This window comes from Thunnus albacares, chromosome 17 (assembly GCF_914725855.1).
Source record: "Thunnus albacares chromosome 17, fThuAlb1.1, whole genome shotgun sequence".
Taxonomy (NCBI): Eukaryota; Metazoa; Chordata; class Actinopteri; order Scombriformes; family Scombridae; genus Thunnus; species Thunnus albacares.
In genome coordinates, this window is record NC_058122.1 from 1,982,378 (window position 1) to 2,541,821 (window position 559,444).

The 559,444-nt window shown below is 39.6% G+C and overlaps 21 protein-coding genes, 6 long non-coding RNA genes and 4 other non-coding genes across 57 annotated transcripts; 11 read left to right on the forward strand and 20 right to left on the reverse strand.

The window, feature by feature from the left end:
- Positions 1 to 801: 801 nt before the first annotated feature.
- On the forward strand, positions 802 to 23,600 carry ppl (periplakin). Its single transcript, XM_044331175.1, has 22 exons — positions 802 to 1,145; positions 6,342 to 6,441; positions 7,725 to 7,879; positions 8,599 to 8,719; positions 9,858 to 9,983; positions 10,404 to 10,445; positions 11,792 to 11,953; positions 12,096 to 12,203; positions 12,764 to 12,859; positions 12,976 to 13,098; positions 13,224 to 13,370; positions 15,642 to 15,793; positions 15,927 to 16,030; positions 16,922 to 17,079; positions 17,171 to 17,349; positions 17,514 to 17,652; positions 18,923 to 19,116; positions 19,250 to 19,400; positions 19,488 to 19,571; positions 19,676 to 19,792; positions 20,295 to 20,387; positions 20,479 to 23,600. Exons 1-22 carry the CDS (start codon positions 1,096 to 1,098, stop codon positions 23,149 to 23,151), a joined length of 5,274 nt encoding a protein of 1,757 aa, XP_044187110.1. The 5' UTR covers positions 802 to 1,095; the 3' UTR covers positions 23,152 to 23,600.
- Positions 23,601 to 25,824: 2,224 nt separating this feature from the next.
- On the forward strand, positions 25,825 to 42,603 carry glyr1 (glyoxylate reductase 1 homolog (Arabidopsis)). Of its 2 annotated transcripts, XM_044331216.1 has the most exons (16): positions 25,825 to 25,918; positions 27,548 to 27,584; positions 27,678 to 27,757; positions 27,857 to 27,995; positions 30,469 to 30,579; positions 31,166 to 31,249; positions 33,302 to 33,355; positions 34,542 to 34,592; positions 34,748 to 34,821; positions 35,075 to 35,174; positions 36,804 to 36,914; positions 37,017 to 37,118; positions 37,321 to 37,483; positions 37,932 to 38,111; positions 38,219 to 38,343; positions 39,524 to 42,603. In XM_044331216.1, the coding sequence occupies exons 1-16, from the start codon at positions 25,881 to 25,883 to the stop codon at positions 39,596 to 39,598; spliced, it is 1,524 nt and encodes a 507-aa protein (XP_044187151.1). In that variant the 5' UTR covers positions 25,825 to 25,880; the 3' UTR covers positions 39,599 to 42,603. The 2 variants fall into 2 exon arrangements, with proteins under 2 accessions (XP_044187151.1, XP_044187152.1); XM_044331217.1 differs by lacking the exon at positions 31,166 to 31,249.
- Positions 42,604 to 43,532: 929 nt separating this feature from the next.
- Positions 43,533 to 52,516, forward strand: rogdi (rogdi atypical leucine zipper). Its single transcript, XM_044331231.1, has 11 exons — positions 43,533 to 43,808; positions 46,250 to 46,321; positions 47,178 to 47,260; positions 47,437 to 47,491; positions 47,584 to 47,664; positions 48,168 to 48,263; positions 48,375 to 48,473; positions 48,645 to 48,758; positions 48,840 to 48,889; positions 50,643 to 50,769; positions 51,008 to 52,516. The coding sequence occupies exons 1-11, from the start codon at positions 43,734 to 43,736 to the stop codon at positions 51,047 to 51,049; spliced, it is 894 nt and encodes a 297-aa protein (XP_044187166.1). The 5' UTR covers positions 43,533 to 43,733; the 3' UTR covers positions 51,050 to 52,516.
- Positions 52,517 to 53,363: 847 nt separating this feature from the next.
- smim22 (small integral membrane protein 22) lies at positions 53,364 to 58,518 on the reverse strand. Its single transcript, XM_044331241.1, has 4 exons — positions 58,327 to 58,518; positions 56,472 to 56,609; positions 54,950 to 55,020; positions 53,364 to 53,772 (listed from the first exon to the last, which is right to left on the reverse strand). The coding sequence occupies exons 2-4, from the start codon at positions 56,599 to 56,601 to the stop codon at positions 53,716 to 53,718; spliced, it is 258 nt and encodes an 85-aa protein (XP_044187176.1). The 5' UTR covers positions 56,602 to 56,609; positions 58,327 to 58,518; the 3' UTR covers positions 53,364 to 53,715.
- Positions 58,519 to 61,498: 2,980 nt separating this feature from the next.
- Positions 61,499 to 77,570, forward strand: cog1 (component of oligomeric golgi complex 1). 4 transcript variants are annotated; one of them, XM_044331184.1, is made up of 16 exons: positions 61,499 to 61,868; positions 62,445 to 62,692; positions 62,864 to 63,045; positions 63,244 to 63,420; positions 64,253 to 64,412; positions 65,306 to 65,516; positions 65,695 to 66,058; positions 67,451 to 67,905; positions 69,183 to 69,329; positions 69,418 to 69,579; positions 70,025 to 70,149; positions 72,060 to 72,168; positions 72,414 to 72,523; positions 75,528 to 75,609; positions 75,768 to 75,791; positions 77,347 to 77,436. In XM_044331184.1, the coding sequence occupies exons 1-15, from the start codon at positions 61,563 to 61,565 to the stop codon at positions 75,774 to 75,776; spliced, it is 2,847 nt and encodes a 948-aa protein (XP_044187119.1). In that variant the 5' UTR covers positions 61,499 to 61,562; the 3' UTR covers positions 75,777 to 75,791; positions 77,347 to 77,436. The 4 variants fall into 4 exon arrangements, with proteins under 4 accessions (XP_044187119.1, XP_044187120.1, XP_044187117.1 ...); XM_044331185.1 differs by having other exon boundaries at positions 77,350 to 77,416; XM_044331182.1 differs by lacking the exon at positions 75,768 to 75,791 and having other exon boundaries at positions 77,347 to 77,570.
- Positions 77,571 to 79,164: 1,594 nt separating this feature from the next.
- Positions 79,165 to 99,112, reverse strand: rgs9a (regulator of G protein signaling 9a). Its single transcript, XM_044331218.1, has 17 exons — positions 98,811 to 99,112; positions 96,278 to 96,374; positions 92,321 to 92,371; positions 92,082 to 92,188; positions 91,367 to 91,418; positions 90,541 to 90,599; positions 89,244 to 89,320; positions 87,944 to 88,025; positions 87,757 to 87,819; positions 84,259 to 84,288; positions 83,977 to 84,038; positions 83,569 to 83,682; positions 83,052 to 83,167; positions 82,178 to 82,265; positions 81,207 to 81,345; positions 80,331 to 80,413; positions 79,165 to 80,081 (listed from the first exon to the last, which is right to left on the reverse strand). The coding sequence occupies exons 1-17, from the start codon at positions 98,877 to 98,879 to the stop codon at positions 79,925 to 79,927; spliced, it is 1,446 nt and encodes a 481-aa protein (XP_044187153.1). The 5' UTR covers positions 98,880 to 99,112; the 3' UTR covers positions 79,165 to 79,924.
- A 4,382-nt stretch (positions 99,113 to 103,494) lies between these two features.
- On the forward strand, positions 103,495 to 124,240 carry gna13b (guanine nucleotide binding protein (G protein), alpha 13b). The gene is made up of 5 exons (XM_044331228.1): positions 103,495 to 103,808; positions 113,128 to 113,357; positions 116,271 to 116,321; positions 118,564 to 118,764; positions 120,867 to 124,240. The coding sequence occupies exons 1-5, from the start codon at positions 103,526 to 103,528 to the stop codon at positions 121,236 to 121,238; spliced, it is 1,137 nt and encodes a 378-aa protein (XP_044187163.1). The 5' UTR covers positions 103,495 to 103,525; the 3' UTR covers positions 121,239 to 124,240.
- A 7,320-nt stretch (positions 124,241 to 131,560) lies between these two features.
- slc16a6b (solute carrier family 16 member 6b) lies at positions 131,561 to 143,416 on the reverse strand. Of its 4 annotated transcripts, none has more exons than XM_044331201.1 (6): positions 143,213 to 143,416; positions 137,247 to 137,494; positions 135,761 to 135,904; positions 134,685 to 134,813; positions 133,268 to 134,206; positions 131,561 to 133,162 (listed from the first exon to the last, which is right to left on the reverse strand). In XM_044331201.1, the coding sequence occupies exons 2-6, from the start codon at positions 137,476 to 137,478 to the stop codon at positions 132,891 to 132,893; spliced, it is 1,716 nt and encodes a 571-aa protein (XP_044187136.1). In that variant the 5' UTR covers positions 137,479 to 137,494; positions 143,213 to 143,416; the 3' UTR covers positions 131,561 to 132,890. The 4 variants fall into 4 exon arrangements, with proteins under 4 accessions (XP_044187136.1, XP_044187135.1, XP_044187138.1 ...); XM_044331200.1 differs by lacking the exon at positions 143,213 to 143,416 and adding an exon at positions 141,688 to 142,510; XM_044331203.1 differs by lacking the exons at positions 137,247 to 137,494; positions 143,213 to 143,416 and having other exon boundaries at positions 134,685 to 134,976; positions 135,761 to 135,862.
- On the forward strand, positions 133,723 to 148,940 carry LOC122966876. Its single transcript, XR_006398479.1, has 3 exons — positions 133,723 to 133,733; positions 136,622 to 136,623; positions 148,251 to 148,940. It is a non-coding gene; the product is annotated as an uncharacterized LOC122966876 (long non-coding RNA).
- wipi1 (WD repeat domain, phosphoinositide interacting 1) lies at positions 146,416 to 172,438 on the reverse strand. Of its 3 annotated transcripts, none has more exons than XM_044331220.1 (13): positions 171,446 to 172,438; positions 168,572 to 168,654; positions 165,641 to 165,807; positions 162,372 to 162,468; positions 160,438 to 160,535; positions 156,445 to 156,537; positions 155,752 to 155,822; positions 155,267 to 155,374; positions 154,362 to 154,526; positions 153,293 to 153,400; positions 151,553 to 151,692; positions 150,606 to 150,706; positions 146,416 to 147,227 (listed from the first exon to the last, which is right to left on the reverse strand). In XM_044331220.1, the coding sequence occupies exons 1-13, from the start codon at positions 171,532 to 171,534 to the stop codon at positions 147,177 to 147,179; spliced, it is 1,371 nt and encodes a 456-aa protein (XP_044187155.1). In that variant the 5' UTR covers positions 171,535 to 172,438; the 3' UTR covers positions 146,416 to 147,176. The 3 variants fall into 3 exon arrangements, with proteins under 3 accessions (XP_044187155.1, XP_044187154.1, XP_044187156.1); XM_044331219.1 differs by having other exon boundaries at positions 165,641 to 165,810; XM_044331221.1 differs by lacking the exons at positions 146,416 to 147,227; positions 150,606 to 150,706; positions 151,553 to 151,692 and adding an exon at positions 151,706 to 152,655 and having other exon boundaries at positions 165,641 to 165,810.
- Positions 172,439 to 174,383: 1,945 nt separating this feature from the next.
- Positions 174,384 to 185,785, forward strand: LOC122966875. Its single transcript, XR_006398478.1, has 4 exons — positions 174,384 to 174,966; positions 176,065 to 176,151; positions 177,036 to 177,111; positions 185,699 to 185,785. It is a non-coding gene; the product is annotated as an uncharacterized LOC122966875 (long non-coding RNA).
- On the reverse strand, positions 182,355 to 189,747 carry zgc:86896 (uncharacterized protein LOC415190 homolog). Its single transcript, XM_044331230.1, has 10 exons — positions 189,383 to 189,747; positions 188,672 to 188,802; positions 187,121 to 187,225; positions 186,031 to 186,253; positions 185,693 to 185,800; positions 184,812 to 185,018; positions 184,591 to 184,666; positions 183,415 to 183,605; positions 182,967 to 183,057; positions 182,355 to 182,535 (listed from the first exon to the last, which is right to left on the reverse strand). The coding sequence occupies exons 2-10, from the start codon at positions 188,733 to 188,735 to the stop codon at positions 182,530 to 182,532; spliced, it is 1,071 nt and encodes a 356-aa protein (XP_044187165.1). The 5' UTR covers positions 188,736 to 188,802; positions 189,383 to 189,747; the 3' UTR covers positions 182,355 to 182,529.
- Positions 189,748 to 189,833: 86 nt separating this feature from the next.
- Positions 189,834 to 204,310, forward strand: prkar1aa (protein kinase, cAMP-dependent, regulatory, type I, alpha (tissue specific extinguisher 1) a). 3 transcript variants are annotated; one of them, XM_044331226.1, is made up of 12 exons: positions 189,834 to 189,990; positions 190,365 to 190,454; positions 191,496 to 191,683; positions 194,629 to 194,799; positions 197,949 to 198,040; positions 198,126 to 198,187; positions 198,270 to 198,316; positions 198,540 to 198,698; positions 198,784 to 198,844; positions 198,964 to 199,085; positions 199,567 to 199,648; positions 200,710 to 204,310. In XM_044331226.1, the coding sequence occupies exons 3-12, from the start codon at positions 191,510 to 191,512 to the stop codon at positions 200,880 to 200,882; spliced, it is 1,143 nt and encodes a 380-aa protein (XP_044187161.1). In that variant the 5' UTR covers positions 189,834 to 189,990; positions 190,365 to 190,454; positions 191,496 to 191,509; the 3' UTR covers positions 200,883 to 204,310. The 3 variants fall into 3 exon arrangements, with proteins under 3 accessions (XP_044187161.1, XP_044187160.1, XP_044187159.1); XM_044331225.1 differs by lacking the exon at positions 189,834 to 189,990 and having other exon boundaries at positions 194,632 to 194,799; XM_044331224.1 differs by lacking the exons at positions 189,834 to 189,990; positions 190,365 to 190,454 and adding an exon at positions 190,476 to 190,633.
- A 2,707-nt stretch (positions 204,311 to 207,017) lies between these two features.
- On the forward strand, positions 207,018 to 223,036 carry rac3a (Rac family small GTPase 3a). The gene is made up of 6 exons (XM_044331238.1): positions 207,018 to 207,187; positions 210,799 to 210,870; positions 210,954 to 211,071; positions 219,552 to 219,614; positions 220,428 to 220,587; positions 221,961 to 223,036. Exons 1-6 carry the CDS (start codon positions 207,153 to 207,155, stop codon positions 222,089 to 222,091), a joined length of 579 nt encoding a protein of 192 aa, XP_044187173.1. The 5' UTR covers positions 207,018 to 207,152; the 3' UTR covers positions 222,092 to 223,036.
- A 499-nt stretch (positions 223,037 to 223,535) lies between these two features.
- Positions 223,536 to 226,810, reverse strand: LOC122966880. The gene is made up of 2 exons (XR_006398482.1): positions 226,162 to 226,810; positions 223,536 to 225,993 (listed from the first exon to the last, which is right to left on the reverse strand). It is a non-coding gene; the product is annotated as an uncharacterized LOC122966880 (long non-coding RNA).
- Positions 226,811 to 230,205: 3,395 nt separating this feature from the next.
- On the reverse strand, positions 230,206 to 235,950 carry LOC122966851 (trichohyalin-like). Of its 10 annotated transcripts, none has more exons than XM_044331212.1 (4): positions 235,532 to 235,950; positions 234,894 to 235,433; positions 234,738 to 234,747; positions 230,206 to 234,655 (listed from the first exon to the last, which is right to left on the reverse strand). In XM_044331212.1, the coding sequence occupies exon 4, from the start codon at positions 233,223 to 233,225 to the stop codon at positions 231,519 to 231,521; it is 1,707 nt and encodes a 568-aa protein (XP_044187147.1). In that variant the 5' UTR covers positions 233,226 to 234,655; positions 234,738 to 234,747; positions 234,894 to 235,433; positions 235,532 to 235,950; the 3' UTR covers positions 230,206 to 231,518. The 10 variants fall into 10 exon arrangements, with proteins under 10 accessions (XP_044187147.1, XP_044187143.1, XP_044187144.1 ...); XM_044331208.1 differs by having other exon boundaries at positions 234,738 to 234,808; XM_044331209.1 differs by having other exon boundaries at positions 230,206 to 235,433; positions 235,532 to 235,597; positions 235,753 to 235,950.
- Positions 235,948 to 244,332, reverse strand: LOC122966873. Of its 2 annotated transcripts, XR_006398476.1 has the most exons (5): positions 242,332 to 244,332; positions 242,012 to 242,109; positions 238,617 to 241,045; positions 236,201 to 236,359; positions 235,948 to 235,986 (listed from the first exon to the last, which is right to left on the reverse strand). It is a non-coding gene; the product is annotated as an uncharacterized LOC122966873 (long non-coding RNA). The 2 variants fall into 2 exon arrangements; XR_006398475.1 differs by lacking the exon at positions 235,948 to 235,986 and having other exon boundaries at positions 235,997 to 236,359.
- Positions 244,333 to 283,020: 38,688 nt separating this feature from the next.
- On the reverse strand, positions 283,021 to 283,102 carry trnas-cga. The gene has a single exon. It is a non-coding gene; the product is annotated as a tRNA-Ser (tRNA).
- A 1,084-nt stretch (positions 283,103 to 284,186) lies between these two features.
- Positions 284,187 to 284,268, reverse strand: trnas-cga. Its single transcript has one exon. It is a non-coding gene; the product is annotated as a tRNA-Ser (tRNA).
- Positions 284,269 to 287,881: 3,613 nt separating this feature from the next.
- trnas-uga lies at positions 287,882 to 287,963 on the reverse strand. The gene has a single exon. It is a non-coding gene; the product is annotated as a tRNA-Ser (tRNA).
- Positions 287,964 to 313,645: 25,682 nt separating this feature from the next.
- On the reverse strand, positions 313,646 to 330,319 carry LOC122966877. Its single transcript, XR_006398480.1, has 3 exons — positions 330,117 to 330,319; positions 328,864 to 328,866; positions 313,646 to 313,656 (listed from the first exon to the last, which is right to left on the reverse strand). It is a non-coding gene; the product is annotated as an uncharacterized LOC122966877 (long non-coding RNA).
- Positions 330,320 to 357,512: 27,193 nt separating this feature from the next.
- Positions 357,513 to 357,594, reverse strand: trnas-uga. Its single transcript has one exon. It is a non-coding gene; the product is annotated as a tRNA-Ser (tRNA).
- A 15,821-nt stretch (positions 357,595 to 373,415) lies between these two features.
- Positions 373,416 to 389,091, reverse strand: LOC122966879. The gene is made up of 4 exons (XR_006398481.1): positions 389,072 to 389,091; positions 379,083 to 379,087; positions 377,365 to 377,369; positions 373,416 to 373,489 (listed from the first exon to the last, which is right to left on the reverse strand). It is a non-coding gene; the product is annotated as an uncharacterized LOC122966879 (long non-coding RNA).
- A 2,635-nt stretch (positions 389,092 to 391,726) lies between these two features.
- Positions 391,727 to 395,430, reverse strand: LOC122966868 (ADP-ribosylation factor-like protein 4D). The gene is made up of 3 exons (XM_044331237.1): positions 395,263 to 395,430; positions 393,856 to 394,529; positions 391,727 to 392,749 (listed from the first exon to the last, which is right to left on the reverse strand). The coding sequence occupies exons 2-3, from the start codon at positions 394,297 to 394,299 to the stop codon at positions 392,585 to 392,587; spliced, it is 609 nt and encodes a 202-aa protein (XP_044187172.1). The 5' UTR covers positions 394,300 to 394,529; positions 395,263 to 395,430; the 3' UTR covers positions 391,727 to 392,584.
- A 16,534-nt stretch (positions 395,431 to 411,964) lies between these two features.
- LOC122966864 (transmembrane protein 106B-like) lies at positions 411,965 to 426,137 on the reverse strand. Of its 2 annotated transcripts, none has more exons than XM_044331234.1 (8): positions 425,994 to 426,137; positions 421,834 to 422,039; positions 421,133 to 421,196; positions 420,893 to 421,046; positions 420,650 to 420,790; positions 417,686 to 417,729; positions 416,082 to 416,135; positions 411,965 to 412,853 (listed from the first exon to the last, which is right to left on the reverse strand). In XM_044331234.1, exons 2-8 carry the CDS (start codon positions 422,009 to 422,011, stop codon positions 412,733 to 412,735), a joined length of 756 nt encoding a protein of 251 aa, XP_044187169.1. In that variant the 5' UTR covers positions 422,012 to 422,039; positions 425,994 to 426,137; the 3' UTR covers positions 411,965 to 412,732. The 2 variants fall into 2 exon arrangements, with proteins under 2 accessions (XP_044187169.1, XP_044187168.1); XM_044331233.1 differs by having other exon boundaries at positions 421,834 to 422,013; positions 425,994 to 426,136.
- Positions 426,138 to 430,766: 4,629 nt separating this feature from the next.
- On the reverse strand, positions 430,767 to 469,808 carry nbr1b (NBR1 autophagy cargo receptor b). Of its 5 annotated transcripts, XR_006398474.1 has the most exons (24): positions 469,546 to 469,808; positions 458,869 to 458,931; positions 458,209 to 458,227; positions 458,073 to 458,095; positions 456,469 to 456,657; positions 454,885 to 454,962; positions 454,505 to 454,761; positions 452,980 to 453,105; positions 451,550 to 451,756; positions 451,157 to 451,316; positions 450,182 to 450,265; positions 449,816 to 450,001; positions 449,569 to 449,685; positions 447,221 to 447,296; positions 446,876 to 446,986; positions 445,614 to 445,802; positions 444,568 to 444,822; positions 441,860 to 442,070; positions 441,384 to 441,635; positions 440,640 to 440,746; positions 440,449 to 440,527; positions 438,629 to 438,722; positions 431,193 to 437,383; positions 430,767 to 431,094 (listed from the first exon to the last, which is right to left on the reverse strand). XR_006398474.1 is itself a non-coding variant. In XM_044331177.1 (23 exons), the coding sequence occupies exons 1-23, from the start codon at positions 469,645 to 469,647 to the stop codon at positions 437,210 to 437,212; spliced, it is 3,159 nt and encodes a 1,052-aa protein (XP_044187112.1). In that variant the 5' UTR covers positions 469,648 to 469,808; the 3' UTR covers positions 430,767 to 437,209. The 5 variants fall into 5 exon arrangements, 4 of the variants coding, with proteins under 4 accessions (XP_044187112.1, XP_044187113.1, XP_044187115.1 ...); XM_044331177.1 differs by having other exon boundaries at positions 430,767 to 437,383; XM_044331178.1 differs by having other exon boundaries at positions 430,767 to 437,383; positions 445,626 to 445,802; positions 469,546 to 469,807.
- An 823-nt stretch (positions 469,809 to 470,631) lies between these two features.
- On the reverse strand, positions 470,632 to 477,501 carry LOC122966860 (glucose-6-phosphatase catalytic subunit 1-like). The gene is made up of 6 exons (XM_044331229.1): positions 477,152 to 477,501; positions 474,113 to 474,335; positions 473,894 to 474,003; positions 473,680 to 473,785; positions 473,478 to 473,593; positions 470,632 to 472,455 (listed from the first exon to the last, which is right to left on the reverse strand). The coding sequence occupies exons 2-6, from the start codon at positions 474,328 to 474,330 to the stop codon at positions 471,932 to 471,934; spliced, it is 1,074 nt and encodes a 357-aa protein (XP_044187164.1). The 5' UTR covers positions 474,331 to 474,335; positions 477,152 to 477,501; the 3' UTR covers positions 470,632 to 471,931.
- A 22,588-nt stretch (positions 477,502 to 500,089) lies between these two features.
- On the forward strand, positions 500,090 to 510,766 carry aoc2 (amine oxidase copper containing 2). The gene is made up of 5 exons (XM_044331189.1): positions 500,090 to 501,763; positions 505,843 to 505,961; positions 507,717 to 507,883; positions 508,793 to 508,925; positions 509,039 to 510,766. The coding sequence occupies exons 1-5, from the start codon at positions 500,206 to 500,208 to the stop codon at positions 509,327 to 509,329; spliced, it is 2,268 nt and encodes a 755-aa protein (XP_044187124.1). The 5' UTR covers positions 500,090 to 500,205; the 3' UTR covers positions 509,330 to 510,766.
- A 12,500-nt stretch (positions 510,767 to 523,266) lies between these two features.
- On the reverse strand, positions 523,267 to 532,392 carry LOC122966843 (membrane primary amine oxidase-like). The gene is made up of 5 exons (XM_044331188.1): positions 528,227 to 532,392; positions 527,871 to 527,989; positions 527,249 to 527,415; positions 526,939 to 527,071; positions 523,267 to 526,832 (listed from the first exon to the last, which is right to left on the reverse strand). Exons 1-5 carry the CDS (start codon positions 529,797 to 529,799, stop codon positions 526,551 to 526,553), a joined length of 2,274 nt encoding a protein of 757 aa, XP_044187123.1. The 5' UTR covers positions 529,800 to 532,392; the 3' UTR covers positions 523,267 to 526,550.
- A 1,035-nt stretch (positions 532,393 to 533,427) lies between these two features.
- LOC122966863 (proteasome activator complex subunit 3-like) lies at positions 533,428 to 545,457 on the reverse strand. The gene is made up of 10 exons (XM_044331232.1): positions 545,210 to 545,457; positions 543,319 to 543,351; positions 543,090 to 543,152; positions 542,466 to 542,570; positions 539,479 to 539,530; positions 538,906 to 539,021; positions 538,088 to 538,156; positions 536,239 to 536,361; positions 536,042 to 536,128; positions 533,428 to 534,638 (listed from the first exon to the last, which is right to left on the reverse strand). Exons 1-10 carry the CDS (start codon positions 545,249 to 545,251, stop codon positions 534,558 to 534,560), a joined length of 771 nt encoding a protein of 256 aa, XP_044187167.1. The 5' UTR covers positions 545,252 to 545,457; the 3' UTR covers positions 533,428 to 534,557.
- Positions 545,458 to 548,675: 3,218 nt separating this feature from the next.
- LOC122966867 (apoptosis regulator BAX-like) lies at positions 548,676 to 556,900 on the forward strand. Its single transcript, XM_044331236.1, has 6 exons — positions 548,676 to 548,973; positions 549,133 to 549,163; positions 551,786 to 551,950; positions 552,100 to 552,244; positions 553,196 to 553,300; positions 554,199 to 556,900. Exons 1-6 carry the CDS (start codon positions 548,946 to 548,948, stop codon positions 554,343 to 554,345), a joined length of 621 nt encoding a protein of 206 aa, XP_044187171.1. The 5' UTR covers positions 548,676 to 548,945; the 3' UTR covers positions 554,346 to 556,900.
- The last annotated feature ends 2,544 nt before the right edge of the window (positions 556,901 to 559,444 follow it).

The window sequence follows — 559,444 nt, forward strand, 5'->3', positions numbered from 1 at the left end:
GAGTCTTCAAGTCTTTATTTATGTGGAAGCTAGTTTGATCCCCTTACTTTGTGGCCTAGTTCACCTGGAAATCCTGTGGAGACTTGTAGTATCACTGTCACACACCTTACATTGACTGAGACACACACACACACACACACACACACACACACACATACACACACACACACACCCGCACATACACATACACACACACACACAGACAACATTCACATAGTAGGAGGATACTGTCAAGTTTGACTGGTTTAGCCAGTGCAGCGCCCTGGCTGCCACACCCCCACCCAGCTACAAAACAACTGGCCCATCCACATACACACACACACACACACACACACACACACACACACACACACACACACACACACACACACACACACACACACACACTAATGTGGGTGTGTCCTTGTTGTTATGTAGATATCATAGTTTATTAAATAATATATACCAATATATCATATTATTTCTATTGGCTGTGGTCCACTCTGATAATCCATCAGTGTCACTCTTACACTGCTGCACATTAACTGCACAGTCACTTTTACTCAGAGCTGAGAATATAAACCTTTTCTTAAGTATTTCTTCTCAACACACAAATATGTAGTTGTCACAGCCTGTTTCACATTGTTTTGCTTTTTCTATGTCATTATAATGTGCAATAGTAACAAGTTATTGTTCTTTTTTTTCTTTTTCAGGGCATTACAAGTGGTATACTAATTATATTTCTCAGCCACAGTGGTCATTTTCATACTGTCCTTTGCATGAAGTAATGTGTGTGTGTTTGGCTGTGAATACCTGGGAGGTCAGCTGGAGGGCGGGGCCTGGCTAAACGGGCTGACAGGCACACAGGTGGGTGTGAGAAAAGCGAACTAAACGGGAATATTTCAGGTGATGGTTTCAGTGCTGCTAGTACAGTGTGCGTGCGTGTGTGTGTGTGTGAGGGAAACTGACATTTAGAAGGGTGTGTAGACTTATCTAACACACCACACAGACACACCAGGAGCAGCAGACCGAGCACAGCCACACAGACAGCTGAGCTTCACCTGTTCTGCTGGGATTTTTTTTTCGTCGGAAGCTGCTGACAGGTGACCTGTCACCATGTTCAAGAAAAAGAGCAAGTCCACCTCCATAACGCAACCAAAACCAACGTAAGTAGGCAACTTTATTTTGCAACTCTTCTGGATGCACTTTTACTGTGTCTTGTATCCTGTTCTGTTGCAGTCCTAGCGCTAGTGCGTAACGTTAATGCCAAACTTCCTTTAAAAACTATCCTATTTAAAGTGACCTTGCCTCGCGGTGAAGTCACAGAAAAAACAGAAGGAGTTTCTATTCATTTCGTTGGTAACATTATCCGTAAAGCAGCAGTTGATCTCAATAAAAAAAGTCGTCTATCATTGTTCTTCTTCATCATTCTGATACAAAGATAGACGTGCTAGGTAAACAAACTGTTGTAAGTGTAAAAATGTACAATTAAATCAGATTTCAATGTAATAAATTGATGCTAAATGGATTACACACTTGCCGGATCAAAAAACAGATCATTTTAATTCAGAAAACACCTTAAGTCCTGTAGAATTCATCGTGATTTTGCGTACAGGTAAAGCTGTTTTAATTTAGTCAATTCTTTAATGGAGTACGGTTCATGTGCTGCACATGCAGCAGGAGAACGAGGCGCAGCCTAACTTGCGTCATACAAACTGTTAGGTTGCTATAGGTTTGCAAAGTGAAACTGTCTGATTTAAATTCGTTTGAATCCACTCAATAAACTGTTGGTAATATAATGTGAGTAAAAATGAGTTGGTATTAGAAAACTAAAATTGATTGCGTAATGTGTGCTTTAACTCAAGAAAGGGTGTGGTTGATAGGCTGTGTAGTAAAGTTGTAGTAACTGGTTTGATAAGTATTCAGCTGTCCTCCTTAAAGTCAATGTGGAAGGAATTGCTCTGAGCCTCTCCCACAATATTGCTGCACCAAGCCCAGTCCCATATCACTTTTCATTGCAGACTTTTCATTGGGTTTGTGTGGCTGAAGGTGAAATGAGTCACTCCTACCTACCTATCTGGCTTAAGTAGCTTTATTAAATCATTATCCCTAGAACCTGCTTATTTTCATTTCAACCAAATGTCCTGCTCTCACTCTCTCAGCTGTCAGGAAGGAGGAATGGCTTTTAAGACAGTAGAGAGCATAATGCTGCCTGTCACTCAACAGGTATTAGGGGGGTCAGGGGCCTCAACAATAACACCCTTTGGTGTAGAATACCAAAAGATCGACTAATCTGTTCCTCAGATAGTTATCCTCCAGTGTAAGGTGCATTCCTCCCACTGTCACGCCTGTCATCAAGAGGAAAAGGAATGTTCTATCCTCCTCCACTGTGTTTGCACAGTGCTATACATTAGCTTTAGATTAACTCAACTTCACTCAGATCAAGAAAACAATACCAAACTAATGATTTACTTGCATTTTAGCAGCTAGTATTGATTTCTACTCATCAGGTGACAATGAGGATAGTTAAGATAAGTCATTATTGTCACAAATGTATAATCACTACTAAACCACTCCAGTACCCTGATAACCACCAACAGACAGCGATGGAATCCTAATAATGCAGCTCCACCCACCCCATTCTCTTCTTGCTGCTCTTCTGATTCAGATTTTAGTTGCTGAGTGTAAAAAAAACAACTCAAAACTTCTGATCTCAAGTAGCTGGCGAGCTGTCAGTGTGAGCGAGGCTAACGACAGCTTCAAGTCCAAGCACGAGATCTAAAGATGGCTGGATCCCCGAAGCCTCAGAGCTGGGGATTAGTGCCGATGTTTGCATCTAAACAATAATAATGTGATATGCTAGTTTAGACGTGTTACAAGGGTTTAAACTTCAAGTCTCCTTATAGAAAGTTGGGTAAGTAAGAGCATAAAAGAGGAGGAAGTGTATGTTTTGGAAGTATTTTTCTCTCCTTATCTAGACTTGAAGCATATGGATGGAGAGCAGGCTGCTGACACAGAGCAGGGCTCCGGGTTTTGCTGTGATGCTCGCTGACTGCTCTGCCCTCCACACCCTCTATGACTTAGTGCTGGAGTGTTCTGGCTCTAATTTGACCCTCTCCCCTGTGGAAACATCTGAGTTGTGTTTCTCTAATGCTCCACTGCCAGTTCCTTCCCAGAGCCAACAGAACCGTGGTACAAACATGAAATTAGTGGCAGTGAGCCTCCCAAGAAACTATGGACAACATGTTTGGAGCACAGGATATATAGAACTAGAGAGGGTAGAGTTATTGTAGCATTGTTTTCAGTTGCTATAATTATTAATAATAAGTAATCATCTGGGAATCCAGAAAGCTTGATCATTTATCTGTTTCTGGTTATGTAATAGAGGGCTATTCTCTTTGAACACAGTCAGTGGGACTGCCACACACCCAAAACAACAAGGCAGGGTTAGTTTTCATCTGTTCTGAATTTTAGAACAAAAACATCTCAGCTTGAAAACCATGACTCTTCTACACATGTTCTGTACAAACCACTGCTGTTTATCATTTAAAAGCATGCAAGCAAGTAGCATTGGCAACTGTGTTGATGCCTTGCATTTAACAACCAGTTAAATGATCTCTTTGTCTTCATGCATTCACACTTTTAGTAGCAATCTGAATACATGTGAATTAGGAGACATGTGGTCTATAGAGGAGTGGTATGCTTGCTTACACAAGAACCTGTTGGTTTGAAGGTTTCAGTGAGAAAAGAGAACTGTACATGTTTACCATCGTGACAGAAACCTCCCTCAGGGTGTTTTTCATTTGGATGGGCCTCGACAGACAAACAGCTGCTGCTGCAGAACTGTTGAACAGTACAGCGTATGCCAGTTCAGACCTGCTCTTCATATTAAAACCTGCAGCCACTTTAAAAATGAAAGTCAGTCAGTGTCCAGTGTGCATCCAGCAGAGGTTATGTAATGTATGCACAAATGGTGAATGGTTGTGGATGCGCGCACGTGTGTGTGTGTGTGTGTGTGTGTGTGTGTGTGTGTGTGTGTGTGTGTGAGGTGATGGATGGTGGATTCGAACTGACAGACATGGACATGGTCTGTCACACACACACACACACACACACAAACATTCAAAATAATATAGAAAAAAGAAAAGAAGAAGTATTATTGTGTAGTAGCTCATCAGTAACATTAATATCGTAGCATTTACTAGTGTCATGATAAGATATTATTTTGGGGCAATCTGTAGTGTCAATTGAAGGTATGAAATTCCTTGAATAATTTACTTAAACAAACAAAAAACTGTCTATGTGTGTATACTGTCCTTTGCATTCTTGCACCACAACAGCCAGTCTGAATGAAGCTTATTGTAAGTTATTAATGATTTAATGGGGTTAATGGGGGCAGGAAAGAATATGAAACCATCCAGTTCTGTACTGCAATCGGATGTTATTATCTGATCAGATGTGTGGGTATCAGCACATATGTCAGATGATAAGTAACAATAATTTGCAGTTTAGAAATGCAGAAAACAGTGTCACTATCACATAGTTTGTCCCCATACGGAGCACTTAACAAAAACAAACAAACAAAAAAAATGTTATGTATTTATATTGATAAAATTGTTATTAAATTATTGTATAATAATAATTGTATTAAATTATCAATAAAAATCTGCTAAATTAAATAAATATGGATAACTAAGTTAAGGATAAGGTGGGAGTAATGTGGGTGGAAAAAACAAAATAAGAAACAGTCCTCTCTCTTAACAACTACTGCCAAATAGAGCCCACTGAGACTAGATTTTTGAGGCCGATACTCACATCTGATGACGATATATTCTCAGTGCTCTCCTGTGGACAAATTATGTAATAGAGACCCTATTTCTATATGATCTCAAACATATGTTGGATAGTCATGAAGGTGATCCAACAAATTATACCTCCCAGCACTCTATATTAACATTACACATTCCATACACTGTGAGTGATCCCAGCCGTTGAACATGCACTTTGACACACATTACAGTGATAGCTGTCACAGTGATTGGATAAGGTGTGTCTGCTGCCTGATACGAGGTATAAACCTGCTGGGCCAGTTTTATTTACATTATAAAGCTGCTGTCTAGTCAGTGTCCTCCTTACCTACCAATAAGTTGTTGATTCAACCTAAAAAAAAACACACAATTTACCATGACAATCAAATAAATTTGCTATTGTTTCATAGTTGTTTTTTGACAGTAGTGAGGCTGTGTGCATACTGAGTTAGGGATTACCTAATGTTATGTGATTACAATATGATCATTTTCATCCAACCAGTTAGGTGGAATTCTGGCACCGTTGTGTGTATGATTCTCAGGAAAAAGCTGTGAGTCACCTGCTTGGTATGAGGATCCCAGAGGAAGTGTTGAAAAGAAGCAGTCAGATTATGGTTCATCAGGTCATTAATGTTTGTACAACCAGCTCATAGCTAGTGTACAACAGAGTAGTTCAGACTCAGTTTGCTTTAGACCAAGTCTGAACGAGAAGTATGGTCCATTTTTCCTGAAAGACACATATTAACAGTAGAATATGTAGATAATATAGCTCAATACAGGCATTTTGCATCACTAGCCGCAAGTTTTAAGGGTTGCAATGTACTGTGCATTGTGTTGGTCAGTTATTTGGTCTGTCCATCAAACATCTCGACAACTGCTGTCCAGATTGAAATTAGCTGTAAATATTCAAAGTCATCAGAGGATGACTCCTAAAAACATTGATTTGAGGATAAAACACAATTACTGGGTCACTTCATATATACATATAGTATTATAGACATATAGTCCCTGGCAAAATAGTTAAGTACAGCAAATGTAATGGTCTGAGTAATTGTGTGTCTGGTAGGCTAAACAATGACTAACCTGTCTGTGGTTCATTTTGATCTATGAAAGTCTTCAAATGTCTTGTTCTGTCTGACCAACAGTCCAAAACCTAAAGATATACAATTTACATTGATGTAAAACAGAGAAAAATCCTCACATTGGAGAAGCTTGAACCAGACAATGTTTAGCACTTTTGCTTGAAAAATAACTTAATTGATTATCTAAATGATTGTAAATTAATCTTCTCATGATCGACTCAAGCTACAATTTTAATGAATTGAATAAATTCCAAAGTCACACAGAACCATGCCCACCTTTACTTACACCAGCATCACAGTGCTGAGTATGTTCTGGGTCCTGAGGAAACATCATTGAAGTCTCTGTGGTGTTAGTGGTATTTACACATTTGAAATGACAGTGGTGATGTCTCTCATTCATGAAGATGGGAAACAGTGACAACCTGTGGTTTCTAACAGACAGTATCTCAGTTCATCTCTGTCTGTCTTTCAGTGCGCCCTCTACAGAACTGAGCGCTCTGATCGAGAAGCTGCAGAAGAATGCTGATAAAGTGGAGAAAAACATCTACGACGTGGAGCAGAACCTCAACAAGGTACAATCTGCTAGAAAAAGGGTTCAAAAGGCCTCAGATCTATTAACACTGACAATCTACTAACAAATACACAGATTATTTGCATGGTACATTCAAATAAAAACTGACTAAATACTGCAGCTAAAGGTCATTGTCATTAACGATAATCTGCTGATTTTTTTCACTTATTTATCAATTAATAGTTTAATCTATGAATTGACATAAAATAGTGAAAAATGTTATATTTTCCCACAGCTCAAAGAGATGTATTCAAATGTCTTGTTTTGTCTGACCAACAGTCCAAAACCCAAACACATTCAGTTTACTGTCATATACAACAAAGAAAAGCAGCAAATCACATTTGAGAAGCTGAAACCAGTGAATTTTTTAAATCATTTTTGCTTGTAAATGACAAACAATTAATCGTTTACAAAAAATGCAGATTAATTTTCTGTCAGTCAACTAATCGACTAATTGTTGCAGCTCTAAAATACTTTAGCCTAGATTTTAGATGATAGAATGACCAAGAGAACCTACACTCTGCCTCATAGGAAGGTAGATCATTCAAACGGTGCTGTAGTGCTCATCAAAAAAGAGCTTCAACTATGATATAAACTATAAATTCATGTCTTAAATGTTTAGTAAGCAGAAGCCTAAATGTACTTTAGCAAATACCAAGGTGGGCCTTCCCATCCCAATCAGTAAAAGTTTGTCAAATATAATTCTTGGACTAACATATTATAAAAAGTTGTCCTGGATCCTGCGCTTGCCATAATGCAACTCAACAGCATCTTTCGTCAGTCTCCCTGCCTGGTAAACATACTACTCTTTGCCTGCAGTTTGTGACGTAGACATCCTACACTGTCATAACCATGTACAAGTTATAATGATGATTGAACATGGCTGCAGACACTACTCAGGGATGAAAATGCTGCCACAACCTCCTCTGAGTATTTTCTGGAGAAAAAACATTGAATGATTTCATTAACAAGTGTGAATGTGTCATTAAAATAGTCTCCTAAAACATAGATAAGGCAGTGCTCTTGGGGACTCTGTTGTGATTTAAAGCATTGGTAAAATATTGTTAAAAATAAAAACATAAAATAAACATGTAGGTGGTTCTCAGTTCCCTGTGCACATGTTGACAATGTTCAGCCCCTAATCATAAGACAACCTGCTATATTTCATATAGTAGCTACAATGTTTATTCTGCTGCAGTTTGTGTTTACTCAGACATTAGATAGTATAGCCAGCAATGTTTGTCTGACTGCACTTTTGTTACATTCACTGTGTTTTTGCTGCAGGATGTGAGTAAGATCAATGAGGGGAAGCAGCCACTGTATCAGGATGACACCAACAAGAGAATCCTAAACTCTCTGGAGCTGCTCACCGGCCTGGATGAGGATGCCGTCAACGCTAAGCGCCTCCAGCACCCGCAGGCTGAGATGATAGAGCAGGAGTGAGTAATGCTCAGCTCGTGGGCTTCTTCTAACACTCAAGGGCTACATTGTGCCATGAATGAAATACCTAAACTACAATATCCAGAAGAAGTCATACATGCTAGTGTCAGCAAGCTGCACATGGCAGAGACATGTTCTCCAGTTAATGCAAATTCATACAATAACTCCCTCCATGTTTACCTGTTTCCTTCATAGGTTCAGTATAATGTACATTTCCACATCACTAATTCCATCAGTGCAACAAGAGAGTCATGTTGTTGTTGTAGTTTCTCTTTTAATAGAAATACTGTTTTCCTTCACTAATTATTTTGAATAGCTTTTACTTTTCCATTTTTTTCAATGGCTGTTTAGCTTCTATCAATGAAACACTGCACAAATGTTTCACATTAAAAACCTACCAGTAACTTCCAACCATGCAAGTTGTCAAATCAAGTTTCATTGACCGTAGTTTAGTGGTTGAAAAAACTGCAATGTTGAAGTGATCGGAAATAGTTATTTGTGTTAGAGAAGAAATGTACATTACGCTGAATTTGCCATTTAAGTCATTAGTCATACAGGTAATTTCCAGTCAGGGAATAGCCATTGTTGCATATTTTGTGCTGTTGTTGGAGATTGCCATTATTTCATTGTGGTTAGAAGAACTCATAGAACTCATGCAAGGTCAGAAAAACATTGTGTGAAATACATTGTGTTATGTTGTGTGTGTGTGTGTGTTCAGCATGAAGCAGCTGCGTGAGAGAGTGATGAAGCTGAGAGAGGACCATGACCGTATCTACCACCTGACCCGTACTGAGGGGATGCCCAGCATCAACTGGGGAAACATGATGGATGAGAAACTGGTAGGAAGCATATCTGTCCACTCACCTGATATAAGTCAGTCATCTGTACTCTCATACAACCAAAGCTTTGTTTAAAGGACAGGTTCACAATTTTTCTAGTGTGTCTTAAAACAACAGTCAGGTGTCCATATGAACAGTGAAAGAGGTTTTCCTCACTGTAATCATTCCTACTGTTCATACTGGCTGTTAAAAGATCCCCTTCAAATGTGCTTCAATGTCAGTGATGGAGAAATCAAAATCCACAGTGTGTCACAGTCTGAGTTAGTCATATCAAGTGGATATCTGACACATTTACAGTCTTTTTAGCATCAAATTCCCTCTTTGTGTTTCCTCAGACAGTGTTTCCCTGTTGAGCTGTGGTGGAAGTATAGTAACAAAAAGACTGTAATGTTGAAAGATATCTACTTGATTTGACTCATTTGGACGCTGAAGCTTCATATCAGCTTCAGATGAACTTTTAAATACATTTTTGCACAGAAGGAAGACTGTGGATTTTGTCCTCCATCACTTCCATTGTAAGTGCATTATGAAGGGATCTTCTAATGATCAGTATGAACAGGAGGAATGATTACAGCAAGAAAAATCTGTTACGTTTATTTGACTGACTGTTGTTTTAAGACACACTTGAAAATTTGTGAACCCATCTTTTAAGAGTTAAAACCATCTACTAGTCACTAGACCAGACCATTGGTGATGATTTATGACGTAACTGTAAATAAAACCACATGTCAAATTGATGTCAGAAATGTATTAAAGTGAGGAAATTATTCCTACATTAGACAATAAAATTTCAGATATATGCAACTGTCTTTGAATTGTTTAAAAGTTTCAAATGGTGCAGAGCAATAGCAACAAATGAATGTAATACTTCACTGTCTGTCTGTCATTGTGTTGGTGTGTAGAAGGTAATTAAGATGGTATGGATGGTTTAGTTTTGTTTTTTTTAAGTTATAAGTTATTCTGTGTAAAGCTGCACTAATGTATTTTTTAAAATATTAACAATGGACTAAAAGACTAGGTGAAATGTGTCACTGCAGAGAATTATCACCAAAATTGCAGTTCCCTTCAGGTTTACAAGTGCAATCAGTCAACATGTGGTGGAGTGGACTCAAGTGTCTTGTTTTGTCTCCTTGCCCAGGACAACCTGAACAACAAGGGCTTTGGCCAGGACCTGCCGTCTGTGGAGAATGAGGTGGAGGAGCACAACATCTTCCACAGCGAGGTGGAGGCACTGGCTCCTCACATCTCCACCAGTGGCGACAAGGTACTATACAAACAGAAAGACAGGAGAAGAACTGAATGATGTAGCTGTATTCAGAATTTCTCTGTTTTGGTGATTAATAGTGACCAAGTGTGCCGGTTCATTTAAAATTATCGGCTGAATTTATTATCATATGTTTGATTAATTACACAAAAACAACACAATCCTGTAATGCTAAATAAATAGCATTAGCAACACATGAGTAATACAAACATAAAACAGAGACTGAAATGTTTTAAATCTGTTTGATTATATATTGTTTGTATTGAAAGTATATTAACAACCCTATTATCATAAAAATTGTGCACAATTTTACTCAACATAACCATCATTTTTAATAACAGTGTGCAATATGCAATAGTGCTCTGACCCTGACTCACATGACCCTCATCCTATTTGTCCATGCTGTCTGTGTTTCTTCAGGAATATGTCAGTGGCCTCCAGATGAAGTACAACAAACTGCTGGTAATAAAGCACACACACACACACACACTATCTCACTAAGCCTACAGGTGTGTACTCTGTGTGTTTATAGACTATATATCTATCCATATGCTTTTGTGTGTCATTCTAATCAGCATAACCTTTGACTGTAGGCTGATCATGTACCTGTTCCACCGCTCATCACCAGACTGCTTTTAACTCTTTGGCTAGTCTCTGCGTCTTCAGTATTGTACAAACAAACACTTTACTGCAAGTTGACCTTATAATGAATACACACCTAAAGTGTCTTCACCTGCCAGTGTCAAAGGTGTTTTCATCTGACATGAACCTGCATTACCTTAGAAGGATAAGGCTGGAAATTTAATACTTAATACTACAGAATACTTTTCTCACTGTCAAAAATATCATGTTCGAAGCCAAACCAAAAATGAATTGATCTACTAACAGCTATTGTAACATCTACTAACACCAAATGTATTTAAGTAATGTTTGCTAAAAACTGCAGTGACCAGCTTCTGTAGGAAATTATGTTTTACAGATTTATATCATCAGTAGGAACCAATTCGCTCGGGTCTAAGAGACATGTTGTTGATTTTGATCTTTTCTTGACAATAAGAAAAAATATAAAACAGCAACACTGCAGCTGGAAAAACTCATCCAGCTGTAGTGTTTCTAGATTGATTGTTGTTTAGCTAATTTGCTAGTTTTTAGAGCTGCTTGCAGCTAATGGCCTCACAAATGAATAAAACAACAAATGCAAAACAAAAAAATGCTTTTATTTGACTTTTTAGAATCTTTTGAGCACTTTGAATGTTAGTCACATGTTATATATTACATATACAATACATTATACCATACTATATTGAACATTACTTCACTTAAATCTAATATGTGGGAGAAGCAAAAAGGCCCTGTGCAGACAGCAATGCAAAGGGGAAAGTGAGATGCATGGGCTGCAGACAACATATAGACCACCACCAGTTTTCACTTGGGTTGTCTCATTTTTCTGCAAACAAAAATATAGAATATACTGTGCATATATATAAATACAGCATTACAATAATTTGAAATATGTTATAATCCTATACAAAGTCTACACATAGGGGCTTTAATGTCAGAATGTCTTTTAAATCACTTAAAGAACTGTAAAGTTCATCTTAAATTGGTATTTACTTTGAAATTAGCCATTTTACTTACATAATCTTTCAGCAGATTAGCACTTCTTATGCTTTTTAAAATATGTACATAAAATAAAACATAATAAATCACTCAGTTTGTTAGCTTAGTAAACTAGTTTCCAGGGAATCAAAGTCATCATGTTTGAAAATCTACTGGTCATGGCTCTAAGTTTTTCCTTCCCTGGCTAGGCCAGCTCCACCACTCGTCAGCACCACCTGCTGAGCCTGCGTGACTACATGCAGCGCTGCACCAATGAGCTGTACTGGATGGACCAGCAGGCTGATGAGCGGATCAACTATGACTGGAGTGACACCAACCTGGACTACCCTGCCCGTCAGAGGCAGTATGAGGTAGCTTAGGGAGGGACACACATCATGCATTTAAACAAGCTGCATGGATAGAATGTGTGTCACTGCATGCAAAGATGGACACTTATCAATAAATAACTATATGATCATCAGTTTACTCAGCACAGCTGTTTTGCCCCAACAGAACTTCATCAGTAAATGTCTGGAGTCCAAAGAGGCCACCATCACCAAGCTCAATGATGACGGAGAGAAGCTAATTGCCTCTGACCATCCAGGGAAGAATGTTATTGAGGTACAGGCTCATCCCTATTCTCTATTCAGATGACTGTTGAATGATTAACTTTACTATCATGTTTAACTTAATCCAGCCTTCTCAACTATCTTTAAACGCCGAGCCATAATAATCAGTATTTACAGTGTAAACTGTTGAATAAAAGTTTAATACACTTATGAAACATGTTTAAAGACTAGACAGCATGCAATGAACATTTTTTAGTGAATGAGTCCAACACACAGTTCACTCATGAAGGACTGAGTTGCTGCTCATCTTCCCTGCCGCATGTGTTCCTGTTCTCCCAGAACTATATAGGTGGGAAAGCACCTCCTGTGGGGTTCCCCAAGGATCCATCCTAGGCCCTTGTCTTTTTTCCCCTATACTTGCATCATCTTGGGCAATCATTTATGGAAAATTACATTGTTTTTCACTGCTATGCTGATGACAGCTTCATCTGCTGCTAAAATTCCGTTTTAACCTTCTGTCAGCTGTCAATTTGTGTTGTTTTTAAATGTGCTTTATAAATAAAGTGACTTAATGACTTAATCAGATCCCCACAAACAATTTGTTTTTGTCAGGCTCATATGGAGGCAGTGCACGCTGACTGGAAGGAGTACCTGAACCTGCTCATCTGTGAGGAAAACCACCTGAAACACATGGATGAATACAACAAGGTCAGACACAGAGGGCAGATTAACACTCACAGGAAGTTACACTGGATATTCAAACAAACACATACATTTAAACAGGTTAAGCTCTAAAATGCATGTGTGTATCTGTGTGTGTCTAGTACCACAAGGAGGCACGTGACACTCAGGAGCTGCTGAAGCGGCTGGATACAGAGGTCAACCAGAAATACAACCCAGAGTTCAAAGATGTGTACCAGATGGAGGGTCTGATCAGAGAGCTGGATGTGAGCATTTCTGATACAACACTGTTACATCTCCATGTGACAAAGCCATTCACTCCCTCTGCAACTCTGGAAAATATGCTTCCCCCTTTCTGTGTGTGTGTGTGTGTGTGTGTGTGTGTATATAGGACCAGTCCAAGGCCATGGACCACTTTGATGAGCGGGTCAAGGCTCTTCAGAAGCGCAGCCTGCAGGTTTTGCCTCTGAGGTATCGCCGGGAAACCCCTCAGAAGCTGCTGCCCATTGAGGCTCTGTGTGAGTTTGACACAGATGAGGTACGTACTGTGTTTTTATACTGATATTTTTGGATTGTAGCTGCCATTACTTGGTATTTGTTGTTAATGAAGAGCTTAAAATTAGCTTAAAATGCTCAATTCTGATTTTAATTACCCGTTTTCAAATAAATCTTCATAAATCTTCAATATATATATATAATATACTCTAGTAAAAATTTATTTTAACCTAAATCAAATGGGTTAAATAGGTAAGTAGTTAATGATACATTTCACAGACTTGACTAAAAGACTTCCAATCCAATGAATGCAGTTGTCAGACTTAAGATGTGAAAATAATAAAGAATAACAGGCCATGGTCACCTCATACAGTATTTAGATCTCAACACAACTCATACTGTTCTCTGTTTTTGAGAGATATAACAATGACTGGATTGGTGAAAATTGCATTATTTTACCCTTTACTTTGTGTGTATGTCAGAACATTTTTAACTTGTATTTTTGTGCAGTGAATTATTTTTTAATGATCTGACAAGAAGTAAAGGTCATGTATTTTACTGGATCAGATATTGCTTTGATTAGTAACTTGGTGTACTGTATCTTGACTCAAGTCTATCACACTAAGCCATCTAAATTTGAAGAGGTATCAGCTCTGTTCACATTTAGCCAGCGTTTTTCACTCCCCAAACTGAGCTTTCTGCAGATGGTCTGGTCTTCTTCAACCATCTTATCCTCCGCTTTTTTAGAATCCCCCTTTCTGTCTCCACTCCTCATTTTCATTTGTACTCTTTTCAGTCCGTCAGTGCCATTTCTTGTCTGGTTTTGTCTATTTTCTTGGTAGCTCAAATTATATCCCTTCTTCTGATTCTTCTTCTGTCTCCTAACTGTCTAATTTCATCTTTATAATCTAATAGCCTTTTTGTGCTGCAATGACCTCGTTTCCACTCAAGACAGTTCATCTTATCTTTATTTTATGTTATTGTTTCCTCTGTCACTGACTGTCAGAGTTCTAATCCCAGGACGTTCCCTGCTATCAGAGTGCATGACTAAGCACTCTCTCTTTGCTTTGCTTTTCCAAAATACTAGGACTGTAACTTAAGGGTTTTGTGGTGTAATGTATTCAAATCCCTTCAGAAGAAAGCCCAGACTGAGACTGGGTATCTTGTTTAAACCCCCAGGGATCAGAACACAGGGAATTTGAAGAAGTCTATACTTTGACTAAAGAGCCTACAGAGCTCTTCAGCTTCCGTGTAGCAAAAGAGTGAGCTCTTCATGTTTAAGTTGTCTCTTGATGGTGATTTATTACAGGTTTTCATTATTGTGTGTTATAATGTGCAGCACAAAGTTCATAAGCAGTACAGTTGCAGGCAAACCAGGCATCCATATTGTAAAGTTGAATGTTTTTTTCCCGTTTCTCTTTCTTTACTCTTTACATTGTGCCCTCAGTTTGTAGTGACTCATCATCAGAACACAAAAAGCAGAAAAGAAACTACTTATATAATGTCGAGTGTGTGGAATATCATCTTTTAATTCCGGCTGTAGATGACAGCACATGACTGTACAGAGCCTGGAGTGTGCCAATGGAATGATTATAAATTTAAATTTCCGAAAATATGAAAAATACATCATTGTTCATTCAGAACCAAACATAAAAACAAAAATCTTAAAAATAATAAACTGGTGAATTCCAACAAGTTTTTATAACTTGATAAATTCAATTTGCATTTCAATGATGGATTGTAAATGTAGACAAATAGATAAAAAGACAATTCAATCTAGCAATTAATAATTCTGTTTCCTTATTTTGCTGTAAAGGATGAATTGATGATGATGCATTTTATGGAGTGGAACAGAATTGCAGAATTTATTTTTTCAAAGTAAAGTTCAAGTCTTGTACAGAGCAGGAAGAGTTCTGACAACACACAATGGCTGGCTGGCATTAACAAATATTATGATAATGATATTTTGGACAATTTCATTCATTAATCCATTCAATTAATCAAGTTATAAGTTCTTTTAAAAATATATTAATTATAATTAAACGTAAAAGTCTATAGTTATTCTGATGGCACAGTCCAGACTCCATACTAGTGTTGTAGTGTAGTCTTTTTGGAACTATTTCCAATGTGCTATGGATATCTCTTTTATTTATCTAAATACAGTACAGTGGTGAGAGGGAGAAGCAGACTCTACAGAGAATCATGTTTGGATAGAAGCTTTGTGTTTCTTGTGTCTTGAATGTAGCTGTTTTATATTAAACTATATTGGTGATCCAGCAGCACATGACAGATTGTAATTGTTGGACGTGTGCAGGGGCCGATTTTGCGTGGAGAGAGGTACACTCTGCTCCGGAACAATGGGAACAAGTGGGACGTGAAGGATGCAGCTGGACATAAACTCACTGCCCCGGCCGTCTGTTTCATGATCCCCCCCACCGACCCCGAGGCAGTGGCCATCTCTGACAAGTGAGTGTGTACTTTGTCCCACACAAACATATGTGTACAGAAACATATGATTTCCTGAAATTATAAATTGGATGACAGAACAACCTTTTATTCCATTGTAGTTGTAACAGTTTGTCATGTTGTGTCCTCACAGCCTGGCCAGCCAGCAAAAAGCTGTTAAGCAGAAGATGGCAAGTAGCAAGTCAACTCTGGTAAAACGCTTTGATGAGCTGAAGAAGACCAGTGGTACTGGCACAGGTACAGATCCACGTCCAATTCTGCTTTTCTGCAGTTTTTAGGAAACTTTTCTTCATGCTGCTAGCAACTTGCTTAATTTTTGTGCTGATATGACTCAATTTATTTTTTATTTATTTTATTAAACCTAATTTGTATATTTTCATTCTTTATCTGATACTGTGCATAATTCTGCATATTCCTAAATTTGTTTGTACATACTCAAATTACCACATAGCTACAGCAAACCTGGGGCTGTATATAATAATCCAGATGCAGTAGGGCTCCATCAGGTTAATCTGGCCATGACACTATATTAATTTAAAAAAACAAAGAAATCAACAAGTGTGACTTCTGATTATACCACCAACAAGGCTGGATTACCAACCAAGCAAAGTGGGCAACAGCCCCAGTTAGCTAATGTTTTATAATTCAACATGGCTAGTAGTTTGGTCACACTGAGCATGAAAACATTTGCAAAACTAAATGTCTGTAGTTCTGTTAAGCTATATACCCAGGGACATAATAACTAAGTTCACTAAGTTAATGCAATAACTCAACTTCAACTCAATTTTATTGTCCCAGACGGGAGATTATATTGCAACAGAGTGAGACATAGAACACATACAGACTTAATAAAACATAACAAAATACATTGTTTGTTTTTTGTATTTGAGAAAGGTGTTAAAGTAGCATCTACCTTAACATTCAACGTGCTGTCATTTAGCTTAGCTTTGACAGATTTTTGATTGATTGATTTTCTTTGACAATTAAATTTTGTATTCATATTTAATATGTTGATGAATTCAGCTACTTGGCTGTGGCAAGATTTTTAACAGCCTACTAAAGCTATCACTCTGATCCTCAAGAGAAGAAAAGCTCATCATGTTGTGTGTTGATTATGTGTGACCTCAGACAAGCAGGAGCAGCAGTGCCGGCAGCTGATGGCTGGTCTGGATAAGGTCGTCAGTGACCTGGACAAACAGGAGAAGGCCATTTATGCTCGAGTGCGCCCGCCGCTGGAGCAGAACAGGCCACTGCAGGACAGCGCTGACCGGCTGCAGGACATGAGGGTAGGAACTTCATGTCACTCAATTTAGCTAAAAAGCTGAGAGAGAATATTTATGTATTTTACAACTCACCAACCCAGACATTTCCCCCCAGGACATTGCTGCTGCTGTTAGTAAAATCGAACCAGAGAAGACTTCTAAAGTGCAGGAAGCAAAGACCTTCTTGGTTTCAAACCCAACCTGTGCCAGTGCTCCGCAGCTTCACAGCAAGGTCGATGAAGTCAACAAGAAGTACACCAAGATCGAGCAGCTTCTTCAGGGCTCTCAGGAGAAGTACGGGACTTGATATATATCTCAGTATCTCGTCTACTATCTTGTTGTGGGAGCAGTATTTCCTCAAGTTGTTCTGTTTCTGCATTGTCTTTGAATCAGCCTTAATGGGTTAAATTCAAGAGTCAACTTTCTACTTACCTAACCATTAAACCTAACTGTTTTAGACTGAAGAATTCCAACCAGCTGGAGACCTCCCTTCAAAATGGAAAGACTTTACTGTCCACCTATGAGAACAAGCTGGCCAGGGAGGAGGTTGCTCCAGCTGACATCTCCTCACTGGAGAAGACACAGCGGGAGCTTGCAGTAAGATGGCTCTTCAATTCTTTGACATAAATAAAGACACTATAGTAAATGGAACATTAAAGATACGCTGTGGAGTTTGTGATCACAGTTGTGCAATGGAGCAGTGTTTTGATCAGCAGCCCCATATTGCTTGTATCTTGTGCACACACATGAGGACACTCATGCACTTGCACTAGCATGCAGGCAATCTAATACACACACCTGCAGATGGTTCCATACTATTACACTGAACAACATTTAGTGGTGGTAACATGCCAAGAAAATTTGCAAGGCAGGGACAAATATTCCAACAGTCGACTGTTTGATTGCTGTTAAGAAAACACACAATATATACACACAATACAATAGAACTTGACAGGATACCTTTTAACGTCTAAAAATGCAAGAGTAAAACACCAGAAATACAAAACATTGCATTTTTCAGCTGTTAAATTATTACTCCTTAATTAATAAGGTAATAATAGTAATATCCAGGTAAAGTAATATACAACTAAACTGGCAATTTGGTAAATACTGGAGGGTGTGTATTATTTTCAGAGAACCACATGGCTCCCAAATAGCAGTGTTATACACTTGTTATAATCACCAAAGCTGGGTAGCTGCTGGTTTCAGCTACCAGACTACAACTGCTTCTGCTTATTGAACATTTACTCCAAGGCTTACCAAGATAGTGCCAGCACAATATTTCTGCTTAAAGATTGGATTGTCCCAGAATATGAGTAAACAATATTTTAATATGGCGGGGCAAGCGGGTAAAAGCGGGAAACTGCTTGGCGCCCTAAACCTCCAGGGGCCCCAAAAGCCCTAGGTTCACTGGGTGTTAATTGGTTGCACATAATTAGATAAATTGCATAATTTTTACAGGAACTTGCGAAACAAGTTATAATATGAACAAAAGTGGTTCCTGCATCATCACTTGATCCTGTGGCCCTGTCTTGGAGACACTTGCATGGCAACTTGATAAGTTCTCAATCAAACTGTCACGCATTAATTGACACATAGAAAACCTGAATCTAGAGGCCAGGTGGGAAGTTGGGAGTCAATAGGGGTCCAAAAACAATTTTTGCCCTAGGACCCCAAAACAAGTTAATCCAGCTATGTCCCTTACATATACAAGTAAAAAAAGTGTATATTACCAAATATAGTGGAATTACTGCACAAATATAAAAAACTGGGCAAGTGAACTCTAAATGGAGGAAAGCCTCCATTCACATTTCTGTATTGTTCTGTACTTTATATGTTTAGCTCATCTCCCTTGTTACCCTGGCAGGATATTGCATCAGACCTGAGATCAAAGAGGTCAGAGATCGCTGAGACAGAGCAGAACCTGCGCTCGGCCAAAAGCAGCTGTGACAACATGGCTACCAAATTCCAAGAGCACTGCCCGGACATTGAGAGGCAAGAAGCTGATGTCCAGAAGCTGAACAAGCGCTTCAACAACCTCAACAGGCAGATTGACTCCAGGTAAGAGGGTCAGGACATGGAGCGGAAGTAACTAAGATCTGTGGAAGAAATATTGAATATCACAACACATAAACACACCACATAGCCCTACAGATAAGCTCCACATAATAATCTCTTTTGCTGTGTGTTGCAGGTCTCAAAGCTTGCAGAGAGCCAAGCTTTCGTACAACAATTACCGCAATGATTATGACAACCTGAACAGCTGGCTGTCTCGTGTCCCAAACTACGAACCCCGTGAAACTGATGACATGAGACAAGTGGAGACCAAGCTGAAGAATCAGAAGGTGAGAGTGATGAGCAACAGGAGTGTACTGTCAGTGATGCTGTAGAGAAAGGCATAAGTCTCATAAATACTTCTCTGTTGTCCACAGAACTTGCTCTCTGATATTGCAAGAAAGGAGTCTGACCTGAACAATGTCTCCAAAAATGCTCAGCTTTACCAACAAGCTGTCAAAGTAAGATATTTAGCGTTTTTTTACCACCCCAACACTGGCTTTTATTTACTGAAATACAAAAATGATGAATGTTTGGTTCTTGACTTACTGATTCTTGTTTATAGGACTACGAGACTGAAACTGAGAAGTTCAGATCTATCCTTGACCTTGAGGATGGACTTGTACCTCAGACATACAAGAGGAGCAGACTGGAATCACCTGCATTGACAGTCAAGGCAGAGGTGAGGCACAACAGCCAAGCTTTCATGACGCTCGGAATAGATATGATCCATATTTTCCTTAACTGCTATTTTTATATCATCAACAGCTGAAGGGAAAGGTAGTAACTTAGTGGTTCCCAACCTGGGGTCAGGACCCCCCCAAGGGCTCACAGGATAAACATGGTGTTATGAGATTAACAAGAATGGAAATTTAAAAAAAAAAGAAGCCCTTAACAAATTCTGTTTCTCTGACTTTTCCTCTAATCTTTTCTTCTTTATTATGAAATACCAGATAGTTTTCTCTCCTTCATTCTTCTAAGAACTACTCGAGAGTGAAACAACTTAAGAGGGGAACATTAATCTTTGGTTGAACTGCTTGCAACTCAGACATATGCAACCTGTGATGAAGCCAAGGGCTCGAAAGTAACCAAAAAGTCACAAGCCAAAACAGTTGTAAACCACTGATGTAACTTAAGGATTTACAATATGTGCTTCCCATGACATGTTATTTTGATGTTTACAGGAAGCGGCTATCGAGGCTAAGTTTACTGAGGTGAATGCTGTGAACAAACAAAAGCTGCAGAATCTTGAGTTCACCCAAAGCCTTCTCAACCAGGTGAAATATTGTCACATAATGATGATAACAATAACATTAACAGTAGAAATCACAATAATAATAATAATAATATATATTTTTTTCTCTACAGCAACCTGAGATCCCTATGATTCAGTCTACAAATGTCAAGTCTGTAAATGCTGCTGCCCCAGGAGAAGAGCCTTGGAGAATCAAGAAGCAGCTGGAAGATGAGATTCAGAGGAGGGAGCAGCTAGAGAAAGAGATTGAGACTATCCAGACTGACATCTATGCCCTTGAAGGACAGAAACCCCAAGATACAATTGTGAAGAAGGAGCTGATCAAAAAGGTTCCTGATCCCCAGCTGGATGAGGAAGTCCACAAGGTCCAGCAGAAACTCTCAGAGGAGCGCCGCACTACCCATGTCCTGGAGAATGACCTTGAGGTACTAAAGCTGAAGCTGCGTGGCCTTGAGACAGAGGTTAAAGAAGGGGCACAGAAATACACTGTAAAGGAGGTCTTGCGTATAGAAAGAGACCGTGGTCAGGAGGAGGAGGTGCGCAAGCTTCGGGAGGACCTGGATGAGCTGAGAAGGCAGAAGTTGATGAAAGACAACGAGCTGATTCAAATACAAAAGCAGGTGACTGTCCTGGCTGAGCAGAAGAACAAGGAGCAGGAGGTTATCACTGAAGAAGAGGTGATTAAAGTCCAGAATGACCCCCAACTTCAAACAGAGTACCGGGTGCTCCTTGACAGGAAGCAGAAGGAAACAGATGGCAGGAAGCAGCTGGAGGATGAACTGCAATTCCTTCAAGACAAGCTCCGAAGGCTGGAGAAGGAGAAAGCAATGGCAGAGGAAAAAATTTCCATCAAGGAGGTGCTGAAAGTAGAGAAAGATATTGCCTTTGAAAGGGAGGTAGAAAACCTCAGGAGGCAGTATGAAGATGAGAAGGCCAAACGAAGATCATCACAGCGAGAAAAGGCTGACCTTCAGAGGAAAATTACCAGCCTCGAGGAGGAGAAGTCCAAGGTTGTTATTCAGGAGAAGATGCGGGAGATTGTCCGCCCTGACCCCAAGGCTGAGAATGAGGTGGCCAATCTGCGGCTCGAACTTGTAGAGCATCAGAGGCGCTATAGAGATGCAGACCTCCAGCTTAAATCCCTGCAGGATGAGCTGACCATGCTGAGGAACAGAGGACCTCAAGTAGAGGTCAAAGAGATCATCAAAGAAGTCATCAAATACAAGACAGATCCACAGACTGAAAGAGAGCTGGAGAGACTTCGTGATGAAATTGTCGATAAAACCCACCAGACTGAGAAATCTGAGATGGAAATCCGCCAACTTCGTGATGAAATTCAAAGATGGAAAGACACCAAACCCCAAGTGCAGACCAAAGAGGTGGTCAATGAAGTGCTGCAGTACAGAGAAGATCCCAAGACTAAGGAGGAGATTGAGACTCTCAAAAGAAAACTGGCTGATGAACAGAAGAAACGCCTCGACCTTGAAAGAGATCGGTCAGCACTAGAAGACAAGATCAGACTGAGGAAGTTGGATCTGTCTCAGGTCCGTGAGAAGATTGTTCAGCAAGAAGTGGTCAAAATGGAAGAGGATGCCTTCCTCAGATCAGAATGTGACACTTTCTCACAAAACATCAGCAATGAGCAGAAACAAAAAGACAGCCTGAAAACAGAGCTCTACCAACTGCAGAGACAGAAGGCTGATCTGGATCTGCAGCTGGAGGAACTGGAACGTGAGCGCAGGGCAAGACGTGATGCTGAGTTGGAAATCCAAAGGCTTCGGGTCAGACTTAATGAGCTGGAGATCCGGGACAAGGAGAACCGTGAGAAGGTTACCGTCAAACAGAAGGTAGTCCTGCAGCAGGATCCCCAACAGGAGAAGGAACACTCCATCCTTAGACTGCAGCTGGATGAAGAGAGGCACAAACGCACCCTGTTGGAGAAAGAGCTGAATGCCCTTATCCAGCAGCAGAACACACTGGAGAAAATGGATGTGAAGGAAAGAGTTGTTCGCACAGAAAAAGTCCAAGTTGAGAGGGATCCAGAGGCTGAGATTGAGATTGAGAACCTAAGGAGGACTCTGGAAGACGAGAAAAAGAGAAGGCGAGAACTTGACCAGGAGTTGTCCACCCTCGCTTCCAGGCTTTCTGATATGGAGTTCTCTAACACCAAGTCTTCTAAGGAACTGGACTACATCCGCGATGAAAGTAGCCGTATTCAGCAAGAAAACCAAAGGCTGCAGAATGAGATCCGCAAGCTTCGGTCCGAGATTGACATCACCAGCAAAGAGACTCGGCTTATCACTGAGTCCTCACCAAGGGAGGATGGAAAGAACATGGAGTTGAGACTTGACTCACTACAGAGGGAACTAGCAGAGCTCAGAGGCATAACCACACAGAAAGATGAGGAGATTGAGAAGCTTCAAAAGAACCTGAATGCAGTGAGAATGAAGAGGGAACAGAGAGAGAGCCATCTCCGTAGGTCTATCGTGGTGATTGACCCAGATACAGGCAAAGAGATGCGACCAGAGGAGGCCTACAAGCTGGGGCTGATCGACTGGAAGATGTTCGTTAACCTGCAGAGCCAAGAGTGTGACTGGGAGGAGATCACAGTCAAGGGCCCCAAAGGAGAATCCTCAGTTCTTCACGACAGGAAATCAGGGAAAAAATTCTCCATTGATGATGCGTTGCGTCTCGGGCACATCACAAATCGCCAGCTTCAGCAATATATAAACAAGGAAATCTCCATCCAGGAGTTTGGTGTAATGGTGTCAGGCAAGAACAAGTAAATGCAAACATACTATTGAAGCGCATTTCTGGTTTGATTCTACAATATTTCATCTGTTTCATCTCTGTTGTCTAAAAGTCTCCTTGCTTTTTACTGTTCCATTCTGACTTTGATATTGTGGTGACCTGGTATTATTTTTGTACTTTAACTATGATTCTTAGATTCACTATGTATTTATTTGCTTCTGCATATTCCATTTTATGGTACTGGCATGAATATATGGATTGATATGACTATCGTTACAGCCACTTTCATTCAGCATTTAATGTTGTATAGAAAAAGGTGCTGTTGCTAAGCTGAGTTTTAATTTCTTACATTGGGTACAAGGGTAAAGAACATTGATTTGATATTGTCATTGAAATTCAAAGGGTACTAAATGTATTTGTGGGTTTTCCAAAGGTCATCTCAAATGTGCTCTGCAAGCTTAAATAAAAGCCAATCAAACTGAGATAATTGTACTTTTGTGTGTGATGTGTTATTTTTGTGAAACACAGACTTTCATGGAGGTTAATGAGGAAAATTAGCATGAATTCTGTAAATTCTGATCATGTGGACTGCCAATTAAAAGCATTGAATATCTAAATATAAGACATTGATAGACTGAGAGCATACAGTGTGCTGACTATATATATATATATATATATACATATATATATATACTGTACATATACTAAAGAGCTGCTGTAGTCTTAGGACATGCTACATCATCACTATTCTCAGAAAATGTCATCTGTAATGAAATGTAAAATGTGGAAATTAAAAAACACAATTTCACAATAGAATTTGCAGGTTCCTCTCTTACATACCAATATACTATCTATATTTGATCACAGTTTGACCTAATAGCGCTATGACACCCACTGCTCAAATGAGATCCCAAATGATATTGCTTAAGTGGGCTCATGCCAAATAGCCTAATCTGTCCACACACTGCACTGCTGCGTTCAAAGCTATACTGCTAACTTCTTACTCACATCACGTTCTCTCTCTCTCTCTCTCTCTCTCTCTCTCTCTCTCTCTCTCTCTCTCTCTCTTGTCTGTGTATGTGTGTGTCTCTCTCTTGCACACAACCTACACTAGCCTACTTAGTGAGTTAAACTCGTGCAACACCACAGTGTAGAAATGCTCCTTTACAAGTAAAAGTTTTGCATTCAAAATATATATTATCATAAATGTGTGCTATAAGTATTAAAAGTAAAAGTGTCATTAATAGTGTACAGTCCATGTATCTGCCAGAGATTGCAGATTAATATTTACATACAAAACATCTGATCAGTGTAAGAGCCAAAGGTATATAAAGGAGTTAAACATGGCTCCATTATGACCTACTACCACAGCATCCAAATGCTGCTTACACATTAATGTATTGGTAATGATAAAATTATATAATAATAAGATGACTAAAAAGTATAATATTTCCCTCTGGAATGAGCATCGGGAGTATCAGGAGAATAAAGTAGAATAAATGGAAATACTTAAAGATCCCCCCCAGACATGTATTAAGACATATACAAATACTCTGCTTGGAACAATAATGTATGTCTGATATGGTATTTTTTTAAAAAGTATAATTACCATGTTAAAATCCTTAATATGGCTTCTGCTCCTTCTCCCTCATGAAAAACTCCAGAATCTATAAACACACAAATATTGTTCATTTGAAAAGTTGAACTGCTGGACACAAGATGTCTTCTGCTTCACTGAAAAGTCCATTCTCACATTCATTCATCACACTTGTGGCATACTGAGCCAAATCAGATTTTCAATGAGCACAAAGAAACAATCCACTTTCAGTAGATGAATGTGAAAACAGCCCTCTAGAGACAAACTCTGCACATGCATCTGTATGCACAGAGAAGCTCAAACATCCAAGGGAAGTAGCAAGAAGAAAAATACATTTCTGAGTGGAGGGGGACTTTAAGTAATGAATAGACACATCAGAAATGTACAGTGCTTTAGTAAATGTATTTACTCTCCTCCACTGTCGTTATGTGACATAGCCTATGTACATGCACGTGTACATGAACATAATTATTTGAGGGGTTAGGGCACATTTCAGTAATTGCTGACATATCTGTCCAAATAATATGAAAAACTATGAATATTTCCTTCTCTGATTGCGTACGTTTAGGATTTTTTTTTCTTTCTGTAGATAACTTTTATAAACACTCTGTGATCTGCAGTTTGTGATATCACATAGACCCAAAGAGAGAGGGAGAAATTGGATACCCACAACAATGAGGCTCGTCGTCCTCCCACCAATAGGTGGCAGTAATTCCTAAAAAGGCCTGAGCATAAAGCTAATATTCAGTGCAACTCATGGAGATATTAAAAACGCTTCTTATCTTATTCTTATGTATTCTTATGGTGCCGATATTATGTGAATCATGATATAATGGGCTATTATGTAATATAATATAATATAATATCTGGCAGCTACGTATATCCAACATCACTGCATCTGTTTTGTTTTTGTTCAGTCATTTCAATTTATTAGTTGTTCAGTTTTCTATGTATTACACATATATATTAAATATAATTACTGTGTGTGTGTGTATATATATATACATATATATATATATATATATTGTGTATGTGTAGGCTTGTTAGAAACTAGTTTCAGCGTGTTTGAAAGTAACAATAGCGGATGTTGCACAGAGAGGAAGTGTGATTAGTGGGTGTGTGTTGTCTTCTCCTTCATTCAGTGCGACGTTTTATTAAAGTTGTAAGATGGCGACGGTGCATTTGAGGATTGGGGATCTAGTGTGGTGAGATAACCGTTTAACATTGTTAAACGCCTCTATTTCTGATCATTTGTCTTGCATTACACAAAGCAGTGTCGTATTAACCAGTTAGTCGAAGATTCATATTTCTTGTTGGTTTTAACCTGACGTAGGTTAGTTGATGGTCAACCCAAACAAACTGCCAGCCGAGCTGACTCAGCCAACAGCCCTCGTTAGCTGCTAGCTAACGTTAGCGGATAAGCTACCAAAAAGGTTCAGACCGAAACTAGGTTTTCGTTTTTTCCCGGACACAACTATGCATTTTACAGTTGTAAATCTTGCACCAAAGTGTTTATCTGTAAATCCTCACCAAACACTTAAAATGTCCAGTGTTGTAGAAATTTCGGTCCATGACGAGCGTCGCTAGCATCGTAAGCGGATATCTACTGTTTGTATCTGCTCTGTTTCCGTGATAACTGTAGCAGCTCTTTCTCTGCAGACTCGCGTTTATCTGTATTATCTGGATGTAGGTTGATTTAACCCGAACGATAAGGTGATTTATTTGTGTGGAGAGATACATCAAACTGGTCGTTAACATTATTGTAGCAGCAGTTTGTGTTTCACATGATGTGTTATCATCTATCGTTGCATTACAGCAGGACAGCGACGCTACATAAACAACATAGTAACTGAGAGTTACACTGTGCATGAGCATAACGACATTGTTGAACATTTGTTACTTCAGACCTAGCGATTCAATCAGCGGCTGTTTTCTCTTGCCACATTGTTTAGCTGCCTATTATTGTTTTGAATATCTTATTTTAAAAAGTAATCAGACAGATTATATCTGACACATGGCTGCTGCTCAATAGTGTTCTACTGTATATATGACTCTTGTAAGTGAGGCGTACAGAAGTTGCTGTCTGAATTGCTTTCACAAACACTGCAGTTATGTAATATGGCAAGAGGAAATGTTTCTAAAACGTATGAGAATATAACAGCAAACTAAGAGAGACAACAGGATATATCTTTGTCAACTATTACTGAAAAACAGCATGGGATCATTATTTATGAACAGCTGACAGCCTCAACAGATGAAACACCATGAGCCTCACTAGATTAGGCAACACTGCTTCAGTTTAAATATGGTGTAAGATATTTACTAGTTTGTCTGCTCCCTGTATTTCAGTAGATTAATACAGTTAACTTGTTTTACAGTGCTGCTGTTTTTTACTCCGTGTTTGTAGTCTTACACTGTAAGAACCAGCAGCAAGAAGAGCTGGGTGTCGTTTGAAATGTTTGACTCTAGTGCTGGTTACTACGCCTGAGTTTCAATACATACAATCATATAAGAAGAAGCAAAGAAGAGCACATTTTTGATTTCAATCAGAAATTATTGGATCAAAGTTAATAAGCATCAGAATTCGACCGGACACGTGGGTCTGGCTTGGTGTACTTGACAGTTTTTGATGCTCTGTGCTTTGGACACTTTTCAGTTGGTACCAAGAACTTATTGATGTTCAATACTCAGCTCTAGCAGCAATTAGTGTAATTGGTTAGCTGAAATTGAACTGATAGAAAGCACTGCTTGGTGAAATACAGTGAAGCGTCTTAATGCATCTCTGTACTTGGCAGAAAGACATACCAGGACTAAACGTATCGCTCTCATTTCAGGGGGAAGCTCGGGCGTTACCCACCATGGCCAGGAAAGGTAAAGAGTGATGGTTTAAAGGAAAAGAAATTCCAGCATTTGCATGACAAACCTTGTGCTAATGATCTACTCAAACATCTATTCACATTTCAGATAGTAAGCCCTCCCAAGGACCTGAAAAAGCCAAGGGGCAAAAAATGCCATTTTGTGAAATTCTTTGGAACTGAAGACCAGTAAGTCTACAGCAGACAGTAAGGTATCAATTCTGACTCAACTTGCAATTTTTTCTGCATCAGATGTGTAAAGAGCTGTGTTTTTGTGTGCTTGTCCAGTGCCTGGATCAAAGTAGAACAGCTGAAGCCCTACCACGCCCACAAAGAGGAGATGATCAAGATAAATAAAGGCAAACGCTTCCAGCAGGCGGTGGATGCAGTGGAGGACTTCCTAAAGAAAGCAAAGGGGAAAGAACAGGTGAGGGAGTCGTCCTGTAACACTTCACATGTTTGTTGCATCTCAAGAATCACATCCTCTTGGTTTTAGTATGAGTCATTTTTTTTATACACATGCAACAAATGGAAAAATTGAATGTGAACTTTTAGAAAAGGCACACTGACTTCTGGGAAATCATTAACTGAAGGTGACAGGTTTAGCTATAGTGGTTATAACAAAAAGGTAACGTGAAACATTTGACTCACAAAAGTCATTCTTGGATTACATGAACAGTTACACTCAGATGAGATTAAATTGTAAGTGTCATATGAATGGATCTTCTAATGATCAGTATCAACAGGAGGAATGACTACAGTTCATTTGGACTCCTGACTGTTGTTTTAAGACAGACTTGAAAAATGGTGAACCTGTCCTTTAACTGTGCCAGAAAAGAAGGGGTTTGATTGTTGTGTTGGGGATCTGGAATCTACAAATTCCTGTTTGAAAACGGACATAATGAACGTCCTACTGACCTAATTAAAGTAATGTTAATGTGTCTCATTCCATCACACAGACTGCCATTTGTAGTATTCCCCCTTTTTAATCCACTTGAGTGTACTAGAGCTTCCCCCCCCAAAAAAAGTTGATTATTCAAATCAGCGGTCCAGGAGCCAAAGATCCAAATGTAATTATGTTAGTGGAAGTATTAGAATGACATTGTAGCCAGAGCAGCAAAGCATAATAGTATGGCAGACTACAGCATGTTGTGTCTCAAAATGACTTAACAAACCTGACCATAATGGAAGTAGAAAAGGAGTGTATAGCAGTGTAATGTGTGCCTTGTTTATTCTTGTTTCTGTATGTCCAGTCAGATCATCACTGTGGCTGAAAGTGTTGTCAGGATATATATATGTGGAGGCTGTTGTAGAAGTGTAGTTTGGGGTGGCTGGTTGTTTTGTAGATGCTCTGGACTGTACCGTAAGGCCGTATTTAGACCAAATCAGGCAGTGCAGTGAAAACGCCACTTCTCACATTCATTTGAATGGGGGGGGGTGCGCTTCGGCTGCGGGCGTTTTGGCTGCTGCGGCGCCTCGCTGGACTGTGGCCGGAAAGTTGAGCCAGAGTCAACTTTTTTGGAGAAATGCAACCCGACATCACCGCGGCTGAAGGCCAATCACAGCCGGAGATCAGAGCGATCAGAGCTGTAAACTCTGCCAATGACGGAGTTAAAAGATGTTACCAGGAGGAGGGGAGGAGGATATTTCTCTTTGTTTGATAATGTTAAAAGTAAAGTTAGACTCTAGTCTGCCTCCTGACTCATTTTAAAAAAAGACAAGAGAAAAAGAGAGAGAGCAGCTGTGGTTGAGCGAGCTGGAGAGTGAATGAAGAGAGGGAGTGCTGGTAGTGAGAAAGCTGGTGAATCACATCCATAAAATGTTATTTTCTGATTGTTTTTCTGATTGTTGGAGCCAGAGGCGGTGGGCCGCACCACTTGATTTGGTGTGAATACGGCCTAACTGGGCAGTGGCCGTACAGTGCTGTAAAATATACTAATATATAATAAGTAATATAACAGAAATATGTAATGGAAAGAAAAAGCAGGATCACTGACGCACAACTGGTGTTAAGTTCCAGGTATTAATATGCATTCATACATATGTATGTTCACAATATTTCTCGTACTGGTTGTATAATATGCAGTTGGTCAAATAACTGCCTGTGTTTAGTGTACATGTTATCTTGTGTTGGGAAGGAAACAGGATGTGTTGTTGTTGTGCATGAAGCGGGTTGTTAGCATGGCCATCAGCAATTAAGCAGTTGTCAAGTAGCTTCAAAAGGTTGTCTTCTTGTAACAACTGGCACGGAAAAGTATTTGTAGCTTTGAGAGGAAACGCAAGCAATTAGTTCCACCACCTCAAACACACGATTGGTGTAAACATGTTTTTATACTTGAAGCAACCAAGGTGTGAATAAAACTATCACTTGTTTTGATATTCACAAGAGACATGAACCAGGAAAACAGAAAAGAAATAAAGAAAAGAATGAATAGGAGCTCCAATGCAATTTAAAAATATATTCCTTTATCTATCCATACCTAGTAAATGTGACAATCATGATATTGTCCAGCCTTGCTGTTGTGTCACCACAGCACACAACCGAAACCAACACAAACGCAGGACATGTCTGTTTCCACCACTGAAACCGATCTAATCAAATTAACGATTAATGAAGTGAGACTTCTCTTAATTAGCTCCGCTCCTTCAAGCCTCCTCCATGAAACACTCCCCGGTATCATGTTCAGTGTCAGCAAATGTTTATTCAGGTGGACACATGGGTCTCTGTGGAGGCCATCTGCCCACCAGAAAGACTTGACTTCAACATTGTGGAAATCACTTTTCCCCTTCTGCTTAGACAAGCTTATTTTATGACCCACGTTCAATTCAAACAGTTGTCAGACAGCTGAGACCTTTCTTGTAACGTTTACACAAAGTGATGATCTTTTTTTCTTTAACAGAACTCAGATGGCAAAGGAGACTCAAAAGGAAAGAAGACGCCTAACAAGCCACTGAAAATACTAGAGGAGGATGATGAGGATCTCAGTGCCCTGAAGGACCCCTCTGAGAAGGTCAGTAGGACACTGAGTTAAAAACATTATCCTGTCAAACATTGGTGAAGGAGAGGTTTACTCTCAAATATTTAAAGGAACCTGTCGAGTGGAAAAGAGCTTAAATACAGTTTCTGTCAGATTTCATCACTACCCTTTTTTTTTTTATAATACATTCTATTTTCCATTTAGCTTCTGCAGTAGTTCCAGTGTTCAGTTTACATAACTTCCAGAAGGAGCTGTCAACCTGACAGATGCCTACAGTGTAACAGGTTACAGTAAGGAGCAGCAGCGTCTGTGGAGCTAATGTTGTCATGACACCAGACTTCTGAAATCAGTGCCATGTACTTAGAGTCAGATCACCCAAATAAAAAAAAAAACCACACAGTATATTCTCACTTAGTTCTAGTGGTATTTATCCATGAGATCAGTTTGCTTTTATTTGTCCAGGTTACAGTAGAGGTAATCGGAATTCTTTGAAATCGGTCTTCAGTACTGTCTCCTCCGTGTATGAGAAACGTCCCCCCCCCACTACAGCAGACATGGACCTCTACAGATTCACCCTTTTGATTTAAAAGGTGAACATGTGTCTCTCTCCTCCTTAAAGGACTTAACTGACTCTGACCCCGAGCCGTCCACTATTGAGAGGCTGGGGGCTGGACCTGGCTCAGGATTCAAATGGGAAAGCAGTGTAGGTGAAACCCCCCCCTTCCCACCAAGCCTGCCTTGCCTTTCTGTTCTTCTACCTGACCTTAACCTTTGGCTTAAATCACCCGAAACTGCAGACCTTTCCCTTCTGACCTGTTTGGTGCTCACTCTTGACTACTGAAACTGTTGGTTTTTTGCGTGTGTGCTGTTGAGCTGGTCACCAACTCTGATGCTTTTGTTTCAGTTGACCCAGAAAAACGTTGTGATTCGCTGGTCAGCTGTGTGGTTTTCTGTGAGCGTCTTGTAGTAATGAGAGCCTACCTGCTCCTCAGGACCAGGGTTGATGACCACTCTACATAAAATGCTCTTAGAGGATAGGTTCACACTTTTTCAAATATGTTTTAAAACAATAGTCAGGTGCCCATGTGAACAAAACAAAGAAAATCTGTCTGTGATTCCCCGGAGAAACACAAAGACATTGTGTGCTGATCTATGGTGGAGGGATAGCAACACAAAGACCTTGGAAGATATCAGCATTGGTGTCGGTTGATTTGTCTAATTCAAACTGTGAAGTCTCATATTACTTTCAGCTGAACGTTGGAATGTGTTTTTACGCAGATTGAGAACTGTGGGTTTTGTCCATAATTTATATTGAAATAGCTTTAAGAAAGGATCTCTTTGTCACCAGTATGAACAGTATGATTACAGCAGGCAAAAACCATGGGCATGCATGTATTGTTCAAAGGCAGACTTGAAAAAATGTGAACCAATCCATTAGACCAGAATGACCACCGTGTATGTGTGTGTGAGTGTGTGTGTGTGTGTGTGTGAGAAGAAATACCCCTAAATAAAGGTTGAGCCATGAACTGTTTGTCTATGTCAGTGGAAACAACCATCACAAATGGTCACTTTGCTCTTGCACTTCACATGCGACAAGTAAAAACTGCATAAAAAATATTGTACTTGTGAAAGTGCCTAAATGTACATTACTATGTATATCTATTCATTTTTCATAGTGAAAACAATGTATATACTTAATTTGTTACTTTTTTTAAAACAAACAAACTGGAGTTTATGTGTCAAACGCAGTCAGCCAATAGAGTCTTTTTATAGTCTGGCAAGTTGTAAACAGAATCATTTCAGTCCATTTCCTGGTTTCAGTTGTCAATCGATACAAAACATCACCATTTCCTCCAATTAGAATAATGCAACAAAAATCTGCCTTTAACTATGTTATATTTATCTAAATCTGATTTAATGACACGTTTTTATTTAAAGGCTGAAATTGAAGTACAAACGTCAACAGTTTCCACTTACATAGGGAGAAGCAGATGGTGAACTTTCTGAGTTGAAATGATTTTAATCAAAGCACAACAGTACCTGAAACACTGGAGTCAGAGGCTGTCTGGTTTCACAGCACTCTGTTACTGAGAGACTGCTTTCATTTACCACACACACCCCCCCCCCCCCCCCAAAAAAAAACAACAACTGTAATGTTACATATGATTATTAGCTGGAGGATAGTTCCACAGTGATCATCTGCTTTCATTGAATAAATGAGAGAACTCATGGACCTTAGCTGTAATTGAGACGCCATACACCATAAAAAGCATGTAGCCTTTGTGTCAGTTGTAAAACTAGTTTTGAAGTGAACAGCAGACTGTGCTGAAGTAATGCAAATCTTGTTAGACTGCTATGATGTGAGTATTTAAAGAGTCAGCCAGTGTGGCTAGTATGTTGTTATTGCTTCAAAGCTGATTCATAAACAGTTGAACACACACACTGGCTGTGTAGTTTGTACTATATTGTATTTTGTGAGTTAATTCTACTATTGCTATGGAACAGTGAAGGGACATAAAGTTATATTTATACTTTCACCACTAACACACAAGGAGGGAATCATGTATTTAGGCCGTGGATTCTACTCCCAAATTTTTCCAGAAACTCAGAAAACAGAAAATCATGTCAGATTGTATATGGATCATGAGGGGAGGCCCTGATGTGTCGGCATTGTGCAGTGTAGATGTAGATTCTCTCTTACGTCAGTGCATATCCAAAGAGAACTCTTTCCCACTCAACTCTTCTTCTGTTGTAGCCTGTGAAGGACGACCCACATTTCCATCACTTCCTGCTCAGCCAGTCTGAGAAGGTAAGCATCGCAACATCTGTACCCTATCATTGTTTCTTCTGTTGTAATAGGAGGTTTGTAAATAGTGCTTCAGCTCTGCATGTCTGATCTCATTTGACAGCCTGACACTCTATAGTTTTGCATACTCCAACGTGTCAGTTTGGCTGTGATGTAATCATCTGTAATAATGATATAGATCTTTATCCGGACACACCCAAGCGGAGTTTCCCAGAGGCAGTAGTGTTTCTAATGTCATCCCCCCCCCCCCCCCCCATGTGGGCCTGTAACAGTTAAACTGAAACAGTCTGTGGTCAGACTGATAAATCCTCTGTCATGTCAGCCTGCGAGGGCTTTGAACAATGACGTTTGTACATGCAGCTCTAAATGTCCCTGGGCACAGGTCCATTTTTAAATCTGGTTTTTATGATTATTAAGATAAGATGAAACTCAGAAAAAAACGATTTCATCACACCATTCTAGTGAATGGCTTATTGTTGCATTGATACTGGTCCCATTAATACTGACCAGCTGTCAGTCAGACAGGACCGATCCACATAGTGTTTGATAGTAACTGTTTATGAAATTGTAACTTGTTTATAATAAAATGTGATTTTTATAGATCTAGAATGATAATGTGTATGTAGCATTTCATTACATTCAGCAGAAGCTTTTGTTCAAAGTGAATTACACTTTTCCCATACACATACATCTTGAGCAGTTTTGGGTGAGTGTCTTGTTCATGGACACAGGAGACACAACAGTTTAGTGAATGTAACTGACTTAAAGCTGGTTTCCACAGTTGAGCTCCAATTCAAACACATGCACATTCAGGAAAAACATCCATGCACTTAAAATCTACTAGTCACGGCCCTCCTGCTAGTGTTGTGGTGGTTTAGACACATACCACACCACTGACCAGCTTTATGTTTGTGTTTTCTGAATTTCTGCTGTGATCTGATTTTTTTTCCCAATAAGCCGGTCTCCTGTGTACATGTATTCAGTGAACAGGGAATGGAAAGATGTAAGGCGGTCAGAATAACAAGTCAGCCCAGCAGTGGATTAAACATCATATTTGTACTGACACACCTCCACAATGTGTGATCTTAAGTGGGGGATTCCATGTGTGTTTCTAGTGAACGATAGGAGGCTGCATTTTACTAGAGTATTCTGTCACCTCTTGATGGATTGTGCTTCTCTTTGCTCACAGCCGGCCTCATCTATGGAACCCATTAGCAAGCGTCTGAAGATCATCGAGGAGGTAAAGTAACATGTGAATTGTAGTAACATAAACAGGTGAAATGTTGCTTCCCAGTATTTCTGGATACTGTTATGTTTTGCTTTCTGTTGTGTTTTTAGTAACAGAAGTAAGGCTTGAGTCTGAAATTGACAGTGATGTTGCTTTTGATTGTGTAGGACACGGGGTCAACATCTATCCAAGCAGCAGACAGCACAGCCATCAATGGCAGCATCACACCCACAGATAAAAGGTATTAACACATCCTCACTGCAGAGCACCATTAACCAAATGACTTGCTAAGTTTAGCTGGAAAACACATCATGAGGTTAACACCTCGGATTATTGTTACTGATTTTATTACTTTATTTTGTTGTCATTCAGGAACTTTTGCTATGGTTTCTTGTCTTTAAGCTTAAAACACAAAAACATATGAATCCTACTTTTTTATTTCACTGTTTGTTTGTTGATGATTTTTGATCAGTTTGTTTTTCTTGGACTTCCAGGATAGGCTTCCTGGGTCTGGGGCTGATGGGTAGCGGTATAGTTTCCAACCTGTTGAAAATGGGTCATGTTGTCACAGTGTGGAACCGCACAGCAGAAAAGGTACCATAATGCAACACATTATCACTGTAGACACACACATGAGCCAGACTTAATGTTCTCCTGATGAATGTAGACAAATGCATCATCTGATAGGAAACCATTACATATGCTGCCGTCAGTGTAGATAAGTCCCATGAATGACATGAAAGATTTGACCAGTTGTGTGTCAGAATTAGAATAACAAGACTAGGTCACAACCTAGTATATGGCTGAACTGTGTATGAAATAAGGGTGTAATGGTACAAAAAATTCACAGTTCAGTATGTACCTGGGTTTTGGGGTCTCGGTTCGGTAAGAAAGGTAGAAAATAACATTTTGGTCTTTTATTTTGAAAAATGTAAATATCCAACAACGGCCAAAACTATTACTGAAACAGTGCAGTGGAAAACTTTTCTGTTTCCTGCAAGCAGTCAGGACACCTGCTGACAGCTGTTTGATGCAGTTTCATGGTTTAACTGTATACAAAGTAGTTGAAAGTAGCTCCACCTGCAGCAGCTACAACAGTAACATGCTGCTCTAACACGGATGCTTCACTATTAATAATCTAATGATGTCATATATAATAATATATCAGTCAGAGGGACTAAACCACTACTTTGACTGCAATAGTTAAATTACACTTTTCTCTCTCAGAACTGGTGTTTATAGTTGTTCTGAACAGCTTATCTCGGAGTGAAAAGCTGACCAGCACAGAGAAGACAGGGGGGCGACTATCACAGAGAGGGGAGGGGGACGACTATCACAGAGAGGGGAGGGGGACGGGGAGACACGGTATCATTTCACTACAGAGATAGTGCATATTTTAATAGTAGTGTTGCACTCAGTAAGTGTAATGGGTCTCTCGTTTGTCATTCTGATGACGGGGTAACCACGCTACCTTGGCTAAGCCAGCTAGCATACCCATGAGCATACTAGCGGTGCACTGCCAAAACGTTCTGGGTGGAACTTGCGCTCCAGAATTATTGTTCCACACTCAGAGTAAGTGGATTATTAAACTATTTTGACAGTAATTGTTTGGGTCACAGAGCTTCTAGGAGTGCATGCACAGAACCATAACGTCTGTACTGTGACGGTTCAGGAGAATACACGTACCATTACATCCCTAATATGAAACGCTAGAAGTCTTAATTTGAAATGAGGGCTTTTAATTTGAAACGGATATAGAAAGTGGCGGCATTCAGCCGACCAATGGTATAACTTCAGCTACTTCAGCGGGAGAGTTTCTGCCAAAAACAAGCAGCGCGACCCTAGGAGACATGAGAGCAGCTGCTCGCTAACAGCTAGCGTCATGTGTGTTGACAGCAGAGAGCAGGAGGGAGGACTGACATCTCACTAAGCTACTCTATGCTGCTGCTGCAGGCGGTCACAGAGCAGACACTTTCAATTTATAACTGTAACATCCGTCATCCGACTTAGTTTTGATATCAAGCTTAGTGTTTCACAGATGAGTTTTTTATTTGATGAACATGGGCGCTGATTCGCAAAAATGAACTAAATGAATAAAAACAGCAGTAGGCAAGTAATGTAACGGTGAACAGCAGTAACATCTTTACACATGTCACAACAACAGTATCCCCCCTCCCCCCCTACTGTTGCATTAGACTCTGAGCCCTGTCTGCTCTGTTCCAGTGTGACCTGTTCATCCAGGAGGGTGCCAGGTTAGGCCGGACTCCTGCAGAGGTGGCTTCAATGTGTGATATCACTTTCTCCTGTGTGTCTGACCCAAAGGCCGCCAGGGATGTGAGTACAATCATCTACAGTAAATGGCTTCCTGCGGAGGTGTGATTAGCGGCTCGTCGGTAAAATAACTTCTCCATGTCTTTGTGTTTGTTTTTTCTCCAGTTGGTGATGGGTCCCAGCGGAGTCCTGCAGGGAATCAGGCCGGGCAAATGCTATGTAGAGATGTCCACTGTAGACCCAGAGACCATCACAGAACTCTCACAGGTATGTACTGACACAAACACACACACATTTTAAGGAGCTATAACAATACTACACACACTATAAAGTCATGCAGAATCAAAAGGACCTATTGAAGCATTTTACCATGTATCCCAAAACCCTGAAAGAATCAAGACTTTTCTTGGATGCAGTTGTCATTGTTGCACTCATAGTAGTGATTCATTGTTCAATCTCTGAATATCAGGTGATAACGTCGCGGGGTGGCCGTTTCCTGGAGGCTCCAGTGGCAGGAAGCCAGCAGCTCTCCAACGACGGGATGCTGGTCATCCTAGCAGCTGGTGACCGAACAGTTTATGAGGACTGCAGCAGCTGCTTCCAGGCCATGGGCAAGACCTCCTTCTTCCTGGGTATGTAGGATGGTAATGGTACCAGTCAGCTCCTGGTTCAGTATGATACGTAGCTGTATCATACTGAATGCCTTTGACAAATGTAAACATCTTTTTCTCATCTAACTCTCAGCAAGAAAGTGAATAAGCACATATCCCACAATGTAAAACAATTCCTTTTAAGGTAATGTAGGTAGATTGTAACCCTTCAGAAGCTGTAAGTGCTGATCTAAATGTTGTCAGCCTCTGGTTTCTCTCTACTTCCTGTTTATTTCTCTGAGTGTTCGAGCTGACAGACTGCATCCAATAACTACATTTTGTATACATTCATTGGAAGAGCTTTTACTGCAACTTCCCTGCTCTGTGGCTGCCAGCTGCAGGCATGGGCTCCCTGAGGATGTAGAGATGTGAAGTGACTGCTGCATATTTCTATTATTATGTGATTATAAAGATGTTTGTGTGTTTTCAGGTGAAGCAGGGAATGCAGCAAGGATGATGCTGATCCTCAACATGGTGCAGGGCAGCTTCATGGCCACCATTGCAGAGGGACTAACCCTGGCCCAGGCCACCGGCCAATCACAGCAGACGTTCCTGGACATCCTGTGCCAGGGCCAGATGGCTAGCACATTTGTGGACCAGAAATGCCAAAGTAAGTCAACACAATGGAAGTTTAACACATCTGTTTACTTATTCAGTTACCTGAAACTTCTTTACTTAAGTTGTGCTTACAGTAACTTTTCTTGCTGCCTTGTCCAGATATTTTACAGGGCAACTTTAAGCCAGACTACTATTTGAAACACATTCAGAAGGACTTGAGGCTAGCTATCTCCATGGGCGACATGGCCAATCATCCAACCCCAATGGCTGCAGCTGCCAATGAGGTACAACACTGTGCTTTTCTTTATCATTTCAGGTGTACACTTGCCTATTGTATGTTTATTTTTTCTTCTTTGTAACTTTACTGAAAAGGATCAACAAGAACAGAGTTGAATCCTTTTTCTTTTTCTATTGTGTGAAACACTGCCTGCCTGCTCTCAGTACTCTTGGCTCTTTCGTCTACATAGTCATAATGAACAGGGCACATTCCACATGCTGCCAGTGAAACACACTGGATACATTAGGAAACATGACGGCTTCAGAGATAAAGTGAGTAGAGCGTGGGGCTGACAGAATGTAGAAAGTGAAGCTGACTGTCTTTTTGTGAAGTGCCTCATTCATCAGGAGAACATAAAGTCTGGGTCATGTGTGTTTATGATCACAGAGCACTATAAATGGCAATCAGCTGAATGTCCTCTTTCTTGTCTTCTAAATCTGTCATCTTTGTAGTTCTCACCATGTGTTTTATGTAATACATTAGGTTATTTAGCCCCAGTCTGTCTGTATGGGTGTTCATGGTTCCTGCAAAGACTCTCCTCTAGCGCCACCACCAGCCCAGTGTTGTTCCTTGTTCAGTTTCCATACAGTTTGGTGTGGACACTGTAAATATTCTATTCTCATAGCAGATATTTGAACTTGTTATAGTAGGAAAGCACAGGTGTTACTAATCACATTGATGGCTCAGTTCCATTCTAGCAGGACCCTGAAACTAAAGCAGCTAAATGGAATTCAACCATCCTTCATATATTTTTTTTTTTTGATTGGTGCTCATCTTCCATGAAGAACACCTGTTCTCAAATAACAGATGATGAAGCCTTTAGATTTGAATGATCCTTCATCAGTTCCTTTAGCGTCACCCTCAGGAGAAAAACATCCTCCCTCCACTACTGGTAGTTACGACAATACCAAAACTATCGTTGTCATGTCATGTGTTGTTAAGCCCCGGTCAATAGGAAACTCATTTGTCCCTCCAACACTTTAATATGGTGCAGTGTAATTAAAGATGCATGATTATGGATGCCAGAAATATTCTCTGCAAGCCATTGTGTGTTTGGGCATTATGCAGAATATACCTTACTCTATTAGAGCTCAACCAGCATCACTCTCCTGTCTGACCAATAAAATAATAAATGCTAGAATAACAATAGTACAGTTGAAAGCCTTGTTCTTTCTGTCTCTGTGCAGGTTTACAAGAGGGCTAAGGCACTGGACCAGTCGGACAACGATATTTCTGCAGTCTACAGGGCCTACATTCACTAGAGCGAGGTGTGACCTATCCTCTGGACCACACAGTCTTTAATCCCTTATCGTTTCTCCCTCGTCATCTAACGAGTTGTTTTTATTTTTTATTTTATTTTTAATTCTAATCGTTTTATTTCATTTTTGCCCCGGCGCCAGCCACGTCACCTGCCCACAACCGATTGGGATTGTAATTCCTTTTGTTAGAGGCAACCTTGAGCATTGCACTGACTTTACTGTGGGGGAATACAAGCTATACGAGTGCTCTAAACGAGGTTGTACCGCTGCACCCGGGCAGTTTGCTGTGGTGGGGGCAGCTCATCTGGTTACTGATATCTAACAAACGGTAGAAGTCACGCAGGGTGTTGGGCAGGGACGTGGGGTCCAGTGCCACTGTGAAGAGCAGGGTGTCCAGCTCACGCCAGATAAATTGCTGTCAGGTTTTGTGGATACATAAACCCTAAGGATTTTTTTTTTTTTTTTTTTGTTCATGTACAAATGATGACTTTATTTAATTCAGTGTGATCTTTGATTTCTTTTAAATGTCCAGATTTCCATGAGAGAAAACACCAAGAACATGCCACTGCATTGCCTTAATATTGTAACCCCTCGAGTCTCTCAATAATAGATGTATTTATTTATGTTTCTTTCTAGGTCTTCTTGGTGCAGTTTGGTCATGGCTTGTTTCTGTATTTGACAAAAGATGATTTATGCTTTTAAGTTGGTGTTAATGATCTTTCTTGAACAGGTTAAGGACAGAACAACAGATGTGTTGAGGCCTTAAAATGCAGTAATTAATATTTTTCATCAAGAGTTGAGATTTACATGTATGCTTCATTCTTGAGTTTGGAAAGTTCTCATTTCCACTGTGTTTTCTTTTTTTTTTTTTTTTTTTCTTTTTTTTTTAATATATTCTGGAACTAGATGAATCCCATTTTTGAGTTGTATTTTAACTGAAGTTGATAATTAAGCCCCGATGTCAATCATGGTTGTTTTTTTTTCTGGTAGTTGCAGATAAAAAAGTTGAGACTGGGTTTGAACGGCACATTTAAAACCATCATGGGACATAAATTTACAGTTTAAAAAGCAAAGCGATGAAACGGTTGTACGTGGGTTAGGAAGGTTTCATGACTCTGAAGGCTGTAGAATAAATCCTCAGCTCCACAATCAGCAGCTGATTGGAGCATCATTGACAAACTGTTACATCAGTCTCACCCTGACATACACACACACACACACACACACACACACACACACACACACACACACCTCACTCCAGCTAAATAGTTTGTTACATTTCCATATTTAACAAATCAGATAACAGATCCTTATTATCTCTGTCTTACATTGACCTCAAAGATTCCAGCTGTGTTAAAGTGAGGGACAGCAGGAGGTCACATGACAGTGGGGGGGGCGATCTTGACTATGTAGTAGAGATCTTCACAGATCCACTCAGTTCCTAGTGAACCAATTCAGCTCTAAAACCAGACCGATACATCAGCCAGCCAGTATAAGCTTCAGATTCATCATATGTCTGCTGATAATGAACAAGATGTCAGTACAGAAATGCCAAAGATATGTTTTAAGGTCATTTCTAATCAGTGTTTGTTCACCAGAGAGTGATGACAAGTTTAGTTCTCAAAAATCTCAAATGTCAACATTGGTATCTTCTTCAAAAATCCACTATCAGTTGAGCTCCACTCGGGTCCAAATTCTACTCAGTCTAATGAGGTGTGGTAGGACCCTGTTCTGTTTCAGGTCTGTGTGTGTGGACATGTCTAATACCTGAGTGGCTCCTGCTCTTTTCCACCATGGCAGCACATGATTTTTTTGGATATTGGATTTGGTGTATGCTCAGGTCTATTTGGATGCACATCATGTTTAGGTAGGTTTTATACTGGATCTGTTGTGGGTCACGTCCAAAATGTTGAACCTGTGAAGATCTCTACTGCATAGCTGGAAACATAACCTGTATAAATATTGACCGACATATGCAAAAGAAACCCAGCATGACGGTGCATACTCAAACAATGATATAATGTCCCTGAGGAGGTGAAACAGCTGATCCACTCAGACTGTCAAAGACCAAAACAGAAGCACAAATCAAGACCATACATGTCAAGTGTCTTGTGTTTTGAATTTTTATGATGTGTTCATTTTCTATCGATTTTGGTTTAACTTCACATCAGCCTCTGGTGATAATTGCAAGAAGGAAGTGGATGTCATGTGTGAGCTGTAATCTGTCCCACATGCTGTCAGGAAGAGCAGAAATGCTTCAATTCATATGTGGATTATAACAACAAATCACTGTTTCTTTTTCTTTTCCCTTTTTGAACATATCAGTAGTCGACCCCACTGTCACTATGTTGGATTTCAAATATTTCAAATGATGTGCTGCTGAGCCCAGCTGATATGAAGAAACAGAACACAGGGTGCACCAGAGAAGACCCCAAACTCTCTAATCACTTCCATGCAGGGAAAACACAGACCTCATGATGTTTAGTTCTTTAAGGCCCACAAGTTTCTATCATTGAAAGAGTTTTTCATCAAACTAAATGATTTAGTTGCATGTTAACAACCCAACATCCCACTTTGAAAAGTTTTTCTGGTTTTCATTTCTATCCAGATGAACGACATTTAAGGCTTTTAATTTCGTTTCCCCCCTCACACAGCATAGTGTAAAGAAATGTTTTTAGAAGACATGTAAATAGCACATTAGTAAGGTTTCTTTTATATCTACAATAACCAGGATTAATGAAAACAACTGCTTTTGATTTTGACTCTACAGATCGACTGTCTAACATCTTTGTGTCTTAATACTGTAGATTGTTCAGTTCAAGTGTAAATGGTTTATTAATATGTGGCTTATATAATCTGGCTTATTATCGCATTCAAATGATAATGACTTGGATCCCAGTTAAGGTAGGAGGTTGTAACTTTGGTTTTGGGGGATATTTATGATTTTGTGTACATGTGGAAATATCAAGACTTTTGTGCTGTTTAATAAATCCTCTCCTGATTACTGACATGTTTGACGTTTAATGACTGATCTGTTGACCGGCTGATGAAGTTATCTTGTTCTACTGATGTTATTTTGACTGTTAGTTCCTTTTTAGATCTCTAATGTTTGCCAGTCAATGGTGAGCAGATGAGAGAATACTGCCCTTTGTTTTTCTTCTGAAATTCTAGCTTCATGTTAAAGGTGAGGCTGGCGTTCTTCTATATTTCTCGTATTGTCAATAAATCCCATGAAAAAAAAAACAAAACCCTGTCTTTAATTTGTCTCTCAACACTTTCTGACTTCCCCACCCTGTCTGGCTCTCAGCTCCAAGCCCACTGCTTCCTACTGGAAACACCTCACTAATATAAAGGCTCAGTCATTTAAACAGTTTTTGGACAACAATGGAGATACTTCTTGTTTGTAGGAATATGTTTACAGAATATCACCTCAAATGTTTAAGCTCATTTACTGTAAATATGACAAGTCTTGTGAATCCATCATGATGTGCTTTCCATGAATATTGACAAAAACACTGCAGAAACTGCGTTAACTACACGTCACACAGCTGAGACGTGATTCACTATGAACAAACTAACTCCTCGCAGGCTGCGCAGAACCACATGTCTGCGTGACGCTGTGCGCAGGGCCAGTGGGCGGGGTCACTAATAGTGAACGTGTGACCAGTTTAATGCTGCATTCAGGTGATTCTCGTAAAGATTAGAACCCATACTCTCACTACGGTTGGAATTAAAGACAAAATTTAAACAATCAGCATACATATATTGTTTTGTTGTTGTTTATTTTGAGACAACAGACCGGACACGCCTGCGTCATGACTCAGATGCAGATTGAAGAGGAGAAAGTGCATGTGAAGTATAAACAATTCAAATGAAATATTAAACCATATAAACCTGAAAATACACCACTTGCGGCTTCTATGCTTCGGTCCCGTTCAGTTTGCATGTCAGCAGCTCGTCTCATCATCCTCTTTTATATTGGGTTGGTTCGTTCACACGAGCGCTTGCGTTATTTCCTACAGTTCTTGAAGGCATCAGATCCTCCGCTAAGCTAGTAGGTAGTTGGACACCTCCATCACAGGGAGACTGACGCTGCTTTAAAGGTTCATCGAGGCTTTGCTTCAGTTTTCTGCACAAAATGCTGAACCCGCAGAGATCTCTGTCTGAACTGCCCAAGATGTCCGCTGCCAGCCAAGTGGAGAGAGCCGTGCTGGTGAGCTGCTGCTGCTGCTCTGCTGTGTGTCTGCAGCTCATTTACTGACTGTTTATATAACGTGTTGACATTTTGAAATGGGATATATTTACAGAGTGTAGCTGGACGTCACTCATGTGGCTTTGTGACGCTTGTGTTGCTGCAACAGGGCTCTCCGCCGCCACAGGCGGTGTGTTATCATGTTATCAATGGGCCTGAGAGTGTGTGTATGTGTGTGTGTAGGTGTGTAGGTAGGTGTGTGTGTGTGTGTGTGTGTGTGTGTGTGTGTGTTTGTTAGTTACCTCAATGGGACCTTTTCCGGTATAAACACCGACCTTGTCAGGACCAGTAGTCCTCATGGACTACAAAGTCCGGTCCTAATGAGGCAAAACGTCATTTCTGATGTCCTGGCTAAGGTTTGGGTTAGACTGTCCACAATGAATGGAAGTCAATGCAATGTCCTAACAAGAAGAGCTGCACATTCCTCCTGTTCATACTGGCTGTTAAAAGATCCTTCAAATATGCTTCAATGTAAGTGATGGAGGCCAAAATCCACAGTGTGTCCACACAGTCATTTAAAAGTCTCTGTGAAGCTTATATGAGGCTTCAGCAGTCTTTGTCATATCAAGTGGATATCTGACACATTTACAGAGGACTGTGGATTTTGTCCCCCATCACTTCCATTGTAAGTGCATCATGAAGAGATCTTCTAATGGTCAGTATGAACAGGAGGAATGATTACAGCAAGACAAACATGTTTCAATGTTCATTTGGGCTCCTGATTGTTGTTTTAAGACACACTTGAAAAACTGTGAAACGTTCTCTAAACTGAGCATGTTGTGACCATGAAAGTTGTCATGAATGCTCAACATGTTACTGATGACTAACTCAGTTCTCAGTACGCCTTCACGTAAAAGTTAATTATTCTCTTCTCTATTCAACGAGCCAGTATTTGCTTGTTAGCACAACACGCACAACATGAAGCATATTTCAACTATACTAAAAGTAAACAGGACATTCCTTTACTGAATGGTATTTTTAGACTGTAAATGATCAAATGAAAAGCAGTGCTTATCTGGAATGACTGAAAACCCCATTAAGACATCAAAAACATCAGAATGTGCCATGGATAAATGCTTACCAGTGATCAAAAGATCATATGACTTATAATCAGTAGGCTGGAAAAATGCTGTACTTTCCAGTACTCCTTTTTATATATTTTTGAGCTCTAATCATCAAATATTAATAATTCTAATACAGTAGAACTGCAAAAAGAAAAAGAAGAAAAACTGAGTAGATGTGTTGTTGATACAGTGAAGTCCAGTAATTCATCAGCAAAGACAGGAGAGAAATACTTAATATGTACTTATACATACTGTACACACGCATACAAATCTGAGAATATGCATATCTAAACTTATTAATACACATATTCCTGTACACATTCAATTCATGCTTTGTCTACACTTAACATAGCACAGCCATTTAGTCCATCTTGTTTCAAATAGTCAATACCACCTCAGATATTAGTGATTTTCTCTGTACTTTTAATTTGCTCCACTAATTCTTTCCGTCTGTCTGTACATGGGCTTCCCTTATGTCTCTAATTTCTTGTAATTATCTTTAAAGAATTTATTCTAAATATTTCAAATAATTTTCCATTATTTCCGGAGGTGCTGCACCTAATAAAACTATTAAACAACATGAAATCTGGACCCACAGACATTTTCAGAATACATTCTATGCAATCTGAACATTTCACATCAATTCAAGCACAGCAGAGATCTCTAAAGTGTGTTTCACCTTTTCAAATGATCTCAGTTGAGACGCAAAGAGTTCAGTATTGAATACTATTTAAGACATTATGAAATAAATAATGATATGGACAAAAACACATAAAATATATAACCATGAAATAATGAAATAATCTAATTAATTTGGGAAACTCAGCAGAGTGGACCATTTTTTAATGTTAAAATGTTAAAATGTTCCAATGTTTGCTTTCATGTCAGTGTAACAGGTTCAGAGGCAGTTGTGTGATTGGTTGTTTGTTCATTCAGAGAGAAGCAACATAACTGCATCTGCCCTGTTTGTCTTGATTGACAGATGAAGACTATTAAAATCATAAAGCACATTAAAATCAACAAATGATACAATCTTAATATTTTAGATTATGTGCAAGCAGTTGTATTTAACTGCTGTTTCTAGTTAGACAGCTCTGGCTAATAAGCCGGTACAGACTGTTCAGTGCAAGACTTGCCTTGATCACCTTTGTGAACCACACGAACCAGAGAAATTCACACTGTGAAACACACAATGTGGAAAATACTGAGAGTCTGCTGGGTAGAGAGACAGAGGGAGAAGAAGTCATATATATGCAGTATAGTTATATATGATGTAGCTTTGTATTGTCATGACCCATTTACTGTTTGTTTATAGTAATCACGTTCTTTTTTTGCTAGGAGGAGGAGTTCAACTGGCTGCTTAAAGAAGAAGTACATTCTGTCCTGAAGCAACTCCAGGATGTCCTCAAGGTAAAAGCTGTTAGTCTGAGGGAGTGGTAGATCTCTGCGTATCCTGTGTTATATTAAGGCCAGGAGCAGTGTCAGCACACACAACTAGTTAGTTCACAAATACTTTATTGGACTGAGAACAGTCTTCATCAGGCAAATGGCCAACATGAAAAAGAGCAAGGTTTTATATATAGTTACATCATGCATCAAAATATATTTTCCTTCAAAAGTAAAGCTGTATTTAGTGTTGGGAGATATTTGAAATTCAAAAAACTAACTTAACTGCCTGAACTTGTTGTAAATCACTTATTTCAGTCTGATGAATGTCACCTGTTCATGAGGAGGTGCTCGTTAGTGAGATGTGATCATTAGCATAATCAACGCCCCTAAAATGTCCATATAAGGCTCCATGTTCCTCTCCGTTTGTGGGAGAGTTTCATTCACAAAAAGTTCCTGAAGAGTGAAAACACAGCACAGCCTCAAGTCCTACTTTCAGACACCAAAAAACAAACATTTAGGAGTGACAGTAGGAAACCCGAAACAATTAGTAAATATGAATCCAGCTAACATCATCAGAGCAGCTCTGCACTGTGACAGAAATAAAGAGGGAATGCTTTGACATGAAGTTAGATGCTAAAAAACATCTTTCTAAAGCAAAGCACTCCGTGATGTCATGTGACAGTCACAGAAATATGAGAGGAGAATAACAATATGATCATTTCAACAACTTATGATACCAGTGATAAGTAGATAAATGACAATGTTGCATTATCAGCTGGCCTTAGGTGTAATGGAATATCATTAGGATGAAGGTGTCTACAGCGTCAACTCAATGTGATTAATAGTAAGTCACTTTTTGCTCTGCTGTTGTCAACAGGAGGCATCTAGACGTTTCTCCATGCCAACGCCAGGCCTGGAGAGTCAGCTCAAACAGGAAAACTTCATCCTCGGCAGCTCAACGTAATAGTCCATCTCTCTGTGCATGATGTACAAATATTTTAGCAATCACTTCCTGTGGAGGAAGAGGCTGCCAGATGCTCTGTGGTAGATGATTTGGAATATGCTGACATACTGGATGGGTTGGTCACTTATTCCTCTGGTATGATGTTGAAATAAAAAAATATGTTGTTTTGCAGCATGGATCAAGTGAAGGGAGTGCTGACTCTGCAGGGAGAGGCTCTGACTCAGGCTGTAAGTTTGTCAGAGAGGGGAAATGAGTTTTCCATTTTCACATATGGAGAAGACAGCCACAGTCCTTGTTTATGTTTTGCTTTTCTTAACAGGACATAAACCTGAAGGTTGCGAAGAGCAGCCAAGTGCTGCACTTTCAGTTCAGGGAGGACAAGCAATGGAAACTGCAGCAGGTGTGTGTGTATGTGTGTGTGTATATGTGTGTGTGTGTGTGTGTGTGTGTGTGTGTGTGTGTGTGTACTTCTACCAGGAAAATGAAAAACAAAAGTGAGACAGTCTGTCAAGAAAGGTTTATTTATAGCCAAGAATCACAAAGTTGTCCACAGACTGCACTTACATGCAAAAGGCAAAATTCAGGAGTTGCTATGAGAGAATGAAGCAGACATACATGATGTGAGAACAGGTCAGGGAACGTTGCTACATACTCTGTTATGTTGGCTATAAATGTAAAATGTAGCTTTGTGTATGTAGATATTTCATGCATTCTGTTTTCTACAGTGACATTTGCCAAAACAAACTCCAACAGGTCAAGAAACATGAGCAGTCAGATGATCAGACAGGTTGTAATTTGTCATAACTCATGACAAACCTTTTGAAAATAAGATCCAAGCTGTAATAAAGCAGAAAAGTCCTTTTTAATACTAAACTCCCTCGTTCATCTCTGCTCCTCCATCAGATCCAGGATGCCAGGAACCATGTGAACCAGGCTCTCCAGCTGCTGAACAGCCATGATGAGAGCTACCACTTCAAGACAGGGGCTGAGGTGAACAAGGTGTGTCCCTCCTCACTCAACGGCAACAACACACTGTTTCTGTCGGTATGCGAGGTCGCAGTGGTGCACCGCGTCGGTGATATTAACCTTCTGTTTCTGTCGGTGCTGCAGCTGATGGACGCAGTGATGCTCCAGCTGACACGAGCGCGGAACCGCCTCACCACCCCGGCCTCCATGACGCTGCCTGAGCTGGCTACCAGTGGCCTGATGGTACAGGCTGATACACACATTAGAAACACACTAGAGCCCAACTGAGGCTGGAGATACTCATATTAGAGAATTAAACTACAGGAAGTCAAACTGTCACGTGATGTAGCATGAAGCCTCTTGATCTTATTCCATATTCACTTTCTAACTTTCTGTCTGTTTGTCCATCATCAGAAAATGTTCACTCCTCCCATGCCCGGGGATGTGATGGTGAATTTTTACATCAATTTAAGCAAACTGTGTCTGACGGTCTACCAGCTTCACGTGCTGCCTCCCAACACCACCAAGGTTAGAAGGTGTGACTGTGCAACACTGTACACAGCGTCATGTGACTGATGTTCTAATGTTCTCTCTCTCTCATCCTGATAGAATTTCAAACCAGCTGGAAGCTCAGTGCTGCACAACCCTGGAGCCATGTTGTAAGTTCACCTGTTTGTCCTCCAGTCTTCTTCTTCTCTCTATCTTTCTTTCTGTCTTTCTTTTTCTTTCTTTCTCTTTTTCTTTCTTTCTATATATTTCTTTTTCTTTCTTTCTTTCTTTCTTTCTTTCTTTCTTTCTTTCTTTCTTTCTTCCTTTCTCTTTTTCTATCTTTCTTTCTTTCTTTCTATTCTTTTCTTTCTTTCTCTCTATTCTTTTCTTTCTTTCTTTTGTTTCTTCTATTATTTTCTTTCCTTCTTTCTTTCTTCCTTTCTCTTTCTCTATCTTTCTGTCTTTCTTTCTTTCTTCCTTTCTCTTTTTCTATCTCTTTCTTTCTTTCTATTCTTTTCTTTCTTTCTCTCTATTCTTTTCTTTCTTTCTTTTGTTTCTTCTATTATTTTCTTTCCTTCTTTCTTTCTTCCTTTCTCTTTCTCTATCTTTCTGTCTTTCTTTCTTTCTTCCTTTCTCTTTTTCTATCTTTCTTTTCTTTCTTTCTTTCTTTCTTTCTTTCTTTCTTTCTTTCTTTCTATCTTTCTTTTCTTTCTTTCTTTCTTTCTATTCTTTTCTTTCTTTCTTTCTTTCTGTCTTTCTATCTTTCTTTCCTTTTCTTTCCTCCTTTCTCTTTCTCTATCTTTCTTTCTTTCTCTCTCTTTTTCTATCTTTTTTCTTTCTTTCTATTCTTTTCTTTCTTTCTTTTGTTCTTTCTATTATTTTCTTTCCTTCTTTCTTTCTTCCTTTCTCTTTTCATATCTTTTTTTCTTTTTCTTTTTCTCGCTCTTTTTCTATCTTTCTTTCTGTCTTTCTTTCTTTCTTTTTCTTTCTCTTTTTCTATCTTTCTTTCTTTCTTTCTTTGCATATGCATTACCAGATGAAAAGGAATAATACATCCAATAACTCTGTATAGAACAGTAAAAGTTATACTACATTATTAGAATAGATCAGATTCATCTTTATTGTCACTGCATGCAGTAGGTAGCAGTTTAGCATCCACCCAGATGTGCAAACAGTAGCAAGTGCTTAGATCCAGGTAGATCCAGGTAGATCCAGGTAGATCCAGGTAGATCCAGGTAGATCCAGGTAGATCCAGTGTGTGCAGTAGAATGAGTCAGATATACAGTATAAAACAGCTCTTACATCGCCTGGAGGTGTTTTCGGTCGTTGTCCTGGTGAAAAACAAATATTGGTCCCAGTAAGTGCAAACCACCATCTTGCATTCAGAATTCAGCTTCAAGTTACAATCCTTATGACTTCAGTCCTGGTGGATTTGGTGACACGTGTGGTCATTGATGGTAACTGCAAGTGTGGTTTAATGTTACAGCAGCTACTCTGTCAGAAACACAACAGAAGAGAGACTGCTGTATCTGTTTCATGTGCAGCCAAACGAACTCATGTTGTAGGTTGGCAGTAATGGCGGACTCCACTAGCAATGAAAACTACTGTAATAAAAGGTCATTACAAAATGTAAATAATTGAATAGCAATAATAAATATGATGAAAAACTGGATTTGATATAATGAAAATGTTAAGGATTACAACTAGAAGTAAAACTGTAGAAGTACCATGTACTTGCAGTAGTAGGCGGGGTAGATTCTTTACTAACATTGCAGATAAGGCTTAAATTGAGAAACTCTGAATCATAAAAAGGAATTCTGAGATTCTGGGACTGTTCAGGCACAGTCCCACATTCAGCAAGTGTATCTTAAAAATCTCCTTAATGTCTCTGTGCTGTTTGCTGTGAACACTTCCTCCACACAGTGAGCTCAACAACAACCGCTTCGAGGTGAGCCATGTTCACAAGGTGGAGTGTGTGGTACCTTGGCTTAATGATACGCTGGTGTTCTTCACCATCTCCCTGCAGCTCTGTCAGCAGCTCAAGGACAAGGTGGGTATCTCTACTGGAGGATGACATGTTAAAATACATTCTCATGTAAAGTGACATGACTTCTTAAAGCTGCAGTAATCAATATTTGTATCTAACAATAGAGAAGGGGGGGAAATCTTTTAACATAAACATCACTGTTCTTACCTTCTATGATTTTGATATAGATAGAGAGACTGCTTTAACTAACTACTCTAACTAACTAACTTGACTTAGCCCCTCTCTCCTCCTGTCCCTGCAGATATCTGTCTTCTCCAGTTTCTGGAACTACAGACCTTTCTAATCCACCTCCAGAGACCTTCAGACCCAAACAAACCACACAAGTGTAAGGGACATCGTGGGAATGCTTTTATTTTTTTATATATTTATCATCCAGTCATTCAGTCAAGTGTTGCATGATCAGCCGAAGGAGCCAATCAAACCCCGACAGGTATCCATTGTTTGCCATTCCCAGTTGTGTTAGCTTTGATTTGTGTGTATTGCATCTCACAGCACTGATTTGAACTCATCAATGAATGTATGTGACTTTTGTTGATTTATTAGAATTATTTTTTTTGTTACGTTCACGCAATTTATTGAGTATTTATCTGGTTTTTATACCAAAGTTCTCATCATCATCTGAACTGTCTTGTTGTGAAACACTAATTTGTGCACTCAGGGTTGGAAAACGATGCAGTCCCTAAAGGATCAAAGTGGGAGGTTTTTTTTTCTGTAATATTTCTTTGTTCCCTCACACAGTCCTTTTTAAAGTTTTTGCATTCCCTCACTAGTCCTCCATTATTCCTCACAGACTTTAAAGACCCACCAAACCTGTTTTCTCAGTCAGCTTCTTACTATAAGGAAGTTGGTGGGGCTCAGTTGGAATAACTTCCATGTAACAGGATCAGGATTTGGCAACATTTGAACCGAAAAGTGATGACAGCGGAGGGGTCGTTTGCTGATGCACAACTTCAACTTTGATTGTTGCACATTTACTCAAAAAAAAAACAAACAAGTTTTCAGGTGCTTTAATCTGTGCATTTATTTTATATATTCACTTATATGAGGTGAGTGCAGTGTCAGGTCATGGTCTGTACAGGTGGAGTCACAAATGTGCAGGTGGAGGTGGGATGCCAGTAGTTTCCCTCAGGGAAGGGCTTCCTGACACAAGTTAGCTCATCACAAGGGTTACAGTACTTTAAAAGGTGGAGAAGCACTACTCACTTTTAGAAACTCCTATTGATTATTAACCAGCAGCAGGTCAATATACTTTAGGCTGAGTTAAAAATGGAATGAAATAGTTTGATGAATAATTAGCGCTGAGTGTTGGACAGTATAATGTATGGAAACATGTGTGGGAGTGCAAAAAACTTTATAAGGGAATACAAACATAAATGCATGAAAATATCAATCCTGTGAGGGGATGCAGAAGTAGTGTGAAAATATTTCCCACTGTGGTCTTTATGGGTTAAAAACATGTCTGTGACAGTGTTTTTGTTTTTGGTGGAAAGGACTTGGAGACATACATTCCCTGTTTGTTACTACATGAAAACGATGTTAAATGATAAGCTACTAGTTGTGTCTGCTATGTTTTTATTTATTTACGTTTTTGAACGTATGTTGTTGATTCCCTGTGAACCAAACACTAATCTAATCATGAACAAATGACTTCATTCCAGTAAGTGTTAATCTATTTTGAAGAGCTGCCTATCATATAAAATGTGGAAATTATTTATCTGATATCTGTGCAATAAAAATATTCTAAACAACATCCTGTCTGTGCCTTCTGACATCTGCTATCATTGTGGTAGAGGTGATTATGATTACTATTAGTGGATGTGGAGTGCTACTATTATTGGTTACAACTGTTATTATTATTATTACTGATATCAGAATTGGTATTATCGTCAATACTTCTACTGTTATTAAAACAATTGAGTTATTTTTCATTTCTTTAAGAGTCAGTGACAATAATGCCTGTGATTGTAATAATAAGTTCTGCAACAAAGGATAATTTTCATTAAATTGATTAATTGTTTGGTCTATAAAATGTCAGAAAATAGTGAAAAATGTCCATCACAATTACCTAAAGCCTAAGATGATGTCATCAAGTTGCTCATTGAGATGCAGGAACCAGTGAACAGTTGATATTTTTTGCTTGAAAATGGCTTTAACGATTAATCAGTTATCAAAATAGTTGCTGATTAATTATCTTTCAATCCGCTGGAGTCTGAAATACCTGTCCATTGACCAAGCAGGGATGGTCTAATGAAAAACACTGCTGGTTTGCATTTTGGGAAATGTAGGATCTAGTGTGGAGCATGACCCATACTAAGCACTAAAAGTCAGAATATATCAGCCTTCCCCATTTGATTTTGACCAGTGTTTTCTTTCTGTTTAGTACAAGTCCTTTGACTTAATTAAAGTACAATAAAGGCTCCCAGGACAACAACACAGACATTCACAGGCAGTTAAAAGCTCCATCTCCTGCTTTATGATTATGCCCTCATATGTTTTTGTGTACTTTGTCCTCTACAAATTTCCTGTTTGCTAGGAAAAGCACTTTCAAAATGAACCTGACATGATGTGATAGCATAAACCACTACACAAACAAAGAGCAAAGTTTATATTTTTATTACTAAGTAAAACATTCAAAATGAAATGAATCCTTTAAACAAACATAGTAAGAGGAAGTGACATTCAAATCTAAAAACAGTCAGCTCAGGGTGATCATAGCTGGTTTCCTACTCCTCTGTGGTATCCAAGTAATAAATCCCACATAGCAGTGACAGTCAACAAGATCACATAGCAGTGTAGCAAAGAGCTTGTCAGCGAAAAAAATCATTCTATGTGCAAGTGGACTATTCATTGACAGACAGCTGACATTAAAATAAAAGTTTCTGCTTTGGCACAGGAGTCAGACCATGAGACTCTGCTTCTAGCTTCATTAACCGCAGTAACAATACTTCATCAGTGTAGTTCAGTCTCGAAAGCATGGTTCGCCGCTCCAACCTTCCGTTTTCGAGGCTGATGAGGAAACATAAAGAAATCATTTTATTTCAATAACCATAATACATAAATCCTAAATGACCTTAGCTGCTTTTTCTTTGTGGGTTTAAATCCAGTTGATGGCTTATACTCAAACATTTTCTGTGTGGACCTTTTATATACTTACTTAATAGACAATGGTAGCAAACTTTCTTTATTTTGTCACTGTTTTAATCATTTTTGCATGCATGTGACACTCACATTATATACAGTGCCAGTCAAAAGTTTGGACACACCTTCCCATTCACTTGAATGAGAAAGTGTGTCCAAACTTTTGACTGGTACTGTATATATATGATTGTGACTTGGGTTGTATTTTCTTTCTTAAATCACTCCCATATAGCTTACTCATCCACTATATAATAGACACTCAATAGTTGACTCTATGGTGAACAGTACATTTCCAAATACATTGTTGGAATTTTTTAGGGCACTATGTAGGGGATACATTTACACACGGAGTGTGAATGTAGTGCATTATATAGTAAATAAGGAGTGATTTCAGTCACGGCCTTTTTCTGTGTCCTTATGGGTTTGTTCTGAGAGCTCTGGTTTAAAACACTTGTCCTTGCCTTCCTTTACTCCAATATAAACATACTCCTTTACAAGTAAAAGTCCTGAATTGCAAATGTCACTTAAGTAAAAATATTATAAGCAAAATCTACTTAAAGTAGCCTATTAAAAATACTCTATGATATAATTATATGTTATATTATTGACCCAGAGCTAATTTGAAATACTTTATTTATAGTGAGTAGTTTAATCTTTAACAGTGCTTCATGTTTTATAAGCTGATTATGTTTTTATACAAAATCTGTAAAATAGTGCAGTAAATATATTTCCCTCTGAGTTGTAGTGGAGTAGAATTATAAAGTGACATGAAATGGAAATACTTAAGTAGCTCAAATAGTACTGTAGTTGAGTAAACGTGCTTTGTTACTTTCTACAACTGTGTCTTAATCAGTATAAATGTCAGTCAGGTGACTGATGGACTTAATCCTGAAGAAAGCAATGTGCCGAAACTGAAATTAAAGATAGTCAGCCAGCAGGTGTGCATTTTTCTCCAGTTCTATCTCTCTTTTGTGTGTGTCTGTGTGTGTGTGTGTGTGTGTGTGTGTGTGTGTGTGTGTGTGTGTGTGTTTGTGTGTGTTTTTACTTTGCCCTCATCACAGCAACAGCAGCAGCAGCAGCGGATGAGGACCAGGATGACCATCAGCAGAACCATACCTGCCACAACACACAGCACAGCAGTGAGTGTCCTACATCTGAAGCCAGACCATCACAACAAGCTCCAACTGTGCATTGAAACAATCCTGCAGAGCATAAAGTGTGTGCTGAAAATAGATGGATAGAATCAAGCAGATACAGAAAATATCTGCTTGTTGATGTATCTGTGCAGACCTGTCGACCTGAGACTTGAATCAGTCTTAGCCTGCCCCAGACAAAAGTTGTCAATCATAAGAGAAACGTGCTGAAATCTCTGGTCATCAGTCCTAGGTCTCCCTGTGAGATACTGTGAGAGCTTTAGAGACTAAAGTTAGCCTGAGTCAAAATTCTAACAGTGTCAGAAAATGTAGGAATGCAGGAGGTGTCTGGTGTTCCCTTAAAGGCAGGGGGACCTAAACTGCTACAACCAAGAACAGTGCTTCCTCTGCAGTGACCTCATGCTGCACTAGTGGGCTTAACCAAAGCTTAACCATAGTAAAGTAGGGCACCATGTTTCGACAAGGAAGAATAATGTGTGGAATAAAAGGGACAATATCTCTGGTTCTGCTGCATTCAATTTGCTAATTTTTTGAAAACTGTCCATTAGTTGTTTAACTGTTATATTCCATCGTTGGATATCTCTTGGAGCGGTGGGTATGGGCTGTTTATGTCTGGATGATGTTAATGTGTTGTTGGTGGGTTTACATGCCAGAATGTTTAATATGTGTATGGGATGGGTGATGTAAATGGGTTAGGATGAAACACATGAAAATAAAATGATTCTTTCATGTCATCGTGAGTCTGACAACATTGTAGGAGTGTAATGCTAAATCAGTGGAGAACTCTTAACCTTTATCCCCTAATCAGCTTGTTTGAGATGAGTCAGGCCTGCACAGAATTGATCACCAGTGATCAGTGCACACTGCATGCACACTGATTTCTATCTGACTTGATCCCAACTTGTTGTGGCGCCACACTGACATCAGGGCAGCTGCAGTTTTCAGAGCCAGGAGCTAACTGACTGCAAGACCTTGGTGCATGATGGGAAACCTCTGGGTTGTCCCCTGATCCAAGAGCTCATTGATGTTTGACCAGCAACATGTTTCATAGAAACTCCTCCATTTCAGTTGACAGAAACTTTTATGAGCTGAATAACATGACTCTAAATGTCAGATAATGAAGTTAGACATTAACTCAGCTCAATGTTAACATCTGCATCTTGAATTGTTAACAGGATGTTGCTCCAGTGGAAATCACTGACTATGTTGGATAAGTCTATATTTTTGGAATACTGTGAATTGCTGATCAGGGATGGAGGATGACAGATGATGGAGGGGTGGCTAAAAGGGTAGTGGTCAACGTTAAATTGCATTTTCTGTTGCTTAATGGTACTTTTTCACTTAATGTGTGTGTTAAATGAAAAAGAGCATCTGTCTATGCCTGCGTTATCCATCCCCTTCAGCTTCACTCACCGATGAAGATGAAGAAGATTGCAAAAGAGGCGATGTCCCAGTCAGACTGGAAGAAGTGCTTGGACTGCAGTCTGGAGACCACATCCTGAAACTGATCCTTAAACTCCTGCTGGATGTCCCTCTGATCCATCGCTCTGTCTGCTCTCAGGAACACACACACACACACACACACACACACACACACGGAGGAGGATGTGTTACAGTTCACAGTTCAGTGCCATCTGAGAATGCATAGTTTCATTTCATTCATACACCACTGCAGCACCTCACAGAGCAGGCACAGTGTTGGGTTGGACTGAAAGACTGCAGACTTTATGGCACATTATAGAAAAAGTCAATGTAAATGTTTGAATACAAAATAATATACAGAATATATTATACTATGGGCCGCATATTATAGTGGTATCTAGACCTTCAATGGCCCCAAATTGTATTAATATTTGAATACAGACAAAAGTTCTATAGTAGAAAAATGAATGAACACAATTTTAAACCATTTGAGGAGTACATAGAACATAAAATCTCAGACTTTAAACATTATGATTTGAACATTAATAAAGTAGTGTGAGAGTATAAGAATAAGTAACAATGCTAAAGATGTTCTGATGTTTGGTATAAATTTAAATTACAAACATATTGTCCACTGAGAATAACTGCAGTATAGACAGAATATACCTAAAAGGGTACATTCACAACTTTAGGTACATTACAATCAGCTGTAGAAACAGGTTCACTGGTATCCCAGAAGAGAAAATACTGTGTTTGTGATGTGATTTAGGTCAGAAAAAAGTTATGTACTTGTGAGCTTATTGCTCTTTGTATGGTGATAGAAGAGCTCCACCTTTTTAGTAAAACATCCTTCTTTTCTGATGACTTCTTCTGGATGGTTGATTATAAAAATCATCACAGAAGGGTCAAAATTCTTTGTTTGCAATATGATATTTTCTCCAAGTTCTTTTCATGTTTGACAAATCTTTCACACCTGAAACAGTATTTTTTTTTGTCTTATACAGTAAGTCCATGTGTGAGCTGGGCATGACACAATAAGTAACTAAACATAAGTAACTAAAAACGAAAGATTGTATGTAACCTCGATCAAACTAAATAACTCAAGATTGAAAAGTTGTCACATAAATGTCTCAAATAAAACAGTTTTAATTGTGTTTTTTAGGATTCAGGATGAAATGAGTTTTGTTTGTTGGTGTGTGAGATGTACAGGCATATGATGTGGATATAAATATGTGAAGATAAATTTGGGAAATCAAAACAAAATCTTAAATGAACTATTATGGTGTGGCTACAGCTTTCTATCCTGGTCCTTTGCCACATGTTCCTACAGATTTCATCTACATCAAGAAGCTGCTTGGTGAAAGTTATCTACTACAAACATGAACACTGATATCTGACATACATACATGTTTAACATTATGTGAAATAACTCTGGAACTGAAAGCTCAATTTTCTCAACAGATTGAGAAACTGTAATTAATTGATTTAGAAACTGTTGCTACCTGCGTTTCCCGAATATGTTTTGCATAGTGTGACATACAGTATGTTGACTGATATACTGAACAACACAATACACACAAAACACATTTTTATAGCGACACCTGATGTATTTTGCTACTTCCAAAACAAATCAGTACAACAGATGTGGTGTTGAGTGGTAACCAGGCGGAATCATTAGACATCATCAGTATATAATCACTATCAGCTTTCATTCACTCTCAACTTTTTAAACATGCCAATTCGACAAAACGAATAACATTTCAATGTACAATAAATCGAAACTTATTCGTTCGATTAACAATACAATGTGTTATTTTGTCATTATTCAGGACAGCTGGTTGCTTACCTGTTAATGAGTCGCTCGATTAAATCTTTTTCTTTCCGGGTACGAAGGTCTACCTCCCTCCTCTCATTTGTTTGTAGCTACATCCTTGATTCCTTCCCTCACCTCCTCTCCTCGCCTCCTCCTCTCCACCTGAGATGGGAGCGGAGGAGTCAAGGAAGAGAAATGAGCAGAGAGGAGGCAACAGGCGTTTAACAAAATAAGACATCCTTGCTTCAGAGCTGTCATGTCAATTAAATATGACGTGCGTCACAGCTGCATCACCTGTTCGTTGTTTTGTTACAGCCTATCACTGTATTTTATGATCTCTGTCAGATGAGCATAAAAGTGTGTCATGACAACTTATATATTTACTTTTAATTCAAATAACAAAGTGGCATAATGTGATAAGAATGTACGGATGTCATACACTGTTATATTTTAATTAACACACACACTTCCGCAAGACTTCCGCAAATGAAACACCTGTGTATCCTTGCGCGTAGCTCCTCCAACAAGCCTCCTCTCTCCTCGCTCCTCTGTCCTCCAGATGCATTTTGGGAATTGAGACATCCTTAAACGTGACACACGGAAATGGATTTGTGGGTTACAGGGAGGAGGACAGAGGAGAGAGGGGACAAGGAGGCGCAGAGTAGAGAAATGAGAAGAGGCTCCTGACTCACCTGCTGACGCTGACTCACTGATTGGACTCTGTGTGCCTCGTTTCCTCGTTAAAAACAAATAGTCCTCTGGTATTGTGATTTGATTTTCAGCTCAGTTATTATAAAATGAATGCAGACTGATGGAAAGGACGCAGTAGTCCGAATGTCTGTAATGTCATGTTTTCATGAAACTTTGTATGAAAGTTCATTTCGGCCACGAAAAGAGGGAAAAAAGATGAAAAATGTGTCATCATAAAAAGAGAAATAGCTACTGATGGTATACTATTTCATATTTTTGTACTTAAGATGAAATTGCAATATAGTATGTTGTCAAATGAATTAAGTCAGAATTAAATCAGTCAAAATGTAGACTTTTTATTTTGACATATTGTCTAATAATTTTGAGCACTTTGAATCATGTTATTTGACTGACCTTAATGACAAAAAACAAATCCTACATCTCTTCTTGTAGGCATAATATTCAGGCAGGTAAAAAGGAGAATTCCACTAGTCAGGTGAGAGGCTGTTTTTGGAGCATTAGTTTAACTTTGGCAATATTTCAATAAGCTCAGGTTTGGCTCAAAAACAACTCCTACATTTCTGGTTGTATGTTTTAACAGTGGTCCAAGGTGGGGTGATACTGTTATCATAACCTCAGTGCTTCAGAATATTTATTTTTCAACTGCAGGAAGTTAGAGGACATCCAGTCTTCCCAGATTTTCAGGGCTAAACGATACATACTGTTGGTGTAACAATAGTAGGACATGTTCATTCATTCATTTCATTTCATTTATTCATTTATTATCCTTTTACAACACAAGATTGTATAATAAAATGTAGTTTGTAGTCCCTTAATACTACTCACAAACACAGAAATTATATAAATGGATTAATAAATAACAAGTCATTAAAATAAAACTATTTTTTATATTGGAGTGCAGAGGATGAATTGAGGAGCCTCACAGCCTGAGGAAAGAAGCTGCTCTGTAGTCTGGCGCTACGACAGCGGATACTTCTGTATCTCTTGCCACATGGCAGCAGGGTGAACAGGCTGTGGTTGGGGTGGGCATTGTCTTTTAGTATCCTTTGGGCTCTATGCAGGCTCCTCACCTTACCAATGTCACTGATGCTCGGTAGATGGGTACCGATGATGTTCTGGGCGGTTTTAATCACAATTCCTGTCTTGGTGCACATCCCATGCCAGTTTCTTCTGTTTCCAGTCAGGATGCTTTCTATTGCTCCTCTGTAAAAGTTAAGAACTTGGGACAGGAATTTTGCCTTCTTAAGTTTCCTTAAGAAGTACAATCATTTCCGAGCATTACTAGGGTGGAGATGTGTGATGTCCATGACAGGTTCTCTGTGATGCTGATACCCAGGAACTGAAAACTGTTCACCTGCTCCACCTCAGCTCCACTGATGTAGACAGGGCTGTGTGTCTTTGCCTCCTTTTTTTCTAAAATCAATCAGCTCTTTGGTTTTGTTGACATTGAGCAGTAGGTTGTTCTCTGTGCACCGTTCTGCAAGATTGTTGATTTCCTCCCGATATGAACTCTCATCGTTGTTTGAAATTCATCCGATGATGGTGGTGTCATCCACAAACTTCACAACAGAGTTCTCTCTATGTCAGGGGTTGCAGTCATGGGTGTACAGTGTGTGAATAGGAGGGGACTGAGCACACAACCCTGGGGGGCTCAGGTGTTGAGCACTAGAGTGGAGGAGGTATGACCACCAATCTGAACCATCTGGGGTCTGTTTGTGAGGAAGTCCAAAATAAAATGTTGTTGAAATGATGAACAATATGGCCGAGGGGAAGCAGATACAAACTGAAATAAATAAATAAATGAAATAAATGAATAACCAAGTATGGAGCCTTGTGGGACACCACATGACTGTGATTCAGTTTGGATTAGATTGTGTATGTGTGGGGTTTTGTCACTTATTTGGGATTTATTTTTTTACGTATATCACCTCAAGAAAATGCAGCGAAACGCTTTATTGTGATATGAAAAATGAAAATGTCATCTGAAAATGACATGAAGAGACATGAAGAGAGGGGGAAGCATGTGAGGACTAGAAAAATCAGTGTTTAGCAGGTTTATGAAATGTTGAACTTGTAATATATAAACTGATAAGAAATTGATAAGTTCAATTTCACATTGAATATAATTGTACACATTCACGTTTAAATTGTATATTATTATTATTATTATTATTATTATTATTATTAATAATAATAATAATAATTATTATTAACAAGATTATTATTATTATTATTATTACTATTATTATTATTATTATTATTAATAATAATAATAATAATAATAATAATAATAATAATAATAGTAATAATAATAATAATAATAATCTTGTTAATCTTATTCTGATTATTTTCGTTTTGGAATGAATTGATTGGCTCAGCAGTGATGGTGGGCGGCACCAAACCTGCTCGGAAATGTTACCTCAACAGATAGCTTTGATAACCAATAAGCACATCGTATTCTGTCGTCGTCATATTTTTGCTTACGTGGATACCGGAAGTGTACTTCTCCCGGTCTTCCGGGTTGGAGTTCCTGCAGCTGAAGTTGTTTTGGAGGTGCGATGGCTGAGGATCCTGCGCTGTCTCTCCGGGTGTCGGAGATCAAGGACCCGGCGGTTCTCTTCGAGCGCTACAACACCGAAGAGATCCGCCAGATCGAACGCAAAGTCCGCGGGGAGATCGAACAGAAGAAGGAGGAGCTGAGGCAGATGGTAGGGGAGCGCTACCGGGACCTGATCGACGCCGCAGACACCATCGGAGAGATGAGGCAGTGCTCGGAGAGCGTCGTGCAGTCCATCCAGGACATGCACCAGTACTGCCACAGCCTGAAACAAGGCAAAGCCAGTGTGAGCAGCTGCGGACAGGAGGTGAACAGCTCACCTATATGTCTTAATGTCTGCTGTTGTACAGAGAGAAAGAACACTGAACTTCATTTAAAAATCAGGCAATTCATGATTGTATAAAGGATGTGCCAACTTACACGCCCATTACAATATTACTTGACACTTAATGCGACTCAGAGCGAATCACTGATAAATTCGGCATGGAAACATTGCTTCACAGAGCATGTGTGTAAAACAAATCCCAACTTTTAGAATTGGTCCAGCGTTCATTTCCCACACCTCTTGCATCCAAAACACACGGGGGAGGGCGGAAGCGAGCAGCCCGAGACACATCTGAAATGTGAAATTTTATTCAAATAAGTGGTGCTGGTGCATCACTTATGTGCCAAATTTACCTGCTAGCTGTGTATTTTTGCTGACATGCACGGGAACACAAAATTATATTTTTGAATGAAATTTGGGGGCATAAGTCCACAAAGAACAGAATGGAATGCAGCAAGTCCTGTGTTTTTATTCATTGTCCTTATATCATAGCACGTCTCTCCCAAATTAAAATGAATATGTTTAAAGATGTACTGTGCCTTTGTTATCCAATTGTAGAGCCAAAGGCAGTGGCAGGAGAAGTTCTACACTATGGCCTCCCAGATCAAGCTCCTCTTGGAGATCCCAGAGCGCATCTGGAGCGCCATGGAGGCGTCCCAGTACCTCCAGGCCACCCAGCTCTACCTGCTGTGCTGCCACCTGCACAGTCTGCTGCAGCTGGAAGCTGCTACAGGGGGCCACTACAGCCCTGTCCTAGCACGTTTCCCCATCCTTGTCCGGCAGGTAGCCACCACCGGACACTTCAGGTACTGGATGTTTTTTTCCCACTTGTGTCGTTTGGGAGACACACTGTCACCAAGTGAAATTCCTATTTTATAACTGAAAGAATTAGTCATGGATCTATATGCAGTAGACCAAACTAGATCCAGTTATTAAAAGTAAAATCATAGATCAGTAAGCAGCCCATTCTTTCCCAGGTCCACCATTCTGCTGGACAGCAGGTCTCTGCTGCGGGGCCGGGTGGTGTCAGACCAGGCCATCGCTGAGGCCCTGGTGTCCACCATGCTGCTGGAGGGCAGCTCACCACGCCAGGCCCTGGCTGACTTCTTGTTGGCCCGGAAGGCCTCCATCCATCAGCTGCTCAACCAGCCACAGCACGGTATCATACTATTTGTAACATCTGCCAACATGTATGCATTTTAATATCAGAGTGTGCATTCCCTAAAGCCATGAGGCAAGTCATGTAGCTTGGAGGCTTTGACTGTGAAGTAGAGCAGCAAGTGTTGCATGCATTATTACTATTATTTAGCAAAATGTCTGAGTAAAGATAAAACAGTACATGTATATTTTTGTCCAGGTGCTGGGATCAAGGCCCAGGTGTGCAGCCTGGTGGAGCTGCTGGTGACCACTCTGTTCCAGGCCTATGCTGTCTTCTACCTGCCCCCAGAGGGAGGCCCCAGGCCAGGGGAGGGAGCCCTGAGCTGTGGCATGCTCTTCTCTATCTTGGAGAACGTCACCTCCACCACACCTGCAGGTGAACAGCTGTGATGTCCTGAAAGTCAGGAAATGTTTGAGTTATTTCCTTAGAGATAAGAGATTTTTTTTAATTTTATGTAATGTTTATTTGTATAGGGACAAGTATATACCACATACCACAGCATTTATAGCCTAAGCTAGTTTGCAATGCCTTTCCCTGGATGGGCTTTTAAAATACCTAAAACTCAACAATAAAATACATATGAAACTGCACAAGACTCAACAATACATATACACACATTTTAGCACAACAAAGAAAACTCACTAATACATAAATTACAACACAAAACTCAACAACAAAGCACAAACAAAGCGGCACAAAACACAAACAACTCACAAGCAAACATACCATAAAAGTCTGATAATACCTGGTTATTTAGGCTTTTATAGATGAGTTTAAGGTTAGCAAATTTAATATCAAAACTTAACATATTTCATTTCTTCAGAACATGGCATTGGTGCAATCGTATTGGTTTCCTGTCCAGAATTTGAATTGCTTGTTTATAAATCATCATAATGGCTCGATTGTTTTAGATGTTGCTTGTGACCAGGAAGTAACAAAATCATTTAAATGTGAAAAGGAGTGCAACAAACTATTTGCAACAGAATGTGGTAAACAGTCTCCAATTAATCTAAATGTGTGTAAGTTTGCTTTTGCAACCTTGCTCACCATTTTAACATACTTCTCAAATTGTAGGTGGGAATCTAACATCAGGCTTAGATATTTTAAATATACTTTGCCTTAAAATGCATGAAGAGTAAAGTAGGAAAAACCGTACATCAGGCTTCTGACATGATCTATTCTCTATCAATCACATTTCTTTCCTCAGCTAAAGGCAGCAGGAGGGTGTTACAGGAAGAGACGAGTACAGGCAGCTGGTTTAAGTACCTGCCTCCCTCCATCACTGAGTTCCAGCCCGCCCTTCGCACCCTGGCTAAGCCAATCCAGAGAGAGCAGCTCCGGGACACCCTGCAGCAGTGGATCAATACGTAAGCTGCAGCCAGTCAGGACACTGCTCATCTTTTTAATATTTGCCCTGTTTCCAGTTTGTTTGTTTATTAAGAGCAAAAAGCAGAATCAGAGTCAGATTCCCATTCCTGCTGGTGCTGGTCGTGTGAATTGTTGTGAATGGAATTGTGAATGGAGTATCACTTTCAGTGTATAGCCTGATTGTAGGCATATAGTGGCCTTTATTTACATCAGCAGCAGGCCTTTACTCCTAATCTCCCCTGTTCCCCAGTTAGTACAATCTCAAAACCGCCTTCATATTTACCCAATGTACATTCTACATCACTCATTTTTATCAGAACATGTCTTACTGAGCATTATGCTGCTCTTCTTTTCCCTGTCAGAATTACTGTTTTAATTCCCTAATTAATTCAAATCACCTCTTCGATCACTGTTAAGCAGTCACTAATGGGACGCAACACTTCTTGCATAGATGTTTCACATTAAGTGTGGCTCATTGGGAATGATCCTTTTGCTTTTAGGCTTTTAATGTGTAAATCTGCAGGAAGTGGCAAGTAAATTCATGGTAGATTAAGATCAATTGAAAAAATGACAAACTAGTTAGTGAAATAGTGACTAAAACAATATTTCTTTAAAAAAGAAAAAAGTGAGGGAAGCAGAGTATGTATGATACGACTGTTGTTGAACTGACCCGTCTTTATGTGTTTGAATGAATGAATTGATTGTTATTTGGCTTTGATTTGAAAATTTACACTATATCAACTTTATTGATTGAAGCAGAATTCTAAAAATGTTTTGTATGTTTGGATTTTCAAAAAATGACTTAAACCCTTTAACAATCATCAAAACTATCACTGATGACATTACTGTTGATAGCTAATCAGTGCCTCCCTAATGTGTCCTCTGCTTCCAGCTGTAAGGAGGACATCTGTCGTGGGGTTGGCAGCCTTCTGGTCTATGTGAAGAGCCTGAAGGGATTGGCGGCCATTAGGGACGCTGTGTGGGACCTCCTGTCCACAGACTCCATCAGTCAGCACTGGAACACTGTGTGCCAGCGGCTGCTGGAGCGCCCCCTGGCTGTCTGGGATGACTTCCTGCAGCAGCTCTTCCTTCAGCGCCTGCAGGTTAGTGTGCTCCAATTTTCATGATCAGGTCATTCCATTGGCATATTTGTATGTGTTCATGCCTCCTTGAAATTCTGGGTCATGTTCACTCTCACCGTACTCACAGGCCTGCCTTCTTATGCAGTAAAAATTGCGCATATTGTAATATTTCAATGATTCCTTCCTTCCATTCCAAAAGGCCATCACCAAAGATGAAACTGAAGCCATCTCGACGAGCTCCGTCCAGCTCCTCACCTCGGCTGTGAGGGATCTGGAGGGCCAGACCATCCATACTTCTTCAAGTATCAACCCTGGCTCTGGCCGTGGCGCCCAGTACGAAGTAGATGTGGCCTCCTTCTTGTGGTCGGAGTCTCCGGGGGACCTGCTGAGCGATGCAGGGTGGGTCAGTGTTACCCAACGGGGGCAGCAGCAGCAGAGGAGTGGTCTGGCCATGAAGACCCAGGCCCTGACACCCTGCGTTCAGAACTTCTGCTCCTCCATGGACGCCAAGCTGAAGGCCAGGCTTGATGACCTGCAGCACTACCTTCCCTCTCAGGATACTGGTAGGGGCGATGTTTGCTAGTCTGCTTAAGCTAATGCAATGTTAAAACAGACTGCCTGATGGAAAGTGGTTGTCAGTCTCAACCAGTCTCCCTGAAGTAGTCAAGTCCCCAATGTCCCAACACCAGTTACCAGATTTGCAGAGGTTATCAGCTGCCACCATCATCAAAATACCAAATGAGGGAATATATTGAAGAAAGGTGTTCCTCCAAGTGGACAGCAAAATGCCCCCCAAAGCATAACAGAGCCACCGGATCTCCTCTCTGTAGGGGTCAAGCATTCAGACCTGGGCTGGTTTTTCCTTTAATTTGTCACCTGTCTGTATCTTCTGTGCAAAACTGACATTTTGGCCTAAAGGTAGAGAGAATGGTAGGAGAATGAAACAGGTTTATCTTCTGAGGATGACAAATGTGAATGTAGTTAAATTAAATGTCAATTCATCCTTTGGGAACCATGATTATCTCTTATAATATTCACAGAAATCCAGCTGTTGGTTTTCAACACATTTTGTCATGGACCAAAGTGTTGTTTTACAGGTAATTTTGACTTGAAAGTGGTTCTGGACAACGGTCAGGAGGTCACCAAAATAATTAAGAATCGTGAGGGGACCTGACCTAAAGTGATGGACATGTTGGCAGGTGCGGTGGCCTGCTGACTGACCCACATCTTCATACTTTAAGTCCCACCAAATGCTGAGTAAAAAACAATGCTAGCTAGCAGTGTTCAGGGAGGGCATTATTAGTCAGCTGGTTGGTCAGTCCACCACTTTGGTCTACAGTGTAATGTCTAAAAAACTATTGGATGGATTGCCATAAAATGTTGTACAGATGTCCATAGTCTCTGTAGTTTGAGTGAAAACTTTCAACAACTATTTCAACTATTTCAATAACTCTTATCATGAAATTTGACACAGATATTCAGGGTCTTTAGAGGATGAATCCTAACAACTCTGTTGATTTGACCAGACTATTTATCTAGTATCACTGGATGGGTTAGTATTCATGGCTTCCAAAATGATGTATCATAATGACTTCCCGAGATTTCCCTTCTACTGTTACCAGCGGGTTGACCTTTTTGGCTCAGAGTAAAATATTTTGACATCTACTAGATGGATTACCAAAATATTTGGTTCAGACATTCATGTTTTTCACTGGATGAATTTTGATCACTGTTTACTTTTCCTCTGGCGCCATCAGCTGGTCAAAATTTCAATTTGTCGAATACTTCTGTTTCTGACTCAAGTGCAAAACTAATGACACTCCCATCTGCCTCACCTGTTAGTTTGTGTTTAGTGACATTTTACAGCCAAATAGTTATAGCCATCTCCTCAGTAAATGCACATGAGTGTGTGTCATTTTACACTGAGTAGTGATTTGTTTGTCCTTCACTCTCAGGGTCTGACTCCATCTCTGTCACACTGTCATCCTCTGGACCTACCGAGGGTTCGTCAGCATCCTCGTTCAACCGCTTCACAGACTCACCGGCGGTGGAGGAGGCTTTACGTGAAGGCTGCCTGGCCTGTGTTCGCCACATCCTGTCCTCCATCCGCTCTGAACTGGCTGCAGCCTCGCCAGACCCCAGCCCTGCCTGCCTCAGTTCGGTCCTTTTCATGGCCAGACTGTGCCAGTCCATGGGTGAACTCTGTCCCAACCTGAAGCATTGCATCCTGGGGAAACAGATGGGGTGCGAGGCCACGGCCAAGGGGACCCCCAGACAGGGAAAGAAGCTGGGCAAAGCCAGGGCCGCTGCAGAGATCAGCCCGGTGCAGGCCAAGTGGGCAGGTCTGAAGGAGGAGCTTCTCAACTGCAGCATGGAGGCCTACCGCATCTGGAGCTCCGCCCTCTCCAAAGTCAGACACTGTCAGAAATGTAGACGTATATTTGTGATGGCTTATTTTATTTACTGCATTTAGTATGAAGTCTGTTATGTGTGGAGGAGTGTAGAATCCTGACTGGCAGAGTTAGCATGGGGTACCTCAAAAGCCCACTCACTAAACTTTGTGGAACACTTAACTACATCTCACAGTAAAGGATCATCCAACGCCAAAGACCATTGAGATGTGGTTGAGAGCTCCAAAAAGCTAGCAAGTGGACATTTGAGCTCAATTTATTTTGTAGAATTGTTTGAAGTTTGCAAGAGACAAGACCCGAATGAACCCCAGATAAGCCTCTTACTGTCCACATAGGTTCAAACATCATTTCATAATTTAATGGTGGTTATCCCCCTTTTCTCTTTGCCAGTCAACAACCAAAGGGTGTTCAGTTTAGTATGATAGAGGACTAAAGAAACCAGAAAATATTCACATTTAAGAAGCTGGAATCAGGGAATTTAGACTTTTTTTCTCTTTAAAAAATGACTCAAAACGATGAATTGATTATCAAAATAGTTGGTGATTAATTTAACAGTTGACAACTGATCAATTAATTGAATAGTTGTTGCAAACAAACAATTACTTGTTTACGTGTTGAGCAGATACAGAGCATCATTAGCATTATATGTAACAAGATCATCTTTGCTCAGCCCAACTACCTGTTTTTAGAGCTCTTAACATTACACAGCCTTTATTTAGTAATGGGACATGGCTCAGCTGTTGTCATGTGACTTTAATGCTTCTAGGGAATTGTGTAATGACTGTAATGTCTCACTTAAAGAAGAGCATTTGAGCATTTTTAGCTCATAGTTTTGGTCGTACAGACCAAAAGTTCAACTCCTTGTTTCCAGCAGCCAGCTGTTTTCAATGAAGAAGCTCTGATAATCCCACTGTTAGAGAAATTAGCAACTAGCTGGTTAACATAATGGAGCATTAAGCAGCTAAAGAATTATTTTCTCAGGAGTTGCTGGAGACCAAACCAGAGCTAAAGGGAGAGTCAATATTGGACTTACATTCATCAGGTGAACACAAACATAACTCCAAATGAATGTTGCTCTGTGTCTGCTGGATGTGTAAATGTGCTGCTGCTGCTCTTCGCAACACATTAACCATATCAACTTTATAAGGTGATAACATGTCAATGTTGTGTTTGTTCTGCTGCCCCCAAGTGGCAAAAAAAAATCAATGATTGTGGCTTTAAATCGTGATGAATTGTTCCAAGACCTGGCTAGTAACACTGTGTTGTGTTGTGCCAGGTGCTGCTGGTTAAGTTCGGCACAGCTCTTCATGCTGAGTCTGCTGGTGACATCCTAACAACAGCAACAAACTGGGAGGATCTGGAGATCCAAGAGGAGGCCGAGTCCGGGAGCAGCATCACATCTAAAATCCGTCTTCCTGTCCAGGTCAGCCGCTCAAAAATGCCAATCAGAAAGCTCAGAGATTTCTAAATACATTTAGAAATCTGATGTGAAACTTTTGTGCCTTCTGCAGCCGTCATGGTTTGTCCAGTCGCTGCTGTTCCAGCTGTGTGTGGAGGTGAACAGGGTAGGAGGCCATGCTCTGCCCCGGCCCACCCTGCAGGAGCTGCTGCAGACCTGTCTGGCTCAGGCCCTGCAACACTACCACAGCCTCACACAGCAGGCCCGCAGCAAGGTAACTGACACACACGCACCATGTTGAGGACAAGGGATGTTTTCATGATTTTGTTACCCTTGAAGTTGATTTTTAATCTCACTTAAACATCCATTAGTAGCTTTTCTGGAGCTTTTGGTTGGCAGATGTTCTCTTCATATATTTTTTTCAATTTTGGGGGGGGTTTGCAAGGAAACACAGTTCAGCTTTAGGGACATCTGCAGGTTAGGACGAAATGGAAGAATAGGGAGAGGGACTAAAGTGTTGAGAGAAGCTCAAAGGATGAGGAAAATGCACAGAAAAAGAAAGGAGCAGAAGAAGAGGAGGCAAGAGATCAGAAAATGGATGTCTGAAGGGAAGGCAGGAGGAAGAGTAAGGAGTGGGAGGAGGGAGTGAAAAGAGGATGAGAGAGGAAAGTGGAGGTTCCCTACTAGCTTCATGAATGTCTCTGTCTTCCATCCTGCAGGAGGGTGTATTCCCCATGACTCAGAACAGAGCTTTGCAGTTGTTGTTTGACCTTCGTTACCTCAACACTACACTGGGCAGCAAAACGGAGGAAGGCAAGAGCTCCCGATCCCAACAAGACCCCAGGTAATGCCCCCCATTGCAAATTTGTTGCATGCAGCCAATCTGGAGCGTCATTGCCAAGGCTAGATTACCAACCAGGCAAAGCAGGGAACTGCTCCAAGAATGTTGAATGTTTCACGTCAAAGCGCAACACACAACGTCCAAAATGACCTGTGGAAGCACATTCCAACCCAGTTCTAACAGACCCGCGGATAATTAGAACCGATCCTAAATGTGGTGAGAGAGAACACCAGCACTGGCAGCAGCAGGATGATTAATCAACAAACAGCAGCAGCAGTGGAAAAGAGCAGCAACATAATAATAATAATGCTCTAAGAATGAATGTGAAGTCATAGAGACTAATCCCAAAAATATTTACATTATATGCTTTATAGACTAATCTGTAGAATTCCTTTTTTCACCTCCTGCAGCAACAATAAAACATTCTATAGCCAACTGGGGGACAGACAGAAGGTATTCATTTTCTAACGACTTTAATATCTGTCAATTCAAATTTCTAAAATTGTTATTTAAAAGCATTTACTTTTTATAGGCTACTGATTTCCTCAAATATTTTCTCCTGCTGTGACTGTGATGTACGGTGTGATTAGAGCTGATAGTGAGCATGCTCACATCCATTTCGATCCTCTCAAGTATTTAACATATTAACAAAGACCTGAGACCTGTGGTAGTAAAACCAGACTCTATTGGATTGGAGTATTATTGGGATCCAGGTCTGATTCAGGTCCCAGATTGGGTCTCAGTTGTTATTTGTAATGATCTCTCCTTTCATCCTGCCACTTTGCTGTCACAGTGAGACTTTCTCTGTCTCAAGTCTTGCATTGCACATGCTCACATGTAAAGAGAGTTACAAACAAGGTTACATGTTTAAATGGCTAATAAGTGGCCTCTTTCCAGAAAGTAGACAGTACTTTACTTAGTCTCAGCTGGTTTGTGCTAATTTAATTAAAAATTGTTTGGGATTTTGCACCATTAAAGCACAATATTACTGTAACATACATAAGGGCCTTATGCTCAATTAGCTAATCTTGAGGTCCTGTCTTGAAGTATCATAATCTACTTTTTAGACCCTCGTTATTTTTGTTTTTGCTTATATGTTGTATTTCTAAATGAATGTGTTTTTGATCAAATGACCACACAATTCCAGTGTAGACAAAAGCAGCAGCTTATTATTTCCCCAGGGCCTCCTAGCGGGTTCATCTGACCTACAGGAGCATGGTTGTGGATGTTTAGTTGTAATGTTAGTGCAATCTTTTGTACTCGATGCTTCTCTTTACATTCTGCTTCGTTCAGACGTGTTTTTAAAGAATTTCTTCTCTCATCTGAACCATGAAAAGTAAGTGGAAGAAATACCTGCAGCTGAAAAGTTGATTCAGTCATGTAACAGTAATAAAGGCATTTCAGGGTTAGACATTGTGGTTGCTAAAGAGGTTTAGAGAAGGCGTCTTTCTTTCAGTATGAATCATGGTCTTCAGTACACAAATACACACATGCTGAAAATCTCAGGCTCTTGCAAATATTTTTCTCAAGCAGATTTTAGCTAGAATTCCCTGGAAATACTCACTTCCCAGAATTTAATAATAGAATGCGTGGTTTCCTGAAGTAGTTTAATAGAAGTTCATGATAGTTGGAGGACAAAAAGCATTGTATTAAATAGTTATGTTGTCAGTAAACCAAACCTGAATAAACTTTCAGCAAACAAGGACATTTTTTCAATGATGTGATGATGTAAATGGTTAGTTTAGAAGAGCATATGTGATTTGTAGTTGTATTTTAGTTGAGTTCCACCACTTTTCATTAGATATTTGTTTTCCAGCTTTGTTTCTATATTTTGGTTGTTGAATTTCTCTTTACTCCCGGCAGCATTAAAAGTCTTTCTGAAAGCTGTAAACATTGAACTGTGTGTCTTTCAGGATCCATGAGGTCTGTGATTGGCTGGAGAGCTACATCGACCCCTTTGACCTGGACGTGTTCACCCCGCCGCTGAACGCCAACCTCAACCGCCTGTCCCAGAGGACATCGGTACTTTCAGCCACTTACCATCTACACACACAACAAAGAGAAAGACAGTGGACTAGCTTAATGAATATGAAAACATTATTGCTAAATGTATAGAACCACTATTCACATCAGGCCTGAGATGAGAGGTTACAATGAGCGGATGATGTCGCTGTTGTCCCATATTGTTCTGATGTAACATCGGAGCACTTTATGGGGTCACTCTGTTGGGTAACATTGTTGACAGACGATGTAACGTTGTGTTTCAGGTGCTGCTGGGGCTGCTGACAGGCTCAGAGAAGCAGTTTGCCTCAAGGAGCAGCAGTGTGAACTCCCAGGAGCCTTACAACATCCTACCGCTGACCAGCAGTCAGATCAGGTCAGAGGTCAACACTGGTTGATAGTGATTCAAAAGTACTCTGTATAACTGTAATAACCTACAATAAAATCACAACGCAAACCACAAACATCAAACCACAACATCACTGAGCAGACGCCTTATCTTTCACAAGCTGCTTGCTCCAAATCCTGGAGTTCCTGGAGGTCAGAACTATTACTTTGATAAGCATATAAAATCGATATCATATATTAAAGTTTAATTGGAAGATTCTGTTGAAATTGACATGACATAGTCAGCTAGATAATTTCTCTACAGCAGTGATTCCCAACCAGAGGTACTTCTGCAGTTGCTAAAGGGTACATGGAAAGCTAATTAATTTATTTAAATAATAATAATAATAATGATAATAATAATAATGATAATTGGCTAAAAGTAACGGAAAAAACGTTGCAATAGCTAAAAGTAACAGATAAAGAGTGGAAATGGTTGCTAAAAGTAACAGATAAAGGGTTAAAATGGTTAGGTAAAAGTAACAGATAAATGGTTGTATGTTGGTTATGTGAAAATATATTGTAACAGTATCCACTTTTAGGTCATCAATAGTGCTACATAAGAAACATTCATAAGCACGTTTGAGTGGTGTTGATGAACGTACGGGTACTTAAGCTCATCTGATAGGGCTGTAGGGGTACATCACTGCTCTACAGTAGAGTCCCCACCCTGTAGGTGTTGTTGAACTACAAAAACACACAGTCCACTCACAGTTCTAGAGTGGTTTTGTCGTGGAAATTGCCTGCAAACCCTCAACATAAACATGAAATAACACCCAAAACACTGATGTAGTTGATTAATATATTGTGACAATATATAGAGACATTGCCCTCCAACACAGAAGTCAGGAGAATTTGTCTCAAAGGAGGGAAGGGTACAGTAGTTTTTTACAGTTTTCAGCAGAACAAAGAAGACTTAAAGTTCATTTTCAGCTCTATATTTTTATTCTGAGACTCCACTAGAGTAGCTTTGCATGAGTCACAGTTCAAAAAACTTCTTATTTATCTTATACTGGGCCTTTATGCAGCTCCTCAGTTCAGCCTCTCGCTCTAACAGGCAGTCTTAGCTCCTGTCTCTTTAAGGCCCCCCTCCTGATGAGCCCACTCTGTTCTGTTCTCTCCGGAATCCTTCTGAGGGGCAGCCATATCAGAGTCATGTTAATTTACTGCAATGAAAATCCAATATTTCCTGCTTTACTACTTTATATTAAAAACTTTTAAATTACTAAATATAGGGAGACTTTTTTGTGGAGAATTTACAGGAAATTAAACATGTTTTTCACTGAATTAGCAGAGCTTTGTAAGCAGCGCTAAAAACCGGTCAACAACATATGGAGATATTTGTCTAGCAGATCAGTTAATCGATCAGAAATAATGTAGGGAGGAATAGTACAAGCAGAAACAGCCACAGTGATGATGATGTTTGATGAAGATCTGCAGATGACCAGCACAGCTCCAACAGGTAAACTACTTCTTTTACTTTGCTGTGCTGTGTAATGGAGTCATGGTTTGGTGTAACTACCCCCAAAACAATGGAAAAATGCCATTATGTTAGCAGAGCAGAGCAGTGAACGCTGTGCATAAAGCAGATGACCATATAAAGAAATCCGCTACCAGCTGACCATTGGAAACCGAGCGTTCGGAGCAGTGCGAAGCTGGTGCTTTTTGCTCACAGGGATTACTTCTACATATGTTTACCTCATTATTTAACACTTTTACCACATGTAATATGAACATCCAACACTGTAACATTATATATATATGACTGACAGTAAGGAAAAGCATTATAGGTCCCCTTTAAGGATTGGCTCCCTGTTGCTTACATAAGACAGTCAATCTATAGAAAACACCTGCATACAAAAAGCTCTTAATTCTAACAAGGGTCAGAGTTCAACACTGGTATTTCCTTTTATGGAAATACAGGAAATTGGAAGCACTAGATCCGGTGCCCCTTGGAGACTCCCTCAGGCTATGAATCTCATGACCACACATGACCTTCATCTGAGGCATATTATATATGTTTTACATAGCAACAAAGGCATATGGTAATAAAGAAACAAATAAAAAGTGGATAATAAATGAATCAATGATAAATGAAACACTAAGTTTCATGTTAGTTTACAGAGTGATGTTTCCTTTCCTTCACAAATGATATTTGGCAGAGCACAGACACAACTTGCAGAAAACTCATTAATTTCACAACAGTCATTTCAGAATTAATGTCCATCAGCTACAACTGGTATACATTACTACTGATTACATGTGAAGTTTTAACTGGCAAAAGTAAAATTGTCAGCGCTGACTAAAAATGAGAAGAATGCTAATGCAACCTGAATGTTTTCTACATTGCTCTTTGCTAAAAGATGGAATAGAGATAAATAAGTAAACAACTGATATAAATAACTGCATTCCATTTAGATTAGCCAGTCCCAGGTTCCTGCTAGAGTGCATGTTGGTTCACTGGAATTGCTTACTGGAACACTTAATGTAACAGAGCCATTGTTGATTTTAGTTGTTCCACCTGTGCTTTTCCTGCTTTAACAAGTCAAAATGTCTGCTGTGAAAAAAATCCATAAGGTCAATTGGTGAAGCATCATACTGCTGCCAGATCTGTTGGTCTCACTGTTTGGGTCAACAGCAAGTTGGATTTGGTCTAATCATCACTTGAGACTATATCTGGCTAGTTCTGACTCTCCTCAGGTCCTTTTCAGATTAATTTAAGGCAGTTGGGTTGGTCTCTTGGACCTGTGAAGACCTCTAATAATATGGTGACAATTCTGATTCTTAAAGTTCCTCTTCAGACATGTTTTAAAAAAATACTCTGCTTTGAATAATAATTAGTGTCTGATACAGTTTTTCCACCAAAAAGAAGTTCAATTGCCTTGTTAAAATCCATCCATAAGTCCATATCAGTAGGATATCTATATGAATCAAATGTCATCATTTGGGAAACAGTATCAACCTAACCCCCACCATGATTCTGTCCCCCGCAGGTTCGGGCTGCTGCCTCTCAGTATGTCAAATGTGCGTAAATCCAAGTCAGCCAGCAGAGGCTCCGATGCTCCTCACCAGCCGGTGAGTAACAGAGCAGAGATTTAGCAGCGGAAGCTGCAGGACATTTCAGTGTTGTTTCATATGTTGACAACCACAGTATGTCTTCATTTCTCTGCTGTGTTCGATTGTTTTGTTCCACCCTGGGTAAATGTTGTCTGTTGCATCCTCTGCCTTCCCAGCGTTTTTGAGTGCGAGAAACCCAGGCAAGTTCATCAGTGTGGGTTTATATTTGTGCGTGTGTGTGTGAGTGAGTGTTTGGATGTATTGTCAGTGGTGCTGCAGTTTACCTTTGGTGCATTTGCAGTGTGATATTGCATTATTAATTAATGAAATGATTCTTGAGTTTGGATGGGTGGAAACTAAGGAATGTTGTTCTGCTGTGGTAACTAATCTCCCACACTCTGCTTGGGCTCGTAAAGTAGCTCAGGATCAGACTATTGATTGGAGAATTTAATAGGACAGTAGTGTGTGTGAGCCTGGGGCATTCTTACCTGTATGTGAGGACCAATCCCATCTTGAGATTCACTCATTACCACTAAATCTTGAGTTAAAGTCAGCAGGAAAAAACAAAAGAAAAATACGTTTATTTCTATGCAGCTCAAACTGGGATTTGTCTGAAATGAGCAAGTAGACTTCTTTACAACTTGAAGGAATTCACCAGATTTTAGTTAGAATATCACATTTTAAGCTTCCCCTTTAAAGAAACACTCTTGACATTTTGGAAAATAGTCTTGTTTGCTGTCTTACCAACAGTCAGAAGTCACTTTGGGCTGAGCTAGCCTAGCAAAGTCTGCCTGATGTCCCATCTCTGGGCTGGGTACACAGAGATAAAACTGATGTCTGTTTATTCTGACTCTGGGCAACATGGCAAGCTTCCAAATATTTCACTATCCAAAATTGTCAGAGTGTTCAGTCTGTATGGTGATGAGTCCGTAGACACCAGAATAATCCAGGTTTCCTGTGAATCATTGGCTCAGGTGATCCATATTAACGCTCACAGTATAAAACTGTATAAAGTCTGTTAGCTCCACTACTATGTCTCTGCTTGGAAACAATGAACGTCCTCATTTTCTTTACATTGACATAATGCTAAGGGTTAACTCCAACGAAACATTTTGCATGCTAATGCGATAGCCTTTTCTGTAGCTGTTATTGAACATCCTGCTCTAGAGACTAACAGCTTGAGTTAATGCTGTATGAAATACTGATGTGTTAGCATGGAGCATCAGAGCCAGGGATCTACCAAGCCCTGATCCAGGACTGTCACTCCTGATGGTCATCTCCTGGAACCCAGACTTCTTAAACACTCAACAGCTCATAAAACTTTCTCTTAAGGTAGAAAACAATGATATCAGGCAAATGTAAAGAAACAAAAATCACAAATTTGGTCAAATGGTCTCTTCCAATAACGTTAATTTAACTGAATAAACCAGACACTGTAAAAGAGGCCTGTTCTTGTTCAGAGCTAATTATGTTTTGGGTTTTTTTTTTTTTGTTACTTGGCATCTGCCTGATTTCGAAGATTAACTACCATCTGGTGAGGTTGTATTTTCAATATTCTTCTGTAATTAATTTTGTGAGTCCTTGAGTGATTGAAATGTCCAGATTCTAGGAGATGGCCATCCAGGACTGTGATACATGTTATGATGGTCCTGGATCTACCATGGTGTTGTATTTTCTCATCACTTAACAATTGAGATGACCAATGGAACAATCTACCAAAACCTCATCAGACATGATATTGTGTCCTTCCTCCAGCAGGCTCATCCATCCTCCACAGCAGACAGTGACAGCTTCCGGCCAGGCAGCCTGTTCAGACAGCTCGCAGATCAGGACGAAGATACAAGCGCTCCCTCTTTATTCAAACTCAGCTGGCTGTCTGGCATGGCCAAATAACCCTTTAATGCTCAAGACTTTTTATTTGCCTTTGCAGAAACTTTGTAAAAAAAAATATGTATAGTAAATATAATTTTGTCTTTGGAGAAATGCCTCTTGTGTGATTTAATTCACTTTACTTGAGAATTAAAGGACAGGTTCACAATTTTTCTGGCTATTAAAATATCCCCCTCAAATGCGCTTTCAATGTAAGTGATGGAGGCCAAAATCCACAGTGTGTCCACACAGTCATTTAGTGCAAAAATGCATTTAAAAGTTGATGTGAAGCTTATATGAGTCTTCAGCAGTCTGAGTTAGTCATATCAAGTGGATATCTGACACATTTACAGTCTTTTTAGCATCAAATTCCCTCTTTGTGTTTCCTCAGACAGTATTTCTCTGTTGAGCTGTGGTGGAAGTATAGTAACAAAAAGACTGTAATGTTGAAAGATATCTACTTGATTTGACTCATTTGGACGCTGAAGCTTCATATTAGCTTCAGATAAACTTTTAAATACATTTTTGCACAGAAGGAGGACTGTGGATTTTGTCCCCCATCACTTACAAGTTGCAAGTGCATTATGAAGGGATCTTCTAATGGTCAGTATGAACAGAAGGAATGATTACAGCAAGATAAACATGTTTCAATGTTCATATGGGTTCCTGACTTGTTTTAAGACACATTTGTAACAGTATGGACCCGTCCATTAATCCAACTGTTGAGAGAGATGGTGTGTTATAACATACCCAACTCTGATACAGATTAGGTTGTAATGTCATTATCATCTTCGAAACTTGTATGTAGTCATTGAGAGATCAGTGAAGCAGTAACGTCAGTGCCTCAAAGCCAGTTCACCACTTACAGTACTGCTTTGAATATTTTATGTATATTTTTTTCCACACAAAAGTTCAATTAACTAGTTAAAAGAATGTGAAAAGCACAATTACTGTATTCCTTCTCCCTCATTTAAAGCATCTATGAGTGCAAGTGTTCATTTCAAGTACATTCTCAGTGTTTGTACACTAGAGGCTTCAAGTTTTAACATCACACTTCTGGCACTGTACTTATAGGAGTAAACTGAGATTTAACGTGAGCATAGAGAAACTTTCCTCCTCCAGCAGATGAATGTGAAAACAAACTGTACATGCAGTGCATCATTCTGCAGTGAAGAACAAACAGTGTAGGATCAAGAAGCAGATGTAAAGTAACAAAAATCACAAATTTGGTCAAATGGTCTCTTCCATTAAAGTTGATTTTACTGAATAAACCAGACACCGTGAAAGAGACCTGTTCTTGCTAATAGCAAATTATATTTTGAGGTTTTTTTGTTACTTGGCACCTGCCTTATGCTGAAGATCAGCTACCATCTGGTGAGGTTGATGCACATGCAGTACATCATTCTGCACCGTGAAGATCAAACAGTAAACTCATTTTTGAGTGGAGGGGGACTTTAACACCTGTAGAATTTCTCCATCTTGTTGATGTCTTGTGTATTTAAGCCTAGTGTTTGATAGAGCGCTCTAAAACATCTGACACCTGATAAAGTTGATTCCATAGCATGGTGAAAAGCAGTGGTTGCTTGGAAAGCACAAAGACCCCTAAAAAATGGAAACTCCTTGTAGGAATGGCTTTAAAATCTCTGATATGGCCCTCCACATTTAACTTGATGTCACTAACAAACTCACACAAGCACAATAATCTGAACCTTGCTATTTCTTGATCTCATTTATTCAATTTGGGCAAATCATCAGATTTACATACTGTACAAATCTTCCATAGAGAATTTTATTTTCTTTAACATAAGCGCACTGACATACTAATGGGCATGTTGGCTTTGACTGGTAGAACAGGGCTTCAGAGTACAGAGAGTCAAAATACAGCTTAAATCCCATGGAACATGTGTACAGCGGTATACACAGCCACAGTTACTCTATTTTCATACATGCCACACATACTGCAGCGACAAAAGCTACAGTATCTCCACACACACTTGTGTGCGGTGCCATTTCAGTACTAACTTCAGTACTCACACTGTTAATTGTATGGAGTAATATGCAGGAAAAAATATTACTATTACAAGCTCAGCTAAAAATACAGTTTACATGTCATATATCCAAGTACTGAATATAAGGTCAATTGGATTTGTTGAATCACAGGTTGTCATTAATGTGACTTGTACAGCAACATTACATCCTTAAGCAGAGTCTGTGGAAATACTGTATCACTTTCTAAAGAAATAGGGAAGTTTTTCAGTACGTCACCTCAGATATTTTCAACCTAATACAACCTTGTTCAAATGTTTATACAAGAAAATTGGAATTCTTACATTTGCTTGAGTGTGATCATTTTTTTGAAATAGAACTATTATTGGCATGACACTGAAGAGCAAAGCAAATCTTTTGACATGTAGAGCCCTGCACACACACACACGCACACACAGACACACACTTGTGTGTATCTCTACTTCTTCCTGTCTATTTTGCTCATCATGGCCTTGACATCGACAGGAGCAGAGGCAGCAGCAGCCTTGGCCTTTTCCTCCTCCTCCTGCTGCCAAAGAATGATGGGATGGATGCCTGGGTTTCGGCTCCGAGCATTTTGCTCCAGCTGGGCATCACTAGGGTGTAAAAAGAAATATATGATTGACGGAAAAGCCTCTTTCCCCAGCGACAGACGGTATACAGTACACATTTCAGTTGGTTTTATGACACATGGCATGGAGTATCTGTACAAGTATCCAACTGTGACGCAGAAATGTCATGATGATGGGGAGAAACATCAAGCACATACATATGCATGCATATACATAGAGATAGACACCATCAAGATAGACACCAGCCTGTTGGTGCAGGATCAGATCACAAACCTGAAGTTATGAGCCGCGGGGTTCAGTGCTTTCTTCTGGATGTCCTTGTACACTGGAGACTTGAGGTAACGGAAGAAAGTGTCCTGCACAAATGAAAGCACACAGGACTGCTGGTGACCTCAGCTTCACTAAGTGCCTTTAAGAATTAGTCTCATGCCCCCCTCAGACACTTTTAAGATTGTGTTTTGCGCCTGTGTCAGTTACTGTATATCTTACAGATGAGCCACACCTCTACAGTGCTGCTGTTGGTTGAAAACTACAGTATTTTGTTGGTGCAGAGGTTTACATGTCTGTCTAAACCCTTCCCAGACCTTCCTGCAACAGATATATGCAGTAACTTCAATGGATACTATAAGAAATACTACATTTAAACTACAAGATATTTTAGAAAACAGTCATATTATTGTATATATATATACAGACGGGTGACAAATTAAAGGAGAAACTGGTACAGGCCTGAATGCTTGACCCCTACAGTGAGGGGATCTGGTGGCTCTGTTATGCTGTGGGGAGCATTTTGCTGGCAGTAAACAAGCTAATGAGAGCAGAGAACCCACAGAAACACAGCATGAAAAGGTGCTGTGATTAATCATCATAATAAATACTGGAATAATAACACTGCTTTGCTCGGGATTGACGTTATCATACAAGGATTTGAGCAAGAGGTTTCAGCAGATCCTAATTCATTACCGACATATTGATGCTGATCACCAACCCTAACAGATGAATTGTAGTCTTTGTATATTTGCATTGCTGAGTGTCTACCAACATTCAAGTGATGTAAATTTCATCATCTACTCATGTGCTTACCCCTCTGTATGTACCTACAAGTATATAAGCGCTGTATATCAGGGACTATACAACACACAGACACACCTTTTTCATCAGCAAGAAGACGTGTGTCTGTGCAGCTTCCAGCACGTAACGGTGAGGATGCTCCAGGCCTTTCACTGTCAGACCCATCGTCCTGCCATCAATGTTGATCCAGCGCGGTGCGCCAGGAGCCAGGAAGGTCCTGAACACAAAGAGCATGCCAAAGTCAAAGTCAAAGGACAGTTGAGATGTACTCTGCTTTGAAATATAACTATCCTGAAACAACATAGATCCTGTCTTCAGACTTTTTTTCTTTGTTTGATTTTTTTTTTGTGGGAATCAGACAAACATTCTGACATTTGCTTTCATAGAAAGGTTAAATTTCCCATGAAAACAGGTTGATCACCAGTGTTCCTTAAAGGATAGTTTAATAGTTTTTCAAGTCAGGTGTCCATATGAACAGTGAAAGAGGTTTTCCTCGCTGTAATCATTCCTCCTGTTCATACTGGCTGTTAAAAGATCCCCTTCAAATGTGCTTCAATGTAAGTGATGGAGACCAAAATCCACATTTAGTGCAAAATGAAGCTTCATATTAGGTTCAGAAAAACTTTTAAATACATTTATGCACAGAAGGAGGACTGTGGATTTTGTCCCCCATCACTTATTTGTATGTGCATTATGAAGGGATCTTCTAATGGTCAGTATGAACAGGAGGAATGATTACAGCAAGAAAAACATGTTTCAATGTTCATTTGGGCTCCTGACTGTTGTTTTAGACTTGAATAATTGTGACCCTGTCCTTTAAAGGTTGCCTGGTGCCTAGCATATTGTGATTGATAGCTTCCTACATGTCCATAAAACAGGTGGTATATAAAAGAAATCAAGACCATACCTCACAGAGGAGTATGAATGAGCACAATCAACAAAGTGTATGTATATTATTTAGACAGATATACAGTATATTACTGTATGCATATAGTTCAATTGGAGGTCTATTATACACACACAGAGTCCAACAGTCCAGTTTGTCTTACTTGAAGATGGTCTCAGCTTTTGTTGACATGGAAGATGCAGAGCCCAACTTGAGTTCCTCAGCTGCTTCCCAAAAAGCCAAGTTTTCCCCTGGAATACACACACACACACACACACACACACACATACACACACACACACACACACACACACACACACACACACACACACACACACAGGAGAGATAGAGAGACATACACACATATACACACATACATTAATTGTAGTCTTTTCATACCCTGGCTGTGTCACCAGAATTAGTTGTTATATCAGTTTGCAGAACAATGTGTCCTGCCAATGTTGTTGTAGTGAGAGCATGAAACCATCTCATCCATACAAGGAAGCATTTAGAACACCTCAGCTACTGCCTTGGACCCCCTGAAGAGCTGCTCATATCTAATTGGCAGAAGGCATGTCCAACACATTGCCCCAAGAAATGCTAAAAGGTAAACCACAAGGATGAGTGGAAATAGACTGTAAAATATATGATCAAAGATCTTTTATTACTGCCAGGAGCAACACGTTCTGCTTCAGTGACTCATGAGGCTCATGCAAAGATTCAAACAGGTAAAGAGCTTAAATATGTAAGTGCAACAGTTCATGTACTGATTAATGCCTCAGTACAAACATCAGAAACATTCAACAAAATATCCTGCAGCAACGCACAAAAGAAATAAATAAATGAGAAGAAGAAAAGACATAGAAAATAACTCAAATTTAAAAAATCTATCCAAAACAAGAGGTGAGGGTCCCAGAGAAAGATGCTTGTGCTGACACACACCACCCTTCAGCCACATCAGGAATGCTCAGTCAGGTTCAAAACAAGAGATACATGATCCAAACTAAAACTACGTTTAAGGAAATCTGGCAACGTACCGCTGAACTCCTTCTTGAGGAAAATCTTGAAGTCGTCCCGGCCTCGCAGGTCGCTCAGCAGCTCGAACAGGCTGAAGGACCAGCGCTCCACTCGCATTTTAGTAGGGACGTCAACTCTGACACAAGCACAGACTGTGTCACTCACTGCTGATACATGACTGTGGCTTTTAAATAGTATTTGCACTGACCTTCTACAGACAACTTGGAATACAGCTGTATGAAACATTTACTATGCAGACCCATCTGTATGGAGTTATGTTTGTGTCATTTGTGTCTCAAATTAAGACTACAATTCCCATAAACCCTCTCCATCCTCTTTCCCTTTCCCTGCAGGGGATAAACTTGTTGGAATGAATTTTCCCATCTCTCCACCTGAGGCTTGACAGTTTCTCAGTGCTGGTTTTGTTTGATTACAGTAATGACACCAATATCTCAGCGTTGATTTGAGGTTGATACCTTTAAGTGCCTTTATGATGAAGATGCTTATGACACACAGTGGTAATTTGCCAGCCCTCACCTTCTCATATTGAGATTCCAGTATTCGTCATTGTCTGTTTGCCAGGGGTTGCTGGGTAGACAGGGAGCCAGGAATGGGTCGTGGTTTTTGTAGGTTGTGGTATACTTGACCAGTCTGCAGAGATAGAACTATCATGAGCCCAAGAACTATTTGGACCACATGTTTCCACAGAAGAGTCTATGTCAGTGATCCAAACTGGTCCAGACAGTATTTTGTTTGACACTAATCAAACAATCCTGTTAATGAGATGATTTTCTTACAGTTAGGATATACAGTACATATAACATCTCATTGTTGTGAGGTAGTTTGCATGTAATCACAAGACGGTAAGAAAGGTAAGAAAAACTTCAAAATGAATTTTAAGCTCTGGTAAGATTCTCATATAGATAAGATACCAGAAGAACTTACGCTCCAAGGGACACGCTAGACTTGACCTTTGACCTCATGATGGCTTGTTGATAGAAAATGTTCTAGAATAAAAGAGGGACACAATTACAAAAGTTTCAGAAATTGTAGGATATTAAACTGACCGCATGAGAAAAAGTCCTTCAAACTATTTTGAAAGAAGACACTTTACAGCTTTAGAACATCAGCAGTGAGCTGGGAGGACATTTAGGGATTCAGTGGATGCTTTATTAAAATCAGATAGACCAGCATGTGTATTATTCAAATGTCACAACTATGACTTACCATGCGTCTGTACTGGTCGAAGGAGATTTTCTAAGAGGCAAGAAGAAAAATGTCTGTTTTCATGGGAACAATGTTAGGTGCACTCACTGTAAGCACATCTAGAACTACAAGAGAAACTACACTACACATCTAAAGAAAGCAACTACTGTTGAAAGACAAACAGAAGGTGGACAATAACAAACAACCAGTGGTGGAAAGTAACCAAGTACATTTACTCAAGTACTGTACTTAAGTACAACTCTGAGGTACTTGTACTTTATTTGAGTATTTCCATGTGATGCTACTTTATGCTTCCACTCCACTACATTTCAGAGGGAAATATTGTACTTTCTACTCCACTACATTTATCTGACAGCTTTAGTTACTTTTCAGATGAAGATTTGACACAATGGATAATATAACAAGCTTTTAAAATACAACACATTGTTAAAGATGAAACCGGTTGTTTACAACTTTTTTGGCTTTTGACAACATAGTGCTTTTTCCCTCTAAACTTCTCACATGTTGTCATTTCAATAAATGATCGAATGATCCAATATTTCACCAGAAATCAAAGATTAGAGAAAAAGTCCAGAAACTGAAAACAGATTTGTGTATTAGAACTTTGTTTTTTCTTCTTTCCTCTCCCATTAGTCATCTCACGACCCCTCAGATTTATCTGCTGACCCTCTGGAGGGGCCCGACCCCTAGGTTGGGAACCACTGGACTAAACTAGCTAACTGTATATAAAGTAGTGTAAACTAGCTCCACCTCCAGCAGCTACAACAGTAACATGCTGCTCTAACACTGATGCTTCACTATTAATAATCTAATGATGTCATATATAATAATATATCAGTCAGAGGGACCAAACCACTACTTTTACTGCAATACTTTAACTACATCAAGCTCATAATACTTATGTACTTTTACTGCAATACTTTAACTACATCAAGCTCATAATACTTATGTACTTTTACTGCAATACTTTAACTACATCAAGCTCATAATACTTATGTACTTTTACTGTAGTAGGATTTTTCATGCAGGACTTTTACTTGTAATGGAGTATTTTTACATTGTTGTGTTGGTACTTTTACTTAAAGGTACACTATGCAGGGTTTGACAGTTGGTGTAAACATGCAGCATTCAAAGTTGGCCCCTCCCCCCTGACTCAATGAGCAAGCGAGAGAGAGAGAGAGAGAGCGAACTAGACCTGTGTGCTGTTTGCTGAAGAGAGTATACAAACACGCTAATATAATGATCATGAGCACAGCCGTCGTTTCTTGCAGCAACATTGAAATGAAACATTGAAATGCTGTCGAAAAATCTTGACCACCTTCTGCAGAATCAAGTAAGGCAGTAAAGCTTCTTGATAACAGCTGTGTTGGAGCAGGAAAAGATCTAAACCGCTCTTTTGTTTATACATGTATTATTTGTTTTTTTTCATATTCAATTGGTAATCAAAAATGAAAAACAATTCGTTATTTCATCATTCATTAGTAACAGCAGAAGCATCAGTAACTCGGTCTCTCACACACTGAACGCCAATTAAACCTCTCACACACTAATTTACTCTTTCTCGCTCTTGTATCACCGTTTCCTCTCGCAATTTCATTCATATTTTGTCTGGTTTGGCACCTCATAAGGTAGCAGAGGAGAGAGACGGAGACAATGATGTAACCTAGTCGCTGACCTCACAACCTGCATGCTGTTATTCGCTACACGTTATTCGCTATGAGTTGTTTTTTTTAGGAAAATCCTGCATAGTATACCTTTACCTTCCACCACTGCAAACAACATAGAACTTACTAAACAGTCCCTCCAGGCTAGAGGATACTTGTTCTTACTGCTTGAAAATACTGCAGCTTATTTTAGGACTTTCTGGAGGGACTGAACAGAAGTTCAGAGGAGTGTAGTTTACACACAGAAGTGTAACAACACTACAGAATACTATATATTATCCCTTTACACTCCAATCTTCATCAGAGCAAGAAGATCTGTTTGAAAAGAAAAGAAATAGACAAGACAAAAATACAATTAATTAAATACGCCCTCCTTAGATGATGTTCTAATGTTTGTAGTTTCTGATTATCTTCATCCTGTACATTGTAAAGAAAAACCAAAACATTTTCGATATCGCCGCAAAATGATGCAAGAGTAGCAGAGCAGCAGTGGAGCACTTAGCTCATACAATTCAAGACACCGTGACTGTGTTAGAGCCCCACTAATACTCCCAAATTACAGTTTTGAAACTCAACATAATTCTCTTCATCTTTTTATGTTAAAAACAATATAATTGACTCATAAATATATCTTTGCATCCTGGATATTTCTCACAGAAATATAATCTGAATCTTTTGCTTCCATGATCTGTTCTTTTACACACTCACATACAAATGTCTCCAAAGCTAAAAGGAAAGGTTAAGATGTTGTCAAGAGTCTGCAAAGCTGCCATCAAAGCAAAAGGTGGCTACTTTGAGGAATCTCAAATATGAAACGCATCACTTTTTTGTTTACTACATTATTCAATATGTGTTATTTTATAGTTTTGATGTCTTCCATATTGTTCTACAATGTAGAAAATGGTAAAAATAAAGAAAAACCCTTGAATCTATATTGCTTAAGAAGGTTTTTTTTGACTTTTTTGAACTTGCTCTACATGTGAACTAACACACAATGGAAAAAAACATAAACATAAACATAAAAACATAAAAGAATAATTGAAATATGAAATTTAGGAGGTAAGATGTAGGACAGAAGGAATTGATGTTTGAGGTCACATGGTAAAGCCTTTTATAATAACAAAACTAAACAATACCCAGGACAGAGAACAGATAAAATGAGGATGCATTAAATAATGATGGCCTCATGGGAATCCCCACGATTCACTGGGAGAATAATATGTGTCATGTAGACATCCAGACAACATGAGAATGTGCTCCGGCGTATACTGTATCAATTAAAAGTAACTAGATTTGTAAAATTGTTCTCTTCAAGTTCATACGCAAGTAACACAAGATTCAACTTAAGCTTTCCTGGATATGATAAGTACCTTAAATCTTAATTACTGCTCCTGAGAAAGAGCAAGCAGCACGTTTACCAAACCTCTTCCAACAACAAGTTCCACTGTTTCACATTTAACTAGAGCTGCAATGTTTAGTAGATTAATTGATTAGTTGCTAACTATTACCTAAATGAATAACCAACTATTTTGATAATCAGTTAATAACTTTGAGTCTTTACTCTGATTCCAGCTTCTCAAATGTGAATATTTTTCTAGTTTCTGTGGGGAGGGGAGGGAGGGCAGGGAAGGCGAGGAGAGGAGAGAGGCAGAGGTGTTAGCCTCTAAGTGGATATGTTTATAGAGATCAGCCCTGCAGAACTACTCTCCCTGTTAAGCTCCTGTAAGTTTCTTAAAAGACCAGCTGACCTCAATCTCTCTGCCACGTGTGTGTGTGTTTGTGTGTGGGTGTGTGTGTGTGTGTGTGTGGGTGTGTGTGTGTACAGACCTGTTACCTCATCTGTGTTGGGATCAATAAGACGCTCTGGACCGCAGTCCATAGCGCTGTGAGTACGACGCTGGACACACAGGAGAGGTTTATGATGAATATATAGTAAGTATAATAAGTACATGACAGTGACATCTGTCTGCTGCTAAATGCTATGCAAATATCATGACACACAGAGTCACACACATACTGACCGGTGGCCTGTTCACTATCCAGTAAGCCCTCTCCTGGCAGTCAAACACCACACGATCTGGCTTCTTCCTCTCCTTACCAGCCCTGACACACACAAAGAAAACACACACACAAAAATAATAGGGAAGTTATAGTGGAACTCATTTTACAAAACCTAACCTTTCAAAATGCCTATATAAATTATTTAATGATTTAAATATTAATGTTGCCAGTTTTAGACTACCTTATTTTGGCAAAGCTCTGTACAGTACTTGTGCTTTTGTTAAATGAAAGTATTGTTTTGGTATTGGTACCAATTGTATAATCACTAGGATGGAAAATTTGAAAGAAAACACAGTCCTGCTCAGGTTTGATTTGGTCTGGGGTTTGGGTATAGTGGTCTGAAGCTGGAGGAATAGTTGTTTGTTAAGGGTTTTACCGAGTAGATACAAAGAAGAGACCGCAAAAACTGTTGGTCTGCTCTGCCTGCTTGTGTTTCAGATGTCAGGATTGATTGTTGATAGTGAAGACAACATGAAGGACGGGTTCAGTTTTCTTCTGTTCAGTAACACACATCCAGTAAAAGCATCATCGAGGCAAACATAGTAGTATTTGCACTCTAGTTTAGAACAAGTCTTTAACACAGAATCTTCAAACTGAACAAAACACTATAATCAATAACCATTGTCAATAACTGAATCAGTAACATTTTTAGCAGTAGCATTAATATAATAACTCTGTTGCAAATACTGTAGCTATTAATCATACAAACGGTGCTTGTACACATCTAGATGTGAACATACTACTGGTGAACTGGAGACAGTCAGAATCAGCATCAAACATTGAAGCGGTATGAAAGGTGACATGTTCACTTAGCTTAATGAGAAGAGAACCTAAACTGAACAAATCAATTGGAATCAGTGTCTTGTCATTTCCACCTCTAGTCTCCTATTCAGCAATGAGACAAAGCAAAATAAACGTTTCCTGGATGTAACTCCACTTTTGTGTGTAGCTTTCTGTCGCTCTATATCAGAAAGTGAATGAAAGACTGTCATCTGTCTAGTGTTGTTATGGTGAAGTCTAACACTGAACTGTAAATCAAAACCTAAACCTTCCCAGGTATCCACGGTGAGCCTGCTGTTAACCCCTCTGGCTCAAGTAAAAAATCCAGTTTAAGATGCATATCATGTCATTGCAACATCCCCTGCTCTATTCCAGTTTGTTGAACGTCACCCCTCCTCTCTCTTTTCCTATATCAGCTGTCTATCTTCACTGACTAGAAAAAAGTCAAGTTCAACACCATGCTGGAAGGGTTTCACCTACTTGTACTGCTCGGTGGCCTGCATCACGATAAAGTCCCACTTGTGGTTCAGCCATTCATGGAGGTGGTTGTAATGTGCCTGTTTAAAAGACAAATACAGTGACATCATGGAGCACTCCTCATCTATTCATGGAGCTCACAACAGACATTAAGAGGGAAATGGGATAGGAACAACTGGATTCCAAAGGAAACACAGAACCTTTAAGTTTCATGTTCAGTCATCATGACATGTAGTGGTAAAGGGCATTGTATGAAATATTTGTAGCTAAAGTGGCTCCACTTATTGCAACACACATTAAAGGGGCACTCCACCACTTTTACACATCGAGATTTCTGCAGAAGCTTTTGTCCAGTGTGAAAAAATGACTGTAATGATGTCATTGTGATGTCATCGTGGTTATCTCAGCTTGGAGATTACACATTTTACAGAAAGTCTGGGTTACAAACTGGAGATGTGAAGTTTGAATGACACAGGGTTTTAGCAGGCAGGCTCATCAGAGACTCTATTGAGTTGCATTATGGGAAGTGTAGGAGCAGTGTTTTTGGTGCTAGTACAAAATTTAAATAAATAAATAAAAATAAAAATTTGTGCAGTTCCACATTTTATGAAACTTTAACAAAAATAAATTAATGAATGATAATCATAACAAATATTAAAGTCATATATTTTGATAAATAAGGAAACTTAAAATATACATATTTTCATGTACAGTATTGATTGTCAATTTGTACTGATTTCATAGAGCTCAAAAAAGTTACTGTGTTCCAAGTAGGTTTTAAGTTTCAGTGGTTTTCTTACTGTGCTAAATTACCTCCACATATCCATATCTCACTTTTTATTCTCTTTATATAAATCTGCCTCCATATTATTCCACTATCTATATAAATTTGACATTTATTGCCACTCTTTCCATCAGACTTGGGATAAAACATAAATAACAGACTGCTCTGCACCAGTTTAAAAGCTTCTTTCCATGGTTTTATTATAGCAGCCAGTAATGTTCCCCACATTTCTTCCAACTTCACTACTGATGTTTTGGAACAATTAAAAGGTCAACAGCAGGCAGAGAGGAATATTGGGGATATAGGGAGCTTTATTGACTGCTATAACAAATTCAATTAGTTAATTTTTTCAGATGATCGTTTTTGGGGATCCTGCTGTCTTCTTTGATCCCACAAGCATATTTAGAAGCTGTTTTTGGCCAAATGCTCGCTGCTACATTGTGTATGCTGTGTCTGCATCCACACTCAACATGTTTCAGCAAAAACAAAACTTTTTTTCTATACTTCTATGTGTACCTGTTCATAGGGTTCCAGCATGCCTTTCTTGCGGATGTTCCTCTTTGCCAGATAAATGGCTACAACCAGAGAAAAACAAAATCATCAGTAATCACATAATCACACAATCATTTTTTTCACACACGCTACAAAAATATTTGAAAGCCTTGATGTGGAAACTACTAGCTTAGCTCTGTCAAAATCAAAAAATACACCTTCCTTCAAGTCAAACTCAAACTGTCTGATTTACATGTTTTATCTTGTTATCTAAAAGGCTAATCACAAGTTCATCCAAGAGTCAGGAATTATTTGTTTAAAGTTATAATCAAGTGAAAACCTACATGACTTCTGAGATGCTGCATGCAGTGACTGAAATAGTTCTACATTATGTATTTGCATGAAACAGCATGTAAATGAGTTTTAAATGATTTTTAAAACATTTGATGGCACTTGGCTGCTTCCAGCCATTGTGCTATGCTAGGCTGAACACATCCTGGATGTGTGTATTTCTGTACTAGATGCAAATATGATAGCAACATTCTGCTTTTGCTCAGTGACAGTTGAGCAGTAGCTGCTGATACTTCCTGTCCAGATTAATCAAGATGGCAACAATGGCAGTTGGGGGGAGTCAGTGACTCAAGCCCAGCCATCCCATTGATCACCACACACAACAATTCCTGCATGTTTGATTAGTTTATGGTGAGACAGAAGGTTTTTGCATGTCTGTGCATGTCAACATAGAGTATTTTTGTTGAACTAATTTCTTTGAAAAAGGGAAATTTGTCACTATTACTATATATTCTTCTCACAAAACTATATGATATATGACATACAGTACTGTACCCACCATAGTCAGCGTCCTCTGCAAACCATTTCTGTGTAGGCCAGAAGTATGGGGTCTAAAGAGGTTGAGATTGGGTAGACAGTATTAGTGATGTTCTTTCAATGTCTACACATGAACAACTGTGGCAGTAACACAGTCAAGAGGTATTGTTTTGATGAGTCTACAACAAGGATTTGTCCACTTTGCTCACACTCAATGAAAACAGATGAACACTTGATTGAATGTGCCATACACAACAATTAGCTCAGTGGAGCTAATCTGTTGTGATTAGTTTAATTTGTTGTGCAGGATCTTCTTATGGATCAGATATGATGCATATCAGATCAAACCTTTCCACTAGCAAATGTTTGTTTTCACACCTTTTCATACATCTGTATGAGGTTCAATAAATCACATATAAACATCAGTTGAGTTTTGCATGACAGGGGCTTATTATTCTTTTGTCATAAGGTGATTATTCAGAATTATATTATTTATAATATAATACAATGAATTACATATTTTGATGAAAAGTTGTATTTTGATGCATGTTTTATAAATGAGCTTCTAGACCAATGAGGCAAAATTCAAGCAAAATTTCCTGCAATCAGGGCGCTTTAACACAATCAGTCTATCTCTGTAGAGGGGGAATCCTCTCTAAATTCTGTTTCCCTGTGATGTTAAAGTGTGACATTGATTCCACCAAGGCGGCAAAGAAGAAACGAGGATTTTGTTTTACCTGGAAGCGATAGAGGCTGGCGTCATTGCACATGACCAGCTTCTTGTGGTTCTGCAGGGGGTAGATGTAGCCATAGGCCACTAACATGGTGCCAAAGGCCTGACCCTCTGTAACACAGAAGCAGAGCAGGAGGAAATGAATGGATGAGGCCGTAAAGAACATATGGATATGTCTTTTTTTCCTCAATAACTGACATGTATGGAATTGTCAGCAGTCTTTAGATTTTTATAGTTCACTACCTTCTGCAGTGATATTCATCTTGTTGACAATCCATGCGATGATGTCCTTACCTGTGTGGAAAGACAAGTTAATGAAATAGATACTAGGCTTAAAAAAAATGATGATGATGTTTTTTTACTGATATGAGTTTTAATGAATCCACTGAAACAAAAATTGTTTCCAATCTAGTTCCTTATTCAACCCCCCCCCCCCCCCCCACCCCCCAGACTTAAAGGATAGGTACACAGGGTCCATATGAACAGTGAAAGTGGTTTTCCTAACCTCCTGCACATACTGGCTATTAAAATATCCCCTTTAAATGTGCTTTCACTGTAAGTGATGGAGGCCAAAATCCACAGTGTGTCCACACAGTTATTTTGTGCAAAAATGCATTTAAAAGTTGACCTGAGTGTTGTTTCTGAGTGTGTTTCCCTGTTGAGCTGTGGTGGAAGTATAGTTACAAAAAGAGAGACTTTGGCACTAAAAAGACTGTAACGTTGAAAGATATCAACTTGATTTGACTCATTTGGACACTGAAGCTTCATATTAGCTTTGGATGAACTTTTAAATACATTTTTGCACAGAAGGAGGACTGTGGATTTTGTGCACTTACAATGTAAGTGCATTATGAAGGGATCTTCTAATGGTCAGTATGAACAGGAGGAATGATTACAGCAAGACAAACATGTTTCATTATTCATTTGGGCTCCTGACTGTTGTTTTTAAGACTTCAAAAATTGCGAACCTGTCCTTTAAAGGTGTATTTCTTTGATTTAGTATTGCACTACTGCTGCATGAAGTTAGAAGACGTACAAGAGACAGATTAAATAAGGATGATCAAAATCGATGCAGCGAGGCCCAGATATCCTGACTTTTAGTGATTTCTATGGGTCAAGCTCCAAAAATGTTGACTCCTACACTTTCTATAATGCAGCTCTGTAGCATCATCCACTGGATCCTCCCTGCCTGGTAAATGTCCTTTAACACCCACAGTAACACAGACTGGCGGTTATAAACTGGTAGTCTCCAAGCTGAGATAACCAAATGACATCATCAGAGTTATTTTCTCAGATCTGAAACACCTCCTCCAGAGCCACAGAAGATATTATGTAAGTGTTTTCAGACTTCATGTGTAAAATCGGTTTGAGTGTCTCTTTGGAGTTCCAGAATCCAGTATAAAGTGTGCTGCACCTGAATAAATCTCTCTCTCTTGTTTTAAATGATATTATGTTCTGATATTCTTAATCGGTGTTCTATTGTTGTTTCTTATCCTTTTCCACATGGAAATGTTAAAAAAAATAAATCATGTCTTTGTGTTAAATGAACTCACCTCACTTCAATTTTTGTCACTTTTATTTAGTTTGTTTGGTTGTATTATTACATTGGACACAAGCTTTGCATTTACTGTATAACTTTCAATTTGTCCCTTACATTATTTCCTGTTGAATATTATTATTTGTTTTATCTCATACTGTTTTTTTTTCATCTTTTGGTAAAACTTGCCAGTGTCAAAAACTTTTGTGTATTTTGTTATTAACAAAATTGCTTTAGCCCAGCCTTGGATTACCTCTGACATAGGTCCTCACTTGTTCTATCTCAGCTTTCATTTAAAAGTGAACTCTGTAACATCAAATCCCCAGGGATTATAGAGGGATCAATAACAGCAAAGCAGCAGCCAGCAGACGTGACAATATAAATGAATAACTAAAGGTAACAGTCATACTCTGTAATTCAGACAGCTTGACTTCTGTTGTACCTTATCATTTTGTAAATGGTTACTCACAGCAGCAGGTGCTTATAATCAGGCCACCTTAGTTGACATGGTGGGTTGGGCTCATGTGGCCATGCTGACCTTTCCCTCACTGGTCTTAGACCGGATTAAAAAGCCACTTTGGCTCCTAAAGCACCGGCCAGATCTCATCCAATTGGGGGCTGCCTTATTTAGCTGTGTTAGCAGCTTAGACAGCCAAGACAGCCTGTCACTGTCTACACTGTGCTTTTAATAATGCAATGACAAAATGTGGCACTGCTCGAGTGAATTTATTCCTGAGTTTTTGTGCTTGAACAGTAAATGCACCTTTGGTGCATTGGTCTAGGAACTGACAGTAACATTTAACCAGACCTAATATTAAGCATCAGTAAACAGGGCCATAAAAAGGGATATTTATTCTCCTTGTTCTATTTAAAAGTACTGCAGTGAGGCAGCATTTTCAATCAGCCTGGGCATGAAAACAAATAAGTGCCATAATCAATATATGTGGAAATAAAAGTATAGATAAAATACTTATCAAAATCTGAAATATAAGGAGAGAGAACATTATCTTAGATGTAAAGTTGATAAAAACACGATTGATGTATCCTTTGTTTGCAACTTTCCAAACTGAAAGCAGCATACATTTCAGGGGCAAGCTGAAAACACGACACATATTATCACCTTATAAAGTTGCATTTGGAGTTGTGTCTGTTTCCTCCTGGTAAATGTAATTCCAATATTCACTTTCCTTTTAGCTCTGGTTTGGTCTCAACCAACCAACCCCTGAGAAAAATATTCTTTTTAGCTGCTAAATGCTCCACTATGTTTACCAGCTAGCTGCTAACTGTGTCTTTCTGCTGTTTATTGTTGAGAAGATAGTGTACAGTGGGTTTATTAGAGTTTTTCTCTGAAAATAGCTGCTTGCTACTGCAAGAAACAATGCTGGTAAGAGTGAAGTTTCTGGGCCAGAAAACGAAAGCAATGAGCGAAAAAAGGCAAAACAAGGTTCTGTAGAGCTGAGGAGAACTGCATAGTTGATGATCATTCTCAAACATCACCTTTCACATTACACATAGCCTTTGTTAACATAGAAGTGTTGATCAGTGTAGCTTTACAGATTCTGTTAAAACACCCAATGCTCAAAATATTCTCTCCTTCTCAGTATTTTAGAATTATACACAGTTGGGCTTGGTGGAAATTTGGGGATTTGGAGCTTACCTTTTAAATTAGGAACAAATTAATAGACTTCAAAGGACCAGTGCGAAGGATTTAGTGGCATCTAGCCGTGAGGTTGCAGCTTGCAACCAAGTGAATACTCTTCCTCAAACCCTTCCCTTTCAAGCATGTAGGAGAACCCATGGTGAAACTCGCAAAAAAGGAAAAAGTCTTCTTTAGAGCCACTGTTTTGTTTGTCCATTCTGGGCTACTGTAGAAACATGGCAGTACAAAATGGCGGCCTTCATGGGGGAGAACCCGCTCCCTATGTAGATATAAAAGGCTCAGTCTAAGATCATGAAAACACAATTTTTATTTTCAGGTGATTACACCCTAATTAAAATATACTTATGAATATTATATTCCATTTCTGCCAAGTCTGTTCTGCTTGATGTCACTAAATTCTACACACTGCACCTTTAAGACCAGTTTAAAAACTGAAATCATAAATAAAGTTAGCAAAATGTGTTACTAGAGCTGATAGCATGCAGATTGCATCACCCTTTTCTGGATTCTTCTGAGAAACCTGTAATTACCTGGGACAAATATGTTATACATGTACTTTAAACAATTAATTAATTTTAGGCCTTGAAGGCATAGTTCTGAGAAATGTGCTTATTTGCTTTCTTGCCAAGAGTTAGATGAGAAGATTGGTGCACTCTTATGTTTGATATGAACTGAACTTTAGACATGCTGGTAGGTGGATTTTGTTACCATTAGACAGAGCCAGGTTAGCTGTTTCCCCCTGTTTCCAGTCTTTCTGCTAAGCTAAGCTAACTGGCTGCTAGCTGTAGCTTTATATCTAAAAAACAGATATGAGAGTCAATCTTCTTATCTAACTCTCCACCAGAAGGTGAATAAATGTATTTTCCAATACTTCAAACTTGCTTTTAGAACTTTCCCAGGCTTTGTGAGTGTGTGTGTGTGTGTGTGTGTGTGTGTGTGTGTGTGTGTGTGTGTGTGTGTGTTTGTGTGTGTGTGTGTGTGTGTGTGTGTGTGTGTGTCTCACCAGCAATGACATGTGGGATAGTAGTGACATTGAGTTTCTGCTCTGAGCCTTTAATCCCACTTTTTGGGTCTTGCATCTCCACCACAATGGCCTCCAGCTGGAATAAAGGGAGCAATCAAGATTCACATGAACAAAAGAATACTGAGGATATTCAGACACACTGTAATAACCACTGCAGGTATACATATTCTATTCAGGAGAAGAGAGGCACCAGCCACAGAATATACACTGATGATCAGCAATAAACAGGGAGGTTTGGGGGAATTCAATCAGAGAGTGTATATTTCAAAATATATTTTTAGACATTTTGAAGATTTTTATACTGAGGTAATATGTTATACCAAGGGAATATGTGCAGGTAGGATGAGCTAGTGGAGTCTCAGTTAATCTTGTTGCATCTATGAGAAAGATTGTAAAATATTTCAGTATGTAGCCTATGTTTAATGTGTGATTAAAATGTCATGATGTCCATTGAAAATCCAAAGTCTTATCCATCTGGCATGTCTAAGTAATTATCAAATTATGAATCTATTGGGAGCATCAAGCCCTGGCAACAATTAGCTATTAGCCTCGATTTTTCTTCAACATACTGTATCAATTAGGCAAAAATGGTTAAATGGAAAACAAAACTTCAACAGAGACTGCTGGTCTGAGACAGGAAGTGAACCCTGGTGTTGAAAGCAAACATTTATACTACCATCCACCACCTCCACACCTTGACTTTATACTGTAGTAACACCATGCTGCTTCCTGTATTGGCCCTAAACATTGCCAGTCAATATAAATAGCTAATGCAGAATAGTTTCATATGAATGAAGTGGTTACACCCATCAGGAGAGTGTTTTCTCTGAAACTAGATGGGGTGAAGACAGCTTTCATATCGTAATTCACACTGTAAAACATGATTTGTCTGTCTGTTAGAGTAAATGTAATTCTAGCATCTGATTAGGGTTATATGTACTCAAAGGTACTGGAATATTTCCATTTTATGCTACTTTATACATCTACTCTCCTACATTTCAAAAAGAAATATTGCACTTTTTACTCCTCTACATTTATCTGCCAGCTGTAGTTACTTTGCAGAGTAAAATTTTACACACAAAACTTCAAAATCATCAGTTTCATTGGTTTACAGCAATGCAGGGGTAACAATTGTATAAAAAGTGTATTTACTTTTGATAATGAAATATATTTAGCAAGACAGTGAACCTCAAGTTGGTCCCAACGCTCCAAAGCTTAGTGAGCACAGCTAGGCATGACAGGCCTGTCAAGCTTTGGATTTCTCCACATGTTGAAACAGTGTGTAAGGGGTTCTATTAATAGGATGTTATATCATTTTCATCACCTTTCCATCAGAAAGAGAAATGCAAAAGTGGAAGGAATGGATTAAACAGTGTGTTTAACTGATCGAACGTAAGCTGCAAATGTTAGCATGACTGGCTAACTATCTAGAATAACCTAGCCTTACTTCCACAGTAAAGTGGCTTGGCTAACTATATTATTATGTGGGGTTACAAGTTACATTAGGAAAATAACTGTTCAGGACTGGAGTATCCACTGTGTGGGAGTTTGTGTCACTGTGTGAGAGTTTAGAGTTACGTTAGCCACTTTATTCTGCTATTTATTTGGTTTGTAGAGGTTTACATTCCACCAGCCAAACTTGTGTTGGACAGAGATATGTTTGCCAGTTATTCCTCATCCTCAAATTCTTTGCTCTTTCTCTTGTATTAAAATACTAACACTGACACATAAATCTAACTACTGTTGTGTAACTGTATTTTTCTGTAGTACGCTTTCAAACCATCTAAGGGTTATGTTAGAATGAATAACAATTTAACATTATTATAATTATTATTTTATAATACTGTTGACTTTTGGCGTGGGACATGAAACTTTAGTCTCAGTCTTTGTTTCAGAACAAATTAGCTGTAATTGTTATTGATTCTGTCCTGTCCTTTTCCTCAAAGTGTAGGTAGGTTTAAAGTTAACATCTTCATCTGAGAAAGATACCAGGTTAGGTCACGTTATGCTGCTAAACTGTACAGTAAATTAAGACTGCAATGACACCTGACAGCAGAGCAGCAAAGCTAATTGGCTTTAAGGTGGAATTAGAGATGATCTTTAACAAGCCTTTGCTTTTCTGCTGCTAAACAAATACACATGTACTTTATGAGATCTTTCATGTAACTGGAAAAATTATTTTTAAAAAAATAGATTTCTAGTAATACTCAGTAGGGGAAACTTAAAATGGAAATCTTTATTTATTTATTTATTGTATTGCTCCCATGCTCCATACTTTTGAATGCAGAAAAAAACCAAAAGCCAGTCTAATGCAGAAATGATAAGTCACTTGAGAAATTAACATATATGTAATGTTTAAAATGTGTCCACATTTCTGATTGAATTCAGAATTGTTGCAAATAGTACATTACAAATAATTCCTGCAGTTTATAGGTTGTGATTAGGGTACAGAGTTAAAGCACTAAATAATGGCTATTCCTGGCAAATAATAATAATGATGATGATCACTCACCTTTTTCACGCAATGTATACGGGGCCGGAAGTGCTGTCCCCGGTTTGGACGAGCTGTTCTAATTGTCATATTTGCAGACAAATAAAAAGCAAATCAGATGTAAAAAATAAAAATAAAAATAAAAAATAGAAATCCTGGTGTGAAATATTTCAATAATAATTTGTACAGTTGCTGACAGAGGAGTGTATGCAAGCAGTAGATGTGAACACACTCCGCCTGTGAGGGGACTGTAAGACAGGATGGGAAGGATGGATTTATCCACCAATCTGCTGTGAGAAGCCTCTCCTCTCATCCCCCAGCAATTACAGGGAGAAGCCTGTCTGGGCGGTTTGAAAATCAACTTCTGTGAAGAGAGAGTCAAGATCAACCCAGTGTCAGACCTGGACTGTTTTGTAGCTGTGTATGGAGGCTTAAGTGTGCCACAGTCACTGAAGATGTAACAATAATAATAATCATTATAATAATTATAATAATAACTTTATTTGTATAGCACCTTTCATACAAGAAATGCAGCTCAAAGTGCTTTACAATAAAAGAAATAACTTTACAAGGAGTCTACAAGGCCATAAAACCACAACCTGTCATTTTTACCCTTCAGCTTATTTTTTGGCAGATTAAATAAACAAAATATAACATGTATAACTCCCAAACCCACAAATTAAAGCAAACATTGCAAAACCTTGAAAGGATATGACGTTCCACCAAACTGGAAGAATCTCGCTTAGTCTGGCAAGATAGTCTTAAAACATATAGGAAGGCCCTCTGTAATGCCAGAGCTGCCTATTAGTCATCATTAATAGAGGAGAATAATAACAGCCCTAGGTTCCTTTTCAGCACTTTGGGCAGGCTGACAAAGAGTTGTAGCTCTATTGAGCCATGTATTACTACAGCTCTCAGTAGTAATGACCTCACTTCTTTAATGAAACAATTCTAACTATTAGAGACCAAATTCATCACCTCCTGCACTTAATAGGCACTGATTTATTCCCAAACACAGGAACCTTAGAAACAGCTGTAAAAACCTGATATATATTTAGACTGTTTTTCTCCAATTGACCTTCCTGAACTAACTTCAATGATTTCTTCATCTAAACCATCAACCTGTCTCTTAGACCCCATCCCAACTAGGCTGCTTAAGGAAGTCTTACCCTTAGTTAGCACTTCTTTACTAGATATGATCAATCTGTCTTTAGTAACAGGCTATGTACCACAGTCCTTTAAAGTAGCTGTAATTAAACCTCTTCTTAAAAAGTCTACTCTTGATCCAGGCATTTTAGCCAACTATAGACCTATATCTAACCTTCCCTTTCTCTCTAAGATTCTTGAGAAAGCAGTTGCCAGTCAGTTATGTGACTTTCTACATAAAAATAGTTTATTTAAGGATCTTCAGTCAGGATTTAGAGCGCATCATAGCACAGAAACAGCACTGGTGAAAGTTACAAATGACCTCCTGATTGCATCAGACAAAGGACTTCTCTCTGTACTTGTCTTGTTAGATCTTAGTGAAGCATTTGACACCTTTGACCATCACATCCTATTACAGACACTGGAACATTTAATTGGCATTAAAGGAACTGCATTAAGCTGGTTTAAATCCTATTTATCAGATCGATTTCAGTTTGTGCATGTTAATGATGAATCCTCTATGCACGCAAAAGTTAGACATGGAATTCCACAAGGTTCTGTGCTTGGACCAATACTATTCACCTTATATATGCTTCCTTTGGGTAATATTATTCGAGAACACTTCATAAATTTTCATTGTTATGCAGATGATACCCAATTATATTTATCAATGAAGACGGATGAGTTCAATGAGTCGACTAAACTCCAAGCATGCCTTATGGACATAAAGACCTGGATGACCTGCAACTTTCTGCTACTAAACTCAGACAAAACTGAAGTTATTGTGTTTGGCCCTAAACACCTTAGAAACACATTATCTAATGATATAGCTACTCTGGATGGCATTACCCTGGCCTCCAGCTCCACCATAAGGAATCTGGGAATTATCTTTGATCAGGATATGTCCTTTAACTCCCACATAAAACAAATTTCAAGGACTGCCTTTTTTTCACTTACATAATATTGCAAAAATCAGGCACATCCTGTCCCCCAAAAAAGCAGAAAAACTAGTCCACGTATTTGTTACTTCTAGGCTGGATTACTGCAATTCCTTATTATCAGGTTGCCCTAACAAGTCTCTAAAGACTCTCCAGCTGGTCCAGAATGCTACTGCACATGTACTGACAAAAACTAGAAAAAGAGATAACATTTCTCCCATTTTAACTTCGCTGCATTGGCTTCCTGTAAAATCCAGAATAGAATTTAAAATCCGGCTCACCTACAAAGCCATTAATGGTCAGGCTACATTATATCTTAAAGAGCCCATAATACCGTAATACCCCACTAGAACACTACACTCCCAGAATGCAGGCTTACTTGTGGTTCCTAGAGTCTCCAAAAGTAGAATGGGAGGCAGAGCCTTCAGCTATCAGGCTCCTCTCCTGTGGAACCATCCTCCAGATTCGATCTGGGGGGTTCCAGATTCGGTCTGGGGGCCAGACATCCTCTCTATGTTTAAGAGTAGGTTTAAAACTTTCCTTCTTGATAAAGCTTATAGTTAGGGCTGGCCAGGCTTGCCTTGGACCAGCCCTTAGTTATGCTGCTATAGGCCTAGACTGCTGGGGGACTTCCCATGATGCACTGAGCTCCTCTCTTCTTCTCCTCCTCTCCATCTGTAGGCATTCATGTACCATTAATGTTACTAACTTGGCCTCTTCCCTGGAGTTTTTGTGCTTTCTCATCTCACAGGAAAATCTGGAGTCTGGATTGTGGATGTCGAGGGACATGGCTGTGGGGATGGGGAAGGGATGGTGGCGTGGTCCTATGGGTGTCCTGCCTTGACACCTTCTCCTGCTATTATTGCTATTATTATTACTACTTATATCTGTATTATTATTATCATTGTTATTGTGATTATCATTATTATGCTTCTCTGTGTCTCTCCCTCCCCTCTCCCCCTCCCTACTTCTTTCTGTCTCAACCCAACTGGTCAAGGCAGATGGCCGCCCACCTAGAGCTCTTTTCTGCTTCAGGTTTCTTCTCGTTAAAGGGGAGTTTTTCATTGCCACTGTTGCCAAGTGCTGCTCATGGGCGAATTGTTGGGTCTCTGTAAATTAAGAGTACGGTCTTGACCTGCTCTATGTAATAAGTACCCTGAGATAACTTTTGTTATGATTTGGTGCTATATAAATAAAATTGAATTGAATTGAACATTTTGATTGGTGAGCTTCAGAGTTTCTAGTTTCCAGTATTTTATGCTGTAAGTAAACCTATCCAGCTGTTGGCTGGCTCCCAGCTACCATACTGAAAGTGGAATTAATCTTCTCATCTAACTCTCAGCAAGAAAGCAAATAAGCGTATTTACCAAAATGTTTAACTATTCCTTAAATTTTGAAATATTTGAGGCAAAAATGTTATAAAAAATATGATTATAAGATAGGCTATAGTGGTAAAATCCAGTTTACTAAATAATAATTACGATCAAAAACTTCTGCCTTTCTAACTCATAATTAATTAGGCTACATAGTAATTCATAACAGTTTAATTATGGTTTATGGCATGATTTTGAGATATCTATTTATAATTCTAATTTGCTTGGTTAATCTGGCCATTAAGACACGATGAGATACAAAATAAAAAGTTATTTTTACCACTAGTACCTTCACATCACTTCACACAGTAGATTGTAGTCCAGACTGCATGTTTAAAATCTGTCAGACAAACTCATACAGTAAGTAGTGAGACAGATGATGCTGCTGGAATCTGTGCGACCCGCCCAAACATTGAAGCACGGGCGCGCTCACATTATTTATCGTGAACGTGCCTCGCCCGCCACTGTACCTCACGCTTGCGCTGCGTTCAGGTACAGTACAAACTGTCATCTAATTTTGGAGTTCATAAGCAAGGCCTTGTAATAATACATGTGACAATCAGAAAGAGGCTCTGCTTGTTAAATTGATACACTTTACTATTATCTGCGTTTTTAGTAGAAGTCAAGTGGAATCCTGAGATAAAAAGTATTTCTCTAGATTCTGAATGCCAATCAGAAGAGAGGGGTATTGAGTAGAGTACAAAGCCTGTTCTTGGTTGAGCTCTAGTCATTCCTTGTGTTTATTTCTGAACTGTTGTTTTGTTATTCTGTGTAAGAATAAGAACATCACCCAACTTTGCGAGAACTTGTCTTCCCGCAAGCCAATGACTCAGTCCAGTTTGGAGATGTGCATCCACCTGTACCTGCAAAGACACTCAATTCCTGAGTGATTGGGCTTCTGGATATCACTTTGTACACGAAATAAGAACATGAAAATATTAGAATGATTAAACCAATAAAAAATATATTGTTAGGTGAGTGAAGCCTATTACAGTTTTTCTAAGTTACTTAGATGAAGCTGTCTAAAATTTGTCTGAAATAGAACTTCAACTATACAACCACGATTCAACGAATGTTGACTTCGTGTAAGTAAGCACATTGAGAGCCAGTAAACCGGAGTCAAATTCCTTGTATGCGTAAACATACTCGGCCAATAAAGCTTATTCTGATTTTGATTGTGAAAGTGTCATTGGGGGATTCCTACGACACGTGAATGCGGCTCGGTAGCAGGCTGAGCACAGCCCTTCTCACTGTCTGTATCGATGAAGTTGTTTCAAAGATGGCGGATTTCCTGCCGTCCCGCTCCGTTTTATCTGTATGTTTCCCTAACTGTCTCCTCACTAGCGGCGAGGCAGAACAGATGCGGAAATCTAAAGAGATAGATAAGTGTATTAATCGGGATAAGACGTATGTAAAAAGGCTAGTAAAGATCCTGTTGCTTGGAGCAGGCGAGAGCGGCAAGTCCACTTTCCTCAAGCAGATGCGCATTATCCATGGGCAGGACTTCGATCAGAAGGCCAAAGAAGAATTCAGAGCTACGATTTATAGTAATGTTATAAAAGGTGAGACTACACTCAGTACACTGTGTCTTTCACATGTTGACGCTTGCCTGTTTGAAACCTTTTTGCTGGTCTCTTTCTGTCTGGTGCTAAAAGTATGGAGAGGGAAGTTGGTAGCCATGCTAGCTGCAGCTGAACCGACTGGAGGCACTTTCTGTGTTCAACAAAGCTGGTCTGCTTTGCTGGTGAGGCGACCAAGAAACGCCCATGTTGTTTGTGTTTGTCTTCACGGTGGGACTGAAGGGAACGGACGAGCGGTGTGCTCATTGTCTGTGTTTATTCAGAGCTTGGCAGATATTATTCATGTTATCCTTTCTTTATGTGAACGTACACAGCGGTTTGACATTGTCCCAGTGTTTCCTTATGGCCGCTGTTAGCACCGAAACCTGCTGCTCTGTTATGTATGGAGACAACGGGACACCAAAATCCTTTGAAAAATGTGGCTGTTTACTGTAAACTTGCCTCTCATCAAATGAGAACACGGGCAAGTCCTCTCCTACTGAACCACAGCATGACTGAACACTGCGGAGCTTTTCTGAAAGATGACACATCGATACATGAAATAGCACGCTGGTTTACCCATCTGGCACGAACATTACGAGCCGTGTACAATCTCACAACTCATCTTTTTTTTATATAAAATGTGTAACTGTGTTTTGAGATTGCTAGCTATAATAGTACTACATTTTGAATTCAGTTTGGTTTCTCCAAACAGAAAAAGTCTACATATCCGGGCAGTGTGTCTGAAAAGTGTGACATTGTGTGACTACAGGTGGACAGGTTTTCAGCTGTCAGACTTAAAACGACAGAATCACTTCACTCACAACTTCCCAGTCTACCTCCACATTTAGAGGGTCTGCTGTGTCATTTGCTGATGGACTTCATTAATCAGCCAGTTAAGTTGCTCACATGTGGCATTATGGGATAGTTGACTTTTAGAATTAAAGGTTGTGGAACCCACAAACACTTGAGCTGTTTCCTCAAAGTGAGTCAGAGTAACCAAAGAATATCCAAGTAAACTCACTTAGTGAATCAGATCGTTATAAGCAGGGTGTCTCGGATCAGTTTGTTCTGCTTGGAAAACTTGCTGATTTTGTATTTGATTCTGCAGCCTGTTTTTGCTCAGTTTTTTTTCCAGATATTGAGCTGTATCACAGAAACAGCCGTTCACTAAATCCATGTTGTGTGTTTTATTTTTCTTTTAGAAGTTGACTCGTGAGCATACGAGTGAATGTCCATCACTGTCTCCCGCTGCCTGTATGACAGCGCTGAGCCACTCTTGGCATTGTTTATCTTTTTTCTGTGTTCAGGAAGTGTTCACCTACCCCTCACCCTCCTAGTGCAGTAACTGATAAACATGTTTAAAATGTCTATAATGTAGACTGTTAGCGCACCTTCCTGTGGCTATCTGACACACAGTTCTCTTCACTGGAATGGTTTCACTGTGAAAATCAATTACAGGAAATATTGAGTTTGCAATAACAACATGCTAACGTTGCTCCCGTGCTCTCTTGTTTGTGTTTTAACTCAGTTAAAAAGAAGCACTCAGATGACCTTAGATTCAAAATAGTCTATTGCACATTATTTTTCACCGTTAGTTTTCAACTTAATGTTAAATTCACGTTAATAAGGATTCATATGAAAATAGATGCCAGTTGACATGACATTTATGTCTCTCCATCATGTTTACTTTTGAACTTCCAGCAGGTTAAAACTATTTTGTCTCCTCCTGACCATCTCTGTGATGTATGTCAATACACCCTAACCCTTCCATCAGCATGATTATAGAATACAGTATTTATGTAGCCTGATTTATTTCTAGATATGCACTTTGAGTCAGCTGGAAGTTTTGATGGAGGAACTTATTGAATCATCACAAAGTGTCTGTTGCTCATGTGGAAACAAGCATCATCAATCATATGAATATCTCCCATCACTGTGCATTGACTACATACTGAGCCACCACAACAAAAGGGGACATAAACACTAAAATAGTAGTCATTGATTACACAGGATGAGTGCACAGCTGTCGTAGTATTTGCTCCTTTCGGTTGTGATCACCAGGGCTTGCTGAAAACTTTGATGATTTGAATATCGGAGGAGAAGCCCCAGAATTGAGCCTCTTTTTGTCAGTCGCTGCTTTTATAAAAATGGGAGGGAAAAAAGAAAGATAAAATAGGAACCACAAGCACATAAATGGAGTGGACAAAATAAAATACAAAGGTCGGGTGGCTGCGGCTTTGTGTGGATGTTAATTTTATACCTGATCTTCCAAGATTTAGCAATAGAGCACACTGCTGGAACTTTTGGTATTGACTCACTACACAATTGAGCGTGTCTTTCTCAGCCTTCCCATATCTAAGTCTTTGCGCAGATTGACATCAGCTCTGTGTGACAAAACTCAGACCCCTCACTCATTTCAATAGGTGAGTTCAGCAGTAGTTTGATTTCTTAAACATCATGTACACGGCAGATTTCTGCATTCGGGGTAGAGGATTATAGAAATCTGATTTCCCCCCAGCTAGACTTCTTCTGAAGAAAGCCAGTTTCTCTGCCACATGTAACCAGGCTTCTGTTTGTCTTTCTACCAGTGCATAATATATTAAGACTTAACACGGAGAAGTTATCACTGTGACAGCAGAGCAGCTGGATGAAAGGAGAGATCATTACATGTCACAATGCATCCTTGTATTTAAAAATCATTCCCCCCAAAAGAGTCAGATGAAGTCCTACCACAGTTAAGATAAGTCACTCTTGCTTCTAACATAATATTAGGGGTACAGGGTGAAATCTGCTTACTGACCTGCTGACTGTGCATGTGGATTTACAGTAACCAGGTAACTAAGGTGCTTTCCTGACTTCCTGCATAACTTAATTTCTGAGTAACCTGATGTCTTGTGTGCATGTAAACTTACTGAATGAGGGCAACGTTTCGGTTCAGTGAAGGTGCCAACGCGGAGGCTTTTGCAGAAAAAGATGAACCTGGTTTCAACTTTTGCCACAACATGATGTCATCCAGCAACACGCTGCGTCATGCAATTAAACACATGCAGGTAAACATTCCCGGTAGATGAGTCAAAAGTGAACAACTTCTTTTTCTGTCAAGCTTGTGATCATGAAGATGGAGGATAAAACAGTTGCTGCAGAGTTTATAAAATCCTTCACAGTGTTTTTCAAACTCAGGCACATATGACTTAAACTTGCCTCTCTGCATCATAGTTCAGCCAGACCCCTTCTAGTGTTTTAATACAGGCTGCTTTCAGTCTAAATGGCCAGTAACTGTTTGATGGCAGCTCTGCTATTTAAATGATCTCTATGGACCTCCCTTCTGCAATCAGCAGGAACGGCCTGTTTCTCAGGCTACGCTCTAATCCTCCTGATTTATAGTGTCGATACCTTTGTGACAGCATTGTAAGTGCTTCCTAAAAAGTAGTTATTGACTCTTAATTGGGTTAGATTTAGCCAGGCTTGCAGTCAGAGCCAGTTTTTTGAAAACGCCGATGGAAAACACCAGCGCAGTGTTAGCGTGAGCTCAGAGGTGATCGGCTCTGAATGTTCCAGGTCTTTGTGCGGTGTGTGTGAAGTCACTAACAACGAACCAATGTCTTACCACAGACAGGAGGCTCTATTTGCACTTCCATGATGTCACTGTGATTGTGGGGGTGGGGGGAGAGAGAGGTCGGTGGGGTGGGGGGTGGGGTTCGTTACATGTAAACTCCCCTTTTGAATTGGTGCAAACAGGGAAGTGTGAACTATGAGGCTGGAAAGGCTTGCTCAGTTTCAGTCAGGGGGAAATGACTGATGACTGATGCTTGTGATGTGGATACAGCGAACAGGAAACTGTTAGTGTCATTAAAGGATAGAAGTTAAATCGGTTGGGGTCGGGGGAGTTTCGTTAACATGCAAGGGTAGTGTGTAGGAGGTTAGTGTGTATTTTGTGTCTCATTCGCAGAGTTAAAAAAGGGACATGCTGTCATAAGATGAAACATTGATTTGTTATGCTGTGGTGAGACCATCCAGTGTGATAAGAGCTTTAGAGAAACTTGTCACTGAGTAGGAAATGGGGTCAAATGAGATGAAATCTTGGCTACGACTGAAGCTTTGAAAGAGAACAAAGTGTCTGACTTAAGTTATCAATTAATCAATTGGTTTACTTTATTTGTCCCCATCGGTTGTGCACCAGTGTAGCACGAGATACAGAGGAAGAGACGTGAGACATCATTTGTGTTAAAACTCGCACTCCTCTCAGTCATAACTCTGAACATATCTGAACATAGACATGATACACATAGTTTTGTATTCAATGTGATTTACACTTTCCAAGGGTATCTATCATCATCTCTGATACATTCATCATTCATTCATCCACATACATTCATAAATCTGCTGAAATTGAAGTGATTTTAAAAAAAACAAAATGCTGTGATGATAGAACAATCCAAAAATATAGTGGGTTGCCTAATATATCATGTTTTACATTCAAATACTAAAAGCTACTTAGCTATGTTAAAATACAAAATATATAATCACAGAGAGAGTTGAGCAGTTGGACAAATGGCTTCTTATCTGCCAAGACACAAGGGAGCTGGACCCTTTCCCAGCATGCACTGGGTTAGAAGTCACCAGAGTTTCCATTTCACCTGACGTGCATCTGTTCTTTGCAGTTGATGTGTGTGTGTGTGTGTGTGTGTGTGTGTGTGTGTGTGTGTGTGTGTGTGTGTGTGTGTGTGTGTGTGTGTGTGTGTGTGTGTGTGTGTGTGAAATCAGTGTTTCAGGTCTTTTAATGAGGCAGAAGTTTGTAAAAGAAGGAGACAAAACTTGATGTATTGACATTTAAACACTGCAGTAGTAACTGTTTGAAGAGGATGTGAACAGAGCTGCATACATGATCAGACTTCCTATTGTGCCCGACTGTTGGAACCCAACACTTGTTTTAAGTGGTTGTGAGTGTGCAGTCAGGGAAAATGTCATGACTGACCAGCTGCATTGGTATTATTTACACAATTGAGGAAGTTAGACGGCCTTTGGCATTGTTAAAAGGACATGCAGATTCTAGTGTGGTGGGTGCTCCTCAGAGACCCTGGGGACTCACTGAGTGTTAGTATAACACTGTGTTATGTTATGCTGCAGTGCAGTGTGCTACCAGCCTGATCCTGCAAAATTGCCTGTACATACATACATTTACTGTGTAAGATAGCTAGGACCTGCTCTTCAATAACTTGACATTTTAACAGTCCTGCACACCCACACCGGCTTTGCTACTTAGACCTCTCATCAGGTTGAAGTTGGGTAAAGCTGTGCTGGAAATGATTTTGAAGTCACCAAACATGTACTGCACCAATAAGAATGATAAGTAGTTCCACCCAAACAAATGCAACCAAACTAACAACAGTGTGAGAAATGTCAGTCTACCACAGTCAGACATAATAAATGAAAACAGACTGTGTAGGTGAACCATGACTGTGTAAACTATAACTGAACTATAAAACTATCCAGATAAAGTCATAGTGTGTTAGTCTGCACTTATGATTATCAGCTTATCTGTAAAAGAAAAAATAGGAGAATAAGTAGAATAAAAAATAGGAGAATAAAAAATATAGTTGAATAAGTAGACTAAAAAATAGAACAAGTAGAATAAAAATAGAATAAGTAGAAAAAAATAGAAGAATAAGTAGAATTAAAAATAGTAGAATAAAAGATATAGTAGAATAAGTAGAATAAAAAAATAGAATAAGTAGACTAAAAAATAGTAGAATAAGTAGAATAAAAAATAAAAGAATAAGTAGAATAAAAAAAATAGTTGAATAAGTAGAATAAAAAATATAGAATAAGTAGAATAAAAAAAATAGTAGAATGGGGGGAAAAAAACCCTCCAGTGTAAGTTCAGAGAACACAAAAGGTGATGTCTTTAAATGACTTGTTTAGTCTGACCAACAATCTAAAAATCCAAAGGTATTTAATGAATAAAAACATGAAAGAGAAGAGCTGTAAATACTGCCAGTGTTTGTCCTTTCTGCCTGATAGATGACTTAAATGAGTTTCAGCACCACTCTTCTTCAGGCTAGATGAAACAGGATCATTGCAGGCAGACTTGGACGTGATATGTTGATATTCATATTTGTCCCATATATCAGCACAGCTGCACCGTGTTGTGCTGTGAATCTGTCTCTGTATTTGTTTTCTGTTCTGCACGCATGCTGATGCACGCAGACATGTACGCCAAACACATCATTTTGTGGTTCCAGAAGTACGACTTCAATGTAACGTGACTGATATTATTAGTTGAAGTCTAGTTGAAGTTTAACTGAAATGAAAAGGCGAGTGTCAGAGCCGTGCTAAAGCCTGTTTAGTTTTTTTTTCCACAGATGTCTTGTGGACTGTGTGTGTTTGTGTGTAGGTAGGTGCAAGCTGCCTTCCTCTTTGTGTGGCTTCAGATGATTGCAAGTCCAGACCCATTGCTTTGTGTGGAGCTGACAGAAATGTGTATCGCTGAGTGCGGTTTGAGATTTCTTCTTTGGACAGAATCCTCACTGAGTAGATTCATACTTGTGTTTGTCTCATCCAGAGAAAAAACACAAAGAAATGAACACTATGTTAGAGAAAGTGCAGATGCCACTACTAGTACACTTTGTAGGTTCCATTTCTGTCACATGTTGCAGACGGCGGTGGTGCTACGGAAACACCCTGGAAAAGAGTGAATGGGTCTCTCAGGTCCGTTCCCCTGTAGTGTTGCTGTGAGGAGCTGCTGTAGGGATCAGAGGGGGAGTCACATGCAACAAGCGTCCCCAGCCGGACTCATATGAAAACCGAGCAACAACTACCATGACTTGAGGCTGAAGCCAGTGCACAAGTACCTTAAAGTACCACAAACGGCTGCTAGATGCTCCAACTGACTCCCATTCAAAAACTCTCTAGAAATACTCCTGTTTTTTCAACGAGGCGTTATGGTCTCAATCTCTAAATTCAGGCCCTCTAATAAATGTGCTGGTGGTCATATAGTAGCTTTGATGTCTGGCTATGTGGGCGTTGACAGCCGCTGTACAACTGATGGACATGCAGGTCAAAATATGTCACAAAAGAGAAAGTGTACTTAGATCAGACATCATAATATATGGAACGCCTCAGTGTTAAATAAAGAAAATGTGATTCAGTCTTACATCTACATCCATAGTTCACTTACCAGTTTCATGTTGTAATTAGTCTGCTTTTGGGAAGCCTTGTTAACTAGACTAACTTAAACTAGAGTAAAGCTGAAATTATAGTTGCTGAGTCCGTGAGGGTCCACGTGATGTAAATGTGGTCATCCGAGGGTGTGCATGTAGGCTCTGTGCGGACATTTGCGTACCTGTAGACAGAGATCTACTGCACATGTGTGGAAGGCATCCTCTAGGTGGACACCAGAAGGGTCTTATAAACAGAACAACTACCCGTCCGTGGTGTCCACAGCCGTCCGTTCAGGAGTATAAATGAAGCTTAAGAAGTAAGTGGAGTAGCTCGGTCACATGCACCTTGACTTGCACGTAGCAGTGGTCCCTCGAATGTCTCCAGAGGCCATGCTGCTGACGGAATATACTCATTTTCCTTTTTCAGAGGAAGTTTCTTGTTTCTTAAGAATGTCTGTGTGATTTAATTGCAACACATTCTTCATGTATTTCCACCTGCATTAACCTGCCTTTTCCTGATCCAGATAAGATCACCAGATACAGATCACATGTACATTTGAATCATCAAGTGCTGGTCTTTTTGTTTTGTTCAACAGTGGCATTCCCTTCTTTCTTTCAGTTTAGACTTGAAGCTGATACTCTTGTGAGTGTATACAGTTCAACTTTTTGCATGTCAGTAGTAAAGTATTAGTTTGGTCTGCTGTCCTGTTATCTGTCCCCAGCTGACAGACTAAAAAGTTTGACCGTGTTGTTTCCAGTGCGGAGCAGAGATGAGAAAGTGCATGTGAAAGCTGCATCTCTTAGCACAGGAACTGAGGACATGTGCAAAGGCACAACGCATTCATCCTCGTGCTATGAGCTCATACACACACACACACATACGCGGACACACCGACACACCGACACACGCCCTGCAGACAGCTGGATTAACCTGAGTGTTGGGGACAGCCAAGGAACATAGCACATTGTCAGAGCAGACTTGTTTGAAGGGGGTGAAGCAGAGTTCACAGAGCAGTAATGTAAACTCAGCGCCTCAGCTGGCTGCTCATCTCTGCTCACTGGACCGCCACAAGCTTGTGCTCAACCAAAATCCTGAAATTTGCACAGCTTTCTCCAAGGATTATACTTTTAGAAATCACTGATGATAATATACAGGTGTTTTTATCCTATAATATCATATTCACCCCAGGAAATAAGCTAGGTGGTAAGCACTTCCAACTTCTCTTTTTCTCAGCACATCATCAGCACTTGATTGTGACTTTTAGGCTGTTTATCACTGAGAATTTACTTTTTTTCTGCTGCTCTGATTAATGACTGTGAAGCCATTGTACCATGTGATCAGTCAACCACATGCTGAGCTGAACCACACAGATCAGGACGACGCATCTGAAATAATAACCTTACTGACGTCATCTTGACTTGATCTCGGAAACTTTTATCATAGTAAAATCCCGGGGGTGTGATGTTTTTAAAGATATGGATGATTATTAGACAGGAAGGGTCTAATGAAAAACACTTATCAAGGTGCGTCGTGGTGGGGGACAAAATCCACAGTCCTCCTGTGCAAAAATGTATTTAAATGTTTATCTATGAAGCTTGTGCACTAAATGACTGTGTGGACACACTGTGGATTTTGGCCTCCATCACTTACATTGAAGCACATTTGAAGGATCTTTTAATATCCAGTATGAACAGGAGGAATGATTACAGTGAGGAAAACCTCTTTCACTGTTCATATGGACACCTGACTGATGTTTTAAGACAGACTTTGTGAACTTTTGTGAACCTATCGTTTAACAATAATGATGTGAAAACACTGGTGTGGATGCCGTCTAACGCATGCAGTCTAATTGCTGTGTTTATGAGAAATACAGAGGTCATGGGCCAGGAAGGATTGAGAAAGCCTGCAGTAATCCTTTAATAAGCTGCTAACCTTTGGTTGTGTTGGAAGCAGGTATAGTGTTTGGCCTCTGTGCATGGTTCGACATCCCTGGGGTTCAAACTGATCTCTGTTTGCATGTCCAGTGATTTTTCTCTCATGTAAATCCACCAAGAAAAATCTTGTGATAGGAAACGTAGTCGTGTAATGGAATCTGTGAGGAAACGGATCATCTCGACAAGAATAAACCTCTTGACGTGTCTGTTTTTTCCTGCTCCAGGTATTCGAGTGTTGGTGGACGCTCGAGAAAAACTACACATCCCATGGGGCAACCCGTCCAACCAGATGCACGGAGACACCATGATGGCGTTCGACACCCGAGCTATGATGGCCCACGGTCACGGCATGGTGGAGGCCAAGGTTTTTCAGCACTACCTGCCTTCCATCCGAGCCCTGTGGGCCGACCAGGGCCTCCAGAACGCCTACGACCGCCGCAGAGAGTTCCAGCTGGTGAGTGTGTCATGTGAGAGCGATATCCAGTGTCCACACTCCCACTCTGTAGATGTACAGCCCTACAACAAACGTCCTCGTTGTATTTCTGGTGACCTCTGAGGCAAGTTCTACTGCTTGAGGGCAGTAGAAGGGTCCGTAGCGCTGTGCAAAGCATCGGTGACGTCTAGTGAAGAGGATGAATTTCACATAGAATAGCTCTTGTGTATGGATTTAGCCAGAATGACTCATGTATGAAGTTATCAACCCCAGTGCTTCAGTTTTTGCCCTCTTGTTGCACAGTTTGACATCCCTCATATCGACTTTTACCTCTATTTGCATGGGACACATCAGCAAACTTGTGAGTAGGTAGAGGAGTCTCTGAGTGTACAGACAAGCATTGACAGTAACAGATAAAGACTCTTCCTCACAGTTGATGGAGCAGAGCTGCAGCTGCTGAGCGAACACAGACGGACACAGACGAGCTAATGAAGGGCTGCTTCTCTCACTCTCTCTCTCTGCTCTCTGTCTCTCTGCCTTCCAACGCCCTTCCTTCCTCCATCCCTCCCTCACTGCTCTCTACCACTTTAGATTAGGAGGCAGGACAGAACGTCTTAACCAGAGCTTCTTCCCCGAAGCTGTACAGTTGATAAATACACAAAAGTTGGTCTAATTGTATTGTACGGTATGTGGAGCTGCACCTTTTGTCCTTTTGTTTGTATGCGGTGTATCGTTACAACCATTCCATCTGTACTGAGATTCATCCCACCAGCCCTAGCAATGTGGTAATAAAAGGAACTTGAAACTTGAAAATGTGGTCTAAACAGCGTCTTGCTCACAAGGAAAATGAACTGGAACCGTCCTGCAGGGAGATGGCTCTGCCAAAAGTCTGTTCGGAGCAGCTGAAAATCCAGAGAGCAGTTAGCTCACTGTGCATTAGTCTGTTTAATGTTAGCGCAAACAACTTCCTCAACAGATGAATCCTTGGTTATTTTAGGGATGATCATTCAGTGATACTGTTTATTAACTTTCTCAAGCTGACACATCTATACAGAGACATCTGATGTCACCAAAGTCGCACATCATTTAGCATCTGCTTATAGTGTGCTCACATTCAGGTTGTGCTCTATCATACGGTTCAGGACACATATTGAATGTGATAAAAAAAAATGTGTCATATCATGATATGAATGATATCCTGATGTAAAATCCCAACAACTGTGCTGTGATTTTGGGGGGTCTGATAAGCCTTCAAACTCCTGGATGTGTGTCTCAATCTGGACGAGCTTGATCATACATCATGTCTCATCAGTAGCTGAAACAACGTGCCCCCACCAGCACAGCCCCCCTGCCTTGTTTTAACACAAGTCTGATTTCAGTCTGAAGGCTGGGCTTCCTACACAGTATGGAATTTGATTTTAGTCATTTCCAGGTCTGGATAAGTATGGAAAAAAGAAAAGAGTATGGAAAAGCATTTGTGCTATTGCCCCAATTCTGTTTTCTAAAATATAAAGCCACTACTGTCTGCATCAAGTTCAAGTTGAAGTTTGATATTTATCAGCTGGACGTTTATATTCATGTCAGCAGGTCTGCAGTCAGAGTGATAACGATTAGTTGATTCATCAACTGGTCAATCCACAGAAAATTAATCAGCAACTGTTGTGATGATGAATTAATTTTTATCAGGTTTTCTTTAAAAGAACACATATAAAAACAAAAGCACTACAAAACACAAATAAAGTAAAGAACAACAAGGGGAGGATCCATCTCTTAACTAAACAACTATATGTATGTGTGTGTATATGTTTCTTTAAAATATGTGTTTTATACACACACACACACACGTGTATATCCATATACGTACACATTCAAGCCATAATAATTGTGCAGTGTTCTAGTTGACACATGGGTAAGCTGTTTTAAACACATGTCATCAAAGGCATCAATCATAGTTGAAATGTAATTCTCTCTGTTGTGTATATATTAGACTAAACTAGGTTGATCTCCTCGTCTTTCTTAAGCCCATTTCTGCTCAAAGCCTGTCTGCACACCACTAACAAGCTATTCTACATCACCAACCTACCTTAATTGAACATTTTCATAGATTTTCATCTTTAAAAACCACCTCCAGAACAACCTGGATGCTTCTCCAAAAACGGAGCCACAAAGGAACAATTCCAGAGAATGTGGAAGTGATTTGCCACAGCAGATTAATCCTTTTGTTTCATTTCTGAAGAAAAAAAGGTCCACATTCTCTAATATGAATATTTTCTGCTTTATTCAGTCTTCTGTGATAGTGAAGTCAACACTTGAGGACTTTATCTTGGGCTTTGGGAAGCAATGATGAAGATTTTTCACCATTTTCTGACATTTTATAGACCAAACGACTAATCAGTGATGAAAATAATGATTAGGTAGATCCTTCTATACAATAATACCTGATCAGAGAATGATGTCATAGATGAGCCACCAGGTAGAATACAGCTGTGCAATCCACTGCACAAACACAGAAGGAGACGCTATCGAATGACTAACCAAACTAACGAAACAATAAAAAATCAAAACCACCACAGAAACATTTAAATGTCAGTTTCATTAGTTGATAACTAATAAATCAATGGCAGAAGTTGTGTGGTTTCATCCTCTCAGTGTGGATGTTTTCTGGTTTTTCCTCTGAGCCTACTGTAGACTGAAGGATCAAGTGATCAATCCAGAAAACGTTGAGTAAATGAATCTATAATGAAAAGAATGTTTCCAGGTCTTCAGCCTGTGTTGAGTGGAACATAACAACATGTATCTGTTGTGAGTCTGTTTTGCTCTTCAGTGTTGGATCACATGTCGATGTAACCCACTTCCATATTGATTCGAGCATGTGAAACATGACAATAATGTTCAACTCAAAATGTTCTCTCTCTCTCTCTTTCTCTCTCTCAGGGGGAGTCAGTCAAGTATTTCCTGGATAATTTGGAAAAGCTCGGACTGTCGGTAAGTCCCGCCCACACCGCTGAAGGCTCCACCAATCACAGACCCCGGCAGGCAGGATGGCTGATTGAAGCAGATGGGTGTGATAGCGCACAGTTTGTCGAAAAGAGAAGTGAAACTGTAGTCTTCCTGTCCTCAGCCCTGTCTCCACACTGCTTTGTTGTTCCAGCGTACGCTCACTATTCCTCTCATGTCAGCAGGCTGCCAGCACCGCCCTGACACCATCTGACACGCACGCTCAGACAAATACATAAGTAATGCACAAGATACTGACAGCTACGTTTTGGAAAAAACAACATGTCTTAAAGTCAAGAGCCTAAAGTCCTGGATGTATAAAGCCTGCTGAAATCATCCAACAGAAGAAGAAGAATGTGACAAACTGCTAAAAGTTTCACCGAGCCAGTTCAGAAACACATGAGGTTGCGGTCATGTGACAAATGACTGAAAGTCAACGACAGTTTATGACGTTAAGCAACAGTTTCCTTGTTAACTGTGTATCATCCCAACACTTGGGTCGTTATTGACCAGTCAGTGCCTCTTTGAAGTCCTACTGAGTCACATTTAGTCATCCCTTTTTTTTACTTTCAAGAATAATGTCATGTTAATGTCAAGTAAAACGGGTGTGAAAGCTCTCACTCAAAGTCTGTTCGGCAGTCTCCTTCCTGCTTTCCAGACTCATGCGGTTCTCTCTATGGTATGAAAGCAAAGCAGAGCAACCACAGGATTTTGTCATAGTAGATGTGTGATCAAAGCATGACCTCAGAAGCGTAACTACTGTAAAGTACATCTGCTGATGGTGAACCGACACGGAAGTGAATTTCATAAGCCATCTGTATATATTAATGCAAGACCATTTGTATCTGCATCAGCATGTGGGTGTGGGGGATTTTCACTGATACACCGGAAAGAGTAAATGAGTGTTTTGGCATTTAAGTGAAAGAAACGTAAGAGCCTCACAGTAACACTGTCCTGATTCTACCTGTTGATGACATCATGAGTCAGTCACAGGGAGGATGACAGGGTTAGCTGTCAGTCCATGTCATGGGTCTTTTCTAATAAGTCAGTTTCAACAAATCAGAACAGACGTAAAAGGCAACAGTGTCTCATTTCTTTCCTCAGCCCGGATAAATGAAAGGAACCAAACCCCAGGTGTGAAGTGAGCTCACATATACACTCTTATAAATATTATGTACTGCACTCAGTTGTAGTCGTACGGCTGGAGGTTTCTAGAGTAAACACACAAGCAGCTGAACTTCTCCTGGTGTTTTTAGCCAGACTTTCAAACCACGAACAGATTCAGTCTTAAACTTCCTTCCTCAATTGAAGTGAGCTTTTCCAACCCCTCTCACACCCAGAGAACACCGCTCATCGCTGTGATATTCTGCACTGTCTCTGTGTGGATTTCCTCCTTGTCATGTTACTGTAGCTGCTGCTCTTTTTCCTGCTCAGTGCAAGCACACACACACACACACACACACACACACACAGAAACGGGTGCACTGGGAGCACTGGGGGAGTGCGTTTTGAAAAGAAAGGATCTTTGGGAAAATATCCGTTATTTGGGAGTGTGTTTGTGTGTGGGCACTCACACGCCGGCATGCTCTTTGTCAGCAATGAGTCATCACCTATGGAATGTCATGAATTCCTGTCTTGTGTAGCCAGAGGGCACACACACAAACACACACACACACACGCAAACACACACACACATGCTCGTCAGTCAAAAGTCAATGTGGAATAACTTTACATCGTTTTTGGTCACCAAATAGTTGAAGTTTCATATGTTTCACTTGACTCGACCAAGCCCTGTCAACACTAAGGATAACTACCCAGCCGCGTGCGCACACACACACACACACACACACACACACACACACACACACACACACACACACACACACACACACACACACACACACACACACACACACACACACACACACTCTCCCCTGAAGCCCCACATTTGTTTATGCACTCTGGTATTTCAGGAATGTAGTGTGTTAAACAGGGATGTCCCCAAAGCAGCAGCATGAGATGTGTGATTTTATCTGGAAAAAAGCAGCTCTGCATTTCTTTCTCTTATTTTTACAACTCGTCAGCATTTCAGGCTTCAAAAATGTATCAACAGGACTTAAACAGTGTCTTATTGATTCTGCACATTTTTGCCAGAGATCTTAGATTACTATAAAAAACCGCACCAATCTGTAGAAAGCTGTATCTAATGAATGTGATTATCTGCTTCCAGGACTACCTCCCCAGCCAACAGGACATCCTCCTGGCCAGAAAGCCTACTAAGGGCATCCACGAGTACGACTTCGAGATCAAGAACGTGCCCTTCAAGATGGTGGACGTGGGCGGTCAGCGCTCCGAGAGGCGGCGCTGGTTCGAATGCTTCGACTCAGTCACTTCCATCCTCTTCCTCGTCTCCTCCTCTGAATACGACCAGGTGAGTCAGGTCTAATGATAACCTCGCCGTCCCTCAACAAACCAGCATGACTGTCTCCCAGCTAATTTAACAATATTATGGTTATAAATATTTCACATTTGTTCAAATAGTCCCAGAAACTAAGGAACAAAGGAGCCATTTTCCAGTGCAGGAACTTAACAAGTCATATGGGGTTTCCATTAGCTCAAATGTATGTCATCAAAGGCTACAGTGAGATGTGATATTTCTATGTGCTGTTTGTTTGTAGGCCAGTGAAGGAAATGGTTTTGAGACAGTCAACAATAGAAGAAGTGGTGCTTATCAGGGTTTTCCCTGGATTTTTTTTTGAGACAAAGGTGGCAAAGTTTGGAGAACGTGCGTGGTGCGGTGTACACGGTTCGTGAGTTTAGAGTGTTGTGTGATTAAGTGGAAAAAAATCATGATTTGACAGTCTAAAGTGTCCATAGAGATTTAGATTTTATCCCAAGATGGAACAAAAAGAGGAAAAATAAAGGTTGTGATAAATGCCAGTGTTTATTTAGTAGGTGTGGGACTTTCTGCTTCTCTCTTGATACAATACTTGGATGCTGATTCCATTCAGAATAGATTCTTGATTCAAAACTGATTCTTGACTGAATGAATAGAAAAGGGGAACTATTTCCAGTCTCTTGCTCCAGTTTACTGTAGGCCAAACCATTCACTGCTGTCCTTTATATTCCACTGAAATACAACATGAAACAGAACTGGCTGATAAGATAACTGGTCCGCAGCCGCTTTATTTTACAAAGTTAACTGCATTTATGAATGATTGAATTCATTTGAAAGCATTGTGCAGTCTTCTTCTGCCTGTATGACAATAACAGACTGAGGGGGAGGCAGTCTGCTCCACTGTGTTGTTATTACCGTCATGTCTCCAGCAGTAGAGAGCAGCCTCTCTGCTGCAAGACATCACTATCAAAGACACTGAGTGGGTGCAGGGGGTTTTGAGGTGAAACAGACTGAGCACCGAGTTCTATTCTTCACCTCAGAGTTGGTTGGAGTTAATTAATGCTGCCGGTCCGGCATTAGTCTCTGAGTGACGATGAGTGAAACTCATCTGCTTGAGCAGCCTCTCACAGTACCTGGAACTTATATTTAATGTCTTCTGAGTAATTCCCAGGAACCCAAAGCAGGTGGAGAACAGTGGAAAGAAAAGCAGAACCCATAACATTAACTACAAGTTACACCATGTCACAGCCCTTTGATACTGTTGGAACTGAGAGGATATCTGAAAGTCTCAACCTCTCAACAGTTTTGTGTGAGACACACACACTACGGCCCAGGTTCTAAATTTAGACTCTTTCCTCTGGTTGAAATTCAGGTGAAGTTCCTGTTCTTCAGCTTCATTTATACTTCTGCATTACGGGGGGTTACACCGTTCCCATGGCAGCTACGGCTGTAGGGACTACAGAGGCCGCAGAGATCACATGACAGACCGCCAGAACTGATTGGCTGCTTGTGTTTTTCTGATGCTGGTTGGAGACATTTGATAGTGAAGTGAAACAGTTCCTGTGGGGAATACAATCCATCAATCAGTTTTTATTTGTATAGCGCCAAAATCACAACAACAGTCGTCCCAGGGCAATTTTCACATAGAGCGGGTCTAGACAGTACTCTTTAATTTACAGAGAGCCAACAATTCCCCCATGAGCAGCACTTGGCGACAGCGGTCAGGGAAAACTCCCTTTTAACGGGTAGAAACCTCAAGTAGAACCCGGCTCTTGGTGGGCGGCCATCTGCCTTGACCAGTTGGGTTAGGAGAGAGAAAGAAAGAGGGGGGAGGGAGGGGCAGAATAACAACAATCATAACAATAACAATAACAGCAGCAATAGCCGGGGAAGGACACCAACAGGACTGATCTTTAATTAAAGTAAAGATAGAACCTGATCAATACATCTGTCTAGTGTTGTGGTGAAGAACAAACATAAACCTGCATCATAAAGGTTCTGGAAACATTAGTGTTTTAAAAGGGCTACGAGACAGTTTTGACACAGCTACATGCTAAGCTAGGTGAAACAATCCTACGCTGTCACCAGTCACCTTTGACCCCTGCAAACACATGTATGCATTCTGACATCTCCAGGTGCTGATGGAGGACCGGCAGACCAACCGGCTGAGCGAGTCACTCAACATCTTCGAGACCATCGTCAACAACCGGGTGTTCAGCAACGTCTCCATCATCCTGTTCCTGAACAAGACGGACCTGCTAGAGGAGAAGGTGAAGCAAGTATCCATCAAAGACTACTTCCCCGAGTTCTCGGGCGACCCCATGAGCCTGGCGGACGTCCAGCGCTTCCTGGTGGAATGCTTTCGCAAGAAGCGCCGCGAGCAGCAGCAGAAGCCGCTGTACCACCACTTCACCACGGCCATCAACACCGAGAACATCCGGCTGGTGTTCCGTGACGTCAAGGACACCATCCTGCATGACAACCTCAAGCAGCTTATGCTGCAGTGAGGGGACAGACCAGGAGGACGAGGAGGAGGAGGAGGAGGAGGAGGAGGATGAGGAGGAGCAGGAGGATGGGTGTGTGGAGGCAGACAGAAACTGGGTGTCAAGGTGCCTTTTTTCCTTACCCCACCCACCAAGCCTGTAAGGGGAGCAGGTGATGTCCCTCCACCCATCCACCCTCCCTCCCTGACTTTGACCCACTCCTCACTTTTGAAATTTGACTTTGTATTAAAGCCACCACTACTACCGCCATTCCCCCCCCCCCTCCCCCCCCCCACGCTTGCTCTCTGCCTTATCGAGCTTGTTCACTGTGACTTACAACAGCCACCTTCGGCTCAGAGCTCCAACCTCCCTGTGACCCTTCAAACCACTGTAAATGACCTCTAACCCCCCCACCCCACCCTGTCTACACTCTCCAGTGGACCTCCCTGAGATCTTATATGGTATTTCCTCCCTATGTGTCGCTCTAATTCACACACTGTCCCTTCTTTTCTATGCTGCTCTGACCACTGTTGCTAGGGAGGGAGAGAGAGGGGGGAGGGGCTTGTTTTTTAGTTTGGTGTTACTGAGTTACAATTCCCTGACTGTTGCCAGGTTTTGCCTTCCTCTTCAGAGCTGCTTTTGTTTTCGTCTTTTGGTTTTTACATCTGCTCTCCACCGGCGCTCGGTGATGACATCGCTGGGGTGGGGATTTCCTCTGAGAGAAGTTGAACAGGAAAAGAACAGGGCTAACACACACACACACACACACACACACACGCTCTCTCTCTCTCTCTCTCTCTCACACACACACACACACACACACACACACACACACACACACACACACACACGCTCTCTCTCTCTCATACACACACACACACACACACACACACACAGATAGGAATTCCTGTTCTGAAGTCCACTCAATTCTAATTTTCTAATCATTTTGTTTCTTTTTCTAATATATGAATTTATGTACTATGCATTTTTCTTTAACTTATATTTTATAGGGGTTTACACTTTGTGAATTTGTGACTGCTGATGGACTCTGTTACAGTTAATTAAAGGGTGGGGGGGGTGGGGGGGGTGGGATGGGGCTGGTGAGAGCACAGACACAAACACATAGACCACTTGTAAAAGTAAAACAGCACGCTGCAAGGGCTGAGAGCGACACGTCGTATTGAGCTGTTTCTCAGGGCACATTGTGAACCACTTCAGTCCTATGTGATTGGAAGACAAGCGGAACTCTCATTTCTCTGCCCTCCTTCCACGAATCACATGACATGATTTCACGGTGTCTTTTTTTCCTCTGTATGTGTCAGCAGAGACATCGCTGCTTCTGAAGCAGACCTCCAGTTAATCTTCAACCAGTAGACTGTGTTTGTACTGAACAAAAATGAGCTCATGACACAATTTCCAGCTGTTAGAAACATGTGATATGTATCTGGATATGTCATTTGGATTCTTTTTACTCCTGGTATTAATAAGCATCGTCATTATATGGATTCTGAATCTCAATATGTAAAGCAGATTTATAAGCAGGTATATCATGACAGTTAAAAGCTACTTTGTGTCTTTTTTTTTTTTGTTTTTGTTTTGGGGGTTTTTTTTTGGTCAGAGGGGGAAGCTACATTTATATAGACTTGCTAACTGTGCTAAACAGTATAAACAGAGCCAGGAGAGAAACCAGTGCTAGCTCAGTAATGTGACGCTGTGCTCGCACCCTCACACTGCTGCTGTATGGGCTCTACTTCTTTTCCTTCTGCAGAAGAAGAGCTCACCTGTAGCTTTTTTTTTTGACAGGAAGCTTGAGATCGCAGGAAAAGGTGGAGTCAGGTGACTTTTCAACTTGATCTATGACCAAAATGTAGAGATGTCATGTCCAGCTGGCTGACAGTGAGAGCCAGATGTGGTAGGGTATATACATCATCATCATCATTATCATGTGTTTGTCCTGATCCAGATACAAATCACATGTTAATCCCAGGTGGAAGTGGGGTCTATAATTTGATTCAAATTGAACATATTTTTTTTATCTTGCTTACAGTCTGTTGGACTCGTAAACAAATCATTTAAGTCCAGAATCGCCTAAAGTTCTCTCTCTCTCCAATGGCAAAGTATTAAGAAAGTGATGAAGAGTAGCCACTAACACGTGTACTTTGGTGGCTAACCGCAGCGTACTGAGAGTAAACTGATAATGTATATATGTACAGTGTTCACATTGATCACAGCTGTATTGCAGAGCTGCACAATGAGGTTAACAAGACATTAACCTCTTCAACTCAACCCTTCATAGATGCAATTATTATTTAAAGTAAAGCGGAGATGCAGAAGTTTTCAAAGATACCAGACGTGTCAGAAACAAGGTGCAGCCTGAAAAAACATCCGTGTCCTCTAATGTAAGCATCATGTACACGCTTGCAACTGCAAAATCAAGTCCATACAAGTCAAATAGCCTTCGTAAAAATATTTGACAATGACGACAGAAGACGTGGTCCAGGTTGAAAATTGCCAAATATCTACTCCCACACACACACACACACACACACACACACACAAGCCCGTAGCTTTCATCTCTCCACCAGAGAACAAGGAGGCAGGAAACGCTTTTTTTTTTTTTTCTCCTTCCTGTCATTGAGCGTCGGGTCTACTCTTTCTTTACTTTCATCATTTTTGAATTTTCTGAAAGGTACCTGTTAAAGCTGTCTGTCTCTCCCTTCCATGCATCCTAAGTTAAAAAGAAAAAGGGATAAAGCCAGCCTGTATGTTACTAATGAAGCGGCTGCTCTCACTGTGTACAGCTCCTGTACAGTTCACATCGTCCTCGTAACTCCTCTTCTCTAAAAGTCTAATGTATCGTTACGTATCTCTCACACCCACTTCACTCTTACTTCCCTAACAGCCGATGTATCTCTCCACACACATTTTGTATGTATGACCGTGAGTGTTATTTCTATTTCATTTCAATATTATTTGGATGGTATTAAATTCAAACTAAAGCAGGCATCTGATTGGCCTGTTTTTAAGGTGTTTTTTTTAGGAGACGGTCCCGTTACTCAGCTTCCTCCAGATGTGTTGAACATGTGTCTGGTTCATGCTAACACTTTGGGATAATTATCAGGATGATAGAAACGTAGAACACATGTTTTATTGAGCTTACATCTCAACTTTCAACCTGATTCCAGAAAAGCTTCTATTGTTCAAATCTCAACAGAAAGCTTTTAGGATTGTTAGCGTGAGTCTCCATAGATGTCTTCTATTCTATTTGTTGCTCTTGATGTTGTAGTTGTTGTAAATGTTAATGGCAGCTAATCACTGAAAAGACTGAATTACAACCCCGTTAGAGATTGAACATGCCCCCAGTTACTCTGCAACCAGTGACACTCCCACTCCCAGTTCAACAACATCCCTCGTCTACACCCGCTGTATTTCAACCGTGTTTCTCAGTCGTCTGTATCAGTTGTCTACAGCACACACTAGAAACCATCCAACGAGCCATACACATGTAACCATGGTGCTATGAATTATGGATGGCTGTCATATACAATATCTGACAACCACAATAAGTAACTGTACATTTACTGACTCTAGTGTTATGTTACTCTTCAAGTGTTTGAAAGGCTGAACCAGACTGGTTGCAAGTTTTGACTTCTTTACTATAAATGATGTATACTGTTCATGCAAGCTCCATGTTTTTAGATTTGTTAGTCAAGTCATTTTTTTATTTTTATTTGTAAAGCTCAATATCACAAATGTACCTCAGGGGGATTATGATCTGTACAGCAATACAACATCCTCTGTCCTCAGACTTGCAATTTAAATAAGGAAAAACTCCCTAAAAAAAACCCTCAACAGGGAAAAATGGCAGAGCAGCAGAGGAGGGAGCCCTCTCCCAGGACCGACAGACAGGAAATACTGTAGATGTGTGTACAGAACAGACCTAGAAAGCCAGATTAGAAAAACAGGATGGCAAAATTATAGATAAACTGGCAGATTGTGAAGAATTTGATCAGGGGAGGGGATGTGAGTGTGTTTTTCCCGGAAATGAAAATCATCGATCAGACTGTTAAAGCTCTAGTTGTCATTATCACACTGACATTGTGTTGTAATGCAGCTACACATTAATTAGAAAAGTCTGCAGTTACCTCACTTAAAGAAAAGTAACATTATTGTAAAGTAATCTGTCTCACTATGATGGATTATGAACTCAGGCATGAGTCTGCCAATAGATTTGAATAATGAGTGGAAGCCAAAAGCAGACAGCAGTTATACAGGATCTGTAGTAAATGGGTTAAAACAGTTAAACTACAGCTAATCATGTGAAATATATCAAGTATTGAAGAGTTAGTGAAGGCTGACAGGCTGGCATATATCTGTGACCTTCAGCTCAACACGTGTCACATGATTAATGGGCTCTTCTTTAGCTCATGTTCTTCTGGTTTATTTGTGTTTAAATCACATTCCACACAGTTTGTTCCTCTTTTCTCTTCACATTTGAAGGATGAATCTCTCTGAGACTAGACGTACTGCAGTGGTGAGAGGACAGAGAGGATGAATATACACAGTGATGCAGATTCTCATCGGCAGTTTAGATTTGAGTTAACGATGAGACAAATCAGATCCGCTGCGTTCCCTAACAGCTGTAGCGTTGTCGTACTTTACTTCCTGTCTCTGGACTCAGCATGTGTGTGCGTGTTAGCATGGAGCAGAGCGCGTGTGTGTTTTGTTCATTCATTCGTTCGTTCCCATCTCGAAAAGAGGAAGCTGACCAACGGCACCGTCTACCAGAAAGCTCGGTGAATTCCTCAAACTGCGGCGGCAGAGCCGTCAGCATGATTCTGCCTCCGTCAGTCTGTCTACATCTGGATGAAGCGGCCTCTGTGTGTGTGTGTGTGTGTGTGTGCGTGTGTGTGTCAGTCACACAAACACACTTGTGTCCTGTCTGCTGCTGCTGCTGCTTGAACAGCCTAAAGCCCAGCAGAGGCCTCTTTGTCACGATTCAGACCGTTGTGTCATGTAATCACTTCAGGCCCCAGAAGAAAGCCTGTTGTTGCACGCCCGCACGCACACACACACACACACACACACACACACAAATCATGAAGTCATACAGAACAGGCCTGTACTCTGAGACAGCCTTTTGTCAATGCTGAACAAACTTGTTTTTGAGAATTTTAGCACAGACGGTATATTGTCAGACAGGAGCATGAGCAGATGGGTGAGTGATGATGTCCCACACGCTGTCACACTGTCACAGCTCTTTGACTATGTGGAGACTATGTGATGTCAGATTTCTAAGCCCCACAGACTTTCAGAGTTGTAGTCTGCAGCAAAAAAAAAAACCACATCCTTCCAAATGTGCTGTCTCAACTGTCTTATGTGCGGTGAGGGAAAAAAAAAGAGTCTGAATTGCGAGATCAAAAAGATCCAAATCTTAAGATTTTGGTCAATACTTGAAAATAAATAGAAAAGTGAGATTAGAGCATTGAAGTTGATTGGTTATCTTCTTGAACAGTTATGTGTAACAACAATCTCATAAATAGGTTTACTTCAACCACATCTTCACTGTCTTCTTCAGTGAACGGAGCTGGATCAGGATGCCATCTGTGACCAAAGCTCCACACTGATGAAAAACGTCGGAATCCCACAAAAGCTTAAGTGTTCATTTGAGTGTAGATTTTTTTGTTTTGTTTTTTTGTTACATTTTTTTGAGATTAAATTCAGATCTCTTAAGGAAAAAGGTCAGAACTCTCAGCTCTCTCAACGCTCGTCAACGCAAAGACGGAGCAGTTGTCGCTTTACTGTAAACAACGCTGATCTCTGTAGTCTCCACACCTCGCCTTCTACAAACGGTCGGACGTGTTTATAGTGTCGCACCTGCTCGTTCACATGTAAAGAACGTGGAAAGAAAGCATGAGAGAGAAGCCAGAATGTCTGTCAGCTGCAGCTCAGAAAGCGGGGTTTTCAGACGCTGTTAGATGATCTGGTAAGAACTTTGTTTGAAGCATACTGAGGCCTTAAGTCTTCAGCTGACCCTCCCAAAAAAACAGTTTTTCAGTCTTAATCTGACAGCAGAGGCCCACAAGACAGAGGTGACAGAAAGAGTTAAGTGTTTCTCGGGTTGTTTGTCGGACTGTGACGAGGCTCCGAGCAGACAGCAGTGGCGCTTGCTGCTTTTGTATCCGTGTCACTGCAGTCGCACGTTTCACCGCCTGCCTTCCAGCACTCACCATAGATTCGTCACCAGATCCGAGAAGGAGAAGGGTGTGTTGCCGTCTCGCTCTGGGGATGTGGTGGTGATGAGGATTTTTCTGGTGTTTAAGCCAAGAGGCCTTGTTTGATTTCTGCTACCAAAGCTCCTCAGAGAGCTGTGTTTTAACCTGAGATGAACCACATTCTCACTTTTGCCTTCTTAACATCTCTGTGATACTGTTTTTGTACTCTGCATTGATGCAGACCCGCGTGTTCTGTGAATATGATATCAATGTCACGACTGTATGAATTCAACATTTAGATTCTGTTTGTCTGCTTGAAAACTTGAGAGGAAAGCAGTTTTTTGTTGTTTTTGTATTCCTTTGGTTTTAAAAGAATTGTGAGAGAAAACCAGTGTCACCTTACATAGTCCAAGCTATGCAACAACACTGCTCCACAGCCGTGACTTAGTATTATGTCATGTTAAAAAAATAATGATGATCTGACTGACTGATGATTCTCTTAATGCCAGTGTCTTATAGAAATTTGTCTGTAATCATGTCAGGAAAAAAACAAATCAGCAAATGATCTGCCAAATATACTGATGTTTTAGTGCCTCCTTTTCCAAGTTCTGCCTCTACTGTCCAATCATGTTATCTAAGGTTTTATAATGTTTTGAAAATGTTGACACAAAAGCAGTTTGATGTCCACATATCCAGTAATTCAGATCCATTTTTTTCTGCCCAGTTTTGGTATTTTTCACATAGACAAGCTTTCAGTGTACAGTCTAACTTATGCTGTCTTACCCTTCTACTCTCCTAAATAAAGCCAACTGTTTTCTAAAAAAGCCACGTGTGTCAGTGTCTTTATTGTTCTCACTGCTCACTGCTGCAAGTATTGTATGTGTATGAAAACTTGATATATCTTATTCCTCTGTGCCATAGAGCTTCTTTGTTGTCCAAAAACTAATAAAAACACATTATTGAGCCACACTGTTGCACTGGTTGATATCCTCCTTCATCACCATGAACACACACACTGTACACACCGTCCTGCTGCCACAAACACTCATTTGAGCACCAAAAGTGTTTTAATCCACTGCTGAAAATAGATGGAGTAACGTTAGCTAAAAACAGCAGTTTTACCCCAAAGTCCATTTAGGAGCTGCTCTGGAGCATTTCCATTTTTGTCTGAGCACTTTAAGGACGTCTTGTCCTTACTGAACTTTCAATTTCAGCTTTTAAGCCAAAACTGAAGGGAAGTCATTAAAGTGCTCTGAAAAAAAAAAATGGAGAATGCTTTGGACAGGAACATAATAACGTTAGGCAGCAGCCCCAGAATAATGTTACTCCTGCAGCAGGAATAGTGAACATTTTACATGATGCAACTGTCCTATCTGCTCGCTGTTTCTGCTGTTTTTGGCATCCAAACACTATTAGTCTACCATTGAAAGCTGTAATCATTCCTCCTGTTCATACTGGCTATTAAAAGATCTCCTTCAAATGTGCTTTCAGTGTAAGTGGTGGAGGCCAAAATCCACTCAGTCATTTAGTGCAAAAATGTATTTAAAAGTAGATGTGAAGCTTATATGAGGCTTCAGCCGTCTGAGTTTGTCATATCATTATGTTTTGAGAGTATGACCCATCACTTTGTATCACATTGTAAGTGCATCATGAAAGGATCTTCTAATGATTAATATGAACAGGAGGAATGATTACAGCAAGATGATTTGGGCTCCTGACTGTTGTTTTAAGACAGACTTGAAAAAATGTGAACCCGTCCTTTAACGTGCTCTGTGCAGAAACTGCTCACTCTGGAGTGTGCTGTATTGCTCTCAATGACAGGATGGTGTACTGATCCATATGATACTCAGCTGTCTGTATATGAGCACCAGTAATACTTCTCCTTAGACATCTTAACTGCAGACATGCAGTGATCTAGTGCTTCTCTTTGGGCAGCAGCATGTACAGCAACATGTCATTTCTGCCTTTCTTTCTTTGCAAAACTTCTCGAGCTCTATTATTCCATCCTCACAAGTCATCCAGGGTCAGCTGCAGAGAAGCATCCTCACAGCATGATGCTGCCTCCACCATGCATCATGCTGGGTATGGTGTGTTTATGATGACAGTGTAACATGGTGTTGAGCCCGATGGCCAAAAAGGTCTGTTTTGGTCTCATCAGACCACTGAAACTTCTTCCAGCTGACTTCAGAGTCTCAGAGTGCCTTCTGGCGACTGTAGCTGAGATGTTGTGAGTTTTTTAAAGAGAGGTTTTCTCCTTTCCACTCTCACATAGCGTTCCAGCTGGTGAAGCACCGGGGCAGCTGTTGTTGTCCCCACAGTCTCACCCATCTGAGGCTCTAAAGCTTGCTAGTGCTCTTGGTATCCTCCCTCTCCAGTCTCCTTCTTGCACACTTGCTCAGTTGTTAAGGACATCCTGCTTGAGGTAGATCTACAGCTGTGCCACTCTTTCCATTTCTTAATGCTCGATTTAACTGGACTTCAAGTGATGTTCAGTGACTTGGAAATGTTCTTGTATCTGTCCTCTGACTTGTGCTTTTCAATCAACTTGTGATGGAGTTGTTTGGAGTGTTGCTTTGTCTTCATGCTCCAAGACCGGACCTTCCAGATACAGTATTTATCTATACTACAGCTGTATTTATACGACAATTAACAGAACTGACAGGGATTTAAATAATTATGTGACTAGGGGTGTGCAGAGATCCCAGTATTTGTATTTGTATCTGAATTTGTTGAGGCAGCAAAATTATTTGTATCTGTATTTGTATTCGAATAAAAGCGGAAAGAGCCTTAAAAATCCTGTTTTTGTTTTTATTACACTTTTAATTTTAGAAAATCATTATGATTACTGAGATAAAACTTTACTCATCGCCTCATTGCAGCCAGACCTATCTATTTGTACACCCATAACACGGAGACAGCACACCGTGTAACGTGTAGGGAGGAACTTCAAAGGCAATTCTTGCTTTGCACTTTTCATTTATTGCCTAGTTTTTACAACCTAACTTTGTGGAAAGGAGAAGAGGAACAACAGGTTATGGAGAGTCTTTAAGAGCACTTTGCTTGTGTCAGTAGCTCAGCTTTATCTCTGGGGAACACCCCCAACAAACAATGTTTAAAATATTTGTATGAAACAAAATCAAATGTGATTGGCTTCCATTGTATTGAGACTGCAGAAAATATTTCAGTAGCAGAAATGCAGCAAAGATCTCAATACAGCTGAGTAACAGTGTGGACTATTCCGATCATCTGTACTTCAATGATATAACGGATTACACAACACAATAGATTTTCATACTAAATGAATGGACATAATGGATTCCTGGGATGGGAATATCATATCTAAAAGTGTAATAAGCATTCAAAAATGGTCATTAATAATGTCAAGTGTACATCATTTATGGTTAGATGACTTTAAACGTCGTAAGCCACAGTGAGGAAGAATCAGCAGGTTGGAAAATATCCCAAATAGAATGAAAGCAATTCTATGTGGGATCTTTGAACTGTTTTGCAATTTTACCAGTATCACCTGGCAACAACTGTCTACGGGGCAATTATTTCTATTCATTCAAAAATACTCATAAATATACATGTATTTGTAGATGGATGTGCAGTATGTGCTGCTGCTACTGTTATTTGTTTCAAGATGTTTCATAAATCTTTATACTAAAACTTATAGAAGGGGGTGTCATGCCTGTAAATGAATGACAGTAAAAGGACACAGCTCATCATCATCTGGATCATTTTTAGATTCAAATGATGATGATTTTCCACATATTAGCTGGATGTTAATACAAAGTAGTTGTTGGATGTTTAATAGCTCTTAAAATGAAAATAGATCCCTTCTGATAATTGTTTCAGATGATGAACATTATTCAGAATATTTTGCCTGCTAATATTCAGTACACATGCTACTTGTGGCTCATAGGGAAAAAGGTTGTCTGATGTACAACTGCTGTTCACTCATTAGAGGGCGCTGTTATACTACTGTAAATAACTGGATTGGATGGCCTTTTTTAAAAATATAAAACACACACACAGTCTAGACTGCACTCGTTGCACTGTGTTCATCCTCTCTCTGTCTCTTTATGGCTTTATTGGAAAAAGAAATGACACCAGTCCCAAAAACCAATCTGAATTTGAAGGAAATTTTATTTAAAAAATACATAATGAAAGCAGTACGGCACTTGACAGGCAGGGACCTGCCTGGCACTCAATTAAATAAAAAAATGAAAAAGGTACATTAAAAAAAATGGTCATTATAAACAGTTTAAATAGAGGTGATTCAGTGATTAAGGAAAGGTTTGTGAGCTAAACTTCAAGTCACGTGTGGAGGGTGTGAAGATGATCTGAGGCTGCAGGAGGAGGGACTTCATGTGGAGTTTTTCTCCTGTCACATCTTTCCTTCACACCTTTGCATATATATTTATATATATATATATATATATATACTGTATATATGACCACCTCTAGTTCTACACAACATGTGCGCCATTGTATTTAGTTTTCCATAGCATTGTAAACCTTTACGTTGATCCATTGTATCGTCATTGCTTTTCAGGTTGTACGTGGTTACTTGTAACAAGGTCATTCTACAGTACATCAACAAGATCATAACATGATAATAGATACACAGTGAAGGCTTCTACCCAAAGCTGGACCAGATGAAGAATCATGGAATACAAGTTCAGAGAGAGCTAGAGTTCCTTAATGCATGTAAAGGATCTGTGAACACTGCTGCAATATTGCTATAATTATCATAGTGGTAGAAATTAATTACATGAATGTGCGTTAAGACCAACAGACAGATAGACTGTATGTACAGATTGCATGACTAGATTTTAGTAGTATCATTCTCCATGCATCAAATGCAATTGTCTACGGGTCAGGATGCAAGGGGAATAGGTTTTAAAGCCATTAGGTGTTTGGCTCTGCAGACTCGCTGCTGGATGTCCAGTCTGCAGATGTGTGGGTGTGGATTGGATCAGGATGTACGCATTGACATGAGCAGGAATCCTGCAACAAGCACTACACAGTCATGATATGACAGACACATCTGATAGATATCATGACTGCTGTGTGCCCGTGACGCTTCAGTCTCCATGACAACAGCGCTTCTTTCCTGAGATAGTGGTACTGCCATTCTAACTGACCACACATAGTAATACACAGAGGGTTGTGAAAGCTCTTGATAAGCGAGGTTGTGGTGAAAGATGTGTCTAAAGTGTGACACTGTGTGCTCAGCATGGATGTGTCTTTGGTCTCAGAGGAGAGACTGCTTCCATCCTGGAAGGAGTGAGCTTCAAGCTTGTCAGAAAGTGAGGGAGTGACACCTGAGATTGGACCCAGCAGCAGCTGTGGATTAGTGTTGGTAATACAGCCTCTTGCAGTGCATCTGGACTTGTGTTTGCTTTGTTGATGTTCTTGGTTTTAGTTCTGAGGTGATGTCCAGCTGTGGTCGGGTTCATATTACAGAGGCATTGTCCCGATCCACAGCCTGTCTGACCGGACTGTCCTCTGGAGCCAAGTCCACCTCCAAGAAGTCCGGCTGCTCACCGTCCTGAGATATTTTCTGCTCTTCTGCGCTCTCGCCTTTCTCTTTCTCTCTGCTCTGCCTTTGGCACATGCCAGACTTGGCCGGGCCAACCAGAGCCAGGCAGATGGCGCTGAGCCCCATGCCCACCGCACAGGAGTAGAAGGCAGCACCATAGTTACCTGTGACATCCACCAACACACCTAGAAGGAAAGATGAGACAGCTTTTAGGATCTGCCAACAAGCTAGAGAGGTCGAGTGAAATGACAGAGAGAAGTAGTGAAACAGTAAAAAAATAGGTCTAGTACCTCCGAGTGGTGGTCCAGCCAGACCAGCGAAGCTCTGGATGAAGACATACACTCCCACAGATGATGCCATCTTCTGGATGCCCACCACGTCCTCCTCAGCCAGCATGGGGATGTGTGTAGAGCCCACTGTGCCCATGAAGTAGCCGTAGAGGGCGCAGCAGACCACCAGGCCCCAGAACTCCCATACGATAGTGAAGGCCACCAGCACCAGGCACAGGAGAACCACACAACAAAGCAGCACCAGGGTTTTCCTGCAGCGGACTCTGTTCAACACCACCCCAATGGATAGGCGGCCGAAGATCTCGGCCACTGCCATCACAGAGAGCATGTAGGAGGCCATGCTGGACTCCACACCCCGGCTCTTGCTCAGCTCAATGATGTAAAGCTGCGGGGCAAAGAAGCCCAGCGTGGCAAACAGGCCGAAGAGGGAGTACCAGATGAAGACACTGTCTTTCAGCACAGAGAAGTCCAAGAGTTTGGGGCTAGAGGGTTGGAGAGGACCCGCCTCTGCCTCTACCTCCGCCTCTGCCTCTGCCTCTTTCATGCTCCCCTCATCCTTCTCCTTGGGTGAGCTGGGAGGTGTGGACAGTGACGGCTCCTGGCCCTCTTTGTCCTGCACCTCCCACTCCACCGGAGCCTTGGTTTCAGCTCCTGCAGTCCTCAGGTCTACGTTTGAGGCGGAGAGGGAGGTGACCCCTGAGTCCTCTGAGCCCCCGGAGACTCCTGAACTGATGGAGGTTCTGGTTTGTTCGTTCTCCAGCTCGTAAACAGCCTGCAGAGACAGAGGCTCTTTGTCCACTTCATCTTCCTCCTTCACAGGCACCGGCTTGATGATGATTGGACGAAGGAAAAGGCCACAGCCAATGACAGAAGCCTGAAAGATGCCGAGGACAACTAGACAGTAGCGCCAGCCTATGTGTCCCTTCAGTGTAGTCAAGGCTTTGGAGAGATGAGAGGACAGTGTAGATTATTATTAATATAATTATGATTAGCTTTTTCAAGAGTTTACTCAGTTGTCATGGAGATGCAGTTGTCACACTTTACTGTAAGTCCAGCCTATTTAGCATTTATAAGCCGCATATAAACAGTTAATAAATGGGTTATAACACACTATAATATTTTTGACAAATGCATTGATAAACATGCTTATAACTACATTACTACTGTTAATAAATGCTAAATAGGTACATATATACTGTATATGCATATAGATACAGTATATATCTCCATCCACTGAGGAAGATGTGGTTGAAAGCTACAGAAAAAGCTGGTAAGAGGACATTGAGGTAAGATTTTTCTTTAATCAAACTACCTTTTCCAAGGTCTAGAAGAACTTTCACACTCATTATTAATATTTTCAAAAATAATCCCATCATAATAGGTAATGATGAAGGTTCCTCTGTGATTGAACACTCACCAGGAGCAAAGGCGAATATGGCGAAGGATTCTCCAGAGGAGGCGACAGAGGTGACGAGGGCCCGTCGCCTGGAGAAGTACTGGGCGAGGATGGTGACGGTGGGGAGGAAGGTGAGGCAGTAACCCAGGCCTGTAAACAAGAGGAGAAAAGAGAAAGGGGACGTGACAGCCAGTGGCCCGCATGGTAGGAACATGCTGCATGTCTAGGGGGTTGGGTCAAAGATCAAGGTGTCAGGTCACTCCTTTCTCAGAGGCGGCAGGTTACTTGAGAGGATTCAGCTGTGCTACAGCAGCTGCTAGAAGACAAAAGGCATGTAAAGACACAAAGAAAGAGACGGGGAGAGAAGAAAAGGGTTGTCGTGTTAGCATTGTTTCAGAAGCAGACCAGGCAGTCAGGGTGGGAGAGCTAGCAGTGCTTTCTGTCCAAGAAAAAAACAACTTAATGTGCTCTGATACAAAACTCATTTCCCCCAATTTGTTCATCACCTGGAATGTAATTTTGAATCTATTACTTTCCTCAGCCACTTCCTGTTCCTTCAATCCGGATCTGAAAGGGAATTTAGTGTTTTTTTTGGGGGGGGGGGGGGTATTTTGCTGCTCCAGTTTTTTCCTGTTCTGTCCTTCCTAGAGAGTTAAAATAGTGGAGCAGACCTCATTGCATGGTGTTTACAGGCTGTTCATTGGACAGTGCTGGAAGAAACACACAGATGTAGATTTCGTTGTTGACACTGCTAGAAGTCCCTTCAGCTCATACAACACAATACAGGCTGTTAAACAGATAGCTAGATGAGATAGACAGATGGACAGATGGACGGACAGACAGACAGACGGACGGACAGTCGGATGGATAGACAGATGGATGGACAGACAGACAGACAGATAAAAAGACAGCCAGACAGATAAAGAGATAGACAGATAGATAGATAGGCAGACAGATAAATAGATAGATAGATAGATAGATAGATAGATAGATAGATAGATAGATAAATAGATAGATAGATAGATAGATAGATAGATAGATAGATAGATAGATAGATAGATAGATAGATAGATAGATGTGTGTTTCATATGAAGTACCTGAGATAATGCCCATGGTGATGTACATCTCGTTGATGGAGTTGGTGAAGGCAGAGGTGATGGTTCCCAGGCTGATGAGGAAGCCCCCCACCATCACCACGGGACGATAGCCAAAGCTGTTGCTCAGCAAGGTGGACAGGGGAGCTGTGGAGTGAAAGACAACACGGTGATAATACTGATGAGGTGAGTTGTTACTGTGCAGACTGACTGCAGACTGCTTAATATCTGCCTGCAGTGATGACTGCACATGTGTACTCAAGCTACACAGTTTGTTCATCTGTTTACTCGTCTCTAGGAGTCTATCTTAAAACAGTCAGGTGCCTAAATGAACACTGAAACATGTTTTTCTTGCTGTAATCATTCCACCTGTTCATGCTGACCATTAGAAGATCCCTTCATAATGACCTTACAATGTGATACAAAGTGATGGGTCATACTCCCAAAACATAATGTGGCATAAATGTGTCAGATATCCACTTGATAACTCAGACTGCTGAAGCCTCATATAAGCTTCACATCAACTTTTAAATGCATTTTTGCACAAAATGACTGAGTGGACACACTGACTACATTTACGTGCACAAGATATTCTGGTTTCTGCCCTTATTCTGAAAAAGACAATATTCCTATGAAGCTGTTTACATGGCTGAAGCTGTTTACATGCAGCCATGCATACTCTGTTTATCAGGTAGCAGAGGAACGGCTTGAGCCACTTGTGTTTCTTTGTGTCAAAATAAGATTTCTTCAAAGTTTTCCACTGGTGGCGGACATGTTTGACCATGTGAACACAGTCTCCTTCTTTCATTCGTTCAACCACCTTCTTGAAAAGGTTGGCATTGCAATATTTGCACATATCCAAAGACGTGTTAATATCTAAGTCTTTAAAGCAGGTGTGTTTCTCCTTCTAACCAGAAATGTGGGCTTTTCTTTTGGACATGCATCTCTACTCCCTACTAACTGTTGGCTACTGTAGCTGGTTTGTTTACAACACACAGAGCTGATCGTAACCAGGCAAGATGCCATGTGTCGCAAACTGCAGTAAAAAGCCCAATGGAAACATATATTCTGAATGCTTTGTATACATGTCCAAAGAATGCTCCTAAAAAATAATATCAGCATATTCCACGTCTTAATCAGAAAATGCTACATTTGAAGTAAAGGCCTAATTTGGAATATCCAAAATATATATTCCAATTTGAATCATTTTTTAAGGAAAATATCAAAACAAGACATTTGAGGACGTCACCTTGGACTCACCCAGCAGATGAATCCATAATGAAAATAATCATTAGTTGCATCCCTAAATTAGACTTCAAGTTCTTACATACATTGGTATCATTTATCATTAGAGTTGCATTTACACTGTAAGTAGTCTGTGTCTGCTGGTATTAAATGTCCTACACAGACTTGTTCTTGGATACGAACAGGTAGATGTTCAAAGAGTAAAAGAAAGGAAAAGCACATCAGTAAAGCCTAAATGACTGACCAGTGAAGGTGAAGATGAAGACGCAGATGGAGATGACCCATGACACTCGGCTGTTGCTCTCCCCAAACTCTTCCATCAAATCCTGGAGAAACACACCCAGACTCTTGAGAGTCCCATAGGTGCAGATCTCCACCACGAAGAAGGCCACGGCCACAGCCCAGCCCCAGCCACCCTCAGGCACCTCTGGGTAGACATTTGGACCCAAGCAACCTGAGAATTCGGTCACCCTCATGGCTAGAGCAGGCCACCTGGAGGGGGGGAACAACATGTCAACATGGGAGTGATGGTGGAGCATTTTGACGTCATATTTAAAGCTGCAGTTCTTGAACTTTTTGCGGACGTACACAAACTGAACCAAACACTAAATGTGCTGTAAAACCAAAACAAAGGCTTAAAAGACCTGATAGCTGAGTTGGTGGTAATTCTCTTTGACTTTTTGTCACATTGAGCTCTTTGTACAAGCTTTGGAGGAGTTTTCGTCTTCTATTGTTCTATTTTTATAAAATGTAGTCTTCTTCAAAGAGAGACATATTGGATATATATACCCTGAACACCACATCTGCTAAAAGAGTTTGACATTTACCCTTTTTGTAATGTCCCAAGTCCTCTTTGTTTCCCACTTTTTCCATTTCATCGATGACTGATTATCACTTTTTTATTAGATTTATTAGATTTGTTTACATTGTTGAATAATAGTGGAGTCCTTTGTTTGTTAAAGCCTTTTCATTATTGTACCATGTGTCCAAATCTGATGAATATATTGATGTATCTAATCTACCCATTGATGATGATGATTGATGGTACACACACCTGTGTTGAACCAGTTGGACTTTGGACTTTCATGGTCACATTCTAGGTATATCTCATGAAGACATGATGACGAGATGTTCTAGCTGTACATGTTTCTGGGAGCATTAATTCAGTGCGAAGGAGTCTTTTTACTTCATGGAACTTGGACATGGAATTGTGATCAAGATGTTGAAACTTGGCCCTGAAATTTTGCCAAACTTGTTCCACAAATGTCTCATACTACCATGGAAACAACAGAGAGATTTACTTATTTATTGGAGCAGCAAGAAGAGCGTTCACCAGGAATGGCTGAACACACTGGTTCATGGTGCTGCTGCAATAAATCAAATGAGTGCCTTCAATGTTAATGCTTTTGTTCTCTGTCAAATTCCACTTCATTTTGGTTTTGACCACAACATTATTTCCTCCTCATATAATAATGTACTCTTGACTGTGACATACAGTATGGGTGACTGAGCAGTGAAAACAGGAAACATGTCTTATTTTATGACTGTGTGTTCATGTAAATGAAGGTGTGCTGACTGTGGTGTCAGCACACAGAGGTTAGAACTGTTGCAGTGGATTGTTCTCCATAATTTGAATGATTGCTGTTCCAACTGTCACCAGCCTACCAAAACCTTCCTGATTTTACTAGTTTATATCAGGTTATGACAATAATATCATGATTTCTCCAGATCCTCTGAAAGCCATGACTCATCCTGGTATTCCACTCAGATGTAATGATTATATGAGGCTGTGAGGTGGTAAATCAACAAAGGTCGTAGTAGTAGTACTAAGGTAACACCGCAGAATGTCAGGCAGGGCTAATATTTCATCACTGAGATGACCAGACATTTACTGTATCTCTTAGAAATGTGTTTTTTTTTCATTTTTTGCAGGAATTAAACATCATTTAAGACCATTAAGTGACATTAAAAGTCTAGTGAAACTCAGGATGATAGTATCAAAACCATCAAAATGTCACATTAGACTAGATGAACAGTTTAACGGACAACCAGCTCAGCTTTTATCAATTCTAGACAGCCTTTCCTTCAAAACAAGATAAGCTTCAGCTCAACGTCTGATCATTGAGGAAACTAGACTCAAAGTCACTAGACTATCCTTCCATACACACACACACACACACACACAGATCTGTGTGTATTCAAAAACATCGCCTCAAACTCTTCTCTAATTTAGGGTAACACTTCTTCACCCAAGGCTATCTGAAGCTCCTCTGTTATTTGGTATTTATGTCATGTCACACAAACAACAGGTAAACACCTTCTGCTACAAAATACAGTTCAATTCAGATTTCAGAAGATTCATATAACTACTAGACAGATAGATCTCTGTTCACGTCATGCTGTGTTAGGAGGAAGCAAAAAATGGGTTAACACGTCCCACACAAACATTCTGAATCATTTTCATTTAAGCCATGATGCTCAGCAGGCTGCAGGAGATGTTAGAGCAGAGGCAAATCATGCAAAATGTCTCAGAATGCAGCACTGCTAGTGGATACTAGACACTGGCTCACAAATCTCTGATGCCTTTAAAAACACTGACAATTTCTGTCTAGAAATTACATTCAAGCTTATTATTTTTCAGGACACATTACACAGCTAATTTAAAGGAAACGTTAGTATTTTTCAACCTATTTTCCCATCATTTTCTATCTGAGTGACTAATGGGGACAACCATGTTTGAAACTGGTCCGGTATTGAGCGAGAGCGCTGCTGCTGCGAAATGAGCTGCAGTATAATCCGACAGGGCAACAGTGCCCCGTCAAATACCAAAGCTTCTCATTCTAATTCTCTATCTCTTTCTAACGTGGTGATTTTAAAAATAATGTCTCAGTAAAGAGAAATTAAAGATTAATTTAATTTATCTTGTAAAATGGACAAATCCCCTTTCAAAAATCCCCAAATTTGGGTAATTAACGCAGTAGTTTTCAAAATCATAGTGTCACTATTTTTAAAGATGCACTCCACTGATTTTAATTCACACAAATATCAATTTACTCAACATGAAGGTCACTACTTATCCTGTGAAAATATATACAGTATGTACAGGATGTATGTCCTCTGTGGCTCTGGAGGAAAAATAACACTATAACATAATATTAACACAATTAATAAGTTGAATTATGTTGTGCAAATGTTTTTGGAGTTTGACCCTTATTACAGCCTAAAAGTCAGTATACCTCGTCCTCCGCTGCTTTAATTCAAACGATTTCTTGTGCCCCTATTTTATGAAAGTCCACTACTAAATCTCTGGAGTATCTCTTAATGAGGAACAAATGGCCACTCTGGACTTCTCTATTAGAGCTGAAACCATTAGTCGATTGATTGATCGTCATAAAATTAACTGGAAACTATTTTCATAATTGTTCCGTTGTTTTGGTGACTTTTCGAGCAAAAATGCTTTTTACAAGAGTAATTTCATTTCCTCATCCCTCCTCAGCTCCACCCACACTAACAAGCTATTTGTTCCAATAACATCCCAGACTATTACATTCTTCTGCAGCCAATGGCTCAGAGTTGGTTGTATGAATATAAATATAACTGACTGAGCAGCCAACACCTATACAGAAAACTATGAAGATATTGTGTTTATTCCTACAAGATATGCAGGCAACAATCACCCTGCCCTCCATCTCACAGGTGTTGTTTTGCCAGGAGAGACTGATGATGCAACACCTGCACACCAGAGCCATAGTTTGAGTGCAGTCATGGAGGTGAATAATTCATGTTTACTGACAGGTTGAGTTAAGCAGTGAAAGAAAGTTTACACAGGAGAGGCAAAAAGTCCACTTCTGTTTACACACGCACTGCACTGTGCAAGGAAAGAAACAGCTGCACCGCTGGAACAATTCCACTAATACCATCCTATACTACAAAACAGCTCTTAGAATAGACCAAGATGTACATATTTATATATTTAAATAGAATATGGACTGTAGATTTGACATGCTAATTAAAATGCCTTTATCATTTTTACCCACAACAGTCTTTATTTAATGAAGTCATTTGAGCTTTTATTTCTTGATCTTTTAACAGTTCAGCGACTTTTAGGCATTAGCTAACTGATACAGCTGAGGTTAACAAACCAAATAATTCACACCGTTACCTGCCAGAATAAATACAAGGATTGTCCAAACCTGAATAAACGCGCAGAAGCACTTCTATCTTTACGTGTGCTTACCATATCTGTGACTAACAGTGAACACTGGTTTTTAATAGCATTTATACGCTACTCTTGTTGTTTAAATGCACTTTTTGAGTATAATGTTTGCTTTTGCTTGCTGTGGTCTTTCATGTGTGTCATGTGTTGAGTTATCCGCAGTGCAGAGGAGGGTGATGTCAATGTGCCGCATCCCATACAGGACGGAAAGCACAACTCAACAGTTAGCGGTTATTTTACTGAGAAATAAACAGTAAAATTACAGCTTTAGTTTTTTAGACGATGTCTCTGCCTGTACTGCCTGACATAGCAACTCGTGCATAACTGTGTCTAAAACATCACATCAACATAAATGTAGTTCTCGCTCCCTATTGTCAGAGAACAGAAAACCACAGACCGCCTTCCTGTATCACAGAGCTGAAGCTAACAGCATCTCCGGCTGCTGTGGCCAAGTTGACTTCTTACTTACCAGCAGCGAGTTGACTGGAGGGGCAGGAAAGAGCAGCCTTCTGGTTTAACACAGCCGGCTTTTATCTCCGCGTCATTTCGTTGTGTTAAGCAGCTTTAACGTAAGCAGTAATTACACCTATTTACCAAGCACGAGAGCAAAAATCTGCTTGGAATAGCCTGCCTTTTTTAAATAATAATTCTAATATCTATCCAAGTCACTTGCTGCTCCAGCTAATTAATACATATATGCTAATAATAAAGCTGATATAGCTTTGGTCTTTTTTCGTTCTATAACAGTCGGTCGCATCTTTTGTCAGTTATTTCCTGTCTGTTTTGGCAGCTCTTTACCGGCTCGAGCCGGTATTCAAACGCGGGCGCGCAAGCTTCATGAACGCGCAGGACAGAACTGTCCTCGTGAGAGACGAGCCTCGTGCCACAGCTGCCTCTGTGCTATTGCGTGCGGCGTTTCTGTGCCGATGGAGAAAGCAGAAACACCAGGATTATAGCGGTTTTAACTGCATTTTGGTGAACAGGCTGTAGACTGCGGTTGTACCTTATAAGCTAAGTATTTAAAAAACACATTGCCGTGTATATGTGGCCCATTTTGGTTTATATTTTCCAAAAAAAAAAAAAAAAAATGTCAACCATAAATAAAATTGAGTAATCGTGACGTAAGGTGTAATAGCATAGCCTACATGTGGTCACAAGTGTGTGTGTGTGTCTGTGTGTGACTTTGAGAACACAAAGTAACCATGACGTTTAAATGTGTTAGGACTGAAAAGAGTCAAAAGGGCTTAAAAACAAACAAACACAAAAAACTTAAAGACACCTGTGATGAAAGAAGTTCCTTCTTTTCCTTGAGGTAAAACTGTTCCACCATAAATTAAAAGGAAACTTAGACACAATATAAACCAACTGCACACCATCACAGACACAATAAAGCAGAGATTGCCTTCCCCCCTAACAGCTGCTGAGTGCAGCGCGACTAACTGTTACAGCTTTTTGAGAAGGGTTTCATACTCTTTATATTTTCCACTGATGAAAACCATCCTAAATCATATTTTATTTTCATCAGGGGTGATCATTCCCATCAACACCAAAGAGAGCATTGAAGTTGACATGTCTCCACTTAAATCAGATGTTATCAACTCATGACTCCCATCTGCTTGTTTGACAAGTTTTTGGAGAACAATGAAGTAAATTAAGTTATTTCTAAGTTATATAAAATGTTGCATAAGATGTTGCAACTGCTCAGCCACACTACAGTACTGTACTAATACTGTCAGAACAGTGTAATAAAGGAAAATATCATGAGAGGATTTATATGACTCTCAATTTGAACTTTTTCTGTTCTTACATACATGAAATTTGTCCCAAAAGATACTTCACCAGTGCAAGAACTGCCTGAGCATGAGACAATATTTATGTCTATATATAATTTCATTTAAATATTATTTTAACTGCATTCACTTTCTTGAGGTGTTGACAGATGCTGTCATTAATTCTACCAGTACTTAGTTGAGTATAATTGATAAATGACTCACCTGTATCTCAGCTGGGACTGATCCTTTCACTTGTATTGTAGTGCTCAGAAGTGCTCTGACCTGGAATAGTTTTCAGGGAGATGCAGGGGTGTGTCTAATGGGTGGCCAGGCAAAGTCAAGTCCTGAAATCTGATTGGACACCCCATATGCCACTACAAAATCAAGCATTATAATTGGCTAATGACCAAGTTAGAGTTGGGGGATGTAGGGAGGTGGCTGACCTGCACCTCCATCAGTCTAGGTGACATGGATTCTAGAAAAATACTTGAAATTCCAAATGTGTATGAACTGTATTCAGTGATAAATCTGAGCATCTTGTTATCTAAAATTAACATATAATAATTTATCACAATTTCAGTTAAATTAATATATTGATAAAAAAGTCATTTGTCATGATGAGGTGTTAAAGACAGGGCTGGTGGGACGTGAGACAGGACTAAAGTGGTTTATGTGTGGTGGTCATTATAGAAACATATTAAGACTTTCTTTTGTCATATGCAGTCTTGATAAGAGCAGAATGTCAAGGTTTTTTTCCAAGTGAGCTTGAAGCTGAACTATGAAGAACTATTTAAAAAAAAAAAAAAGACAAAACATGCTCCTTTTCCTTAACTGAAGGCAAAACCATTGATCCCTTGATGAGACTGAATCATAAAGTTTGTACAAGTCTGTTCCTTATTGTATTCAGGCTCATTGGGAGGCTCAGTATCAGCCTGACTGCCACATCTTTGCCACTCTGATCAAGATGGTATGGACACATCACTGGCTGATAATATAATGATGCAACACAAGTCCAAAGTCCAACATGACCAGGGTGTGTAATGAAAGAACAGATGCAATTCCAGTGGAAATCAGTCAATGAGTCAGTGAGTACTGACTGACTGCCACAGGACAGGAACATTCAAGAGATCATTCCATCTCTGTCCCGTCAGTGTCTCCTGGACATAACTTTATTACTTACTAAGCTTAGATCCTCATGACTCATCCTGGGAAGATATTAAATTTGTGTGGGATTTGTTTCCTCCCACATAGTGTCTTTTTTGTCAGCTTTGTTTTTAAGATTTCAGTAAAATCCCAAAATAAACTGACTCTGTAACCAAATTCATAGTGAGTTCTGTGAGTGACGAGCAAAAAAAAAAAGAAAATTCTTGTGCGCAATAGAAACTATCTGGTTTCTTACACTTGCTCATCGCACCGGAGACCTGCGTTCCATTCTTCTATCCTTTACGTTTAACTGTCAGAGATTTTCTATTGTTCGTCTTCTGCTTGTTCTCTTTCCCCTGAGATCTTTTGCCTTTGTCTTCCTTCAGCAGTAAGTATGAGGTTACAGCTGGTTACAAAGCCATTTCTAACTCCTAAGTTGTGTAATATTAAGCAACAAGGCCATAAAGGAAAAGCATACTGAGAAGACTAGCTACAGAACAATAACCTGTAGTTGTAATATTTGCTGCACACTGTGGTCTTTTCAGGGTTAATTATGCTAGTGGACATCAGGATGTTTGATTATGTAACAGTTCACACGAGAAAGCAAAAAGCAGAAATGAGAACATGTAAATCATAAAAGTGCGGGTGGACTTTAGAGTGCTTGACGTATGAAAGGATAAGAGGCCTGACTCTTACAGCTATATACTGCAGATAAGTCAGCCCTTAAAGTAGGTCTACAATGGCACCTCATATGAGTATGTCCGCATTTGCAAAGTGATATGTGTTTTGTTTTTTTAAGATTATTGCTAGGCAACCTTATGGTGCCAATAATCATGTGTCCATATGAACGGTGAAAGAGGTTTTCCTCGCTGTAATCATTCCTCCTGTTCATACTGGCTATTAAAAGATCCCCTTCAAATGTGCTTCAATGCAAGTGATGGAGGCCAAAATCCACAGTGTGTCCACACAGTCATTTTGTGCACAAATACATTTAAAAGTTGATGTGAAGCTTATATGAGGCTTCAGCAGTCTGAGTTAGTCATATCAAGTGGATATCTGACACATTTACAGTCTTTTTAGCATCAAATTCCCTCTTTGTGTTTCCTCAGACAGTGTTTCCCTGTTGAGCTGTGGTGGAAGTATAGTAACAAAAAGAGGAACTTTGGCACTAAAACAACTATAATGTTGAAAGATATCTACTTGAAGCTTCATATTAGCTTCAGATAAACTTTTAAATACATTTTTGCACAGATGGAGGACTGTGGATTTTGTCCTCCATCACTTACACTGTGAGTGCATTATGAAGGGATCTTCTAATGATCAGTATGAACAGGAGGAATGATTACAGCAAGAAAAACATGTTTCAATGTTTCATTTGGGCTCCTGACTGTTGTTTTAAGACAGACTTGAAATATTGTGAACCCGCCCTTTAATGAGAGCCTCATACCAATTCGTAGAAGCTTATAAAGCTCCAGAACCTGCAGGAGGAACCAAAAACAACATGTTTTTATTGTCTTTGTTAAGTCTATACTTTTATCATGAGCAATGTTCTTCGCTAGGTGTCATTTGATGTAAAATCAGTGATTTTATTTATGTATATTGTTTGCCACATGCTTACAACAGCAGGTCTAATACAGAAATGATGACAGAATGACGTCCACAATAGATGATGTGCATATTCATGAAACTGAAATTTGAGGTTTAACATGAGGTTCAGAGTAACGTCTGCCTCAAAGCAACAGCTAAATCTATCAAAGTTCACTTTGTTAAACTGCTGTCCACCCAGGAACATGGATAATAAAGACAAGACTGTTAACGGCACAAGAGTGCTTTCTGTCCCACTAAGAGTAGACCTTCAAAAGTGAAACATCTGTATTTTACCTTCTGTCAGTCATGTAACTTTTACCTGAGTAGAATGCACAGACAGGTAGGCCCATTCTTGGAACAAAAGTAATAAAAGCAAAAAAATAAAAGCTCAGTGTTCTGTGCTGTTGTAATTAACCAGAGCCATGAATGGCCAGAACTGACTAGATCACTGCGTGCTGACAGCTAAACACACTTATGCAACATTTTTAACACCTATGAACAACTCTGAGTAGCCATACATGTTGTAACAGTTTTGACCTGTGTTTGACTTGACTGATCTTGCTTGTATAACCATAAATACCCAGAGGTATGTACGTTATCAATATCTTATCTATAAGCCCCTGTATCACATGCAAAATGAAATACATCAAATCAAATGAAACAATACAAAAGATTCTTTGCTTTGCATAGGCTCATTCTTACTCCACTCTACTTATTTATTTCTTTGTTTCTTTCAGTTGTTTGGTCTTGTGCAATTAGCAAAATACTTTGCTCTTTTACAAACGATGATAGGCACAAACATACAGTACATACACACCTCCTGAACTCTATCCAGAAGGCATAAACATTTAATACATGTCAATGCAGTAAAATACAATGCAGAATAAAATTGAAAACAATTATATTCTTTATCATGGACGTAACTAAGATATTATTAATAAGAAAAATAAAAATGTTGCTACAATAATGCAACTTAATAAAATATTTGTCAAGTAATAGAGCTATGAAAACTGTGGTTATATTTCTGCTCCAGCATGCACCTCATATATTCATAACACACTCCTTAAAGATAAACCCTCTGATTTTTTTGAAGTAGCCAACAGCAACAAAAATTTTCAAAATATCTTCCCAGTTATTGTTTTGAAACTCAATCATAAGCTGGGAGGAGGTTTGGGACTACTGTTGGTGCTCTGACAAAATCAGAAGTGTACCTTTAAAACAACCATTGTGTAACATGAGGACCAGACTGTGGTTCACTCTGAAACTACTACATGAAATCTACTTCTTGATCAGTGTCTTGTTTCCCATGTCAACGTTAACGTCAATCAATGTTATTTTCTCTCTAAATGAAAAAATAACTTGGCACCCTGAAAGACTTGTTCTTTTTTTTGTTTTGTTTTTTTTGCTGCTCATCTCTCTCGCTGGTGCCTGTCTGTCTGTTTGTCCTTCTACCCACTCACGAGCGCCTCCCCTGGCCATCTCCAGTCCCGTCGCGGCACCAGTTAATCTACCAAAACACATGAACACACCCGTTAGTTTTTTCTACAGAGCACGTCCCACTTTCTGGTGCATAGTTAAAGGCGAATTCCGGTACAACCCCTACAATGCATCAAAACCTTACAAGACATTTTTGTAAGGATTTTTTGCATTTTTGTACATTTACCTCATGCTATATATGAGTTATGCTATTATAGGAAATAATGAGTATTTATGTTTTGTTATTACTGCTGCTGTTGCTCTGGAAGTAGATCCTTATGCTGTTAGTTATGTATAATAGGTCAGTAGGACCCAGAGTAAAGGCAGTTAAAGGATTTACGTAAAATTTAAAGATCCCCTCCAGAAGGTTTTGAACACATTAAAATATTCTGCTTTGTGTGATAATTTGACTCTTATATGGTTTTCCTCTGCAAGAATTCAATACATTAGTTAATGTCCCCCTTCACTCAAGAATATGTTTTTCTTCTTGTTCCTTCATTTGGATGTTTGAGCTGTGCAGAATGATGTATGTGCAGAGTTTGACACTAGAAAGCTGTTTCACTTTCAGCTGCTGAAAGTGTCTCTGCGCTCATTGAAAATTAGATTTTTATGGGTGGGCCTATGACCATGATTTGTGACATCATAACTAGTTTGGAAGCCAATCCTAGTCCAATATTCAATCAATCAATCAATTTTTATTTATATAGCCCCAAATTACAACAAAAATCATCTCAGAGCACTTTTCACATAGAGCAGGTCTAGACCATACTCTTTAATTTACAGAGACCCAACATTCTTAAAATGAAATGTACTTCTCCCTCACTGAAAAATCCAGAATATATGCAATTATTATTCATTTCAAAAGTTAAACTACTGGACAGAAGATGTCTCCTACTTCACTGAAAAGTCAATTTTCAGTGTATGTGCACTGGTTTACTCATTCCTTCTGATGTGGACAGGTTTCAAGTTGCATACTGGACCACGATTGGCTAGACCAAACTAGTTGTGATGTCAGAAATCATGATTGTAGGTGCACGTGTTCCCCCTTCAGCAGTTCCCCCCTTCAGCAGATGAATGTGACAACAAACCCTGCACAGACATCATTATACACAGTGAAACTCAAACACCACAGTGACGTAACACGACACAAACACATTTTTGAGTGGAGGGGGACTTTAAGTACATTTGGAGCTTTATGAGGCATACACTACTTTCCCCAGTACACTTTTTTTTTTTTTTTGCCTGATTCTGCATCTAATGAAACTCTTCAATGGAGGTGTAAAGTTAGCAGCATAGCCACAATAGGAAAATACCGGAATTTTCCTTTAATGAAAGGCACATAATCTGGCATAGTCCACAGTACTCACTCTGTTCATGTAGTAACGTAGTTACACAGTGTGGAACCATAGAACCTGAGTGGGGTGTTTATGTCTACTGAAGAGGAAATCTACTACGACAAAAGGTCCTGCAGAGGGCATGGAAGTGTTATATCTCTGTAATTTCTACCTCTTCCTATTAGTGAAAGTTCACTTACATGAAGAAACAGACAATGCTGTAAAATGGAGTTGGATACAAGAGAAGAATTTTCCAATTACTACTGTCCTGTTGCTAGGGTTAGGGTTAGGGATTGCTAACATTTTTTGGGATAGAATATTTTGGCCACCATACAGTATTTATATCAATGACAGCAGCCTAAATATTCAAACCACTCCTCAGTGTAACCCAATACAATTCAGCTGCACCACAAACTACAACCTAAAATGATCATAAAGTTGAATCAACACCTCTAAAGCAGTTTCAACAAATACTGATCATTCTAACCTTCATGAAGGGAGGATTTATTGCAGAGCTGGTCAGGGGCGCTGGCTGGGCTGTTAATCATCAGGGGTTGAGCCCAGATTCTTCTCCATCAAAAAACTTTTTCAAACATACTTCTAGATAGACCGTTTCCATGCATTTTTTTTTCTTGCATGTAAGGGCTTCACATTGCTTAAAAATGTGAAAATTGGAGAAGGAAAGAAGGGTTTGCTTTTGATTTTCCATATAATCTGTTCTTCAACATTTCAGCCACTCAAATGTATCAAAACAAAATGAGCGCCATATCAGATACCTACTGCCATTATTACTAGGCCTACATGTTGGAAAACCCTCAAAACCCATAATACAATGGCAATTTCACGTATGACAGTTGAAAACGGCTAACTACTCAAAGTGACTAAACTTCTCATAATTTGGTTGCAAAGTCATTTCTGATGGACCTACTTGATATGAACCGCAATATATGATTACACAATATACTGTATATTACACCTGACAATGTCCGTCAGTGATGTGTGAGTGACACTGAATTATTTAGATTAAATGTTTATTTCCTAGTTTAATCTGACATCTCTCGTGAGTGAGACAACTTTTTAAACTGACTAACATTATCAGCTCAGCTAGTAGCCTAAAGTTTTGTTTTATGGAAGCTGTGGTAACTTAGCTGTCAATGTATGACACGATCAGAAAAAAGTTGCACTTATAAAACTTGTGACTGTTTGTAGGACTACCAGACCGATAAAATATAAAACTTTTTGGCTATCTAACACACGACTATGCTAGTTTGGTGTCGCTAGCCAATGGGGGCACAACTAAGCTATCATTGCTAATGGTTTAGCTGGCTATAGTGCAATAGTGCAAAAGTATATAACTTATGCTCTGCTCATATCATGTTCACATAACTTGGAACTGATACAGACATTAACACATCTTGTTTTCCTGGCTCAGCATGAGAGAATGTTTGTGCCACTGCTTCCACTTTAACCCCTTTAGCAGTAAAAAAAAATCTTTGTATATCCATTTTTTCCTCATACTGACTGACTGCGTGAGCTAGTGTTTGGCATAATAGCCCCATCAGCTGAAGAACTGACAGAGCCCTGTCAGCCAGTAAATCCTATATGATTGTACTTGCCTCCATTCACTGAAGATACAAAATTATAACTGCTGTATTCTTTAGTGACAAACCTCTCAAAAGGGAGAATTATTTAGGGCTAAACAAAAAAGTCTTTGGGGCTATAGTCCCGAATGCCCAGGCCAGGAGAGGCCCCTGGAGCTGGTGTGTTATAATGCATTAGTTTTAGCTGAGGGGACCTACTGAGTCAACAATTCATTGCTAAAGCGAATTATGTAAAGACAACTTTGTCCTCAGGTGAGGTAAGTAAAAAATTCCTGAACTGCTCTCATTTGTAGAGCGTCTCGCTGGTATTTGACAGCCAAACCCAAAAAATGTTGACACTGGGTGAGGTGTGGGGCCATCTTTTCTGAGCTGTGCCAGTTAGCTTGCAATCTTAGTCTTAGTCATGCACTGTCACAATTTACGCCTACTAGGAGAACTAGCTATAGGTGACAGTTAGCACTTCTGGATGCTCACAGGAGGAAACTCGTTCTCATCGTCCAGACAAACAGGTCCAGCGGCAAACTCGTGTTCTGGGATGACCTCGCCTTTCACTGCCCCGCCATCTTCAGAGTAGCCTGGTTAGAAATAGGGAAAGGAAACAGAGAAATCATTAGATCATCGTAACTTTACTTTACACAAGCATTTGAAGAAGCAACATGACAAGCCTGGAGGTGAATGTATAACTGTATGTTAAAAGGTTACAAAGTAGCCGCGATAGCTACAACACAGGCTACAATGTAACTAACATGCACCTCTTTAAAAATGTAACACATCCGGGCCACAGCGGTCACAGCAATACCATGTGGAGACCACAAGAAAGGTAAAAAAAATTGGTAATTTCTCCTACTCCTATGCTGGTGGAGATTTTTGATTGTGAAGCCATTAAACAAGTTACAATTGTTCGGTTTTAGTTTATTAACTTACAGTACCAGTCAAAAGTTTGGACACACCTACTCATCCATGGGTTTTTCTTCAATTTTACTATTTTCTACATTATAGAACAATAATGAATACATCAAAACTATGTAGTAAACAAAAAAGTGTTAAACAAATCGAAATATGTTTCATATTTATATTCCTCAAAGTAGCCACTGTTTGCCTTGATGATAGCTTTGCACACTTGTAGGTAATATCTTAACCAGCTTTATGAGGTCGTCACCTGGAATGGTTCATATGTAAATATGGTGTTCTCAGTTAACATTGCAGTCAGATCAAGCTAAATAGCAGTCATAAAAAGGTGGACATAAGAGCCGATACTAACTGGCCCATGGCTCTTTAACACCTCTGATCAGATAGGGAAACTATTTCAACAGTGCAGTTGCAAGGAAACCCACATCCTGAATAAGCTGGCCTGAAAGTGATGTCAAACCCTTCCTGTCACACATAACCTCATAGATGGAGAAATGTGTGTGGCTACAAACCAGTAAGCGTTGCAGTGACAGGACCGGTGGCTGGTAAGGCAGCGGTTGCAGCATAGGATGGATATGCCTGTGCTGGCCCTGTGACCTCTGACCCTTCTGACTCTGTACCTTCATCCTGGTCATCATCGACACCAAAGAGCCTAAGACAGGAGGAAGAGAACAAAGGAAGCAAGAACATGTGTCATTCAAAGATTGGTGAAACGCTGTAAACATTTGTAATGAAGCAAAGTCTCACAACATTCCTTAATCCTCTAACATCTCACAGTTTGATGGAGAGGCAGTGGCTACAGCTTTTGGATTTAGACTTCGAAACAGCAAATAATGTCTACCAGGTATTAACATGCAATCTGTATCTGGACCAGTTATCTAGATAATGACCAGGTTTTAATAAACGTTTGCTCATTTCTGCCCGTATTGTGGCAGATTTGTCATTAAACATGGCACATAACAGACTGCTGTATGACCTCTGCTTATTTTTATTTTGAAGAATTGCAATGCATTCTGCATACATTAACACGTTTCCCAGTGAAATGTGACAAAGTACATTTACTCAGGTACTGTAGTTTTGAGATACTTGTACTTTACTTGAGTATTTCCATTTTATGCCTCTTTATACTTCTACTACACTACAATTCAGAAGCAAATAATACAAAATTCAGCTGCTTGTGTGTTGACCAGGACCAGAAGGAGAGCACACATTACACAAATGTAATGAAATAAAGCGCAAACAATGGCTGTATGGCTCCTCTCAGCCTGAATGTATAAATTGATATCAAACCTTCTCTATGAGTTTTTGACTAATTAATAGTTAAATCCATATCCTTATATTCACACTGTATTTACTTAAAGGACATTACAAACGAGTACACGGCTTTTAAATATTATTCCTTTTTGTTTTTTCCAATTCAATTTTATTTATACAGCATCAAATCACAAATGAAGTTATCTCAAGGCACTTTTCACATAGAGCAGGTCTAGAGCATACTCTTTAATTTACAGAGACCAAACAATTCGCCCATGATCAGCACTTGGTGACAGCGACAATGAAAAACTCCCCTTTAACGGGAAGAAAAGGGCTCTAGGTGGGCGGCCATCTGCCTTGACTGGTTGGGTTGAGAGAGAAAGAAGTAGGGAGGGGGAGAGAGAGATACAGAGAAGCATTATAACAATAATAATAACAATAATAATAATAGATATGACTAGTAATAATAATAGTAGCCCGAGAAGGTGTCAAGGCAGGACACCCACAGGACCACACCACCATCCCTGCACCATCCCCGTGGCCATGGCCCACAATTGGGATTCTGGATTTTCCTGCGATTATATTAATTATTTTTTTGCAGGTGTGTAATTTACTTAAAATTTCCTTGAAGGAGCTTTGTAATTTTGTGGTGATTATAGAAAAAATGCACTGAATAGAAAACTCTCAAAATCATTCGGCAAATGATTGGAATCAGATTAATTAATCAGATGTGTATTAATGGAACACTATCTCTATTTTCCAATTAGTACCACATTGCATAGTTCTTTCCAGGAAATGAGGTTTATGGTTTATGTATGCAGTCTGATTGTGATGCATTAGTGTATTATCTTGAAAACTATCCAGATGTTTTTCTACCATGTCAATTTTTACTCTTAGATTCTCTATTTTGTATTTGCCGTTTCCTATGTAGATATACGGATGTCACAGCCTAATGCCTAACATCCATCCAACCCTTGTGAAATCAGCTGCAGCCTCACCTGTGTTTGTGCGCCAACATGCATTCGCCTCCGTCCTGTGGATCCACATTGTAGATGAACAGCTGGCCATCATCCGTGGCCACCAGCAGCCGCGGAAGCTTCTGGATCCTGAAACATCCAATTGAGTTTCCATTTCAGTTGTTTTGGAACAATCATAGCCATTCACTTTAGTCCGGTCCAACAGTGAGAAACAAGGAAGTGAATTATTTTTATTCCTAAAAATAGTTTGAAATCAAATCCCTTCCTGTGCCAGTCATTTAGAGATTAGAGATTAAAAACTCAAATTTTTCTCCCAAAGGTGGCGCTAAAAGCAATGGTGTCATTAAACTCAAAAGGGCTCATCCCCTGGGTAGCATAAATTTGGTAAGTAAATGTCATAGCTGCCCTTTGGATTATGAGATATCACGCCTTAAACTTGCAGTGTGGAACTTTTACATATGAATGAACATTATATTCAAGCCCTTGCAAAATGAGTTCACATAATGCTGATTAAGCCCATCACTAACAGAGAAATCTTTCTGTATTTCACAGTGTACAGAGTTTTTAATCTGGTGTCAGGTTTGATATTCCTGTGCTGGCCGGATGAATGCATGAATGCAGACTTCTGCCAGCTGGGGTGGCTAACTTCCGGTTAGCCTTCTGCTAACTTGAATGGGGATAAAATAATTTAATGGTGCGGCTGTTCTAGACTTTCCAAATGTTATCGGACCGAATGGATCAAATTGTGATAGTGAAACTAGTCATTTCGTGGGGGTTGTGTGACACTCAAAACAATTTATCCACCGTTTTACAGCTGCAACAGTAACGACGGAGTGCATTACGACAGAGCCTATGATGTCAACACTTGTTGACAGTATTTTTGTAATTACTCTCACTGAAAAGGGGAGACAATAGTCCTGTACTCCAGCTTTAATCCTCAAATAGTCATGTGAGGAGGTCAGGGCTGGCCAAAATCTCTCTCTCAAGGTCTAAAAACACAACATGTTCTGACAAGAATACACTTAAAAGTACACACAAAAAAAACAACAGCATGCAAATGTGCAGGCCCTGATTCCACAGAGAGGCTCACATAGCTAGGGTGCAGACGTTCCTCTGGCCAGATGTGAGGAGGTGAACGGTGGCGAAGGCCCGGTCCTGGCTCATCATTCCGGATACCTGAGCAGGGAGGTAGCTGCTGGCTGCTGAGAACATCTTCCCCACGTAGGCTGACCAGGTGGCAGCCTCGTCTTCTCCACTGCATACAGAGTACAAAGTCTTTGTTAGAAAAGCTTCCACTGTGTGTTAGGACAAATGGACAAATGAACTAATGACTGTTTTAATGAAAAGTCTTCTGCATCTGTAGAATCACACACTAGTTCCTGATCAGTAAAACTGTCTCCTCCAGCAGCCAATAATATCTCTTCTTCAGAGGTTGATTTAGCTGTTTGACCTGCTGCTCTACAGTTAGTAAGAAGCATCTTGCATCCAGTAACGTTCTGTCTCTGTCAGTAATGCTATCTGATTTTAGTGCTTCTTGGAAGAAACAGATTTAAAGACCGGTTCATTTTGGACAACTGGAAATGCCTTGCGAACCCCCAGAGACAGCTGGAGGAGCTAACTAGTGAGGAGTGTGTGTGTGTGTGTGTGTGTGCATGAGTGTATGTGTGTGTATGGCCCAAGTATTCCTCACGTCGTGGGGACGTAAATCTGTTTACATAGTCATGTTGTGGCTCGCTTCCCTTATGGGGACAAAAACAAGTTCCCTCAACGTAAATCATTAATTTTAGGGTGAAGACTTGGTTTAAAGTTAAGGTTAGTTTAGGGTTATCTTAAAGTTAGGGTAAGGGTTAGGGTTAGGCATGTGGTGGTTATGGTAAAGGTTAGGAGAAGTCTCCAGGAAATGAATGTAAGTCAGTGTAATGTCCTCTGAAGCGATGGAAATACATCTGTGTGTGTGTGTGTGTGTGTGTGTGTGTGTGTGTGTGTGTGGTGTACCTCGGTCCCAGTTGCTCCAGTTTAAAGATATGCACCGTCTCTGTGTTGCTGGAAGCACAGAGGAACTGGCCATCGGGACTGAAGGACAAAGAGCTTATATTGACGTACCTGCAGACAGAACAACAGATGTAAACATACACACATACACATAAACACTTGAGGAATGATGAATAATTTAAAGTGGATAATTAACTTTCAGCATCAGCTGCAGGCTATTAGCTGAAAGCTCATCAGTCTACTCAGCTATTTGAGTATAATAGCCAGTACAGATCACGTCACTTTTAATACTTATAGATCAGTCATCATCATGTAATGAAGCCTCGGGGTGTAAGTGCATGCATGCCAATGTGCCTGCAAGATATTTATGCTCCATGTTAAATCATGATTTAGGTGATTTGGTCTGGTTCATGTCTTTAGCTGTGTACACACATTGACTTTGCTGTTTTTATGAGTGCAGATCTTATATGATGTGTGTGAACTCTGACCTCTTCATTCCCCGGCGGAACTCAAACAGACGCAGGCCCTCAGGAATGGAAAACACTCGGATGACGGTGCCCTGTGAGACAGACAGACAGTGAGGTGCTTTCTTTACTTTGCTGTAAACAAGAGCTACACATTCTCCAGCAGATGCTCTCTGTAAGGCCGTATTCAGACCAAATCAGGCGGTGCGGCGAAACCACCAGTCCTCCCATTTATTAGAATGGGAGTAGTGTGTTTCCTCCCTAGCAACCACCAAATGATTCAATTTAAAAGAGGAACTACAATCTTCACTGCCCCTTCATTTATAATCTACAGCGGTACTGCTGCCACCATGACAAATGCCTGGTGAGTTTTTTGTTGTAATGCAAAATAAATTCTGGGTATAACAAGATCCATTTAATATAAGAAACTGTATTTTCCTTATTTTACATTATTATTGACATATATTTTTGTCAATATTACAAGAAACACTCTACAGTAAAGCTTACTAATTAACATGTGGTTTGTTTAATCTGCACAAAAACTGCAGAGTTTTGTGTCGGACTAATCGTTGGGTGGGAGCAGGAACATCCTGGAGTCTCCACTAATTGCCTGACAACTGCTTAGAGCCAAGAAATAGTCAGAGCTTGTTGTCTTTTTCTTGCACACATTCCAGACCCTAACCCTAACCCCTTACCCACTCAGGGACTCATTCTTACCCGCTCGGAGGCGCTGGCAAGTTTGGTGGCAGAGGCGTTGAATGTGAGAGCTGCCAGAGGACTGTCATGAGCCGGGATCATTGTCACTGTGCTCTGAAATGACAAAAGACAAAAATAGCAAAATTAAAAAGTTTAGTCCTTTGGATGTTTTAGGAAATTACTGAACCTTTTTGAAAATGAACCTATGTCTTCAGTAGGAACCAATGAGCTTAGGGCACATTCGCATGTATGTGTTCTTATCATAGCAGTGGCATAGCACAATATCAAAAACTGAGTCATGACAAAGTGAAGAAAAAGATGTTTTCATCCTGTTGGGCCAAACTTTCTGTGCTGCATGAAGCAACACAGAGCAGAGGGAGGTGTTCTTTGTCTGGCTGAGTTCACATGAACAGCCAGCGTGTGGGTGAGATCAACTGACATGTTTCCAGGTAAGAAGAAACCTGAGGTGATCTGAGCATGAGAAAAGTTAAAAACATTACGTGGTTTCACCTAGCAATGCAGGAACAATGAGAGCAACACACACTGGAACAAACTGAGAAACTTTAAACATGTGTTTACAAGGAGATAAGAACAACTGAAACAAAGTGCTCTCACTCCTGAGTGAGGCAGACTTTCCCAGTACTGCATTGTTATGAAAGATGGTTTCCTGGTATCACACAGTGGTGGAAAAAGTACTAAGATCATTTACTTAAGTAAAAGTACCAATACAGCACTGTAAAAATACTCCATTATAAGTAAAGTCTTACATGAAAAATCCTACTACAGTAAATGTACATAAGTATTATGAGCTTGGTGTAGTTAAAGTATTGCAGTAAAAGTACATAAGTATTATGAGCTTGATGTAGTTAAAGTATTGCAGTAAAAGTAGTGGTTTTTTCCCCTCTGACTGATATATTATTATATATGACATCATTAGATTATTAGTGAAGCATCAGTGTTAGAGCAGCATGTTACTGTTGTAGCTGCTGGAGGTGGAGCTACTTTCAACTACTTTATATATACAGTTAGCTAGTTTAGTCCAGTGGTTCCCAACCTAGGGGTCGGGCCCCTCCAAAGGGTCAGCAGATAAATCTGAGGGGTGGTGAGATGATTAATGGGAGAGGAAAGAAGAAAAAACAAAGTTCTGATACACAAACCTGTTCTCAGTTTTGGACTTTTCTTCTAATCTTTGATTTTTGCTGAAATATTGGATCATTTGAACATTTATTGAAATGAAAGCATGTGAGAAGTTTAGAGGGAAAAATCACTATTTGTTGGAGCTGTTAACAACTCATAGACATGTGAAATGTGACCCCGACTACACACTGCTTCTTGTAAGATGTCAAAAGCCAAAAAGGTTGGAAACCACTGGTTTCATCTTTAACAATGTGTTGTATTTTAAAAGCTTGTTATATTATCCATTGTGTCAAATCTTCATCTGTAGTTCCAAGTACAAGTTCCTCAAAATTGTACTTAAGTACAGTACTTGAGTAAATGTACTTAGTTACTTTACACCAGTGGTATCATGTGTCCTAGCCGACGGTATCACAACTCACAGTCCATTTTCTATCAGACTGAGTATAGTATATGGATCCAAAGAAGTCTCATCTTAGCCAAGTCACATCATAAACTCAGAGATGCCCTCCCTGATGTGTGGTCAACAGTGTCCTGAAATCCCAGGCGTTCCTCCCAGCTCACTGTTACATGTGTGGTATATTTAGCATATCCTTAGACGTCAGCATCAGTTCTTGGACATCATACAAAATGGCATCATTCCCAAGATCACAGGAAAAATATCTTGAAGTCTAAGGTGTCGCACAAACAGACACCAGAGAAGGCGCCATCAGAGTGAAGAGACTCAGACAAACAAGTATCAGAACACACTGTCAGAGAAGATGACCTGTGATAACAGTGTTTCAAAGAAAGCAGTCCCCCGAGACAACTCATGTTCTGTCAATAAGATCAGTTGCGGGTGTGTGGTGTTTAATTTGCAGTGTTGAAAATGTTAACCCATTGTGCTTAGTATTTAAAGGATGAGTCTAGTTTATTACAACTTGGATCTTATTTTTATGTTATGTGTTTTTTTGTCCAAATATTAAATAACGAGATCTCAATAACAACTTAATTTTTGTTTTAATAAAGTAAGGTGGTTACTGATTATCATACATATATTTTTGTCCAAATTAAAAACTATATGTAACTATATCGATGGCCGAAGAGCAAAACCTCCTATCTGAAAAATACACTTTTTTGAGAAAACTAAAAAAAACTTGTTTTCTTGCAATAACGCTATTTGTTATGGATACCCAATACATAATACACTGTTTTGGACTATATTACTACATTATGTGTTAACAATACCGTAATAACCATACAAAAATACTGTAAACAATACCACATAATACAGTAATATAGTCCAAAAACAGTGTATTATGTATTGGGTATCCTCAACAAATAGCATTCTGCAAGAAAACAACAAGTCTTTTTTAAACAAGTTTTTTCAAAAAGGTGCATTTTTCAGATAGGAGGTTGTGCTCTTCAGCCATTGATATGTAAAACTACATGTAAACTTAACTACATGGAACTATATCTAAAGTTTAACTATATATGGCAACTAGTGGTGGAATGCAATTAAGTACATTTACTTAAGTACTGTACTTAAGTACAGTTTTGAGGTACTTGTACTTTACTTGAGTATTTCCATTTTGTGCTACTTTGTACTTCCATTCCACTACATTTCAGAGGGAAATATTGTGTTTTTTACTCCACTACATTTATTTCATAGCTATACTGTTCACTGTTACTAGTAACATTTCAGATCAAGATTTATATCCGTTAAACATGTTATCAGTTTATTATATATGCATTAATTGATTGATTGCATAGATTAGACTATTCAACAGTATCAGGTGTTAAGATTTGCTCTACCTTGGCAATGTTAAAATGCTGCTTACAAGAACACATAAATTAATCAGTTTTAATATTAAAATAATATATACACACATGTATGATAAATATAACACTCTCACTTGGGCTATTTTGCATAATGAGTACTTTTAGTTTTAATACTTTACATAAATTCTGCGGACAATACTTATGTACTTTTATTTGAATAAGATTTTAAATGTATTGTGGTATTGCTAGTTTTACTTAGGTAAAGATCTGAGTATTTCTTCCATCTGTGATGGCAGTTATATGTAAAACTATATGTAACTATATGTTAAACTAAAATATGTCTTAAATTACATTTTATAAAAAGTATATGTAAAATGAAACTATATGTTAAATTACAGTATAAGTAAAACTAAAATATATGGAATTATATGTAAAACTATGTGTAAATTATATGTATAGTACCAGTCAAAAGTTTAGACACACTTTCTCATTCACGTGAATGGGAAGGTGTGTCCGATCGTTTGACTGGTACTATAAAATCAAATTATATGTAAACTAAATTTAAACCTGCATGTAAAACCAACTAAACTAAAAGTGTGAAATGGAACAACTTAAGGCTTCCAGTGTCCCTATTTTCAGCGTATATTTCATGCTCATGTTCATATTTTTACACAACATTCAAATTATGACCTTAATATATCTCATCCCCAGCCAGGCTGTTGTTGAGGGCTTACCATGTTTCAATCCTAAGGGAGTGCATGTTTTTAATCAGTGCATACATACAGGGGAATCAACCAAATAGTGACACTGCTGCTCACAGTTCATAAAAGCTTTTTAACATAATAATCCAGAACTGAATTAAGCTGCATATTCATGTCTGATGAGATTTTGACCTTTATTCATTATCTACCTCTTCTACTCACCACTTCAGTTTTACATTGTTCTGTCTGTCTGCTCTGCTGCAATACGTTAGACTAAAAAGACTGTTATAACCCAGCCTACAGACACTGAATGAAATACAATGAAAAGAATGTAACTGCAATAAAATTAGATGACTCCATTTAAAATCATGAATAATAGCATTATATTTGACATATTCTGTGATGACATGTTGCTCACCAAATTGTTGGCATCATACACTATGATCTCCCCGATGGTGGCACTGCCAGGGTATGCCAGGTAGGAGTTGGAATGATTGATAGAAAGAGCACAGAGACCTGCAAGAGAAGAGGTGGTTAAAGGACAAATTATAGTTGCAAATTAAAGCTGCAACAGCAGACAGTTGCCTATATTCACATCCAGCAGACAGAACAACATTAGCATTTATTTGTTTACCCAAATGAAGTTCAATAGTTACTCTCCTGTTTGGTCTCCACCAATTCCTGAGAAAAATATCTGGCTCTTTAACTGCTAAATGCTTCACTATGTTCACCAGCTAGTTACTAACTCTGAAGTTGCCTTGGACTGCTAATGTTAGCCAATGGTAAGGCTACATTCAGGAATCAGCTGGTTTAGTTCAGAGTTGGAGGCTGTGGGAACAATGCAGTCAGACACAAAACTACAGTTTTTGTGCAGATTAAACAAACAAAATATGACATGTTAATTACTGAGCTTTACAGGTGCTGGTAGGTGGTATTCTTTTCCTTTGGACAGAGCCAGTCTAACTGTTTCCCCTGTCTCCAGTCTTTATGCTAAGCTACGCTAACCAGCTGCTCGCTGCAGCCTTATACTGGACTGACATGAGAGTAGTATCAGTCTTCTAACTCTACCTCTGCCTAACTCTCAGTAAGAAAGTGAATAAGCACATTCCCCAACGTGATAGTGTCTTGTTTTAAAGGACAGGTTCACAGTTTGAACTGTCAAGTTTCCAAATGAACATTGAAACATGTTTTTCTTGCTGTAATAGTTCCTCCTGTTCATTCTGACCATTAGAATATCTCTTCATAATGCACTTACAGTGTAAGTGATGGGGTCCAAAATCCACAGCCCTTCTGTGCAAAAATGTATTTAAAAGTTTATCTGGAGCGTCAACGTCTAAATGAGTCGAATCAAGTAGACATCTTTCAACGTTACAGTCTTTTTAGTGCCAAAGTTCCTCTTTTTGTTACTATACTGCCACCACAGCTCAACAGGGAAACACTGTCTGAGGAAACACAAAGAGGGAATTTGATGCTAAAAAGACTGTAAATGTGTCAGATATCCACTTGATATGACTAACTCAGACTGCTGAAGCCTCATATAAGCTTCACATCAACTTTTAAATGCAATTTGCACTAAATGACTGTGTGGACACACTGTGGATTTTGGCCTCCATCACTTACATTGAAGCACATTTGAAGAGGATCTTTTAATAGCCAGTATGAACAGGAGGAATGATTACAGAGACGAAAACCTCTTTCATTGTTCATATGGACACCTGACTGTTGTTTTAAGACACTCTTAAATGTTGTGAACCTATCTTTTAAGCTACCTGTGGAAGTTCAGTAAATACCATGCTTGTTAAACCAGAACATTTCCTTTTCTTTTAAGATGTTGTGTCTAATGTAATTACTTTTTAAATGAGTAATGCGTAATATGTAAGTGATTATATTTTTCTGGTTATTTGCCCAACACTGGGCATCACTACAACGAAGTCTTGACAGGTAAAGAAACATGAGCATTCAGTTTATCCAGATTATCTAAACCACTTTATTTGGAGGTCAAACTGAATGAGGGCACACCAGAAATGTTGCTGATAATCCTTCACGGTGCATGTAAAATATGTGTGCAGGAAGTGGGTCTGTAAACTGTGACAGATGTTTAGAGGAAACAGTTTGGGTAATAATGTTGCTGTTCATGTGCATCTCCCTTCCAAATAAATTTGACTTTGGTTTGTTTACAACCTGTCTGATCATGTTTGTTGCCCCGTCAGACTACAACAATAAGACTAAAGTTGTAGTAAACTGTAATCGTCCTTTAAAAAGTTTCACTTGACAAACCCTGCTGTCAGTGTGTGTTTGTGTGTGTGAGGCACATACTTGCAGCAGTTCCTGTGTCTTGGTACTACATCTTACCTGAGGGGTTGGACGGAGTGTTGAGCAGAGTCTTGAGTAGCTTCATGTCTTTGATGTTGTGGATATAAATGGACTCTTCAAGGCACACCACAAGCCTCTGCAAGACACAGCAGCATTCAGGTCATTTCACTCCAATGTAACACAGTAAATGCAGACTCTATAGGCCCACATCAGTGAAACCCCACTCACTGTGTCACAACAAATGTTTTACAGTCAATCCCACAAAGGAGCTGCAGTTTCTCTCTTTAAAAATGACAAACAACACATACAGTGAAATGAAACACTATTGTTCACTTCAGAACATTCAGAGATCATATTTCTGTCAACAATCTAGCTGTTGTGTCATGACAGTGAGTTTGGAGATCTTCTGTTGTAACAAAGCACATGAACTCCTCACCTTGACCATCTAGTAACAATACTGAGAAAGCAGGGTGTCTTATAACCTAAAAAATCTGGATTTTCTCACCAAAATGATTAAATACTTCTATTACTAGGTAGTTACTGACATTCAAAACACACTGATTTTGCTATAGTACTCAATAGTTAGGTTTTGTGCACTTACTGCTACCAATAAAACGAAAAAATCTACAGCATTTAAAGCTATTAAATATTGTCACAAATTTGCATAAGAATAACAAAGAATAAAGAATAACATGATCAGACTAGCTCTTTCTTTAATACTTACATTACCAGTTAAAACTTTCTCATTGATGTGTTCAAACTTTTCACTGATACTGTATATGGATTTGGGTGTTTCATCAATGTGTTTATTTCTTTTCCATTTTGAAACTCACCTCCTGAAAGGAAGTTAGATCAACCAATCAGCTTGTTTGAAACACAGGACCGCACAACACCTGGTTGAGATTTAGGAGGTGTGGTCACTAGAGCTGCAATGATTAGTCGATTAATCGATTAGTCGCCAACTATTACATCAATCGCCAAATAATTTTATAATTGATCAATCATTTTGAGTCATTTTTTAAGAAAAAAAGTCAGAGACGCTTCTTAAATGTGAATATTTTCTGGTTTCTTTAGTACTCTATGACAGTAAACTGAATGTGGCTGTGGCTCAGGATGTAGAGTGGGTCGTCCACTAATTGGAAGATCAGTAGTTTGATTCCCAGCTCTTCCAGTCTGCATGTCAAAGTGTCCTTGGGAAAGTCACTGAACCCTAAATTGCTCCGGATGGCTGTGCCATCTGTGTGTGAATGATTATATCCTACTGATGTGCGGGTTTGCATCTTGCATGGCAGCACCTGCCATCTGCGTATGAATGTGTGTGTGAATGGGTGAATGTGATTTTTAGTCTAAAAGCGCTTTGAGTGGTCGGAAGACTAGAAAGGTGCTACATAAGTGCAGTCCATTTCCCATATCTTTGGGTTGGGGACTGTTGGTTGGGACAAAACAAGGCATCTGAAGACTTCATCTTGGGCTTTGGGAAACAGTGATTTACTTTTTTCACCATTTTCTGATCAAACAACTAATCGATTAATTGAGAAAATAATTGACAGATTAATCGATGAAAATAATGTTCAGTTGCAGCTCCAGGGGTTACCCATCACACCCTTGGTCAAATGGCAGACCAGTGCTACATCACTATAACTCCTGATGCTTGCTTAAATGAAGAAACATATGTTAACGAGTCAGCATGGCAACACACTCACAATGACAGTGTTAATATTTAGCAGGTAATGTTTACCATGTTCATAATCTTAGCTTAGCGTGTGAGCATTTGTTAATTAGCATCAACCACAAAGTACAGTTGAGGTTGATGGGAATGTCATTAGTTTAGCATAAATCAAAGATGGCTCTAGAAGACAAGTTAGAGATTATCAAAGTCATTAGGATTCATCATTAGAATGAATGTCAACTCCAAATTTATGGTAATCAATCTATATTTATTGAGATATTTCAGTCTGGACCAATGTTATGGACCAACTGCTTAACATTACCATCTCTAGAGCCATGTCCCTATCATGTCTAAAAAGCCTGACAGTGGATAAATGTGATCTTTGGTTCAGTGCAGTGTTTCCAATAATTAAGGTTCAATTAAAAAAAATCAACCCCACAAAATGAAGTTGATCGAGATCATGGCTGAGATGCAGGTTGAATTCCTCTTATACTGGTGCAGTATTGAATTGCAGCACATGAAGCTTATGAATATGCCAAGCTGAAACAGCAAGGCACAGTCAGAAGAGGTTGCATACTGTTTATAGTCCTGGGAAGCTTTTGTTTGGTGACTGAGTAAAGCAATGTGTGTTGAATACTGGAACAATATTTGGAACATGGTGTCCTTTGTTGTGCTGAACCCTGAATGGAAACATCTGCTTGTGATGTCATTGGGCACACTTATTTAAAATGTTCCCAGTCGGGTGGTGACGTATCAAAAAGAATCACGCAAAACATTTCCTTAGTTGGAAATGGCGGGATGAGGCTATGTAGTGGTTTGCATGCAAGCTTACTCAATTCTGTAAGTAAGAAGAGACAGCATGTCATTTATCTCAGCATGTCTCTAAAAGGTCAAGACATACAGACTGATGGACATCAGCTGTCCAAGAGACAAGGAATGCAACATACACAGATGATGCTCTGAAATATCTTTGTCAAATACCCCTAATAAACCACAAGGTATCTTGGCTTGAGTTTGGAGACCACTATTTTTTAAAGGTTAACAAGCTTATTGGTTGATTCAATTTCTTGTCGGGAGGCAGATTTTGAAAAAAACCATGCATTCACTTTTACACAAATATAAAATAAACAGCTCAGACTCAGACTCATTCTACAAGAAGGGTTATTTACAGTATTGGACAAGGCTTATCTATGAATGGGGAAATCCAAAGAGGTTTAATTCCACACTGAAAAAAAATTCAAAGATAGAATAAAGACGAAATAAAAAAATAGCTCTTAGCTACCTACATAAGTGTTAGAAATAGAATTTACTATTTAAATCACTTATTAAGAAATAATGAAATGTGGGCAGTGATTCAAAGGTCTGGAACCAGGCTAACTTATCATGTTTTAACAAGAAAAAATATTGATTTAACAAGTTCAATAAATAGTTTGACATTGTGGGAAATTAAGCTTATTTGCTTCCTGGTGGAGAGACGGATGAGAAGACGTCTGTATGGTAAATATGAAGCTGCCATGAACAGCTGGTTAGCTTAGCTTAGCATAAAGACTGACAGCAACATGGGCTGTTTATAAGTATGTGTCTATGTGATGAACTTGTATGGCTACACCGTAATGTTCCAGGGTCCAGGAACACTCACCTGTCTGTTGAGCTTGACAGACAGGATGTTGCTGGGGTAGCTGTAGTTGCAGATCTCGGTCCCCTTCTTAAAGTGGTAGATGTTCATGCGCTGCGGCATGGCAGTGCTCACCACAACGACCAGACTGCTGGAGAACAGACGCTCCACAATGTAGACATCTGGAGTCTCTGCTGTGGGAGAACAGACAGACAGGCAGCGATGAGGACAGAGATTAAACTACCACAAACCTTCCCTCAAGAGAAATAAAACAGTTTAACCTTTTGACCATGACTTTCTCCATCATTTCAGGTCAGAAACCACTAGAAACATAAGTTTCTAAATATGAAAATGCCTGCAGAGATTTGCTAAGTCAAGGGTTGAGTATACTTCAAACCAAGTTCATGCAGGATGTCTCTGAACACTTCTAACAGCAAAAGTATAAAGCATACTGTATATATATTTCCAATCCCAATCAATCTGTCCCAATCAAGTAAAACCAAATGGAATCACTGTCACTATTGTTTAGGCCATTATCTACGTGCTGTATGATCCTGTTTATAATTTTGGATTCAGGCCACCAATACTTCATTATAGTTTTAACTGAATCACGAAAAACTGTTTCTCCTGGAATTATATTCTTAGAAAGGTAGAGATGCTTCTGAAATAGCCTTTAGATGTTCTCAAGCAGTTCATGTTTCCCCTGACTTACCTGTCAGTTAGGTATATAACTGCTGTTCACTATTAAAACACTTAGAATAGAAAAAAATTCCTTTATTGTCAGTACAACAAAATTGAGTAATACGTGTGTGTGTAAATATATACACTATATAAATGGGTACAATGGGTACACTTGGTTTCTTATGTATCTACCTCTTACTGGATGATTTTGTGTTCAGGTTACATATTTTATATGGCCATAAACTGATCAACCTGGTTCTGCAGACTACAAACCTAACACACCCGTTCTGAGGAAAGTCTCTTGTTCTTTGCCATGGAAGACTGCTGCCAGAAGCACTGTGTAATTACAGCAAGCTTGGCCTTGTCTGAACATCCAGCCACTAAAACCCCAAAATACCCAGGGAGTGCTGTGATGTGGAGAGGCTGAATTCTTAGTGGTCCCCTTGCTGAAATGTAATCACTGCTTATATTTACTTGCACAGAGAATTCCCTTCCTCACCCAGTAATTCATGTAGTCTGGTTGTGGGTCAGCACAGATACAGCATAATTATGCTGGAGCTCATATTCTGATGAGGTCATACTCTGGTTCAGATGTCTGGTTTCCTCCCACATTAAACTGGTGACTGAAGCTGTGTGTTGCAAATGTCAAGCAGATTTGAAAAGGCTGGCAAAAAAGTGCAGCTGACAATATGTGTAGACAGTGTAACAAAATGATAAGATTATTAAAAGACCTTGAGAATCTTACATCTACATATCCAGTCTGGTATTTTTGTCTGTCACCCTTTTTATTTTTTATTTTCTTGGTCTTTTTAAATTCTAAATGTGTGTAAAAATAGATGGAAGGATGTTCCTGCAAAAAAGAAGCTTCCTCTCAGTGAAATTTCCCAGAATAAATAAAGGTAAAAAATATGCCAGTTTCATTTCTGGTTTACACAGATGCAAGGTTTCCACATTTACATTCAAGCTTACATAGAATATATAAAAAGGTCTAAATATAATTATGATGATGCTGTCCTTATTCTTGTTTTATTTCCAACAGTGTAGATATGGATATTATAGAATTATCCTATTTCTCCACTCCTTCCTCTTCTCTGCCAGAAAGCAAAGAATAAAAAAAACACCAAGTGGAATTTATTACAATAATAATAATAATAATTATAATTATTTGGGAAGCAGCAACAAAATTCAATAAATACCATAATGTGCCAAGACATACAAAAGAGTTTGTTTTGTAGTTTTGATAAAGTCATTTTCACAGCTGAAGTTCAGTTTATTTGGTCTGGATCAAAGAAAAACAGAAATCTATTGTTGCCTTTCCATTCTGGTCTATTTCATGTGTTCATGACACCATGAAGTGTGACATGAAGCCATACGGACTGCCAGAGAATATTCATTGGACAGTTTTGGTGATGTCATCCTGCATCATCAGCGCTGCAGGACGAAAAAGAGGCTTGACATTATGGTGAGTAGTTACTGTTTGGCTGCTTCATTTCAATCACTGTTTAATGAGGAGCAAACACCCCTCCATCTAAACTCCTTTACACATTCTGACACAAATACATGTTGTCTTGGTAACCAAATGATAATGCATAATTCTATGGCTTGCTCATATATAGGATGAGAGTATTATTTAGTATTATTATGGAGATAATTTAGTTAATTTGTATTACAAGTTAGCTACTGTTACACAGTAACAACGCAGTTAACAGTTTAAAGATTAATTTACAGCAAGAGAAAGACTTAAGACAAAAATAACTTTCATGATAGCAGATTAACCTTAATAAGAGCTCAACCAGAGTTTGAACAATAGACAGATTATGAGTAAATGTAACCAGTGTTTTGTGGTCTGTCGCAAAACTCTGTGTTCCTTTCTAGGGAAACGTGAGGAGACATGACATGGTCTGACATGTGAGGTCATCCTCAACAGACGGGTCAATCTGGGACAGATGAGCTAATACAACAGATCAGTTTGCACGAATGCTGAAGGTTTCCTTCCTGTTTGTCATGTAAACCATAACGAATGAATGAAAGTCAATTATCCACCAGAGACACATGATGATTCTGGCCTTCATGCTGTTGTCATTTAACGGCTGAGCTGACAAATGGGACCGATTTCAAGAAAACCTTGGTGAATTCTCAGTGGAAGAGTGCCAGCTCTGAATGGACTGTGTTATATGATTAGCCAGTTTGCCAGAGAAATCAAACTGGAATTAAACTCTAAACTAAATGTGGATGGATGTTTAGCCCAGTTCAGAGTTCATGTTCCATACTGACCACTCTCATGGATGCAGTCCAGTTTTTCCACCATGGTCAGAGAAAACAGCTTGTAGCCGGTCTTTGTTCCCAAGGCCAGTGACCTGCAACACATACACACACATCAGTACAACTAGATCTTCACATTAGCTCACTAGCTCACTGTCTTGCCTTGTCCTTCTTTCAGGGAGCCCCCTGGTGGTAAAAGGTGCTTATGGAATAGTTATGACTCACTACAAGCACAAGTAACACTGCTGGCTTAAATGTTTATGATAAAATGGATTTTTAATTAGTGTTTGATATGAAGTGAAATGAAATCATTATACAATCTTGCTTCTAGTCACTCGCTCAACATCTGTGTCGCCAGTTTCCCCTGTCTGCAAAACGTCTGTGCGCATGGGTCAGAGTTTCCGTACAGGTGCATACATTCTCCCACCAAGTTAGTTTTTATAAATCCCAACTTTTTCATGGGAAGTGATGTATGTATCTGTCCAGCGCTGTTGAGTGTACACAACGCTTATAAATGAGACCCCTGGTCTGTAATCAAACAGCCTTCATGACAAGAAAAATGGTGGTTTGACAAAAAATCTCAACTCAACTTACTAGGTTTTTCTTGAGCTTTTAATTCCATCTAAGCGGATGCAGTTGTTCAGTTGTCATGGAGATACAGTGGCTCAGTTGTTATCCCCTGACGCACTGTAAGTATGGAATTTCAGTAATAACAGGTGACTGAAGCTACGGATACGGTTGGTGAGTGGACCTTGAGTTCATTTTTTTGAAAACATAGATCCCTGAATAAGTGGACGCAAGTGTTTTAACAGGACTGAGAGTGGAAAGTCAGCACTGTTAGTAAAGCAACAGAAATGAACTTAAATCCAGAAAAGGATCTCAAATTGGAATTGTCAAGATGAGATGTGTTAATATCCAGCTATCACCTCGCAAGATGTTCCTCTGATGTCTTGTCAAACAAGCGGTATCCGCTGACTCAGCTAACACTGCAGTCAAAACAGACTGTCAAACTTGTTCAAGACATCCGTTCATTTTTACACCAGCCGTTTTCTTAATGGCCACCTGTACCTTCATTCCCCACCATCGCATCTGTACATTCCTGTCCTGTCTCATCCTGTTAGTTCTGCAGGTTTCTTCCTGCAGAACTAACAGGGAAAATACAGCATATTTTCACTGACCCTGCAGAACAAATGGATTGTGTGGCAAGTCGTGTAGCTTTTTCTATGATCTCCTATTTATTATATAAATTAAAGAGTTAATTGAAAATTTAAACCTTTTTTTCAGAAGGAGAGAGTAATTATATGCTGGAGCCAAAGCGTAGAAGTCATGAGTCTGCATTCTCCTGCTGTCTGAGAACTGTTACTATTTTACTGCCACATGTGCGGGTGGAGCTGCTGATGAATATGTTAGGTGTGGGCAAGTTAGCACATACAAACGGAAAGGCTTAATTTGCATCCACACAGCCGTTTCTTTCACAATGTCCCTTTCTTATCTATAGATTTCTCAGCACTTTAACAAAATGAGCAACGTGTCAGCACACAGGCAGGCCTGTGTGTGTGAAATCCTGTTTGATATGCAATGAGTGGAGCTGACTTAAACGACAGGTTCACAATTTTTCAAGTGTGTCTTAAAACAACAGTCAGGTGTCCATATGAACAGTGAAAGAGGTTTTCCTCACTGTAATCATTCCTCCTGTTCATACTGGCTATTAAAAGATCCCCTTCAAATGTGCTTCAATGTAAGTGATGGAGGCCAAAATCCACAGTGTGTCCACACAGTCATTTAGTGCAAAAATGCATTTAAAAGTTGATGTAGTTAGTCATATCAAGTGGATATCTGCCACATTTAGTCTTTTTAGCAGCAAATTCTCTTTGTGTTTCCTCAGACAGTGTTTCCTGTGGTGGAAGTATAGTAACAAAAAGACTGTAACGTTGAAAGATATCTACTTGAAGCTTCATATTAGCTTCAGATAAACTTTTAAATACATTTTTGCACAGAAGGAGGACTGTGGATTTTGTCCTCCATCACTTCCATTGTAAGTGCATTATGAAGAGATCTTCTAATGGTCAGTATGAACAGGAGGAATGATTACAGCAAGACAAACATGTTTGAATGTTCATTTGGGCTCCTGACTGTTGTTTTAACAGAATTTGTCTGATGATTTACTTTGGCTTAGTTGAAAGTAAAAAGAAACTGCAGTGGAGTTGCTATTACAGACATCAACAGAGGACACTGTGGTTACACTGTTAAAGGGCTAATCCAGTAATTTAGTATTGTATTTCTATAAAGTTGGGACACTTGTATGAGACAGATTCTGTCCAGCAGAGGCCTGAATATCCTGACGTTGAGACTCCAGTATGGGTCAAGCTCTAGAAACATTGAGACTCAATAGCATCTCTTTGTTAGACCCTTTCTACCTGCTAAGTACTCACATATTTCAAGTTACAAGGCTTTTGCAATGCAGGTATTCAATTAAAAGTATGTAGTCTCAATGCCCAAACCAAGATATACTGATGACATCACTATGACATCATCAGAGTTTTTTTCTCAGACTTGACAGCTCCTTCAGAGCCACAGAAGACATTATAGGGCATTGTGCTTTTTTTTTTTTTTTTTTTTTTTTTAAGTGTTTACAACTGTTTTCACAGGCTTAGTGATAAATGTGATGGTAAAATGTGTAGTGTAAATAATAAGGTGTTGCTGGGAATCTGTCTACTTGACTGGTTTACTCACTTTTTTCATAAATCACTCTATTTTCAAACATTATAATGCAAAGGTTTAGAAAAGAACTTATATGTATTTCTCTAACTCCAGGGAGAAACCCAGCAGGATAAGTCTTTACTTGACTCATTGACTCATCCGCTCGGTCTCTGTCTGCTTGCTTACGTGGAGTCTTGGTTGAAAGAGGCGCAGCCAAACCGGATCCCCTGTCCGTCCGGTCCGCCAGGCCCGCCAGCACCCTCTCCGGTCTCCATCCCGATTCCCAGCGACCTCCTTCCCTCCCTCCGCCCTGGATTGGAGGCCTGGGATCGGCTGCACCTCTTCGCTCGATGTCGGCGGAAGACGGCTCCAATTTGGAAGAAATGTGTCCGCAGCTGATGTGTGAATAAGTACTCGGGGGCAGAGCCGGAGGTTATCTCCGCTGTAGATGAATTTAAATCCCGTTTCAGTGTGGTTATTTCAGGAGGTCGGTTATTCAGACCCTGGAGCAAAAGACGGGGGAAAAAGAAGCAAAACAAGAACAGCTGACAGCGCTACGTCACACCTCCTCCTCTCAGGATTGGTTGGTAGTGGAAATATGTTGTTGCTGGCTTCTATTTTGATTGGTCAGGCGTATAATAGTGTGTTTTTATTGGCTGTAAGGGCGGAGTGGGGTTTTGTTTGTGTACGTCCATTCACGTGATGTAACCTCCCCACAACATTGTCTTCTGCGGCGAGAAAAAAAATCTACTTTATTAGATATCGTCAAAATACAGCAACCGTCGTAAAATTCGTACACATAGCCAATAGAGTGCTATAACTTCTACTTAAATAAATGTTCATTTACAGATTTGAATCGCTGGTTAGTCTTTTGCACCAACGCTCTTTACGAGCAGTTTTCTGCAGCATTTATATGCCGAATATATCAGATGATCATATTGATCCCAGAAAATATCTTTTTTCATGTTCTCCGTGTGATCGTATTGGCTTACGTACACAGCCAATTTAAATATATGGCTTTTTAAATGAAGTTTGGTACGTGTTTCTCTATTAGGGATTAAATGTACTTTAACATTTGCACAATAAAGCTACTACTGCGACCAGTTCACCCAATTCACTCCACATGTTTCAATATCCTGAGTTGAAGAAGTCAATCCACATATTGACAGAACACCTTTTCAATTGTCTGTCCTAACAAACATAACTTAACATTGACCTGAACTGTAGATTGAGCATACATCAACTTAACTACATTAATGAAACCTTGATTAAAACCATGTGCTTTTAACACCTCCCACAGATATTCTCAAGATATAAAATCGAAGGCTTTCTTTTGGTCCAGACCTATAATGAAAAATTGTTCCACAGAAGTATTACTGATTATATCTTTCAGTGAGACTAAATTATCCCCCATCAGCCTTCCCTCGATAGCACATGTTTGTTCTTTTTCAGTTTATTTTGCTAGGGCATCATGTATTCAATTTATAGCTATTTTTGCAGATATTTCATAATCTGCAGTCATGAGTGCAATGTCTCCAATTATCTATTTCATGTGTGTCTCCTTTCTTATAAATTAGTGATATGACTCCATGATAAAAAGGAGCTGTATAGTTTGCCTCTCTCTTGATTCCAGCATCTAACACTGAGGTCAGCAGGTCTGTGATCTTTATACATGTTTGGTAAAATTCACTAGGAAGTCTATTTAGAACAGGTGCTTTACCTTTGTTTCATTCTGAGTGTGCTTACATGTGCATTAGTATCCTGGTTTTGAGTTTTATATTGTTTTTGATTATATTCAGGATATGGAACATGAAAAACCTGGTTATTCATATCCCTGTATGCATGATCATTACAGTATCCAGGTTTCTGATGGTCTGCCTGCAGGTGTGTCTTGATTTCTCACCATCTCAGCCACTATGAGATGGTTCAGAAACTTGGATGAGGTGTTTACATGTGGCAGTATTCTCGTTTCGGAATACTCCAGGAAGTACATCAAGGTTTATCAAAACCAGGAAAAGGTCTTATCCAGGTATATAACCAGGATACATGCATTCATGTAACATCAATGCATGTCACTAACTTGGCTTCTTCCCCGGAGTCTTTTTTTTGTGTTTTCTCATCTCGCAGGAAACCCTGGGTTGCAGGCCGAGCCTTTGCGATCCTTCACAGTCCTGTTGACATCCTTCCCTGGCTATTGCTACTGCTGTTGCTGCTGTTATTGTTATTGTTATGATTGTTGTTATTCTGCCCCCCCCCCCCCTCTTTCTTTCTCTCTCTCTCAGCCCAACCAGTCAAAGCAGATGGCCGCCCACCAAGAGCCGGGTTCTGCTTGAGGTTTCTACCTGTTAAAGGGGAGTTTTTCCTTACTGCTGTCGCCAAGTGCTGCTCATGGGGGAATTGTTGGCTCTCTGTAAATTAAAGAGTACGGTCTAGACCTGCTCTATGTGAAAAGCACATAAATAAAAATTGATTGATTGATTGATTGATCAAAAATCCTGATCATAACCAGGATATTAGTGTTCATGTAAACACACTTATTGATAACTAATAACAAAGACAAAATAGTAATGATGATGGTTGAAATGACACAATTTCAGATGTCAAAATTTGACCACATGCTGTCACACAGGCCAAAACAAACATGCAATCAAAAGATGCAAGTCTCACTTCATGATGAGTCCTTATAATTTTGGCCTATTTGACAATGAGCAAACATTTCATGCACCAATGCAAGCCCAAGTTGCAGGACAGTACAACATTCAGACTTATTAACTTATGTATTCTCCACTCACTGATCATGCATATGCACTAGTATAACAATCATTTTCACAGTATGATTTGTTCATGATCCTAAATTATTAGACTGACAAACTGGGGCATCAGGTTGAGTAGTTTTACAATAGTACAGCCTAAAGTGCGAGCCTGACTCCCTCCCTTGTAAGTGCTACTTGACCTGGGCTGGTAGTCTCCAGATGGCATCTCTTCTGATTTTTATCTATGGTGTTACAACTGTATGTGTTGCCTGTACTGTTTGTGCTTTTTCCTCTCCCGTCTCTCGCTCCATCTAGGTCTTCTACACCTGATCAGTCCTCAGTGAGGTGCACCCGGCACCTGACTGGAAAATATTTAAATATGGTTAACAAACACAAAAGAGTCCTATTTAACAACCGCTACAGCTAACTTTTAGGCTAATTACATTTTAACGAGTTATTTGGATTTTCACATGCCTTTCAACTGGTGACAGAGACTATTTATTTGTTACTGGACCTTCAATAACAATATTAACCACGTTTATTGACTCTACTCTAATTCATCCGAAGCTTAAATGTACATCAAATGAACTAAAATTACCACAATGTTGCTGTGTAGCTAATGAAATGGGGTGTATGCACTGCGCCTTTACAAAACGTTATTGAATCTGTATAGAAGGAATTTCATTTAAAAGTATTTTATTTTCTATAATTAAATTTCAAAAAACAATACTGTAAATTGCCGATTAAACCAGTTTCATGTTAGTGCTGACGTAGGGCGCTGGTTGCTATGGAGCGTCTATATTCGAGACACTCGTTCCAAGGTCAACATTTCACTTTCAGACACTGAAGGAGAAACTTCACTCGACGATTTCTGAAAAACTGTACAAGTGACCAGCGAAATACGGATCCACACTGTCCTCAACTCACCTCTCTTACTGTTTCATCATGGAAAATGTGAGAATTTAGGGAGTTTAAAATCATTCCAAGACTTTTTTCATGCCGTTTTATTTGACTCCTCTGCTGTATTTAAGCCCTGAGGCGTCGAATAACGTCGACAGCAGCAACTGACTTCCAAACAGTGGCGAGTTTGTTCAGTAAAACATAAAAACGAATATTAAATTCCCGATGTGCAAATTGTTAAAGATACCAAAGTTTCTACTTTCAACCTGATATTTTATCAAGATATAGCCCCCATTCATTACTTCATTAAACAATTCATAAGTGATCAATATTTTTTGTATTAATGTCAACTTTACTGTGATTTGCAGCAAAAACAGAAAAGCTATTATGCATATGTGCATGCAGAGTAGAAAATAGCTTGTTTATTTAAAGGACGAATTCACAAATGTTCAAATTTATCTTAAAACAACAATCAGGAGCCCAAATGAACACTGAAACAAGTTTGTCTTGCTGTAATCATTCCTCCTGTTCATACTGACCATTAGAAGATTCCTTTCATAATTACAATACAATACAAGTGATGGGGGACAAAATCCATAGTCCTCTTTTTGTGCAAAAATGTATTTAAAAGTTTATCTGAAGCTAATATGAAGCTTCAGCGTCCAAATGAGTCAAATCAAGTAGATATCTTTCAACGTTACAGTCTTTTTGTTACTATACTTCCACCACAGCTCAACAGGGAAACACTGTCTGAGGAAACACAATTTGATATAGGGAAGGGAATTTAATGCTTAAAAGACTGTAAATGTGTCAGATATCCACTTGATATGACTAACTCAGACTGCTGAAGCCTCACATAAGCTTCACATTAACTTTTAAATGACTGTGTGAACACACTGTGGATTTTGTCCTCCATCACTTACATTGAAGCACATTTGAAGGGGATCTTTTAATAGCCAGTATGAACAGGAGGAATGATTACAGTGAGGAAAACCTCTTCTAGTAAAAAATTGTAAAACTTCTATCCTTTAAGGGAAGCTTCAGTTTTTTCAGCAGGTTCAAGAGATGAACTAATTTATTCAATGCTCAGCTCAGTTGAGTTGTGTTGAGTTACGTAGAGTCCCGTCCTAAACTGTATATTAATGGTTACAGATGTGTGATGTGCCAACTCACCTCCATGATCACATCTACTGGAGGAGAGAGCCCAGCAGGAGCCAGAGGAGCACCAACACCAACAAAGTAAAACACTTGGCTTTTACTGTCTGGGATGCAGACAGTGAAAATTTGTATCCTGTTAGATTTTTTAGGAGCTTGTGCTTATTTGAAATATTATTTTGAATGTTGTCTTTAGTTTTTTGTGCAATACTTTATAATTTTCAGTGACTATACGTGTGTTGTCCATAACATCAGTGAATATATGCAGGCTACATATTATAAAATGTTAATGTATGATTGAGGGAAAATCAACACTCACAGGGTGTCATGTTGATAACGCTTGGACAAGCATGAAACCCTGCACTACGTCAGAGCTTACCAACAAATGTAGACACTGAAACTGTCTTTTTAATGACATCTAGTGGTGGAAAAAGTACTCAGAAGGGATTGATCTCACCTTTTCTTACCTTTGTTATGATACGTTAAACTTATTATTTGAATTCTATCAAGTAAAGTTTTACTGTGGAAGAAGAAATGGTGGGAGACAGAATGTCTCTGTGTCCTATACTGGGACAATACACATCCTGAGTCTTCCACAAGACTGAAGTCTGTGTGGAAGTGTGAGACAGACAAGCATCTCACCTCGCAGCCCTGAACCTCGTTCAGTAGTGAGATAAATTGAAGGTAAGATTTTCATCATCAGTGATCAGGTCAAAACATTACAGGACCATTCCTGATGCGGCCCTGCAGTCCAAGCATTACCCGGGAGAAGATGTCTGTCAGCACAGGAGATTACACTTCCTCCTCTCCACTGTTGCCATGGCAGCTAGTCACATCACAGAGCCAAATTATTAAGATGTGTTCCTAGTAAAAGAAGTGGAATTCCTCGTATTGTCCTCTCTCTTCCCGGGAGCAGCAGTTGTTTGTACTACAAGCAGCTGACCCACTGATTGTTTGTCCTCCTGCAGGTCTTCATACGCCGCCTGGACGATGATCCGCCAACTATGCATTTGGTTCCGACTCGGTCCGTGCTTTAAGTCATCAGTAAGTTTGATGTGTCGCTGCTGCTTCAGAGACCAGTGGGAGTGGTTGTATGATATCCCCAAATGTCATGGAGTGGAAGTGTGTGCTGGACTGGTAAAAGTCAGTGGGGGCTTGTAGATTGTGCTCTAGCAGGTCCACCAGGAAATAGTTTAGTTGAGGTGGTAAGATCCTCACACATCTGGCCTCACGATCAGTTTAGTTCATTTAACGTTTATTTGTATAGGGACAAGTATATAGCGTGAACTAATGCCATATACCACAGCATTTATAGCCTAAGCTAATTTGCAATGCCTATCCCTAGATGGGCCTTTAAAATACATAAAACTCAACAGTAAAATATATATGGAACTGCACAAGACTCGACAATACAAATACATATGTTAAAGCACAAAACTCAACAAGAAAGTACATACAGAGCAGCACAAAACACAAACAACTCACAAACCATACCATAAAAGTTTCATAAAACAACAAGCACCAGATCACTCATGACTACATGACTGAACCCTCTTTAAAAACTGTTACAATTCAAGTTTACTATTGAGTACTAAATGCCTTTAACAACAGACACATTCATGGAATATGTGGCGTTTGCTGTGTGAAACAGCTGCTCTGCTATCTTTCCTCAATAGTTCATGTTTTAGCTCATGAAAGTGTTTTTTCATGTTTATGATGTTAGCAGAGGAAGTCTTTGATTCAGGTCTATAAAACACGGAGGGAAACCTTGAAGCTCTTGAATGTCCTCCAGGTGACACTAATCTGTTAATTAGGTTATTATGGGATTTGCTGTAGTGGCTACTACTGTTGCTAGGAAACAAATTACAAATCTGTTAAACCTGACTGAAGTGTCGCTCTGATGCCAGAGTTTTTATTTCTTCTATACTCAGTTATTTTGAGTCAGACCAGACTGAAGTCATGACGCTGATGCTTCATCAAATTTAATATGAAATATAAGCTGCTTGACAAAAGTTTATCCCTCTCATCCTTAAATCAAAGGACAGACAAAGGACAAGAAATTGTATCTCATCCTCAAGTGTCTCTGTGGTCGTTAATTCAAATTTTATTTTTGGGGATTTTCTATTTTCATCCTGTGGATCAAAAACATTTCTTAGCTGGATATAAAACATTGTTTGGTGATATTTAGTTTGAAAAGATCAAGATTCAAGATTCATTTGTTATCATTTTACAAAACAAGATTGTATAAAGAAATGTAGTGCCTGTCATCACTGCCAGCTAATGTCAGCACCCTAATGATAAAATGACACACTAAAGTATACTAAATGTTAGTATGCTACGGCACACTAAAGTGTACTTGCGTCTCTGCCATGATATATAGGCTTCTGATATTCCTTATTAATTATTAACAGTCTAGTAATCATACAGTTTGAGTCACCTCTGTCTATCTGTGTAACTAACAGGCTGGTGTGAACAGGAAGAGACGGAGGGAGCAGGAGAGCACCTCCAGAGCCCTGGAGGAGCCTCCGGAGAGAAGACTCCGTGAGAATGCTGCTGTCCTGTCGGAGAGGAGCTCCAGCCCCCAGCCCTCCACCTCTGCCCCACAGGCCAGCCTGGAGGGCGTCCAGCTGGAGGTGAGCAGTCCAAACATGCCCCCGGTGGTCCAAACCATTCTATCCTGATCCATGATCCATCCGGTTCAACAGCAATACTGCATCAGTCTAAAGGGTGTAGCTGAACTAGTCTTACCTGGTTCCTCCTCTCCTCCTCTCTGTGTCTTTTAAAGGTTCAGGGAAGGACGGCAGGAGGAAGGCAGCAGGAGATCCAGCCCAGAATCCTCCAGGAGCCTGTAGATGACATTCAGCATGATGATGTCACAGCCCCGCCCCTCTGGCCTGGCCCTTACGGACCCCGGCCCAGTGGGCTCCCACCCTCTGCTTTTAATGCAGTGGCAGAGATGGTCATGGCATGGATGACCCACTCTCCATACGACCCAGAGATGTAAAACACACACACACACGTACATTGCACACATAGTGCAAACCTTTTATTTCCTCTTTCCCCCTCTTTCCTAAAAAAAAAAAAAAAAAGTAACCTCAGATAAGTTTTAACATTTTTAGTATGTAGATAAGTTTTTAGCTTTTTCATATATGTTTAATATATAGAGAAGTTTTAATTCTTTCATATATGTTTAGTATGTAGAGAAGAAATTACTCTTTCAGATTTTTTAATGATTTGATTTGTTTTTAGTATACATATAGATTTTTTAACTGTTTCATGTATTTTGAGCATGTAGGTAAGTATTAAGTCTTTTAAGTCTTCGATAGCTTCTACACATTCTTTGAAAAACAAAAGAAGTAATGGTAAGTCAGACGTGCTCCAACTCTTTCCTTCCAACTTACTTCTTTCACTTTGATGCTTCTTTTTCTAAGTTTTGTCCATATTTTTTTCTGTCTTGTAGTGAAAAGAAGGATAGATCTTTAAGATGATCTATAGACAATGTTCCATTCAAGTCTTTTGTTGCTGTTGTGCACAGGTCAGTATTTAATGACTTTAGACGTAAAAAACATGATCTAATGTTGCTGAATACCATCAAAGTTATTTATGTTTAAAGTTATTGAATTATCAACAGTTGAAAAGGAGCCTGAAAACAGGTCAGAGTTGAACAGTTTGTTAATCTGGTGTCTTGTTATATCATGACATCAGTATATGAAGAAGAGGAAACATGTATTTGGATGGAACACCATCAGGGTTAGGGAGGGTTAGACCCTCCTAAAGATCTTTACTTCTGTTATTGTCCAAGGTAGTAATATTAGCAGTAATTAGTGTGACAGATATTTCAGCTGTAGCACTTAAAGTGTGCTATAACTATTATAGTTTTATTGTTTAAATTTCATTTGAAATGATCTCTGGACAGGAAAAAATATCTTAAGGTTAGGATGGGATCAATTAAGTTGATCTTATCTTATAATGACTTTGTACAGAAAGGAAAGGGTTTCAAGAGGGTCTGAATGTTTCATTCAAATCCTTTTACCTGTTGTACATATGTCAGTATTTAATGAGGAAGACAAACTTTCATCATTAATATTTCTCATTGGAATCAATTTAACTATGTCTACATATAAGTTTAGTATAGGTTTTGGATGGAACATTGCATTAGGGTTAGGGAGGGTTTGACCTATTGAGATAATTTAACCCAGAATTAAAGTTGAAAGAGGAAATGGAAATTTACACATCAAGTATCTTTACAGGTATTGGGGAGTACTACAGCATATGTTTAAAAAAGTTGTATAAAGCCTTTTGTGGCTCCAGAGGGAGCTGTGCAAAGTCTGACGAATCCCCTCAAGTCAATTTAAGTTGATACAGCTTAAAAATAGAAACTATTATTTCACTGATGATTTAAAAAATGATTTCAAAAAGTCATGAAAAGTATGAGAGTGGTAGCAGTTGTATGAGTAGTATTAGAGACATTTGTATTAGTAAGAGACTGTAAACAGTATTAGTAGCTGTGATGTTATGTTGTCTTGTTGGCATCTCAGAATCAGGAGTGATAACATTACTAACAACTAATAGATGGACTAGTGCAGTAGTAGCACTTAAAGTGTTTGTAATAACTAAGATTTGTCCATATTGTTTTCTCTCTTGTGGTGAACTCCTCATAATGACTTTGTAAAAGAAGGAAAGATCTTTAAGAGGGTCTGTAGACAATGTTCCATTCAAATCTTTTTTGCTGTTGTACACAGGCCGCTATTTTTTGGGAAAGAAGTGAAAAATGTCCATTCATACTAATTCTAAATAATAACTACTTTTTTGTTTATGTTTCATATATTGAATGATGAGCAATTTAAAATGTTGCCAGAAAGTAGGTCAGTGTTTGATAGCTTATTTAACAAGTGTCTTGTTAGGTCATGACATTGCAATATGAACAACAGGAAACATATATTTGGATGGAACATTGTCAGAGGGTTAGGGTTAGGGAGGGTTAGACCCTCTTAAAGATCTCTCCTTCTGTAACAAAGAGTTCAAATGGAATGATAAATTAATGAGCAGCAGTAGTTGTATTATTTGTTATTTGTAGCAGCTCTAATAATAAGGTAGTAGCATCAGCAACAGCAGTACTGAAACAGTTATTATCGACACGTCATCAGTATCGGCCGTAAAAAGCTCTAAAATGATACATCGGCATCGGCCATTTCTGCCGATTATGAGAGACCGATTTGTTACCTTCTCCTCCGCCGCCTGACTGTGCTTCCCTCCACGGACTGTTTCACCCTGACGGTCCCGGTGCTTCCTCTGCAGGCTCCACTTTACTCAAGCTGCCCGTCAGACCCGCTGCTTCTTCCCACTTTAACTTGAATAACAACCCCCCCCCCCCCCACAGAGTGTGCTATTCTTTAATACCATGTCTGGAAAGTTTCCTGTTAATTGAAGTGTAACTTCACCACCAGGTCTGAGCCTAACTGCAGCCACTGCATCATTTTGAAAAATACTAAAAAGTGGGCTAGCAGCTGGGTGTGTGAGACAGGAGGGCAGGATATGAAATAGATATAAAGGGAAGGGTCATTCTAAGCTAACAAAAACACAATTCACAGTTTTAGGTGATTATACACTAATTAAAACATGCTTATGAATAGTAAATTCCTTTTCTGCCAGTAGATCCCCTTAAATCTTACACACTGGTCCTTTAATTCATATTCATATTGGTGATTGGTGGTAATTGGATTATAAATTACTTTTCAGTGATTGCACAATATTCTTCATTTTTTTCTCATATCAGTGCTGCTCCACAAATAAAATATTTAGATGTTATGTCTATTTAGTCCTTTTAATTTTGGCCTGTTTGAAAATGAGCAAACATTTCATGCACCAATGCAAGCCCAAGTTGCAGGACAGTACAACATTCAGACTTATTAACTTATTAATTCTCCACCTGATCATACATTTGCACTAGCATAACAATAATTTTCACAGTGTGATTTGTTCATGATCCTAAATTCTTAGACTGACAAACTGGGGCATCAGGTTGAGTAGTTTTACAATAGTACAGCCTAAAGTGCAAGCCTGACTCCCTCCCTTGTAAGTGCTACTTGACCCGGGCTGGTAGTCTCTTGGTATCACTATACAAGATGAGTAAACTGATGTGTAACATTGGTGGAGTGACGCTTTAAGTGGAAGTAAAATAGAAGCAGTAGAGACAGTATAATGCAGGCAGAAAAAGAAAGTAACACAGAAATACACATATGCAGTAAATAAGTGAAAATGAAAAAAGAACTAGACATGACCACATATTGTCTGACCTGTAAATATCCTCATTATTTATTTAAAAGCATGTGCTGTCATTGTTTTCCAGTTATTCAAAAGCACATCAGTAGTTCCATATTATTGCACATGGGTTTACTGGCATTTATCTTCCATTGGTCGGTTCAACCAGATGTCTGGCCAGGACTGACAACCTTCTGTGTCTCAGTGCTGCAAAATGAGGATACAAACATGTTAGAATTGATCCTGTAGGGTTGCACTATGTTGCATCGCAGCTGATAATGGGTGCAGACATTCAATACTGAACATTTCATCAATGTGTCCTCTGTGTTATCAGCGCGAAAAAGACTCAATAACATTCTGACTATCATAAAACACGCTACACAACAGTCACTCATTTTGCTTATATACTATAAGCTGTAGTCAGTTCAATTTTGTGGCACAGTTTTTCCAGTGATTGTGTCACAGTGCATCCAAATCTCCAAATTCCATCTAAGATCATTGTTTGGGAATCCGAAAAATCAAGAGGTGCATGTGATTGAATTAATGTTTATTATATACAATTATGTAATAATCCTACACTCAACCATTTACTAAATCACAGCTTTTCTTTTGTACTGAGGTAAAATTTGACACATTACCTTAAAATCCCAGATCACCATGGCTCCGTCCAGACCCACACTGCTATACTTCTCCACTTTGGCTTTTTCCCCTGATACAACACACAGCTGCCTGCAGGACACAACACAATACACACTGTACACACAAAAGGCTCTTACAAAAGCTAAGGGTCCCTTACTCCTTTCAAGATGTGTGGAGATTTATGTCAAAAAGATGTTCCTACAAGAATTTGGGAACCAGTTAGGTATAAGCAGTATGGCATACAGAAACAAACTCATGATGATACACCAAAAGCTTTCACTTGTTTGTTCACCCATGATCTAATTTTCCACCATTTTTAAAAGTACAACAATATATACCTGAAATATCTGGCAACCACAAAAATCTCAAACACTCACAATGAAAACGTGACCTCCTCCTTGTTGGAGGTTATAATGTTACTTTAAGTGAAACAGCTGTTGGCCTTACGTGATGCTGTTCTGGTGAAGGGTGTCCAGCTCGTTGCTGTCTTCCTCAGTGGCTCTCTTGTCCAGGTTGCGGAAGTGTTGCATGGCTGACATGCTGCTCTTGGAGCTCTGCTTGGGGATGTCCAACTTCTTTACAAACTCCAGAGCACCTGGACCTTTATAGGTGTACTGGTAGGGACAACAGTCATGACCCTGATGGAAAAGAGATGAAGGATACACAGTAAACACAAAGAATTACTGTATTACAATATTCCAGTTGATTATGACTGTATTATAGTACATAAAGCTGCATTAAGTGATTTGACAGCCTGAGTTATACCTTCATTTAGAGGAATTCATTGCCATTAAATCCTGTCTTGTATATTTTTAAAGAGGAGGACAAAAGTAATCAGAATTGGGATAGAAGTGTCTGTATCACATACTTCACTCCAATAGTCAGTCACCAAAAATGTTTTTTGAAGTTCTCTCTCTTTTTCAATTTTTGTCAGAATGTGAAATATCAGAACATAAAGAGTCAAAGTAGTAATTAGATGAAGTAGATGTCAAGCACATAAGCATACAGTAGAATGTATCATTGATTAGCTTTTATATTTTTCCCCCTAGAAACTGGAATCTTTACAATCGTAATAAGAGGAAAAATTGGTTAAAGTTACAAGTTGGTATTAGTCTATTAGCTAATACCTATTTACACATCCATCAGACACAGATCAACATTAGCATTCTTTTGAAGTTGTGTTTGCGTCCATCTAATGAATCTCAGTCCAATAGTCTCTGTATCTGTCTGCTGTTTGGTGCAGGGCAGATAGTGTACAGCTTTTTCACTGAAAACGGCTTCCTGCTGCTGCTGGAAACAAGGTTAATAAGAGTGGAGTTTGTAGGCTGTGAAAACAAAACAATGAGCTATAAGAGGCTAAAAAGCTCCACAGAGCTGAGAACTGCAGTGTCAGGGATTATTCTCTGTGGGTTCATCACTACAAACCGCTTTGACATTACACAGAGTCATTTGATCCATCACTCAAATGATTGATTAGTGCAGCTTTAAGTCAGGGATTTGAGCTGGTATTTGATCACATCACCCTCTTACAAGAATCTGACTCATGTTTGAAATTGCTCGAGACACACATACCGTTCAAACACACACACACACACACAAATGGAGCAGGGAGGTGATAGTTACCGCAGCAACCATCTCAGTGGGGCTGACATACAGTACGCTCAGCAGTGGCAGACGGTCAGTGGACAGCTGGGTTACCCTGAACAGATAGAGGTCAGGAAGGTCAGGGAGGTAAAATAATGTCAACAGACATCCAAGACACAGGAACACTTGCAGAATTTATGGAACTTACTGAGAGAAAATAAAAACAACAGACAAAATCTCTTAAACTCTGCAGTACTCACTCCTTCCCCTGGGCGGCATCAACCACTGCGATGCTGCTGTTGTGGGCCACCCAGGCCAGCTGGTCTCCGCTGGGGGAGAAAGAGACACCGTGCACCCAACCTCCACAGTCCTTATGCTCTAGCAGCACCTCCCCAAAAGGCATCTTAGCCCCCCAGGCAGTAGGTCCAGGCTTGTCTTCAATGTCCTTTATATAGGCTGAGAAGACCCTGAGAAGCACAACATGGAGATCTGTTACAGTTTCCCGGATTTGGGACCCATGTTGGATTGCTTGATATCAGATGTGGTTGTTGCTGCTGTATGTAATAAAAAAGAAATAAATTGTACTGCAATAGTTTAACTTTTATTGGAATTAGATACAAAACCTATAACATCCAATACAAGAAAATAGTAATAGAGCAAATGGCAAAGATATAATTACATTTTTAAATATAAAGAAATATCTAGCTAGCTATCTAGCTAATAATATCATATTAATAATATTATTTAATATTAGTAATAATATTATTATCAATATTATGCAAACAACTGTTTTCTAACATGTTAGCAAGAACAACTTAATAAGGTGATAATATGTCAATGTTGTGTTCATAGCTGGATCTTTTAATGCAGCATTAAAAGAAAACATTTTTAAAACTTACTGAAGAATCATTAAAATAATTTCTACATTGATAATAATGCCAGTAATTACTAACATAAAAATGTGCCCTCTCTTCCTACTAGTCGTGTTGAAGGAATAGGGAAATACACTTGTTTGCTTTTTTGCTGAAAGTTCAATGAGAGGAATGATACCACTCACCAATGTGTGGTTCTCTGGCTCTATGTTTTGTAGAGCTATATGACTCTAATATGCTTCCCCTCCTAATTGTGGTTGTTGTCTCACCTGCAGTAGAGGTCTGCAGACCCAGCTGCCAGCAGGATGTTGTTGGGATGCCAGTTCAGACTCAGGACTGTGGAGCGAATGGCCTTCTTGATGTGCTTACTCAGCCACCTGATGGGAAGGGAGACTGGTAAAAACCTGAATTTTCTCTGAGTGAAGAAAAAATGCATCAGAAGGTTTAAGGTTTAAATTTAAGGTTAAAGTCAATGCTTATCCATCCTTAGGCTCTGACACTATCAGAGTAAAAAAATATTGGCTTCAGCATTGACCTTCAAAACTAACATCAATTTAAGTTCTATGTACAAAACAGAACAGTTCTGATCTGATCATGTATTGCTCACCAGTCGTTCTCCTTCTCAAAATAGCAGACAGAGATGAGGCGAGCTCCGCTGCCCAGGGCAAACTTGTTCTCCAGTGGTGACCACTTCACACAGGTGGCTGCACGGTTGATGCGCACCAGCACCAGGGTAGGCTTCCACATGCCATCCTTCAGAGTCCACACGTAGGCGTTGCGGTCAGAGGCACATGTCACAATGCGGTTGGATTCTGGGGCCCAGTCGATGCCTATGGACATTATTATGAGGCTCTATTCAAGTGTCAAAGGAACAATAGACAATGCAAAACTTCCTACTGATAAATTTCGCCTTTGCTTTCAGATCACACACTTTACTCAAAAAGTCAAAAACTTACCAGTTCCAAAATTAAATAAATAAAATATTAAGTAAAAATTATCTTCAATAATAAGATGTAGTTTGAGGTGGGACAGTCTCTTATAAAGATTACTGAAATTCTCGAAGATAGTTCTACCACGGTGTCTTTCCAGTATAAACGAGTATAAATACCAGAACACTTTCAAGTTGTCGCTTTAAACCTTTCCATCTTTTTCCACAAGACATGATGCAGCATTATCTGTCTTCGCAAGGTTTGTGTTAAGTAATAACTCCTTGTGACTTGAAGACTGCCTAGATGTTCTGACATTCAGTCATGTTAAGGAGTTCCACTGAGATTCGTCTGGTGGTCCCCATTGATTTAGCAGTGTCCATCCTTAAGTCAAGTCTTGTCTCATCATCCACTCCTTGTACCCATTGGCCTGAAGTTCCCTCTAATCCTGCTGGACCTCCCTGAGTCTATGTGCTCTATGTGGGAGGGTCCTCGCTACTGATCTTTGATGTTGGAAGTAGTAGTTGGAGTTAAAACTGAAATACTGGTCTGTGCCTTTAAATGAACACAAGGGTCTAGGAACACCAATGCCAATGTTTGTTACACATACAAGGTAAAAAAATGAACTCAGTATTTACATTTGACTTATTTGGTCCCATCCACTCAAAATAATTTCCACATTTTTAGTAGGAGGTTATCAATCAGGGCCAATCAAAGTGGGAGCCCCCCTTCCTTCCCTAAGACACTGTTGGCTGATACAAGCTGTAGTACCTGTGATTCGTCCACTGTGCTCAGTCAGGTCATGGATCTTGACCCAGTCTTTGCCTTTCTTCTCATATATGTTCACCACATTGTTGTTGGGACTCACTGCAATCTCTGTATGGAAATAAGTGTGCAAAATATTAGGCATTGTAATAACTTTATACTGTAATAGTAATATAATAGTACAGAAGTAGTAATATGACATGGTCAGAAAGGTTCTTCATCTGAAGAGTAGGGATGTGCTCAGCAAATGTCATAAATCCATCAGTGTGTTTCTTTTTGCAGTATCTTGTGTGACAAAAAAATCTACAAGGTCACAAAATCAACAGGATTCATCTTCTGTAAATTCACAAAAAAATATCATGGTAATCTTGACAGTAGTTAACTTTAACTTGTTTCCAAAGTTACAAGTGGGAAGGTCATGTAAAGAAGTCAAACATACCCTCTAGCAAGCCTGAATGTTTATTCAGTAACTTTCATAGTAATCTGCCCTTTAAAGTTAGAGTCTGTGTATTTTTTGTGCATTGGAAATATTGGCCTGAGGTGACAGAGGAAAGGTCAACAGGTCATGCTTAAGAGAGAAAAGATTGACTAATGCACATTGTTGTATGTGTATTAATGAATATACTGATGATTTTGGGAATTTTACACTCAGATAGGCATAATGCAGTTGAGTGTAGAGTTTGTCATTTTCACATAGTGCCCAAATGAAATAGTTCATCCTGTGGGGAACATGAATGTGTTCTACAAACATCATGGAAATCTGCACAGTAGAATTAGGTATTTCTTGTGTCCAAATGGAAATATTGTCCTGATGTTGGTACAAGAGGAAAGGTCAGCAGTCGCCCAAAATGGAATAAGAATGTAAACCATATCAACATGAAATGTTGGTATGTGATTATTAATTATTGATTGTAATAACTTTGATGACTTCACTTTTCATCTAGCACCATCATCAGGTTAAAATTTATCCAACATGCTAAATTAAAATGTTTGTCAACATTATGTCAACATTACACCTGCTAGAAATGCATTTTAACATGGTCATTGTGAACATTTTAGCATTCTGTTAGCATGGCTGCAGACTGAATATACATTATACCTTGTCATTGACCAAAGTCTAACAACTACTAATCGACTGACATTGTAATAAAAAATATTACACAATGCTTTCACATTCACAAAACAGTTTTAGAAAAATGTAACTAATATACAAACAGCAGCAGCAATCTGGGTCCCTCATGCTACAGTAAAGCTTGATAAGAAAATCAGTGACAATGCACTGCAGTAGTCATTGAGTCAGTGAAGCTCTTTCAGTCCATTTCCTGTATTGGTAATCAGATTCCCTGCAGTTCTCCAGGCACCATTAATGCAATTAAAGGAGGAGGAAAATGTATCTGCAGGTTGCATTGTAAATGTGCTCCCATCAATTATTGAGCCCTTAAATTATGGAAGAAAAATATACACATTTGTGCAGTTATATCTCACATAGGTGTACATATGTATGTGTTACTTTAAAAAGAAATGCAGCCAGGCTAGTATGTTTGCTGTTTCACCTACGTGTCCTGTCTTTGTTCCAGGCGTGGCAGGAGAGCGGCTCCAGGCCAAAACTGTAGAGTGACATGTCTGAACAGAGACAGGAGAGGCTGCTGGAATGTGGCTGCTGTCACGGATGGTCCGCAGATGTGCTGCTGCAGGTCCCAGGACGAGATCAGGGAGGAGGACAGAGACACTTTGTTGAAAAACATGATTTTTACAGGCAAAGCACACCTAGTTTGTTGTGAAGATTTGAAGATATATAGAATATTGACGATATTCTTTGCCCCGTTCTCATATAACTTAAATCAGTTTGGTGCTACTTACTCTGATGTGTACTATACTGAATTTTGGTCCTAAGAATGTGGGTAAATCCTCTTTATGGGCAGACTTATGGGTCTATGAACTTCCCGTATGGTACAACCTGATCTAATTGTTAGCTACATGAGCAGTGATTCTGAGATAACAGTGCACCTTTATCAGGTGTGGCACACACTGTCCAAACATGCCTTAACTATTACGTCTGTATTTTTCTCTGCCCTCTAACGATAACCTGATGACTGGAGGAAACAAACCCCGGATTATGAATAAAGAGTCAATGTGTTACAGCTTTACATTAATATCATACAGCTGAGATGAAGTTATTTCCTAACAGTTTGGAAGGGTTTTAGTAGATAGAAGACACTGACCAAGCTGATTAGATGTGATAAACACAATGCTGAGGTTGTAACTTACCTTTGCTGTGGTATGTTCAGTCGGGGTGAGTTAATAGTGGTGGTGCAGGGCTGTATTCGTGGACTCTGGGCAGTCGACACGAATGGAGCTGTGCAGTCTGACTGGTAGAAGGAAGTGACTGTGGTATTACTGAAGGGAGTGAAAGAAAGGTGGGTGTGTCTGATAATAGCTGTTGTCTTGCCTGGAGCAAGTTTCTTGTGATAAACAATGATTCTCAGTTGGCAATCACCATAAGGCTGGCAGCCACCAATATGTACACAGCAGTACATACAAAAAAAAACCCCTTTTAGATGTGCATATAAATCCCTTTATGTAAGTTACATCAACTGATTGCTAATTGTTATGATTTACCCACTGAATTTTGGTCATACAGTTTAAAAAGTCTGTTAGAACTGCAATGAACAATTATTTTGTTTAAATTATTGATTAATTAAATTAAATTTATTTATTTTCTCAATTAATTAAGATTTCTTTATTGTCATGTCAGCCCTCACATACATTGAAACAAAATTTGTCCTCTGCATTTGACCCATCTTATACATTAGGAGCAGTGGGCAGCTGCAGCACAACACCTGGAACAATCCAAGCTCTTTTGGCCAGTGCCAGTGGTCAGTAACATTAACCCTAACATAACATACACGGGGAGAACATGCAAACTCCACATAGAAAGAACCTGGGACAGCTGGGATTGGAACCCAGGACCTTCTTGCCATGAGGCAATAGTTCTAACCACTGAGCCACCATGCTGAATTATCTAAGAATCAAGACAAAAAAGCAGTAAATACACACATTTGATCAATTTTGGTGTTTTGCTTGAAAAATTATTGAAATGATTGATCAATTATAAAAATAATTGTTGATTGTTTTTTAACCAAATGGTGGCAGATTTAAAGAACACTGAGTGTGTATAGGATGACTGCAGTGTGATTGTTTACAATGTGTACTGCAATTTTATTTTATTTTTATTTTTATATTTTTTGAGGAGACACTTTTACTGTGAAAGAACCGAGCGGAAGTGGGTCTCTGCTGTCACGGAAGAAAACAAACAAGACAACACGCCATATCATATTTGGTAAGGGTTTTTGTGTAGTTTGCAATATGAATAGTTATTTGCGGGTGTAAGTAATGAACATCTGTCACTTGTTGTCTGTAGACTGGGTTTTTACCTTTGTTTTGATACGTTACTGTGGATGGCTAACAGTTAGCTCTCCAAGCTAATTTAGCGTTAGCGTTGAGAGGTCTTCAAGAAAGGTAATTAGGGGAAATCTTTTGACCTAATAACAGCAACTTTTCGTTAGTATCGCATTGACAGGTTTTTTATTCACAGCCAACAGCTGTTAGTGTGAGCTATGTAGCCTGTTATTTATCTACTGTACGTAGAATCATAATGTTAGCTAGAGGAAAGTAGCTTCAGTAAGTTAGAGAGCTAACGTCAACCTACGTAGAAAGCACTGGTAACGTTACTTTGGTACAATGGGGCTGCTTGAACTTCAGCTAGTGGAATAGCTGCTTATTTTATCACTTCATGACATGTCAGGGGAAAATACTGTCCTTATTCTGTCTTGACAGCTGAAGTTATTTGGCTGATGAATACTTTGCATGAAAAAAGTAACGAAAGTAACTTAGTCTCATAGTGTAGCTACAGTGTTAGCTACCACATTACAAAGAAACTCTAGTCCTGCATTCAAAATTGGTGTTACTTATGTAAAAGTTCAGAAGAGTCAGTAAAATGTACAAAACTAAACATACAGTGTGCAGAAAGCGTGTGCAAATACATTATTTGAGTGCATGTACTTTAGAAAATGGACTTTCCACCACAAGTGTAATGTAGACAATGCCAACATACATATAGTATTCTGTAAAGCTGTCAAATCAAACATTAGTTGAATGGGTTTGATGCCTTAACATAAAACCTCTGAAACTAAATTTGATGCGTTATTCTCTTCTAACTAAACAGGGATGAATCATGAGGAAGCTGTCACTTTACATGCAGTTTTTAATATTCATACCAAGTCCTTAGGTCAAATACAGCTACAGTTGCATGTCAATACAGAACAGCAGAAGACAGCTTCCTGATTCTTCATCAGCACGTTTTTCTCACATCCTCTCGCAGGTCATAAGACAAAGATGGCATCAAGCAGTACGAGCAGCGAGGAGGAGCGGAGTCTGCTCGAGTGTGAGCAGTATGTTCAGAAGCACAACATCCAGCAGCTGCTCAAGGACTGCATTGTCCAGCTGTGCACAGCCCGGCCTGAGCGGCCCATGGCCTTCCTCAAGGAACACTTTGACAGACTGGAGAAGGTGGGTGCTGACAGAAAAGCCTCTTTCTGATATGCTATGAACCAGGGCTCGACATTAACTTTTTGAGGCACTTGTTCTTCGGACAAGTAAATTTACGTTACACTTATGCAGGCTTAAAAGTCACTTGTCCAGGTAAAAATTACAACAATTTACTTTTTTCATTTTGTTTGCAGATGCAGAACAAATGAACAAACAGTCAGACAAACAAACAGTTGAAAGCATCAAAACAGTGTCGTCATATAATTTAGGAATTTTATTTAAGTGGCTATATGTAACGTTTTCATCTCAACAAATCATTTTCATATTCATTTAGATTGTATATAACAATAGGTAATGCAGAGTGATACCAATGAATGTTCAGATAAGCCTTTATATATGGCCTTTAAACAGGGAAGCCAACATAAATGTGCAAACTTCCTCTGGGTCAAACCGAGTGAAACCGTCAGGGCACCTGCAGCTGTCACTGAACGCATCCAACTGCTGCTGGGAAGCATCTGAAACACTATTCATCTACTTCCTCTGTGTCTTCAGCCTGACGCCTTGACGTCATCCCAGGGGTTAAATCCTGGGTGACGCCACCTTTTGGCTGCAGGCCCATCAACCTCTCCGCCACCAATCCAGCATCAAACTGTGGGTCCTCCACAGAGAGAAAAAGCAGCCTCTGAAGCTGGACTGAGCTGAGGCTGGTCCTCCAGTGGGACTTTATGCATTTCATTGTAGAGAACCCTCTCTCATATCCTGATAAATACCAAACCTGGTGTTTATCAGGATAATTTGGGTGTTGATAGTAGCATTTCACCTTTGCAAATTAGGTTCACTCTTTTGGCAGTTGTCAGTAGAGGGCAGTGTGAGACCTTACGTGCTGCCTGGACTGTGGGTTTCTATCTAGGTGAGCTGCTTAGATCTCTCATGCTGATGAGCAGCAGGTTTTCCTTGTCTTGCTTATCCTGTTTTAGGATATGTTAACTGTTGACACTGCCCCGCCCCTGGGATGTGTTATATGGGAAAACTATTGAGGATGAATTCCTACAGCAATCATTCAAAACGATTTGTGTCAAATTCTTTTAGTAATACACACACCTGACTTCAGCATATTTAAGTGTCCCTCGTTGGAACAGCTGTTCTCCCCTGGGCAACGATCTTGTAGTGATGAAAGTTGGATGTGACATTACGCCCTCCCTAGCCAGGAGGACACTGAAGTGCCTAGTCAGTGCCCTCAGATCCTCCTGACCACTCTCCCTGAATAGAGCACTGGCACTGGCATTTGACCTATCCCATATAGGCCAGCGAGAGGGATCAAAGGCCTTAAATTTACTGACTGTGCCGTCCCTTTGAAGGTCCCTCAGCTTTTCCTCTAAGTGAAAGATGATGGCATCTGCTTGGATAAAAACAAAATCATTGAGTTTACAGTATTGCCACTACATTAAATTACACTGCCGATCTACATAATCTAATTAACACAAAAGAAAACATTGTTCGGCTGTGGTTTTTGTGTTCAGGGCTGGGTTAAAAAAAAAAAAAGATCTTCCAATTCAAATTGATCTGCATTTAAATTTTCCGATGTGGATTCATAAAATCAGAGATCGATCTTTTAATATATGCCTTTTCCTGTGGATTTTAAATCCAAAATTAATGTGGACATCTGCCTTTAGGCTTGGCGGTGCCTTAAGTGGAGCAGGTCCCGCCATGTTCAATGAGGTATGACCACCAGATCTTGTTTAGTGATGTAGATACCTTATTTACACTGGCCTGGGGATTTGATTTAAAATCAGCAGTTGTTAATACACTGTACTAAAGAAAGCACTTATCAGGTCACTCAATACTCACTGACTGTAGAGTCTGTAGTGTTGCACTATAATGTGGTGACTGCTGTAATGTGTTCAGGTAGACAGTTTATTGTACAATTTACAGCATTACTCCTCTTAGAATCTCTTTCATATTTAAGCAAAATTGGTATTGTAACATTAATATCCCTAACAAAATCTATATCAAATTTAATCAGGACCTTGTGAATTGGAATTGGATGGGTTCAGATTTCCTGAATGGATACCCAGCCCTGTTTGTCTTCATTTCGGCTGCGGCTGTGTGTAACATACCGAGCACAAGCTGTGAATTATAGCAGTCTGGGAGTTTCACACCTGTCCTGTTGATGAGCCCATGAACTACAGGAAGTTGAGTGAAGGCTAGCTCCTCCTTTGCAATGTAGTAGGCTGTGTGCATAACATTCTTCATTTTATCAAACAAGGTCGGCTCCATTTTTTTTCACTCCTTAGACTACAGCTGCCTCTTGTGCATTTTGCCTTCTCAGCAGCAGCAGCACAGTGCTGGTGGCGTTTGCTGGTCCCATGTGACAGCAGTGTGTCATGTCTGACAGCACTTTTTCCTTTTAACCAAGAAAGATGAGCTGGAATATTATAGGAATAATTGAGGTGTTTTTAAGTTGTATTTGTTACATAAAACATTTTACAACATTTAAAATTTGTATTTCATGGAAAATTCGGTGGCACACCAGGGCCCTGATATATAAAGGATGCATACAAATAAAAACCATGCATACGCCTTTTCCTACACATAAACTGGTATTTATAAAGAAGGATGTGTGTAGCTCCTGCATTGTTCAGACTAGGCACACACACAGTTTTCAATAGATAGCTGCAGGTGAAATGATGAGGTGGACATGAAATAAAAGGTGAGAGATGTAACCTTGTAGTAAAACATTATTTAGGTTTGTTTGCCAGTTTCACTGATTGTGTTATTATTTTGCAGTCAAAAAATCTACTTGTCTGTGGCCTCATTTAGAGTTTCTGAGGTGTCACGCTTTCTATTCGTCTCACTTTGTTTTGTTGAAAACCCTTCACACCTTGACTGTACACGTTATGAATAAAATGCACTCGTCCGCTGTGAGGACAGTGACTCAGCTGTAGTTTCGTGTACCTGTCGCCCAGCAGGAGGAGGCCCAGCAGATGGTGTTGCAGCAGAAGTCCAGTGTGAGATCAGACTCCCGTGAAGAGGAAGTTTCTCCTCCCATGAACCCCGTAGTGAGGGGACGGAGCCGGAGAGGAGCCATCAGTGCCGAGGTGTACACTGAGGAAGACGCTGCCTCCTATGTCAGAAAGGTCAGGGGGCTTTTTAAAAAATTTTTTAACCGTTATTTATATATCTGTATAACATGCATCAAAGTGGAGTTACCCTGGAATTCTCTGATTCCAGCTCAAATGTGAATATTATCTGGTTTTTTTAGTCTCTATGACAGTAAACTGAATATCTTTGAGTTGTGGACAAAACAAGACATTTGAGGACGTTGTCTTGGGCTTTGGGCAACAGTGACTGACATATTTCACAGTTTTCTGACATTTTATAGACTAAACAACTGATCCATTAATCGAGAAAATAATTGACTGATTAATTGATAATGAAAATGATCATTAGTTGCAGTCCTAGAAATAATACAGGCCTATTCTCAATTACTCTGAAAAATAGCAGCTGCAGTATGGTAGTTTCTTTCAACTGTTCAAAATACACACAACATCATGCATTAATTGCATTTCCATTCATTAAATTAAATATCTTTGCTCGCTAAAGAGCAGTGTTTTGTCTTGAGATGTCTCTGGAACTTTTTGGCACCGTTGCCACAGCTGCAGATAAGACAGAGCAGGTATGGGACACCTAGCTTCCTCTCCCCATGAAAACTGTAAGTCAAGTCATTTTCACAGCACAGTCTAATTTGACTTCTTTTGATTGTCTCAGACAAGCAGCAACAAATCTTTCAATCACTGCCCTTATGCTCTTATTTCTGACTACTTTGCACCTGGAAAATCTGTGTGCCAGGAAGTGCATTGCATTACTAGCAACTGGCAACCGTAAGCTGCATTAAAAAAATATTTTCACTACCGATTCATGTGCTCATTATTGATTAATTGTGTAGTTTACATTTTTCCAGATGTGTTGTCTGACCACCAGTCCAAAACCCCAAAATATTCAAATATTCAGTTTACTACCAGATGAAGAAAAAATGAAATGACATGAAATGAAATCTTGATTTAAACTCAAACTTCACTTTGTTCATGTACTTTGCTGTCAGTAGAAATGTTTTTATTGATATATTTACATCTGCATGGGGCTGGTAGATTCACTATTTACAGATTCTGATTAAAAAGTTTGTAGAAGTGGTGTTGCTGCTGCTTTCACATATAATGTTGTCTAACTTTGTGCACTAATAGAAGACTGTAACATTCACTCAACACACCATCCAACACTCCATCCAACCACTCAGCTCGGCTGTTTCCTTCATCTAATTGTCTCTTTTCTGACCGGGCAGAATGATGCTCTACAAAACACAACTTTATTACAAAACTTTATTTAAACATTTGAATTTAACATGAATGTGGAACTTACATTCATTCCTGTTTTTCATAAACATGATAAAACATTGTTTTGGCTTGGTCGTCATATTCTGCTTTTCTTCATCATGCTTAGTTACAGAAATGCAAATATGCAATAGTGCATATTCAAAGTGGCAACAGCCTGTAGTTGAGCTTACCCTGCTATCTTGGTATTGATTGCTAAGCTCTTGGTTGGCTACTCAACCAGTCAATCATAAATCTCATTGTTTTATTGTTTTATACTTGTATTTATATGGAGGCGGGAGAAAGTGGCACTAGTGTTGAATTAGTGTCTGTTGCACGTATGTGAGGGCACATTAGGAAAGAGGGTACATAGATAAATAGATTCATCTTCAAACTTCATTTGAAGTACTGTCAAAACAAAAAAAGTATTTGAAAATAATTCATTTCATTTCACATAGTTCATTTGGGTACCTGACTGTTCTAAGACAGACTTGAAAATGTGTGAGCTCATCCCAGAGTTTTCCACAAGGATGTGGAGCAGCCAGCCAGTGGGAGAAAAGCAGCCAGTTTGGGGGTCTGGGGGCATGCCCCCAAAATTTGGTGGTCTCTGGAACATTCTAATGCCACTATTTCATCATATACACTGATCTTAATTATTGCATATTTGAATGAGTGTGTAAACAGTGAATTATTGTTAAGGAGAATGAGGCTTCTTGTGCATTTTAGCCCACACAGTCTGTAAACAGCTGTTCATATTTAAAACCACACCTATTCCTGACTGATCACAACTTTTGTAATTAAGAATCATTAGACCTTATTTATTAGTTATTTATTTATTGACACACCTTCACTGTTAAGTATATCAAGACATGCCACAATGATGGTTCATGTATTGTTTTCTAGAAACATAAATGCACTCTTATTCAACAACAGTGTCTAGCCTATGTATTACATTCAATCATTTATAAAATACCTCTATGCCAAAAATAACAAAACATGTGAATCACTTGACTCAAATCATGTGAATCTACTGAATCAACTCAACTTCTAGTCATCTTTGTCTTCATCGTCATCTTCACTATCATCCTGAGTGTGAGGCTGAGTCAGTCTACATTTCCCTCATACGACACAGGCCTGTCACTTTGCCAACACCGCCTCTTCTGGTGTGTTTGCAGTGCGTCTTAGAGATGGCTCGATGTGAATAAAGATCATTCATTCATTAAGCCTGTATATGGAAAATTCAGAGCTTTCACTGGACTTTTTAATACAATCATCAAGTTGCTGCAGCAGCTGTTTTCCAGTGTTTCCTGAAGTAGCTCGTCTAATGAGGACATCCCCCGTCTGTGCAATCAATGCAATTCTTAATGTGTTTTGTCAACAATAATTTTGCTATTATTTATCAAACTCTGAAGACGACTCTCTGCTCTTCACTCATCAGGACACGACCTCTCAGCTGAGCACACACACATTCATATAGAGCATGTGAGGGCGGGACTGATACAGACAGATAGCCATGTTTCTCTGTCATCATGCTCTCATTGTTTTGAAGTGGTCGTAATAGTACACATACAGCAAATCGCAACTTGTTAATCAAAACTATTTTATTAGAATCAGCAGCCGACACTTATGTAGAGTCCTTTAAGTAATCATAGGTCACATCAAAGTATAATGTAGTCTCTGCCTGACACACTGTGACTGACAGTGAGACAATAACAATGTGTTTATTGCTGAAGAACAATAGACAGCAGTGACAGTGTGGGCTCTTGACTGTTAGCCAAGATCCAATAGCTATTTAATGCAACCTTGTCATGTAATAGCAGGAGAGAGGCACACGCCAGCTATTTGACTTGTGTGAACATGTAATTTCAGTATAAATGAAATGTACCAGATGAATCTAAACTAAACCTTTCTCACCCAAGGTCATCCCAAAAGACTACAAGTCCATGGCAGCCCTGTCAAAAGCCATGGAGAGGAACGTGCTGTTTGCCCACTTAGACGACAACGAGAGGAGGTAATGACACTACATGTTCAGTAGCGCGCTAACAGTCCTTGTCAACAACATTCCCAGCTAATCAGCTTTCTTTCTGGCCTCGTAGTGACATTTTCGACGCGATGTTTTCTGTCAACTACATCGCTGGAGAAACAGTCATCCAACAAGGTGAGTTCACCAGGCTTTTTAACTGCACTTTATGTGAAGATTGTTTTTCTTTCTCTTCATTTATGAATTGTTCTTGTTTCAGGTGATGAGGGAGACAACTTCTATGTTATCGACCAAGGAGACATGGATGTAAGATCTCTTTCTAATGTTTTGGTGCAACTACTGTGTGAACTCTAAGGATAACTCTGGCATTGTCTTTTTATTAATAAACAGCAAACAGCATCAGTCCCAACAATGGATGTACCCTGCTAACAACTATTGTGTGTTTATGCACACCGTCTGTCTAATAAAGGCCCTTTCAGAGATCCTTACTTAAACGTGGCCCACAGTAGTGACCGTCTGCTCTCTGCAGGTGTATGTGAACAATGAGTGGGTGACCAGCATCGGTGAGGGAGGCAGTTTCGGGGAGCTGGCTCTGATCTACGGGACCCCTCGAGCAGCTTCAGTCCGGGCCAAGTCCAACGTGAAGCTGTGGGGCATCGACAGAGACAGCTACAGGAGGATTCTGATGGTAACGAAGCAGCCGTGCACTCCTCTCTAAAACTAAATCATGGATGGGTTGTTATATGAACTGTTACTATTATTTTGTTTTTCAGGGGAGCACATTGAGAAAGCGCAAGATGTACGAGGTGTTCCTCAGCAAGGTGTCCATTTTAGGTGAGAACTTAGTTCACCTGTTTATTGTATCGACCATCTTGTTTTTCAAAGAAATGTTGTAATGGGCCAGATGTGTCCAGATGAGTAGCAGTGTTGATCTGAGTGTTGTCTCTGAGCAGAGTCTCTGGATAAGTGGGAGCGTCTGACGGTGGCTGACGCCTTGGAGACGGTGCAGTTTGAGGACGGTCAGAAAATTGTGGTGCAGGGAGAGCCTGGTGACGAGTTTTTCATCATACTGGAGGTACACACCTACCTTATGCAAGCAAGCAGTCATGTTCATACTATTCATGTTAACAGTATGAGGATGTGTCCCAAACAGCTCAACTACAAACCACCAGCACTGTTGTGAGTCTGTGTTGTTTTCTGCTCTGCACAGTTTAAGCAGCTCTTCTGCACAAGAAGAGCAGAAAATATCCAAATCCACTGTTCAAATGAACTTGAAAACAGAGTGATGTAGTCAAATGTTCATTTGTAATGTCTGTAGCACCATCAACATTTTTGTGATTGTTTCACACTAAGCTTCACATTAAAAAGCATCTATTGTGAAACATGTAGAAAGTGTTGTGTAGCTTTACCAGTTATCTTCATCCTACCACAACAAAACCAGCGGTGCAGAAGAGAAAGCATGTGCTTTCCTGCTGTGAACAGCCACAGTGAATATATTCTGGGAGAAACTGGGATGTAAAGCCAGTCCACCCACATCTTGCATCTTTTTGTGTCAGGGGACAGCAGCGGTGCTGCAGAGGCGGTCAGTGGACGAGGAGTTTGTGGAGGTCGGCAGACTGGGACCATCAGATTACTTTGGTAAGTCAGTCAAACACAAGAGCCTGACAGACATGTGTTATCTACAGCATAGGCAATGATTGTGTTTTAAAATGGGGAAGCACATTTGGAAAGATACATAATTTGTGTAATTTAAAACAAATTTCCTGCATTTTTACACCTAACCACCACCTAACCCGCCAACCCTAACCCTAACCTTAACCCTAACCTGAACCCTAACCACCACCTAACCTCTTGGATAAGTCAGGAAACAGCCACCTGCACTCGTCTAGATTAGTTAGATTGATGATGTTATGAAAACCAAGAATGCATCAAGAACAGTATATCATTGGATGGATGAGGACAGGACATGATTATTAGAGAAAGGGCTTTTTCATATTTGAAATTATATTTATAAAAACATTATGTAGCCTAAAATGCTAGTAGCTTGCAGGCTACTGGACCATCTTCAAGGTTAAACAAGGACAAAAAATGTATATAAATGAAATAGCCTTTCAACACATTACAGTATTATTTGGATAATGAAACCTGGTTAAACCTGAGTGTTGTTATTCTCAATACTCACAGGTTCTAGTGGGAGCTGTTCTCAATAGCACCACTAGCTGATGCAGTTGTAATGTTATACAGGAAGGAATAATCATAACTTCAAAAGCGGATTATTTTAACCCGCATTATTTTGAATCAAGGACTATTTTAATGCACAACTCAGAAGGTGACCTACGCTCCTCAAGACTTAAAAGGGACATTTTAGTCGAGGACTAGACCTTACTGTGAAACTGCTCCTTGGAGTAAACTTGCGCCTCTCATTTAGCCTGTATAATCATAATAATGAAAGCACAGCACAGAGCCAATGAAAGCAGAGTGACTAATTGAATAATTGGGATGCATTTGCTCCACTGTCTCCATCGCTCAGGCGCCTATGATCTGCAGTACACACATTTCTCCAGTTTGACAGATGGAGAGTTGCTCCTAGAATGCAGTTAGATGCATGGTGTGGATTAAACCAGCCCCAAAAAAATCCCTAACAAAGCAGAACATCATCTTCAGTGTGACACACCAGTGTCCAACGTCTATGTTTTCAGGTGAGATCGCCCTGCTGATGAATCGGCCCCGTGCTGCCACCGTTGTTGCATGCGGACCCCTCAAGTGCGTGAAACTGGACCGGCCGCGGTTTGAGCGAGTCCTGGGTCCCTGCTCCGACATCCTGAAGAGAAACATCGAGCAATACAACAGCTTTGTTTCCCTCTCCGTCTGAGCTCTCCAGCACTCTGCTCCTCCTTTCTTCTACTGCAGGGTCCACCAACACAGATCTGCTCTATTTTCCTACTTGTAGCCTCTATTTCACACATGTGACTCCTCCCCTGATCACTTAAACACGGCTCTTATTGTTATTTTATACATATTTTATTTTACACCTATATACTCAGATGCCTATATACTGCATACACTCTGAAATGAAATATAGTTGTATGGCTGTTTAACTGTGCATTCACACTGAGCAGCTAGTTAGTGGAGATCAGATCTAAAAGTACAGCGAGCACATTTTAAAACATGTTGATTAAAGAGCTGCACAGAAGATAATATGTGAAAAAATAAACATAAAATTCTCAATGTGCAGTACACATAAGACATGGAATAATTTAGACTAAATAAGAACTACAGTGTGGTCACAATGAAACGTGTGTAGATGCAATAACTGACAGAATATCATGTGAGTGGAAATGGGGACCGTGTGAGCTAATTGTTTCCACAATCTGAACCCAAAATGTGATGGACTTAAATGAAGCATGTTGACAGTGTGAATGCACAGTTAGATGATTTTAGTTTAGCTCCGGAGATCCTCAGTGTTCACAAAGATGCTGTCACTGATAGGTTCATACCGACTGAGGATACTTTGTGCTTTTGAACCGGTACGCCAAAAAAGCTTAACTGTTTTTTGCTGCTCTTTTGTATTTGGTGGAGATGTTTTTATAGTCACACTAGCGGTGGGGCTCTATGGATGGCAGTGTCTGTCGTGTGCCGCTCATCCATCAGGTCAAAATTTGACTTTGTCCAATACTTTGGTTTACGACCAAAATACCTGCAAAACTAATGACATTCCCATCAGCCTCAGCTGTACTTTGTGTTTATAACTAATTAGTATATATTAGCATGCTAACATGCTAAACCAACATGATGAACATAGTAAAAATGACACCTGATAAACATCATGTTGTAAATGTATTATCATGATTAACTCAAGTACAGCTTCAGTGAGCCGCTAGCCTGGCTGTGGACTTTTTTTTTTTTTTTTTAAATATACTGTATATTTGCTGTCTTAAAGGGTTGCCTTGACACTGAGATCCATGCTTTTCCTGCATTTTGTCCCACAGTTTGACAAACATACCAGCCATACACCTTCAGCATGGAGGATGTTTTTACCCCTAAAGAGAAATGAGAAAAACAAAAGAAAATGCACAATTCATTTCCAATTAAACCTCACCACCATTTTGGTCGTTTTCCATTTTCAGTGTTACATCAGGTATTGTCATTTTCCATATTCCGTTGCTATTTTTAAACTGAGCTTTCAGTTTCAACATCTCCATTTAAGCGTTTCTTTAACATTTCAGGTTCTTACATTTCACTTAATACTTCTTGTTATTTTAACACCACATTTTATTTCATTTTTGTATAACATAGTAAATAAAAGAAAAACATTTTCCTTTAATTTTCCTTTTTCTCTTTAAATGAAATTTTCCTCCATATTTAGTTTGCAGTGTGTGTTAAAAGATACTGCAAGTCGCCCACGCTGTCCATCATGTCCAGCTGTCCCTTTAACCCTGCTGACATACTGTAGTTGCACCTTCACAGCTCTGCTACTAATCTATATATCAAGAGTAAATTACTATATTTTTTGCACCTTTTGTGATATACAAAACTATATAATCAAAGAGAAAATGTTTCTATACTGTTAGGTTCACTGTTTTGTGTACATCTGATCCTGTCATTTCAAGGGAGCACAGGTCAAGACTTTTAGAAAAACAAACAAAAGCAGCTACCTCTTGGAAGATCAGACTGCCAGGTTGAGTAACTGATCTCTGTCATCCATCACAAAGCTTCATATGAAGACTTTCTATCAGTTATTTTGCAGCAGTAAATACATGGATGTTTTCATCACTCCTAGAATAAAAATCATGTTTTTTTTAAAAAAAATTATCGGCAATGGAAGGAGACTGCAGACACACACTATTGATGTCACTGACAAACATTCTCAAGAAAATGCTGAGTCTCCTTCATCACTATCATCATTACATGAAGCACTGATTAAAACACTGCTTAATCCATTAAAATATCAGATTTTGTTAGCACTCGTCTACCAGCTAAATGCTGTTTGACACAGACTTTTAGTTTGTCATCTTCAAGCCCAAAACGAGGTAACCATAATTACATCAGGATGACATCATTAGGTTATTCTCTCAGGCTGTGTACTGTAGTACTCCTCATGACAAATTGTGATTAAAGCATCATATCTGTTATATCAGAGGTACTGCATGTAACGCTGATTGGACCAACACTGGCTCATTACATCAGCAGCAGGGCTAGACAGTGTTACAGTTTTTCTTTGTATACCAGTACCAGAGTTTTGATATCAAAATAACTTTTTCATATCATAACACGTCTTCCACTAAACTTTTTTTTCATTTATATGTAAGCCTTTTTCACAGCAGGTCTTTACCTTGTTGTAGTAGGAAAAAGCACAGGTGTTAAAGTCTCCCAGTAAGTCATGACAGTGGGCCAGCATTGCACAATACCAGCACTGAAACTGAAGCAGCTAAATGGAATGCTGCCGTCATTCATGTTATTATTTACACTTTACTGCTTTTCCTGCAGTGTCTTCCTTGAAAAAGGCGCATTACATACAAGCTAAAAATGCTGCTTTATCAGAAAGTATCTGATCAAAGAATAAGTAAAGAACAGGATGAGGATCCAATGCCAACTTTCATTACCTGACAGATTAAGATACATTTTGGTTGGTCCCAAAAAAGTATTGAGGTTTGAAACATAGTCTAATCTAACAGCCCTCTAGTTAAACCTGAGTGTCTGTTTAAATTGCTGATGCTTGTCACTCTATTTTACAGTTTTCTGTCACATCTTCTCTTATGTCTTCTCATGCTGTATTCTAGTACATTCAGTGGGTCATTAGTTCAGTTAGTGGAGACCTGTCTTAGCATTTCTTTTGGTTGGTTTATTTTTCTGATAAACAGTCAGTGTTAAATGTCTCTTATCTAATATATTATTATTCAAAGATGTCTTAACTGCCACCATCTGACACATACGTGATGTCATTGTGTACTTGTATTCTTATTTGATCAGCAGTCTTATGATGTTAAAATATTTCTGACTCACCAAATATCCAATAAGTCAACAAGCCGGACTGAGACTGTGCTCAGAAGTCTGCATTGTTGTTTATTTTCAGCGTTAGTTTTCTGGCTCACTGTGCTCCCACTCTTTCAGACCACCAGTGTTTGTCAAATTGAAAAAGCAGTTTGACTGCAGTGAGTCTTTGCAGAGAGGACTGTGTTGTTTTTAAATGCCTTTCTTCAGATTGATTGGAGTGATTGTACTTTTAATGTTGGTGTGTTTTGGATTTCTCTGCAGGATGTCCTTACAGCAGGTCAAGCAATAAAGAGATCAGTGTTTTCATTGTGTGTCTTTGCTTGCTATTACCTCACATGTATTCAGATGTAGTTTGAATATCTTTATTATTTTAGTTGACACTGTGATAGTATAGTGCTAATATAGTATAATACACTTATGTTAAATTACTGCAAACCAATTGACACACAGCACACCTTAAGCCAGATACTGGTTGGTTTCTATGCAAAATATTGCATCCACATCCACCTCTAGTGGGTGAAGTCTTGGATTGCGAAGCCTTGTGTTGAAGTTGCCCTCATAGCTTAAAGGACAGGTTCACAATTTTTCAAGTGTGTCTTAAAACAGCAGTCAGGTGTCCATATCACTGTAATCATTCCTCCTGTACATACTGGCTATTAAAAGATTCAAATGTGCTTCAATGTAAGTGATGGAGGCCAAAATCCACAGTGTGTTCACACAGTCATTTAGTGCAAAAATGCATTTACAAGTTGATGTGAAGCTTATATGAGGCTTCAGCAGTCTGAGTTAGTCATATCAAGTGGATATCTGACACATTTACAGTCTTTTTAGCATCAAATTCCCTCTTTGTGTTTCCTCAGACAGTGTTTCCCTGTTGAGCTGTGGTAGAAGTATAGTAACAAAAAGACTGTAATGTTGAAAGATATCTACTTGATTTGACTCATTTGGACACTGAAGCTTCATATCAGCTTCAGATAAACTTTTAAATACATTTTTGCACAGAAGGAGGACTGTGGATTTTGTCCTCCATCACTTCCATTGTAAGTGCATTATGAAGGGATCTTCTAGTGGTCAGTATGAACAGGAGGAATGATTACAGCAAGACAAACAACCTACCCAACTTAAGTTTGCCACTGACCTATAGATCCCCAATTTTCCGTCTTGGTGAAATAGGAAGTGCGCTGGACTTAGTTTAAATTGGTTGGTAAACTGCTTCATTCCATGCAGGGCTGTAATTACCACGAGGACACTGAGGTCATGTCTGGTGTTTTTCTTCAAGCTGGGGGTAGTATTTTATAAGCGATATGATCATTATTTACAGACTAAGTTTATTCAAAATTGATAACCTTTAGCCCAACAATAGTAAAGGATTCAATATTTTTCCACATGACTTGTATTCCTGGCAGTGTGGAGAAAGCTTTGAAGCAGCATTTAGACCTTAATCTTGGGAAAATAAATACAGAAAATACAGCTTGACTTCATAAATTAACCAAATAATTTAAAAAAGAGACTTTCAGTCTACACTTACTTATACAACTAAAAACTGAAAATACAACTGTGAAATATAAATAATAATAATAATGACATGTTTTTACCTCCTCTAACTAATCCTTAAACTAAACCTGAATAATTACAATTTAATGTTTAAAAGAAAATCTTCTTTTGTTCCTTCAGTTGCATGTTTGAGTTTCTCTGTGCAGAATGATGTGTGTGCAGTTTGTTTTCACGTTCATCTGCTGCTCTGTGCTCAATTCAAATCTTAGTTTAACACCTGTACTTACAAGGATGCTTTGTGACATCACAACTAGTTTAGAGCCAATCGTGGTCCAGTATGCAATTTACACAAGTGTGATGTGGAAACTTGAAGCCTCCAGTGCACAAACACAAACAACACTCATGATTGCAGTGGTAAATCAGTATGTCTCTCTTCTGATGTGGAGTGTCTCAGACAGCTCTCACATCCCAGGAGTCTCAGGATCAGCATGTTGGACAGTGATCCACCTAATCTGGAAAGAAAAGGGGAGGACACTGCACTGTAGCCTGCAGGCTGGTTTTAAACGGTATCACACCTGACAATTTGGTTATTCGGAGTGCATAGATTTCTGTAGGCTAGTGACAGTGGTGCAAGAAGTACAGAGATCCTTTCAGTAAAAGTACCAATACAACAATGTAAAAATACTCCATTACAAGTAAAAGTCCTGCTTGAAAAATCCTACTACAGTAAAAGTACATAAGTATTATGAGCTTGATGTAGTTAAAGTATTGCAGTAAAAGTAGTGGTTTTTCCCCTCTGACTGATATATTATTATATATGACATCATTAGATTATTAATAGTGAAGCATCAGTGTTAGAGCAGCATGTTACTGTTGTAGCTGCTGGAGGTGGAGCTACTTTCAAATACTTTATATACAGTTAGCTAGTTTAGTCCAGTGGTTCCCAACCTAGGGGTCGGGCCCCTCCAAAGGGTCAGCAGATAAATCTAAGGGGTCATGAGATGATTAATGGGAGAGGAAAGAAGAAAAAACAAAGTTCTGATACACAAATCTGTTTTCAGTTTTTTGAATTTTTCTCTAATCTTTGATTTTTGCTGAAATATTGGATCATTTGAACATTTATTGAAATGAAAGCATGTGAGAAGTTTAGAGGGAAAAATCACTATTTGGTGGAGCTGTTAACAACTCATAGACATGTGAAATGTGACCCCGACTACACACTGCTTTTTGTAAGACGTAAAAAGCCAAAAATCTTTAACAATGTGTTGTATTTTAAAAGCTTCATTATCCATTCACAAGTATAAAGTAACTTGAAGTGGTAATAGTCAAGAAAAATACAAGTAACGGTAACACTTTACAATAATTGTACTGAAGTTCAATACTTGAGTAAATGTACCTGGTTGCACTGGCTGGTGGTCAACACAGCCTGGCCCGATCATTTGCAGAAGCTCGCACAGCTGACTGGCCCTTTAAATGCGTTCGTTCATCTCCGGAACACTTCGCGTGTAGTCGGTTACGGTCTCCGTTTGCCGCTACAGCTACAGCCCAGCAGCAGCAGCAGCAGCAGCTCACCTACAACAGCTGAAGAAACTGAAGGCAGGTGGCTGCACGCTGTGCAAACTCCACGCTCGGATAGCATCTCTTCTCTCCGCAAATGCAGGCCATCAAATGCGTAGTCGTGGGCGATGGGTGAGAATTTATTCTGTGTTTATGCGAGTGGAAATGTTGTCTTATTCATGAGTGAATTCGCATCTGAGAGGGCAATTGTTGCAGGAGGGGCTGGGCTGGAGAGGGGGGGTTATGGGTCGGCATTCACTAAACACCGGGCTTCTTTGCAGCCCTGGTGGGTGTGAGATGAGATGAAATGAAATGAAATGAAATGATGAAACGAGATGAAGGGCAGTTATTCATCTCTGAAAGGTGAGCGGTGGGCGGCAGAGTGATAAGCTGCAAATTCGAGATGAGGTTTATCTTTTTACTACTGATTTGATTTTTGTTTTAACTCAGCAGCTTTAATGTTCACCTGTGTTGTGTGCGTGCGTGCGTGTGTGTGTGTATGTGTGTGTGCACGCGCGCAACGCACGATAGTGTACTGTGTGGCTGTTGCTGGGTTTGTCTTTTTTTAATGATGTAATGTTGTCACACCTACACACTGCGATGCCTTCAACACACACACACACACACACACACACACACACACACACACACACACACAGACACACTCCTAGCTACAAGGACTGCTGCAATACAATATCTAGCTCTCCCATACAAGTGTAAAAGTAAAAGTAACAATACCACACTAATAAAATATTAGTGTACAAGTGTTACAATTATTTGAACACCAAAATGTTCTTAAAGTACTAAAACTCATAGTGCAGAGTCATTGTGGCCTCTGTGAAGCTCATTTTAACTGCTTTGTAAACTGTTGTGTAGTTTCATATTTTATAAACTGATGAAGATTTTGCATACAGCTGTGAAAGTAAAATCTTCATCTGCAAAGTAACTACAGTTGTCACAAATGTAGTGGCTTAAAAAGTGAATTGTTCCATCAGTGTTTGTGCCTTTGTATGAACTATATTCAGTTTATTACTGTAATGTCAACAACAACTCATGCTCCAACCACTTGAAAGAGTCTCTACAAGACGGGACCTTGAACTGTATAATGTGTCATGAGTATGTGGACGGGGCAAAGGGGAAGAGGACCTAATCAAATCCAAAAGACAGGCTTACAGGTCGCTAACAAGGAGGCAATCTAAAGAAGCAAACAAGTCTAAGGGGCAAGCAGCTCACAAACAAGCAGAAGGTCTAAACCACAGGTCAAGGCAGGAAGAGGCGACAGCTACAGAACAGAATACAGAATATGGGATATGGGATGACTGGAACGCAAGTGTACACCGTAGCAACACTGATGAACTGGCAGGGAATGGATAACAGAGGAGGGGTGTATATAATACTGGGTCAGATGGGATAATGAGCAGCAGGTTAAGACAGTGGAAAGGGAGTGGAAAGGTGCACAGGTGAGTGTGGGAACCAGGCAGGAAAGTCCTGGGACATCTAGTGGACAGGTAGAGAATGACAAAGCCAAGAGAAGACAGAGGCAGGATGGGCAACGCCAACACAAACAGGAGCGAGACACAGTGTTACAGAAACAATTGTGAATATGATATTAGTAATCTGATGGATTACAGAACACTGTGGTTCACTTTTCTAACGTTTTCTAATGTTGAACAGTTGAATAGATCATATTCATAGCAAACGTTTGAACTTGTCAAACACAGGTATGGCTAATAACATCATTATATGCTGGCTGAAACTTAGAAAAGTTTGAGTTCCGCTGACTTACAATAATAACAGAAGTAATGAAGCTGCTTATAGCTGCCACCAAGAGCAAAAAAAACACACAGAAATCAGTTCTGAGTCACTTATTTTGCCCAATTTTGGTACCACTTTATAATAAGGTACCCCTGATGAAGAGTGTAGAAGTTGTAACTAATACTTTATAAACGGTTAAATTGTTTACTAATGATTTATAGATCACCTATAATCCATTAATAATAGCAACTCCTAGGTGAAAAAACACATCAACAGTATTCAAACATTTCATAAATAATGTATAACACACTATGATGAAAAAATAAGCAGGCATAAAGACATTGTGTTTATTCATGTACAGCATTTGTCCACAATTATAACATTTTATATGATCACAACTGTTTTACTATATTATCATTCATTATCTGTTTATACAGCAGCCTCCACTCACAATAATTAACACTTATATAACTTCCTAAAAAGCAAACAGTAAAAATGAGTATGAGTCACCCACAATGAAATCTTAATAAGTCAATAAGAACTAAAGGACTGTCTGAAGAGACAAAGCATGCTGCCAAACATGGCTACACAAATGTTATTAAATAATTTATGATGATTAATTAACATTCATAAAGAAATTAGTTACAACCTATAAACTCGCTATCAGAGGGCCTTGTTCTTATTATACACTGTACATGTATATGTATGTATATGTGCTCAGCTGTAGCAGAATCTTGTGCCGTCTTATCCCAAGCATGACGCAAGATTTAAAGAAATATAAAACACACATTGTTATTTCTTCAATAGGCTACAATTTGTTATGACTGTCCTGCCATACATCACTGATGGGGCTGGTAAAGACAGACAGGACAATAGAATTTTTGTTCTGAAAAATAACCAGTATCAAGCATTCATCCATTGTCTTTTTCAGCGTCTTTTAAAATGTCATCTTAATGATATTTTAAGCCTTATGTGAAGCATTTTGAGAGATAAACTTGCCTCTACATATCCAAATTTTAGCCTGTCATTATCAACACAGTGCACTCCTCCCTTTACTTCCCTCTTTTTCTTATCTTCTGTGCCCTTGTGTGTTAAGCTCGCCATACTGTGCTTAAAATATAATAAATAAGTCAACAAAATGGATCCATCCTCTGACCAGTGTGTCAATCATACAAAACGGATCCAGCCTATAAGCACCTCAGTGATCTTGTGCCCTGAAGCTTGAGATCACTCCTGTCTGGATTTGAACACAGTTAGTCTGGGTTATCACTTTCCATTACTCAAAGAAGCAAGTCTGTACCAATCAACCGGTATAGCACCCACCAACCCATGTCATCACATGCAAGGGTAATGATTATAATTCAAATTAGGTTCAAATAATAGGCCAGCATAAAGTAATAAAGACTGGTTGCTAATTAAGGCAATGTCAAAATCATTCAAATGTTAGAATTTTCTGCATTTTCTTCCTGTAAAAATGAACATTTTTACTCACTTTTAGCTATTAAAGGTGTAATATGCAAGATTTGTCCACCTGCACCAAACAGATAGGGGGCAGCATATCACATGACCATATATTGGGAATCTAAATGGTTACTTTCTTGCCTGAAAAAATATTAAAACTTAATAAAGTGACATATGAACAGTGCTACAGCTAAATTTACAACAGCTTTTAGCCTGGTTCTAAATCGCTGCCATATTGGCTCAGGGTAGCGCCACTTCTTCTTCCTCTCATGTTAGACTGAGGGCAGACTGGACGCCACAAAAGTCGATCTGAAGCTCATTTGAGGTTGCAGAAATTAGTTGCAGATGTTTTATATCCAGTCTTGTCACAAATTTGTCTTCATACCAGCTTTATATCCCAGTTTAAAGACTCTGCTTCCACCATATTAACAGTATATTCTTTGCTGTTGCCATCATGTTGTTGCCACAGTTGAATGGTAGTGATCATGTATGCATCTCTTTGTGTCATTGTTCTCTGTTGTCTCCAGTGCGGTGGGGAAGACATGTCTGCTCATCAGCTACACCACCAATGCCTTCCCTGGAGAGTACATCCCCACAGTGTGAGTACAGCCACACCTTCAGCAGCACTGATGCACACCGACCTGTTCACATGTAAACTGGATGTGCTGTGTGTTTGTCTCAGCTTTGACAACTACTCAGCAAACGTGATGGTGGATGGTAAACCAGTAAACCTGGGCCTTTGGGATACAGCTGGGCAGGAGGACTATGACAGGCTCCGCCCCCTGTCCTACCCTCAGACGGTAACACACACACACACACACACACACACACACACAACCAATAAATAATGTAAACTTTTTATACAACTCATCATTCACATTTACATCTTATAAAATTAGAGCATATAATATTTCTATTTTTGTACTTACACACAAATGTGTCTGGAGTTAAACTGAAGTTAATAAATATTTTTGGTTAAACTTATGATAATAATATATAATATAATATATATACACATTCTACATTAATATGTAACTAATGCATGATGTATGAGGATTTAACAACAATTATCAAGTCACTATGACTGAAAAAGGCAGTAAATTTGATCATTGAAAGCTGTCACAGTTGTGTACCAGTGTTCAAGTTGAACTGGTATTGAATTAAATGGTGATATCTTGTAATGATCGATCTCAGCATGCTTGAAGCAAGAACTAGGGAATGACAACAAGTAATACATTCTTTACAAAATGTTCTTGTTGTCAGTCCTAACATTTGTCTCATATATTGTTATTACTCTGATGTCAAGTCGATTTATGAAATGTTCAGCCTAAAGGTAAAGCACAGTTGACACTCAGCTGGAATGCAGAGTGGAGACAGTTCTACACTGTGGCACATATACGACATCTGTATCTGCCATGGAGCATGTTACAGCATTTGTATGCAGGTATATACTGTTTCTCTGTCATCACAATGGTTTTCTGCACTGTGAAGCGAACTCAATCATCGATATTAGACATAACTGTCAAGTGTTACTTAGGGACAGCAAGGACAATAGAGACAGTAATTGGATTATTGTATATGCACAGGTGGAGAAAACTAAAATCATATGGGCATGAAATGGTCTTTGGTTTGGTTATTATGTCACAACTTTGCGTTTTTGAGGAGGTTGGACAGCGACAGTGATTAGACAGATAGTGAGAGATGGTGATAGCAAGTGATAGCATGATTGAGTGTTGATTGTGATAGAGTGATTGGCCTTAAGCAAGTGAGGCGTGCTTGTGTGAATATGTTTGTGAGGCTGATATTGTGCATTTTCATCTTGTGATTTATAGGTTGTTATAACTATGTGTCTCTAGCAGTGTGCTTTGTGTCAATTTGTTATCTTACCTGTGTGTTGTTGTTGTATTTATTCATTTGTTCTTATGTGTATTTGTGGAGTTGTCAACTGGTGAGGGTAGGTAGGTAGACAGGTGCAGGAGTAGTAATAATAATAATAATAATCTTCATTTGTATAGCACCCTCATGCAAAGATGCAGCCCAAAGTGCTTAACAAAACAAGATCAAATGGCAATAAACAAAAGCAATAAGTAAAAAAGTTTGATCACAAAAATAAACAACAATAAGTGGGAAAAAAAGTTTGATCACAATTCAATAAAACATTGACAATGATACCAACAAAGTTACCACAAATTAGAAGCCAAATTAAAAAGATTGGTCTTTAATTTCTTTTTAAAAACACCAAGTTAGTTCTCTGTTCTAAGACCCAACTGTCTCACAGTTTAGGGCCATAAAAACAGAAAGCACCCTCACCAGATTTCTTTACTTTTATTTCTTGACACTTTAGGAACCTCTAAAAGAAAGGCAGTGGAGGTTGGAACATAAAATGAAGTAACTGATATACGCAGGTGCAGGTTATGTAAAGCTTTATAGACAAGTAAAAGGACTTTAAAATCAGTTCTAAAAGATTCAGATAGCCAGTGCAGTGATGCAGGCAGAAGGGTTATGTGATCTCTTTTTTTGTATCGGTCAAAATCTTGCTGAAGCATTCTGTATTAACTTTAATTTTCTTCAAGACTTTTTAGGGAGCCCAGTATCTAAACATCTTGGAATCAAAGCATGTATCAGCATTTCAGCATCATTCTGAGTTAAAAGTGGTCTACTTTTGGTGATGTTCCTCAGATGAAAATATGTTTTTGTGACCTTATTAAAATGGCAAATAAAATTTAGATCTGTCTAAAATCTAGTCTAAAATCACTCCCAAATCAGTAACCTATGCTAATTTGCCATCTAGAGTAGCTATATTATTAGATAATATGTTTCTAAGGTGTTTAGGGCCAAGCACCATTATGTCAGTTTTTTCTGAGTTTGGTAGCAGGAAATTGCAGGTCATCCAGGTCTTTATGTCAATAAGACATGCTTGGAGTTTAGTTAACTGATTGATTTCATCTGGCTTCATTGATAAGTATAATTGAGTATCATCTGCATAACAATAGAAATTTATGGAGTGTTTCCAAATAATATTACCCAAAGGAAGCATGTGTAAGGTGAATAGTATTGGTCCAAGCACAGAACCTTGTGGAACTCAGTGTCTAACTTCTGTGTGCATGGAGGATTCATCGTTAACGTGTACAAACTGAAATCGATCTGATAAATAGGATTTAAACCAGCTTAATGCAGTTCCTTTAATGCCAATTAAATGTTCCAGTGTCTGTAATAGGATGTGATGGTCAAAGGTGTCAAATGCTTCACTAAGATCTAACAAGACAAGTACAGAGAGAAGTCCTTTGTCTGATGCAATCAGGAGGTCATTTGTAACTTTCACCAGTGCTGTCTCTGTGCTATGATGCGCTCTAAATCCTGACTGAAGATCCTTAAATAAACTATTTTTATGTAGAAAGTCACATAACCGTTTAGCGACTGCTTTCTCAAGGATCTTAGAGAGAAATGGAAGGTTAGATATAGGTCTATAGTTGGCTAAAATGCCTGAATCAAGAGTAGACTTTTTAAGAAGAGGTTTAATTACAGCTACTTTAGAGGACTGTGGTACATAGCCTGTTACTAAAGACAGATTGATCATATCTAGTAAAGAAGTGCTAACTAAGGGTAAGACTTCCTTAAGCAGCCTAGTTGGGATGGGGTCTAAGAGACAGGTTGATGGTTTAGATGAAGAAATCATTGAAGTTAGTTCAGGAAGGTCAATTGGAGAAAAACAGTCTAAATATATATCAGGTTTTTACAGCTGTTTCTAAGGTTCCTGTGTTTGGGAATAAATCAGTGCCTATTAAGTGCAGGAGGTGATGAATTTTGTCTCTAATAGTTAGAATTGTTTCATTAAAGAAGTGAGGTCATTACTACTGAGAGCTGTAGTAATACATGGCTCAATAGAGCTACAACTCTTTGTCAGCCTGCCCAAAGTGCTGAAAAGGAACCTAGGGCTGTTATTAATGATGACTAATAGGCAGCTCTGGCATTACAGAGGGCCTTCCTATATGTTTTAAGACTATCTTGCCAGACTAAGCGAGATTCTTCCAGTTTGGTGGAACGCCATATCCTTTCAAGGTTTTGTGATGTTTGGTTTAACTTGCAGGTTTGGGAGTTATACCATGGAGCTAACTACTTATGTTTTATTATCTTCTTTTTGAAAGGGGTGATGGAGTCAAGTGTCATTTGCAGTGAGCCTGCAGCACTATCAACAAGATTATCAATTTGGGAGGGACTAAAATTAGCATAAGAGTCCCCTGTAGTATTGAGACATGGCATTGAATTACAGACATCTAGTGAAGACATTTTTGTCTAATGGCATGTAGTCCAGTAATTGAAATTCAAAAGTTATTATTATTATTAAGTAATGGTCTGATAAAATAGGATTTTGGGAAAATCTATGAAATGTTCAATTTCAATGCTATATGTCAGAAGAAGTTCGAGGGTGTGGTCAAGACAGTGAGTGGGTATATTTACAGTCAAAGAAGCCAGTTGAGTCTAATAATGAGATAAACGCAGTGCTTAGACTATCATCATTGACGTCCACATGAATATTAAAGTCACCTACTATAAATACTTCATCTGTGCTAAGGACTAAGTTTGATAAAAACTGAGAATTCAGATAAAAATTCAGAGTATGGGCCAGGAGGATGGTACACTATAACAAATAGAATTGGCTATAATGTTTTCTAGGTTGGGTGAGAGAGACGAAGATTCGACGAAGATAGACAGAAACAGCAGAGTGTGTCTACACTGGAGGTGTTCAGGTACAGTGTTGAGCGTAGGTCATCTGTGTGTTTTGGGAGCACTCAGAGCCTGATACACATGACTGTAGTGATGTGTGTCAAACGGAGGAAAATAGACTTAAAGTGTAAATGAACGCTTCAGGTAGCGGTTCCGCCCGTGAGACATGACTGAGACGCGAGCCTGCACAGAGCCGGTGAAGACAGCTGCATAGATTACAGATTATAGATTGTCTAGACACAGGATAAGGCTTTTGAATGAGTTATAATTAAGTTTAGGTCTAGGGTTGATTATTAGGATTGAGTTGAAAATGGCAGCAGCTCCACCTCCTCAGCCAGTGCAGGATTTTAAGAGTTTTTAGAAGATTTTATCATTGTACAGCATTTCTTAATGATAATGTCATAACATGATGAACGCGTGGATAATCGTCTCCACTTGGGATGTATCGAAAGTTATCACAGGTGAAAATTAGTAACAATCAAAGCTCAGTGGTTCGAATCCTGAACAGGTTTTTAAAAATAATGTATCCATGTGGCCAGACCAGGATTTTGGGAGCAAGAACTGCTAATATTTGCAAACTACGCCTATGAAACATCTGTCTCACACACACACAAGTCTCACCAGTTCATCAGAAACAAAAACACCAGGTAAGTTTAAACACTGGGCAAACTGGAAAACGAACCAAATGCAGACACCAAGGCAGAACAGTTCAATGAAAGAGTTTTAATAGTTCGATAACCAAAGGCAGGCTTGCGTTCGGCAACAGCAACGCGGTCCAAACATGCAAACAAGTTCAGAGGGCAAAACAGGCAGGTCAAAAACAGACAGAAGGTCCAACCACAGGTAGAATTATCAGGCAGGAAAATCAGGAACATGATAACAGGTACAGGTGGTTGAGAAGCAAGTGTACAACATGACAAGCTGGCAGAGGACTTTGGTGAGAGGGCAGATATAAATACACACAGTGGGTACATCTCAAGTCTCTTAATTGCATCCACGTTTCCCTCACTTGCGTCTTTTCCTTGCGTCTTATTCCCTCCTACTGAGGATCAATGGAGAGATGCAAGGAAAGAGGCAACAAGGAAATATGTTTTTAGAGAAATGAGACGTCCTTTCCTCTGAAGCGTCATGTGAAGCGACATCCGTTTCTGATGATGGCGGCAGCTGATCACAGCTGGATCAGTCAGCTTTAGCAGCTGGAGCAACTTTTGATGGAGTTTATGTCTGCACACATGTGCACTGTGGATAATACTAATAAAGGTGCACAGTTATCACTGCTATAGCAGCTGTTTTCTCTCTGCAGCCTGCATTCTGTATCTATACTGTGTCCTGCTCAGAGGCACAGGAAGCATTTCTACTGGCAGAATGTATTTGTATTATTTATTAATGATTTGCATCTGTATTTATTGATATTTTGATTGTGAATTCATTGTTTAATAATCTTTTCATTGTTAATTGTTAAATAACAATAATAAACTGTTTAATAATTTATTTATTATGCTAAGTGTTTCAGGGAAAATTGAAATTATGTAACTCATCAAACCCGACACTCAGATCATGAAAAGAAAAAATTTTCTAATAAATGAAGAAAGTTGTTTATGGTTCTTTTGATGGTTCATGGTTGATCAGATCTACAATTAACACAGACTTTTAACTAGATGGTGAATCAGAAAACAAATATAATATAAAATTTGACTTCCCTTAACCATGCGAAAGTGCTCTTTTAGATACTCAGGGGTTGTAGTAATACGGCTCTATCCCCTGAAACAACTCAACACAAGATTTGGCCATCAGTCTAAACATTTTGTTATTTTGCTTTTCTAACCAAAAACCTGCTTTTGTTGTTCACTTTCCCCAGAATCATTGATGTCATACTCTTTCCACACGAACTACTCTCTTACAAAAATCCTGGATAAGTAACTGCAATAATTGGACCACCCTATACTGTCAGGAGTGACTTCTAGTTTTTAGCTAGTGTGTCACAGCTAGCTGTGTCTCATGTTGTACAGAGTTCTGACTGGCAGCTCAGTCCCAGCAGGCTGCCACTGATTGTGTGTACATGCTCTGCATGTCAATAAGGCTGCTTTCACAGAGTGTTTCTGGTGAATGCTCCATTTCACAGTCAATGCTCCTCTCTAGCTGACATGGTGACACAGTTTGAACCTGTGGTGATCATTACTTGTGCTCTGGCCTGGCTTCAGGACACTCCTCCTGGGTCAGACGAGGCTCAGATACTGTGCAGGTTTTGTGAACACAGTGTAATGTTGCTATTTGTTTAAATGTACAGAAGCTGAGAGGAGCCGTGGTTGCCATTACTTTTTACACCCAGAGCTCATGAGTTCATTGTTTGGAATCACAATGTGTTTTTTAAGATAATGGAATACTTATCAAGAAAACCACGTTGTTGTTTTGTTTTTTTTATGAGAAAAGATAGATCAATCAAATTAGTGTGAAATCCGTTGGATTCAAGTTACTTCAAGTGTTGAGTTTACATTTTGTGATGCAGTGAACATTATGGCATTTTTGTTTATAGAATATGGGCAATCTGTATGTATCTGGGCACATTGACTGGACAGATGAACTTTCAATTGATCTTAAAAATCATCTACTCTTGGCAGCATATTGCTGTGTATTCACACAGGCACTCCGTTTGCACATCGAACACAGCCAGGACGAGACATTCATATGTATTTCTTTGGTACAAAGCGTCACACAAATGAGGTAGAATCTAAGCTACAGTAGATTAAGGAGAAGTCTTTGAGAAGAAATGCCACAATTCTCAGTTTCAAATTCCACCTGATATCTAGAGAGAGCAATGGAGGTGAGTAGTTAACCTCAGGGAGGTATAGATCTTGAAACAAGTTTTGGAGACAAACAGGGAGTCTGCTGACGAAGTCAAGTTAGGTAACTCGTTCCATCACCAAGGGAGCACAGAGGAACTGTGACTGATGGTGATGGGACACTAAATAACTTCTGGCTGATTCAAAACCAGGGGCCTCACTTATAAAACTGTTCGCAGGATTAATGTCAAAAAGTGGCATACAGATGAAACACAGGAAGTGCTTACGCACAAAAATATTGTGATTCATAACATAGTGTGCACGCACATCCTACACCGGTTTCCCTCTATAAATCATAATCAACTCGAAATTTGGCGCACATGAGAGAGCGTCTCGTCCCACCCTTGTAACGCCCATAGTTGTCTATAAATAGTCAGTAAAACACCCCAAATTAATATCCATCCATACTGACTACATGAAGACAACCATTGCAAATGCTGACAGAGAAGTTTCACATAATGTGACATTGAAGTTGTTGTTGGGGAGGTTGAGGCAAGAAAAAATATATTGTTTGGTGGACACGGTGTTGGCATTGCAGATGCCAAACAGGCTTTAGTTGAATCCTCTCTGTAATAAAAAAGAAGCGGTCCGACATAGAAGTAGAGTGTTTGTGTTACTATTAATAACTGCACACTATATACTGTGCAGCCTACTCTTAATCAATATCTTGCACATCCATCCCATTCCCTTCTATTATAATACATTTAAACCTGTTAGCTGCTCCTTTCACCCAGAATATATTTTACATTTTTCTTCTTTTGTAAACTTATTCTTTTTTATATTCTTTTAGGATTACTTAAGTTTTGTGTATTTTTTGTGTATATCTAAGACTTCTGCACACCAGTACAACACCAAGGCTAATTCCTAGTATGGGCTTCCCTGTATGTACTTGACAATAAACTCGATTCTGATTCTGAGCTGTACACTGAAAGATCTACTTAATACTGTTGTGTTCGCATTCTGCCATCGGAGTCGCATTTTCTCATTTCTCCAGTTTATGTGTGTACGCATGTTTCTGGAGAAGACTGCACATTCTCCTGTCAAGAAGAAATTCCAAAGTTTGCTTAGAAAGTATCTTTTGTGCATATGCAACGGTTATAAATGAAGCCCCATATCTCCACTGTGTTTTGGACCATTTGCAGTTTTATTGTGCATGCTGGCAAGGTGTCACAGTAATGGAGGTGAGAGATGACCAGTTCTTGTGCAAGAAGCTGAGTGACGTACTGTCAGTTAAGGCCTGATCTTGCTGATGTTTATGGTGTGATGCAACATGCTCAGTGAAAGGTAGTCTGTTGTCAATCATGAATCCTGGCAGCGAGGAGGAGGAGGAGGAGGAGCTGAGCTGGATACTAATGTTGTGTTGAACAGAAGGACTGTCTGGAATCACCAGCAGTTCATAGAGGTCTTAGAGTTGTTTCATCATTCATTTGTGATATCAGTGAGGCAGGCTGAGATTTGCACTTCCTGGCAGGAAAGACAGATAGAACTGATAATCAGATCTCAGGACATTGTGTATATGACAAGAGGAGAAGGAGACAAAGCACAGATTCTTGATTCTATTGTGCAGGATGTCTGTGTGTTTGCTTCACAGCTTCTTGAATCATGAAGTTTCATGATGAGATCAGGCAGGGTGACTGAAGTGTCATGATGCAACTTAACCTCCATTATGAGAGTGAAATGTTTACTGTGTAACTCTCTGTCCTCTCTCTGCCCAGGATGTGTTCCTGATCTGCTTCTCTCTGGTGAGCCCGGCCTCCTTTGAGAACGTCCGAGCCAAGGTGCTGATCCCGTCTCTTCTCAGCTCATTAGAAGCATTCTGAAGTGCTGTGTTGTACAATAAGTATACCTAACTGAAAAAAAGGTTAAAGATACACAAAACAACTCACCCACATCCCCCAAATGTATTGTATGTTGACTTTAGAACCCTGTAACAGAATCAGAGAGTGTATCCTCAACAGCATCAGATGTAATGACTGTAAAGGTCAATTCATGCTTTCCGGGTCTACCTGATGTAAATTTCGTCATCTGCCCATGTCAGCAAGAGTCTGCGTGCAGTCTAAAATTTTGGGCTGCATGCAGACATCTGCAGAGGGGACTGTACACATTGCAAGCACACCACCTGCGCATGTGCTAGAAAAGCAAACAGCAATGCCTGTCTCATCTACAATATGTATGTACTGTATTCCTTTTCTCATGTTGCTGTCGAAATCCAGCAAATCCAGTTGGACTAACACGTTATTGTGTTAAAAGGCTGATCAGAAATAATGCTGCACAAGCAGTCTGTAATACTCACAGAGTGTATTTTACAACTCTGAAAAGTTATCATGCTACAACCCTGTTTAGTAGTGCGCATAAGTGGAACACATCTGTGTCCATGGACCCCTGATTGTAGTATGTATGGAACTACATCCACAGTCTGTATGCAAGTCCACAGCTGTCCACAGACGCAGAATGTGGAAACCTTAAATTGGCCTTAATACTACAGTATGTTTCACTGTGGATGGGGATGTTTGCACCCTTAAACACAACTAAAGCATTTGGCTGCATCTTTGCTCATCATTGACCTTTGACCTCTGCGGCTTTCTTTGCAGTGGTATCCGGAGGTTCGTCACCACTGCCCTAATACACCCATCATCTTGGTGGGCACCAAGTTGGACCTGCGGGACGACAAGGACACGATTGAAAGGCTGAGAGACAAAAAGCTGTCTCCCATCACCTACCCACAGGGTCTGGCCATGGCCAGAGAGATAGGTAGGCACACGCTGTGTATGTGTGTGTGTGTGTGTGTGATTTTGATTTGTGCTAACTATCCAGTAGCAAGTGACTGCCACGTAAATTATTTTCAGTCGACACAGAGGCTTTGGTCATGGTTGCGAGGAGCAGTTTTTCACATCAGTCAAAGGGAGCCAGTACAAGCCACACTCTAGTCTGTGTGGGAGTTTCCATTGCTCTCCAACACCAGCGTGTCTCCATCCGCCTGTTTTTATTTATGTCTGAATAACTGAGTGGAAACACCAACATTTAAAAAAAAACAACAACCTTGAAATAACCCAAAAAAAGTTTTTGCACTTGGTTGTGAAAAAGTTGGTGTATCAAAATAAAAGCATACATGCACAAGGTAGAGTGAAAAACAAACTTAAACATCCAGCTCATAGAGAGTGTTTAATGAAGGGATCTTCTATTGGCCAGTATGAACAGAATGAATGATTATGATAAGAAAAACCTGTTTCAATGTTCATTTGGAAAGCTGACTGTTTTAAGACAGACTTGAAAAATTGTGAACCTGTCCTTTAAGTAATCATAGGTCACATCTAAGTATAATGTAATCATTAGAAGATCCCTTCTTACACTGTAAGTGCATTATGTAAGGTCCTTCTGTGCATAAATGTATTTAAAAGTTTATCTGAAACTAATATGAAGCTTCAGCGTCCAAATGAGTCAAATCAAGTAGATATCTTTCAACATTACAGTCTTTTTGTTACTATACTTCCACCACAGCTCAACAGGGAAACACTGTCTGAGGAAACACAAAGAGGGAATTTGATGCTAAAAAGACTGTAAATGTGTCAGATATCCACTTGATATGACTAACTCAGACTGCTGAAGCCTCATATAAGCTTCACATCTACTTTAAATGACTGTGTGGACACACTGTGGATTTTGGCCTCCATCACTTACATTGAAGCACATTTGAATCCTTTAATAGCCAGTATGAACAGGAGGAATGATTACAGTGAGGAAAACCTCTTTCACTGTTCATATGGACACATGACTGTTGTTTTAAGACACACTTGAAAAACTGTGAACCTGTCCTTTAATCTCACCTACTGTACCAAGCTTTCTCCAACTAGAGGAAGAGCCATTAGTGAGCACAACAGCACACTTATCTTAATCACTGAACAATCAGATGTGGGCTGCGATTCAGTGGACTGGAACTAGACTGTATTTGAATACTGGCTTTTATTTCTATTAAATGTATGGTATTTATATGCATTGTGAATTTGATGCAGAGTCAAACAAGCCAAGAAAGAAAAAAAATAAGGATTATAAACTGGATAAAGGAATATGAGTGCACACAGAGTTTTGAACTCATTCACACCCCTCTGGCTGTTCCTCGTCTGCAGGTGCAGTCAAGTACCTGGAGTGCTCCGCTCTGACTCAGCGAGGGCTGAAGACAGTCTTTGACGAGGCCATCCGAGCTGTCCTTTGCCCTCCGCCCATCAAAAAGAGAGGCAAGAAGTGCACAGTGTTCTGAGGAAGAGGAGCTAGAAGATGAGGCCACCAGGATGTGATTACTTATGAACGGGGTACTGCCAAGTGGGAACTGCTTTGAAACACAACAGCAATGTACCATCTGCACAGAAGGAGTTTATCTTAACTGGTCAGAAGCTGGCTGAGGATTTCAGCTGGTGTGTTAAAGATGGCATATTTAAGCCTAATGTTTGGGTACAAAGATGAATTTTGTGTGATGTACAGTATGCCTTAAAACAATTCTTATGAGTCTGACTCTTAGATATTAGGACTAGGATGAGAAAAGTTTACTCATTTCCAGGATATGCAAAAATATTTTGCACTCTCCTGTTCAACCTTGACAACCTGTAATTAAAAACACACGAGTTGAACAAAACAAGGAAACAGACCAAATGTATATTCTCCTTTTGCACACCATGTATTGTTGTTTTTTTAACGCAAGCTTCTTTTGATAGGTTTTGTGGAGATGACTTTATTTTGCAATATTTCTTCAAATACGAGCACAGTTTAAATAAGTGTAAACATGTGATTAGCTCCCTGTATGTTCAGCACTATAGAACAGGGTCACTGTCTCCAGATGATGATGATGATGATGATGATCCCGACTGTAAGACAATTTTATAAGGCCACCTAAACGTTTAGAATTTCTTATCAAACCTGGCTCTCAAATTTGTTTGCCCAAGTTTTGTACTTTAGAGAAATCAATTGATGTTCTTACTATGCTGCGTAAGAACTGGCTTTGAATTTCTCATTTATCATACATTTATAAACATTTGATATTTAATATAATACCAGTTGCTCAGCTTTGTGAATATATTGAAATTTAGTGTTAAGTTGTTAGTGCTGTATGCTGCTAACCTGACACACCAGATGCTTTGTTACACAGAACCATCTGAGAAGTTGTCCTTGGAAACTGTTTGGAAAAGGGCAAAAAATACTTGGCAGGTGATTGGATGAACCAACTGTCTATCACCGTCTTACCTTGCGAGGCAGCTGGATTCAGGAGATCATGTGAGAATCCTAACTTGAAGCCTGACAAGATGGATTCTCGCGTGATCTCATGATGCTGTAATCTCACAAATCCAGCTGCCTCGCAAGGTAAGTACGCTGCCCCTCTTGGAGAAAAAAACCTGGCCAATGACTGTGAGCTAATAGGAGTTAGAGACCTTTGCTTTAGAATAAAGCACACAACTCTTAATTATAAGAATCTTTCTAATCCCACCATACATACAAAGAACCTGTAATCATGCAGCCATCCTCGTGTGTACTGCAGCACTGGACCTATAGGTGGTGTTAAACATAATGTTACAAAGCCAGGTATACTAAAAAAAACACATGTATGAGAGTTTGATTTCTGTCTATTGAGTGCAATGACATGCTTTGATCTGATGTGCTTTCAACACAGTCTGACAGACACCACAAACAACTGAGCACAGCTCATCAAGATATGTTCTTTGCACCGGCTTTATTTCAATGTTAACAAATCTCATGAGAACACCAACAATGTCTCTCAGTATTTTCTGACTTCTCTAATGTGATTGTGGCTGTCAGCCCAAAGCCCACTGCTTTCTTCTGAAGACATGAATCTTTAAGAACACCTCACAAATATATAGTTTCATTTCTAAAAAAGGCTCAGCAACCTCGTCCCTGAAAAGAACTTATATTTCTTTTTTTCTTGGCCTCCCTGAATTACTCGTTTTAGAATATTGCCAACTGTCACCTTGTGCATGGCCATCATCATCATCAATGTATGCTGAGATGCTAACATTCTCCATACCACTGCTCAACTTAACACAAGCTTCAGTCTTAGCATGAGCTCCAGTCTTGATTAAGTGGTTAAAAAGTTACATTAAGAATGACATATATCTACAATAAACATTTCCCTGTTAGACAAGTAGTTAAAACATTTATATCTGTATGTTGACTCAAATTATGACCAAAGCCACACACACATTTCTGCAACATTGTCTAAAAATAAAGAGTGTACTACTTTAATCAAACACACACACAGCACTCCATCCTGGTCAGAATCTGTTCATTATTAAAAAGGTAGATTCCCGGGATGTCTTTGTGTCCTCTAGGATACCAGTTTGTACATAACACCCACAGAAAACATACTCATTCCTCAAATGTAGAATCTGCTCCCCGCTTTTTGAGTGATGAATGTTAATAATGTGCCATTAGTGAAGTGTTTTTTTAGTGGAACAATCATGCCAAATGTTCATGTTCAAACAGTCATGGGACCCAGACAAGACCCCCTTTAAAGATTCTCAACAGGGCATCCATATACAGTGGTAAAGTGAATGATTGTGTTAGTGACTTATCGTGTGTAATTTCATGTCACTCTGTTTGAGGGAATGACACAGGTGCAGTGAAAAGAGTGTGGGATTTTGTATGTTATTGTATATTATTACGTTTTCTATATTCTTTTTTTTGTTGTGTACTTAACTTAGAAATGAAAAGATTTTTAACCAATTACAACAAATATGCATTAAATACCTAAAGGGGATGATTTGTTTTGAGTACCTGTTATAATGTTGCCAAAAAGTCTCTCAGTGTACATAAAAATGCATTAAATATATTTGAATGGACTAAAAGACACTTCATGTTCCTGTTGTGTGAGTGTGCTTTTAATGTGGCAACCTAGTACATAACATTCATTTGATGTACAGTACAAGGTAAGGGCCACTGATGATGTCACACTAATTTAAGAAAAAAGTGAAGATGTTGTGAAAGTGCAGATGTTATTTCAAGGGGAAAAAAGTCATACTATTTTGAGAATAATTTGAGAAGAAATAAGGTCATAATATTATGAAAATACAATGATCATTTGCAAGACAACATAATTGTACAAGAATACGTCTGTAAAATTTTTGGAAGCTGAAAATAAAGAAGTCTGTGAAACAATTTAATGAGAGTCAAGAGATTAGAATTCTTATTCTGAAATGTGTAGGTTGTAAAACTGTTACCCTCACAATATTGTTACTTTTTGCTCAAAATTACAACTTGAATGTCAAAATTTTATGATTTTACCTCAAAATATTTTGATCAGCATGTCGTCATCACAGCTTTCAAACAACTTTGTTTCTCAATCTCTCTCTCTCTCACACACACACACACACACGCGCAAACACTTTCACTCATCCACCCACTCACACACACATGCACGTGCACATGCAGGTCGTCAAACTCAATAGATTATAATACATTACACCTCGTGTGCAGTACATTTCTGTTTATGACTTATAGGCTATTGAGCGTTGGAAGTTCTGTGTGTGTGTGTGTGTGTGTGTGTGTATGTGTGTATATCTTTGTAGAAGTGTACTTATGTGATTGTGTGTGACCATATGAGCCAAGAGCAAGTGGTTTTCATGGCATGTTCATTCGCTCTGATTCATGTGTCTTTGAGGTACAGAGATAAAACATGAGCTTGACTGCGATATATAATTTCTCCTCCAGTAATTTCTCCTTATATGTGCACTCACACATGCACGACACAGAGGCCCATTCACACCCATACATGCACTCTCTCAGGAAATAAAAACATCTAGCATTGTACAGCGCCGCAAAGATACCGCTGCAAGGAAAACCAAAACAAAGACGGTCTTAACTTGATTTAGCACATCTGAGTTTGTACAACTGCTGTCGCAGCCAAATCTATAACTATATGCAGCTTGAGTGGCTGGTCATTTTCCACTCAGCAAGATGAAGAGACATGTCTGTTCAAGAAGCTCTGGAGTATGTCCTACAGCCTGCCGACAGCAAGCATGAGTCGGGTAACTCCGAAACTGAGGAGGACACAAACTCGGAGGATGACGCTGAGTATGCTGTGGAGTCATCTGATGACTCTTATTCCTCTGACTGCACTGAGAGTGGGGAGGACACAGAGGAGACAGCTGATCCAGACTGGAAATCAAGAAATGTGAAAATTATCTGGGCTCTCACTCATGCCAGCTACCTGCGTGACCCCAGGACCCATAAGATACGCCATCGCCAGGATCAGCACCATAAAAATCATCCTTTGATCTTTCCATAACAGAAGACATAATCCAGCTTCTTATGGAGAATACCAACCTGCAGGGGAGACGTTCTGTGTCCGACTGGAGAGACGTGAATGCCACTGATCCTGGCCAGTGTGCACAGGTCACGGAATGAATCTACTCGCAGCCTGTGGGATGACCACACAGGAGGGGCCTTCTTCCGAGCCACAATGTCCCACCGCAAATTTAGTCTCATCAGCTCCAACCTGCGCTTCGACAACAGGCTGACTTGACCTGCACGTCACGCTGGCTGCTTTCCACCCCATCTCCGAGAAGTGGACGAGCAGCTGGTCCCATTCAAAGGTCGCTGTGGGTTCCGGCAGTACATGCCAGACAAACCAGCCAAGTATGGCATAAAAATCTAGGTCACCTGTGATGTCAAGACATATCATGCGTGGAGGATGCAGATATATACGGGGAAACCTGAGGGCTGTCCAGCAGAGGTGAACCAGGGACAGAGAGTGGTCCTGGAGATGACAGAGGGAAAAAAAACAGTGACCTGCAACAACTTCCACACCTCATCCAGTTGCCGCTCCTGCTGCAACTGAACTGAACTCTCTCTCTCTCTCTGTCACACACACACACACACACACACACACACACACACACACACACACACACCATTTCTGTTCTGAACATTCTTGAATTCTTGAGTTCTGAAAAATAAATCTAGTAATTCAGTGTTGTTGCTAATCATTGACATATCTGAGACTGTGATAACCCCCCCCCCCCCCCAGATTCCCCTGTCTTCATCTGCTGACATTTTTTGCTTTTGTCTTTTTAAATCAGTACCTCATTATCCCACTACATATGGGTCCTGACGGCACCATTTGTGTCAATCTGACAAGCACAAACGCCCCCTGCTGATTGGCCAAAGTAGTGTTGTGTGGCTCGCTCCGAGCCACTGTGTTTACAAGCCCGTTTACAGAGTCAAGGCTGTGTATGAACACTTTGTTTCCAGCACACACACAGAACAGACAGCTAGCAGGACCGTGAGGAGATATTCACTGAATTTGACAAAAAGTGTATTAGTTTAGAATCGCTGACTATACCTTTAAGTTGAAGTTTATTGTAATTTGGCAAATTTAGAATCATGAGAAAAATGTTTTCCTGTTTGAACATAACTGCACAGTGATAAAAACAACATGAAATTCTGTAGTGAAATGACTGTTGTTGGGCCTAACCCCTGGGACACACTGGATGTGTGAGCAGTGCGTGTGTGTGTCGCAGAACCTCTTGCTTTTCATTTCAGCGCCCATGTTAACAGGTTAGAGCAGCCAAAGCGCGCGAGTCTCACGCGGGCACACGGGAGGCTGCTGCGTCGCCTCATCTAGAGATTCGAGGTCTCGCCTATTTTCGCCACGTGACGTGCGCGGTTCTCAGCAGACAGGGAACACGATAGAAAGATAGGCTGCCAGTGGCAGAAGCACAGCAGCAGACATGCTTCCAGTGTGGACGCTACAAGTGTGAGCATGCATCCAGTGTGTCCCAGACGTAATGCTCTATGTGCATGAGACAAAGGCAGGCCTGCACACAGTCACAAAGCCTGATAACAAGGAAAGGTGCCAAGTTGAACAAAAGGAGTCCAAAATGGACTTCAACTCCCATCATGCTCTGCTCAGTTTGCACCTTGGTGTGAAATCCGGGGAAGCCCCTAATTCTCATCTCTCAATGGCAGACACGCTCCAACACCAGAGGAAGGCACGGCAACGCAGCCGTGACATCACCGCAGCTTTAAGTACCGGCTGCACACAGACATCTTGGCCTTTCCATTGTGCTGGAGGAAGCTTTGCTTTCTACAAATACAACCTCTTGACAAAAGTAAGATGTTGTCTGGGCAGAGACTCTATTAGATTTTGTGTGTTTAATAAGCTTAATGCTTGTGTTTCTGTTGTGTGATTTAACGGACCGCCAAGTCCTTTTGCCTGCTATACTCTGAGGAATATTTGAATTTCCTACCTGTTTAGTTTGTGTTCACCATGTTATACTGTCTGTGTTGTCCCACTCAGGACTGCTGTGTTTGTGCCACTGCGAGCGAAAAGTAAGTTGCTTTGTCAGTTAACAAACCAGAAAACGTGCGTGCAGACTACCGTCTGTATGTACACTCTCTGTGGATAAAGCAACCGCTGCTCTCCCCTCATGGTCGCAGGACTCCACCGAGAATTGTCTTTTCGTCCTTTTTCTTCCCTCTCTTGCTACTAACCCACACACACGCACATGTAAACACACACACCTTTCTTACACATCTGACGGTTGGATAGTATGGGACACAGTGCCACTCTGCTCCTCGTTATTGACCATCAGACACGTCTGTTTGATAAATTGATTTGGGTAAGTGCAGAGACACTGACCACTGGTCTGTGCCATCTTGCTATTGTTTAACCAAAACGCCGCGCCCCATCCGCCATTGGTTCTTGCGTGACGTGACTTCCTCCCAAAGTCACGTCAGCCATGTGACGTCATCTGACCAGATCATGTTGGCCATCTTATCACACACACTCCTGCTTGCATGTGTTTTCACTGTACATAACTGTTGTTATTGCTTAGGTAGAATAAGATTTTGTGGCTGATTGAGAGAGGCAGAGCTCGAACTCAAACCTTGTTCTTGTTTGTTGTGAATGTTGATATGCCTCAGATATTAGTATTTTAGGTGAACTCTTTTATGAGACAACCTCCCTGTCTGGTGTCTGTAATTATTAATTCACATTAATAATTTTATTAATTTTAATAATTAACTATAATCTCTGTTAATGAATTATTGCTAATAACCAGCTGTGCTCCTCCCAGCTCCAACACTATAAATGTTATATGAGTATGTGTTTGATGGGAAATTAAAGTGAACCTTGTAATCCTGGTAAGGACCTGGTATCAAAATCAGAAGTTTACCAACTTAATATTTTGTGTACACAATGCAGAACTATCCATCTTAATTTTCAGAGGCCAGAAATTTTTTGAAACGAGATGTGGTTTTATATCTTTGCCAGGATTGATGATTATTCATGAAAGGTAACCATGTGACACTTTTTTCCCCAGGTCAGAGCAATGTGGCTGAATCTAGTATTATACAACAGGTAGTTCTGACCAAGCAATCTGATTGGTCAACTAGACATTTAGAACATGCTCAAATCAGCATGACAGCACACCTAGCTGTGCTCAAATGAAAAAGCCTCATCACTAAAGATATTAGTCCACCACTGATTAGAACTATATACCGTGACATCGCGCTAACAACAACAACATCTGTGTAGACGACTGGTGGTTGATTTGAATTGCAGAGATATGTGAACTTGGCAAATTTGTTTTTTCTGTTGTCATTTTCAGCCATAACTGTAACGTTTGAAGATATATAGTTAAACACAGTGGTCTGACCTATCTGACATTTCTGCTGGCTTTATTGTATGTACTGTGTTGCTTTGCTAGTCTTTGGTTTGTTTTGTTTTGTAGGGGGGGGGATTAGGGGTGGTGGGGCAAACAAAGCGGACCTTTTACTGAGTGGATTGAACTCTGAGACTGTGGGACGAGTTACACACTCACACACTGAAAAACCCAAACCCTTCTCCCCTCTTTATCGTTACCTGGCACCCCAATACACAGCAAAACTTAGCTATTTTCCCTGCAGTTGAGAGCACATCTCAGCTCCCACTCTGGCATCCTCCATCAGCTGTGTTGGTGAGTCAGACTTTTGACTTTTCACAAGTCAAAAGTCTGACTTGTGAGCACAACTATCATGTTGTTATTTTCTTCTTTTGGTAAAATGCCCAGTGAGTTTATTTTATGTAATGCCTGAATGCCACCACAGGTGGAAAAGCCTGAGGGACCAGTATAGGAAGGAGAGAAATAAAGAGAGGGAAAGAAAGAGAAGTGGGGCAGAGCAAAGTGATGCCCAACCAGAGATGGAGATTTGCAAGTCATTGGTTTCTTAAACCTGTTTTTAGAGAACAGGCCAACATCATCAAATCTAGGCAGCCTTGAAGGGCAAGGAACAGCATATCAGTTACCCCCTCCCCCCAAGCTCCAGAACATGAAGAGGTAGAATTTGAGATGCCACATGCAAAGGTAATTTAGATCAGTGGTTCTCAACTTTTTTTGTGTAGAAAAACTAATACCCATGATGCTGCAGACCCCCATTTTATAAAACCTTGTCTCAGGGGCCCCCATATGAGAGGATTTTTGTTATTAGATATAATTAAATCCAGGATTACTCTGTTTCAATTAATGGCAAGTAACGTAGGTATACATATATATATCTCTTGAAGCATTTTATGTTCTTGCAAAGGTGAATGAATAATTGGATGTTATCACATAATTGAGTTGACATTTTATTTGTATGTTCAGCTGGAAGCCACACTGAGCTTGATTACACCCAGGTGACGTTGATACGAGATGAGACTGACCCTGTGCAGCTGGAGGCTTACATTTTTATTGTCTTAAATTTTCAGATGAACAGTGTTTTCAAACCTTACTTTGAAAGTGGGGTGTTGTTGTACATTCAATAGAGTGCTTTTGGGTGATGTATCAAATTCACACTCAACTTAACTACAAATACATTGGCTGTCCCAAAAATTACATACCAGACTATTGTTCTTTATTTGAAGGGTGAATTTATGAATATGAAAAACTGTTTTCAGTTAAAACAATTTGATGCAGTGCAATGTACAGAATAAAAAACTAGAACCAGATTGTTGCACATGCCCCTAAGTGACTGTCTATTCCGTAGCCTTGGTTGCTAAGGTTGTTGCTAAGGTTTTTCCATGTGTTGTTTGCGTTGACCACGCTCATATTTCGGATTAGATTCCGGCTCGAACATGTACGAATGAATTTGAGAAGTTGATATTTTGAGTAATGAACAAGAAAAAGTATTGAAATCCTACGACTATTAATTGTTGTACGGTTTGTTGACGTAGCCTCCACAGCCTGCGGATGTCTGCTGAGGGGCAGCTCCCAAGAGCTGGCCAATCAGAACAGACTGAGCTCCTCGGGATGGGGGGCTTGTAGTGGCGTGACAAGTAGTTTCTCTATTTTTGCTTTCTGTTACCATATTGTGAAAAAGGCCTGTTCTGTTCTTATTATTATTGTTTGATATAGGCCTAATTATTATTTAGAATTTAAGAATGTCCAATTCCTACCTGACCAGAATGTGTTTTGGAATGTGGGAGTATCAGGAGTAAACCCACACATGGGATGAAAAAGCTCATGAAACTCCTCACAGATAGTTGTGGCCTTAACCCGGACCTGGCTGTGAGGCATCAGCACCTCTGTGGAAATTGGGAAGTAGGGTGGTGTGAGGTAAGAGAGGTGAGGGAAAGAAATGAAGGAGAATAGGGTGGGTTGGTGACGAGAAAGGAAGGAGCTCCGTGTCCATTAAACATTGGACGTCTGCTTGCTTGCATGTCAAATGGGTGGGAGTTTTGGGATGGATGACACTCCAGAGGCCCACCGGATTTTAGGGAGGACAGGTCTAGAGGACAGGGCGGCCTCTCTGAGATCTGTTATTGTGGTCTCCTCATATTTAACATCCCTCTTGAAGAGTTCACGTCTCTCTTTAAGTATCTGGGCAGCGGAGTATCTGGGAAATGGCTCCGTGTCATCTGTAGAGAGGTAGTTACACCTCTCTCTACTAAAAGTGGGACCGAACTCTTCTCTCTTTGCATTTTGTGCAGTTAAATTGTGCTTAGCTGCACTAGAAATGGGAGGGAGATGGGATAACCTTTTAGTGCCTTTATCGACCTCACTATAACTCAGCTGCAACTTATTCTGCTCCTGACGCAATCTAATAAGCTTGGTTTTAGCAGTACCCAGTTTGGGTAATGCCTCACCGTTTCTTGAAATAATGCAGCCGGGCACCTCCCTGTCAACCAAAGCACGCCTTCCTGTTTCCGCAGGGGGAAGGATCGGCACCTGCTGAAGAGCGTGGAGTTCCCGCTGAATGTACTGCTGGTGTTTTATCTCCCTCTCAGCAATCTCTTCAGCGTTTCTTACTGCTGCATCATACTCCTCCTTTTTCTGTCGCTGAAACTGGGCACGTCGTTCAGCTGCTAAAGAAGCATTGAAGTTGTGTAAGTGACATTTTTCTTCTCTGATCTTCTGAGTCTTCAATTTTTCCTTTTTATCAAACAACCTGGCAGCCTCTTTCTGAGCCTCAAGCCAGTCCTGGTCGCTCTGTAGCTCTTCCCTCTCACGCTGTGCTCTCTCTTTTATCGTCTCCTCACGGTGAGCTGAAATGGACATAAGTACAGCAGCCCTCTTCTCCTCCTTATCTCTCTGCCGCTTTTCCATTTCAGCTTCTTGCTTAGCCACAGCTGAGTTCAATCTCTGCTCGTCCCTCAGACATGTGGTTATAGCCTGCTCCCTCTTCAAAGCTGCCAGATTTTCCCTAACGATCTCTTTAGGGTTCTGGAGCTTCCTGAACCTCTCTATCTGCTCCATCTTTCTTTGCTGCTGCTTTTTCTCATTTTCCAACCTATTCATTCTGGCTCTGTGCTCGGCTCTCTGGTCCTGCATTGTCTCTCTCTCTTTCAGCAGCTTTTTTTCATCCATTTGTCTTTTCAGATATTCAGCTACTGAAAGGTTTTTGAGTTTTCTTTGATGGATCCGCTCCTTCTCCTGCCACAGAGCTTCTTCCTCTCTAGCCCTCATTTCTTCCTCAAATTTTCTGTCTAAATGTTGAGCGATTTTTTCCTTTCGTCTCTTCAAATCTATGAGTGCCTCATTATCCCACTGCATGTGGGTCCTGCAGGCACTGTTTGCGTCCATCTGTTGCCTTACCTGCCTCTTTAGTGTTACCTCATCTGCAGCAAGCCTGTTGAGATACTCCTGTCTTGCCTGCTCAATTTTTTTTGCCTCCTGTAACTTAACAAGCAAGCTGTCAGGCTGTGTCTCAGCCTGTAGCCAGTCCTGGTTGCTCTGGACTTCTGCATTCTCGCATCGCACAGCTTCTCGTCTAGATGAGGTCGATCTAAATCTCTGCTCCTCCCTCAGAGATGAAGTTACAGCCTGCTGCATCATAGTGGCTGCCGTATTCTCCTCAACAAACTCTAATCTGGAGTTCTGGAGTTTCCTCGACATTTCTGACTGCATAGCTTTTCTTCGCAGCAACATTTTCTCACTATCCAATGAGTCAGTTTTGGTGTTCTGCTCGTCTATCTGGTCCGACAGTCTTTTGGCGGATATTTCCTTCTGTCTTTGCTGATGTTGAGCTACTGAAAGGTTATAACAGATCTCTTGCCGTTGAGAAGTCTCGTTTCTGTCTTGAAGATTAAAGCTTTGATCTTGCACTTCTTGGTGACATCATCACATTCTGGCCCTTTTGATCTTGCACTTCTTGGTGACATCATCAAATTCTGCCTCTTTGATCTTATACTTCCTAGTGTTGACATCATCACATTCTTTACACCCTACACTTATTTGTGACATCATCTCATACTGGCTGTTTTTTTTTCAAACCATTTTAATTATTAAAAAAACTTTATTAACAAAACTGATTAACAATATGACATCATAGCTTAAAAAAATATTTCAAGATTCAAGAGACTTTTTGGCCATTTGCACAGGCTCAGTGAATTCTTGTGCGATTCATTCAGTCAGATTAAAAAAAGAAAGACATTTATAATAAATTAAATTTAGATAAATAAATTTTAAAAAAACAAGACAGCAAGATCTGTGAGATATTACATTATTTACAAGTTATTAACAGCACTCCAGCAATTATTTACAGAACTTCCACCTGTTGCTCCACTGAAGTACTGGAACAGCAGGTGGAAGGAAAAGTTGTAAAGTTCTGCAGTGTAGCAGGTGGTGTCTCAGGTTGTAGCCTGTGTTCCTCCACCTGGGTGATGGGGCTCTCTGAGGATGATGGTCAGGGACTGCAGAGGGGGAGCCCCTTTCCTGAAGTGGAGGATGAGCTCCTTCAGGAGCAGGTCAAAAATCCGGTCAACACAACAGCAACTACAAACATGCAGCATACAGACAGGCAGCCTGGTCAACTGAGGGCTGGTCACCGAGTTGTCATCCCAAGCTGTTGCGTGTGGCATATACAGGACATATATCTAGGTTCTAATATTGATTATACAGAATTCATCCCTGGCCGGCTATGATACATTTTTAGCCATAGAATTTATTTGTATTTATGTCTTTACAGCTTTTAAAATTTGTGGACAAGAACTGCTATATTACAACAGCTAATAAAAGATGTCAATAGCTTTCTTCAACAGTATATCATCTAGTGTTTATTTACTTATGTTCCTTTACAAATGCAAAAAAATATTTACAAAAAGCTTGATAATAAAAATTGATGGAATGGTCTGTCAGCAGAAGTCCTTCCAAGTTGTTCTTTCTTCAGGACACAGGCTAGAAAAGACATGACAGTGATTAGCAGCAGTTGTGTGTCTAACTACATACATTTTTTCAATTTACCTCTCCTCTGGGGACATGGCTCTGGAGCAATTCTTCCATTGTTGGTGGCTCTATAGCTGGGAGAAGGCCATGTCTCCTTGGATCATCTGCCCCAAATGTTTCCCAACGATAGCTCTCTGTAGGTCAGGGATGTTAAGTGTTGGTTTTGTGACTCTTAATGGTGTACAGGCTATACATCTGTGACTTCTTGTTGTATACCTTCTGGTATCTGGGGAGACCACAGGTGTAAAGCCAGCATCACATCAGCAAAGCCCCACTTTGCAGAACAACTATATGACAATACCAGATACACAAAGCATTTACCCACAAAAAAACAACAACAATACAACTATGGAATAATATGGTATGACATACACTCTGTTGCCATCTTTGGTCAACACTGGTGGTCTGCTGTTGTGGTGGTTGTAATCTAATGCAGCAAGCAAAGTTCTTACTTTATACACTGGGGGAAGAGAAAGAGAAGCAAACATGCTTGCATACATCAGCACATAATTGTGGAAGGTCTCCAGGTCAGATGTTGTCCGAAGTAAAAACAAAAAAAAATCAGTAATATCTTTACACAATGCTTCAGTCTTTGAGGAGAAGTTTGCCTATTAAGATATATGTTTTTGTTTTTTTTTTTATAAAGACAGTAATGTAAGTTCATTACATTATTACATTGTTTTGTGAATTATGAAAACACCTGATAAACCTGAAGTTTAAATGCTCTGGCATGTCTTTCAGCCAGTGTGGGTTTAGGATGACTTCAGTGAGTGCCAGGTGGGCTGGAGGAACTTTCTGCATCCAGGCCAGGCCTTGTCATGGTCCTCCTTGTTCAGTGGGTCATGCAGGCAGCTCCCAAAAGTCCACTCGTGACATGTCTGTTACATGATGGAGTATACATCGCCATAGGCTCTGAAACCAGAAAAACATATTATACTATTACATTACCACTGCCATTAAGGAGCAGCCACTGTCTTCATGTAGCTTCACGTTTAACAGTGTATACAGACAGTGATACGGTGATTGATGTCTTTCATCCAGTCAAGCATTTCTGTTTGACTTTTCACCACTCCAGCCTAGAAAGGGAACAAGTCAGACCCTCTTACTTCATATATTTTAGCATGTGTTAATTCAGTTTGTCAGAGCACAGTTTAACCTGATGCATGTATTTTCTTGGCCAAGTCTTTTGCTCCATGCCACATGTCCAAGGTATGGATCAGTATAGACTCACCCTTCAGGGCCTTCATTTGAAGGTACACGTAAGTGCATCATGTCTTTCAGTTGGTTCATTGTTCTAATGAATCCCTCCTTCTCCATTGCAACCAAGTTCCTGTTAGTCTCCCTCTTGTCAGCTGTTATGATGATGATGTCTCATTCCAGCCCACAGCAGTGCAACAACAAAGGATGACAATATACTATATATCTAAAACTTGCCTTAAAAAAAATGATAAAAACATATAAATTCCTAGAGGAAAAAACAAAACAAAACAAAAAAAGAACGAGCAGTTAGCAGCACAGTGCTTTAAAGTGCGTGTCTCAGTTGGATGTAGACAGCTCTTGCATGTCAACGAGTGACCAGCACTGATGGAGGAGTTATATAATCCATTTTACTGTCCAGAGAACATTAGACAACATGATTGTTGGAACTGCTGGTTTGTGTGGGTTAACAGTTAGCCTACCTTGCATTCCTCTGTGTTTGCCCCGCTTCCACATCCTGCATGAAGGTGTTGTGAAAAAGAAGAGTCTTTCCCACATGGTAAGGAAGTCTGTACTTCTGTACATCCAGCCGAATCTTCAATCTTGGAGAGCATTTTGACTGGTCTGATGTCAACTTCAGCCTTCAATAGATAATAGAATGATCTTAGTAAACATCTAAGATTCGCATACTTAAATGCTTTTTAAATTTGTGTTTTGGTTGTGGGACAGCAGTAGTGCAGTTGTGGGCCGGTAGAATGGCCCATGTATATACATATATTATTTTGAATAGTTCAAAATTAACTGTCAGTTTCAAAGATTGAGGAAGAAGGGATGAGGAGACTGAGAGAGGGGAAAGTGAGCTAGAAGAAAGAGGGGACATGGCTAGTGAGGAGAGACAGGGAGAGCTGACACCACCCAGTCAGCCAGCAGCCAGTCAATCAGATCCAAGATAAGACAAGAAAAAGTCACTAAAAGAGCAAAAGCAGCACTATGAAAAATAAGAGAGGAAAATCCAGCTCTCAAGAAGACAATGAAAATTAGGGACAAAAAAATTAAAGAAAACTTTTTCAAAAGACCAAATTAAGGCATTAGGCAGACTAACCACAAATGCCATGACACTTCATTTAATATTATATAGAGTTCATACTTATTATACCTGTATCACCTTTAACACTATAACTGTGATCAGCAGCTATAGGCTCTATACTTATAGGTGCAGGGGTGCATCATGGTGCAGGGGCCCTCCACTTTTTGACCACAAGACGATGCGCAAAGATTGTGGGAATAGCATCTGCTCTCAGCCTAGTCTTGCCCTTTTTGGTCTTGACAAACTGGTCTGCCTCAAAATGTGCCTGCAGAGTGACGTGAATTTACTTCCCACACATAACAACTCAGTTTTGTCTACCCACTGACATATTCCATAGTGGTTAAATGCACAGTATTAGGGAACACTTTATACTTTTTCAACATGTATACACTCATAACATATCCAAAAGACAACCAAGAACATGACACAACTTTACACAAATTCATATCACATCAGTAACTGATGCCACTTGTCATACTGTACTTTGTTAAACATCAGCAGCAAAACCTGCTGATGATAACAACTAATGAAATTCCATAACTAAAGTTGGGGAACAGAGACCACACCTCATCTCCCAAGGCAATTTCCCATCCAAGCCTGTGTCTAACCCTTTCTCTTCTGTCTTTTTCTCTCTCTCACTCTCTCTTTCATCACAAGAACCACAGGGGATTCAATGGAGCCTGAAGACTCCAAATATTAAGCTTCCCGATGGTGGTGTGGTCTTTGTTTGTGAAAAAGTGCAAATACAGTGTTTGAATATGATTACCTCACATATTTTTTGTTGTTGTTGTTGTAATCTTCATTGAACGTAAGATGGCTCTTTCTGACTTGAGACAACCATTTTTTTCTCCTCCCTGTGTCAGTGGGGAAACCGTACATTCGTGCTCCTTTCTCTGAGTGATTGGTGCACAGCAAACCATGGTGGAGATTATATGCAAGGACAACACGGAGGAAAGGGCACAAACTATTTGACATGCTATTTAATGAATTCATTGTGGCAAATAAGCGCATAGTAAAAAGACAAAGGATACATTAAATACATGATTATGTGTCTAAACATAACACAACCTTCATGATGCACCCTTTTTAATAGCAGATTTCTCCACATACAAGCAAAAGAGAAACTTCTGCCTTTTGCATGCAAAAAGTGGATAAAGTTGTTTTGAATTTGAATATATTATGTATCAATGTATATATGAATAAGTGCAGGGGTGCATAAGAATTGTATACAGAAAGATTAATTTAATTCCACTTATTTGCAATGGATTTCCTAAGACAACACACGTAACATCATTGTGCCACTGCTGCTAGTCCATTGACCTATTGTGCTGTAAGTTGATGATTATTAATAGTCACCTGTTGGTCGTCTATCCTATGTGAAAGCCAAAGATTACATAAATCATTAAGATTACATAGGCTCTCAGTTACCATGGGATTACTCAAACCGATATGAATAAAAGAAGTGGTAGAAATGAATTTTGAAACATCCCTTTCCCTCCCTTTAAATATATCAATAACCATCAGGATGTGATTGGTCTTGACTACCATACAACTTCAAGAACATAATTTAAAAAATTCAAAGCAATAAACAAGAACAATATGCTCTTAACCAGGGTAAGGTTAGCCTAAAATATGTCAACAAGGCAGGTAACAGAAGTTCACACGAATCCTCAAATCTTAACGAATTTTACATTTTAAACAAACATACTGATGTAACTACATACACATGTTGGTGTGTTATATGAATATATAAATATATATATACACTATATTAATATTGAAAATCAATGCATGTATTGACTACTAATTACCAAAAAATGCAGTTCTGTCTCTGTCTATATGCTTTCAAATTTCCCGCCGAGAACTTCCGGGAACTATCTGAAGTATACATGAATCACGTGACGAGCATTTTGAACTTCCGTTGACACGACTCTCTCTTTATACGGCACTGGCTCTCCCTACATCTCTGAGGAAAGAGCCGGTACAAAAGGCAGGAAGTGGCAGACAGAAATGAACAGATGAAGGTTAGACAGGAAGAAGCCCCGGGGAAGCAGGAGAGGATCCATGAGAGGAGACTGCAAAACCTTCACTAGCTCAATATCAGCTAAGACAATAAAAAAGCTGCTGATGATGAAAGAGAGACTGCAAGACCAGAGATGGGAACAGAAAACCAATATTGAAAAATGAGAAAGTGAAAGAAAGCCGCAGGAGAGAAAATCAGAGCAGTCAGAGTGGTTCAGGAAGCTCCAGAAACAAAAAAAGACAGGGAGAAACTGTCAAGACTGACAAGAGGTAGCAGGCTTTCACTACATCTCTAAGGGAGGAGCAGAGATTGAAATTGGATGTGGCTAACAGGCTAACAAGCGCTTAGTCAACTGTCTACAGGCTAACAAGCACTGAGTCAACTGTCTACAGGCTAACAAGCTAACAGGCTAACAAGCACATAATCTACTGTCTACAGGCTAACAAGCTAACAGGCTAACAAGTACTTAGTCTACTGTCTACAGGCTAACAAGCACTGAGTCTACTGTCTACAGGCTAACAAGCTAACAGGCTAACAAGTACTTAGTCTACTGTCTACAGGCTAACAAGCACTGAGTCTACTGTCTACAGGCTAACAAGCTAACAGGCTAACAAGCTGTGAGTTTCTCTTCAGTATTTTTCAGTATTCAGCAGCAAATCACTATGTACAGGATGTGTTGAGGGCAGCAAGTCTGTACGAGACCCACTATCAGTAGCAGTTAAGTCTAGTTTACGGGTTTTTAGTACTGAATGATGTCAGTACAGCAGTCGAGTTGAGTCTAGTTTACGGATTTTTGGTACTGAATGGTCTCAGCACAGCAGTCAAGTGTAGTCTAGTTTACGGATTTGTGGTACTGAACGATTTCAGCACAGCAGTCGAGGCGCAACCCAGTCTCACAGCAGTTTGTTAAATAGTCACACAATTTAATCTACAGATTTGTGTACATGGACACGAATTTTCCATTTTATTCATGACACTCAGCAAGACTTTCAAACTAATATATTTCAGTTGGACGTATCTTTCATGCCTACACCACTTTTTTTTTTTGTCAGTTGATGCTCAGGAGTTGATACTCGGGAACACAGAAGCTGAATTGTTTTTTCTCATTTGTTGTACATTTGTTAAAAAACTATAACCGCTACTTTACTCAACATTTAATCACAAGATTTCATCCTTGTTTTTTATTTCTTTATTTTTAATTTTATCAGGACAGTCACTCTGTACAGTCGGAGAAAGCGAGGGCTTTTGTTAGTGTTGGACTTCAGGTTGAGGTAGTACGTACCAGTACAGACATGAACCTGCAAAAGAATCAGTCATTTGTATTGTATCCATCCTTTTCTCACTCATTATTTGAAAAGTCTCCCTTATGGTAACCTTATAACAACAATAAATATGCCCATTTAGAATATAGAAGGCCCATAGTTTACAGTAAAAGAAAAACCAGAATAGGTAGGTACAAAACTTTTTTTTTTTCAACACAGAAACAATCTGATAATGAAATGACCTAAACAAGGCCACTGTCAAGTGTTGGCATATCAAACATCAAACAAAGTGGCATATAAAAAATGACCATTGCAAAACATAGGTTTAAATAATAAATGGGCTAACACATGCCTTGAATTGATATATTTTTAAATTAAGGTGAATCTCTACAAACTATAAATTAAAGACAATATGGAATAAACATTAAACGATTCCTTAACATTAGCATAAAAGGAACATTTTAATGCCATGAAGAGCAGAACAATGTGAACGCAAAGTAGAATAAAATGTACAACAATATGTTGGATTAAATAGAACGGGATAAACCTAATAAATACCAAATAACTGCAGAGAGATCTAATGGGTTCTTAGTACTGTAAATAGGCCTAATCTTATGGCTAAACAATTCCACAATGTCAGCAAATCAAATTAAATTGGCTAAAATTGCATGTGTGCATGTGTTATTTTCAAATTGTGTTTGAGCATGCCGTAAAGTGCAGAGCAACATCCGTACAAGAAAAACAAACAAAAAATATAGAATTAAATTAGAATAGGACACCTTGCCCTGGACAGCCTTGTGTTGTACCTGCCCTCAACAGCATTCCAGACAGGCTCACGAAATGGGGTCATCAGACAAATAGGCTGAGCCAAGCGGGGATACCCTGGGATACAGCTGGTGCACATAGAGGGGCTGCACCTGAGGACCCTGGCATCGTGCACACATCTTGCACCAATCTGAAAAGGATATTTATGAAATTGATTAGATTGACTATTTATTATAATTTATTTGTCTGTTTAATTGACTATTTATTCTTATAATTTTTGTCTGTTTAACTATTTATTCCTACAATTTATTTGTTTATTAAATTGACTATTATACTTTGTCTATTAAATGATTCATGCTTGATCGGGTGATCAAGCATCAAATAGACAGAATTCCACTGAGTCGCAACATCTTGCATTAGTTTATGCTCAGCCAAATTCTGTTCTCTCTGATTTTCTGCAAGTGCTGTGGTGACCTTTGTGCTTTTTTGAAGTGAGAAACAATTTGCCTTGCAGCAGCAACAATGACACACACAAGACCTTGCTTTAATGCACTGTTAATGCACAGCTATAGAGTGTGCCCCGCACGACGGACTTCCTCCACATTACCCCATGATGGGTCCTGGGCCAGTTGATCGGTGCAAACAACCATATTTGTTGCATTTTCAAGAACAACAGAAATTATCACCCAGAATGTCCCAGTCAGAAATCATTTCTTTCAGTGTTTGTGAAATATGATCTGCTGTGTGACTTTCCTCCATTTTCAACACAAAACTTTCCAGTTGCCAGTCTGTCTTCATCTGCAGCCGTTTTGAAGGTTTAGATATTATGCTGGTGAAATCATAGCTGCTTACATTTTTGCTGAGGTTTTAAACAGACAGCTTCAATATGTCAATATGGCCAAATCCAGACACATTTTTGCAATAATTATATCAAATATTCACAATCAGTCTGTTCATAACTGATTGTGAAGAAGCCAAGTTAGTAACAAGCATTACTGGTAAATGAATGCATACAGATGGGGAGGAGGAGGAGCAGAGAGGAGCTCAAGAGAGGGTGGAGTGGCATCACTTCCATCTGCAGATGGGAGCACTCTCACCACCTAGTAAGTAAAGCATAGTTAAATTGTGTGTATGAGCATGTGTTTGTAAGACTTACTGGTAAAGAGTCTTCTTTACGGAAGCCGGCATGAGCGGCACTGAGCCGAAGCCTCCCGAACTGATCGCAGCATGATGGAGACACTTGTCCTCAAACAGCTACACACAAACATACACAGGGAGATTTGTTTTACTTATTCTCACGTTTTTACTTCTAACCTTTCTCCTAACCAATCCTGATTTTATTCTTAACTATAATCCTGAATGCAAAGGTCAGGCTAAAAGTAATCTCTTGTGGAAGGTGCAGGCAGAGTGCCTTCACTTAGCTTACACAGCAGTAGCAGTACAAACTAATATTTCTCTAACTTTATATCAGCCCACCTCTGCTTGTGTTTCCTGAGGAGGCCATCTCAAAGATTTTCTCCTCCTCCAGTGAGGCGTCTTTAAAGATATGGCTGATGTCATCATCCTTCTTGTCCTCTATCACTTTCTTGCTGGATTCCATAGCGCTGGTTGAACTAGGGCTGGGTCCAGTAGCGTTGGATGCAGTAGAGCTGGGTACATTAGGGCTGGATAATGATGCTGGTGCCATTGCTACACCTCATCTTTTTTTTTCTGATGTCCTGGTGTCAACGCTGGCCTTTCTCTTGCCCCACTGTTTTGTGAAATCCTCCAATGACGCTTCACTAGGCTTCATTTTTTTCATCATCACCAGCCCATCTCTTCCTCACACTGACATCCTCGTGCATCTTGTTGCAGGGTTCAGTGGAGTGGGTGAAGTTGCAATCCTTGATCTTTTTTATGGGTGTTCCTGCAACATCACTGTCCTTTCTTTTTCTCTTCCTCACATGAGGAAAAACCTGTGAACAACTTCCTGTACTGCACACACTTCATATGCATGATGACCCATTGGGGTTTTGCACTTTGAAGTCTAGATCAGACTTAGCATTGTTTTTTAACACTATCAACACAACTCAATAGGACTGAATGCTGTCACATAAATGGAAAAACTAAAGCAGCACAAAGCAAGAGGGATATTGAAATTATTTTTTGTGACAAATTTAATAAAATCTATATAATAAACCCACAAATTACTGTACATTCAAAGTTAGCCTATAAAAATGTGTTTTCAAAGATTTTCTTCCCTCCTTTGTGTATAGAAGGAAGGAAAACTTAAGCCATAACAGTCATCAGACCATCAGTCATTTTAAACATTGTTTGGTTGATGAGATGATAATGGTTGATGAGAAAATATGTTACAATAGGAGTTCTACTGGTAGTTTGATTAGACTAATGAGAAGCAGGAACTGTGAACCTCTGTAAAATAAGTTTTAAAACCATCTCTGTATATCATCATTTTCTGAACAGCAGTATGTTATAAACCCTCCACTGAAGCTGGACCTAAATGTTGGATCATTACATGACAAAATTGCCTTGTATATAGAATATTGTTCTGACCAAAAATTTTATTTGATATTATGTCATTACATTATAAAACTATGAACTTTGAATTTCTATCAAGTTACAGCACTGTTGAACATTACAAATAAGTTTTCAGCATTTGAAAAACACTCAACAACAGGATTCTTACCTACAACTGGAGGCACTAAAAGATCTGAAAGATTACAGTTACTGTTCTCTGACTATTTTCTTTGCATTCGAAATGAGCCCTACATGAATTGTGCACTACAAATATTTTGGTAACACTTTAGATTACAGCCCGCAACATACAGAATAATTACCCCACAGTTACCGTGTAATCTTTTGTACCAGTACAGTATATACCAGTACAATATATGTAAGTACAGGGGAACAAGATGTGAAGATCTGTAATTATTTTTTAAATATGGGGTACCTGTTCTATTACTGTTGCAGGGTATGTACGACCTACTGAGCAATAATCTGGATGTTTGGGAGGAATTTAAAGAGAAGTTATTATTATTAATTTATTTTTTTACGGTATGATCATAAAATTGAGCAAAAATCTGGATGTTTCAGGGAAGACGGAGTGATGACTTCTGCAGTGCTTAATAAATCTGATGTGATTTTATTTCAAAATGACCTTATTACCTACAAACAGGCAAACTACATTGTTTCTTTATAATTTCGGGGTACTTAAAATAACTTCTGGGTACATCTGTGCGTTTACTTTGGAACAAAGGTCAAGGGGAGAGTGTACTGTCATGGATACTGTCAGCCTCTGACGACTGTCTCAGTTGTACAAGTTATCTCTAAATTCATCCCAATCATCCCAATAAATCCATCCTCACTTCCAGATTATTACTCAGTAGGTCGTACATACCTTGTAATAATAGAAGCGGTACCTCATAGTTAAAAAATAACTACAGTAGAAGTTCTTTTTAAATTCCATACTCCATAACTTCACATCTTGTTCCCCTGTACTTACATATATGTGTTGGTACATACTGTACTGGTACACTGTTAGTACAAAAGATTACACTGTAACTCTGGAGTAACCAAGTTGTAGGCTGTGGTCTGTAATATAAAGGATTACAAATATTTTACATAAATTGCAATGTGTGCAGGAGCTCAGGAGGCCACTCACGGCGTGGCACTGAATCAGTGGAGCCCACTGCTGGAACACAGAAGTGTTCCTCTCTCATGGATGAGGAGAGAATCCGTTTCTGAATCAGTGTCCCCTGATTCAGTGCCATCTGAGGCAGAGACAGAGAGAGTCAGAGAGACACTCCAGAGAAAGGGACTGTGTCAGAGTCAGACAAGCCAGGACCACCAAAAAGGCAACGGTGTGACGCCATATTGGAACTGCTGGAGAGGGAAGAGGAGAGGGCCAGGGAGAAGAGTAGAAAAAATTGTTGAGAAAATGTAATGAAATGTAATGTTTGTTTTCAATAATAATAAAATAATTTTTCAAAATTGATGAGCACTGACTGATGAGAACTAATATCTACCAAACAAGGTCTAACATATCAACATATCACATCAACAATTCCTTAACTTTCCAATGGGCTTTCAATAATAACATAGGTTTTCAAAAATTGATGAGCACTGTGTGATGAGAACTAATATCTACAAGGCACATTCTAACATATATCTACATTTCTAACTTTACAATAGATTTAACAATGTTATGAAGAAGTTAAAGATCAAATGCTATATTGTTAATTACTATTAACAATAGTTATTAACCAAAAAAAACGTGTGAATGAGTTTTTGACTTGACTTTATCATGTCTCTTTAATAATAGTCATGGTCATGAAGAACTGGAGGAATGTTGTTGGTTGGTGCTGAGAGAGCAGCAGCAATGCGCGTACGCAACTGTTGCCCACACTGCAGGTCTGGCTGAAGCTGACCACCTCCATCATCGAGCCCCAGTGCTTCTTCCACAGGCTCAAGTGTGTCTCCAACTCTGAGGCAGAAGTTGTGCAAAATGGCACAACAAGCAATGACCTTCACTGCAAAAGCAGGGTGCACTTCCAGAGCCTTGAAAAATATTGATCACCACCTGGTCTCCATAATGCCAAATGTCCTTTCAATGACAGAACGGGCCTTTGCATGGTGCCTGTTGAATCTTGCTGCAACTGAACTTCTCAGTGGCTCCATGTAAGGTGTACCTGCAACACTGCTGCAGGTACTGTCACATTGCACTCCATTACACCCCTCACCAGAGGCTGGGAACACCACGTATAGCAGTGACCATCAATACACTCTGTCTTCACCTTAATTCCACATCCACTTTTTGAAACTGGGCGGCTCCACAAGACATTTTCCACAATTCTCCCAGTGATACACAGTGAACAGTTTCAGTAGCTCTTAAGTAGATACAATGCTCTTTCTGTCTTCTGAGAGATCGGGCTCCTCGTCCTCTACATCAGTCAAGCTAATTTCCATTTCTTCTTCACTCAGTTGAAAGTCATCATCAGGCTCATCTAAGCTCATGTCTTCTGCACTTTTTCTCATGGACTGACCCCTCACTGCTCAGGCACTTAAATGATACCTCACTCTGCTGTGGTAATGAAGTCCTTGGCATTGGGATGCTACCCAGCAGACTGAAGTCATCTACTGCTGTACAGTATGAATGGTCATTGATGACTACTGTCACATTACCTATGTCTTCAGTGACTGTGCCTTTGCTCACAAATGCCCTTTCACTGCCCTGACTTTCTTTCAGTTCCTGACATGCTTCCTTACTTCCTGTCAACTGGCCCTCCATCAACTCCCTACATGCTTCTCTGACCTTTGCAAAAAGATAGTGTCCTTATTCAAAGATAATTTTATAAGGATGATCATCACTCTCGACATTTCCTCTCACACAAAACATAACCAAGACACTGTGACGCAGAATTATTTTGCTAAAGGCACAATAAAAGCTGGGTAGCCCCACCACGGAAAACACTAAATAAGACTGGGGACAAAGGAAAATTAATCAATTGCTCATGGCACAGACTACCATTATACAACTGGTATATATGAGTTGTTATAATTGTGGGAATTCGCAGGTGTGAAAAGTTTGTTTACATGTACAATATCGGTTAATGATAGGATAAATTTATATTATGTCATAAACAAAAGCTTATGAATCAAATATCTGTGAATCAAATATGATGTACCAGAATAAGTGATTAATAGTAAATTTTCCCTCTCCATGGTTTAAAATATTTTAGCAAAGAATTATGTCTACAGTGTTCTAATTTTATCCAATATTTTATTTTTGATCTATGTTATATAACCATAACATTTCTCATTTTCCTATTTCCATCACAGCAAAGTAATAAATTCAGTTTAACCTCTCTGGCTCTGCCTGCCCACTAGGGGCCAGATGTTTAAACGATATGTACGCACAAAAATCATGCATACGCCATTTCCCACAATGTGTGTTTACACAGGTATTTGTAAAATGCCAGTCAGAGGCGCACTTATTAAGTTAACATTGATTAATTACTTTAGTGTTTAATTTTACTGAAATCCCTAGATGTTATGTTGCAGTCATTTTCAGTGCTATATATATGTATAGTATATGATTTATAACAATATTATTATTATTAATAATAATAATAATGAATCAGAAGAACGTTCAGGCCTTAACACGACAACATCATGTCACGCATGCTCCTTACCCATAATCACTGGGCTTTCACTGATAGCAACAGAGGAGCTCGACACCTGAGGACAACCACAACACAACACAGAAACCTTGTGAGGAGTCTTCATCATCAGTCTTCATTGTCTGTCCCTAACCAAAGCAAGTTAGGGTTAGGTTAGGGATAGGGGATAGTAACCAAAGTGTCCGCCTGGACAATTTGTTATAAGTCCTGAACCGTAAGTGGGAGAACCACAAAATTTGGTATCTTAAGAGTTTTTTGGGTTTGGGTATTTCAAATATTTGACAGACAGGCACATTGCCTGAGATTGTAGGTCTTGGGTAAAGTGAACTTAGCCAAGATTTATAGCGTTTGAAGCTGGGCCTAGGACATGGCTTGACACCTGAAGACAACCACAACACAACACAAAAACCTTGTGAGAAGTCTTCATCATCAGTCTTCATCATCCGTCACACAGGAAACATGTCGTCATCATGAGTGGGTGTGGTCAGAGACTCCATGCTGACCAGTTCACTGCTGAACAAGGCTTCTGTGGGTCAGACCCAGTCCAGAGGTCTGGCTGTTCCTGGTCCAGATTTCACTTTTGGAACCGACAGCAGCTCACTCGAAGACAGGGGCATGGCTGAGCTTCCGTCCAGCTGGAGGGTTCAGTCACGGTAGTGATACTTTGCTCCTCATTGGCCGCTTATCCCAGACTTTGTCTCTCTGAACCAGGGCACAATGAAGTCCGGCCTGGTGATATCCAAAGAGCTGAGTCAGTACAGAGCAGTGCCATGCAGAACCCCGTCCCCAAACAGCCAGGGGATGGGGCTCCACAGAGTCCAGTAGTGCTTAACATCACATTCAGAGTCACAATGAAGGTGTCCTCCCCAGCCCCGTCAGACCTCCTCTCTCATCAGTACGCTTGCCACTTGGCCGGACTAACAGCTGATCCAGCAACCAGCAACCATAAACAGCTGCAGAGGACTAAGCCAGATATTCCAGACCCCAGGACCGGCCCACTTAGGAAGAGCACAGCAGCTCTGCCACACATGCAGACACCATTCAAAGTGCCTTGCTACACACAGGTTGCTCCTGCTCTCGACACCTTCAGGGACAAGGAAGCTCATCTCTTGGCCTTCAGGGCTCATCAGTTGGACTCTTGTTTCCAGGAGAGGATCAGATCAGGGTCTTGACAAGTACAGTCTGGACTGACCTGAGGAGGAAACAACCCAAACTTTTCTCTGAACATGTGAACATCAAAGCCAATAAAACTGAAAACGCAAAAAAAGCTTTCACTCATTTTACCTGCTGTCGGGCTACAGTAAGTATCTCCATGTTACATACTCCCCCCCTGCTGGATGGGATAGGTATAACCTGTGATATTCTATCGACCATGTGTTGTGCTCTGCTCTCCCAGGTGGCCCTGATCTGGTAATTGACAGAGGACCTTTAAAGAGGGCAGGAATGTGGCTCGCACTCTCTCTTCTCCATTTTCCAGCCTTGGCAGCAGCTGTTTTGCTTGTGTTTGTTTTCTATGTTTTAGCTTTGCCTTTGTTAGTTTTTGGTTTGTTTGGTGAGTCCGGTAGTCCTCTTTTCGTGGCTTTATTTCTGTTAGGTTTAGTTTTTATGTGGATTTAGGTTAGAGAGGAGAGCCCAGATTCTACGGCCCTTTGTGGGTTGGTCTGGGTGTCTCCTCTTCTTTTTGTTCTTTTTGGCCGGCTCACCAACTTTTGGTAGTAGTAGTTGTTATTGTTGTTTGTGTTAATAAATTGGTTTAATTATTGTCGTATCCTGACTCGTTAATTATGTTGGATGAGCTACTTTTAGAGGGTTGTAACACTCCAACCCAAGGAGTGTTCATTTGTTCAAAACACAAAATAATATTGCTGTTATTTCTTCCATTGTAGTCTCTACAGTGTTTCATTCCTGGAGATTACGTTGAGTGTGTTAGTATGTTGCATCAACTTTTACATGGCTACCTGCAAACTATTAGCCAAATGCAGCTTGCTAACGCTGTCACATCGAGCTAGCATATTCAGCTTATCGTTAGTTAGCCAGCTAAATGACAAATAGCTGTCCCCAGCACAGTTGGATTGTGGCATTGTCAGCTACCAAAATCAGTTTAAATGCATGTATTTGCCCATGTGTTGTAAAAGATAGTCAAAGAGTTGTTGCAGTGGTTGAAGTTAATATAGATAAAACATACAATCTTTAATTCAAAGGATTTTTAAATGCTGTCCATGTCATGCCATCATCATCATGATTGGATTATATCAAAACTCCCAAAGTAATGCTACATATTAACACTTCTTGCGCTATGTTGCAAATGAGATGGGTTGGCAGACACCAGGATGGAACAGGAAACATCGTGGGGGAGGAAGTGGAGCAGGTATGTTATAGGGATGTGCAGGGAGCCCAGTATTTGTATTTGTATCTGTATTCATTGAGGCAGCAAAATTATTTGTATTTGTATTTAATTAAAAGTGGAAAGAGGCTTAAAAATCCTGTTTTTGTTTTTGTTTTTATTACGCTTTTAATTTTAGAAAATTAAATTGTTACAATAAGTGTTCATGAATAAACTACCTTACGAAGGAGATCCCCACACCAGATCTTGAACTGGAGTCTCCCAGATCATAGATGACTGCGCTGTCTACTGAGCTATACCTATATATAATCCCATAATACAGAGACAGCACAGTGTGTAACGTGTAGGGAAGAACTTCAAAGGTGATTATTGCTTTGCACTTTTCATTTATTGCCCATTTTTTACAACCTAACTTTGTGGAAAGGAGTAGGGGAACAACGGATTATGGAGAGTCCCTTGGGAGCACTTCATGTGTGTCAGTAGCTGAGCTTTATCTCTAGCGAACACCCTCAACTCCGAGAGTGATGTCCAGATAAGGAAATGTGCGTCATGTAGCAGGTGGATGTGACTCCCCTCATTGAGACCTGCTGATAGACGTAACAGCGGAGCAGAGGATAGAGACTGAGATAGTGATATAACCGACCTGCACGCTGGTATTTGACATGGATTTTTTTTTCTTCCCGAAAACAAATAATTTTTAAAATATTTGTATGAAACAAAATTCATAAAAAACCCACTGCTTTGCTGAATAATGTATTTATATTTAGGCACACCCCTATTATGTTATTAACGTCATTGTAACTGTATGGATACAAGGAGTCGTAATAGAAACCAAAACACTGAAAATACTTGTTTGTCATCTAAATGACAAAAATTAAGTTAAATTAAATTGAAAAATAGGCAGTTCATATTTTTAGCAACGCAAAAGGCATGCATATTGTAGGAAGGATTCCTAGGTTTAGTCAGTACACGTTTTCTCTTAAAATATCTAGTTTGAGATCTATGATGTGTATATAATATTGTTATGTAATGTAATTTTAATATTTTCTCTAGAGATGAACAGCTAGAACAGTCTAGGGCTGCTCTTGTCACAAAATACATGGCAGGTTGGTATCTTTTAGTACACACTGTGATAAGGCAGCCCTGAATAGTGTTTCAACAAAGAATTTAAAAAACTGTTTCCCTGTTCCCTCCTTAGGGACGTTACTGCTGTGTTACTTTACTGTGATTACCAGTTCAGCTAATGTTTAACTATTGGGTTTTATCATGTCTATTGGGCTTCCCACTCAGTATTGCCTTTTTGATGTGAATTCTAACTTTTTGGCTTGTGGATGTATTTTTGTTTTAATTAGGAAGGGTGAACATGCTTACTTAACTGGCCATGGGTTGGAAGAAAACCGTTAATATTCTCCTCTAGATCTTTTTTGCAGACTTCTTATCTGTACCGGTTAGCTTCCTGTGATTTAGTGCAGATCAAATTCTAATCCACTCAGCCCTGGATGAAACAGTGACTTTTCCCGAAGCCATTTCTATTTGTAGCTTGTGGTATTATTAATATTGTAGTACCATATTTGTCTAGTACTTAGGTAGTGTTATGTTAGTTGTATAAGTTCGATTTCTCACTCAAGTCTCTAACCTGTTTAAGATCTGCCTGTGCTTGTGTAATTTAATTGACTCTAAGCACACAGAGATCCTGAACTCTGCATTCTGCCTGACATACTGCCTGTTGTAGATCCATGCTCCATCTTCTGAGTTTGTTGCAGTGCTTTCTTTAACTCACTCTCTCATGCTGCTATGTAAACCATCTCCACACTAAGTCGGCTACATTCGTAAATCTTGTCTCCGTTTTGGCCCTCTGTCCAGACCAAAGTGGCATTTTTCTCCCCCAAAATCAGTGTTCCCAAAACGGCCTCCAGAGTGAGTAAATGTGAAAATGCCTTTTGTAGTGTGTGCAGGGAAAACAGAGCTGAGCCACCTTTTGATGGTGGACAGGGGGCAGATGCAACATCATATTTGTGTTCTATTTCATTTAGCACACCCAAAATTCTAATTTTGGCTTCTGCCTGACCCTTACTGTCCAGTTGAGAATAGGCACCAGACTGAGGGCAAAACATTACATCTCATCCCCCTAGTCTGGCACACTGGCTCCTGCAAAAACTTTAAGATCCTCTCTTTTATAGCCTCTGTAGGATAGCTTTTCCTCTGTGCTCTTGTGGCACATTCTTCAGTGTGTGGGGTAGGTCCTCTACAGGGAGCCGCAGGGTCCTGAATAGGGGTGCAAGACTGTGACGGCTGTGGTACTTCAACCCAGTATCACAGCAGTTCGTGAAACAGTCACGAAATTTAATCTATAGATTTTTGTACATGGACACGATTTTTCCTTTTTTTTTCGTGACACTCAGCACAACTTTCAAACTAATGTATTTCAAGTGGAAATATGTTTCGTGCCTGCACCACATTTTTTTTCTGTTGGGATTCGGGAGCACAGAAGCTGTATTGTCTTTTCTTGTTAATTATAATCCCTACATTACTGAACATTTAATCACAACATTTTATCCTTGTTTTTATTTATGTATTTTAATTTTATCAGTACAGTAGTGATGCACGGGTCGCAGTTGTATCCACAGGCACTGTGGTTAATCTGTGGATGGAGAGGGCCTGGTTATAAAATTTAACTGATTCATAGCAGATAGGTTGTGGGTGAAATAATACACCATTAATGAGGAAAATATAAATAATATTAATATTAATAGATCTTGAAGAGAACAACACTCGCATGAAGCTGTCCGCCATTGTTATTGTGTTTCTTCTTCTTCCTCTTCCAATGAAATGAAGCGCTACTGCTAGCATCTGTTCTCTCGCCAATATGACATTTCTGCAAAGCTGTTTTCCCCATAACACACTACAACACCAAAAAAGAAGAACTTCACTTAAAACCAGCCTACTTCAGTATAATATGTTACCATTTCATCACGCTTACATCATGCTTTCCACTGAGTAATGATGGTTATGTATGATTGGGTGTGAGTCTCGAAATCAGAAAAAATAATTTGTTCGTGTGGGCGGTGGGTTGATGATTTATGCCTACATGCAGATTCGGATGACATCAAAGCCAATCCACACATCATTATAGTTCAGTCAATGGTCACCAAATTTTATATTTACAGATTCAAATTCTTAAGCAAAAAGCCAAACTTTCAAGAGTGCTTATATCATACAATACATTTCTTCAATATCCAAATGTACAAACCAAAAAGCTGTTAAAACGTATAACCACTTTAAGCTATACAAGATATTTATTCAATTATTTATTTTCTTATCTTTGTTTTTATTATTAACCGTTAGTCCCCCAGGCGTTTTTGTGATTGTCTTCAAGTTGTATACACAAAGTGCTGTGAATGTGTTGTTATTGTTGTTGTGTATACTTGCAGTTGTATGTGTTGTTTTTGTATTCTTGTTTAATAAAGTCGATTAAAAAAAAAAAAAAAAAAAGTTCAGTCAATGGTCCAAGTCAGTTGGATGATGTGGCTAATAGAAGGGCATTGTGTTGTGGGCAGACTTGAAGCATTAGAATTGAATTATAAGCCTTCAAACCAGAGACTGTAAAAAATATGGACGTAGCCAACATGACGTCACACACTGGTTTCCGAAGAGTGGTTTTGAAGCTTAAAGTGGGCATCTCTAGCCGTTGCTATCTTGGCAGTGCCTGACTCTGCTTAAGTCCTGGCTAATCCAAAATGAGCAAAGAGGTGGAGCTGAGGCGGGTCAAATGAAGCCAAGTAGCAGAAACAAGCCACCTAGTGGTTAGAGACCTGTTACTCAAAGCAGCCATGTCCTTAATTATGCATAACTTTACAGCTTAATAAAATTTAAACAGGTGAGTTATAGAAAAATGTTCACCCCCTGTACAGTCGTCATGAAAATGAAAATTAGCTTTAGAGATCAAAACCATTTTTTGTACCAGGCTGTAAACATGTTTATTTCTGCTATAAAGTTGGGCATTTTAACATGGGGGTCTATGGGGATTGACTCGCTTTTGGAGCCAGCCTCAAGTCGCCATTTGAGGAACTGCACTTTTTGGCACTTCTGCATTGGCTTCATTTTTCAGCCCTGGAGGTTGCTGCTTGCTTCAAACATGTGCCAAGGTCAAAGTTCAAAAGGTCAGTATTTCAAAGCAGGAACCATGTAGAATCTTCATACTGACATCTGTTACTCTCCAGGCTGTGAACATTCCAACAATGTATTTGGTTTAGCTCTAAGACAAAGTTTTCATTTTTCTTATGGGCTAGGCTAGCGAACCCAAGTGCAGAACACTGAGGCAGGAGGCAGCAAGTAGTTTTGGAAGATAATGTATTGCAAGGTGGTAGCTGGGAGGCTGGGGTAAGGGCTTGGGCTGGTAGCCGGGAACCTGGGGCTTGGGCTGGGCATGAAGCTGGGCAGAGGGAACGCTGAGGGGAGCCAGGCAGAGGGATTCTCGGAGAGCAGGGAGCGTGCCGCGCAGACGAGGCAGGAAGGCTGGAGACAGGGGCCGGATTCAGACGAAGGCAGAACTGTGGGCACAGAGAAAAAGATTTTAGCAATGCTGATTAGCAACAGAACCATAGTAAGGCCTGGAGGGCTAGAAGCACGACTGACTGTGGTAACAGAGTCTACGATGGTGGTGATGAGGTGGAGGCTGAACCAGATATTTATGCAGGACTAATGATGGATGGCAGCTGGTTGCCTGACTCCCGCACACCTGTCTCCACTCCTGTAATTAAGCACAGACACAGGAAAGGGGAGAGAGAGAGAGACACACCCACACACACTGCAGGCTTGGTGGAGGAGGAGGCAGAAGTGGAGGGCATGACACTTTTCTCATTTAATGGATACAAGCTATCCCAGGCCTAGTTTCAGAGAGACCAATATATAAAATGAAACTTTTAGTTTGTTTGTTTTTTCTTTTTTAGTGACCAAAATGAGTCACCTTCAGAGATTACAGTACTGCTGACAATCTAGGGCATTACTTCAGGCTTGGAAGAAGGCCTGAAGTGCTACGGTTAGGGTTAGGGTTAGCAGTTAGGATTATAGGCAGAAAACTGATGTCAGTGGAGGCACTCACTTGAATAACTTTTGAGAGGAAGGTCATGGGACGATGGGAGTTGGTGCCTTCTGTACCAACTTTTGCACCCCTGGTGTCTTCCTTTGGGATAGCTGCCATAGACTCCTATTCAAAAAGCTTGTGAAAATTTTTACTAAGGATCCACAAATGGATTACGTGGCTTTTGCAGCTGCTGAACCTCTGCGAATGAGACAAAAAGATAACGTGTAATTCAGCACCCGCAAAGGATGAAATGCACTGCAAACTGTGCTGCCAAGCAAATAGCGTCATTGTGCGCCTGTGCCATTTGCATGTATGTAAATTAGGTAATATTCATACATTTGGTGCAAAATTGTCCCCTTTCTATGCAAATAAGCCTCGTTGCAAAAACCACTCAGTGATACACCTGCTGAGAAACCAATCCTGATTTTTGGCAGCTCCATAGTGAGTGACGTTAGTGACACCAGCGGCCATAGTCATAGTATTGCTGGGGCCAGAGCAGGTGACACAGTATCAAATTTATTTCAATTACGCCAATCAGAGCCCACTAAAATGAATGTTGAGTTGGTGTGTACATATGCAAAGACTATGTTGGACTCTGTAGTTTTCTCTGGGCCCCTGCCTAATCTGACCAGTGATGACATGTATAGGCGCATGTCATCATTCAACCACTGCCTGTTGAGGTGGTGTCCAGCAAACAACTTGGGCTTCTTAGACAATTTGCAGACTTTCTGGGGAAGACCTGGTCTGATTAGGAGAGACGGCATACATCCCTCTTTGGATGGAGCTGCTCTAAACCTAAACTTAGTTATACCTCATTCAATAGCCTTGTTCTTAGTCTCTAACACCCAACCTGAAAAACTTCACAGCCAATTCTATTTGTTATAGTGTCCCGTTCTCCTGGCCCGTACTCTGAATTTTTATCTGAAATCAAGTTTTTTTTTTCTATCAAACTTAGTCCTCAGTGCAGATGAAGTAATTATAGTAGGTGACTTTGATATTCATGTGTGGGATGCCAAACACTCTTGAGACAGCACGGATCATAACACCAGTCATGGTCAAATGGAGAGCGGGGGATGTTAATGAAGTGAGCTACTGTGGGTCTGGAGCAGCATGTCATAGTTGTCTGTGTCTGGTAATTATTCTGTTTCTTCTCCTCCTAATCACTAGTATTTGAATGATGTTAAGAATGAAAACAGAAAAAATAAAATTTGGTGGCATTTTCACAGAACTCTATAAGAAGTGTTTATCAAGATGGAAGTATTTTCTATTTAGTATAGTTTGCTCTTCCTTATGACAACAGGCACTTGACACATCCAGTCCAAAACTGTGGTGTGAATATAATATGTTTAGTGTAAGCAGAGCAGCGTAAATGCATCACAATACAAACTGACACAAAGTTTTGTATTTATTTATTGGAGAACTGTAGTCAGTATAATATAATGTATTTATATCATTGTGACACATGGCTTACAAATTCTTACAACTACATTTTTAAATCACTGTGGCAGAAAGAATTGACACTAAATACAAAACTGGAGTTATGTTTGTGACTGTAAAAAAACTTTTGGATATGTAGAAATTGTCATGTGCCTGGCTCATTTGGGCTCATTTGAGTAATGACTCCAATCAAACACTAGAGGTCTCTATGTGACCACAATGTTTTGAATTGTTTTAGATGCTGCATTATTAGAAGGCTGGTAGAGACACAGTCCAACAGACCCATGACAGTGAACTGGGAGGTTATTTCTGCAGAATATGATCAATAATACAACCTGTCAGTTTTCAAGAATGGTTTATATATGGTCTGTGCGTGTATCTGTACTGCGTTCCTCTTTCTATTGCCTGTATTAAATTGTTGTGAATTAGCTTTATATATAATTGTTTAAGTTACTTAAATAACTTTTTAAAAAATGATCTTTTTCAGGCTTTTTGCCTTTATTTGTCAGACCGTGTGGAGGCAGGAGACTGGAGAGACAGGGGGCAGTGAGACACTAGTAGGCTGGCCATCAGACTGTGGACTTTGTGGTTATGTGGTATACACCTTAACCATCAGGCCACCAGGATGCCCAAGTTACATAAAATCTAAACAGCTTCTGACTTTTCGGATTTCTTTCTTTGTTCTGGCTTCATCTTTATATATTTATTGTACAGTTGCTTCATTATCACAGAAAACTATTAAGTAACCAGTGATGTCCCCATAAAGTGCATGAAACTAGCATGGTGTAAAACTCTTGTGTCTGCAAACAGCTGCTTCTTTTAAAAGCCTCCAAAGCAGATGGAGGGAACTGAATCTGTGAAAAATTAAAGAGCAAAAAATTCTGCTTTATAATTGTAAAATAAGAAAATATACCATCTCATTTTTGCAAAGAGGAAGCCAAAATTGGAGGTCGTCGTCTAAGCTAATTTGATCATATAAATTGGGTACTGGTTTGGCTAAGTCTAAGAGCCTGGTAATACCTAGGACAGTTTTGAAATGATATTGCATTGAACATATGATTCATGGCTTCACCGATTTGAGCTGATTTCTCTAAAGGCAGGAATGTTTGCATTTGAGCAGATGCCTAATACCAGTGGACTTCTGAGGGTGTATAGTTTTTCCATAGAAAGCAGGACTCCCAAATTATTAAAGGTCTCTGTATGTGTATTGATGCAGTGTTCTGTTTTAGACTGATGATAATCAGGACTTTATTTCTGTTTTGCTGAATGAGCTGGGCATCTCCACAATAGCTGCAAGCAATAAAGAATCTGCAGGTAGGTATTGTACATCAAAGATTTTCATTGAAGTTAATGCACATAGGAGGCCTTGGTCACCTTGGAACCCCACCCTCAGAGCAGAGGAGAGGCTGACAAAATGTGCAAAGGAACGTTACTATCATGTTGTGTTGTTTGTGTTTTTATCAGCAATTAATTTAGTCCTCACGCCCATCTAAAAAAAAACCAAAACAACTTATAGGCTATCCTTATAGTATGCCTATAGATTTAACATTGTTATCAATTGTATTATACTACATTGAAACCCTGTAACTGTCTGTTTTGATCATCCTGTACCTATCCCACTGAAGCTTAACACTGCTACAGTGCAATGCTTTGGGTAAACACGAAATAATAATAAAAAAAATTAACTGTCTTAGGGCCCTATAGAGGCTTGTTCACAGTATTTCATTTCTTAAATGGTCAATGTTTATGTTTGTGTGTACAAGAAATTGTGCTGTAAAAGCCTGACCTGACTTCAAAATACAGAAGCTGGCTCTAATACCAGGTGTGTGTGTATTTTCATGATTGTGCGTGCTTATAGTAGTGAATAGGGCTTGTTATGTTAAGGTTAGGAGAAGTCTCTAGGAAATGAATGTAAGTCAATGTAATGTCCTCTGAAGTGATATATACACAACTGTGTGTGTGTGTGTGTGTGTGTGTGACATCACTGCATTCTTGTTAAAGAATATGGATAAAGCATACATTGACCTGTCAGTAACTCAAAGGTCAGTATTGATCTCTGCTGATGTCATTGATTTGGTATTCAAATAGATGATTGGTTGATGACTTATTGATTATGAAGAAAATGATGATTGGACGCCCAATATTGATGGCATTTGGAAAGGCTATTTATAAAGTGTATCACAGATTACTGGTCATCTTCTTAGTCACAGTACACAGCATTTGTCACTGAGGGTTAGGGTTAACAGATTTTACCAGACAGATTTTGTTATGTGGATTAATGGGTTTGATCTTGGCATAGCTGAAAGCTTTACTACAGCTTCCAGTTATGCTGTGATCAAACTGCACAATATTTTTGTCACTGTCAGATTCTGCAATTATAGAGTCATGCATTGGGTTAGAGACATGGCAGGAAGATCTGACTAATAAGAGCTTGCTGTTTGAACTGCTCTACACAACAAATGTGTTAATTCTGGGCCCAAATCGATTTTTCTATGAACCCTAAATCTCATAAGGAGGATTTTAAAAAAAACCTCTTTTATCTCCATGGGTTGAATACTGCAACTGAGGTGGGACAACTCATTTTATTACCTTGCAAAAGCAATGATGACTTTGTAGCCCTTAAACTGGATGAGCACATTAGGGCCCGACCGATACTGGAATACAGAATACAGAATATATACGTAAACATTTTTTGCAGTGATCCCTCAAATGTGGTTAAACACTTGTGACAAAGATATGTAATGGAGGCATATTTTACAGTTAAACAATAAATCTTATTGTATAAAATGACATCAATGCACTGAAACAGTAAACTTCACTTGGAATTTAATAATTATAAATAACTACAAATAAAAAAACAGGCCCAAAAAACCATGTACGTATATATATTAAACTTGAATTAAGAAAAAGGATCATATATTTATATAATGCTGCCTATATAACTTTAAAATTTATATCTGACAACATATACACCGATACCAATATATCTGTGATAGGCCAATATCAGCCGATAATATCGGCTGACCGATATATCGGTCGGGCTCTAGTATACATAGACAGACTGATCCTCTGACCCTTCACACAGTCACACGAACATGAAACACACACCTCTGTCAGTGGTTACTGAGATGACGATGGGAAGCAAGACAGTGAAAAAAAAACAAGACAAAACTGAAAAAACACACCTGCTCACAACATCTTCATCATCCCAGGACCCCACTGGGAGGCAGTATCTCTTGAGAGATGATGTTGTGTGACTGTGTGTGTGTGTGTGTGTGCCTGTGTGTTCACCATTCATTATGGATGAATACCCCAAGTGCTTTCCACTGGTGTCAGATGTGCTTTTCTTCTCACAGCCACTCAAATGTAAAGAGAAGCCACTCTCCTTTTTCCCAGCTCATATCTGATGCTAATGTGGTATAAAGGCTGCAGACAGAGTCACGGAAGAGACTTAACTCCAGTGATGAGTCAAACTCTCAGACTGTCTATGCAGGTTATAACTGACACAAACGTACTTAAGGAGATAACCAGATAACCATCATACTAAGCTTTCCTCAAGCGGGTGAGCCACCCAAACCAACCTACAAGATGTTTTCTTCATTTTATTGATGACATTTCTTTGCATTTGTAAACAAAGTCTAAATTCTGCAGACAATAATATGCAATTAAGCATATAGTGTTCCAAACTGAAATTCAATTTCCAGGACTGAATGCTATACAAAGGTGATGATTTATGACAAACAACTTTATTTAGAAAATATACATAGAAATTCAGTTCTCCATTACTATTCCTTTCATCCTCCCCACACACTTTATATAAAGATGGACTAAGAAAGGTGTGACCTGTTGTTTTTTTGTTTTATTGGAGCTGGTTTGAAACCCGGAGTTGCTGCTTATGGTCAGCGCCATCTTTTCTGTTTGGAGCCAAGACATTCCAAATAAAGAGTATGAGGTGTTGCCTCTCAAGTTAAAATTAGATTGTGCTAACAAGGCAGATATTATCATCGAGTAACATTCAACTCAGTGAAATATTGTGACATTAGTTCAACTCAGTGCAAATCCCAGAGCCTGGGAGAGCAGCAGGTGAGTCAACTGTCAATCAAAGCTGTCAATCAATGCCCACACAGCAGACATCAATGCTACTATAAGTAAGCGGTAGAAGTTGAGGCTTTTTGAATTGGAGTCAGTTGGAGCATCTAGCGGCTGCTGGTGGCGCTTTAAGGTGCTTCTACATTGGCTTCAGCCACAAGCAGTGGTAGTTGCCACTTGACCCTCCCCATTTAAAAATAAATATATCTCATGCAACTTCAAAGACTGAGGAGGATTTGTGAAACAAAAACAGATTCTATCCAGTCGACTTAAAGACAGGGCCAGCAAATCACATACTTACTGATGACTTGTGCACGAGCTTGACAGATCAACTATAGTGATTTATTACATTAGAACCAAAGACATGACAGAAATTTCTCACTTATTTTTTTGTAACGCTGTACACAGATCATTCATTCCAGTTGTGTTAATCTGAAAAGTGATCCCAATTTAAGAAGCCTGACTTCAGTTTTTTTGGGTTCACGATATCTTGGAACTCTTGTGACACATTATCTCACAGCTTTTGTCCCAATCAGGACACGCTACTGAATGAATGTATAAAAGGATTGTGTAAATTAATAACCAGTAGTTGTTGTTTTTTTCAAAACTGTCATTGCAGCCCTTTTTCTCTAATGTTTTTTGTTTTATTTAAATTGCATTTCTTTCCCACAATGAAATGTTGGTCAAGAACTTTTTGTGACCCTGCATGTTTGTGCCTGAATCCTCTCATTTGTCTGATATTGTGAGACCAATGATACTGCTACAACACAAGAGAACACCATGTCCTCAGTCCTATTCATCTTGCCTCTACCACTGCATCTGCTTTTATATATCAAAGTATTGTATACTGTAAATATAAAACTAAAGTAGGATTTCCTAGAGAGAATGACAGATATTACTGTGAGCACTGATAGGGGAGACCAGGGACAGTTGTAACACTTTTTGCGATTTTTCCCAATAAATCAAAAACCATTGGAACTGGAACAGTCAATTTGCTTATATTATATTATTATATTATAAGCTGCAATGTGTCAAGTACTGAAACAATGTATTCAAGTGGTTTTATGAAATATGTACAGGTTGCAAAATTGATTTAAAAACAGTCACTCCACTGTTACAATGGTCCCTGTACACTGGGAATGTTGTAACACATGCCAGGGACGATTGTAACATGTCAAAAATATACATAATTAATCAATCAAATACTCAAAATGAAAAAGATTATTTATCATTCATGTTATTGTGAGTTTCTGTGTGTCATTTCTTTTTTTAAAATAATGAATACCTTTTTTCACACTACATGACAAAAAAGAGGGGAAGCCATCAAATTACAATGCAAAAAAAATATTTAATGGGTAGAACACACAACCTCAAAAAAGTTTAAACATGAAATGGATTAGTTTGAGGACAATATTCAGTACAGGGTCACATGGCAAATGCCATATGATTTGGCCACTGTCTTAACTGATTTATCCTGTTTTATGCCATCTGAAGCCCTCTCCAACAAAGGAAGTTCCACTGACTATTAGCATGCAACTGATTATCATTAACATTTTACATTTAATTTGCTATCTATCTATCTATCTATCTATCTATCTATCTATCTATCTATCTATCTATCTATCTATCTATCTATCTATCTATCTGTCTATCTGTCTGTCTGTCTGTCTGTCTGTCTATCTAGTTTCTATCTAGGTTTTTACAATATAAATGAAACTTGGTTCAGGGATGGTTGTAACAATGTGTTACAACTGTCCCAGTATCACTAGCCATGTTTTCACCTCATGTGACCTAGCTTGACTGCTAGTTTGACACATGTAAGCCATTTCTATTTGTGACTTAAAAACAGTGATTCTAGTAAAAATTTTTGGATTCCTAGACATTTGATCTCAGGACAGTATCCAAAAAATACATCTGATAGAAAAGTTACATTTTTACCTAAAAAAAACTGCTGGTAACTTTCTCTGGGAGTTTCAAATGTGGCTCCTTTTTTGTAAGCAAGAAGACAATCTAACTGAGCGTGTGCAGAGTGAGTGTAATCACTGTAGCTTGTTTCTGATTGGAGGAATTCAAGGTGTAACAGTCATCCCATGTTACAACTGTCCCTGGTCTCCCCTACTCATTGGCATGTTTACATTTTAGGAGTTGTATGTAAATTAATTGGCCTTAATATATTGGCTGAGATGTAGATTCAGTGTGAGTGAATGGGGTTTTAGAACACTTCAACATTAGGCTTTAATTCTATGGCACTATCTAACTTATAAACTGTGCATGTCATTATAATTCTTGCAATACTGAGCATTTTGAAATTTGAATAGATTTTGACTGTACACAGGCACTAAGATATAAATGCAATGGGACTAATTTGTTCTACATTGACTTAAATGCATCATAAAACTCATAATAACTGATAAAACTGTACATGTCCTCATTAGGAGCTGATGTACAGTTGATCAGTGCCCAGTACTGAATATTTTGACATTTAATGGGGTTTGTACTGTATACAGGTGCTGTGCTGTGAATACAATGGGACTCAACAAGGCTCATAGACTTTAGGGTTACTCATAGTACTACACAGGTTCTGTGCAAATTGGTAGAATCTGAATGATCTACATACCATGATTTGTATGAATGTGGAGGATGGGAGTCTTGGATTACCTCCCTTCTGGAGAAGTTGTTTCTTCTTGTCCCTCTAGGAGGCGATATCAGTAACCCTCCCAGACTGAGAGCAGGTCCATGTTGTGTCCTCAGCACGCATCACTGAGTCCAGTGGGCCACAGGGTGTTCTTGTGTTCTTGTGTGTGTGTGTGTGTGTGTGTGTGTGTGTGTGGGAGGGGGAGATGTTATGTATGTTCTTACATAACTGACGAGCGGAGTCAGGGAAAGTCATTAGAGTCAATGGAAAATTTGAGACCGAAAGTTAGAACACAGACACACAGGCTCTGTTTAACACACAATACACAAACTGTCAGTCTAAGCTCATGCACCTCACTGGGTCTGTATTTACAATCTAGGCCCCATTGTTTCACATTAAACGCTTCACAAATTAATGGCAAAAAAAAAAAAAAAATGCTGGTGAAATTGCAGCATTAAAAATATTTAATATTTATTGTGATGCAAATTTAAAGCAATGTCTTATAATTTCAGTACAATTTCAACCCATGAAGGGGCAAGATAATGATAAACCTGGTTACACATGTCAAGTGGTAAGAAGACCTACTCTGATATCTACATCACAGCATTACGTCCACTGTTAGACAAATCTGACATTACATGTTTTAAGTCATAATATGGTATTTTGAGAATGTCATAAGAATAATGTCATAATTTTATGACAGTCATACATATGCACCACATTTAAAGGGTACTTAATATTTTTCCACATGAGTCTTATTCTCATAACTGATCACTTGCCACCTGAGATTTTGGGAAATATGGAGTCCAGCAAAACTAAACTTCAATCTTGAATAAATGATTTCAAATGCTTCCAAAAAGTAAACTCAGAAATTAGCCCCCTGGATTAGCTATTGTAGCTAACTGTATATGGATCTACCTCCAGGGCAACTTGGCAGCTAACCAGACAGCTGCCTATTCATCTGCACATGTTGGTTTGTTATGTGTGAGGATGTGAGCCACTGTTCAAATGCAGATATTTTGCTTTCAAGAGTTATCTTCTTAATCACATATGATGATGCATAAAAATCAATAAAATCTAATCTTTGCTCTGATTGCTGTGATTAACTGAATTTGATATTTCAAATTACACACAACACACCAGTCCCAGTGGAAGACTAATAATACTTTACAAACAACCAACAACTAACAGAGTTCAATAGTAAATAACACAATATTAAAATCGAGAAATGACTAATAATTACATTTACAATAATAACAGAATGTTAAATCATTAACTTTGTTACTATCAAACAAACAGACTTCAGTGGAATAATTCTCGTTAAATGATGACCACTAAAGCAATCTTTCTTTAGTTGATTTTCTTCATTTTTCTCACCTTGTGAAAACATTTAGTCCTCATAGGTATTGTGGTACTGGAACACACACACATAGCCCACTTAGCCCACTTTTATTTTCTCTATTGTGTCACAGACAATAAGAAATATGAATCTGTTCTCCAGACTCAGGGGAGCTTCTTACTGATTCTACCCTCATAATGCTGTGACACACAGACCTCACTCTGAACAGGTGTGAATGGGCAACTTTGTTTTCAGCAAAGCAGAAGACGCCAAATGGGTCAAAATCCTCTCAGTCTCGCAATTTACTGTTTTCTCTCTTAAGTGGACACAGTAGCTCCACTGATTTTTTCCCCTTTTCATCATTTTGGGGCAGTGGAGCAACATTTTGCCTTTATCTTTGTTTTGTTCTCCACCAACTTGCTTGATAGATGTCCCACAATACAAATGTGCATCAACTAGTCGCTAGTGAGCCAAAAGAGGCTACAGTTCATTGGAGCTGAGGGGAGCGGCTGAGTTTGGTGAAAATTAAACTTTGGTTCAACACGAGTGAGATGTTTTACATGACACATGTTCATTTGATCCATTGTTATTGTATGAAACTGATAACTGCAGCTTTAACTATAATTATGTCACAATGTCTGTCATTGTTATTGTCCATACTGAGCTAGGTTGTTCCGTTTCGCCTCTGGAACCAGACATTACAAAAGTTTATGATCTCAAAATGTAAAACTAGCAAAATCTGTCTGTTGACTTGTTACACAGATCAGCTCTCAGTCTGTGAAAACACTTGTATAATGTCTTCTGCACCTCTGGAGGAGCTGAGAAAAATGTCAGCTTGGGCTCTGAGACTAAAAGTTTTAACAGGAAGTCCATGTTACAAGCTGTGGGCATGACACTAAAAAGATGCAAGCATGTTCAAACAAAATGATGCCATTCGTTGCATTATGGGAAATGTAGTATCTAGTGTTTTTGAAGCGTGACGCATAGTAGGCACTAAAAATCTGTATATCTTGGCCACTGGTTGGTTCTGACCACAACTTTGTACAAGTACAACACTACATTAGCTTGCATTAGCAAAACAAACCCAAATCTATGCAGATGAGTGAATCCACTGACACTGCACTGTGGGTAATGTAGGCCAGGTTAGAATCAAAAAATCTCTGGTTCTACTGCACCAATCTTGATTCTTTTGAAGGCAGTTGAATACGAGCTATGAGAATGGACATAGAACAGAGAGCCATTTTTTTGGCATCAGACTAGAGCTAAAAAGATTCCATTAGAAGAGAGCTTTGTTGGATATCTAAGTTAATGAAGAAACATTAGGGACAAATCACAAGTGACATGAAATCTTCAGGAGCTGTAGTTTTTTTAAAATCCTAAATTAAACATTCAACAAAGATCCAATCATGTGGTAATTTGTTCCAAGGCAAGAAGAGAGCTTTGAAAACTAGATGAAACTACTGAGCCACTGATCAGCAACCCTATAAATCTTCAACAGTTATGTCTGTAAAAATTATTAGCACTTGACTATTAAAGTTGAAATCTGATTGGAATTAAGTTTATTAAAACCATTAAGAGCTAAAACAAAAATCTCATGATCTTCAACACAAGATGACACATTGGTTTTATCCAGTTATATAAGTCTGCCTGTCAGACCTCAGGCGAGGTCTGCTGTGCGTGTGTGTGAGCTTGTGTGTCAGCATTTCCCTCCCCAGGCGCTCATCTCCCCTATCACTTATAATCTCACAGTTTCAGTGGCTCATGGCTTGTCTTTTTCTCTGTCTGTCCCTCTTCCGCTCTCACTGTCCTTCATTCCTTTTTTTCTCCTCCATCACTTTGCATTTATCTCTGTCCAGCCACCCTTCCTCACTATCGTTGGATAGATGAATGGGTTAGATGGGGAGATGTATGGAGGCGTGTAAATTCAATCAATAAAGGAACTGAAAGAGGCAGCTGACCTGCTTCCTGACGACGCAAAAAGAAAATTAAAGGAGGGAACTGTTTCTTTTTCAGTGCCCCATTAATCTCCAGTGTCATTCATCTCTGCCATTCCCTCTCATATTTACCTCCACTTCTCTCCATCTCTTCATTCTCTGTCCTTTGGTGAGTCTGTTCATACAAGAAAAGACTAATGTCCTGGTTTACAGACATTCATTCAAATGGCCTCATTGGGATTTTTGACAATTGACAATATCATCTTTCTGTTATGTATGCTGTCTTTGTTTCCCTCTCTGATGTAGGAAGCAGATGAACTTCCATTTATCCCTTAAACCATTTGCTTCTGATCAACCACTTCATACATCTCTTTCCCCATTCATCCTTTTTTACCTGTACATGACATTACGGTGATGAGGTTAGTGGTTCCAGATGTTTCCTGTCTGATGTACCCCCACAGCCCTCCTCTGATGAACTCAAGTACCCCATAGACACCATCTGTCATGTTCCAAATGTGTTCATTTGAGCTTGTTTTCAACTGGATGTTGTTTAACGATTAATTATATAAAAGTACTGTTACAATATTTTTTCATTTTCATCAATATTTAAGTCAGGTGTCCATTTGTTCTACCACTTTGAGAAGCAGAATGTTTTAACCTTTTATCTATGACATCCACACAAAACTAGTGGTGTAGTGGTATCTTGAGATGAGTATACTGCAGCTTGTGCCTAACCACCCTCTACTCCCAGCCAACCTTTTTACTACATGACCTTTGTGTTGTAATATGATGTAATATTGAACATAATGGACAGAGCTTCTCCCCAGGCTGGGTGCTGTTTTACAAAGGTACGTATGTTGCCTGGGAGGAGGCAAAAGGTCAGGAAACAAAAGTCTGCCACAGATCACATGAAAGACTGTAACACGATTACTGCTACACTCATATGTATCTGTGGCTATTTTTAGGTAAGAATGTGGTAAATCACCTCTGCCTAGAGGTGGGTCTACACCGTAAACCTGCTTGTAATCATCACTTCACCTCCACACAAAACCTACTGCAAGGGAACACATCAGTAGTTAAGAAAACAAATTCCCACCTATTGAGGGCTCAGCTGGAGACTCTGACTCAAGCTATAACCAGATCTCCAAAAGCAGCTACATATTCACATGTGTTCTGTTGGTATTGTAGGTGAAAAGTATTTTGAGAAAATCAGTAAATTTCACAGCAAAACATCTCCTGGAATGCTGTAAAATCGTGAAAGCCAACAGCGTGTGAATGTGGATTTTCACCTTAAGAGTTCAGAGTGCTGACAGACAACAAGAGATTCACCTCACCTTAGATTATGATAGAACTAGAAACACACACAGCACAATCAGATGTGAAGAGTCTCTTCAGGGCTGCTGCCAGGGGCGTTGCTAGGCCTATTTTAGGGGGGCTTTATCTGATTTATAGCACTTAATTGATATTGGATCCGTGCCGAATACAAACTAGGAAGAGACAGATCCACTGTGTTGATTTTACACCTATTGCTACTCTAAAAATTCATGAAAAACAGACATTTTGGGGCCATTAAAAAAAAATCCTCCCCTCAGACCCTCCTGGTAAAGGCTTAGCCCCCTTATGCATAAATCTCTAGTGATGCCCCTGGCTGCTGCTCATGTAGAGCACCAACATGAAATCCCACACAGAAGCCCACTCACTGGCACATTTCCCTCTGCCTCAACCCACTTATCAGCCAGTCAAAGTGTGAGAAGAACCCATCGATCCCTGTGTGGGTGTTCACTTCACGTGCATAATTGTTCACGTACTGAAAGAGTTTGTGTATGTGTGTGGAGGGTGTGTGTGTGTGTGTATGTGGGTGGGTGGAGGTCACAGTGAAACAGTATACGAGGTTTCTAGAAATCTAAATTTGTCTTAAAAGTGAAACTGCATGGCGTGCTGCTCTGAAACAGTACCAAGTTCAAAGTTCTGGTAAACTCACTTCAAGGCAAAAGACAAACCATCTAAAGTAAAACCAGCTTATTTTCAGGGCTGGGTGGACATTAGCTGCAGGCAAAGAAACAAAGTGACAACAGTAAGCACTCTTGCTCCTCTGGCATGCTCTTCAGTACATGAAAAGCCACATTGTTGGGTGACTTTTTTGTGGATACTTTAAAGAGGGTGCTCAAGTGGTTCTTTTGCCTCTAGGAGAGAAAGTGCAGTCCACTCTGCCAGCTAAGCCTTCAGCATCAAATACAGCGAGAACGCTTTGAGGTTAAGGCACATGGGATTGAATTAGGGCTGCAGCTAAGGCCATGACTGACATTAGTGGTCAAAGACAAAAATACAGGCAGCTCATTCATTTCACTGCATTGACACAACTAACCCACTAGATCCTTCAAAAGTTTGTTTTGCATGTGTGTGGAGATAACTGACTCTCTGCACTGCACAAGGGTGGAAGATATGAGACAGACCTGATGGGCACTTCACATTACTTGAAACGTGACACATCAGTAATAACATGTTGAATAAAACACCAAAAAGAAAGTAGCAATCAGCCCTCATGTGCAGTTTATGGTGTCCTGTGTGCAGTTTGACCAATACAGCTGCTGGGCTTGTTGCAGGTTTAAATATCTTTGATCATCTTGTTTATACTAAACTGCTCTAATTATTTCCATGTAAGTTTCAAATTAAAATGTTATGTATGTTAGGTATGCGTGGGTGCACAATGTCACACACGTATCTTGGACAGCCCCAATATGACCCCACACACATGTGCATAAGTATTATTTTCACAATTGGTTTCATCGCTTTTAGGATTTATTTTGGCATTTTGCCTTCATGGGATAGCAAAGGAGTGAGGGTTTTCTGACATGTAATGTAACATGTAATGTAATGTTGTATCATGTAATGTACATATAATGTAACATGTCCCTCAGATGGAATCAAACCATTAATTTTGCACTTATATGGTATATGCCTTGACCTATCACATATCAGGATACCCAAAGCTCATTAATTAGTTGATTATTCTGTAAGGTTTAAAAGTGAAGTTAATTTATACATTCAAATTAATTCACAACATATATATTTACAATGTTTACACAGTTAATTATTTATATATCTGTGCTGTATTATTTACATATTTACAGGTTCAAATATTTACATCGGCATCCTGTGAAGGTTGAAACAGTATTGAATCTGCTTCTGTGGTTTTACCTCATTACAGTTGGATCTGCCTCAGTCTAGCCTATGATTGGTTGGTTTAGTCACATGTGCCTTAGAGACGAGGAAGTGTTGTTGTTATGACTCTGATGCCGGGAGCTAGAGTAAAAGTGCTGCTTAAAAAGTCACCTGTCTCCATCCTGCTATTTTCTCTTATGAAAAGTGTCAAATTACCACCTATCGAACCCTCACGTTACAATTCTTTCAATTAAGTGGTTAATTAAGTCTATAAAAGGGCATGAAATCGTGAAAAATGGCCATAATTTTCCAGAACTTAAGGTGACATCTTCAAGTTGATTGTTTTTGTCCAACTAACAATCCAAAAGCAAAAGTTATTTAATTTACAATCATATGAAACCGAGAAAAGGAGAACCTTAAACCAGCAATAATTTGTCACAAGAAGTTACTTCTGAGGCAAAAGTAGTGGTTGTTTTAAATTTAAACTCAGATTCCCTTACAGATAAAGTTCAGTTTGGGATTTGCGCCTGATAGAGATGATTATGAGGAATCATTGTTTGAGATGATGATCTGTTTTCAGAGAAGCCCAGAAAGTTCAATTCAATTCAATTCAATTTTTATTTATGTAGCGCCAAATCACAACAAAAGTCATCTCAGGGCACTTTTCACATAGAGCAGGTCAAGACCGTACTCTTTAATTTATAGAGACCCAACAATTCCCCCATGAGCAGCACTTGGTGACAGCGGTAAGGAAAAACTCCCCTTTAACGGGAAGAAACCTCAAGCAGAACCCGGCTCTTGGTGGGCGGCCATCTGCCTTGACCGGTTGGGTTGAGAGAGAGAAAGAAAGAGGGAAAGGGGGGGCAGAATAACAACAATCATAACAATAACAGCAGCAATAGCAGTAGCAATAGCCAGGGAAGGATGCCAACAGGACTGCGAAGGACCGCTAGGGCTCTGCCTGCAACCCAGGGTTTCCTGCGAGATGAGAAAGCACAAAAAACTCTGGGTAAGAAGCAAAGTTAGTGACATGCATTGATGTTACATGAATGCATACAGATGGAGAGGAGGTGGAGGAGAGAGGAGCTAAGTGCATCATGGGAAGTCCCCCAGCAGTCTAGGCCTATAGCAGCATAACTAAGGGCTGATCCAAGGTGAGGTAATGAAACTAATTTTGTGTCTCTTAGCTGCTCAGAAACTGTGACAAACATTTCACAAGAAAGCATTATTCACTCTACACGACACAGAGAAAAGATAACAGGAATAGAGAACAGATAACAAGAAAACCAAACAAGACACACCACAACACAGCCGTTAATACTGTGAGGTGCTTAGTTAATGTCTCTGTTACTGAACCCAGCCAAAGTTCCACATCATCCCTTAGTAAAGTTTAGAAGCACTGTGGCAAATTAATGGGCTGTGACAACTTTCCATAAACTCAAGCTGGGCTTCCAGAGCTGGCTGAAAGTGTCTCCTAAACAGCAACAAGTGAGCACCCAATCCACACAGAGAGCTGGACTTACTAAAGTACCACCAAACTGAGTCCAATCTGCCACTGATAACTTGTGTTATGATTTGGTGCAAATACAAAAATAAATAAATTGAATTGAATTGAATTGTTAACCATTGTGCTGTTAGAAAATGCCATTCCATGCCAGGTGGATGAGCAGCAAGATGAACTCACAACATCACTGATCAAACACAGAGAAGTTTAACAACGGCTTTGTTTGTGGACTTCCATTTTGAAGCCTCGAGTTTGGCATTTTGACTGTCGTTATCTTGGTTTTTTGGAGCCAGATGTGATGAGAAGTGACCATATTTGGATGAGAGGTTGGAGCTGGAGAGGAGCTGAGATGGGCCGAATGAAGCCTGGGTACCTGAAGCATTGGCTTAATTTTTCAGCCCCAGAGGTTGCCACTTGGTTGCGATGCCATGTTTCTAAAGTAGCCCAGAACAGACAAACCAAACACTGGCTCTAGAGAGGGCCTTTCATGTTTTTCGCAAGTTTTGCGGCTACCCACAGGTTTTCCTACATGCTTGGAAGGGGAGGGAAGGGCTATTCATTTGGTTGCAGTCTGCAACCTCACCACTAGATGCCACTAAATCCTACACACTGGTTCTTTAAGATGGTTCAGTAAGGCTCCTCCAACATTTTTTCACTGCAGAAATGAACCATTGGTCAAGCAGCTGAGAATCTCTGCTGTTACAGAAGATGAGAAGCAGAAAAGGATAAAATACTGTCAGAGAAAATCATTTTGACCACATCAATGACCCTGACAGGAAAGACTCAGTATGTTTAGACAACATAAACAAATGTGGGATTCACATTCCACTTTAATGGAAGTATGTCAGAAAATCGCTGCTCATACTACGTCCTCCCGTCCCGTCCCCGGGGAATTTGTACCCCCAAATTGAGCTTGCCATGTTCGAACTCCCAAGTATGCAAGCCCGAACTTGGCATACTTTGTATTCAGAAAGGGAAAACGGCCATTTTCATTTCAACCCCTCCACCCTCCCACTCCATCAGAGAGTATCACTCCATGTAGAGTCACACTTACAGCTGTTTTCATAAAGCAGTCCAACCACCATTAGTTGCCATTATATTGAAGCTAATCATTAGCTAATTGAATGATGTGCTGACTCATGATGTAACCATGGAGCTGGGTAGTGATTTCTTCTCAGTGTATACATATGTCTCCACTCACTGTGTCATGTTTTTCAGTAGGATCTACAATCGTATCACTATTGTACACAGAAATATATTTAGGGGCATATTTGGGGTTTTCATTGAAAACCAAACAATTTGGAATGCATGTATGATGTATATGTTTACTGACTTCAGAGAAGCACATTTACAGTACTGCAGGAGCTTTGTGGTGCTGAAGTGTTCTGAGCAGGATGTGAAATCTGATCTGTCTCTGAAGTCCAACCTCCTTGTGGACAAGTGAAAAGAAAATTTCCCTGTGGACCTCCATAAAGCCTTGCATTATTACCTTGCAAAAATTACTTTATCCCATTACCAAAGTGTGACAAACACTGTGAATCCCATCACTAAAATATACAAAGCAAGAAATCCATTGTAGGCACATTCCCCTGCTCATCCCTCAGGATGGTCTGTCTGCATATGTTTTAATGAGCCTGGGCCCAAATCCAAGACTGAATTTATACAGTTTGGTTCCCAGGCCGCAAAAGTTTAGGAACCTTTGGGCCATAAGTGCATAATGTTGTCGAGAGTAATTAGTTAATTTAAATTCACAGCAGCCCAGACATGTACAGCTGGGAGACAGATGCCCTTTCATGTTCCCTTTTAGAATTTACAGAGCAGGATGGTGCTCATTGTGGTTTTTTTTAGAGTTGCTCAAACAAGCTGTCAGTTCAGTTGCATGTGTGCACAGACATGCAATTGCATTTTGATGCTAGGATGTGTAAAGGAGGACTGAAGCAGTCCTCTTAATCTGTTACTGATAATCTGAACTACACTTAACTGATTGATGAAGTTAAGGATAAATGAACAGAGATGTGTACAAAAAAACAACTGAAACTGCAAAAGTCATCTTTTTTTGCAAAGTGATCTTTCAAGAAGTGTATGTGTTTGATGGACAGCTCGGCCAACAGGGGCAGCAAGACACAATATAAAAAGGATAAGTTCACAATTTTTGAAGTGTGTCTTAAAACAATAGTCAGGTGTCCATATGAACACTGAAAGAGGTTTTCCTCGCTGTAATCATTCCTCCTGTTCATACTGGCTATTAAAATATCCCCTTCAAATGTGCTTCAATGCAAGTGATGGAGGCCAAAATCCACAGTGTGTCCGGGTTAGGGTTAGGGTCATTTAGTGCACAAATGCATTGAAAAGTTGATGTGACGCTTAAATGAGGCTTCAGCAGTCTGAGTTAGTCATATCAAGTGGATATCTGCCACATTTACAGTCTTTTTAGCATCAAATTCCCTCTTTGTGTTTCCTCAGACAGTGTTTCCCTGTTGAGCTGTGGTGGAAGTATAGTAACAAAAAGAGGAACTTTGGCACTAAAAAGACTGTAACGTTGAAAGATATCTACTTGATTTGACTCATTTGGATGCTGAAGCTTCATATCAGCTTCAGATAAACTTTTAAATACATTTTTGCACAGAAGGAGGACTGTGGATTTTGTCCCCCATCACTTCCATTGTAAGGTCATTATGAAGGGATCTTCTAATGGTCAGTATGAACAGGAGGAATGATTACAGCAAGAAAAACATGTTTCAATGTTCATTTGGGCTTGACTTGAAAAGTTGTGAACCTGTGCTTTAACTGAAATCACAAACGATACAAAAGTGATTTTTGAATTTATTTCTACTTTCTAAATATTGAAAGGAAGAAAAAGGTCTTAAGATAAAACAGTAACACTTCTGTAGCCTCAAAGCGTCTGAGTGGGCATGTTGTTTTATGTGTCTGATAGGCAGCTGAGTTGGCAGGGTCATGAGACATGGTGTAAACAAAGCTGCGTTGTTATCTAACTTGTTATACATCTTATAGGCAAAGAACAGCATTTTGTTAGCAGTAGTGTTAAAGAACTGATGATTGTTGCTGGCAGGTATGTTTTAACCTGCTCAGTGTACTATGTTGATCATACACTTATTTTCTCCCCTTCAGGATATCAGTCACTCTGTTCATCAAAAAGTAAACAAAGACGCATTCACGTTTTAAGATTAGAAGACATTAGCTAAAAAGCTAATGGGTGGATCAAAGTCTGAGGCCCTTTTTGTGTTGTATCTCAAGCATGAATGTATCATGGAAGTTAGTTACTGGACTCCAAGATGGCAACCATTCATTAGAATAAAAATTGCTCACCTTGCACATATCCTCTATACAAGATTGTATCATATCATTTCATTGCACTGCATTTGGTCAGCTTTCTCTGTGAAAGCCACAACTCAGTGGAATGTTCTATCTGATGATATGAAGAGCTGCATCCAAAACCAAATTAAAAAATCTGCTAAAAGCTACTCACCACTGACTATACATTTTATCTCATGGTCTTCTCATGAACACAAATACAGTAATCTTGCTTTGTATTTGACAAGCATACATTTGTCATTTCTGGTTGACATTGTGGGTGTATGTGATGTGCTATTGTGGGTGTATAACTGTTTGTTATTGAGCTGTTATATGTTTTATTTGTGACCTGCTGAAGGGACTGCAGATGAAAATTAGCTATAAGCTAACTCTGAATCAAATGGTAACATTTGGGTTTAATACACGATCCCTTACAAATAAAATAAATAAATGAATAAAAATATATAAAAAATGTCCTCTTCCTGGTTTGCCTCTGCGTTGTTAAACTGCCCATGATCTTTACTGACTCTGCCTGCTGGCTGTTGCTCAGCCCACAGATCTTACGATGGGATTACATCACGCATATAAAGATAGCTTTCCAAGGCTCTTGGAAAGTTTTACAAATATAAAAAACTTTATTTCAGAACAAATCAGAGAAATAAACAAAGAGTAATAGCTCAGTTTGTTTGCAGTTTGATGGTTCTTGTCAACTTGTAAAACTGTCAGTATTTTATAACGATTATACATTTTATAATGGTGGCCTATGGAGACAATGCTTAGGGGCTGGGACAAACTGGCAGCAAGGCTGACTGTCCAAGGCAAGAAAATGCTATTTAATTTTAGTTGGACTATTTTTTGTGATCAACTTTTTATTGCTTTTACTACATCCTGTAAACATGCACATAGGAGCCTGATCAACTACAGAAGTCCTCAGGTTGACAGTGTATTACTTAGTCCCATGCATTCTTCTTATTTACATAAGAAGTATATCAAGAAAAAAATATAGCTATTAGTTAGGGTCAAGAGAATGTGGTGGTTTCCATTAGAGCAGTTTTTTTACAGCATCCAAACCAGCAAATAAGATACATTGCTGTTGGGTTGATAATGACGAGGAAAATTTAACATTCAGTAGTAATAATTTGGGGCAATTGGTCTTTAAATAATTGATTCAGGGTTCTGATTTCAGTTCAGGCTTTAAATAACTTGTTACATATCAAACAGGCCGATTAAACTTCTGTGTGGAAGAGAGAAAGCCATCCTTTTGATGTCAATATCAGTCTGTGAGCTACTGTATGAGCATGTGATGACTTGTGTGTTTGACATACACCTCCCTCATACATGTGGGCCTCTTTCTCCCTCCACTGAGACATCTGAGATAGATATCTAGCTACAGATAAGACACCAGAAAATATTCACATTTAAGAAGCTGGAACCACTGAAGTTTAGTGTTTTTCCCTTTTAAAAATGACTAAAAATGATTAATTGATTATCAAAATAGTTGGTGATTAATTTTCTGTTGATCGACTAATTGATAAATTGACTAATTATTGCAGTTCTAATAATTATGTAACCTGTTTTCAGTATTCCTGATTGAGCAGCTGGCCAACACCCCATAACATCATAAGCATAGTGAGGCTGACCCTTTTAACAGCTCAAAAACAAAAATAAAACTACACATATAAAACAATTGAAATATACCTGTTGCTTTTCATAGACAGCACAAAAGAGACAATCACAAATGTAAAAAGAAAAACATAAGAAAGGCAAAATACAAGCACACAAATAAAGAAGTTTACACATAAATCATCCAGGTAAAAGGGCAAGTCTGTAAAAATGTCTTAAGACAGGATTTAAATGTAGAAACAGTGTCAGCAGATCGAATACTAATTGGAAGACCTTTCCAAAGTTGAGGTGCCAGAGCGGCAAAAGCTCCATCACCCTTTGACCTTAACGTGGACTCTGGAACAGCTAGCAGGCCTAGCCCTGCAGATCTAAGAGGCCTTTTTGGACAATAAGGAGTTAAGAGTTCACTGATGTGCTCCGGTGCCTGGCCATGTAAAGCCTTGTAAGTCATGAATAAAATTTTAAAATGGATTCTAAAAGAAATTGATAACCAGTGCAAAGAGGCTAAAACTGGGGTGATGTGAAAAGAGCGTTTGGTCTTTGCACTAAGGTCAGTGTCCAGAGTCTGCAGTCATCAGTAAATCATTTTTAACCCTTAGAAGAACTGTTTTGGTGCTATGGAGCTTGCACAATCCGGATTGAAATTTCTCAAAGATGCTGTTAATATTGAGTGCTTCCAGAAGCTGTTTTAAAACCACGCTCTCAAGAATTTTGGAAATATGGGGCAATTTTGAGATTGGTCTAAAATGTTTTAAAACTGATGGATCAAGGTCAGGTCCTTGTAACAGTGGCTGAATACAGGCTATTTTAAAATGATCTGTGGCACATCCAGAGCAAAGGGAGCTATTTAGAATTTGGAGCAGACTAAGGTCTGTTTCCCCCATCACTTCTCTGAGCAATTTAGCTGGAATGATATTATAATGAATGGATGAGGGTTTCATGTGGGACACAGTGTCAGTGCGAGTTTCCATATCTACGGGCCGGAAGCTATCTAGCAAATGAGGACACAGACAAGGAAGACTCATGGGAGAAGTTGGAAGGGCGATGTTTGCTCGAATTTGGTGAATTTTGTTGAGAAATTTCTCACAGTCAGCAGCAGATGAAACAGAGGGAGTAATGGTAGGAGGTTTCGGATTGTGCTAATTGGTAGTTATTAACCCAGAGAAATGGTCTCTTGTCTCTTTTACTTTCTGACTTTTTTTGTCCTCCATTTTCGTTCTGTTCTCCTGCATGCTTTTTTAAGGTTTCGAATGTCCACATTGATCCATAGGAAAGAATTGACAACATTTTTTGTTGTAGTTGTAAGTGGGACGACATTTTCCAGTGTAGTCTCACAAATTCAATTGAATTTTCCCAGCATCTTGTTTATACACAGACTGTGTTTTACCTTGTTAAAAAGGAAACAGAATTCATCAGCTGTATGTTCAGCAACTACCTGAAACTGAGTGGTGCATTTACATGTCTTTGGCACAGCCAGTAACAGAGTATTAAATAAAATACACTGGTGGTGATGGAGAGGTCCATCATATACACATTCTTTGAGTCTAAATTTAGTGTAAACACCAAGTCTAAAGTATGGCTGTGGCTATGAGTTGGGCCAGAGATATGTTGAACCAGATTGAAGGTCTCAGTAATATTTAAAAACTCTGCAGTAGAATTTGAGGTGTCATCTATGTGTAGGTTAAAATCACCAACCAGAATCATCTTAACATGTTTTAAAATAATTTATGATAAAAATTCTGAGAATAAAAACACCTTTGCCTTTGGGAGTCAACAGATGCCAACACACAACACTGGAGTGGCCCCAGTAATTTTCAGCATCAACACTTCAAAACTTGAGTAGTTGTTGACAGTAATGGAGCTGAATTTGTGCAGATTTTTTAAAAACAGCAAGGCCTCTACCACAACCAGTAACCCAGGAAGAGCTGAAACACTCATAGTTTGGGGCGCACAGTTCACCCAGCTGACAATAGTCACCAACCTTCAAGAAGAGGCAGCTTTGGCAACTTCAGCAGCAGGACGGGGAGCAGTGGCATCAGTCACTTGGGCACAGGTTGTGTCAGTTTGTGCTGGACCAAATGTGATGGTGTCCATGAACCTCTCAGCTTCCTGGATCAGGTAAAGCATGGATATTTTGCCTTCCAGCTCTGCAATCTTCTCAGCCAGGTGGATGCAGCTGACGGGGAGGTGAGTGGAGCCATGAATAGTAGATGGGGTGGCTGGGGAATAGATATAAAAAGGAGGCCAGTACAGGGCTGAAAGTGCATAAAAGTTTAGTGACCAGTTGTAGATGGTAGCAGCTGCTGACGGGAGGTCACGGGAACTTGCAAGCACACAGCGTTGATATGGTTTTAGCAGAAGTGTTTCCACTGAAAGGCAAAACCAACAAGTAGACCTGCTGTGGAGATCAGGCTTCAATTTGCAGTTTGTAGTTTGTCTTGACACCTGGTATCTGCAGTCCTCATTGCTTAGTTAGCTCCCAATGCTAAAAATGCTAAAAACAAGCCGGGTTATGCTAGCCTTGGCAGGCTGTCCCGACCAGGAATGTAAAAACTTAAAATCTGAGTGCCTGATGAGTAAAATCTATTGCCTTGTTAACACATATAGATAAAAACAACCAAGACATAAAAGTATAAGGTAAAATATAACCTAACAGATGAATGAACAGAATTAACAACTGAAACATTTGACAGAAATTAATGATTTAATACACAAAACAATGATAATATTCAAGAACAGGACCTATTGAAAGAGGAGCAAGGGCCACCTTTTTACACAATGAGACCCAAACAGTGCAGATCTCATGAGAAACACAGTAAATGCCAGTGAGTGCAGATTTAATGACTCTCCATTTGCCTACTGCACATACTCCACTGCTACTCAATTGACTGTTCAGAAATGTTCTCTTTGAGGGTAATTAAACTCTCTGCTTTAGCTCCGCACTCATTTAAATGGAATTTTTAATCAACTTTAAGCAACATTAATTACAGCATTAATCACTTTACTCTAAGTGTGTTATCAATAATGCATGTCTGCTTCTGTGTGTGTCGAGTGCAGAGAGAAAGTAACGTCCCGATAGCGATGGGGGTGGTAGAGTAATATAATCATGTTGTTAATCATTTATAAATGAGATATTCTTATCAGACTGTGTTTAAAGATCTTTATTCCTCCTCTCCTCTCTTCTTTCAACACCTTCTATTCTGCATTTCCGTCCTCTCCTCACAGTTCTACTCACTTACACATATAATACCTTTTTTTTTTTTCTTCTGACCACCTACAGTATCAGGTAATACAACGCTAATCTCTGTAGAGGGCATGATCCTCAGTGGTACCAGAGTACACTAATTAGAAAGCTATTTGCATAAATGTTTTTGCCCCTGGGATTAGATCTACCATTGTTCCTTATCTTCATTTTCTCTCGAGTCTTAACATGATGAATGATGTGTTGTTATCTAACCATGAACATGAAAGAGCAAATTAGAGTTGCTCGACATGCCTGCAGCAGGAGGAGTGCACGTCAAGCTCCCGCAGAAATGTTTTATCTCTCTGAGGATCACGCTCAGCTGAAAGATGAGTGTATGAGTGAGTGCTTCAAGTCAAGAATGTCAAAAAATTACCTTCTGTCTCTCAGACCAGAATATGAACTGCATGGAGCAGATCAGCATAACTTCAAGCGTTATTGCTGTCACCACTGAGCAGCTCCTAGGAAACCTACTACCTTGCTCAGTGGCACATAGGCAGTAGTTACATAAGCAGGGGAATTGTGCAACCTTCTAGTTACAAGAGCCCATCTCCAAAATTTAGGCTACTAGGAGCAAGAGACCTTGTAGAGTCATACAGGTGCAGCACCTACTCACATTAGTGAGTGTCCCTCTATGACATGCATACTGATATACTGTATATAAAAATTTGATGATCACACACTCATTATATATATGGCATTTGCAGTGTGAAATACTCAAGTTTAGTCTATTTTATATACATAGCCCAAAATCACAAATTTGCCTCAATCTGTACAACATCCTCTGTTACAGAGAGCCTTGACTTAAATAAGGTAAAACTTGTGAGAGACCTCGTGAGGAGCAACAGAGGAGAGATCCGTCTTTCATGATGTATCTGTGCTGGAAGCATCTCTGATCTGTTTCCCTGAAAATTCTGGTTTTCTTTCATAAAGTGCATTAATCTTTAAAATGTTAGAGGAAGTGGTTTTTGATTCAGGCAAGGTCTGGTCCCTGCAATAAAAGACTATCCCGACTTGTCCCTCCCCCAGGTTTGACTATCTACCATATAACTATCATGTTACCTTTTTATCTTGTAAAGCATCTGTGCGCAAATAAATGATTCTGTGTAGACAAACATCATGGGTTATTTTTTAATTACAGTCTGTATCTTTTGTTCCCATGCTTGTATAGCCAGTTTCCCTGCAGTGATCTTTTCATTGAAGGTCAGGATATTTTCAGTCAGAGATTCCTGGATTACAGAGTGCTGTTTAAGACTACAAGGCCACCACCAGACCTCAAGGCAGCAGTCCAGCTCCAAACTGCACGTACGCCTCTGAAAATGCTGAGTTGAAGCATCTTGGTCAAATCAGGATGAGGTTAGAGCTGGATAGATTCTCCTCTACTTTACACGTGATTTGAAATGCCTCTATGTTTATTCTGCCGTTGTGTGAAAGCGTTTAGGCCTCTGGTAAATGTGTGTATGTGGGTCGGATGTGTCGAGGGTTTGTGTAAGTGTAGGTGTGTGTTCTGGTTTGAGAGGATGGGCGGATGTGTTGGGGGTGTTGAAAATGTGTGTCTGTTTAGGGAGCTTTTCATTTTCATTTAAATAGTGAGACAAATTGTCCTTCTTGCCCTTTTTGAGTGAACACGTACACAATTTCTACACGTCTGCAAGCATGTGTCTTTGTTTCTCTGTTTTTAAAAGAAATTTAAAGAAAGATATAGAGCTGCAATTGTGCGTGCGTGATCTTTTTATTTCCAAAGTTCAAGGGTCCTGATCGCAAAGGTCCGGTTCATGGACACATGAACTCACGAGACATGGGATTAGAGGACCAGTAATATATCTAATATAAGTTTTAAAATGTTCATAAAAATCTTAAAAACACATTCTCTTGAAGAGACATTTTATCACTTTGTGATAGGGGTTGACATAAATCTCAAGTTAAAATGTTGAAGATTTTCTTGCAATCAAAACCTTTTTGGATATCATATATTTTTCAGCAATAGCCATTCAGTGTAGTTGCACTCTGTCATTACCTCTCTTTGTAGTAGTTTTCATTGCTTGTGGTGGAGTCTGCCATTCCTGCACCAGATTCAACTTGGCATTAGGGATGACATGAAAAGATGTGAAAAAATTCAACAGTTATTTTTTTACTAACGTAGCAGTTAAATTAGCAGTGCTTAACACCAGTGCTGTGTCCTGACTGAAATTCTACCTTCTCTTCAACCAATGGATTGATTGATGGGAAGAAAAGCGATATTCACGTAATATAAACAAGAACAAGTTAGCCCTCCAAGCTAATGCATGCTAACTACTTTGTGGGTGATATCTTGGGTCGGCAACGTTTTTTGCCGATACTAGATATCAAACAAAAGCCAGAGACTATATTGTATTAAGTTACTGTGAGCTGTAAACTCACCACTTCTAAGCAGAAGGCAGAATATAAAGTTATCTCCGAGCCTGACAAGCATGGTCAATGCCTCTCCTCCCGCCGGGCAGCTCACCTGCTCCTGCCTCAGACTCACCCTGGTCGACGGCTGTCTCCTCAGCCTACTGCGGGGTGTGTAGCACTTTCAACCAGCATAGCAACCAGCATTACTAACTGCATAGCACCAGCTATGTTAGAATGAATTAACATTACATAAGTGCCGTTTGCAGCGCTGTTTGTCCAGGAGATTAACAATATTTCGGTACTGACCAGCCATGAACGGGTACCAATTTAGTACCAGCTCTCAATACCCATCCCTACTTGGCATACAATAAATGACAGGAAATTATTCTAAATGTAATCATCAGTGTTTGTAATTTGATCTCACTGAGATCAGCCTCACTGTTTACTGTTTACTCTACCACAGCCACATCAGAGCTATTTTAAGCTGCTGCTTTACACTTTAAGCATTCAATGTTTACAGTACTATGCAAAAGTCACTAAAAGTATGGAGAGGATGCTTTAAAAAATGATGCCATGAATTGTTTTTATCAATTAACTTCATACAAAGTTCAGTAAACAAAAGAAACCTAAATGAAATCAATATTTAGTGTGAGAACGCTTTGCCTGGTCCAAGTTGCCACAGTTCTTCTGTGGATTTAGTCATTTTAGCTGCTTCTGTCACTTCATGTAATCCCAGACTGACTCCATAGTGTTGAGATCAAGGCTCTGTGGGGTCCAGACCATCTGTTGCAGGACTCCTTGTTCTTCCTCTTGCTGAAGATAGTTCTTTATGACTCTGACTGTGTGTTTGGGCTTATTGCCATGCTGCAGAATCAATTTGCAGAATAAATTCCCTGATGATATTGGGTTATGAATGAGAATCTAGACATCTAAGGTGCCTAAAACTTTTGCACAGTACTGTACATATATCAAGAAACCAGGTTACTCAGGTAATTGGAGAATGTGTTTACATGCACCGTAGTTAGATATTGTAAATCTGTGTATACATGCAACAGGTCAGTAATCAGTTTGGAAGCATAGCTTACTTATCTCAGCTGTATTATGCTGCGTTGGTCCTGACCTTTTTTCTGATTGTTTTTTTGGTGTGGTGCTGCTGTTAGAGCAGACTGACCATGACACTCTGTGTCTCTGTCATTCTGAAACTTTCTCACGATTCTAAATAATAGGTTCTTTCAGAGAAACAAGCTGAGCAAATGTTAGCAGTAGCTTGGCCCGCAGCCCTCACCGGACGTCCTGTGTCCACCAAACAGCGTTGGAGAAACACTGATTTTTAAGATGACACTGCTTTATTCAGTGTTTTTACCCGTTTTAATCACTGGGTCTGTTAGATCCGGAGAGGAGGAGACCTTTGTGGATAATTTGGCTCCCGGTAAAAACATCTTGAGCGATGAACACTGAAGTAGTCCTAACCCGAGGAAGCTGGTTGTTTAATAATGAAGACAACTGCCATGATCCCTAATACTTCACACCATCATCACACTCCATCTTTTGTTATTAAGACCCGTAGCGGCAGAAATTAAATATTGTGCATTTAATTGGTCTGCCTTACAAGAGAACCCTGCAGAGTCCTCTGTTTCAGCACCATTGTATGTCTAATATCCTTAGTCAACTCAAGTAACACAAGGTTCTGATAACAGTCCTACATTTCAGAGAGTGCAAGGAGCTGTGTTTGAAGGGACCAATGACAGGGTAACACAGCACCTCTCTGAATGACTCTGGGTCTTCCTCCAACTAATCACAGCTGCTTGTCCAGAGTCCTTAGGCTTCCTAAATAACTGCTTCTGAAACTTACTTTTAGCCATGGTGCCATATCAGAAGTGTTCATGTCAGTCTTCACAGGCCATAACAACCGCTGTGAGCAGGGTTTGAACCTGCGCGGGGAAACCCCATTGGATTTCGAGTCCAACGCCTTAACCACTCGGCCATCACAGCTGCTTACATCACTTTTTGTTGGTTTTCTCGATTGTTGTATCTAAATTTCACTCACTGAATGTTGTACATAAGGGCACATTTTTACCAGGAAATCCAGTTTGAGTGACACATCAATGAACTTGAAAGCTTATCAGACAGCAAAAACAAATGTTCATAATACAATGACAAAAAATGATACAACTCTGGAAAGTTATCACAGTGATGATCCTTTGATCTTTTGTTACAGTGATCACTGGCTAAACAGTAGAAATACCACATCCCAGTTGCAAAGTAATGTACCAGGAATGCGCACTTGAATGTATTCAATTGGCCAGTGAAGGGTGCTTGCCAAATGACATTGGACTGCAACTTTCTTGCTGGACAGCTTTGATTTTCCCAATCAAATGATGAGTGGCATGCATTTTTTCACACAGCGCTGTTATCTGTCTGAACATGGCATACTCTAACTGCTGGCTGCCAAAATAATACATTCTGAGCCTTTCTTTTACTCACTGTATCATGACAGAAAGGCTCTGTGCTTTGACAGCTCCTGTTAGCAAGGTTTGAAACTATGCAGGGAAATACTGTTGGATTTCAAGTACAATGCACTCAGCTATCACAGATGCATAGTCCTGGGAAGCCAGTTTCAGTCTTATTACAGTCTGTTCAGTTGATATTTCACCGGCTGAATACTCTTGAAAGTGTACTCAAAATTCACAGTCCCACATTTAAAAAAATGGCCAATATGAGTATTTAATTGGTCAACACACTGCCTTGCCAGTGAACCCTGCAAAGTCCTCTGTTTCAGCACCACTATATGTCTGATGTCCTTGGTCTACTCAAGTAACACAAGGTGCTGTTAACAGTCCTGCATCTTAAAAAGTGCAAGGAGCTGTGTCCGAGGGGACCAATAACAGGAATGGCAAGATTTGACCGGGCAACACAGCACCTCTGTGAATGATCCTGGGTCGTCCTCCACCTTATCACATCTGCTTGTCCAGAGTCCTTCGGCTGCCCAAATAACTGCTTCTGAAACTTACTTTTAGCCATGGTGCCATATCAGAAGTGTTCATGTCAGTCTTCACAGGCTCTGTGCCATAATAACCGCTGTGAGCAGGGTTTGAACCTGCGCGGGGAAACCCCATTGGATTTCGAGTCCAACGCCTTAACCACTCGGCCATCACAGCTGCTTACATCAATTTTTGTCAGTTTTCTCAATTGTTGTAAAAAATCTATTCTATCTAGATTTCACTCAATGAACTTTGAACATAAGTGTAAATTTATACCAGGAAGCCCAGTTTGAGTGATGCATCAATGAGCTTGAAAGCTTATCAGACAGCAAAAACAAATGTTTATAATACAATGATGAAATCAACTCAACTCAACTCAACTTAACTCAACAACTGGAAAGTTATCACAGTGACAATTGTTGGACCTTTCGTTTTAATAATCCCTGGTTAAACAGTAGAAATACCACATCCAAGTTGCAAAACAATGTACCAGGAATGAGCGCTTGAATGTATTCAGTTGGCCAACGCAGTTGCTTGCTGAATGACATTTGCCTGCAACTTTCTTGCTGGACAGCTTTGATTTTTCCCAATCAAATGATGAGTGGCATGCATTTTTTCACACAGTGCTGTTATCTGTCTGAACATGGCATACCCTAACTGGTGGCTGCCAAAATAATACATTCTCAGGCTTTCTTTTACTCACTGTATCATGACAGAAAGGCTCTTTGCTTTGACAGCTCCTGTGAGCAGGGTTTGAAGCTACGTAAGGAAACACTGTTGGATTTTAAGTACAATGCACTCAGCTATCACAGCTACATTGTCCTGGGAAGCCAGTTTCAGTCTTATTACAATCTGTTCAGTTGATATTTCACCCACTGAATATTCTTGAAAGTGTACTCAAAATTCACAGTCCCATGGGCCAATACGATTATTAATTGTCCAATAAAAGTCCTCTGTTTCAGCACCCCTGTATGTCTAATGTCCTTAGTCTATTCTAGACTACTCAACTAACACAAGGTGCTGTTAATCACACAGAAACCAAAGTAAGTGGTCATTCAGATCAAAACAGACCCTCATATTTGACTGGGCAACATATCACGTTTCTGGATGACCCTGGATAACCCTCCTCTTCATCACCTCTGTTTGTCCAAAGTCTTTAGGCTGCTTAAAAACACCTTGTGAACCTTACTTTTTGCCACAGAGCCATGTCACAAGGGGCCCAGTCCTCCAGAAGTCCACCATCATCTCTTTGGTCTTGGAAGTGTTCAGCTGCAGATGATTTGACCTGCACCATGTCACAAAGTCCTCCACCAGGCTTCTGTACCCCCCCTCCTGTCCACCACTAATACACCCCACATTGTCAGCTGAGAACCTCTGCATGTGGCATGACTCAGAATTCAGTCAGAAGTGGAGAGGGTGAACAAGACCGGGGAAAGAACAGTCCCCTGAGGTGCGCCAGTGCTACTGACCACAGTCTTGGAGGAGCAGTCCCTCAGCCAGACACACTGTGGTCTCCCTGTGGTGTTGAAGGTGCTGGAAAAATATCCTCATGGTGCTGCTCCCCTTGTCCAGGTGAGCATAAGCCCTATTTAGCAGATAGAGGATGGAGACAGGAGGGGAGAGGTATTCATTTGGTTGCAAACCTGCAACCTCACCACTAGATGCCATTTAGTATCATATACTTTGGTCCTTTAAGACCACAAAATACCCTGGATTCACTTTGTGGCAATTGCTTTGTGGTTATTTGATTGATTGCACTTTTCTTTGGTCACAATGTATGCACCACTAAAGCACAGTATGAACTGAAATGGTAAGAGCCTTCAGGTGGTTCTTGAATTATTACCTAATCTTGGGGCTATCTGTCTCTTGGGGGAGCCGACTGTTAAACTGTACTTTTAATACTTCTCATATTTCCTTTGATAGTGTGCTTACACTGTGCATATTCTTGAATATATTTGTGTGGAATTAAATTATAACCACACCTATGCAGAGGTAAGTGGGAAGGAGTGCTACAAACTTCAAAAGCAAGCACTGATATTACCCTTAAACGTTGACAGAAGTCACACTAGAAGACACCATTTTACCTCTTCCTTCATACATACATTTAATTGTCTGTCCACAAACCCTCCAACTCCTCTTCCTTCCCCTTCTCCCTCCTTCTTTCAGCATTGCAGTAAACTGAGCCAGGAGACTCCTCATCTCAGGGCTGATTCAGTGCTCACTGATAAACACACACGTGTCCATTTATTCAGAGAACAAAAGAATTAGTGGAAAATTATCAACATTAACTGAATCAGGTGATATGAGAGCAAAGGAAGGAAAGAAAGAAAGAATCAAGGACATAGTGTGCCAACATCCTCTGGCTCACTGTGACTACCTCTGTTTATTATTTCCTTCCTTCTTTCCGGATCTCACAAACACCCCCACACAAACCCACACACATAGAAGTCTAACAGCCAAGATAAAACCATTCTCTCCATCCACTCACCCAGTTGCTATGTCACAGGAAGTTCATTACTAATTCAAAGAGCCATTTAGGTTAACAGTCCATGTTTGTAGGTTTAGTCCTATACAACTGAGGTGAGACAAGGAAAAAGAACATGAATATTTAGTAACTTTTTTACATGGGTGTGTTCATCATACAGTTTATCTAGTTCATGGAAACATTCAGTGCTTTTGCAAACATGACATAACAACATCTACATATTTTCACTGTCTTGAGTTCGGTTACTATAGATTCACTAAATACACTTAAGTATGTGGAAACCTCAGCTCACTTACTTTTCTTGGGCTGCTTTTAGATGCTTGGCAGATAGCCATGTCAGGTCTATCCATCTGTCCACCACTTTGGTTCAGACTGAAACACCTCCACAATATTTGGATGGAGTTCCATAAAATGTTATGCAGACATCCGTGGTCCTCTGATGATATATGCTACTGACCTTGGTTTTCTCCTTACTTTTCCTCTAGTACTACCATAAGGTTGATAGTGAGTGAAATGTCTCGACAAGTACTGAATGGATTGCCTCAAAATTTGGTGCAGACATTCCTTACAGAATGAACTGTAATCACTTTGGTGATCCCTTGACTTTTCATCTAGTTCCATCCTCAGATCAAACTTTAAATCTATCCAATACTTTGGTTTATGACCAAATACCTGCAACACTAATGACATTCCCTTTAGCCTAAGCTTTACTTTGTATTTTGTGGTAATTAGCTAATGTTAGCATGCTAACATGCTTAACTAAGATGGTGGCTGGAGTAAACCTGACCAAGTGAACATCAGCATGTCAGCATTTAGCTGACAGAGCTGTAGTGGCTCAGTACAGCCTCACAGAGCTGCCAGCATGACTGTAGACTCTGAGGCTGCATTCAGACCCAGAACAGCTGTGTTAAAGAAATGCAGGAGGAAATTTGAGTCAAAGTTCAGTTGGAGCTACAGATGAATGAGTTTAAAGGCTTATCAGACACCAAAACACAACACAGAGGTTCGTAATACTGACAGACATGATGACTTAGAACTCTGGGAAGTTGTCACAGCAGCAATTGTTTTATCTTTTGTTGTGATGATCACAACAGAAACTTAGCGTTACACGGTACAGCAAAAACGTGTGGTTGCATGTACAGTATGTGATTGGCCAACACAAAGCCTTGCTGTTTGATGTTGTGTTGCGTTGCCTTGCGTTGTGTTAGATAACATATCCAGAAACAGATCACAACACATTTTAATTTAATGTAAATGGGAAACTGTCACAGTAGTGTACAGTTGAGAGAGCTTTCAAGCTCCAGCCGCTGTGAGCAGGGTTTGAACCTGCGCGGGGAAACCCCATTGGATTTCAAGTCCAACGCCTTAACCTCTCGGCCATCACAGCACTTTAACAGGCTTGGATGAGCTTGAGTTAAAAAGTCAAACCATACATTACATTATATTACTATGTGCTGTTTCATCTGTCCTTTTCTTTCAATTTAGTATGTAACCACAATCAAATATGAAGGAAACAAAAAATTCAATCTTTGTTTAGTTTAGTTTCTTATGCTGACACCTTGTCCTTCCTCTAGGCTGAAACTTGGAGAACCTACCTGTTGTGGTGAAACAAATCACCTGCCTCAATTTGATAGATGTGTGAACTTCCTTTCTTATTGAACACAGGGGGGAAAGTATCTTACAGTGACAAATCAAGCTGTCAATATGCACTATCCCCTGCTTCTAATGGACATCTATCATGCAATCCCTCCATTATAGCAGCAGAGCAACGTCAGATACTGTGTTCAATAGGAAAGGACGTTCACACATCTATCAAATTGATACAGGTGACTTGTTTCTCCACGACAGGTAGGTTCTCTGAGTTTCAGCCTTCTTTGCCTCAGTTTGTTTATTATAGCTATATTTTTACTTGTAGCTGTGATGAGCAACATGTGATTGATGTGATTCTGTGTTATCTTAAAAATCCTTATTTACTGGTGGATCATTATGAGGTGATTATGATGTATGTTGCAATATGAAGATTAAATAGGCAACTATTTATATAGCAAATATTTTGTTCCCAAAATGTCCGCAGTTTTGCGGTGCCACACCAGCCTGCAGTTGGAAAGTTGATCCAGAGTCAACTTTTGGAGAACCGCAACCCAACATCACGCTGTGGTGGCCAATCACAGCCAGCAATCAGACTGATCAGAGCTAAACCTTGAGGGAGTACAAAGCCGTTTCTAGGAGGAGGGGAGGGCATTTCTCTTTGTTTGATGTCGTTAACAGTAAAGTTAACAGTAAAAAGATGAGAGAAAGAGAGCAAAGAGCACCCGCGAGTGAGCAAGAGAGAAAGAGAGAGAGCAGCTGTGGTCGAGTGAGCTAGACAGTGAATGAAGAGAGGGAACGGTGGTAGTGAGAAAGCCGGTGAATCGGATCAGTAAAACATTATTTTCTGATTGTTTCACAGCGGTTATGTTTTGGAGCACACACACACCTACACATACCTCCGCTCAACCCTGTGGCAGTGTACTGCACAGCCTGATTTGGTCTGAATACGGCCTTACATTAAAGCCCTTGCCGAACGAGTTCACACAATGCTGATTAAGCCTATGACCACCAGATAAATCTCTCTGTATTTCACTGAGTTTTTAAATCTCATGTTGGACGTGACATTCCCGCTCTGGCCGTTTGCCCATTAATTGTGCGGCTCTTCTAGACTTTCCAAATGTTATTGGACCAAATGGATCAAATTCTGATAGTGAAATTAATCATTTCGTGGGGGTTGTGTGACGCTCAAAACAATTTATCCACCGTTTTACAGCCAGTATGTACTGGCCATCGGGCATACTGGGCCGGTGAATTGCAAAATATATCCGTTTTTACTGGCCCTCTCTGTGTGCCTGTCATTCGGGGTGCACATGAGAACATGAGCGCACCGCTGCAGGATTGAGCGGAGGTGTGTGTGGGTGTGTTTGTGATTTAAAACTTAACCGCTGTGAAAACTGTGAAACAAAGAGGAAAATAATGTTATATTGATCTGATTCACCGGCTATCATACTACCACCGCTCCCTCTCTTCATTCACTCTCTAGCTCACTCGACCACAGCTGCTCTCTCTCTCACTCGCTGGTGCTCTCAGCTCTCTCTCTCTCTCTCTGTTTTTCTCTCATCTTTTTTGAAACGAGTTGGCAAGCCGACAGAAAAGTCTAACTTTACTTTTAACGTTATCAAACAAAGAGAAATGTCCTCCTCTCGTCCTAGTAACGTCTTTGTACTCAGGCAATCACAGCCGAGCTCCCCCTTTACTTTACTGCCAGAAGGGGGAGACAAAAGTCCTGCACTCCAGCTTTAACCATGCATTAACTTATTTATGTATTCATTGTATATTTTATTTATCTATCTGTGTATTTCATGCATGAGCATTAATAGAATAAGCTATTTTTGCCATCCATAGACAGTAAAAACATAGAACACCACCAGCCGTCTCTTTTGACCACTTGGCCAGAACAGCTCTTTTATGATTTCACATAAAGCCTCATCATCGTCTTACAGTTCAGATTATAGGCAGGAGTTTGATTCCTGCTGGGGTTCCCAGTAGAGCCCTGTTGTTTGCTTATGAAACATTTAAGGGATTCTTAGTCCACCCACTGATTTCTACTTAGAGTGTACTGTTGCTGCTGTGCAGTGCAGACGTGGGCAGCAGTGGAAACATCCAGGGTATCCTTGGAGCTTTTCTTATGTATCTTTCTCACACACCATACATACAAACAGTACCAGATTGTTACTCATACAGTGTATCATGATACTGAACTATGCTCTCTCCTCTGGGCATCTACAGCCTGACTCACGGGTTCCATATCACGCTCAACATCTTTCTCTCTGTGTCTCTTCCTGTTCCTCACATTCTTTCTCTCTCTGTTTAATCTCTCTGTCAGTGTTGTGTCTCTTTCTCACAGTGAGTCATACATGGTTTGTCCGGCTGTCATGTGCACAAACTAATCTGATGAAAACCTGATTTAGATAGAGACCATCTCTAACCACTGACAGTGCTTCAACACAAGCAAAAATATCCTCATGCTGCTATTATTTAACACTAATAATGCTGTAATTTGTGACAAATACACAGAATCAAGGCTGATCTATCGATTTTGTTTCACATGTCTTAACAGGCCAATTGTTAATGATGTGATGCCATATTCAAGATATTTGCAGCCACTACAGCTAACTCTGGTAAAAGGAAATGTTGCAGTGTGAACCATGGATGTATTATTAGAGCTGGATACCAGACCAAAAATGACATCCATTCAGTCCAATTAGTACTGCTCAGCAGGCGCATACGCCAAAAAATGTTTCTGCCTTTTGGGTTTGCTTCCACGTTGTGTGGCCCACTGAATATGCGCAGTAGTGTTTCCTTAGCTGCCCCCACCAGACTACATTGTGATGACATCACGGATTTTTAAATCGCTTTGTATCAAAAATTCATAATAGAAAGAGTCATAATTGACCTCATTTATAGTTCAAGGTGTCCTGTCAACAGTTTTACAGACTCTTTTACAGTGGTTTTCGATGGGGAAAATGCTTTTTGGCCACAGGGGGATTTTTTGCTGCAATACTACGAGTGGCCACTGGGAAAAATTGGTTGCAAGGCTGAGCAGCGGAGCCCTAGCCAGCTCCTTTATAACAATGTAAAGTTTATGGGTCGAGCAGGAACTCACAGGCAGGGCCATTGAGGAAACACTACTGCACATATTCAGTGGGCTGCACAATGCGGACGCAAACCCGGACGCTAAAAACTTTTTTTGGTGTATGCACCAGCCAAGCAATTCCTATAGGACTGAATGGCCGCCATTTTTAGTGCGGTATCCAGCTCTTATAATACATCCATGGTGGAGATGTGTTGGCCATATTTACATACAGTCAATGGTACAGAGCAGCAGGTTTCTTCAACAGCTTTGGTGCCAGGCCTCCAAATACACTGAAAAGCCTTCTGGAATAACAGGCTGCTGAACATGGAGCGTGACAGGGGAATGTGGAGGACAGATTTTGTAAAGCAGTTGGAGGTTTACCCATTTTCCCATCTGGCCAGAGGTGTACATGAGCTGAGAACAGTGAGACTGAGAGGCAAAGTAGTGAAAGAAGTATTCAGAACTTTTACTGAAATAGAAGTCGAAGTGCTGCAATATAAAAATATGCTGTTATAAGGAGAAGTCCTCGGGTGTCACTTCAGTAAAAGTATATATGCATTTAAGCAAAATATACATAAAGTATAAAAAGTAAATAACTTCAAGAAAAACGACCCTTGTGAGTGTCATAAGTTATATAATATCATTAGTTACTATGGTTACTATTACTGATGCATTCATGTGCAAGTTGCATCTGACTGTTGTAGTTGATCAAGGTAAAGTGAATTTTAAAGTCTGTGTAAAGGAAAATGAGAGATTTCTAATACATGTACATACATGTACATGTTAGAAAATAATTGCTGTAAACATGTGAAAACATGTGAACTATGTAGTACTGAATTGTAGAGTTCGAGTGTTTAACTGTTTTTCACCATTTCTGTGATGGTGACTCTATGATGTAGAGGGGAGACCAGCATGATTAGAATTAGGTCAAATCAGACCCTCTCTTACAGCTATAACAGTTAGTCGATTAACTGATTAGTTGTCAACTGTTGAATTAATTGCCAACTATTATGATAATCATTGCATTTGGAGTCAATCTCTCTGACTCCTGCTTCGCATATGTGGATATTTGCTGGTTTCTTTTTGTCCTCTATGACAATAAACTGAATATCTTTGGGTTGTGGACTGTTGGTCGGGACAAAACAAGACATTTGACAACGTCATCTTGGGTTTTGGGAAACAGTGACATTTTATGGACCAAACAACTTATCGATTAATCTTGAAAATAATCAACAGATTAATCAATAATGAAAATAATTGTCAGGCCACAAACATAGCAGCATAAGTTTGGAACTAAGTTACTCTATCAATAGTGTCCTTTAGGACTACAAAAAGCGAGGTTAATGATTGAGTAGTGTAATAAATCTAACCATTATGTTAAATTATAGCAAATTACTAAGATTTGCTCAGATTCTTCTCTAAGGGTCAGTATGACAGTAAGTATAAAGGGAGGTGGACTGATCGAAAGAACAGTTAAATGCAGCAGGTCAGTAAATATATCAGGTTTAGCAGAGAGGTCAGCATCAGGTTTGCTTTGGCTCTTACAGACTATTAAAGGTAACCCTAACCCTAACCCCTAACCCCTAACCCTAACCCTAACCCTAACCCTCTAGTATGAATAGGTCCCCATTTTGTTTGTCTCATGCACACTTGTATGATGCGATACACATTCCCGCCAATCACTTTACATTATTCCACTGAGCCACAGGTGGCTGTAATACACCAAGAAACACGACAATGCAGCAACAAAGGTGAGGAAGAAGAATGCAAACTAGTGAATGTAGCATATGTCATTAGCTAAATGTTAAATGCGAATTTGAATATTAGGACCAGATGCTTAACAGAAGAATAAGTGTGGTTGGAAGCCCAGTGTATATGAATACAAATGAAACCAAGACACACAGCTAAGTTTCAATGAATATGCAAGAGTTCAACAGTTTAAAAAAAAGTCCAGTTCGTCCTACCCCACACTGTTGGCACAACCCAGTATCATGGCAGTTTGGGAAACAGTCACAAAGTTTGATCTATAGATTTGTGTACATGGACATGAATTTTCCATGTTTTTTGTGGCACTCTTGTGAGCACAACTTTCAAACTAATATATTTCAATTTGAATTAATTTCATGCCTGCAGCACTTTTGTTTTTGTTTTGTTTGTTTTTCAACTATAACTGCTACTTTACTCAACGTTTAATCACTTGTTTTTATTTCTTTATTTCTATTTCTCTTCTCTCTTTCTGTTTTCTCTTCTATGTTGATTGGAGTACTCTAATTGAACTATTTACTTGAGTGCACTTAAACTTGATATTTCAAGTACACTCAACTTTTTATTTCTTTTTAGTTGAACTAGGAAAATGAGTTGAGGTAGCTAAAAGTGCAACAAAGCAACCTGCGTTATGTCTTCTGTCAACATAATGAGAAAATTGTGTTAATAAACATATTTGGCAAAGTTGTAAAAATGTTGATACTGAACTATGAGGGAAATGTTCAGAGATGTATGTATTTCTTTTTTTTCTCTGCCAAAATATCCAATCTTGCTGTACAATATCTGCTTGTAGTGACTACAGCAAAATTAAACTTTTTATGGTTGTGTTTCGACACTGGCAGCACTTGGTCAAGTTTACGGAAAGATCCTGGTCTTTGATTAATACAGGAAAAAAAAGTCTGCAGTCACTTGAAACATGAGACACAACATGTTTATTAACATTTAACATTTCATTGTCAGGCAGATGCAACCCTCCTCCACACCATCCACCTCCAGTCTTCATCAGATCCAGCGTTCATGGGTTCTTCCACTGAGCTCATCGGAAGTCCTGCTCTACATCTCATCCATCCACATCATCAGCCTCTGCTCTCACCCCTTCACCACCACCACCACTGTCAAGAAGGATGTTTCTGCACAGCTAATGGCATGACTAACCCATTAAAATGATGATGTCATGATGGGGTCTAATGGCTTCCTTTAACTTTCCCTATTGTGCACGCTTTGGGAAATGTAATTCCCCTTTGAGCCTCTCTTTTAATTTAGTCTCTCCTGATTGATAACACACATAATCACAAGACATCTCTATAAACTTCAACATAGGGAAATGTTGGGTAGTTTGAATGAATGAAATATACAGTCTCCAAAAATCCTCAGTCTACAACAAGAGGACAACCAGGTTATGACATGTAGCCAGTCAACAACAGGCAGAGCCTTGGAAAATGGTTATAAATAATAATGTTAAGTGATGATATACAATACAGTATGAGGTTATGGCCTGAACATTGCAGTTTACTGGTATGATCTAAAAGTTTGTGCCTTGACTGAAGCTTCCTCCTAAATCCTGATGCCAGACAGGACAAATTTTTCATCTTCCAGCCCACAGTTGAACCTGGAGCTCATTAATTGTGTAGCTACAGTTTTAATGACCTATTTTTGGTTCTGAACCCGGGGCTGTACGGTACTGTATCCCCTAAAATAGAGTTACTTACGAAAACACAAAGTACCTTTCCTTGCGACCAACCAGAAGTAGGCCAACAACCCCATCATGGCCCCCGCACCCCCAGTTTAAAAACCCTGCAGCCCTAAAGGGTAGACTCACTTAATTCTCATTTTTCTAACACTCTAAGATATTTTTGTCTCTAATAATGCATAAGTAGGAATATCAGTCTGCAGGCGATACAAGCTCCATTTATATAATGATATTTTAGCTTCATGTGATACTGTTTCATCAGTCATTAAAAAATGATTGACTCCTAGAAGATGTGTTTGTGGCTTCATTTTCATGAGCATCTGTGTATAGTATGTAGTATATGAATGTAGCAGTCTGCGATTGAGAGAGATGCTATACTGTGTGTGAAGAATATAGTGGCAGAGAAGAAGAGCCTGAAATCCTACCTGACAGAAGTAACTATACCAGAGGAAAGTATAGGGTTAGTGAAACAATGAAGCAAAGAAGCACACTGCATCAAAAACATAACAAGCCAATACTGACCCTCAGCATCTGCATCTTACTGTAATTCCTGCTGTTTTGCAGCAAAATATACACCAGCAAGGATTTGATTGCAGTGTAAGTAAGCACTTTTCCTTGTATAGTAGGCTAAGTGTCAGTGCAGGCTTACATTAAAATAACAGAAAGTAAGACTCAACAACAACATGAATACAGTCACTGCCTTAATCAGAGAATAACATGAAACTGATCGGAGAGCCTCTTAAACTGTTACACAACTGTCTTACCTTGAGACAAATTTTTTTCTTCTCATGTGCACAAAAACATCCTCCACTTTATTCAACCCTGTGCTGATGCATTTTCCATACGACAGACTTGGGACATTTTATTTATCTTGGTCCTTATTCATTCATATGTCTCAACGTGGGGACGTGGCTAACCTTTGGCTTAGCTATGATTCCTGTACAGCAACCTGTACACAAACTGTGTTGTGAGTGTAAGTGAGCATGGGAGAGGAAGGTCATGAGAAAGAGAGAATACAGCTTTTTTAAGAAAATCCACAAGCCTCCTTCTGTGGCTTTGTTAGGGATCCTTGATTTGCAGTTAGAGCAGCCCAGATTATTATGGGATGGATTCAAATGTAGCAGATTTGTCAGCTAAACATTCAGTCTGTGAACTCTACACTAGCATGGTTAAACAAAAATAGGTTTCAAGATTAATAATGCTGTTTACGCCAAATTCCTACCCTACTTATGTTATGTAGCTTAAAAATAGTAACATCATAGAATCTCTGCTGAAAATTAGTCATCCTCAACATCTGTTGTGTTATGGTTTCAGAATGATGAAGACTGTTGGAGAACAATTAGATACAATATAGGATGAAGGCTCTACAGGATGATTTTTTCCCCCCAAATGATGTACAGATTTTAAGGCATTCTATTATCTCAAATGGCTTGAAAAATAGTGCATATACAGTAGATGTGGTAAATGGGAGAGCATGCCCCTGGACCCCCCTAGGTCTGGGCTAAGCCCTGAATGTGTGCAACTTGTGGCTGTGCCCCTGGACAATAGCCCCCAGCAAACACACTCAATCCTCCTGTTAGAGTAACATTTACTAAAAACTACAGTGTCCAGATGTTTTAAGAAAGCACTGAGTCTTTTTAAAAGGTGAAAATGTGTAGTTGTGAGGTGTTTTTGAAGATTTACAGCTTTAGTAGGAACTAATGGGCTTGAAGCCAAGTGCCACAGACAGGATAAGGACGTCAGAAACCACTGAGAAATTGATAAACATGTCACTAGTTTTGGCTTTTTCATGGGATTTCTTGAGAATAAGAAAATATGGACATCAGCTGTGTACCTTTGGCAGGTTAAATTCTTAAAATCTCCCTCCTTTTCACCATCTCTCCTACTTTATCTCCAGCTTCATTCTAGCCTATCAGACAGCAGTAAATTATTATTGTCATAAGCAATCAAACAATTATACACACAATACAGATGGCTGCCTCACCCATTTTACTGAACTCACTGAAGCACATCAGGCAATTGCTTGTCAAGCTTCACTAAATATTAATGACAATAGAGTGTGTGTGTGCAGGTGTGCGTGTGTGTGTGTGTTCAGGACACCGAGTTTGCCTTTTCCTCCACCGTCTCAGATGTCTTCTTAAAAACCTGATTAAAATCATCCACTTTATATTTGTTAGTTCCTCAAAAGGGAAAAAACAGAAAGAAATAGACAATTTTTGTAACTTTCCAAACAGACAATCTGAAAAACAGGCCCACTTTACTCTGTGATTGGCCAGGTGTGTGAAGGTGTGAAAGCAGGCAGGGTTTCTCTCTAACACACTTCTTTTTATCCTTAAACATCTACTTTCATTGCTTTATATGAGAGCATCCTCTTGATGTAATTCAAACAAGTTTCTACTCAAAGTGATGGAATCTATTCTGCAGTGTCTTGCCTTCTGTTTACTGTCAGCACTGGATTAATTTAAACCTACTACTTTAAAACCTCTTCAGGAATAATTGATGTGTTTCCAAGTTGTCTTTTCCCTTGTCTTGTCTTGTCCTTTCCCTGCCTTTCCCCTTCATCAACACACACAACGCAGCAAGGACACCCTGCTGTCCTTATGATTTTGTGGTCATCATCTGCATCCTTCACCCTCTTTCATCTCTGTCTTCTCTGTGCTGTCACTCACTCTCACAGTCACCCACATCACTCACTAACCTATTTAATCACTTGCACACTCCATCAATTACTCTCCCTGTAACTTTCCATCTGTTTCTGTTTCCGTCCCTGCTCTCATCCTCTCTCCCTCTGATGTCATTGTTATTACACAGAGGGATGGAGGAGTGATCTGGTTTTGTTTCCTCCCTCATGGGAGAGCTGTCATACTTCATCTCCATCATTCACTCAGACCTCATCCCTCTTCACTTCTTAACATTTCCTATTTCCTGCATTTATGTACCAGTGGATTCCTGACTCTTATTTAATTCTCAGTCCACTCAGATTAAACCATTTACTGCTCACGATTCTCCTGCTGTGACTCAGTTTAAAAATCTAAGTTACAAGTTATACTTCTTGAGCAAATATTGTCTAAGTGTTGTAATTTCATAAGCCTTCTCAGATCACACATATATGTTTGATTAATTTGACTTCCTCAGGAAACTGTTGGCTTGTGCAAAGCAATTCCCGTGGCTGACCCTGTGGTTCAATGGATAGAACAACAAAGGAGTCTAGGCTTCAAATCGCATCTACCACTTCCCTTTACCAGTACAGATAGCAGCTGGCTGATTAGCAGCCTGCATTAAAACAATGCAAGGGGCTGCGTTGGTGTAGGTGTGTTGTTAAATGTAACAGTGAGACGATGAAAGAAGATCAAGGTCAGGATCAAGGAAGTCCAGTTGGGGCTACAATTAAATGCATTTAAAGGACTGGTTCACAATTTTTCAACCGTCTTTTCAACAGTCAGGTGTCCATATGAACAGTGAAAGAGGTTTTCCTCGCAGCAATCATTCCTCTTGGTCATACTGGGTATTAAAAGATCCTTCAAATGTGCTTTCAATGTAAGCAATGGAGGCCAAAATCTAGTTTTTCATTTTGTGCAAAAATGTACAAATTTACAAGTTATTGTGAAGCTTATATGAGGCTTCAGCAGTCTGAGTTAGTCATATCAAGTGGATATCTGACACATTTACAGTCCTTTTAGCATCAAATTCCCTCTTTGTGTTTCCTCAGACAGTGTTTCCCTGTTGAGCTGTGGTGGAAGTATAGTAACAAGAGGACTGTAACGTTGAAAGATATCTACTTGATTTGACTCATTTGGATGCTGAAGCTTGTGGGCGCTATTGTTTTAAGATAGACTTGAAAAATTGTGAACCTGTCCTTTAATCAGAAAACACTACACACTGAGGTAAACAGAAGTTTGTAATACTCACAGACAGGATTTTACAACTCTGTGAAGTTGTCGGCAAATGTTTTATCTTTCATTGCAACAATTTTGAGGAAAACAGCAGAAACACAGCGTTCAAGTTACAAAGTAATCCACCAGGAATGTGCGCTTGCATGCGTGTGATTGGCCAACGCAGAGCCTTGCTGGATGACACTGTGTTGCACTGCTGCAAAAGTTGAACCTAGTTCAACTTTTTTGTTAGATGGCCACTGCGTCAATGCACTGCCCCCATTCAAATGAATAAGAGAGCTGTGCTTTTTCATCCAGAGCTAATGTTGGTCTGAATGCATCATTTGCTTTTTTTGGGCGGCGTTGTTTTTCTATTTTCACGTTTCAGCTAAAGTGAGCATACTCATATTTTTGCAGATGATCTTGCCTTCTGTATCGCTAATGCTGCTTGTGTTTGACTTCAGCATGACATTAGTGCAAGAACAAGCTGAGGTCACAGTCACACTGTGGGAGAGGAGGAGAGAGATCAGTATGAATGCATCACAGACTCCAGAGAGAAAGAGAAAGAGAGAGGGTGAGGGTGAGGGTGAGGGAAGCGATGAGATCAGATAGTGAGCTTCTCTCATGGGACATTGACCCACTTTACTGGATCAGAAACTTGTCCCTCCATCCCCCCACCTGACAATAATGACATCAGAGTGAGCAAGAATGGAGAATTAAAAGATAGAGGTCATCCCAGAGAGACAGAACAACCAACAAAGAGGGAGAGTGTGTGTGTGCGCGCAAGCAAGAGAGAGAGAGAGAGAGAACTAGAGAGGTGACATCAGACTGACCATTCCCTTTATATCACTCACATTCATTCAGAATCCACTCTGACTGAAGAGAAGTCAACATTTGTAAATTTGATGACTGACTACATTATATCATTATGTCTTATACAAATATAGAAGAATATGACGGAATACAGAAACCAAGTTTTCAGGTAATGTAAAATGTTTTTTTCTTGTAAGCAACACCTAGTAAGTGCTGGTAAATGCCTTTAATTATTTTAACTACAAATGAGTCAGTTAGTATACAGAACATATATAAACTTTATCTCTTCATACACTGTATGGTTCACCATCTGTACGTGCAAAAACACTAAAGCATCCTGTGACATATGACATAACATGAGATGAAGCTTGGATTTAAAGTTCTTTGATCAAAGTGGCATCAAAAGTAAAATCCAAAGATGAAAATCCATTTTCAGGACTGTGTTGAATTTGTGGGAGTTGTAGTCCTGAATGTGTCCTCCTCCTCCTCCTCCTCGTCCTCCTCCTCCTCTCTAGACATTTAAGCAGATAATAAGCTTTGTTCCAATGGAACAAAAACCTGCTTCTGGAAAACAGGATTAAATATACATCAAACCTCAGCGTCGTCATCCATATGGCCCTCTGCACAGAAAGCTAAAAGGATTATTAATTTTACTGGGAATATCTAATGAGCTTTGGTTTATGGGCTGTGAGATGAACTGATATCCTCCGGGACTGCTGTGGAGAGGGGGGGGGGGGGGGGGGGGGGGGGGGGGGCGGCGTGGGGGGCTGAGAGAGAAAGAGAGCGAGAGAGAGACATGAAATTCATCTTCCAAAATGCTACAAATGAACACATAATTACTTATAAAATGTATAGATAAATTAGTTTAGATGTCTTAAAATTCAACATAACTAAAATATGAAGACACATCAGCAGGTCCGTCATACTGACTCTGTACAGTCAAAACTATGTATCTCCATATTTGTGATTTTTAAATTTTCTAGAAAAATATATAATAAGATTTTAAGAATAAACTTGAAATATTCTAACTAAAAAGTTGCAGAATTTATTGTAACACTATAACATTATTCCCATTAAATGATGTTTTTCATTAAATGTTTTTCAGAATATAATGACAATTTCTCATAAAATCATGACTTTATCACAAAATATTGTGAAAATATTACTTATTGAGAAATTGCCTTTTCTTGCTATATTAAGGATTTATTCACAAAATTACAACTTTGTACATTAACAATTCAACTTAATTATCAAAGGTCACTTAACTGTGGCCCTTACATTCTAATATAAGTAAATAGTCATTTTTGCATCAATTTGTGTCACCATAGGCAAATTTGCATCTAATTGCATCTTTCCATTGATTTTCTGCATGACTACAAAGTTAGCATCATCACATTAAGTATCATTTCAAAAATAAAAATAGACTTCAAGTAACACATAATATTTCTTTATTTTGAAGTTGTTCAAATTTGATTTCTTATTCATCTTATTTTATTTCCTTTCATCAGATATAATTGATTTTGTTTAAAAAAACAACAACAAAACAACCAAAACCCTGATACTGAAACTGAGATAGCGTTGGAGAGAAAGAGACAGTGAGAGAGTTGTGAGCGTGATAGTTTGCTGGGTGAGTCAGTCTGTGGAGGGTTCGGAGACAAATGAAAGTTCAGCATCATGATACACACTGCATGATTCACAGTGTGTCACCGCTCTGTCTGCTTGTTTTTACTAACACTTCATACAAAAAGCACAACAGACATTCACTCTTACAAATTCATCAAAAAATGATTTAATCTATAAATGTATGTTTAGTTTTATCCTGTAGATGAACACTAGATCAACCCACCACAGTCTAGCAGAGTGAAAATGTGATGGTCCCAGATTAATGTGCTGTGATGCTCAGTCAAATATGCAGGTTGTTGTTCCTGTGGTTTCTGTATTATTAACAGCTACTTGTGTCTTGAGTAAAGTAGAGTAGACTGAGGATATTAGACATATGAAAGTGCTGAAACAGAGGACTTCACTGGGTCATCTTGCAATTAAATTAAATTGAACAATTAAATTCTTTTATTGGCCCATTTTTATAAATGTGGGACTGTGAATTTTAAGTACACTTTCAAGAGTATTCAGTGGGTGAAATATCAACTGAATAAACTAATAGGACTGAAACTGGCTTCCCAGGACTTTGGTACTTTGGTAAAATATGTTGTATTTCAGCTCTTGTGACTCTTAAAATGCGTTGTGGAATTCATTTATTGACATAAATTAAAATTAAGTTGATTAGAGATTCATAGTGGGTTTTGGTGACCTTTCAGAATGGGAACAATAATGTCTGAACCAAATTTTATGGCAGTTCATCCAATTGTGAATGAGACATTTCACTCAAAACCACAAATATTAACCTCATGGTGACTCTAGAGGAAAAGTCAGAGGATTATCAAAGTCAGTATCCTCTGGGGACCATGAAGCAAGCAAAGTTTAATTAGCTGTGATGGATTAGTGGGTGTAAGACGTTGGACTTGAAACCCAACGGGGTCACTCTGCACAAGTTCAAACCTTGTTCACAGCACCTAGCAAGGAAGCCTCACCCACTCTATTGGTTAAACAAAATACAGACAGAAGTTCTTGTACAACTTTATAGAGAGACAATATGTCAACCTTTTCATCCAAGTGGACAATTTGCCTTTAATTATCATCAAGGTCTTCAAGTTTGAGTTGTTGCTCATATGTAACTGAAGCATTGAGAGGAAAGGGAAGGAACTTATATATCAATCATAAGTTACTAGGGATACAGATGTTGCAGAATGTTTTACATTGCCAGAAGATCACTGACAAAATACATTTAGAATTTTACAGACAACTGAGGTGAAACAATGACAGTATTTTCACCTGGTATTAACATGTGGTTTGTATCTGTAAACATGATCTGGATAAAGAAGTCTGATCATAAGCTTTTATATTTACATCAGGTATTTAATGAATGTTCTTGTTTCCCGTGTTTCATGTGTGATTGGAATAATGGTCTCTACCTCTTTTTCCCTCACAGAGGAAGGGCTCATCTGTAACTTTTGGCAGGCAGTTAGACAGCAGGAAGAGACTGTTAGCTGTTAGCTAAGTGGCATTTCAACAACTTGATGCAATTTCCACTTGAAATCTGGGAATCTGTTTTTGTCCCCTTCAACTTTTATAGTTTCAGGTAGATTTCCTTACTAAGATCTCTGAAAAACAGTGTGCGCTGAATGTCCAGCTGCCAAAATCCAAAAGGGAAGAGAAGAGCTGATCAAAATGTAGATGCAGGTTGAGGGGGGGGGGGGGGATCCAGTGATAATTTTAAAAATCTACAAGTTACCCAGGCCAAACAATGTTTATCCAAGAGTTCGCTGAGCTATGAGTTATCTCATCTTGTCAACAAAATTCTTATTTCACGTGATTTTAACATACATGTCTGCTGCCCTTCCCAGACTTTTGTTACTGATTTTATGGATACTTTGGAATCTTTTAACTTCACTCAGGCAATACAAGAACCCACACATAAGGGTCACACCCTTGACTTAGCTCTGTCCAGCGGTCTCAGCCCTGACAAATTTGAGACTAAGGATATCTGTGTGTATAATCACAAAGCGCTTTTATTCAGTGTGGTTTTGTTACAGCTTCCTATTAATCACAGTACACCTGTCCGCTGCCATGTGTTTAACTCTATATCTGCTAGCGAGTTTTCTGAGCTTTTTGCTGCTGCTTGCTTAACTGCCTTTGATCCATTTAACACAAAGGAGCTGGTCTCCATTTTTAATTACACCTGTGGGACTGTCCCTGACTCTGTTGCCCCCTACAAAGACAAAAAGTCAAATAGAACATCATAGCCATGGCTAAACCAATCCACCCAGGAATTAAAGAGCAACTGTATGAGAAAGGAATGAAAATGGAAAAAAAAAACGGGTTTACATGTTTTTTATGAGATCTGGAAAGACACAATGAACAATTATCAAAGGGCAGTTAAAGAAGCAAGAACATTCTTCTTCTCTAACTTAATTTTAGTAAATCACTCTAACCCTAGACTTTTATCAACCCCTGTGGTCTGTGGCTGTGGTCCAACCTCTTTTAATCAAAAGTTTTAGAAAAAGTGGTTTCAATCCCACTTTTAGACATCTTTGAGAAGTTTCAGTCAGGTTTTTAGAGCTCTTCAAGGTAACCAGTGACCTCTTTTTAGCAGCCGACAGGGAAGAGAGCGCAATTTTAATTCTTTTAGACCTAAGCGCAGCTTTTGATACAGATGATGCCATTTTAATTGACCGTGTTAACACTATATAAATAAAGTTATTATCATTATTATACACAAACATACATATTATGTCTAAATACTTGTCATTTCACTACTTCTACAACCATCTTGTTGGGTAACAATGCTTTTAGTGCACATTTTCATCTGCATGAACATATGTTATTCCTGGTATGAATAAGATGTCCAGATCAAATTTTAAAAAGCCTTTTTAGCACACACACCAACATTTACATATAGCCATAGGCCTTAAAATCAATGTGGAAAGAGCCATAACAAACGTACAAACTGAGTTGAAACAGTTCGGGGGGAAACATCTGGAGTAGTGGATGGATGATATTGCATGAACTGAACATGATGACATGTACGGGGAAATGAATCTACATGGAAGAAAAGGATCAACATATCCACACATCCACCTGCTTCTGCTCCATGGAATCCTTCCTGGAGGGAAAATGCCGCGCTCTTACTTTTCACTTACAGGCTATTTGCATTTTAACACAAATGGTGCTCACTCCACAAACATTTGTGATAGAATGCTGGCTACAGGAAAGTGTGAAATGCAAAGTACTTCCTAATGGCAACACTGACCAATTTACATATCTTTACAGTGTTTATGCAGCTGTATGACTCTACTTGACATTTACATTCGCAAGTTAACACCTGTGGCAGTTTTTGGGTGAGAGTGAGGTTTATTCGGATGAGTTGGTGGAGACTTGTGCTATACCTGTGTACATCTGTGGATAGTTATTGTGTTAATCAAGAGCCAGGCTTCCAGAATACTAAATAAATACACAAATAAGCTCCCAAAATCACATCTTAACCTCAATACTTCTGTTCTTTTAGACTTATGTGTTTGTGTGTCACGGCTCAGCGTGTGGGATGGATGGAGAGGTAGAGGGATCACACTGGCATGAATCACACAGTGATTTGGAGATAAGCCATCAGAGATACCAGAGACAGCTCAGTCCTATTACCTGCACAGACTCACACATACTGTATGTTTGCATGTTTAAACAGAACATAAATACTACACCACACAGTATTTCAGTATTTCATTTCATCATTTAGTTTGTTATTTCCAATAATAATACTAATAATAATAATCATCATCATCATCATCATCTTCATCTTCATCTTTATTTATAGAGGATTTTTCAAAATCCAAGTTACAAAGTGCTTCACAAAGCAGCAACATTAAATAAACAAGTCATAAAATTATCAAGTTTTAAAAAGAAAACATTCAAAAAACAATTTGGTCTATAAAAACCAATTCAATGTAGGAAAAGCAAGAAAAGAAAAATCTTTTTTTTAAAAGAGATAAAAAGACAGTTCAAAGAAAATTAAAACTCAGATAAAATCAGGAAAGGCTCTCTGATAAAAGCATAGTTTAAGAAGGGACTGAAAAGAGATCACTGGGTCAGCTGACCTGACAATGCCATCACAAAGGCTTAATTTAATGGCAATTGATGCTGCTCTTTCTTTATAAATGGCCTTTTTCTATGAATGAAGTCAATGAATGAACATTTGCTTCCCTAACCACTTGATCCACACTACGCTGGTTAAATTTGTAAATGCTCCATTTCAGCCATCTATCAGGACCAAGTGGTATCTACCATGGCTTTAAGGCTGAAGCCAGTTCGGAAGTACCTTAAAATGCAATACCACCGACTAGATGCTCCAACTGACTCCCATTCAAAAAGCCTCAATTTCTCTCTAGAAATACTAAGTCGATCATTTTTTAATTGGTCATTATGGTCTAAATCACTAAATTCAGGCCCTCTAATAAGTATGCTGGTAGTCATTTTGGAAATTATTGCTCTGTTAGTAAAATTTGAAGACTGTCCTGTTGGCATAATTTGGCTAAAGTAGCTAACATTAGCCCAAGTTCCCAGTAGCTTGGGTCCAGCATGAAAGGCAGCACCCTGCACTCCATATTTGGAAGGTCCTGGCTCCAAACGGAAAAGATGGCACTGACCATAAGCTGCAACTCTGGACTTTAAACTGGCTCTGTGTAAACCAGCAGGTGATGTCACACCTCGCTACTGCCATCTTTGTATACAGTCTGTGGTCACGACTAAAACTGTGCTTTTCTCCCACAAATTTTGAATTTTCTCTGTCTCTAGCTTTTGCAAAACAATGATGTAAGCTGACAGTGAGTAGCTTTGTGGCAATCAAGTCAAGAAGAACTTCATGTTGCATCTAACTGTCTTTGTGGTGCGATCTTTTTAAATATCAATATAACCAGACACATAGCAGAGATGTTCTTATGAACCTGGATTTATGTTGATTTTGTCAAAAGTCGTTGTGATTGTAAAATAATATTTTTATCACTGCAGTGCTTTAGCTTGAGAATGACTGCTGGTTCCATTGTCTGACAACAGAGACAGCACATAGTTTAAATGTTGCTAGAGCAAATAATACAGCCCAGTTGTTTGCTGATGCTGATTTTGTCAGGTGATGTCACGACCATATAATAATGATCTGTTCAGCTGGGCTGTCTGTTGTACTCCTCCTACCGTTGTTCAGGTGTATCACTGTGATAAGAGGTCTCTACTAAAACCACCTGGAGACGCACACAGTTTTCACACCAAAACACTGTTTTAGAAATCAGACCGTGAAATGTAGACGTAGTGATAGAGAGGGAAATTGTTTTCATAGCCTGCGCATTATCAAGTCTTGAAACGTACACATACACACATTACGGTCACTACCAATTATATAATCACATGCCCTCCGTACCTACAATACTGTGTGACAAAGCTGCCAAAAGCATCAACAAACAGCATCAAGTCTTTCTTAAACATTTATAAAACTGAATTCCTTCAAACTGTGGTTGACAGCATAGAGACTTATAAACAAGCACTTGCCTGCTGCTCTCAATAACTATGATAATAATCGACAATTTTGTCATGTCTTAATATATAAAAAGATTTACAAGCACAAATAACCACTCTGAATGTGCAACAGGGCTTCAGTTACAGATCTGTGAATATGATGCAAACAAACCTATTTTCAGAAATGTACTGAATCTTATTGAAAGGACATGCAAGCTTTAAAGAACATGTCTTCATGAAACCAGTCCAGTGCTGTTATTGTAAATCCAGTGGCAGCCTCTGTGTGTTAGCACATATTAGTTCATAATTAGTGTCACAGTGAGAGTCAGTGGCCTTAACATAGATCATGCAGAGTCCTGACTGACTGATATCATTATTTGACATGTTAAAGAAATGGGACAGGTCACTATGGTCACTGAAATCTTCACTCCTGTGTACTGTAAAATGGACATAGAGAGGTGGTATGACGGATTAAACCAAACCACTCACTGTGTGTACCAAGCACACTATTCTATCTTTTCATTTTACTCACTCAGATCTTTATGAGGTGTATGGACTTGAGTTAATTAAGGATTTTTACAGCCTTGTCTGATACCAGCGCTGTGTCTCCAGCTGCACATTCAAGGGAAAATACATGCATCAGATTGGCATGAATCACAGTGCGCTGCGGAACAAAGCCACCAGAGATGCCAAGGACACTCCTACTTACACACATGCACACACACACACACACACACACACACACACACACACACACACACACAGATGGGAAACAGGATATGCCAAGAAGTGAACAATATTGGCTGTTCATCAACAGCTATTTGTATAGATGTTGTGAATCTCACCAACAAAGACAGTTTAAGAGTAATTCTAACAGAGACAGAATAAGAGGCCAGTTTATATGCTGTATTTTGAGTTGGTGTCATGAATGTCTCAGGTTGAGCTCCCAGGATTGCTGATTATAAGCGGGTCAACACATCCAACACTGCACTCACTTATAGAGTAATTTCACACGTCTGACTACACCCAGCGTTACTGACAGCTGTGGTCAGAAGTGAAACACATTGAAACTTTCAACCAGAGAGGGCAGTGAAACATGGCTTTTCAGCTTGGTGTCAAGTCACTGTTTAAAGGATAATTGTGGTTCATTACAAGTTGCAGCTTATTTTCAGAGTTTCGTCCATTACTACTATCAGTTATACTGTACTCACCAAGTTAATTGCTTAAATCAAAACTTGTGTTTCTTGCTCCATTGGACTTCTTTATAGTGATGTTGCTATGTTCCATGATTTCTGCAGTTTAAAATAATGGACAAAACTACAAAAACAAGATCCACGCTGTAAAAAATGCATTAACAATCGCGTCATTCCTCGAATGTGTTGCCATCCTTAAACTAGCACAAAATAATGAATCCATGTCAGAGCTTTGGGCTCTCTTAGTCAGAGTTAATACAAAATCATTGCCCCTTGACACTCTGGATAATGTAAAGGTTGCTGAGAACCAGTCTAGATATTTATTACATCTGATGAACTCTTTGGTGACCTGCTGACATTTCTGCTTTTACCACCATTAGACCAAACTACACAAGAAATGTCAGAATTTAATTGACAGTCTGCTATTGAAGTTATTGACAAATACTTAAGAGGATTTGCATTATGATCACTCCATTAACTTTCTTGCAGTGATATGCTCATGCACAAATGTCAACTTTTAACAATTCATCTCATTACACTTTTGTTTGTGTGTGTTATAGTAATATGTTATTCCTATGTGCTTGTGAATGTTTATTTGTTTGTTTGTTGTGGTATATAAAAATGTATAATATAAGACCTGAATTTGACATGTACAACATTTTCTTCAAACTTTCTTTTAGGATAGCCTATCTGGTTCCCTGCCGTCACTTGACCTGGGAGCCACATGAGGTGTCAAATCCTCAGTTCAAGATAACGAAAAAGTAATCTGGAATGGATCTGTCTCTTCAGTCAAGCACAGGCTCATCTGATCAAAGAGATCCTGCTTACAGTACATTCCAGCCATCCATAATTTCTACAGACTCCAGTGACATTTCCTCTGGGTCCCCACATCCCACTGGTCCATCTTGGAAAGACAGCAAATGGATAGTGTAAAACAAAGCACTGCCAACTCAGCCCAAATGATATATGCTGAATGAATGATAAATGATTCCTGTGGTGGGAAAGTACTACATGTCGCAGCAAGATGCCATGATTTATTCCATTCTAGAAAGTGGACAAATCATTGATGTGTGTGGTGATGGGAGATCAGATTACCCCAGTGAGAATAATGTTATAGATAAACTATTGGTCAAAAGTCAAGATTTTGTGATACATAGCACAGCAAGCTAGCAGAGCGATGTAAACAGACCTGTGTCTTCATGCTTGCGCAGTGGCCTCTTCCTGACACGGAAATACTTCCATGTTATTAGTCTTTGGAGCCATTTCTAAACAAATTAAAGTAACCATGCTCGAGGAACATGTCACCCGGTGCAGCAGTGTGGCTCATTGACATGTTTTTAAAGATCTCGTATTGTGGCCTTTTTTTGACTCATTTCTATAAATACTGAGTCTAATTTAAACATATCTGTGATGTTTTATTCACCAAAAGTTGTTTAGATTTCTCTAAATCCATCTTTCCTTAAGCACAGATTCTCCTCTGTCCTTCAGCTGGCTGTTTCTGAAGCTATTTACGTAAAATCAGTATTATTAATGACCACCTACTCTGATTGGCTGAAGGTGTGGCCTCCACCTTCACCCCCAGCCGATCTTAAAACTACCTAATGAATAATGCAAGTTCCCTTATGTTGCATGTTTACCTGGAGTAATGTCTGCAGCTGGAGATGTAAGACATTATATAGTGGTCTTGAACTGGAGTCTGATCCTGATCTTGCTATTGCACAATTGAGAATTCAAAAGAATGTTTCACAATGCTAAGATTGTGTCTAAGTTTCCTTACAAAGTAAAGGTATCCCAAAATATCAAAATATGCAAAATAAATATGTACAAATTCACTTTGTCTCAAGAATGATTTACATTCCACTCCCTATCATCACACTTGACTTCAAGGTCACATATTAGCCTCTAATGCTACTGGTTTACAGTGCCATCCTTCAAGGCCTTCCTCACTGCAAAGGTATCAATTACATCAGTATATGAAATCTGACCACCAACTTCATAGTTAATGCTGATTAGAGCCAGACCACTGAGGCGTTCTTTGAGACATGGGTGACCTTAGGTATGTTTTAATGAGATTTAACTTCAAAAAACTTCAAGCTGGGGTATATTTCTGTGAACTGCTTTGTATGAATGAATTTCAACAACTCAAGAGTTGTCACACTCTTTGATGGCAAGTCAGGTAAATTTCCCAACTCCTGAGACAGCTCCCTCCCATCCAAATCAGAGCCCTCCATGGCTTAAGGTGTGTGCAAGTACCTCTGCTTGCTTCATCAGCTCTTGGTGTGGCAGGTCTTGGAAGTTTGACAGACTGTCAAACTTGTCTTCCACATCTTCAAGAGTGGAAATCCGCTCCTTTTGCTAACACTGCAGTATCCACCATCACGTTAATGAAGGCTGGCTCCAGATTTTGAATCCTGCAAATGGCTCGTCAGCAGTCAAGTGCCTCTTTGTGGACCATCAGCTGCTTTTGCACGAGGACTGTGTCCATATTCATGTCTTCACACATGTCCTTGGCTGGTGTTTGTGCAGCCACAAAGCCTGAAGGACTCAAAAGTTTTTTCATTCTTTTTCAGTAGACTTACTGCAACATCCACTTGTGTTGTTTGGGACTGCATGAAATTGCTCACCTGCTGAATTTGATTCAAAATGTCATACCAGACCACTGTGCACAGTGAAAAGCCGAATGACCCCACTTCTTCTGCCAGAGACTGATGGTTGGCTCTTTGGCCTGGTTTCTCATCTCAAACAGTGACTCTCTCACAGCTGTGGCTTCAGTTTGCAGAAGCCCTACAGCTTCCACTCTGCTCTCCCATCTGGTTTCTGACCACATTTTGAAAGAACGGTTGATGTTTTTTTTGAGGATGGTCCATCTCTGTGTAGCGGCAGAAAGCAGGGAGTGGACTCCTCTGCCACTAGGAATCCTATGAAGTGCTCTTAAACCTGGGAGTCTTCTTCTTCCAATGACACAATTCTGATCACTACTGACAACTGTCCAGTGTGGCTAACATATGGGGTGCAATCTAAAATGAGGGAAAAGTACTTACATTTCTTTATTTCTTGCACAATTGTTGATAGAATATTTCCACTGATGCATTCAATCAACTCATTCGGAATGGTTTTGCCTAAGTAGTTGTAATGTGATGTGTGAGTGACAATCTTGTGGATGTGGTTTGTCATCACTGGGTCAAACCTCTTTCAAAAAGTTCCCATTTGAAGGAGAGTGGAGTTTATTTCTTTCCTCTCAATGCCATATTTCACACTGCCAGAGCAGAGCACTGTCAGCACTGCTCTCCACCAACTCTGCTCCGTGTCAAGGAGGGCCTGCTCTTGTACCTTGTTTTAATCAAATTGCCAGTTCTTTCCATGACGCCAAAATTCTCAGGTGACCTGAACTATTTTCATGGCTGTTCAAAGCAGTACTTGCATTTATCCAATCAGACAGTCCTTTATTTGTTAAATCAATTTGTTCTGCAGAGAAAAGTTGACAACAAAAACAAAAGTTTTCTTTTTGGAATATGTCACCCAACCCAACCTTTCTCCATTTACTAAGGTCCTGCTGAAGTAGTGGTTGTGACAACTTCTAAGTGAATCTAAAATGATGAATATGATATAATAATGTTAACAAAAATGTGTATGATCAATATAATATTGTATAATACTATACAATACTAACAAAACTTAAGTCACCTCTTTTTTCCTATTTTTCCTTTTATTTATTTCATTGTATTTATTTTTAGTTTTATTTGTATTTTTATTCTTGTATCTTTATTCTTTTTTTTCTCTTTTAATTTCTCAGGTATAAGCCACAATGTATATTTTGGTAATACTGCAGTTCTTGTATTGGTATTTCATTGGTGGTACAAGTGATGTGGTATTTGATATGTGCTGCTCATGTTCATGCATTATGAAAATTATTATTGCCAATGAAGAATAATTGTTTGATAACACTGTTCAGGACAGACATGAAAAGAATATAAGTTAATATAAGTTAAAACAAGTGTAATTGTATATATGTCTCCTCCAAGTTTTATGCTCTCTCTATTCCGTTTGTTTAATAAAAAATCTGTTAAAAAAAATCACTAATAACAGCACTAGCTAGACATTCAAGCTCCCACAGGATGAACTGTGATAACTTTGGTGATTTTTGAGTTTTTCTCTGATGCCATCATCAGGTTTTACTTTTTCACACGCATATTGTAAACGAAGATGGTAAACAAGGTAAACATTATCTGCTAAACAACATTCTTATCATTGTCATTCTGAGCATGTTAGGAGTAGTTCAACATTTTGGGAAATATGGTTGTTGCTTATGCTTTTTCAAGAGTTGATAGCACTATCATGTCTGCATTTTAAATATGGGGCCAATGCCAGCAGTCGGTTATCTTAGTTTGGCACAAAGACTAGAGGATCCAGCTAGCCTGGCTCTGTCCAAAATAAACAAAATCCACCTACCAGCACCTTACTAATGTTACTAATTTAACACATTGTAGCTTGTTTGTTTAAAGGAAAGGTTGTGAAATCTATCTCTGCTCAATCTCCAGGTATTTCACTGGTGGATAGTTGAGCTCCAAAATTCCCAGGAAAACAAAATATGTTTATCTGTGCAATCACCGAGATAGACCCAAAGACACACACACCCACTTTATCACACACTTTTTCATCTTCGATACAATCTATCTGGCGATCTTCACAGTCTATGTATAGCAGCAGTACTGCAGGGGCAGGACACAACCTGCTGGCACTCTTGTTGTTGTGGTGGATGAGAGACGAATTAAGATGGAGGTGATGCATGACAAGCTAGAGCCCCCTTGTGTGTTTTTGTATGTGTGTGTGCAGGTGGGATGCCATACACAGGGTAAAGAGTTTAGCAGGCACATGTGACTAAACAAAACAAGACAAGACATGATGAAGCAGGGTGAGAGGGCTGTGGTAGGTGAGATTTCTACAGTTTGTTTTGGGTGTGTTTGTGATTGTGTGTTTGTGAGCTCAGAACTAAATACATTGACACAAGTCATTCTAAACTTCTTGCACCACAGTAAAGAATTTAGCGGACACATGATGAGATGGGAACATGAATGTGAACGTTACAGTTAGTTTGCTGACCACACGTTTTTTCCCACAGACAACTATATCATCTTTGTTCCTTTGACATGATTGTTCACACTAGTTCACACTGAAAATGATGTTAAAATTTTATAATTCTGTTTAAAATTTTTGACCCAGTGTTACACACAACAAGCTTTAGCTAAAAACTTACAATTCTTTTGTTTCTTGCACAAAATTATGTGTATATGATATTCAAAAGATACACAAGTTATTAACAATCAATAACAAACCGTGATATGTAAGTTTTAAAAGAGTAGAGTAGTTTATAACAAGCTTAAGTCATTTTGGGTAAATAAAAAATAAAATAAAAAATAACACTAGAACTGGGTAAAAAACAACCGCTTATCTTGAGTGGCTTTCTGGGTAACATTAACCAGTCTTGTGTTGGTGCTATATTGACCCAAACTGGATCAAATTTTAACTCAGTGATTTTTAGTGTGAAAATATGTTTTGATTCATTGATGCAACAAGAAATTCAAGGCAATTGAAGGGGAAGTCTGGTATATTCATGAGATTTCTTATTTTCAACAAATCTCATGTTTGGAGCCAAACCAACGATGAACAAATCTACTAACTAGTATTGTGTGTGTATCAAAGCCTGATATATCTTATTCATCTGTGCTGTAGACCTTTGTTGTTGTCCAAAAACTATTTGTCAGTGAGTCACACTGCCACACTGGGTGACATGTTCCTTCATTACCATAAACACACACACTGTAATAACCTGGTTTGTCTATGTAACCTGGTTACTTAAGTAACATTGCATTGCTTAGGGACAATGTTAGGATTGGTCAATTGGAAACTGGAAAAATCATCTTATTCTTCACTGTCTGACAATATCATCAGGCATCTGCTAATTTCAACTCCTCATTGAAGCTATGATATTTGTAGTTGATGGAGTAAAACACTCAATCCTAAATCTCCATGTTTTTAAGGCTGCTGTTGATGTCTTGTGCATCATTTTATACACATGCCTCCCAAATTGTAATGTCAAAGTGTTTAGCGTCATAGTTGAGGAGCAGGGTATGAACAGACAATTCTAAATAGACAAAACAGTCACTGAACTTATTTTGACACTAAACAAGATACACAGCTGTAGATACAAGTTATATAAGGACATGGAGTCCAGAGGTCAGCAATTTAATTTAACCATAATGCAGTTTTCACTATTGTAAATTAAATATTTAATTGTGATTTTTGTTGTGTGGTCTCTGAACAACAAAAATGATGATGCCCTGATAGCAAAAGTTGATTATGACTGTGACTTTAGATGGAGAAGACTAATATGTTTAACAGAAACATGACTTAAAGAGGACACAACAAATGTTGTTTTAAGGAGATATATCACATGTCTGTAGAAGGTGGACTATGTATTTTTGTGAATGACAGTTGGCCAATGCAATTCTGTATAAACAAGCAAATATGCACCCCTGACTATGAACTTTTTGTCTTTTAGACCATTTTACTAACTGAGGAAATCCTTATATGACCTTTTACGGCCTATACTTAAAGGTGCAGTGTGTAGAATTTAGTGGCATCTAGTGGAACGGACTTGGCAGAAATGGAATATAATATTCATAAGTATGTTTTCATTAGTATATAATCACCTGAAAATAAAAATCATTGTGTTTCCGTGATTAGAAAACACAATGAGCCTTCTAGAATGAGCCTTTTATATTTACATAGGGAGCGGGTCCTTTTCAATGGAGGCTGCCATGTTGCACCACTATGTTTCTACGGTAGCCCAGAACAGACAAACCAAACACTCTAGAAAGGGCCTTTTGGAAGGTGAGGGTGAGGGGTATTCATTTGGTTGCAATCTGCAACCTCACCACTAGATGCCACTAAATTCTACACATTGCTCCTTTAATATTCTATTTTCGTCCACCCAATTTTGTGTGGATTTCATTCAAAAATAAAGACAAATTAGTTCATCCCAAAAACTACCCTACTAAAAGAAAGGGTGAGGCAAAAGGAAGATTCAGAGAAGAGTAGTCAAGGACCAGTGCAGACTGAAGGCACAGCTTCTGTGCATCTGTTAAAGTCTTCAGATAATGTCGCATGGCTAGTTAGCCTTTATTTAGGTCTTTCATAACAAAAAAGTTAATGCTCGTCAGTTGATTCGTCAGGTACCGCATTATCTTTGCCCTCAGTTGAAAAAATGTGCATGCAAGAGTTTCCCAGCTTTTAGCAGGGATAGCAAGATTTCCTATGCCTGGTACTTCAAGGGGGCCTTCCTTGATTCTGCAAGAATTTGGTCTCAATTCACAATTTGTGATCAGAACTCTGGGCCAGTTTGCACACCACTCTTGGCTGACTAGTCAGGCCTGCACCAGCTCAGGAAGGAGATAGATAGGTCGGGGAACCATAAGGGAATATGTTGAGTCGAAAAAGGTAAAGCATTGCCTCCTTCTGCCCACTTCTTTTAGACCCACCAAGCGCACGTAGTCTCTGTGGTTTTTGTCTTCTAGTTCTGCCATTTTGATTTCAAGCCGTTCACATTGTTTTTAAAAGTTACTCAGTATTATTCATGTGATCTTGAAGTTTCACCGTCTGTGTTCGAGTAGAGTTTGTTAGTTTGGTGTTCCAAGATACGGCAGATTACATTCTTTTGAGTCTCTGATCAAAGTGAGCAAACCGCAATGAGGCTTTCATATCTGCATCTTTAAAGTGCCTCTCCAGAGTAACTTCAGAAAATCCCTCCAACGCCGCAGTGTTCACACATTCAGTGACCTCCACTTGTTGTGTGTCAGCCACTGTTTCCCTTTCCACTGCACATCTTGTGGAGCGAGGCATTAATCACTACATCGAAGAAAGGACAATAATTCCCTGTTACCAAAATGCAAAAAATAGAAGGTTTACTGGTTTATTTGAAGTTTTTATTGGGGAGGTGAGATGTCACAGAGATACACTGCTATCTTCAAGTCACATGACCACATCACATGGAAAAAATATGTGATAAGAGCTTGTTCTAACTTATACCATGCCTCCACTCACTGTTACAGGCCTCTTACCCAACAAAAATGCCCCCAGGGCCTTCGTTGCATGTTGTCCATTTATATCACCATAGCAACTAATAAAAATTCCACGGGGAAAATGTGGATCAGAAAACTTTATATTACTGATTTTGTCATAACATCTTATTCTTTAATAAGTTATTTTTGACCCCCAAAAACTGATTCTAATCTATTTTACAGTCTTCTTTTCCTCTGCAGGTTACATTTCCGCTGACTCCAAAACGTGTTGCTATACCCTGAAGGCGACCTCACAGTGATGCACTGACAGTGTGAGCTTTGTTATTGTCGGCCGAAGGAATGTGTTTGTGTCTCCACCGCAAGTTAAATGTGTACCACTTACACTGTGGCAAATAGCAGTTATTAGTGCTGTTGTTATAGACAACAGGGAGAGGAGTTGTGGTCAGGAGGTGGATGATGGGAGGAGGAGAGCTCAAAAGCAAGCAAGCACACACAAACACACACACACACACACACGCATGTGCACACAGGAAAAAATACAATGAATCACAAAGAATTCCTTTGGCAGACAGTCTCCAGGCCAAAAAAACAAACTGCAACACACACAAAGCAAGGATGGACATGTTTAAGGAAGTGTTTATGTGTTCAGGGTATTCTTATTGTTTAGGATAGCTGTTTAGTGGTGTGTGTCTATACACGTGTACTCCTGTTTTGTATGTTGTCTTGCATTCCTATTGTTTGGGGTGTCATTATTTTTAGCCATGATGACCGAGTGACCGTGTGGATGTTTGGATGGACATCAGCTCTGCAAACACTGACCCTCTGAACTAAACTTAGGACCTCAGTGTTTATCACTGCTTGCTGTTGTCTTGCAGAGAGAAATCTGATTGTATTTGATTTTGTCCTATTTCTGTTCATAATGACGTGGCAGAAATGCAATCTGTAATTGTAGCCTGTTGATTTCAGTTTCCTGTTTTCTTCTCTATGTTTCCTGTATTCTGTGGGCATACTCTTCTCTAAACAATATTTTGATGTTTAAGCAGAAAGACAGTATCTTAGGATCTTGTTTATGAGTGAGTGTGAAATCCACAGGGATCGGTGTTGCACAAGACTGTCATAGTGATAGAGGAAGCTGAGCCAAAAGGTGAAGCTGTCCCCAAACTCAGTAACTATCTATTATAAATGAATGACACTTAAAAAATACTGAATTGCATTTAATAGCCAGCCTTGCGGAATAAAACACTACATGGAACAGCGTTATGTAATCAGGATACAAAATAGGTAACTGTATTCTGTTAAAGTTACAGAGAAAAGATGTTACCAATACATTTAGTAAAAATGGGGATTAAATACATTCTAAAATAAAGAATGATATACTACCATGCACTGTAAAAGTCCCAAACATAAGCAGAGCAGGAACAACAGGGCAAAATAACTCACTGATCCATGATGGTATGACTAGAGGATGATACCAAATGGTGTGCGCAGGTTTGCACGTGCACACACTTCACACACAGTGAACTTATGTTGGTAGAGTTGGCAGGGACGGTCGTTACACACTGTGACAGTCCCAATGACTCACACAAATAAGTAAAAAGAGAGCTTGAGTACGTGACAGCTTGTAGCACACATTAACGGCTCTCCACTGAGATGACTGTGTGTGTGTAACATGCTCAGAGCTGATAGTGTGTCACTGGTCACCGAGCATGTTCAATACTGAATGAGTTAGAGAAAACTCAGACGTATCACGCAGATAAAACTGAATAAAAGGACATGGTGAAGCCCATGATGCAGCTGCACATATGTCTGCCACTGTCATTCCTGAGCTGTGGAGGAGGAAAAAGCTCTCGTAGAGTGGGCACGAATACCCGGTGGGGGGGGTCTTAGGTACAAAGAAGAGAGAAATACTCAAGCTGTCAATGATCAAAATTGCACACACCTGGTGTTTTTGACGCCCCTGCAGAATCTGACTTCCCTTTGCATGAACGTGCGTACACTTCATGCTACAAGCTAATCATGATCTTTGCTTTGGTTTAAATATGCTTACTGGAAACAGTCTTATTATCTTATTTACTGCAGGATAAATGAATAATGAAAGAATGGTGAATCGGCAGGGAGATGGTTTTATGAGGGATTTCATTTCACTTAGTTTTGTTTCGCAAGTTTCACTAAAGGAAATTCACGTCCCCTCTTAGGCTATATTAAACAATTCTCTTTGCTGACATATCTGGACCTATTTGTCACTAGTGTCAACAGGGTGGAGACTGAGGGGGAGTCACATTGTGTGTGGATTAGATATCAATTACATTTCTATTTTTGAGGTGTAACACAGAAAGTATGTTTATGAGTCATTTTTTGCCAGATGAGTATTAACATGCTGCTAACATCTGCCTTCAGATACAACCGTAAAACTGCTCTATAAACTAATTTTGTTCTTGAATGAATCAAAAGAAATTAAAAAAACAAACAAACATGTTGTCTGTACAGTGTCATAATGTCTCATGTCATAATTGCTGAACTTTTCCCTACAGAAACTATTTACACAGTACAAGCAGCACAAATATATTCAACATTCATGGATGGCCTGTTGACGCAGGAGTAGTGGTACCACTGTGTACAGTTGTCACAACCAATCTGAAAAAGAAAATATATTACTGCATTTATATTAGTAGTATAATAAAGAAGTGTTGGACTATGACAATACTAATGACTGCTACTACTGCAAGTGGCAGAGCTTATGTTAGGTGGACAGTGTTACCCAGTATGGGTCGTCACATTTCTCTTCCCCGCATAAGTGACGACATGGAATCAGGTCATCTATTTAGAACATACAAATAAACAGATTATGAGATGTATTCACAATTTATTTTTCCAGAAAACATCTTGTCATAATAGGACGGCATGTTAGTACTGCCATGGGTATTCATTTAACTAATATGTTGGCAACATTTCAAGAGATTGTCTATGATTATATGCAATGTCAACCTTTCAAATGGGACGTATTAAAGAGATCTACAACAAAATTAATATTATGATTTTCAAAACAACTGTGGTCATACCAGTCCTATGTAGCAGAGTTTAACTATTGCAAAACGATGCCTTGTGAGTTCCTCGTCTGAGGTTTTGAAATGGATTTCTTCCTCTTCCTTTAGAATGCTCTCAGCAAACTAAAACTAGAAATGACCAGATTATAAAGAGAATAATCTTTGAAAAAATATAATACAATTAAATACTATTAACTAAATCCAGTAGTTGTCATTGTTTATGGGCTGCATAAAACAAAATGACAGAAGGAAGTATATAGAGGGTTCACACAGCCTGCTGGATCACTTTGAGAAGAAAATGAGACGTTTTCTCATAATTTGGACTGAGATTCAGCCACAATACAGCCACCAGATATTTCATCTGCTAAATCATTCAGCCTCATTCAGCACACGGATAGAAGTTAAAGGATCATTCTGGTTTATTACAACTTGTGTCTGTTTGGAATTCATTTTCCAAAGGGGAAATTATTGTACTGTATACTAACTTTTTGTTTGTTTTTGTTTGAAGAATTAGATTAGCTCACAAATAAATGGCTCTCAAGTTGAACACAATACTATTAAGACAAACAGTGTACCATTTGTTTAATGCCTCACTTATAAACCCCTTACAGACATGGATCTTGTATGTCAATGTGATGGCAATGTTGTCTGAGTAAGCATCCAAATAACTTACTTATATAAAAAAAACCACACAGGTAATCTTACAAGGTCAGACATCTTAGCATTTCTCTAACCTGTGTGATCGTCTGCTTGTGTTTCTTGAACCATCTGGTTTCTTTTAAGCGATGTGTTCTCAAGTTGTACAGCAATAGAGTGGAATTTTCCTTTTAAAAGAGACAGCTGCACAGACTAACAGTTGCTGCTTTCAGTTAGTAGTGGTGTTATGCATTTTGTTGTATTGTCAAGTTTTAAATTGTAATAAAAGACTTGGATTGCTGTTTGACAGAACCTTTATTTATAACCCTTTGTACATTAAAAGTAGCAATATGAAATATGTTAAACTCTTGTAATCTAATTCCAGGAGAATTAGCAAAAGAATGAAAACAGATCAGATGAATTTAAAAACTTTTTTTGAGCTACCACATTAAATGTAAGTGAAGAAGTGTAAAACAAAGTCTTCATGTAACAGAAAACTGAAAATACTCATTGGTAAACCCTTTGTTTAGTAAAAATGAAACCTGCAGTTTAACATCAAGCAGATCATCTGGACACTTGACTGGATTTGAAGGGACTTCCTCTTCCTGTCAGCTGGCTTCAAACAGCATAATCACACAAAGGCAGGTTTTTAAATGAGAAGTTAATAAAGGGCTAGTGCATCCAGCACACTGGGAGAAAGGACAGGACGGGAAGTGGTTGGCATATGGGATTGGAAATCCAAGGGGATTTCTGAGAGGAAAGGGCAGAATGATGGGGGGCTCAGACACACAGTCAGGGGATGTGTGTATGCGTATGTATGTGTGTGTGTGTGTGTGTGTGTGTGTGTGTGTGTGTGTGTGTGTGTGTGTGTGTGTGTGCGTGTGTGGTAGAGGTCAGGGGCCATAACTGTAGTGCTAAACAGAGAGGATGAACAGAAGGTTTGAGGGTGGTTTTGGGGTGTGGAGGAGACGAGATAGGGGGTGGAGCTGTGTGTCAGTAAGTGTGTGTGTGTATGTGTGTACGGGGAGTCAAATGGGATCATGCATTAATGAGCCACCATAAAACAACAAAGGATAGACCTTGAGTGACATTGGGCCTCTGAACGGCAGTGCTTTGTGTATATGTGTGTGTGTGTGTATGCAGATATTTTTGTAACCTTTAACCTCTGTGTCTCTGTCTGTCACTCATAATGAGTCCAATACTGCTTAGCATTACGGCTCAGCTGGTGTCCAGTCAACAAAAAGACATTAAAGACCTAATATATCTATCTAAAATATCTGTCTGTCTGTCTGTCTGTCAGTCTGTCTGTCTGTTGTCCTTTTTAAGACATAAATTTGTAACATTGCTGGTGTAATCTGTTAAACAATGTTTTTTGACATTTAAGGCAGAGCGGAACTCTCTTTTACATACAGTAAGTGTATGGCTTCAATAACTGTAGCAAAGATACATTTTTTTAAATTTTTTTTTTTATGAATGTCCTCTTCCGTGTCTTATGACTTGTGAGCAATTCAGTCAAAGAGTGATTTTCCCTTCTTGGGTTGATTTTCAGAGCCTTGTACGGGTAAAACTATACAGAATTGCATAAGAAAAATGCAATTTAAAGGGGTCATATTCTGCACATTTCCAGGTTGATATTTTTAATCTGGGGCTCTTTAAGGCCGCCTTCCCAATGAGCCAACTCTGTTCTGATCGGCCTCTAGAAGCTGCTTCACGGCTGACTTCTGGCCGCTTGGGAGGCTACATCAACAAACCATGAAACAAACTAGAGAAGCAGGATTTCACTACTTTTCTTCATTCTTTATTTGTCAACTTCTCAAATACATCTGTACATGTTCAAGCCTGAATCCAATCTGAATATGAGGGTGATGCAAACAATGCAATGTAATACAAACAACACATGGAAAAACCTTAGTAACAACCTTAGCAACCAAGGCTATGGAACAGATGGTCATTTATGGGCATGTGTGATGAGATGATGTCAGCTCAACAGCAAGGTAGAAAAAACTGCCTCAGGGCAGATTGAAGCCTTTTGACTTGCAGGGAGAATTTCTACATACGTTAACCTCGAATTTTGGAATTTTGACCATGTTTAACAAAGATATGTGACATCATAACAGTATATAAATAACAGAAAACCAGAAAAAACATTATATGTCCCCTTTAAGAAAAGTCTGAACAATAAATTCTCTCTTGATCCCTCTCATCCTCATTATTAATTATGACACAACTCACAGAAACAGATAACACAACATTCATTTTGGTTAGTGAGTAGCTGGCATATCAAAGGAAACAGATGTCCTGTTGATGAAGCTTCTGCTCTATGTTCCTTAAGTGTTTGACACATGGGGAGGAGAGGGAAGAGCAGGGCTCATTGTGTCTGCTGTGAAGGGGGGTGCAGAGAGTACAGCACTGGTTATTAAAAATGATTCAAGAAAAAATATAACGTTTAACTATTCAAAATGTCTTCATATAGGGTGGTGTTTTAAGTTGTAATTGACAGCATGTAATCAGTGTTACTGCTTGTAATTTGATTCTATTCATATAGTTAACTCCCCTAATGTCATGTCAGAGCTGTATTAAGTTACTGCTAATGCTAACCCAACACTTGCTACTGCTGCTGCTTCACATTAAAAGCATTTCACAGCACTGGATGGCTTTTATTGGGAAGCATTCACAGGAAACGCAATGTTTGTCGTTGTGTTTAGCTCTGGGAATATCGTTCATCTTGTTTTGTAATTTTCTGCATTTTTTGACAACAGATGAGTATGTAATATGTCAGGGAGAAATGGAACAGTCAGGAGAAGCCGCAGTGCACAGAGCTGCACACTTTCATCTCCTCAGGAAGATAATCGACTTTACGGTGTCCTGTTTTTGTGTGGAAAACCACTCACACTGTGATCATCATGAAAACAACAGAGGGAGGTTGAAATTATTATCGACTGACTTCTTTATTAAAACACTGTGAGTTGTTTTGGCTGCACTGTAAACAGATTCACCAGCAGCTCTTCTGTATTTCAAACAGAGGAGTGTTGGCTGTCATATTAAATGACGCTTGCTGTTACCACCACTAGCCAGGGGCGTCTCCATAATAACCTGTGCCTTGTTTCACAAAACCATCTTAAGGGTAAGATGATTGTAAAATCCATTTTATGAACCTTCTTAAGCTTAAGAGGTGTTTCCCAAAAGCATCGTAGCTGAAGACATGCTAAGCTTGCAGGATGAACTAAAAACTATGTTTAATCTATGCTCTCACTGTTTTTGTACATTTTTAAGGCTATACTTTTCTGTGAACACCGATGTTCTCTGTTAAGTGATGTTGATGTTTAAATTAGAAAGTAAAACTAAACCAACTCACACAAAAATTAATTCAACAATTGATCTGCCAGTTTGTGTTGTCATCGTCCTCTCCCTACTCTTCATAATATATTCATCTCTTTTGGCTGAAATGAAACTTCCTTGATGGCATCATTTCCATTTCCATATCTATTCTGTATGTATCTATTCTATTTATGGTGTGTATGTTGTTGGTTTCACACACACAGGTCTAATAGAAATGATGATAATGAGAATGATGCATATTCATTAAACTTATAGGAATCTCTGCTGCTTCATTTTAGTTTTAATCTGATCTTCAGAGTAACATCTGCCTCCAGCAGCAGCTAAATAAATCAAAGTTTACTTTCTTAAACTTACTTACTTACTTTGGGAAACAGGTGTAGAAATTTAAGAGCGTTTGTGGAAACAGTAGGTGTTATTGGAAGACAAGACCCAGTACTGAAATCTTAATGATTCCAACTTTAAGAATGGCAGCTGTAACCATGTCACACAGAATTCCGTACCAGTTTTAACATTTGTTCATTCATTTTGTAATATGCGCAATTGAGGGAAGGTCCTCACTTTTTCATTACTGTTCTTTGCAGTGTCAGTGCTTACATTCTTTCACTCTCTGTGACAGAGCTGTGGTCACGGCTTGCAGTGAAGATGGCTTTGTTAGTGTTACTGAGTAGGAACAGATTACTGAAGCTTTAATGTTTCTTCATGTTGTCTTCACTAGCAACAATCTCCTCCAGCATCATAAACTTGTAGAAGAAGCACAAGCAACCCTGACCAATCACAGTTCTTGAGACCAAGCCAGGACTAAAAGGTGGGCAAGGGATCCTGGCTATGTTCATAGGCTCCATAGCTACACCATAACCCTCTAACACACAACTATTATCCAGTTTAAATCTCAGAATTACCAATATCAACCCCCTAAGGGCAACGTATCAGTCCACATGACCTTAAAAGGACTTGAAATTTCCTCACTACTGTCCATGTTGCTTGTCTTTTTTATGCTTCCGAAAGTTCCGTGATGGACTGGTGAGAAAAACAAAATGACATAGATATAACTCATATCTATGACATCATGATACAATTACAACACAGCTAATTTGTGTGGTTCCTACGGGGCTCTCATGGGGCTCTCTGAGTGTCTTCTTCCTGAGTCTGCCTCCACTAACTACAGTACAGGGATTTACACCACACAAAATGATACACTGTAACTGTGGGAAATGTGTCTGTGTTTTCATGGGACTTCAGGCATCTTAAGTTTATTTGGACAGCTTCACACAGTGAAGAAAAGTGAAGCAAATAGTATTTGTAACAGTCACGCAACAGTCGTGTCAGGCCTTTTTAAAATGTTGAATTCACCAGTGGGAGTAGTGTTTGTGAAAAGAAATGTGGGCATTGAGAGTTTAAATTTTACAAGTAGCAACATCCTTCACACATTTAGTATCATATGGATTAAATATTAACATTCACTATGTATAACCAAGCAAGTGACACTGGTAACCATACACACTATGGCATACAGCAGAACAGAAAGGACTGTTCGATGCAGAAGATGGGAAAAAACAGGCCCTAGAGTATCATCCTTCATATATCATGGACCAGAAACCTCAGCTATAATTAGGCACTCTGACATTTCCTGTCCACATGTAAACATGTCATCATATGACTCAACTTCCTATAAGGGTGGTAGGGTGGTACCCAGCAACTACAGCATCAGGTTTAAAATTGAAAATAAAAAGTAATCAAAATAGCATAGGGCCACTTTGTTTTCACTATTTAAGTAGTTGTTTTGAGTCTGCGAATATTTAAAACTGACTAGTTTAATACAGGTAATTTCTTCTTCTATGGTTACTTAGTTTTAATTTTTTTTTTCACAATGTTGTTACATGACTTCTTGTACTCATTTCATTACTTCCTCTGTCTTGCTCTGGTTATTTTTAAATGCTCACTATTAAGTAACTATAGCTGACTGATTAAGACACCTTTGTGTTTTCTGTAAATTGACACCTGATATGAGCTTTTTGTTGTGAAGTGGGGACTGTAATCAATGTTAAAGGTGTTGTTTGTAGTAATGGCCTGCAATGTGTTGCCAAATTTGGATGTTTTCCTGGATATGTAAAAATTGTTTTGAGCGGGTTCTGATAATCTGGGCTATTTTTGGGGCTACTTTTTGTATCATTCAGGTACATGAGTGAACCTACACAGATGAGAGGAGGTGCTGTTTTATTAGAATATATTCTGAGTTCAGTAGGCTCATGCTGCGTTCATGTCTTGTCAGAGTTATCATAACTATGACCTTATCCACAGTAAGCTGACTAAAATTGCAAACTCATATTTTTTCTCTTTTTTGGCCCTCCATCCAGACGGATGGACAGATGGGTGGTGGTAGCGCAGCATTTCGTTGGAAGAAGAAAAAGCACGATGACAACAACAATGGCAGATGGCTCCATGCGAGTACTGTTCTCTTTATTGTCAACTTTGATAGCTTATTAGAGTTAAGCGTAGCTACCTACCACCTTTCTCTGCTGAAACAGTTGTAATCTGCTCGCAATAAACTAAATATCAGGAAGCCACTGCAGAAATAGAAATAATATACTGTTTCTTCTTTGCTGGTTTTCTGTGGCTAACCTGCACATCTGCCAAGTAGGAAGAGAATTATCCATTTTGGCCAGCAGCAGCAGGAAGCTGTTTTAAGTGAAAAAGTTCTGAGAAACCCACTGTACACTACCTGCCCAGCACCAAACGGCAAACAGACAGTAGATCAGAGTACATGAGTCCTGCTTTACAAGCTTTTTATATAAATGTGATCCAGGCCCCAGGAGGCCATGTTGATCTGTACACTTTGGTTTCTCTTTCCCTCTGGCTGGTGCTAATGTGTTCTGCTCTGCCACAAGGTGTGACATCAGAGGACTGAAATATGTACAGAGAGACACTCAAATAAACACTGCCATTACACCCAGCCATTATCTTGCTGCAGTGGAGCCTCGGTGTGGTCTAATCATAGGGAGACAAGGGTGACTTCCCCGCCCCAGTCTAAACACTGCAGGGAAACGACAGATATTTTTGGCATCTGTGTCAGGGTTGAAGGTAAGGACGATCTCGTAGCACAGGTCACACACACACAAACACGCCATCCTGAGTTATTTTTGCTCTCTGTGCAAAGGTTAATTTGTAAGCATGATGTAGGAGTTTATCTTCTCCTTCCTCCTGCATTGTGTTATCTTTGAGACGCCTTAAATGTATTTTACAGAATAATGGACTGTTTAACCTTTGGATAATACCGCAGATTTCATCCACTTCATGAAAACTCAGCTTGAGGGTTCTGGGGCGCTTCATAAATGTCTCTTTCATCCTCGTCTTCAGACTTCTGGCTGACTGAATGCATCACGGCAAAGGCGTTTAATGCTCTCCACAAGAGAGGAGAAAGCTAAATATATAATATGATATTAAAATGAGAGCATAAATGATTAAATTGTGCCCACAAATTATTCAATCGTGCACATAAATGACTAATTGGAGATTTAATTACAATGCAAAAAAATCATGGATTACACGTTTGATAATTTATAATCATAAGCTAATAATAATCATGCCACAGCACTTTCACATCCACACTGTGGAGGTCGGACAGAAGCAGTACATTCATTTAATTAATATAATAATAAAAGTTATTCTTTCCCAAAGTGTCATAATTAATATCAGGCTAATGTTTGAGACTGAGTACCCTTCACATTCACACTTTCATCTGTCGGAGGGCTTGAATGTTGACCGTGAACAACTCAAATATCAGTGCTTCCACTGTCAGAGTTCATACGCTTAGTTCATATGCTTATTTTCAAACTTCATCTAAGATTCTGTGGCTTTGTGCTTCTTTCAGTTTGTTCATTTGGGCGACAGTTTCATGACAGAGCCACAGCAAAGCTTAACCCTTTCTTTAAATCATTTAAAAAACTGCTGCTCAGACTGCTGATGACAGGATTTTCCTAAAAAAGATAATGCCTGACATTAACAAACAAATCAGTTGGACAGCGTTGGCTAATTTACCTTATAAATCATATTTCAATGAGATGGACTTCAGATCCTTTACTTAAGTAAAAGTATCAATACCACAATGTAAAAATACTTAATTACAAGTAAAAGTCCTGCATTTAAAGTCAAAATGCAATTTAAAAATGGAGAAAATCAAGCTGTGACTGATATATTAAATACATTTAACAAAGTACATTATTAATACTAATGTGTTGATGCATAAGCAGAATTTTACTGTTGTAGCTGCTTGAGGTGGGGCTAGTTTGAACTGCTTTGTAAGGGTCATAAGCTAAATCTGAGAGGATAGATTGAGTAGGAAAGAAGAAAAAACAAAGCTCTGCCAAATAAATTTGGATTAATTTTTTAGAACTTTTCTTTAAACTTTTACCTCTTTTATCTTTTACCTGTAGTTTTACCTCTTTGGGTCTCAAACAGTTATTTATTTGAGACCATGTGACATGAAATGTCTCTTTGGTGTAACTGCAAACAACTCATAGACATCTGAAACATGACAAAAATACACATTGATTTTTGAGCCACAAGCCAAAAAATCTGGGAACCACTGGTTTAATGTTTAACAATGCAGTGTAATTTATAAGCTTATCATTATGTTATTTTATGTCAAATCTAAATCTGAAAAGTAACAAATAAATGTAGTGGAGTAGAAAGCACAATATTTCCCTCTGAAATGTAGTGGAGTGGAAGTATACAGTAGCATCACATGAAAAGTACCTTAAAATTGGACTTAAGAACAATACCTGAGTTAATGTACTTAGTTACTTTCCACCACTCATAATGTTTTTATCATAAATGATCTCTGCTCTTGATCCACTCATGGAAAAGGGGAGGGATGGGGTTAAGTAGTAAATATTTCTCCCACTAATTTCAAAGAAGATAAATATTAGGATTAATTACAGAACATTCTTATTAGCTAGGCTCAGCTGTTACTGTCGCTTTGGTTCTTTAATTCGCAAACAATCACAAATAATTAGCTAACAACACCAAAAATTTAAATATAATATTAACTGATGTTAGTTTTGTGCAGTGAACACATTTTCACTTCTGAAGTATAAATACTAACTATTCCAATTCACCACCGTTCATCACAGACTCCACTACTGCAAGATGATTTAAGAATGGTAAAAGCATTGGTAGAGACAGCTCAGCAACACCTTGATATTGGTATCGACATGTCACTCATGTCCATACCCAAATCTACTCCTATCTATTTATACATTCATTTTCCACATTAACAGTGCAGTAGTTTGTGAATCTGTTCTCCTTTTACAAACACTTAGGACTGCTTTTAGTCATGTCAGCATGGCTCTGGGGATGTTCATGTCTGTCTGTCAGTCACTGAAGCTGAACACTTTACAAAATTCACTTGATCATCAGGGACATTTGTCCTATTTGAGAAATCTGCCTGGCCTTTTCTCACAGGTCATATCAGTGAAAACTCCCTCTTCCCCAATTTCCCCTGCTTTTATCACTTCCAAAAATAGATTCTGTCTCTCACTTCTCCCCCCCCCATCTCTCCCTCTCTCCTTCAGTGCTTCTTGTTCTTCTTTATCTCATCTGCCTCTTTTCCTCCCTTGTGAATTCACTGTTTCCCTACTTTCCTTCCCTCTCTCTCTGTATTTGATCTCCCTCTCCCCTCCTGTTATCACTCTGCTCTATATTTCACTTTCCTCCTCCCTCTCTTCCAGCTTCCCTCTCACCTCCTCCCTCCCTTGTTGTTTCCTCTTCCTAATTGCTGTATTAGCTATTCTTGGCGTCCTGCTTGCCTCCTAATTACAACTCCCCCTCCTTTTCGCTCATTTTCTTGCACAGAAATAACAACTTGCCATGAATATACAAGCTCACATAAAATCTTCACCATCAGAGTTCCACCGCCTGGAGCCGAACAACCTAAGCCTCTCTTATTGCACAGACTCATTTATCAGCAGAGGGCTATGATTTATTTCTGTCTCTATCTCTGTGTAGCTCAATATAATGTGGATGTGTACAAACTGCATAAGTGTAATTTTCACAGCCTAAAATCGCAGAATGAATCTTTGACTAGCTGTAACAGGCTATATGACTCTGTGTTGTTTGCATGTGAAGTTGTGCTTCTTAGAAGTTGCTGTGTCTTGGTACAAAAAGTAGTTCATTGGGCTGGTAAATCAGCAGTATTAAAGGGAAAATTCATTGCTGTGAATATGATGATTTCTTAAAACTAGGTCACCTGTGTAATAGAAATGTGCAATTATTTTTGAAATTGGTGCCCTATAACTAGAGAAAACTAATAAAAAAGGCGGTAGATTCCCCAGTATATAGTAGTATATTTTAATGTCTGCTTTTCCCTATCACTAGTGTAACGTGGTAGACAGAGTGTTTTGTGAGACCCACCAGTCCTTGAAGGCACCAAAACAGAAAATGAGGAAACATAGTTTGTACTCTAATGCAGATCTCCAAAGTTGCAAAACACATCACCTTGTCTTGGACTCTTGCCAGCAAATGAGAGGGGAACTCTGTGTGCAGGCAACATGGAGGGAAGTTGAACATTGTTCATTTGCATATACCAGGCCCGGGCTGGCAATCGGGAACACCAGGACACAGTGGCCTGGCCCGCTAAATGGCAGACCGCTGACTTTTTTTTTTTTTTTTTTTTTGACCCTGAACACAACACTGCCCTGCGTGCTGTGACAGCCAGGCACAGTAGATGTAGAGAGCGAGTACAGAGAGACAGAGAGAGAGAGAGAAGTTACACAGTTTGTTTGGCAGCAGGTGCATTTAGTGTGGCTAAATGACTTAGCAGCAAGATAGACGGTGGATAAAAGAGGAAAGGTGGAGCAGAGAGGGAGAGAGAGAAAAAAAGAAAGGCGCTTGCAGGAAGTGCCACTAAATGCCACCAGGTTAGTCAGTAAATAAACATGCTAGCTAGCTAACGTTTGCTACCTAGTTAATGTAGCTGACGTTATCGATGCGTCATCATCGTCCACGGTCAATGTTAAAGCTGCCAAGGAACTGGACAGTCAATAATAAAAGTGGTAGCTCCCTTTCTAATTTCCTCAAAAACATTGATGGTGTAATTGGCATATCTAGTCTAGTTAATGTGGTCAATATTATTTGAAAACTCATGTGTTTTGGTGAAAATTTCAGTCAGTGAGTTCATACTTTCAGCTCATAATTTAAAATTATTGAGACATTTTGGAGGGCAAGTCTGGTGCCAGCAGCTGCGGCAATTCCAGCTCCAGTAAAAGTTGCTGCAGTTAAAAAGCTCGTAGTTGGATCTTGGGATTGAGCTGACGGTCCACCGCGAGGCCGGAGGACTGGTGCAAGACGAATGAAAGCGAAAGCATTTGCCAAGAATGTTTTCATTAATCAAGAACGAAAGTCGGAGGTTTGAAGACGATCAGATACCGTCATAGTTCCAACCATAAACAATGCCAACTAGCGATCCAGCGGCGTTATTCCCATGAACCGCCAGGCAGCATCCAGGAAACCAAAGTCTTTGGGTTCCGGGGGGAGTAAAATTAGGTGGTGGCTGTGGCTCAGGAGGTAGAGCGGGTCCTTCACTAATTGGAAGATCGGCAGTTCGGTTCCCAACTCCTCCAGTCTGCATGTAAATGTGTCCTTGGGCAAGATACTTAACCCCAAATTGCTCCTGATGGCTGTGCCATCAGTGTATGAATGTGTGTGAATCATTAGATTTCCTCTGGGCAGGTTGGGACCTTGCATGGTAGCCCCTGTACCCATTCAGCGTGTGTGTGAATGGGTGAATGTGATTTGTAGTGTAAAAGCGCTTTGAGTGGTCAGAGAACTAGGAAGGTGCTATACAAGTACAGTCCATCCATTTACCAAAGTCATCAACAGCTGCTAGATGCTCTGCAACTGACTCCCAGCCAAAAAGCATCAACTTCTCTCTAGAAATACTAAGTCAATCATTTTCCAAGTCTTTATGGTTTCAATCACTAAATTCAAGTGTGCTGGTGGTCATTTTGGAAATTAGATTTGCCATTTGCTGTTAAATAAATCTGAAGACTTGTAGTAGCTTTAATGTCTGCTGTGTGGGCGTTGATTGACAGCTGTGATTGACAGTTGGCTGATCTGCTGCTCTCCTTGGCTCAGGGAATCGCACTGAGTTGGACTATTGTCATGATATTTCACTAAGTTTAATGTTAACTGATAACGATACCTGCTGTGTTAGTTAGCTAACGTTAGCCCAAGTGTGCAACACTTGGTGTTCCCAGTAAGCTAGCGTTAGCTTGAGTCCGAGGTAGCGGGGCGTGTTTCCAGAGTGTAAAAGGCAACACCCAGCACTCCTACTTTAGAAAGTCATGGGTCCAAAGGGAAAAGATGGCACCAACTGTAAGCTGCAGCTCTGGGCTTCAAACCAGCTCCATTGCAAACCAACAGGTAACATCAAACCTCACTATATCCAGCTTTATACAGTCTCTGGTCCAGACCTCTAACACACTAGCCAGTTATGAAAATGGTGACTCACAGCACTTCTTCCTTGACTCTCGCTCTCTCCGTTCCCTCAAAGGTGTTATGACACAAATCCTACTTTACGGACAAGGGCTGTGCAATATGATGATACATATCGTGCAACGACAGAAAAACATCTGTCGTTTCATACTATGTCCAATCGTTTATTTCATTATGACGCAAATCACCCTCTTTATAGCAATATTTTTCATCATTCGGAGTTTGTCCATCTTGCATGGATTACATTGATAAATTACTCTTCTTTGCTTTTTACTTGTGAAGCTTTTATTGCACTTACAGTTACGTAACTCTCTTCAGTGACAAAGGAACATATCGTCCAGTGCAGCAGTATGACTCACTGACATGTTTTTAATAGTTTTTGGACAACAATGTCCAGGGCACAGAGAAATAAGATACATCAGTTTAGTAGTAAATTACTCTTCTTTGCTTTTTACTCATGAAGCTTTTATTGCACTTACAGTCACGTAACTCTCTTCTTCTCTCCCCAAAAACAAAGACCAAAATGATTGAATATTAAATAAAAAGGCCACTATGAAATACATTATAATCATATGAATAAATACAGACAACAAATATAACTATGAGATTGTAAAATAATCCAATAAATTCATAAAAATAAAATAATTATTCTAAGAGGTTCTTTAATCCTGTTTATTTTCATGATAACAGTTAACTGCAGCTCATATTTATTTCAAACGAAATGTTCTTTTATCAAAGTATGTTTTTATTCATAAACAACATTTTCACAATGCTGCTTTATTTCATAATGCCCTTTTTAATCCTGAAACAATCACAATACTGTCTCTGTCCTGCTTATCTTCACTGAAATTGTTGGAAGTGTCTGGAAACCTCTGCAGTACTTTAATAGTTACCATGACACATACAGCCCTGTGTTAGTGTGCTGTGCAGGATAGATGAGCTGTTGGCCTCTACACACAGGTATAATCCTTTTCACTGGGACCATGTGTGGCTTTCTGGTGACCTTTTACCATGCATGTCATTGCGTCTGCACAGTGATTACTGAGCCTGGGCAAACTACCCTATGGCTGCCAAACTCCCAAGAGCTCCAAGAGGGTGCTCCTGGAGGCAAAGCAGATCAGGAAACGCCATCTCAAACCACAGTGACGTCAGACTTCTTAAATGTTTCTGGGACATTCTGCATGATGATGCACCTGAATTTTAAAACTGCAGCAATGCTGCTGCCTTTTTTGTAGTAAATCCACTTTTATATATTCAGTGGATCTCTTGGTTTCTAAATCAAAATATTTCAGTGGATACATTTCTAGTGTGGTAATAATGTTTGAAAAGAGAAGCAGGTTTTCAGAAACACTTGAGTGTGCAGTTCTACTGTTGCCTCAGGCCAATACCTCAGTAAGAAACACGGCTTAATACAGAGCCTGGCCTTCTTCCATCACCGCCACCTGAACTCAGCCTGATTCCTAATTGGCCCTGGTCTCATAAACCACTGAAGACACTTCCAGCCAGCCAAGTTTCCAGGATTACAGTGACACAGTGTTCACACTTTGCCTTGCTAAAAGAGTTAGATGCTAGATGCAGCTGAGTGTTAAGTGGTTGGGATTACGGTCAACACCCCCAAGCCTGACGTCATTACACTCAGCCATAAAATGGTGGATTTCTCCCCTGCAGTGAGTTGCTACCCCAACTGAAGGAGCTTAAATATGGGTTCTTGTTCACAAGTGAAGGTAAGATGGAGCTTGATGACAGATTGGTGTAGTGTCAGCAGTACTGGAGTGTCAGAGTGAAGGGTTGGCTGAGCCTGCAGGAGAAGCTTTCAATTTACAAGTCGATTTACAAGTCCCTCACTTGTGATCATGAGCTTTAGGGAGTGACTGAAAGAAAAAGAGCAGATGAAATGAATTTCAGACAGGGTGCAGAACTCAGACATCTGGAATAAGGTTGGCGCTGAACCTCTGCTCCTTCATGTCCAAACTAGCCAGTTAAAGGGGTTTAAGTTGGATGCATCCATGTGGATGTATTAAAGGTACACCCAACTGGGAGAATAAGGTAGACTCAGAACATGCTGGAGGGATTATGAATCCCATCTTGCCTGAGAATGCTTTAGGATCCTCCAGGAGGAGCTGGAGGATGTAGCTGGGGAGAAGGACCTAGGTTTCAAAACATCTCGCCAAAGGACTGCAGTTGAAAATTCACACTCGCACATTTACAGAAATGTTGATTAATGTGTGTTGTCCTTATAAATAATTAAAATAAATGAAATGACATCTGTACAACCTTGCTTAGCCTGCTGCCACCATGACCTAGCTGAGTGGCAGAAAACTGAAGGATGGGTTGATGGATCTTGATTTTGTACAGACATTCCCAGATGTATCCTTATGACTTTGTTTCTCTCAGCTTTTTTCGTAGTTTCACTGTGAGGTTCATATTTAGGGTTTTTAGTGAATTATCTCAAAAATCGGATGGATTACCATGAAATTTGATGCGGATATGGGGCTCCAGTGACTGACTTTTCCTCTAGCACCATCATCAGGTCATTTTTAATTTGTCCAGTACTTTACTGCTTTATGACCAAATACCTGCAAAACTAATAACATTCCCCTCAGCCTCAGCTGTACTTTGTGTTTGGTGATAATGCTGGCCACAGAGTTGCTAGCATGAATGTAGTCTTTTAGCATTGTTAGTTCTTTAGTACTGACCTCTTTCTCTTGAAACCTACAAATGCACACATATGCACCCATTTCCATGTGAAAAGTGAGACTATTCAGACAAGTCTGTGAATGAGACAGAGTAATAAAGATTAATAAAAAGTAGTAATACAAGTATAGCTTTCTACTCTTAATAACCCGTTACTTTTACAAACTACCAATATTAACACAGAAACCAGAAACTCATATAATTACACACACACACACACCCCCCATCTCAAACACAGAAGCTATTCATTCATGTTAGACAGGTGTGTGTGACTGGCAGACTCTGTACAGTCTTCTTTCTTCATCACATTGACATTTCAAAGTGTGTAAAGCCACAGCTAATGCTGTAGAGGCCATCAGGAACCACACACACTAATGAAATGATGACAGGAAAGGTAATTTTGGAACATAATCGGTCCTGAAACTGACATGCTACACGGGAGGACAATCAATATGTGTGGAGTATTGTGTGTGTGTGTGTGTGTGTGTGTGTGTGTGTGTGTGTGTGTGTGTGTGTGTGTGCTAACGGTCAAGGCTTGTGGTTTCTCTCCCTCTTCTTTTTCTTCCCCAGGTGTGTAAAACAAAGACGGTTTTGTTGTAGCAGAGAATCAGATGCAGGCAGCAAATCACAAAAAAACATACAAGTAACAGAGATTAAAGAGAGTAAAAAAGAGTGTATGTCTCTGTTAATTTTGCAAAGTGGATAACTTTGATTTCAAAGTTGTTTTCACATGCAAAGATCTGAGATTAGAAATGCCAGTGAAACCAGGCCAGAGGCAGCACAGGAGCTTATCAAATGAAAAATGACTGTAACTTACTCTGCAGTACTTTGCGATTTACATCCTCCACTGCTGAGCCTTTGGTCTTTTGCACCTTTGGGCTATAAATAGAGAGCTTGATACTCAGATATGAAAATTGCATTGATCTTATACATCTCACATTCTCATAAACTGACAGGAGAGTAGAATCATAAGACCTTCACCCACTAACATACTGTAAACTGTAGTGGTGTAACGGAACATAGTTGATCCGTGATCCGTACGGATCGCCCACCACAGTTTGGCACACATGTGAACCGCGGATTAGATGCAAAATTTAATGTCTCATTAGAGACAAAGGAAACAAACTGCTGTAGCTACAAGTCATGGACAGACAGTGTCGCTAACAGGGATTTTGAAGAGCAACGACCAAACCAGCATCTGGTCCGAAGTGACATTTTCAGGTATGTTTACATGCTGTTTAATGTGCTGCAGCTGAGTAGCTAATTAGCAATGTAGCTGCTAACTGACGTTAGCAGTGCACTTTTCACCGGTGAATGTTTATTTGGTGGCTCGTTCAACAAGCTAAACTGCAGGACAAGATGTGTTCATGTTTTTAAGTTATCATCAAGTTCACAACCATGTTTAAAGGAAGAAGGTATCATGCCCCATATTGCAATTTAAATTGAGTATTGACTATTTATATATATTTTAAGATTTTATTTAAACATTGGACATCTTGGATGTGGTTTTCATTTAAGACCACTGGCAAAAGTTCTTTGCTTTAAGTGTTTTACCGAATAAATGGAAAGCAAAATTATATTTGCCCCCCCCCCCCACCTTTTTTTTTTTGCTGATCCGATTCGTGACTCAAAACCATAATACGATTCGAACCGTGAGTTTTGTGATCCGTTGCACCCCTAGTAAACTGTCAGTAATTGATGTCCTCTTTTTCAAGAAAAATCCACCATAATTCACTTTCACACTTGCAAAATGAGCAGTTCTACATCATGTGTAAACACGGTGAAATCAGTTGAATTATAGGCAGAGGTCATTTTTTTGTAGCCTCAATGGACCAGAATGCAATGCAGCTACAAGACATATTGTGCCTTGAATAAATGGTTGGAAAAGCTTTAGTTATTTCTCTCAGCAGCAGACATAACACACATGCAGCAGTTTCATGTGTGTTCTCTGGTGGACTGAAAGGTGTAATGGGAAATGTAGGAACTCATTAAGATGAAGCCAATGAGGCAAGTTACCGTAGTTCTGCAGTAGTTGTTTGACATTCCCTCAGTTAAATAGCTTCAGTAGATATTTGTTCAGCAGTAACAGTTAACTGATCCTTTTAAGTGCTCAGGCTTGGCTCCATATCTTATTACATAAGCTACTGTACTGACCAAACACTGGCCAGTGGATGAGTGACACTCCTACACCTGATCCTGCAGGACACACAAGGCAGCTCGCTTGTTTTCAAAGCACACATTGTGTTTGTTCTTGTCACAGTCAGGAAATGAAAGAAGTATCTGACCAGAGGTCACTAGGGTGTGTGGGTTATTGTATATTTCTGTGCTCGATCCAATCTCTCAGAAATGGCATTAAAATAACGAAACTATTCTGCGTTACCAAATCTATAATGTTTTAAGTTTTTATTATTAACTACGCCAGCCAGGAGGCCCTATGGTTCAGGCTGAAATATCTCGCAAACTATTGAATGAATTGCCATGAAATTTTGTTAAGACACATTAACCTTAAGATGAATCGTAATAACTTTTGCACCCCAGAATTTTCATCAAGGTCAAATCAGTCCAGGTCAAAATTTCTATTTGCTGAACAATTTGGTTTATGAACGAATACTGGCAAAACTAACAGCATCCACATCAGCCTAGAATGAACAGAATAAAATGACATTATTGTCATTGCACAGCAGTATAATGAAATTAAAGGTGCAACTTCTTGGTCAGTGCTAGATAAAAACAAGGATGTAAATAGAACTATAAGAAATAAGTAAGAGCACCATTGCTACTTTAGTGCTAGCATCTGGTGGAATGTATACACTCCCATGGCAGATAGAAGAGTTGGTATTTTAGCAGGCCTGTTGTTATTTCTGATGTCGTTACATTTTTATTGTTATTTGTACAGCTGTGTATTTTGTTTAGTAGCAGAAGAGTACCTGTAATTGTACTCTATTTTAATCAGTCCGTTATTGTTGTTGAAAACAACTGAAGGACCATTGTCAGAGATTGGCCTATTTTTTTTTTAAAATAGAGGCCCATCGTCATCCAGCCCAGGTACCCCCCCCCCCCCCCCCCCCGGCATTGGTGGTGTAAATAAGAGCTTTCTTTGGCTTAGCTTGTATCCCAGCTCGGCAACCTTGTGTCTGCTTCCTCTCCGCCAACATATTTCGGTCGATATGATAGTCCATGGGGACACCGGTGTACGGATGAGCTCCTTCGGGATGTGATGGGCATGCTGATAGTTGCAATCCACCTTTCTGTACAGCGTTCCAAACTTTAGTAAGTCCTTAGCTGTACTTTGTATTTTAGTGCTTCTTTGCATTGATGAAAACACTGATGATGTCTAAAATGTACAGACAAGACAACCAGAACCATACTCTACATATAAATAGTTCATGAAATGTTGAAAAACAACTTAAGCTTTCAGCCACGCTAGCAGCTCTATGAGGCTTCTTATACCTCTTTCAGACTGATGCAGTGATGCGCATTAAATCGACATCTGAGGTCTTTCTGTATGGGTCAGTCAACATCAGCTGACCCTGCTTAATGACCACCTCTTGACCAGGGTTGGAGGCTGCTGGCTTTGATGACCAGACATTTCTGCCAGGAATGGAAATAAATTCAATTGTACCAATGTTTAAATGTCATTTAACCAACTCTCCAAAAAAAGAGAGAAAGAGAGGGAGAGTGATATACATATACATATATATACATATATATATATACACATATATATATATATAGAGAGAGAGGGAGAGAGAGAGAGAGAATGTCTTTATCCTCTTGCTCCTGTGTGAATAATGTCTTTTTTGTCTCTTCTCCCATGTATGTGAACAGTGTGATGTGAGTCGCCGCTCCGTGGTGATGGAGATCGTGTAGTTCAGGTCCTATTCTGTTCTGATGGCACCTGGAAACTGCTTAGCGTCCTCTTCATCACATTCTTCATAATATCTATTGCACATTTATCTGTCCTGGGAGAAAGATCCCTCCTCTGTTTTTTCCCAGTTAAAGGGCTTTTTAGGGAGTTTTTCCTTATTCGAATTAAAGGTCTAAGGAAAGGGGATGCTGTAGTGCTGTACAGACTGATGCAAAATTGTGATTTATGATATTGGGCTATACATAAAATTGACTTTGACAGAGAGAGAGAGATATGTGGAAGAGAGAGAGAGTAGTTAATTACAATGCAAGAATTAGAGAACAGCATAAAAAAAAGCTAAAATCTGAGAAAACGTGGATCTGATGGCATCAGGACAGAGATGCTAAAACACAGCAGCCCTGAGCTGAAACAGGCCCTGCTTCAGTTGCTCAGTCTTGTTCTTCAATCAGGTTGCTTGAGCTGGTGGCTTATTTCCCTGATACATAAGAGTGGAGATAAATTAACAACTACTGAGGCATTTGTGTGAGCAGTAATCTGGGGAAGGTTTTTTTTGCAGCATTATCAATGCCTGGATGCTGGACTTCCTCGTTGACCACAATGTCCTGAGTAAAGAGAAAATTGGCTTTTAACCAAATCACTGCACTACTGACCACGTACACCAAAAACACGAGGGTAACATTTTTACATGTTTTGCATGATTTTAAAAAAAGACGTGGGTGAACACACACACACACACACACACACACACACACACTCTGCTATTTTCTGCTATTTTATTTAATGAATTGTATTATCCTTGATGCTTTGGCAATATTGTTCATCTGACATTCATGCCAATAAAGCTTATGGAATTGAGAGAGAGAAATAGAAAACATACACGTGGGTGGGAGTGTGGGTATGGACAGAGGAGATGAAACTGATATTTAGCTTTTATCTGGTTATTATTCAATGCAATTCAGTGTAATTCTCAGGTTTATCAGTATTATCAGTATATGAAGTACACAGCTGACTGCAGTCTCATGAATGCTTCTAATACGCTAAGACCACAAAGACTCTTTCCATTGTGAATTGTTTATCTCCGTCTGTGCTGTAGTCACTTTTGTTGATGACCATTTTCATATAGGAGTTTGTAGCAACCTTGGGGGTAGGACTGTCTGGGATGGTCAGATCCTAATAAGCGGCCTACGTGCAATTGTGTTTGTGGGGTATTTTCATAAACACTTGCAGTGCATTTTCCTGCTTGCATTGCCTGGAGGGATATAGCTGCCATTTATGTCTCATCGGTGGTGTGGTCAGGCTTGGCTTTACTTTACATGGCTTTACACTCACACACTTGTGGACTATTGTTTCTGTCTAGTACTATAATAAACCTAGATTTGTGTGTAAATATAGAATTTGTTTAAATCGGGGAAGTTTCACTGAGAGGAACGCCCTGATCACACAGTGACACACATTCACACCTGGAAGCTGCCCAATACAACCAGCCTGAACTGCTGCCACGGAGCAGCTCCACGAGAGCAGTTAGGATTAAGGGCCTTGCTCAAGAGCACCTCAGTGGTGGTGGTGATGAGGGAGGGGTATAAAAGCAAGTGCTACTTTTTCACACCCAGACAGTCTGGGGTTTGAACAAAAAACCTTCTGGTCACAAGCTTGCTTCTCTAACCTTTTAGGCCACCACTGCCCCATGTAATACAGCTGAGCTGATGCAAATGTCATTAGTTTGTCTGTCTGTGTTCTTTTATAAAGTCCTATGAAAATATGTGTCTGTTTCTGTGTTTGACTGAGTGCACATGTGTCTCTTCCTGTGTACTCATCTGCTGGATAGATCCAGGGTGAATATGTCAGCCACAGTCTAGACTGTTTGGACAATTCTCATTTTCCACTCTACTGATGAATAAACCAGACTGCTGCTGAGCCAACAGGAAAAAGCCGTTCATCTCCATCAGACACATCATACTTTAGCATCAGTAGCTCTCCTTTATTTCTGACATTGACATGCCACATATCCAAATTATCTCTCACAGTGATTTAGCAAGACTAAATCCAGATGAGACATGACACAGAATCTCACTGGACATCCACGAAAGAAGAAAGCGATACATGGCTTTATATCCGCTGCCAGCATCACAGGATAACTATTCTCTGTAATATTTAAACATTTTATTATTTTTTTTTATGATTACATTGAGAATCATGCTGATGCTTGTTTTCCCATTGTGTTTGCATGGTTTACACACAGGAAGTATGAATCACATTCCTCTTTTTAAGTATTATTATGCAATTGATTTGACAGTCTTTTAGAGAGATTGCAGTGCATACAGTATATCATTTAATACTCTATAATGAATCTACGTTATACTATAAAGTAACAAACAAATGATCACATAACCGTGTTCATACAGAAATGCATTCTGTGAAGCCAAAATCTTTCCCAAACATCAACCAAGTGATTTGACAAGGAAATCTCAACTCAAGGTCTAGTTACCAGCTTTTTCTAGATCTTCCAACCTCATGCCACAGTCCTCAAGAGTTGAGAGTCTGCTCAGTTGTCATGGAGATGGTTTCTTGAGAAAACCCTAACCCTAACCCTGTGACAAAGTAGGTGAGAGCACACAGTTTGTCCCTGGTACACTTGAATGTATTTCTTTCCATACCCGTCATGTGGTTGTTTAGTCAGTGGAACATCTTTCTGTACCGTTGCTTTCACATACTATCTTAGGTTTGGTTTGTGTTTAGCATTGTTTTGTTACATTTACATCTGCATTTTTGGTTTAATCAAGGCAGACAAGTATTTAAGTTCACTTATTGTTTATTGATTTAAATGGAAAACAGGAAAACAGTGAGGGTAGGGTGAGGGAGAGGGTAGGGTGGGTGTAGGGGTAGGAAGGGTACAGGGGTGGGTGAGATGGGGGAAGGGTTTGGGGAAAGAGGGAACTATCGCTGTTATTGCAACTCCAGCTCCAGAAGCTCTTCTTCTTCTTCTTTTCCATCAGGAGCTCCTGAAAAGAGAAAGGCAGCATACTTTGACAAACGTGAAGCTGGAGGTTTTCCTCTGTGAGATGCTGGATCTCCTCTTTCCTCTGCGCCTCCTCGTGGGTCCAGATATTGTCTTTAGCCTCCAGCGTCTCCTCCAGCCCTCTCTTCTCTTTCTCCTACTGCTGTGATCTCCTCTCCAAACTCTCAAACAGCATAGATAGCTCCATTCTGGACTTTCTTACTGTTTCAGAGAGCTCCTTCTGGAAGCTGTCTTCTCTTTCTGAGAGCTCTTTCTGGTAGCTCTCCTGTCTGTCAGCAAGCTGCTTTCGGAGTTTTTCCTCTAGCGTCTCACAGGTCAATTTACTCTGTTTCAGAACTGACTCTTTCTTGTTCAGCAGGGCCAATGTGTTGATGTGAGTGATGGTGCAAGTTTGTCTTTTTTCTTGGCCCTGCTGATCTCTTTGTCTTTGTCACTGAGGAGCTCTTCAAGCTGGCTGACTTTTTTCTGCCAGCTCTCTTCCACGTTCTCCAACCTGCTGGACTGTTTGCATACCTCAACACAGGCTCTCTTCCTCTCTGTTTTTCTTCTCTCTGAATGTGGTGGTGGCGTTGAAGAGAGATGATCCGCTCATATCTCTTTTTGATTGCCCCTGCTGCCTTCTCAAGCATTTCATTCAGCTTCCTCCACCAGACAGCCATGGCTGAGTCGTATTTTTCCTCCTGAGCAGAGAGCTGGTGCTGAAGAGACCAGATCTCTTCTTCTCTGTGTCTGATCCTCTCCTTTTACTTCTGGAGGTCACTCTAACTTCCTGTTGTTTCCTTCAGTGACAGAGAGCTTCCTCTGCATGGTCCTTCTTTCATCCAGCAGCTGCTGTCTGTCACCTCTCCAGGACTCCCTCTCCTTTAGGACCATGATCTTCGTGGCAGTCTTCCGCTTTTCTTCCATTTCCTACATCTCAGCCCCCATGTGTTTCCTCATGTCCTCCATACCGTCATCTGTTAATACTGAGAGGAAATAGATATCACATTTACATTTTATACTGGAACACTTCAATAAATCCTTTATTTATTGTTTATGTATTCATATTAATCTGAGGAATTTATCCAGGCAGACATTCACAGGTATCCATGTTTTCAACTGACTGACTGTGAGAGATCAGTTAAAATTAAGGTGACATTGTAAATTTGTATATTGTATTTGATGTCATCCCTCTGTCTCTGTCCTGGCAGGGTTGTACAGCTCTGACCATGACTTGAAATCACAGAGCCCAGAGGCCCTACTCCGCTGCTGCAGAGCTGCAGAACTCACTGATCGCTTGTTTATTCCAAGTTTATTAATATTGAACATGTCGAGTGGCCAAACTGCACCAAATTTAAGACTGCACCCCCATGTGTGCCCAGCAATGCACCCGCCAAGTGTGTGATGAATGGTTCTTGAGATATGGGGAGGACATACATACATACAGACAGACGGACAGACAAACAGACAGAGATTCTTTGCTTTATATGGAGAGATACCCATTTGATTTGACTTAGACTGCTAGAGCCTCATATTCTATTTATTTTGCACAAAATGAGGACTATGGATTTTGTCTGGTTACTTATTTTGAAATGATTTTTGTAAGCAATCTCTGCACAGCAAGTACACACAGGAGGAGTGATACGTGACCGATGCTTTCAACGTACAGTGCCAGTCAAAAGTTTGGACACACTTTCTCATTCAAGTGAATGGGAAGGTGTGTCCAAACTTTTGACTGGTGCTGTACATCAGAAAAGATGTTGTTTTAAGATAGATTTTAAAAATGTGAACCTATTTGTTAAGATTTTTCCGTGATCGAAAATAAACTTTAACTTTACCCAGTTGCCCATAACTAACCAGTCCAAGAAACAATATCCTGGATGCCAGATCAGAAAACATTCATATGATTAGAGGACTTGTTTGTCAGTCAGTGGATTTGTCTGTTCATCCAAGACTTGGGTGAAGAGCTTATATAGCATCATCATGACAACAACAGCCAGAGCAACTTACCAGATTTCTATAAAATGTCCAGTGGACATTCATGGTCACCTGGGGCCAGTATTTCAAAACTTGTGATCTGGATCAGAATGATCTGGATAATGAAATCTCCCTTTTTCTCAGTCAAGTATAAAAATAATCTCACTGACTTTGTCTGAGTATTTTAAAACACTGGTAGCTTGGATCACGGTCATCCAGATATGACCAGATAGGGATTTCCAAATCTCAGCCCTGGGATCTGAACAGGAAAAACAAATAAACAAACAAAACAAATTTAAAAAAATAAACATGGTAGACCATTTCACAAAATGAGCAAGTGGCAGCACAGCTTTCGCATCCTAATTTAAGCATACTTTTGTCTAATATGTGGCATTTTTATGACTATGCGAATGACAACCAACATGTCATGCTAGCCAGCTACTTGAATTGTCACCTACGAAACATGAGGCCGTAACAATCGCTAATTCAGCTTAGATAATGCTAACAGTAGTAGCTAATAAGTAGCTAGTGGGCTTACTGGCTCTGCTGATGTATGTGGTGGTCTGTGGTTCAACCTTTAAAAGGGAATTAAGTGGAATTAGGTCAAACATTGACTCTTGACTCATTGACTCACTGGCTTCTTTGCTACCACTGCTCGCTCTCCTCATCCACTCTCTAGCTCACTTGACCACTGCCCCCCCCTCCCTCTCAGCTGGTTTGGGCGTGCTCTCTCTTTCTCTCGTCTTTTTTAAAATGAGTCAGGAAGCTGTCAGCAGCAAAACTGCAGCGAGATCTAGCAGCGAAACAAGCATTTGAAACAGCTGTACTGTATTTTGAAACGGTAAATAAAATTCATAAATAGCGAAGCCGCCCATTTCTTTACTATGTATTCATGCAATAAATATAGAAATGTCAATTAGATGGTAACCTGCATGAGAAATGAAGAAAACAAAAAAATTGGTTATAATAATCAGTCGCTTACAGTCAATTTGACCCGGACGGACATGATCACTATAAGCAGTTTCCCCTGTATTGTATCAAGCTGATTCCAGCACTAGCTGCAGTGTACACCAACAACCACCAGGTGGCGCATGTGAGCAGTCCAGACTGCAACAGTGAACACAGTAGCTGTGAGCGGTGTAAAAGCCGAGCCCGTATTTCTGCTCCTCATGCAGTACAGTAACTGATATTTTAATGTAACAGAGCAGAACTTAACATGGAGTGACAGGGGGAGACAACCCTGTCTCCTAAAAATGACGTTCCCATACAACTATTTTAGTTAATGGACTAATTTATAATTCCCATGTATCTTGTATCTCCACTGAGTTGAACAGAGAGATTTCCGCACACTAAATAGCACCTATATAAAGGACTTTTAAATGGCAATAATTTACAGCAATAATTTAATGTATCTCACCTCATACATGGTCACATAGTTTAGTTATCAGTGTTACACATGGCACGGCAAAGTGTTTCCAGGATAAAACATGAGATGCTACTTTTGAAAAAGAAAGTTGGAGTAGAGGCTATGATGAGCCCTCTTAACCCAACGTGTCCTTCATAAAAAATATTAAATCTCAACATTTTTGAATGGATTTGCATAAGGCAATGGATTGATTTGTCATCTGACAACTTTAGTAGCACTAACTAACATTGACTGTGGAAACATACATGCACTGGAAACACTGTAACTTTAGGAAACCTTGTTTGGACCCCACATTCCTGTTGTCTCTGCTAACCTACTGTGTGACCACAAACAAAAACATATGTTGGATGTTTTGGTACAAACAAGTTACAATGTTTAAGTGAAACTAGACTAAGAAATGCAGTCTAGTTTCACTTAAACTCAATGTTTGTATTTGTATTTACAGCAGTTTTTCCAGTTGTTTTCAGGGAGAACTGTAGCCTAACCATATTTTGCACATTTTGCTTTACAAATTTCTTCAATTACTTGGTTCTTTTAGAATTAAAACACTTCCACATTTGAAGGGCACATTCAATTCAGAGTGTAAATGTAATGAACATCTTAGGTAACGGTATTGTAATTTGTCAATCTATGTCAAATCCACCCATGAAGTGGGATCCAAATGATCCTGAATATTGGCATCAAATTGATCCAGACCTCTGCCTTAAAATTTGGAATACCCAAATGCAGCATTTTGTCCAGATTAAATGTTTGATTGGATTACCAAATCTGAATCCAAATCTTCAGGATCAGAAATCTTTGATTCCGCTTTGAAATACCCAATCTTCAGATCTGATCTGAATTTAATCCAATCCAACCAATACAGTCCTGTAAGATCATTTTGAAATACTGGCCCCAGCGGACAATTCCTAATGATTTTGGTTAACCGCATACTTCCAATCTGACACCAATTTCCATAATAAGATAGGAGATTGGCATGAAATCTACTGAGCATGTTTTTCTCCTTTTCTCTTTGAAATTCCAAACATGGATAGAAATAGAAATGGGGAATATATAGTTATAGGCACTCCAGTATTGACTTTTCATACATCTGAAATGAACAACAACTTCAGATGTGCAAGTGAGTACAGCGTGCTCATTTTGCTGTTGCTGAGCAGATTCCACTGGATACTATTCTGGTACTTTCCTACCGATCATGAATGATTGATAGCCAGAGCCATCACATCTTGCTGCATTATGGTAGACTTAAAATCATGTTGCTGTGACCAGCTAGAAACCTCCTAACTGATTTATTGGACAACATGGATACCTGTGCAAACTCTTATGTTGTATAGTTGAGATATTTCAGTGAGGACCAAAGTGGTGTACTGACTGACATTGCCATCCAAGAGCTGCGACATAGCAGAGCTGAAAACCCTCCTCATAGGGTTATACTTCTTTTAAAATGTTTTGCTGAATAAAGGATGGATAATTGTTTGCTATTTGTTACTTGGAACCTGTGGTTCTAATTTAGACATTTTTTGCACACATATACAAAAGCATAAAAAACAGATTATAGAAACAAAACATGTGACAAAAGAGGATGTAAGATACTAAACTAATTAATTAAAATACAAAGAAAGCATACAAAATGAACAGTTCACCAATAAGCAGGCAATAATAATGTTAAAAGATAAAGGAATATCTGAAATAAAATAAAATAAAGAATGATAATTTTTCATCATGAAAAAAAAGAAAAATAAAAAGACAACATTTCATTTATACCACACTATCTGAGGGAGTACTGACCATGTTTTGTTTTGTAGAAAGGGAGGGTGGAGATGATCAGCCTACAGTATAGGAATGAATTTGGGGATTAAATTTGAAGAAGCTGCAAAAGATGATGGGACAGAAAGTGGCAAGAACATATTTTATATATCTGATGAAAAAATCTGTCATATTAATATTAATTACTCACTTATGGACTAGTATTTAAAGGGGACGTATTATGCTTTCCTTATTATCAGTCATATATGTAATGTTACAGTGTTGGATGTTCATATTAAACATGGCCAACATGTCAAATAATGAGGTAAACATCTGTAGAAGTAACCCCTGTGAGCAAAAAGCACCAGCTTCAGACTGCTCTGAAATACTGTTTCCAACATTTTTTTCTACTTTCAGCCCGAGCTGACATCATCTCGTGACAGATTTCTTTATATGGTCATCTGCTCCATGCACAGTGTGCAAATTTACTGCTAACATTACGGCATTTTTCCATTGTGTTGGGGTTAGTCACGCCAAGCCATAACTCGAGTTGAGCTGGCATGCTTAGTGTTTTTACATTACACAGCATGGCAATGTAATATTAGTAAAAAAAAGTAGTTTATCTGTTAGAGGTGTGCTGGCTGTCTGCAGTTCTTCATCAAACATCATCATCACTGTGGCTGTTTCTGCTTGTACTATTCTTCCCTGCATTATTTCTAACTGATCCGCTGAACAAAGAGCTCCAAATATCTCCATATTTTGTTGTTTCGATCAGTTTTTAGCTCAGCCAAGGAAGCCCTGTTAATTCAGTCAGGAACACATTTAATTTCCATAAATTCTTCACAATAAAAGTCCCATTATTTAGTAATTTAAAAACTTTTAATTTGAAGCAGTAAAGCAGGATATATTGGGGTTTCATCGGTGGTAACTTAACATGACTCTGATACGGCTGCCCCTTGGCAGGCTTCCGGAAAGCTGAACAATCAGAATTATGCGGGGTCATAGGGAGGGGGGCCTTAAAGAGGCAGGAGCTAAGACTGCCTGTTAGAGACAGAGGCTGAACTGAGGGGCTGCATAAACGGCCAGTAAAAGATAAATAAGAAGTTTTTTGAACTTTGAATCATGCAAAGCTACTCTGATGGAGTCCCAGAATAAAAATATAGAGCTGGAAATGAGCATAACAGGTCCCCTTTAAGACATTACTGCAATAATCAAAGCACTGCTGGTTCAGTGTGTGTGTGTACAGACAAATACCTGCTTTTACCTTTGTTTGAGTGTTTGTGATTTATTAGACCTCTGCTCCCAGTATTCTGTCCAATGCTGAGTGGAGCTGCAGCACGTGGAGCTGGATTCCCCCGTGACTGTTCTTGCCCATGGCATCCTTTCAGCAAGACAGCCATTTACACAACCACTCTCCATATGTGCTGTAGGTGTGTGTGCGTGTGTGCGAACACACTGAAACCACATTATAAAGCATGTTGATGTGGCAGAGTGATTGCCCATCTGTGAGCTGTTTGAGATAATTGTATGCATTGTGTGAGGTTGTTCAACACCTTGTAAAATGTGTACATGTGTTCCTGCTGTGGAGGTGAGATAAAAGAGGAGCAGGGAGGGGGAAGGGAGGAAAAGAAAGAAAGAAAAAGAAAGAAAGAAAGAAAGTGAAAGAATTAAGTAAAGTTTAACACAAATGAAACATTGGAAGATTATAATGTGGCATCTGAAAGATATTCAGGTCCAGATTTGAAAAAGAGAGGTGTGTTTGAATGTAGTGTAACAGTTCAGATGTAGTCTTAGCTGTCATGCTGATGCTGTATTTACAGACTTTCAGTCTTACCTGGGGAAATCTCCTGATTTGTGATAATTGTAGAGTTCATCAGAAATCTTAATGCAATGTAAATCCACTGTGTTTGTGGTTCCTGCAAACCACCGTCTGTGAAGTCATACAGATGACACCTGATTATGATAAAGCTGTGAGAATGAACATGGGATACACACATTTTTTATCTTCTAATTAAAATGTATTATTCATGTGCGCCCTTAAGCGGTGGTAGAGTGGGGCTAGATGGAGCTATAGACTCTCCAAGAATTACAAAAGCCCTACCGTAGCCCTGCCAAGACACAGTTGTTTGACATATAAACTCCTGAATTATTTGCTTCATCCGGTTGCACTTTCTCACATTCTCTGGTTGATCCATAACAACCTAGTTACCATAACAACCTTCTTTGAGTTAGATGAGAAGATTGATACCACTTTTATGTCTTTATGCTAAATATGAAACCACAGCCAGCAGCTGGTTAGCTTAGCTTAGCATAAAGACTGGAAACAGGGGGAAACAGCTAACCTGACATTGCTATAATAAATATAATAATAAATAATGCTAGTAGTGGTCAAAAACACCATAGGGCATCTGCCACAGTCAATGTTTTCTAAAAATGTAACATAAATGTGTGTATTGGTAGCTGTTATTGTTATCAATTACTACACTCAGTCCTTAGAGAACATATCAAATAAAGAAGATAGAGGTAAAGAAAATCATGTGAACAAAGTCTAACTTCATGTTTACAGTGTATAGACCAAATATATGCAAAAAAGAGAGAGAGAACGACAAAATAACTTATGAATATGTTAAAAAGCTTGTAACTTGAGGATAAGGTCATAGTGGCCTCATCACACACTGAGGCTGTGACAGTTTGTCAGGCTGTGTGAGTTACCTGAGAATGAAAAGCTGTAAGTAGTATTACTGTTGACATTAATGCTGCATCGTGTTGGGTTAGCTTTGGGCATGATGGATTTGTGAGCTTGGTTGTCCCTACAGCGATTTGCTGCATAGTGAGCTGCCAAGTGGGAGTGTGAGTGCATGCTAACAGCAGCACTTACCTGTCACTGATGTGTCTGTTTTTATTTTGTTTCTCATCTCATTTTACTGACTGACAGTTGGCAGAACTGCTTTCAAATTTAATTAAACTGTGCTTGTCTTGTAGTTGCTGTAAGAATAATGATAGGACTGAGTTTTTTAATAAAGCAAATCATGTTACTTCACAGATTTGATTCATGTTTTACAACAGGAATTACTTCTTGATATAGTAGAGAGTACACACAAACAGCATTTACCTGTCATTGATATGTCTGTCTTTCTCTTGACAGTTGGCAGAACTGGTACATTCAGGAACTGTTTCTTGGCAAAGCGCAGCCAGGAGCAGTGACCTCCAGGAACCACTTTCTGCAAGGAATAGAAAAGCACATAACTTCCATTTGTTGTTGTTTATTGTGTACGGATTGAACAAATCAGATGCAGCGTTTAAAGTGACAGTCCAGTGTTTTTGTACTGCACTCTCAGTAGCTGGGAGACTCACAAGAGACAGAGGTTTTTTAATCTATGTACTAAAGGAGGGAATCTCTGTCTGTGTGTCTGTATGTACGTATGTATGTATGTATGTCCTTCACGTATTTCTTGAACTGTTTATCCAATCGACTCCACACTTGTGTGTATGGCTGGGGACCAAAGGGAGTGCACTGTCGAATTTGGTGCAATTTGGACATGTGAAATGTTTAATATTAATAAATTCTGAATAAACCAATGAGCAACGTGCCGCTGTGGGGGCAGGGTGGAGCTTCACAGCTCTGCTGATTGACTCCAGCAGGGAGAGAACAGAGACGAGGCGTGACAAGAGTCAGAGAAAAGTGCTCTAAAAAGATGAGTAGACAGCGAAAACAGTGCTTTTAATCAAGAATGGACACTCTTAGTCCGTGTCTAGACAGAAAACGTAGAGTTAGCAGCATGTTTAGCAGATCAGCAGCAGCAGCGAGTGACTACAGGGAGCGTTCAGGTACATGGTATGCCACCCGTGTTTTGGAAGTGCTCAGAGCTCAATACACGATGACTGTAGTTACACGTGGCAATTGTGAAGTGCCGCTACAGACAAAGCACAAATCTTTTGAGCAAACATTGCATGAGCAGCATGTTCAGCAGATCAGCAGAAATGAGAGAACCGCTGTTCAGGTACATGGTTGAGTGTAGGTCACCTGCAAACATACCCAGCCAATCCGAACTGAAGGCACAGAAAATAGGAACGATCTAAGAGCCCAGTATGATCTGATATGACCCAAGATGATCGATCCACTTAATTTTAGGATGCACATTATTTTATTTTTAATATAATCCCTTATTTTACGCTACTCCAAATGAGAAACGAACATTTATTTACTATTTGAGTACTTTTTATAACATCTGTGTATAATAGAATGTTAGTTTCTTTCGTGTTGTTGGTGTTTGCTATGTGTTGAAGTAGCAGCCACAGGCCAAACAATTGGTCCGTTCTGAAAAAGGCGCATTTTGCTCTGTGAGGGTGAGAAATGTCTGACTTTTAGGGTGTTTTCAAACCTGTAATTTCTCTAGTCTGAATCAGTGGATGAGTTTGTAAACTTGGTGAGTTTTCTTCTCGATTCAGTTTCTTTTGACACAGAGAAAAATCCAAGCGCCCAAAAATGCATTACTGCAAGCCACGTGAGGATGTTCACTCCGCTTATTGGTCAGAGGTGTCTGGGGCGGGAGCAAGACTGTAAACACAGGAAGAAGGTCCTGAAGGAGGTCCACTGACCAATTACCACGTCATGGTCCAGTTTGGACCTTGATTCATTCTTGTTGTTAGCAACTGTTAAATTCGTAATCATATTCCTCATCCGCATCCCAGCATGCAAAGCACACCTGGCTATGGGAGCCGTTTTGCTCAGACCTGCAGAATATGCCTAGAAGTTGGATCTGATCGAGGTTGGATCACATTCCCACCACAAATAAACCGCTCGAGTTCGTTGGGAACTAAAACTGGTAAACAAGTAAACTGGGCTGAGACCACTAAGGATGTTTTGATCCACACCCATGTACAATTGCTGTGTTCAGATCTACCCAAGCAAATCACACTAAGGGGGAAAACAAACCAGAGTTTGATTCAACCAAAATGCGCAGGTCTGAAAGCCCCAAACACACTGGAAGGATACATTTCCCACAATGCAACTCAACAAGTGTGTTTCATTAGACCCTCCCTTCCTTCTAAATGCCAACTTCTTTCAAACCCCACACTTCTTCCTGTCTGTAATGCAGGCTTTTGAATTTGAAATTTTAAGTCCAAAGCCCAATTTGAGGTTCCATAGTCAAAGCTCCTTCAGTGACAGACATTATACACTGAGTTGGGTAGTAACTTGTTACAAGTAACACAAATGAGTAAAAATGTATTTTTTTCAGGAACAGTAACTTTACATGTTCCTTTTTAAAACCGCACTTTTTCTTTTTACTCAAGTATTTTTGGGCCAGTAATGTACTTTTAACTTTGCTACATTTGCCATTCATACCTTCGTTACAACCTGTTACGCATTTTGTTACATTAACACAATTAGGCTGACATCCAAGTTTTGCATGTGCGGTTATGCAGAGCAGAGCTTTAACCGGTCTCACTTGCGGTACAAAGAGACATGCAAAAGAAATGCAAAATTGAGAAAATCAGGCTTATACATTTTCAATATATGGTTTGGTTGTTCAACTAACCATCCTGTGATGGGAGAAACGCTGAGCTCCAGATCACACAGGGTTAACAGGCTCTTGTGTGTTTCTATGTAAACCCTGGCATCCTGACAGGTGTAACAGGAGCCTCTCAATGACTCTTTGCCCTCAGAGAACTGATGAAGACAATACAACACATTGTGCTGTAAAGTCAGTTTCAAGTGGACCGCTGTCATACAGTGGGTTTGTGGGGGTATGACTGTGCAAAGGTTTATACATATTGTTGGACACTGTTCAGCTTTGTTGCTCTTTTTCTTTTTTATTTGAGTTTGTGGAGTTTGTGTCTGCTGTGAACATGTAAACCTTCTACAGATGCAGCATCAGAGGGAAAAACACACTGAATAAATGTTACAGCTGCTGTGTTCCTGCTGGATTCAGACCAAAGTGTGACTATGCCAATGTGTCACTCTGCTCTGCTCTATCATTTTCTAGACCGTGCACAGAGACAACCAGTAGTTACATGCTGAAATATGATGACATTTGAAATCACAAAGCACAATGGAGTCTTTGAAAAGGAGAAATAAAGTTTTTTTTTTTGAGGCCTCAGCATGCTACTGCTTTAAACACTGGAAAAGACAAAGAGAAGAGGCGTGTGGAACTGTTCCAAAGGACACTGAGGGCAAGACTCTGTGGGTGAATTGCTTTTTGGTTCAGAGAGTCACTGGGAAAGTGATAGCTGAGGTATTAATGCGCCCAGTGACTTCTTTTCATTTAGTCTCCAACGTTTTTTCTCCCATTCATTTCTTCAGCTTCTCCTCCTACCCCAGTATCAAGTAAAATCTCCATTATCTTTTGTTCAAAACCAAAAGAAATAGAAAACACAATTACATAAAGGTTCATTTTCAACTTAGAATCGTAGAGTCTTTATCCAGCTTAATTTGATTGGTTTGATTTTTTTAACAAGTCTAAAAGTCTTCTTCCACACTAAAAGGCCCAGCAGTAGTTTGAGCAACAGTATATACTAATGTCAGCCAGCTAATGTGCTCTAGAAGACTATGCTAACATGCTGATGTGTAACAGGTGTAATGTTTACAGCAGTCACCATCTTAGTTCAGGATGTTAGCAAGCTATCATTTGATAATTAGTCAAAACACAATGTACAGCTGAGGCTGATGGAAATGTCATTAGGTGTGCAGGTAAACCTTTTTTTTTTACTCTCTTATACTTGTACAATGAGATGTAACAATAGAGAAGTTAGAAACTTACTCATTTGCATGGCAATCTATCTAATAGTTGTTGAGATATTTCAGTATGGACCAAAGTAGTGGCTCAACAGAGAGACATTAACATCCCTAAAAACCATCTTAGGTAGTAAGTTGCTTCCTGCTGTTCATCAGTAACAACTTATAGAAAATCTCTAGCTGGCTCTGTGAATGTTCATAGCCACTGTTCTATTATTCCTATATTTACAGACAAATGAGAAGTTTGGTGATATTCTATATTTTCTTCTTGTCAAATCTCATGTGCAGAGCCAAACTCACAATGACTGCATCCTTGTAACAAGTACTGTGTGCTTTAAAGCCTCATATATCTTATTCTGTGCTGTAGACCTTCATTGTTAACCAAAAACTATTAAAAACATGTGAGCTACACAGCTGCTCCTTCATTACACACTCTGACTCAATCCCACTAACACATTCCTGCTGCCAGAAATAGAGTTAGAGCACCAAAACATGGATCCATCCACCACTGAAAACAGTCCCCAATAAATGCATCATTTCCTTCTGTTTGAGTAAAGTTTGCTAAAAACCACAGTGACCATTTTAGGAAATTATTGATCCATTTTTTCAGTAGGAACCAATGAGCTACAGGGTAGGGAAGTCTGAAAATATTGAAAGAGCCTACAGTCACGTGTTGCTGCCACCATCACAAAAAAATTTTTGCTCAGTTTCTCATTTTAAAAAGATCATTTTCATGTTACAATTATTATACAAAATCAGTATATCTCAATAAAATAAGAAACATTTCTTTTTGTAACATAATGAGTTGGTATGTTGTTATAAGAAGAAATTTCCATATGGCTTATACAAAAAAGCATGCTGCAGATCAGCTTCATTTTTAACAGGTAAACTGCCAAGGGGTCGTTTTTACCCCCCTGGAATTTTCAAATGCCTGCAACTCTGTTCAAATAAAACTCTACACTCTCAGTTCATGACTTCTCCTAGAATGGGTCTATTAATCATCTAGTGATTTAAACGTGGTGCAGGATAAAAAAAAAAAAGATGACTTACTGTATACCTCGAACCATCGAGGGGTAATTTTTACCCCTCATAGAAACCATTGTTTAATGCCCTGGCCAACATCCGCACCACGTCTGGTTGCTTAGCAATGCCCATCGTTTAGACTTCTTTTGATACGCAGACTGCCATATCACAAGCTGGAGCTAGGATGGATGGATAGATAGATAGATAGATAGATAGATAGATAGATAGATAGATAGATAGATAGATAGATAGATGTTATTGGGGCAAGTGGAAAAATGATCCCCCCGGTGGTTCTAGTGTCAACAAAAAAAGATTATAAACTTAGAATAAATGTATAGTAATAGTGATATATACTGTATATACACACAGAGTGTGGTTATATGAAGTTACCAAGGAAATGCATCACATTTCAAGATTTTCATGTTTTTTTTGCCATGAAATTCTCTGCTGAATCTCAGCAACTGTATGGTTGTATCTTCTTGTGTTTTTCTCTCTTTCTGTCTTTTCTTATCTGCTTTCAGTATGTTACAGAGTCAAGGCTGTCAGCTCCTGTTTTGACTGGAACACATCTTGTTTGGACACTGGGAGCCAGTTTCTAAATCTGACACAAAGTACATTGTGCTAGGAAACAAACACAGGGAAACATTATGCTGCTGTAGCAGTGTATAGTTGTATTACCTGCATGTGGATCCCAGTTATGGTTCTGTATTACCTAAATATTATTTCATGCTTGGGATGAAGTGGTCAATTTGATTGGCTATGATCAATCATACTTTGGGATATTGTTTTATCAAAAAATAATCCTTACATTTTGGATTTTTAAAGATGCTCCTTCAGGGGAATATTACTTTTAGAGACAATATGAAGCAGTTCATCAAGAATGCGATCAAGAATGGATAGTAGTCAAGATCACTCAAGTCTGAGACCAAAAAAATCACAATAGTGCCCATTTAGTATTTTTCATACTGTTCAGGTGTGATATAATGTTAAAGGATAGGTTCATAATTTTTCAAGCGTGTCTGTGATGGCCGCACTCACAGCCACACAACTGATTTTGAAGTAGGTAACGCTCTGGCACTCACACCTTAGTTTCTGTGTAGTTTATGTTTGTAGTTCATTTTGACCTAATTTAGTTTACTTTATCGTAGGTACATCACATGGCACATCAAACATATAAATGACATGACACATAGGTTTTGTTTCATACATCATACTTATACTTTATTTAGTAGTTTTGACAGTACATTAGTTCTATTTTGTAGGTTGCATATTTAATTAACTTTTGTACAGTCATCACACTAGTTTATCTAAAATCCACAGTGTGTCCACACAGTCATTTTATGCAAAAATGCATTTACAAGTGTATCTGAACCTTATATGAGGCTTCAGCAGTCTGAGTTAGTCATATCAAGTGGATATCTGACACATTTACAGTCTTTTTAGCATCAAAATCCCTCTTTGTGTTTCCTCGGACAGTGTTTCCCTGTTGAGCTGTGGTGGAAGTATAGTAACAAAAAGAGGGACTTTGGCACTAAAAAGACTGTAACGTTAAAAGATATCTACTTTAAAAATTAAGATTTTTTTTTATTTTGCTATAAAATTCCCAAGAATATATTTTGAAGTCTCCTGGAAATAACTATGTAATTTGGTACTAACTAAAAGCAGAGACTGTGTCCAGTTGGTACATTTCCAATTAATCAATTCCAATGAATAGTTTGACCTTCAGAGACTTCTAGTCATTTCACAGGTCAGGGATTGTGTAAACATTTGTAAAAATGTTGACAGGGAAACATACAATTAAATATGAAGAATTAAGTGTCCAATAATAAATGAAATGATGAGTGAATATTTGCTTGGGATTAAATGTTTTGAATGATTTCAAAGACATTTCTATTTTGCCTGTAATTAATACCAAATTACAGTTATTATCATGAAACTTCCCAAGCAATTATTGGGAAATGATTAACAAATTATGGACCTGTAAAATAAAGTCTTTCTAATAAGCCAAATGGACTCAGTAGATGATTGTAAACATAAACTTGCTGGTAAACTTTTTATGGAAATGCTCCAGTTTCAGGTTGATTACTGAGTTCAACAATACAACATGTATCTAAATGACATTTATGAATTATATCTCAAATAGCATATAATGATAAATATCAGATATTTTTCTTTTTGCATATTTCAATATAATGAAATAATATATAATGTTGGATGCAGTGAGTGATGGGTAGTCTTAAAGCCTCCCTCCACCCACAAATGTTTTTCCTCTTGTTCCTACAGTTGGATGTTTGAGTGTTACTGTACAGAATGATGAATGTGCAGAGACACCGGAAGGCTGTTCTCACATTCATCTGCTGAAAGTGGAAAGTCTCATTTTAAGGGGCGGGTCTATGGGCATTATTTGTGACATCACAACTAGTTTGGAGTCAATTGTGTTCCAGGGTTGAGCTTATACAAGGGTGATGTGGAGACTTGAAGCCTCCATTGCACAAACACTGAGGATGGACTTTACAGTGCAGGAGACATCTTGTGTCCAATAGTTAAATGTTCAAAATGAACAATATTTATATACTGATAGATTTGGGATTTTTAATGAGGGAGAAGGAGTAGATATAATTTTATGGATTTTAATTATACTTTCTTGAAGAAAAAACATATCAGACACACTTTATTGTTCCAAGCAGAGTATTTTATATGTCTGAATACATGTCTGGAGGGGGTCTTTAATAATGACAGGGTGCATATGAAGCTCTGACATGTCACCTCTGGAGGCCTGCTATTGGTTGATACAGTGCTTGGGGGAGGGGGAAATAGGGTGTGGATGTGATTGTAGTCCTTATTTTACAACCGGCCCTGGTGTTGTGGGAGGAGATGGGGGGATATGTTAGTGGGGGTTTTTCATGTGTTTGTGTTTTGTTTTTTTCAGATGAAAAATGTGCTTCTGTGTTCCTCTGACTGGATGGACATAGACTCAATAAAAAGCTTAACAAAAAGAAAAAGGAAAACTCATAACTGAATGCTTACCAGGAGAGAATAACACAAGCTTCAGCAATCCCCTCTCTCCCTCCCTCTCCACCCATCCCACACATGGTGGGCACCTCCTGCTGAGACTGCAATTGCTGTGGGAGATTAAATTAAGGTGGGGGTGGGGTGGTTACTGAAGTGTATAAAACACACACAAACTAAAAAAGGCTTTGAAAAATAGCTCTCAACATAGAAAATATATTTGTTTAAGAAGTCAGTCCTCCTCCTTCCATCAGTTCCTTCTGTATTTTCCTCCCTCCCTTCCTTCCTTCCTCTCCCTTCCCTCCTCTCATCAGAGTTTGACTAAATGAAGGCTAAACAAACCCTGTAAAAAAACCTTCTCTCTTCAACACAATGCAGGTCGAATGTTTATGAGCAGGCCTATTAAATGTCGGGGCTCTAATTGCAAGAGCAACGGAGACAAAGAGCAGAGAGCAGCAGAGGAGAATAGGAGGTGCTACCTCCCTGTGACTGGCCATAAAACTGCGGCATCAGGGTCCCTCACTTTACGACCTGTGGGATTTAAAGGATTTAGCGGGGGACAGATGAGTGTCTTTGCTAGAGACAGGCGGATGATTCATGTTCCTGTGTGTGATTTAGAGTTTATCAGAGGTCACAGCCAGCAAGCAAACCTTTTGTCTGTCTTGTTGTTGGTGAGGAAACCACACTAATTACTTCCACAGGAGGCAGGATGTCTCACTGAACAGCGGCAACAGACAATAGTGTGTGTCAGAGAGGATAAACAGCGCTGTGAGCAGGGTTCGAACCTGCGCGGGGAGCCCCCATTGGATTTCAAGTCCAACGCCTTAACCACTCGGCCATCACAGCTATGCCTCCTGCCTGCTTACAGTGCAGACACTCTGCTGCTTTTTGTCAGCTCTGTATTCTTCTGCTGATATTCTTGTTTTTTTTCTTTGAGAAATTACGAGCAGCAGCTCCTGGATACTCATTCATCACTGGGACTGTAATTCTTTGTAGATATAGGCTATTGCCATATTTCAACATTTTTATGACATCCTCAGCACTATATGAGTGAGGCCTACCAACAGCACAAGCCTGTACTGCAGTGACTGGAAACGTAGTTCTTAGCTGAAGCTAATTAGCAGCAAGATGCCTCCCTTCTCCACAGACAACTACTACAAACTTCTACAGAAGATTGTAGTGCTGGAAGTTCACCATGAAGTGAACGTGGAAGTGAATGGACTATGTGGGAACAACACCACTTTACCATGGACTCAAAACAGTGGCAAGATCATACTAACACCAACTAATTAGCACCAACAAGATACCAAGAAATGGGAGGACTGTGTACTGGGTAATAAATCCACAAGTGGCAGTCCTCTTGGTGCAAAGCCTAAGAGTAAATAATTTCTCTGGGAAAGGGGAGGACAAGTAGCCAGCAGAGCTGCAACCTGAGATTTGTGATGTGACCGGCTGGCCTGCAGCATTATCATCCTGGCATAGCGCCTCTTCAACCCCTGTTCCTAGTAGGACACAGTAGAACAGCTGTGAAAGGGAGAACTAGCAACAATCCTCCCTGACAACCAAGTGTGCAACTGGAGACCGGAACAGATTCACTCCACTGTTGAGGGACCCTGGATCTCTGTCTGATGACCTGGATAACCTCTAAATCAGAAAGTAAAAGGCTACAGGGAAAACTAACGCTTGGGCCTCAAACTGTGATTGTGAGTGACTTTGCTGTTAAAGATGTATGAAGCATGTGCAGTAAGAACACCCAAATACTCTGTTTTCCCAAGGATATGATCTCTGACAAAGAATCCTGCATATCATGGCTGCATATCCAACTGTGAAAAACACCATAGTGCACATAGAGACCGATGATGTTGTGAAACAACAGTCTGAAGTACTGAAAGGAGACTTGATTGATCTGTTAAACACAGTCAGCTCTGGTGTTTATCAGTGGCCCTCTACCACCAGTAAGAGGAGAGAGTTGAGAGATTCAGCAGATTGTTGGCACTAAACACATGGTTCTCAACTGCTTGTACTGTCCATTCAGTGCATTTTATTGACTATTTCAACTGTTTCTGGGACCACACACATCTTTTTAAGGCAGATAGACTTTGCCTTAACAAGTCAGGAGTACAATTGTTCATCTCTAACCTATTTTACTTCCTGTGCCACCCATCTGTTCCCTCTGCCAGGGACAAGAGAAAAGAGGAATCAGAAGAAGAAGAAGAAGACATAACACAACGTGGCAGAAACCTTAAAAGAGAGCCACCTCAGCCCCCACCTGAAGAGAGTTTTAATCATGAGAGACATCACCCTCCTCACCAACAACCACCTGTGAGAATTCACCTTCTTTACCCCCCCAAACACCATCTAGGTCATCCTCCTGGTCACTGCTGGGACCAAACTTAGCACCCCTCCCCTTCCACCACCCCACTCCCATTTTCTCTCCCCTAAACCCACTCAGCATCCACCTCCACCACCAGCTTTAAATCCTCAGCCAGTTTTGACACAATCGTCTCGGTTACAACGCCCCCCCCACCTCCTCTTATAACAGCATCAGAATCTCCTCAGCTTGATAAAAGCACAGCACATCCACTTACTTGTGTTCAAAATACAGCAATCTCTAACTGATATTTTCTGGGTCCAGGCTGCGACGCTAATGGCACTCATGACTCTTCCCAGGACAAGCCGGGGGCCCAGTGTGACAGTTGCTTGCTCAACTCCTGGTGTGATAGGTAATAGAAAAATAATGGTGAATCTGCTAAGAGACAAGAAGCACTCACACAATTCTGCAAATATATCAAATTTAGCATCTTTTCCTTGTCAGCCACAGCCTGTTGCAAAAAATGTGTAAAAAAGGATGAGATGTGGAGGAGAAAGGGGGTCTGAGAGAACAAAAGATAGAGAGCTGGGGAGAAAGTATCTTTCATGCTGCTCCATAAAACAGAGGCAGACTTCCTTGTGTTTACTGGGTAGCAGGCTGGTAGTGTACCTTTGATCTCCAACAAATCTTCATTTAAAGGGCACATCATGTTTTCTCGCTTTTGAGGGTACCATCACACCTTAGAAGGCATTTTAGCATACTGTGGGGGCACCTCAGAGGACACTTTCACTGTATTTTTTTCCTCGGGGGCACCTGAGTACCCCCTCAACCCCCACCCCTGAGTCTGGCAGTGCTGTTGTTGGTTTATAAAGCACTGAATGGTTTAGGGCCAAAATATATTTCTGATCTGCTGCTACATTATGAACCATCTAGGCCTCTCAGGTCGTCTAGGACAGGTCTGTTTTCTGTCTCCAGAGTCAAAACTAGACACAGAGAAGCAGCGTTCAGTTTTTATGCTCCACATATCTGGAACAAAATCCCAGAAAACTGCAGGTCTGCTGCAACTCTGCAGTTCTTTTAAATCAAGGCTGAAGACTTTTTCTGTTTGCAGCTGCCTTTTATTATATCAAATTTGAGGTTTTTGAGCCATTTCTTGCACTGCACTGACTTTTATTCTTTTATTTCATGTCTTATTCTATTTTAGCTGATTTTTATTTTTTATTCTCTTAACTCTTTAATAACTATATTTTTAATTGTATTTAAATGTTCTTTTATAATTTGTTTCTTTTGCACTTTGTCTTAATGTTTTTAATGTTTTTATGTAAAGCACTATGAATTGCATTGTTGTTTTAATATGCAATACAAATAAACTTGCCTATGACTGCAAACAGTCACGTACTGCACTGAATCAGGAACTATTTATCTACCTGTCTGTGTGTTTATCTGTGAGTTCAGTGAATACAAGAAACCAGGAAACTCATAGAAAGCAGGTGACACAGGTAATCAGACATGCAGCAGATCAGTAATTAGATTTCAACAAATATGTATGCATGTACATGGAGCAGGCTGACATATTGCTGTATAAATTATGATCCAGTACACAGACGATATAATTAGCTTTTCCCCCAAATCCTCTTTGTCCCCTCCTGCTGTCACATAAAATGCTTTTTCCTGCAGTTTAGTTTGACCTCAGCTTGTTGGCACAAACCAGCATCAGAGTAGGTTTAAAAAACTGGACACAATTGTACAATTGTAAACTACTACATAATTGTAGTAGTTTTGGGTCTCAGAGGTTAAAATTAGATTCTACACTTAAACTGCCTGTGAAATCTAAACAAACAGACTAAATGTGCTGTACACTGAACTTGGTGCTGCAGTGGATGAATGGTAGGCGTTGAACTCCAATGGGAAGTTCCCTTTGCAGATCCAAGTGCTCATGCATTTAAGTGCTAGTTTGGAACGGAGTGTAAAAATACATCTCTCAGTGAACAAGAAACAAGAAACTGAAAGGTACGGGTGAAGTGAGCTCTCCTCTGCCTGCTAAAAACCTTATTAAATGGTGCTCTGAACTTAAAACAACTGTGAAATCAACCACTCAATGCTACAAGTGTGTGTTGTCTCGTGTCTAAGACTGTCTACATTAAGCAGGCTAAATTCTAAAATGCTATTATCATATAAAAATTCCAAAACAGGTAATTCTTCTCCTACTGGGCATGTGCGGAGGACAGATGAACAAGTCAGCCACAGAAAACCAGCGAAGAAGAAACCGTACTACTACGTAGAACTATTTCTATTTAATACATTGTTTATTGCAAGCAGAGTTCAACAGTTTCAGCAGAGAAAGGTGGTAGATAGCTATATTTAACTGGGCACTCACACCAAGAGATTCTGGAGCAGCATTCTTGAGGGACGCTCTGGTTGCTGGCTGCTCACTGCCAGCACTCTAGCAGTCGTCAGCAGGGGGCGAGTTGTTCAAGCACGGTCTGTTGTGGCCAACATATCAAGTTTGTAGTAGAGCTATTCAGCAGACTGGCTGAGAACTTGACAAGGATGATAAAATATACAATTTTTCCTGTTTCCACTGTGTATTATTTAGTCAGGAAAATGTGCCTAGACCAGTCATTTAAAAAATAAATATGCCGTCTTACTTTCAAAATCACGTTGTTGGCTGAGTAGCTTAAGAAATAAAGCATTTTAGGTTACTTATAGAATACTTCTAGAATTAGAATAGCCTAATATTAATACATAACGACCACAATGATCAGTTTCTCTTCCATTGTCAATATGGAATATAACAGATGTTTGCTAGGAACTTTAGTACAGTGGTTGCTATGGGAAGAAAATCAAATCCCAATCTGCAATTGGTTTTGGTTGCTGCTTAAGTAGCATCGCCACTAATTTGCATAAATTTAAACTCAGCTTCAACTTGTCGCTCTCGGCTCTGGCATCAAGCTGCTCGCTGCTGCTCGCTGCTGCCAAGGTGTCTGAAGACCTTCGTCGCCAGTTTTCATTGACGATGAATGACTCCTGGTAGCTTTTGTCGCTTATGAATCTTTGAGTGTTAGTGCACATCAACTCTAAACAAGCTATCAAAATAGACAATAAGGAGAACAACACTCGCATGAAGTCATCTGCTATCGTCGTTATTGTCGTTGTGTTTCTTCTTCTTCCTTTTCCAGTGAAATGCCACACTACTGCCACCATCTGTTTTGTCACCAGAGTTTCTACAAAGCTCCGTTTTTAGGCGAGAAAAGTCCGGATGAAGGTCCAAAACAGAGAGAAAAAGGTGTTTCCAAGTTGAGCTGGTTTAGTGCAGACCTGGTGTCTGTGCACTAGTATGCACATGGAAGTGGATAGCAGTGTTACAGTATAGTATGCCTATCCTGATTTTGTATGATTATCTTGTTTAATGGGAATTACACAAAGCAAAAATTCACTTTGATTTTAATCTAACCTATGAATAGTTCAGCATGCTTTCACATCTAACCTGTTTTGGTTAGAGCAGAGTTCTCTTTGAACTATCACAGTGCTCCATTCAATTCACATGATCCACGTGCAACTTGTCAAGGAAGCAGTCTCCAAATGCCTTCATCTAAGCAATATAACTATGGTAACTATAGTAACATGCATGTACTATGTATGTGCCTTTAATACTCTGATCAATATAACATCATAGAAAAGCATCTATTCAGAGAAGATTTAGACTGAAGGTTTAACTAAATGATTTATGTTAACTGGAGACCTCCTGCTGTAGCTTTCGATGCATTATTTGCAGGTATATTTCTGTCAGGAAAGAGATGATAGTTTGTTAGAAGAGGTGCAAAGGAAGCAGTTTTAATATAAATATACGTGAGGTGATTATAAGTGAAAAGATAAAAAGGGTGAGATGTGGAGGAGAAAGGGGGTCAGAGAGAGCAAAAGACAGAGAGTTGGGGAGAAAGTGTGTTTCATGTTGCTCCATAAAACAGAGGCAGACTTCTTTGTGTTTAGTCTGAGCAGCAGGCTGGCAGCGTACCTTTGATCTCCAACAAATCAATCTCTCTCATCTCACATCCAGCCGCTCCCTCTTTCCTTTACTCTGTCTCTATCACACCCCATAAATAAAAATCAAGATACTGTAATACCTTTCATGTACTGTATTTGAGTTTTCATTTTTATGTCTATAAATGCAATGTATCACAATGTTCTATCTCATTTTTAATGCAAATAACACCAAAGTATGGAAACTGATAATATACCGATAATAATGAAGACAGACTTTTATTGTATCTTGTTACAGTAGTTGTCTCACTTGACAAATTGGTTTTATCTGTTGAGGTTTTCAGATATGTTTGTTGTTTTCAGCTGTGTTCCACTCTAAGGCATGCTAATCCAGTCCAAATGGAGCTTTGGTCTTGCTTTAAAGTAAAAGGATACCATACTGATAATGAATATATTGCATACAATGTGTTAAGTCCACCATGCAAAGTAATCATTACCTTTAAACAGGCCGCTGTGTTTAGCAATCCAGGAGATCATTTTTTCAAACTTATGTAACATGCATTTTGTGATTTACTTTTACACTGATGATCTGATGTTGGATGTTAAAGATGGCAAAGTTCCAAAACTTTAGGTGAACAAGTGTAAAATGCTGCCTGTAAGACAAAGCCCAGGGTTTAGCTGCTCTGAAGCTTCTTTTGCAAAGTTACCTTTACTACCTCATCATGATGTTTGCACATGCCCACAAACCGCATTCCGTTCTGTAGCCTTTGTTGCTGAGGTTGTTGCTGAGGTTGTTGCTAAGGTTGTTTCTAAGGTTGTTGCTAAGGTTGTTCTATGTGTTGTTTGCGCTGTTCACTCTAGTATTTTGGATCTGATTTCAACGGATGCATCTGAAAAGGTTCCATTCCAAGTAAAAAAGAAGAAAAAGAAATGAAATCCTGCAGCTATTGTTTGTTTACGTAGCCTCCAGAGTCGGGGGAAGCTGGCCAATCAGAACACATTGGCTCATGGGGGGGGGGCTTAAAGAGACAGGAGCTCAAACTGCCCGAGGGGCTGCATGAAGGCTCAGTATAAGATAAATAAGGAGTTTTTAACTGTAAATCATGCAAAGATATTCCAGTAGAGCCCCAGAATATAAATCTAGACCTGGAAATGTGCAGAATATGTATCCTTTAAAATGTATTTTCACCCTATGTATATATGTGTGTGTTTGTGTATAAATTTTATCACTGCTAGCTAGTAATACTAATCCAGTTTATTTCAAGTACTTTGTGTGTGAGAGCTTTATTTACATACACTTTACATAACTACACAATAATGTCATCTTCTGTGTATACAGTAAATGTATTACATCAGCCTTTGTTAAACATACACACACGCACACACACACACACACACACACACACACACACACACACACACACACAAAGGCTGAGTAGAGACGCTAAGATGGTCTGTTCAGTGGACAGACTGTTCAAATTGTTTTGTCCACATTGTTTACTCAACTTAGAGGTATATGGGTACAACAACAAGGACACACCCTCATTAGTGTGTGTGTGTGTGTGTGGGTAAGACTTCAACTAACATGCCATTGCAAGATAATGAATGTTTATGATCATGCTGAGTGAATATTCATGAGTATTCAGATGTACAATTAATACATGAGCAAGCAAGAAATTCAAACAGCAGCTGAAAAAATGCCTCATTGAGCAAAACAAAGATACAAACCAAGCAAACTCAACACATATCTCACCTCAAACCTAAGATAAAAACAAGATAGCAAAAAACAACAACAACTGGATATTAGCAATTGAAATATACAGCCATTTCAAAGAGACTTTAAACGGAGTTTATGTGGTAGATTAGAGCTAGATCATCAACATTTGCAGTTGACATTTCTGGAATTTAGCTGGAACTTATGTAAGATTGAAAACACGTTGACATTAATCTTGGGCGATCCAGAGAGTGTGTGAGGGAGGGATGATGGGCTGTGAGGTATGCAGACATAAACACCAGTCGTGCTACATTCCCTGAATAGCAGACATACTCCCTCCACACCTGCTGCTGCTCAGCAACAACAACATACACTCATCTGACGGGTCAGACAGCTCCATCAGCCTGTTGTTCAGACTTACTGCTGGGATGTCTCGGTGTTAAGTGCAAAATTGTGGACAAGAAGTGTCAGTGCAGCCTCAGAGAGCCAGCTTCAATATTACAAGGTTGGTTTTTACATCAGGTAAACAGTGAACTAACCTGGTAGCTCCATCACCCAACAATCTGAGAGGTAAATAGACCTCTTGAAACTACCAAAGATCCTGAATCTGCAACAGTATGGCCTTTTTTCAAGTCAGATTTATTCAGTACAACTTATCAGAAACAGTGTCAATAGTGTTCTAATTTAAAATGGAATGCAAAAACCAGCCACAGCCCAGTGAGGTATGTGTTCATTCAGGTGATTGACGTATTGATGTCTTAGTGAATATGTGTCAGTCATGTATTGTTCAACCTGCTAGAAACTAAATCTGTGCCAAGTAAATACCTTCTGAGGGTGGCCAGAACATAAGAAGAAAAGTGAGTTGGCTTTGCAAAAATATACTGTACATGTTTTAGTGTGTGTGTGTGTGTGTGTGTGTGTGTGTGTGTGTATGACTTAAGTTCTTTCCAAGGACACACACCAGTTGATTGGGGACGGCTTGTGCAATTGGGGACAAAAGCCGTGTCCCCATTTGGTAAAATGCTGATTTTTGGGTGAGTGGTTATGGTTAGGGTTAGGTTATGGTTAGGGTTAGGTTATGGTTAGGGTAAGGGTTAGGTTTAGGTAAGTAGTGGTTAGGGTTAGGGTGTGCCGGGACATTAGACATTTTAGAGGCTTCACTTACCTACCGCAAAGCAGTAACCTGAGCTCTTGCAACAAACATAGCAAACATTTTTAGAATATATTTTTAGCAAATAGTTACATGCTGTGTTTCCATCTGTCCAGCACATCTATGCAGTGTTCCCAGATACCATCAGTAGGTTTTTGTTTTTGTCTCTATACAGGCACAATGGTACTAAACCTGGCAACCTAAACCAGGCTAACACATCCTGACATCTGTACTTACATAACATAGATCTGAGATTGATATGAACTATTCTTTTGTAAAAACGGCAGACAGTGGATGGGGATTATCCAGAATAACAGGGAGTCTGATTCTTGAAACACGTCACTGATGGTTTTTCAAGTGTCATTTTTTTATAGTTTTATTGAACCTTTATCTTATCAGGAAAACCTCACTGAGATTGAAAATCTCTTTTGCAAGAGTGTCCTGACCAGCAACATAAAGTTTCAGACAAACAACATAAAAAGAAGTACAGACAGATCTATCACAACCTCTCATTGGTCAATATAAAATAATAAAATCATGAATAAAATTACAATAAAAGAGAAAATAAAAACACAACCTTAAAACATACTACAATTAGACTAAGAATGTGAATCATTCAAAATCTCTGAGCACACATCCTGACATAGACAGATAGATGAGTTCCTGCAGCAAAGCTTTAAATCCACTCTGACTGTCATTTGAACGCATTTTGCAGAAGATTCCAAATATAGAGAGCAGCAAACCTTCTTCAAACCTCAGATATTGTCAACGAAAAGATGCTCTGTGACTAAAGAGCATAATTGTTTGCAATTATTCTTTTCATAATTGATTAATTAGTTCACCTCCATTGTGTTGTTGTGGAGCCAGAAATCTAAGGTATAGATAGTGTGTCAGGATCACACAAAACCTCCACAAACCACAAAAATATACATGGAGAGGTACCACAAGTAGAAGTGAGAAAATGTGTTTGTGTTTGTTTGTAACCCTTTAATGAGTTTAAATGATGGCAGTGTAAATGTTTTGCATTTCTTATTATTAATCTAAATGAAGTAAAATCATGCATCATGTTGGAATTGAGTCTAAGCTGACAGAGTTTAACTACCCTCTGCTTCACCAGCTGCTGACTCACACAGCTTTATACCTGCGTATCCAAAACACTTCAGCTGACACTTACAGTTTTACATTTATCACTGAGCTTATTCATCTGAACGAGACACACTAACACACACGCACAGCACACACACCGAGGTTTTATATGTGTGTTTCATCTCTCCAAGGCTAAAGCCCTTTGTTTTCTTCTGCTCAGTCCATCTGACTCATCTTTTCCCTGAACAACAGACCTGCTGTCTTTACCACCACAGTCCACACACGCATGGCACGTGCACACACACACACACACACACACACGCATGCATGCACACACATGCACTCAAGCACACGCACACATACGCAAACACACAACTTCATATAAAGGTACAGATTTAATTCTTAAACAGTTTTTGTCATCACATCATGACTTAGAGGCCTCAACATCTGTTTCCCAGATGAGAAACGTAGACTCTGTGCATGCGTGTGTGTGCGTGAGTGTGTGTGTGTGACCAGCTTTTTCCAGACAGCTGGTAAACAGAGATGAGGCAGTTCAGTTTTACAAACCGGAACATTTTCAATATGTGTTATGGCTGGGGTCGGCACAAGCCATTCAGTGGTGTAAACCAACATTCAAGGCCTCAAACCACTTCAGTTTTTCAGTTTGCTCCACTGCACACATTGCATTCCTTTATTTTCATATCGTTTTGTTTCATCTTCTACATTTGCCGCTGCACTGTTTACAGGGAAAAAAAGGCCTGACTGTTCACTCTCACCATGTCTGTCTGTTGGTTGGTCTGCCACTTTGGTCCAGGCTGAAATATCTCAACTACTGGATGGATTGCCATGAAATCTGGTTCAAACACGTGTGTCCACCTCAGGTTGAAGTGTAATCACTTTGCTGATCCTCTGTCTTTTCATCTAGCCCCAAGATCAGGTCTAAAACATCTTGGCTCCCTGTCTACAAATGTCAAATCCCAGAAACCTGGCTGTAATATTTGACAGTAATCTCTCGTTTGAAAAACAAGTTACATAAGTCATTCAGTCATGTTTGTATCAACTGAGGAGCATCTCAAAAATCAAGTCCTTACTCTTTCAACCTGATCTTGAGAAGGTCATTCGTGCTTTTACATAATCATGGTTGGATTATTGTAATTCATGTATTCATATATTCAGCATTAAGCCAAAAAATGATCTCACGCCTTCAGCTGGTACAAAACGCTGCTGCACAGCTTTTAACAAATACTAGAAGACAAGATCAAATCACTCCTCTTTTAGCCTCTTTTCACTGGTTACCAGTCGGTTTTAGAATTGATTTTAAGATTTTACTGATTACCTTTAAAGCACTTCATGGCTTAGCACCCAGCTACGTTGCTGATTTATTACTCACTTACAACCCGGAGCACAGCCACTCTCACGGCTAGAGACTGAAGGTGACGAAGGTGCAGTCAGGTCCTCTCAGCTCTGGAACTGCCTGCCTGAAGCTGTGAAGCTGCAGAATCAGTGACATCTTTTAAATCACTTCTCAAAACTTATCTTTTTGAAAAGGCCTTCATTTAATTGATACCACACTGTTTAAACATCTTATCTATTTTATTAATGCTGTTGTTTTATTGTTTTTAGTTTTTATTTGGATTATTATTTTTTAAAATACGACATGGGGTATTTTATTCTGTTTTATTTTAGTTTAACTGTCTGATTTTACTGCTTAATTGTAGTTGTAATTGTTATTGTAATGTTCTAACCATGTAAAGCACTTTGTAAAGTTTATAAAAAGTAAAGTTTATTATTATCATTATAAATTAGAATCTGTCCAATACTTTGCTTAATGACCAAATTCCTGCAAAACTAATGACATTCCCATCAGCCTCAGCTGTATTTTGTGTTTCATGCTAACTGGTGAAGGTTAGCATGCTAACATGCTAAACTAAAATGATGAACATGTTAACATTATACCTGCTAAATATCAGAATGTTCACCATTGTCACACTACTTTCTCATAACAATCCCATAATGCAATGCTCTTCATTTTATAGACTGGAAAATGACCATTGTGCAACACAAAATGACGATGATCAGAGTGTGTCCAGAATCTGGATTTTCTGCTTACTGCTGAGTAAACTCTTTAGTGTCTGTTGTACAGTGAATGAGTGAATAAGGGAGTGATTTGGCACACAGCACTGGTCTTGTTAAAGGATTGGCTGACCTGGTCAGTAGTTGTTCGAAGTCCTTGTTATGATGTGACAACACATCTGCTTAACCAGCTGTGATCAGCTGCACTGCAGTTGAAAAGGGCTTTTATTCTTGTCTTTATGAGAGGTGATTCATGCTGCATCTTTGCCAGACACGAGCTGTGTCTGGCAAATGTGGACACGCTGGCTCTGCTCACTGCTCCTTGTAAGTCTAGACACCTGAGAAAATAGATGACATTTTTTATTTCAATTATTTGCAAAAAAGTTGCATTACTGACATGACTGAGATTCATTCTGGTACTTTCACTGATACTCAGCTTGTAATTCCAACACTGATAAATGCTCCTCAGCCAGCAGCAGCGATGAGGCGGCCGCAAATAGCTTCTCATGGCTCCCCGAAGATTCAGATGAGTTGAGGAGAGGGAAGCTGTTTTCCTGCAGGCAGGCAGCTCCACACATTCAAGCCGACAGCAACTTTCCATACACCAATTAGGTCTCCCTCTCTCCCATCACTCCCTCCATCCTGTCAGTCACTGTACCAATTATAGAATACCAGGAACTGCACATCTCCCTCTTTCCTCCCCACGTATTCTTCTTTCCATCCCACCTTCTCTGTACTGTACATCAGTCTCTCGCCTCTTTCTCTCTCCTTCAAACACTCATGTACTGCAAAAAAAAGTCAGGAAGACAACAATGAAAACACAATCAGTGAGAAGTGAGAGGATCAGGATTGCAATTACTATGATTATGTATAAGTTATGTCTAAGTTGTTAGCAACTAATAGTCAGTTTCAAACTAGTGATTCACTTAGTTGGTTGCACCATTACAACTTCAGGAATGTATTAGCTTGTAAAGACCTTTAAATTACTAGTAACACTTTATTTTACAGGTCCTTTGATTTTATACTAATTTCCTGGCAATTTTCTGATTAATTTGCAGATATTTTATGGTTTATTTTTGGGAGGTTTTACAGAGAGGATGGTGAAATTTGCTACAAATTATAAGAAAAAAATGAAAAAGTGTGAAGTTGGTTTAGTTGGTCATAATAGTTGGGTTCATATATAGAGCAAAAAGTTCTTAATAAATTAGACTCTTTACAAATCTTTAATTGTAATGTCAATGTAATGTAAACCCACTTCTATTTATATTCCACTTTTTTGGCTGGACCAGCCACAGACCAGCCCTGGTTGTCCATAAGTGACTGAGTGAATGATAAAGTTACACCATTGGTCGGTCCGTCATGTTGGAGTTTCTCCATTGGGAAACTTTCAAAATGAATTGGCACGAGATGATGGAAGCAGAGGACAGCAACTATGCAGAGTGACTGTGTTTCTGTGTCTCCAGTGTTAAATGCAGTGAAGTCGATTAAACTCCTCTTTAAACAGACGTGTACCATCGTCTCTGTCTCCTCCTCCTCTACCGTCCAGTGTGATTGACTCTCTGGCTCTCTGGTGTTTGGACTTTATAACTGAACTGATACCACGACGCAAGCATTTTATTTCTGTGATGTTTTCACATCACAAACAACTGGGCAGAAATAAGCCTCCTGAATTTGCACCCAAAATGCTGTCGACCATGATCATCGACCAGGAAAGAGGCAGAAAAAAGGCGAATAGAGGGAGGGCGCACAGTTAAAGCATCCCAAATACCAATCACTCCGACAAAACACTCAATGCAGAGTGAAAAACAAGAGATATCTGCAGAGTGAAACACACACACTACCACTGACTATCCCTGTAACACACTGGACACTATTTCACACATTGCCCACACACAGTCATTCCAGTCATATACTCGTTTTTTTTTGCACACACATAGTTTTTATCATGTTAATATGCAAGCACATAGTCTACCCTCACTGCTCATAATCATTGTAAATTACTGTCCCTCTCTTTCTTCCACTGTTATGTTTGTGTTTATGTTTATTGTTTGATGTTCATGTTTATTCTGCTAACATCTGGATCAAATTGAATTCCTTTTACTTGCTACTTGGTGAATAAATCTGATTCTGATTCTGGTAACAGTTTGCAATTTGAACTATAATGTTATTTTTGTGAATTCAATGACATAATAATAATTGAACAATGTTTGGAGTGTCAGGTCAGATTTGTACACCATATTTCATACCGCCTCTTTTGCGCTTCACTCTAAACTGCTCATATATCTGCAAGACATTTTTGTCATTTTTTTCCAGCCAGTTGGAGATTTATGCACATTATTCTCTTGCTTTCTCCTCCTTCTACGTATTTGCATTCTCTCTCCTGACCAACTCATATTAGGGAATAGTAACTCGAGCTCTCGTCCTCTCCGTCCACCCCTCCCTCCCTGGCTTGTTTTCCATTTTTTCCTAACCCAGCCGGCCTGTTAAATCAATTCTCTGAGAGTGAACACACTTTCCCTCCATCACTGCCTCAGCAGCCAAACCTCATCTTTTTCTCTCTTCCCACGTCTGCGCCACATCTTTTACCATACATAAAAGATTTTGTTAGGTGGATGAACTTTGACAAAGGTTCTGTCTCCATTAACCCTCTCTATTTCTACTGAACATTTGTGGTATTGTACAATGAGTAGATTAGAAAAGTATCTTGGATTCTTTGTTGTTCTGTCCAACTCTGAACCCTTCACAAGGCAACCCTCTGTCAATTATCCTGCTTCTATCCTTTAACGTCTGACCATAAACCCAATCCTGATCCACTTCCATACCCTACATTAACACCTTGAAGAGAGGAGGAGGATATGCATTTTTAAATGAAAAAATCATTTGGTATTCTTGCTGCACTGCTGTATCTTCACCCCAAACAGAAGAGGCCGTGCAGTGTCAGTGCAGGGCAGATACAGCTTCTCCTCAGTTGCCTTCTGTTCCAGCCCTGACTGAACCGAACTGACTGCATAACACTCCATCCCTCGCCCCGCTCTCTCCATCCTGGCACTCCGCTCGGCTGTTAGGTAATCATAGCATGCCTGTGTGTTCTCCCCCAGAGGGCAAAGAGATGGGAGGAGGGTAGAGTGATGGAGAGTCCACTTGATCTTTTTAAATAAGTTGATAAAGTACGGATGTGTCTGTCCATTTACATTGAACTTTTACTTCTGTGTGACAGAACAACAAATGTCAAATGTAAATGTGATCAAATCCAGCTTTTGAATCTATGGACCAAAGAGCATTCTGATATTTTATGTAAGAAAGAGGCTTTAGACAGGATTGTTATTGTTCTAGTGTGTACTGCCCTAAACTAAGAAGAACTAAGCCATTGATATACTAATATACACAGCCCCGAAGTCCTAATAATAATTAATGCATATATGATTTTTTAATAACCAATCAGGGCTTTAGGGGTTCCATACTAATATGATATGTTGATATAATCTATGCATTTTTATGTTCCAAAAAATGCTCAAAACAGTGTTAGAGAGGGAGCCTGCTGTCAAGGTTCTGTTTTAAAATCATGCAGTATTGTTTTTTCTTCACAATAAACGTTCTCTTTCAGTAAACTAAATCAAGTCAGGGTCTTGTAAACACTGCAATATATATCTATATCCTCCTTCTGTACAAAAATGTATTTAAAAGTTTATCTGAAGCTAATATGAAGCTTCAGCGTCCAAATGAGTCAAATCAAGTAGATATCTTTCAACGTTACAGTCTTTTTGTTACTATACTTCCACCACAGCTCAACAGGGAAACACTGTCTGAGGAAACACAAAGAATGAATTTGATGCTAAAAAGACTGTAAATGTGGCAGATATCCACTTGATATGACTAACTCAGACTGCTGAAGACTGTGTGGACACACTGTGGGTTTTGGCCTCCATCACTTACATTGAAAGCATTATTTACATTGAAATTTTATTCATGATTTCATTACTTTATATTGACTAATGAGAGGTTGTGATAGATCTGTCTGTTCTTTTTTTTATGTTGTTTGTCTGAAACTTTATGTTGCTGCCTGTCTTGGTCAGAACACTCTCGCAAAAGAGATTTTCAATCTCAGTGAGGTTTTCCTGATAAGATAAAGGTTCAATAAAACTTCAAAAAATGACACTTGAAAAACCATCAGTGACGTGTTTCAAGAATAGTTCATATCAAAAGAATAGTTCATATCAATATCAGATCTATGAGTTAAGTACAAAGTCAGGATGTGTTAGCCTAGCTTAGCATAAAGACTGGAAGCAGGGATCAAGCATCTCTAAAGCTCACTAATTAACATGGTGTATTATTATTATTATTATTATGTACAATCAGATATCCACTTGATGTGACTAACTCAGACTGCTGAAGCTTCATAAAAGATTCATATCGACTTTTAAATGCACTGACTGTGGACACACTGTGGATTTTGGTCTCCATCACTAACATTGAAAGCACATTTGAAGGGGATCGTTTAATAGTCAGTATGAACAGGAGGAATGATTACAGAGAGGAAAACCTCTTTCACTGTTCATATGGACACCTGACTGTTGTTTTAAGACAGGCTTGACTGACGTGTCCTTTAGTGTCTCATTCACTGAAAAATACAGTATCCCCAGGAATGACCTTCATATATGAATGTCAGCATGTCCAGTGCCAACATTCAGTGTTAAAGCAGGATCGAGTTTTTCCTTTTGCAGCAAAGCAGACAAGGGCAAGTCGGCGGCATATGACCCAGAACCATTGTGTGTTTTTGTTTATGCATTTATGTCTTAACACCATTTCCCAGGAGAAATTGGAGAGTTTATCAACTTTCAGTTAGAGCACATTTCTCCAGCAGTTTTGACACAATCGCTCCCCAGACCGGCTCTTCCTCTATCTGTATGGAGCATCCAGTGTTTAACAGGCATCAATAGACAAACCATAGTGTATTTGTCATAAGCACCATCTTTCTCTAACCTTAACCATACTGAAGTTGCAATGCAACTGATATAGAACAAAATGAGTGAAATCTACATTTCAGTCCAGAGGTAGACAGTGACTGAATATCTTTCACTCACTATCTCTCTTCTCAAAACACCTCAGAGCTATGACCAAATCAGTCCAGATGACAACCACTAATTAAATTAATGGAGGTGGTTAGTTAGACATGTAGTGACAGACCAGCTGACTGAGTGTGTGTGTGTGTGTATGTGTGTGTGTGTGTGTGTGTGTTTGTGTTTGTTACCTCATTGAGACCTTTTCAAACACCGACCCTGTCAAGAGCAGTAGCCTTCATGGGGTCCAAAGCCCGGTCCTAATGAGGCGAAACATAATTTCTGAGGTCCTGGCTAAGGTTTGGGTTAGACTGTCCACAATGAATGGAAGTCAATGCAATGTCCTTACAAGGAGAGCTGTGTGTGTGTGTGTGTGGTGGGAGGGCTTGTTTTTGGAGCTCTCAGAAAGAATGAGTCAGCTTATCGACTCTCAAGAGATATTTTGCGTATGAGAGAGAGAGAGAATTTTTTTCCCCAGGAATTTTAAAAATCCCTTTATTAAATTACTAAAGGATACAACAATTCAGCAGAAGTGCATATTAAACCTGACAAATAAACAAAACACAAATCAATAAAAAAAACAGTGGTCATGTGTAATTGGTTCCATTTACACAAGTTTGGCTGTTGAATGACAAGAAAAACAAATTCATGCAAAAACACTCTCTCTCTGACTGAACACAGCACATACTGCACAACCCAAATGTTCACAAAAAACTTCAGTCTGTAAAACTCAAACTCTACCCTGAACTAAGCTGCCAGAAGCCCAGTCAGCATCAGAACCACATCCTCTGACCCCTCACACGACTTCCTCTTGTTTTCCAAATAGCTAAGTTTGCCGGTTTTCATTAGTGTGTGTACAGATTTTTTCTTTGCGGAGTAGTATGGACCACAGATAAAAGACAGAAAGAAAAATGTTCCCCTAAACCCCGAAACCATGACTGTAGTCGGCTGAATAGTCTAACCAATCCGGAACACTGAATTAACAGATGGTATATTGTTTCTGTCTGGCCTCATGTCTGGCCAGGGAGGGTCATACTGATGTGAAAGGCTGTTTTTTTCCCCAAAATCACCCAACTCTGGGGTCTTTAGAGACAGCAGGATGTCCTCCTCATCTTGCCACTGTCCCACAGCAGGAGAGACAGCCAGGGAAGGAAAGACATACTCATATTCATTGTCTCATTGGTCCTATAAAGTACAGCCTTCAGCAAATGCTCTGAGGGCTTCTGGTAGGGAAGCACAGACTTCCTCCACCAGCCTGAGCAGCAGTCTGTTGGATCTGATGTGAAGCAATTCAGCTAGATGGGTGATGGAGGACTTCATGAGATGATCCAGCTTGACTCAGTCTGGATCTCAGGCTGACATAAGACAGAACCTTAGAGGTGATGAAGCTATTTCCAAACAGGGACTCCACAAAGAGCCACATCCCTGGTGTCATCACAGCTTCCCGATGGAATGTTAAAACCTGCCACACCTGTAAGACAGACTGGTAAGAAAGTGTCAGACCAGTTAGATCCATGGAATGGGGCCGAAGCAGGAACAAGCGTTTAGTGATCAGAGCAGAAATACAGGACATATTTTTCTGTTTCTTTAACAACAAAGCCGTGCCTGTCACTATCTCTGTGGTGGAGATGATATTAACATCAAGCCCTGGAGAAAAGAGAATGGCTACACCAGAAGAGAGATGAGTCTATGGCTAACTTTCTCTACTCCTGCTGCCGGGGCCTCCTCTGCTCCTGCTCCTGCCTGAAACAGCTCTTTGTTCCCCGGCCTGACTGTCTGCATGCCCGCTGCATCCCTCTCCTGCCTCAGGCTCAGTCGGCAGGGCCTGGTGACCCAAGTGGAGGCGCCTATCACAGATAGACGCTGTTCAGAGAGACACTGCTCTCTAGTAACTCAACCACAAAATGCTCTACTTTAAGGAAAACAACCACACCTCTGTTCATCCTGGAGGCAAAGGAGAGGTTGGTGTGTTCCACACGGTCTGCCACAGTCAGGAGAACTGCCTCTACCAGGACAGATGGGTCGGGCTGAACCTGAACTCCATGCTTCATAGACAGAGATGATGTCTCAGGGGACGCCATCCCCACCAAGAAACACAGTTCACCGTCCGCCAAACCAATCACGAGACACACACCAAACTACACTAACAACAACCACAAACGACTACAAAACAATCATACAATAAAAATAGTAGGAAAAAAAAAGAAGAAAAGTATGAGAAAAAATAAGAAACTCTCAGCCAAACTCACCACACTCTCTGCCACCAAAGACCAGCATGCATGGAGAGAGAGACATAGAGAGAAAGAGAGAGAGAGAGTATGCAAAGAGAGACAGAGACAGTGTGTACTGTGAGAGAAGAAAACATGCCTTGTGTGTTAGATAGCACAGAATGTATGTGTGTTTTTGTTCACACAAGGTCACATTAAGGTTAGAAGAGGACTAAATGGAGATAATATCCACATAGACTCACTCTGAGTGTAGAAAAGCAAAGATGAAAGTTGACCATAATCAGCAATTACTGTCTGCTGGCAGCAGCCAGTCACAACTTGTAAAATAAAATGCAGATGAAAGTAAGTTTAAACACTCCTTTAAAAATCCAGATATATTTCCACTCATCCTCACCAGCAACACCAACAGCTCTTATGAGCATAATCAAATAAGGCGACCTGTTTGACTCACAAGAATGTCAGTGATGGAAGAAATATTCTAATTCTTTACTTAAGAATAATAAAAATTAAAAAATTTAAAATATTCCATTACAAGTAAAAGTCCTGCATGAAAAATCCTACTTCAGTAAATATAGCATAACATATAACATAAGTATTATGAGCTTGATGTAGTTAAAGTATTGCAGTAAAAGTACATAAGTATTATGAGCTTGATGTAGTTAAAGTATTGCAGTAAAAGTACATAAGTATTATGAGCTTGATGTAGTTAAAGTATTGCAGTAAAAGTAGTGGTTTGGTCCCTCTGACTGATATATTATTATATATGACATCATAAGATTATTAATAGTGAAGCATCAGTGTTAGAGCAGCATGTTACTGTTGTAGCTGCTTGAGGTGGAGCTAGTTTACACTACTTTATATACAGTTAGCTAGTTTAGTCCAGTGATTCTCAACCTAGGGGTCAGGCCCCTCCAAAGGGTCACCAGATAAATCTGAGGGGTCGTGAGATGATTAATGGGAGAGGAAAGAAGAAAAAACAAAGTTCTGATACACAAATATGTTTTCAGTTTTTGGACTTTTTCTCTAATCTTTGATTTCTGGTGAAATATTGGATCATTTGAACATTTATTGAAATGAAAGCATGTGAGAAGTTTAGAGGGAAAAATTACTATTTGTTGGAGCTGTTAACAACTCATAGACATGTGAAATGTGACCCCGACTACACACTGCTTTTTGTAAGACGTCAAAAGCCAAAAAGGTTGGAAACCACTGGTTTCATCTTTAACAATGTGTTGTATTTTAAAAGCTTGTTATATTATCCATTGTGTCAAATCTTCATCTGAAAAGTAACTAAAGCTGTCAAATAAATGTAGTGGAGTAGAAAGTACAATATTTCCCTCTGAAATGTAGTGGAGTGGAAGTATTAAGTAGCATCACATGGAAATACTCAAATAAAGTACAAGTACTTGAGTAAATGTACTTAGTTACTTTCCACAACTGAAAAATGTCACCCAGAGTAAAAAGAAGTTTACAATGCAGAGCTTCAGGTCCTGCTGTCAGAAGTCATATTATGACTTGGGTCTCAGGAGTTTTGTTCAGTAAAATTCTAAAAATCATAATATGTATGAAAATCTCAGGTGCAACATGCTCATGCACTACCTCGACCTCCATCCCCACACTTACTTTCTGCCACTGAACTTTTCGACTGGACATAAACCAAGCAGTACAGATAGTCTGATATTAATGTAAATCCCAGGAATACTGGGTGATTCAGTACAATTCAGAACAAAAGTCCTTTCACACCAAGAGAAACTAAAGGAAATGAGTGAGGAGGAGGAGAATGAGACAAGGGGAGTGCTGTTACAGTCTCCTAGCAGAATTACACCATTATCTCTGAAAGCTCAGCTGAGAGTGCAACACAACTTTTCAAACACATTTATTGGAAACCAATGGAATATAAGTAGAAAAGTATCTATGATAGGCAGGCTTGGACATTTACAGAGAACTGCAATCACAGTTTTTCCTGTAAACTCTGTCACGTCCAAGAACAACTGAACCAATGTGCAACATGATTTAAATGTTGTGATAATGAAATGGCTTACAGAATAAATCACAATCAATTTATCACCTTCTGTGTTACTTACTGTTATGTGAACACTGTGACATGGTGACTATCACTCGCTCAGTAGAAGATCAGTCAATAAAACACTGATGGGCTGTCGCATTAAAGACAGGTTACAGTGTGTGTTATTAATGAGTCTGCTCAATTGCCATCATGGCCATAAATACTCCTTCTTATCACTCTTGTATTGTATGAATCTGCTATCAGAGACCAAAAGAGCACTGTTCTCCAGTCTTTGTTATGCACTGATGCCTGTGGCATGCTGCTCTATATCCAGACGGGCCTGTTTTCAACACTTACATTCAGCTGGCGGGTGGGTGTGGAACTGCTGGGGCGGATTGGTGGAACACCCTTTCACGTCAGTTCAGCTGCAGGGTTTCTCTCCTCCTGCTGTTGTGACATACTGACTGTGTACAGGCAGAGTGAATGACAATAGAGAACAAGATGAACCAGCTGTCATTCCAGCTCACTGTTACCTAAGAAACTTGAATGAACTCGACTTTCTATTTCAGGTACATGTGCAGTGATACAGGATGTTTTGAAAAGTGGGTAACTTATTTTCCAAGTTGGGTTCTCAATTGGAAAGTATTTCAGGAATATATAACAAAATGAAACCACAGTGTTGAGATCTCATCCACCTTTGTGTCTATTATTTCTAATCGATCATTCAACCCACTCTGTAGCCTCTTCTCTCCTCTCTAAATTACTGGGGTAACCTTTCAGGCACTGCTAGTGATTTTCACTATTCACACATGCAGCTATATTCAGGAACACCTCCATCTTGTGCCTTTTCACACATGCCGCGGCAATGCTGGAATAGATGGGGCAAGGGACAGTCCAGCAAATGGCGGTAATGCAACACTTCTGGATGCCAATCACCATAAAACTCAACAGAGGAAGAGAGCAAAAACTAGGCAGTCCTGATCAAATATGCATCAATATTATGTTACCACATTACCTATTTCTTGCTTCAAATGTTTCCAGAAACATATTTTAGTGTACAGATGAGCCAAAACCAAGCACCGCCCAACTCATAGTACGTCACCCACACATCAAGTCTTGTGAGTGGTTTGTTCACTCTACGTGAAAGCATCTTTTGTCAGATGGATGTAATCCTTTACGTGCTTGTCCCTGCAATATTATATTATTATATTATTATTATAATATTATATTTCATTCACAACACAGCTGTACCAGCATTTTCCCTGAAATGTTACTAGGTCTTGAGGTGGGAAATTGGCAATACAGAGTGGCCTGAATAGCCATCCCTCCTCCCATTCACACATGACCCCATGCAGGAAATGTTCCTGAACATTTCAGGGATAGACTGCATGTGTGGAGGGAGCTTATATCTCAAGTAAGAGTTAAAGGATAAGTTCACAAAAAACAACAGTCAGGTGTCCATATGTCCAAATGTGTCAATTTTTCTGCAAAAATGCATTTAAAAGTGTATCTGAGGCTCACATGAGGCTTCAGTAGTCTAAGTTAGTCATATCAAGTGGATACCTGCCACATTTTCAGTCTTTTTAGCATCAGATTCCCTCTTTGTGTTTCCCCGAACAGTGTTCACAGCTTCATATTAGCTTCAGATAAACTTTTAAATACATTTTTGCACAGAGGGAGGACTTATGAAGGGATCTTCTAATGGTGAAGATGTCTTTTTGTGACAAATTTAAGCAAACTGCTTTGTTTTGCCATGATTTTTATTTTAAACTACATTAAAAGCAGCTAGCAGACAGTAGGCTTCTGTTCCTCTGTGCAATGTGTGGGTTGTACACTGAGTGAAAGAAGAGGGGCTGCTAACAATCTGGCATTCGCGAGATGCACTGCCACTTAAAAAATCTGACCTGTCATCATCATATGGTGCACTCAAATTTGTCCCAACAGCTTTGCTGACCTGCGTTGTCTGGAAATATACCAAAAGAAGGCATTCCTGCATGGTGAAAAGATGCAAAGCAACAGCATGAATATCAGCTTTTTACTGAAAAGAATATATATTCGGATGTAACCCCTTTGTAATCCCCAACATTTTCATGAGTAACTGTAATTTAATTATGTATTTTTTCCCAGTAACTGTAACAGATAACAATCACATTTGTTTTGTAATTTAATTACATAACACCATTACATGTAACTAGTTACTCCCCAACACTGCACACTATTGCTCTGTTCATATACATAGAAAAGTGGCAGAGTTGTTGCATGTGTTTAATCATGTTTAAGTGTATAAAATACACAGGCTAAAGAATGTGTGAATGGCCTTGTCAGATGAGCAGCTATGTATTCTGTGAATTTGTAAGCAGTTCTAACCCTGAAAAGATTGCCTGACGAAGTAGAGAAGAAAGGTTTACTTCTGATGGTTTAACTCCACAGATTGTGGTAACATTATGTTTTGGATGCACTCACTTCTATTTTGGAAGGCATGTCTCATCTGAAATGGTGCATAAAGCCGGAGCCTCCATTTAACCGGCCAGGCCCGGGTGGACTGCCAGACATAGATACCCATCAAAAACCACACCGCTTTCTACAATTACTGTGCTGCACCGAGAAGGGAAACATGCAGAGGGAGATTAGAAACAGAGAATTAAAAGAGGAGACAGGGAAGCAGCAACTGATCTCTGTATTTGGGTATGAGAGTAATCACATTTAGCATCTGATGTGTCTCTGACTCAAGATCTTTGTCTTAATGTAGGAAAATTGATCAATAGCATGAAATATGCCAATTGATGAAGATGGTTAGAAGGCAGTGCAACTGTTATGTATCTAAACATATATTCTTTGTATGCAAGCTGCTACCTTTAGTAGAAGCAGAAAGGAGAAGTTAGTCACACAGGATGATGAAGAGTGAGTAATAAAAAGTAAAGCAGAGGCAGAGCTGGACATCTGGATGGGTTTGGTCCTAATCCTGTGTGTGGTGAGGCCTGCTGAAAGCTTTACCCGGGTAATTCTAGAGAGAGATGTAGCCTCAACCACAGATAATGGGAGACAGCTTGCCACTGCTGAGTGAACCCTGACTTGTTTGTTGGACTGAAACTGTGTCCACTCCGAGGCCCCTTTCACACATGCACTGCAACCCTGAAATTTTCCGGACATTATCCGGAGGAGGTGTATTTGTGCATTTGTGAATACAAATGTCCAAATCAGTTGGACCGGACATTAAATGGACTTTACTCTCCCAGCTCCCTAGTAAAAACTCTGTGAAATGTCTGATTGAGCCCATGTGTAAATACAGCAGGTCATTTTCCAGAGAATTCATGACAAGCGAGTGGGCGTGTTGATGATGTTTCTATCGTGTGGCTGGTGCTGGATAAACACAGCAGGTCAGCTAAGATGCGTTGTTTAGACTGGGGTCTTTCTGCTAAAAGCTTAAAAACACCAAATTACAACCGCAGCATACTTTTCGCATCATGTCCTTCCTCCTGCACCCCTCACCTAAACCAAACAGAGTATTTCCAGTAGGTGAGAATGCTTCTGACATGTACAATCTCCTGTCGTGGGCTACATGTGTGAAAGGGCAACTCCAGAACATGTCTGGACCTGATTCTCTGCACATTGTCTGGAGTTCATATGTAAACTTGTATGTAACTGTTCAAGCCAGATCATTTGGAAAATGCTGTTTTCCAGTCTTGAGGAAGCTACTTTGAAACAGTGGCTAGTGAAGCTACAAGCTACTCTTCAGTGGAAGCAGTTTAGCAGCAACTCTACAGTAAAGCTACACTACAAGCAACTCAAAAAACATTTGAATACACTGAGGCTACTTCACATTAAGTGTTACAAGAAGCATCTTCTGTGTAATGTGATAAACAAGTGCATTATCATTATATTACTGTGATGTCAACTGTTAAATAAAGTTAAGATTTAGATTTACTTCTCTCCCTCTGTCAGTACTGTGTATGTATGTGACATGGCTCTTTTTTTCCTCCGACTGGTTGACCCCACCTGCAGTAGGAGGTCAACAGAATGAAGCAGAGAGTCAGGACTGATGTTGTATTCAAGTCAGTTTTCCCATCGATTTGTCCTTTCCCTCATACCTTACCTAAGCCCTCAGCACTATAGGAAACACCGTATGAAGTAAAAAGCATTCGATGGCGGAACAGACTTGGTTATAAGACCTGCCAGGCCTACAGGAGACAGGGGGATGCAGGTACAGAATCTGCAGGGGTAGCACAGCAACATTTCAATCATTCCTGAGCCTTTTTTTTATTCAAGAGAAATAAAATAGAACAATGTAGTGTTTGAACATGCTATCCCACTACTTAGTAGATAAAAATAGCACAACACTGGACACCTTATATGATTGTGGAAGTAGCTACGCTATCCAATTGCTGCTGGGAAATGTAGGTAAACTAGTAATGTGTGTCGCTACATGGACAGCTGCTACTCCCCACCACTGCTTTTTACCTGTGTAAAGAACATGTGTCCACACTTCAGTTATTTTATTGAAAAAAAAACACACACTAGTACACCTAAAGAGAAGGAATACATTCAATTGAATGATCACAGAGAGGGTTGGAGGCAACAGAAGGTTGTCTTCCTAACTTTACTGCCACACAGCCGACTCTGACAGAGCAGGATGTGTCAGTCTCTGTTTTCCTCATCCACACTAAACACGTGGCCACCATTTTTAGACATACCCATTCTTTAAAAAGCTGGCTTCAGAAAATGTTGGCTTAGTGTGGCTGAATGGCCAACATGGACAGAAAAAGATTTAGCCAATTTAATATGGACATACTCTAAGATGAACTGGTGCAGATTGTTTCCAGACTAACATCTTCAAGTATTTTTGAAGTTTTAAATTCTCCACCCTCATCACATCCAAACACCAAAACAAAAGGAGAGACAGAGGTGATATTTTTAATTGTAGCTGGCTCAGTGTGGACATCAGACATCTGAGAGACAGAGAGTGAGAGAGGAAAATAAAGCAGGGATAGAGACAGATAACCAAGGAAGAAATAAAGTCCTGGATAGACAGATGAAAGGAAAGAGGTGAGAAAAACTGCTTTATTGACAGCAGTGTGGAGGAAAGAGACAGAAAGGTGCCAAGTGGAGGAGACAACAGACGATTAAAGGAAGAGGACCAAAGAGACATAAAAATATCCAGCAGACTGAAGAACACAAGCAGGAGAGCAGACCACCAAAAAAATTTAAAGATTTCATTACAAGACAGTAATTTAATCAGGGCCAAGTAAATTGAAGTTGACTCTCGCTGGCTAAAGACTTTTCATGTGGAGTGTTTTCCTGTCCATTCTGCTGACTAACTAATCCTGCTACTTACTTATTGCTCTAACAGCTGAGTCGCAGCAGGAGGTAGCCTCCAATCAAGATAATTGGATTGACTGAGTAGTAAGTGGGCACGGGAGGGTTAGACCAGTGATTTAAAGAGCATAGGGGGATGGGACAGACAGGCAGTATGCCACATGACAGCTCCATGCCACGAAATGCCTTCCTAGTAACATGCCTGCTGTGTTCCCACAACCCAGTATCAAAGCAGTTCATGAAATAGTCATGAAATTTAATGTATAGATCCATGTACATAGACACGAATTTTCCATTTTTTTCGTGACACTCAGCACGACTTCCAAACTAATGTATTTCAGTTGAAAGTATGTTTCGTGCCTGCAGCAGGGTTTTTTTCAGTCAATTCGGACTCAGAACACAGAGCCTGTATTGTTTTTTCCCATTTGGTATTCTTTTTTTTTAAACTATAACCATTACTCAACATCTAATCACAAGATTTTATCCTTGTTTTTATTTCTTTATTTTAATTTTATCAGTACAGTCAATGGTCCGTGTCAGTCTGGTGGGCAGACCGGATGACCCGCTGCCGGGAAGCATTTTCCTAACTTTTGATTTCCTGGTGATATCCTCAATATTTCTCAACACAAAAACACAAGTGTCCTTGATAACGCAACAATACGACAGGTTAATGTTAAGGCCATCAGTCCTAATTATTTCACTTTCAATTCTGAGGAATCAAGTTTCTTTTGTCAGTTTTTGATAGCGGAAGGCTAAGGAAGAGCATTGTGTTGTGGGTAACTTGGTCCGTTTGACTACTGTTTTGGGTTGTCTGCCGTGGATTGGCTTCATTCCATTTCAAATTGCCATCAGTCAGCTACAACCTGAATTCAAATGTCACTATCTCTCAACCATATGTATGGCCAATGGGAGAATTGTAAGATTAGAAGAGTTCAACAATTCTACATGTCTACTGGAAAGTTGCTAAAACAAGAATTAACAAGCACTAGTGCAGTGCCCATTCAAAATGTGCCTGTTATGAACGGGCCTATTTCTCAATACTTAGAGAGAACAGTGCCCGTCCCCTAAACGCCTCACACGCAGGCTATCAGTAGATGCTATAATTTACCCATGATCCTTTAATGCCTCACATGCAGAATATCTGGAGACTACAATTTTGAGTTGAGCTAAAGTTGATCGGATGAACTGTAGTGCCCATTCAAAACATGACTGAGACATTTTTCCCTACGTCTTGAACATACATACAAAGTTCCCATGTGTGAGGAATGGGAATGAATAGAGTTTAACTCTCTGAATTTTTTCAGTTCATTCTCTGTGGTTGTTCTTATTTCTATGGATGTAATCCCATCTCTGACTACGAATGCAGATTGCAATGGCAGAGTGGCACTGTCCGTATTTCCACTTGTTGAATCCATGTGCAGAAGAAAAAGCGGAAGCAATGTTGTTTATGGTGTATGGTTTCATACATTTCTGAATGTGCCTGAGACATCAAGCACTAAGTCTTGAAAGTACATGCCAAGTTTCGTTCACAGTGTTACAGAGTTCAATAGTAGAGTTTAAGTCTCTTTTACAGTCATTAACACTATGGATGTAATCCCACCTCTGACCACAATGTGGGTTGCAATAGCAGAGTGGCGCTGTCCATATTTCCGTTCATGGACTCCAAGGGCAGAAGAAAAAGCAAATCAATATTATTTATTGGTATTTTTATATATTTCTCAAGGACCACTCATCCAAACAACTTCACACATTGACACTTCACCTCCTTGTTTCCCCAGCAATCCACCTGCCAGGTATTAAGTAGATCAGATGAACAGTTCTCAAGATATGTGAAGGACAAACTCACATACATACAGACAGAGATTCCTTGCTTTAGACAGAGAGATAATTAACATGAATTAAGTAAAAATATATCTAATATATATATATAATATAAAATATTATCTCATAGATGTATTTATTTGAATTGTGCATGACCTGTGGAACATGTGACAAACATGCTGGAAATGGAGCTTTGATTCTTTCTAGCGTCACATTTGCGATTTGAATGTGTCCATCAGATGTCAGATGCATGATAAAAGTTGTCATATTTAGCCTACAAGTGGTCAAATGACTCCTGGAAGAGAGTGAAAGCAGCACCTACAACATATGGCTCTTGGTATAAAGCGGAAGTGGGGATTAGGCTACAGGTTTTAGCATACGGCAAATGGTAGAATTGACTGGTGGGGGTTGGGCAGTGGCCTAACCCTCAGTATCTACACCCCTGGGTGGATGGACCATTGATAGAGGTATCAGTGGCTTACATTATTGGCATACCAATGGAGAGTGATATTATAATATCTCTGTGTATTAGTTTACCAAGAGAACTGGTGTCAAGTGAGGAAGGTGACATGCTGATAATGATGATGAAAGTGGATTAAGACTGGACTTCCCAAGGCGAGTTTTAGTCAGTGTATGATTTTGCTAATTTACTGTGTCTCTGGGTGTAAGCTCAACTATGACAAGAAACTAGAGGGATTTGGATTTTAAAAAATGGAATATGAGGTGTAAAATGTTGACAGTTGATAAATAAATGCAGGCATATGGGTGGCCTCTTTCTTTGTGTACATATCGGCACTATTAAAGTATAAGACTGGCGGTGATCTATATTTTTTCTTATTGTCAACAAATGCCATGTAAAGATCAATCCCAATGGTGTGTTAGTCTCTCAAGGCTTTCCAACTCCCCTGTCCTAAAGACCTCACACAATGGAGCTCTATGGCAGGAATAAGATATATCAGGCTTTGATAAACACACAATACTTGTACATAGGTCAATTCATTGTTGGTTTTTGTCTTTACATGGGATTCACTGATAATAAGAAAAATATGAAATATTAACAGACTTATTCTTTAGAGCTTTGTTGTCACCATTCTTGCACAGACACCAAACTTTCTGTCGTGGACTAATTGTGATAGCTGTCAAATGAGGGATAAAGCAACAACGTTGCAGACAGGAAGTTGAGACTTTAACATTCACATGCTGATCTAGGATGACTGCTTGGATCACACAATCTGTCAAACTGAGATTGGATCACTAAAATATTTCCCTAACACTTATTTTGAGAGATTTAGTCCTTTACTTAACCAAATTTAAGTACTAGGTGCTGCTCTGAAAACTATAAATCTGTTAAATTTGCTACTGCAACTTGACTAGCCACTATGGCAGGTTGAAGGTTTCATGCCCTGCTGATAACGTAAAAATTTTACACCAGTATGGGTGGCCCCAGGTCAGGACAGCATTACAAGAGTAGACTACTGTTAGTCGGAGTATCACAGTAAAGTGAAATAGGGTTAAACAATGGGGGGGGTTGGCTACCAGTGTTTGGTATCAGAGAACAGCCCGTACGAGTCATATGGGTGGGGGCTGGGCTGCTGAAGGGGGGCTTTAACATTCCTGTGTGACTGATCTGCACTGCTTGAATTCCAGAGGATCACCATTATAACATTTCACCACTGATAGCAGTGATAAACAACTGATAACTATCACAGAGGAGCACCTTTTGGCAAATAAAGGGGTTGCCAGGTGGTGCAAACGAAGCACATACTGTAGGTATTACTGTTAGATGGTGCCATGAAAAATCCATATTTTTAGTTTTCACTGATTTGCCCAAGCATGTAGTAGAAAATGTCTGTCTGTGACTGCAGAACTGCCAACATGTCCAACTTTATCTCTGATCCATTGACATTTTAGGCTAAGTGTTCAGTAGCCTTGGTGTCTTGACCTGATATGGGGTTGCATGATGTGTCTTAAGGGTCACAGTAGGTTTATAAGATGCATATTGTATTATTTGTTGGATACATTTTTACATTAACAAGCCATTACAACCATGTTAGTGGCTCTGTACGCTAAATGCTAACATCACATTAGCATGTTATCAGTATGCTAGCAGACAGACTGACATTGCCATCCATTAAGTTTGGCTACAAATAAATGCAATTATTTGCTCTTTTAAAGGTTCTTGAAAAAAGAATACAGAGGTATACATTACAAAAGTATCAAACTCAAATTTACATGACAACTAAACTCTCAACAATACACATTTAAATTAAATCAACAAACCAGCTCAGACAGTAATTATAGTGTTGCGATGTAACCTGTGAGGTACAGTCCTGACTTACTATGGCATTCTAGTAGTGCAGTATCATACTATTATTGATCTCTATTGTGTGTGTGTGTGTGTTTTCGCCTGCCTGTGTGTGTATGTCTGTTTGAAGTCTACCCTGCCCACAGCCCTGCTTTCATTTCTCCTTCAAATATTCATGAAAAGCCAAACCTCTCAGATCTTTGATTCTTGGTATTCTGTGCACCAATAACAAACATTACCATAAACCTCCACACTCAAGTTAGGTACACACAGTAGAACAACATGTCTCAATGATTATGCCGACAGATTTGCAGTGCCTTTATTTCCCCATGCACAACACTCAACGTCAGTGAATTGCAAACAAGGATGAAGTGACACACAGAAAGTGTATTAAGGTTGATTACAACTTGGGTTTTGTTTTGTTTTCACCAAGTAATTGCAACACTCTGAGAAAAAAAAAAAAGGTTCAGCAGGGCGAGAAACACGAGTTTCAACATTCAGTATTGAGATCATGGATCCCGGAGGGGGGGGGGGGGCTAAAGTGAGACTCAGCAGCCAGATATTTCTCCGCTCTCTGTTTAGGAGTGGCTGAGATTGTCACTACAATGAGAGCAGCTGGTCCACCTTAAGTGAACTGGTCAGGTTAGGCTAACCCACTGCCGCTAACTTCGGGACTAACCCCCTTCACTTCAATCAGCAGGTGCTAAAGAGGACAGCAGAACTTGGCTTGGGTCTTGAGGAGTTGTAGCATTTTTTCACTGACAAATAGCCTAAACTGTACACACACTGCACTGCTATGTTCACAGCTGCTAACTTCATACTCACTGTCACACATGCTTTCTCTCTCTTCTTACCGTCACATCACCTAATGCTGGGCAAACGTGCAGAAATAATATGTTTATTCTAACCACAGAGAAATGATCAGATTAAGCCTTTATATGGTTGTTAGGCACTAATATTTTCCTATTGAACGGATTATTAAAAGTTTACCCCAGCCCTCTCAACCTGGTTGAAAATTCCTTCCAATCGGGCTGGATTGGGCCAGTCTCCTGGGTGGTTACATGAGGTATTTTTATTCAGATTGGGCTATTATTCTGATTGTTAGAGAAATATTAAGGTACCCCATTCCTGACAGTGAAATCTGATCACTTTTATAACTTTCTGAAACAGTGCAGGTGTGCAGCAGTGGTGTTAACGTAAACTTAAGACAAGGTTTATTGTCAGTTGTTTACTTCTTTTGTGCACAACCAAGTACAACGGCATTAAAGGATGGGTTCACAAATGACAGTGTGGACACACTGTGGATTTTCACTTACATTGAAGCACATTTGAAGGGGCTCTTTTAAATAGCCAGTATGAACAGGAGGAACGATTACAGCGAGGAAAACCTCTTTCACTGTTCATATGGACACCTGACTGTTGTTTTAAGGCACACTTGAAAAATTGCAAACCTTTCCTTTAATCCGTCAAGGGAAGGTTGTTCAAAAAATGTGCGAAATTTGTACGATTCATAACATCTAGTCTCTGTATGATGCCTTCAAATGAGGCCATTCAGCACAGGCATTACCACTTTTTCCTTTAGACATGTTTGTACAACACAATATATGAACTAGCTCATTTGAACCATATTGAGACCTTTATTGTTAGTGTCTTATACTATATTTCTTATTTAATGTTTGTGTATAAATTTGCCTCACCTTACTGCTGGGTTGTTAATTTCACTTAGAATTATCCCACAATCACCTCATATTCCACAACCAATGAATCTGGTTGTGGAATATGCAAAAACCAGACTTGTCTCTACCCGCTCCTGACGTCATGAAAACTGAAACATAAGATGCCAGTTGTCTCACACTGGGGAGGTCTCGTCTGCGGGGCACAACCACCTCAAACAGGTCAGTGATATGAGCCTGAGCACTTGATAGGATTGTATACCGGGGAGTGAGATGGTAAGAGGGCCCGGCACAGAAAGGAGAAGGGTAATTAAGAGAGGTGTGTGTGGGAGAAAGAATGGGATGACCTACTGATGAAACTGTAGCCTGAGGACACTGACATGAAACCTGTTTGATTCCCACCTGGCAACACAAATACAACTACAAAGTATCAGCATGTCTTTACAGCTTCAGTTCCCACAATCACTTTGTCAACACTGTAGACTGAATGTGAAAGCTGGGGGTGGACAAAATAAAGGGCACGCCTCATATTGATACAATAAATACATATGTCAACTTGAAATGAGTGACAGAGAGGTGTTGCTGTGGTAAAAGGCTGATTGTATTATATATATATAATTTGATATGGAAATTTATTTTGGTCTGTCACACAAGCAGTTTGGAATAGGAGAAAAATAGCTAAATATTCATTTGTGGGTATGACTAATTTGTAAAATATTCAAAATATTGATTGCAAATACCTGCTGGACTCTGCACAGACTACTTGTGGATTGAGGATTTTGAAGCCCCAAGCAGACACCTCAGTTCTTATCTAGCAGCTTTACAACTCACTAGACCACAGACTGTATCTCACACAGCTACACGTTTGCCTCCTCTTACAAGAGAACACTGGTGTTATTCTGTATTTTTGAAAAGATTGAGTCATAAGTAAAACATAAAAGGTAGTTCTGTTAAGCTAAATATTCAAGCACTGATTGAATTCAAGCACATCATGTACAATGTACATGATGAGGGGCGCTTGTATCATTTTGTGGCCAATAGCAGACAGTGGCGGGGATAAAATAACACCTTGTAATGCAAACAATGGCCTCAGAGGTGGCTCAACACATACCAGACAAATTCAACAAAAGCCCAACGTTTGAATCTTCACAAATGTGCAGGCAGTTTATTTGCATTATTTTGTCAGTTTTACAGCTGTAAACGTGTTGTGTGTAACAACCTGCAGGTATGAATCATGCTTTATCTCTAGTTTCATTTCCAGATGAGCTGAAACTACAACCCCGCTCGCGTGTTCAGAGACGTGTTCTGACTAGTGTTGTCATGATACAAAAATGATGACTTTGATAACATTACCTGCCTAAATATCTCAATACTGATACTGAAATGATATCACAACAAAAACCTAAAACATCAGGAAAAGTAATGGAGTAATATCTTAGACCATGGAACTTAAAAGTCTGTTTTATTATTAATAAAATTGCTGAGCTTCATAGCTATGTATAAATTGATCATTTATAACTGTTGTTGATCTGCATACTTGTGAACACCTGATCTTTAGCAACTTGCAAGTTATGGTTAACGTTACTAGTGAGATTGTTGTGTTTGCATATAGATGTTTGCCACATTGGTAAGTTAGCTAAAAAGCTAAAGCCAAATTAAACAGTTATCATTGCCCTTAATTGCCTACTCCAATACTGAAAAAAGTTTGCTTGTCACAAAATAGATCACACTAGTTTGACTTATATTTGAGGGCATGTGATTATGTTATCTATCACATTTGGTGTTGGCTTTCTTGGTCTGTGTGGGTTTAAAACATCTTTTACAGACGGGCTTGCCCTGACTGTAGGCTATATAAGTGAAATAATGCCAAATTTTGCTCCATGTGTTTATTTTGTCAACAAGCCATGGACGTGGTCGGCCAGAGCACTTGTACTTGCAGCCATTCCTCTCGTTCTGTCACCATGAAAGCTGCAGCGTGCATATGAGTGAAAAAAAAAACATGGTCTGCATGCCTACTGCGCCTGCAGGGATTGGAAGCAGAGCGCTGCACACACACAGCGATGCAACTCATAGGAAATATAGCTCTTATTAAAACACTGGTCATTCTTGAAGTGCTGGTACTAATAAAACGGTGTATAGTACTGTTTTTAATGGCTGGATAGTACCATTTTTAACAGTACTATACAACTCATGTTCTCAGCTGTGTAATCAATCACACTTACAGTAATAAACAGGCAGGTTTTCAAAAAAACAAATCCAAAGTTGCTCAATAATTTATTCATTTGTTGACATTTTACAAAACAATATGTACACGATGTAAAAACAATTTCTTGTTTGAACTAACCAGCCAACCAATCCTGAAATACATTGAACTGTGACAACTTTGGTGAAGAGTGAAAAACAATCTTAACTTGCACGGCTGGATACAGCAGCCTCAGTCTGTAAACGTCATGTTCGTTCACTTGTGGCACATCTCAACTGTAGTCCCAATGGCATACCTAACTCAACACTGGGAAACTTCTAACCTAGAATAAGAATATTGATAGTCTTCTTTTGATCAACAAAAGTGTTGTCTTAATATTCCCAAGCAGGAATTTGGGTGAACATCATGCAACGTAAAGATTTATAGTAAAGTGGAACATTTAAAGTTGGTGAAAGGAACAGGAACTATGCTCGAGCTAGGCCTGCCGGACCTTGGCACAAAATATCCTTCAATGTTGGAGTGAGTGCATCAGTGAGTGTTCATCATATATTGCACAGGTTTTTAATCTGTCTATCCCACTGTCCCCCTGTACTGTCCCACTGGAGCTGTATGTCTCTTTGTTGTGCTCCTTTATGGATGGGAGATGAGGAGAGGGAAGAGTGCTCAGGAGCCAAAACAATCCCAAAGGATGCAGGTCTGTCCGAATGTTCAGAAGATGCAGGAAGCTTTCAACAGTTGGCACAGACTTCAGAGCCAAATTTAAAACTTGGTTCGAAACGTCCTAACTCGTCTGAAGGCCTGACAGGCTTCCTTCCAAAAGTCAGAAGGGTCAAAAGCATGACCGCTGAGGAGATCCTCAGACTAGTAGTGGTACACAAAGTAACGTCTACCCCCACTACTGCTGCCATCCTCCCCTTCATCTCTTCTTCTTGCTGTGTCGAAGCATCTTCTTCCTCTTCAGGATCATCTCATAGAGTTTCTCCAGGCCGGGCTGCAGGCCCTGACCATCCAGTGCCGAGCAACTCTGTGTGTGGTGCAGCGTGGATGAGCTGAGCTCATGGAGGGCCAGCACCTTCTCTACCTGAAACACAGGAGCACAAGACAGGAGGTTAGTGACAACTGATCTGATCACCTCATCAGCCACCCATCAGTGTTTTCAATGATCCCGACTGTTTACTGCTGACTCACTGACATTATGACACAAAACCTTTCAGCTGAACACACACTACAGGTTTTCTAATGGACCTAAAAGCTTGATTTCATGCTCAAATATGGGAAAATATTTTTATTTTTATACTACCCTGCTGATGGCTGCCAAAATTCAACAGGCCTAATGCAAGAACCACACATACAAACAGATTTGCTTTTAAGAGGCACGTGATTTAAGAAAATCTGTGGCCTTCATCAATTTTCTTGTACTTTTTTTTCCCTCTTAGGTACTAACAGAATGTACGGGTGGTCCAGACCTGTTGTACAAGTCCTGAACAGATAGTCGCTGCTTTCTTCACAACAGGAAGAGTTTAACGATGATACCAAAATCAACTAAAATAAAATACATATAATAAACTAAATTATAGTATTGGTTTAAGCCATCATGATGTGGGGCACATCTGTGTCTGAGCACAGAGAGCCATGACATCTTAAAAAGGTCAGATACACTCCAGAGTAGAAAGGACAGCAGTTCAGATTTGTTTATTATGCTGAACTGTTGGGATGGAGGACGTGTTCATACATGTGCAGTCAGCATGTGTGATGCTCTAATACAGTCACATCTGCACGTTTTCAGAGACGTCTGCATTCAGACACGTGCAGATGACAGTAAAGTATCATCTGATCTTCACCCAGGAGAAATCAAACTCAGTAATGTTCAGGGTACGCAAGTTTTGGTACTAACACTAAAATTGCTTCTTTTCAATATCTTAACTTTTAGAAATATTTTTCTATAAAAGCATGTAATAATTCAACAAAAGAAGCTCAAATAGTCACAAAAGATCTTTGCTAAAATAGAATTGTCTGAAATTGGCAAAATTGCATTTTAACCAACTATGTGATCAAAGAATAAGGGGGAGGGGGAAAAGACATTCAATGCCAACTTTATGTATTTAACAGGTTTCAACATTCAAGTGATCGGACATATTTTGGCCAAGAACGTACAGATCAGCAGTGTGTTAGTTTAACTATAATTACCTCTAATGCTGACATGGCTCCATCCAGATCCTGTTTGTTTGCCAGAACCAGCACAGGTACCCCCTGGTTTTCTGCTGACCGGGTGATCCGGTGGAGCTCGACCTTGGCTTCCTCCATACGCTCCGTCTCGGCTGCATCCACCACGAACACCAGCCCATCCGTCCTCCTGGTATACGACTTCCAGAGGGGCCTGAGTTTCTCCTGACCACCGACGTCCCACACCTGGAAAGTGGTGGTGTTGGTTTTGGAGTTCCCCATGGGCACTTTAATCCGCTCCATGTTGAAGCCTTTAGTTGGGATGGTCTCAACAAACTCCCGCAGCTTTAGTCTGTAGAGGAGGGAAGTTTTCCCTGCAGAGTCCAAACCAATCACCACGACATGCAGGGACTGGAAGCTTGGGAGAAATGGGGTGTTGGGGGCAATTTCTGTTAACTGGTTCCCCATGTTTGAGTCCTGTTTAGTGGAATAATCCGTCTGAGGATTTATAGGGCTAAATTATTTCCTTTGGCAGGTCTTCTTTTAAACTCCCGCTACTGCTGTTTTCCTGTTGCTGGCAGCGAAAAAAGTACGTGTGGAGAGACAAGGAGGAGTGTGTTTGTCTGGAGAGCAGGTCACACTCCTGGCCTCACTTCAAAGCCTGGTGCAGGAGACCTCCAGCTGCAGTCACTGACGACCTGGAGAGAAAAAAGCAGAGGGGGAGGAAAACATGAGTCAGCTATTTTAACAAGAGCACTGGGCTGTCAGTAATTAGACTGGCCCAGATTTATTAGTGCCGCTCCAACCCACTGTTCCACCATTAAGTGAACAAAATGATAAATCCATCTTAGATTTTCTTACTTTTTAAAAATGTTAATGCACTTTATTAGATACGGCTAAAATTGTGCTACTGTATAAAAAGAAGAGGTTAGACATTTAAAAGGCTTTTGTTGTAAAACTGCTGGTAAGCTTTTGTCCCGATGCAGACTGCACGGTGAAGGTAGGGGGCATTGTCAGCAACTGTAGTGTTTTCTGTTTCTAGCTTTGTCCTGCACAGAACTGGAAAAACAAGGATCAAAAAGAGCCAGAAATCCTGCAGCGCCTGTGCTGACCCTCGTATTGCTAACATGCTAATTAACGTTAATCCCCGAAACCGCAGAGTCTGTATTAGGTCCTATTTGTAGTGTCCCGCTTTAAAAGAGTCACACACAAAAGTTGTTAGGAAATTTGATAATAAAAATATATTTTTAAAAAAACGTATGCTTTAAATATGTTTGTAATAAACTGCAATATAGCTGCGAAGTTACAATTTAAAAAGCCTATTGACAATTAAGGCTAGTCTGGTATGTCACGAGCGTGTCCGCGCTCCAACAAAGTCAACAGACGGTTGGTTATTTTTGATTTTGCTTTAAGTTTAATAATATATCTCACCTGTCAGCATTTCCGCACTCCTTAAACTAGTCAACATTGTTGCAGTGCGACGAATTTCTGAAAATATCCAAGTTGTACAGTAGAAGTAATCCCGATATATTTGTTTTCCAAGCAGCAGAGCGTCGTGCTGTGAGACTCTCTGGTTATCAGGCGAAGACTGATGCAGAAGAGAAGTAAAGCCGGAGAAAAGCACGCCCAACCCCCCGCTGCTGACGTCACACGGGGAAGGGGGGGATACTGGGAAACATGGCAAACAGAAACGGTCCTTAAATGAAAAGTCCTTTCCAATTACTATCATGTCCCTGTGGGCTCATCATTTTCGTCACACGATGGATCTTTGTGACTCGTGGAATCATTTATATAAACTCTGTTTTGAAGCACAATCAAGATAAAATAATGTTGTGACGTTGTGTGGTAGTAGGCAGTGGTGGAAGTAAGACTATTCACACTGAGTAAAACTAGCAATACTACAATGTACAAATACTAAATTTCAAGTAAAAGTGCTGCATTAGAAAATTATCTTAGTGTATACCTTTACTGGGTTTTTATCATTACTGATGCATTTAAGTGTACAGCATTTAGGCTGGTCAACGTGGAGTTAATTTTAACTGCTTTATACACTGTTGTGTAGTTAATCTGTAACAATGCATCATATTTTTTAATCTCAGACCTGTCAGTGTTTTATTATATACATTATTGGATTATTATTATTACTGTGACATTGTATAAGCAGCATTTTACAATCGCAGATGGTCAGTTTAACTACTTTATGCTGCTGGATAGTTACGTAGCAATTATCGTATTTCAAAAACTTATGATCTGTTTTGAATGTAAAATCTTAATCTGCAAAGTACCTGCAAAATATAGCTCTCAAATGAACATAGTATAAATAAAAAAGTACAGAACATACCTCTGAAATGTAGTGAAGTAGAAAATAACATTAATGGAAATACCCAAGTCAAGTTAAAGTACCTGAATTGTATTGTACCAAAATACTGTACATGAGTAAATGTAACCTCCTCAGGTTACTGCACCTGATTTGAAAAAGACATAAAACACTGAACTAATACACAGAACTAGATCTACATCAGTGTGACAGATCAGAACACGATCAAGCGGATGGTACAGATGTGCACACAATAACGTAACATAAATTTTGATCATATCAAGATTTTTATCAGATATCTTAGGTGGTAAGAGTAACACAGCCTGTACTCTCTTACCAATGTGTGTGTGTGTGTGTGTAATTTAATTCGGAGCACTCTGACAAAAAAAGATAGATTTTTTTCCAGCATCATCATATGGATTGCAGATCAGAGTCAAAATAGGATTTTCAATTAATGTCAGTTAAATAAGAATTCATTCAAAACAAATACTCGTTTTGGTACCAAAATCCTGCACCCTTTTATTTCACAACCTTAAGAGGAAACTGCAACAGCAGCAGCAGAATAAGTAAAATAAATGATCATGATGCTAAAAGTCAATATTGCTTCTTCACCTCAGAGCAAGTGTTAAAATTAAAAGACATCATAATGACAAACTGAAAAAGTCCCATGTTTTCAGGTCATCATAGGTCAGTACGAGCCATCTATGACATAATGGTTCAGCTGTTGATTTGCATGGTAACAGCCTAACGTAGTTCTTTCCTTGATACCCAGCACTCATTATGATAACGATGTGGGTGTGTGAAAATGTGTTGTGGGGGATGTGTGTGTGTGTATGTGTGTGTGTGTGAGACAAGTGATGACCTATTGACTCACTGACTGGAGCCAGGCTGACTGACTGCTCTTCATTTCATGGTGACATCTGACATTTGAGAGGACACAGAAAATAATCACGGCTCACATAATTATACAAACATATATTATTTTTTGGTGCTGTTTAAATCTGCTGTGGAAATTCAAACTAGTATGAGCTACAAAGGTCCTGATTTGAATGGGATGACGCTGCTGTCAGATAATTTGACGTGAAACCGATCAGATTAAATCAGCATCATGGAAGCTTCAGGTAGATGTGCGTGTGCAAAACTTATCAGCTGTGCCAGGTGTGACCAGCAGAAGAAAAGATATGGACACGCACACACACACAAACACACAACATCCCATCTCTTTAAATCCACAGCACTAGTTTGATAAAGTAATCCAAATTCAAATTTATCCATACTTAGAAAATGGACCTTGAGTTAAGATTATAGAGTGAGAAATGTTGCTGCATATCTGTAAACACAGATCATAAATCAAACAAAAATAGAAGTCAGCTGTAGCACCAGATGTAATAAACCATGTAGGTTCAGCGTGGAGCCAGGAGACTTTTCAGAACAAGGCCTCAGGCTCTTTAAAACCTGCAGTGCTTTAGACACTCTTCTGTCACCAAGACTGAGACCATCGTCCTTTGTGGGTTCCAGTCCAAAGCTCAGGACATACTGTTGTCTCAGAGAGAAAGGACCTTTAATGTATAACAATCTCCTCTAATTAACTCTGAATAAACCTACTCTCATGGTTCAAATGAAAGGTCACTTAAACACTGAACTAAATGTTCCTGTCTAATGAGGGACCAGCTTTCCCTTCCTCCCTGACCTCATCCAAAAGTGGTGAATTGGCAAAACTGATCCCAGAGCAGTCAGGCATGCAGGTCATCTTTCATCATTGCACAGGGTAGTAGCACACTCTGTTGTCCGCAGAAGGAATGGCAGTGCTGATGGACGCTCAACCACCTAACCAGCCTATATGATTCTTTATTGTTATTATTTTATTATTTATACATTTCTCCACTTTTTGTTCAGATTTGAAAGATTCAAAAGAGATGCTGAGAAGCAGAGTGTGTATAGTCCTATAATAGATCATTGGCTGGAGCATGGCACTAACACTGAGTTCTGTGTAAGATGCAGAGCTGCAGTTTAGTTTAGGATTTCATTAATCCATGTGCTATGTACTTAATATTTCATGAAAGCCTTTTCTATAAACAATGGATTAAATTACTATGTGTACATGTGGTAGAGGTTGATTCTAAAAGCACATGTTTGACCTTAGAGACAGAAATTTAACAAGGGGAAAATTTCAACTCCAGGGAGACATGAGGCACTCAAAGGCGGATTGAAAAGCTGGCTGTCATTAAGCAAGGGAAGACATGATATAGTTTAAATACAGGGCACATAGTTTCAGAAACGATTGTGGGGATATGGGGACAACTGCACACACTTTCAGACAGTCTCCTGGAAGTCATTCATGGTGCTACACTGGTTTGTACATACGAAAAGTGACAGAAGTAGCCGTGTTTAGAATGAAAAAAGAGAACTTGAAAGAGAAGTTCAAACCCTGCCTACCCTCTCACCGCCACACACCTGACCAATCACTGCGTAAACTGGGCATGATTGATGGATCGTCGTTTTTGGAAAGTTACAGGGGTGAGGGGTTTCGGATGCTGTCTGACCATCCAACAGGCACTTCGGTCGGAGCATACTGACACTTTTCATTTCTGTATGGGTAAGCAAAATAAGAGCAAAGATTCAATCACATAGAGAAACACAAACACACACACACACAGTGAGGTAGGGCCAATGTTAGTGAGCCACAGGAGGCAGCGAGCAAAGATTTATCCACCCTATCTTTCTGTTTGTCTCTGACAAAAGCAGCCCAGGAGAGCATTATGTTGCCTGGAAACTCCACTTAACAAGGTCAGAGGTAGGAGAGAGGTAAAGAGAGACTGACACTTCAGCCTCCACCAGTCCTCCACAGAGGCTGCTACAGCTTTCCCCTCTCCAGGGCACAAGTCAGGTGAGTAAAAAGTCTTTTTTTGCTTGCTTGTTATTTCTCAGAAATCACTGAGCTGAACTGTGCTGTCTGCGGTAAATTGGACAAACCGATCTGCTTATCCATATTCTATTTCTACAGCAAAGGACTGCATGTTTAATTGCATGCGATGCATCTCACCTACATACATGATACATCACTATACTATACTATATATACTATACTATACACAATGACATACTGTATGTGCATACCAAGAGGAAATGTAGTCCATGCCCTAAGACGTAATTCACTTTTTGTATGGATTAAACAATGAGATGTAACATGTTAAAGGATGAGTCCACAGTTTTTCAAGTCTGTCTTAAAACAACAGTCAGGTGCCCAAATGAACATCATTCCTCCTGTTCGTATTGACCATTAGAAGATCCCTTTATAATGCACTTACAATGTAAGTGATGGAGGACAAAATCCACAGTCCTCTGAAGTTTATCTGAAGCTAATATGGAGCTTCAGCCATTCAAATGAGTCAAATCAAGTAGATATCTTTCAACGTTACAGTCTTTTTAGTGCCAAAGTTCCTCTTTTTGTTACTATACTTCCACCACAGCTCAACAGGGAAACACTGTCTGAGGAAACACAAAGAGGGAATTTGATGCTAAAAAGACTGTAAATGTGTCAGATATCCACTTGATATGACTAACTCAGACTGATGAAGCCTCATATAAGCTTTTAATATTCATTTGGGCACCTGAATGTTGTTTCAGGTGCCCAAATTTTTCAAGACAGACTTGAAAAAATGTGAAACTATCCTTTAATCAGTGAGCTTTAGATGTGCTGGTAGGTGAATTTTGTTACCTTTAAACAGAGTCAGACTTGTTTCCCCCTGTTTCCAGTCTTTATGCTAAACTAAGCTAAACCAAAACCCCCAAATGCTTTCTGCTTCCTGCTACATAACAAGTTTTAGACTAGAAGTGTGCCGGTATACTGGTTTTACCAGTTTACTGCATGGTGTAACATTACACTAATGGTAAAAACACTGGCAACAATATCCGTTAACATGAACACAGCACCACGCTGCTGTCCTCATTAGCAGTTTTATTTTCTGTAGCCACAAGGAAGCACTCTTCAGTCAGTCAAAAGAAGGCAGAATACTGGGGCGGCACCAACGTTTTTGGAGGATAGCACCTAGCAACAGCAGCTACTTTTGCGTATTTTACCAGCATTTGGCTGGAGGCTGGTGCTAATTTTGTGCCCTGACTGTCACAGGATCTGACAACTAATGTACATTCACAAAGAGAGAGAGAGAAATAGAGAGAGAGAGATGGTCATGGTTCGCCACTTCTCAGTCATATACATAATGTTTCAATGTTGCATGTTCATGTTAAAAGTGGTCAATATGTCAAATAATGAGGTAAACGTATGTAGAAGTAATCCCTGTGAGCAAAAAGCACTGGCTTCAGACTGCTCTGACCACTCGGTTTCCAACATTTTTTCTAATTTCAGCCTGAGCCGACGTCGTCTCATGACGGATTTCTTTATATGTCCATCTGCTGCACACACAGCGTCCAAGTTCACTGCTCTGCTTTGCTAACATTATGGCATTTTTCCATTGTTGCCGGGGGTAGTCATGCTGAGCCATGACTAGTAAAGTAAAATAAGTAGTTTACCTGTTGGAGGGGTGCTGGTCGTCTGCAGCTCTTCATCATCAAACATCATCATCACTATTGCTGTTTCTGCTTGTACTATTCTTCCCTGCATTATTTCTAACTGATCTGCTGAACAAAGAGCTCCAAATATCTCCATATCTTGTTATTTCAACTGTTTTTAGTGTAGCTAACAAAGCTCTGCTAATTCTATGAGGAACATATTTCATTCTCTCATTTTTAGTCATTTAAAAGCTTTTAATGTGAATCAGTAAAACAGGAAGTGTTAGGTTTGCATCAGCAGTAACTTGAGTCTGATACATGCTGCCCCTTGGCAGGCTTACGGAAGGTTGGCCAATCAGAACAGAGTGGGCTCATCAGGAAGGGGGCCTTAAAGAGACAGAGGCTAAGACTGCCTGTTAGAGACAGAGGCTGAACTGAGGGGCTGCATAAAGGGCCAGTATAAGATAAATAAGGAGTTTTGAACTGTGAATCATGCAAAGCTACTATAGTGGAGTCAGAAATGAAAATACAGAGCTGGAAATTAGTATAATACGTCCCTTTTAAAGGTATACTCCAACAATTTATTATTACACTTCCATAAAGTTGGGTGACTTGAAAAAGAATGGTCAAAATCGACACAGCACAGGCCAAGATACCCTGAATTTTGGTCCCTGTGTCAAGCTCTAAAAAACAGTGGATCCTACACTTCCCACAAGGCAACACAGAAATATCTTTTCTTAGACCTTCCCTGCCTTGTAATTCCACCTCGTTTTTATATATTCTGTATTATCCTTTATGTTACGTACTGTGTGAGAAAACAACAAAATTATTTTAGATCATTCCACACTGCAGACTGACCTGTTAATGTCTCCTCTAGCTGCTGTGCATCAGGATGTCGGCTATGCACTGGGAGGCCAGACGGCGTCAGAGTGTTCTGGACCGCCGGACGGCCAGAGACAAAGATCAGGTAGTCCTTTTCTGTACTGCTTTTATCTGAGAATTATAGTTACTCTGCACAGAAACATTTTACATACAAACATATAGTCCGTTAATAAAATATGATGTTCTGTCTTAGATAAAACTACCCAACAATTTACAAAGTAGCTAAAATGAGCTTCATCTTGACCAGTTACAACATTAAAATGCTGCTTACACGTTAATGTATCAGTTTTAGTAATCCAATATTATAATATATAATGATACAAGACTGGTTCAGTGTTTTTGTCATTGTCCAACATTGTCCTAACTGTCCAATGATGTCCACTGAATTCCTACAGATTTAGCTTCCATGTTTCCATGTTTCCATGTTGTCTTTTACATGTTTTGTGTCACTGCTGCTACAAAATGACCTAAAGCCCTAATACCAGATGTGACCATTTTAAACTCTAAATCTAAAAAGAAATTAGCCTGCAAAACGTTCCAATAATACAATATCACCTCAGGCAAATATTTGTATCTATGACTTTTTTTTTAACAACCAAAGTACAGTACAGTCAAAAAGCCAAATGAGAAAGTGTGTCCAAACTTTTGACTGGTACTGTATTTACAGGGTTAATGTATGTAGTTACCGATGTAGAATAAACATTTAAGAAATGAAAACAGAGCTACAATAGCCAGTTTTTCATCCTGCCTTTGGCCATATCGACTACACCATGTGTTACGAACTAGCTCTTTTCGAGCATACCCTAGCCCTTAAATAAATGGATAGGGTAGTTACTAGGTATTTGTTGACAGCAACAACCTCCAGTCAGAATTAATTTGCAGTGCTGTTGCCCTGGTTGAGAGGAACTAACTGGTAAAATTTAGAAGCTGTTTATGAGAGGCAGGGAGTATGTAATTGACCGAAATATGACCCGGTGGTGACCACTGTCATGAAATGTGACATTACAAAATAAAATGTGACATTATGAATTAAGAAATAGACTTTTGAAAACTAAATGCAATGAAATAAAAGTGATCTCCATTAAAACTCTAAAACTGTAATTTTAAAAAAATTACAATTCAATTATTTTACAAATAATTATTGCATTTATATACTTATATACTTATATACTACCATGTATTAACTGTGTCTCACTTGATTAATTACCTCAATAAACACTTTCCTAATGAGTTTATGGTCTCAACCATTTGTTTCATGTCTTCTTCAAATACAGCATGATGTTCACTTTGTAAATTATGGTCCCATTTAAAGTAAAATACACGATAAAGCAGGGTATGCTTTAGGGCGTGGCTACCTTGTGATTGACAAGTCGCTACCACGACAACAATGTTGATTACGTAAGGTAACCATGGCATAACCCCAGATTCACAGAGTACAGGCATAGCTGCTGCTATTTGACAATGTGTTTTCAGTTCATAAAAGTTAATTGAAACATTTTGGTCATCTAAAAAAGTCTTGTTCAGCATTTGGTTGTGATAAAAGACCCTCTATGGAGTCAGCTGTTGAATTTTTCCTGTAAGTACAGTTTGTTTTAATGGTTTTAGGCTGTTTTTCACTAGCGATATTTAGCATTAGCATTAGCATTATCACAGTTAACCAGAGAATGTAAATGTACAGTGCTAACCAAGCTAGCAGCTAGTGCTAGGGTCAGCTCCATCCTTTTGTCCAAATACGGTCACATCTGGCTCCAAAAATTAAACATGGCAACGGTTAAATCCATGATGGCGATGGTCTAATCACTAAACTTGAGGCTTCAGAACAGCAGTCCACAAACCAATGGGTGATGTCACAGTGACTACGTCCATTTTTTTTTTTTACTGTCTATAATTTTACACAATTTATTCATATGATTATTTTTTTCATAATTATAGTTAATAATTATTTAATATTGTAGGCTTTAGAGCTCCATATATAGCAACAGTACAGTGAGGTTAATTTGGAAAAAAAAATGGAACATCCATAGTGGATGTAAATGAATCTTGACATTTTTTCAAAAACAAGATCCATATAGACTGTTTTCCTGATGGTGATCCAACAGTCTGCCTGGTCTACTTTATTATTGAACAACAGTGGGGCTGATTGGAAACTGAGCAGGGACATGCGACACCCCAGGATGGGGTCAAACCTATTTCCTGTGTGAATCTGACAGGTTGTATCCTGTTACATCCAGAGCCAGACATAAAACAAATGATTTTGTCTGTTTTTTGTTTGGATTTTTTCAGTTGGATTTAGTAGTTTCCTTGATTTGACTTATTTTTTTTGATTGACTAGTTAGTAGAAACATATTCACCCACAGGCAAAATGTCCCATCATCTATAGTTGGGTTTTAAAGGACCAGTGTGTAAGATTTAATGGCATCTAGTGGTGAGGTTGCAGACTGTAACCCTCTCCCCTCGACCCCCCATTCTAAGTGTGTAGGAGAACCTAAGGTGGCCAACTGGTGCCTTCGTGCCACCAAATGCAAGCTGCCACATTAATGTAAAAACACGTTTGGTTTGTCCATTCTGGGCTACAGTAGAAACATGGCGTTGCAACATGATGGGCTCCATGGAAAGGGATCTGCTCCCTATATAGATATAAAGGGCTCATTCTAAGCTAACAAAAACACAATGATTCTTATTTTCAGGTGATTATACACTAATGAAAACGTTATTACGAATATAATATTCCTTTTCTGCCAATAGATCCCCTTAAATCCTACACACTGGTCCTTTAAATACACAAATGTCTTGTGGCTATTGTCCTGTTACCTTCTGAGGTGATGAGAACATAGCAAGGTTATCCAAAGATCATCTGCTCCAGAAGTCCTGCAATCTAAATCTTTACATTGTATTGTATAATACTGCATGTTACCTCAAAAATGACTAAATGAGCTTTTTAAATGAGCAATTCAGTCTTCACTTACTGGGAAAGTGCGTTCAAAGCCTGCCTAATTCAGATAAGCCCCCCGTTGGATGCTCCAACTTCCTCAAAGTGCTTGATGGATGGTCGACAAGCATCGGGACGGTGATTGGCCAGGTGTGCAGGGGTGAGAAAGTAAGCAGGGAACAGCAGGGAGTATTGAACTTATCTTTCAAGGTTTTTTTTCATTTTTTACACAATACTTATGGCACTTTTTGTGTGTACAAATGAATGCAACACCATTACTGTCTTCCACTAAAAATACTCTAAATTTGTAATTTCTTATGTAATGATTCCCCTCCCAAAAAGAAATTAGCTAACATGAACACAATGCAAAACTGAATAATCAAGTGAAAACAAAACGCCAATTCAGTCAGACAGTTTTGTTCTTACAAGAAGATCACCTTTCGGATCACCTTAAAATATTTCCAAAAACCCCCCCCCTAAAACTGCTCACATCATTATGAAAAGAATTTTGGAATTTTGTTTACTTTGGAAGTGGTCATGGTAGAGGTGTAATAATGCAATCCAAGGTAGAGATGATTTAGTCTCTATTATCTCATCAGAATGAGGACATTAACCAGTGGGCCTCCCAAAAAGGATGGCATATTCTTTTTACTGTGAGCTTTTCTATTGATTTTGCTGTGTTTGCAGTGTTTATTTCAGTTTACTCCTCTCTTTACAGCTGTTGCAAGGAGGTTCTGAGACCAGCTGCAATGCAACAGAATCTAACACAGCACAAGAGCAAACAGGTATCATTATTTTTAACATGGATACATTCAGAACAAGATTGGATGGTGTACCATCCACCACCATCCATTAAATAATACATTGTACATACTTTTTTTTAGAACAGCTACCTTTGTAAATGAGGCGAGAAGCTGGTTACATATACCCTTTTTCCACTGCAACAGCTCAACAGAACATGACCTAACATGTATCCATTGTCATGGGTTCTGCTTTTGTGACCACTGTTCTCCACCTGCTTTGGGGACAAGTTCCTGGATCTAAATTTGGACACTGCTCAGGAGTTGATACTAAATGCAAGTTCCAGGTACTTGCAGGGCTTAGCGACAGTGCTGATGGTCACACAGATGTGTGATCACATCACAGCAAGAATGACTACAACACACAGGAACAGGAACTATGAGAGGTACATGAGAAGATTAATAGCTCTCTCTGTACAATAAACATGTACCTGGAGCTAGCTGCCTTTTAGTTTAGCTAAGTGTTATATATTGTAAAACAGTACATTGTAAAACTGCAGAATATTATTTTTACACTTTTACAATTTTTGTACAGATTGACAAATGAGATATAACATGTCTAAAGTGAACTCTAGAGGTGTTGGTAGGTGTCTTTATGCTATGTCAAGCTAAATGGCTGCTGGTGCAGTTACATAATAACTATACAGATGTGGGAGTGGTATCTCAACAATAGTGCTGGGAAAACATTATAAAGCAGAGGCAAGATTATAGAAAACTAAAGGCTAACAATGCACAGAGTGGAGCAAACCAAAAAATCACAGAGATGTCTGTCGTGCCAGAAGCTGTTTGAGCCACCAACTAGCAGCGCCCTGGATTCAGTGTAAACGTAAAAGAAAATCATTGACAATAGCAGTGCAGTGCTTATGTTACTGTACAGTACAGTAGTCGGTCCTGCTGTTGCCTTTTTAATGACGTATATCTGAAATGTCCCGGTTTGTAAAATACAGTGGAAACACAAGGAGGAATGTTGTATCAAAGCCCTAAATGGTTCCTTAAAGTCCAGGTTGTGAGAAATTATGCATTAAGCTCTTGCAGTGGAAAAAGGCTTATTGTGTGAGTGCTGTGATAAAGCAGAAGTATTTGTTTCCACAAGAGGTCTAGAGTTTGCAATGTGACAAACATACTGTAAGGAAAATTAATGGAAACCAATGGCTCACTGATAGGTGGAAAAATACATAATGTATTCATGATTTATAGTTAAATAAATCATGAATAAAACTTGCAGGAACACTGTAAACTCATCTGTTGCCATACCTAATTTAAATGATTTATACTTGTTAATTTTCCCACCTCACTTTCAGTTCCCCTGACCCTCCAACACACTCTCTCAACAAACTGAATCAGACCGGAGGGAGCCAATTTTCTGCCTGAGAAAACAGATGTTTACATTTAACTGCTCATTGAATCATGTACAAACATGACTACTGTACAGCTGTCCACACGCACATGTTTCCCAACCTCTAATCCTGCTGCTCCCACACACACAGACAGAGGACAATGGTGTCATTGTTGGCTCTGTTAAGTGCTTCATGAATATCTCTGTGATCTCTCAAGGTCTTTAACACTTGGAGACACTTGAGTGGCCTCATTAGTGAAGTTGGACACAGGACTCACTATGCTAACACCACATTTGCATACAACCACTGAATGTAAACATAGTGCAGGGAGGGCCGTGTACACACACACACACACACAAACACACATGCACACGCACACACAAGCCATAGCCAGAGCTTGCCACCACTTAAAGTGATACAAATGATTAATTCATGACTATACTTAAGTGTTTTTCCACCACTCTGATACACAGTGTGTATGTGGAGTGAAATATTAGCAAATTAAAAATAACAATTGTTCTCTAACTAACAAAAAGTAAAGACAATATAGAAAAGAATGAACTTAAAGGGGCATTCCACCAATTATAATTGTCAAAGTCCATTTACTAGTCACAGGAAGTACTGCTCAACCTGTGAAAACGGTTGTATAAAGCCACAGGTCTCAGGTCTGTGTGAGATTAAAAATGGATTGTTTTGAGGCAGACAGAGTCTGAACTGTGAAGTGCAGGAGAAATGACACATATTGCTGCTTTTCTCCACTGCTGCTTGTTACTTGGTGGAGCATCATACTGCTGCCAGTGTTCTTTCTTTCTTTGGGTCTGTTAGGGTCAACTGCATTTCAGATCAGGTTTAATTGTTCTCTGGTCTATTGAATTGCAGGTTCAGGTAAGTTTTCCATGGGTTTGTTTCAAATGGGGTCCAAATTTTTGGTCTATCTTAACAGTCAGGTGTCCATATGAACAGTGAAAGAGGTTTTCCTTGCTGTAATCATTCCTCCTGGATTTTAAAAGATCCCTTTCAAATGTGCTTCAATGTAAATGATGGAGGCCAAAATCCACAGAGTGCCCACAGTCATTTAGTGCAGAAATGCATTTATGTATGCATTTTATATAAATGCTGAAGCTTCATATTAGCTTCAAATAAACTTTTAAATACATTTTTGCACAGAAGGAGGACTGTGGATTTTGTCCCCCATCACTTCCATTGTAAGGTCATTATGAAGGGATCTTCTAATGGTCAGTATGAACGGGAGGAATGATTACAAGAAAAACCTATTTCAATGTTCATTTGGGCTTCTGGCTGTTGTTCTAAGACAGACTTGAAAAACTGTGAACCTTTAGATCTGTGTTTGGAGATGACAAAATTATAACAGAGGTCCTGCGTTAAAACTCTGAATGTTTTTGATCAGGTGAAATATTATAAACCCACCATCATTTTTCCAGGTTGTACTTAATGTGTTATTCTAACGTGATCTTATAAACACTAATCACACACATATGTACACAAACAGCAGGTAGGTCGTCATGCTCCAGAGTGCTCCCATTAGAAAGAATCCTGCTGAATGATTCATAAAGGGCCACACACACTGCTCCCTCACTGTGTATCTCAGATATCAGTGACCACAGATTTACTGCTTTCCTGGCAGTGGGAACCACCTGGACAGGATTGATGAGAGCAAAGAATATATTCAGATATTAAATCAAATCAAATAAAAGCAACTTTATTGTCTACCTTTGTTGCACCAAAGTAGAAATTCATCTTCAGTTTGCATGACAATCAACATCAGATATCACATCATACATCACAAAAACAGTAAGACACATTTTACACTATATTAAAGAAGTAAAGTGCCAGGTACACGAAATTCAAAACAATATTGGGAAGTGTTCATTAATTACTGGTTTAACTGATGTATGTAATGTGGGATGACAGATTTTTTATAGATATTTCTCTTTGCACTGTGTACCGTCCTCCCTGAAGGCAGGAACTGGAAGTGATGATTCAGGGGATGGCATGAATCCTCCGAGATTTTGACTGTCATTTGTTCAACTGCTTTGTCATAGTGATGAGCTAACAAGTGTGGTTTACAGCCTGATATTGCACTGCTCAATTTAACTATTCTGGAGAGTTTGGTCTTGTTTTTGACAGTCAGGTATTTGAGCCAGGACACAATGTTGGATGTAAGAACACTTTCTATGAGGGATTGATACACTCTGTTTTGTGAAAGAGTCTTTGTTGTAAATGTAATCCACATGCTCAGAAAAGGTGAAGGCTTAATCTAAAACAGTACCAAGGTATTTAGAGAAGCTCACTTGCTCCACCTGCTGGCTGTTGACCGTCACAGGCTCAAATAAGGAGTCGGCCAGGGTCTTTCCTTCTTCTGCCCATTCACATCAAGGCTGGTTAAAGAAGTTCAGTAGAGGGCATGTTGTTAATCTGGGTCTAGGGGCTAGAGTTATTGAGTATGAATACATTTGCAGGTTACATCTTCTCTTAAATGTCTCCATGTTTCCCTCACATGTGTCTTTTCCTTGCATCTTAATCCCTCCCACTAAAGACATGAGGACAGGGGAATCCAGGAAACATGTTTTTAGAGAGATGAGACATCTTTTCCTCTGACCCATCATCTGAGGTGATGTTAGTTTCAGATGATGGCAGTCTTTAGTCTGTATTTACACTTAAATGCAGTACTTTCCAAAAAATAGTAGGTTTGACATTTACTTCTACCAGTGCCATTATTTTTTTTGTCCTCCCATACGCCAAAAGAGAACATGAAATGAGTTTCTGCATGTTCCCCCTCAAATGAACAGCTTGAAACATCCACACCTGCATTAAAAACATGATTCTGTACTCATACTGTATACAGTACTGTGCAAAGGTTTTAGGCACTTTAGATGTTTAGATTCTTATTCACAATGTAACACCATCAGGCAGGCGTCTCACCAGCCCCAAATTTATTCTGCAGCATGACAACGAGCCCAAACATCCAGCCAGAGTCATAAAGAACTATCTTCAGCAAAAACACACACAAGGAGTCCTGAAACAGATGGTCTGGCTGAATGCATGAGACTGAGAGATTTTAACCGACAGCAACATGTTTTTTAAAATTCATTAATAGGCTTTTTTTTTTGTAAAATATGATTTGCAACCAACACAAAAAATGTCTCTAACACGCAATATAATGTTATGACAAATGTTTTAGCAATACAAGAAAAAAAGATCTTTGCTCACCTGTGAACAGGGAGTAACATGTTAGCAAACAGTAACTATTCACACATCCAGCAGACACAGAGCAACATTATCATTCAGTTAGAGTTGTGTTTGTGTCCAGCTGATGAAAGTAGCTCTGTTTTCACCAGCTCCTGAGAAGAATATCTGTCTTTTCAGCTGCTAAATGCTCCACCATGTTCACCAGCTAGTGAATAGGTCCGTTTTTACTTGTTTTGCTAAGCATGTGTCATGTTTTTCATGTGTTATTTCCAGCCAGAGGCCAGTGTCCCCACTGTAAAGGTGACCTGAAGACAGCTGTCCATCACAGCGGCAAGATCCCCAACAGATACTCAGTAGGTATCACAGACATCTTGATGAGTTTGTTTTGTCTTCCTCTTTCACTCTCCTCTCCATCACTGACATACTGACTAACGAATCATAGCTTTTGCTGGGATTAGCAGTTTAACCTATTTTAGGAGTGAACAACTTTATTGTGAATAAAAAAAATAAATCCTGTTTATCTTTCAGTCTTTACAGTACTCCCAGCAGTGGTGAAGAAGAGGAGGAACCCTCTCTCTGATGACCTCACTGGATTAGATTCTGAACATGTAATCAACATGAGCTCTGGTTGCATTTCATCAAAACTGCTTCAGTGTGACATCATCATGGCTCTATTAGTTAATGGGAATGAATGTGATTTAAAACATGTCTCCTCTCCAAGCACAACTGACCTCAGATCATCTGGAATATGTGTCTTCCTGTCATCATGTCATTATTTCATTTCATGCAGTGATTTTTTGTTCTAATCACATTTAAATCAAGTGGAGACAGTGATCAGTGTGTGTTATTCATGGAGTGATGAACATGCAAGTGCCTTGCAATAAAGAAGCACAACAGAGGATGAAATACTGTTCTTTTTCTTTATTTCTTTGTAAACCAACCAACCAACAGTGAAGGTCTAAATGATTCTTCTGCAATATTATACCATCTACACTCACTGTGTTTAGATTCAGTCACTCACAAATTGACGGTGAAAGTTTAATACAAAACACAATGGTGCCACCTACTGAGTGAGGTTACACCATCACATAAAACAACTGTATTTTAGGGGATCTTCTCATCAGTGTGAACAGACAGAATGAATGAAGCAAGCATAACCTGTCTCAATGTTCATATGTGGACCTGACTGTTATTTTAAGATAGACTTGAAAAGTTGTGAACCTGTCCTTTAATGGTCAGTATGAACAGGAGGAATGATTACAGTAAGAATATCATGTCAATATTCATATGTGCACCTGACTGTTGTAGAACAGGCTTGAAAAATTGTGAACCTGTCCTTTAAGTGGATGAATGACACATGCAATGTATCCAAAATTACACCCATATGTGATAGACCGTGTCATTCCAAAACCATGTTCATTGTTGTGCTGCTGTAAAAGGCTCCACTCTTCATGTTAGAACCTGGCTGCAGGGATTTCCTCCCATTTAGACACAGGAGCATCAGTGAGGTCTAACACTGATGTTGGTGATAAGGTCTGACTCACAATCAGAGCTCCAGTTCATCCCAAAGGAGTTCAGTAAGATTGAGGTGGACAGGGGTGGCCACATACTTTTGGCTACATGTATTTCTCCATAGCAAAGCCTGAACCTGCCTGTTCCACAGAGGGATACATGACTGTTAGTGAGCCCACAGATTTGTTTAAGTTTATTTTTGTGTATTAGATTATTAGTTGTTTTTCTGCTCAGTTCTATCAGTGAACATAAAAAGATGAATCAGAGCACTTTGATGTAAGGCCAGCTCTGAGCTGTTTCAGCAGATACACATGACAACAGTTTGGCTTGATCATCCAAGTGTCACATGACTGGTCACATTCTTCTTTATATGCTCACTTAACTTGAGGATAATGTTAGCCCTGGTAGATCTGTGACGGTTCAGTGAGACTCCAGACAGGCTACGTTCCAACATTAAAGGGCCAGTCCACTGCTTTTACACATGAAGATCAGTTTACTCATCATGATAATGGCTTCTTTCCAAAGTCTGAAAAATTCATCCTGATGATGTCATCTCACCTTGGGCTCCAGGCTTAAGATTTATATAGAAAGTCTGCTTTACAAACTGGTGTCATTGAAGGCATCACAAAAGACAGTATTGAGTTACATTATTTATGAGTTTGACCCATACTAAGACCTTACAGACAGCAAATGCAACTATGGTGCATAATGTGTAATCTACTGTGCCATACTTTTCCAGCTCATGAAAAAAAAAAAGACAAAATGCAGCACTGGGTAAAATTCGATGCACTTGCATGTATTGAACAGTGACTTTCAGACAGTGGTTCAAATCTGCACAAACACAAAAGATCACAACATTTTCACATGACCTATTGGACTTTCAGTAACATCATCTCTGAACTTTAATCAGAGTATAATCAGGTCCTTATTACCAACAGATGATTCAGGTGACATTTCTGCACCAACTTTGATTCTGTCGGTGTATTTTTACTGTTTTCACGTTGGTGTTGGCTCCTTACCAACATCTACTGAATGTTGAACATTTTTTCTGGGTTTCTTCCAGTGTACAACTTGATGTGTTGAGTTGTTGAACTGTCAGGATAGAGATGATGAGAGTGATTTCTACCCTTCCCTCCTTCCTTCAGATACGGGGCGGGGTAGGAAGGGGGAGGTAACTTCACTCAATCAGATTAAAGTTCATTCCCTGAATGTCTGCCTCTTCATTCATCCATCCATCCAGGAGGAGCCTAAATGGAATCCTGCTTGGCATCACCAGGAATCACAAGATTTATCCAACATTTTAGCAACACAGTTCATGAAAAAAAAAAACACATTACAGGCCCAGCTATTCCTCTTCACAAACAGTATCTCTGTTCATCTCTTCCTCTGCCCACCCATCTATCCATCAGGGAGGTGGGGGTTGCACACTGTGTGGTATGGTGCTGTTTGCTCCACAATCGATGTACTCGTACGTCTCCAGGGAGAGTTGCTCGTAGTGGGCCAAGTAGTAAACTGTCATGGCCATCCTGCAGTATAAGATAGACAAAACGGAGGTTATAAAAGTAGACACTGATAAGAAGTTGGAAACATGAGCCTAAGAAGAATGTATGCCTGAGTTTAAAGGAACAGTTTGATTCACTTTCTCACTGGGAGTGAGATGAGAAGATGGATATCAGTCATTGAATATATTTTTTGGACTCTGTGCAGAAATGCTGGGTGGATGGATACACTGTTGTCCATCAAAAAAATAGTTCCTGCACATAACTGCCCCTAAAACCACAACTTGATCCATTTATGTTTCTATTTCAAGATACTTCATATTCTTATCTAAAAACTTTTTTTCTGTGAGGTTTGCTCATATGTGTTCCAAGTTGGATTCAATTAACTCTTAACTGCAAACTTGTTGTAAAATGCTCATTTCAGCCTGATGAATGTCACCGGTTCATGACGAGGTGTGCATTTGTGAGATTTGATTTGATAATAGCAGCACAACAGCACTGGTGAAAGTTACAAATGACTTCCTAATTGCACTGGACAAAGGACTTATTAGATCTTAGTGCTGCATTCGACACCATTGACCATCACATCCTATTACAGACACTGGAACATTTAATTGGCATTAAAGAAGCTGCATTAAGCTGCTTTAAATCCTGTTTATCAGATTGATTTCAGTTGATTTCAGTTTGCACACATGGAGGATTCATCGTGTGTAGATCTTTAATTCATAAAAATGTTACCAAAGAACAAAAAGAAGAAGAGCAGGGCTTCAAGTCCTGCTGTCAGAAATCAACAGACACATTCATCAGTGTCAGTAGTCCTACTTGAGGAGCTGAAACAATCAGAAAATATGAATCCAGCTGCCGACAACGTGTGATCAGAGATATTAGAGGAGAGAATATTACAGGCTACAGCAGGTGATGTTACACTGTCAGCTGCAACACAAGATGATACTGGACAGAATGCTGCACAAACACCCTGATGATTACAACAACTACTGACATAAAATCATCATATCTAAAAGAACCTCTCAGTAGACTGACAGCCATGATGATGATAATATGGTGAACAGATTAATTTTGCTAAGTTTGTTTTACTTTTACATGTTATATTAGTTGATTTTTAAACTCCAAATTCATTCAGATGAGGACATTTTGATTCTTCTTCTTGTCATTTTCCCTTGTGGAGAAGGTTGACTATCTGTTCACAACTCATATAACAGAGAGAGTAAATTACATGAAAACTGGTGAATGCCACACATCTTCATGAATCACTTGTACGTATCTGTTCAGTGTGTGAGTGGTTCTTGTATGAGGTCCAATGTGTTGTAGGTGTTTTTTTTTTGACTGTTTCCCCTGCTTCCTTTCTGCTAACCAGCTCTGTACTCAACACACAGACCTCAGACTGATGTCCATCACAATATTTCCTGCACTTTGAGTAACATTCGCCAGCTGCTTTAGTAAATTACTGAAACCTTTTAAAAACCCAACTATATATTCATATCTTCAGTAGGAACCAATGAGCTGAGAGACATAGACAAGTGAAGGCAGTCAGACTTAAACACATTTTTTGTTTTTTTCATGGGATTCCTTTGACAATAACACCAGACTTATCATTTAATAATGCATGTAAGAAAGACTTACAAAGATAGTTTGTGTGTGTATACATACATATACACTTCCAACATGTACAGTGAAATGCTGCCATCTCTCTTTACATGAATCAAAGAAGCAGTGAAGTTCAAAGTTGTGAAAGCTACAATGCTTTTCAAACTGTTCTTGAATCTTACATGCAGCAATGCAGTTGATCTTTAAGGCATAATCAAATAAAGGGCACAGACAGTCACTGAGTTTCTTTCCTGTCCAGCGTGAAGTATGTGAGTGAAGCACTGTGGGATTGTTAAATCTGTTCAGCAAGAGTCATGTGAGCGCTGGCTTCACAGCACAAACTGGGTCAGAAGTCAACACAGATATTGTAAGTGGTTATTCCTCTCTCAGCACTGATAATAGTGACTCCATCTTTAGGATGTTACTGAATCACTAGCAGATGGAAACTTAGGTATATTTATATTTTGTCTCTATGAGTTTGAATTGCACAAAATACAATTTTGAACATTTTGGAGGTGTGATTTATTCTAGAAGACAAAAAATTTTGCATCCTGAACCATATTTGCACTTATGTTTGACCTAATCTATATGCTATCAGTCACATATGACTGCGTATATACTGTCTGTTATCTGCAACAGCCTCTCAAGCTCTTCAGTCAAAATGGAAAAAAGAACAAATATAAATTCTAGGAATATCTGAGAACAGGTTAGACCAAGATTTTCAAACAGCCCAACCTCAGCCATGAACATAAACTAGTCAATATAATGAGTGGGTTGCCACACTACTATGGACTCCAAATTTAAAAGCTTTATGAAGCTTTGGCGAAAGTTCAAGAAGGAAGATCTCTTTATTTCACTACGGGTCAATGTCTGATGCTTCACATTGTTGGAGTCTAATCGCCATAAAATCTTTCTGTCACTAACATTAACAAATATTGTTATCCACTTCCAACTGATCTCTCCTTACTTAAATAAAGAGAGGAAAATAGTTTACTAAGAGGAAAATAGTTTCAAACTGTTGAGATGTGACATTTGTAAAATTAAACATCACAGAGCACTCGCTCATTTATGATCTTTCAAAGGAATAGTGGTGAACACACATAAAAAAAACAGCACATCTTCCAGAGGGACAAACTAAAAAATCAACTGCACAATGATCTGTGATATGTGTGTGTTTGTTGATGAGGTATCATGTCTGGTTACGAGAGTTGAACTGCTGGGAGTCGACTGAACAGTGTTAAGATTCGACTTTATTCAGTCTGTTCCTGCCTGCAGGGTGGCTAACGCTAACTAGCAGCAGTCTGCAGATATCAAGCTGATGTCTTCTCAAGAAATACAAACAGCAGCAGATCATCAGATGTCTGTGCTCAAACTGACTATTAAACTGGATGTGATCCACTTAGCTAATAATAACATCCTTGCAGATGGTTCAACCTTTTTATTATTTTTGCTCAACTGTCTTGCACATGATATCCTAAAAATATGATTATTTCAATCTTGTATTTTGCAGGGGATTAAAATTGTGAATCCACCCAAAGCTTGAAAAAAAAAACTAACATTGAGATTGAATCATTTCGGCTACATCACCCAGCTCTAATGGAACCGGTTCAAGACATTCTGACACATTACTGAACACATGATGATACTTACTGGAGGTGCAGATACAGAATGTGGACGGGCAATGAAGCTTTCTTACAGTAGTTACTGCAGAGAAAAAGAGTAAAAGATGTAGAAAACAGCTAATGAGGATCAGTTTTAGAAAGTGTGCAGTACAGTATTTACACAACAATGATGACTGATACAAGTTTTGAACTGATTAAGCAGATGTTGAACACACAGACAGACATTAAACTTAAACAGAAAAACATTATATGGAAGGAAGACAAAGCTAACTTCACAGCCAGGTTAGCTGGTGTAACAGGTTCTACTAGTGTGTAGAATACATCACCAAAACCTCCAACCTCATTCTGAGCTCTGAGATACACTTCAATGACCATTTTCCAAATGCAAACCATTTTTTTTTAATGTTTGAAAATGTTCTGCATTCCTTTCTCTCAGTCATCATCTGCACATGCCTCTTCAGCTTCTACAGAGTCAAGCTCCATGTGAATGATCCTGCCTTACACTGTGCAAGCACACACACAATAAAATCACATATGGGGAGGTCTGCAGGAAAGACATTAAAAATCCAAAATGAATGACAGTGGATTGAGTTTTTTCCATTTTAAGTGAAGATAGAAAAAAGCCTAAAGGACAAAGACAGAGCTTTAACACTACTTTCACTTTGATTTAACCACCAACAGGTTTATCATCTTCAAGGGAATTAACCTGGAGTAAAATAGGCAAGTGTTCCTGAGAATGAAAAGGCTTTGTTATTGTGAACTTTTCAGAGTTGTAACATTTTTATTCATTATCAATTTATCTGCTGGAAAATGTTAAAAAAAAATGTGAAAAATGTCCATTACAGTTTCCCAGAATAACCCTGTAACCTTGTTGATAATGATGATGACTTGTCAGGTGTAAATAATAACATTAACATTAACATTTAAGTTATTAATTCCACCTATGATTTTCCTGCTTTGACAAGTCTAACTGTCTCCTGTGAAAAGGGTCTAAGACTATTTTCCTCACCTGCAGACAGAACACCAGGCTAATTTAGGCTAATTTAGGCTAATTTCTTTTCCCGTTTTATTGTATCATATTTGAATAGGACACCTCCCCGTTTTTTGATATGCTTCTGTTGAATTTGCTATTAATGCAACCTCAACACATTCTCCATGTTTTGTCCTGATAAATTCAGCACGATGTACATTTCCACAGCACTAACTCCATCAGTGCAACAGTTCAGTCAAGTCATACCTTCACCACTCTGCTGCTCTCACTTTCTCTTCTCTTCCACAAATACTGTGTTACTGTCGATGAAACTCTGTGAAACCTTTATTTATTACCTTTATTACCCAACCTTTATTAGCCACCAGTCATTATTTGTTTGTGCTGGCCAAAGCCTGAAGTATAGTGGATGTATTTTTAATCCTCCAGCTTCATACAAACAACGCAATTAAGTATGTGAATTATGATGTTCATCTTGCAGCTGCTTGTCTACACACACACGTGTTGGTAAACAGCAAATAGAACCACACCAGTGATTGTGATACACACTGTGACCAAACCAGTTAGTTACAGCACAAATATAATCATTCCTAATGAATGAAACTGTTCCTGCTGGAGGAAGAAAAGTGATACTGGCAGCTCACCTCAGCTCAGTGTCCGTCAGCTTGACGGGGATCACAAAGGAGTACTGCGAGGAAAGACAGAGGCTAGTTACATCAATATCATATTAACAGTATTATTCTGATGTACATATGGTAAGTACATGCATATTCACATATATATTATAAATAATCAAACTGTTGCATTGTTATTCATTCATAAAATCAACAGTTTTTGTCTGTTATAAAGCCAAGCTTTAATTACAATCATGAAAAAATATAATCTCTCGTCACTACAATGTATGTGCAGTTTTCTGTGTTGTTGCTTTTAATGTCTTTGTAGACAAAATAATAACTTGTCCAACTTCCACTATGTCAAATATGATAAGAATAAGTCTGGCATTCTTCTGTATTTTTCATACTGTCAACAAAACACCTGAGAAGATCAAAACCAACAATGTGTCTCTCAATACTTTCTCACTTCCCTCTACGCCCCAAGTTCCTGCTTCAAAGTGTACAGCAAAAATCTTTAAAAATATAGTTTGTTTAGTTTCTTTTTTTTTTTTATAAGGTTCAGTAATTTCTGGAGACACTTCCGTTTTTAGCAAACGTTACTAAAACAAGAGGAAATGGTGCGTTTGCTAGGGACTATTTTCAGTGACGGGTTACAACACATTTGATATATTAACCTTTACTGTACAAGGGGCACTTGACTGAGAGCCATGTTCTCTTTTTTAGGAAGACCCTGTTCACACTCACACCTTTGCTAAACATGCAGAGGAGCTGCTGAACAGGAGCCCACATGACTGGCCAGAGCAAAGTATCAGTGCAGACAACAGTCGCAAAAAAACCCCCATCTCTGTAAAGGGTAGGTTGTGCTGATTTTTACAGTGTGTGTATGATGTCTGTGTCTACGATTTTGAGATGGGTACAAAATTTGACACAAATTTTGTCCCTCATGCACAAAGGGTTAAACATCTTTGATCATATACATGTTATTGTTTATTGTTGTTATGTAAGTTTCAGATATAAAGACCCCCTTCAGACATGTTGAAAGATATACAACTAGAAATGTATGCTTCTGCCAACCAATCAAGTTGCAGTTTACATCCATGTCTGTACAGACCGAGCAGGTATCTCCCCGTCTGAAAAGTGAAGCCAATGCAGAAGTGCCTTAAACCTGCATTCTTTCTAATGGCCAGCAGGGGGCGACTCCACTGGCTGCAAAAAGAAGTCCGATTTTATAGAAGTCTATGAGAAAATGACCCTAATTCTCACTTGATTTATTACCTCAGTAAACACTTTCCCATTATGGTCCCATTTAGAGTGAAACAGACGATAAAGCAGGGTATGCTTTAGGGTGTGGCTACCTTGTGATTGACAAGTCACTGCCATGGCGACAACGTTGATTACATAACATCACCATGACGTAACCCCAGAATCACAGAGTATATGTGTAGCTGCTGCTATTTCATAGTGTGTTTTCAGTTCATGAAAGTTAACTATAACATTTTAGTCGCCTAAAAAAAGTCTTGTTCAGTGTTTGGTTGTGAGAAAAGACCCTCCAAGGAGTCGGCTGTTCAGTTTTTTCAGTGAGTGCATTTTGTTTTAATGGTTTTAGGCCTGTTTTTCATTAGCGGAAATTAGCATTAGCATTATCACTGTTAACCATAGATTGTAAATACATCGTGCTAACCATGTAGCAACTAGCACTATGGTCAGCTCAACCCTCTCATGCAAATATGGTCACTTCTGGCTCCAAAAATCAAACATGGCAACGGTCAAATCCAACATGGCGATGGTCAAATCGCTAAACTCGAGGCTTCAAAATGGCAGTTCACAAACCAATGGGTGATGTCACGGTGACTACGTCCATATTTTTGGTCTATGGTACATACTCATATAATATTTGTAGTGAAAATTTTGAAGGAATTCAATAAAATCAGCACAGTTTCAAGGTGAGCACCCAAGATTAGCGTCACCAATTCTATATCCGACCAAATGTGAAATATGGTCACAATCCCTCCTTCTGTTCCTGAGTTACGTATAGTTCCTGAATTATGTTCCTGAGTGTTGAATAATGGCCAGAAAAGTGTTGACCAAAGTTGACCTTTGACCACCAAAATCTAATCAGTTCATCCTTGAGTCCAAATGGATGTTTGTGCCAGATATAATGAAATTCCCTCCAGGTGTTCCTCAGATATCGCGTTCACAGGGATGGGACAGACGTAGATACAAATGCATGGACAACCCAAAAACATAATGCCTCAAAAACGTACAATTACCTCATTAAAAACCTTAAAATTTCATCTATTCCTTCACTCTAACTGAAAAATCCAGAATGGATGAATATGCAAATTTTGTTAATGTCAAAAGTTTAACAGCTGGACAAAAGGTGTTTCTTCCTTTGCTGAAAAGTCTATTCTTGGTGTTTGTGCACTGGAGGCTTCAAGTTTCCATATCACATTTGTGCAAGTGGCATACTGGACCACAATTGGCTCCAGACTAGTTGTGATGTCACAAATCGTGCCCATAGGCCACAGAGAAACTTTCCTCCTTCAGCAGATGAATGACAAAACAGCTTTCTAATGTCAAAAAGTAACAAAAAGCAAAACACATTTTTGAATGGAGGGCGACTTTAAGTTTAGAAAATAATATTCTACATCTGTGAGTGTTTTATTTTAAACATTTACAACTTCAGTGCAGTTCCATATATGTACATACTGTATCCTCTGCAGCTCCATCCACTAAAAAATGTGGTTCGGAGACCTTCCAGTCACAAGCCCACTTGTCTAACCTTTAGATATTGTTGGATTTGGTCTTTTCGTGGAATTAGTTGACAACAGAACAAAGTTTGTGTCACAATGGCAACTGTCTTGTGTTTGTTCTCAGTAATGATGTTAATAACTAAACCCATTCTAAAAGCATGCTTTTTGCTAAGCTATCCTGTGCAGCTGTCCACCATCCTTAGATGATACTGTGTGTTCCTGTGTGGTTGGGATGTCTCACCATTTTGATTGACAGAGGATTGACAAATGTGACGTTCTTGATGGAAACTGCTCCCACCACCGTGTCAAAGTTCAGGGCCTGCACGGTCAGGTTGTAGGCCTGCACCGTCGCAAAGTTGTTGTTGGTGATGTTCAAGACATTCTACAAGAAATCGCAGTTGTGATTGACAGCAAAGTTCAATTGTTATTAAAATGTACATTTCTTTCTTTCATCCATGACACCCTTCACTTTCTCTTCACCCACCGTGATGTTAATTTGGACGCCATCTTTAGTGAAGTAAACGAAGGATGACTTGACTGCCACTGGAGACAGTATGACAGAGCGGGGAAACAGGAAGAACAACACCAGGGAGCTGACCAGGAGGCACACAGTAACAGACACAGCAACGTACAACTTCCTGTGAGAGGAGGAAACACAACAAATTACATGTCAAAAAGCCATCATCAACTCATATGAGTTATATGTGATTCCCGTTATTCTTACGTATGTCTGGGTTTCAGCCTCTGGTCATTGCAGGGGATGACAGCCACCAGCTTGCTCTCCTGACCTGTAACACACATGAAACATGCTTTCATATCAAATATGGCAACATGGGGAGTTGATGTGATCTTGTGAGGGGTTCAATTCTCTCATATTTGTGTCTCCTCTGTCAAGTCATGACACCCCAGGAGCAGGGCTGTGGGGATTTTTTAATGCTGGTCCTGATACGACACCAAAACAATACTTTTTGTGGAAGTCTGGCAGTGGTTTGGGGGGCGTTTGGATACTAATGGTAGTCGAAGTGCAGGCATTATAATTCTTAAGTCAAACATGTCCTTTCCCCCCCATGTGGAGGCAGGTGGTACAGGTCTTGTATGACAGGTCTGAACCACTCTTGAATTTCATTTGTACACAGGAAAAATTCTAAATATGAGAAAATTGGTGAATGCCACAATATCCCACCTTGTGGTTCTTGCATGAGGTCCACTGTTTCTAAATGACCTCAAACATATCTTATACATTTCTGTACAGACATTTCTTGTCAGTAATCTATGCTTGAAACACTTCATTGAAATAATAATACAATAAATGTATTAATAATGTAAATAATCATTACTTGAAGCTCAAGAATAGATATAATTTTTCATTCCAACCATTGTGACTTAATTGTGATGTGTGTGTGTGTGTATGTGTGTGTTCATTACCTCTGGGTATACGTCCAGTACCCTGACAGGTGGGACAGTGCACCGTCTCTCCTGAGCTGTGCCTCCTGCTGGAGCTCCGCCTCTTGATCTCATCCCTCTCAATGATAGGCCGGTCATCCTCTGCCTGGCCACTCCCACTCTCAGTGCCACTGACACAGCTGCTGGGAGCAGTGCCCATAGCTGACAAAACAACAGCTGCCAGTCAGCTCCAAAACTTAACAGTATTAGTACCAATGAAATCAAACATTCATAACATACATTCTCCTCTCAAATTATGTTCTACCTATTATTTTTTTCTCATAATACTGTGTACGTAATACTGTTTCATTATCATATAATGACTTTCAACATTCTATTTGTTATTAAGATTACTACTTTTTAATAAAATGACATCTTCTAAAATCATGACTATCTTGTAATATTACAACTTTTTTGCAAAATGACAATTTACTTCTAATATTGTGACTTTTACTGGTAAAATTGCAACTTTATCTTGAAATATTACAACTTTCTCCATAAAAGTTAAACTTTATTATAATAATATTGTGACTTATTTTCATGAAATTATGATTTTATATGAAATTGAACTTTCACTGCAACAATACTCAATATTACAGTACAATAAAAAAAAAGATCTTTGTCTCATAAATCATAATCAGTGTTTATCAGTTTTTTTTCAAATTTTACAATTTTTTATTTAACTTACGATTTCTTTCTCATAAAAGTTCCAACTTTATCTTGAAATATTACAGCTTTTTCCATAAATTTATGACTTCATTCCAATAATATTATAACTTTTTCTAATACAGTTACAACTTCATTCAAATAATATCATGACCTTTTGTTTTATTTTGAATATAACAACCTTTAAATTATGGCTCTATTCTCAAAATATTTTGGGCTTTTTTGTAAAATTATGACTTTATTCTAATTATGTTATCTTTCCTTAAAATAGTGGTTGTATTTTACATTTTTTTTGTCAAATTAGGACTTTATTCCAACAGCATTATGACTTTTTCTCATAAAATCTTTAACTTGAAATATTACAACTGTTTCGTAAAATTACAACTTTATATTCATAATATTATGGTTTTCTTTTCTTTTATATTTTAGACAGCGGCCCTCACACTCTGTCATACAAATCCACATTGTCACTCATTGGTACCAAACACTGTATTACTGCGTTGAACTATGTGGTGTATGAGCCAGAAGGATGCAAAACTGGAGGCCTACAATAATTATTTTGCTTAATAATTTCTATTCTATATGCAATGCGTTGTTAAGGCTGTTTAACAAAATGAACAAACTCAGGAAGTGCATCTGCATGTGGACATGGTGCGTTGACTTACTGAATGAAAGAGGAAGGAGGACACTAGCTTCTAAATACTAACCCTCTCCACTGTGTCTAATACAAATAGAATACTGTAGAACAGAATCACTATGTATGGCTGTGATGACAGTTGCTGCTGAGACAGAGCAGGTGCACACACGCCTAACACACATCTGCAAAGCAAATACAATGATAGCTTGCAGATAAGGAAACAATTGTGTGTGCAGTACAGACCAACATGGTTGGCTTTAGTTTCCTAGCTGCACACCTGCATCATAAAATAGTGAGAAGAGAAGTAAGAAAAACTATGCAAACATGGAAAACAACTAAAAAATATGATTAGTGTCTGTACTACTGTGTAATGCTGTAACATGTAATGGATTTTCTTACAAATGATTAACTTAATTCATTGAATTTAGTGGATATTCAAAAAGGCTTTTAAATTTGACTTTTTGTTATTCCATGTACTTATGTGTCCTCCAACAATTATAACCTAAAATATAAATAATATATAAAGTTAGTCAACCCACAGAGCAGTAAAAGCAGCTCTGATTGGCCAGTTGCTATGTGTTGGTGGACTTTTCGGTCTCTTTTAGCTCATTGTTTTGGTTTTATGGCCCACAGCATTTGGGTCTGTCCTCCAGCAGCAGCAGCTGGACACAAACTTGATGCCAAATGAATGATAATATTGCTCTGTGTCTGCTGGATGTGATAACTGTTAGATAACATGTTCACCAGAACTTTATAAGATGCTGATATGTGAATGGGCTTAGCACTAAGGCGGGGCATGCTTTGGTTGATGTCAGTTGGACGACATTCATGCAGCTCCTCTGGAAACAATAAATACAAAACAGCAGCAAAGTGTGCTTACATCCTGCGTGAGACTCTGCTGTCTGAAGTACTTTTCATAACTTTGCCATTTTCAAACTGTCACATTTTTCTGCTCACATAATATGGTGCTGCTCAACATATTATTTACTATGTTGCAGGACATAAAAGAAAGAGTGAGTAGTGCCCCCTTTTATATTTATTTTTACTTTTGTTATTAAGGTGGTTTGGTTGTGGATTTTGTTCATTGTAAAATAACTGAAAAATAAATAAATAAATGAAAAGTTTTAAAAAGCAAATAAATAAATGAAAGCAATCACAAAGGGAAAACTGTACACATTGAAGTATGAATGAAAAAAGAAAAGTTAGATGCAAAGTGAAAGGCAGCAGAGCTGCAATGATTAGTTGATTAATCGATTAGTTGCCAATTATTAAATTAATCGCCAACTATGATATGATATGATTTTGAGTCATTTTTTTTTAAAGAAAGAATGTCAAAATTCTCTGATTCCAGCTTCTCAAATGTATGTTACATAATCTACGATTGTAAACTGAAACTGGAGTAAACTACAGAAGAGAAGACGTATGAGGACGTCACCTTGTGCTTTGGGAAACGATGATCAACATTTTTCAACATTTTCTGACATTTTATAGGCCAAAACAACTAAACGATTAATCCAGATAATAATCGACAGATTCATTGATCATGAAAACAATCATGAGTCGCGGCCCTAAAAGGCAGATATAGTATAAATGAATAAATGAAATAAAGTAAAAACTAAAAGCCTCAAATTTTCTTTCGTGATTCCATTTCAAATCCAGATGAAAGACATTTAACTAGTATCTAACTTTTGTATGCTGATGTATTTCTGAGTGCAACAGGATAAACAGGCGGGACAGAACGTTGAGAGGATTTTGATTTGAACATGTAAAAGTGGGCGTGTCATAATGAATCTTAGTTATTGATTGATTGGTGGATGCCATGAGGCCATGGGCCATGATATTATTGGTTGAAATTGGTTGGCTCAAGCCTAAATAAGTACACTTCATATTTTATTTTGCAGGAAGAAAACATGATTGATTTTGATATAAGAATACAAAGAAACAGATTTGTTTGTATTTTTGGTATATATTGTTAATAGGTGCACAATATGATTGGAGATGTGATCTAAAAGGGTTTTCATTTCATCTCGAGTTGTTTACCTCTGTGTATACTGAACTTCTTCAACTGAGTCAGATGACTAAATTTAACTCACATAATAAGAGGAGATATGTTGATAGGAGAAGTCACTGAGAAGTGATCTGTGGAATGTGGTTAGGCCTTCAGATAAACCACATGTCCCGATTAATATATGACTGTTGTTGTCGTCACTGCTTTCAAGAGTAAATAAATAAGTGTTTTGGAGACAATTGTTGGTTCCTGGTGGGAAAGGATGAAAAACATGGCCGCCTTCTGTAAAGGGGACTAATAAATGAGTCTATTTGTTTATTAAGAATTCCTGGAACCATACATATGATGCAAGTTTATGTTACACTGTGTGCGCGCGCACACACACAGACACACACGCGCGCGCACACACACAAGGTGGTGCAAGACGTCTGAACTACGCACTTTATTTGTCAGGAACATTTTTTCTGACATACATACACGTCACGACGAGAGTAGATTTACGGATGCGCTATCAATAACTTATAGATAGATTAAACTTTAACACAGAAAGCAACATTTGAAGTTTTAACAGAAGACCTACTTGCACGACAAGTGTAGGAACTGTTAGGAAAAAACTAAGAAATGTCCTCGTGAATATTGCCATGTCACTGTAGACGGATTTAGATCATTCGTTGTTGACGTTACGGCTAATTTCTCGATAAACGAAACATATGGCAACACGCTCTTTAAAACTGATCGTAACGTTACTTTAATTTCCTCTGTATTCCAGCCTCAGGTGATAGCAGGTGTTTCTCAGATGTTGGATAGTAACACTCGGTGCTGACAGCTTACCTGGCTGATGAGCTTTGGTTTAAGATGTTAACAGCGTCTTCATCTTCAGTCCCGCTGGGAAGCAACGCAGTCCTGTTTGTTACGGTATTTGGCGGCGCGGGGTGAAACGCAGCTCCAAGTCCGACAGTGTCACACTACCATGAACGCAACACTCGACCACTTCCTGTCACACATTTCAAATTAAAGCTCTGATTAAAGCAGGCTCCGTCGCAAAGTTTACTTCATATTTACTGACATAATGAGTGAGTAGTGTCTTTTGAGGTGAATATATTGATTTGTTATTTACTTTTTTTTAAAATACCAAACCTGATTACACAAATTGTGCGGGAGGAGCGAGTAGTGGCTATTTACATGACAGTATTGAAATGGTCAGAAGATATCAGACACATTAGTGTGAACATTATTTTTGCTGTTGATACCAAGTAATGAAAATGGGTAGGTTATTTTTAAATATATTGCTTAAAATTAGATTGGAATGGACTGTCCTTGTCCAATCTTACTTTAATATATTATAATTATAATTAAGTCTATGGAAATATTTCCTTTTTGTGTTTTTTTCGGTCAAAAGAGGAGCCATTTACGCTAGCTCCTTATTGATTTCTTCCTTTTAATCTTTAATCTTCTTGATTAAAATAAAAATTTTGAACATATTGTGAATCACAGACTTTCAATCTGCTCTTATTTTGAATTCAAAACCACCTTACGTCCCGTATTATACTGGCTATTTGTGGAAGCTTACCAAAGCAGTTATTCAGCATTTTCCTACATTTATTTATTTATTTAGTCTTGACTTGACTTCAATCTCACACAAGTGGAGAAATGAGGCAGCAATTGTGTGCAGTGCTGCCAGGGGTGTAGCACAATAAATGGGGTCCTGTGCATATCCACAGTAATTGGATCTCCTTCCCCTGTATTAACATCCATTTTCATACATGTACGACTAACTGAGTCAACAACAAAACACATTAATCAATAGTGGCTATTGTAGGATCACAAATTAACTATTTATACCATATTTTAGAAAATATAGAGGTTCAAATATTGTTTTATACACACAAAAAGCCACCAATTTACTTGCCCCACTAATAACATTAACTAATGTTTGTTTTTAGCTGTAACTGGACAAAGTCCAGTCTTTATGAGGGCCCTCTGGTATTGGTGCCGAAAGCAGTTAAGCATACTTCTGCATGGGGGTTACACAGTATCCAATGTGTTAAAGCTTCTTAGGCTATGCTGTAGTTGACGTGCAGTTCCTCAAAAATCTGCATTTGGGGGCTACAGGAGCCACAGCGATACCACATGGAGATTGTAAGAACTGTGAGGTCAGTTTGGGCTGCCTGTGTTTTCTACTAAAAGTTTCTGACGCTGGTTGAGATTGTTGAGTGAAGGCAATAAGTAGAAAGTTGAAAAAAGACTCACTTATTTTCTTTTCATCTCCGGCACACAGACCAGAATAGTCTGTGAAACAAGGCAGACCCTCCCCTCCTCACCCGTTACACAGTTACTGCAGAGAATATGATTAAAGCATGATATGGTCTGATCATGTACAATACATCCATCAAGTGTTGTGGTTGGAAGAAAAACTGTTAGCCCCTTGTGTCAACCTTAAATCCAGCTGTAGTTCTACTTCTCCACGATACCTCTGAGTGCTCTCTCCAATTGTTTTTCTTGTGCTCTTTGGTTCTAAGCTTAGATTAATTTTTAAAACATTTTCAGGACTTGTCTTTTATTGTTTTTATCAAGTGTCATGTTTCAATTCCATGCATACTATTGCATATCATTTTCATAGGCCTACATTAATTCATTATTATGATTTATTTAATTACAGTTAATTGTTTTCTTTGCTTACCCTGTATTTCATATCCATATAAACTATACATAATGTATCAGTGTTCTTACTTTTGATATCTGTTTTTGTTTTCTGTTTTTTGCACTGTGTATATTTTCGCAAGGTCTGTATGTTATGTGTGTATAGTTGGATCAGAAGCAGATCTACGGATGGGCCTGGATGTGTATGGCCCACCCAGACAGACAGCTTGTCCAACCTATCCAATTCATGAAAATAATAATAATAATTGCTCTAAATGTTTAATTGTTTTGTCTTGTGAAATTTTAGAATTTAATATATGTAGCCACTAAAAATTAATAATATTCAGAACTTCCTCTCTTACGTGACTGGCGTTATATTGTCAGAAGGTGGTTTCATCTAGCTAGCAGCTAGATGGAACTATGGCTAAACAGCTATGTTTGAACTGCTTTTTAAAAAAACCACACTTCTAGAGGCTGAAGCATGTTTGGACCAGGCCATGCCTAAAGAGGAGTCGCAGCAGGTAGCAGCAGGTAGCTGCCCTGCAAGCATTTTTCCGAATATGAACAGTCTGTTAAGGGCCATCATAACCCTCCCTCTAATGTCCTGCAGTGTTGAGAGACTTTTCTCCACAACAAACCAGATCCAGATGCACCTGAGATCATCATTGTTGACTGGACACCTGAACAACTTGACGCTTTTGTCTTTTGAGAACTAACTGACACTTTGGATGAAAATGACATAATCAACCTTTTCGACTTGAAGCCCAGAAGACTCCACCTTATGCAGGCATAGTAGCCACAGGTAAGCCAGTGTTTTGCTTTGTTTTTTTATTTTGGCCTACCCTGGCATGTTATGATTGCGGTTTCTGTGAGGAAATTCTGAATTGTAACATATTTGTTGTTCAATTTGTGTTTGTAGCCACTCTCTAAATTAGGGTTATACAGGTTTGGATTTGCTCTTATCATGTTATTTCCTCTTATTTATAGATAGCCTCTTATTTATAGATATATAGCCATAGCCATTGATCTGTGTGAACACATGAGCGCAAGCTAAAGAAATATCAATGGAATGGACAGAAGGCCTGGAACCTGCTGGTGGAAGTCGGCTGTAGGGGCTTCTAAGGGCACTTGCTCTGGAGAGGTCTTGGACTGCTTGTGAATGAAGGCCTGGTAAGAAAGCAGCTGGCAGCCAACATCACCAAGCAGGCAGAGGTGGCATCATGGTGCATCTGGATAAAGTGTAATGAGTGGTGGTAGAACCGACGTGGCGACAGGCTAACAACATCACAGAGCTGAGTGGTGGACACTGGGGGTAGTACCAGGATGGTGGTACCAGGACACTGGTTCTACCGTCAAGTCTGTTGGTCTGTTGGTTGGTCGGTCCACCACTTTGGTCAAGATTAAAATATCTCCACAGCTATTACATGGATTGGCACAAAAATTTTACCATGAGTTGACATTTGTAGTTTTGAGAGAAACGTCTCAACAGCTATTGGATAATATGGGCCTCTAGTGAATTTTGACCCCGGAGATTAGAGTTGTCATGTGTATTTAGCCATTCTGTTCCCAGCATCACCTAGTGGCCAGATATTTTTGAGACTGAATGTACCTTTCAGTGATTGATGTGCGTTGGATCATCAACAGAGGTTATTTACAGGTTTGTGCAAGACTTTTGTTAAGTGAATCTGATGAAGCCTGTGGTGAAACCTCTTGTTCTCACAGTCACACTTGATTTGCATGATGAGTTACTTTTTCGTATGTTATGTACTGCATGTAAATGGATGGATTATGAGATTATGAGTTACAGACAAGTAAAAGACCTGCCCTTGTATGCAGCAGCAGCCCCCACCCTACCCTGTTTTTGTTAGTGACATCTTCAGCAGTCTGAGTTAGTCATATAAAGTGGATATCTGCCACATTTAGTCTTTTTAGCATCAAATTCCCTCTTTGTGTTTCCTCGGACAGTGTTTTCCTGTTGAGCTGCGGTGGAAGTATAGTAACAAAAAGAGGGACTTTGGCGCTAAAAATACTGTAACATTGAAAGATATCTACTTGATTTGACTCATTTGGACGCTGAAGCTTCATAGTCGCTTCAGATAAATTTTTAAATACATTATTGCACAGAAGAAGGACTGTAGATTTTGGCTCCCATCACCTACATTGTAAATTCATTATGGAGGGATCTTCTAATGGCCAGCATGAACAGGAGGAATGGTTATGGCAAGAAAAATCTGTGTCAATATTCATTTGGGTACCCGACTGTTGTTTTAAGACAGACTTGAAAAATTGTGAACCCGTCTTATAAGGGTTTATGGTGTAGCTACTGAGTCTGCGCATGTATGCACAGAAGCTATGCTTTACCTGACATATGCCTCCTCAAAAACTACTCTTTGGGGCTATGAAGTGGAGATACAGCGTGGAGACTGTAAAAACTGTGATTTGCTGCTGCTATTCTTATTCTTAAAACAACCAAAGAAGGTTGAAAAAAGGCTCAGTAATATGCTGCTTTTCAGTAATCTAGCTCATTTTATAAAGTCATCTCTACTGTAAACCTTTTGCTCACTGTGATCACTGCTATGTATCAATGAATACATGTAAACATGAGTAATATTATTCGTTATAGATGTAACTGTGGTGTGATGTTAGATGTTGTGGTGATATCATGAGGGGAAATCAGATGCTCAACTGTAAATCAAAACTACAGACTCTCCTACTACATTAACTCCTTGCATTAAGCATATTTCCAGCTGTAATGATCAAAACCAGTAAAAACAGCCCAATACCAAAACTATATAGATTGCATCCCCATACTTTTGGCCATATAGTGACTACACTTCTTGAGTCATGCACAGTGGAGGTGTCAGTTAACACTGTGTCCTGTGAAAAATTTCCTCCTTTTGCAATATACTCAGCCCATTTTGCAGTCATGTCTTCATGTTACTAAAAAAAAAAATTCACCAGAAATCCCTCATGAGTGTAACGACTTTAATTGGAGACAGACTGATTTGTACATCATAACCATGTTCATAAAGTGCAACACAGAAAAAAAGCTCAAACGATCCAGCTTTTCTCTTCCTCCTTAACACTTCACTTTTCATATCTCAATATGAAAATATTTCACCTGACCGTTCCATCATAGAACACATATAAGTTTAGTGAAAGCAAAAGGACAATGCCGTACAGTCTGTGAAACTCAGAGCTTTCGCCTTCATCAAGTGCACATTTCAGCCAGGTTTCATTTGACCACGTAGGAGTTGGGATTAGACATTGGCAGCAGGGCTTCACTGAATACCTACAGGAGATCAAGAACAGTTGATGTCTTTTAGTAGGACTGTGGCAAGATTCAGTTGAATGAATGTGATGCAAAATGTATTAGAAACCCTGGCATACATGATGTGAAGTTCAGGCAAACTGTGGTGGGTACCAGAGTTTCCCCCAGAAACTGTCTTTTTAAAAGTGCTGCATCAAATTTAGACAGAGTGAAACTGAAATCCTCCACTGAAAACAAAATAAACACAACACTATCAGCGGGATGGGACACCCTGATGAAAAGGGGAAAAAAACACAAATACTGTATGTTTCACTGACAAGTTTCCCATTTCCTTTATAAATACTTCTCACCAAAACCGGTTTAAATATGTCTGCTGTATCTATTTTTACCAGTTATCTTCATTTTGCAGGCAACACTACATTCACAGCTCTTCAACATCATATTACACTGTAGGTAAACTTGACTATATAACATAAACAGTGATGTCTTTGTATAAAGTGTACTATTGTATTGTCAGTGACAGCTGCACACTGTTGTGTCTACTTTTTCTGTTGAGTCAGAACTTTGGTTTTGTAAAATGAACACTGCTGAGAGGAAAATGTCCCATTAAAATCTTCAACAAATATCCATTATCAAGTAATCTGGGTTTTTAATGTTCGGTTTTTGGCTGAGCTGCAAAGCTGGAAATCACTCAGTGTCAAAGCTAACATCTGATGTCTAACCCCTAAAGGAATAGTTGAGACTGAGAGGATTGATATCTATCTGATTTCTGTGTGGTAATTATGAAGCTAGAGCCAGCAACTGCTTAGCTTATCTTAGCATAAGACCCGGTCTTAACAGGAAACTATTTCTTGACTGGGTGCAGTAGCTTCCTGGAGTTGGTTGCCTAGCAACCTCAGTGTAGACAATCGGCCAAACTGTGTAATTACAACATAATGTGATGCACACTGGCCCAAAAAGACTTTTTCACATAGACTTACATTGTGAAAGAGACGTCTGTAAATCAGCGGGTACATTTTTTCGAGCATCACAACCCCTACAAAATGACTTGTCTCACTATCAGAATTTGATCCATTTGGTCTGATCACATTTCAAAAGTCTACAAGAGCCACATGATTGAATTGTTTCATCCCCATTCAAGTTAGGGATACTGCGCTTGCTCTGTGGGCCGCACAGATGTGGAAGCAATGCGGAAGTTTTTAAACTTTTTTGGCTTCATGCGCCACTGAGCAACTTTCATAGGAATAAATGGGGCCCCACTTCCGACGCTGTATTCAGTTCTCTTTATACATCCATGCTCATAACCCACATCATGTTGTTTTTACACTTTGGTTTTGTGACCTTTGGACAGAGCCAGCCTGGCTGTTTCCCTGTTTTCTAGTCTTTGTGCTAAGCTAAGCTAACTGGCTGCTGCAGCCTCATATTTACTATACAGGCATGAGAGCAGTTATCAGTCTTTTCATTGAACTCTCTGAAAAAATGAAAATAAACATATTTACCAAAATGTGTGGAATTATTCACACAACAAGTGAAAAAGCCTGGTGACATTTTTTCTTCTGTCAACAAATCTCATGTGTAGACCCAGACCAACATTGATCTACCGTTGATCTACTAACAATATAGTATGTGTATCCAAAACCTGATATATCTTAATCCTCTATGCCATAGAGCTCTACTGTTGTCCAAAAACTCATCAAATTAAAAACTCATCAGAGTCACACAGTTATACTGGGTGACATGTTCCTTCATTCATGAATACACACACTATTTATTTTAATTTAATCCCACACACACCACCTTGTAGATGTGTCCTGTGCATATTTGACCCAACAACAAATCTTGAACTGACTGTACTTAACAATAAGTGTATACCATATGTTCTGTAGAGTGATGTTACTTACAATACGACAATCATTGTGTGTTATGTGTTAATAGGTGGCTGCCGAGCTCTTAAACTTATGGGCAATAGACTGAACTTTCTACTGAACAGTCATAATTGGTGTTGTAACGTCACAGTGTTGCCAAAACTAATGCTCTCAACAAACTGAACTGACTTTGAACTGAAGTGAAAGAAATTATTTCAATAAGCAGTGATTCTGAATTTCTCCCTCTACTGTCCTGCTGCTGTAAATACTCACCAAATATGTATTTATCTGCAGGTTAAAATAGTCCCTCAAAGATGTTCTATTTACCAGCGCCAGAGCCATAGTCAGTGATGTTGAGAGATGGACTAATATATTGTTGGGTTTTGTTTTTTTGATGTGATTTGTTGACAATAAAAAAATATGTGAGTGTGGAGATTCTTTCTTGACATTTTCAGAGCTTTCAACTGTATCCCATGATCTTGCTCAGGTGCTCAAGACAGGGGTTATGCTCTCATCTGCATACACGACCAACTGTTACCACATGACCAAAGTTTTGCGCTAATGTCATGTGGTTACACCTGAGCAAGTTCCATTCTTGAAGAAGGGCGAGTGATGTGGTCCAAAGCTCCAAAAAAGCTAGAATATTTTGTCAGCAGAAAAACATTGAAGAACACTAACCATATTTTTTAAACTTTGGTGCAGTGCTTATGTCTATGATTTAATGATGACAGTGATTTTTATCTGACTTTTCAGCTTTGCCAAAAAAAACCCAAACAGAATAAAAACAAAAATTAGCATTTCTGTGCTGATGTTTTTTTGACCACTGATTTACAAATGTATTTTTTTTGCACACAGTTTATCCTAATCCTACAACAAGTGCTGTTTTATTAAAACGATTTCCTAAAACTCCAACTCCAAATAGTTCTCTCATGTGCAAAATAAAAGACTATCTTCAATCAATCTGGTAACATTTCTTACAAAGGAAAACACTAACACACATACAGCAGAGCAAATTCAACCACCACACAATAAGCCTAAAAATACATCAACATCCACAGCTCTATTATTTTACATTTCCAAACAGCCTTCAAGCATTCAAAGATAAAACACCTTAAATAATCTTAAGTCTTAACCATAACTAATGAAGTCAACTGATAGTCATTGCTTCCAACTAGGAGGTTCTGTATATTCATATGTTTGTGAAGGAAAAAAAAAAATACACATTTCACATTGTTACAAACCGTTAGATTCCAGTTTAAGTTTGGAATGACCTTACTGTTACTATACATACTCTTAATGTGCTCAAAGGAAATAGACAATGTATCCTTTAGGACTGTTTCAGCCCCCACACCCACCACCTTGAAAAAGCACAAACAGATAACATGAATGCAAGATGATATAAATATGAGCCTTGCTGAAGGGATGCAAGTCATGAGAACACATCTGAATCCTGTATGCTGGCTAAAGCAATTGTTCAACATTAAGGAGGAATACACATTTATTTGCCTCTTGCCAAGATTTAGATGAGAAGATTGATACTCTCCAAGCCAGTGGGAGTGGCATCAATCTTCTATTCTAACTCTCAGCAAGAAAGCAACAAGAGTGTTTCCCGAAACGTTGAATTATTGCTTTAAAGTAATTGAACGTAGCTCATCTAACTCAACTAGTCACTTGAAGCAGCCTTTGTATCTCAGGTTGATTTGTAAAGATCTGTGTCAGGTGTGATGTAAAAAGAAGAGAAGGAAACTGAACACGACGTTGGAATGGAAAGCCTTAACTTGAAACCTCAGGCCTCAGTATATTTCAGACAAAGTGTTTGTTGTATCATCTAACAGTGTCTGACACCTTTTATGAACTAGTTCATTTGAAGCCTACTGAGACCTTTAATCTAACCAGGAGGTTCAGAGAACACACAGGATCCTTATTGTGAGAGGCCAGCTAACATCCTCAACACAACAAACTGGTTTAGGAAAGATGCTTGAACCTCAAGACAAAAACGTGTGACAGAGGGGAAAGTCAATATTGGGAAAAAGTTAGATTATACGTTGGATGAATGGTCCCTGTGTCTTGTAAGCTTTTATGTGCAAATGCTATCTCCAAGTTCAAAGTGACACAGGGGAATGTTTTTCTGCTTTCAGTAGTCATCTACTCATCTACAGCAGTTTATGCATACAGTACAGCAAAAGGTGTGTGGAATCCTTTTAAATATGCTCCAGTGATATGGACATAAGTTACAAACAAACAAACAAACAAAACTAATCAAACCTGCAGCCAAAGTCAAAGATACTTGAACCTAAAGACAGGCACAATCACTTTGTACTGAGCTCTAAGGTCCACGATATACTTGCTTTTACCAACATGAATGTGTAGGCAAGTGCATCTGATGTAAGCTGCATTGTTCATATACTTGCTTTACTAACTTTGATTGAGTAAGGGTGGGTAATAATTGGATGAAATGTATCTGTGAGACTAAAATGGAGGGAACAATTGTAGCCTATTGGCTGTATGTCACAATCCACTTTTTTTTATAAACCTGCTCTGTCAGGGTAAAATGGTTGTCCAAAACCTTGGAAAGAGACAGAGAGCTATTGTGATCATGATTGTGACTGACTAGCCCAAGCCTGCTCTCTGCTGGCAAGCGTGTTAGCCATTAGCTTGCCAGCTACAGTAGTTTACAAACTATCTCAGTAAGAAGTCACTGCATCACCAATAAGTAACTATCACCGAATTTTTCATGAGGACACACAGACAAACTTTCCAGTGTGACTGGGAGCTGCAACGATTAGTTGATTAATTGATTAGTTGCCAACTATTAAATAAATCACCGTTTTCATAATTGATTAATCGTCTTGAATTATTTTTTAAGAAAGAAAGTCCAAATTCTCTGATTCCAGCTTCTTAAAGGTAAATATTTTCTGGTTTGTTTAGTCCTCTGTGACAGTAAACTGAATATCTTTGGGTTGTGGACTGTTGTTCGGGACAAAACAAGACATTTGAGGACGTCATCTTGGGCTTTGGGAAACAGTGATCAACATTTTTCACCATTTTCTGATATTTTTTAGACGCAACAACGAATCAATTAATCAAGAAAATAATCAACAGTTTAATCGATAATGACAATAATTGTTAGTTGCAGCTGATACAGTGATATGTGCCAAATCATCTCTGGCACATTTGGATAATATTCCTTGAGAACCTCTGATGTTGCACATTGTAATAACTTAACATGGCAACATTTGAGACAGTTATTAAGATATATGAGATAATGGCAGAAAAAGCAGCAATGGCAACAAGCTTTATAAATCTCTCATGAAAACATTCCATCATTGCCGCTGTCATTTGTTCAGAGACAGCTTCTGACCTTAAATCACATCCTGTTCACATGCTGAATTGGATCTTGTTAAATTTTGAGGACGTCACAAACAGCACTCGGGAAAAATGCAGGATATGTGGGGCAGCCATCGTGCCCACACAAATATTTTGTTAAAAGCAAGTATATCAGCGCTCTGAGCTGTGTGGTGTATGGCAAAAGTAAACTCTTAAATGAGGATTTTCAATCTGTGACTGACTTGCATGTGTACACATGCTCTGACTAAAATGGTTAGGTACAAAAGTGACTTGTGATGTGGATCTCCTCACAACTGTTCTCAGTGCAGATGTGGATGCTTTCTATTTCATCACTGTCCCAGGTAAAAGGGCAAAGCAGAAAGGTGCTATGTGTAGCATTTCAACACTAACAAATTACTGTTAGTTTTATTTTAATGTTGGTATATTCACCATGGCTGCTTTACAGCACAGAGGTGCAACAGTTCTATTCACTTGTTGCTTTTCAAAATAAATAGAGCAACATCCGCTTGCAGGCTACAGTGGGGCTCATGGGATATGCGGTCTTTTGGGAAATACTACACATAGCTCCTTTGAGAGTCACATTCTTCATCTCTCTTAAATTCCTTTGCAAAGCACCCGACCTGCCACTATCAAGGCCTATGCTGAATGTAATACTACAGACAGTGGGTACTTAATGGTCTAGTACAGTATCCCAAAGAGTTTGCTGGAATGTCTCCTTATATGGTCATAGAGTAGATTGATCTCCATCCAATTGGACCAATCAGAGCATAGATGGGCAGAAGGAGGAAGGTTAAAAAGGTAGATGAGCAGAAATAAAATGCTCTCTTCCAGTCTTGCCTCCTCTTCTCTCTTCATCCATCAATTTTTCATTTCATCTCCTTCTCTCTTCTTTTTGTTTTTCTTTCTCCACTTCCTCTCTCTCGTCAGTAGCGTGTGGAATACCAATCATTGTCGGTCATCTGAACGAGCTCGTTGACCACGTCCAGCAGGTTGTAGTTGTGTTTCTTTAGCAGCCGCTGGTTGAGCGGACGGTCCCCAAAACCCATCTCTACCAGCACAGCCATCATGGTGTCCTGGGTGGACGCGTCCACTGGTGGCTGCACAACAACAAGACCTGATCAGTCCATGATGCCTGATACACATTACATGACACCCATGTCCCAGCAATACATCAACTGGCCATGTCAACAACTGACCATTTGCTAAACCCCTTACCTGAAAAGCGACTGTCCAATCATAGCTTAGCAACTGTAACTACACAGCATGGCAGGCCCCTCATACTTTGTATTTCTCTACATGTTGAGGGGTTGTACATGAGACAAAAGCAAAAGTGTAATAAATGGATAAAAGTTCATTTTGTACACTTCCAATCACTAAATTCCAATTTAATGCTAAGCTACTGTAAACTAGACCGCTTTAGTCAGTGCACAGCAGGTCAGTTTAACATCCAAAAAAGTAACATTTTTGGACAGACAAGCATGCAGTTCAACATATATGCAGTACAAAGTTTCCAATGATAAATGAATGATTAATATTTATTTACTTAGATTTAATTTAATTTAGCAGTTCTTTCAAGGAATTTCTCTGGAAAACAACCCCGGCTTATAAACTCTACTTTTTTCCCCATGTAATTACCAAATTACAGTTAATTCCCATGAACTTTCAAGAATTTATTTGGAAATAATGGTCTTGTAAAATGAAGCATTACTGAATATTTTGGTGAAATTACTCTGGCTGCACACGGATCACTCGAACCTGCAAAACTAATGACATTCCTGTCAGCTTCAGCTACACTTTGTGTTTAGTACTAATTAGCTAATTATGAAATGCTAGCATGCTTACAAGCTAAATTAAATTGGAGAACATTGTAAATATATTACCTGATAAACCTCAGCATGTGATCACGTTGACATTAGCACTTAGCTCAAGTACTGCTGTGTCTAAGCACAGCCTTATAGTGCTGCTAGCATGGCTAGCTTAATGTATTGATTGAGTGATTTGCTTCATCATTACACCTTACTGAGGAATCTGATAAAATACTGTATTATTCATGTTCACCGCCCAGTCACACTGCAGGGCAACCCTAACCCTAACCCTAACCCTTACCCTAACCCTAACCCTAACAGCCTACATGGCAACTTTCACATTTTAAGACTTGTGATCAAAGTCAAATCCAGGTATTCCAGGCTGGTACTGAGTAAGAATTCAAATGAACTGTTTTACAAATACTGGTGAAGACGATGTGGCAAAACACATCAGTTTTAGTACTTTAAGAGGACAGTGAACAGTGACAGTGTCTTTACTACATAGATTTGTAATATATGGTATGACAGTTTGCTGACCTGTGTGGGGCCTTGTCCAGTAAACAGGGCTTTGTAGGCAGAAGCAGCTACTGACAGAGCTCCCTTCACCAGACCGCTGGTGATGCCTGGATGCCTAAGGAGAGACAATAAAGAGCTTACGTCCAAAATGGGGCATCTAATATGTGAAAGCCTTGGCTACATCTCAATCTCAGCATTTCCATGGAAATAATGATGTATTACATTTTTTTTCTAAAGCTGAATGACACAGACAAACTTTGCTCCTCGGGTTGAAAGTTTTTCACTCAATCAAAGGCTCCCAGAAATGCTGCACTGTCTATACCTCACAAGTCTTTGCTCCAGTCAAGATCATATGGTCAGCGCTTGGATGAATAACACATTAACAGAATCAACATTTTCATACAGAAGTTAGTTTCCTTTTATATCGTGTTCAGGTCTGCTCACAGCAAATTTAAAACTTTGAAATTCTGGAAAATCAAGTCATTCCAATGGAATTTTCTCTCACAGGGGCAAGGTAATTCTGCACAATTTTTTTGCGTCCAGTTTGGTGAACTTTGACGTGCTAATTAGAATTGTTGACAATAGCAAGCCATCTTGACGGCGAGAACAGTGGAGAGTCCAAAACAGAGGAAGCTATCATAGCGAATTAGTTGTGTGACACCAAGCAGGTAGTCTGAGGACGTCTGAGAAGTGAATCGTAATGAGTTTATGGCCTCAATTGCTAGTTTCAAGTCTTCTTCAATACAGTATGATGTTCATTTTGTAAGTTATGGTCCCATTTAATTTAAATTTGATGATAAAGCAGGGTATGCTTTAGGGCGTGGCTACGTTGTGATTGACAAGTCGCTACAGCTGTGACAATGTTGGTTAGGTAACATAACCATGGCATAACCTCAGATTCACAGAGTATAGGCATAGCTGTTGCTATTTCATTGTGTTTTCAGCTCATGAAAGTTAATTGTTAACATTTTGGTCTACTAAAAAGTCTTGTTCAGTGTTTGGTTGTACTGAAAGACTGTCTAAGGAGTCAGATATTCATTTTTTCCAGTAAGAACGTTTTGTTTTAATGGCTTAAAGCCTATTTTTCACTAGCGAAAATTAGCATTAGCATTATCACAGTTAAGCATAGACTGTAAATGCACCGTGATAACCAAGCTACCAGCTACTGTTAGGGTCAGCTCCACACTCGTCTAAATATGGTCATTTCTCATAACTTCTGGCTCCAAAAATCCAAGATGGCGACGGTCAAAATGCCAAACTCGAGGTTTCAAACTAGGAGTCCACAAACCAGTGGATAATGTTACGGTGGCTACATGCACAATGGAAGTGATGGGGGACAAAATACAGTCCTTCTTCTGTGAAAAAATATATTTAAAAGTTTATCTGAAGCTAATATGAAGCTTCAGCATCAAAATGAGTCAAATCAAGTAGATATCTTTCAACGTTACAGTCTTTTTGTTACTATACTTCCACCACAGCTCAACAGGGAAACACTGTCTGAGGAAACACAAAGAGGGAATTTGCTGCTAAAAAGACTGTAAATGTGTCAGATATCCACTTGATATGACTAACTCAGACTGCTGAAGCCTCATTTAAGCTTCACATCAACTTTTAAATGTGTTTTTGCACAAAATGACTGTGTGGACACACTGTGGATTTTGGCCTGCATCACTTACATTGAAAGCACAGTTGAAGGGGATCTTTTAATATCCAGTATGAACAGGAAGAATGATTACAGCGAGTAAAACCTCTTTCACTGTTCATATGGACAACTGACTGTTTTTTTAAGACACACTTGAAAAATTGTGAACCTATCCTTTAAGTTTGAGTGTGTGTGAGACCTGGGGTCCTCAGGGTTGTCTTCCTCTGTGTCTTCAGTAGCTTCAGTAGCATCTGTCTGGGTTTCTTCAGGACCAGAGGCTGTGAGAGAACAACACACCGGATGGCCTTATCAGCATGAAGCTTACAGAGCTGCAAATGTGGCTGTAGTCTTGTTCTTTCCTAAATGGTAGGGATACAGCAATGTGCTTACCACCCTCAGTTTGGTACAGTTCAGAGTCCTCTGCTTCTCCACCTGCAGCAGCAGCAGCAGCAGCAGCAGCAGCAGCGTCGACATCTGTTTCTCCACTGCTCTCTGGACTGTACCACATCAAGAGCAAGACATTTTTCAAGTTTTTACAACCAGTACAACAAACACTAGACCCCTAAAAAAAACAATAGTCTACTGTGAATTACAATTCCCCACAGCTCTAAGCTGCATCTTTCATCGCATTGTTTTGGTTTTTACAACCCACAACCTTCCTGTTCTGATTGAGTCTAACCGCTGTCATCAACGATCGTCAGCTGTTTTCAGTGAAAAAGCTCTGATAAACACACTGTATTCTACTTTGTGTTTTCCAGCTTACTGTGTTGCCCTCGACTGTTCAAAATAATCAATTAATACTACTTTAAGATAGGGTCTGAAATGACATAATAGTTGTCAGTTCACATGGCAAATTCAGCATAATATGTATTTCCAATGTGACGCCTCTGAGCAGGAAATGTTAGATTTCACTGACAGTAGCTTAACAACGATTAAAAAAAACACTTCAGTGCAACTGGGAATAATCAAGGAATGAAAACAGCACATATCTCAGTTGTCAAAGCAAAGTAAAACTGGAACATATGATACAATTTACTGACTATTTGATAAAACTGGGATAATTAGACATAAATGCATGTGTCTGATATTAGATTGTTTATGCTGCTGTGTTTGTATTGCACCGTTCATACTGACCTTGGTGTGACAATGGCTTTAGGCGGTGCCACCACTTCAGGTGTCAGCGGCTCATCATCCAGTGTCTGAGATGTACAAAGCATGTCGTTGGCGCTGCTGGTTCCTGACACCCCTGTCCCTGGACCTGCACCGGGTTCATCCGCCTTGCCCAACTCCCCATCTGTGGTGGTACTGCCCAGATGCTCAGAAGATGGGTTTTCTGGGTCTGTGGGGGTCTTGGCAGGGATGTCACCAGGCTGGGACAGAGCAGAGCTGCAAAGAGACAAGGAAAGGGGAATTAATGTGAGGCTAACAACATACACCTTCCAGTGTTCATGGAGGAAGTTTTTACTTTAGTTTTGACATAACTCTAAATCTAAATATAAGAAAGTATATGTATATGTAGCCAATTTTTGCAGGCACAGACTTCCATGATGACACAAACTGTAACTGGACAGTGACAGCCGCTGTTACTGCCAAGCCCACGAGTCTTGTACCTGTACATGGACTCCCCCAGGGGCCGACTGGTGTCAAAGCAGTCAGGAAGGATGATGATGTAATCCTCTGAGGAGGTGGAGGAGGAGCGACTCCTCGCCCCTTCTCGCTTTTCCTCTCGCTCTTTCTCCTTCACCTCCTCTAGCTCCTTCTCGCTCTCCTTCGCCGTGGACTCCACACAGATGTTCTCCATGTGGGGCTCCTCACCTTCACCTGTGTTGGGATCAAGAAAACGGATATGTTTCACTGAGGATACGGGGAATATTTTCAAAGTCCACTGCATTGTTAGCGTCAGGGCTGCAAAATTTTGTATTACCACAATTTTTTATAACTTTAAAGTCTTTGGACAATGTTATTGCTATACCTACGTAACAAGAGGCTGGTGTCAGGATGTGGTTAGCCCAGCCGAGGTCAGTAATTAGCTCTTTGTATCTCGTTTGTTTATCCAGACAAAAACAAATGTAAAACTCACAGTTTGTGGTTTTTGGGGATGTTATGTGCTGGAACAGTTTGGAGCAGTTTATTCATCCGCCCAGCACTACAGTGCAGCATCTCCTGCAGCTGTTGTTCAACAAGATATACAAGTTCCAGCATATAACTTCCCTAAAACCACAAACTTTTACATTTTTACATTTTCTGTTTGTGTAAAGAATCAACAAATAATGTATTAATTAATGGGCTTGAGAGGCATTGCTAAGTGTATTTTTGACCTTTTGACAGATCCATACTAGCTGTTCCCCCTGCTTCCTGTCTTTATGCTAAGCTAAGCTAATACGTACTGACTCCTGCTCTGTACTGAACACAGACACAAACAGAACATCTCACTCTTGGACAGGAGGCAAATAAGTGTATCTCCCAAAAAACTTAACTATTTCTTTCAAGTCAGGAAAAATATTAATCCAATCAAGAGGCCACTGAGGGAAACAGAAAACTAAAAAAGTGAAAAATAACATGCTTTTTCATTGTTGATGTGACCTTACATGCATCTTTTAAATTACTGCAATATCCATTGTTGTTGTCAGATATCTCAACTATTACAGAAGATGGACTAAGGTAATCTAAATGTACTAAAGATGGACAAACATAATTAACTAGAGCCCAAACAGGACCACATTAAGGTTATTTACAGAGGGCAAACACATGTTGAAAAGACACCTGATTGTCCAGTTTTCTTTGAGAAGTTTGAGGTTTATCACTTTCAGCCAGAATCAACAGGGCTATTTATATTGATGCACAAGATGAGTTGGCCAAATACAAAGTCCTTTTCCTTGTCTTTAGTCAATATATTTTTGTCCCATTCTATTGATTTTGTTGTCATTACTGCCAAATATCTAAAAGCTAATATGTCAACTGCCATTAATACAACAGTGATGGAAAATCTCACTTCAATTTTACAGCAAATTGTGTGTGAATAATGTTTTGTTAATCAGGTATGTGAAATCAAAGTGTCTTTGTGTATGAATGAGTAAGTCTTATGTCATAACTATGAAGTGCAAAGTCCTAAACTTTGTCTTTTGTGTCATTATGCACTCTTCAGCAAATTTAATGTAATTAGAATTTTTGGTATGAGTATGTATCATAAAAGTATATTAAATTTACAGATATAATGTATGCTTCTTAAATCATTTGTGTTTATTACTTTTAAACCGGCAGAGACAACATGTCAACACAACACTGGCATATCATCAGTGTTTAAGTTGATGATATGTGTTGAACTTGTTAGCAAACAGTGGCTTATTTCCACATCCAGCAGTTACGGAGCAACATTATCATTCATTTGGAGTCTCGTTTCTGTCCACCTGGTGAATGTAAATCCAATATTCAGTCTCTTTTAGCTCTTTTTTTGCTCTCTACCAACTCCTGAGGGAAGTCTCTTTAGCTGCTAAATGCTAACTGTGTCTGTGTGCCGTTTGGTGCTGAGCAAGTAGAGTAGAGTGGGTTTTTAGCAAATGGCAACCTCTGGGGCTGAAAAATGAAGCCAATGCGGAAGTGCCGAAAGGGCACGAGGGGTCACTGAATGGTTTGATGAGTATGAAAATGATGTGAATCATATGCTATGGCCTTCACAGTCACCACATCTCAACCCAATTGAACACTTATGGGAGGTTTTGGACTGACGTGTTAGACAGCACTCTCCACCACTATCAACATGTCACCATCGTGCCCTTGGAATTGGGGCATTGTCATCCTGGAAGAGACCACTCCCATCAGGATAGAAATGTTTCATCATAGGATAAAGGTGATGACTCAGAACAACTTTGTATTGACTTGCAGTGACTCAAAACCCAAACCATGCCAGCAAAATGCCCTCCACAGCAAAACATAGCCACCAGATCCCCTCACTATAGGAGTCAAGCATTCAGGCCTGTACCAGTTTTTCCTTTAATTTGTCACCCATTTGTATGTGTTACCTGCACGCTTTACTTCTGTTGGAGCTTGTTTTGTCATTTTTGGGCTTGTTGAGTGAATCTGTGTATTGAGACACAGGTTATTGATATTAAACGCATTTCTATTTGGTTTCTCATTGGGTTGAACTTTGTTGTATTTTCAGTCAGGGGCTCATCTCGGGCCAGTATAGTTCATGGCTGTGAAATTTCCCTATTACTTGTACACATGTTTTCTGCAACTTTAAATGCTGCTATGCTGCTATCTGAGGTCAAATCTAATGTCAGCTCAACCACAAAACCACTCTGGTGTTTTCTGCTGTCACCTGTGGCTGTGTGCTCCTGCAGTGTGGAGGCTCTGGGCGGAGCGTGGAGTGGGGTTGGTGCTGAGCTGGGGCCAGGCCCCGGGGTTGGGGCTACAGACAGGGGAGCAGGCAGGGAGGCTTTCAGTGGGGATGGAAGGGAAGCCTTGAGCGTAGCCGGTGGTTTCAGGGGGTTTTTGGAGCTGCCAGGGCTGCTGTCTGGGCTCTCCTCCGCTTTGCTCTTCACACATGAGCCACCCTGAGCAGCCGGACGCACCACTGAGAGCAAGCAGGATGTCAACTGTTAGGGACTGTTGAATAACTTTTCTTTTCTTTTAATCAGATGCAAAAGGAAAAGAAATATCCAGTCTGAAATATTGCTAGAGCTGAACATACAAATCAAGAATAGATGCCAAAGTAGAGTTCTAACATTTTTGTTTACACACAAGGTAGGCCTATATCTACTGATTGTGTCAACACTGGTGTGGAACATTCACACCCATCAGGAGAATATTTCATTATTTAATAAAAACACAGGCAAAATAAAGGATTATTATAAAAACTAGGCTATTGTCTAGTTTTTACCAGTCCTGATCCAGGAATGGTATAACATGCATCACAAGAGCTAGAGAGCTATTAGATTGACACAGTCACTCATAAAAACTTATTATGTGAAGAATGTTGGAAATACAAATTCATCAGATGGTAAGAGTCCTTCTTAGAGGCTTTTAAAGGACGAGTTCACAATTTTTCAAGTCTTTCTTGAAAACAACAATAGTCAGGAGCCCAAATAAACATTAAACCAGGTTTTTCTTGCTGTAATCATTCCTCCTGCTCACACTGACTGTTGTTTTAAAACACACTTGAAAAACTGTGAACCTTTCCTTGTAATTTTTTGGAAGAATTATTACTTTACATACTCACAATGCTTTTATTTTACTATGCTATGAGTGTTACTGTCTCTTAAAAATCTAATTCTGGTAATATGTAATGTCTGGAATGGAATTTGAGGTCAACGTAAAAACCAACAATCTAGTATCAGTAATCAGCTTAAAAGGACAGCTTCTGACCTGCAGACTGACCTTTACCTGTCCCTGGGCGGGACCCTCTCAGAGGGGTGTGGTCAGGGGCCTCCTCCAGTGTCAGTGAGCGAATCACAGTCTCACAAACAAATTGAGTCCCGCTGATGTCATCCTCTCCTTCCTCCTGAGCCGGGACTCCGCCACCTTCAGCTCCAGATCCTGCACCATGTGGGACATCTGAGGACCAGTAACAAAAAGACCAATGTGGAACATACAGAGCAGATCCTACTTAACTGTCACGCTAAATGTCCACAGAATCAGACTGTGTCGCATTTTGGCTGGGCTGCAAGTCCATCATAGTTCCAGTGTCCAAAGGATCAGATTCTGATCTTCAGCAGACACATTTCTAAAATAGTTTAGACGTGTTTTGCTGACTTTTTTGTGTTTTACATGCATAAATACACATTTGTTGCTCATTTAGATATACCAACGGATGTGACTATATTTACAGTTTGATTACTGCACTACTCCTCGCTGTTCTTTTGGCCCTCTGTCCTCACTAGGCCAGAGTTTTTCACACCCAAAAACAAAGTTTTTGCAAAATGATGTTAGACCTGCTTAGTGAGGGTCAGAGGGCTCAGTGGCATTAAGAAGGCTCCATTTTGCCTCCTCCTGTGATCATTTTAAATGTCAGTATATCTGATCACATAGCACAGCTGTTGTCATTAACCTGCATTTATGTACTTATGTTCTCAGGATTTCACATACTCTAGTAAAACTAGAATAGAAGAATAGAGGAATATTTGTTTTAAAAGTATAGTATGCTCCTTTTGCCACAGCTTGGTCCTAAAATCTACCGTTCCTGAATGCTGAGGCAGAGGCTATCTGTGCCTCTGTCTGCACTAAGGCCAATGTTTTTGTAGATTTGCACATGCATAGTCGGTTCTCACACTGAGCTGAATGATCCACTTGAGGCACAGACAGACCCTGCCTCAGCCCTACAGTCTATGGCACTTCCATGTCACATGACATCCATTCCTTCTCGCTCCAGAAGCATTTCCCAGACTAGTGCATCTGCTGCGTGTTACAGACGTAAGTGTTAATGACCATCTGCTGGGGCAACATGAGTGAGCTAACTGGTTAGCTTGTTACATGTAGCGATGGCTATTAGGTTTTAAAGACCAGTAGCGTCTATTAAAAGGACACGTTGACGCCATGTGGAGCTTCAGTTTGACAGAATATCTGAGTATACTCTTTTCAGGTCCATCAAGAACCTTAAAAGAGTATAAAGGAAAGGAAACTCTAGTTACCCATGATGCTATTGATGACTTCTGTCTCCTCCTGGATCAGACCCAAAGAGGGACTACTCTTGTCCTGCAGGTGTCCCTCTTGAGGCAGAGGGGACATACAGGGAGTCATGTCTGGGTGGAGAAAAGACAGACAGAGACAGGACATGTACTGTTGATCAGTCAGGGCCCTGCAGAGAGCAACAGGTCTGTCTAGCACTGTAGCGTCAGAGGTCTTTTTTTCACTGCTAAAACATCAGAGATCTGCATTGTTGATACAAAACTAGCAGTATCAGCCTTTGATTTGAATCTAACTATGTTCCTGAACCAACCACCCAACAACTAGAAACCAACTACAGCTCTTCTTACCAGCAGGGGTGTTATTTGGGACGCTCTCCAACTCTTGGACAATGTTGATGTCCAACAACTCGAAAGACAGAAGATCCTGACAGATAAACAACAGAGAAAAGCAAATGTGGTACATACGTGTTTTATAGTGTTGCAGGTTTGGATCTGTAGCCTCTGTTGTAAATACTGTAGGACTGTGAGTTCTGTGCTACTAAAGGAACAGATACCGCCTTCAGTCTGTTTCCAGCCTCTCCATCATGATGATTTACTACTTTTCTCTGTTTTATTTCATTGTAAACTGAATATATTCTGGTATTAGAATGTTCGTCAGACAAAACAAACAGTTTGGGGATGTCACCTTAGGCTCTGGGAAATTGTGAATTTCACAAATATTGACATTTTATTGACTATATGATTAATCAATTAATCATACACAATAAGAAACAGATTCATTTAGGGATGCACTGATCCAATACTGAGCATATTAAGTGGAGTGGTTATCACCGATCACCGTCTTTAGCTTCAGTCACGTGACATATTCCCAGGTGATATGGAATATGAAGGTGAGGTATAGTTACGGAGTGATACACCTTCATCATCCACATTGTTAGATAAGAAGGAGGACGAGGGAGAAATGGATGAATAACCTCAAACACATTCTTTGAAAATGTAAACAGGTTTTTGGCAACTGACATCCAAACACCCACCTTCTACTATGATTATCATTCAGTGATTTTGATGTAAAAGTCCTCCAAAATGATTTTTTTGACATGTATTTGGCATGTAACAAGATATGACTGAACACAGGGACACAGGTTTCAATTTTTTTCTCCACTTTGCCTTCAAATACAGTCTTCTGTTCCTCTCTGCATGTGCTTCACAATAACTGCATTTCAATGTGGCAGTGGTACACCTCTACTGTGAAAGTTAGCTAACATTACCAAAGATTTACTCAATTACATTTTTTCGACCAAAAAACAAAAGATATAGCCCAAGTGGCAGCCACGACTTGAGGTTGAAGCCAATGCAGAATGTACCTCAAAGTGCAATGCCACTGATCGTCGCTTGATGCTTCAACGGATCAATTTCTCTCTAGAAATGCTAATTCATTCATTTTTAACGAGTCCCTCTAACGGGCCCTCTAATAAGGGTGCTGGTGGTCATTTTGGAAATTATTATTCTGTGAATAAGATTTGAAGAAGTTTTATGATCACGATACCTGGCCTGTAAGCACAATTTAGCTGAAGTAGCTAACGTTAGCTTAAGTGTGCAGCGGTCAATGTAAAACTAGCATTAGTTTCGGTCTAAGGTAGCAGGGCGTATTTCCAGAGTGTGAAAGGGCTATCTTTATATACAGTCTATGATATAGCCAGCATATATTCAGCACTTTTTTGGCAGGTTGTTTAAAAACTTAAGATAGACAGAATACATTTTATTACATGTTTAACAAAGCTTGATAAAGAAGAACAGCTCAGGAAACAAGGACTAACGTAACAAATTTTAGCAACTGGAGCTAAAAAAAAAAACCTTAATAAGGAGCTACGTTTAGCAGTTCATTGTGGTTGGGGAAAACAGAAAGAGCCAGGCACAGTTGAAGTGGATTGGTGAAAAGATGTAGATGAATACAGTGGAAACCGCTTATGGTGATCACGTCCGTCCGGGTCAAATTGATCACTATAAGCGGATGATTATTATAACTGATTTTTTTCTTTTTCTTTATTTCTCCTGCAGATTACCATCTAATTGACATTTGTATATTTATTATGTGAATATAAAGTAATGAAATGGGCAGCTTCACTATTTACTGAATTTTATCGGTTTCAAAATACGGAACAGCTGTTTCAAATGCTTGTTGTTTCGCTCCTGCATCTCAGCAGCATTTTTGGCAGTTTGTCATAAGCTTAGGAATAAAACGTGGGAGTTAATGCAGTCGCTGCGGCTAATGTTAAGCTAGCTGTTTAGCAGTTTGTGACTTTGTTTTAAAAGTGTTGTATGAATAAAGTTTATTATTATTATTATTATTATTATTGTTGTTGTTGTTGTTGTTGTTGTTGTTATTATTATTATTATTATTATTATTATTATTGTTATTGTTATTATTATTATTGTCATTATTATTATTATTGTGGTGAACAATAAATAAAATTTAAGCCTAAAAAACTTGTTGGTATAAGAACAATTCCACTTGTAGTTAAAAGGTAATCTACAGCCTCACGTTGGCTATTAATCAGTTCCAACACAAAGATTGACAGATTTAACAGAAATGATGTAGAGGGAGATAAAAATTGGATCAGTGCATCCCTAGACATACTGGTTATCTACAGCGTTAGTGCAAAGTATACAGCAGGCTAATTATTGCAGATTGTTACCTGTGCAGTGAGCAGATCAACAGAGGGGATGTAGTACTCTTCTTGGTCCACTGACATGAGAGGTTGCTCCCTAGAAGCTGCACAGGCTTTTCCATCCTTTGCCACTGGGTTCTTACCCTGCAAACAAAGTCATTTCAGTTTGACACAAAACCATATCGACAGTATGTCTCTATGTGCGTGTGTATTTATATGTCTATGTGTAGTTTTGTTTTTTTTGACACTTCATTTATCGACGTATTCCTTCTACCTGCGGTGTAACACAGGGGGACACCAGTATCCCATCAACCATCATAGGTGCCGGGGCCAGAGGGTCAACCACGATGCTGCACCAGACCCTGGGTCCAAACTGCTCCCCAGCATGGGCCAGACGCCAGTGAGAGGTGTAGGAGCCCTCCACAGCAGGAGCACATAGTGCCACGCTCACTATGCCAACCTGGACACACAAAAAGAGATGCTGTTACTGTCAGCTACACTGGTACATGCTGCTGTTCATTTTGAGGATCATCAACATAACAAGACAGCAGTAATATACAGTATAATACAATGCAAATGTCAGAGTAGTAATGTGCTGATCGTAGTGAAAATGAAGACTTCTCTCATGTTGACATCTCACCTGTCCTGGCTGGAGAAAGGGAACAGATACCTCTCTCCAACGGTCCCCAGATCCCACTGCCAGGTTTCCCCACATGAACTTCAGCTGCAGGAAGCAAACAAGGCAAAATATGATGCTCACTTACCAGTTGTGCTTTATTTAACAAGTGTTTACTGTATTTACTCTTACAGTACAAGTATCAGGCAGCGGAATTAACTTTAATTAATTAGAGATGTACAAATCAATAGTTTTATATGAATAAAGGATCAAATGACTTTGTGTAATGTGAAAGGTGTTGCTCATAGTGACAAACAGAGAAATATCACTGACTCTGCTGTTGCCTTTGGACCATTTTTGCATCTTTTAGCTCACTGCTTTGGTTTTCCAGTGCAGAAATGTACTGATTTGATTCACTGCACCACTCTCAGCAATGTTGTTTCCAGCAGCAGCAGCAGTTTTCAGTGAAAAAGCTCTGATAAACTCACTGTACACTACCTGCCCAGCACCACACAGAAGAAAGACACAGCTAGCAATTAGCCTGTGAACATAGTAGGGCATTTAGCGGCTAAAGAGACAAATATTTTTCTCAGGAGCTGGTGGAGACAAAAACAGAGCCAACAAGAGTGTCAACATTTTGTTTACAGCTTGTTACCCTCTAATTGGCCGTTAAATAAAAAATAACTTTAAATTATGAGAACAAACAGGAATAAGAGTCTAGACCAGTGCTAGCGGCTCAATCAGGCTGTAGTGGTTCTTTCAGTTAAATGCTAATAGCTGAGTGGGGATTTCTGGCCCAGTTTCACCTACGACCAAGGTGCATCTGAAGATGTCAAAAGTCTAGCAACACTTAATTGTTAGATCAGAGCGTTTCAGCCCTTGGCTAACCCTGATGAAGGCTACAAGCTAAAACACATTCATGCTCCCGAGAGGATAAACCCTTTATATTTAATGACCCCGAGAGAAAAGAGCAGACTGCACAACAATAGAGTTCTTTACCTTAGTATCAGCACTCCAGCCGATTGTTCCAGTGTTCCTCATCTTCCAGTACTTGATGAACTTGGTCCCAGGACGTAATCGGGTTCCATCAGGAAGGTTCTCATCCAGAAATGCAGCTGTCATGGTTGGAACCACCAGGGGACATGGACGCTTTGGACGCCTGGGCAAGAAATAAACTCAGTTTCCTGCAGTTATTTTAAAGATGTTTTTACTAATGCACAGGCCAGTTTAGATCATTTGATGTATCTCCTAGAAGATTTAAATGAATCTACATTTGAAACATGCAACTAAAAGCTCCCTGCATTAAGTAGCTGACTTTCTTCAAGACATAATAAGACTTTCTCTAGTGTGTACTCCACCCTGACTAATTGTTTTTTTGTTTCAGTAACCTACTCTGGGCTGTTGTGCTGGGTGGCTCGAGGCTGCAGAAGGACCGGGGAGGAGCTTCCATCTCGGTGGGAGGAGCTCCACTGTAAGCCCCGCCTCTCCATCCTCAGCTGCTTCCTGATCTCTTTGACCTCAGCTTTCAGCAGGCGTTTCTCTGCTTTCAGCCGCTGCTTCTCCGCCTTCCGGAAACTGCGGTCACCTCGCCTGTAAAACCTGGAAGGGAGCAACCATACGGTACAAAAACAGAGATGAAGGTAACAACATGGAGACACAGATGCAGATTATGTGTTCACCAAACTATAAAATGAATCAGTTTGGTGTTTAAAAACACCAACAGCGTTGAGTATGTTGGTCAATAAACTATTTAGTGTTGGTTGCCTGCGCAACATTTTCCAGCTATGAATGTTGTAGCTCCATAGTAGTGGACTACAAACCCACAGCTAATGTTACAGGACAGTCTATAATTGTCAGAATACCTCAGTTATACTTTTAAACACATGACATGATATTTTAATAACCTTAATCAGGCTTTTTGGACATTCAGAGCTGGGCGGCAGCTTGTACTGTCGGTGAAATTATAACGTAAGGTCAGAAGCTAAAATGGAGACAGAACTGTCAACAGGATCAATTTAGATGATAACTGGTATCTTCAGCTTTAATTGTGACTTACCAGGAGTTTGCTATTGTTAGACAGCAACACAGCAGTCACCATTAAATGTAATTCCACTTTAGAATTTAACATTTTTGATAATGACAAAAGTAATGTAGCTATTATTAAAAGTGAACTACAGAAAATGTGTGTGGTTGTCTAGATAAAGATGAATTTTAAAAGGTCCGTGATCTCAGTAAAATACTTGACCACCCAATTTTTCATCTATATGATTTAATAATTTGGTCATAATTCTTGATTGTAATTGTGTCATCAAAAACAAAATAAGTTATATGTTTAATGTGATATACGTAATATTAATGCTCGTTTTAATAAAGTATTATTTGGTAGCACTCAACAGGTGTACAGTTTTACCGTATTGTTTATTGTCCCCATTGGATGGAGCAGTGAACCCCCAGAAAAGTAGAAATGAGTCCATTACAAACTCAGAGACAAACCGATCATCAATAATGATCAAACTGATCATCTGTGTGCAAGACACAAATAAAGGGCAGAGATATTTTATAATATTTGTGGAAATAAGTGTCAGGAAGCTTTCAAAAGGAGTCTGACAGCATTTGACAGCTTCATCTCCAAACATAACTGGTTACTGGTTATAACTGAGGTCTAGTATGTGAACATGCCGTCCTGTCCATTCAGTCACTTATAGGTGTTTCTGTGGTGCACTGACTGGCAGTAAAAATTATTAAAGTAAAAATATTAAACTCTAAAACTATGAAGAATATAAAAAGCATTTCAAAGTAATTCTAATATTGCAGTGTCCTACCTGCTGTGGTCTGGGGCAGGTGATCCGTGCTCCGGGATGGACAGAGGAGTCCTGGCTCTCACCAGGTTGTGACTGGGATCATGAGAGAAACTGCAGGGCTCACACAGAGTACAGGATGTACACACACTGTAGAGGGACAAAGATGGAGAGCAGAGGGACAGGATAAGAAGACGCATATAGGGAGGGCAGAAAAAGGCAGAAAATGAAAGGGAGAGAGAAAGAGCGAGAGAGAGGGTAATTCCAACCTCTGAAAGGACACCATGACTAAGAGAGCACATTCACAAACTCCCTCAGAGTCCCTGGGACAAACTGATGACTGTTACTTTGCAATTCAACATGTTTCTACGAAACCGGGACATGTAAAGAGAAAGCAGAGCGGCTGGAGTCAGATGGTCAGGTAAACAGAAACTGACTCCCATCTTTCAGTTTCATACACCAGGAAAAGAAAACATTTGAATGTAGAGTCAACACTGTTTGCCCTTTCTTTTGTTCCTTTCTTTGCTTTTTTCCTGTCATTCTCTAGATTCACAGAATAAAACATTACTAAAACATAGAGGCCTATGAACAATTACACCCTGTAAAACATCATACAATATTAGATATTAGATATTAAGCTGTGTAAACCAGCTATAAAAAGTAACCATCTAAATGGGAAAAAACAACAACTTGTAGTTTTACGTCATCAGGTTTGATCTTACCTGTACAAAGATCAAATCCAAAACTAGTTCTCCCACGCTAAAGTGGGCTCTTGCACTACAGCCAGTGACAATATTTTTGTCAATAGTTTTATAGTTGTTTTAAGAGCAAATCTGAGAGAAAAAGAAAAACAAAGAACATTCTTGAAGGACATCCAATGAGTCTGAAAAAACATACCAGAATTAGCCTTTGTGTGTAGAATGTAATTCAGGTTATTCTAAAAAGGTGCAAAATATTTATTGATAATGTCATAATAATAACACTAATAATTACTAAATATTAATATTGTCATGGTCACAAAAATGTATTATTACAATACCTAAAACACACAAACAAACTAAAACCCGACACAAAACTGTGTTTTATACATGCTGACTGCTGAAGGCAAGAAGGTGGAGGTCTGCGTCAGCCTTGGACAGCCCCGCATTAAAACAGTGCAAGGGGCTGTGTTGGTGGGGATGTGTTGTTTTAGTTGAAGCAGTTCCAGTCACTTCTACTTTGCCGCTTTTTTGATTACTGTTAAGCTACTTTCAATGACACTCCACATTTTCTGTAGATGTTTCAAAATAAAAAAATTACCAGCAAAGGGAAAGGTTATATATAGCTTTTAAGCTTTTAATGTGAAACATTTGTGCAGGGAGTGTTGGGTTTTATTGACGGCAGCTTATTCATAGTCATTGAAGAAGTGGAAAAGTTGGAGTGAGAAAAAATACTGTGTTGAACTGAATTTGTGCTAGTATTTGTTCTTGACATGGCAGTTGAGTTGCTACAGTAATTCACTAGTCCAAAGTGACTTAAAATCTGCCAGTTAGCTGCCAACAACACATACCTGCACTGGTAGCCTCCTCCAGTGGTCTGCCCCCGACAGGATGAGCAGGGAGGAGTGGAGGACGATGGTGCTCCAGGCAGGGTGGAGGAGGAAACCTCAGGGACTTGCTGGGCTTCCGCTCCTCCTACTGTTTCCCCTCTGCCTCCCCCTGCTCCTCCTCCTCCACCTCCACCTCCCAAGGGCTTATGGATGCAGCACTGTCCAGAGAATTCCCGGCAGATCTTCTCTACTGCCTCGCGAACGACCTGGTCCTTAAACTGAGGGGATGAAGGGGAAGAGAGGAGAGGAGGAGAGTGTTCACTGACTGTGTTTTCGGGCTTGTAAACATCTGTTCAGTTTGTCCACCAGAAAATCAAACTTGTGTTTTTGATTGTTCTTACCTTCTCCATGTAAGAGGTAAACCAGGCTGGAGGAGTCTTGTCTTCTTCTTTGGTCCCTTTCACTTCTTTCATGATCACCTGTTTAGAACAGAAGAGAATATTCATCAAGAATATCATTAACATCTTTAAAATATATATCATTAATATATTTAATATAATTTCACCAGCTATTATATCCACTAGATGTACACACAAGGATATTGGTGTATATATATAGCCAGTGTGTTTATAATGTGTGATTATCGTCTTTTGAATTATTCCAAAATTCTCATGAAAACTGGTAGTCTATTACACAGGCTCATATTCAACATCAATCTGCCTGTGCACAAACAGGCACATTTACAAAAAGAATATATGCTAAACAACATCCATTTAAAAGGTCCTAGTGGCCTAAACGTAAGACTTCTTTTCTGGAAAGATGGAGCAAGTGAAAAAGAAGACCAGGGGTTTGTGCATTATCATGATCAGGAGTGGTTCCACAGGTAAGTATTTTGTCATTCATTTTTTAATCAGTCTGATTCTATGTGAAGACTCAAACACACACAGCTAAAAAATTGAAGCCCCTAGTCCTTTCCAAGAACCACTGAAACTAAACTGACAAAATACAGACCTCTGTGCATAAAATGTTGACGTTATAACACTGAGAGAAAAACAACCAATGATCAGACCCTAGTCTTCTCTTTTATATGCTCTTACGTTAGTATGACTGGCTTTGGTTTTCTCTCTTTGTCAGTTCTGTTCTCCTAGAGACAACCTGCGCAAATCAATGCTTTTAAGCAGGAAGACTGGGCTGAGGTGAGCTCAGGCATAAAATATGAATCAATAGGCCTTCATCTTGCTGCAATCTTTTTGCTCCAGAGGTTATTTTTAAAACTAAACAAAAAAACACTAGACCTCTTCTTTGAAAATAAGAGAAGAGAGCTGTCATACATGGTAAAACTTTGACATTAAAATCATTTGTAAATTTGTACAGATAACACACAGATAACAACGGTAGAATATGAAGCACACTGTGCACATGTGCTGGTGTACATGTATCTAACCATTTCCATTCTTCATTATCATTTTTTTTAGTCATTAATTATTGTTTTGTGTCTGAGGCAATTTATGACAAACCTAATGACTCTTTTACAGAGCCCGGCAGGTTATCAGGGCTTAAATTTTGATTATTCAGGCACACAAATAACCCCAAATTTGTCACTGTGGTTGCTCCTCCATAACTGTCCCAACTAACTAAACAACCTGAAACTTCAGCTCCTTGTGCCAATATAATTGCTCCTGCTATTCATCTTCAGGGAATTAATTAAATATTTTGTGTGCACAAATTAAGTAATCTGAAGGAGCAAATGAATAATCTGTAAACACAGATTACCTGATACGCTGATGCCCGCAGAACTCCATACTCCTTTGAATCAATGAGTGTAACTGCAACAACACTGGAGTATAGTAGTGATCATTTCCAAAGTGTCAAAATCTTTGACAAACTCTGGAAATGCTTCCTTAGTTGCAGCTAAAATAACTGATAAATGGCCAAAAATTGCACAATGTGTCCAATATGAATTCCTTTGTGAGGGAGGGTCTTACCATGCCCTGTTCTGGCACTGCAGCCTGGACCTTGCGGCTGACCACCTGGGCCAAAGCAGGGCAGTGCTGTGGGGGTCTGAAGCCTCTCTTGGGCTCTGCTCCACTGGCCTTGGTGGTGGAGATCCTTGCTGGCTGGCCCCGAGTCTCATACACATTCATGTGCAGTCGGTTCCCCTGCCTGGCTGCACTCTGGGAAACACAGAAACAGTTTAGTCTCGCTTGATTCCATTTGCTGACTCAATCAGATTTAAAACACATGAGGATGCAAAGGTCACTGCAAAATGCAAGAGGACACTCTTGGTTTGGAGTAAATTTGGGGTAAATTGTGCAACTCTGCACAGCAATTCTGCTGTGTTCTGTTACTAAAAACAAAACTATGCTGCTCTGATTTTATGCCCACGGCCTCTATAGCAGCTAATGAAGATTGTAGTTTTTAGTGCTATTTGACATCGCAAGCTGAGAGAAAATTGCTGTCTGTCAGAAATTAACGTCCAATATTTGTAACCAATGGCCAAAATACTATACTATACTATATATATATTTTTTTATTTGAGTAACACTGAGGTTATAGTTTAGAATAGGGTAAGGGTTAGGGTTTGGACTGTTGTAGTTGGAAGGGAGGAAGCTGAGCATGGACCTGATCTACGCTCAAGCCCTCATCCATCGTCATGAGGTCATGACTGATATCTCAGATACAGTCAAAATAGGTTTTCGCAGGTTGGCCGTCTTAGAGACAGACTAAGGAACTCAGATATGAAGAAGGAAGTCAGACTAGAACTTCTTTTCCTTCACATTGAAAGGAGCTAGTTGGGGTGGTTTGAGTATCTGACCAGGGTGCCCACCGGATGCCTCCCTATGGAAGTATTCCAGGCATGTCCAACTGGGAGATCACACTTGAGGGATTACAGTATAAATCCCATGTGGCCTGGGAAAACCTTGGGATCCCCATGGAGGAACTTGAGAGGGTGGCCAGGTGAAGGTTACCTGGGCTACTTGGCTTTAGAGTTCTACGCAGGCCTAACACTGAGATATGAACCCAGCTCATACTCACATCTTTAAACTCCAACCTAACTGACCCTGACTGCCAGATTTGAGACCCAAACACTACCATCATTTGGGGTCAGATGTGTCTGAAGTGGTAGAGCAGGTAGTCCATTAGTCACGGGGGTTCAGTCCCCTTCTCCTCCTGTGCACATGTCCAATGCCATTGAGTGTCCTTTGGTGAATGAGAGGCACATTTGAAGCTCTTTGGTATAAAAGCACAATTCAACAATGTTTTTTTTTACCAAACACTCAAAGTTGTACAGTATTTTTGCTTAATTTAATCCATTACAATGTTTCAACAAGCATCAGCTGCACTCTTTCTCTCTCGCTCTTCCAACCGCATATTGTCTATCTACTTGCAATACATGACACATGGTTGCTTCCATTTGAATTCCCGACCTGAAAACTGATATTCTGTCAGGACCCATCATAAGTGGCTATAAATGGGTTGATGGATAGTTGCCTTTTGTCTCAAAATTGACTTTTTTATACAGCAAATTGTGATATTTTAAACAGGCAATGTGAGCTGAGCTCAAATGTATGTACATCTATATGCTTACCTTCAGCGCCTCCTCATACTCCACTGGAATGGAAGCAGAAAAATTCATTCAACTTCATTGAATATGGCATTAAAATGCAATCAATTCTAAATTTCATTGATTTTTTTGTGTTTTATGACTGATTATGTTATCTTACCTTGGCTGTTAATGGACACCTGGAAGAAGAAAACAGAAATATGTAAAGTTGTAAAGTTTTACATAAATATGTGACATTTTCAACGTGTTGTCTGATTGTTATTGGTTTGGTGATAGTTTCGTCAAATTAAGGACCACTCCATCAATTTTACACGGTACTTCCCTGTACTACCTTGCCAGTGAAAACTGTATTAGTCTTCTATGGCTCTAGAGGAGCTCTGTCAATGATCAACCCTGATGAGGTCATAGTGATGTCATCAGGATTATCCCAGTTTGGGGACTACAAATTCAGAATAGCAGATACAATACAATACAGAAAGCCTGTGTAACAAATTGAGGGTGTGGAGTTTGAAAGATGTGCATATTTACCAGACAGGGAGGGTTTAAAGAAATATTATACTGTCTTGTATTATGGGAATTGTAGGATCTAGCATTTTCAGAGCTGGACTTATACTAGGAACTAAAAGCCAGGGTAACTCAGCCTCTGTTGCTCTAATTTTGAAAATCTCTTTTTAAACATGTCTCTTGCAGGTCCCCTAACATTATAGAAGTGCAACACTAAGCTGGTAGAGCACCCTTGTGAAATTACAGAAAGGCAAATATTGAAAATGGGGAATCAGCAAATAAAGCCAGAGTGATGACAAACTCAAGATCCTCTCACCTCTTCATTCTCCTCGTCGAAATAGGTCAGCTGAAGGCTGCACAGGCCAAACGAACGCTTCACCTGCACACCAAACACACACACACACACAGATAGGGGACTATGGGTCAGTAACGGCATAAGAGTACATAAATAAAACAGTGACAATTTCAAACCAAATCAGTATGAACTCAGTGGCTCAGACTGAGGTGTGTGTGGGTGTCTTTGCTTTCCTGATGCTGATGATCGTGTCATTTAGTTGCTAGGGGATTGGGAGAGCACAGTTTGTCTCTCTCCGCATGTGTGCGTGTCCTCAGCATCAAAAAGGTGACCTCTGAGAAGACTGTTTATCCCTGCACTGCCAGAGGAAGCAGTGCTCAGGGAGTGGGCTCCATTCACACTCCTGCTGGCTCTTTACTGGCTGAAAGCTGGACACTGTATCCAGGTAACATTCTTCCCTCTGTGGCTCTCACTTCATTATGCATCAACACGAACCAATAAGGCCTCATGTTGCATCTATGGTTCAACAATTCATGCCGAATGAAAAACAGATAATGCCTAAACCTATACAGCACTTGCATCTCTTTCACTGATGAGACAACTCTAAGTGAAGTGCCCGCTGTGACTCAGCAGCACTCAGACAAATGAACTCTTCCAGGCGGCTGTGGCTGGGAGAAGGACCATAAATCCAAAGGTACAGAGCATGAACATATATTTCACCTTCTATCTTGACACTGGCTGTTTCGAATGCCACGGATTGAAAAAATAGAATAAGGCCTTCTGGACTTTTTCCCTTAGTTTTCTGTGGCTCTAGGCTGATTTGAGCTCACTGGTACACAATAGCTCCTTTGTCATGTCCATTGTCATGTGTTCTTCTTTCTCGTTTCCACTTATCGCCACACGCTTTGGGAACGAGTGGAACTAAATTTGGCCACTGCTCAGGAGGTGTAAGTTAGTAAGTACTAAATGTAAGTTCCAGATACTTTCAAGGGTCGACAGCATTGCTGTTGATCATATTTGGTCAAGCAGATTTGATGTGACATCACAACAAGGACGACTATAAAAAACACAAAGTTGGGGGCTTCTGACGTAGTGGATTAGAGCTGCAACTAATGATTATTTTCATTATTGATTAATCTGTTGATTATTTTCTCAAGTAATCGATTAGCTGTTTGGTTCAATAAAATGTCAGAAGATATTGCCGAAGCCCAAGATGACATCCTCAAATGTCTTGTTTTGTCCACAACAGTACACAACTCAAAGATATTCAGTTTAGTATCAAAGAAGACTAAAGAAACCTGAAAATATTCACATTTGAGAAGCTGGAATTTGAGAATTTTGCAAATTTTCCTCTTAAATATGATCGATCAAAATAGCAACTAATCAATCAATCGACTAATCGTTGCAGCGCCATAGTGGATACAACTGTGCTCTGGACTTGTGATCCTTAACACCTTGGTATGCTTCAAATAAAGTGCCTGGAGTTCATCTGACAATTTTTGAAACTTTCTGAATCTGACAATCACATGGACTTTATGCAGCCATTGGTCAGGTGTGTGGAGGTAAGAAAGTTTGAACTTCTCTTTCAAGTGAAAACTAATTGTCACTCTTCATGTCAACAGCTTAAAGGTGCAATATATGACATTCAGCCCCACTAGATGTCACACTAGAATAACAGTATGTCATACCAAAACAAATGTGCACAATGTTTACTCAATAAAGTTGAAAAAAACAGAAAGCGGCATCTGAACACACGGCTCAAGAAACTTGGCTCAAACTGTCAAACTAGGCAGTGCTGATCAAATATGGATCAAGATTCTGTTAGTGCATTGCCTATTTCTTGCCTCAAATGTTTTCAGAAACATATTTTCGTGTACTGTTTAGCTCTAATATGAGAAACTTTGTGACCTGGCTGCCATGTTGATGCAATAAGGACAGGGAGGGACTCACATGCACTAAAATGCATGCTCACGTGCACTAACATGCACACACAGCCGGACTGGCTTCCAAAACAAAGAACAGAGAAGCTCAGATAACAACACACACAGAGGGAGTGTGACTTCATTCTCTGCTCAGGACGCCATTACTTCACTGCATCTTTTCATAGCAAATAGTTGTTTGCTGACTTCTAATGGGGCTGAAATGAAACACTATGAATGACATCAAGGAGAGATTGTAAGTGTGCTACGCTATTTCTGTTTGTATGACTCATGGTGTCAAGAATATGTTTGACTATGTATGTGTGTTTCCCCTCCAGGGGCCTGATAAATAATGTATACGCACAAAAAAACTGCATAAACTGGTATCTATAAAAACAGATGACCAGCATAAATGTTTTTCCACTGTGGGTTATATGATGAGGTGGAGATGGAAAAATAAGGTGAAAGAAGAAATCTAAATGATAAAACATTGTTTGTTTAGGTTCATGAGCAACTGCTCTGATAATGTGATTTTTTATGCATCTAAACAGCAATCTGTGACAAAAAATGCCAATCAAAGGCATACTTATAAACTTAATATTGATTAATTACTTTTGCGTGATCATTTTATTTACATAGGAGGCATTTATGTAAGCATTTAATTTCCCTATAATTCCCTATATTCTTTTGATTTTATCCTTGACTGTGACACATCCTGTGAAGTTGTGTTGATATGAGCACTAATAATCATTGACTATATTTCTGATGTTTAATAATGATGATGAGATATCACTGCTGATGATGGTTTACAGCTACATGTGATGAATAAATGATAAAAAGCCACAGCCGTGTGTAACGACAGCTGTTCTGGCTGTTGGAAAACCTCAACAATGCAACAGAATCAATGAAACTGCACTTCTTCTTTCCCATTTGTTTCATCATCAGGTGTAAAGACTGGTGGAGCAGGCAGCTTATTGATGCCTTCATCAATTTATGGCTAATTGTGGGAGTGCAACTAAGGCTACTTCCACAGTGAGTGAGATTTATAAAACTGAACAATGCACATGTACACATGGATCAATCTGATGAATAGAATGCTGTAGGGGGATGAGAGCCAGGTAACTGTGACCTGTACCAATGCCAAACATATCAGTCCATCAAACCAAAACAGGAGACATCTGGAATGGCGAAGTGCCACCCACACTGGTGAAATGGCGAAGTGCCACACACACACACACACACACACACACACACACACACACATTTGGTTTAAGTCCAAGATAAGTGAAATTGAGAAATGTCCCATTCTTCTTTAGAATTTGGGATTGCCAAAAAGTCTGGTAAACAGGATGAGACCTGTCACGCAACACAAACACATACACACACACAGCCTGTCTTCAGTATAAAAAGGCACGTCATGTTCTGTAACGTTGGAAGATATCTCTGACTATGTTGTTAGTAGGTTTGCCGTGAATAAAGAGATTCCCCATCTGACACCTGTGGTGATGCATCTGCATCTTTCTGGCTTTGTGTGTACTCACAGTTTCAGTTATGAATCTACAGAGTTTTATGTATCTGACCCCTACTGTCAGGAGTGTATGTCCTCCCTTTTTAACAGCTAGTCCATGTTCACCTGTGACCTCTGGCAGAACAAATGAATGTCTCTGTTGTAGCTCACTGAGACTTCCTGTTGGCAGCTTTGGCCAAGTTACTGTGAACAAACACACAGCCAAGGTAATGTCTCCCTCTCTATCTCACACACACACCTACAAATAGACTAGTCTAGACAACAGGTGAGTCATGCCTTGTCAAATGCATTCAAACCTAGTGAGAGACAGAAAAATTGTGAAAATACACATAACAGCATATTAGCCTTTGTACAATTCCTCTTTGGTTGTAACATTAACATTGCTCAGTTTATTGATCCGTCCAAATTGATTTACACATGAATATTTTTTTCTACCATATGCTACATTCCAATCAGCTCTTAGTGAGACTCAGACAACAGTTGGGTGACAGCTCAACAACAGTCCAGCTGCCTGAAATGTGACTTGTGTTGTCCATGATGACTCATCAGCCACATGGGTTTGAACGGCAGCCACAGAGACAGACTGATTCTGTTTTCCTCATACACACTCTGCCTGGCATCGTCTGTCTTCACCAAGCACTTTACTGACTGTAACATGATCAGGATTAGGGATATGCATGCATAACAAATCATTTAATAACCTATGACAATTAACTCAGTGACTGACTGTTGGTTTCTCTGCATTATATTGCACATGTGGTGTGTAGACGAATTCATCTGCAAAACAATCTTTTCAATGTTGCTTTTATGTACACAAGAGGTCTCACACATACAAATTGTCCATGGGAATAATATTTTCCTCCCTTGAACCACAAAAATTAGACAAAGTAAAGCCTCATCCTTGTTGTATCCGGGTATCCCTTTACCTGCCTTTATGTCCCAACAGCAGACAGTTATCCAGACTTTGATAATGCAGTGAAATGGTCCACCAACACCGAATGTCAGTTATTTACAGCGGTGCTTGAAAGTTTGTGAACCCTTCAGAATTTGCTCTATTTCTGCAAAAATGTGACCTAAAATGTGACCAGATTTTCACGCAAGTCCTGAAACTAGAAAAAGAGACATCAATTAAACAAATTAGACAAAATCATTAAACTTATTCATTTATTAATTCTTACATGTTTGTATGAGGCAAAAGTATGTGAACTTCTAGGATTATCAATTCATTTGAAGGTGAAATTAGAGTTGGGTGTTTCCATCAATGGGATGACAATCAGGGATGAGTCTGGGAGGCCCTGCCTTACTTAAAGAAGAGAAATCTGGGTCTTCACTATCAAAGTCTGAGTTTCACAACACAGGTTTATGGAAGTGTGTCATGACTCGAACAAATGAGATTTCTCAGGACTTCAGAAGAAGAGTTGTTGATGCTTAGCGGGCTGCAAAGAGTTACAAAACCATTTCAAAAGAGTTTGGACTCCACCAGTCCACTGTCAGGCAGATAATGTACAAATGGAGGACATCCAGCAACAAAGATCACACCAAGAGCAGGTGGGGTAACATCTAGGAAACTAAAGGCCTCTCTTGCAGTAGCTAATGTCAGTGTTCCTAAGTCCATCATCAGGAGAATATTGAACATCAATGGTGTGCATGGCAGAGTTGCAAGGAGAAAGCAACTACTCTGGTCTTGAGAAAACCTATCTCTGGTTTTCTCAAGACCATGCAGATAAGCCAGGAGGCTGCTGGAAAAATGTTCTATGGACGGATGAGATTAAAACTGAACTTCTTGGCTTGAATGAGAAGTGTTATGTTTGGCGATGAGCAAACACTGCATTCCAGCATAAGAACCTTATCCCATCTGTGAAACATAGTGGTGTATCATGGTTTGGGCATGCTTTGTTGCCTCTGGACCAGGACGGCTTGCAATCATGGAACTATGGAAATATGAATTCTGAGCTGTACCAGCCAACTCTACAGGAAAATGTCAAAGTATCCCTCTGTGAACTGAAGCTCAACAGAAAGTGGGTCATGCAGCATGACAGCAAGCCTAAACATAAGTCGTTCTACCAAAGAATGGTTAAAGCAGAAAAAAGTTAATGTCTTGGAATGGCCGAGTCAAAGTCCTGACTTAAATCCTAAAGAAATGCTGTGGAAGGACCTGAAGTGGGCAGTTCATCCAAAGAAGCCCACCAACATCTCAGAGTTGAGACTGTTCTATAAGGAGTAATGGGCTAAAATTCCTCCAAGCAGATGTACAGGGCTGATACACAGTTACCAGAAATGTTTGGTTGAAGTCATTGCTGCAAAATAGGGGTTACTCCAGTTACTGAAAGCAAGGGTTCACATACTTTTGCCTCGCAATTAATAAATGAATAAGTTTAATGTTTTTGTCTCATTTGTTTAATCAGGTTTCCTTTATGTAGTTTTAGGACTTGCATGAAAATCTGATCACATTTTAGGTCATATTTATGCAGAAATAGAGAAAATTCTAAGGGGTTCACAAACTTTCAAGCACCACTGTGTGTGGTCATGAGCAGAAAAGCCCCCTGATAATCATAGATTTTGCAGGGAATAGATTGAAAACAAAATGTATGTTACATCATAATTATCATTAACATCAAAAGTACAAACTAAAATTTAACCTTTTGTTGTGGAAAAAGAAGGTGAAATGGTTTTCCTTTGTCTAAATAAAGCCAAAATATTTTGTTTACTTCTTACTTCTTCCTATTTCCAAATGTACTGATGGTCCTGTTTGAATGCAGAGTTTGGACCAACCTAATACAGTATTCATAGTATTCATGATCCAATGGTCAACAGATTCAACGGCTGGAGAGGGACACCAGTCTTACTCTATTCTGATAACTCTGACTGAGAAAGGTCTCTTCACGCATAGTCTCTTTATATAGTATCTTCCAGTGATGAATTTTACAAGCTGGTCAGACACTGAAATGTCCCAGTCAAGATGATCAGTGACTGTGATACATACTATGATGGTCCTCAATCAGGGTTACAAGTAACCAAAACATTTTGATGACACTGTTGGATGAGGAAGCAGCAGCTTCAGGTCTCTGTCAGTGTCAAACAGGATGTGTTCAGGCACAGTGCTGCTGTGTGGTAAACCTCAGTAAATAAACCCTGTTTGCCCAAATTAAATAAGAAAACTCAAGTTAAAAGCAAAACATGACTTCCTGAACAGCAGTGAGCGCTCTGTCCAGACTCAGCAACCAAGACTGAACATTGTTGCGTTTTTTCCCCTCACTGCACTGCTCGTTGTGAATCTACAAAATACAGCTTGAGGTGATTAGAATGTAAACATAAATATTTCTATGGTTTTTAAAAGCCATAATATTTGAATGTGTGTGCAAATACTTTTTCTTTTGCTTACCCTATACCTGCCTAAAACTAGCCACAGATACATATCAGTATACATCATGCAGAGTAAGGATGCAAACAATTATACAATTATATTACATGGTATATGCGGTGTTTGCCGCACCTAAGAGACTTCTGTTGCTTGACTCTAGTCTTTTAGGCAGTTCCTTCTCTGAGGCAAGAAGGTCTGGGGAGAAGTGCTGTCTTACAAACTTGGGGGACAAATGTCCCTTTCTTGCTGTAACTCCATAACCAGCAATTAATTACATAACTACAAATGTGAATTGAACACAGCAAGGCACTTATTAAACTTTATCAAAGAGCCAGAGAGAGAAGTATCTCTAGAAAGAAACAGACGTGAAGTTAGCTTATGTTACCACGGAAATGTGTCTTATTAAGAGATAGAAGAAATATTCAAATTCTGAAAGCAGCAATACTGCATATAAAATACTCTATTTCAAGTCACTTAAGACAGGCTTGTTCCAAACATGATAACAGCAAGCTGCATGCTCTTGCACTTAGTAAGCTTGCAGCATACAGAGAAAGACATGCGCCAAATAGCCACAGGACTGTGCTAAACCAAATACATGGAGATGCTGGTAACATTGCATCTGTTGAAAGAAACCGTCAACATGTTAAAGTGGTATCAGATATTGTCATGATGTGTGCCAAACGGGGCATTCATGTCACGGGGCACACAGAAACAGACTCAGAGGAGGCTCTAAATAGAGGAAACATTTTGGAAATACTGATGAATGATTTCGAAGTATGACCTAGAAGTTGAAAACAGGCTTCAGCAGCTTCCACATAATGCTACACCGATGAGCCCCACCAATCCAAACACGAGCTAACGGCCGTGTCTTCGTTTCATTCATGGTGGGGTGATTAAGGAGACGGCTGTTGGATTTGCTGACACGGCTGATATGTCTGCAGACAGGATATCAAGGAAGATCCTGGAAGTACTGGAACCACTGGAGCTGGATTCATCTCTTTGTGTGACATTTTGTTTTGATGGTACATCATGTTGGGAAACAGAGGGAGGGGGTGTTCTTCCCACAAACAAGCAAACCTTCCCACAAGCTGTTTATGTACACTGCAACTCCCAGCAATGGAACTCAGTGTTATGCACTGCTGCTAAAGTGTCAGGAAATATCTGCACCTTTTTTGAAGGTAACTGAGCTAGAGAGAGCTACTGATGTATGATGGAGCTCCAAGTCAGGATCTGTAAGTAAAACACTGCGGCTACTTAACGTCATACTCAGAGAGTCTGGCTGACTTTTCAGGAGAAAGTAGGTGGACAATGTTAGAAGCAGAGTTATTGTTAGAGCAAAAAAAGTTGATCTGTTTGCTTGTGACATTTGGCAAACTATTTGACACCAGTGACTTTGCAATAAAAGGACTACAGAGGTTTACTTTATGTGTCTCAGACGGCATTGATCTGATACAGATTCTATAAAAACAGCTTTACCAAGTTCAGAGAGAATACAGATTGTGATTTTGACAAAGTGCACAAATTAACTGAAGAGTTGATGAGCAAGAATGATATCAGTGTTTGGGATGTCACCTCCTCATGACAGAGAGACTGCCAGCGAGACTGAGTGACACTGTGGTGACCACCTCTTTGGGGGAAACCTCAAGTATAAAGAACAACACAGATCTAAGGCAAATGTGGAACACTGTTCTGGACAGACGGATAGCAGAGCTGAACTACAGGTTTCAGGAAGACATATATGGAATCATGCGAGCCGCGGCCTCCTTACTGCCTGGATCCATGACATTTGGTGAGCTGCTGAGGAGCCTGAGTGAACAATTTGGCAGATCCATCACAGAAACTGAATAGTTTTCAGTTTTCATACAACAGATAAGATGCAAAATGGATGCAGGACAAAACTATCCATCTCAAACGGAAGTGTCTGACAACTATCCAGCAGAGATTTTGTCAGCGCACTGCTAAGGGTTATTATAACCCTGTCAATGACATCATGTACAGTGGAGAGACTTTTCTCGACAACAAATCAGATAAAAACAAGACTGAGGGCTTCAATGTCAACACCTCGCTTGAACAACTTCACCCTTTTGTCTTTTGAACGGGAACTGTCAGACTCATTGGACTACAATGAAATTATATCTATCTTGAACAGTAAGCCCCAACGTCTACACCTCGTCCTGTAGGCATAATTATGGAGTAATACAACCCCAGCGAGACATCAAACGTAAACCTAAAACTGTTCATTTATTTTGCCATAGTCAATTTGTCTGGCTGTTGCCATCGTAGCCCATTGTGTGTTTCTGCATCATACAAAAATAGTGATGACATGGAATAACTGGCAAAGTTGGCTGTGAATGTTGTTGAAGTTGTGTCTATGGCTGTGCATTACAGGTTTATTATATAACATGGCTTGGGTTGATGCTTAATACTCTATACAGTCGGTGTGTGTGAAGCTGTTTTCATTGTCCCTACATCTGTTATGGGATGCTTGTTCAGATTATGAATATAGTGTCTTGCTGTAGTAACTAAACAGAGTGGATCGGTTAGATCTTTTGGGATGTTGAGGGATGTCAGTATGATGACACGGCATGGCAGAACACTTTCGCGCTTGTAATGTACTGTAAATGCCATTGAGCTGTTTATGTAACGAACTGTGTGTCCCATCCCACTTTTATTCAGGTCCAGCTGCAATTTCATTTCTGGCTATGCCACTGGTTGTGATGTGAAGTAGGAATATAAAGATTTTGTCCTCCATCATTCACACTGGAACTGCATTATGAAGGAACCTATGAATGGTCAATATGAACAGGAGGAATGATTACAGCAAGACAGACAAAAATTGTTAACTTATCCTTTAAACGTGTCAACAATGAAATAGTTTAAAGCTCCAACGTGACCAACCTCCACATCAAAATCTTGCTTACGTGTTAATACTTCAATACTGTTGTCAAAGTAAAATTCTGAATGAGGACTTTAACATGTAATGGAGTATTTTCACAGTGTGGTGTTGTGGCACAGTACACCCACCTAACACCATGACTCTGTTGTTGTACTGATAGAATTACAGCTGTGGAAATATACATTATCATGAATTTGCTAGGCAACAGGTAAACATGGAGGATGTGATGGATAGGACATGAGCAAATATACTTATAAAAACTTAAGAATAAAGGCCTGTCTCTAAATATAAGCCTGTTTTAAATAAATATAGCGGCAGTGATAGCAGCCTGTATAGTGTTTGTAATCACCTAGTATAGCACTATAAGGCTGTAACATCATTCTTGTCGACCAGTGTTTCTGCACTGTATTTTCTCTAAATGTAGGCTATTATGGGATTAGGCCTACAACAGTTCTGTGTCATATTGTCACTAAAACTATATATTCCCCACTTACATGACTGTAATTACTCAATATTTGGAAAACTCGTGCTGGTCATTCTCTCCGGTGATACTGTAATGTTATTAACAGCTTATATAGAATAATATTCTTTATATTTCCATGAGGTGTGACCAGATGCATACATTTCAGACTGATCAGACCACTTATGTTGAGCTGGTAAACAGGGTTTCCATGACGACAGATCACTATAATAATCTTGTAAGGACGTCTCTGCTGTGCTGTCAGTCTGCTGGGAGGTTTCACAGCTTTCATGTTTTCAGCTCACAGGACAGAAGCTGCATGATGCTGATATTGAAGTAATTCAATGGCAGCTCTATAATAGCCTATCTAGAGCTGACAGGCTATCTCCTTAAGGGGATAAACACAACACTCCGATGTGTCACAACAAAGTCATCGATCACGCTCGGTACTGACTGTGAGTGTATGGGAGCAGGACAGAGCAGCAGCGGGCTGACTGTGTGCGGTGATCGGGCCCGGCGGTCCCCTCTGCTTACCATGGCCTCCATCGACTCCCAGCTCTTGGTCTCGGATCCCGACAGGAGGAAATTCTTGGAATTTCCCCTGAAATTCACCTTCAGATTGATGTAGAAGTCCATGGCGTCGCCTGTCTGCGCGTTAACGCATATTACTCACGACGGACACGGAGCGTTTTCCCGGGCCAGCAACGGCTATTTGGGTTAATCTCGCCAATTCGGTCCACTGTGACTTATCCGAGGAGGGGGGGGATGAGGCGTATTTTGTGTTTACATCAGCGTCCTGGGCACGCCCACCTGCACCATGTGTCCGGAACAGCAAACGTCACTTCCGCTCTCCATTGCTGCAGAGAATCAGGCGGCTGAGTGAGGCGCGGAGACTCACCGCTGGAGGACGGCAGAGCATCACCTCTGATCGAAGCTGTACTGCTTCTGATCAAGTTCATGCTGCCATTGGTCCAATCTGTCTTTCGACAAAACCAATAGTAACAGAAGCATGAAATCATTGTTTCAGAAGGATACTGTCTCCTCCTCAGGGGCTGTGGAGAACTTATTGTCAGTGAAGGGAAGAAGTAGCTATTCTCATCTTTTACTGAATGCATTCATGTCGCTCCATTAGCTACAAATCAGAGTCCTGCTTTTAAAATCCCACTTGCATAAAAGTACAAATTATTATCAGCAAATGTATGGAAAATAAAAAAAAATGTTTGTGGATTCAGCTGATTGTGCTAAACTCAATGGCATAACGACGTGAGAAATATAAGAAAAAAGCATACTATCACATTAGTAAAAGTCCTGGTTTTAAATCCCATATTAGTAAAGGTACAAAATTATTAGTAAAAGTATGAAACGTATAAGTAATTTTTCTGCAGAAAAAAATTCTGCAGTTTAACTATAACTATAGGCTACAGTTTGTTATTTTAGTCCAATGATTTCCAGCTATAGGGGTAGGGCCTCTCTGAAGGGTCAAAAGATAACTCTGAGTGGCTGTGAGATAATTAATGGGAGAGGAAAGAAGAAAAAATGTTCTGCCTTACAAATTTGTATTTTATTCATTTATTCATTTTTGGACATTTCTCTTATATTTGCTTTTTAGTGAAACACTGGACATTTTGAACTCTTTTAGCCTCAAACAGTTTAATTAAAATGAAACCATCTGAGGAGTTTAGACAGAAAACATCATTAGATTTGCAGTCATAAACCAAACTACTGGAAAAATTAAAATTTGACCTGATAAAGGCAATAGATGAAAAGTCAGAGAATTTAAACTAAATTTATTTCAATCCATCCTGAGGGGAACATGAATATCTGTACCAGGTGGCATGGCAGTCTATCCAGTAGGTGTTGAGACATTTCACTCAAAACCACAAATGTTAACCTCATGGTGTCACTAGAGGAAGAGTCAAGGGAACACCAAAGCCATTGAGGTGCATCATCTGAGGACCATGAATGTCTGTACAAAATTTTATAGCAATCCATCCATCAAAATTGTATCAGTGGAGAAATACACAAAAGACACATTTTTTATCAGCCTCTGAAAACTTCTTTTTAAATTGTAATTATGTCTCTATAACATGAAATATTCATTACAACATATGCAACAATCAATGTTAAAGCTTGGATAAAAGCATCCTTCTGTATCATTTATAGTTAAACTCTACATGTAATCTGCTTCATCTGGCAACATCAGCAAACAACCCTGCCACTCTCATCAGATTTTGATTCAAATAATGCTAAATGATTGGTTCACAAAAGTACCAGTACATACATCATCTTTTTCTAACTGAGACCCGCCCACTTCAAATCAGTGAGAAGCGCAGACAAAAACACAGATACAGAAAACCATGTCATGTGAAATAACCAAAACTGTTCAACAGATCATTTGGTGTTCATGTAGGATCCTGTCATTTATAGTAAGAATCTGATTGAGAAAGTATGTCTTCAGGATCTTTAATCTGTTCAAATTTAACAACTGAGCTCTCCACTGATTCTGGCACATGATGTTTACATGAGAGCCCTAGCTCGCAGTTGGTGTTCCAGTCCATCCCAAAGGCGTTGGATAGGGTTGAGGTCAGGTCAAGTTCTTCCATGCCAAACTGGGTAAAGCATTTCCTTCTGGAGCTGGCTTTCTGTATGGAGGCATTGTCATGTTGAAAAAGGAAATGGCAAAACCCAAACTGTTGCCACAAATTTAGAAGTACACTGTTGTCTAAAATATCACTGTATGCTGTAGCATTTAGATTTGCATTAGTTGGATATAAAGACCAAACCGTGAAATACCAAAAGGACATTCAAGTATTGTCCACATACTTTTGGCCATATAGAGAAGATTTAAAGTCAAAGCTTCACCAGTATATGACATGATGCACAAAGGTTCACCAGTGCATGTATTGTGCAGCCATCTGCCTCATACCAGCTTCTCCCCCTTGTAGCCCAGTGCTGCAGCCACATAGTAGGGCACAATAGCCACAGTAGCCAGAGGCACAGTGGCACTTTTACAGAATGACAGTAGATAGAACAGAGCCCCATTGTGGACAGGTGGCTTAAAAGCAGAGTCAAATAACTGCAGCAGCACAAGCGTTGCACTTAAAGAGATAAACCTGTAGATGGTGCCGTCAGTTCCCCTGCTGACCACCACTCTGTTGGCGTGCGCATGCAGGGGAGAGTGGAGCCCCAGACCCAGCCCCAGCAGAGTTCCAGTGTTTCTGAACAAGCTGGCGAGTGGGTTGGTGTCCACGCTGACCCACTCTGCCCGGTGGCACCACAGCCGTGCTTTCTCCACACTCCAGAGGAGATCAACACCTACCAGCCAGAGGCACAGGTAGAGGAGGAGAGCCAGGGAGAGGAGGAGCAGGGAGATGAGGAGGTAGGAATGCAGACGGGCCTCATAGATCTGCTGGATTCGGCTGAGGGATTCTGCCACCAGGATACCTGAGAGAAAAAAATTTGTTTTTTTTTTTTAAGTAATTTGATTTCAAATATTTCTTTTATTATAGTATTATTAGTACTAGTACTATTAGTACTATGCTGTGATGTGCAAACCACTTTTCCCCTCTTAAAAGTCTTGTTACTTGTTGTCAAGTAACCTTGTACAACCTGGCAAGTATGTATTATAGTCATACCCATAATGCAAAGTTGAATTTAAAAACAAAACTGAGATGAGTGGCAGGTTGGTATATGGAAGCTCATTTCTGCCAGAAAAAAAAAAAAAAAAAAAGTAGTGTTAGTAGTTCAAAATTATGAAATAATGAAATCCTAAGTCAGTGTTATAAATAGTAAGTCTAAATTTTGACTTTAAAAGTCAATATTATGACATAAGAAAATATTTTGACTTACTAAGTAAAAATGGTGAGGTTAACCAAGACAGCTTTACCAAGAGATTGTGAGTAAAAGTTTTGTCTCATAATTTTGACTTTATGCAGCATTATCCATTATTATCTCATAACTATGACTTTTTAAATTTAATAGTCATATATTGCTGAAATAACAAATGATTATGACTTAGCATTTCAGGATTAAGACTTAATATCACATAATTGTATCTCACTATATTGCAATTATGACATAATAACTTAGCATCTGATAATTATGACTTACAAAGTAAAACGTTTAACTTGACTTAAAATTTGTATTTTTTTATTTGCATCCTTTCAAACATTTATGTACAGAAATGTACATAAACAGCATTAGGCTGCATTGTCATATTACATTTAAAGTAAATATATGCTGCTACCTAAGAAAAAAGAAACAAACAAACAAAAAAAACAACCACTAAGTAGGACGTGGGAATTTTTCCAGCCTCTGATATTCTTTCTGGTGGCAAACAGAGCAATGAATCCACAGAAAATTAAAAGCAACGACAGTTTTCATTTATCAGCTGTAGTTTGTAGATGTACTACATCCAGATAATGGATATCCGAGTTAAACAACAGCATTATGTGTGCTGTCCATACCTATGATAACTCCCATGATGACCTGATGTGGGAAGTGAGCAGCGATGAAGACTCTAGAGATGCACACACACACCTGCACACACCAGAACAGCGTCCATAGTGAGACGCACACACACCTGGAGGAAAGATACATACGTTACCATTCTGACTGAAGCAAAGCACAAAGGTAATACACACTGAATAAAGGAGAGGTTGATCTTACCATTTCTTTATTTGGTTTCCATCTTTCTTCAGCACTGTCGTGAGGAATGATGACATCATGGTGTAGTACACCGCAGCAGCGCCCATGGCATGACCTGATGGACTTCCTGTAAGGGGAGGAAATGGACTCTTTAAGAGATTGACTTGAGTAGATACTGAATTTCAATTTCAGTCAAAATCGCTTTAAATATGTTACTGCTAAGGTATGTGCCTACCTGGCCCAGTCTCACATGTCATAGGGAACTGCTCTATCACTGGCTGGGAGGAGTTGCCATAGAAACGTGTTTCCTGAACCCACCAATAGGGACGCTCTCCAAACAAAAGCCTGAGCAAAAATGGTGTCAAACTTTATAAATAAAATGGGATTTAAAACGGATCTGCACCATCATCATCATCATCATCATCATCATTATTGTCCCAGTCACATGACTCACCATTTCAGCATCAGGTTGACCCAGTCTCCCACTACTGCCACCCACACCAGTTTGACTGCTTCGGCCTGCCGTACATGGAACCATATGGGGAACAGCAGGAAGAAGGTGTTGTGTAGGTCTGTTGCCATGGAGACTAACAGGAAGTAGCTCTGGCTATGGCTGTATTGGGTCTGCAGGTAGTATGTACTGCTCACACCAGAACTGTGGAGCAAGTCCATTACCACTGCAAGAGGGTGGGCAAAGAGACAAAGTGTAATAGCATCTACCTACATATGTTAGTGTGTGTGTGTGTGTTCACTTATACCCAAGACACAGAAACAGGACGCAGATTTAATTAGTATTAGTAATAGTAAATCTGTGTATTTGTCCCGAAGTTATATGTGCTGCAGTTTAGTACGGGTTCAGCTACAGTGAAGCATACTATGTTGGACTTGACTGTGGTGTCAAAACGGGTCATACTGTACCTTGTAATTAGGTACCTGCTTTTTTTTTTTTTAACATCAGAATGAGGAATGGAATCAGACACTCCACTTGTGTTTTGGATCCCATCCCTTCCAATCTTGTTCATCTCCTCACTCATCACAGAAATCATTAACTCCTCCTTCAGTTCTGGTTCAGTCCCCCATCCTCAAAAAACCTGGACTCAACCCTTACATCATGAGCAATTCCTGGTCCATCTTCAATCTCCCATTTCTTCAAAAATACTGGAATGTTTTGTCGCCTCCCAACTAAAAGTCCACCTCATCTCCAATGACCAGTTCGAAACATTTCAATCCAGTTTCCACTCACAGCACAGCACTGAAACAGCCCTCCTCAAAGCCACCAACTACCTCCTCCTCTCCTCAGACTCTGGTCACCTCAGCATTCTCATGCTCCTCAACCTCACTTCAGCTTTCAACACCATCAACCACACCATTCTTCTCTCCCACCTTGAATCCTCCCTCAACATCACCAGTAATGCCCTCTCCTGGTTAAAAACATTTCTCACAGACAGACAACAGTTCATCAACATCAACAACTGCACCTCCTCCACCGCTCCTCTCACCAACTGCCTCACTGAAATAAATCATGGTATTGGGGTTTCAAATCAGGCTATATTAAAGATGTTCACATCAAACGCTGAGACCAGAGAGATGAGCAGACAACCAACGGGAGTTTATTTCATTACACACGAACATACAGAACTCAGAAAATCATCAATGCAGCCGCCCTTCAACTTCACACCCACACCTATTTATACCAAAAGCAGATGTGACATCCTGTCTATGTTTTTGGCACTTTCGTAAGAAAAATGATCACTTGGACTTTGACCAATGGGTGTAGATGTCTCTGCACAATTTGGACATTTCTGCATGTGGTGTACTTTGCTCCCCCTTTCCTATTATTTCCAGGTGTCTCCCGTTTATCTGGTGGCCTAATGCTTTTTGGATGGGTCAATGAAGGTCAACGTAGGTCAAGCCGATCTGGTAAAAGTTTTGCTTCCCAGAGATTGTAACCAGAACTTTTGAAAACAACTCCTTTAAAGGAGATTGTTTTCGCCTATCCATTGGTGTTGTGCAACCCTAAGTGTTTTGTGTATTACTTTCCCACATGTTCATCATATTTTGGCTTCTACAATGATTGCAATCCAACTTAATAAATCAGACATGATCATCATCGGCCAAAAACTAATCACAACTTCTGCCTCACCATTGATAACTTTGCTCTGTGTCCCTCCCCACACACCTCATTTTCAACAGCAACAAATCACAAACAAATCACCAGAACTGCCTTTTTCCACGTAAAAAAGATTGTCTCCGCCTATCAGTCTCCTTCTCTGCTGCTGAAACTGCACTGATCCATGCTTTCATTACATCCAAAATTGACTACTGTAACAGCATTCTTTATGGCATATCATCCAAAATCCTAAATAAACTCCAGTACGTCCGGAACTCTGCTGCTTGCCTGCTCACCCATTCCTGTTCCCTGTCCACAATGGATCTAATTCAAAGTCCTTCTCCAGAATCACAAAGCCCTCCATAACCAGGCCCCCTCCCACCTCACTGACCTGCTCCCCCACCACACTCCTTCCTCTGATGCTAACCTCCTGTCTCCACCACTCAGGACCAACCCTGGACCTGGGGTAACCCAGGAGCCCTCTCCATAGCTGCCCCCTCCTTCTGGAACTCTCTCCCCAAACACATCCGAGACTGCACAGATATGTCTATGTTCAAATCACTAAACAAAACTCACCTTTTCAGAACTGCTTTTAATGAGTAATTAATGTTGCGTGTCATGTGTTTTTAGTGTGTTGTGTTCTATGATCATTTTAACTTATGTAAAGTGTCTTTGTGTACCCTGAAAAGCGCTCTATAAATAAAATGGATTTTTATTATTATTATTACCAACAGTATAAATGATTTTTTAATGCCCCACATTGTTATCCCCTTATTCCCTAATGTCACATCTTGTATCAACATGTATGTATTGGTACATACTGTATCGTACTGTACACTGCTAGTACAAAATATTACACTGTAAGGATTGATAGTTTACAATATATCCATTATTACATGATTGACAGTGGAGGTTTTTTTGTGTATCTGTAATTTAGACATTGATTTGACTGTAATTATTCCTATGTACCTTTGGGGTTTTTTGGTAGCCTGGTCAGCAGTGGTTATAAATGTGCACAAATTTTCAAGCACAGTAAGGAATTGATAAATCAGCTTCTATGCACAGAAATTGCAGCAGAATTGATAAATGAGGCCCTGGGTCTGCGGGTTTAAGTTAAAATTCAGAAACAATGACCTCTAGTAGTAGTATAGTAGTATTCAAATTATTTCTAGGGCACAACAGTTGTGTTTAGACTAAACCACATATGCAGTTTAAAATGCAGCTTCTGAGGACCCAGCAAAAGGTGTTGAAGGACATAGTTTAATACATACAACACAGGTTTAAACCTATCTTAAACCTTAAACCACATCTAAGCTGATGACAGAGCACCTGTCCTGGTGAGGAAATAAATGAACAAATATAAGTAGACAGAATCATACTTACAGAATTTTGTAACAAGTTCCCAGTTAGTATATCTTCTTCTTGTCTGAAAAATCCAGTTTGGGCTGGATATGGGCTGTACAAACAACAAATCAGTGTTCTAGTGTTGCTATAAACAGCAGCCCTATCACTACAGCCAGTGATGTGTGTGTATGAGTGAGTCCTTCATTTAAGTGGTCTCAAAGGTGTCTGCCGAGATGCGCAGTGACACAGCCTGTGCCTGAGTGTTGGGTAAAGCATAAATGTTTGTGGTGTAATGCAGTGTTTACAAAAATCAAAACTGGATCAGTATGTGCTTGGTAAAAGTACAGAGCTAGATGTTTGTGTGTGATGGATGAATGGGTCATGAGTGTGTGTGTGTGTGTGTGTGTGTGTGTGTGTGTGTGTGTGTGTGTGTGTGTGTGTGTGTGTGTGTGTGTGCCCGCTAGTCACACATATGGGTCACCTGGTCCTCAGGCATGGACTTTGGACTGGAGTGAGAGAGGATCACTAGAAGGGAGGAGGGGAGCGAAGAGGACCACCAGGGTGGTCAAAAACAGCAGCTCTGTTGTGTAAAGTAACTGAGTATATACTGTATTTAAAGCCCCTATTTGTAATTATTGTATATTCTTTCAAGTTAATTCTGTTGGCATAAGTTTTTGTTATTAGAAAAATAAAACAATCTTGTTGAAGTTTGGTGCAGACTACCCTATTCATCCTTAAACCATCTATTTATGGTTAACCATGAGGCCTGTGGAGGAACAGGAATGCAATACAGTAAAAACAATGAGCTAAAAGAGGCTAAAGGGTTCTATAGAGTTGAGTAGAGCTGCATGGTTAGGTGATGATGCTCAGTGGGTTCATTACTACAAATAATCCCTTTTACATTACATTTGATCCATTGTTAATCTTTTTTTAAATTAAAATAATGATTAAATGTGTTAATTTATTTAAATTTTTTAATTCTTTCATTTATTCTGTCTAAGTATAAATTACAATGTAAATGTGTCATTTTTCAAATAAGATATAAAATATTGTCAGTAAATGCAAACAAGAGAAAGTGTCAGACAACAGGAAAGAGAAGGGGTTAACAGTGGAAAGTAGGGTACTCCTTGAAAAATAGTTTTCATGTTGATCAGCACTGTGTTCTACCTGTGCGACACCGTTCCACTTCCCATCCACAAGTTTCCACTGTGATACAGGATCAGGTCATGTCGTGATTTACCATGCGGCTGAGGAGGAACGCATGTACGCATGCATGTCCACGTGTAACGTGTAAACACATCTGCCAGTCTGCAAACACATGCATGGATACACACAGACCAAGCATCCTCTGCACATCCCCTCTCCACTCCCCAGCAGTCGTTCTTTCCATTTCAAAATCTTATCTTTCTTTTCTTTCTAGGGCTTAAATTGTAGTCTCTCCCTTCCTTCTTTCTGCCACTTATAATCTAACTCGTCCTTTTTCCTCTGTCAAAACCAAGGGTCAGTTAATAAAAAAAGAAAGAAAGAAACACAATAGAAATATACTGTATCTCTGGATAATTCCAGTTTTCAATTAAAAAAAACAACAATTTTCTCATTGAAGGCATATTAATGATGTGTGACTTGCTTGTACATACAAACAATGACAGAAGTAGATGGGTGTAATATAATTCAAGCTAACAGAATACAGTCATGCTAGTAGTTTTGTAAATCTATACTTGGCAAAGCTATTGTAAATGCTAACCCTATAATATTACAAGTCATCTTGAGGGGTAGACAACAACAGTTCAAGACATTCAGTCGTCTCCTCTGGTTGCCATGAATGTCTGTACAAAATTTCATGGCAATCCATGTCATACTTGTTAAGATATTTCACAGGACAATTGAAACTTGTAATTCAATAAATTTATCTGCTGGTGGCGCCAGAGAAAATGTCAGTGGATCACGTGAACCAGTGAGATTAATCCCCTGAGCACCATGGATATCTGCACCAAATTTCATGGCAATCAATCCAATAATTGTGTCACTAAAAACCAAAATGTCAACCTAATGGTGGCATTTAAGGAAAAATCAGGGCATTACAAGTTAGTTGAATTAATCATAGACATTGCCCTCCCAAGAGCCATGCTGCTAGCATGGCAAAAAGAGAGCTTGAGAGACATGTTTAAACCCTACCTACTTTCTCACTGGCACACACCTGGCCAAATATTGCATGAAGTGGGTATGTTAGTCAGAATGTTGGTTTCAGAAAGTAAGACGCAGCCCAATGTTGGAAAGGTGTGGGGGGAGGGTATTCGACAATCTGACTTTGTCTTTGACCCCTTTATGACAATATCCCCCTAGGGTATTGTGGTGGAAAACTGTTCTTCCATGGATAGGCCAGTAATTGTGCAAAGAAAACATTTACATCTATAGCAGATAGTTTCTCTGGGAATACGGAAGGGGAGAATCAACACTGTCATATTTTAATCTCCTGGGTGTGATGAGCAAAGGTGTATTATGAGAAATGTGGAAGAGGCTAACTACAACTGATACACGTTAGAGAAGTGTGAGACACCTTTGTTTTCTGTAGCTGAATCACACTTGGATTATTACCAAAGTGTCAAGGTCAAACGAGGAGGAGTCTAGAAAATAAGCTCCACATTGGGAGGGGTTATGAGAGGTATATAATTTAATGTTTTATGGTTTTTCATTAGGTTCTTTATCCCGGGATCAAGGCCTTGGTTTGCTTTGTTTTGCTCTTTATGTAGAGTAAACCTATTCACATTGAACTCTACCAGCTTCCAGTGTATTTCTTTTAGTCTTTCTCTCATAAGTTTTGAGTTTAATACTAAGTTGTGGCTGACCTGAAGATTTATTGGCCCATCTGAAGATTTCCCACAAGATATGGTGAGCCATGCCAAGAGAGTGTCGGAGGCTTTTTAGGAGGAGCATTAGATATTTAACAGGAAAGATAAAAATAACAGTGACTAACAATAAAGAGTCTCCCACTGTCAGGTTGGGGAAGCAGGAGTGGACCCAAACGCAGAGTCCGGAATGCAGATATGATGAAAAACTCTCCTTTAATTGTGGATGGTCATGAACAGATGAACAGATGAACAGATGAACAGATGAACAGAGGAACAGAGGAACAGAGGAACAGAGGAACAGGCAAACAGAGCTGAACAGAACTAGCAGATGGAACAAAACAAATGATCCAAAGACTCAACTCAAAACCAGACCATAAATACAGACTAAACTAATCAGGGAATGGGGAAACAGGTGACGAGACACAAGGGCAGGCTGAGAGTGATTGGCTGAGGAAACACAGGAAGCAGGGCAGGGCTGACGAGACTGATACAGGGCGGGTGTGGGGAAGACACAGAGCAGAGCAGGGCTAACGAGGGTGAAGTAGGGCAGGTGAGGAAGAGTACATGAACACACAAGGGAAACACAGTAACAAAACCAAAACCCAGAAAACACAATACTCTAAATACAACCCACACCAACCTGTCCAAGAACCATCATGAGCCTAAACTAAAGTATACAACACACCAGACTAACAAAAGGCAGTCCAAACCCACCACCCAAATATAACAAGAAAACCCATATGACCCGAAGGACTAAACAGAAGTGCAAACCAGGAGACCCCAAAGAACACAAGAACATAAAAATACCAAAAAACACACCAAGTCCAGGCAGGGTGTGACACCCACAAGCAGCCAATAAGTGTCACCTACAGCAGTCCAACCACCACCATTGTATGCTAGCTGACAGCAAGCACCACAAACAATGCATGCAACTACAGACACAGTAACAGGAAATTTACAGACTTCTTCAACATCTTATGCAGCACTACTAAATGAAGCCAGAGAAGCGGAAAGTCAGGCTGCAAGAAGATGGTATGATTCAAGGGAACAGGGAAAAAGACAAAAAGAAAAGAAGAGAGCAGTCAATACAGGACCAACACATACATCTGACCTAACACACACATCTACCCCCAAAGTAAAAGAGATGAAAGGAAAAAAAGTAGGATGAGAAAGAGAAACATCTCATAGAGTTGGAGGATAGTAACAGTGAGGACAGTGAAACAAGCAGTGGCAATGATACTGACAACATTGATGATACAGAAGAAACAAATGCTGACTTTGATGAGAGACTGGTGACAAACATGATGAAAATAGAAACCAAGAAAAGAGCTTATAAGAGAAGACAATGAAACAGAGAAAGAAATAAAAAGGAATTGGCTGAAGCTCAAAGAATGTTAAAAGAAACAGAGGAACGATTGAGAGAGTCTGAAAGACTCAACTCCACGTGTCATTGATAATGGAAGACGGATATGAGTCACAGGACTTAGGTCCCATAATCAAAAGAGCACTACAAGTTTAGCAATGGTTTCCACTTGGCAACCCAAACATTCACATATCAACAGATAATCAGTTCCTCAGAATCTCACACAAAACAGGGGAGCAAGGTGTAGCTGGTGGTCTACTACTAAGTGACAGACCTATCATGCAAATGTCAGTGTTACATGATAAAGACAGCAGTTGTTGCAGCAGATACCAGATTGTCTTTGGTCAAAACATAAAACAGATCAAGGATTATTGAAGTCAGCACAACCTGTGGAAATCAAATTGAAACCAGGGGCTAAGCTACCATATAAAAGACATTACCCTCCTACACTACAGGCAATGGTAGAGGTAAAAACCTACAATAGGTTTGTTGCAGTCTGGAGTGTTGGTAAAAACCCAAAGCCTATGCAATTCTCCAATCTTTTCAATAAAGAAACCCCACTCAAATGATTACAGGTTGGTGCATGATCTACGCTGTGGTAGATGTAGAAACCCCAGTGATACCTGATCCACATATTCTGCTATCAAAGACCCATCAGACACTAAATGGTACAATGTGATTGATTTATGTTCAGTATTTTTTTAGTTTGCCTTTACATCCAGATTTTCAATACCTGTTTGCATTCACATACCAAGGAGAGCAGTATACCTACACTTGGATGCCACAGGGTTGTTGTGAGAGTTCATTTCCCATATTTAACAGAATTTGTTCCAAGATTTGCAGCATCTAATCACTGAAAGAACACTGATACAATGTGTGTTTGCTAATCTGTAGCTCATCAAGTGAAAAGTGTGAAAGACATTCAATAGCAGTGCTAAAAGCATTAGCAGAAGGAGGTCACAAAGTAAGTAACAATAAAGTAGAATATCTTGGCAGAAGACTAATAAGTGAAAATAGATATATTGCTCCCTAACAAATTGAAGTAATAATTAAAGCACCCAAACCACAAACAGTGACCCAAATGCTTTCCTTTTTGGGCATTGCAGGGTATAGCAGACAGTAGAACTGTGACTATGTATTGAAAACAGTACCCCTCAGGGCAATGATTAAAGCAACAGGGCAAATAAATAAAGTAAATTTTGTCATCAGAGGGTGTACGCGTAGGCTCCATGCCGACATCTGCGTACCTGCAATTTGTTGTGTACGCATGGACCTGTCCGCACCAGTCCGCGCAGTCACGATGCTGTCTTCCGCTCTGGAGTATAAATTAAGTTTTAGGTGTATAAGCACCAATAAGCACCACTACACTGAAGGGAGTGAGTGTGGTGAACAGGTGGAAGTCATTGTCCATGTGAAAAGAGCTACTTCTTTTGAACTGAAGGAGCCAACTCTCCGTCATTTTCGAATTATTTTGAGTTAAGTTTGTCCACATCTTTTATGTATGAACATGAACCGCTAACCATGGACTGTGAGTCCTGACGAGGCTGGACATCTGGTTGGTGAAAGAACTGGTCCGATGAACTACTAAGAGGGAAGGAGACTGAGAGCTTGCAGAAGTAAGCCCATTTCCTTACAAGTCCAGCTGCCAACGCCACTCTTATGCTCACATTCAGCCGGTGGCCAATGCGTTCCCCTAGACTAATTAAATTGTCAGTGCTCAGGCTGCTTGTGTCGTGACACTGAAATCCTTTTCTCACAGCTGTACCCAAACTTATCTCTTCTCTTTCCCTCTATTGTTGCGTTATTTCAGCTTCCTATTTTCCCACTTGCATCCATATACCCATCAACTCATACTAGCTAGCAACAACTAGAGACAGACTAGTAAAGATTAGTGGAATGCTGCCCAAATCACATCAACTAGATGCGAAATAGAAATAAGTAAAATAGGCAAAATACAGAAAGTTGATTTGTGATTTTAGAGAGCTCCATGTGTTTGCATCTCTGCTTACTGAAGATATGCAAATTGTGGCATTTGCGCTTTCTGCAATTTTTATTATGGACCAATATCTGTGCTGAAATGTGAAGAAAAATCTGAACCATTAACTGCAGCAGCCGGAACATTAAAATATCAGTTTTTGTAAACCAAAAATATTCAGGGCTATCTCACCTTCATGTAGTTTTTCCAAGTTTGTTTTTGAGTGTGGCCAAAATGTGCTTATTGCTGCGTCTTAGGGAAACACAATCACTACAACTGGCAACTACTGTAGTTGCACTGTTTCCGTCCATTTGTCAGATTTTTTGGTATTTTGCCTTTATTTGAAAGTCAGTGTGGTGAGACAGGTGCCAGGAAAAGAGAGAGGGGGATGTGGCATGCAACGGGGGTCCCTCAGCCATGAATCGAACCGTGGAAGTTGCTGTATCAATAAGTGTATTTGGCGTGTGGGAGATTTGGCGGAGTTCTATAACATAAGATGTCTAACAAGGATATCAGCTTCTCCGGGGTCTATTCATCCAAACATAAGTAACATCACTCTGTGTGTCTGTCAGTGATTTCACACAAGGAATATATATTAGTTCACATAAAGCCCATAATATTTAAAACATTATATATTTCTTTAGTTGGTGTAATAACAGTATTTTGTAACTTTCATCAAACTCAATGCGTGTCAAAGGAGATGGTTATCACTTTGAACTTTTTTACATGTTTGGTTATGGTATAATAAGAAGAGAAGAAAAAATATTTAAACCTAAAAAAGAAATTTGGTTGATTTTGCAGTCAAAACATGTCTGTTTGTTATTTTGCTATCCTGTCCTGCTTCAGGACAACAACAACAAAATCCAGCTACAGGGAATTATCCTTTAATAAGATTTAGTGGGTTTGATGAGTTAAAGGAAAATTACTAGCATTATCTTGCTAACCATAACCCACAGAAATTATTTTTGTTCTAGTTCATTTGAAAGGACACAATGTCTTGAATTCCAGTGCTTAATGTATTTGACAACAAACAGAGAGAAGTGTATGATATTCACGGATTACCCTGTGCCAGCAGGCAGAGCTTCCTCCGGCAGGTGATGGCGCCCTCCTGCGTGTACTGACCAAACACAGTCTCTGGCAGGAAGAGCAGCATGCCACAGCACAGTGAAGAAACAGTAAGGCAACAGGAAGACACCTGCACACAGAGAAATACACCTTTAACCTGCAAGGAAAACTGTCATGCTGCCCAACAGAAGAGGATTCTTTTTACAGTCACAATTTAAAAAAAAAAAAAAAAAGACTTTCTGGCATGCAAGAACTTTGTAATAATTAACAGTTAATATAAAAGTAATAAAAGTTAGTTGAATATATGTAACAAAATATTAAGGGATGTCTTTTTTAGCGGGTAGTCAAAATTTAACAGTTGGTGTGTAGCAAATATGATATTTAACGTATTCAATAGCTTACTTTAGCATGCTAATATTTGGTGATTAGGTGGAAGAATTCAGATCATTTACTTCAGTAAAAGTACCAATACAGCAATGTAAAAATACTCCTGCATGAAAAGTCTTTCTTAAGTAAAAGTACATAAGTGTTATTAGCTTGATGTAGTTAAAGTATTGCAGTAAAAGTAGTGGTTTGGTTTCTCTGACTGATATGTCTTTAAATTGCATCACATCTGCATAATTCTTCTTTTCTTATGTAGTCATGTGTATGACATTCAAGAATAAAATGCATACGTATATCATGCAATATGTTTCAGTGAAAGATTACAAACAAACACGTTTCTTTATGGCATACATGTGTGTGTATGTGTGTGGTGATGGAGCTCCTGAGGCTACAGAGTAGTACTGACACAGTGAATGGACTCTTTGTGAATGTTTTGATCACTAGTATTTCTTCCTTTGAAAGGATTATTTGATTTATCCTACAGTATATATCATATTGTATCAGAAGTATACATACATGTTGTATGGACCTAGTTTTGGGAAATACATTTGTTCACTTTCTTGCTGACAGTTAGATCAGAAGATCGATTCAGCTCTCGTGTGTGTAAGGTAAATACAGACGGGTGACAAATTAAAGGAAAAACTGGTCCACGTCTGAATGCTTGACTCCTACAGTGAGGGGATCAGGTGGCTCTGTTATGCTGTGGGGGGCATTTTGCTGGCATGGTTTGGGTCCACTTGTCTCCTTAGAGGGAAGGGTCACTGCAAATCAATGCAAAGTTGTTCTGGGTCATCACCTTTATCCTATGATGAAACATTTCTATACTGATGGGAGTGGTCTCTTCCAAGATGACAATGCCCCAATTCACAGGAAACGAGGGGTCACCAAATGGTTTGATCAGTATGAAAATGATGTGAATCATGTGCTATGGCCTTCACAGTCAGCAGATCTCAACCAAGTTAAACACCTATGGGAGATTTTGGACTGATGTGTTAGACAGCGCTCTACACCACCATCATCAAAACACCAAATGAGGGAATATTTTTTAAAGAATGGTGTTCATCCCTCCAGGCAAGTTCAGAGACTTGTAGAATCAATGCCAAAAAGCATTGAAGCTGTTCTGGTGGCATGTGGTGGCCAAACACCTTACGAAGGCACTTTATGTTGTTTTTCCTTTAATTTGTCACCCATCTGTATGTTGCTGGGTCCAGTAGCCAGTTAGCATAGCTTAGCACAAAGACTGGAAACATGGGTAAACAGTTAGCCTGGCTCTGTCCAAACACAAAATCCAACTACCAACACTTCTAAAGCTTGCTGATTAACATGTAATATATATTGTTTTTTTTAAATCTGCACACAGTTTTACAGGGGTTATGTGCTCCACTATTTATAGCAGTAACTTCCTGTCTCAACTGGTTTGCCTGTCAACTGGTCCCAGCCAAATAACCTGTCACAAAACTCCCCATCAAACAGTTTTGGTTTCAGTCAAAACTGCCCATTGGTTATTTAAGTGTCCTTAACCAAGTGGTTCCCAGCCTCTACACAGCAAATAAATATAAAATATATAAATATGCAACTGGGGCTTTGCACAAAAAGTTTTTATTATAAAATTTACCAATAATACCAGATGACTTGAAGACTAATACTCTCTAAGAGATCCCTTAATTTTGTTGAAATTAACAAAAGAAAACTTGATTTTCTATCCTATCCTGTCCCATGTAGTAGAGTATATATGATCATAAATATGATGCATCCCCTGTTTCTCCTAAAACCATTCTGCTCATCCTAACACCTAATAAGATCCTAGGTAATTTATAAACTGTACTGAGTAATCTAATACCTCTGTACTTCAATGTAACTCTACTGTAAACCTTTGCAGAATAACAAGTACACATATGAATGAACTGCTCATGTCAACACTTTATTTGATTTATTTCACTTCACCGACTGGTACATGAGCTTGGCAAGGAGTAGTGCTTAACTTGCATTAAATAACAGGCTGAGATATTGATTTGATTAAATACTACAGTAGTTTATTGTGACGGGAAACTAAAGTCCTGGTCCAGAGTCAAGATTGTTGTCTTCTGCATATATGGCAGAACACACCCATATGGCCCCACAAACAAAAGTCTTCATGTCACCATTCGATCCCTTTTATACAACAGTATAAGGGGTCATGGCTTTTGTGCATGTTCTTGTTGTTCCCTGCCTACTTGTTGCCTGCTCTCTGCTAGCTCCATTCAACCCCTTTTCTGCTCTCTATTTTGAAAATAAAACAGTGTTAGGTGTCATGCTTTTGTGCAGCTACATGTTGTTCCTGCCTCTTAGTTGTCATACAAAAGTAATCTTAGCACCAGTGGATCCCTTTTTAAATCTTAAAACAAACAAACCAAAAAAAACAGTGTTAGGTGTCATGCCTTTTGTGCACACTCTTGTTGTTCCTTGCCTCCTTGTTGTCTGCTCTCTGCTAGCTCCATTCAACTCCTTTTTTCTCTCTATTTTGAAAAAAAAACAGTGTTAGTTGTCATGTTTTTGTGCATGTCCTTGTTGCCTCTTTGCTGTCTGCCCTGTTGACGCCCACCCCCCTTTATTTTAATACAACATTGTTCAAGTTAAGTCAGTTTTATTTGTATAGCTCAAAATTACAAATCACTTTAGCCTCAAAGGGCTTTTTGTTCTGTACAGCAATACTTCATCGTCTATCTTTAGTGTTAATAAGGAAACTGTCCCCCGAAAAGACCTTTAACAGGAAAAAATTGAAGAAACCTCAGGAATAGTAAGAGAGGATGGATCCTCTAATGGGTTGAGACTTGACTTGATTTTCTGAACAGAAGTTAAAATTGGTGTAATAATAATACTGAAACTACAACCAAGCGGATTTTTTGCACACTTTTTGCAAGCCAGAGGCAACGCCTTCATTCAGATGAGTCACTAGTCAGCCAGTCAGACAGCCAGTCTAAGCTGAAGTGCTGGAAAATGTGATATACATCCTGGTAATGGAGAGTGTGATGGCCAGTGGAAGTAGAGGGAACAGCTGACATAGCTTCTTGCTTTTGGAAGTGTTCTGAGAACAGCCCTGTGTCAGTTCTACAGACATATATTGAATGCTGCCCAGAGACATAGACGAGAGTTTAGGGACATTTAAGTAACTTGCTTCCTGTATGTCATTATTAATTCACTAAATCCATTTCCATCACACTTTGTCACATTTTGCTTTTATCAATACATCAACTTTTCCACCTAATCCAAGCATAAAAACATTTTTATTTATATTTTTTTCAAATTTCCATGCATGTTTTTTTATGTGCACATTTTTTTAAAAATTGTATAAAAAAGGGTGAATGGAATTCCACTTATTATATCAGGGAACTCAATTTTGCAGCAGCAGCAGCATTGTGCATTGTACATGACAGAATACCACCAGCCCTTTTCTGTCTGAAGGTTTTCATCTGATGTAGAATCTCAAAATTCGTTCACAATTTCAAATCTGAAACATGATGGGAATGTTTTCTCAGCAAACATCCCGCTTATCAGACTCAACTGCTCTTGGCAGGGCTCTGCCTCTTAAATTGGCCTGTGATGGCAGGTGACCTGAGAACAACCCTCTCTGGTTGGCTGTTGTATATATTTAAAAGAATGCTGAGAGGAAGAAGAGGACTGCTAGCTCCCTGTCCAACACACACGCATGCACACACACATTTAGGAATGTTTATGGACTGCAGGATGGATTATGGTGCTGCTTCTCACGACGTTAACACACACACTTGCATGGAACTCTGGCTTCTGCACACACAGTTCAAATTAACACACATTCAAGCATGCACTCATTCACACAAACACATGTCTGTTCCCACTTAAGTATTATAAATGGCTGTTTAGATTGACCCTGTGGTCTCCATACATTCCAAGTTTTTTTCTGGAGAGACTCCCAGGCTCAGTTGCAGCTTCAGCTGGTCAACTCATCAGAAATCTCTCTGCTCTCTGCTGGGAATAATGCAGTATGTATTGTTTGATGTCTGGTCCTCTCACACCTTCATTTATACTTACATAGTTTGGTTTATAGTCAACACAGTCCCAACTCAGGCTGTAGCAGGAGTTGGACCTTCTTCACAAATACTGCAGCCATCAGTCAGTGGATAGGATGCTGAAGGTCCAAGGTGGTGCCTTGTGAGCTTTCTCACACTTTACAGGCACTCAGGCCAGGTTAACTTATAAACTATATCATTTTTGTGGCAATTATGCTACCTTAAAATTTTAATAAGAAAACTGATCTTATAAAAACACAGCGTTTATCAGAGTTGAATACCTGGAATTAAGTATTTCCCTGGAATTCTCACTTTTCCAGGAAGGAATACCTGCAGGATTATGATCATTACTCTTTTGCATGTGTGTGCACCTGTAAGTTAATGTAAGTTAATTAAACCTTGTTAAGTTAATGTACTGAACACTATTATATGAAATTAAACAAACAAACCCATATCGAGCAAAAAAATAAAACTGGATCCACTTTTCAGCTGCAGCCATGTCTTCCAGTTACCTTTCATGTTAAAAGGGCAGCGTACAGTCCAGCTGTGTGTTGTTAAAGGCTTTCAGAAGTAGTGTGAATGAGGTGGAACACAAAACTTGTAAAAAGAAAACATGTTAGCAGTTCAACAGGTGGTTTGATCTGGTCTCTTCCAGGATGACAATGCCCACATCCATTGGGCACGAGGGGTCACTGAATGGTTTGATGAGTATGAAAATGATGTGAATCATATGCTATGGCCTTCACAGTCACCAGATCTCAACCCAATTGAACACCTATGGGAGATTTTGGACTGACGTGTTTGACAGTGCTCTCCATCACCATCATCAAAACGCCGAATGAGGGAATATCTTTTTGAAGAATGGTGTTCATCCCTCCAGAAGAATTCCAGAGACTTGTAGAATCAATGCCAAGAAGCATTGAAGCTGTTCTGGTGGCACATGGTGGACAAAAACCTTAATATAACACTTAATGTTTTTGTTTTTGTTGTTTTTTCCTTTAATTTGTCTCCTAACTATATATATATATATATATATATATATATATATATATACACACACACACACACACACACACACACACACACACACACACACACACATATATATATATATGTATGTGTGTGTGTGTGTGTGTGTGTGTGTGTGTGTGTATATGTACATACATATATGTATATATACATACATATATATACATATATGTATGTATATGTATGTATATTTATTCCACATAATCTTAATTAATATGACAAAGTAGACTCACTGGGAAAAATATTTAAAACATTTTTTTTTTTTAAATTAATTATCTGCTTATCTATTTCTGTGTTTAAAATCAAACTTCATTCAGGGTGAGAAATCCCAGTTTTCCTGGGAAGTAATTATTTTAAAATCACGTGAAAACCTTCAACTCTATCGTATTTATTATAAAACTTATTCATTTAACAATAAGAATAGCATAACCACAGTGTCTATTGTTGATTCTGTCATACATGTATGTGGAGGCCAGTCACTGGTGGTAATGAATATACAGTAAACTTTCATTCATATCTTAACTGACCTTTTTTCAGTAAATGATACCAAATCCATATCAGCATAGCTATTACAAACACCACATAATATCCATAAGATATGGATTGGATTTTCTGTCCCAGACTCCATTTGAGGTCAGTGTCTGCTTATAAGCAGTAGCAACATAAACCCCCTGAGCAGCTGATAGGACTAATAGTACAAGTAGTTACAGGGGATGCTGAGGAGTGACTGGAGCCTGTATGGTGGGGCTATCAACAGGTGTAGCTGTAAAGGTTCGGTTCACCAAATGACAAAAAACCAAACATATTTTCCTACTTATCTTACTGAAGTTTTCTGATATCTGAGATTTCTGCCTCAACCCATACAGTAGAGGTGAACGGAATTTAAATTGTGGTGTTCACAGCATTGAAAAATTACATCACAAAAGAGATCACAAAGCAATATCTAGGCCCTGAAATGATAGTAAGTTCCCATTACGAGCAAGGACCACATCATCAACTTGGATCAATAATGGTTCACTGAATGCGAAAAGTGTTGGTGACTGGTGGATGAGAATGGTGGAGCAGGATGACAGCTTATATGGGGAAGGCTTCAAATAGTACTGTATTTACCATTGCTCCCAGGCTCAGCAGATCCCAGGGGACCCCATGGGAGATTTGAGAGAGAAAGAGGAGGAAAGGTGGGGCAGGAAAAAGAGGCTAGAGTAGGCTTAAAGTAGGCTTTTATAGAGGCATGTATGACAGGAGGAGGATGTTTGGGGTGTGGTCCTGCTCCTGAACTACCACTGTATTATCTACATTTTCTCCTTCATCATGCTCCCCTTTGGAAGCCCTCCTAACTTGAATTGCCACGGACTTTCCAGCATCAGAGCACTCTTGTTTCTTTATTGTTCCCAAATGAATCAGATTCATTCAACATTTCTGTTGCCCATTTTTGCCTCCGGTCATGTGCCCCCCTCTGCAGTGACCCTGGGGGCCACTCCACAGTTTGAGAGCTATGAAACAGGAGGACACACATTTTGTGATTAACAAAGCAAGCTAGTTTTTGTGGTAACACTTTACTTCAAGTCTCTTGTTAGCGTTAACTGGTGGTGGCATTCTGAACTGACCCTCTCTCCTAGAAAGGACGTTCATTGACCGGGTTGTCTGACGTCAAAGCTTGAGGCTTTTGCACAGCACATGTATTGCAAAATTTCCTGCTAGTAGTATAAAGCAATGTAGTTTGTTGATTTCTTGTTTACAAAAAATAAAGATTATAGTGTATACTGTATAAGACTAATATGTGGGTTGGAATTGGAACACAGCACTGTATTTATATGTAAAATGGCAGAGTATGGAATAACCTTTGCCATATGTTGAATTGTGTTATTATTATATGTATTGAGTTCACAGGCCAGTGCTTCATATGCATATGACTGCTGCCAAATCTCCTGTTCCTGTGTCTCCACCAAACAAGATGGGCAAGTCAATTGTACTTCAGTCAAGAAAAATCTGCCTCAAAAGGGTACTTTTTTCTCCATCGGGTAATACCAGTGACTGACCACTGACTGAAGTCTAGCTCTTTTCCTGTACTTGAAAATGATGACTAATGCTGCCTGAAAAATCTCCACACACAGTTCATTCTTGAGAATGCTGATTTATCTTCTTCACCCTCCCTCTGACTAAATAAGACAAATATACAGAAAATTGATAAGCTATGTTTGCCGCAACTTAAAACTTGCAGCACTCAACTTAAAAACAACCATTTTGAAGGGCTACTTCACTAAAATCTATATGTTGACAGGTGAAGACAAACATAATATTGGGAAGACAAATATATACAATAAAGTATGAAAAATGATGGTATGGATAATAAATCAACAACAGTAATTCACATGTGGACATGTTCCCACACAACAGTTAACAATGTTGTGTGATGTGTGTGTTTGTAGAAGCATTCCATTGGTTGAGACATACCTTTATATATTTACTTAATTAATTGTTTTTCAAATGGATAATATTTACTTTTTGTGTCTTCCCTTCTTTCCATGACGGAAAGAACTGGGAGAGAACAAATCTGTCTAACAAGCTGAATCTGCGTGCTTCATTCTCCCACACTCCTCCACTCAGTCCTTTTATAGAGCAGGCAGCGGCACCTGGTCTTTCTCCACAAGACTTTTGTCATTTTAACACCCCCCCCCCCCCCCCCCCCCCCCTCCCCCTGTAGAAATACCAGGAAGAGATGAGAAGATTAGAAACCTCTATCTGCACTTTACACTGTTTCATTGAGACAGCAATGGTGCTGCTCTCCCACAGCAGATAGTACTGTAGTATATAGTATGACTTTTAGCTTTTAGCAATTCACCAGTATGTGTAGGATCTGTATGTGATTATATCAACTTTCATTAAATGGAACCTTATACCCTTTTGTTATTGTCTTAAGATTATGTTATACTGCCTTTAGACTTTTGCTCTCTGCTTCCCATGTGAAACTTTTCCCAACAGATATCATCAAAGATGAGCTGTGGGACTCGGTCACTGTGACTTTACTGCTCATTTGCACGGAGGGAAAGTTCTTAGGGAGGAAAGGCAGATAAGGATTCAGCTTTCAACTCATAATTCTCTGAAGACTGAGAGGAACTCTGTAGAGGGATGGTGAATTAAGTAAGAGAAACCTATTAGGGTGATGAATATGGGATGATTGTGACACACGTGGCTGTATGTACAAATACTGACAGTGAACATCATATAGTATCTCTTCAGCCTAGTAAACTGGGAGATCAACATTTGCAAATGTGAATTCTGTTTATTGTAATAAAACTCTGAAACTTGCTCTCTGTGAATTTATCTTTAAATTTCCACGACATGTGGCAAAAGCATTTGTTTGCAGAAAAAAATGGGATGATTAAAAACTTGAAGATTGCTGCAGCCTATATGTTTCTTTCAGCCCATTCATCTTGCAATCATACATTTTCAAATTCTGTGTATGAACTTAAATAGGCATAATCTGCTAAAACTACTGCACATAATTACTATAGGGGTTGTATGGTAGACAAAAATACAGGTGTGGATATGCATGCTGTGAAAAAAGAAATTTGCTAAACTGAGCACATGGTTAAAGGATAGGTTCACAATTTTTCAAGTGTGTCTTAAAACAACAGTCAGGTGTCAATATGAACAGTGAAAGAGGTTCTCCTTGCTGTAAGATTCTCTTCAAATGTGCTTCAACGTAAGTGATGGAGGCCAAAATCCACAGTGTGTCCACACAGTCATTTTGTGCAAAAATGCATTTAAAGTTGATGTGAAGCTTTTTTAGCATCAAATTCCCTCCCTTCCTCAGACAGTGTTTCCCTGTTGAGCTGTGGTGGAAGTATAGCAACAAAAACTTTGCCACTAAAAAGACTGTAACGTTGAAAGATATCTACTTGATTTGACTCATTTGGAAGCTTCTTATAATACATTTTTGCACAGAGGGAGGACTGACACTTACATTGTCAGTGCATTAAGAAGGAATGTTCTAGTGGTCAGTATGAACAGGAGGAATGATTATAGCAAAAAAAAAACAAGTTTCAGTGTTCATTTGGGCTCCTGACTGTTGTTTTAAGACAGACTTGGCAAATTGTGAAATACATAGTAAGTATATAATAAAATATGAAGCTAAAGCTGAATCGAGCCACTCTTTAAAAGAAGGCCTTTTAGAGCTCTTCCCGTATTTGAGGACTAATTGAGCATTGAAACAATTCCCATGCATACAATTTTAAATTCTACATTATTCAACCCTTCTGCCTGTGATCTGTTACATAACAGGCCTAGTCTTGGAGTTCTTGGTGTTGGATTCCCAAGACTATCCTCCATACACTCTGGGACCCTGCCCCACAGTGACTGTATGACAGGACAGAGCCCTCTGGCCCTCTGCGCCTCCAGCACATCTTATCCTGGCTCAGCCCCATCTGGTGTAATGTGATATGTATGTAGTAAACTCTGAACAAAACTTTAAATAGGATACCTCTTCCCCTAGCTTCTGTTATATTCCTCCCATTATTTGTTACAGTATGTGACCATGTCTCCTTATCTATTTCACATTACAAGTCATTTTGCCATACAATTCTCAAACTGTCACATATAATACTATTCACTTTGCATAACATTTTATAACATACTGAAACTGTTTGCTTGATGTTGGGGCGGGGAAAAAAAAGCTCCTCAATCACATTTTCTCCTTTGTGCATCTCAACGCCATACACTTTGGTTACACAGCTTTTGATTTGCATGTATCTCCAGTCTTACAAGACAGTAACAGTCTTACAATTCAAATTATACTGAGCACACATCTGAAAGATATATGAAAATACATGAAAGATATAATTCATCCTTGCAAAGATCTCCTGAACCTCCTCTTTTACCCATTTTTCCCAATAAATAGACTTCTTTCCCACACAAATCTCAGGATTATTCCATACAGACACATATCTCTGCATTTACTAACTATACACTAAGCTTCATTTGTACAACTACTACAAGAGTGACACAAGCTGTGTGCAACCAGACCCTCTACTGACCAGAAGACATTTATCAAACATACGTTAAACTTACTTGATATCAAGGGCAGATAATACTGAGAAATAAATAGAATATTATGTTTCTCAAATATACCTCAAGTTTGAGAATTGTGGGAAAGTTTTCTTTTCTTGATCTTTATATTTCTCAAAATGGTCATTCAGGAGAAACCTATGAGCACTGCATATCCTAAATAAGATCTCCCTAATTTCTTTTGCCTGTCCAGTTCCAGCCATAATTTCTCTTAAATTGATCTTTGCTGTTGCTTCATATTTCTCCTGCGGGTTGGGTGAGGAGAAAGAGTTTGGCATTCAGTGCACTCAAAATAAGAATATGACTTACTTCTCAAAAGACACAGAAAAGATAGTTGTGAGCAGCACAGTTTTCCTCTGGGTTGGCATTGATATGGTTAATTTAATAGTTGATAGCCTACATATCTTAATACCTGTAACTTTACAGGTGACACTAGCAGGGAAGCTCTAGGTATGGCAGTGTCAGTCAGCCAGTTGATCCACCACTTTAGTGTACCAAAGTCTGTAGTCTCATGTTATAGTGTGTGAGTTTCCATGACCTTTGTTATAGGAATAAGGTGCAGGAATAAGTGGTGATGGTCTAACTTTTCAGGTTACAATTTCACAATTCATTTCAAATGACCAAATACCTGCAAAACTAATGACATTCCCATCAGTCTCAGCTGTACTTTCTTTTTAATGCTAATCAGCAGTGGAAAGTAACTAAGTACATTTACTCAAGTACTGTACTTAAGTATAATTTTGAGGTACTTGTACTTTACTTATTTACATTTGATGCTACCTTATACTTCCACTCCACTACATTTCAGAGGGAAATATTGTACTTTCTACTCCACTATATTTATTTGACAGCTTTAGTTACTTTTCAGATGAAGATTTGACACAATGGATAATATAACAAGCTTTTAAAATACAACACATTGTTAAAGATGAAACCAGTGGTTTCCAACCTTTTTGGCTTTTGACGTCTTACACAAAGCAGTGTGTAGTCGGGGTCACATTTCACATGTCTATGAGTTGTTAACAGCTCCACCAAATAGTGATTTTTCCCTCTAAACTTCTCACATGCTTTCATTTCAATAAATGTTCAAATGATCCAATATTTCACCAGAAATCAAAGATTAGAGAAAAAGTCCAAAAACTGAAAACATATTTGTGTATCAGAACTTTGTTTTTTCTTCTTTCCTCTCCCATTAATCATCTCATGACCCCTCAGATTTATCTGCTGACCCTTTGGAGGGGCCAGACCCCTAGGTTGGGAACCACTTGACTAAACTAGCTAACTGTATATAAAGTAGTTGAAAGTAGCTCCACCTCCAGCAGCTACAACAGTAACATGCTGCTCTAACACTGATGCGTCAGTATTAATAGTCTAATGATGTCATATATAATAATATTTGTGTGTGAGAATTTATGGTCAAAGTAAATTACTGCTCATTGCACGTGAAAATATCATCAAATTGCTACCTTCTCTTCATCCTAACTGGCCTTAGTCTGTGCTAAACCCATGACTGTCCTCTTGCATCAACATGTTGGAGGTAAGTCTGAAAAATCCTGCGGCTTTCAAACACATCGGAATGTCAGACAGAATATCAGCTTTGAGCTTAATCGGAGAAAAACATTTCCCACCACGCTACCAAGAAACTTGGCAGGTCATGAGTGGGCCAATTAGGACTGACTTCCTCTTCTGTGTGACCTCACAGGACCTGGAAGACAACAACAACAGGAGACCCGTCTCTTTTGGGTCCTGCAGTCTGCAGGTCTAAATTCACTGATTGGGGAGGGACAATTTACAGGACAGGTCTAATTAGGATTCACTGATTACACCTATTATGCTGTAAGGAAGTGAAATCTAGTTCCATATTTAACAATGTAACCCTATCAGTCCCTGCAGAATCCTGCTGTTCTGTTCACTATTCAGAGGGGAAGGCTTTTTCTTATCATAAACAAATCTCATGTGCAGAGCCAAACCAAAAATGAACTGTGAGCCTCCATTGTTGTCCAAAGATTATTACAAACACATCAGTGAGCCAGACCGCTGCACTGGGTGACATGGTCCTTCTATTCATTATGAAGAGTTTAGGCTCATTAGTTTGTTTAGAGATTTATTGACAGTAAGAAAAGCATAGAAAATCGCCACCCTTATCCTTAAAATGAAGCTTACATGTGAACTGATCGATGCATTTCACTGTCAATCAACGTGTCAGTTGTCCAGGTCATACCAGCAAATAAGTGATCATTCCTGGGTGAAACCTGTCCTTGTGTGCTGTTATGGTGATCCAAGTAATGTGCACATAGCTCTCCTGCAGTGCAGTGGGAGAAGAGGCTGTAAAGGAGTCACTATGGCTATCGTAAATACCAGGACATCCACTGATATTTAGCACACAGATGACAGAGGCGATGCTACATTTCTTTCAAAGCTTTCAGTTTTAGTTTAAAACTGAATTTAGTGAGCACACAGTCATTATATCCCTAGAATATCACCATCCTGTTTCTACCTGTGTACATGAGGTCCAACTGTAGTTTTGAATAATAATAGGCCTATAATAATAAATTTCTTCATGAGCTCTTTTTGAACACCAGAGAAGAAAAATCAAGGATCAGCAATGCGCTGAAAAGGTTTTATTGTTATATCAAGAAACTGAGGAAGATGTTCTTGCTACAACCAAAACGTTCTTACTCCTGGTGTATCCAGTCAGTTATTTTCTGACACCTGCAACTGATGATGGTTTTAAAGTAAAACCAAAAGCTGGAAAAAAAAACACCACCACGACTCAGTCCCATTGTAGATAGTTGTAAATGTAAAGATACATGCTAAACTCAAACTTTTCTTCTTTAAAATGTCATGTATGGAGTTAGAACTTGAAAAAAAGTGATAAACAAACTGAAAAGTCTGCACACCATGACTTACACTATGAAGAAAATACCATTTAATGCATGGACATTTGGGGTCAAGCCCTTCCTATGATTATTTTCTGCATAAGTCATGATGTGCAGACTTTTCAGATTGTCTATTAACAGCATGATATTTGCTGTTTACGATGCTTTTGTAAGTAATTGATGTTCTAGGTGTTGAACTGTGACCACTATGAAGTCAGAAAGGTCAGAGACCAGGATGACACTTGGATGAAGCTTATCTCATTCAGTAAAAACCACCCAAAGGAAGAACACAGTAAACTACTGAGGAAATAAAATACTGTCCGTGACCTGCTGGTAATCCCTCAACAAAGAACTCCAACTGGCAGTCCAACTAGAGATAAAAAATCTGAATTAATGAATAACCCCTTGAACAAAGTACAGGTTAAAGAATGTGATCATTAGCCGGAGATTCAAAGAGGCAGTTGTTGAAAACTGGTTTTACAGCCTAATTGTTTGGTGTCCAGTGGACCCCACTTTATGTGTTTTCCTTCAAATATGTTTTGTTTTCCTCTGACCTTATTAAAGAAATATTAAATTGATTATCATACAGAGTGACGTTATTGGTACTTATGTTTGGGGTCATAACTGATGTCTCTGAGAGCCCAAAAAGAAGTAATGCATCACTTTCTGTAGCAAACCTCTGAAAAATGTCATCCTTTCAAAATCATGTTTCTAAGCAAGTGTCATACAATTAAGAAAAAGTCTTAACATAGCAAGCTGATAAAACAATGTTAAGTATGTGTTTTGAGCTATTAATAGGACCCAGGGTCTCCAGGACCCCAAACAGAAGATTAGAATGAACACAAAAATTGTGAATGAAAATTGAATCAATCTGTAACCACAGACACAGATATCCATACAAAGCTACATTTCCTCTGCACATGTTCAAAAATACTAAAACATTAAGTCAAAAGAAAGACTTGTAATGGTTTTTTGAGAGCAGACTTTATGGCCCTAACAGAGAATGAGAGAATGAGCTTATTTTACTATTGAGAGAAGACAGAAGCACAGCAGGGTGAGTTTTTACCTCCTGCCACACAACAAAGACTCCCAACCTCCACCTAACTCCACCTACCTACACAGAGGCACTAAATACCACTGAGGATACCGAGGTCATGTCCTCTGTAGTATTTCTTTGCCATTAGGTGGGTTAATGAACAAGAGAAATTTAAATCCTGTTATTACACATATATTATACATGAAATAGGAGTCTGTGCACTTCAACAGACAGGACAACTGAGGCAGGATCTGAAAAGATGAGATGTGGAGCTTTTAATAAGGTGCAGCAACTAACATTTAGACATAATGCATATTTTTTTCTGTGGTGGAAAGTATCTAAATATATTTATTCAAGTACTGTACTTAAGTATAATTTTGAGGTACTTGTACTTTACTTATTTCCATGTGATGCTACTTTATACTTCCACTCCACTACATTTCAGAGGGAAATATTGTACTTTCTACTCCAATAAATGTTCAAATGATCCAATATTTCAGCAAAAATCAAAGATTAGAGAAAAAGTTTGAAAACAGATTTGTGTATCAGAACTTTGTTTTTTTCTTCTTTCATCTCCCATTAATCATCTCACGACCCCTTAGATTTATCTGCTGACCCTTTGCAGGGGCCCGGTTCCGATGGGAAACACTGGACTATGATGTTTTGAAGACACGCTTTATGTCGAAACGTTGGTTGGTGCACCTTATTAAAAGCTATGATTACTGCTGTGGGCTCCACATCACATCTTACCAGATCCAACACATATTACACATGTTAGATTTTTGAGGCAAATATCTAAATATGATGCTTTTTAAAATAACAGTTCATTTTGTTGATTATTTTCAGATTGTGTTGCAATCATCTTTTTTTCTTTTCCTTTATCATATATTTTTATATATGCTTAAGAAACACAAATGTTACATTACTGTCATGGCAGTAGAACAAATTGAAAATACATATGGAAGAAAAAGAAGGTGGGGTAGTCATACTTTTGGTCTTGAAAAATAGGAAATGTGTGCCTATTTTATTTTTTTCGTGGTTATAGCATTATGTCTACATGTATGGAATGTGTGTGTGTTTCAACTTGTATTTCAATTGACTGAGAGGTTTGGGGTTTTTTGTTGAATGTGCAAGAATGCTCACATAACCTTCTTTTGTTATTGCTCTTGAAAGCATCTATGATGATTATTAGACAAATAAATACTGTAGCGCGTAAAATAGTCAGTGTGCGTAAAACAGTCCCGCTGGCATGTGTGGTTGCAGAGAGGCTGGAGTAGTTTCATAACTGGCCATTCAAAGGAGGAGGGAGGGGCAGAGGGGTATAGGATCCATGTAGAGATGGGTGGGAAACAGAAGATTTGAGGGTCGCGCCTCCCATTCCTTTCCTCTCTTCCTCCAAGTCAGTGCGTAATGAAACGAAGATGAACTCTCTTGTGAAATGGACGCTCATCCTCTTTGTCCTCTTCTCCATCATTCTCAACATCGTCCTGATCTGCATCCACACCAACAGGGCGCCCAAATGTTCTGCTCACCGTGTCCAACCACTGCGGGGCAAACACGACGAGCGCAGCGGCGTGTTCGCTGACCTCACCCGGGAGGAGTACTTGCAGGTCCAGGAGTACATGCTCAAGCAGACAGACTTGGACATATCCACCAATCAGATCACCAAACCGTCGGAAAATTTCTTGTTTTTAATAGACCTCTCTCTGCCTAAGAAGGCGGACGCGCTGGCTTATTTGGACGGGAAAAGCTCCAAGCCGGTGCGAGAGGCCACGGTGGTTGTCTTCCACGGCGCCAAGGGCCACATCATAGAGTACGTGGTGGGTCCTCTCCCCAAGCCGACATACCACAAAGATGTCACCAAGGAGAGGTACAAGACGGAGCTCCCTATCAATGCACGCACGGTCACCATCGGGGAGTACGCCTTGCTTTTCAAGTTTTTTGAGGAGAAAATCTTCCCCGAGCTAGGGAAGCTCCTGAAAGAAAGCTTCGACTTGAGTGTGGACAAGAGTCTGAACGCGTTTGAGCAGATGCCCCGCGGAGTCCGATCTGGGGACAGGAAGACCTGGGTATCTTTCCTCAGGGATATGAGTGGCATGTACATCCACCCGGTGGGCTTTGAAGTACTGGTCAACCATGGGAGCGTTAACGCATCCGACTGGAGAGTGGAGAAGCTGCTTTATAACGGCCAATACTTCGACACAGTAGAAGAACTTCGACAGAAATATGATGCTGGGTCTGTTAAGAAAATACCTTACAAGGAGCCGGCTGACCATGGTTCACTGAAACCCAGACACGAGTCTCTGCAGCTCGGCCCGCAGCAGTTTTACGCAGAGGGCCAGCGCTACAGCGTCAGCAACAACCACGTCCTGTATCTGGACTGGAGCTTCGCCTTCGGGTTGAGCTCTGTCACGGGCATGCGGGTGTTTGATGTGCGCTTCAAGGGCGAGAGGATAGTCTACGAGCTGAGCGTGCAGGAGGCCATGTCAGTGTACGGTTCAGTGACGCCTGGGATGATGCTCACCAAGTTTGTGGACTCGAGCATCGGGATAGGACGTTTCGCACACGAACTGGTCCGTGGCGTGGATTGCCCCTACGAAGCCACCTACGTGGACACATACCGCTACATAGATGCCCCTATCCCGATCAGGTTTAAGAATTCGATCTGCATCTTTGAGCACAACATGGGTCAGCCCCTGCGGAGGCACTTCTCTGACTTCTTCCACAACAGTTATGGAGGAATGGTGAACAGCGCCCTGGTGTTCAGGACCATCACAGCTATAGGTAACTATGACTACATGTGGGATTTCATCTTCTATCAGAGCGGATCAGTGGAGGCCAAGGTGCACGCCACTGGATATATCTCCTCTTCTTACATGATGGAGGGTAGTCTCAAGTACGGACACCAGGTGGCAGAAAATGTCCTGGGGAACATCCACACCCACTTCATCAACTTCAAAGTGGACCTGGACGTGTTGGGTGAGTACAGTACATAACCTGACTGCTGCTGGATGGAGGGCAATACAGACCTGCGTTATATTGTGAAAACAAAAACTCAAATAAAGAAAATTCTGATTACATTTATATGTTCATGTATAGAAATTCATTGACGCGCCTGTCAGTGCATTTCAACGAAATGTTAGAAATAATGTGGTTATGGGCGGTATGGAAATTTGACCAGACACCAAGAATAAAGTCTCTAAATGTTTTAATTAATTTGATATTTTTATTTTATTTACTCAGTTCGCTTATTCTTATAGGTCCTTTAGTTTTATGCATTTTTTCTGGAATTTTCTGAGTAATTTGCAGGTATTTAATGATAATTTTCGTAGGACATTTTACAGAGAGGGTGGTGCAATTTGGTACAAATTATAAGAAAAAAAAACATTAAAAAAAAGAGGTAAGCTGGTTTAGTTGGTGAGTACCAATTCATTATATGTGGGTCATAAAGTTAGTTTGCACAATTCTTAATAAATTATATTCTAACAATTCTTTAACTGACATAAAATATTTTGTTTTTAGTGAGTAGTTTTGTGTAGAAAATTTCTGTGTACTACCAAATTATACAACCCTTTCAAAGAAATGTCCCAAGCATTAACAGTTACACATTATTGGAAAAACCTAATATGCTAATAAATAATTTGACACACAAAACGTACTAAAAATTAAGTATTGTCTGTCAGTAAAACAATTGCCAAGAGTATAATTATTTAAGAAATTTGTCAAATTAACAGCTACATATGAACCCAAATATAATGAGTGGGTACTTACCATACCAACCCAACCGACTTAACACTTCCTATTTTTTCTTATAATTTGTACCAAATTGCACCACCCTCTCTGTAAAATGTTCTAATATCTTCTAACTCAGAAAATCTCAGAAAATTTCAAGGAAATTAGTATAAAATTAAGGGACCTGTAAAATAAAGAGTTACCATTCAGTTCAATTACACTGTCTGTAAATTCATGTCCCAATAAGAAGATCTAGATGGACTTTTTGGCCTTAACTTTGGAATCCTTAAGATTTCAATCCTGGGTAATTTGGCGACACTCATGGTTAGTTATGGCAACAGCAAGTGTCATTTAATATGACAGCAAACGCTGGTTGAGCAGCTACTCTGTTGGAAATACAGAACAGCAGCTGGTGTATCTGTTTACAGTAACCAAACCAACTCACAATGTTTTAATAAAGAAATCATAATAATAACAAAATCAATCTGATTTTATGCTGTACACAGCACAAGTAGTTAGCAATAGCAGAACACAGTAAAATTGGATACCTTACTGAGGAGTTGGAGGTGTGCAGCTCTTACTGGAACCACTGAGTGCACATGTGAGCGAACTGAAAGTCACCGTCCATAGTTAGTGTCAGAAGATGAACAAGCTACATGTGCGCCCGACACTCGTGGCACTAATGAGCACTAACGCACTGAAGTTGCACAGGGAGCAGCACCTCTTAGCTTTGGGTCCTTACCACGCATGGTAATAGCGCAGGCCTGTGGGTTGCTGTTAGTGGGCTGCCACAGCGATAGCCACTGTGTCCCCAGGCTGCGATGAGTTGATGTGGGTGGGGCCCAGCACAGCTGTGCAGCGTTGCTGACCTGTGGTGAAAAATGTATCAGCCTCCTTGGCCAGGGCACGGCAATCTGCAACTTACTGTGTTAGCTACAGCTGCCCGTACCTGCGTTGGCAGATGTTGCAGGAACAGTTTAATGAAAAGGAAGCACGGCCTGTGATTTCCCAGGAGAGCTAGCATGCTGTCCATCAGTGCTGAAGGCATCGTCATGTTTGTAAAACAACAGAAAGTCTTGGGAAACGCCCAAAAACAAAACACGGTCACCAATGTAGGAGTTGATGGGAACAAAGGAGCCATGAGACTTGTTTCAAGTGAAGAGCACAAAGTGTGTCATTTATTTTCCTTAACACTTAATACTGGGTTAGCATTAGCAGTAAACAGTCAAATTTCAAACTGTAACACTGCATTATCATGTGCGTGTGAAGGCAAATCCAGAGTGGGAATGGCAGAATCTGCCACTAGCAATAAAATCTACTATTGTAGGAGTTGATGGGAACAAAGGAGCCATGAGACTTGTTTCCACTATAAAACATAAAGCGTATTATCATTTATACACCAAACTGACACCAACAGACGCATAAACATTGCGTCACAGCAACTCACGTCACACCTGCAACCAACTCTAAAAGAGCACTCGCCCCTATAACACACTAGAACATTACTGTGGTGAATTTTGTCCTTATTTTAACATAATATAACAACACTGTAGTGGATTATGTCCATGTCTCTATGTGGTGTTCACCACACTATATAGAAAATTAATTACAGAATTACATTACATTCAATGGCTATTGCTTATATATAAATAGTATCAAAGACAGGGTTTGCATTAACAAAAATCTTAACAGTTATAACTTTAAAGTCACCAAATTTAAACATATAAAGTCTAAAATATCTACCAAGTGTTTCACTGTAAATTTTTTAAAAATGACATTGTAAGCTCTCTGAGTGCAAAAAACCCCACATTTACAGGAAAAATACCAACAATTTCACCTCAGTGGCCTAATGGAAGCTATGGCCCTGTTTCTGATTATGGAACATGTTTTATTTAGGCAACAATTTTGTAACATGTTCAATAATAATAATTTTTAATACACACACAATTCTAGGCGTCTGCTATGGGACATGTGCCAGTCTAAAATTACTTTTCAGCCTATTTTTTCTCACATCTCTGGCTGCTGCTTGCTGTGTCCCATTCAGTGCATGCATGGAGTTTTGTCTGTCTCCATAGTATGCTACCTTGTATTTCTACTTCACTACATTTTGGTGTAAAATACTGTACTTTTTACTTAGCTACATTTATCTCTAAGCTATAGTTACTACTTAAGATAAAGACTGTGTATAGAAAACACATGATCAGCTCATAAAACATGATGCATTGCTATTGATTAAACTAGTCAACAGTATATGAAGTAGTTATTGTAGTAACTACATTATTAAAATTCTACTTACACATTAATGCATTAGTAATAATAATAATAACAACAATATAAGGAATGTATAATAGTATAACATGCTAACAGGAGCCATTCTGCATAATTAGTACCTTAACTTTTAATACTATAATACATTTAACATAAACCTAAATAAAGTCTGCTGTATACACTTTAGTGGGAGCTGAAAAGCAACAGAGTACATCACAAGGGGCCCAACAGCAAAGTTTTGCCCCACGTCCCTGTAAAAGGTTAATCCGACCATGGCAACATGGTATGGTAGTTTTACAGCAAAGCACAGATAGTGTAGAATATAAAGTGAGTCTTATGGTTAGTAAAAAAATAGCTTAACTTTAGCTTTAACTCAGCCAAGGAAGATTCAGAGATCCCTGCTCACCTATAAGAGGCACCCAAAGTACCGCCGATTTTTTTTTTTTTTTTTTACCACACAGCTGAGTGTATTCATTTGATTTCTCATGCAGGTCTAAAGCCCTGTGGCTGCTGTAGTCTAAAAACCAGATACTCCTTAGCCTGTTATCAGTAGCTGATGAGATAACTAAGACCCCAAATATTTGTGGAAAAAGGGAAGTGATGCCTTTGATGTCCAGGCTTTGAAGAGGAAAGATGAACAATCATTCATCACAAAGCATGGCTGTGTGTCCATTGTGGTTTCATTTGAAATTACTGAGAGAACAGATATGCAGAAATATGTAAACCAATGTCTAATTGTCAGACTACACAGTCTGAACCAAAACAGTAAAGTTGCAGCCATAAAACCAAGATAATTAAGTCTCTAAAAAGCTCTGTAGAGCTGAGGGGAACTGCAGACTTGGTGATAATTCTCTGTGGGTTTGTCACATTACATGTAGTCATGTGGCCCATTGAAAACGTACACATATTGAATAGTGCAGCTTTAAATTTATGTAAAAATGGAAAGTAACTGACACCAAATTGCCTAGTATTGGTCTCTTTTGGCTTAGCCACCATTGTTGGCTTAGAAACATAAAAACAATTATGATTCCCAACATTTTGCCTGTTTTCCTCTCCAGGAGTGAAGAATATGTTCCAGACGAAAGACATGGAGTATGTCAATGTGTCGCTGCCATGGATGTCTGATCACTACGCCATGATCCCTCAGCTGGTGGAGAAGCAACTAAAAACAGAACAGGTCTGCCTTTACGTTCATTCACTTCCTTTATATGTTCGCTTGCATTCAGTTGACAGTATTTAGATGATAGTAACAGGAATAAGCAACATTGGGGAACAAAATTATGAACCATTCAAGCCTTTACAGTGTGGAGAGAGCATAAAATGTTCTCTGCTTAGACACCAGAATGCCTCCCAGTGTTATTTTTATAGCATTTTGGACATCTGATGGATATTATGATTGTTCTGAGAAGCATTAATTATCCTGATGACTGGACAGCATAGTTGGATATTGACCAACTGGTACAATTTTATTATCCCTGTCATCACTGGTGGACTCAGGGGGTTATGTTGTTAATCTTAATTAAGAATGTAGCCTTTTTACCAAACATGCATCGTTGTTCTCTGCTGATCAGGGCCTATTGAATGTATCAGGTGCCCCTTACATTTTTTGAGTCCACCACTGCCTGTCATATTTATGAATTGCCTCTGTAATGAAGGAGTTTATTCCAAAATACCTGTGCAATTAGCACAGGTATTTTGTCTTTTAATGTCCTTTAAAAAAACACAACAATCGCTGAGTACATCTTTTATTATTAGACAATTGTAAAAGTAACAATCTATAATAAAAAAAATTGTAATTTAGGAATCTGTTGTACACATTAGAAACTTCACTCTTACACTACAGGTTTAATTTCATTAGATTTTGATGCACCTGTTGCATACATTTAATAAAGAAAAAATTCCCAAAACTGTTGTGAATCTTTAATGCTGTAAAATTTATTGTAGAATATATATTAATGCAATCCATTGTTTTAAATGACTGATCTGTTTTCATATAGCCAATCAAAATCTTTCATTTTAGATTGTGTTGAATAAAGCTACAATGTCACAATGTTACATCGGATGCAGGAAGTCACATTGACAATAAGCAAGATAGCAGCCTAAGACACAACACTTGAGCCATAGACGTTAAAGCAACATTAATCAATATTTTTGTGTCTACAATCGATCAAATCACAAAGTCTAACATGAAAAGAGTCTCTCATAGTAACAAATCCACAGAGAATTGTCACCAATTCTTCAGTTCCCCTCAGTTTTAAACTGTAGAATGTTTTCTCTCTTTCATCTCATTGTTTTGTTTTTTTGGCCCAAACCCTTTGGTTCTGTCAACCTTCAGCAATAGTAGGCAGCTTTTTTAAGTGAAAAAGCTCAGATAAACCTACACTGTACACTACCTGTTCAGCACCAAACAGCAGACACACAAAGCTAGCAACTAGCCAGTGAACATAGTGGAGCATTTAGCAGCAACACACAAATATTTCAGAATTGGTGGAGCCCAAACCAGAATTAAAAGAAGATTGAATATTGGACTTACATTCATCATCTGGACTTCAAATCAAACCATTGTTGTTCTCTGGATGTGTAACTAGGAAACTGTCTGCTAGCATGTTGCTATAACAACTTTACAAGGAGAATATGTCATTGTCACAATTGATTATTATATGTCACTTCTGTCCAGTTAGATGCTGGTGGAGTCCTTATTCTGCAGGATTTTAATTAATCACTTGTATAACTAGATATGTTTTATCATTGTGGTAATATTGCAGGATATTAGACAGCTCAAAAGCTGTCTTTTTAAAGTTACAACTTGTCAAGGAGCCCATTTATGACACACTCAGAGACAACCTTTTCCTAATCCAACTGTGCTCTGGCGAGCAAAGTTACTCTTGAAACATTAGCTGTGGGACTAATGTCCAGTATGACACCTCTACAGGAAGCAGCTCTGCCTTATGACACCAAGACTCCTCGCTACCTCCACATCGCCAGCAACAAGACCAACCGCTGGGGCCACCAGCGCTCCTACAGGCTGCAGGTGTTCAGCTTTACTGGAGACCACCTCCCAGAGAGCCAGGCTGAGGAGAGGGCCATGTCATGGGCCAGGTGAGACTGGACAGTCAAAAAACCTTAGATCCTCAAAAGCTAATAATAGCAAGCATTTCTTCATCTTGATGATTGAAAAGAATGTTTGACAATGTGTTTTACTGATACTCACATGAATATTGAATACAACTCTTGGATTGAGTTTATTATAAACTATTCAGGTTAAAATTACAGTAAGTACTTACTGTGCAGCATGGCTTGAAAGTAACAATCAGCCCCCCTGTGGACAGGGAAGTCCGGGAGTCAGACTGTATGTTTTTGTTTCTGTGGGGACAATTTCCTCCAGTCAAAGTACTTTGGAGGAAGGAAGTTACATACACTGCCTGATGGGAGTTTGCATGTGCTAAATTAAAGGATTAATATTGGGACCACTTATGTGATGCCACTGGGTTACATATTATGCAAATATGACATTAAATTTCGCCTGTATGCAGACGACACACTGCTGTATGTTTCAGCACATCCTGATGAGAACAGCCCTCAATGTGGGAGTGATATTAGACTTTAACCTTTCGCTTGAAAATCAAATGACAGGTTTTTCAGTTATGGTTTTTACCCTTGAAGACCTTAGCCAAATCATTTTTAACTTTCATAGACGAGGAGAAAGTAGTTTGCTTTCATCTCCTCTCAGTGCAGTACTCTTTATTCAGTCTCAGCCAAAAGTCAGTAATTCCCTTTCAGCAGGAGACCTAGTTTTTTTTTTTTGATTACTGTAATTTAATCATGACCAAGTATTTTCATTGCTTATCCCCAACCATACCTCCACCATAATTTATTTGCCATAACAATGATCTTTTCCTAACCTTAACCATAGTGTAGTTGCTTTGCATAAAAATTGTAGAACAAGAATTTGGATGTAAAATTTAACATTCTTGTCTGGTGATGTCTCTTCTGTCTGTCTCTCTGCAGGTATAAGGTTGCCATCACCAAGCAGAAGGACTTAGAGCAGACTAGCAGCAGCCTGTACAATCAAAACAACATCTGGAATCCAGCTGTTGACTTCAGCAAGTACATCGAAGACAACGAAAGCATTGAAGACGAGGTGTGTTGAGATGGAATCTGCATGTTAAAACATAGAAAACTACAAACATGGTAATGAACCTTAGGAGATGTAAATAAAGACATTTACATGATTGTTTGAAACTGTGTCCCTAGGACCTGGTTGCCTGGGTGACCACCGGCTTCCTCCACATCCCTCATGCCGAGGACATCCCTAACACGGTAACCGTGGGCAACGGGGGTGGGGTCCTGCTGCGACCCCACAACTACTTTGACAATGACCCGTCCATCCACTCTGCTGATGGGGTGTACTTCAGCCCGGGCAGTGAGGAAAGCTGTGACAACAACAGGATGGCCTGCCTTGCTGAAGAGACCTGTAGCCCCACGCTGGAACCCTTCACCTACCATGGCTTTGAGGGAGTCATGAAGTTTGAAGATTGGGTCTGATTTATTGAGCACTGAAACGCAACAGCTTCAGAGCCCTGATGAGCTCAGAGATGTGCTTGGGCTTACGAATCAATCCATCATGAAGTTTATGTCAAGGTTTATAGAGGCAGTTTGGGACAGAAAATTATTTGTGCTACACATGTTTTACAGCTGCAGGAATTTGAGTAAAGGAATAGTTCAACATTTTTGGGAATATGGTTATACACTTTCTCTCCGAGATTGAGATGGTCATGTCTGTGTGTCCAGCACAGAGCTGAACTCTAACTCTCTCACGTTGTATCAGGTTTGTTTAGTCAATACACAAACAGTAATATAAACACAACAATTTGTGGTTTTAGGGGGTGTTATATGCTGGAACAATTTCTCCTGGAGCCTTGTCGTCACAGTGAGGTTGCCAGGTTTGGTACCATTGTGCAGGTACAGACCAATTGTTCACAGACTATATATCACAATCCTGCGCTATAGCAGGAGACACTGCACAAAGACGCTGGGGAAATAGTTCCAACATGTAACTCCACAAAAAAGACAAGCTACCCCCCTCTGTTCTCCATGGTTCTAATTTCATTACATGCAAATGTATGCACCATGTAAACATAATGCAAGACTAGGTAGCAATACAGTAGACAACTTAAAGCCCTTAATTTTTTCTTTTTTGCTTTTCTTTATGTTGTGCTTTAGCGCTGTACAGTATATTTCCAGACAAATTTGCAATGACTCAAATTATCACAAAATAATTGTTACACGGTGAACTTGGGGCCTTTCGGATGGTAATGTAGCCTTGATGGATGCATACAGTATGGCTGACTAGAATGTAGGGAATCAATCTATTGTATGGTTTCAATGATAATTCAAATGATATTTCAGTTCTAGTTCCAACACCCGTACCCCCAGCACCATGCCCTTTGGTTCTTTCTGAACATGTAATTTTTTGAAAATGTCTTGTAACTTCCTAAAACAGCTGGCCACTGTAGTTTTTAACAAATGTCAGTCAAACGGGGAAATTATGCATTTCTTGGGGACTATTTTCAGTGGAGGATGAATCCACATTTGGTGTTCTAGTGAGTATTTCTGGAAGCAGGACGGTGTTGGTATTTCTGGCAGCAGGAGGGTGTGTGTGGGATTAAGTCAAAGTAAACTACAGATATGTGCAGTGTTTGTGTTTATGATAATGAAGGGTCATGTCAAACAGTGGAACAGTGTGAGTCATTAAGTGGAACAGTGTGGCTCGTTATATTTTTGGCAACAGTGGATCTCTACACCACAAAGGAATAAAGACATATCAGGCTTTGATACACACACAATACATGCTAGAAGGATGTATTCATCTTTGGCTTGGCTCTGCACATGAGATTTTGGTCCGGTCTGTAGTAATTTTATTGATTTAAAGAAAGATTGGTAATAGGCACCACTAAAGCAAAATACAAATGACATGATAATGTGGGTCTTGCCTTATTTTCTAATCTTGAGGCCCTGTTTTGAATAGTTTTAAGACTAATGTTGCATATTTCTAATTAGGGACCGAGCCCAAAAGGCAGAGGGTCCTCGCCCTTGTTTTTTGTGTGTTTCTTTCTTTCTTTCTTTCTTTCTTTCTTTCTTTCTTTCTTTCTTTCTTTCTTTCTTTCTTTATTATTACGGGACTTAAACCCTAAATTTGACCCCCAAAACATGCTCAAAAACTCACCAAATTTGGCACACACATCAGGTCTGGTGAAAAATTTGTTAAAAACTTTGTAATAACTCGAACGGTTTGGATTTTTGTAAGACCTGAAAGTTGCAGTGCCACATCACACCTTACAATGTAAAACAATGGGGAGGCAATCTATGAGCATGAACTTTGTGTCAAACAGAGGCTTCTGACATCTAAACTATAAGTCTGACCACTTTCAAACCTGTATCAATGGATTCACCGTGAAATTTCCTACTAATGAATGATTTTTAATGTAAGATTTGGCTAAAGTAATGGGATTTATGAGGAGATTTGACAAAAAGCATACTCAAAATCCTCTTCTCCAGCTGCTCCTGGCGATGTCACTCCCTCAGTGCTGCCAAACATTCCGCAATACACACTCTGATTATAACTGATTATAAAATCAAAAGAAAAGACTCACACTCTAATATCTTAAAAACAATAAAAGATAGAAAACACATGTAAATTCCAGATTTGTAGGTCAAAGTCTTGTGACTCATTTAAAGTTCAAATGAAGTCTGTATCTAAAACTATGCGGAAGCAGTTAATGTTCAAAAAGGTGTGGGTTCACTCACACTCTCCATTCAAATCAAGCTTTCACCAGGTCATGTAGGTTAAAAGTCTTTCCTTTTCTAAAAATAGACTTGATGAAAATTAGGAAAACAATTTGTTTTACACACAAACTCATCGAGAGTTTTCAATTTACTAATTGAAATTCAAGTGAATGGGCTCAAAACTTGCATGATTTTGATGACACAGGTGTGAGCAAGACAGACATGTCTCACCCTGCAGAAAATTCTCATCCTGTCAATCAATCTTTCAAAATAAAAGCACACCACATTTGTAATAAATATCCCTCATTTTTAAAAAGCAAAATGATCTGATCCCGACGGGCCAGAGTGTGAGGTCCCAACCAACACTGCTTGCAGCTTTAATTTTGTTTTTTTGGTTTTTTTTGGATCACACAGTAATACAGGCAGTTTTGCCCCAGTACCCCCTAGCAGGTCAATGTGGCTAAAGATTTCTGTGGTTTGATCCCACAAAGCATTTGTCATGGCTGAAATAGACCAAAAATGTAGTTATTATTAGGCTAACAGAAACAACAGTTATAACATGAGTAATGGAATTTGTGTTGCCTGGGATTTCAAAACCATAAGATGTCATCTTGAGAAATGTGATCTATAATTTGAGATTTTGCAAGCAACAAAGAGCTATTTCAAGAGCTATCATCCATCATCTTTTCATAATGGCTTCAATCATTTCTGCTTTTATGCTAGCTAATATTATTTAGCGTGAAGTCAAAATTAATCCAAATGGCACTGCAAAAGACACATTTCTTTCTTTTTTTCTCTGATGAACCACTGTGATGTAAACTATGACATAAACATTGTAAACTCACACTGTACAGTCAACTATGTGTAAATGAGTGCACTGATGAATATGAACATTCAGTCCAAAGTAGGATCCTTCTCTGATGTGGCTCGAGGCTGGGACTACTGAACATCTGATTGTTGTTTTACTCATTTTGTATATTCTTTCTACAGTGCAGAATTCAGAGGAACTTTGTCTTTGTTGTTGTTGAAGAGATTATTTGTTTAAGAAGAGGTCTGCATCTGATCCTTTGCAAACACAAACACACACACACACACAAACACACAAGTTTGTGCAGCTATCCTTGTCCATTCATTTTGTACAGCCTAACCCTAACCCTAACCATAACCAATTCATGCCTAACCCTAACCTTAACCTAACCTCAATTCACACCTTACCCGTGACCTTAACCAGGACCTCAGAAATGACGTTTTGCCGCATTGGGACCATGAAGACTATTGGTCCCAATGTTTATACCAAAGATGGTCCCAATAAGGATAGAAATGCGCATACATGCACACATACACACACACACTAGTTTTAACAAATTTCTCAAAACTTTCATACAAGAATTTATATATTTTGATTTTATAATATTAGTGTTATTCAGCACTGCTTTGGGGTTAGGGTTATGGTTACTTAATGCTACTAAAAGAAAAACATTGTTATACAGACTGAATGGAAATTTGAGTCACTGAAAATACACACACTCACACACACACACACACACACACACACACACACACACACAAAGAGAAATGTGTAGGTCTCACTCTTCAACATTGTTTTTCCAGGAGGTAGGAAATTGAAACCAGACCATCAAAGCAAGGGTAAAAAAACACACACACATCCAACTTCACTCTAGAGACTGTACTTCGTGGGAACAGAGTCAGCAGATGGGATGGATGCATGTAAGGTTCAGTGTTTGTTTGTGTGTGTGTGTCCCTTTCTGTCACATAGTAAGTGGTTCTTTGCCTCAGAGGTCAAATAAAATGTTTCTGTGAAGGCTTTCATGCTCCTCTGTGACTTGCACTTGTTTAAGAATTGTTGGTCTCTCTCTCTCTCTCTCTCTCTCTCTCTCTCTCCCTCTCCCTCTCCCTCTCCCTCTCCCTCTCCCTCTCCCTGGGCAGCAGAATAACCACAAAATGAAATGAAGCTCCGCTCTCTAAGGTGAACTGCAGAATTGGTGATAATTCTCTCTAAGTTTCTCACCATGAACAACACCTTCACATTACACGTAGTGATTTGACCCATGGTTAATATAAATATATTTATTAGAGCAGTATGGTTATATTTTGGCTCTTTTGTCTGGTTAGCTCCACCTTTTTTTATGAAGAGAAAATTAGATGTGATAATTATAATGCTCACATAAATGCCACAGACTGTAAAATAGCAGTGAAATGACCGTGCTCCACTTCTAACACTGCCATCAGTCAGAGCAGAATATACAGATTTATACAGTGATGCCCTGTGGAGACACTGTGTTACAACATCTGGAAATTGTTAGCAAAGTGACAGACCCATGGGAGCCGTTCCAGCCTGAGCCAGAGTATGTTTTGTAATGCACATAAACACATCCTCAACAGTCACAGAACACTTAAAGAACATTGAGCTGGTGGGGTTCATGGAAATCCATCAATAAGGTTTTATACAATGTGCATACATAAAAGGTGAAATATTAAAAAAATATAGGAATAATTCCTTTTTTTAACTTCTGTTAACCATCTGGAGTCCAGCACCCTTCAGATGTGCAGTTAGTGCTGGTTAGAGTGAGAATTATTCATGATGAAATGATTTCACTCAGTCAGACACTGATGAAATGATTTCACTCAGTCAGACACAAACATGAAATAGAATGATGTAAAAAAAAAGAAAAAAAAAGTTTTGGTTTTATTTGTCCATGTTTTTCTCTCCAACTTCATAAAATCTCAAGCTTTTAACCTTTCATTTAGCTGTATTGTTGAGTTTATTGAGTTTTTATTGCAGCTCAATCAGACTTATATAATTGTATTTAATGGTCTTTTGTGCAACTTGTAAAAGAAAGCAAAAGTAACACAGTTTATGGACCATTGCTACAATCTGCAGTGGCGCCTTGCGTAGCACGAGTTGCTGCAAAGAGAGGTCAAAGAGCAAAATGAAGCTCTCTCATTTACTTATCCAGAAAAATTCTTATCGAGGCGAGGCAAGTTTATTTTTATAGCACATTTAAACAACAAGGCAATTCAAAGTTCTTTACATAGAGCATAAAAGGTATCAAGACAGAATATAAAAGCAACGCAAGACAATGTAAGGAGACATTTAAATACAATTAAAAAGTGTCAAATTTTGAAATAGAAAGAAGCTAAAATAGAATAAGACAGATAAAACAGGAGAATAAAAGTTACATTGCAGTGTAAGATATTAACCGTCAAATTCGGTTTAATAAAAGGCAGCGACAAACAGAAAAGTCTTCAGCTGTGATTTAAAAAGAACTGACAGTTGCAGCAGACCTGCAGTTTTCCAGGAGTTTGTTCTAAATGTGTTGAGCATGAAGTTTTGACTCTGGGGACAGGAAGCAGGCCTGTCCCAGACGACCTGAGAGGTCTGGATGATTCCTAACGTAGCAGCAGATCAGAAATGTATTTTGGCCCTAAACCATTCAGTGCTTTATAAATCAACAGCAGTATTTTGAAATCAATTCTTTGACAGACAGGAAGCCAGTGTAAAGATCTCAGAGCTGGGGTGATATGATCCACTTTCTTGGCTGCTCGAGCAGCAGCGTTCTGAATCAGCGGCAGCTGTCTGATCGATTTTTTAGGGAGACCTGTGAAGACACCGTTACAGTAGTCGAGTCTACTGAAGATAAATGCATGGACAAGTTTTTCCAAATCCTGCTGAGACATAAGTCCTTTAATTCTTGATATATTTCTCAGGTGATAGTAGGCTGACTTTGTAATTGTCTTCATGTGGCTGTTGAAATTCAGATCTGAGTCCATGACTACACTGTGACGGGGCGCCCGTGAACACTCCGTCATGCCCTAACCGGCGTGCGTTTCTCTCTCTCTTGGCCGGAGAGAGAGCACCGGTGCCGGGAGCACACAGCGCGCAGCGCTCCCACTGTTCCTGCGGAGCCATGCTCCGGTGAAAACTGTTCCTTGCAGGCCCGCACTTGTGTCCCGTGGTCCTGCACTCCCACAAACTTTTACCCACTGTCCGAACTCTTTTCTGCACGCTAGGCGTTCGAGGGTGCACACTCGGCGCTGACACGACACACACGCACACACGCACACACACATACACTTACCTGCTGCTGCTGCCTCTGGTTGCCTCCGGGCATGGGCCAAACTGAGGCACTTCCTGGACACACTATAAATAGCGCTTGGTGGCGCGCTTAAGAGGGTCAGGTGACCATGGACTATACCATCGACATTGTATGAACTGATATTTTATGATTTATTTTGGTTTGGGGGTATTTGGGCGATTAGTTTTTTCCTGTATGCAAAATATATCATTGATTTTTGAATTTATGTTTGTTGTGTTGTCAAATTTGACTGTAGGATGCTATAATTTGGTAATTGGTTTGCCCGGGGGAGGGGCTAAGAATATATAAGGGGGAGCTCTGCTCATTCAGGTTGGTTGGGTTTTTGGTCGTGGCTAAGTAACGATGTGGGTGACAAACTGCCAGTGTGAAACCTGTCGTGTAAATACTTTTTTTTTGTTATTAGGGTTTTTTTCCACTCCTGCACTGTAAATGTTTTTGCCACTCTTGTTTGGGGGAACTTGGTGTGAATAAAAAATCACCACGCTGAAGTTTCTCGTCATCTGAGCCATCATTGAAAGTGAACCCGCGACATTTGGTGTCAGAAGTGGGATGGCCAGTCGGCGGGGGCGCACCCGGTCCTCAGGAAAACGGACCGGACTGCGCTCACATAAGCATGAAGTGGCTCATGATGAAGCTGCAGATGAGGGAGCCTGGGCCACAGAGGAGGAGGACGGAGGGGGAGCTGCTGCTCCAGCCCTGCAGGCAGCTCCGGGAGCTCCAAGTGCCGGAGAGGAGCTGCTGGCCGTCATGAGGACCTTCCTGGAGGGACAGCAGAGAAGAGAGGAGGGGTTTCTGGCAGAGCTCAGAGGACTACGGGCTTCGATGCCAACCCTGTAACAAGGACAGCCGGTGGCAGAGCAGAGGCCGGTAGCACCTAGCCCAATGCCCGCTAGAGCCACATCGCCATCTGAGGAGTCGACAATGAGCCTAAGGCTGGACTTACCGACACCAGCCCCTCGGCCACGCCGCAGTTCACCTATGGAGGGATCAAGGGACAGGGTGAGCAGCGGAGCGGAATCCCCTAGGCCTGAGAGCAGACCCTATGGTGACCCCAAGGTCCCACAGTACCTGGCAGGAGAGGACATTGAAAATTACCTGCTTCGCTTCGAGCGCATTGCCAGAACATGGAGCTGGCCAGAGTGTGAGTGGGCATGTCGCCTGGTGCCTCTACTCACCGGAAAGGCTCTTGAGGCCTACACGGCTATGGACGAGGAGAGGGCTCACTCTTACCTGGACCTGAAGGCGGCGCTCCTGACCAAGTTTGACATCTCGCCAGAGACGTATCGTCAGCAGTTCCGGTCCATGGCGTTGCCATCAGGGGAGAACCCATCAGAGACATACCACCGCTTAAAGGGTTTCTACTGACGATGGATTCATCTGGTGCAGCACACAAAGGAGCAGATCGGTGAGCAGATAATTTTGAGCAGCTTCTACGTGTCTTCCCTGCAGACATCTGCACCTGGGTGAAGGAGCACGAGCCCACAGATGGACTAGCTGCGGCCAAGCTAGCGCAACAGTACATCAATGCACGAAGGGGAGGCCCAGCTTCATACCAAGGTGGTCCCGGTCGTCAGCCTTCTTCCCAGCCCAGACCAGCAGCCAGAGCCAACCCACATCTGCCAGGAGAATTCCGCCTTGCACCCAGCCAGCACAGTTCCAGTAAGGAGCTCATCTGCTTTTACTGTCAGCAGGCAGGCCACAAAGCTTCTCTATGCCCCATCAGAAAAGCTAAACTGAGTGGTGCATGCTACACTGCCCGCGCTGAGGATGGAAGGGCTGTGGGAAGGCGGCAGCGTTTTAAAGACATTACCATCAATGGTGAACCTGTGACTGGTCTGGTTGACTCGGGTAGCTTTCTGACGCTGATCCGTAGGGATTTAGTGCCAACGGGCATTGTGGACTATAGCAGACAGGAGGACATTTTGTGCGTGCATGGGGACAGCCATTCCTACCCTACTGCTGACATGACTGTGGGGGTGGTGGAAAAGCTGCCTGTAGCTGCCATACTGGGATGGGACTTACCGGTGCTACGTGATGTGCTGCTGGATGTGGAGGCCAAAGACAGTGATGGGGTTAAGGGTTTGTCAGGTCAGGTGATCACCCGCGCCCAGGCCAGTTCGGGGGTGACGTCTGACCCATGGCAGAGAAAGGGACCAGATCCAGAACCCTTTTCAACCCTGGACAGCAGTTTGTTTGAGGGGGGCACAAAGGGCCCGAGGGCCAGCAGCGTTTTGAAAAGGGGCTTAAAACCAGGCAGCCAGACTGTAAAGAGGGACTAACAAAGGACATATGGAAGGTGCCTGGGGACATTGGGGCCTTGCAAAGGGAGGATGGGACTCTTAAGACATTGTTCACCAAAGCAGTTGGGGGGCTGGATATGGCAAAGGAGGGAAAAGAATGCTTTGTCATTGACAACGATGTCCTGTATGCACTGGCTGATGGGGTCAAGCGTCTCGTGATTCCTGGGTCATGTCGACCAATGATAATGCACCTGGCACACACCCTGCCTTGGGCTGGTCATCTTGGTCGCAACAAAACCTATCTGCGCCTAGCCTCCAGATTCTATTGGCCCTCCATGTATACAGATGTCCAAACTTTCTGCAGAACCTGTCCCACCTGCCAGAAAACCTGCTATGTCCGCCAATCAGACCGTGCCTACCTCCAGCCTCTGCCCATTATCTCCACCCCTTTTAGGCGTATAGCCATGGACATTGTTGGCCCGTTGGTGCGAAGCAGTAGAGGGCATCAGTACATTCTGGTGGTCTGCGATTATGCCACAAGATTTCCTGAAGCCTTTCCCTTGTGCACTATCACTGCCCCTGCTGTGCTGCGGTGTCTTGTCCAGCTGTTCTCCAGGGTTGGTGTTCCGGACGAGATCATAACAGACCAGGGGACAAACTTCACCTCCAGGCTCCTGCAGCTCTTCCATCGACAGTTGGGCATTGCAGCGATCAAGACCACCCCATACCACCCACAGACTGATGGGTTGGTCGAACGGTTCAACCAAACCCTGAAGAAGATGCTGCAGAAGTTCGTCGCCGACACCGGACGGGACTGGGACCAGTGGTTGCCCTTCCTGTTGTTTGCCTACAGGGAAGTCCCTCAAGCTTCCACTGGTTTCTCCCTGTTTGAGCTACTGTACGGCTGGGATGTCCAGGGGCCACTGGACCTGCTGCTAAATACCTGGGAGGCTCCTGCAACCAGCACCAGCGATCGTAGTGTGGTCCAGTTCGTGTTGGAGATGAGAGACCGGCTGGCAAAGTACCGAGATGAGGCTGAGGTCAACCTACGTGAGGCCCGGCAGATCCAGAAGGCATGGTATGACCGACAGGCCAGGCACAGAGAGTTTCAGCCTGGCCAGAAGGTCCTGCTCCTCCTGCCATCCTCCAACAGCAAATTACTGGCTAAGTGGCAGGGACCATACACAGTCCTCAGGAAGATGGGCCCTGTGACCTACGAGATTTACCACCCGGACAAGAAAAAGGCAAAGCAGATCTACCACATCAACTTATTGAAGGAGTGGAAGGAGGCTCCAGTTCAGGTTCCCGTGGCATCCCTGTTGGTGACGGAGGTGGGCTGCGAAGGGGAGGAGGAGTCTACCCTAGCTGACCTCAACCAGTCTGCTGAACCTGCTCTTGACCATCTCTCTGTCAGCCAGTGCAGCCAGCTGAGCCAGGTGTTCCAGCGAGTCTCCAAGCTGTTCGCTGCTAACCCAGGGAAGACTTACCTGGTGGAGCACATCATCCGCCTGAAAGACAGGGGGCTGGTTCGCCAGAGGTCCTATCGGGTGCCCCAACACCTGGTGGCAAAGCTCCTGAAGGAGGTGGAGGAGATGCGTCTGGGGGTAATCGAGCCATCGCAATCTGAGTGGTGCAGCCCGGTAGTCATCGTGGTGAAGAAGGACGGCTCACTCCGCATCTGCATCGACTTCAGGAAGCTCAATGCAATGTCGGAGTTCGATGCCTACCCAATGCCCCGGATTGATGATCTACTGGAGAAGATTGGCCGGGCCAGGTTCATCACCACCCTGGACCTCTGCAAGGGCTACTGGCAGGTACCCCTAAACGCATCCAGTCGCCCCTACACTGCTTTCCAGACACCGGCCGGCCTCTTCCAGTTCACCGTGATGCCCTTCGGCCTCCATGGTGCACCTGCCACCTTCCAGAGACTGATGGACCGCATCCTGCGGGGGTGCGAGGACTGCAGTGCTTCTTACCTGGATGATGTGGTCATCTTCAGTGACACTGGGGAGCAGCACCTGTGTCATCTGGAGCGAGTCCTTGGCCAGATCCAGCAGGCGGGTCTGACACTGAATCCTGCCAAGTGTCAGTGGGCCAAGGAGGAGGCTAAGTACCTGGGCTACCGGCTGGGATGAGGCGAGGTCCGACCACAGGTGGACAAGGTCGAGGCCATCCGCGGCTGCCCACGCCCACGCACGAAGAAGGAGGTGAGGTCCTTCTTGGGCTTGGCTGGCTGGTACAGGAGATTTGTCCCGCAGTTCACATCCTCTGACAGCTCTGACAGCGAAGGACCAGAGGAACCCGGTCGCCTGGAATGAGGACTGCGAGACCGCATTCCAAACCCTCAAGGCCTGCTTGTGCTCTTCTCCAGTGCTAAGGAGTCCCGACTTCAGCCAGCGGTTCTTGGTCCAGACTGACGCCTCTGCCGTGGGACTGGGGGCAGTCCTGGCCCAGGGTGATCCTGGGGAAGAACAACCGGTGCTGTACCTGAGCCGCAAGCTGCTGCCCCGTGAAACCAGGTACTCCACTGTGGAGAAGGAGGGCCTGGCCATAAAATGGGCCCTGGAGAGTCTGAGATACTACCTGCTGGGGAGGGAATTTGACTTAGAGACCGACCATCGCGCTCTGACCTGGATGAATTCCATGAAAGATCATAACAGCAGTCTCACCCGCTGGTACCTCTCCCTCCAGCCTTTCCAGTTCCAGATCAGACATTGAGCTGGCATGACCAATGTTGTGGCAGATTATCTCTCCAGGTTGCCGCACATCGCCAACCTCGGGGAGGAGGGGGATAATGTGACGGGGCGCCCGTGAACGCTCCGTCATGCCCTAACCGGCGTGCGTTTCTCTCTCTCTTGGCCAGAGAGAGCCGGTGCCGGGAGCGCACAGCGCGCAGCGCTCCCACTCCCACATGCGGAGCCATGTTCCGGTGAAAACTGTTCCTTGCAGGCCCGCACTTGTGTTCCGCGGTCCTGCACTCCCACAAACTTTTACCCACTGTCCGAACTCTTTTCTGCACGCTAGGCGTTCGAGGGTGCACACTCGGCGCTGACGCGACACACACACACACACACACACACACACATACACTTACCTGCTGCTGCTGCCTCTGGTTGCCTCCGGGCATGGGCCAAACTGAGGCACTTCCTGGACACACTATAAATAGCGCTTGGTGGCGCGCTTAAGAGGGTCAGGTGACCATGGACTATACCATTGACATTGTATGAACTGATATTTTATGATTTATTTTGGTTTGGGGGTATTTGGGCCATCGCTGTATGGAGGGCGATTAGTGCCATTTTTCCTGTATGCAAAATATATCATTGATTTTTGAATTTATGTTTGTTGTGTTGTCAAATTTGACTGTAGGATGCTATAATTTGGTAATTGGTTTGCTCGGGAGAGGGGCTAAGAATATATAAGGGGGAGCTCTGCTCATTCAGGTTGGTTGGGTTTTTGGTCGTGGCTAAGTAACAATGTGGGTGACAAATTGCCAGTGTGAAACCTGTCGTGTAAATACTTTTTTTTGTTATTAGGGTTTTTTTCCACTCCTGCACTGTACATATTTTTGCCACTCTTGTTTGGGGGAACTTGGTGTGAATAAAAAATCACCACGCTGAAGTTTCTCGTTGTCTGAGCCATCATTGAAAGCGAACCCGCGACATACACCAAGGCTTGGTTTGTGGTTTTTAACATTATTGATTGAAGCTGAGCGCTGACTTTTAATCGCTCTTCCTTGGCTCCAGAAACAATTACTTCACATTCATCACTGTTTAATTGAAGAAAATTCTGGCACATCCAATCGTTTATTTGTTCAGTGCACTTACTCAGTGCTTGTACTGGACCATAGTCCCCTGGTGATAATAGTTATGTGAGGTACTGTGATCAAAGAACCCTATTTTAACTGTGCAGAAGTAATGACCAGCACACAGCAGTAGGTCTTGGGTGTGCAGACTGTGTGGGCGTCTCCATCTTCTATTTTGGTTCATGAAGGCGAATATAGATCGAAGGGTGTGGTGATTAACAACTACACTGTCTGCCAATCACATCAGTGTTTCAAAGCTCTGAAACTGAAACAACTGAGCCAGTCACAGTGAAACATTACAATAATAGCTCAACAAATAGAAAGAGGCTTTATTAGAAATGAAGTTTATAGACTTATGAACAAAGTTTGGGAACCAAAGACCACACCTTGTACGCATCCCATTTCCGCACCACAGGGTATCTAGACACACCACATCCGCTCCTCTCCCCTTTGTCTCAGCTTGCAAGTCCCTCCCACCCGACCCCTCCGCTAACTTTTCTCTCTTCTCTGCTTGAACACAGGAACAGGGGGTTTCGTACAGATGCCAGACCATCGAGACAGCACCCCCACCCTGAGTCTCAACCCCCTTGTTCCCACTTACCTCCCTGACGTCGACGCCTCCCCTCCTTACATCTATCACTCTCCTATCCACTCCCTCCTTCCCCTCTTTCCCGCCTGCTCTTCTTGCTCCCCATCCCTCAACCCTCATCCCTTCAACCCTTACCCCCTCATCCCGCATCCCACGACCTCGACCCTCACCCCCTAATCCTCACACCCCCGACCCTCTCCCTTCCCCCATCCATCCTTAACTCTCCCATCATCCTTCTAACTATCCTTCCTCCTTTACACCCTGCTCTTCCATCACACTCCCAATAAACCATTAAATCCATATTCTAGAAGGAGTGGTCTTGGTTAGTGAAAATCATATTGTTGTTTGGAAGTGTTGTGATCTGAATGCACAGTGACAGTTTGCACCGTAATGCACTTCAAGAATAAACCCTGACACACCAAAAACATGAAAATACAACAAAGTTGGAGAGAGGGCAGTGAATGAGGACTTTTTATCCAATGTTTCCTGCATAAACAGGCAGAATAGCTGAGTTAGAGTTATAAATGACAGGATCTGTGTGTAGAAGTGTGTGTGATTATTTTGTAGCAGCCCCAGTGTCAGTTGCAAATGATTTAATCAAGGTAAACAGTGGACAGCTGTGCATAATGGCACTGTGCTCTGATGCTGATCCACACTGTTGATGCAGATTTCAACTCATCTACTTGTTGGAGACTGTTTCATTAAAATGATTTATAAAATATTATTTACATTTTGAGCATTATTCAGTTGTTGCTGCACAAATATTAATAAATAATAATGAATATATTAATATTAATATTTATTTATATAGCATATTTCAGACACAAGGGAAAACACAATGTGCTTTACATGATGATTAAGAAGAAAATAAAGAGAAAACACAAGAATAGAGAAGAGGAAGGGTGGAGAAAGAAATAAAATAATGATAATAAGATTAATAACAATAATGATAGTGATGATGACAATACTAACAGTAATGGAAATAGTTATAATGATAGTAGCCATTCACAAAAACCATACAGGAAAACTTACATCTACATCATTCAGATACAAAGGGTGTATTGCGTATTATTGAAAGGCAACAAAGAAAATAAATGTTTAAGACCCTTTTTAAAAGAAATTACAAACAGTACTTTTTCTTTCCACCTTCCAATAAAGGTTTCAGTAATGTTACAGTCCCTATTTGGTGTGTCTAAAACATTTTAAAGTTCATCTGACGACAACTTTCTGCCTAGTAGACATACTGGAATTCCTGGACTTTAGAAGGATTTTTAAAAAAATTGAAAAAATAAATTACCAGCCTGTTCTCATTCCCACGGCGTCAAATACCGACACTCCTTGTTGAAATTACAACCCATAACACTGAATGCGTGTATGCATTTGTGTACGTGCATGGCTGCAAACCTGATAGCATTTAGCATGAAAACAAACAACAGTAACAGCACATGGAGTGTTAACACTTTCTTTCGTCGCCACTTTCCTGTCATACACAATAGGCAACAGTGAGTTTAAGAGCAGGTCAAACACATAGAGAGCACAACACAGGCAGCAACAACAAGCACAAATCCTCCATCGTCAACGGAGTACTTATGTGACATATGACTCTGCCAGGTTGTAGTGGTGAATTAAAGGATGGGTAGGAAGGGTTTGTCTATTGTCTTTTCATCTTTTCACTTTTTCTGTCTCCCTTGATGCATCTTGCGTCTCTCCTTCGCTTCTGTTTCCTCTCTCCTCTCCTCCTATAAAAAGCCCCTGTTTTATAAATCTGAGCTGCTATAGTTCAGTGCAGAGGGTTCATACACTTTAACATCCGTTCGGAGCCGTTTGATTTTCCATTTTGGTGCCCTTAGCCTGAGGGGACTGATCTTTTCATTGTATTTAATAACAATTGTGATCATTTTATATTGTATTTTAAATGTAACTGTGTCATGCCTTCAACATGATATAGTCAATTAATAGCTTAACATTTACTCTACCCCCCATTACCTGGTTTTAATCATATTTGGCACATGATATGAAATCTGATTATTTATATCCTTGTGTGATTCTAACACTATGCAGGTTAATGATTATGTGCAGCATTGTGTTTGACCCCTCAACATCATAGACAGTCTGTCATTTCTGTAGTGAGCTGCAGGTGTTATCAGTATTGCGCATGTTCTATGATCCAATATCTATTTTAGTTATTCATTACACAACTTACAGTGCACACTTTAGCTGTTCAAATTAATGAAGCAATATGTTTGATAGCTGTGGTAGTGCTACCAAAAATAGGCCCTATATGTTTTTGGTAGTACCTTGTAGTAGCTCAACATCCTTCTGATCATATTCTTCAGATACTGTATGTTATAAATCCATTATAATCATCCTGTTTTCCCATGTTGTATTTCTGATATTTGGCTTTCTTGATCTAGTATGTACACACATCTATTGCATGTCAGTCCATCCTGGGAGAGGGATCCCTCCTCTGTTGCTCTTCTTGAGCTTGCTTTCTTCCATTTTTTCCCTGTTAATGGGTTGGTTTTTATAGGGAGTTTTTCTTCATTCAACTCGAGGGTGTAAGGACAAAGGTACAGACTGTGAAGCCCCCCTGACGCAAATTTGGGATTTGTGATATTGGGCTATACAAATAAATTGACTTGACTTGACAGTGACAATAGGTTTTCATGGTTTTTTACTATATTACAGGGCCAGAAGTATGAAGTCACTGCAATATGATAGTTGAACATGCCATTCCTTATCCAAGGCTGATGATCTGCTGCACTGTGATTTTTAGCTGCACAAGCTTCTTTCATAATTTACTGCACTCATATGAGAAAGATCCTTCTGTAGGGAAAGTAGTCTTACATTGATAGACCAGGGAAAACTCTAGCAGGGCCATTATTATTCTGGGATAGGTGAAAGAAAGGTGTGGCATAGTTTGAATTTGTAAACCAATCAGAATCATCAGTGGAATGAAATTAGCCTTATCCATGCTAAGCTGCTCCTATTCAATCAAGTGGCAACTATACAGCTCGAGGTTGAAACCCATGTGGAAGTCCCTTAAAGTGCCATTGATGTTTTTTTCCATCGTTTTTTTCCATCAAGTCATCTCACTTGCTAAATTCAGCCCCTATAATAAGTGTGCTGGCGGTCATTTTGGAAATTATTACTGTATTAATAAGATTGAAGACTTATAGTAGCTTTGATATCTGCCCTGTAGGCGTTGAGTTGGACTATTGTTGCAATATTTTACTTCGTTTAATGTTACTTGATTATGATATCTGCACTGTTAGAATAATTTAGCTAAAGCAGCTAATGTTAGTGCAAAGGCAGCACTCGGTGTTCCCAGTAAACTAGCGTTAGCTTGGGTCTGAGATAGCAGGGCGTGTTTCTAGGGCATGAAAGGCAACACCCCGCACTCCTTATTTGGAAGCTCCTGACTCCAAATGGAAAAGATGGTGCCGACAATAAGCTGCAACTCTGGGCTTCAAACCAGCTCCAATGCAAACCAATGAGTGATGTCACACCTCACTACCTCCATCTTCATATACAGCCTGTGTATTCAATAGTGTCAGGAGGCTGTGGGAGCTAGGTTTTCTAATGAGTTTTCTAATGTTTCTAGTGCCTAATTAGCAACACAAGCTCTTGTTGATTTTCAACAAGTGTTTAGCGTGTTACCTGACACCCTGTCATTTTGGCCTCATTGAGAACAGTGAGGAAGAGGAAGGAAACTGAACACAATGGTCAGCCTGTGGGAGGCTTATTAGTGTCCACATTCAGAAGCTGCAGGGAAACTAGCCTGGTACCTCAAAACAATTTGTTATGTTGTGTTTTACTTTGGTTGATGTGTCCCAATCTCAATATGATACTGTCTAACAGTCGGACATATCTGAAAATGATTTGAAATTGTTTGGTTCTGGAGCTAAAAGGCACTTGCATAAGGAATTGACCTTTTATAGCAAGTGTTACACAGATTTGGTGGAAAAAGGTTCTTGCTCTTTGAGGGAGCTCTCAAAAAAATCTGAGCAGCAATGAGAATTCCGCTGCTCCAACAAAAATCATCTATGAACATTAAATCTTTAGTTTAGCTTTACTTAAATCAATTATACTGAAAGCTTATCACATACAGAGGGGTTTGGTGTGTTGAAGGGAGCTGCAGCAGCAAACAGCATTGGTATGAGCGTTTCACCAGAGTAATGGTGCAAAGTCAGGTTATAATGTCCATGCCTTACACATACCCGCTTCTCTAACCTTCAGGCCACCACTGCTGAAAGCCATTGTAGGTGAAGGGTTCCAGCACGGGGCTACAGGTTTCTTGAGCAAGGCATGCCATCCTGTTGTTGTCACAGCTTTCCTCGCTGCCCGCGCCAAAGTACACCCCATCAGGAGAGTGTATGGATGGGTCCTCATCAAAGTAATTGTGTGGCCGCAACAGGACGCCGCCCCCGTTGCCCACAGTCACTGTGTTAGGGATGTCCTCGGCGTGAGGGATGTGGAGGAAGCCGGTGGTAACCCAGGCGACCAGGTCCTGGGGAGAATTAAGAAAAAAAGGATGGAGAGAGTATATAATAGTTACATTTCATTGAATTTTTATTTTTTAGGAAACCAAACCAAACCCTGGCCCCCATACACACCTCATTTTCAATACTTTCATTGTCTTCAATGTACTTGCTAAAGTCAACAGCTGGAGTCCACATGTCATTCTGATTGTACAGACTGCCGCAGCTCCGCTCCAAGTCCTTCTGCTTAGTGATGGCAACCTTATACCTGGGGATTGAGATTAAGTGAGATTACATGCAGAGGAAAGGACTAAACAATGATGATGAGATGCTGTTTAGAAACTAAAGCCATAGTAAAGAGTGGAATGCATGAAGTTGGATGCATTAATGGGCTGTTGATGAAACTCTGGTCTGTCATCCCCTCACAGGCAGCATGGGCTCTCACCTGGCCCAAGACATAGCCCTCTCCTCAGCCTGGCTCTCTGGAAGGTGGTCCCCGGTGAAGCTGTACACCTGCAGCTTGTAGGAGCGCTGGTTGCCCCAGCGGTTGGTCTGGTTGCTGGCAATGTGGAGGTAGCGAGGAGTCTTGGCACTGTAACGCAGAGCTGCCTCCTATGTGAAGCCAAGTAAAGTATAAGACACATGAGAATGATCATATAGGTGGAAGTGACAAATTACAGTCTTATACCTTACCATAAACTGTGGAAGGCTGACTACTCTAACCCCCCCGATTAGCTGAATGTATGTTATGGGAAGAAGTCATGTCAACTTATCACTTATGACAAACAAAACACACCTTTTTTTCCTCTTCATCACACAAAAAGGTTTGCTATTGGTTTATTTTTGGAAAAGTCTAGCTTTGGTATAGGCAAGTTGAATAATTATATTATCTAAATATTAGAGATGTACCTTTGTTTTTTGTTTGTTTGTGCAATAGTATTAAAAAAATGCATCTAACTTAACTGAATGGACAAATCACATTGTTTCCCTTACTGACTTAAGTAAAACTGGAGCTGATTAACAGTACATCTGCTTCCAGCTATTCAGCAATAAATGCAACATGGCACCTGTTCTGTTTGAAGTTGTTTCTCCACTATCCTAGGGATCATGGCGTAGCGTTCTGGCTTCCAGGGCAGTGAGACATTCACAAACTCCATGTCTTTGGTCTGGAATACATTCTTCACTCCTGGAGAAGGAACACGTTTTCACTTTACTTTCTGCAATCCTGGGTAGTTTATATATAAATATATTATATCTGTATCTATATCTATATCTATCTATATATACACATATATATGTATAAGTATATGTATGTGTGTGTGTGTGTGTGTATATATATATATATACACACACATACATACATATATAAATGTGTCTCTACAATTTAGTTTACAAGCTGAGTGTACATTCCTGCTACACTCACCTAAAACATCAACATCCACTTTAAAGTTGATAAAATGGGTGTGGATATTTCCTGTGACATTTTCTGCCACTTGGTGACCGTATGGAAAACTGCCCTTCAGCATGAAAGAAGAGGCGATGTAGCCAGTGGCATGCACTTTGGCCTCCACTGAGCCGCTCTGATAAAAGATGAAATCCCACACATAGTCATAATTTCCTATAGCTGTGATTGTCCTGACCACTAAGGCACTGTTTACTAGTCCTCCATAACTGTTGTAGACCGCTTCTGAGAAATGCCTCCTTAGAGGTCGGCCGGTGTCATGCTCAAAGATGCAAATTGAGTTTTTGAGTTGCCGCGGAGCACCAGTGTCCATAAAGTGGAAAGTGTCTATGTAGGTAGCTGAATAAGGACAGTCAACCCCCCGGACCAACTCATAGGCACACCGACCAATTCCCACACTGCCATCAAGAAACTTGGTGAGCATAAGATTTGGGGTGGCAGACCCGTAGACCGACATGGCCTCTTGAACGCTTAGCTCATAGATGATTCTCTCCCCTTTAAAGCGAATGTCAAAAGCTCTCATGCCTGTAAGTACACTCAGTCCGAAAGAAAAGCTCCAGTCAAGGTAGACAACGTGGTTGTTCCTGACACTGAATCGCTTGCCTTGTACGTAAAACTGCTGAGGTCCAATACCTGTGGGTTTCTGCTTAGGTTTGAGTGATGCGTAGTTTGGCCCAGGTTTGTAGATGACTTTTCTCACAATTCCTGCCTCATATTTCTCCTTCAGTTCTTTTATGCTGTCAAAGTACTGACCGTTATAAAGCACTTTAATCACACGCCAAGAAAAAACATTGATGCTTCGGTGGTTGATTAAGATTTCAAAGCCCACCGGGTGGATGTAGAAACCCTCCTCATTTCGACAAAGAGAAATCCACGACTGTCTGTCCCCTGACTTGACACCCCTGGGCATGCTGTCATAGTAAACTGGGTTTGCTAAATCATCTATACCAAAACTTTCTTTTAGAAGTGCGCTGACTGGTGTAAGCACTTCCCGCAGAAACCCTGTTACAAGAATTAGCTCCCCAAGGTACATCGGACGTGCAGTCAAAGGGATCTCCATTTTATACCTCTCAAAGGTAACATCACGGTGGTAGGTTGGGTTGGGGAGAGGACCCACTACATATTCCTTTATGTTGTTCGTAGTGGCATGAAAAACCACAGCAGTCGCCTCTCTTGCTGGTTTTGGCCCGTTGTTATCCAGATGGTGCAAAACAATCTGTTTCTTTGGCAGAGAGAGGTCAATCAAATACAGGTAGTCAAGAAAAGGAGGTACGATCGGGTTAAACGAGATATTCATCCCTGGGATCTTGGACATGTAGTCGCACACCTGAAGATACTCCTCAACCGAGAGGTCAGCAAAGACGTCACTGCGATCATTATGCACTGCAGGTTGGACCGGGTTTACCTGTTGAGCAGGGCACTTTGGAGTACGTTGGGTGTTGAGCCATATCAGGACACAGTTACCTATCAATGAGGCAACAACTGTAAGAACCAGTAGGCATTTCAGGACAATGCAAATTCCTTTAGAGACCATCTCTCCGCAGATGTGCAACAGGTATAGTTGAGGAGAAGATATAGTTCCAGTTTAAGAAGGCAGTGAAAAGGGGTGAGGCCCCTGATTTCAAAGACTGCTTTTACAACCTGACAGGTGTTTCTTGTGATAAGTGCAATAATGATGGAGTTGTGGTGATTACTGATTAGATAAATTGCCGCACTTTGGAGTGTGTTGGGTATATCAGGAGACAGTTACCTATTAATAAGGCAACAACTGTAAGAAGATGGCAACACGTATAGTTGAGAAGATATGGTGGCAGTTTAATAAGGCAGTGTGAAGAGGTGAGGCCACTGATTTCAAACATTGCTTTTACAACCTGATAGGTGTTTCTGGTGATAAGAGCAATAATGATGGAGTTGAAACATATGAGACAATTCATAAAAAGGTAGCAAGAACCCTGGCATTCAGGCAAATGAATGTGTGTAAGAAGTTGTTTCCAATTAATTTTCTGAATGTTTAAACAATAAGCTACAAGAGGCCATACTTTACGGCTTTTAGAAAGGCACTGACATCAAACTAGATTTACAAGTGGAAAGGGAAATGTTAGTCTCATCGGTTCACCACTTTGTTCAAGACTGAAATATCTCAACAAGTATTAAACAAATTGCCATGAAATTTGTACAGATATCAAGGTCAACAGAGGATGAATCATGATGAGTTTAGTGGTTCCTTGACTTTTCATCAAACATCACCAGCAGGTTGACATTTGTGGTTTTAATAGAAATGTCTAGACAAGTATAAGATGGATTGCCATGAACTCTGTTAAAGATATTCAAGGTCTTCAGAGGATGATTCCTAAAAACTGTGGTGATGACTGGTCCTGACTTGCCATCATCACCGCCATCGCAACAAAGATGAAAATTTGGTCCATATCATTCATAGTTTGCAGACAATGTATCCAAATTACTTAAGTGATCCTCTAACTTTTCCTCAACTCCACCATGAGGTTCATTTTTGTGTAAAATATCACAGGATTGCAAAAGACTGCAATGAAATTTAGTGCAGACATTCATGCTCCACTCAGGATGAACTGTAATATATTTGGTGATCACCGGATTTTCATCCAGACCCACCATCCGCTCAAAATTTCAGTTTGTCCAAAAACTTGGGTTTACGACCGAATACCTTCAAAGCTATTGACATTCCCATCAGCCTCAGCTGTACTTTATGTTTAGTGTTGATTACAAAAATGATCATGCTTACACACTTAACAAAGACAGCGGCCATAATACATATTTACTGCTTGACACCAGCACGTTAACATTGTCATGAGCAACATTTACCTCAAGTCTGTGACTCTGTTACACAATGAGGTGGGTAAAGATGAATTAAACAGATGTAGGTTATTTAGGTGTGATAAGTTATATAAGAACTTTAATAATGATCTAATTTATGATCCTTATCCTAAAAAACTGATTGCATGTCATAAAAAAAGCTCAAAAGGGCAATAGACTTTTACCTGCCCACAGCACAATGCAACAATACACTATACAACAGTGAAGATTTCCAGATGTCGTCACAATACCTGCTGGATTGGTACATATTATGTAACCAAAGCATTATTAAAATGCAAAAGGTAATCAAATTGGAATGGAGCCCCAGTGGCCTGAGTGTTTTCACCTGATCTTCAGACCTGTCTTAACATAAATTCTACAAAAATGCCACTAGCACAGCAAGCGTTACCACAGTGTTAATACATTGGAGGCCTGCCCTGGTAAAGTAAATGAACTTCCTGCCAAGTACATGTTGGCTTTAAATTTTTTCAGATCTTGTGACGTGTGGAAGTTGGCTGGTTTTGCTGATAGGGTTTGTGATAATCAAGATGAATTGCTGTAATGAGAAAAGTATGTTAGGAAACCACACTGACCACAGTTCATCAAAGTCTAAACTGTGTGATCTGGGTAGAGATATGTTGGGTGAATATAAGCTAGAATAATTCATCGGGCAATACTTCAGGGTTTAAAAAAAGAAAAAAAACAGAGGAGACCCAGATGAAAATAAAGTTTATCTGAAGTGTCCATAATAAAAAATGAGAAAAATAACAACAGAAATCTGAAAAGCTCTATTGGGACATTTTGCACAAACTTAAAGACGGTCCCTAACTCCAGTTTGTCATTCTCCTGTTTACTAACACTAAAACTAACTTAAAACTAACGCTTGTACCAATCAAAGTTTATCCTGCACTGCACAATAAATCTGGTAGAAACGATTGATCGTGTCCAAGTTATTCAGGATTAACTTAATGGTTAAAATGGTCCACAACTCCATATTTTTTTAGCAGATATGTGTGCACATTTTGGCGAATTTTCACCATGAAGTCACACTGCATTATATACTAGCAGTTCATGTTTGCAGTGTAGCCATGGATGTACTTACTTTGATACTGAAGAAAAAGTCTCAATTTGATTATTATGAGGCAAGGCTTTAAGTCACCCTCCACTCAAAAATATTTTTTTCTTCTTGTTACTTCAGTTGGATATTTGAGCTTCACTGTGCAAAATGGTGTATGTGCTTAGTTTTTCTGTGCTCACTGAAAATCTAAGTTAAAGAGCCTACGAGCATGATGATTCTGGTCCAGTATGCAGCTTACATAAGTGTGATGTGGAAACTTGAAGCACACACACTGAGAATGGACTTTTCAGTGAAGTAGGAGACATCTTGTGTCCAAAAGTTAAACTTCTGAAATGAAAAATATTTGCATATTCATATGTTCTGAATCTTTAATGAGGGAGACAGAGGAGATGTCATTTTACAAATTCCTAACTAGGTTATTGAACTTTTTTGTGGAAACACCACATTAGAAACAAATTATTATTCTAAGCAGAGTATTTTTGTATGTCTTAAAGCATGTCTGGAGGGGATCTTTAAGTTATGAGGAGCGCCTTTTTCTGTGATTTCTAATCATACTTATAGATTAGACTTATCCACAATGGACATCAGATACTAAATCACTGGAAAGAATAATTTCCAGTAAGCACTGTCAGTTATGATGTCTGTGTGTTCAGATTTGACTGAGGAGCTGCAAGTTTGAGAAAAAATGTATCAATTGGGTAACAGTCAACTTAATGTGGGAACAAAAAAAAAGAATATTACTAAACAAATCTATTAGCGACTGAAAATTTGTCATTGGGTTCGTCTACAGAGACATCAGTAACAAGTCAAAAAAACAGCTCTTCAGAAATAAAACATGGCCTGTGGGAAACTATCATACACACGCATGCATTAAGACACTCACTTTTTATTTAAAATACTGTTCAAACAAATGAAAAAAATGGGAAAATTTTTTTTTTTTATGAAAATTAAATAGGCTGTGCCTTACAGCACAGTCTGTTTGCAGCCTTGTAAAGTTAGCTTGTCACTCAAAAGAGGCAATGGAGGCATCACAGTCAGTTTTCACCTGGCAAATTTTACCTGTATACTGAGGCACAAAGTGTAGAAGCTTTCCAATTTATTCGAATTAATTACATGTTGGTTCAAATTTGTTCCAACCTGATTTTGTTTGAAGTGACATGCATGCACAGAGGTCTGTTTGTTTAGCACTTCATTAACTTTCAAAAATTAAAAATAAAACATCCACATGAAACCTATGGAAACATAAGTGTCTATATTTAAAAAAAAAGAAAAAGAAAAAAAAGGTCAGATTACATTTCATTACATGATCCCAGTCCCACATTGTTTTGAGCTCCAGTTCAAGCCTGCTTGATCACTAGAGACAGACATCCAGCAAGTTTTAGTTTAGTCCAAATCCTCTATGATACCGTCCATAGCTACAGACAGCTGTGTGGCACAGTGTTTACAGCAGCAGAGTCCCACATTCAATGTCTCTGGACTTGAGTGTCATCATGCACTGTGTCCTTAAGCATTCCACCTGCACAAGATGTTCTGCATCACGCCTCCCTGCTGTCGGAGGGCAGGCAAAAAAGGTTTCTCCTCAGGGTGCGACTACATCTCCAAGTATCAGCAAAGATACAATAAGCACAAGACAAATAAAAAGAGAAGAAAAGATGAATCTTCATTTTAAGAATCCTCCATGAGAAATGAAGCTCTGTCTTGATAAACTGTGCAGTCAAATGTAGATCAGGCTACTCGCAATACTACAGCTGTTTTCTCAGGGGGTACTATCTGGATCCTTTTTCAGAAATACTGGAGTTTAAGGCCAACTGGGGGAGGACTGGGTGGAGTTGCGTTTTGAAAATACCTTGTTTCCCCTACACCTGTGGTGTGTCCCAAAACTCCCAGGGGCCAAAAAACAAACAAAGGCACATTCCCTGGGTGGGGTGGGGAGGGGGGGGGGGGGGGTGGGGGTGGGGACAGATGAAAAAACAATTGTGGGTCACAGCATCCAGAAGACCAAGACTCCAGATAAAGCAGACAGGAAAAGAAAGCAGCAGGAGACTCCTGAGCTTCTGTCCCAGCAGACCAGCAGATGAGAGACAGAAGATGTAGGTGGTCTTTTTACCAGCAGACTTCTCTCCACATATTGATGAGAAAAGAGTCTGAGGTCAGATCCCAGAGCACTGGAGAGCCAAAACTGAAAGTTACGTGTCAGAGACGGTGGGGGTGGGGTGGGGTGGGTTTACATATAGGAGAGTGAGCACCAGAAAGTTCAGACCATTCATGTAAAAGTATTCAATACTGAATGTGAGCACACTGTCAGTACTTTTTGACATTTTGTGTTTGAATGTGTATGTGTATATTTGTATTTGTGTGTGTGTGTGTCTGTTGGGGGGGGGGTTGTTAATAAAGAGCTTCAGAGTTGCAGCTCCTGGGTTTCTTAATCTTCTCAATGTTCTTCAGGATCATATCATGAAGAGTCACCTAAAAGCAACAGAAATGTTATGATTAGCACTGTGCTGTCTAAAAAAAAATAAGCTTACATCTGAATTTACCATTTAGAATTAAAAGGTTTGTGAAGTTGCTGACTGCCAGAGTTTGGGAGCTTCATTATTATTCAGCTCTCTGATAGGACTGCTTGATAGGACCCAAACGCCGATAGAAGGCAGGGAGATTCCGAAATAGACAACAATCAACTTTGGAAAACTCGGAAAGCTGAGTGACAAACAAGCAACACAGAAAGGGAGTGCAGGAAATGCCTACAAAGAGTTACATCTTCAACTAGAGAATATTTCAGCCTCTGCTCTCTCTTATTTTCACCTGTTTCTGGTTTCTCTTGATGAGGTTGTTTGAAGATGAAACCATGCATTGCAAGACGCATAAACAGTTAAATCCATCACGTGTGATGTGAGAAATATGGGTGATTCCACGTGATTGCAGCAAAAAGCAAATCAGACTGAATTTTATGTGAAACATCTGGCAATGTGTTGGTGAAGCTATAGCCTCATATAGGCTGATGAGCTCACTAAGCTTAGTATCAGGGCCGATACAGATATGATGGCTCAAACTGGTGCATTCCTGGTTTTATTTAGTGGTACTGCTGTGATATATCTTAATGCCACCAGTGGTGGCACTTCTACTGCTGCATCCTCTTGATTTGACATGTTTTGCAGTGACTTTAATGAAAAAGACCCTTCCAAGTCAGATGAAATCACGTTTTTTGCCATTTTGCACACACCTGACTAACTTTTTTCTGACCATTTCGTGAGTTTGTGTTTTAAACATTCTTCCTGTAAGGACATAATAAACCACTGAGTGACTGAAATGTCCTCATGTCTGATCTCTGGAGTGCTGTGTCATTACCAAAATATTTTAGTGAAATCTCAATATAGAGCTTGCCAAAAAAAAAAAAAAAAAAAAAAAAAATCAGTTAAATGATGGATGATGGAGACTCTTTGAGCTCTTCTGAAGTGCATAAGCTAAATGGGCTACAATTATAATGTCACACAACTAGAGCTGCAACTAAAGATTATTTTCATTATCGATTCATCTGCCGATTATTTTCTCAATTAATTGATTAGTTATTTGGTCCATAAAATGTCAGAAAACAGTGAAAAAAAAAGCCCAAGATGACATTCAGATATTCAGTTTACTGTCATACAGGACTAAAGAAACCGGAAAATATTGACAAGCCGGAATCAGAGAATTTTGACTTTTTTTCTTCAATAATGACTCAAAACAATGAACCGATTATCCAAATAGTTGGCAATTAATCACTTAATCGTTGCAGCTCTACACACGACCAAAGCTTTTCAAGTGGAACTTTTGAGTTCAGGTTCTAAAAGTACCAAGATATAAGCTATGCATTATTTCTATACAACACTCACATATTGATTCCTGAGCTCTGACACAATGATCTTCAAACTGATGTACTCCTTTTCATCAATCTCTGATACGGTCCTCCTGTAGTCCTCCTGCAGAGTGGAGAGGGAAGATTGACACAGATGGTTAATCATCAATGAAACCAAGCATGTTTTCTCACAGAAGAGCTACCTCTGCTAATACACACACACACACTACCCACCACATGAGGGTACTTGATGATTTTGGAGACAAGTTTGGCTCTGGTGATGTAATATCTGGAGATCTGGTCCAAGTAAGACGCAGCCTCTGACTCCACCGTCCTCAGCTCTGCCACCGTCTCTTCCTATAGAGACAAACAGAACCACATGCTGAAAACCCACATCATGGAACAGAAAACAGAGATCTCTTCACACATGATGGACACTGTTTAGTAGTTCAACTAGCAACGTTTTAACACAAAAAACACCTTCTACTCCCTTTCATTTTAATAATAATCATAAAATGGTCCTGCATGATTAACATGCTAGTCAGGTGAGTAGAAACGTGTACTGAGGAGCAGTCTTACATTTCTACTGTTTCCTGACTGGTCAGAACTAAAATACTGATACGTTTCTATGCAGTCGATGCTGCTATCTATATTATATCCTCATATATCTGAACCTTTTCTTTACATGATGATGATTTTTTTTTTTAATGTGCAACTATGTTGTGGTTACTGCTATTAGCTTCATATAACATACTGATCTTCTATAGTCTTCTTTAACCCTTATATACTGTTCATATTCTGACCCTTCAAAGTATCTGCTCATAATTAGTCTCTATACCAAATTTCTGCACCACAAATCTATTTTTCATTCATAAATACCTCAGTCATTAATAAATGGGTGATTAATCCTTAATGAAGCTTGCAGAGAGTGTATTCTTTAGGTGTTACACTACCTGTTATGTAGAAAAAATATTCATAAGCCATCATGATTTCAATGAATAACATTTTGAAAGGTGATTTTTAAATAAATATGGGTCTCACTGAACCCAGAACTCTCTCTACAGTTTGTACAAAAATGTGTATCAGCTGCACAAAAAAAAAAAAAAAAAAAAAAAGTAGCGAAATATTTTCATTTTGGTATATTCTGGATCACTTCAGGAAAAAGTCATAAGATTTCAGGCCTAAAGAAAGGTGTTTAGTGTGTTTTTAGTGCACTCAAATGTAAAAGCAGATCAAATTTGACCTGAACCTGCAAGGAGCAAAAAAATAACTGTTAAATGCTTTCAGAACATGTCTCCTATTAACAAGAACAAAGCTGATGACGTGTGTGTGTGTGTGTGTGTGTGAGAACACAGATACCATACTGTGCCAAAGTGCCAAAAATATTGGGAACTTTTACTAAAGTAAAGTATCAATATCATACTTATTTCATTACATATTCCATTACAAGTAAAAGTCTTGCATTCAAAATTGTCCTAAGTAAAAGTACATTACAACAAAATGTACTTCAAGTATCAAATGTAACCACTAGGTGCCATTTAGAGTGTTACATTTATCATATATTTGAGTATTACTGCTGAAGAATTAATGTCTAAGTTGCATTTTAATGTTGTCAAGATAAAGCTGCTAGGTATATTATTTAACCTATAGCTACTTATATTCATATATAAATATTCATACCTATTCACTATTCATATTTCACAAACTCATGATATGTTTGCTTGAAAGTTAGCTTAATACAGCTGTTAAATAATGTAGTGTATGTAATGTATGTATTTCTGGAGTAGAAGTATAAAGTATAAAATGGAAATATTCAAGTACAAGGACCTCAGAACTGTACTTAAATAGATTAAAATGGGGGCATAGCACGTTCTTCCAGTTTTTATTTTGAAATTTGTTGAATAACTCTACCTCCCTTGAAATGTGGTTTATTGGGAATCTAAGCCTCAGTGGTTCCTTTTGATTTATAATACATTATATTGTATGTTTAGCAATATAGCATAAAGTTTAGTTGAAATAGTTAGTCTTGTTGAAATATCTCTGACCATTGCTCCAGACGGGGTGCTTTGGTCTGAAGACTGACCTGTATGGAGACTCCAAAGTTGTTTCCATCTTCAATTCTTGGGATGAGCAGCTGGACCCACATCTTAACCTGACGAAGTGTAGAGACATATTAATGTCAGGGTCTTAAGTATGTTTAATAGTAAATGGCTGTAAGAGCTGTAAACATGAATCATATGGACTGACAGGTAAGTCATTCATTAGACGGTTTTGGTGATGTCATCCTGCATCATCAGTCAATTATTTTCTCAGTTGACTGATTAGTCGTTTGATCTATGAAATGTCTGAAAATGGTGAAAAATGTCGATCACCGTTTCCCAAAGTCCAAGGTATATCCTCAAATGTAGAAATACAATAATTAATCAATAAGTTGTCAACTATTAACTGTTTTGAGTCATTTCTTAGGAAGAAAATTTCTAAAATCTCTGATTCCAACTCCTCAACTGTGAATATTTTCTGGTTTCTTTACCATTTTCTGAGTTAATGGACCAAAGACTAATCTATTAATCGAGAATATAACTGACAGATTAATCGATAACGAAAATAATCATTAGTTGCAGCCCTACTCAAATGTCTTGTTTTGTCCTGACCAACAGTCCACAACTCAAAGATATTCCATTTACTATCACAGAACACTAAATATATCAGAAAATATTCATATTTAAGAAGCTGGAGGAGAGAAAATGTATTTATTTTTTCTTAAAGAATGACTCAAAACAATTAATTGATTATCAAAATAGTTGGGGTAGTAGATTAATACTTTCCCTGGACTCTGTGTGTGTGTGTGTGTGTGTGTGTGTGTGTGTGTGTGTGTGTGTGTGTGTATAAAGAAAGACTTACAGTGTTACACTTTTCAATCAGTGTCCTGATCTCCGGTTTGACTCGTTCAATCAGGTCCATCAGCTTGGTGTTACATTTCATCATCCCCTCTGGCATCACCAGAGTTTTGGTTCCCCCTGGAACCAAACACAGACAGCTCACAGTCACAAACTCTCCCTCTCATCAAAGAGTAATGTTGAGGCTGCTCTGAGCTTCTCACTCTCTGCTGCATGATTTGGATCAATAAAAAGCAGCAGTGTGCAGCAGGTTTGGGGCTGGTCCCAAACCTGGCAGAGACAGGTTTTTTGCGTATTCAGTAAAGGCACATAAGACATTTGCTTCATCATTTCAAGCAGGTGTTACAATCGATGATTGACAGCTCAAATATTAACATGATGTGTGGATGAACACAACATTCACTGGGCTCTCACTGGTCTAGAGTTGGCTAGTATGATTATATACTGTATACCATGAAACAAAGGGAAAAAAGAGCACTTAAGACTTAGTAGCAGAAATAAATACAAAAATTAATTTATTATCATGATTTGGGAGCATACAGAAGAGAATCTTTTGAAATTTGGTTTTTATTTTTACCTTGCCAGTTCTCATCAGCCACTCCATCTTCTAGTTTCCTCTTCTTGGTATTCTGCGGTGCACAAACAGAGGAAGATGTTTCATTGTTTTTACTCAGAGCCACCATGAGGTTGACCGCTTTGGTTCCAAGACTACTGGATGGATGAATTGTCAGGATGAATTGTAATAATCTTGGTGGTCTCTGACTTTTCATCAGGTCAAAATGTTTGTCCTATTTGTCCAGTACTTTGGTTTATGACTGAATACCTGCAGAACTAATGACATCCTCACCTGTCAGCACAGATAGGAGTGATTTCCTACGTCAATAAAGTTGATTAAATGCTTTTACTCCTAGGTCTAAAATTAAGACCAAATATGCGTCACTCTAAGAATCTTCGGCTTGATCTCATACTTTGAGGTACTTGATAAATACAAAGATCAGTCAACACTGCATAAACAGGAAATTAATCAGGGTAAAAACAGGAACATGAACAATGTCTACTGACATACTTAATGAGAGACATCTGAGGCAAAAACAGGAAAATACATATATTCCAACATTTGTTAGTTTTTGGTTTCATCTTAACATCCTTTTAAGTCACAATTCAGGTTGTGACACAGGAAACCACACTGCTGCTGACTGCTATCGGGGGCGAGGTGCACTGAGTGTAGCTGAGAACCCTGCAACACTTTTGATGACAGTGTGAGAGTAAATGAGCCGTTCAGTTTAAAAGGTAATTACTCTTGAGCCTGAAAATAACAAGGTTGCATATCTCTGCTACATTCTCATTTATTCACATGACACTTCCCAGCATGAGGGCAGGAATGCAGGTGCTGCTGGAGTCATCACATCAACCGTTAACTGTCTCTCTGTAAGCATAAGAGTCTCTGTTGATGCTGGTATCTGCTAACATCTTAACTGCTGTAACACTCGCCTGCTACATTCAAATATCAACCCATAATGCATTGTGATTATGTAATAGGCCCAAATAAATAAGAGTTGTATTCTTTTACTCTCCATGGGATAGTCTGTGTTGGCTAGTAAGTCAGTGGGTAAGTGGACTCCTAGAATAATATAAATATGTGTCTTAGTTTACATGCCAGTTACAGTATGTGAGTGTAGCTCCTGTTTTACTGGTTTACATGTCTGATGACTTAGTAAGAACATCCTGTTTGCCTGTTTTTCTGTGGAGTCTGTATGTTTTGTATTAATCACCAGCTCAACTCATGATTAAAACTGTGTCATGTTGCATAACTCACATGTTCTCACTGGTACAGTATGGCAGTAAGTCAGTGTTCAGCTACACCTACAGACATCATTTCATGCATCACTGTAACAATTACCATTGTGTGTTTTATACTTCTGAAGCAAATGTGTTCTATGCTATTTTCTGCAATATCCTATAATAATTCTAGAGAGTGCAGGCTGTCTTGTTCTGTTTTCACCACAAGGTGGCACTGCTCTCCTTGGGAGCAGGTTTAATCTGAGACCACTGCCTGTCACTGCAGTGTTTATTTTCTCATTTACAGATTATACAATCCCTATTCCTGTTATTACCATTTCTGTCATTCCTGGTACTATTATTAGCTATTAAGTGTGCTGCCATTTTATGATTAGTGATATAATTTTCCTTGTGTGGTGAACATGTTATTGCACAGCATATTATAGTTCTACTATTCTATCTAATATTGTTTATTTCCATTATAACTCATACATTGTCATTTCTGAATAATTTTCACATACATTCACACCCATACGCTCACTCAACCTAAAAATACAACAATACTGGACTATAAAGGTGGTCGTGTACTCCTTCAGACATGCTTGTTGGACAGTGGAAATGCCCATTAAACCCCCCCCCGTGTGGATAATAGGGGGCTGTGCACGGCCATTTCTGTAAATTTCCAAAACAGACAAGCGGACATTCAAACCTACTTCACGCAGTGATTGGTCAGCTGTGAGAAAGGAGTCAGGGTTTCAACTTCTCTCTCTCTCTCTCTCTCTCTCTCTCTCTCTAGCTCTCATTTTTCTTCCATGACACAATGATTAGCATCACTTTTCATGTCAGCAACCAATTGCAACACTATGACTGCCTCCCAGGAGAGACTGTCTCCTGGAGAAGACCGTCCCCCTCCCCTCCCTGTCGCGATCGGCTTTTCACACTACATTTAGATGAAGCCGTTCAGAACAACTGTAAACACATTTGATTTCTGACGCGGTCGGACAACACGTCATAAGAACCAGTTCTAAATAAATCAAACTCTCTGCATTGTTCATATTGTCACCGGATTTAGTTTTAGTCTTCTGAGAAAATGTATGAGTTGAAGTCTCATTTCATTCATTTTATTATTGTTAGTTTTCCTCGAGTTTCATCAACGAACGCTTTCTTAAGTGACATTTTAGTCTCATTTTCAGCCTGCGATTTTAATTTTTGAGGTTGTCAAATTATTCTAAGGCTGCAGTTGTCGCCATCTTTGTTGTGTACAGTTACCATGGTTACAGGGTGTTATTATCTGCTATTCAGAAGTTATCAGAAAAAGCACGGTTTATATCAGACTGCAACAGTGTCACTGTGCTCTGCAGTAATAGAGCAGACTGACTCAGTAAATACAGAAGTCATTAAAAACTGACTGACTGTTTGAACAGAGTCGATCATTCTGTGCATTATTGATGAAAGCTGTATACATTGCTGTCACAGTTTTCATTTTTAAAGATTTCTTTTTATTCAGTTGAGCTTGACCCAAAATTCCACACTTGTGGCCTTCGTCTGACAAGTAAACACCAAGTGACTTTAGTTTTGTCCTTTTTCATTTTGGAAAAAGCTCATTAACAAGTGTGAGAAGTCAACAGTTTTCATCAAAGAAATCAGCTTTGCCCTCCCTGTGCAATGGCTGATGTTGCCCAATCCATGACTGCACTGCTGGCAGACAAATATTCACTGTTGTAGTGTTGTTTGGATGTTAGATGATCACTGATCTACACCCGACAGAACACACTGTGGACTCACCGTGTCCAGACCATCATGACTGTTGGTGAAGAGAATTGGCTCTGGGACTTTGAACTTGATCTCTGAATGGATTTCTTTCAGGTCAGTCACATTGAGAATCGGCTCCTGGATACAGACCACATTGAAGAGGTTGAAAATAAACTTGTGCGCAAAAAACAACACCACAACAAAAAAATATATACTTATATTACATAGCCCTGAAAATGCATACGAACACATTTGAAACAGCGACTTAAATAATATAAATATCTAAAAACAAATAAATAAAAATGTTTTTATGGAGGAAAATAATTAATTATTATAATTCATGTTCAAAGGCTTTTACTTAAAGGAATAGGAATACACTTCTTTGCTTACTGATAGAGAGTTAGATGAGAAGATTGATATGAAACTGGAGGCAGCAGTTGGTTAGCTTAGCTTAGCTTAGTTTAGCTTAGCTTAGCTTAGCTTAGCATAAAGACTGGAAACAGAGGGAGACAGCTAGCCTGGCTCTGTCCCAAGAAAATAAAATCCACCTACCTCATCTAACTCTTGTCCCCGAATGTGACCTAACGTATTTCCCAAAATGTTGAACCTTTTCTTTAATGTATTTGAATTGTGAAATGAGTCCTGATGGTCACTTACCTTGAGAAAGTTATCCAACTCCAGAAGTTTTTGAGGGAAAACACTGGCGACCAGGTGCTCAGCCTGCAGTGGCGAACAGAAGAGATTATTACATGATAGAACAACACAGTCAACGCATGTTACAACACTAACATGTAGCACAAACTGAACCAAAGCAGAGAGAAAATTAAAAAACAAAAACAAAGACAAATAAATATGTTGGCTAAGCTGTATCGTTTAAGACACTCACCTCACTGGTGATCTGCGCCCTGAATGTCTCCACCTGTGAACAGATTGACGGGCATTTAGACGACCTCTTTCATTCATTAATAATTCACCAACACTGTCACACACTACCTATGTTTCCAAATTGGGTTACTTCTAGTCAGCAGAATGCCTACAGAAATTTGATCTCAAAATCACACATTTTTTTGTCCATATGCTCCTCACTTTAGGGCTGACAATTATTTTCCTTATTGAATAATCTGTCAATTATTTTCTTGATTAATCAGTTAGGCATTCATCACAGTTTCCCAAGGCCCAAGATGACGTCCTCAAATGTCTTATTTCCTCTGACTAGAAGTCCCAAAGCCAAAAATATCCAGTTTACTATCACAGAAGACTAAGAACACCAGAAAATATTCACTTTTGAGGAGCTGGAATCAGAGAATTTTTTCTGGAAAAATGACTAAGTGTTTAATTAATTATCAAAATAACAAAATGTCTTAATCGACTAATCATTGCAGCTCTACTTCATTTGAGGGGTTCCAGTGCTCATCTGCTTCTTTTTTATGTTTTCATTCACTGTGATTCAAAATACATGATATAATATGGGGTATGCTCCTTTTTTAAATAAACTTTATAATTCTACAAATGTCAAAAGAGCAGAAAATACTTACATACACACAGCACAAAAAAGTATATAGCCTATGTATACTAAATAATACATACACAATACAATATAATCAAAATAAATTTAAAAAATGTATATATATGTTGTTTTTTTTTACTTATAAATGATAAATAAATGACCATAAAAAGACATGTAAGATAAGTTAATATGTAACACTAAACAAATAAATAAATAGAAGAAGAAATTTAAGAAAACAATGATGAAATTACAGTTGTCTGTGTCAGTATGGAGGCCATACAGAGACAAAAGCAAAAAATAAATAAAATTCTAGTGCGCTCAAAAACAAGCAGAAAAAAAAAACCTTTTGCACATGTTTCTTTAGCAATAACTTAACAACCATCACGCCTGGCTGCTGTATAAACAGATAATGAATGCTGATATGTTAAAACACAGTTGTAATAATATGTCTTCATAGGAGAAGGTATCATTTTTTGACAAATACCGTACATTAATAAACACTTATAATGTTCTTACATCTGCTTATAACTACATTACAGTGTGTTATAAACTATTTTTATACTGCTTATTAGGGCTGCAACTAACAATTATTTTCATTATTGATTAATCTGTCGATTATTTTCTTGATTAATAGATAAGTTGTTTGATATAGAAAATGTGGGAAAATGGTGAAAATGTCAATAAACGTTTCTCAAAGCCCAACTTGCAGCGTAAAATGTCTTGTTTGTCTCAATAAACAGTCCACAACCCAAAAATATTCAGTTTACTGTCATAGATGACTAAAGAAACCACAAAATATTCACATTTGAGACACTGGAACTGAATTTTAGCATTTTTTCAAAAACAATCCTAATCAAAATGATGAACCTATTATCAAAATAGTTGACGCTTCATTTTTTAAATTTTATTATTAATATCATTATTATTTTTTATTCTGTTGATTGACTAATCGATTAATCGACTAATCGTTGCAGCTCTACTGCTTATAAATGCTAAATTTTAAGTGTTACCAAAGAGTTACACACATAAAGTTGGTCTGACTGCGTTTAATACCAGTTCAAATTGAGACCAGCTCACATTTTAAAAAATGTGCTTTAAAATGTTCTAGTATTAAAATGTGTGAATATATTGCTGGAGCTGAGCGAACAGCTCACATGAGGTGAGAGGAGTTATGAAAATAGAAGTGTGAGCTAAAGATGAGAAGATGAGAGTCACAGACACAGCGAGGTGCAGCTGACAGTCCATCACACAGCAGCTCACACGCTCTCACCTGGGCTTTCAGCTCACTGTGGACCTTCAGAGTGGAGGACATGGCGTGGAAGAAATGCCAGAAACTGCTCGACTGTCAAGTAGCAAAGTTTAAACCTTTCCCCGACTGCTCCAGCCACACGGAACCGCGTCCCCAATTCACGGACGTAATCAAAAAGCGCCACGCAAACGCAGCATGCTACGGGTGCGTTTGTTTTCTCGACCGGGAGAGGAGCGTGAACATACTGTGTCTACAGGACGGTCAGAGATATGGAATACTCGCTCACCCGCACGAGCCGGTGCCTAACACCCAGCAAACCTTTATCGTCGCTCGTGTGACATCATTTATTTATTTATTTATTTATTTATTTATCTTTTCTATTGCAACATTAAATTATCCAATAAGGTGTAAAGGAAAAGTACGAAATCAATAAAAGCAAACAGTTTAAATGAAGTAATAAAATAAAACACTAAGTGTCCATTGTGCAATATACATTGCCACATGTTTATATAATCTGAAGGCACTTTTATATTACACATTACATATTATCATGATGGTCGTTTTCTAAGATTTAAAGAGAAGTCTTGATTTAATTTTGAAAGCGGTTTGGAGCAACCCTTAAAACTATTTTATGTCCATAGGATTTATATATCACATAGTTGTTGCAAAACTATAAAAATTCCTAGTTCCATATGTATTTATTACTTTATTTCATTAGTCTTTCAGTCATTAATTTACATTTTCATGACAATAGATGAGTGAGACAAGGTTCAAGAGCACAGTTTGCACAGAGCACAGTGAAGCCAGATGAACCCAATCAGTTAAACAAACTCCAAACATGCCTTAATGACATAAAGACCTGGATGACCTGCAATTTTCTACTACTAAAATCAGATAAAACTGAAGTTATTGTGCTTGGCCCTAAACACCTTAGAAACACATTATCTAATGATATAGCTACTCTGGATGGCATTACCCTGGCCTCCAGCACCACCGTAAGGAATCTGGGAGTTATCTTTGATCAGGATATATCCTTTAACTCCCACATAAATCAAATCTCAAGGACTGCCTTTTTCACTTACGTAATATCACAAAAATCAGGCACATCCTGTCCCTAAAAGATGCAGAAAAACTAGTTCACGCATTTGTTACTTCTAGGCTGGGTTACTGCAATTCCTTATTATCAGGCTGCCCTAACAAGTCTCTAAAGACTCTCCAGCTGGTCCAGAATGCTGCTGCACGTGTTCTGACTAAAACTAGAAAAAGAGACCACATTTCTCCCATTTTAGCTTCACTACATTGGCTTCCTGTTAAATTTAGAATAGAATTTAAAATCCTTCTCCTAACTTACAGATCCCTTAATGGTCAGGCACCATCATATCTTGAAGAGCTCATAATACCGTATTATCCCACTAGAACACTGCGCTCCCAGTATGCAGGCTTACTGGTGGTCCCTACAGTCTCTAAAAGTAGAATGGGAGGCAGAGCCTTCAGCTATCAGGCTCCTCTTCTATGGAACCATCTACCGGATTCAGTCCGGGGTGCAGACACCCTCTCTATGTTTAAGAGTAGGCTTAAAACTTTCCTTTTTGATAAAGCTTATAGTTAGGGCCGACCAGGCTCGCCTTGGATCAGCCCTTAGTTATGCTGCTATAGGCCTAGACTGCTGGGGGACTTCCCATGATGCACTGAGCTCCTCTCTCCTCCTCTCCATCTGTATGCATTCATGTAACATCAATGCATGTCACTAACTTTGCTTCTTCCCCGGAGTTTTTTGTGCTTTCTCATCTCACAGGAAAAGCTGAGTCCCGGGCCGAACCTTCGCGGTCCTTCACAGTCCTGATGGCATCCTTCCCTGGCTGTTGCTGCTCGTGCTTGTTGTTGTTGTTGTTGTGATTTTTTTTTTTCTTCTGTCCCCCCTCCCCCTTTCCCTCTCTCTTTCTCTCTCTCAACCCAACCAGTCAAAGCAGATGGCCGCCCACCAAGAGCCGGGGTCTGCTTGAGGTTTCTACCCGTTAAAGGGGAGTTTTTCCTTACCGCTGTCGCCAAGTGCTGCTCATGGGGGAATTGTTGGGTCTCTGTATATTAAAGAGTACGGTCTTGACCTGCTCTATGTGAAAAGTGCCTTGAGATGACTTCTGTTGTGATATGGCGCTATATAAATAAAAATTGAATTGATTGAATTGAGTTTAGAGGAACTCAATAGGAAAGTGGCAGTAACTTCAACAGCACACTAAAGAGTACTGGTAGGCATCCAACTGCTCTATGTGATCATTGTCAGATAGATGAGTCCATAGAGTTGTAATTATAGACTGTAATAAATATGAAAAGGAAGGATTGACAGATGACAGAAGAACTCAGAGAAGCAGAATTCATGCACTCAGTATAAAAATTGTAGTGAATTTCTTCAGTGGAATGTGCTTTTTTTCTGTTTTATAGGCAAACAGGATTCATGATTAAGATTTAAAGGACAGGTTCAAAATTTGTCAAGTGTTTCTTAAAACAACAGTCAGATGCCCAAATGAACATTGAATCAGTTTTTCTTTTCTTTTTCTTTTTCTTTTTTTTTTTATTCATGTACAAACAAGCATCATCTGTTATTGCTTCACAAACAATTTTTACATTTTTTTTTCTCTCCAGTATGACCTCACCCCACCCCTCTCACTCATAATTGACTTGGAGCTCTCATAACCAAGAGGTGCATGTACATAAGCTGGAGCAATAGAGCCTACAGTGTATACATACAAGGATTTATTTAAATAAATATGAAAGAAAAAAAGAGTTTAAAAATAGATTTTTCTTGCTGTAATCATTCCTCCTGTTCATACTGACCATTAGAAGAAAGGGGACAAAATCCGCAGTCCTCCTTTTGTGCAAAAATGTATTTAAAGTTTATCTGAAGCTAATATGAACCTTCAAGTAGATATCTTTCAACGTTACAGTCTTTTTGTTACTATACTTCCACCGCAGCTCAACAGGGAAACACTGTCTGAGGAAACACAAAGAGGGAATTTGATGCTAAAAAGACTGTAAATGTGTCAGATATCCACTCGATATGACTAACTCAGACTGCTGAAGCCTCATATAGGCTTCACATCAACTGTTTTGTTTTGTTTTTTTGCACAAAACGACTGTGTGGAATGTTGCGAGGAATGCGAGAATGCGAGAAAAACCCCTTTCACTGTTCACATAGACGTCCAACTGTTGTTTTAAACACACTAGCATAATTGTGAGCCTTTCCCTTCAGTTTTAACCTCTGGTTCAGGCTCCAATAGGTGGCGGTAGTGCTCCTGAAACGATAGTTGCAGCCCGCCGTTTAAAAACAACAAGAAGAAGAATGATGGCGGTATTTTTTCATAGCTTTAATGATGGCATTTTTAGCTTTTTTCAGAGCTAAACAAACTAGATAAGTTTCCCCCTTTAGCCGTAAACGCATGCAAATAAAAACAACAAAAAAGATGAATAAATAGAAAAATATAAAACCTACCGGAACATTAACCGGAATTTCCGGTTTGTGCGCCGCACTTCATGGCTCAGACGAAACTTCAGGCAGAACTTGCTGTCTGTAATCTCGATGTGTGTGTTTCAGACCTTGCGGCTCGTATCGATTCATGGAGGCTTATTCATTTTGAAGAAACACCGAAGCTGACTTAAATTATTTCTTCAGGTGCTTTTTATCGGACAGTGCAGGAAGCAGAGGCTGTGAGGGAAGAGGAGGAAAGTCTCCCTGGAAGTTTTCTGCAGTGACTTTTAAACTATGGCGAGTGAAGGAAACGGCATGTCTGGTAAGGTTATACATATATATGTAAATACATACCGTAACATTCTTGTTTTTCATAGCTGTATTGTTCTATGACCCGCGGCTGTATCTATAACAGTATTATAGCGCGTAACGTTAATGTTAACTCATGTTAACCACTAATGTTGGGTTCATTCCTCCACAGATGAAAGGATAGGAGAAGCCCTCATCAAAGAGTAAGTTTCCTTTTTCTTTTTTTAAAGCTACTTCATTATTTATCGTAAAACTCTTTTACACAATGATGAAAAAGTAAGTAGTGAAGTTTCACTATTATCACCATAACCAACATGGATTTGAAGTTATTCTTTATTTTAAAATGAAGACATTTAGCACACTTAATATTAGGACTAGTATTCATTTATATTTTTATTATCATCAACAGTCCAAAACCTAAGAATCTGTCATTTAAAGATTAAAGAAACAAAACAAGAAAAGAAAAGAAAAGTGAATTATCACATTTGTGAAGTGAATATATCCATATATTCTTTACTTGATCAATAGATTGAACAGTTTATCAATTTTCCGATTTGTTGTCAGTGTGATTTTTGATCAACTAAACAATTAATCAACTAATTGTGTCAGCCCTGCTTAATATTACCCTTCAGTTCAGTTCATGGATTAGTTTAGCGAATGTTGTTATAACACTAAAATCATTTACTATCAATCATTTTCTAGATATGACACCTGGATGGGTCCATATGTAACATTGTATTATATCGCATGTCTTATAACTAGAGCAGAAATAATCATTCAGTTCATTGATGGTCCAACTACACAAAAGTAATCAGCAACATTTTTGATCACCGATTATTCATTTAAATAATTTTTCAAGAAAAAAATACCCCAAATTAACAGTTTCCAGGTTCCTTAATATGACAAGTTACTGTTTTTCTTCTTTCATACATAATAGTACAGTTTGGAGTGTTACAAATATAGGTAAATCATTTTCATTATTTTAAATATAGAAGATAATTGTTAGTTGCCTGCCGAACTCAAAACACCTACAAGTATCAGTTTCGTTTTACAGTAATAGCTGTGAACCTCTTACAGTAAATCACGCTGCCCCCTGCGTTGTACCTATGTTGTAACATGTACCTTAGAAGTGTTGAGGGTCAATGACGAGTCAGACACTCTGTACAGGAAAAGGTGTGTCAGCCTCCGGAATGCTTAATGATTCCTGTCATGCATGGCAATCAGCATCATCTAGTAGTATTTATCTAATCCTTCATCAGCAGAGCTAGTCTAGTTCTGGTTAAAGTTTTACATCACCAGCATGTAGATTATTAGCCTGTGATAGCACTGTTAGCCGTGTCCCATTCCATACAGCTGCACACTCTGACTAAAAGCAGTGTTTAGTGTGTTCATACTGGAGAAGTGACTCATTCAGCATGCAAACTAAAGATTGCCTCATTTTAGAGTGTGCTGTCGATGTACTCCGTTGTCCCACAATGCAATGCAGAAAGGAAATGCAGGAGATACTCAGGTTGCAAGATCATGGACAACAAAAAATTGAATTTAAAATCTTTGTGAAAAACATTTTTCTTACTCATTATACACAGTACATTTTTAATATTGTTTGTAATTTGTAACATTGTTACCCGTACTGCCCACCTTCATACATCACACCTCCTTTAATTCTACTTTTATGTTATTATGTATGTGTATGTTTGGGGATACAGCTAAAGGTTACTTTCATTATCCATTAACCTGACCATCATTTTCTCAATTAATTGTTTAGTCAATGAAATATATTTTTTTTAAAAAGTGAAAAAATGCTGTTCACAATTTCTTAGAACTCACAGTGATGCCTTCAATGTGCTTATAATCATGACTGATAACCAGCTCAATATATCACTGCACTACAGAAATGCCAAAGTAGGTTTGAGGTCAATATCAATATTAGTATACAGTACATAGTTTGTATATACTACAACATATTTATCTGCTTTTATGAAGTTTACTTTAATTGTCCATTACATAGTACGCATCAAACCACATTGACCCCTCGTATCTTTTTAAGCTCTGAGTCTATTTTTTCTCCTCTGGCACGTTTAGTGAAGCGTTATCTGCAGAGACAGCTGTTTAACAGTTCTCCTGCTGTTTATATGTTCTTATATATTATTAACGGTATCTATATTGATTGATCAGGACTCCCAGTCTGCCTGTGAGCTGCAGGTTTCACTACAGGCAGATTCATCTCACCTGCTTACAGTGGGCGGGGAAATGAATTCAATCAACCAATAAATACAAACTGTGGATTTCTTCCCCAAGGAGCCGACATGAAAACTGTTTTGGTTCAGTAAATTTCTACCGTCAGTCAGCCTGGTGAAGACAGTATGGCTGCTGTCCTCTCAGCTCATCAGGCCACTGCTGCTGACAGACAGCTGGTTCTGCGGACAGAGACGCTGAACGCAGGTCAAAGTTGATGAAGATTGAACGGATAGAGCGCTTCGATAGTGCTTACACGCCGCTCACGTCTGGCTTTCTTTGTGGATTCCCAGTAAAGAGAAAGTCGTCTTAGGTTAAAAGAATCGCTGCAGAGTTTGACATGTGACAATAAAAATCACATCAATAAATAAAATCAATGAAAGCACATCTGCAAACAATCAACTGACTGTATATAAAGTAGATGAAAGTAGCTCCACCTCCAGCAGCTACAACAGTAACATGCTGCTCTAACACTGATGCTTCACTATTAATAATCTAATGATGTCATATATATATGGATTTAGTTGTATGGATGTTGCTTTGTTCCCACGTTGGGCGTCTGTGTTGTAACCTGTCACTTCTCTCTGCAGGGTCATACAGGAGGAGCTGAAGGATGTGCCCGTAGAGGACATCCCACCTCTCACTCCGCTGGCTGTGGAAGTAAAGACTGAGCAGGAGCAGAAGATGGTGACCCAGCTGGGCAAAATGATCCGCATCATCGGTGACAGGGTCCGAGACGACAAGGAGTTCCAAGAGTGAGTATCTCAAACACTTAATCTCAGAGTTTACAGATTATATGTGGGATGAATGCTCTGAGGTTTTCCTCCAGCTAAATTTTTTTTTTATTTTAATTATATAAACATTTGATCAGTCACTCTGTCCTCTGCTCTTGTCTTTGTTGCAGTGCGATAGACGGCGTGGCTCACGGCTGCGGCTCTGGCTCCACATGGGACAGATTCAAGATAGTGGCAGACAAAGTCTTTGAACACGGCATCACCTGGGAGAGAATCGCTGTGCTCTTCTACGTGGCCGGCAGGCTGGCTCTCCGGGTGGGTTAGCTTCCTTTTGCTTCACATCAGAATGGATCATGGGAAAATTTAAAGTGAGAGCCTCAGTTTGTTGATTTTTGATGAGCTTGAAGCTTGTTTTCATATCATCAAATGTCTCTCTGAGGTACAGTAGAACATAAGCTAGTTAACAGTAACTTTTGGCCAACGCTATTTTTAACCTGATGATTGCGTCACTGTAAGGAGGAGGAGAAATATATGTGTGTATATATATATCCTCTCCAGAGTTTTCTTTATCCCTTCAAGCTTTTAATCACAGTTGTCAGTTTTGCTGCTTAAATGCAGTGTCTCATGATATCTGCTGTAGTGACATGATTGACATTGAAATGTTACCACATAGCCTACTGAACACAGAATCTCTAATCGTGAAAGTACATTCTTTAACAAACATGGTATCATAGGTTACAGCAGTTGTTGGCTGATTGGGCAGATGAACCTATCATTAATCAGATGTGCATTTCATTGCTGTTATTGTGTTTTGGGACTTGATGGTCAACAGATGTGAGCTTAGTTCATCAGATACACCTAGGCCTTATATTGCTCTATTTAAAGGATCACTTCACCCCTTTTTCTCTTTCACATCTAGTGGTATCTTTCCATTCTAGTTTTATTCATTCATTCATTCAGTCTGTTAGATTGTCGCCTCCATCTGCAGCTCCACATGAAACTTTGCTTGTTAAGTTGATTTGCTTCCCAAAATATGATGACTGAAAAGCCTTACTTTCACACAATACATGTAAATCTACAAAAAATAATTATAGTAGCCCACATTATTTATCCAACTGAGCCCTATACATTCTATAATAGAGCAGCAAAACTGACAGTTTATCAGTGGAAAATCATTTTTAAATCAAATAAAACACAAGACGGTGTAGTTTGTTAAAAGTAAAATCCTGGTATTCATCTCCATCTCTCTGTTTGTGTGTCCATCAGATGGTGGAGGCTCATCTCCCTCAGTCTGTGAGGGAGGTCTTGAAGTGGACCGTGGATTTCTTCAAAAACAACCTACTGGGTTGGATTCGAGAACATGGAGGATGGGTATGTTAGGCCTTCATTTCTTCTGTCTTTCCGTTATGTATTACAGCAGTGTACCGCCGCCACCGTGACTTGACAATATGTGCTCAGTTTCTTGTTATAACGAGAAACTTTTCTCATTTTTGAGAGACGCTCTTCACATTTACACACACGAGGCACAGCAGCGTAACTTCATTGATTCTTTAAATCTCCGACACGCTGACAGCATCAGTCAGGATCTAATGTTAATGAATATTCTGTGTTCTTCTACACATCCAAAAAGCCAAAACTAAAAACTGTAGTTAACTAGACAGGACAGAGGAAACTATCCAGGGCAAACAAAATTAAACATTTAGCTTCTGAAATGTTTTTTTTAGACAGACAAGTGAAAAACAAGTTCTGTTCTGATTTTTGGTTTAATTTCTATTCCAATTACCAATTTGAAGAGGAAAATAGGGGAACGGGAAAAAAATGAGAAGTGGATTTCATTTTTTTAAATTCACATGAAAAACAGAAAAACAAAATAATGCATTTGTTTATCCTGTTATGAAACAAGTTGAACACAGCTTTTGACAGAGGGTACATGAACGTCAGTTGAGTAGGCGGTCCTTCAATGTGGCCCAGGACACATTCACGTTCACACTGCTAGAAGAATGTGGCCACACTCGGCCCAGACCACCTCCGAATGTGGTCTGAGCGATTGGATCTCAATGCATCTTGGGTGCGTTCACACCTGTACTTGTGATCGGATCACCCAAGATGCATGTTAACGGCAGGTGTAAACAGGGCCACAGTTCCCAGTTTAGTTCCTGTGGTTCCATAGTTCCATAGTTTCTGGACCTGTATGGTTAAAAAAGGTTGTGTGTGTGTGTGTGTGTGTGTGTGTGTGTGTATGTATGTGTGTGTGTGTGTGTGTCCACAGATCAACAGTTTCTCAGAGCTGGCATCATCGTCCATGCAGAGTGGTGTGTCGTTGTTGAGCTCTCGCAGCTACAGCCTCGTCCTCATCTTCGTCAGCGGCCTGGCTGTAGGAAGCTTCATCACCTGGAGGCTGACCAGACAGCTCTGATGCTTACACACACACACACACACATACACACACACACACACACTCCTGACGTGGGTCACTATAGTGTTAAGCAAATCATTCTAAGCGTTTATCATGTAGGTAGTCTATGACAGGACTACAAATTGTTTACCAGAGGGTTTATCAACCAGCGTTGTCATGTTCCGATCACACATTCCCATGAGATGGTTAAAATAAATGCAAAGAATCATTTGTAAAAATGTGCCTGACCTACTCACTATCTCTACACTTTTCTACCTTCTCTAATGTTCTCTATGCAAACTTGAAAGAGATGCTCATCTTTCTTCAGAGAGGATATAGTGGTGCTGTATCATGTTTAGCAGATACTCTGTATTTAGGTCACCCTCAGAGCAATAATGATGTCAGACCTCTAGTTTCACAGCAGTAAACGGGCAGTAACAATGTGGTCTGAATAGGTTTGTGCTGGTTCACACCACCACACTTTGTGGAATTCTGCCTGCATTGTTCAGCTGTAGTGCATCACCACCTGTGACAGACGGACAACACTTTCAATATAATACTGATATCATTTAAGCAAATTTCATAAACTAAGTAGTAGTTAACAGAAGGTATGTTACCATTTATTATGACTAATTAGAGTCCAACTGAAATTACATTTAGACATCCTTTTTTGCAGTTAAAAATGTTTATATTTTTTTATTATTCAAAGGAAGAAAAAAGGGTCTTTGGGGAAGTTAGAAATGCTCATTTTTATATCTCACCTGGCTAGAGGGGCCTGTTGGTGTCTGTGTTTGATTGACAGGAGCTCCAGCAGCGGGAGAAGATAAAAGTAAACAAACTTTTTTTTGGGAATTGTGCCTTTATTTGATAGAAAGTATAGACAGGAAATGCAGAGAGAGGGAGAGAGAGAGGGAGAGGGATGACATGCATCATTACAAGTCATGGGCAGACACGGTGTCAGGACTGAAGTGTTGTTTGCAGGTACAGTACCAGTCAAGAGTTTGGAAATAAATTCTCATTCAAGGGAATGGGACAGTGTGTCCATACGTTTGACTGGTACTGTATGTTTACATGTGCTGCAGCTGAGCAGCTAATTATCTATCTAGTTAACAGTGCACTTTTCCTCAGTGAATGTTAGTTTGGTGGTTCGTTCATCAAGCTAAGCTGCAGGACAAGATGTGCCTTCATTTTTGAGAGTTAGATAAGGAGACTATAGCAGGAAAGCTTATTCGGATGAAGTGATTTGATTGGCTGTATGGAAACAAGTTGAATGGTATTCTGATGGTTTAATGGAAAACTAGAGTGCACCATCATGAGACCAAAAATTTAGAATATAAATCTCTCTTTTGGTTTTTGATTTTTTTTTTTTTTTTGCAAATGATCACATAGGACAAGTGATACAGAGCAGATCTGTATGCTGCAGTAGACAAAGATATTACATTTAATTTCAGTTGGACTTAAAAATGAATATTGAATTGGATAAAGTCACAAAAAATAGTGATAACAATATCATCTCATCAGTTCTTTTAAATATATTTTAAAAGGAGACTGGATGTCTGTTAAGTTCTGCTGAGGTTTGATATTTTTTCAAAGCGGTCCTCAGGCACAAAACATGAAAGTTAACAAATGTTATATATAAAATATATATATATATATATAATAATTATGATAGTAAATTAAATAATCCATTGTTTTAATACTCCCTACATTTTTAGTCTTGTCACTGCCAACTTTGCATATACTGCCATGAAACTAGACGCCTTAATGCTTTAAACAAAAAATAATATGTTTCAGTGATTTGTTTTGTCATATATTATCTATCATTTTTCATGTGTATTTGCATTTCTTTTAAAACCCCTATCACGTTTAGTCCTTCGAAAATGATGCTGTTAAAATGGAAAATTCATGGTGTAAATATAAATTCCTATAAATCTCTTTATGTTTACTGTGAGAGGTTTATTTGCACTATTAATGCATTATTAGTTTAATCATGACCACTAGAAAAGTTTAAATTATTTTTGAAATGTGAGCATGAAATGGTGTTGAATTGTCTTTGCCCTGTTAATGTCACTGCCCAATACATGAAGTGAAGGAATATTAAAGCCATGAATCTTTAAGTTCAGCTTTGAGCATTTGTTGCCTCTTCTCATTAAAACATAAAGCCACTCAAGGATTGTAACTTTAAAGTGTTTATCTTTCACATTTGTATTTTTTAAATGTTTTACAGCAATAGAAGTTAAATGTATTTCAATAACTTGTCTGTCATACTAGTTTCCATTTGTTCTTGGTTTGATCCATATTCCATGCAAATAAATTAGTGTGCATGCAGTAACTGCAACTGGATTATTTTACATGGGCATGTCCAGTTGTAGCTTATCACAGATATGTTAATGGAGTATATATATTGCCTAAAAGTATCCGTAAATGTCAGTACAGAAACCACAAACATTTGTATGAGGTCAGTTTCTTTTTACACTGTAAAATGTCCCACTCACTACATATCTTTGTCACATCTCTTTCATAACCAAATGTAAAGGTCCTCCACACATTTTAAGTTATATAAAATTATCTGCTTTTAATGATTTGTGTCTGATATGGTTTTTCCACAATGAAAAGTAATCAATTACCTCATTATAAGTTGTTAAAATGATCCAGAAATGAAAATCAAGAATCTGAATAAGCAAATATTGTTTATTTCAAAAGTTGAAATGCTGGCAGTGGTGGAGGAAGTATTCAGATCCTTAAGTAAAAGTACCGATACAGCACTGTAAAAATACTCAATTACAAGTAAAAGTGAAAAATGAAAAATCCCACTTAAGTAAAAGTACATAAGTATTAGCAGCAAAAAGTCTGTATAAAGCAATAATAAATATGTGTTCTGAGTTTGCCACACCCATGTCAAACTCCCTCAAAAATATACAATTTAAAATAAGCCTTGTTTGTAGGTTTACGACAAGCAACATGAATGATATATTTTGAAAAAAAAAGTAATGTTAAGAGCCATTGTTAAATTCAGCACCTATTTTGTAGATACATGTGGACTTGTTTCAGTAAAAATGTAACTTAAATGACTAGTAAATAGGAAATAGAAGAATAAGAGTGTAACATGCTGCTTTCCAAAACTGTTACAAATCACTGTTAAAAAACAATGTTTTATGGTGTGGCAATGGTGTGGTTAAGGTCTGGTTAGGTTTAGGCATAAATACCACTTGGTTAGGGGTTATGGTTTGAGTTAAAATGATCACTAGTTTGTACTTCCTCAAAGTTAGGCAAACTTAATTGCCATGGCAACAGTAAACACCGCGGTACAGTAAAAATGTCCCGAACCGTGGTTGAAAACATGACCCTCATGGTCGGAAACTGGAAGCGAACAGTGGTCTCCTGCAGCTAAGTCCCATCTATTTACTAGTCATTTAAGTTACATTTTACTGAAACAAGTCCACATTTATCTAGAAAATAAGTGTTGAATTAAACAGTGGCTCTTAACGTTACCTTTAAAAAAAAAAATATATATATATATATATATACATATATATATATATATATATCATCCATGTCGCTTTTCTTACAAACAAGGCCTATATTAAATTGTATATTTTTAAGGGACTTCAACATGAGCATTGTTATGTTCAGAGGCTAAGAGGCTGTGAAGTTGGGTTGTGCTTTCACCACCTTCAGCTAAGTTCCCTTTTTGCCATCTAATTAACTATCTAGCCATGCACCCAACCCTTCTCCTCCTAATAAGGAAGTCACCTTATATTGACGTCATCTGAACTGTGTCACTTCTCCGGGTCATAATTACTACGGCAGCTAGATGGCATCTGTCACTCACACATAATATAACTATAGGTCATTTTTGATGACTGAATTTACAACCTATAGTATCATTTTTCTTGTGAGGACAGGCTCAAGTATAAAGTAGCATCAAATGGAAATACTCAAGTAAAGAACAAGTACCTCAAAATTGTAGTTAAGTATAGTACTTGAGTAAATGTACTTACTTACTTTCCACCACTGGTGATTTGTGCAGTTTAAGGTGTAAAAACAACTTCAAATGTTGATCTTCTCATAAGCTCTCAGTCGTCTGGTTTGCTTTCTGCCCCCAGTTGTGCACACATCCTACTGATGACGTTGCTTGGAAACCTGTCTGTTAGACAAATTGTGATACTGACCTGATGGTGGAGCTAGATGAGAAGACAGAGGAGTGTATTACAATTCATCCTGTGGGGAACATGAATGTCTGAACCAAATTTTATGGCAATCCATTCAATAGTTGCTGAGCCATTTCACTTCACTCACCACAAACCTCAAGGTGCTGTTAGAGGAAAAGTCAGTATATCACTGAAGTCAGTAGGGTTCATCCTCCGGGCACCATGAATCTTTGACTAAATTTTATTTCAATCTGTCTGTAGTCAAGATGTTTCAGTCTGAATAAAGTGGTGGACCGGCCAGCCATCCCTTGAGCCACCCCCTAGCCTGGCTCAAATCCAGTGTGCTAAAAACCATGCCTACAAAACAAAACTCAAAACATGAGAGCAGGGCAGATGGATGATGTGAGTAAATGACGTGTTACAGCTTGCATCATTTAATTTGCTGTTTATATTGTAGCGCTACAATTCAATAGGCATTCATGGTACAATCTGACATGCCCCAATATTGATATAAGACAGTCTGACACAGATTGCGAGCAAGACTTTATTAGATCCATCTCGCACATTGTGATATGTAAAGAATTTGTATGATCTCTGTGTTCGCTGTAGTGTGCAGAGGCCTTTGAATAAGAAGCCAGAGGCTGGTGGAATTGCAGTTTTTACTTCTCTCTGCTTCTTCTCTTTGTGTTTTCTTTTTGAAAAATCCTCTTCCTTGTAAAGTGCACTGGAGCAGTCTTGTTAAATGCTCTTTGAACTGAAATAAACCTGAGCCGTCCCCTCCTCCCCCTCCTTCTTGTCATTTTCCTACATTCCCAGTGCTAAGAATAAGCTCTATCAAGTTCATGTGTGATTTGGCTTAACATAATTATACCCCTACATCCCCATTCCTCTCTCTCTTTATCTCTCTCTCTTGCTCCTTGGTGTCTCTTGTGGTCCTATAAACGGTAGACAATTAGCAGGAAAGGGTAG

Coding starts and splice junctions, on each gene's coding strand:
- cog1 (XM_044331182.1), top strand. CDS start 61,563: ATGGCTGAGGATCCTGCGCTGTCTCTCCGGGTGTCGGAGATCAAGGAC. Junction 65,517..65,694: donor TCTTCCTTCAGCGCCTGCAG/GTTAGTGTGCTC, acceptor CCATTCCAAAAG/GCCATCACCAAAGATGAAAC. Junction 72,524..75,527: donor CTGACCAGCAGTCAGATCAG/GTCAGAGGTCAA, acceptor TGTCCCCCGCAG/GTTCGGGCTGCTGCCTCTCA.
- LOC122966851 (XM_044331209.1), bottom strand. CDS start 233,225: ATGTTGCTGCGAAGAAAAGCTATGCAGTCAGAAATGTCGAGGAAACTC.
- LOC122966843 (XM_044331188.1), bottom strand. CDS start 529,799: ATGGTCTCTAAAGGAATTTGCATTGTCCTGAAATGCCTACTGGTTCTT. Junction 527,990..528,226: donor AGTGGATGTTGATGTTTTAG/GTGAGTGTAGCA, acceptor TTCCTTCTCCAG/GAGTGAAGAATGTATTCCAG. Junction 527,072..527,248: donor AGGGCTATGTCTTGGGCCAG/GTGAGAGCCCAT, acceptor CTCAATCCCCAG/GTATAAGGTTGCCATCACTA.
- slc16a6b (XM_044331201.1), bottom strand. CDS start 137,478: ATGAGGGTGACCGAATTCTCAGGTTGCTTGGGTCCAAATGTCTACCCA. Junction 135,905..137,246: donor CTTCATCTTCACCTTCACTG/GTCAGTCATTTA, acceptor TTCACTCCACAG/CTCCCCTGTCCACCTTGCTG. Junction 134,814..135,760: donor CACCATGGGCATTATCTCAG/GTACTTCATATG, acceptor TCTTGTTTACAG/GCCTGGGTTACTGCCTCACC.
- LOC122966868 (XM_044331237.1), bottom strand. CDS start 394,299: ATGGGGAACCAGTTAACAGAAATTGCCCCCAACACCCCATTTCTCCCA. Junction 392,750..393,855: donor GAGCCATGTCAGCATTAGAG/GTAATTATAGTT, acceptor CCTGTGTTTCAG/GTAGAGAAGGTGCTGGCCCT.
- wipi1 (XM_044331219.1), bottom strand. CDS start 171,534: ATGGAGACCGGAGAGGGTGCTGGCGGGCCTGGCGGACCGGACGGACAG. Junction 168,655..171,445: donor TCTTTCAACCAAGACTCCAC/GTAAGCAAGCAG, acceptor TATGTGTTGCAG/GTCACTGGCCTTGGGAACAA. Junction 154,527..155,266: donor CTGGAGCAACTGGGACCGAG/GTACACCACACA, acceptor CTCTGTATGCAG/TGGAGAAGACGAGGCTGCCA.
- LOC122966864 (XM_044331234.1), bottom strand. CDS start 422,011: ATGGGCACTGCTCCCAGCAGCTGTGTCAGTGGCACTGAGAGTGGGAGT. Junction 421,047..421,132: donor AGGCTGAAACCCAGACATAC/GTAAGAATAACG, acceptor CTCCTCTCACAG/GAAGTTGTACGTTGCTGTGT. Junction 417,730..420,649: donor ATCCTCTGTCAATCAAAATG/GTGAGACATCCC, acceptor CTTTCCTCGCAG/TACTCCTTTGTGATCCCCGT.
- LOC122966860 (XM_044331229.1), bottom strand. CDS start 474,330: ATGGACTTGCTCCACAGTTCTGGTGTGAGCAGTACATACTACCTGCAG. Junction 474,004..474,112: donor GTCAACCTGATGCTGAAATG/GTGAGTCATGTG, acceptor ATTTTTGCTCAG/GCTTTTGTTTGGAGAGCGTC. Junction 472,456..473,477: donor CATCATGGGAGTTATCATAG/GTATGGACAGCA, acceptor TTTTTCTCTCAG/GTATCCTGGTGGCAGAATCC.
- glyr1 (XM_044331216.1), top strand. CDS start 25,881: ATGGCGACGGTGCATTTGAGGATTGGGGATCTAGTGTG. Junction 27,758..27,856: donor TTCTTTGGAACTGAAGACCA/GTAAGTCTACAG, acceptor GTGCTTGTCCAG/TGCCTGGATCAAAGTAGAAC. Junction 37,484..37,931: donor CAAGACCTCCTTCTTCCTGG/GTATGTAGGATG, acceptor GTGTGTTTTCAG/GTGAAGCAGGGAATGCAGCA.
- gna13b (XM_044331228.1), top strand. CDS start 103,526: ATGGCGGATTTCCTGCCGTCCCGCTCCGTTTTATCTGTATGTTTCCCT. Junction 116,322..118,563: donor TGGAAAAGCTCGGACTGTCG/GTAAGTCCCGCC, acceptor ATCTGCTTCCAG/GACTACCTCCCCAGCCAACA. Junction 118,765..120,866: donor CCTCCTCTGAATACGACCAG/GTGAGTCAGGTC, acceptor TGACATCTCCAG/GTGCTGATGGAGGACCGGCA.
- rac3a (XM_044331238.1), top strand. CDS start 207,153: ATGCAGGCCATCAAATGCGTAGTCGTGGGCGATGG. Junction 207,188..210,798: donor TGCGTAGTCGTGGGCGATGG/GTGAGAATTTAT, acceptor TGTTGTCTCCAG/TGCGGTGGGGAAGACATGTC. Junction 211,072..219,551: donor CCCTGTCCTACCCTCAGACG/GTAACACACACA, acceptor CTCTCTGCCCAG/GATGTGTTCCTGATCTGCTT.
- nbr1b (XM_044331177.1), bottom strand. CDS start 469,647: ATGGACTTCTACATCAATCTGAAGGTGAATTTCAGGGGAAATTCCAAG. Junction 441,636..441,859: donor CTGGGGGAGTCCATGTACAG/GTACAAGACTCG, acceptor GTCTCTTTGCAG/CTCTGCTCTGTCCCAGCCTG. Junction 437,384..438,628: donor CTGGACAAGGCCCCACACAG/GTCAGCAAACTG, acceptor GTTGTTGTGCAG/CCACCAGTGGACGCGTCCAC.
- rogdi (XM_044331231.1), top strand. CDS start 43,734: ATGCTGAACCCGCAGAGATCTCTGTCTGAACTGCCCAAGATGTCCGCT. Junction 48,264..48,374: donor CAGGGGCTGAGGTGAACAAG/GTGTGTCCCTCC, acceptor TCGGTGCTGCAG/CTGATGGACGCAGTGATGCT. Junction 48,890..50,642: donor CACAACCCTGGAGCCATGTT/GTAAGTTCACCT, acceptor TCCTCCACACAG/TGAGCTCAACAACAACCGCT.
- aoc2 (XM_044331189.1), top strand. CDS start 500,206: ATGAACTCTCTTGTGAAATGGACGCTCATCCTCTTTGTCCTCTTCTCC. Junction 505,962..507,716: donor AGCAACTAAAAACAGAACAG/GTCTGCCTTTAC, acceptor ACACCTCTACAG/GAAGCAGCTCTGCCTTATGA. Junction 508,926..509,038: donor ACGAAAGCATTGAAGACGAG/GTGTGTTGAGAT, acceptor CTGTGTCCCTAG/GACCTGGTTGCCTGGGTGAC.
- LOC122966863 (XM_044331232.1), bottom strand. CDS start 545,251: ATGTCCTCCACTCTGAAGGTCCACAGTGAGCTGAAAGCCCAG. Junction 543,352..545,209: donor ACAGTGAGCTGAAAGCCCAG/GTGAGAGCGTGT, acceptor ATCTGTTCACAG/GTGGAGACATTCAGGGCGCA. Junction 543,153..543,318: donor GGGCGCAGATCACCAGTGAG/GTGAGTGTCTTA, acceptor TCGCCACTGCAG/GCTGAGCACCTGGTCGCCAG.
- smim22 (XM_044331241.1), bottom strand. CDS start 56,601: ATGGATCAGAGGGACATCCAGCAGGAGTTTAAGGATCAGTTTCAGGAT. Junction 55,021..56,471: donor AATCTTCTTCATCTTCATCG/GTGAGTGAAGCT, acceptor GTGTTGTGGCAG/GTATGGTTCTGCTGATGGTC. Junction 53,773..54,949: donor GTTGCTGTGATGAGGGCAAA/GTAAAAACACAC, acceptor TTTCCTCATCAG/CCTCGAAAACGGAAGGTTGG.
- LOC122966867 (XM_044331236.1), top strand. CDS start 548,946: ATGGCGAGTGAAGGAAACGGCATGTCTG. Junction 548,974..549,132: donor TGAAGGAAACGGCATGTCTG/GTAAGGTTATAC, acceptor ATTCCTCCACAG/ATGAAAGGATAGGAGAAGCC. Junction 553,301..554,198: donor TTCGAGAACATGGAGGATGG/GTATGTTAGGCC, acceptor GTGTGTCCACAG/ATCAACAGTTTCTCAGAGCT.
- zgc:86896 (XM_044331230.1), bottom strand. CDS start 188,735: ATGTCACTCTACAGTTTTGGCCTGGAGCCGCTCTCCTGCCACGCCTGG. Junction 183,606..184,590: donor CCACTGAGATGGTTGCTGCG/GTAACTATCACC, acceptor CTTTTCCATCAG/GGTCATGACTGTTGTCCCTA. Junction 183,058..183,414: donor CTTCACCAGAACAGCATCAC/GTAAGGCCAACA, acceptor TGTGTCCTGCAG/GCAGCTGTGTGTTGTATCAG.
- ppl (XM_044331175.1), top strand. CDS start 1,096: ATGTTCAAGAAAAAGAGCAAGTCCACCTCCATAACGCAACCAAAACCA. Junction 12,204..12,763: donor CAGGGAAGAATGTTATTGAG/GTACAGGCTCAT, acceptor TGTTTTTGTCAG/GCTCATATGGAGGCAGTGCA. Junction 12,860..12,975: donor ACATGGATGAATACAACAAG/GTCAGACACAGA, acceptor GTGTGTGTCTAG/TACCACAAGGAGGCACGTGA.
- rgs9a (XM_044331218.1), bottom strand. CDS start 98,879: ATGACAATTAGAACAGCTCGTCCAAACCGGGGACAGCACTTCCGGCCC. Junction 84,039..84,258: donor TCGACCAGTACAGACGCATG/GTAAGTCATAGT, acceptor CTTTTATTCTAG/AACATTTTCTATCAACAAGC. Junction 81,346..82,177: donor AAAGCTGAGACCATCTTCAA/GTAAGACAAACT, acceptor CTTTGTGTTCAG/GACCTTCCTGGCTCCTGGCG.
- prkar1aa (XM_044331226.1), top strand. CDS start 191,510: ATGGCATCAAGCAGTACGAGCAGCGAGGAGGAGCGGAGTCTGCTCGAG. Junction 198,845..198,963: donor CAGCAAGGTGTCCATTTTAG/GTGAGAACTTAG, acceptor GTCTCTGAGCAG/AGTCTCTGGATAAGTGGGAG. Junction 199,649..200,709: donor GGGACCATCAGATTACTTTG/GTAAGTCAGTCA, acceptor CTATGTTTTCAG/GTGAGATCGCCCTGCTGATG.